The sequence below is a fragment of the Rana temporaria genome, chromosome 8 (genome assembly GCF_905171775.1).
Source record: "Rana temporaria chromosome 8, aRanTem1.1, whole genome shotgun sequence".
Classification (NCBI taxonomy): domain Eukaryota; kingdom Metazoa; phylum Chordata; class Amphibia; order Anura; family Ranidae; genus Rana; species Rana temporaria.
In genome coordinates, this window is record NC_053496.1 from 28,356,095 (window position 1) to 28,932,810 (window position 576,716).

Genomic DNA, 576,716 nt, shown 5'->3' on the forward strand with positions numbered 1-576,716 from the left:
CTTGCCCGTCTAAGTTGCCGAGGTGTAACGTAATTCGTATACGTTACGCCGCCGCAAAGATACGCCATTCTACGAGAATCTGGCCCCGTGTGCCCCTCATCCCTCAGGCCTTTAGAATGCATATATTATTACTTAGTTGTACTAGGTTTAAAAAAAAAAAAAAAACTTTTATAATTTTGAATAATTTGTGGGGGCTGAAAAATCTTGGCCCACGCATCCACTGGTATTAATCTGATTGTGAGGGTGGGGGCCTTAAGGCATATGTTCGTATATTACATATGTACTTCATCAACTTATTGTAGCACTGTACCCACCCCCTTCAGAGGGCCGGTGCAGTGCCGGTGTTATGTCAATTTCTCCAACCCATCAGAAACTTTAACCATGTCACTTCCGGTTTATTTAAACCCTTAGTAATTGGAGATTTTGATGAATTGGTGGTTGGACACAACACCGACAACCGAATAGAGTCCGGTACAGGAAGATTGAGCTGTTTTGACAGCACGGCGGCTAACGAGGACAAAGTTGTCGACGCCTCGGAGGTGCCCATTTTGTTGGCTTGTATCGGAGCGGAGTATGAATTTCATAATACCCCGCACCAAACTCTATTCGGTTGCCAGTGTTGTGTCCAACCACCAATTCGTCAAGAACTATAATTAGAGTTTTTGACGAATTGGTGGCTGGACACAACACCGACAACTAAATAGAGTCTGGTGCATGATATTATGAGTGGAGATTCATACTCTGCTCGGAGGCGGCCATTTTGTTGGCTAGTATCGGAGCGGAGTATGAATCTCCACTCATAATAACCTGCATCGGACTCTATTCGGTTGCCAGTGTTGTGTCCAACCACCAATTCGTCCAAAAATACAATTACTGCTGGTTTAAAGAAACCGGAAGTTAAATGGTTGGAGTTTCTGATGGGTTAGAGAAATTGACAGGTTTCTTTAAACCAGCAGTAATTGGAGTTCTTGACGAATTGGTGGTTGGACACAACACTGGCAACCAAATAGAGTTCGGTGCAGGATATTATGAGTGGAGATTCATACTCCGCTCTGATACTAGCCAACAAAATGGCCGCCTCCAAGGCGGAGACAACTTTGTCCTGGTTAGCCATTGTGCTGTCAAAACGGCTCAAGCTTCCTGTACCGGACTCTATTCGGTTGCCGGTGCTGTGTCTAACCACCAATTCGTCAAATTGACAGAACACCGGCATACACGGATCTCTTTGGAGCTGCAGCCACAAGTGACAGGAACAGCTTCAGCTTGGAAAGCAAAATGGCGTGAAGCGCTTTCCCAATCTAACCCCCAGTGTGTGCAGTGAATACGAGGTGGGTCCCCTCCCAAACATTAGGGGTATACCAGTTCTCATAAGGCTGACTGTCACACTGGATTGTGAAATAAGGGTTAACTGTCACAAGAATTGTTTCTTTCCTATATTTATTTATTACCCCCATTACTAATGTGCTCCCTGTGCTAACTAAGCAAGTCTTTTACTACTCAACACTTACACCCTAAGGCTGATTTCTACTGAGCTGGGGATTATGAAAATTAAACATGAAGCTGGATAAATATATAGCAGAGCTAAAAGATGTGTTGTGTTTTTTTTTTTTAAGTACCAATCAACATCAAACTGTGAAATATGATTGTTTGTTTATTCTGAGTATGTATTTTTTTTTGCAGGACGCTAATAAATTAATACATTGTTTAAGGAATGGATTATCTGTGTATTTATAAACCATGAGGTGTGGATTATGGCAGGAGCAGCCAATAATCTTTCCACTTCCATTGGTGTAATGTGTGTTATGCCCTGTACACACGATCGGTTCGTCCGATGAAAACGGTTCGATGGACCGTTTTCATCGGATGAACCGATCGTGTGTGGGCCCCATCGTTTTGTTTTTTTCCCATCGGTGAAAAAACTTAGGGCCAGATTCTCGTACATTTGCGGCGGCGCAACGTAACCCGTTTACGTTACACCGCCGCAAGTTTTCAGTGTAAGTGCCTGATCCACAAAGCACTTACCTGTAAACTTGCGGCGGTGTATCGTAAACACGTCCGGCGCAAGCCCGCCCAATTCCAATGGGGCGTGTACCATTTAAATTAGGCGCGCTCCCGCGCCCGACGTACTGCACATGCTCAGTTTGAAAATTCCCGCCGTGCTTTGCGCGATGTGACATCATTTTTTTGAACGGCGTCCTGAGTTACAGCGTTTCATATTCCCGGACGTCTTACGCAAAAAACAAAAAAAAATTTAATTCGAAGCGGGAACGACAGCCATACTTTAACATGGCTCGTGTAACATGGCTTGTGTAAAGTTAAGGCATGTTAAAGCACGACTAACTTTGCGACGGGAAAAAATTACTAGCGACGACGTAACGAACGCGAAATCCGTCGTGGATCGCCGTAAATGCTCATTAGCATACCCGATGCAGGAAAACGACGCAAACTCCACCCAGCGGCGGCCGAAGTATTGCATCCTAAGATCCGACGGTGTAAGTCAATTACACCTGTCGGATCTTAGGGCTATCTATGCGTAACCTGATTCTATGAATCAGCCGCATAGATACGACGGTGTATCAGGAGATACGCCGTCGTATCTCTTCTGTGAATCTGGCCCTTAGAACCTGTTTTAAAATTATCTGATGGTTAAAAAAACGATAGAAAAAAAACGATCGTCTCTGTGGGCAAGTCCATCGGTTAAAAATCCACACATGCTCAGAATCAAGTCGACGCATGCTTGGAAGCATTGAACTTCATTTTTCTCAGCACGTCGTAGTGTTTTACGTCACCGCGTTCTGACACAAATGGATTTTTAACTGATGGTGTGTAGGCAAGACTGATGAAAGTCGGCTTCATCGGATATCTGATGAAAAAATTCCATCGGTCCGTTTTCATCGGATGAACCGATCGTGTGTACAGGGCATAAGAATATAAAAACCAAATATCTGTGGTGAGAAAGTTGTGTTGTTGTTCTTTGCAATCATTTTTGGGGTAAACGTGAAAAAATTCCCCATTGCAACCAGCGTCATATACCACAGAAAGCAACAAATCTTCTTATGGGCAACAGCTGTACTTTTCATGTTATTTGTCCCAAAGTATATAAACAGAACACACTGTTGTAACTATAGATCTTCTTTTTTCTAGAAATGTGATTTCAGTGCGTCTTTACATTAGCAGACTATAGACAATAAGGCAACATCAATGCAGAAAAACATAGATGTGCTTTTGATTTGTGAGCATGAGGCCCCTTCCACACGGGCCTGTCTAGGAGCAGTGGATGCCTTCCATTGTTTTAATGCACCCAGGAGGGATCGGCAGGGATGGACTGGCCATAGGGACTACAGGGAGTTTCCCGGTGGGCCGATGGCTCAGTGGTCCGTTTTTTAAAATGGAGACTCTCTCAGTCCCCCCCCCCCTCTGTCTCTCAGTCCCTGTGTCTCTCAGTCCCCCCCTCTTTTAGCCCCCTCCTCTGTCTCTCAGAGCCCCCCTCTGTCTCCTTTTTTTTTTTTTTTTTTTTATATCTTTTTTGGGGATATTTATTATAGCAAAAAGTTAAAAATATTGCATTTTTTTCAAAATTTTCGCTTTATTTTTGTTTATAGCGCAAAAAATAAAAACCACAGAGGTGATCAAATACCACCAAAAGAAAGCTATATTTGTGGGGGGAAAAAGGACGCCAATTTTGTTTGGGAGCCACGTCGCACGACCGCGCAATTGTCAGTTAAAGCGACGCAGTGCCGAATCACGAAAAGTGGCCTGGTCATTGACCAGCAAAATGGTCCGGGGCTGAAGTGGTTAATAAGCAAAGGGCCTAGGATAGGATATCCCCTCATTTTAGATAGATCTCCATTTACATCCTGTTGTGTCTTTGGAAGTCAAGAAAAATCTCCCATTAAAAAAACAAAACAACGCAACACTACTTGACTACTTACTAAAATGCAAAGCTTTGGCTTTTCTTTACGCACTTCGGCCCGGATTCACAAAGGAGTTACGAAGGCGTATCTCCAGATACGCCGTTGTAACTCTCAGTGCGGCCGTCGCAACTCGGCGCCTGATTCATAGAATCAGATACGCCTCACAGTTGCCTAGATACGAGCGGCGTAAGTCTCCTACGCCGTCGTATCTTAGGGTACATATTTACGCTGGCCGCTAGGTGGCGCTTCCGTATATTTCCGCGTCGAATATGTAAATTAGCTAGATACGCCGATTCACGAACGTACGTGCGCCCGGCGTAGCAAGCTACGTCGTTTACGTTGGACATACGCCGGCGTAAAGTTACCCCCTCATAAAGCAGGGGTAAGTCATGTTAGGTATGGACGTCGGAAACGTACGAACAGCGTCGTATTTTACGTCGTTTGCGTAAGTCGTCCGTGAATGGGGCTGGACGTAAGTTACGTTCACGTCGAAAGCATTGACTATTTGCGGCGTAATTTGGAGCATGCGCACTGGTATACGTTTACGGACGGCGCATGCGCCGTTCGTTAAAAACGTCAATCGCGTCGGGTCACGATTCATTAGCATAAAACACGCCGACACTAGCCGACTTTAAATTACGCGGGCTTACGCCGGAACATTTACGCTACGCCGCCGTAACTTTGGACGCAAGTGCTTTGTGAATACTGCACTTGCCTCTCTAAGTTGCGGTAAATACGATACGCCCGCTTATATTTACGCCGCCCTAAGTGAATCTGGGCCTTCCACTTTAACCCGCTCTGCATGCCTCTGTAGTAAGACGGGTGATGTATGTTTGCTTTGCAGCAATGTGAAGATGTATGTGTGAGCGTTATTGTAGCAGTTGCATTCTGGTTTTGTTTTATATCATTTATTTTATGTCTCGTAATCCTAGAATTTATTCAGCTTTGGCATTTAATGTTTAATTTGTGCTTAAAAGGAAAGAATAAAGATGAGAGAAAAAAAATGACACCATTTAAAGTTCAATTGTGAATTGTTTGAAATGTTGGTCAAGGTCACAGAATGACCTCCATCACCTCTTCTTCTTCTAAATGTCTGTTCTGTTTTATGGCGAGTGAATCACAAATGAGCTACATGAATAAAACAAATGTTTATTCCGTATAGTGGTGTTTAGAATGGAACTTTCTTTCTGACAATGGGCTGTCGTGTTTGAGTCAGGTGGCCGATGTAGATTGCAGTTTTATTTGGGTTCATGGTAGAAACTCGGAGGCACTGAAACTCGGCTGTGTGTAAACGTCACATACTGAGCGACAGGAAACCAATATTGAACTGGTTCGCACAAAGCTGTGTATGCCACACACATGGCAGGAGGCCACTTTCATGTAAACGTTTGCAGTTCTTTCTCCATTATGTCGTGATGACAGTCAGTGGAAGGCAAGTGGTCAACCAGAGGTTTCTGAAAAGTTTAAGAGGAAGCTATAAACCTATAGCTAGATTCAGAAAGAGTTAGGCCGGCGTATCAGTAGATACGCCGACCTAACTCGGAATCTGCGCCGTCCTAAGTTTAAGTGTATTCTCAAACTGAGATACACTTAAACCTAGCTAAGATACGACAGCCTGCGCCGTCGTATCTTGGGGTGCAATATTTAGGCTGGCCGCTAGGTGGCGCTTCCATTGAGTTCGGCGTAGAATATGTAAATCACTAGATACGCCTATTCACGAATGTACGTGCGCCCATCGCAGTAAAGATACTGGGGCAGATTCATCAATAGATACGACGGCGGATCTCCTGATCCGCCGTCGTATCTGTGAGACCCGACGGTCGGATCTGTGAGATCCCACCGTCGGAGCTATGCGACTGATTCATAAGAATCAGTTCCGCATAGATCTCCCTTGGATCCGACTGGTGTAAGTGACTTACACCAGTCGAATCTTAGGCTGTAATCTACCGCCGGCCGCTAGGTGTCGTCGCGATTTTTTACCCGTCGCATATGCAAATGAGGAAAACCGCCGATTCACGTCCGTACGCCCGCCCGTCGCTCGTTTTCTACGCCGTTTGCGTTCGGGTTTTTCCGGCGGATAGCTACCCCTGCTTTTGAGGGGTAGCTAATGTTAAGTATGGCCGACGTTCCCGCGCCGATTTTTAAATTTTCTACGTCGTTTGCGTACCGCGATCGGGAATACCGATGGCCGCAAACGACGTACCCGCCGCAAACAATGACGTCGTAGCGACGTCATTTGGAGCATGCGCACTGGGCTTTTTCGCCCCGGCGCATGCACAGTTAAATCGGCGCGGGAACGCCCCTGATTTAAATTGTACACTCCCCCTAGCCGCGGAATTTGCATTCCGCCGGGGGGAGTTAGGATCCGACGGTGCAGTTTGCGAGGTAAGTGCTTGATGAATCATGCACTTGCCTCGCTAAATTGCACCGGCGGATCGCAAACCAGGTAGATATAGCGGATCTAAAGATCCGCAGATCTACATGAATCTGCCCCACGCCGTTTACGTAAGGCATTTTCAGGCGTAAAGTTATTCCATCAAATAGCTGGACTAGTCAATGTTGAGTATGGCCGTCGTTCCCGCGTCGAAATTTGAAAATTTTACGTCGTTTGCGTAAGTCGTCCGTGAATAGGGCTGGACGTAATTTACATCCACGTCGAAACCAATACGTCCTTGCGGCGTACTTTGGAGCAATGCACACTGGGATATGTACACGGACGGCGCATGCGCCGTTCGTAAAATAAGTCAATCACGTCGGGTCACAGTTGATATGCATAAAACACGCCCCCCACATCCTCATTTGAATTAGGCGCGCTTACGCCGGCCTATTCACGCTACGCCGCCGTAACTTAGGAGGCAAGTACTTTGTGAATACAGTACTTGCCTATCTGACTTACGGCTAAATACGCTACGCCGCCACAAAGATGCACGCCCCTACCTGAATCCAGCTACAAGTCTAGGTCTGGTGAGGCCCTTGTATCAGAAAAACAGCAGGCTAATGATGAAAATAAATGTAACCAGTAGCCTTTTGGTAGGTATACCCCAGATGGAGATAGACTAAGGTTACATGCCCATAGATGCCACAATCCTCTCCTACCCCTTTTTTTTGCAGGCACTAATAATGTCCATCCAGAGATCATCAATATTCCAGCTCTTGGTACCCATGTGTCCTCTGCTTACTCCTCCTGAAAAGCAATATAGTCAGCCATTCCCCAGATGGAGATATGCCAAGGGTACATGCAACCATCTAAGGTGCCCATAAATGCCCCAGTCATCTCCTACCCCTTATTTGCAGGCACTAGTAATGCCCATTTGGGGATCATCAATATTCTAGCTCCTGGTACCCATGGGCCCTCTGCTCACTCCTCCTGAAAACCACTATAGTCAGCCATTCATCAGATGGAGATATGCCAAGGGTACATGCAACCATCTAAGGTGCCTGTAGATGCCCCAGTCATCTCCTACCCCTTTTATGCAGGCGCCCATCCAGGGATCATCGATATTTCAGCTCTCGGTACCCATATGCCCCCTGCTCACTCCTCCTGAAAACCACTATAGTCTGCCAATCCCCAGGTGGAGATATGCCAAGAGTACGTGCAACCATCTAAGGTGCCCATAGATGCCCCAGTCTTCTCCTACCCCTTGTTTGCAGGCACTAGTAATGCCTATTCGGGGATCAACGATATTCCAGCTCTTGGTACCCATGTGCCCCCTGCTCACTCCTCCTTAAAACCACTATAGTCAGCCATTCCCCAGATGGAGATATGCCAAGGGTACGTGCAACCATCTAAGGTGCCGTAGATGCCCCAGTCATCTCCTATCCATCTTTTTATTTTTTTTGCAGGCACTAGTAATACTCATTTAGGGATCATCAATATTCCAGCTCTTGGTATCCATATGCCCTCTGCTCACTCCTTCTGAAAACTACTATAGTCAGCCATTCCCCAGATGGAGATATGCTAAGGGTACGTGCAACCATCTAAGGTGCCTGTAGATGCCCCAGTCTTCTCCTACCCCTTTTATGCAGGCGCCCATCCAGGGATCATCAACATTCCAGCTCCTGGTACTCCTGAAAACCACTATAGTCAGCCAAATGGCTTTAGATGTATATTGGGTAGGCCCAATGCAAAACACAGCACACAAGTGCCCCGATCTGATACATCTGACAAATTTCCACCTGGCTCCTTCGATTTTGAAATTTATTTTTGTCAAGTCAAGTGGGGCCAACAGGGCCAAACCCGTCTCCAAATATGATCTGTGCATTGCCAGCTTAAGGAGCCCTTTTTCAGCTTTATGAATAGTTAACAAGTTGAGAACAAAAATAGATGTGATGGCTACATTCGTTTTCTCTTTTTGAAGCTTTTGAAGCTTTTTTCCTATTGCTTTTACCTGGTGATCCTGCCAATAACAATAATTTGTGCTGAAGGAGCAGCTTTATCACCATAGAACAGGTCTGCAGAAGACCGCCCCTCTTCATAACATAGGGGGAGGTATTGTATAGTCCACAGAGAGAGAAAGCACGGGACGTTATCAGCGCACTAGAGTTCTGGCAGGATCAACAGGTATTTCTTATATCAAAATTCTTAGTATATTTAGGAGACCAAAAGACAGGTTCTTTGCTAGTTTACATACTTTAACAGCTTCTCAAGTCTCTTTCACGGGTATCTTTTTAGAGTATTTATCAAGTCTGCAAGATGCAAAAGGTGTGAAATATCCTGCCAAAGTAAGACGTGCAAAGTTTTCTGATGATGGGCCGTGAAGCCATGTGAAAGTTAGGCTAAGATGATAAAAACATTGGGGCAGATTCATCAAGAGATACGACGGCGGATCTCCTGATCCGCCGTCGTATCTGTGAGAGCCGACGGTCGGATCTGTGAGATCCCACGGTCGGAGCTATGCGACTGATTCATAAGAATCAGTTACGCATAGATCTCCCTTGGATCCGACTGGTGTAAGTGACTTACACCAGTCGAATCTTAGGCTGTAATCTCCCGCCGGCCGCTAGGTGTCGTCGCTTTTTTTTACACGTCGCATATGCAAATGAGGAGAACCGCCGATTCACGTCCGTACGCCCGCCCATCGCTCGTTTTCAACGTCGTTTGCGTTCGGCTTTTTCCGGCAGATAGCTACCCCTGCTAATATGAGGGGTAGCTAATGTTAAGTATGGCCGACGTTCCCGCGCCGAGTTTTAAATTTGTTACGTCGTTTGCGGAAGTACGTCAGGAATACGGATGGCCGTAAGTAACCTAGCCGCCGAAAACAATGACGTCCTAGCGACGTCATTTGGAGCATGCGCACTGGGCTTTTTCGCCGGCGGCGCATGCGCAGTTAAATCGGCGCGGGAACGCGCCTGATTTAAATTGTACACTCCCCCTAGCCGCAGAATTTGCATTCCGCCGGGGGGAGTTAGGATCCGACGGTGCAATTTGCGAGGTAAGTGCTTTATGAATCATGCACTAGCCTCGCTAAATTGCACCGGCGAATCGTAAAACAGGTAGATCTGGCGGATCTAAAGATCCGCTGATCTACATGAATCTGGCCCACTGGCTATTTCTAGGAATCTGCAAACATCCACCAGGAAGACAGGTCTATACTACTATATTATAATATGGAATGTATAAACCAAGATCAATATATGGAATTCCAGCCAATATTGTTATTGATTAGATGTGGAAAGGATCACATTCTTCGTTGGGTTTTCATTGCTGTTTGCGTCCTTGTAGTGGTTCACGCTTTGTGTGTCTCCTGGTCACAATAGACTAAAACTATACAGTTGTCACTGGAACAGACACAGAGGGAAAATCCTTTTAATCGGGACAACTGTACACTATATTACTAAAAGTATTGGGACGCCTGCCTTTACACGTACATGAACTTTAATGGCATCCCAGCCTTAGTTCTTAGGGTTCAATATTGAGTTGGCCCACAGAATGGCACGTACAGGCATATGGGCGTACATTTACGTCCCCGCCTTTCCGCAGGTCCGATCGGACCCCACCCCGCTACATGCGGCGGTCGGATTCCCGCGGGGAGCGATCCAGGACGACGGCGCAGCTATTCGTTTATAGCCGCTCCGTCGCGATCGCTCCCCGGAGCTGAAGAACGGGGAGAGCCGTATGTAAACACAGCTTCCCCGTGCTTCACTGTGGCGGCTGCATCGATCGAGTGATCCCTTTTATAGGGAGACTCGATCGATGATGTCAGTCCTACAGCCACACCCCCCTACAGTTGTAAACACACACTAGGTGAACCCTAACTCCTACAGCGCCACCTGTGGTTAACTCCCAAACTGCAACTGTCATTTTCACAATAAACAATGCAATTTAAATGCATTTTTTGCTGTGAAAATGCCAATGGTGTAAAAATTGTCCGAAGTGTCCGCCATAATGTCGCAGTCACGAAAAAAATCGCTGATCGCCGCCATTAGTAGTAAAAAATTTTTTTTTATAAAAATGCAATAAAACTATCCCCTATTTTGTAAACGCTATAAATTTTGCGCAAACCAATCGATAAACGCTTATTGCGATTTTTTTTTTACCAAAGATAGGTAGAAGAATACGTATCGGCCTAAACTGAGGGAAAAAAAATGTTTTTATATATGTTTTTGGGGGATATTTATTATAGCAAAAAGTAAAAAATATTGAATTTTTTTCAAAATTGTCGCTCTATTTTTGTTTATAGCGCAAAAAATAAAAACCACAGAGGTGATCAAATACCACCAAAAGAAAGCTCTATTTGTGGGGAAAAAAGGACGCCGATTTTGTTTGGGAGCCATGTTGCACGACCGCGCAATTGTCTGTTAAAGCGACGCAGTGCCGAATCGCAAAACCTGGCCTGGGCATTTAGCAACAAAATGGTCCGGGCACAGTAATGCTGCATTGATGAGGCACAGTAAGGCTGCATTGATGGGGCACAGTGAGGCTGCGTTCACGGGCACAGTGAGGCACAGATGGGTACTGATATGCTTTATGTTACTATTGTTAAAGTTGTTAATATTTATTTTTGGAACGTAATTCTGCTTAAAATAGAACAGTGTCATTTCATGAGATAATTTACAAGGTCGTGTTTAGGGGTGGAATTAGGGGTAGGGCAGGGGAGGTGTTGGGTGGGGCAACTGGTGGCGAGTAACTCTTAAGGCCTGGCTAGTGGCTCAGGACTTGAAATTTTGAGCCCTGCCCTAGACACATCATAGAGGTAACATATATATGTGATTGTCACCGGCGCAAAAAACAGGTTATATTATATTGACCTGCTGCGGTACTGTGTAAACCTCCAAAAAGGTTTATAAGTGAAAGCAAAGAAATGTGGTTACTGCGCTGGTCTAAATGTGAAATGACACAAAATAATAAATTAAATCTAATACAATAAAGTGCTGAATCCAGTGCAGTGATATGCGTGATAAAACACAATAAATAACTATACAAATAAATAAATAAGTAAATAAATTGCAATGTCCAGCTGTCACCAGCGTGTGCTATTGCGTAGTGCTAAGTGCAACTACTGTGCCACCAAACAAGATTTAAATAAATAAATAAATAACAGTAAAAAATCTCACAAGCATGTGACTAAATAAATATCAAAATTTCATTCTGTTGCACACAGTATCACGTATATATCTCATATGTCTAACAGAATGAAATTTTGATATTTATTTAGTCACATGCTTGTGAGATTTTTTACTGTTATTTATTTAAATCTTGTTTGGTGGCACAGTAGTTGCACTTAGCACTACGCAATAGCACACGCTGGTGACAGCTGGACATTGCAATTTATTTACTTATTTATTTATTTGTATAGTTATTTATTGTGTTTTATCACGCATATCACTGCACTGGATTCAGCACTTTATTGTATTAGATTTAATTTATTATTTTGTGTCATAGAGGTAACATAACATGCCGTCCCGATCTAACCAGCGGCTCCTGAGGGGGGTAGCGCTATATATATATATATATATATATATATATATATATATATATATATATATATATATATATATATATATATATATATATATAATTTTTTTTTACTGAATTTTTTTTTAATGGTTTCTATATTAACTGATATTTGTGTTTGTAGTGTCAAGTTTTTTTTATGTATATATAAAAATATATATTTTTTTTAAATACATTTTGTAGTTAATTCTTATTAGTGTGTTTTTCAATCCTAAAATTTGTAGTTAACATTTTAGCTAACCCTAATTATTTTTATTAGCTGTGTCATTCCCTTCCCATAGCTTTTTTTAGAGTTTTAAATTTGCGTTCATTTGTATAACGCCAAATTAAATAGCCGTGATTGGTAAGGGTGGGGGGAGGGAGGGCACGTTGACATTCTTGCCTTGAGGCCAAAGAAACATGGCATTTTGCTGCCCTGCTCATGCCAACTGTGCTAGTATAAAGGTAAACCCATCTTGGATTGTTACCCGTGCTGCAAGGCTAACCACTAAGCCTCTGTACTGCCCATATACGGCCTCTGTTCTATAAGGCCCACCCCCACTGAGCAGGGTAAGTCAGTGATGTCCAATAGAGCTCAGAGATGATGGAAAGAAAGAAAGAAAGAGAGAGGGAAATAAAGAGGGATGGAGGGAGAGAGATAGAAGGAAAGAAAAAAGAGAGAGAGAGAAGGGAAGAAAGAGTGAAGGAAGGAACGAGAAAGCAAGAGAGAGAAGGAAAGAGAGAGAGAAAGAAGGAAAGAGAGAGAGAGGGAGAGTGAAGGAAAGAGAGAGAGAAAGAAGGAAAGAAAGAGAGAGAGAGAAGGAAAGAAAAAAAAACCAAAAACATAATTTGTATAGCACTTCCCTCCTGGGGACTCAATACACTTTGAAGGTGAGGCAGATCTCTTGGAGATGGCATTGGCTGGGAATCAAACCCGGGTCACCTGTTTAGAAAGCAGCGATGCTCACCACTGCACCACCAAAGCAAAAAGTAGCATGTCTTTTATCGCATGGGAGGAAACCGCAGAACCCGGAGGAAACCCACGCAAGCACAGGGAGAACATGCAAACTCCATGCAGATAGTGTCCTGGTCAGGATTTGAACAAAGGACTCCAGTGCTGCAAGGCTAACCACTAAGCCTCTGTGCTGCCCATATACGGCCTCTGTTCTTTTAGGCCTGCCCCGGCTGAGCGGGGTACATCAGTGATGTCCAATAGAGCTCAGAGATGATGGTAAGAAAGAGAGATAGAGAAGGAAAGAAAGAGAGTAGCATGTCTTTTATAGTGTGGGAGGAAACCAGAGAACTCGGAGGAAACCCACGCAAGCACAGGGAGAACATGCAAACTCCATGCAGATAGTTTGAATAGAGACCCAAAAAAGCCAAAAGGATAGGTAGGGGCGGGGGGACTATAGCGGTACTAGGTAAGAGCAGGGGAGTATCTAGGGTATGGCAGCCATGGAAAGTGCCATGGGCGCCATATGAAGGGGGCGCTGGTAAGTGGCTGGGCAGCAATGCACTTACCAGGGTCTGGTGGTCTCTTCTTCCCTCCAGGCTCCCGAGCATAGGCTGGATCTTCTTTTCAGCACCTTTGCTAATGGACAATGGCAGCGCTGCAAGTGGGACTATTTATCACTTCTTACTCCTGTGAGTGCAGTCATTGGTCGCGGAGTAAGCAAGCAGCTGCTTTTCCCGATGCTACCTCTATAGCTCCGGCTACAGCAGCCCTGACAGCTGAATATCACTCCTCCGCCTGCTGTCAGGGATGCTATAGCCAGGACTATAGCGGTGGCATCGGGCCGGTGAGTTTCTTGACAGGACACCTGGACTGTAGACTCAGTCAGGAGGTGTCTCCTCACAGGCCTTCTGACTCGAGGTCCTATCAGTACAAAATCAGAGCCCAGCCACCTGCCCAGCAGGAGGGACGGCTGTACTGCCAGTGCCTTATGCTGATACTGGGCCATATTCTCAAAGAATTACGCCGGCGTATCAGCAGATACGCCAACGTAAGTCCGATTCTAAGGCCGTCCTATGTTTAAGTGTATTCTCAAACTGAGATACACTTAAACATGCCTAAGATACGACGGCCAGCGCCGTTGTATATTAGGCTGCAATATCTACGCTGACCGATAGGTGGCGTTTCCTTTGCGGTCAGCGTAGAATATGCAAATGACTAGTCACGCCGATTCACGAACGTACGCTTGCCCGTCGTAGTGTTTTTACGTTGTTTCCGTAAGCGATACGCGGCGTAAAGATAAACATGCCCCCTAGGTGGCGTACTCAATGTTAAGTATGGCCGTCGTTCCCGCGTCGCAATTTGAAAATTTAACGTTGTTTGCGTAAGTTGTCTGTGAATGGTGCTGGACGCCAATTACGTTACCGTCAAAACAAATGACGTCCGTGCGACGTTATTTAGCGCAATGCACGTCGGGTAATTTACCAGACGGAGCATGCGCAGTATGATCGGCGCGGGAGCGCGCCTAATTTAAATGATCTACACCCCCTACCAGGATCATTTGAATTAGGAGTGCTTCCGCGGGTGGACTTTACGCTACGCCGCCGCAAGTTTAAAGGTAAGTGGTTTGGGAATCAGGCCTTGCCCGTTAAACTTGCGGCGGAGTAACGTAAACGAGATGCGTTACGCCGCCGGATATGTACGAGAATCTGGCCCTAGGTTCCTCTTGATTAAGATGCAGCCAAATTTTTAATGCATTCCCCTCTCCCTGCAGGCCATGGCTCCTTTGTAGTCTAAATCATATTTTTTTTGGGCCCCATGAGATCAAACACAGGGGCCCAGGAGGCTGTAAAATGGAGGGATTATTTTTTCGAAATCTGCTTGCTGGAATATCAACTCCTCCCCGCTTGTATGTAGTTAATGGCAATAAAGGCTCTCCCATTCCATCTGGTAGGATTGGCAGTGCACAAAGAACGAGGAACATCAGTTTCTCCCTCTCCTCTGTGACAACTGAGGCCATAAGTTATGAAGATTTCATCACTTCCAGTATCGGTTCTGCACAGGGGTCAAGTCTTGGGGAAAAAAGTGTGGGAACTCTCACCCAAGATCCACTCCCCCACCAAAAAAATAAAAATGATACGCTCATATGCATAATTACTAAACCGCAATTTTTTATTTTATTTTTCGATCCACTGTACCTTAACCACTTAAGCCCCGGACCAATATGCTGGCTAAAGACCCAAGGTTTTTACAGTTCGAGACTGCGTCGCTTTAACAGACAATTGCGCGGTCGTGCGACGTGGCTCCCAAACAAAATTGGCGTCCTTTTTTCCCCACAAATAGAGCTTTCTTTTGGTGGTATTTGATCACCTCTGCGGTTTTTATTTTTTGCGCTATAAACAAAAATAGAGCGACAATTTTGAATAAAATGCAATATTTTTTACTTTTTGCTGTAGTAAATATCCCCCAAAAACATATATAAAATTATTTTTTTCCTCAGTTTAGACCGATACGTATTCTTCTACCTATTTTTGGTAAAAAAAATCGCAATAATCGTTTATCGGTTGGTTTGCGCAAAATTTATAGCGTTTACAAAATAGGGGATAGTTTTTTTGCATTTTTTTTTTTTTTTTTTTTTTTTTACTACTAATGGCGGCGATCAGCGATTTTTTTCGTGACTGCGACATTATGGCGGACACTTCGGACAATTTTGACACATTTTTGGGACCATTGTCATTTTCACAGCAAAAAATGCATTTAAATTGCATTGTTTATTGTGAAAATGACAGTTGCAGTTTGGGAGTTAAACACAGGGGGCGCTGTAACATTTAGTGTTCACTGTGTATGTGTTTACTAGTGTAGGGGGGTGTGGCTGTAGGACTGACATCATCGATCGAGTCTCCCCTATAAAGGGGATGACACGATCGATGCGCCGCCACAGTGAAGCACGGGGAAGCCGTGTTTACACACGGCTCTCCCCGTTCTTCAGCTCCGGGGGGGGGGGTTGCGACGGAGCGGCTATAAACAAATAGCCGCGCTGTCGTCCCGGATCGCTCCCCGAGGGGACCCGACCTCCGCATGTACCGGGGGGGGGTCCCGATCGGACCCCCCACCCACGTCAAGCAGAGGACATACAGGTACGTGATTGTGCCTGTCCGTGCCATTCTGCTGACGTAAATGTACATGAGGAGGTCGGCAAGTGGTTAATAATCCTTTATGTTACTGGCCGCTTCCTGTATATGGATTCATCGAGTTATCGCAGGATTTAGAAAGAACTTTAAGCTGCTCTAGTCCTGCAAAGGGAACTGCGTTCCTGCTGTGAAAAAAAGTGCAGGAACTTTGTTCCCATGCGTTCCCACAGGACTTGAGCCCTGGTTCTGCATTTACCTGGCTGGTACCAGCTAAGAAAGCAGCCAATAAGACTTGGAGGGCAGAGGAGGGATCAATGGGTATAATAAACCCCATATTTCTCCATAAAGAGGATATGTCACTACCCAAGGTATCACAAGGCATGATAAATATCACTTGAAGACTGCTGATTTATTTTTAGATGTTAGGGCAGGGCCAATGATGGGCCCAGGGGTGGGCTCATGGGCCCCATCAGGTAGGCTGTAGGGGGCCCCATGATATCTAACAACGGCCCTGGTCTCTGGTAAGGGGGTAGTGGGGGCACAGACTCGGGCAGTGGCTGGGTTTGTGCAGCACTGCAGCAGGCAGGGAGAGAGGGTGTCCTCTTGTATATCAGTGCAGTCATCATTCTCAGCCGCACTGTGTGTTGGACTGGGGAGCAGCATAGAAATAAGAGCTCAGCCTACTATGCTGGAATTTGTAGTCCCATGGAGGTGGGGAAATGCTCACACATACTGTGGAGGGGAGGGCTGGTCATATAAAGTAAAAGGCTCTGTGCTGTTACAGGGCTGCCATTACTGACTGACCCTAGGGTGACCACATTTCCAAACTACCATTCAGGGACACCCCCCTTCCCAAAAATCAGCTTGTGGTGTAACGAATCACAGCACAGTGATTGGACACAAGAGGTGGGATTTATGATTTCTCCAATCACAAGCAGGGGGCGGGGACTCTGCTCCTCCAGGCATTCCCAGCCAGGACAAGTACTGTCAGTGAGTAAAGTGGTGATGGGGCAGCCTTTTTTGGGGGCATTAGTTTGGCTTGGGGGGTGTCTTTGTCAGTTTCATTCTGGGACACTGTATTGTCCTGGAATAAAGTTGCCTGGGACAGACCTGCAAAATGCGGGACTGTCCCGGGCAATCCGGGACACGTGGTCACCCTACCTGACCCCTGTCTAGAAATACTTATTTTCTGGCACACTGCTTTAAGGGGGAACTCTGCAGAATCTGGGGTAAAGGGGAACGCTGATGTAAGTGGGATCTATGGACTCTGTGATAACCAGATACCCCCTCACATCAGAGGCCCCCCTACATCCCAGTCCGCAGAGATGCCCTTTGTGTCAGAGCCCCCCCCCCTTACAGTGTATATAAAGATGACACCAGAGTCCACAGCATTCTTTAGATCAGATTTTCCAGTGTGAAGGGACAGGGGCGCAGTTTCAGTAATTGCCATAGGCTCCATTTTCACTAGATACTCCTCTGGATGCAGGGGGGGACACCCTGATGCAAAGGGGGTACTCTGATGTAAGGGGGACTCTCTGATGCAAGGGGGGGACACTGAAGGGGGACTCTCTGCAAGGGGGATCTCTGATGCAAGGGGGGACACTCTGATGCAAGGGGGACTCTGATGGGGGACACTCTGATGCAAGAAAAACTCTGATGGGGGACACTCTGATGCAAGGGAGACTCTGATGGGGGATACTCTGATACAAGGGGGGCTCTGATGCAAGGGGGACTCTCTGATGCAAGGGGGGCTCTGGTGGGGGGACTCTGATGCAAGGGGGACACTTAAAATTAAAGTGGGCCGGTCTGGATGAAGTCCAGGGCCAAATTTCTGTCCCAGTCCAGCCCTGGACCTATACACATTTTTTCCTTTTCCAACTATATATACTCTGATTAAACCAAGAGTCCTTTGGTAAAATCAATTGGCCAGAAGTGAAGATCTAGTGATCCTCTCGCCTGTTTGCTGGCACACTGTTGACCAAGAGATTCCAAGCCTGCCCACCACGGCAAGGTAGACTCTTCTAGGGCAGGACCTACACTAACTACACTAAGCTACCCTACTGGATGCTAGTCATCCTTTTTCTAATGTTGGATGTATGTTTGTAGTAGGCCTCATCCTATAATCTGTGTGTGCGATCTACTCTCTCCTAATTTGGTTGTCTGTCTGTGTGCATCTCTCTAAAGCATGGAGCGGTCAGTTTATGTACATCTGGACGTCGTCTGTTAGTGTAGGTCAGTGCATGCCAGTCATTGTATGTTGACCAAGGTGTTAGTAAATAAATGTTAGTCCTGTTTTTACCTGGGCATGTAGCCCAACTTATCTGCAAGGCACCCCATTTTCTCTGGACCCTCTTGGTGGTAGATGAGTGCATATAGGTGGGGCCAGGGGATGGTACCATTACGCTGGGCGTGGGGGAGTGTGGACAGATGAAACTTGGGGGGAAGTTCCACTGGCCACACTCACCCTATACTCAGGGTGGAAGCGTACACTCTTGGTGGTAGATGTGTGCATATAGGTGAGGGCAGGGGGGTATTACCAGTATGCTGGGCGTGGGGGAGTGAGGGCAGAGGAAACTTGGGGGGAAGTTCCACTGGCCACACTCACCCTATACTCAGGGTGGTAGCGTCCCCTCTCGGTGGTAGATGAGTGCATATAGGTGAGGGCAGGTGATATTACCAGTATGCTGGGCGTGGGGGAGTGTGGACAGATGAAACTTGGGGGGAAGTTCCACTGGCCACACTCACCCTATACTCAGGGTGGTAGCGTCCCCTCTTGGTGCTAGATGAGTGCATATAGGTGAGGGCAGGTGGTATTACCAGTATGCTGGGCGTGGGGGAGTGAGTGCAGATGAAACTTGGGGGGAAGTTCCACTGGCCACACTCACCCCATACCCAGGGTGGAAGCGTACACTCTTGGTGGTAGATGAGTGCATATAGGTGAGGGCAGGTTGTATTACCAGTATGCTGGGCGTGGGGGAGTGAGGGCAGAGGAAACTTGGGGGGAAGTTCCACTGGCCACACTCACCCCATACCCAGGGTGGTAGCGTCCCCTCTTGGTGGTAGATGAGTGCATATAGGTGAGGGCAGGTGATATTACCAGTATGCCGGGGCGTTGGGGAGTGAGGGCAGATGAAGCTTGGGGGGAAGTTCCACTGATCACACTCACCCTATACTCAGGGTGGAAGCGTACACTCTTGGTGGTAGATGAGTGCATATAGGTGAGGGCAGGTGGCATTACCAGTATGCTGAGCGTGGGGGAGTGTGGACAGATGAAACTTGGGGGGAAGTTCCACTTGCCACACTCACCCTATACTCAGGGTAGTAGCGTCCCCTCTTGGTGGTAGATGAGTGCATATAGGTGAGGGCAGGTGATATTACCAGTATGCTGGGCGTGGGGGAGTGAGGGCAGACGAAGCTTGAGGGGAAGTTCCACTGACCACACTCACCCCATACCCAGGGTGGTAGCGTCCCCCCTCGGTGGTAGATGAGTGCATATAGGTGAGGGCAGGTGGTATTACCAGTATGCTGGGCGTGGGGGAGTGTGGACAGATGAAACTTGGGGGGAAGTTCCACTGGCCACACTCACCCTATACTCAGGGTGGTAGCATACCCTCTTGGTGGTAGATGAGTGCATATAGGTGAGGGCAGGTGGTATTACCAGTATGCTGGGCGTGGGGGAGTGAGTTCAGATGAAACTTGGAGGGAAGTTCCACTTGCCACACTCGCCCTATACTCAGGGTAGTAGCGTCCCCTCTTGGTGGTAGATGAGTGCATATAGGTGAGGGCAGGGGGTATTACCAGTATGCTGGGCGTGGGGGAGTGAGGGCAGAGAAAACTTGGGGGGAAGTTCTACTGGCCACACTCACCCCATACCCAGGGTGGTAGCATCCCCTCTTGGTGGTAGATGAGTGCATATAGGTGAGGGCAGGTGGTATTACCAGTATGCTGGGTGTGGGGGAGTGTGGACAGATGAAACTTGGGGGGGGGAGTTCCAATGGCCACACTCACCCTATACTCATGGTGGTAGCGTCCCCCCTCGGTGGTAGATGAGTGCATATAGGTGAGGGCAGGTGGTATTACCAGTATGCTGGGCGTGGGGGAGTGAGTGCAGATGAAACTTGGGGGGAAGTTCCACTGGCCACACTCATCCCATACCCAGGGTGATAGCATCTCCTCTTTGTGGTAGATGAGTGCATATAGGTGAGGGCAGGTGGTATTACCAGTATGCTGGGCGTGGGGGAGTGAGTTCAGATGAAACTTGGGGGGAAGTTCCACTGGCCACACTCACCCCATACCCAGGGTGATAGCATCTCCTCTTGGTGGTAGATGAGTGCATATAGGTGAGGGCAGGTGATATTACCAGTATGCTGGGCGTGGGGGAGTGTGGACAGATGAAACTTGGGGGGAAGTTCCACTGACACACTCACCCTATACTCAGGGTGGTAGCGTCCCCTCTTGGTGGTAGATGAGTGCATATAGGTGAGGGCAGGTGATATTACCAGTATGCTGGGCGTGGGGGAGTGTGGACAGATGAAACTTGGGGGGAAGTTCCACTGGCCACACTCACCCTATACTCAGGGTGGTAGCATACCCTCTTGGTGCTAGATGAGTGCATATAGGTGAGGGCAGGTGGTATTACCAGTATGCTGGGTGTGGGGGAGTGAGTTCAGATGAAACTTGGGGGGAAGTTCCACTGGCCACACTCACCCTATACTCAGGGTGGTAGCATACCCTCTTGGTGCTAGATGAGTGCATATAGGTGAGGGCAGGTGGTATTACCAGTATGCTGGGCGTGGGGGAGTGAGTTCAGATGAAACTTGGGGGGAAGTTCCACTGGCCACACTCACCCTATACTCAGGGTGGTAGCATACCCTCTTGGTGCTAGATGAGTGCATATAGGTGAGGGCAGGTGGTATTACCAGTATGCTGGGCGTGGGGGAGTGAGTTCAGATGAAACTTGGGGGGAAGTTCCACTGGCCACACTCACCCTATACTCAGGGTGGTAGCATACCCTCTTGGTGCTAGATGAGTGCATATAGGTGAGGGCAGGTGGTATTAACAGTATGCTGGGCGTGGGGGAGTGAGTTCAGATGAAACTTGGGGGGAAGTTCCACTGGCCACACTCACCCTATACTCAGGGTGGTAGCATACCCTCTTGGTGCTAGATGAGTGCATATAAGTGAGGGCAGGTGGTATTACCAGTATGCTGGGCGTGGGGGAGTGAGTTCAGATGAAACTTGGGGGGAAGTTCCACTGGCCACACTCACCCTATACTCAGGGTGGTAGCATACCCTCTTGGTGCTAGATGAGTGCATATAGGTGAGGGCAGGTGGTATTACCAGTATGCTGGGCGTGGGGGAGTGAGTGCAGATGAAACTTGGAGGGAAGTTCCACTTGCCACACTCACCCTATACTCAGGGTAGTAGCGTCCCCTCTTGGTGGTAGATGAGTGCATATAGGTGAGGGCAGGGGGTATTACCAGTATGCTGGGCGTGGGGGAGTGAGGGCAGAGAAAACTTGGGGGGAAGTTCCACTGGCCACACTCACCCTATACTCAGGGTGGTAGCATACCCTCTTGGTGCTAGATGAGTGCATATAGGTGAGGGCAGGTGGTATTACCAGTATGCTGGGCGTGGGGGAGTGAGTTCAGATGAAACTTGGGGGGAAGTTCCACTGGCCACACTCACCCTATACTCAGGGTGGTAGCATACCCTCTTGGTGCTAGATGAGTGCATATAGGTGAGGGCAGGTGGTATTACCAGTATGCTGGGCGTGGGGGAGTGAGTGCAGATGAAACTTGGAGGGAAGTTCCACTTGCCACACTCACCCTATACTCAGGGTAGTAGCGTCCCCTCTTGGTGGTAGATGAGTGCATATAGGTGAGGGCAGGGGGCATTACCAGTATGCTGGGCGTGGGGGAGTGAGGGCAGAGAAAACTTGGGGGGAAGTTCCACTGGCCACACTCACCCCATACCCAGGGTGGTAGCATCCCCTCTTGGTGGTAGATGAGTGCATATAGGTGAGGGCAGGTGGTATTACCAGTATGCTGGGCGTGGGGGAGTGTGGACAGATGAAACTTAGGGGGAAGTTCCACTGGCCACACTCACCCTATACTCAGGGTGGTAGCATACCCTCTTGGTGGTAGATGAGTGCATATAGGTGAGGGCAGGTGGTATTACCAGTATGCTGGGCGTGGGGGAGTGAGTTCAGATGAAACTTGGAGGGAAGTTCCACTTGCCACACTCGCCCTATACTCAGGGTAGTAGCGTCCCCTCTTGGTGGTAGATGAGTGCATATAGGTGAGGGCAGGGGGTATTACCAGTATGCTGGGCGTGGGGGAGTGAGGGCAGAGAAAACTTGGGGGGAAGTTCCACTGGCCACACTCACCCCATACCCAGGGTGGTAGCATCCCCTCTTGGTGGTAGATGAGTGCATATAGGTGAGGGCAGGTGGTATTACCAGTATGCTGGGCGTGGGGGAGTGTGGACAGATGAAACTTGGGGGGAAGTTCCACTGGCCACACTCACCCTATACTCAGGGTGGTAGCATACCCTCTTGGTGCTAGATGAGTGCATATAGGTGAGGGCAGGTGGTATTACCAGTATGCTGGGCGTGGGGGAGTGAGTTCAGATGAAACTTGGGGGGAAGTTCCACTGGCCACACTCACCCTATACTCAGGGTGGTAGCATACCCTCTTGGTGCTAGATGAGTGCATATAGGTGAGGGCAGGTGGTATTACCAGTATGCTGGGCGTGGGGGAGTGAGTTCAGATGAAACTTGGAGGGAAGTTCCACTTGCCACACTCACCCTATACTCAGGGTAGTAGCGTTCCCTCTTGGTGGTAGATGAGTGTATATAGGTGAGGGCAGGGGGCATTACCAGTATGCTGGGCGTGGGGGAGTGAGGGCAGAGAAAACTTGGGGGGAAGTTCCACTGGCCACACTCACCCCATACCCAGGGTGGTAGCATCCCCTCTTGGTGGTAGATGAGTGCATATAGGTGAGGGCAGGTGGTATTACCAGTATGCTGGGCGTGGGGGAGTGTGGACAGATGAAACTTGGGGGGAAGTTCCACTGGCCACACTCACCCTATACTCAGGGTGGTAGCATACCCTCTCGGTGGTAGATGAGTGCATATAGGTGAGGGCAGGTGGTATTACCAGTATGCTGGGCGTGGGGGAGTGAGTTCAGATGAAACTTGGGGGGAAGTTCCACTGGCCACACTCACCCTATACTCAGGGTGATAGCATCTCCTCTTGGTGGTAGATGAGTGCATATAGGTGAGGGCAGGTGGTATTACCAGTATGCTGGGCGTGGGGGAGTGAGTTCAGATGAAACTTGGGGGGAAGTTCCACTGGCCACACTCACCCCATACCCAGGGTGATAGCATCTCCTCTTGGTGGTAGATGAGTGCATATAGATGAGGGCAGGTGGTATTACCAGTATGCCGGGCGTGGGTGTGACGCTGGGAATGGGGAAGGCAGGCTCCTCCGTATCGCTCGCTGCGTTTTTGCTTGTTGGCGGAATGAGGACATCACTCGGTGGGGTAGATGTCACTCTTTCGTGGGAAGATGTTCCTGTACCTGTCCACTATTGTCGATTTGAGCTTCTTTATACGCCGGCTTAGCCGAGTACGAGGGGAAGCTCGAGGAGGTGAGACTCTGGAAACAGGAACGTCAGTGTCTTCCATGATGTCATCGTTCGTTGGGACTATGTTGCTATCCCTAAACACTTTGGTTGGCCTGCGCTTCTTCACTCGCCGCCATGCATTCCGTATGAAATCACAGGAGTGATCCCTAGGAGGTGAGTCTCTGGGAATTCGGTATAATTTGATAAGCCTAAACACCAAAGGTAGCCTGCTCTTCTTCGGTGGCCGGTTTAACTTCCGCAGGTAAGCATAGATGCCACCCCTAGGAGGTAAGACTCTGGGAACCTCAGTCGTCTTCCTTGGTGGGTATAAAGCCCGTATGAAAGCACGGTATTCATCCCCATGAGGTTCGACTCTGGCAATGTTAAAGTGCATCTCCCTCATTGCCCATGTGATCTCTGGCATTTTGTTTAATGGTGAAATGAAGACACGACTCACTGGGTAATTCTGAGGAGGTGCAACTCTGGAAATGGGAACATCAGTCTCTTCCATAGCGCTGTCCACATTTTCACTTGGTGGAATGATGTCATCGCTTGTTAGGATTGTGTTGCCAACCTTGAATAGCTTGGTTGGCCTGCGCTTCTTTAATGGCTTCTTGATGTGATCCCTAAAAGGTAAGTCAGCCTCCTCCATGCTGCTCTCTGCATTCTCTGTTGTTGGTCGTATTAGTTCGTAGAATGGCAAGAAAACTATTAGGAGTATTAGTGGTATTGTTATTAATGTTATTAATTGTATTAGGAGGTGTACCAGCAGTATGCTGATCAGCACCAGAAAGACTTCTTCCCAGTGGTTAGTAACAAATTGTACAACTTTGTTATCTAATGCCACACACCCCTTGGACCAGACTGACCAAAGCCCAGTGGCTACCCATTGGCCAGCCCTGCTTTTCCAGAAACCGATCAGTAGATAAATTAATCCATTCAGCTGCAGATACTTCAAATAGAGTCCTAATATTCTGCCCAGGAAATTTTGGCACAGAATGTACTTCTGAATGAGATCACATATCAGGACTGCCCATAATAGGAATAAGAGTCCAAACAGAGGGTCTGGGGACCTTCTGATGACGTCTTTGGGTACAGCCCATGGGTACAAGATTCTAGAAATCAGCGTAATCTCCGCTGCCTGTTGTGTTGTTTCCACAATCTCCTCCTTCTCCTCCATGCTGGTCTCTGGGGACCTTCTGATGACGTCTTTGGGTACAGCCCATGGGTACAAGATTCTAAAAATCAGTGGAATCTCTGCTGGCTGCTTTGTTGTTTCCACAATCTCCTCCTCCATGCTGGTCTCTGGGGACCTTCTGATGACGTCTTTGGGTACAGCCCATGGGTACAAGATTCTAAAAATCAGTGGAATCTCTGCTGGCTGCTGTGTTGTTTCCACAATCTCCTCCTTCTCCTCCATGCTGGTCTCTGGGGACCTTCTGATGACGTCTTTGGGTACAGCCCATGGGTACAAGATTCTAAAAATCAGTGGAATCTCTGCTGGCTGCTGTGTTGTTTCCACAATCTCCTCCTTCTCCTCCATGCTGGTCTCTGGGGACCTTCTGATGACGTCTTTGGGTACAGCCCATGGGTACAAGATTCTAAAAATCAGCGGAATCTCTGCTGGCTGCTGTGTTGTTTCCACAATCTCCTCCATGCTGGTCTCTGGGGACCTTCTGATGACGTCTTTGGGTACAGCCCATGGGTACAAGATTCTAGAAATCAGCGGAATTTCCACTGGCTTCTGTGTTGTGTCCACAATCCCCTCCTCCATGCTGGTCTCTGGGGACCCTCTGATGACGTCTTTGATTACAGCCCATGGGTACAAGATTCTAGAAATCAGCGGAATTTCCACTGGCTTCTGTGTTGTTTCCACAATCCCCTCCTCCTGATCCACATGGACCTCTGGGGATTGCATGATGGTATTTCTGCTTAGTTCCCAAGGAACCGACAGAACAAGAAAAACGGTGAGGATTCTCTTGAACATTTTTTTTTTTTTCCGTATAGAATTTAACTGACAGGAAATGCCAATTACTATTAATAGACGGTTAGACAATTAGTGTCAATCAATCAATTGACTCTCAATTCCAATCACTGGAGATAATGTGATGAAATACAAACAATCAGTCAGGAGCTCTGCAAAAGAGATGCTTCTACTGTGAAGTCCAACTGTCAACTGACATCTCCTCCTCCTGCACTGCTATTTACCAGCTACAGATCATGTTACCATGGTGACAATTGTGACATCACAGTGCTTGTTTACTCAGTGTGCGTATATGTTGAGACTGCAGGTCACATGACCAGCACTGAGAAAAAAACACCCTGCCTGTGCTTGTAAACAACCTCCAGCCAATCATTGGTGTCCTTTGTAGCCGCTCCAATCTGGTCTATAGCAGATCTGGGAAAAGAATTAGCTTTACAGAGGGGGAACAAATTGCTCTCACGCCCACAAGATCTACTTGTCATACACAATTTATATATCAAAACGTAGGTATTTTTGTCTGGTTTCAGGCAATGTGCTCAGTTTTGTGATACGCATTTTACTTTTGGTTGCTGGAGCTTCTAAATGACAAGAGTTCCAAATTTTCTTCCATTGACTGTCATGTAAAAATTTATATAAATCTCCCAGCAAAACGCACACAGAACCTCTTTTTTAAATCGCCCACATTTTTAAGTTTATCAACATAAATTTTATATCGATACATTCACAAAGGCTTTGTGTTTCTAACGGTGAAGTCGCTGTTTTGCTACCATGTACTGTTGTGGATTTATTAAGGTTTGTTTGAAGGCTTCTCTCACTCATTTGGTGTGTGGATTAAAGCGTTTGTAAAGGTATTTTTCCCCCCTAAATAGCTTCCTTTACCTCAGTGCAGGGGGGAGGGGCGACCAGGCAAGTGCTCTGATGTATTTTTGATGCGCTTAGATACATTTTGGTGTATTTTTTATGTGTTTAGATGCTTTCTGATGTATTTTTGATGCGTTTAGATGCGCTCTGGTATATTTTTAATGCGTTTAGATGCGCTGTAGTGTATTTTTGATGCGTTTAGATGCGCTCTGATGTATCTTTGATGTGTTTAGATGCGCTCTGGTATATTTTTGATGCATTTAGATGCGCTGTAGTGTATTTTTGATGCGTTTAGATGCGCTCTGATGTATTTTTGATGTGTTTAGATGCGCTCTGATGTATTTTTGATGCATTTAGATGCGCTCTGATGTATCTTTGATGTGTTTAGATGCGCTCTGATGTATCTTTGATGTGTTTAGATGCGCTCTGATGTATTTTTGATGCGTTTAGATGCGCTCTGGTATATTTTTGATGCGTTTAGATGCGCTGTAGTGTATTTTTAATGCGTTTAGATGCGCTCTGGTCAGGGGCGGACTGACCATCGAGCACTTTGGGCACGGACCGAGGGCCTGTGACCAGTAGGGAGCCCCATGACAGCTTCCCCTTCGATCTACCCGTCAATCACAACTAGCTAACGGGTAGATCGGGTCCCGAATCACTGCTTCCTGTAAGTATTTTATTGGCTGACGGCTTCATCCATAATTCTGGCAAACCAAGTGCAAAGCGCAACGCACTATATTACCAAAAGTATTGGGACGTCTGACTTTACACACACATCAACTTATGTTTAGATGCTTTTTTTGTGGTTTTTTATGCGCTCTGATGTATTTTTGATGCGCTTAGATTCATTTTGGTAATTTTTTTATGTGTTTAGATGCGCTCTGATGTATTTTTGATGAGTTTAAATGCGCTCTGGTATATTTTTGATGCGTTTAAATGTGCTGTAGTGTATTTTGATGCGTTTAGATGCGCTCTAATGTATTTTTGATGCGTTTAGATGCGCTCTGGTATATTTTTGATGCGTTTAGATGCGCTGTAGTGTATTTTTAATGTGTTTAGATGCGCTCTGGTCAGGGGCGGACTGACCATCGGGCACTTTGGGCACGGACCAAGGGCCCGTGACCAGTAGGGGGCCCCATGACAGCTTCCCCTTCGATCTACCCGTCAATCACAACTAGCTGACGGGTAGATCGGGTCCCGAATCACTGCTTCCTGTAAGACTGCAGTGTAAACAAGACCTCTTGTGATGCGCTCCTCCGGCCGGCCCCTCCTCCCCTTCCATCCACCCCAGGTGCTTGTATTTGTCATCACCTCGGACGGACGAGAAGAGAGGAGGGGCCCGGCGGGGAGGAGCGCATCACGAGAGGTATGTTTACAGCCGCTTCCCGCGCTACTCTGCTCTAGGAAGGAAAGCTTGTATGCTGTGCTGTGTCCCTATACAGTATGTGCCTAGCATCCTGAACACTGCTCCATGCCCTAGAGTCTGTCCATACCCTGCTCTCTCTCTCTCTGCCCCATACCCTGCTCTCTCTCTCTGCCCCATACCCTGCTCTCTCTGCCCCATACCCTGCTCTCTCTCTCTGCCCCATACCCTGCTCTCTCTGCCCCACACCCTGCTCTCTCTCTCTGCCCCATACCCTGCTCTCTCTGCCCCACACCCTGCTCTCTCTCTCTGCCCCATACCCTGCTTTCTCTCCCCATACCCTGCTCTCTCTCTCTCTCTCTGCCCCATACCCTGCAATCTGCCCATACTCTGCTCTCTCTCTGCCCATATCCTGCTCTCTCTCTGCACCATACCCTGCTCTCTATCTGCAAGCTCTCTCTGCACCATAGCCTGCTCTCTGCCCCATACCCTGCTCTCTCTCTCTGCACCATACCCTGCTGTCTCTCTCTATGCCCCATATCCTGCTCTCTCTCTCTCTGTCCCATGCCCTGCTCTCTGCCCATACACTGCTCTCTCTCTCTGCCCCATACACTGCTCTCTCTCTCTCTCTCTGCCCCATACCCTGCTCTCTCTGCCCCATACCCTGCTATCTGCCCATACCCTGCTCTCTCTCTGCACCATACCCTGCTCTCTCTCTGCACCATACCCTGCTCTCTCTCTCTGCACCATACCCTGCTCTCTCTCTCTCTCTCTCTCTCTGCCCCATACCCTGCTCTCTCTCTCTCTGTCCCATGCCCTGCTCTCTGCCCATACCCTGCTCTCTCTCTCTCTGCCCCATACACTGCTCTCTCTCTCTCTCTGCCCCATACACTGCTCTCTCTCTCCCTGCCCCATACCCTGCTATCTGCCCATACCCTGCTCTCTCTCTGCACCATACCCTGCTCTCTCTCTGCACCATACCCTGCTCTCTCTCTCTCTGCCCCATACCCTGCTCTCTCTCTCTCTCTCTCTCTCTCTCTCTGTCCCATGCCCTGCTTTCTGCCCATACCCTGCTCTCTCTCTCTCTCTGCCCCATACACTGCTCTCTCTCTCTCTCTCTCTCTGCCCCACACACTGCTCTCTCTCTCTGCCCCATACCCTGCCATCTGCCCATACCCTGCTCTCTCTCTCTGCCCCATACCCTGCTTTCTCTCTGTACCATACCCTGCTCTCTCTCTCTCTGCCCCATACCCTGCTCTCTCTGCCCCATACCCTGCTATCTGCCCATACCCTGCTCTCTCTGCCCCATACCCGGGGCTCTCTCTGCCCCATACCCGGGTCTCTCTCTGCCCCATACCCGGGTCTCTCTCTGCCCCATACCCTGCTCTCTCTCTGCCCCATACCCTGCTCTCTCTCTGCCCCATACCCTGCTCTCTCTGCACCATACCCTGCTCTCTCTCTCTGCACCATACCCTGCTCTCTGTCTCTGCCCCATACCCTGCTCTCTGTCTCTGCCCCATACCCTGCTCTCTCTCTCTGCCCCATACCCTGCTATCTGCCCATACCCTGCTATCTGCCCATACCCTGCTATCTGCACATACCCTGCTCTCTGTCTGCCCCATACCCTGCTATCTGCCCATATCCTGCTATCTGAACATACCCTGCTCTCTGTCTGTCCCATACCCTGCTATCTGCCCATACCCTGTTCTCTACCCCATGCCCTGATATCTGCCAATACCTTGCTCTCTGCCCCATGCCCTGATATATGCCCCATGCCCTGATGTCTGCCCATGCCCTGCTTTGTGCCCCATGCCCTGCTCTTTGCCTCATACTCTGATGTGTGCCCCTATGCCCTGCTCTGTGCCTCCTTGCCCTGCTCTGTGCCCCCTTGCCCTGCTCTGTGCCCCCTTGCCCTGATGTGTGCCCCCATGCTCCGATGTGTGCCCCATGCTCTGCTACCTGCCCCCATGCCCTTCTGTGTGCCCCCATGATGTGCCCTGTGATGTGTCCCATGATCTACTGTGTGCCCCCGTGATATGCCCTACTGTGTGCCCCATGATGTGCTCTATGTTGTACCCCATGATGTGTCCTACTGTGTGCCCCATGCCCTACTATGTGTCCTGGTTCACAAATTCAATTGCAGCAGCACTGCATCTGTTCATGTGAGATACTCTGCATATTGCAGCAGCACTGCATTTCTTTCTGTGAGATACTCTGCATATTACAGCAGCATCACTGCATTTCTTTCTGTGAGATACTCTGCATATTACAGCAGCGGCACTGCATTTCTTATCCTAACCCCAACCCTAATCCTAACCCTAACCCCCTAACCCCCAACCCTAACCCCCTAACCCCAACCCTAACCCCCAACCTTAACCCTAACCATAACCCCTAACCCCCTAACCCCAACCCTCACCCTCACCCCCAACCTTAACCCTAACCATAACCCCCTAACCATAACCCCCTAACCCTAACCCCAACCCTAACCCCCACCCTAACCCTAACCCCCTAACCCCAACCCTAGCCCTAACCGTCCTCCTAGGTCAAGATTATTTTTTTTGTTTTGTTTTTTATGTTATTTTAAGTTATTTCCCTATCCATGTTTACTTGACATGCTCTTCCCGACATTTTTCTGCCATTTGCAGCCCTCTAGCCCTTTCCATTAGTTTTTTAGAGACTTTTTAGTAGTCAAAAGTCCAGGTCCCCATTGACTTCACTGTACAGCCGCCCCCGCAACAGCGAGAGGCACAATGTGAGAACTACACCCCCCCCCTCCCCGCTGTTTGTATAGGTATCAATTGTGCCCGTGAAATGGTATCTCCCATGGTCTCTGATCATCTCCTGTATCATGTCTGCAGTCTCTGATCATCTCCTATATTATGTCTGCAGTCTTTTGCCACCTCTTGTATCATGTCTGCAGTCTCTGACCATCTCCTGTATTATGTCTGCAGTCTCTGACCATCTCCTGTATTATGTCTGCAGACTCTGACCATCTCCTGTATCATGTCTGCAGTCTCTGATCATCTCCTGTACTATGTCTGCAGTCTCTGATCATCTCCTGTACTATGTCTGCAGTCTCTGATCATCTCCTGTACTATGTCTGCAGTCTCTGGTCATCTCCTGTATCATGTCTGCAGTCTCAGATCATCTCCTGTATCATGTCTGCAGTCTCTGATCATCTCCTGTATCATGTCTGCAGTCTCTGATCATCTCCTGTATTATGTCTGCATTCTCTGATCATCTCCTGTACTATGTCTGCAGTCTCTGGTCATCTCCTGTATCATGTCTGCAGTCTCTGATCATCTCCTGTATCATGTCTGCAGTCTCTGATCATCTCCTGTACTATGTCTGCAGTCTCTGGTCATCTCCTGTATCACCACCAATGCAAAAAGTAGCATGTCTTTTATTGTGTGGAAGGAAACCGGAGAGCTCAGAGATGATGGCAAGAAAGAAAGATAGAGAGAAGTAAAGAAAGAAAGAGGGATGGAGGGAGAAAGATAGAAGGAAAGAAAGCGAGAGAGTAGGGAAGAAAGAAAGAAAGAAAGAAAAAGAAAGAAAGAAAGAAGCGAAAGATAGAAGAAAAGAAAGAGAGCAAAGGAAAGAAAGAGAGAGAGAAAGAAAGAAAGAAAAATTATTCTGTATAACACTTTACCCCCTGGGGACTCGATACACTTAGAAGGTGAGGCAGATCTCTTGGAGATGGCGTTGGCCGGGAATCGAACCCGGGTCATCTGCTTAGAAAGCAGCTATGCTCACCACTGCACCACCAACGCTAAAAGTAGCATGTGTTTCATCGTGTGGGAGGAAACCAGAGAACCCAGAGGAAACTCAAACTCCATGCAGATAGTGTCCTGGTCAGGATTTGAACCAAGGACCCCAGTGCTGCAAGGCTAACCACTAAGCCTCTGTGCTGCCCATATACGGGCTCTGTTCTATAAGGCCCGCCCCCGCTGAGCGGGGTACATCAGTGATGTCTAAAAGCAGACACCCTAGGCCTAGAGAATAAAATAGCGGTAGTTTCAAATTCTTTATGTCACAATATTACTGCAAAGGTCTAGGAAACACAAAATTAATCTTTGCGAAAAACCCCCCCACAATAAACGACCTACATTTTTGGTAAAATATAAAAGACGAGGTCGCACCAAGTAAATAGATATCCAACATGTCAAACCTTAAATTTGTGTGCGCCTGTGAAATGGCAACATACTTTAGTACCCGATATTTTCTATAGGCAACAATTCAAAAGCCCTCTATAGGTCATCAGTTTAGTGTTACGGAGTAGGAGGAGGTCTGGTGCTAGAATTATCGCTCTCACTCCGGCATACGCGGCCATATGTAACATGTATTGCAGTCAATGTTTTCACATGTAGGTGCCCTCGACGTGAACCATTCAGTTCTCATGGGCATATTTTTTGGTGGTGGTGGGGGGGGGCCTCAAACTTTTTTTTGTTAGTGGGGTTAGAATGTGTAATTGAGTGTAACTTTATTTTTTTTTCTGCTTACGTTTTTTTTATCACGTTTTTTTTTCCCCATCACATAATGGACACAAAGTCCCCTGTGTGATGATTTTTTAGGTGACAGGTTCTCTTTAATGAGACATCCAGGGTCTCCAATGTCCCCTCAGGGGCTCCACCGAATGTAATGAATACACATCGCACTGCAATACATCGCTTCCCGGCTATGCTAGCGTGGGGGGGGGGGGGGGGAGTGACAGGCTGACCCGGAAGTGATGTCATACACAACACTTTCTGGGTCACAGCAAGAAGGGGAGGACAGCGGACATGTGTTCCTTCTTCTCCCTCCCCTCCACACGCTGTGTCAGTCCTGGGCCTGCGGATTGGCAAGTGGAGCCTGAGTGGGGGGTGCTACTGAACCGGGGATCTGCTGAGCAAGAGTACTAAAAAATCTGGGGTTGTGCTGAGTGGGGTTTACTAATAGGCTGGGGTTGTGCTGAGTGGGGTGTACTAATAGGCCGGGATTGTGCTGAGTGGGGTGTACTAATAGGCTGGGGTTGTGCTGAGTGGGGGTACTAATAGGCTGGGGTTGTGCTGAGTGGGGGGTACTAATAGGCTGGGTTTGTGCTGTGTGGGGGGTACTAATAGGCTGGGGTTGTGCTGAGTGGGGGGTACTAATAAGATGGGGATTTGCTGAGTGGGGGTACTAATAGGTTGGGGATGTGCTGAGTGGGGTGTACTAATAGGCTGGGGTTTTGCTGAGTGGAGGGTACTAATAGGCTGGGGTTCTACTGTGCCCCCATTAAAACAAATGTAAACTCAACACACACAGATTATTTGCCAAGCTTCAAAAAAGCATCGCCGAAGCATACAAAAAAAGCATGTTAAAGCGGTAGGCACCTTTAACCACTTTCCGACAAGCCGCCGCACTTTTACTGCAGCAACATGACTTGGCTGGGCAAAACTACGTTATGTTACATCGCTTCGCCCTGTGGCCACTAGGGGCACGCGCCTGCTGCTCGCCCCCAGAGCAGATGCGAGTGCCCGGTGGGCGCGATGACCGCCGGGCACCCACGATCGCTCGTGACAGACAAACTTTGGAACGGTGAAGGAGCGGTGTGTTTACCCCTCCTCCACTGCTTCTGCCCATTGAAATCAATGAGACAGCGTGGCTATACCGCCCGCAATGCGCAATGCTTCAGCAGCGCACTGCGGGCGGTTTTAACCCTTTCTCGGCCGCTAGCGGGGGTTAAAAGCTAGTGGCCGAAATGCATTTTAGCACTAGAAGTAGCCTCTAAAAAGAGCATGAAATCTGCTTCCCTTTCAGTGCAATGAGTATTTTGACACTGGGGCGGTGCGCTTGCGGAACATTAGAAAAAGACCTGCAAGCAGCATCTTTGGAGCGGCTTGGAAGCGCTATAAATGGGATGGAGACCTACGTACCTCTGAGTCATGGTCTCATCAAGTCCCACTTCTATATACATATATATATATTATTGTGATATATAGATTTGTTTACATTTATATTTTAAAAAAAAACATTCTTAATATATTTTTCCCAAATATATTGACATATATTTGAAATACTACAATTTTGGCCATATTCAATATATTTAAAAAATATATTCCAATATATTTGTTAATATATCATTGAATATAATTTGAAATGTATTTTGGAATGCAAATATGCTACAAATATATGCATAAATATATGTTAAATGTACTTCTGAATGCATTTAGTAATATATTTTAGCAGCCATAAATATATTGCAAAGTGCATTTTGGAATGCATTGTGAATATATTCATAAATATATGTTAAATGTATGTTACTTCTGAATGCATTTAGCCATATATTGCCGAATATATTTACAATGCATTTCAAAATGCACTTTGCAATATACAGTATTATATATATGTCCTCCACACTCTGGAGGAGTCTGAATGGGAATGCCCCACTCTGGTGGAATCTGAACCAGAACACCCCACTCTGGAGGAATCTGAACGGGAATGCCCCACACTGGTGGAGTCTGAATAGGAACGTCCTACTCTGCTGGAAACTGAACGTGAATGTCACACTCTGCGGGAGTCTGAACGTGAGTGTCAAACTCTGCTGGAGTCTGATAATGAATATGAAATCATACAGGGTGCTGCCCGATATGGTGGTAATACGTATGTGTGGTAGTTGGGTACAGGTACTGATTCCAAAATAAATAGTTTTTTTACTATGTTTTTTTTTTGGTGCCACTGGAAGTCCTATATATCTCTATATAATTTCCCTACATAATTTTATTAGGATGATGGTACCACCCCTACTTGTATGGGGCTTGTCTATATTTTATGCATTATCTACTGTAATGGGATTGTGTCAATGGTTTCCTAAGTTTTTTTTATATTTGGTGGATACATTGTACGAACTCTATTGGGTGCTGGATGTTACAAATTCACATTTCTTGGATCATCAGTTATATCGAACTACGTCAAAATAATTTACCATCCAGGTGTACTAGTGTAAGGGAGAGGGGTGGGAGAGCGTGGGGGGACAAATATGGCCTTTCAACAAGATCCAAAGACAACATGCCCTCAACATTGGGAGGGTGCTTTGGGGTGCCCCCCAAAGCACCTTGTCCCCATGTTGATGGGGACAAGGGTCTCATCCCCACAACCCTTGCCCGGTGGTTGTGGGGGTATGCGGGCGGGAGGCTTATCAGAATCTGGAAGACCCCTTTAACAAAGGGGACCCCCAGATCCTGACCCCCCCCTGTGTGAAATGGTAATGGGGTACACTGTACCCCTACCATTTCACAAAGGAAGTGTAAATTCTTGTAAAAAACCGACCTCCTCTCACCGCTGGACACAGCCCAGCGAATGACGCGCTGAAGCTGTGACATTACTTATATAGAGGAGGCAGGGCCACCCGTCACGTGACCCCACACCCTCTGACGTACCCTCTGCTACGTCACTGGGGAAGCCCAGGAAGAGGGAAGACGGGGCTTACCCGCGTGATCGGGTCCTGTGTCCTGCTTGCCATGGATACGAGTGAGGGCAAGATGGCCCCCACCCGTCTCCATAGCATAGCAGGGCTGAAGCGACGTCAAAACGTCACTTAAAGGCACATTTTTTTATTGTCTTTTTTTTATTTTTATTATTATTGCATTTTGACCCCAGATCTCATATTTAAGAGGACCTGTCATGCTTTATTCTATTACAAGGGATGTTTACATTCCTTGTAATAGGAATAAAAGTGACCCATTTTTTTTTTAAACAGTGTAAAAATAAATAAAAACGGTGGTTAAATAAGGAGCACCTGTCACACAAATACAGATTTCCCGCTAAACGCCATGTATTATACAGATACCAAGCCTGCCTGAGGCAGCAGAAAAACAATGTATAGGCCATGCTGGAGAGATGTAAGCAGTTGTGTGATCAGAGATTGCTGATGTATGAATGCTCCTTGTCAGCGGAGAAATGAGGCCAGCTGGGATGTGATGGGATGGTGACAGTCACAATAATATACTAACAGAGGTGTGTTTGATCACCTAGGAAGAGTTATGACAAGCGGGAAGAGCATGGAACTTGTCCTGGTCAAGAAGAAGGTTTGCGCGGCAGAGGAAATGTCACCATAATGTCAACCAAATGAAAAGAGCAACAGAACGCTTCCACTTACTTCCAGAGGAGTCTGTCTGCAATAGACACACGCCTGCCTGATGTGAAGGAATCCGTGGGATGGTTCTGTGTTCTGCAGATCTTATCACTGCATGTTTTATGCTTTTTTGTTTTTATTTTTCTTCTTGAGCATAAAAGTATAAGTGTGGATGCAGGATTTTACAGTGCTATATCCCAAATAGAATAGGAGTGTAGAACTACAGTAAGCACTATTTGCATCTAAACAAGCCACATTCCCAATATCATTTAAAGCAGCGGTTCCCAACCTTTTTGGCACCGGGGATCGCCTGCGTGGGGGGGGGGGGGGGGGGGTTTAAGCAATTTTTGCAGGCAATTTTTTGGGGCAATGGCTGGTGTTGGCGCTTCAATCATCATGGCACCAGGGTTGATATGGTGTCAGGATGATTGAAGCGCATTATTTCTATCATTACATTGTAATATGAAATTAAATAGTTCAACTCACCATAATGCAGAATCAGTGGGAGCCCTGAGTGTGGCACTTGCCACCTTCGTCTGCCACCAGATGCAACTTGCCACGTCGCCTGTCAATAGATGTGGATTGTCACCTGCCACCTACCAGATGCGGATTGTCATTTGCCATGTCGCCTGCCACCAGATGCGGATTGTCACTTGCCACCATCGCCTGCCTTCAGATGCAACTTGTCACTTGCCACGTCGCCTGTCACTAGATGTGGATTGTCACCTGCCACCCACCAGATGCGGATTGTCATTTGCCATGTCGCCTGCCACCATATGCGGATTGTCACTTGCCACCATCGCCTGCCTTCAGATGCAACTTGTCACTTGCCACGTCGCCTGTCACTAGATGTGGATTGTCACTGAATTGGTGGCAGCACATACATGCGCATTGGTCCATTGAGCACAGAGGCAGGCCTCGGCGCAGTGGTGGGTTCCGAGTGAGGGTGGAACTGTGGTGATGCGGGACAGGCGGTGAGAGATGATGTCATCTCTCTGCTCGTCCACCGCACCTCCAACATTGTAGCAGCCTGGCTGTGAGGGCGGAACAGCGTTGATGTGGGGTGGGCAGTGAGAGATGATGTCATCTCTCTGCTCACCCGCCGGTGTTAATTTCGTCGACTAAAACATTTAGTCGACTAAATGAATACTATTTTATACTAAATACTAAAATAGGACTAAACCTAAAACAATTGAGATGACTAAAATAGGACTTAAACAAAAAGAGAACAAACATGGTATGGCTCCCAATAATTTTCAATAGTTTTAAAGTAGGCCAAGGACAGACAACAAATTTTGGGTGGCAAGACTGGAGTTGTTCTACACAGTGAGGGCCTATCCGCACCCTTTAATGTGGTAGGACAGCTCATTCATTTTCAATTGGTTAGCAATCAACCTTAAAGTGGAGGTCCAGCCTGAAAAAAAAAGTAAGTAAGGGACGCCGGCAGTGAAGCCTTCAGGTTTCACAGCCGGGTTCCTATTGCGCATGTACTTTCTGAATGGTCCCCTAGTCTTCTTTGACACACACAGGCAGCGGGGGGAAGGAGGACAGGCCGGACATCATGCAGATCACCGAATGGCGATCTTACCCGAAAGTGGTAGCGGGTACCTGTCAAAACCAGGTACCCGCTCCCCACTTCCCCCAAAAAAGTGCCAAATGTGGCAGTGGAGGAGGGAAGTGTTTCTAACAAGCGGAGATTCCCCTTTTGGATGGAGCTCCACTTTAACATAAAAAAAAAGACCAAAGTAAACCTATAGAGTTTTTGGCAAGGAAGCACCACAACACCGCTTGATCATCAGACTATTTGTCTTGACCACCATTTTATTGACATGGACATTTTATGAAGACTTTATTGCTATACAGTGGTACCTTTGATTACAAGCATAATTCTTTCCAGAGAATGCTTTGTAATCCAAAGCACTTGTATATCAAAGCGGGTTTCCCCTTAAGAATCTATGGAAACTCAGATAATTAGTTCCACAGTGACTGCTATTGTATGCAGCACCGCATGTGGCCAGAGGTGGGTGGGGCACAGGAGACACTCAAAAACACTTATAGACAGATTCAAGTAGACCTGCCTACTGTTAGGCACGCGTAGCGTATCTCATATACGCTACGCCGCTGTAAGTTAGAGAGGCAAGTGCTGTATTCACAAAGCACTTACATCCTAAGTTACGGCGGCGCAGCGTAAATGTGCCGGCATAAGCGCGCCTAATTCCAATTGTGAGGTGGGCGTGTTTTATGTAAATAAAGCATGACCCCACGTAAATGACGTTTTTAATGAACGGCGCATGCGCCGTCCGTGGACGTATACCAGTGCGCATGCTCCAAATTACGCCGCAAAGACTCATTGGTTTCGACGTGAACGTAAATTACGCCCAGCCCCATTCACGGACGACTTACGCAAACGACGTAAAAATTAAAAAATTCGACGCGGGACCGACCTCCATACTTGACATTGGCTGCGCCATCTTTTTGGTGGAATATCTTTACGCCTGAAAACGCCTTACGTAAATGGCGTATCTTTACTGCGACGGGCAAGCGTACGTTCGTGAATAGGCGTATCTCGCTGATTTACGCATTCTAGCCGTAAATCAGCGTACACGACCCTAGCGGCCAGCGTAAATAGGCAGCTAAGATACGACGGTGTAAGGAGGTCGTACCTTAGCTACATTTAAGCAAATCTCAATTTGAGAATACACTTACATGTACAACGGCGCAGATTCTGAGTTACGATGGCGTATCTACTGATACGCCCGTCGTAAGTTTCCTGAATCTGGCTATTAGGGTGTTTCCGAGCGGCTCTGAGTGCATCTAAGCGGCTCCAAGTGTCACCGGCACCCCCACACCTCTGGCCGAATGCAGTACTGCACACCCCCATTGGCTTAAATCCTACTCGTCTTGCAAGACAACGCTCACAAACCGAGTCAGGATTTAAAAAAAATAATAGCTTGTATTGCGAAACGCTCATAAACCCCATTACTCGCAATCGGAGGTATTACTGTATAGGTTTTATAGATACTGTATACCACTACATTTTTTACATAAGATGATTACAGTATGTTTTACTTTTAGTTTTATTTATTTTTTGTACGTTAGCCTAGAAGAAGAAGATGGAGACTTTCTTCCCCTAAAACACGTTGGCTGTATTTGAGGTTCTTAAAGCGGGAGTTCACCCATTTAAAAAAAAAATAAAAATCTCCCCTTAGCTTCCTGCTCGTTCGGTCTAGGGGAATCGGCTATTTATATTAAAATATGAGCAGTACTTACCCGTTTTCGAGCTGCATCTTCTTCCGTCGCTTCCGGGTATGGGTCTTCGGGAGCGGGCATTCCTTCTTTATTGACATTCTTCCGAGAGGCTTCCGACGGTCGCATCCATCGCGTCACTCGTAGCCGAAAGAAGCCGAACGTCGGTGCGGCTCTATACTGCGCCTGCGCACCGACGTTCGGCTTCTTTCGGAAAATCGTGACGCGATGGATGCGACCGTCGGAAGCCTCTCGGAAACCTGTCAATCAAGAAGGAACGCCCATTCCCGAAGCCCATACCCGGAAGCGACGGAGAGGATGCGTCTCGTAAACGGGTAAGTACTGCACATATTTTAAAATAAATAGCCGATTCCCCTAGTAATAACGAGCAGGAATCTAAGGGGGAAAAGTGCCCTCTAAGGGTGAACCCCCGCTTTAACCATTAAATGCTTCAAAAAGACCTTTAAGTGAAATGATCTGTTGTACTAGGCGCTCCTCCAATAATCTACCGCCTTGCATGTGGCCACTGGGCCACAGATTGGAAACCAGGGCCTGAAATGGCATATCTCTATCTATATACCGTATTTTCCGGCGTATAAGACGACTTTTTAACCCCATAAAATCTTCTTAAAAGTCGGGGGTCGTCTTATAAGCCGGTAACCTAACATCCTCACCTTTTCCTAAGACATGCAGAATCGCGGCCGTACATTTTTCAAAGCCGCGCCTCCTACTTCTTCTGTTCCGTGATAGGCGGAACACTCAGCTTCCCAGGAGACACTGTGTTTAGTGTCCGCCTATCACGGAGGCCCTCTCGTCCTGTGTTTAGTTTCCGCCTATCAGGGAGGCCCTCTCGTCCTCGGTATCAGGGAGGCCCTCTCGGCCAGGTTTGCAAGATAACTGAAATACATCCCAGGTGATATAATTTGCTGCTCAGTGATTGCAGCATTCTAGTCTGCATCTCCCCAAGGTAATACATAAAACCTGGCCTGTTAGTGGGCCCTGAGGACAGGAGTTGATGACCACTGACCTAGATCCGAGTGTAAGTGGGAGTGGGTACCTATCAAAACAAGGTACCCACTGCCCCAAAAAATTTAATGTGCCAAGACTTGGGGAGGAGACAGAAAAATGTAACGCCCCCTTTTGGATGAAGTTCCGTTTTAAGCAAATCCCACTTTCTCAGGAGATTTTAGTCCACATCTGCCTTCTTATATCTTATATGTGGGTTGTGAAATATATATATATATATATATATATATATATATATATATATTGTGACAGGAAGTCAGGTAAATCTGTGGGTGTTGTCACAAACGGGAGATACATTTCTGCCTTGTTTAGACAATACACCAATTGTTATTAGGCGTCGGCTGCAGAAGTAGCCAGAAAGGGTTTAAGGGCGTTGGAAAACTTCAGCTGTTCAGAATGAGGCAATTAAGGCCTCTATAAGTAATCCAGACGATTACCACTGATTTGCTGCATCCTGAGGCTTTCTGAGTGAAGGAGAGCAGTAGCTGAAAGTCTTCTGAGGAGGTGATTGATTTTTCTGTGTGATAAAAATCAAAAGACTATTGTTTTTCTGCTGTATGACCAGCAGTGTCTGCCCAGCACTAGACTGTGCCAGACTCCATAGATAGGTTCCTGTGTGGTGAAGATAGATGCCCCAAGTGGCCAGGGTTTATTTTATGTTTGATTTTGTTTATGCTGTTTGGATGCTTGCACTTGTTTCCAGCAAGATGGACGAATAAACCAAAATCTTTGTTTTTCAACCGTCTTCGACTGCCTTTCTGTATAAATTCAGTGTGTAGTGAACCCATCCAGGGGGTCACACACCCCGCTACCGAGCTAACCCCTTACAATATGTATACCAAAATTGCAATTTTAAGACGTTCCTCAATCACATAACCTGCCGTGTACCGCCTAATTTCTTACTCTATGTCAAATACCCTCACCTAGATAGTCTGCTTCCTCGCATAGCTTCTTTCTATGACTTTGTCAAATATATTACATTGTCTCGGCTCATTTTTAAAATTGTCATGTTCCTGTATTTCGAGCATCACTTACTAAATCAGATTGGCGTAAAATGAAGGATGGATGGCCGCACTCCAAACCAAACAGGTTGTCTTTATTTAAACGAACAGCAAAAACATACCAGATCACAGCAACAGAAACAGGAGGATAACCGACGTTTCGCACTGACTTAGTGCGAAATAAGCACTAAGTCAGTGCGAAACGTCGGTTATCCTCCTGTTTCTGTTGCTGTGATCTGGTATGTTTTTGCTGTTCGTTTAAATAAAGACAACCTGTTTGGTTTGGAGTGCGGCCATCCATCCTTCATTTTACACCAATGCTTTCCTAGTGCACTGCCAGCACCCTTGGAATCCTACACCTGTGTATGACCCTATAGCAGACCCACCTTGAGCGGTGATTTTCCTTCTTCTACTAAATCAGATTGTCTTTACTTAAAGTGGACACATTAGATATATTTTTTCTTTGATCATTCAAATAATGTGAAAGTGCTTCCAGATATGTATTACCTATCACAGAGATCACATTACTTCCCTTAACAATGCCTTCATCTACTTTTTACTTCAGAAGGGCAGTTCCATCTTTGTTCAAGCATCTTCCAGGGTCTCCATCTACATCCTGGACTGAAATACCTGTTTAGAAGCGACATAAGCATGTAAATCTTTGGCAATGTTTACATATGTCTGACTCAGATTAGCCCCTGCTGCCCCCTCACATCTTGTGTGGTACACACGTTACAATGTTGTAGTCAGATCACTGGTGGAGAAAAGACTGAGGTAATGCTTCCTCCTGCCTGCAGCAGACTAAAGACATCATCTCAGCTTAGGCAAAGTCCTTATACTTTGCCCCAAGGACTGCTTTTTAATGATAGATTTTTTTTTATTTTTTATTATGTATGCTGTATATCGTGGCCTTGGGAATTTATTTATTTAGACTTTTCAATTTACTTAAAGGTCCACATTTAGTCATAATGAGCAGTTATATTATTGCAGTATTGCAGATCCATTATTGCAGATCAGACCTAATGTGTATACAAACTCTAAAAACAAGTCCTCACTGACCATTGTAGCTACAGGCACTGTGGAACAATTAATTCTCAAAATTCAAAGCAGAAGCACTGAAGCAGCTCATCTTGCTCCCAGCAGAGATTTAGCAGCATTTTAACCTTCTAATCTCTGAATATAGAGCAGAGGCTTTGAGAGGGGTAAACATTGGGAACTGAGCTGCTGAAAACAATGACTTAAATGACTTTGGTGCTTCTGCTGTGTACTTGAATTTCCTAACAGTGCTTGTAGCTAAAGAGGTCATAGATAAACTTTAAGGTTGAACATGCACATGCAGATGTTTCACCAGAAAGAAAGAGTGATGGGCATCTTATGAAATAAGTATTATCCCACCAGAGCCCCAAAGGAAGGCTGGGCTGGGGGGCATTCATCTCCGAAGCCATTACAAATAATATATGTTTCGCTGGTGACCCTGAGTGGAGAAACTCTCTACTTTAGATCCTAATCAGAGCAGGATCCTCAATTATTCTAAGATATTGGGCTATATACTGTATATAGTAGCTATCTGCTTCCTGTTCAGACTGACAAACTCAACACCTGGTAGAGGAATCTCTTCCATCATTGATTTTCTTTGTAGCTTTAAAGCGGGGGTTCACCCAAAAAAAATGTTTTTAACATTACATCCAGCATACTAAGGACATTTACTGTATGCAGGTCGTTTTTTTTTTCTCACAACATACCATTATATTGTCATTTTGTCCAGGGCTTCCGGGTTCTGATGACTGCGGGACTGGGCGTTCCTATCCTTGGAATACATGATTGACGGCTTGTGAAACAGTTCCCCTGTCGCACAACGTGCGTCACCAGATTTCCGGAAATAGCCGAGCTGCGAGTCGGCACTATACGGCGCCTGCGCCCGCCGTGTAGAGCTGACTGCACAGGCGCCGTATAGTGCCGACTCGCAGCTCGGCTATTTACGGAAATCTGGTGATGCGCGTTGTGTGACAGGGGAACTGTTTCACAAGCCGTCAATCATGTAATCCAAGGATAGGAACGTCCAGTCCCGCAGTCATCAGAACCCTGAGGCAGGGATAGAAACGCCCAGTCCCGCAGTCATCAGAACCCGGAAGCCCTAGACAAAATCTGAATATAATGGTATGTAAGGAGAAAAAAAAAAGACCTACAGTAAATGTCCTTAGTATGCTGGCTCTAGTGTTAGACATTTGTTTTTAGGGTGAACCCCCGCTTTAAGATATTATGTGACAGAAAGCATTTGGAACAAAGTCCCTCTTCCCCCTTCATTTTGTCTGTCATTTTGGTCAGATCTATAAAGTTGTATATAAAATGCACTACTTATCTATCAAACAGTGGTTCCCATTGTTAAACCTTTAATCCAATTTCTAAATCGCTGCTTTTGTAGGTTCCAAAAGCCAATTTAAAATAAAAGTAGTAGAAAAATAGCACTTGTGGGTTTAACCAATCATTTTTTTTGTACAATTCTCCTTTAAGGGGGCGTGGGAAGGGGGAGTGTCCTATGCCTACATTAACAAAATCGTTTTACAACAGGGTTAAACTGAGGATACGCCCATGATATAAAGTGTCACATCCTAACTAAGAGAGATTGGGATGGAAAAGAAATATGGAGTTTTTAGGCACAGGTACACGTTTTCATATTATTTTATTTATTACAAAAGTTTAAAAAACTAAAATTGATTAATACATATAGAATATAATGCCTAAGGGGAGTTGAATCATAACTAAAACCACCATAACCTAATCTTGGTAGTAAACATGGGTCTATTGAAAGACATATGGGCTCGGTGGGAGTGGATATGATGTGAATTTGCTCTACATGTTGCGCACTTCGGCGCTTTCTTCCGGGGGTTAGGCAGATGTTTTAAATGGACAAAAGAAAGAAAAACCATATAGTTCAAAGAATAATCATAATAACAATTGATTTTTCAAAACAGTTACAACAATATCTCACATGGCCATGGTTTTGGTTATGATTCAACTCCTCTTAGGCGTTATGTGCTATATGTATTAATCAATCTTTGTTTATGTTTTTAAGCTTTTGTAATAAATACAATTATATGATTTTATGAAAACATGTACCTGTGCCTTAAAAGTCCTTATTCCTTTTCCATTCCAATCTCTCCTATGCCTATATACTTTTGCTAATTGGTCGGAGCGAAGGGAATATTTCTTTAGTTTCGGGTGCATGGCCGTTCAGCTTCGCTCACATGTTCTTCTGCCTTGGCTCAAATCCTGGCCAGCCACCTGCCGATCTCCTTGCTTTCCCTGGCGGAGTGATCTTCCTCCGCTCCCCATCCAGTAGTAGCCAGGGCCCAAAGAGTAAGACTTGAGAGCCTGTGAGGTGGGCGGCGACGGGCAGAGAGTGGCTGATTGTTGCAATTACTAGTAAAGAAAAAATATGTCCCCGGATTTCATTTTAAAAATCTGGTCACCTTATGTTAGTGGGCCCTGAGGACAGGAGTTGATGACGACTGACCTAGATCCGAGCGTAAGTGGGAGTGGGTACCCATCAAAACAAGGTACCCATTGCCCCAAAAAATGTAATGTGCCAAAACTTGGGGAGGAGACAGAAAAATGTAACGCCCCCTTTTGGATGAAGTTCCGTTTTAAGCAAATCCCACTTTCTCAGGAGATTTTAGTCCACGTCGGCCTTCTTATATCTTATATGTGGGTTGTGAAATATATATATATATATATATATATATATATATATATATATATATATATATACCAAAATTGCAATTTTAAGGCGTTACTCAATCACATAACCTGCTGTGTACCGCCTAATTTCTTACTCCATGTCAAATACCCTCACCTAGATAGTCTGCTTCCTCGCATAGCTTCTTTCCATGACTTTGTCAAATATATTACATTGTCTCAGCTCATTTATAAAATTGTCATGTTCCTGTATTTCGAGCATCACTTACTAAATCAGATTGTCTACTCTTTACTTAAAGTGGACACATCAGATATATTTTTTTTTGATCATTCAAATAATGTGTAAGTGCTTCCAGATATGTATTACCTATCACAGAGATCACATTACTTCCCTTGACAATGCCTTCATCTATTTGTTTACTTCAGAAGGGCAGTTCCATCTTTGTTCAAGCATCTTCCAGGGTCTCCATCTACATCCTGGACTGAAATACCTGTTTAGAAGCGACATAAGCATGTAAATCCTTGGCAATGTTTACATATGTCTGACTCAGATTAGCCCCTGCTGCCCCCTCACATCTTGTGTGGTACACACGTTACAATGTTGTAGTCAGATCACTGGTGGAGAAAAGACTGAGGTAATGCTTCCTCCTGCCTGCAGCAGACTAAAGACATAATCTCAGCTTAGGCAAAGTCCTTATACTTTGCCCCAATGACTGCTTTTTTAATGATAGTTTTTTTTTATTATGTTTGCTGTATATTGTGGCCATGGAAATGTATTTATTTAGACTTTTTATTTTACTTAAAGGTCCACATTTAGTCATAATGAGCAGTTATATTATTGCAGTATTGCAGATCCATTATTGCAGATCAGACCTAATGTGTATAGAAACTCTAAAAACAAGTCCTCACTGACCTTTGTAGCTACAGGCACTGTGGAGCAATAAATTCTCAAAATTCAAAGCAGAAGCACTGAAGCAGCTCATCTTGCTCCCAGCAGAGATTTAGCAGCATTTTGAATGAATGAATGAATGAAAAACTTATATAGCGCGGCACATGCGAACTGAATCGCCTCTAACCTTCTAATCTCTGAATATGGAGCAGTGGCTCTGAGAGGGGTACACATTGGGAACTGAGCTGCTGAAAATAATGACTTAAATGACTTTAGTGCTTCTGCTGTGTACTTGAATTTCTCAACAGTGCTTGTAGCTAAAGAGGTCATAGATAAACTTTAAGGTTGAACATGCACAGGCAGATGTTTCACCAGAAACAAAGAGTCATGGGCATCTTATGAAATAAGTATTATCCCACCAGAGCCCCAAAGGAAGGCTGGGCTGGGGGGCATTCATCTCCGAAGCCATTACAAATAATATATGTTTTGCTGGTGACCCTGAGTGGAGAAACTCTCTACTTTAGATCCTAATCAGAGCAGGATCCTCAATTATTCTAAGTTATACTGTATATAGTAGCTATCTGCTTCCTGTTCAGACTGACAAACTCAACACCTGGTAGAGGAATCTCTTCCATCATTGATTTTCTTTGTAGCTTTAAAGCGGGGGTTCACCCAAAAAAATTTTTTTAACATTACATCCAGCATACTAAGCATACTAAGGACATTTACTGTATGCAGGTCATTTTTTTTTCTCACAACATACCATTATATTGTCATTTTGTCCAGGGCTTCCGGGTTCTGATGACTGCGGGACTGGGCGTTCCTATCCTTGGATTACATGATTGACGGCTTGTGAAACAGTTCCCCTGTTGCACAACGTGCGTCACCAGATTTCCGGAAATAGCCGAGCTGCGAGTCGGCACTATACGGCGCCTGCGCCCGCCGTGTAGAGCTGACTGCGCAGGCGCCGTATAGTGCCGACTCGCAGCTCGGCTATTTACGGAAATCTGGTGATGCGCGTTGTGTGACAGGGGAACTGTTTCACAAGCCGTCAATCATCTAACCGAAGGATAGGAACGCCCAGTCCCGCAGTCATCAGAACCCTGAGGCAGGGATAGGAACGCCCAGTCCCGCAGTCATCAGAACCCGGAAGCCCTAGACAAAATCAGAATATAATGGTATGTAAGGAGAAAAAAAAAAGACCTGCATACAGTAAATGTCCTTAGTATGCTGGCTCTAATGTTAGAAATTTGTTTTTAGGGTGAACCCCCGCTTTAAGATATTATGTGACAGAAAGATACAGAAAGCATTTGGAACAAAGTCCCTCTTCCCCCCTCATTTTGTCTGTCATTTTGGTCAGATCTATATAGTTGTATATAAAAAGCACTACTTATCTATCAAACAGTGGTTCTCATTGTTAAACCTTTAATCCAATTTCTAATTTGCTGCATTTGTAGGTTTCAAAAGCCAATTTAAAATAAAAGTAGTAGTAAAAAAGCACTTGTGGGTTTAACCAATCATTTTTTTTTGTACAATTCTCCTTTAAGGGGGCGTGGCAAGGGGAAGTGTCCTATGCCTACATTAACAAAATCGTTTTACAACAGGGTTGAACTGAGGATACGCCCATGATATAAAGTGTCACATCCTAACTAAGAGAGATTGGGATGGAAAAGAAATATGGAGTTTTTAGGCACAGGTACACGTTTTCATATTATTTTATTTATTACAAAAGTTTAAAAAACTAAAATTGATTAATACATATAGAATATAATGCCTAAGGGGAGTTGAATCATAACTAAAACCACCATAACCTAATCTTGGTAGTAAACATGGGTCTATTGAAAGACATATGGGCTCGGTGGGAGTGGATATGATGTGAATTTGCTCTACATGTTGCATTTGCACTTCGGCGCTTTCTTCCGGGGGTAAAATGATGCCGAATGGTGAGGATTATTGGTCATAATGGCATAGGGTTTTGTTTACTATTTTATTTGAGTGAGCTAAAATCATTTTTACAGAACTGCAGTCATATTGTTTAACTCAGAAAGTACTTCTTCTTTATTTACAATTCCAAGTTTTATTCAGCATATTTATGTGAAAAGGTGTGTTACAATAAATTATATTATTAAAGACAGTACCCACCTTTTACCATGGCCACAATCACTGTGGCACACTATGTATGATTTTTTTCCTTTAGTCCACAGGAAACCGTCCCTACCCTTAAAAAGAGTTTTCTGACACTAATATGGCAGCATATGGTTTGGTGTCAGGAAAGGAAAATTCTAGTAAGTATTTGATACAATTTTCTGGTTTGTTGTGCTTGCCTCCCAGATCAACTGTTTTCAGTCGTTTCCTTGTGGAACAACCAGCAATCTTCTTTTCGATTCAACATGATACTTGACGTGATTGTAGCCTTATTAGTGACAGAGAAAGTTGAGTACTATCCGTGATACTTTTTTTATCATTATTGAGTACTGCTTGGACCTTGAAGAAGGGTACGTACCCCAAAAGCTTGTCCTGAAAAATTGTATGTTTAGTGCAAATAAAAAAAGTATCACGGACAGTACTCAATTTTCCTTATTCAACATGAGAAAGCTTACTAGTAAAAAAATGAAGATTTCCACTTGTCTAATACTCTACGAGTACATAATATGATAACTAATTACAGTGAATTTTTTGGGTGGAAATGGGACCTTCTATGTACATTATTATTCAAAGAGGTAAAGTCTTCTCTTGGGGTCTCATGGACAGTTCAAAAACAAAAAGCCGCGCCACAAAAATTAAAACACTCTTGATAGGAAACTCTGAGAATATGGTATATAAAGAAAAAAGTCCATATATAAGTATCTTGCAACATGAATCACTCTCAGTTAGTATAAGTCTGTGAGGAAATAAAACATAACACTTGGGTGATAAGCATAAGATTCTTGTAGGTTAAATCACTGCAGATAATGTCCTACGATCCACACCACCAAGTGACATGTAAAGCAATATAAGTGAACCCTCCACCGGTATAACAGGCCGCTTACCAGAGGGCAAGCAAATCGAGCATTTGGCTATAGCCCAGTCGCGGCCTTTAACTCCTCAGGAACCCCGCATGGAACAGGTTAACGACAGGCACTCGATGGCAGCCAACTCCAATATGATCGATTAAAATATAGAAGAGAGGTGCACCATAGCGTGACTCCGTTTTACAAAAAAGATTTATTAAAAAATTAGATATACTCACAAGCATAGGATTTAAAACAGCATGTAAAAATCCAAACAACTGCCGGCCGGCATACAAGGAGCCCTCCTCCTCAGCGTGGTGATGTCACTGCGTAGCCTCCCAGATGAATTTCGTCATCACAGGACGTTATCAATGGGGGTGTTTTAATTTTTGTGGTGCGGCTTTTTGTTTTTGTTATGTTATTTGTGTATCGCACGCTAGCTGCTGCCTATAGTGTGTCATCTTAGTGTGAATATTAGCGCAGTTTTGTGTTTTCTCATGGACAGTTACTATTCCTACTCTAAAGGATATTTTGAACACGATCTTATCTTCTATTCCTGATCATTCAACTAATTTAAGGTCAAGGCAACTTCTCCTAATGCAAAGTGTGAATAATGTCCTGTGCTTTCATAATATATGGAACAACGTCCCTAATTTTAAACTCCTGTATCTTCTTTTAATTGGTGGAGTAAATAACATCCTGTGTTCCCATAAAAAGCTGTATGGCCCATTCATCTTTGAACCATTTATTTTAAATATGGTAGGAGAGTTAATTTAGAGTATGCAGGATGTTATACAGTACAGATTATTTCTGCCTCCGCTTATGTCCGTGTTTTAGGGATGCGCTTAACATGAGAAATGATTCTCTTGGAAGTTTTGAAGCCGCTCATCTTTCTCTATTTATATTTTCATTTTCTGGTCGTGTTAATCGCAAACAAGATGTCAAGCCTACTGGATATTGAGTCAGTATGAACCTAAAAGTAGGAGCAGCAAACACAACACAGAATGGACCTGAATAAAGGTGCTTTCCTGATACCAATATGGCAGCAAATATGTGATATAGCTCCATGCCTATATCAACCCACAGGATCCATTTAAACATATAAAGGAAAGGAAAGGCAACCTCCCACATTTTTATGCGGCAATGGACTTCAATGGAGTGATGGTCCAGGCTTCCATGTCCATTGTAATAAAGTTTATTATACATTTTCAGCCCTCCCTGTTTAGCTCATTATTTACTTGTATGCTGCCATGTTGGCATCAGGAAAGCAGAAAATTGTTTTAAATAATTACTGTAGTTTTCGTTTCCTGATGCTAATCAATGGCAGTATATGAACCCTCCCTTTTTTTCATCTTGTTATTTTTTCAGAGAATGTGGGGTGAGGTTGCTCTTGCTTTCCTTTTATAGATTTAAACAGGCCCTGTGGGTGGATATAGAGGCAGAGCTATATCACATGTATGTTCCTATGGATTGGCGTCAGAAAAGGAAAATTACAGTAAGTATTTGACACAATTTTCCATTTTTATGCTGATGGGGCACCTGGGATATCTGTCTAGGCTTAGTACAGTATCTTTACAATTGAGTTGGCCCCACATGAGAAATCCTATTTCACAACAGGGGGCATCAATACCGAGTTGACTCACCATTTGTGACTATATCAGCCTCCACTCTTCCATGAGGGTTTTCCACATGACTTTGGAGTGTGTCTCTAGGAAATAGGATTCATTTAGCCAAAAGAGCATTTGGGAAATCAAGTACTGAAATTGCCTTTCCAATACATCCAAAGGCAGTAGGGTTGAGGTCAGGGCTTTGTGCAGGCCACTCAAGTTCCTGCACACCACACCAAGTCATTATGGAGCTGGCTTTGTGCACAGGGGGCATCGTCATGCCCCCTGTGCAAAACTGTTACTATGAGGCTGGAAGTTAAAATGTCTATGTATGCTGTAGCATTAACAATGCTCTTCACTGGATAAGCCTAAACTTCATAATTTAGAAGGGTGTCCACATACTTTTGGCCATATAGTGGGTTTGATGTTAAGGTGTCCACATCTGTAGTTCCACATTCCACCTTTCCCTAAATAGATCTGTTTTCTTCTAGAAAATAAAAATGAATGGCTTAGGTAAATGATGTATGTGCTTGATTGCGGTGGAATTAGTATGAAACAGTGTTGAGAGTTGTACTGAGTGAACAGGACATGGTGGTAGAATGTTAGCCTCTACTCTTCTGGTGTGCCTTTTCCACAAGATTTTGTGTGCGTTTCTGTTGGAATGTGTGCCCATTCACCCAAAAGAGCATTTGTGTGGTCAGATACTGATGTTGAATAATATGCTTTTGGATCTACGATATAGATGTGATGATTAGGTAACCCCAAACTAGTGTATTGGGCGGTGATGTCTGATTTTGAAATCTCTGTTCTATTTAAAGCTATAGGGAAAGATACCATGAAAAACATGTCTACATGTAGACTGGATTTCCTTGCCTCTTCGTAAGCATATTTTGCCTCTCTAAAAAGAAAGAGTAAGGCCTCATACACACGATAGGTTAACCAGAGGACAACGGTCTGAAGGATCGTTTTCATCGGTCAAAACCGATCGTGTGTGGGCCCCATAGGTTATTTAACCATAAGTAAAAAAAAAGCCAACTTGCTTTAAAATTAACCTATGGATTGGTAACCGATAGGTCAAAACCGATCGTTAGTAGGCAAGACCATCGGTTAAAAAACCCAAGCATTCTCAGAATCAAGTCGACACATGCTTGGAAGCATTGAACTTCGTTTTTTTAGCACGTCGTTGTGTTTTACGTCACCGCGTTCTGACACGATCGGTTATTTAACCTATGGTGTGTAGGCGTGACGGACCATCAGTCAGCTTCATCGGTTAACCTATGACAACGGTCCTTCAGACCGTTGTCCTCTGGTTAACCTACTGTGTGTACGAGGCCTAACAGGACAATAACTCTGAAAGAATGGTAAGTTTAGTCAGATAACAGTGTCGCCCATGGATACATTTGGGGACACCACGCACTAAGGTTTATAAACTATACTCTATAAAACCAGATGACAAATAATTTCCGCATTGAGCACACGTTGTCACCACACTGAGACCCCTGTTTGTTTGTAATAACCTAACACATCTCGGGCACACTTTGTTGAGCAAATAGTAGTGTAAGAGCTTTGTTGTTTGGTGAGAAAAGCAGAACACATTAGTCACAAGTCAGCACTCCATAAAAGAAACCAGGCGGTCACGATCAAGGCATTGCCTTCAACAGTAGCAGAAAAACCACAGAAGTAGGGTCAGTCTTGTGTAATACAGATATGCAGGGTGCCTGGTTCTTGATTGTGTGCTGTTATTGCCTGGTGGTCATCAGGTTAACATTTTCAGAGAAGCTCTTCTACCGTAGGGACCATTCGGATTTACAGTCATCCAATTTCCAGCAGGCTGAGCTGGTAACAGATATCATCTCTGCACAGGTAAGCTGCATTTTGTTCAGTGTCCTTATATGCATTTAAGACGGTCTTCTTTTCTATAAGGATGTATAGTAGATACTAATGGGTAGATTCAAAATCTCAGATACGCTACGCCCGCAGAAATTTACACCGGGCTATTTGAATCTACCCCTTAGTATCTATCTCAGATACGTTACGCCGCCGTAACTTAGGGTGCAAGTTCCGTATTCATAAAGAACTTGCGCCCTAAGTTACGGCGGCGTAGCGTATGTGGTCCGGCGTAAGCCCGCCTAGTTCAAATGTGGATGATGTGGGCGTGTTTTATTTAAATTACTTGTGACCCCACGTATTTGATGTTTTTTACGAACGGCGCATGCGCCGTCCGTGAAAGAATCCCAGTGTGCATGCTCGAAATTACGCCGCAAATCGTCAATGCTAGACGTGAACGTAACTTACGTACAGCCCTATTCGCGAACGACTAACGCAAACGACGTAATCGACGGAAAATTTGACGCTGGCCCGACGTCCATACTTAGCATAGGATACGCCTCATATAGCAGGGGTAACTTTACGCGGGAAAAAGCCTAACGTAAACGACGTAAAAAAATACGCCGGGCAGACGTACGTTTCTGAATCGGCGTATCTACCTAATTTGCATATTCGATTCAGAATCGACGGAAGCGCAACCTAGCGGCAAGCGTAAATATGCAACTAAGATACGACGGCGTAAGAGACTTACGCCAGTCGGATCTTAGCCAAATTCCGGCGTATCTTGTTTTCTGAATACAGAAAAAAAGATACGCCGGAGCATCCTAGAAGTTACGTGGCGTATCAATAGATACGCCAGCGTAACTTCTTTCTGAATCTACCCCTAAGTATGCAATAGGACTAAAGTGAAAATTAGTCTTTTAATTTCCTCAAAAATTTGGCAAAAATCGAGACTGCAGTTTCACCATTTTGGTCTCAAACATTCAAGTCAATGGAGAAGACAAAATTTGAGTTGTTTTTGGTGGTAGTTAGAGAAGTCCTATTAAAGTCTCATAATTTAAAGTTTTTTTCACAGAAAGAAAAAGAAAACGGTAAAAAGATTTTTGCTGTCAAGCTAATTTTCAATCGATTTTTCTGAATTCATTCTGTTCGTTCTTTACCCAATAGAACAACACAAAGAGTATTTACAACGGGGAAAATATTATTTGCTGAACATACAGTTTTCAGTTCGATTTTGATAAGCCAGCAAAAATGTAGTTCTTACTGGCTGGTATGGGTTGCTCAATCTGAGCGCATTGCAATACTAAATATGGCTATGGACATACAACTTAAAGTGTATCTAAATCCCCAAAAAACTTCTTTTCTCCTTTATTTTCACCTGGCGATAAGGCCAGTAAGTGTGTTACTTTCCAACTTCCTTTAACAGACCAAGCTGTCTAGCAAAAAATGGCACTTAGTGGGTTGAGACAAACCATTATACCACTAACAGGGGGAGCTTACAATGGTAAGAAGTTTTTACAAAGCTGCGGATTAAAAAGGAAAGGCAATTTTATCGACATCACAATATGGCTTGTGTCACAATTGTATATGCTATGTTATTGTTTTTATTTGCTTTATCTTTTTTACCATGAAAGTGGAGTCATCCTTAAACTTTTTTGTCAAGTTTATCTAAATCTGTTAGTACATCTAACACTACCCTCTCCCCAGATTGACAATGTTGCTGTCTAAGGCTGGATTCACACCAATGCATTTTTACTGCTTTTTGCATTTTGCAGATTTTCTCTACAGAACATGTTCCATAGGAAACCATGTTAAATGGGCTGTAGTGGAAATCTGCAAAATGCAAAAAGCACTAAAACTGCATAGGTGTGAATCAAAACCTTATGCCGCGTACACACGGTCGTTTTTTGGCATGAAATAAAATGAAATTTTTTAAAACGTCATTTAAAATGATCGTGTGTGGGCTTCACATCATTTTCCGTCTTCTGAAAAACGACAAAAAAAAATTCAAACATGCTTCAATTTTTTATGTCGTTTTTGAAAATGTCGTGTGTGGGCTAAAACGACGTTTTAAACCGGTGCATGCTCAGAAGCAAGTTATGAGACGGGAGCGCTCGTTCTGGTAAAACTACCGTTCAGAATGGGGTAAGCACATTCATCACGCTGTAACAGACAAAAAAGCGCGAATCGCCTTTTGCTAACAAGGAATCAGCTAAAAGCAGCCCAAAGGCGATTAGAACTTCCCCTTTCGAGTTCCGTCGTACGTGTTGTACGCCACTGCGCTTTGTTCATAAATTTTCCAAAACGATGGTGTGTGGGCAACATCGTTTTTTATGATGAAGTTGGAAAAACGTTGTTTTTTTTCATGAGAAAAAGTGATCGTGTGTACGGGGCATTAGGCTTGATTCACACCTATGCATTTTCTTCTGTGCTTTTTTTTTTGTTTTGTAGAAACACACTACAGTCCATTTATCATGGTTTCCTATGGGTCATGTTCACATCTGTGCATTTTACGGAAAGGTCCAGGGACTTTTTTCTGGTTTTTGGTTTCATAGACTTCAATGGATCCAAAAACATGTATTAAAAAACTGCAAAATGCACCTGGAATATGCAAAACTGCAACCTGCATAGGTGTGAACCAGGCCTAAGGGTCTCTATGGTGCTTCTTAAAACAGTTGTATTGCCCGCCTTCAATAAGGCCGCTGAAGTCAGTGGTGCATGCGCGCTGAAGGTCCAACGGCTTGTGCCAGAACTTGCCATAAGGGAGGACTCCCGCGCTCATGCCCGGGAGTGACGTCATTGCGGCGCCGGCCACTAACAGCACTGAATGGGTTGTTTTACAAGGTGATTGTTTACAACCACTTTAAGGCCCTTTTCACACTGAGGCTGTTTTCAGGCATTTTAGCACTAGAATAAGCAGCTGAAAAGCGCCTGAAACTGCCTCCTATTCATGTGCTTTCACACTGGGGCAGTGCATTTGCGGGACGTTAGAAAAAGTCCCGCAAGCAGCACCTTTGGTGTGGGTTTGGAGTGCTGTAAAAAGCACTAAAAAAACGCCCCTGCCCATTGAAATGAATAAGACAGCGATTCGAAATTGCCGCAAAATGTGAGTTTTTTTTTTTTTTTTTAAGAAAATCGCCACATAAATAGTACACTAGTTGAGCCCATTCTTCTTGCCAAAAGTGGGCACAACATTAACAAAGCACCTGTTGTATTACATGCGCCTCTTTGCCCGGCCAGTCTTCTTTTTCTTCTTCTCTTGCTTGGCCACTTTTGGAGTCTGGCCTCGTACTTTTTCTTCACGAGCTAGAGAATCATGGACTTTACCTCCCAACAGAAGAGTAACAACATCCAAAGTGCTGAGATCACATACTCTGCTTTGGCTAAGGGTGTCTTCGTCAGACAAGGGGGTACCAGCAAGAAGAATAACTTGGTCTTCACAGGCAATTCCCTCTAGAGAGTAGACGTGAGCCTTGATGTTGTACACAGTCTCTAGCCCAGACTCCTCAAGGGTGTATAGATTTTGAGCCCCTACAAAAATCTGCATGGCAGCGGCCACTCCGCGCGTCTCAAAATGGAGAAAAAAAGAGACTAAACTAGTTTTAACTAATAAAAAACTATATAGCAAATCGAACCCTAGTGTTTTATGCAATGATGGCTAACCAGTCCCTGGTGTTATTTACCTGAAACTGAGACAAAAGAAATGTCAGAGTGAGGAACATCCCACACAATGGGGTTGATCTACTAATACTGGAGAGCGCAAAGTCTGGTGCAGTTCTGCATAGAAACCAATCAGCTTCCAGGTTTTTTTGGTCAAAGCTTAATTGAAAAAGCTGATTGACTACCATGCACCAGCTGCACTCTCCAGTTTTAGTAAATCAACCCCAATGTCCTTTTCTCTATAACACAAGAGTTGTTGATGCATACAAACTCATTGTGCATGGTATGGCTGGTGGAAAATTAAACCATGACAGTAATGCTGCAAGCCAATGGTACTCTACACTTGACCACCATGCTTCACCTTGGCACCTACAAAAGGTACATTTATTAGATATAACACCTAACTCTTATATTTTAATGATATCCCTACCTAATATGTATACCTCCCAGCTATCTTACCATAGTTTCCCACTATTTATAAATGTTTACTGCATGTTTTAATATGTCAAAAACTACATGTAATCAGTCATATAAGTGTTAACCAGATTTAATCAATTACTAGCCTTGTAAATATTTTCTATATGCATTTAAATTTAGCTCATAATGGGTTTTAAATTTGAGTCATAACGATCTTTAGCAGCATTGTCACCCTAAACCTGCTGTGTTGGTGCCATTAACAGGCCGCATTATATATGTCATTATTTATTTTGCCTATAGTTACACTTTAACTTACATAAGGCTCAATTCAGGAAGCTATAATGCATGGATTATTAGCCCTGACACCCATGACTTTCATCTATGTGATTGTTATTTTTAGCTTTTATTACTGAAAATAACGATTGTTATGACAAATAATGATTTGTATAGCTTAATGAAATGAGACAGTAATTGGCCCAGATTCACAAAGCACTTACGCCGATGTATAACACGTTACGCCAACGTAAGTGCCAATGTGCGCCGGCGTATGTGTGCGGCCGACCCACGAACCAACATGCGCCTAAAAACAGGCTACACCCCGCCGACTTAGCTTGCACACGCCAGCGTAGGGTGGGCGCACATATGGGCTGGGCACATGGTGCTGCTCCCATTGATTAGCCATTCAAACATGCAAATGAGGGAAATACGCCGATTCACGAACGTGCGTGTGCCCGGCGCATGCTACGCGAGATGCGCGTAAGTTGTACGTCCGGCGTAAAGTTATTCCCCATAAATGAGGTGCAACCCGGAAACAGACATGCACAGGTCTGCACCAGGGAACACATGCCGGCGTATTGTGCGTTGGACGTGTGTCTGGCTGGGCGTACGTTATGTTCACGGCGTACGCGGTGATCCAGCGTAGCTTAGGCAGTTATGCCGGAGTGGTTGTGAGCAGGCGCAGGGGGGTGCTGTGCATGCGTCCACGTCACGGCGCATGCGCAGTTCATGATACATACCTGTCTGTCGCTCGGCCCATCATTTGCATGGGGTCACGCCCACTTCCACATACGCCGGCGTGCTTGCCTCTCCACGCTACGTTGGCGTGCCGTGCGGTGTGTGCTCTACGGCGGCGTAATGTGCGCCTTGCTCTCTGTGAATCTGGGCTGTAGTGTTTATATTCTTATTTCAGTCTTTATATAGACAATAATAATCACTTATTTCTTTATTTACACATCCTTCAGCAATATCTGGCAAAATATGGCTGGACAGAGCCAGTAATTTGGGAGGAAACACAAGCCAGTAATACTGAACCACTAAAAGACACCAGCCTTATGGAGGAGGCGGTAAGAAGTACAGGAAAGCGCTCCGCAGAACCTACTAAAAGCCCCCAGTTTGTTGAAGTGCTGAAAAAATTTCAGAAGCTCAATAACTTGCCCACCACTGGAAGGCTTGACGACGCCACCATCAATGCCATGAATAAGCCAAGGTGTGGAGTACCAGACAACCAGGTCTCAAAAGCCAGTCAGGAAAACCCTAGAACACCAAATAAAGGCACCATGCCAAGCCAAGGTGCGGATGCTCCAAAAACTCGCCGGAAAAGGTTCTTGGACTTGTTAATGAACTCAGAGAAGAACAGAAAAGAACAGGAGGCATTCCAGAATTCTGGAGGAAGAGTGTTCAACAAAAAGCTGCTGAAGTGGCGGATGATCGGAGAAGGGTACAGCAGTCAGTTGTCCATCAATGAGCAGAGATATGTCTTCAGGCTAGCCTTCCGTATGTGGAGTGAAGTCATGCCTGTGGATTTTGAAGAGGACAACACATCCCCTTTATCACAAATAGACATCAAGCTTGGATTTGGAAAAGGTACGTATATCATTTTATTGGGAGATCTTACTGTACTTTGTTCATTACTTTGCAATATTTTGCACCTAATATCAATCAGTGACCTCCAAATATCATCTGGGAGCTGTTAAAATTGTCCTTTCAGCTAGCCTTTCATCCAGGTGTCTCAGGCAGGCCATAAGCTGGTTGGTTATGAAAACAGTTGCCCACATCAGCATTGCCACAGGTGGTGGTCCTCTGGACCACAGAACAAACTCGGCCATGCACTGCCATATTTTTTTTAATGCACAGTGGTGCGCATACACAAAACACCTAAGTGCACAAAAAAGTGCAGATGAACAACACACACAAAAAAGTGCACTTAAGGGTGTGTCTCTAGTCCACCTCACTATTTAGTTAATTTTTTTTCACATTATGCCACTTTGCACTTTTGTCTGTGTTTCTTTTTCTCAATTGATGGAAGGTGTGGGTACTCAGGCCTACGCTAAAGTCTAGGGGGAGGATGTGTGGCCATCAGGTTCCTTCCTCCCCTAAGCCGGGAGGGGGGGCTCTCTCTTCAGGGGAGCCCCTTACCTGGCACTCGTTGGTCAGCCTCAACTGACCATCAGAGGGGTTCACCAGGCTAGGTGGACCAAGTGGAGCCTTGCCCTTGTCAGGAGCCCCCGGGGGAAAGGCTCCTGACAAGGGCAAGGCTCCACTTGGTCCACCTAGCCTGGTGAACCCCTCTGATGGTCAGTTGAAGCTGACCAACGAGTGCTAGGTAGGGGGCTCCCCTGATGAGAGAGCCCCCCCCCCCTCCCGGCTTAGGGGAGGAAGGAACCTTAGTTCCAGTGCAAGTGTACTGGCTAGGCCTTGCCCCAGACTTAGCCAAAAGGCCTAGCCCACAGTTGGCGCAGTAAAGAAAAAACGTAGTGATGTGGCCATATGCCCTTTCACACAGTAAGTTTCCCAAGCCCAAGTGTTACTAAGAGCACCCCTGGGGCACAGACTCTCAGGGGGCACAGACACCGGTCAGACCAGGTAGACCTATTCAAATCAGGAGGCATTGGGCCCCTCCAGTCTTCCCAGGGAAAATACTCCAGTGCCCCACATCCCATTGACGACCCGGTTTCTGTTCCAGCCAGTACTAGTCTTCAGAGCCCCCATCATACCGGCAGGGACACTATACAGCCAGTCATTCCTGCCAAGAGGTCAGAATAGCGGTGTAGCACCCCTACTGGTCACTGATAAGAACAGGTACTACACTTGATCTTAGGCAAAAGGCAGAGAAGCCATGTCCTGCCATATGCTTACACTCATGGGGCCAGATCCACGTACCTCGGCGCATTTTAAAGTCCGGCGTAGCGTATCTCAGATACACTACGCTGCTGTAACTTTCAGCGTATTTTCCGTATCCTGAAAGAATTTGCGCCGTAAGTTACGGCGGCGTAGTGTAAATGTGTCGGCGTAACGGCGCGGAATACAAATGACTAAGATGTGGGCGTGTTTTATGTAAATGCAGCTTGACCCCACGTAAATTACGTTTTTTTTAACGGCGCATGCGCCGTCCGTGGGGGTATCCCAGTGCGCATGCTCCAAATTAACCCGCAACAAGCCAATGCTTTCGACGTGAACGTAATTCTACGCAAAGCCCTATTCGTGAACGTTTTACGCAAACGACATAAACGAGGGAAAATTCGACGCTGGCACGACGTCAATACTTAACATTGCGTACGCCTCATAGAGCAGGGGTAACTATACGCCGAAAAAAGCCTTACGGAAACAACGTAAAAAATTTGCCGGGCGGACGTACGTTTGTGGATCGCCGTATCTAGCTCATTTGCATATTCTATGCGGAAATCATTGGAAGCGCCACCTAGCGGCCAGCGTTAATATGCACCTATAATCCGACGGCGTACTAAGACGTACGCCAGTCGGATCGAGCCCACATTCAGTCGTATCTTGTTTTGTGGATACAAAACAAAGATACGACGGGGGATCGTAGAAATTACGCGGCGTATCAATAGATACGCCGGTGTAATTTCTTTGTGGATCTGGGCCATGGTGTGTAGGCAAAGCAATCAGGGGGTGGTCACCAGAACCACAGAACATACTCTACCATGCATTGCCACTCAGACAGTATACTAGCCAGAGCTTAGCTAGTAAGTAGCTGCAGAAAATAAATTTAGGGATGAAAATTTGAACCGTTAAGTTGGGTTTTAATAAAATGTAAGAATTAGACTTTGCTTTAGATGTCCACTTGTAAATACTGTCAGCAAATTATAATGACTTAGAGGATAACAGGTACAACGTGCCAATAAAATAAAATGACTAAACAGAATGTTCCTAATTAGTTTTTCACTCACCGGAAACCCTTCATTTGTTGTAAGAGGACTGAGGATTGATACTCCGCATTATATTAAATGCTGAGACAGCATGTAATTATACAATTCTCTTTAGTATGCAAATGTTATACATTTATATTTCCTTGTGATTTATTTTGCTCATAAACTGAGGCTAGACAGACAAGACTCTGTAAAAACATGAAAAGTGCATGTTTGCGAACACTGGAACCTTGTTTAAGCCTAGGTTCACATTGGAGCGATTTGTCATGCGATTTGAGAGATCAAATCGCATGACAAGTCGCAGCCTATTGGGGGCAAAGTGGAATGTTCCAATTGGTGCGACACAGATTTTGTGGTGCCGCACCGATTTGCAAAAGTAGTTCCTGCACTACTTTTGCCGATTTCAGGTGCGATTTCCATAGACATCTGTGCATGAAGCCACACAGATGTCTATCAAGTAGCAGCTGAAATCGCGAGAAGACCTTGCTACTTTGAAATCGCACTACTTCAAGTGAAGTAGTGCGATTTCAAAGTAGCATCAATGGGAACCAGGGCTAAAGAGTAACTAAAAAAAAAAAAAAAAACAGTTGGGGTGCCAGATTTCAGTTTTAAACAGAAAGACAAGGGCCCAGATTCAGAAAGAGTTTACGTTGGCGTATCTATTGATATGCCGCGTAAATGCTAGGATGCGCCGGCGTATCTTCTTTCTGTATTCAGAAAGCAAGATACACAGAAATTTGGCTAAGATACGACTGACGTAAGTCTCTTACGCCGTCGTATCTTAGTTGCATATTTACGCTGGCCGCTAGGTGGCGCTTCCGGAGATTTACGCATAGAATATGTAAATTAGGTAGATACGCCGATTCAGAAACGTACGTCCGCCCGGCGCATTTTTTTACGTCGTTTACGTAAGACTTTTTCCGGCGTAAAGCTACCCCTGCTATATGAGGCGTAGCCAATGTTAAGTATGGACGTCGGGCCAGCGTCAAATTTTGCGTCGTTTGCGTAAGTCGTTCGCGAATAGGGCTTTGCGTAAGTTACGTTCACGTCGTAAAGCACTGACTATTTGCAGCGTAATTAGGAGCATGCGCACTGGGATACGTTCACAGACGGCGCATGCGCCGTTCGTTAGAAACGTCATTTACGTGGGGTCATACTTAATTTACATAAAACACGCCCACATCTTCCATAATTGAATTAGGTGGGCTTACGCCGGCCCTTATACGCTACGCCGCCGTAACTTCGGGCGTATAATCTTTCTGAATACCATACTCGCCTCTCAAAGTTACGGCCGCGTAGCGTATAGGAGATACGCTACGCCCGCCTAAAGATACACAATTGTGTCTGAATCTGGCCCATGGAGTTCAGATGCCACCCAAAGTGATATAATAATACAGTACATGGGTCTCCCCTGACCTGTCCTTTCTGGTGTAGCCTGGTGAGTGGTCATGGCTCCACCCCCTACCATATATACATACCTCCCAACTTTTTGAGATGGGAACGAGGGACACCTATTAGCCAATGTATGTAGGCATAGGACACACCCCATTGCCACGCCCCTTAACCACTTAAGCCCCGGACCTTTAGGCAGCTAAATGCCCAGGCCAGGTTTTGCGATTCGGCACTGCGTCGCTTTAACAGACAATTGACGTCCTTTTTTTCCCCACAAATAGAGCTTTCTTTTGGTGGTATTTGATCACCACCTATTTTTTGCGCTATAAACAAAAATAGAGCGACAATTTTGAAAACAATTCAATATTTTTTACTTTTTGCTATAATAAATATCCCCCAAAAACATATATATATAAAAAAAAATTTCCTCAGTTTAGGCCGATACGTATTCTTCTACCTATTTTTGGTAAAAAAATCGCAATAAGCGTTTATCGATTGGTTTGCGCAAAATTTATAAATAGGGGATAGTTTTTTTTTTTTTTTTACTACTAATGGTGGCGATCAGCGATTTTTTTCGTGACTGCGACATTATGGCGGACACTTCGGCCAATTTTGACACATTTTTGGGACCATTGTCATTTTCACAGCAAAAAAATGCATTTAAATTGCATTGTTTATTGTGAAAATGACAGTTGCAGTTTGGGAGTTAACCACAGGGGGCGCTGAAGGAGTTGTTTCACCTAGTGTGTGTTTACAACTGTAGGGGGGTGTGGCTGTAGGTCTGACGTCATCGATCGAGTCTCCCTATAAAAGGGATGACACGATCGATGCGCCGCCACAGTGAAGCACGGGGAAGCCGTGTTTACATACGGCTCTCCCCGTTCTTCAGCTACGGGGAGCGATCGCGAGGGGGCGGCTAGAAACGAATAGCCACGCCCTCCTCCCGGATCGCTCCCTGAGGCTTACCGACCGCCGCATGTACCGGGGGGGGGGGGGGGGGGTCCCGATCGGCGGTCGTTATGCGGTTAAAGGAGAATTCTGCAAAAAAAATATTAGTTAAACCGACAAGTATATTTTTTTTACCACTACTATTCCTTTTTAGTGGCTTTTGAAATTTACAAATGCAGCAATTTAGAAATCGAAAGAAAGGTTTAGCTCTGGGAAACACTTTTTGAAAGATAAAAAGTGCATTTTATATACATCTATATGGTTTAGACGAAAATGAGGGACAAATGAGGAGGAATGAGGGACAGAGGGACATTGCTCCAAATCAGGGACAGTCCCTCGAAATCAGGGACAGTTGGGAGGGGCTATGTATATGGACTTCTTCTGTGTGAGACCACATGCACTTACTGAACTGTATGCAGAGAATTCCCTCATTTAATGTAAACGCGTCTTCTCCTCCAGGTCGGCACTTGGGCTGTTCCAGAGCATTCGACGGCTCCGGGCAAGAATTTGCTCATGCCTGGTTCCTGGGGGACATCCATTTCGATGACGATGAGCATTTTACAGCTCCAAGCAGTGACAATGGCATTAGTCTTTTAAAGGTAGGTCTTTACCACAGTTTCCAGCTGTCCTAAAGTGGTTGTAATCCCTTACATACACCCAGTGAAGTGACTGGCCTCAGGTGATACACAGAGATAAAACAAATTCTCCTACAAAAGTAGTACCAGTTTGTCTGCAGTCTTCTCTTCTCTACATTCATTCAAAGTGCAGAGTTTATTAAAGGAGAAGTCCAGCCTGAGCATTTTAGGCTGGGCTTCTCCACTGGGTCACAGGAGCGACCTAGGTGGGATAAGTGCGGGGCTGGTGTGGGGTTTGAATGAGCGACTATAGCGGGGAGCTGGGAGTGGCGTTGGGTGTCTTGTTTACTGCCCCCCCTCCCCAAAACATACAGCCCAGCCGTCTCTGAGGGAGACCCCATTGCAAGGTTATTTCTAAAAAAAAATCTGGAATATCCCTGAAAACCTGCAGCATCGCGCCCCCCGTGGAACGCATTGCACACAGTTGCAAGTTGTTTGCGTTGTGGTCCCATTTTGTTAATAGTGACACTTTGGGTGGGCAGTAGTAGACAGTTGGGGTACTTTTTGCCCTACCCCATCATACAGGGCATTGTGCATTACACTCACTGCATGTGTACACCCCATTTGCTGGGGGAGTGGTAAAAATGCAAAACAAGCATGTTTTTTTCCTCCCCCCCAACCCCAAATGTACATAAGACCCTTGTAGTCTGATGAAGAGAAATCAATGGCCCAGATTCTCAAAGAAGCGCCTATCTTTAGGGTGGGGGGGGGGGGGCGTAGCATATCTCAGATATACTACGCCGCCGTAACTTAGAGCGGCAGGTCCCTTATTCAGAAACAAATTGTGCTGTAAGTTACGGCGGCGTAGTGTATCTGACACGGCGTAAGCCCGCCTAATTCAAACTAGGCTGGTAGGGGGCGTGTTGTATGTAAATGTTTGGTGACCCCACGTAAATGACACCGTTATTGAACGGCGCATGCGTGCGCATGCTCAGTATCACTTCGAATTTTCAAAGTAAATTACGCCCGCTCAATGCTTAGTCGACGTGAACGTAACCTACGCCCAGCCCCATTCACGGACGACTTACGCAAACGACGTAAAATACGACGCTGTTCGTACGTTTCCGACGTCCATACCTAACATGACTTACCCCTGCTTTATGAGGGGTAACTTTACGCCGGTCCGACGCCTTACGTAAACGACGTATCTTGATACGCCGGGCGCACGTACGTTCGTGAATCGGCGTATCTAGCTCATTTGCATATTCGACGCAGAAATATACGGTAGCGGCCAGCGTAAATATGCACCCCAAGATACGACGGCGTAAGAGACTTATGCCGCTCGTATCTAGGCAACAGTGAGGCGTATCTGATTCTATGAATCAGGCGCAGAGATCCGACGCCTCACACTCAGAGTTACAACGGCGAATCTGGAGATACGCCGTCGTAACTCCTTTGTGAATCCAGGCTAATATGTTTTTGTTTTTTTTGCGCAGAGGAATCTTCGGACTGATAAAAGCATATGCTGGGATATAAACCTCGCTGGCGTTTTATGATTACTGTTCTCTCTAATGAGCATTTTATTGAAGCTGAACAAACAACCTGGACAAAATGTTCTGTGATTTGTCTAACGAGCCAAAAGCTAATACCGTCTGTGCTTAACAACTTGTAGAATTCATATCCTAAAAAATGGAAAATAACATCTGAATGACCGATATTTCCGCACAAGAAGAGTTTGTAGTTGTCGGGTTCATATGGGGGCTCCTCAATGCCCCAACTAAATTCTACACGGCCCTGGTGCAGAACTGCAAAACCCCATTTTGGGGCATCTTCATGTCTCATAGAAAAATTGTCCTGTTCTGCACTGCAGCTGCCAACTCAGGGGTGTCCAAACTTTCTACACAATAGGCCAGTTTACTATGCTTCAAAATTTGGAGAGGCCGGACTGTGAACAGTGGGAGTAGAAAATGTCTTGGCGTCAGTAACAACGCCCCATCCTTTAGGTCAGCGGGAGGAATAGTGCCCCATCATTGGCGTCAGCAGGAGAAATAGTGCCCCATCATTGGCGTCAGTGGGAGGAACAGTGCCCCAAGGGCCGGATAAAGACAAGTAGATGGCTGCATCCAGACCCTGGGCCGCAGTTTGGAGACCACGGTGCTAACTCAATACTGGGTTCTAATTTTTTCAGGCTTTTCTCCTTTTTTTGTACTGGTGATCCTGCAAATAACACACCTCGTGTCTCTAAGTGGCTACTCTCAATCCTCTTCCACTGTATCTATGGAGGGTCACTGATAAGGCAGTACAGCCAGCCTGCCTTATTTCTTGTGGCTCCCCTCGTAGCACTTCCGGCTTCTCCTCATTTTTTCCCCTCCAGCTGTGCTGCAGGTAGATCGGTATCTGCACCCCCCACCTTCCTGCTGTCTGGCCCCCCCCGTATGCTCCCCCTCCACTGTGGCATTGCCAGCTTCCCTCCTCTTCTCTCCCACTGGCAGCTGCTGCTGGCACACAAGCAGATGTTTCAGGGTGGAGAGTGAGGAAGGGGCTGGTAAATATGTCTTATTTATCAGGCCCCTTCCTTTCCTGAATGAACACAATGAGCATTGGCTACTGATCCCTCCTGTGTCCATTCATCACTGAAGCAGGGCACTTCCCATTCATTCACTGTCCAGTGCAGCTGAGGCTGCAGAGAAAGGCACTAGAGAGTCTCTGTCCTCAGGACCTTTCTCTGTCTCAAATGTGACACATCCGGGGGCTGTTTATTTCACCAAAGCCCCCCATCATGGCAAATTGTAAAATAAAGAAATGAAAAATACTATTAAAAAAAAAGTAGAATTGTAAAAAATTCTTAGAAAAAAAAAATGAAGGAAATGTTTTGTTAGCCTGAAAAATTAAAAGTAATGCAGCCATCACATCTAAGGACTTTTATGGTCTTTTCACACAGGATTTCCGATCAGGTCTGCCTGTCAGTTTTTCAGGTGGACCCGATCGGACCTTGCAGTCTCCTCTATGGAGCAGCGAATGTCCGCCGCTATCCGATCCAATCCTGCCTGCAAAATCCAGACAGACGAAGGTCCTATTTTCCATCCGTCTGGCGGATCGGATGAAAATGAACAGGCAGTCCGTTTTCACATGATTTTCCCCATAGAATGAAGCGGGACTGTGTCTGTGTCTGCTCTGCACAGTGGACCCGGACCTGTCATGAAAACGAATTTCGGGAGTAACTAAGTGCCAGATTCACATAGAATTACGTTGCTCCACGGCAGCGTAACGTATGTGATTTAAGTTACACTGCCGCAGGTTTACAGCGTAAGTGCCTGATTCTCAGAACTCTTACCTGTAAACTTGCGGCGGTGTATCGTAAATGCGCTCGGCGCAAGCCCGCCCAACTCAAATGGGGCGGGCACCATTTAAATTAGGCGCGTTCCCGCGCCAAACGTACTGTGCATGCTCCGTCGGGTAGATTACCCGACGTGCATTGCGCTAAATGACATCGCACGGATGTCATTTGTTTTGACGTTAATGTAAATGGCGTCCAGCGCCATTCACGGACGACTTACGCAAACGACGTTGTTTTTTAAATTTCAACGCGGGAACAACGGCCATACTTAACATGGCTTAGGACAACTAGGGCTCAGCCCTAATTTTACGCGGTGTAACTCAACGGAAACGACGTAAAGTTAGATCGACGGGCAGCGCGGACGTTCGGGAATCGCCGTAACTATTCATTTGCATATTCTACGCCGACCGCAATTGCCTCGCCACCTAGCGGCCGGCCTAGAAATGCATCCTTAAGATCCGACAGTGTAATTCAATTACACCTGTCGGATCTTAGGGCTAGCTATGCGTAACTGATTCTATGAATCAGCCGTATAGTTAGGACGGCCGGAACACAGAGATACGCCGTCGTATCTCTTTTGTGAATCTGGCCCTAAATGCATTTATTTTTTGGACGAAACCAAAATTGCGAAACAAAATATTTCAGTGTGCACATGTCTGGTGGACAGCAGCATTGTCAGTCTGGGGAGAGGGGAGTCTTATGCCGCGTACACACGATCATTTTTCGGCATTAAAAAAAAATGATGGTGTGTGGGCTTCACATCATTTTTCGGGTTCTGAAAAACGACAACATTTTTTTGTCGAACATGCTGCATTTTTTAACGACATTTAGAATTATGTCGTTTTTCGGGTTGTAAAAAATTATCGTGTGTGGGCTAAAACGACGTTAAAAACCTGCGCATGCTCAGAAGCAAGTTATGAGACGGGAGCGCTCGTTCTGGTAAAACTACCGTTCATAATGGAGTAAGCACATTCATCACGCTGTAACAAACAGAAAAGCGCAAATCGTCTTTTACTAACACGGAATCGGCTAAAAGCAGCCCAAAGGTGGCGTCATCCGCATGGAACTTCCCCTTTATAGTGCCGTCGTACGTGTTGTACGTCACCGCGCTTTGCTAGAGCATTTTTTTAAAACGACGGTGTGTGGGCAACATCGTTTTAATGATGAAGTTAGAAAAACTTCGTTTTTTTCATGACGAAAAATGATCGTGTGTACGCGGCATTAGACTAGCAGATTTAAATACAGTAACAAATTGAAGCTCCAGCTAATACCTTTTAAGCAGTTAAAGCAATTTTTTCCTTTTTGGGATAAGGGTTTTTACATAAGTAAATAAAAGCTGAACACTGTAAGCACCCCTGCCATTGGTAAATATTATTTCTCAACCCTCTAACTGCTACATCTGAAGGAGGGCTTGTTCTGTTGAAAAACAACAGATTTACTGGCTAGATCACCAGGTGAAAATAAAAGAAAGAAAGGCTGAAAAACTAATGCAGGGATCACAACTAAGGACTGGTAAGCTGCAATATGTTTGCTTTTGGGTTTAATAAACTTTAATACCACTTTAAACTCTTGTTTCAATACCCGCCCATAGTCAAATGACGTCCACAGATGGGCCCATCCTGGGTGGACGTCATATGGCATCCTGGGCTTCCTGGCCGTCTAGGGGGCGCGCGCACCCACGGCATCACTCGGGACCCGGTGTGCATGCCCGGTGGCTGCTATGTCCGCCAGGCACCTGCGATTGTCCGTGATTACAGCAGGACCATGGATCTGTGTATGTAAACACACAGATCCACGTCCTGTCAGAGGAGAGGAGACCAATGTGTGATCCCAGTACAGAGGAACACAGATCGGTCTCCTCCCCTTGTGAGTCCCCTCCCCCTACAGTTAGAATCACTCCCTAGGGAACATATTTAACCCACACCTCCCAACTTTTTGAGATGGAAATGAGGGACACCTATCAGCAAAAGTATGCAGGCATAGGACACACCCCTTGCCACGCCCCCTTAACCAGTTAAGCCCCGGACCAATATGCAGCCTAAAGACCCAAGGTGTTTTTACAGTTCGGGACTGCGTCGCTTTAACAGACAATTGCGCGGTCGTGCGACGTGGCTCCCAAACAAAATTGGCGTCCTTTTTCCCCCCACAAATAGAGCTTTCTTTTGGTGGTATTTGATCACATCTGCGGTTTTTAGTTTTTGCGCTATAAACAAAAATAGAGCGACAATTTTGAAAAAAATTCAATATTTTTTACTTTTTGCTGTAATAAATATCCCCCAAAAACATATATAAAAACATTTTTTTTCCTCAGTTTAGGCCGATACGTATTCTTCTACCTATTTTTAGTAAAAAAAATCGCAATAAGCGTTTATCGATTGGTTTGCGCACAATTTATAGTGTTTACAAAATAGGGGATAGTTTTATTGCATTTTTATTAATTTTTTTTTTTTTACTACTAATGGCGGCGATCAGCAATTTTTTTCATGACTGCGACATTATGGCGGACACTTCGGACAATTTTGACACATTTTTGGGACCATTGTCATTTTCACAGCAAAAAATGCATTTAAATTGCATTGTTTATTGTGAAAATGACAGTTGCAGTTTGGGAGTTGACCACAGGGGGCGCTGTAGGAGTTAGGGTGCACCTAGTATGTGTTTACAACTGTAGGGGGGTGTGGCTGTAGGAATGACGTCATCGATCGTGTCTTCCCTATAAAGGGAATGACGCGATCGATGCGCCGCCATAGTGAAGGACGGGGAAGCCGTGTTTACATACGGCTCTCCCCGTTCTTCAGCTCCGGGGAGCGATCGCGACGGAGCGGCTATAAACAAATAGCCACGCCGTCGTCCCGGATTGCTCCCCGAGCGGACCCGACCTCCGCATGTAGCGGGGGGGGGTCCCGATCGGACCCCCCACCCGCTAATAGGCGAGGACGTACGTGTACGCCCATGTGCCTGTACGTGCCATATTGTGGACGTATATGTACATGCGGGGGTCGGGAACTGGTTAAAGGAGAATTGTAGAAAAAAACAAGTTTGGTTAAACCCACAAGTGCTTTTTTTTACCACTACTATTCCTTTATACTGGCTTTCAGAATTTACAAATGCAGCAATTTAGAAATCGGATGAAAGTTTAGCACTGGGAAACACTTTTTGATAGATAAAAAGTGCATTTTATATACATCTATATAGATCAGACCAAAATGAAGGACAAATGAGGAGAATGAGGGACAGAGGGACAGTTGGGAGGTATGTTTAACCCCTTGATCGCCCACTAGTGTTAACCCCTTCCCTGCCAGTCACATTAACACAGTAATCAGTGCAGTTTTATAGCACTAATCGCTGTATTAATGTGAATGGTCCCAAAAATGTGTCAAAAGTGTCCGATATGTCCGCCGCAATGTCACGGTCACAATAACAATCGCAGATCGCCGCCATTTCTAGTAAAAAAAAAAAAAAATGCAATAAATCTGTCCCCTATTTTGTAGATGCTATAACTTTTGCACAAACCAATCAATTTATGCTTATTGTGATTTTTTTTTTTTTTTACCAAAAATATGTAGAAGAATACGTATCAGTCTAAACTGAGTAAAAAAAAAAAAATTGTGATATATATTAAATATAAAAAGGTAAAGCTGCGCTTGTACTTTTATGTTTATCTGACATATAAGCTGCAGCAGCTTTTTTATTATTTTTTATTTATATTTTTTCACTTTTTATTTTTTATTTTTTCATTTATCATAGTGTCATCACTATTCACGTTCCCTTAGACCTGCGCAGTATTTTCCAATATACATTTCAGCCTTTAGATATATATTAAATCAAAAAGTAAAAAATATTGTGCTTTTTTCAAAATTGTCGCTCTTCTTTTGTTTATAGCGCAAAAAATAAAAACCGCAGAGATGATCAAATACCACCAAAAGAAAGCTCTATTTGTGGGGAAAAAAACAAAGATTTTATTTGGGTGCAGTGTTGCATGACCGCGCAATTGTCATTAAAAGTGCGACAGCGCTAAAAATGATTGTGGGCAGGAAGGGGGTGAAAATGCCCGGTACTGAAGTGGTTAAATATAGTAATGAACCTTCTGGCATAGGCTACGTTTTTATCTATTGTTTTATTATGTTATTTATTATTACTATTCTGATTGGTGGTCTCTTCCCAACAAACAGGTGGCGGTTCATGAAATTGGCCATGTCCTCGGACTATCTCATATCCACAGAACCGGATCCATAATGCAGCCCAATTACATTCCGCAGGAGTCTGGCTTTGAATTGGACTGGTCTGATAGGAGAGCAGTGCAGAGTCTATACGGTAAGAGCCACAGAGATCCTATCTCACACTGACTACAGGATCTGCTACCCTATACCCAGATAATACCTAGTACTTCCAGGTATGGAGGAGCATGTGACCCCTCCCCCTGAAAGGTGCCAAATGTGACACCGGAGGGGCGGGAGGGATCCAAAAAGCGAAGGTTCACTTTTTGTGTGAACCTCCGCTTTAAGAAATGTAATATTTTGTAAGACCTATTTATTTTCCTAATTTGGGATTATATTGGCAACTTTTAAAGTCCATTCTTTTTTTCTTTTTCTGCCCATATATTATTGGATGCGGTGCCACGCCCTGCAGTATACGTCTCAATTTTCTCTGTTGCAGGAGAGAAAAGCTACCCCTGCTGGGAGAACACAGTGGCCCGGATTCAGAGAGCAATTGCGCCTGCGTAACCATAGTTACGCAGCGCAATTGCTTACTTGCGCCGGCGTAACAAATGCTCCTGATTCAGGAACCTCGTTACGCCGACTGCAGCCTAAGATATGCGTGGCATAAGACTCTTATGCCCGCATATCTTAGGCTGCATTCTTGCGATGGCCGCTAGGTGGCGTTCCCGTTGTGCTCAGCGTATAGTATGCAAATTGCATACTAACGCCGATTCACAACGTTACGCGAGCTCTGCGTACGTAGTTTACGTCGTTTGCGTACGGCGGTTTTCGCGTAAGGCTGCCCCTGCTATTAGCAGGGGCAGCCAATGTTACGTATTCCCGTCGTTCCCGCGTCGCGAAATTAGAACTTTACGTAGTTTGCGTAAGTGATTCGTGAATGGCGCTGGACGCCATTCACGTTCACTTTGAAGCAAATTACGTCCTTGCGACGTCATTTGCCGCAATGCACGTCGGGAAAGCTCTACGATCGGCGCGGGAACATGCGTAATTTAAATGATTCCCGCCCGCTACGGGATCATTTAAATTGCGCGCGCTTACGCCGGGCAATTTTAAAGAGCGCACACGCAATTTACGGAGCTACTGCTTCCGTGAATCGCGGGTAGCGCAGTAAATTTCCGGGGGCGCAGGGCAAAAACGGTGCCCTGCGCCTACGTAAAAAATGCATAATTGTTACTGAATCTACCCCAGTGATTATTGCTAGTGGCTATAGCTGAATTTCTTTCCTGCAACCACAGGGAGAAAACAGAAAAAGAATGCACTTTAAAGGTTGCCACTATAATCCCCATTAGGAAAATAAATAGGTCTTGCATTAAGATAAACATATAAAAGTTATTGAAATCACATAAAAAACATGATAGAAAGAAGTACATGAATATGTTAAAATCAGAGCAAAGAGCTGATAAAGGAAAACTGGAAAACTGAAAAATGGCCCTGGAGTGATGATACGTTTCACCAATAGCTTCTTCAGGGGGACCCTGAAGAAGCCTTTTGGCGAAACGCGTAGTGATCCATTGGCGCTGATACTTGGGACTCCATCTGTTTTGCCCCTAGCCAGAAGAAATCTTCTTGGACTACAGTATCATCACTCCAGGGCCACCCATGTGGTTTTCCTTTATCAGCTCTTTGCTCCGATTTTAACATGTGGGACAATATACCATATAGATATGTACTTCTTTCTATCGTGTTTTTTTTATGTGATTTCAATACATTTAATATTTTTATCTTAATGCGAGATCTATTTATTTTTCTAATTGGCATTATAAAGCAACCTTTAACAACTTCCTGCCCGGCCTATAGCAGATTGACTGCCGGGAAGAGTTTCTGTTATCCTGACTGGGCGTCATAGGACGTGCAGCAGAAAACATGACCGCGGGGGGTGCGCAGCATGGCAATCGCGAGTGCCACGTGTCCGTCTGACACGCTGCATCTCTGATCGTGGTAAGAAGCCCCTGACAGAGGCTTTTTACTACATGATCAGCTGTGACCAATCCCAGCTGATCATCACGTGAACCAGGAAGTGCCGGTAAACAGCATTCCTCAGTTCATGCTGACAGGAAGAGTCGATCGGTGGTTATCGGTGATAATCAGCACATTGATTATCAGCATAGCCCCATCAGATGTACCACCACCGCTGCCAAAAAGGGGCCCATCAGCTGCCAGTCAGTGCCCCTTCAGAATCGCCTGTCAGTGCCCAAAAAAATCCAATTAGGGCACACCACATTGCCAATCAGTGCCCTACAGTAACACCTGTCAGAACCTCATCAGTACCTCATCAGTGCTGCTCATCAGTGCCACCTGTCAGTGCCAATCAGTGCCACCTATCAGTGCCCATTAGTGCTGCATATCAGTGCCACATATTGGTGCCCATCAATTCTACATATCAGTGTCTCCTCATCAGTGCCTGTTTTTTTAGTTTGTTTAGCAAAAAATAAAAATAAAATACCACCAAAAGAAAGCTCTATTTGTGGGAAGAAAATTATAAAAATGTAGTTTGAGTACAGTGTTGTATGACCGCGCAATTGTCATTCATATTGCGACAGCGCAGAAAGCTGAATATTGTCCTGGGCAGGAAGTTGCGAAAGTGCCCGGTATTGAAGTGGTTAAAATCCATTCTTTTTTTATTTTTTCAGTTTTTTTGCCCATATATTATTGGATGCGGTGACATGCCATGCAGTATATGTCTCAATTTTGCTGGGAGAACACAGTGATTATTGCTAGTGGCTATAGCTGCTGGCAATAATTGCATGAAAAATCTGACATGCTGGTTGTACCCAAGTTGATTGATCAATCAACCTGGGTAAACTCAGCCTGCCCATACACAGTGGTGGTTCGTCCATAGAGGGCGCTGGAGCGCCGCCCCCTCTGGCTCTCGCCCGCCACTGAGTCTAATAACATAGATTCATGCATTGCATGAATGTATGTTATTGTTGCCAGCTGCCGCTGTTCTATTCAGAGATGGCCGGAACTTGAGCGCCGGCCACCTGAATAACGGCAGCTGGTTGGCTGTGCGGAGCCAGCTGTGCCGCTGGCTCTGATAGGCTTTCCGAGTACAGCCCTCGTCTCCCGGATGTCTTATCCTCAGAATGTACGGGGGGGGGGGGTGTTCCTTGGATAAGACTGACGGCCGTCTCAGCCAATCCGGTTCCCCGATTCTGGTTATCGGTAACCTGATCGGCTGAACCGTCACCAAGGCGGGAGAGGACATCGAGGGACGTGGAAGGAGTAAGGTAAGTTCCTTTATACAGGGCACAGCGGCGACAATGGGCACACTGGCATCAATGGGCACAGTAGTGACAAAGGGCACAATGGCATCAATGGGCACAGTGGTGACAATGGGCACAGTGGTAACAATTAAAGGGCACAGTGACATGCACAGTGGCAACAATGGGCACAGTGGTGACAAAGGGCACAGTGGTGACAATTGGCACAGTGGCGACAATTGAGGGGCACGGTGGCTGTGTTTGATGGCATGGCACAGTGGTGACAATTGATGGCACAGTGGCTGTGTTTGATGGCATGGCACAGTGACTGCGTTTGATGGCATGGCACTGTGACTGCGTTTGATGGCACAGTGACTGCGTTTGATGGCATGGCACAGTGGTGCGAATTGATGGCACAGTGGCTGCGTTTGATGGCATGGCACAGTGGTGCGAATTGATGGCACAGTGACTGCGTTTGATGGCATGGCACAGTGGTGCGAATTGATGGCACAGTGACTGCATTTGATCGCATGGCACAGTGGTGACAATTGATGGCACAGTGGCTGCGTTTGATGGCATGGCACAGTGGTGACAATTGATGGCACAGTGAGGCTGCAATTTTTTATTTATTTTTTTCGTTTGCGCCCCCCCAAAAATTTTGAGCACCAGCCGCCACTGCGCATACATGGTTTAAATCTCATCCGTCCCTTCTGAACTGGCCGGGATTCGAGGCGTCTATGGCTGGCGCAGTCTGAAGGTGGCCTGTGCCTGAGTTGGGGATTTCCGGTGTCTCGCTTGCGTCAGTCTCTGTCTCCCATTCTAAACCACATTAGCGAAGCAGCAGCTTGGCATGGCTTACTTAGCACTGAATTGGACCCTGACAACCTCACACGGCTGTAATTTCTCACAGGTGCCCAAACCGATTAACGTGGCAGACAGAGTGTAAGGGGAGGACACAAGTTTCCCGAGTCTGACAAATTCCGGAGCCGAAAAGTCACCTTATGCACAATAAATTGCATTTTCCCTAATGTGCTGAGAACACAAAGCAGAGCCTCTGCGTCTGAATGGAAATTAGATAGAGATTGCAGATGATTTGTGAGGCATGTCAGGGCTCACCTCATATCAACAAGCCGCTGTAATTATCCCCCGAGCTCCGCACTTTCCTGAGATAAAGGACTGACATACAATGGTAACCATCATTTTCTGGGGTGCGTCTCCCCAAGCTGGCCAGCCAAGGCGGCCTCTGTCATTTCTGTCTAATTCATCGCTCATTGCAGATGTAGGTGGAATATCACCAGTCAGTGGGCCACACAATACAACTATGCAGTGCAAAGGCCGACTTGATGGGATTGCATTAGTTAACTACTGGCCGACTGGGCACTTTTACCCCCTTCTTGCCCAGGCCAAGTTCCAGCTTTCAGCGCTCTCACACTTTTGAATGACGATTGCGCGGTCATGCAACACTGTACCCAAACAAAATTGTTACCATCTTTTTTACACAAATAGAGCTTCCTTTTATTTATTCACCACTGGGGTTTTTATTTTTTTGCTAAATAAATGAAAAAAGACCAAAAAACGTTGAAAACAAAAAACTTTTTCATAGTTTGTTAAAAAAAATTGCAAATAGGTATTTTTTCTCCTTTACTGATGTGTTCTAGTGAGGCTGCACTTATGGGCACTGATAGGCTGCACTGATGGGCACTGATGAGACAGCACTGATGGGCATTGATGGGAAGCACTGATGAGGAGGCACTGATGAGGCTGTACTGATGAGGCAGCATTGATGGGCACTGATGAGGCAGCACTGATAGGCTGCACTGATGGGCATTGATGGGCACTAATAGGCTGCACTGATGAGACAGCACTGATGGGCATTGATGGGCACTGATAGGCTGCACTGATGAGGAGGCCCTGCGGGTGTGCAGCGGGCGCGATCCTGGAAGGACATCATTTGACGCCCTCCCAGAACTGGCCGGCAGCGCTGTAGCAATCATTCGGCTATAGCATGGTCAGCAAGTTGTTAAAGAGGTGCTCCAGGCTCCTCCCCCAAAAACATAAAAGTCAGCAGCTACAAATACTGTAGCTGCTGACTTTTAGTATAAGGACACTTCTCTGTCCAGAGATCCTGTGATGTCCTCACCTGAGCTGATTATCATACCACTTGACCTCTGGAAGATTTACCCCCTTTATGACCAGGCCATAGCTGAGATTGTGTGTGATTGACGTTTTGACCAAAAACGAGCTCCCCCCGTCGCGTAAGCCGCGTCACGATTGGCGAAAGGAGCCGAACGGCGATGCGCATGCGCAGTATAGCGCCGACTCGCCGTTCGGCTCCTTTCGCCAACCGTGACGCGGCTTACGCGACGGGGGGAGCTCGTTTTTGGTCAAAACGTCAATCACAGACATGTTAGGAACGCCCACTCCCGCGGGACTAGCAAGCCGGAAGCCACGGGTGAATATGCTGTACAAAGGTATGTACAGCATCAAAAAAAAACTAATAGCCTTAATCGTATTGTAATGTGGGGGGCCAGTCTAATAAAAAAAAGTAGTTTTTAGGGTGAACCACCCCTTTAAGTATGGACGTTGTTCCCGCGTCAAATTTTGAAAATGTTACGTCGTTTGCGCAAGTCGTTCGCGAATAGGGCTTTGCGTAAAACGATGTTCACTTCGTAAACATTGGCTTGTTGCGGGTTAATTTCGAGCATGCGCACTGGGATACCCCCACGGACGGCGCAGGCGCCGTTAAAAAAAAAAACGTCAATCACGTCGGGTCACATAACATTTACTTAAAACACGCCCCCCTGTTCCACATTTGAATTAGGCGGGCTTACGCCGGTCTATTTACGCTACGCCGCCGCCGGAGCAAGTGCTTTGAGAATACTGCACTTGCCCATCTAAGTTGCGGAGGCGTAACGTAAATAGAATACTTTACGCCCGCTCAAAGATGCGCCGATCTACGTGGATCTGGCCCATTATGTATATTATTCACCAAGGTGATAAATGTTCTCTTTCCACATTTTGGGCCATATTCTCAAACAAGTTACGCCGGTGTATCTACTGATACACCGGCGTAAATCGAATTTCCCGCCGGCGTATCATTGTTTTGTATTCACAAAACAAGATACGCCGGATTTAGGCTAGGATCCGACTAGTGTAAGTCACTTACACTGTCGGATCTTAAATGTAATTCGCCGCCGGCCGCTAGGTGGCGTTTACGTTCAGGTCTCATTTGTTTATGCAAATCGTATGCCATGTTAAGTATGGCGTCGGGTCCGCGTAGTCTTTTCCCGTCGGGTACGTCGTTTTACTAAGTCGTTCTTGAATACGACTTTACGTCAATGACGCACATGTCGGCGTCGACGTTTTCCGTCGAGAACTGGAGCATGCGCACTGGGCTATTTTAAGCCTGGCGCATGCGCAGTTCGAACAGCACGGGGGCGCGCTTAATTTAAATACAAGCCGCCCCCTTGGAATTATGCGGGGATACGCCGGGCCAATTACACTACGCCGCCCCAAACTACGGAGCAAGTGTTTGGGGAATACAGCACTTGCTCCTGTAAGTTGGGGCGGCGTAGTGTAAATGGCTTACGCGACGCCGCCGCAGGAACTACGCGAATCTGGGCCTTTGTCATTTGTAGAAAATAGTTTATAATGAAGTTCAAGAATACAAAAAAAAAAAGTCAAAATGTCCTTGAAAAATAATAATAAAAAATGTGCGCAATTTACCTGCAGGAGGCTTTATTTTTAGCCCCGCCGCAGATCTGCTCTGGCACAGCGCCTGCCATCAGCGGATTTCCCGTATTTAGCTAGCACAGCTCTGAACTTTCCGGCAGTAAATTAGGACAGCATTGTATCTGGACGTTCTCACATCGAGGTGTGACATTTTCATTTGTAGCCTCCGGGGAAGAAATCTTTCTTGAGCATCGCTTGACACAAAGCGAGATGTGAGCGGCGCTGGCTGCCTGTGCCAGTTTAGCCCGTGGGCAGCGCGTTGGCCCAGACTGAGTGCTGGATCTGTGTCATGTAGAGACCTCTGTTCTTCCCGAAGTCGGCGGGTGATGTCTCTGTAACGCAGTGCGGTCGTGGCGGCGCTGTGCACGGGCAAGTTATTTCACAATGGTGCTTGCACCTGATGATGGCTTCTAATAGTCTCCTCGTCCCGCACACCATTCCCCTGTGTTATCAGCATTCTGGGCATGCCCACCGCACAGTCACACTCATTGTACATGCAAGTCAGTTTCATGGGAAATGGCGTACAGTAACATTTATATAGTAGGCTGCCTAGGAGCAGGCAGGGCTGTGTGAGCGACGCCGCTGATTCTAGCGTTAGAGGAGATAATTGCCCCAAGTACAGAAAGCAATGAAATAGTCTCCGATAAAATGAAAAAAAAAAAATCTCAGGGATTGCTGCAGATACAAAGAGAAGGTGCAGTGTAGAAAGTAGCCAGGAGGCATATATATATATATATATATACACAGTAAAACCTTGGTTTGAGAGTAACTTGGTTTAAGAGCGTTTTGCAAGACAAGCAAAATGTTTTAATAAATTTTGCCTTGATATACAAGCAACGTCTTCCTATAAGGGTAGCATCATGACACAACTGAGTATAAAAAAAGAAGAGAGGTCAAAAGCGTCTGATCTGTCCGCCATAATGTCGCAGTCCCGATAAAAATGTAGGATATTTATTATCGCAAAAAGTAAAAGATAATGGGGCAGGTCCACGTACCTTTGCGCCGGGCGCAGCGTATCTAAGATACACTACACCGCAGTAACTTTGTGCTTTTTTTTCGAATCCTGAAAGAATTTGCGCCGTAAGTTACGGAGGCGTAGTGTATCTTAAGCGGCGTAATGGCGCGCCATTCAAGTATCTGTGATGGGCGCGTGTTTTATGTTAATACGTCGTGACCCGACGTAAACAATGTTTTTTTTTAACTGCGCATGCGCCGTCCGTGGGGGTATCCCAGTGCGCATGTTTGAAATTAACCCAGAACAAGCCAATGCTCACGACGGTGACATCATTCTACGCAAATTCCTATTCGCGAACGACTTACGCAAAGGACGTAAAAAATTCAAAATTGTACGCGGGAACGACGGCCATACTTAACATTGAGTACGCCTCATAACAGCAGCTTTAACTATACGCCAGAAAAAGCCCAACGTAAACAAAATGCGCGGGCCGGTCGTACGTTCGTGGATCGCCGTAAATAGCTAATTTGCATACTCGACGCGGAATTCAACGCCACCTAGCGGCCGCCGAAAAAAATGGAACTTAGATCTAAGACGTACGCCTGTCGGATCTAGCCGAGATGCCGTCGTATCTTGTTTTGAGGATACAAAACAAATATACGACGCGCAAAATTTTGATATTACGCCGGCGTATCAAGAGATACGCCGGCGTAATATCTTTGTGGATCTGCCCCAATGTTTTTGTTTTTTTTAAATTGTCGCTCTTCTTTTGTTTATAGCGCAAAAAATAAAACCCGCAGATGTGATCAAATACCACCAAAAGAAAGCTCTATTTGTGCGAAAAAAAGGACATCAAATTTGTTTGGGTAGCAGGTCGCACGACCGCGCAATTGTCAGTAAAAGCGGCTCAGTGCCGTATCGCAAAAAATGGCCTGGTCATTGGGCAGCCAAATCTTCCGGGGCTGAAGTGGTTAAATAATTTAACCTCACACAAACACAATAAAATATAAAAGATGATGTTATACCGAGTAAATAGATACCCAACACATCACGTTTTAAAATTGTGTCCGCTCGTGGAATGGCAACAAATTACGGTGCTTCAAAATCTCCATAGGCAACGCTTTAAACTCCTTTTCAGGTTACCAGTTAAAGTGGAAGTAAACCCCCCAATATCAATTTCAGTCAAGGAAGCATCTTGGCCTCTGTTTAATCTGCAACTGCCATGATGTTGCACATGTGATGAGTTATGACACCAGCCATTGGATGGTTTGACAGTTTGGTTGAGAGCACAACCAATGCCCGGTGTTGCATGCCCGGCATGTGCCGGAAAAGTCATTTATTTTAAACGGTTAAATAGATGGGTATACCGCAGTGACCTACGCCATGTCTGGTGCCTCCTCCGTCCCCTCTGCTGTCTTTTGGGAGACATACAGGTCCCAGAAGACAGCAGGAACGAGTGGACTTGTGCATGTGCAGTAGGGAACCAGGAAGTGAAGCCGCAAGGCTTACCGAAGATGGCGGCGCCTCCACCCGAGAGCTAAGGGGACAGATCGCCTTTGGGTGCCGGAATGGGGGGCGCCCAGGACAGGAAAGTGTCCTAATAAGTCAGCAGCTGCAGTATTTGTAGCTGCTGACTTTAAAGCAGAGCTCCACCCTAAAGTGGAACTTCCGCTCATCGGAACCCTCCCCCCCTCCAGTGTCACACTTGACACCTTTCAGGGGGTGCAGATACCTGTCTAAGACAGGTATTTGCAACCACTTCCGGGAGTCCTCTGTGCGGAGATTCTGCGGGTAGTGCGTCACTCCCCGCCCCCGCCCGTTGTGTTCTGGGAAACACACGGCTCCCAGAACACAGCGGGGGCCAGTGAGGACGGCGCTGCGCGACTCGCTCATGCGCCGTAGGGAATCGGGCAGTGAAGTCGGAACGCTTCACTTCCTGATTCCCTTACTAAGAATGGCGGTGGGGGCAGCAGATGGACCAGCAATTGCTCGTCTTCTGCTGCAGACGTCGCTGGACTCCAGGACAGGTAAGTGTCCATGTATTAAAAGTCAGTATTTGTAGCTGCTGGCTTTTAATATTTTTTAAACGGCAGAGATCCGCTTTAAAAAAAAATGTTGCCCCCGCGTCTGAATGCTTCTGACATTGGTTCTCCCCGGAGACGTGAGATGGTGGTCCATGTTTGGACCAGGCTGTTTGTTTTGGATTTTTCCTTGTAATTTGAAAACGGAAAATAAAGGTTATATAAAAAAATATATATATATTTTGCCGGAACTCCGCTTTAAAGTTCATGTAGAGGCAGGCGTCCCAATACTTTTTGACAATATAGTTTATTACCTGGATTCAGGTAGGGCGGCTCACTTTTGAGGCGGCGTAGCGTATCACATATACGCTACGCCGCCGTAAGTCAGAGAGGCAAGTGCTGTATTCACAAAGCACTTGCCTCCTAAGTTACGGCGGCGTAGCGTCAATGGGCCGGCGTAAGCGCGCCTAATTCAAATAAGGGTGAGGGGGGCGTGTTTTATGTAAATTACTCGTGACCCGACGTGATTGATGTTTTTTACGAATGGCGCATGCGCCGTCCGTGGACATATCCCAGTGTGCATTGCTCCAAAGTACGCCGCAAGGACGTATTGGTTTCGACGTGAACGTAAATTACGTCCAGCCCCATTCACGGACGACTTACGCAAACGACGTAAATTTTTCAAATTTCGACGCGGGAACGGCGGCCATACTTAACATTGACTAGGCCAGCTATTTGTTCGACTAACTTTACGCCGGAAAATGCCTTATGTAAACGGCGTATCTTTACTGCTACGGGCAAGCGTACGTTCGTGAAATCGGCGTATCTCGCTGATTTACGCATTCTAGGCGTAAATCAGCGTTCACGCCCCTACCGGCCGGCGGAACTAGACAGCTAAGTTACGACGGCGCAGGCCGTCGTATCTTAGCTAGGTTTAAGTGTATCTCAGTTTGAGAATACACTTAAATGTACGACGGCGCAGATTCCGAGTTACGACGGCGTATCTACTGATACGCCGGCGTAACTCTTTGTGAATCCAGCTATATGTAATGACAAACTACATATAGGAACAGTTCTTTTTTTTTTTTATCAACACATTAATGAGATCATTCATATCTGATTTCCTTTTTTATAAATAAATGCCATTGTAAAAAGATAATAATAAAAAATATAAATGCCAATATAAAAGAAAAAATCCATAAATGCCAAGCAGAGCCTTGTGCACCCAAATGTAAATTCCTGGCGATAAATCTCACTTCCCTGGCTGTAATCACAAGCTGATTTGCTGTTGTAGGTGCAAAATGAAAAGCAACAAAAGACAAAAAAAAAACCACATTATTTGTACAAAGCAATAGTGCAGCAGGAATGAGGCAGCCTATCTCTCTGTGAAGGGACATAAATACATGTGAAAGTGAATATAAATAAGCCTGGCTGCAAAGTGAATATAAACTATATAGCCATAGAAAGCGCCGAGGTAATGTCTCTCCGCGTAGAAATACATCCAGGAGTGTCTTCCTGTAATAAGATAGAAAAATAATCCTTGGAAGAGTAACCTTAATCAAAATATCATGCATACAAATAAAAATCGAAAAACCTCATAAAAACAGCGCATATGACTGCGGGCGCGAGCGGCGAGGTAATATTCCTGACTGCAGGTAACTAATAATAATGAAATATAGAAATATTAAAGCTGCTGGAGGGGTCCAATTCAGCGGAGATTCACACACTACATGGGGGATCACGGCTGCTACGTGACCGCAATGTAATGCGACGTTCCGCCCGCCATAGACGCGGCTTTTCACAGGGTTTTTTTTTTTTTTTATCAAGCAATACATCTTGTAAAAATGTTATCTTGGTTTATAAGTTGAGTGATTTCCCAGGTGTCCAAAGCTGAATTCTAGCTACATAGTAAAATACATTATTTTTTTATTCATAACAAAATATATCATTAAATGTATTTTAAATGCAACTGGTGTAAATACATGGATTCTCTTGTAAACCCAGATACAGCAGTATATTCAGACTGGGAGAGGGGGGGGGGGGAGGTGTGCTAGTATCCAATCAGGGTTGCAGCCTTCAAAAGTACCAGCAAAGATAATGCCGACAGGAAGAGAGAACAGAAAGATGGCCTTATCCGTCGCTTGCTGCTCCGCTACGTCGCTTCGCCCTGTGGCCACTAGGGGCGTGCGTGCACCGCCGGAGGCACATGCCCGCTGCTCACCCACCGAGCTGATGTGAGTGTCCGGCAGGCGCGATGTCTGCCTGGCAGATCGCTCGTGACCAGGGGCGGACTGACAACTCACTGAGCCCCCGGGCAATAGGAGATTATGGGGCCCCTGGGCAATAGGAGATTATGGGGCCCCCCGGGCAATAGATTATGGGGCCATACAGTATACACACACACACACACACACACATACAGTATACACACACAGGGCCAGATCCTCAAACGAATTACGCCGGCGTATCTATGGATACGCTGCGTAATTTCAAAGTTCCCGCGTCGTATCTCTGTTTTGTATCCACAAAACAAGATACGACGGAATCTGGGCTCGATCCGACAGGCGTTCGTCTTAGTACGCTGTCGGATCGTAGGTGCATATTTACGCTGGCCGCTAGGTGGCGTTTCCGTCTAATTCCGCTTCGAGGATGCAAATTGGCTAGATACGGCGATCCACGAAACGTACGTCCGGCCGGCGCATTTTCTTACGTCGTTTGCGTTCGGCTTTTTCCGGCGTATAGTTACCCCTGCTATATGAGGCGTATCCTATGTTAAGTATGGCCGTCGTTCCCGCGTCGAATTTTGAAAATGTTACGTCGTTTGCGTAAATCGTTCGCGAATAGGGATTTGCGTAGAATGACGTCACCGTCGTAAGCATTGGCTTGTTCCGGTTTCATTTCGAGCGTGCGCACTGGGATACCCCCACGGACGGCGCATGCGCCGTTCAAAAAAAAAACGTAATTTACGTCGGGTCACGACGTAATTAACATAAAACACGCCCCCATCACATCGATTTGAATTGCGCGCCCTTACGCCGCCTAAGTTACGCTACGCCGCCGTAACTTACAGCGGAAATTCTTTCAGGATACCAAAAAAAATATGTAAGTTACGGCGGCATAGCGTATCATTGATACGCTACGCCGGACGGAAGAATGCGCCGCGCTACGAGGATCTGCCCCACAGTATACATACACAGTATACATACACACACAGAATACACATACACACACTGAAAAGATACTGGAGAGGTGGGGCAGCTATAATCTTGAGATTTTTAAAAATCACACAGATTTTTACATACTGTCCCTGGTTTTACTGAGGCTAGCAACCCTGATGGTGCCCCCTAGTGGCATGGGGCCCTCGGGCAGTGCCTGAATGGTTAGTCCGCCCCTGCTCGTGACACAGCGAGAACCGGCATCTATGGGCCAGATTCACAGAAAAAGTACGCCGGAGTATCTGCTGATACTCCGGCGTACTTTCAAATTTGCCGCGTCGTATCTTTATTTTGAATTCACAAACAAGATACAACGGCATTTGGCTTCGATCCGACAGGCATACGGCTTCGAACGCCTTCGGATCTTAGGATGTAATACTTTGGCGCCCGCTGGGTGGACTTTGCGTAGTTTTCCGCGTCGGGTATGCTAATTAGCTGTTTACGGCGATCCACGAAGGTAGGCGCGTTCGTCGCATTCTCTTACGTCGTCGCTAGTCGGCTTTTCCCGTCGTAAAGTTGCGACTGCTATTTAGGTGGTGTAAAATTAGACAGCCCATGTTAAAGTATGGCCGTCGTTCCTGCGTCGCATTTCAAATATTTTTTTTTTTTTTGCGTAAGTCGTCCGGGAATTCGAAAGTACGTAACGCACGTCGCCGTTCAAAACATTACGTCGGGGCGACGTCATTTCGCGCAAAGCACGGCGGGAAATTTTAAAACGGAGCATGCGCAGAACGTTCTGCGCGGGAACGTGCCTAATTTAAATGATACACGCCCCATTTGAATTAGGCGGGCTTGCGCCAGATGGCTTTACGCTACGCCGCCGCAAGTTTACAGGCAAGTGCTTTGTGAATCAAGCACTTACGCTGAAAACTTGCGGCGGTGTAACGTAAATGGGATACGTTACGCCGCCGGATTTCTACATGAATCCGGCCCTATGTGTGTAAACACACAGATCCTGTTTCTCTCAGGGGAGAAATGACGGATCGTCTGTTCATACAATGTATGAACAGCGATCTGTCATTTCCCCTAGTAAGTCCCATCCCCAAAGTAAGGGAACACAATTAACCCCTTGATCGCCCCCTAGTGTTAACCCCTTCCCTGCCAGTGACATTTTTACAGTAATCAGTGCATTTTTATAGCTATAAAATTGTCAATGGTCCCAAAAATGTGTCAAAAATGTCCGATGTGGAAGGTAAAGGTATTTCTACTCAAGTTCTCATTGGCACCTTGCATGTATCTCTTTTATTTTTCCGTATGTGTTATGTGAAGCCCTTCGTTAGCTATTTCCGCATTCAGATTCCTGTTATTATTTTCTAGTCTGATATTAGACCTCTATACCCATTTCAGGCTCGTGTGAAGGACCCTTTGACACTGTGTTTGATTGGGTGAGGAAGGAGAGGAACCAGTTCGGAGAGATGGTAGTGCGATACAACACGTACTTCTTCCGGAATAGCTGGTACTGGATGTATGAGAACAAAAATAACAGAACGCGGTACGGAGATCCCCTGGCGGTTTCCACTGGTTGGCAAGGAATACCTACGCAGAATATTGACGCCTTTGTACACGTCTGGACCTGGACCAGGGATGACTGTTACTTCTTCAAAGGTATGCCAGACATTTATTTTTTTCTTGTTCAATCAGTTTATTGATTTCCATAAGCAGATACAAATAGACATTTTCAGCTTGAACCTGTTATGGACCACCACATGCAGAAACAATGGGCCAGATTCACCTAGACTAGCGGCGGCGTAACGTATCGTAGATACGTTACACCGCCGCAAGTTTTCATCGCAAGTGCCTGATTCACAAAGCACTTGCGATGAAAACTACGCCGGCGGCCTCCGGCGTAAGCCCGCGTAATTTCAATGGGCGTGTGCCATTTAAATTAGGCGCGCTCCCGCGCCGGACCTACTGCGTATGCTCCATTTCGGAATTCCCGCCGTGCTTTTTGTGCGCAGTGACGTCATTTTTTCGAACGGCGACGCACGTAGCGTAATTCCGTATTCCCGGACGGCTTACGCAAACAACGTTAATTTTTAAATTTTGACGCGGAAACGACGGCCATACTTTATACAGCAATACGATTGCTGTGTAAAGTTAGGGCACCCAAAACGACGACTAACTTTGCGACGGGAAACTAGACTAGCGGCGACGTAGCGAACGCGAAAATCCGTCGTGGATCGCCGTAACTCCTAATTTGCATACCCGACGCTGGTTTACGACGCGAACTCCCCCCAGCGGCGGCCGCGGTATTGCATCCTAAGATCCGACAGTGTAAAACAATTACACCTGTCGGATCTTAGGGAAATCTATGCGTAACTGATTCTATGAATCAGTCGCATAGATACTCTGAGAGATACGACGGAGTATCTGAGATACTTCGTCGTATCTCCGCTGTGAATCTGGCCCAATGAGGCAAGGCGGCCCTCCTGCGTGAAATCACGTACCCATACGTGATTTCCTACACTGGGTCTGGGGCATGCGCGGCAGCCAGCGACCCACTCCCGATGTGATTGGACACAGTGAGATCCAGTCAGCGGGTCCGGCAGACGCAATGTCCACCAGGGGCACGCCGATCATTCTCAGGAGAGGCAGAATGCCTATGTAAACAAGACAAACCCTTGTTCTGTGAGAGGGGAAGATGGAGATCTTGTGTTCCTGCCAAGCAGGAACATGGATCTTTGTCTTCCCCCCTAGTTAAAGTGGTTGTAAACCCCGTTTTTAACTTTATGTAGGCTTACCTGTAGCTACCCAGGATATCTCCTAAACCTGCACGGTTTAGGAGATATCCCCCTGCGTCTGCATGTCCCGAATTCACCTGAACATGCACACTGGGGCAAACTGAAGCAATGGCACCTATGTGCATCTTCGTGCCGTTACTGGCGGAGTGACGTCATCGCGGCTCCGGCCAATCACAGCGCCAGAGCCGTGATGCCCGGAAGTAACTCCGGGATGACATGTCGGTGGCTGGAGGGGGAGACGTATACCGCTGCGTGGGCTTTGATCGGATGTAAGTACTACATAATGAGCTAGAATGCTATGCATACTAGCTCATTATGCCCTTGTCTTGCAGGTTTTTTTTTTTGAGGAAGGTTTACTTCCTCTTTACAGCATCTCCCACTCAGTTAGAAAGCACTCCCTAGGGGCACATATAACCCTTTGATTGCCCCATGATGTTAACCCTTCCCCTGCCAGTGTCATTAGTACAGTGACAGTGCATTTTTTTTTAGCACTAATCACTGTATTCGTGTCACTGGTCCCCAAAAAGTGTCACTTATGCCGCGTACACACGATCGGTCCATCCGATGAGAACGGTCTGATGGTTAACCGATGAAGCTGACTGATGGTCAGTCGTGCCTACACACCGTCGGTTAAAAAACCGATCGTGTCAGAACGCGGTGACGTAAAACACAACGACGTGCTGAAAAAGCCGAAGTTCAATGCTTCCAAGCATGCGTCGACTTGATTCTGAGCATGCGTGGATTTTTAACCGATGATTGTGCCTACTAACGATCGTTTTTTTTCTATCGGTTAGGCGTCCATCGGTTAAATTTAAAACAAGATTGCTTTTTTTTTAACCGATGGATAAATAACCGATGGGGCCCACACACGATCGGTTTGGTCCGATGAAAACGGTCCATCAGACCGTTCTCATCGGTTTGACCGATCGTGTGTACGCGGCATTAGTGTCAGATTTGTCCACCGCAATGTCGCAGTCCCGCTAAAAATCACTAATCGCTGCCTTTACTAGTACAAAAAATAAATAAAAAATTCAATAAATATATCCCATAGTTTGATTCTATAACTTTTGTGCAAACCAATTAATCTGTATACTTGTTTTGAGTCAGTGGGGCAGATTCAGGTACCTGCGCGCCTAGTTACGGCGGCGCAGCGTATTGTATTTACGCTATGCCGACGCAACTTACAGGAGCAAGTGCAGTATTCACAAAGCACTTGCTCAGTAAGTTGCGGCGGCGTAGCGTAAATGGGGCCGGCGTAATTCAAATGTGGAAGGGGGGGGCGTGTTTTATGCTAATGTGTGATGACCTGACGTGATTGACGTGTTTTACGAACGGCGCATGCGCCGTCTGTGTACATATCCCAGTGTGCATTGCTCTCAAGTACGCCGCAACGACGTATTGGTTTCGACATGAACGTAAATTACGTCCAGCCCTATTCGCGAACGACTTACGCAAACGACGTAAAAAATTCAAATTTCGAAGCGGGAACGACGTCCATACTTAACATTGACTGCTCCTCCTAATAGCAGGAGCAACGTTACGCCGAAAAAGCCTTAACGCAAACGACGTAAAAAAACTACCACCGGGCGCACGTACGTTTGTGAATCGGCGTAACTAGGTAATTTGCATACTCAATGCCGAAAACTACGGGGGCGCCACCTAGCGGCCAGCGTGAGAATGCACCCTAAGATACGACGGCGTAAGAGACTTATGCCAGTCGTATCTTAGGCTAATGTCGGCGTATCTTGCTTTCTGAATACAGAAAGAAGATACGCCGGCGCAGATTTGAATTTACGCGGCGTATCTATAGATACGCCGGCGTAAATTCTCTCTGAATCTACCCCAGTGACTCGGCATTACAACCATAAACAGCCAAGCAACTAGCATTTTTGAAAGCAGACCAGAAATGGCAGCCTTGGTATTTTTTTCTCTTAGGAAAGATTTACTGTAAGGGGTTAAATGACACCATGTCTTTAATGTACTGGAAATAAGATACTTGTGTGTATCTGCAGGGCCAACCCCCCTTTTTTTTTATTTATTTTTTATAAAAAATATATTTTTTTTCTAACATATTTTTTTTTATTTTTTATTAAAGGGCCAATTTTTTTTCTTAGGGGTACGGGGGTCCCCAGGGCCCGGGATGAAAACACCCCTTTTTTTATAAAAAAAATAAATTCATTTTTATATATTTTTTTTATTTCTTAATAAAATCTTTTTTTTTTATATTATTTGATTTATTTTTATTCCTTTTTTGAGATATATATATATATATATATATATATATATATATATATATATATATATATATATTAGAGGGCTTATGAGGCCTCCAGGGCCCCATGTGGCAAACCCCCCCCCCCTTTTTTATAAATGTTTATTTATTTATTGTATATATTTTTTTATTAATTTTTTTTAATTTTAAATTTTTATTAATCATTTGTAAAGGGCCCCCCTCCGCTTCTCAATTCGCGGCAGCACCCCCCCCCCGGTTCTCTGCTCCAGGGGGCCCATGACTGAAGCTGTGTAAGGGGCCCCATAATTCCTGATGGCGGCCCTGTGTATCTGTAAGCATCATCCCTAGCTGTTTTACATAACATGCTTTGTATCTTGCAACTGCATGTCATTTGAAACAATGTTACATATTATGAGTGTTATAATGTGAATTGATGGTGGAGTCCCCAGCCCACAGAAGCTCTTTGATATCTATTATGAAACACCTTGTATGAGAATTGGGAGTCCGTGTTGGCGGCTCTGGAGAACAGTATCCAATTATTTTCTTTCATGTGTTGATAGGAACCCAGTACTGGCGATATGATGGTGAGAATGATAAAGCCTACGCTGCGGATGCTCAGGGAAGGACCTACCCCAGACTCATCTCTGAGGGCTTTCCCGGAATTCCCAGTCCCATCAATGCTGCATATTTTGAGAGAAGAACTCAACAAATATTGTTTTTTAAGGACTTCCAGGTGAGAGTCAACTTCCATAATTCTCTCATATTGTCAGCGGTTTGTTGGCCAACATGATGTGCCTTGCACCATGTGGGGTTTTTCATCTGTTTATCTGTAAAAATCACAGCAAGTGCCGAGATACACAGACCAATTCTTCCCAGTCTGAGATTTCTTGTGTGTGCCGTCATTAACCACTTAAGACCCGGACCTTTAGGCAGGTAAAGGACCCGGACAGTTTTTGCGATTCGGCACTGCGTCGCTTTAACTGACAATTGCGCGATCGTGCGAAGTGGCTCCCAAACAAAATTGATTTCCTTTCTTTCCCACAAATAGAGCTTTCTTTTGGTGGTATTTGATCACCTCTGCGGTTTTTATTTTTTGCGCTATAAACAAAAAAAAAGCGACAATTTTGAAAAAAAATATCTATATTTTTTCCTTTTTGCTATAATAAATATCCCCCAAAAATATATAAAAAAACATTTTTTTCCCTCAGTTTAGGCCGATACGTGTTCTTCTACATATTTTTGGTAAGAAAAATCACAATAAGTGTTTATCGATTGGTTTGCGCAAAATTTATAGTGTTTACAAAATAGGGGATAGTTTTATTGCATTTTTATTAATAATTTTTTTTTACTACTAATGGCTAGTGTTGCTCACAAATATTCGTATTGCGAATATTCGGCTCGAATATGGCATATTCGAGTATTCGCGATATATTTCGAATTTCGCGGTGAATATTCGCTATTCCGAATATTCGCATTTTTTCAATTTTATTTTTAAAACAGATCACATCCTATCGACGTCTAAAAGCATTGCTGGTATGATTAGAGACCCTGGGCCGAGTAGCTAAGCTGAGGCGATCCTTATATGTTGCCGAATATAAAAAAAAAAAAATTGCGAAATTTCGCTAATGCGAATGCGAAAATGATTGCGAATTTTCGATAACTGTGGTAGGAGAACTCTGATTGTCTCTGATGCAAAAGGGGGGGGGGGGCTTTGTGTATGTTTCTGTTATGAATATTTGTATGTTTGATATTATTTTTTTTGTAAGAAGGAAAAAATTGCGCATACCTTAAAAAAAGGGGAGAATACAGCAGCAACTCAAAAATGTTATACAACATAAATTAATACAAGACAGAAAATGGAGTCGCTCTACAAGAATAAAAAATATGTCTAGTGACAAGACATGTGGGCAAATTATAAAATAAGCAAGCGCAAATAACTTGTGAAATACACAGTGAAACAAATATATAAAGAAATATAGTCCCAATAATAGAAAAATAATCTTTCATAAAAATGTCTTTGATATGTGAAGTGAAAAAAAGTCCAAAGCATGCAGCATGAACGTGTTCAATCTTCAAGGTGTTTGATTGACAAACGGCTGTGACAGATGGATAGAGTAAAGAATCACCACCAATGCAAAACACTTTTTATTTTCTATTGTAAAATATCACGAATATTCTGAGCCAATCAGAGTGCTCCTTCCGCATTTGTCGAAACTTCGCAATTATTTTGTATTGTAAAATATCACGAATATTCTGAGCCAATCAGAGTGCTCCTTCCGAAATTTCGCCATCAATATCGCATTCGCATTTTGCGAAATTTCGATACAATATCATAAATATTCTGAGCCAATCAGAGTGCTCCTTCCGCTGTTGTCGAAATTTCGCAATTATTTTCGCATTCGCAATAGCGAAATTTCGCAAAAATTTCATTTCGATAAAATATCACGAATATTCGAATTTAGCGAATATTTCTCGAATATTCGGCTATATATTCGTGATATATCGCAAAATCGAATATGGCGTATTCTGCTCAACACTACTAATGGCGGCGATCAGCGATTTTTTTCGTGACCGCGACATTATGGCGGACAATTCGGACAGTTTTGACACATTTTTGGGACAATTGTCATTTTCACAGCAAAAAATGCTATAAACATGCATTGTTTACTGTGAAAATGACAATTGCAGTTTGGGAGTTAACCACAGGGGGCGCTGAAGTGGTTAAGTGTGATCTCATATGTCTTTCTAACTGTAGGGGGGCGGGGCTGGACGTGTGACATCATTGATCATGTTTCCCTATATCAGGGAACAGACGATCAATGACAGCGCCACAGTGAAGAACGGGGAAGCTGTGTTTACACACACCTCTCCTCGTTCTTCAGCTCCGGGACCAATCGCGGGACTCCAGCGGCGATCGTGTCCGTGGGTCCCGCGGCCGCGGAGCTTCGGACCGGTTCGCGTGCACGCGCGACCATACGGCTGGGCTTAAAGAGCCACGTACAGGTACGAGGTTGTGCCCCGCCGTGCCGTTCTGCCGACGTATAACGGCGTGAAGGGGTCCTTAAGTGGTTAAAATAACTTTCTCCGATATAAGCATTAGCCGTTTTTTTTTTTTTTTTTTTTTTTTTACAACATTCTATATATACAGTGCCTTGAAAAAGTATTCATACCCCTTGACATTTTCCACATTTTGTCATGTCACAACCAAAAATGTAAATGTATTTTATTGGGATTTTATGTGATAGACCAACACAAAGTGGCACATAATTGTGAAGTGGAAGGAAAATTATAAATGTTTTTCAAAATTTTTGTACAATTAAACATCTGAAAAGTGTGGCGTGCATTTATATTCAGCCCCTTTTACTACCTCTAACTAAAATCTAGTGGAACCAATTGCCTTCAGAAGTCACGGAATTAGTAAATAGAGTCCACCTGTGTGTAATTTAATCTCAGTATAAATACAACTGTTCTGTGAAGCCCTCAGAGGTTTGTTAGAGAACCTTAGTAAGCAAACATGAAGGCCAAGGAACACATTAGACAGGTAAGGGATAATGTTGTGGAGAAGTGTAAAGCAGGGTTAGGTTATAAAAAAATATCCCAAGCTTTGAACATCTCATGGAGCACTGTTCAATCCATCATCTGAAATCGGAAAGAGTATGGCACAACTGCAAACCTACCAAGACATGGCCGTCCACCTAAACTGACAGGCCGATCAAGGAGAGCATTAATCAGAGAAGCAACCAAGAGGTCCATGGTAACTCTGGAGGAGCTGCAGAGATTGATAGCTCAGGTGGGAGAATCTGTCCACAGGACAACTATTAGGCCCCGTACACACGTCCGAGGAACTCGACGGGCAAAACTCATCGTTTTGCTCGTCGAGTTCTGTGTGAAGCCGCCAAGGATCTCGGCGAGCCAACTTTCCTCATTGAACAACGAGGAAATAGAGAACATGTTCTCTATTTGGCTCGACGAGGAACTCGTCGGCTTTCTCGGCCGAAAGTGTACACACGGCCGGGTTTCTCGGCAGAATTCAGCTCCGATCGAGTTTCTGGCTGAATTCTGCCGAGAAACTCGGTCATGTGTACAGTGCTCTCCACAAATCTGGCCTTTATGGAAGAGTGGCAAAAAGAAAGCCAAAAGAAGTCCAGTTTGAGAGAACCCAGCAAACATGTGGAAGGTGCTCTGGTCAGATGAGACCAAATTTTAACTTCTTTGCCTAAAAGCAAATTGCTATGTGTGGCGTAAATATAACACTACACATCACCCTGAACACACCATCCCCACTGTGAAACATGGTGGTGGTAGCGTCCTGTTGTGTGGAAGCTGGGAAGATGGATGGAGCCAAACACAGGGAAACCTTAGAAGACCCTAAACATACAGCCAAAGCTACAATGGAATGGTTTAGATCAAAGCATATTCTTGTGTTAGAATGGCCCAGTCAAAATCCAGACTTAAATCCAATTGAGAATCTGTGTTGAGACTTGAAAATTTCTGTTCACAGACGCTCTCCATCCAATCTGACAGAGCTTGAGCTATTTTGCAAAGAAAAATGAGCAAAAATGTCACTCTCTAGCTGTGCAAAGCTGGTAGAGACATCCCCAAAAAGACTTGCAGCTGTATTTGCAGAGAAAGGAGGTTCTACAAATGGGGGCTGAATACAAATGCACGCCACACTTTTCACATATTTATTTGTAAAAAGACAATTGAAAACCATTTATTATTTTCCTTTCACTTCACAATTATGTGCCACTTATGGCGTCCATAGACGCCGAGTGTATGACTTGGCCTCGTCCCTGGCGCCCGCGTCATTGGATTTGATTGACAGCTGCGGAAACCAATGGCTACGCTGCTATAAATCAATTCAATCAAAGCCAGGACTCTGTGGAGAGGAGGACGGTGGGGACGAGCCGAGGAGATGGGTGAGTAAAACAGGAGTTTGGGGGGGGCCGGTGACTGACAGGTGTTTTTTTTCACCTTAATGCATAAAAAGTCTTGTTAGGTGTTCCTTAGTTGATGGTAAAACGAGAACTGTCAAACTGTCCTAGCATTCTCTTTTTCGATGGTATTAAAGGGGTGTTGATAGAGGCCATCTGACCAATTAAGCGTCTCAGGCCTCGTACACACGACCGAGGAACTCGTCGTAAATGAAACATCGTTTTCCTCGACGAGTTCCTTGTTAGGCTTGTCGAGAATCTTGACAAGCTTTCTTTGCGTACACACTGTCAAGACCAAATCTCGTCGTTCTCAAACGCGGTGACGTACAACACATACGACGGCACTATAAAGGGGAAGTTCCATTCCACTGGCACAACCCTTGGGGCTGCTTTTGCTAATCTCATGTTACTGCGTGTTAAGTAAAAGTTTGGTAAGAGACGATTTGCACTTTTCAGTCTGTTACAGCGTGAAAAATGTGCTATCTCCATTACAAACGCTACTTTTACCGAAGGTGCGCTCCCGTCTCATACTTTATTCTGAGCATGCGCGGGTTTCTTAGCATACACACGATCTTGTTTCTCGCCGTAAACCAGCCCGACGAGAAACACGACGAGGAAATTGAGACTCCCGAGGAGGAAAAAGAGAACTCGTCGAGTTCCACAACAGTTTTCTCGATGAAAAACATACACACGACCGTTTTCCTCGGCAAAAAAGCTCTGCCACCAAGTTTCTTGATGGATTCTGTTGAGGAAAACGGTCGTGTGTACGAGGCCTGAGAAGTTGTTTCTGTTCCAAATACATTTTTCTATAGGTACTCATATCCAGTGGCGGCTGGTACTCAATTTTTTTAGGGGTGCGCAAACAAAACCACCCCCCCCCCCACGTCACTCCCCCTGTGATAGGGCCTACAGACAGACAGAGGGATAGATTGGATAGGACAGACAGATAGACATATAGATAGACAGACAAACAGACATATGTGGATAGATAGATAGATAGATATACAGAGTGATATAGTTTTATATATATATATAGAGAGATAGATAGATAGATAGATAGATAGATAGATAGATAGATAGATAGATAGATAGATAGATAGATAGATAGATAGATAGATAGATAGAAAATAGATAGATAGAAAATAGAATAGAATAGATAGAAAGATAGATAGGACATACAGAGTGATATAGTTTTATATATATATATAGAGATAGATAGATAGATAGATAGATAGATAGATAGATAGATAGATAGACATACAGAGTGATATAGTTTGATAGATAGATAGAAAATAGATATAGAATAGATAGATAGAGATGAGAGAATACAGACCTGTACAGCATGACTCTAGGACAGGGGTCTCCATACTTTTCAAGCAAAGGGCCAGTTTACGGTCTTTCAGACTTCAGGGGGGCCAGATTATGACCAGTTGGGGTAGAAAATGTCCCAGGGCCGAGCATCAGTGAGAATAAACATGGCCCCAGTGTTGGTGGGCAGTAGGAGGAGGAATAGTGCTCCATCATTGCTATTTGTCTAAGAAATAGTGCCCCATTGTTGGTGCCATTGGAAGGAATAGTGCCTCATATCATTGGGAGCAATACTGCCCCAAGGGCCGGATGAAGGCTAGCAAAGGGCCACATCCGGCCCTCGGGCCGCAGTTTGGAGACCCCTGCTCTAGGAGGTCGCAGTGCTGGGAGCCCTCATACAGGAGTCGTGTAATGAAAGTTCCAGCAAATTGTCGGGTGAAGGGCTGGAGCGGAGGTTGTTTCCAGCCAGGCAGAGCGAGGTGAAGCACGGCTCCATCCACCCTCAGTCAGATCACAGTTAGTGTTAGCAATACATTACCTGGCTCCTCCATTCACACGGAGCCGAAACCGGAAGTGACACGCCGCCGGGACAGCACCGCCCATACATGAAGGAGAATGAGTCAATGACCCAATGAGCGCTTAGAGGCGCAGTCGAGAACGCCACAGGACATCAAAAAACACCCCAAATGAAGTGTCTTGCCTGCAATCACGGGATTGCATTGGCATGAAGCTTTTTTTTTTCTTAAAGGGCCATTTTTTTTGGGACTAGCTTTGAGGGGGCAGCGCCCATGCGCCCCCCTATGGACGGGCCGCCACTGCAAGTCATATCTCACATGCAGATTATTATCCCACCTGAATTTAGCTTCAAAATGAATATAAACTTGACAGGTTTTGGATGCCCAGTGCGTCTATGCCCTAGGGCAGTGATGGCGAACCTTGGCACCCCAGATGTTTTGGAACTACATTTCCCATGATGCTCAACTATACTGCAGAGTGCATGAGCATCATGGGATATGTAGTTCCAAAACATCTGGAGTGCCAAGGTTCGCCATCACTGCCCTAGGGGAACAACTGGGTCCATTCTGCTCCCGGTACTCCTAGGTTAACAATGTTCGGGCTCAAGATTTTACATACTAACTTAGGGAGGTAAATATGTCTATATCCTGGCTGTACTGTCATGATTTTAGAAGTTATGGAATTTACTAAGATGATGGATGCTTCCGAGAGACAGATATGTGTATTGTAGGATTCCAACTGAAATATTTATGACCCAATGTCTGTTCACTCTTGTCACTCAAGCAGGCAAGCTTGACAGTTTTATGGCCCCTGAGATGTGTATTGAGAGATTGATCAGAGGTGTTGTTAAGGGTTGTGGATTGTATGAACTGGAAGGAGGGGGAGAGAGAAAAGAGTCACTTGCCCGGATTCAGAACGAAGTTACGACGGCGTATCTCCAGATACGCCGTCGTAACTCCGAATGTGGGCCGTCGCAACTCGGCGCCTGATTCATAGAATCAGATACGCCTCACAGTTGCCTAGATACGAGCGACGCAAGTCTCTTACGCCGTCGTATCTTAGTTGCATATTTACGCTGGCCGCTAGGTGGCGCTTCCGTAGATTTACGCGTTGAATATGGTAATGAGCTAGATACACCGATTCAGAAACGTACCGGCGCATTTTTTTACGTAGTTTACGTAAGGCTTTTTTCAGCGTATAGTTACCCCTGCTCTGTGAGGCATAGCCAATGTTAGGTATGGACGTTGGGCCAGCGTCTAATTTTGCGTCGTAAGTCGTACGCGAATAGGGCTGTGCGTAAGTTACGTTCACGTCTAAAGCAATGACTATTTGCGGCGTAATTTGGAGCATGCGCACTGGGATACATTCACGGACGGCACATGCGCCGTTAGTAACGCCAATTACGTGGGGTCACGACTGTTTAGCATACAACACGCCCTCTACCAGCCTATTTTGAATTAGGCGAGCTTACGCCGGTCCATATACGCTACGCCGCCGTAACTTTGGGCGCAAGTTCTTTCTGAATACAGGACTTGCCTCTCAAAGTTACGGCGGCGTAGCGTATATGAGATACGCTACGCCCGCCTAAACTTACGGCAATCTTTCTGAATCCGGGGCCACTGTGCTTATGCCCTGCACATGAGAACATGGCTGAGACGAGCTGAGACATGAACAAAATGGATGTCGCATGCAGATTTTCATGGGCCTAATGCACACAACCATTATAATAAGGAGTCCCGAAAATGCAACTGTACTTCAAGAAAAGGTTGTTATTATTATTTAAATAATATGATATGCCTTAAATATTAATTTTCATTCAAAAACAACCTAAAGAGTAGAGAACATCAGATAAAAAAAATGCAATTAGCTGGTACTGACAACCAAGGACTTAAAATCTTCGAATCCCAGTCCCCAAAAACCAGCAACATTTGGCTGCTATGGGGTCACTATTTTAAAGGTGATATTTGGATTGCTGGACTACTATAGAAGTTTATATTGAGCAGAAATCTTACTTTTTTTTATCTCATTCACAGGTGTACGCCTTTGACATCAACAGAAACCGCATTGCTCCAATATTCCCCAAGAGAATTGTTGACTTCTTCCCAGCAGTTGTAAAGAATAACCACCCAATGGGTCACCTGGATGCTGCATATTATTCATACACCTACAACTCCCTCTTCCTGTTTAAAGGGAAGGATTTCTGGAAAGTGCTTAGCGATAAAGACAGGAGATCAAATCCCTCCCTGCCCCAGAATGGAGTTCTGCCACGCCGAGCCATATCTGAGCAATGGTTTGATATATGTAATGTGCACACAACACTTCTGAGGCTATAACCCTGGAGTATTAGACTGTGCATTGCTTGGAAAGAATGACAAGTGGGGATTTACACGCCACGCATTACTACAGGAAAACTGAGAATAATTTATACTCTGGACATCATCCTGCAGCTGTTGAGGAACTTCCAGCTTGAGTTGCCAGCAAGAAGAGCAGACACTTATGCCCGGTACACACGATCGGTTCGTCTGATGGACCGTTTTCATCGGACGAAACGATCGTGTGTGGGCCCTATCGGTTTTTTTTCCCATCGGTGAAAAAAAATAGAACCTGTTTTAAAATTTTCTGATGGTTAAAAAAAAACGAAATCCATCGGTCAAAAATCCATGCATGCTCAGAATCAAGTCGACGCATGCTCGGAAGCATTGAACTTCATTTTTCTCTGCACGTCGTCGTGTTTTACGTCACCGCGTTGGACACAATCGGATTTTTAACTGATGGTGTGTAGGCAAGACTGATGAAAGTCAGCTTCATCGGATATCTGACGAAAAAATACATCGGTCCGTTTTCATCGAATTAACTGATCGTGTGTACAGTTGCTTAGTAGCTAAAAGAGCAATGGTTACTTCAGAGAAATCTACAAATCCTGTTGTGGTTGGTTGGGCAGTTTGGTCCACCGATGGTTCTTCATTACTGCAAGAATTCAGATAGAGCTCCCTTACAGCCCTGTCGCTCCGCTGAAGTCCTCAAGTCTCATTAATTACTAAACTGCTCAGTTGATTTTTATATTCTTCTACTGAGTGATTTAACAACTTATTGGCTATCGCCTCATTAGCAGGACACTGACTGGATACAAGAATAGTTGAACTGCTTAGTAGCTGTTTAGAACAACTGTATTTATTCCACATATAAATTTGTAAAGAAAGCTGATAAGTATGTGCTGTTGGAGGACTTTGAGAGCCAAAGTTGAGCACCAAGTTACAAACGACTGCAAAGCACAGAAAATACGGCACAATTTGTTATGTTTCTATATTTCTACATACTGTTTGTACTTCTTAAAGCGGGGGTTCACCCAAAAAAAATTTGTTTTAAATTACATCTAGCAGAGCCAGCATACCAAGGACATTTCATTTCGGCAGGTAATTTTTTTTTTTCTCTGTACATACCTTTATATTCTGATTTTGTCCAGGGCTTTCGGGTTCCGATGACTGCGGGACTGGGCGTTCCTATCCTTCGGTTCGATGATTGACGCTTGTGAAACAGGTGACCTGTCGCACAACGCGCATCACCAGATGTCGGGAAATAGCCGAGCTGCGAGTCGGCACTATACGGCGCCTGCGCAGTCAGCTCTACACGGCAGGCGCAGGCGCCGTATAGTGCCGATCGCAGCACGGCTATTTCCGGAAATCTGGTGACGCGCGTTGTGCGACAGGTCACCTGTTTCACAAGCCGTCAATCATCGAACCGAAGGATAGAAACGCCCAGTCCCGCAGTCATCGGAACCCTGAGGCAGGGATAGGAACGCCCAGTCCCACAGTCATTAGAACGCGGAAGCCATGGAGAAAATCTGAATATCAAGGTATGTACGGAGAAAAAAAAAAAAAGACCTGCCGAAAATAAATGTCCTTACTATGCTTAGTCTAATGTTAAAAATTTGTTTTTAGGGTGAACCTCCACTTTAAATTGAAGAATGATCCCAGTAGTGTTTAAGTTAAGGTTCATTTGTTTAGGGGTCCAGGTCTGGAGCTATACGTTTAAATATTTTGGTTATCGCTCTTATAACTTGTTTCTACTCCTTCTATAGGGCATTAGTGCAAATTGTTTAAAATGAAAAAAAAAAAAAAAAAATGGTTCAGAGGTATTGTAACATAATTGGCTGGTACACAATGAGCTGCAAATCCAAATCCATGGGTCTGCTGCTGGTGTACTTGTTCCGTCAGGGTGTAGCAGCAATCATAAAATCTTTTCACTGTAGACCAAGGATGAGCTCCGGGCGTGTTCACACAGTCCATGTGCAGAGCCCACCAGGAAGTCGGCACGGCGCTGCGCTAATCACAGGCAGGGAGACATTTCCTGATCTTTGCAACCGCACATCGGGAAACGTCTCCCTGCCTGCGATTAGCGCAGCGCGGTGCCGACTTCCTGGCGGGCTCTACACATGCACTGTGTGAACACGCCGGAGCTCATCCTTACTGTAGACCTATAATGAATTGCGGACAAAAAACTGTGGGATGGATATCTTTTTCTAAGGATTAAAGTACTTCCCCGGCAAGGATTGCGCCTGCGCAGTCTTTACAGCATGTGTGGCCACATGTGGCCCGCGGAGCCCTCTGATGTGGCCCACGACCTCCTGCTCTGGGATGGAATAAAATAGAATAGAATACTGTTATTAAAGGTACGTTTATTATATATGGGCATACCTGTTCTGCAGTGGTTACTGGGCTGCTTTCAAACTGATCCGCAGGTGCAGAGAAGTGCACCTCTGGGTTACCTGCACTGAGCCATAAACTTATATTACCTGTGAGTTTGGTGTGCTGAGAGTAGAGCGGGCTCTATAGAGCCGAGTGGGGTGACATCCACCCACTCCACTCATTGTGGCCCGCGACCGGTTACCAATTCACTTATGTGGCCCTTGCTCTTCAAAAGGTTGGGCACCCCTGCTTTACAGGAACCATCTCGATAGCTGGAACCATATCATCAGATCACCGGCTCCATAGAGAGCCGGTCGCAATCTCCTGACATGCAAATTTGATGCAGGGAAACCCACATTCAATTCCCAATAGTGTGAACCCAGCCTAAAGAAAGCTTCCAACTATAACACAGCTGGGATAATTCTGGTAATTAAAAATGTGTGTGTGTGTATATATATGTATGTATGTATGTATATATATATATATATGTATATATGTATGTATGTATGTATGTATGTATGTATGTATGTATATATATATATATATATATATATATATATATGTATATATATATATATATATATGTATGTATATATGTATGTATATATATATGTATGTATGTATATATGTATGTATATATATATGTATGTATATATATATATATATATATGTATGTATATATGTATGTATGTATATATATATATATGTATGTATATATATATATATGTATGTATATATATATATATGTATGTATATATGTATATATATATATATATATATATATATATATATATGTATATGTATGTATGTATGTATGTATATATATATATATATATATATATATATATATATATATATATATATATAAAAATAATGATATATATCACAATGTTTTTCATAAAGCGGACAATAGATGGGACATACTTGCCTATCTTGCTCTTTAATGACACTACAGCTAACCAATGCTGTTAAGACGTATGCAATCTGAAGGCAGTAAAAGTGGAACCTGGTGAAGGTGCATTGGAACACACAGATTAACATATCTCTCATTCTATACTCGGCTCCTCCCAGGTGCCACTTTGTGGCGTTCTGAAAACCTTTTCAAAATATTCTGTGACGGTACAATATATTTGTAGACTTTTCAGTGCTTTTTCTAAATATTTTTTTTCAAAAATATTCAAATAACTAAATGTATTTATCAATAAAATATATATATAAAAAAAAACATCAACGAGTTTCTTTTATAAAAGCCTTTTGTCTGATGTTGAACCTACTTCCCTATTGCCAACACCTAACTAACTCTAAACATACTGGCAGCCATATTCTAAAACAAATCTATCTAGCCCTGTAAAGAAAAAAATTGCTTTATTTACCTGTTCTGAAGCTGTGGGCGTTGCATTCAGTGTGTAGGTGTGTGCAGGAGAGGCAGCCAACAGAGTAACTCTATGGGTGACGTCACTTCCCAGCCGTTGTCGGTTCTCTCCTGCACACAGTATCCGCCGCTGGAGACCTGATCAGATCAACTCCAGGGAAGGCCCATATATATATATATATATATATATATATATACATATATATATACCGTATTTATCGCGGTATAACGCGCTCTGGCGTATACCGCGCACCCCCAAAGTGGCCCCCAATCCTGTGGGAAAAAAAGATTTTTTGTTGTTTTGTACTTACAGTTTTGATGTCTTGCGCGGCGTCCATCTGCGGCCTCGTCGGGTCCGGCGTCCTTCTGCGGCCTCGTCGGGTGTCCTCTTCGGCAGGTCCGGCGTCCGTCTTCGGCGGGTCGGGCGTCCATCTTCGGCGGGTCGGGCGTCCATCTTCGGCGGGTCCGGTGTCCATCTTCGGCGGGTCCGGCGTCCTTCGGCGGCGTCCTCCCGCTCGTTTCCCGCCACGACTTTGAATACTGCGCCCGCATATAGCGAGCGCAGTACACTCGTGAATCTTCGGGCAGGCTCGGGCGCCTCTCGCACTGACGTCCTGTACGCTCAGGACGTCAGTACGAGAGGCGCCGAGACTGGCCGAAGATTCACGAGTGTACTGCGCTCGCTATATGCGGGCGCAGTATTCAAACTCATGGCGGGAAAGCAGGTATCGGCGTATATCGCGCACCCACGATTTTGCCCTAATTTTCAGGGCAAAATGGTGCGCGGTATACGCCGATAAATACGGTATATATATATATATATATATATATATATATATATATATATATATATATATATATATATATATAGTGATTACTTCTTTACAGGGCTAGATAGAATAGTTTTAGAATGTGGCTGCAAGTAGATTTAGAGTTAGTTAGGTTTTGGATGAACGTTACCTGGACTTCTGGGCAATATCTGATAATCTTTCATTTTTAAAATGCAGGTTATTTTAACATTCACATTCATACCACCATATCACTTGTGTGTTCTATAACTGCAAAGAGGAGAAGGTCAAGGCCATCATTACAGAGAAGCTGCTACACATGGATAAGAGCATAGTTGTCTGTCTTTTTTTTTCACAAGAAAATAGTTGTCTGTCTTTACTCTTTAAAATATAGAGCATATGCAGCGGGTAAAATAATTTTCCCGCGTATAAGACGACCCCCTAATTTTCCAGGAAAAATTTTGGTTTGGGGGATATACTCGCCGTATAAGACTACCCCCTTCCTACTAGTCTTTGTGGAAGCTGAGGGTTAGCCAGAACAACCGCTGACAGAAACATGCCATTACATGCCCCCACTGTGCCATTACATGCCCCCACTGTGCCATTACTTGCCCCCACAGTGCCATCACATTACATGCCCCCACTGTGCCATCACATTACTTGCCCACACAGTGCCATTACTTTCCCCCACAGTGCCATCACTTGCCCCCACTTTCCCCCCCACTGTGCCATCACTCACGGTTTGCAGGCCGGTGACAGTCTCCGTCTGCTGCAAGCGTCCATGATTTCAAAGCCGCGCCGTCTTCTCAGCGTGTCCTGTGATTGGCGGAACACAAATGTTCCCAGTAGCGCCTCTGTTCTGTGTTCCGCCAATCACGGATGCCTTCTTATCTCGTCCGAGGATGAGAAGGCATCCGTGATAGGCGGAACACAGAACAGAGGCGCTGCTGGGAAGATTTGTGTTCGCCTATCACAGGACACGCTGAGAAGACGGCGCGGCTTTGAAATCATGAACGATCGCAGCTGCACGGAGACCGTACCCGGCGTATAAGACGACCCCCGACTTTGGATGCATTTTTTTGCATCCAAAAAGTCGTCTTATACGCCGGAAAATACAGTATTTCTAAAGGTGCTATTGACATGTAACAACCCATGCAATCTACTGTATACATACAAATAAACCAAAACAAATAAGTTCAGAAATTAAAGAGGAGGTCCGCCGTTTTATTTTTTTTTTAAATACTGCAGCTGCTGACTTTTAAAAAAAGGACACTTACCTGTCCAGTGCGCCCGCGATGTCGGCACCTGAAGCCGATCTACCGATTGGCTCTCGGATGCTGCCGCCGCCATCTTCGGTAACGGAATCATGAAGTGGAGCCTTGTGCCTTCACTTTCTGGTTTCCTACTGCGCATGCGCGAGTTGCACTGCATGATCTAAATGGTCCCTGCTGTTTTCTGGGACCTGTGTGTTTCCCAGAAGGCAGTGGGGCGGGGGGCAACGGACGTGGCGTAGATAGCCGCAGATAATGCGGCTATCTATGCCATCTGCTCCCCCCTCCCCTCTAAAAGGTACCAAATTAGACACCGGATGGGGGGAGGAATCTGGACAGCGGAGGTCCCATTTTTGTGTGGAACTCCGCTTTAAGACCCCTTTCACACTGAGCAGCCCATAGCGGCAGCGATAAAACGCAGCTTTTATTACCGCCGATGCTATGGGCGGATAGGTGACGCATTTCGGCCGCTAGTGGGGAGCATTTAACCCCCCGCTAGCGGCTGAGAAAGGGATAAAACCGCCCGCAAAAGCTGAAGCATCGCATTGCGGGCAGGATAGCAGCGCTGTCCCACTGATTTCAATGGGCAGCAACGGTGAAGGAGCGGAATACACACCACTCCTTCACAGCTCCAAAGATGTGGCTAGCTGGATTTTTTTACCGTCCAACTAGCGCAACGCTCCAGTGTGAAAGCCCTCAGGCTTTCACACTGGAGACAATGGAGCAGCTTTTTAAGGGCGGATTGCAGGCGCTATTTTTAACGCTATAGGGCCTGCAATACACCCTCAGTGTGAAAGGGGTCGAAGTTATATGTAATAAAATGGAGCGAAACAAGCTTAAATCATGATGTTCCCTCCACAGTTGGGATGATGTTTTGATTTTGGTAAGCTGTTTCGTTGAGGTCTTGGAGCCTTTAGTTGTTACTCGTGGGTTATTCCTTACCTTGTTAAAGGGGTTGTATGGGTTCAGTATTTTTTTTTTTAAAACAAACATGTTATACTTACCTCCACTGTGCAGTTTGTTTTGCACATAGTGGCCCCGATCGGCCTCTTCTGGGGTCCCACGGCGGCTCCACCCCGCAAGAGCTAACCCCCTTTGTAAAGCGTTCTCCCAAGGGGTTTACCTTGCAAATGCGCTCCCGTGTGATACACTCGGCGGCCATAGCCGCCAAGTGTATGACTCGGCCCCGCCCCGCTGCATCATTGATTTGATTGACAGCAGGGAGCCAATGGCTGCGCTATCAATCTTACCAACGAACAGCTAATTAGCCATTTTGAAAAGCAACACATGAACGAGCCCACCGGGGGGGCGGACAGTACAAGGTGTTTTTTTCACCTTAATGCATGGCCCCCCTGGTAATTTGAATATATATATCTTTTGTGGCCCCCCCAGGGCCATGTATTTATCAGCGCTGCCTCGGAGGAGACAGGGAGGGGGCGGGACCAGCGCCATCAGATTACATACTGGAGAATCTCCTGTTTACACTGCGGCCTCTGTAATAGGAAGTCCCGTCTCCTGGGCTGCCATTGAACGACTGTTCTGTCTATCATAGGAGGCAGGACATTGTATTAAAGAGGCCGCCGCATAAACAAGAGATTCTCCTGTATGTAATCTGTTGGCGCTGGTCCCGTCCCCTCCCTGTCTCCTCTGAGGCTGCAGATGGGCATTAATCAGGCTTCACTGATGGCAATGGTGAGGCTACATTCATGACAACGGTAAGGCTGCATTGATTGCAATGGTAAGGCTGCATTCATGGCAATGGTGAGGCTGCATTCATGGCAATGGTGAGGCTGTAGGACTGACGTCATCGATCGAGTCTCCCTATAAAAGGGATGACTCGATCGATGCAGCCGCCACAGTGAAGCACGGGGAAGCCGTGTTTACATACGGCTCTCCCCATTCTTCAGCTCCGGGGAGCGATCGCGACGGAGCGGCTATAAACGAATAGCCGCGCCGTCGTCCCGGATCGCTCCCCGCGGGAATCCGACCGCCGCATGTAACGGGGGGGGGGGGGTCCCGATCGGACCCCCCACCCGCTAGAAGGCAAGGACGTACCTGTACGCCCATCTGCCTGTCTGTGCCATTCTGTGGACGTACATATTCATGCGACGGTCGGGAAGTGGTTAAGCCGAATTTACTATGACAAGAGACAGCACGGCCTGTGGGAGACATGTCACTTCGGAGAATCACAGCTGGCCATACATGTGGGAATTACGATAAGGCAATCAAATTTTTGATTTCATCGATTGTCAAAAATCCCAAGGACATGAAACATAAAATAGTTGCCTTGATCGACTGCAGGGTAATAGGATCGATATTGCCCCAGGGTAAAAATCTGATTGCTTTTGGTGAAATTGCTGCAGTTTTCCCTGTTTTGATTGCGTTTGAAAGTGATCTGTATTGAAGATGTCAATTTATTCTTTTTTTTCTACAGGCCTCTGGAGATTGAGGCTTAGTTTCTGATGATTACTTGCAATCATGTTTGGAATTCCTGGCGCGACAGAATTATATACAAACATACAATTATTATACAAGATTTATATAGCGCCAACTGTTTACGCAGCACTTTACAATGTAGAGGGGGGACGGTACAATTACAATACAGAATGAATAGGAGGGTCCTGCTCGTGGTGCTTACAATCTAAAAAGGGAGGGGGAGGTGGTACAAAAGGTAATAGCTGTGGTGAATGATATGATGGAGGTGCAAACACACACACACAAAAAAAAAAAAAAACACTGTTCTGACTCCGAGAACCTCCAATATGGTAGTAGATCACTGGTAACGCCACTTCGGGTGCTCAGGTTCAGAAGACCTCCCACTCCTCACAACACTTGAACACAAACCTATACAGTAAAACCTTGGTTTGAGAGCGTTTTGCGAGATGAGCAAAATGTTTTAATACATTTTGCCTTGATATACAAGCGATGTCTTGATATAAGAGTAGCGTCATGTCACAGCGGAGTAGAGAAGAGAAGAGAGGAGCCTCCAAGTGTAGCAATATGGTTACATTTAATGAAGGTACAACCGTTAAACATGCACTAACGCACAGAAAAATACAGCATTAAACGGCACATAACACACCGAAATATACAACGTTAAACGTGCAGTAACACACTGAAATATACTGCGTTAAACATGCAGTAATGCACAGAAATATACTGCGTTAAGCGTGCAGTAACGCACAAAAATGGACCCCTGATATTTCACCAAAGCTCCCTAATGGGGCTCCTAAAATAAAATAAATATATAATAAAAATAGAAAACTACTGACACTGTCCACTGACCTACTGACACCAATCTCTGCCCTACTGACACCGTCCACCGCTCTGCTGACACCATCAGTATACTGTATATACACATGCAAATATGTTTGAGCTTTGGGGTGCACACCCTAATGCAATAGGCTGCGCACACTTATGGGTACAACATTTAGCAACTTAGAGGTGCCTCTCTTCTCTTTTATACCCTGTAAAAAAAATGATTTGATATACCAGTGCTTTGGATTACAAGCATGTTTCTGGAACGAATTACGCTCACAAACCAAGGTTTTACTGTAGATAGAAATAGACTGGGCGATAAAATCCCTCTCAGGGTTTTCACCCGACAGCTGCAAAAATATAATATATAATATATATATATCATTGTTTTTAATTATAGAATATGTGTCTATGAAATTGCTAAATATTTGCCCCCCCCCCCCCCCCATGTATGTTATGTTTGTTTACCACCATATATATCTTTATATTTGTGTGACAAATTTCCATTCTTAGAGAGACTCTTTGCAGCGGTGGTTCTCATTTACTGCTAATTATACCAATTAACGAATGGGAGTGGTCACAGTCACTTTGTTTTATACATATATCGGTGTTGTTCATGTTGGCAACTATGCTGTGAACAAGGCTACTCGCCAAAACATGACGGCAGTTACCTCGAAACTTGATTTTATCTTAATTGTATGCTCTAACGAGCAGGGACCTCTGAGCCCTCTGTATTGAATTGTATTGCAACTGTACCATCTTCCCTGATGTTGTAAAGCACTGCGCGAACTGTTGGCGCTATATGAATCCTGTATAATAATAATAAAGGATATGAATGGAATTCCGAGTGCCGGTTCTTCGAATTTATCTTAATTCGAGCTGATGGAGTTGACTTGAATACAGTTCTTAGGTGGAGTCGAGGTAGGCTTTCCTGAATAAGGCCCCTTTCACACTGGGGCGGGAGCCGCGGTGGCGGTATAACGCCGCTAAAAATAGCGGCGTTATACCGCCAGGATTGCCACGGGAATCGGCCGCTAGCGGTGCAGTATTGACCCCCGCTAGCGGCCAATAAAGGGTTTATACCGCCGGCAATGTGCCTCTATAGAGGCGCACTGTGGGCGGTATTGCCGCGGTTTCCCATTGTTTTCAATGGGAAGGAGCGGTATACATGCCGCGCCTCTCACCGCTCCAAAGATGCTGCTGACAGACAGATTTGTATGTATATATATATATATATATATATATATATATATATATATATATATATATACACATACATACATACATACATACCTCTATGGGGGGATAGATATATATATATATAAGTTTTGAGTAAAATCATACCAGACAAACCACAGGTAGTCTTTCGGGGGACACAACCCCTTAGAAATAAACTGGCACCTAATGTCCTCGACCCACCAGAAATCCAATCCATGTTTTTGTCTGGTCTTGTGGGTTTTTTCAAATGTGGCCGTTGTAACACTTGTGCAGTGAATAAGGATATCCCCAAGAGGACCACAAATTTTTGCTCCAGTCGTACGTCTATCAGTTACCCCATTGATACGTTTATCACATGCTCAACGATGGGGGTTATATACCTTCTCCAATGCCCCTGTGGGCTTCAGTATGTGGGGAGGACCAAGCGGGCCCTACACATTAGTGTTGCTCACGAATATTCGCATTGCGAATATTCGACTCGAATATAGCATATTCGAGAAATCGCGCTATATTTCGAATTTCGCAATGAATATTCGCAATTCCGAATATTCGCATTTTTTCAATTTGATTTTTAAAACAGATCACATCCTATCGACGTCTAAAAGCATTGCTGGTATGATTAGAGACCCTGGGCCGAGTAGCTAAGCTGAGGCGATCCTTTTATGTTGCCAAATTGAAAAAAAAAAAATTGCGATTTTTCGCTATTGCGAATGCGAAAATGATTGCGAATTTTCGATAACTGTGGTAGGAGAACTCTGATTGTCTCTGATGCAAAAGGGGGGGGCTTTGTGTATGTTTCTGTTATGAATATTTGTATGTTTGATATTATTTTTTTTTGTAAGAAGGAAAAAATTGCGCATACCTTAAAAAAGGGGAGAATACAGCAGCAACTCAAAAATGTTATACAACATAATTTAATACAAGACAGAAAATGGAGTCGCTCTACAAGAATAAAAAATATGTCTAGTGACAAGACATGTGGGCAAATTATAAAATAAGCAAGCGCAAATAACTTGTGAAATACACAGTGAAACAAATATATAAAGAAATATAGTCCCAATAATAGAAAAATAATCTTTCATAAAAATGTCTTTGATATGTGAAGTGAAAAAAAGTCCAAAGCATGCAGCATGAACGTGTTCAATCTTCAAGGTGTTTGATTGACAAACGGCTGTGACAGATGGATAGAGTAAAGAATCACCACCAATGCAAAACACTTTTTATTTTCTATTGTAAAATATCACGAATATTCTGAGCCAATCAGAGTGCTCCTTCTGCATTTGCCGAATATTCGCAATTATTTTGTATTGTAAAATATCAAGAATATTCTGAGCCAATCAGAGTGCTCCTTCTGCATTTGCCGAATATTCGCAATTATTTTGTATTGTAAAATATCAAGAATATTCTGAGCCAATCAGAGTGCTCCTTCCGCATTTGCCGAATATTCGCAATTATTTTGTATTGTAAAATATCAAGAATATTCTGAGCCAATCAGAGTGCTCCTTCCGCATTTGCCGAATATTCGCAATTATTTTGTATTGTAAAATATCACGAATATTCTGAGCCAATCAGAGCGCTCCTCCAGCATTTCTCGAAATTGCGCAATAAATATCGCATTCGCATGTTGCGATATTTCGATAAAATATCACGAATATTCTGAGCCAATCAGAGTGCTCCTACCGCAGTTATCAAAAAAATCGCAATTATTTTCGCATTCGCAATAGCGAAAAATCGCAATCATTTAATTTCGATAAAATAGCACGAATATTCGAATTTAGCGAATATATCTTGAATATTCGAATATATATTCGAGATATATCGCGAAATCGAATATGGCATATTCTGCTCAACACTACTACACATACGTCTTAATGAACATGTGACAAACATTTTGAGCGGTTTTCCGAATCACTCGGTTTCAAAACATTACCTGGTGACACATAACAAAAATCCTGCAGGTACAACATTTATAGGGATTGATAAGTTCCGGGCCCATTGGAGAGGTAATGACCTAGTCAGGAGCATTTCAAGATCTGAAATGATGTGGATCCATACGCTGAGAAGCTTTGAACCCCATGGACTCAACATTGAAGTTGATGTCAACTGTTTTATAGAAAATTCTTGAAATTAGTTTTTTCCTCCATACCCTTTGCTTATAGTTCACACCTGTCCAATATTATTATTATTACCTTTGTACTTTGATTGTAGACACTTAATGCTCTTTATATCAAGAATTTGTCACCAAGTTCGTCTATATAAGAATTTTTTTGGGGGCACCGAGTTTTTGTTATAAATACTAGGTTACACTCTGAATCTCCATTGAGAATAATGTCACCTTATTGAGAAGTAACTTATTGCACATTTTTTTTATATTATGTTTTATTTTATTTTATTTTATTCCATATATATATATATTTTTTTCACATTTGGCCATTTTTCTGGCACAATGGGCTACTTTTCAGAGTATGGTTTATTTTCCAGTTCTGACACGTGTCAATTTGTATATATGTAGTTTCACTATGTGTTTCTTACTGTTAGATTGATTTATGACAGTCTGACCACACTTACTCTCTAATGTGTTTTAGTCACTGCTATGTTGAATTTTAGCACGATCTATTCTGTACATTATGTCTATTATAGTATGTTTAATATATTATCTATATTGCCTGGTTATTCATCATAACTCTGCACAGTGTTGACGTTGTGACTTGATGTCTGCAAGCCTGCTGCAGTCTGTAGATTTTTTGTCCTTTCAAATTGGGTTGCTAAGCCCGCTGTATGGATGCCCGGATGGTGTTCTTATATTAGTTTACATCCCATACTGTTTGTCCAATCATCTTGGACCAGGCCTTGTAACATTCCCATTTTGCAAATTCCACAATTTGGTAGATGTTTTTAATCTTTGTGATGTCCGCGTTTACAGCGCATTCATTATCAGCTTTTGTCCTGGGGCAACATCCGCCTTACCATCTGAGCTTTGGTTCTGCCCATTTGGGTTCCCTTACTTAAGATGGCGGGCTTGCACTCATTAAGATCATGTATCTGATACGCCCCATGAAACGCATGTATTTAACGCGGTGACGCGGCACGCATCCTCATTCCCGTGACCAAGTCTATCCGAAGACGAAACGTTGGGAGGTTGGCGTGCTGACGTCACCGCGTACCGAGGACGTGCCTCGTTTGTTTGCCGGCTACAATTTATCCTTGCTGTTTTTACACATTTTAACTGTAAGTGCTCTACATTTTTTTACCGATTAAACCTTGATGGTATTTCACTATGAGAGTTTGCATATTTTTCATGGTTCCTGGTTACCTGACCTCTGGATTGAAAGGACTTGCCTGACAAACGTCTCCTTGCTGTAGATCGTTACACACTGACATGCAATATTGATCCTTTGAGAGTCGCCTAGCTCTGGTAAGGGTCAGTGTGTCTGTTTGGTGGTGGGACCCCAGCCTTACTGCACAGTGTTTGTCAACATTAGCCACCGGGAGTTAGTCTGTGTTTGCCTATCATTCGTTTTTGCACTATTTTCTCTTCTTTTTCTTTTTTTCACTGGGCTGAGTCCACGGAAGTAGGAACTCCTGCACCGCTCCATATAGGATCCATTTGTGGCTACATTATGGATGGCTCTTTTTGATCCTTGGGGATCTATACTTCTGGTAAGGGTCAAGCCTGAATTTTTTCACTTCGATATTGTCCCAACTTTAACCACAGAATTGGATTTACCTTCTAGTTTTTGGACTATTATTGGGAATTCTTTCAACCAAGTTTCTCTACTGATTTGTATATGTACACATATTGAGACTTCTTTTTTATTTTTATTTCATATGTTCACTCATTTATAATTTTTAGCGCAACTCCCATCTTCTAACATCTGACTTTTATGCTGTATAACATTTTGAGTTTGCTGCTCTTTTTAGGGTTTCTTTTGGTATGCGCATTTTTTCACTTCTTACACATATATATATATATATATATATATATATATATATATATATATATATATATATATATAGTTTTAATTCCCCCTCCCCCATAGAGTGTTTATAATCTCTTTTTAGTGTGAAAATAATTTGAGTAGGTTTTGTTAATGTGAAGCGGTGACCTCTCTGCAATAAGAAATCTCAGCAGTAAATACAAGTAATAAACAAATCTAACAGCTCTAATTAGTATAAACGAGTCAAAACACATCCTCATTGATTGCATTATTCTTCTAATTAACAGACAGCAAATTAAAAAAAAGAAAAAAGGCCATCAACTCAGTTTTTAATAAATAAAATATTGTATCTTTATTTAACAAGCTATTCACATTTGCAGGTTGAAAAACATTATGGTACCAGTAACAGAGCAGAACAAAAAAAGTGCCAACACTGCATGTCGGGCCACTGAACCTCATCAGCCAATGGCATGTGTGCTTTCATTATCTCTTATAGGAAACAAAACACCCGACTGTTGATTGGTTGTTTTTGACAAATTGATGGCTGCTACTCTAGCCAGTGGGGACACACACTGCCCTGAGGTTTCAGTAAAGCGTGGGCAGTCCTGTCAGACACTCAGTGTGGCTGTCAATTTATCACAAGGCATCTGAACACTACGTTTGGTAGAAACTGAATGCAGGGAGAAAATCTAAAGCCTCGTACACACGATCGGACTTCCATCTAACTTTTCCGTGTATTTTGATCCAAACAGCGTTGGCCGTGAACTTGTTCTGCATACACACGGCACAATATTTTCAGCCAACACTCACCAAACTACGTGGTTTTTCAGCTCTTTACCGCCACACTTTGGGCAACTTCTGCTATTGTCTGATGTTTAGCATTGGTTTTGAGCATGCGTGTTTGTACTTTGGATTTTAGTTGGACGGACTTGCGTACACACGATCGGATAAACTGACGTAACAGATTTATTACCCAACAGTTGGTGAGCATGAACAGCCAACTTTTGTTGCAATTAATTGTCTGATGGAACATACACACGGTCAGATTTTCTGACATGACACGTCCATCAGACAATTATGGCTATAAAATTGCATCATGTGTATGGGCCTTAACGCTCAGTAAATGGTTGGCCCCAAAGGAAGTAAAGGCTTTAGCCATGTCCTTCTGGTAATTCTGTATAAAAGAACAACCATTGCACACAATGCAGTGCTGTACAGTGGCGAGTCCTCCTGTTACAGTAGCAAAGCAGTAGAAATTGGCTCGCTACAGCTAAGGGAATCTAACCCTCAATGTGAAAGTCATGCTACAACTAGCAAAGCACATAGGCCTGGTTCACATGGGCTTCAGCTTGTAGCAGTGTGAGCAGAAAGCTTCGAGAAAGAATTTGCAGAGCTTTCAGCAAGCTTTATTGAAGCTTTTAAAAGTACCGTTCAACTCCAGTTTGTATATGTTAAACACAGATCCTAATGGGAATACTGATTGCCACTTAAAACAAGCTTCTAGCAATCTTCAACAGGCTTTCAAGAGTGCTGAACCTGCTAGCAGCTTGTTTAAAGTGGCAATCAGTAATCCCATTAGGCTGGGTTCACACACACACATGCAAATTGGATGCAGATTTCTCTGCATACAATTTGTATGACATGCGAGTGTGGCCAGCTCTCAATGGAGACGGTTTACACATGTCCGGGGGGGTCGCGGTCCGGATTGAAAAAGGGTCCTGTGTGCGTTTGGGTCCGGTTCAGGTGCGAATTCAGGCAAAAATTCAGACCCGATTTGCACCTGAATCGGTGAACAGGCACGAACCCGTGGCCGAATATATGCGAACCTGTCCTTAGGATCTGTGTTCAACATATACAAACTGGAGTTCAATGGCACATTAAAAGCTTAAAGGGTTAGTAAAGGTTCGTTTTTTTATTAACAAACATGTCATACTTGACTCCACTGTGCAGTTAGTTTTGCACAGAGTGGCCCCGATCCTCGTCTTCTCTGGTCCCTCGGCTCCTTCCCGCAAGAGCTAACCCCCTTCTGGGAAGCACTCTCCCAAGACGGTTAAAGGGGTGGTTCCCCCTAAAACAAATTTCTAACAATACATTTGGAAGACTGCTTACACTGCGGGTAGGCTGGCTTTTTTTTTCGTACATACCTCGATATCGCCGTTCCATCCCTCGACTTCCGGGTATGAGTCTTGTGGCGGTGGGCGTTCCTAGTTGATTGACGTTCCTCCGACCGACGCATACTTGACGTCACGATTTTCCGAAAGAAGCCGAAAGTCGCTGCGCAGGCGCCGTATAGAGCCGACTCTATACGGCGCCTGCGCAATGACGTTCGGCTTCTGTCGGAAAGTCGTGACGCGCAGTATGCGCCGGTCGGAGGAACGTCAATCAACTAGGTCCAGCAAGACTCATACCCGGAGGCCGAGGGATGAAACGGCGATATGCGATATGATCGAGGTATGTACGAAAAAAAAAAAAAAGCCAGCCTACCCGCAGTGTAAGCAGTCTTCCGAATGTATTGTTAGAAATTTGTTTTAGGGGGAACCACCCCTTTAACTTGCGGGTGCACTCCTGTGTAATACTGTGGCGGCCATAGCCTCCAAGTGTATCACTCAGCCCTGCCCCCGGCACATCGATTTGATTGACAGCAGCGGGAGCCAATGGCTGCACTGCTATCAATCATCCAATGAAGAGCCGAGAGGACCGGGCCGAGAAGCTAGGGGGCTTGTAATCATCGGATGTTTTTTCACCTTAATGCATAGGATGTATTACGGTGAAGAACGGGAAGCTTTACAACCCCTTTAAGCTTGCTGAAGGCTCTGCAAATGCTTTGTCAAAGCTTACACAAGCTGAAGCCCGTGTGAAACAGGCCATAGCCTGCCAATCGTGGAGTTTTGCTGCTAAGCGTTCTCTTATTTGGAATTATTTTTATTAAAAGAAAAGAAAAAATCTTAAGGGGACAGACAGACTCAATGGATCACTCGGTCTTCTCTTGTGGTTACTCTTCTAGGTTCCATGACACTTGTCTAACATCTTGCATGCAGCTCCTGTCTTTTTCATAGAAAAAGTGTCTACAATATGCCTCTGGGTGGCGATACGCCCTGAATACAGGCAAGTGTGAGAATACCCAGCTGTACCCAAAATCCATATCAAACAATATGTTTGACTGTACAGAGGCTACTTTGCATCCTAAAACAAAAAAAAGGAAATAAATAAGAAACATTGGTTAAAACATCTTCCAGCATGGTGTTAAATGTCTGCATTAGGGCTGTCACCATGTAATTGGCACCCACACAACGCTGATTTGGCCAGTACAGTACACTGCTGCCCACACCAAGCAGAATTATATTATCACCGGTTAAAGTTTGGAGAGTTTCTATAGATCTGGCTGCAGCATGGCTTCTTTGTTCCTGTAGAGCAGGGGTGGCAAACCGGCAGCCCTCCAGCTGTTGAGGAACTACAAGTCCCATTAGACATTGCAAGGCTGGCATTTACAAGCAGGATGCCCAAATAGGCATGATGGGACTTGTAGTTCTGAAAGAGCTGGGGGGCTGCTAGTTTGACATCCCGGCTGTAGAGTGCACCCGTCTGTGTGTTATCACTGCTGCACCCAGAAGCAGACAGGCAGCAGTTTAGGCTCAGAAACCCTGTGGAAGGTCCGAAAACCCATTTTCCAGAAACAACAGAAGTCCCCGCCTAGGACTTTAATGCTGAAGTTTAGTTAAATATAAATCAGCACCAGGTACTTACATTGAATTGGAAGTGTCCCTTGTGCTGATGGCTGCTTTGTCTGTTGAAACCTTTCATTCCTTGCCCACTGACCCCCTCCCCTGGGATACTGCTCAGAAGCTGTGATATTCTGTCGCTGCAGGGGTTAATATAAGCCATCATCAAAAGACAAGACTAACCCCCCCCCACCCCAACAACCACTTTCTCCATTAAAAAAAGCTGCACTATCACTTCCTGTAATGAAAATCACTATGAATGGAGGACATGCAGATGAATAAAAGGTCTGCCTCCTCCAATCATAAAGCCCTTTCAATTGCTGAAAGTACGACTGTTATGAATGTAACGGGGGGCTGGAAAGGGTGCACAAGTGCCCCGTGACAGGCCCAGGGGCTCGTTATGAACACCCAGCACCACATCACAGCAGTGGTGTATTGGGGGGGGGGGTGGAGGAAGAGTCATAGAATGAGAGACTTTAATGAACAGAGCAGCCATCAGCACAGGGGATACTTTCAATTTAAAAAATAAATAAAAATCACTAAACTTAAGTTTTAAATATCTCTCTAAATGAGACAGCCAGGAAACTAGTATTTTCAGTGAGGTTAATGCCAGCCTGCATATTGTTCCCTATACATATTTCTTTTAACTTGGCTATTGGCCCTTTGTGCGAATTTCCCTCTCATGGCCAGACACAGGTTAAAGCTGGCACTATACAATTTTCTTGTTCAATTCTCTTTATCTATGAAGTGCAAGGGGCCTGTCTGATTCCATACACATTGACAGTGTTTATATTTGACCTAATTTTATATGGTTTTGGTAAACCTAAAGGGAAATTGCACAAGACAATTGTATAATGTATGGCCAGCCTTAGAGCCGGTTCACACTGGGGCGACTCGTCAGGCGACTCAGCCGCCTGACAAGTCGCGTCCCATTGTAGTCAATAGAACCGTTCTAATAGGAGCGACGCAAGTCGCTCCGACTTAGAAAAAGGTTCTTGTACGACTTTGGGGGCGACTTGCATTGACTTCTATACAGAAGTCATTTTGCAAGTCGCTTCTGAAGTCGTCTTTGGGTCGCCTGGCCGAGTCGCCCCCGAAGTCGTGCCGCCCCAGTGTGAACCGGCTCTTAGGCTGTGCCCCGATTTAGAATATACATTATACTTTCTATCCATAAACTTTTAACTGCAGAAAAGAAGGAAGAGTAGCTGGTGGGGTGTAACAGATCCATGAGAGATAAGGACACTTTCCCCTGGCCTTCACCATCATCGAGAACGGTTGGAAATTAAAAGTCAGTAATGCAAGTCAATACAACAACAAGTCCCACATTTGGTAAACACTTCACCGATTTTCATACATTCCTCGTGTTATTCAACCTCTATCCTGACTGCCATATATCTCCCCATAGTATTCGACCCTTTATCCTGGCTCTCATTTATATCCATGGTATTGGACCTCTATCCTAACTCTCAAATCTTCCATGTTATTAGACCTCTGTTCTGGCTTTCAGATCTCCTCTCGTTATTAGACCTTTTTTCTGGATCTCATCCACCAATGTCATTACACCCTTATCTTAGCTGACATATAGCCACCTAGGTTTTCAGATCTCTATCCTGGCTCTTATATATCTACCTTGCTAATAACTACTTGCCGACCAGCCGCTGTCGTTTTACGACGGCAGGTCGGCTCCCCTGCGCGAGAGCCCATAGCTCTACGTCAGCTCTCTCGCAGGCCACTAGGGGCGTGCACGCCCCCCGCTCCCGTGCCCGGCGGGCGCGATCGCTCGTTACAGAGCGGGGACCGGGAGCTGTGTGTGTAAACACACAGCTCCCGGTCCTGTCAGGGGGGGGAATGCTGATCTTCTGTTCATACAATGTATAAACAGAAGATCAGTGATTTCCCCTAGTGAGGCCACCCCCCCCCCCTACAGTTAGAACACACCCAGGGAACATACTTAACCCCTTCCCCGCTCCCCAGTGTTAAGCCCTTCACTGCCAGTGGCATTTTTATAGTAATCCAATGCATTTTTATAGCACTGATCGCTATAAAAATGCCAATGGTTCCAAAAATGTGTCAAAAGTGTCCGCCATAATGTCGCAGTACCGAAAAAAAAAAAAATCGCTGATCGCCGCCATTACTAGTAAAAAAAAAATATTAATAAAAATGCCATAAAAATACCCTCTATTTTGTAAACGCTATAACTTTTGCGCAAACCGATCAATAAACACTTATTGCGATTTTTTTTACGAAAAATATGTAGAAGAATACGTATCGGCCTAAACTGAGGGGAAAAAAAGTTTTTTTTATATATTTTTGGGGGATATTTATTACAGCAAAAATTAAAAAATATAATTTTTTTTCAAAATTGTCGCTCTATTTTTGTTTATAGCGCAAAAACTAAAAACCGCAGAGGTGATCAAATACCACCAAAAGAAAGCTCTATTTGTGGGGAAAAAAGGACTGCAATTTTGTTTGGGAGCCACGTCGCACGACCGCGCAATTGTCAGTTAAAGCGATACAGTGCCGAATCGCAAAAAGTGCTCTGGTCTTTGGGCAGCAATATGGTCTGGGGGTTAAGTGGTTAAAGGTGATGACATGGAAGAATATATGAGAGCCAGAATAGAGATCTAATAACATGGAGGATATACGAGAGCCAGGAGAGAGGTCTAATATGGCTCTTGTATCTCAACCATCTTACTAGACCTCTATCCTGACTCTCCTATCCCCTTTGTTATTAAAGGTCTCATGACATTGGAGAATATACGAAAGCCAGAATAGAGGTCTAATAACTTGGAGGATATACAAGAGCCAGGAGAGAGGTCTAATAATATGGTGAATATATGTCAGCCATATTAGACCTCTATTCTGGCTCTTGTATATCCTCCAAGTTATTAGACCTCTATTCTGGAGCTCATATATTCCTCCATGTTATTAGCACTCTACTCTGCCTTTCATACGTTCTCCCTGGCATTATACTTCTATCCTGACTCTCATTTTTCCCCACATTATTAGACCTTTATCCTAGAACTCTTATATCCCCCCCTCTAGGTTTTCATACCTCTATCCTGGCTCTCAAATATGCCCTTGTGTTATTAGACGTCTATCCTGGCTCTCATATATACCCATGGTATTAGACCACAATCCCGACTCTCATATCCTCCTTGCTATTAGAGCTCTGTTCTGGCGCCCATATATTCCACCATGTTGTTAGACATCTATCCTGGCTCTCATATACCCTCCATTATATCAGACCTTTATCCTGGCTCTCATATAATCCCCATATTATCGGACCTTTATCCTGGCTCTCATATAATCCCCATGTTATCAGACCTTTATCCTGGCTCTCATATATCCTCCATGTTATTAGACCTTTATCCTGGCTCTCGTATATTCCACCATGTTATCAGACCTTTACCCTGGCTCTCATATATCCTCCATGTTATCAGACCTTTATCCTGGCTCTCATATATTCCCCACGTTATCAGACCTTTATCCTGGCTCTCATATATCCTCCATGTTATCAGACCTTTATCCTGGCTCTCATATATCCTCCATTTTATTAGACCTTTATCCTGGCTCTCGTATATTCCACCATGTTATCAGACCTTTACCCTGGCTCTCATATATCCTCCATGTTATCAGACCTTTATCCTGGCTCTCATATATTCCCCACGTTATCAGACCTTTATCCTGGCTCTCATATATCCTCCATGTTATCAGACCTTTATCCTGGCTCTCATATATCCTCCATTTTATTAGACCTTTATCCTGGCTCTCGTATATTCCACCATGTTATCAGACCTTTACCCTGGCTCTCATATATCCTCCATTTTATTAGACCTTTATCCTGGCTCTCATATATTTCCCATGTTATCAGACCTTTATCCTGGCTCTCATACATCGCCCATGTTATTAGACCTTTATCCTGGCTCTCATATATCCTCCATTTTATCAGACCTTTATCCTGGCTCTCATACATCACCCATGTTATCAGACCTTTATCCTGGCTCTCATACATCGCCCATGTTATTAGACCTTTATCCTAGCTCTCATATATCTTCCATGTTGTCAGACCTTTATCCTGGCTCTCATATATCTTCCATTTAATTAGACCTTTATCCTGGCTCTCATATATGCCCCATGTTATCAGACCTTTATCCTGGCTCTCGTATATCCCCCATGTTATTAGACGATCACGGCTCTCGTATATCCCCCATGTTATTAGACGATCATGGCTCTCGTATATCAACCATGTTGTGAGACCTGTTTCCACCAAAAATGACATCACACATCACCTGACTGAAGATCCCTTGGATAAGGTAAAGGGATTAGAGGACAGAGGTAATAAAACAGTTCTGCGCTGTCAAAGCATAGCTTGCCATACCCCTTCAGAAGCTTACAAAGCATAGCTTGCCATACCCCTTCAGAAGCTTACAAAGTGCAAACAAAAATATGATAATATACAGTAGTCTCTATATCATACAAAGGCAAAGTTGATATAAAAAATAGAGGTAGTGCCTTTAAACCAAAGCGGAAGAGGTGGTGTAAAAAAAAGGACAGTATGCCGTTGTGCATAAATCATCCCAGATTCCATCGTGGCAGCGGCAGGGTTAAGTCTACAGGAAGTGGCGAGGTGGGCAAATTACACTTCTTCTGCAGACGCCGGTCTACATTCTGCAAAAAGCACAGCGTTGGCTCTCTTCTGACAGAGACGTCCTTGAACTACTTTCCCTAGCATCAGGTGGTTTGCACGCCGCATATTCTATTTAATGACAGATGGATCCGCGCAGCGAGTGGAACAAAGCAGCAATCGCAGGTTTAACAAGGCACAACATCCGCTTTGTATCCCAAACACCATCGTGTGTCACTGCATGACAGTCTCATTTGCCTGGCTCTTAGGGGTGAGCTGATCCAGTAAATTTATGAGCACGCTCAGTCTCTCGGACAGTGTGGAAGTCTTGCTGGCTGAAGCCCGCAGCAGGTTGGAATAGACTTGCTTGTAGGTTTTCAGAGAGCTTTCTTCTTCTGTGCTGTTACTGGAGGAGAGAAATCAGCCAAGCTCAGACACTAAGTACAACATAATCTCTGTCAACCCAGACATTACCCGTGTTTTATCTGCACACTTACTGCAGGAAAATACCACGCTCTCACATTCTGACTGTAAACGCTGGAGATAAAGACTTGCATTTTCAAATTTCACAAAGCAAGACAATTAACATGCACCTGTCGCCTGGCAAATTTTTTTTTATATATATATATATATATATATATATATATATATATATATATATATATATATATATATATATATATATATATATATATATATATAAATAAATAAATAAATAAATAAATAAATAAATAAATAAAAGAGCTGCTTTAAAAAAAAATAGGATGGGTACCGTCCTTGCTTTTCAACTTGTTTTTTTTATTAAATAGCCAAAATGTAAAAAAGGTATTTCGGAAGGGTGATTTTGCATTAACGTGATCGTTACAAAATTAAAGTTCCAATAAAATAAAAGAGAGAGTAAAAGTCAATACCCATAAATGCCAGGGTAATGCAGAGAAATCACCCCCTGGCGTCTCCTCAGAAAGGGACACTCTCCATCCTCTGCTCTGCTCAGGGCCGTGGATAAGAGGGTACCAACTGTTCCCCCTTATACTGGGCATAGGCAGCAGGGTAAATCATATCTGGGAAGGAAGGGTGAAAGCTGGCTTCTTCTCCCTCCAAACCGGCTTTCAGCTGCTACAGAGAGACATTTTTTTTTGTATTAACCACTTCCCTACATGCCCATTGTCAAATGACATCCACAGATGGGATCTCCCATCCTGGGTGGATGTCATATGACGACCTGGGATTCCCGGCCGTCTAGGGGGTGCGGGCGTGCCAGCGGCATCGCTTGGGACCCGGTGCACGTTCCCAGCGGTCACGTTGTCCACCATGCACCTGCAAATGCCCGCAATCACAGCAGGACCGTGGATCTGTGTGCGTAAACACACAGATCCGCGTCCTGCCAGAGGCGAGGAGACCGATGTGTGTTCCCAGTACAGCGGCACACAGATCGGTATCCTCCCCTTGTGAGTCCCCTCCCCCTACAGTTAGAATCACTCCCTAGGGAACATATTTAACCCCTTCAGCGGCCCCTAGTGTTAACCCCTTCCCTGCCAGTCACATTTACACAGTAAGCAATGCATATTTATAGCACTAATCGCTGTATAAATGTGAATGGTCCCAAAAATGTGTCAAAAGTGTCCGATGCAATGTCACAATAAAAATCGCAGATCGCCGCCATTAGTAGTAAAAAAAAATAAAGAAAAAAATCTATCCCCTATTTTGTATACGCTATAACTTTTGCGCAAACTAATCAATATACGCCTATTGTGATTTTTGTTCCCAAAAAATGTAGAAGAATACATATCGGCCTAAACTGCGGAAATTTTTTTTTTATAGATTTTTGGGGGATATTTATTATAGTAAAAAAATAAAGATTTTTTTTTCAAAATTGTTGGTCTATTTTTGATTATAGCGCAAGAAATTAAAACCGCAGAGGTGATCAAATACCACCAAAAGAAAGCTCTATTTGTGGGGGGGGGGGGGAAGGACGCCAATTTTGTTTGGGAGCCACGTCGCACAACCATGCAATTGTCCGTTAAAGCGACGCAGTGCCGAATAGCAAAAAGTGCTCTGGTAAGGAAGGGGGTAAATTCTTCCGGGGTTGAAGTGGACTTTTGGAAATGTTAATCTTTGCTGGCGTTCCAGAATCCCCATTTTGGATCTTCAAAAATGCAAAATTGATCAAACATCTGAACAACACTTCTAAGAAAGCAGTTGGGTTTTGTACATTATAGACCATAGAAAATAACACAAGCTATACATGTGTATCACTATCATTGGAAAAGGAATGCAGAGGAAACCAGCTGTAGAGTTAGTTTCATGTATCATATATATATTCAGTTAGCCATGTTCCCTTGCCTCTCTCCTTTTGGTGTTTTCCATTTTCTATTTTCAAGGTCTGATTAACCACTTAAGCCCCGGACCATTATGCAGCTAAAGGACCAGGCCCTTTTTGCGATTCGGCACTGCATCGCTTTAACTGACAATTGCGCGGTCGTGCGATGTCGCTGCCAAACAAAATTGGCATCCCCCCCCCACAAATAGAGCTTTCTTTTGGTGGTATTTGATCACCTCTGCAGTTTTATTTTTTTCGCTATAAACAAAAATAGAGCGACAATTTTGAAAAAAAATTCAATATGTTTTACTTTTTGCTATAATAAATATCCCCAAAAAAGATATAAAAAAATATTTTTTCCCTCAGTTTAGGCCGATACGTATTCTTCTACATATTTTTGGTAAAAAAAAAAAAAAAAAAAACAATAAAGCATTTATTGATTGGTTTGTGCAAAATTTAAAGCGTCTACCAAATAGGGAATAGTTTTATTGCATTTTTATTAAAAAAAATTCTAGTAATGGTGGCGAACAGCGGTTTTTTTTCGTGACTGCGACATTATGGCGGACACATCCGATACTTTTGACACTATTTTGGGACCATTGTCATTTTTACAGCGAACAGTGCTATAAAAATGCACTGTTGCTGTAAAAAAAAAAAATGACACTGGCAGTGAAAGGGTTAACCAAGAGGGGCGCTGTAGGGGTTAAGTATGCCCTAAGGGAGTGATTCTTACTGTGGGGGGCGTGGCTGTGCGTGTGATGTCACTGATCGTCGTTCCCTATATCAGTGACAGCCACACTAGAAAGCACGGGGAGAGGTTTGTTTACACTTACCTCTCCCCGTTCTTCCTCTGTGACCCGATCGTGGGACACCGGCAGCGATCAGGTCCGCTGTTCCTGCGGGGATGGTCACGGAGAAGAGGACCAGGTCGCAAGTGTGCTGCCGGCGGCGCGCTCGCGAAATCTACGACTGGAATCTTAAGGGGGACATACATGTACGCCCTTGTGCCCAGCCGTGCCATTTTGACGACATATATCGTCGTGCGGCGTTCCTCAAGCGGTTAAGTAGGATGGGTGTTCCTGATACATTTCCATTTTTGATCGGTTGTTAACGTTTATCTCTTCCCTACATATATACATGGGCAGACCTAGATTATTTTAACTATGATTAAGCACCTTCGTACGGTGTGTGAAACGCGTCAGTGGCTTTTCCTGTAACACGAAGTGACTGTATTGGATTTTATCTGCTACACAAAATATCAATAAAGTTGCTTTTAACAGTGTGCGGCTATCCAGGATTTTTTTTCTTCCACAGGATAATCTGCCTGTGCTGCCATAGTAACATACGGCATTGAATGAGTCCAAGAACTAAAAAAAAACAATAAGTCCTTACAACATGACCACTTCCAAAAAAAACAACAAAGATCAGCCTTCTTTGCCGTATTATGCGCTTTAAAAATGCAATAAAACCTCTATGAAAAAACTGCTGCTTCAGGCAGACGGCGTCCATCTAGTAAAAGGGGTCTAAAACTGGTGGCCCTCCAGCTGTTGCACAACTACAAGTACCATGAGGCTTTGCAAAGGCTGACAGGTACAAGCATGACTCCCACAGGCCGAGGCATGATGGTACATGTAGTTTCACAACAGCTGGAGGGCCACTAGGTTGGGACCCCTGATTAGTAAGTTTAAAGAGAAGTTTTACAGTATCCACCGCACAGCTTACAGGCTTGCCCACCTTTCATGCAGGGTGCTGTAATGAATTGGTGGATGATGCTACCATGCAGTCATAGGAAAATAAGGATCTTCACCAGCACACCTCGGTATAGCGATAATCTTGTTCTATAATAACGTAAACAGGCATCGCGAGTCGTTGCTTCAGACATCTCGAATCCCCCCTCACTATGATCCTCATTTTCCTATTCATCCAGTGAGTCGGACATCAGCGGGAGAGATCACCGGTGAGATTGTACATGAGCTATGCGCTTGCTGCTTTATACAATGAAAGATATTTCCCCGCTGATGTTATCGATAAATCCCCCCCCCCCCCCCAACCCCTCCCTTGACAAACCTCCACCTAGTTTCAATTTACAGTCAGGTCTAAGCATAAAGTCAACATGACACTGCAGATTAGTCACGTAGGTAGCTGATACAGTGTATAAAGAGAGATAAAGACGATCGGGTCTCCTCATATTACACCGGATAAAGCGTTAAGCTGATGAAATATCATGACACTGGAGAGCAGAAACAATTACCAGTTGTGGACAATCACACTAAACAAGCATCTATTTAGAATGCAAGCCTGGGTGTCTGCGGAATATGCCGTGTCTCTACTGCCATCTTGTGGGAACTTCTCACAGTACACTGGCTCTCCATGTGAATTGTCCGTACCCAAGCTAGCTAGGATTTCTGGCCCATATTCTCTCCAAATGTCCGCGGGCGGTGCGTAAGGCATTTACACTCCGCCGCCCCAAACTACAGGAGCAAGTGCTGTATTCCCCAAACACTTGCTCCGTAGTTTGGGGCGGCGGAGTGTAAATGGCCCGGCGTATCCCCGCGTATCTTCAAGGGGGAGGCTTCTATTCAAATTAAGCGCGCCCCCGATTCTAAGTAACTGCGCTTGCGCCGGGCTTAAAAAAGCCCAGTGCGCATGCTCCAGTTCTCGGCGGAAAACGTCAATGACGCCGACGTGTGCGTCATTGACGTAAAGTCGTATTCAAGAACGACTTAGGGAAACGTCGTAGCCGACGGAAAAACACGACGCGGACCCGACGCTATCCGTAACATGGCCTACGTGGGACATGCGGAAACTTACTCCTCATATAGCAGGAGTAAGTTTCCGCTTACGCAAACGACGTTAGCGACGGGTACGCGACGCGAAATAGTTTGGGAATCGGCGTATCAGGCTCATTTGCATAAACAAATGAGACCTTCACGTAAATGCCATCTAGCGGCGGGCGGCGTAATTACATTTAAGATCCGACAGTGTAAGTGACTTACACATGGCGGATCTTAAGTGTATCTATGCGAAAATGATTCTAAGAATCAGTCGCATAGATACACGGGCCAAAAAAGAGAGATACGATGGAGTATCCTGAGATACTCCATCGTAACTTCTCTCAGAATATGGCCCAATATTTTCTTCTCATAAAACATAAATGAAAAACACAGGAGTTAGAGAATGCGCGGCAGATTTGTATTAAGTGACCATACGAGGTCAGGCTAAAGTGTTAGGCTGGGTTCACACTACGATTTTCCCGTCCGTCAGCCGCATACGATTTATATGAAAAAACGTATGCGGCTGAAAAGGACGTAAACTTATGGAACCGCACATATGTGCGTTTTCCATTGACTTTAATGTAAAAAAAAACGTATGCGTTTGCCATACAATTTCAAAAACGGCCGCAAAACCGTGGTTGAACACGGTTTTGCGTACTGTTAAAAAACGTTTTGCCAGCAAATCGTACGCATCCGGATGCATCTGAGTGCATACGATTTGCAATGCATTGTCCATCTATACGTTTTCCCGTCCGGGCCCATACGTTTTCAATACTGAAATCGTATGCGGCTGACGGACGGGAAAATCGTAGTGTGAACCCAGCCTTACAAGGATTTCCAGGTAATGAACATACATTTATTGGCGATACTGCAGTAATGGAACCCTTTCTACTGTCCTAATCTAAGGTTTGCCTTGATGTTGTAAAACTTGGGGGGGTCTCTCCCACTTTATGATGCCTGGAAACAATCTCCAGGGATGAAGACATTAAAAATCCTCCAAATATTAGGACTACGCACAAAAAGTCAATGAACGGTCATTATTCTATATAAAAAGGACTTTCATGATTAGTGGTTATCCACCATAACTGAGAAGTAGAGGCTGACCTTGAAAAAAAAAAAAGGAAATCCACAAAACTGGTCCTAAAGTGTTACTAGATCCACAACAGTAAAATCAGTCTGTATATGCAGTAAAGCATGCTTGTTATACTCACTGTGGAACCCAAGGGGTTAATCCTCTGTATTGTGTAAAAAGACTGTTTGAGCCAGTTTTCTCTGATCCTCCCCCCCCTTTTTTTTTTACTGTCCCCAATCCATCTGCTGCTAGAATAGAGCCTTGGAGGAACTCTGCACATGCTCAGTTTGGTGTGTATTGCTAGAGAGGGCCAATCGGCAGAAAGTCAGGGGTTATGCAGCCTCATAAGCTTTAACTAATTGTGTCATTTTATATTTAAGGTACTTATATAGCGCTGTGTCAGGTCACCTGTGGCCAGGTGACAAGTGCACCCCGTAGGGGTCAGGGATGCACCACAGGGTAGTGAACCCTATAGCCGACTGCTGCAATCAGAGAGGAAGCGTGAACTCAAGATTCCCCAGGGCGCGGAGTCCAAGACCCAGCTTTATGTTTACCAGAGCCTCTAGTGGTGAGGATGGCCTTCGCCGCAGCTGGATCCAGGTCGCGCCCCCTGGGATCCCCTAGGTCACGCTCCGCAGGGAGAGAGGGGAAGCAGCAACCAGGACAAGCGATAGTGATGGGTAAGCCGAGGTCAGGGCAACAGGCAGACAAGGGTAACCGAGGGACAGGCAAAAGGTCAGGGTCACAGGCAAAAAGAAGAAGTCAGGGACGAGCCAAAAACGGGACACAGCAAAATGTGAAAAAATTGAAGCGCTGTGAATACTTTCCGGATGAACTGTATAGTAGAGCTGCACAATTAATTGTTAAAAAAAAAAAAATCACGATCTCGATTCAAAACCCCCCCCCCCCCCCTTGACGATCTTCAATGCAGAGTTCTTTTATATAACAAGTGGAGAGACTTTATCTGCTCACTCAGCTGTCCGGGCAGACTGCCAAGTAAAGGAAACATTGTAACCAACACTTCCTTCTTAGATCAAAGGGATAAACTTCTGTATGTAAAGAAATATGGGCAGTCTGCCAAGTTTGTAACAACATGAAACATTGTAACAAACTTCCTTCTTAGAGCAAACTTGTGTGTGTAAATGCAGGAAGTTTAACCACTTAATGAATAATAAAAATAAAAAAACGAAACCGTAAAGTTAGCGCATTTTTTTTTTTAGGTGAAAGAAGATGTTACACTGCGAGAATCGTGATCTATCTTCTAAGCAAAAAAATTGCGATTCTCATTTTAGCCAGAATCGTGCAGCTCTACTGTATAGTGAATGCAGAGTCCTGGGTTTCGTAACACTTTAAGTCAGGGGTGTCAAAACTTTTTTCAAAGAGGGCCAGATTTGATGAAGTAAACATGCGTGAGGGTCGACCATTTTGCTGACATTCTTTGAACCATTAAAATTCGGTCTAAGTGTGTTTGTCCGAGCACTAATACACTGCCCAACAAGAATTCTCTTGCCTTTGTGGCTGTGTGTGGTGAAGAGATGAGCTTGGGCGTGTTATTTGGATATACCGTATTTATCGGCGTATAACACGCACCTTCACTTTAGGAGGGAAGCCTGATCGATGCCCATCTGCAGCCTCGGAGGGGAGGGACAGACGAGCGCCAACAGATTACATACAGGAGAATCTCCTGTTTACACAGCAGCCTCTTTAATACAATGTCCCGCCTCCTATGATAGACAGAGTCGTCGTCCAATGGCAACCCAGGAGATGAGACTTCCTATTACAGATGCCGCCGAGTAAACAGGAGATTCTCCTGTATATAATTTGACAGCACTCGTCCCCCCTCCCTGTCCCCTCCGAGGCAGCGTCGATAAATACAGTATATATCCAAATTACCAGGGGGGGCCACATTAAACTGAAACGGGGGCCACAATTCGCCCCCGGGCCGGACTTTGGACATGCCTGCTTTAAGTGAATGGAATAATCAACATGCCATAATAAAGGAATCATTGTTTTTATTTTCTGCGCCTGTGTTTGTCATCTATGAATCTTGCTTTAAAGCGGTTGTATTGCACACTAGGTTATTTCTACCTACAGGTAAGCCTATAATAAGGCTTTTCTCTAGGTAATAAGAATCTCTCTTAAACCTACAAGGTTTAGGGGATATTGACCCTGCACGCAGCCGCTGACGTCAGTGGTGCATGCGCTCTGCAAGTCCGGTGTATCCTGCCAGAACGAAGGGCTCCCGCGTGCATGCATCACATAGCAGCTCCGACCACTCACAGCGCCCGGAGCCAGCGATCCCGGAAGATACGCTGGGGGAACATGTCCGCTCCCTTAGCTATGACTGGGCGTGCTGCGGGAGCTTCGTTCTAAGGTATTTCATAATGGGCTAGTATACGATGCATACTAGCCCATTATGCTATTGTCTTGCAGATTGTTTTTGTTATTTTTTTTCAGCGGTTTACTCCTGCTTTAGAAAAATGGGTCCGATTTGTAGGCAATGGCTTGGTGTGCAGGCAGAAAAGGGGCACAAATCCTGGTGGGTTATGAACTTTCACCCAAAATTATGCTGACTTGGTATATAATGGAGACGTTATATACAGGCAGGCTCTTTATTGAAGAATAGACATGCTATGTCTCCTCTGCAATAAAACAAACGTACCTGTCTGTTTAAAATCTTTAGAATGTAGAGATGTGCATGCTTAGCTCAGTGTACATTCTTGGCACACCTTGGTCCCGGGAAAAGCTGAACTCCACATGGCTGAAGATCCTATATCTGGAAGGAGGCCGTGTGAAGAGGTCAGTGACAGTGAGGAAGAGAGGTGTGGTGAGTTTAGTCCCGCTTTAGATGTTGTGCCATAGATTCCCTTTGATTAAAAGTGTTTTAAAAATGGCAACACTTCCTACGCATCTACAATGTTACAGATCCTCTTAAAGTGGAACTGACCTAAACACTGTCGAAGCCAACAATGTTTCAGAAATGTGGGCACCACACACATATCTGTATCAAACCTCAAATTGTTTTCAGTTTACCTGTAGAAGTGCCTGGATTCCAGAATGAGGTTGTAACCTCCTTCCCCACAGCATTCCGAAGTCCAATGCCAACATCTCAGTGACTAGCAGAAACTCTGCCATTGGACAACTGCATATTAACCACTTAAGGACCGCCTCCTGCAGATATACGTCGGCAGAATGGCACGGCTGGGCACAAGCACGTACCTGTACGTCCTCTTTAAGTGCCCAGCCGTGGGTCGCAGGCGTGCGCCCGCGACCAGGTCCGAAGCTCCGTGACCGCAGGACCCGATCGCCGCTGGAGCCCCGCGATCGGTCCCCGGAGCTGAAGAACGGGGAGAGGTGTGTGTAAACACAGCTTCCCCGTTCTTCACTGTGGCGCTGTCATTGATCGTGTGTTCACTAATATAGGCAAACACGATCAATGACGTCACACCTACAGCCACACCCCCCTACAGTTAGAAACACAAATGAGGTCACACCTAACCCCTTCAGCGCCCCCTAGTGGTTAACTCCCAAACTGCAATTGTCATTTTCACAGTAAACAATGCATTTTTATAGCACTTTTTGCTGTGAAAACGACAATGGTCCCAAAAATGTGTCAAAATTGTCCGAAGTGTCCGCCATAATGTCGCAGTCACGAAAAAAAACGCTGATCGCCGCCATTAGTAGTAAAAAAAAAAAATTATTAATAAAAATGCAATAAAACTATCCCCTATTTTGTAAACGCTATAAATTTTGCGCAAACCAATCGATAAACACTTATTGTGATTTTTTTTTACCAAAAATAGGTAGAAGAATACGTATCGGCCTAAACTGTGGGAAAAAAATAAAATGTTATATATTTTTGGGGGATATTTATTATAGCAAAACATTTCATTTTTTTTTTCAAAATTGTCGCTCTATTTTTGTTTATAGCGCAAAAAATAAAAAACGCAGAGGTGATCAAATACCACCAAAAGAAAGCTCTATTTGTGGGAAAAAATTTTTTGTTTGGGATCCACGTCGCACAATTGTCAGTTAAAGTGACGCAGTGCCGAATCGCAAAAACTGGCCAGGTCCTTTACCTGCCTAAAGGTCCGGGTCTTAAGTGGTTAAGTTTGGGCTTAGACCGCATTCACATCTAGGCGTTTTTACGCCTGTAGCGCTACGCCGCTGCCGCCAGAGGGCTGGAAATACATGTCCCTCTATGGAGATGGTTCACATCTCCACGCCGATCGCCTGACGCCTATCGCCTGAAAAAAGGTCCCGGACCTTTTTTTCAGGCGTCTTTCGGCGTTTCGGCTAGGAGATGGGAAGCATCTCCATAGAGGGGGTCATTCTGGGGCACATCTAGGCGGACAATACTGGCGTTTTGTCGCCGCAAATCGCGGTACAAAACGCCGCTATTTGTACCGCGATTTGCAGCAACAAAACGCCGCGATTTCGTCCGCCTAGATGTGAATGGAGCCTTAGCACAGACTGTTAAAAGTCAGAGTCCTGTGTACAAGAAGTTTAAAAGTGAGCAGCTATACTTTTTGTAGCTGCTGATTTTTAATAAACGTAACAACCAGCGGAACTCCGCTTTTAGGGCCGGTTCACACTGTTGCGAAGCGGGAACCCTGCGAATCCACTGCGGGTTCCCGCATCGTATGTGTCCCGGCAGCAGTTCACACTGCCCTATGCGAACTGCTGGAAGTGTCAGTTAAAAGTTAATGACACCCCCAAATCAGTTCACATATCGCAGTGCGATCTGTAAACTCGGACAGGAATCGCATCGCATGGGTGCGAACACCCATGCAATCTGATTCTGCTGCGGACAAAAGAAAAAAAGGGTCCTGTGTGAGTTTGATGCAAATTCAGCCAATACGATCTTTATGGCTGATGTGATTTTCACTGCAGTTCGGTGCGAATCACATTTGATCTCTCACATTGCACCAGTGTGAACCGGCCCTAAGTGCTACATTTGAACAAATGTGTTCAAAATTAAATTTTGACTTACCAGTAAACTCCAAATCTCGGAGTAGAGTATAGGACAGGAAATCATAGACCAGATTGTTACCTTTAGGTAATGGACAATGGCAAAAGCTTTGCTGAGAATGCCTCCAGTGCACCCCTATATAACCCCACCCAATCCGTGGGACCCCAGTTTTGTAGAAAAAAAGAAGGAAAAACAGAGGACAGATGGGAGGGAACATGTACTGTACACCATGACATGGAATTTACTGCCAAGTAAAAATTCCTGCTATCTTCATCGTACAGCACAGGACACAGGATAGAAAGTCAGATGGTGGGACGTCCCCAAACAATAAACCGAGGAGTACGCAACAACTTTGCAAACAAGCTAACAAAAAGAAAGGATAAACAGTTATTCAGATGACTATTTGAAGCACCTTGCAGCCAAAGCTTGCATCAGCTAAGGCCTGAGCATCCACCTTTTTTTTTTAAATAAAAAATAAAAAAAATGCTATACTTACCTGCTCTGTGCAGTGGTTTTGCACAGAGCAGCCCAGATCCTCCTGCTGGCTCTCCTGACCCCTGTGTATATTATGTGCGTGTGTGTATATTATGTGTGTGTGTGTGTGTGTTTTTTTTTTTTTAAACAAATGCTTCATATGGCTATGATCAATACACTCGAGATAGAGGGGAGGGGGGGGTTATCATCATCCAGAGTGGACTAATCAAAAGAGCAAAGGGAATTATCCTCAAAACAACCCCCAAAGGGGTAAGGCAAGGTAAATGGACTCGGTGCCCTTTAAGAACACCTTGAAAAACATAAAAATTGTATACCTTTATTATTAACAAAAAGACTAAAAAAACATTGGTTCATATACTCGGATGCAAAGATAAAATTTAAATTTAAAAGTTAACAAAATATTGTGTTCGGATATAAAAGTCACAAGTTATGTCGCACCCCTAGGGTAATGAAGTTCTGGGGGTGTTGGTTGCTCCTCAATAACCTGGTGGTTGCCAAGGAGCAACCACCACCCCCAGATCTTCATCACCCTAGGGGTGTGACATAACTTGTGACTTTTATATCCTAACACAATATTTCGTTAACTTGTGCAATTTTATCTATGCATCGGAGTATATGAACCAAAGTTTTTAGTTTTTGTGTTAATAATAAACGTATGAATTTTTATGTTTTTCCAAAGTGTTTTCAAAAGGGGACAGATAGTCCATTCACCTTACCCCTTTGTTAACTTGTGCAATTTATGTATATGAACCAGAGTTTTTATTTTTTGTATTCATAAACTTTTTTTTTTTTTTTTTTAAGGTTACCCTCTGTGTAGATATACCGTATTTGCCGGCGTATAAGACGACCCCCTAATTTTCTAGCCAAAATGTTAGTTTTTGGATATACTCGCCGTATAAGACTACCCCCTTCCTACTAGTCATGCCTCGCCTCACGGTGCCACTATTACATGCCAGACTGTGCCCCATTACATGCCAGACTGTGCCCCATTACATGCCAGACTGTGCCCCATTACATGCCAGACTGTTCCCTTACCTTATCCTAAGACATGCAGAATCGCGGCCGTCCATTTTTTCAAAAGCCGCGCCTCCTATGTCTTCTGTTTCGTGATAGGCGGTAACACTCGGCTTCCTAGGAGGCACTGTGTTCAGTGTTCGCCTATCACGGAGGCCCTCTCGTCCGAGGACGAGAGGGCCTCCGTGATAGGCGGACACTAAACACAGGACGAGAGGGCCTCCGTGATAGGCGGTCACTAAACACAGTGTCTCCTGGGAAGCTGAGTGTTCCGCCTATCACGGAACAGAAGAAGTAGGAGGCGCGGCTTTGAAAAATGTACGGCCGCGATTCTGCATGTCTTAGGATAAGGTAAGGATGTTAGGTTACCGGCGTATAAGACGACCCCCGACTTTTAAGAGGATTTTAAGGGGTTAAAAAGTCGTCTTATACGCCGGAAAATACGGTATACAAGACAGATTAATAAAAATAAAAAAATAAATTAAACATGGGACACTCTCACTACCCGGGATCTGGGTTTGGCGTAGCCCTCTACAGCTTAATGAAAAAACAGAGTCACTTACTTCTTTTTCTTAGAAGTCAGAAGCTTGACAAACTGTAACAGAAGGAAAGACAGGCGGGACTCAAATATATTGACCAGCTTCAGCACCTCTTCCATGCGGAGATTAGCAGAAGAATCTCCTGGCGGCTCGTTGCCGTCCTGCGTTCCCTGAAAAAAAAGGCACATTTATTATTATTCAGCCACAATGCCCATCATATTTTACTCCTAACATATAAACAAGTACAAGATTGACTACAACTTCTCTATTCAGCAGACACAATACACTCAGAGCGAGCGAACGCCCATTCAATGAGGTCCCGGGAATGAACAGCCCATAGCACTTTTCCTTACCCGCTGCAGAATATCAATTGGAAGCAGATAGGCTTATTTAAAGCAGCTCATTAATGTGATGCATTCCTGGGCTATTCTCCCCCACAGGACTCGATGCCTCGGCCTGGATGTAAAACACATCGTCTTTAATGAAAGGCCAGACAGCTCCCCCATAACCCATAGTACTTCTCATGAATAGGAAGAGCCTGGGCTTCTTCCTTTTCATTCACATTACCTTTTACTATCTTGGTACATTCGCTGCAAAGAGGTGTAAAGGAAGATTTCCATTGCCAATAAAATGCATGCATACTGTATTCTTATGATGATCTTCAACACGACCAGTCTGATTTATAATGTAGGTTACTGTAAACAGCTATGGACTTCAGCACACAATTCTGTGTATAAAAGTCTTCAATAATCAACCAAGAATCATGACAATCAAACCGCAAAATCCTTGGTGGCGCCGCAAGGGAGCCGGGCTCTACATATTCCAAAGCCCAAAAACAACGGTAGCCTGGTCCCAACATAAGAAACAAATATCCAAAATAATGATTCCACATAGTTCTCCTGCTCGACTGTAGGTGTTACTTGTAAATCAGGTATGCACAGGGAAACCGACACAAACAGAGGTACCTTCGTCCTTATAAATAAACAGAACACGCCAAGGTTCCTCTGCTGAGGTCTGTTTCCTGTGTATACCTTTTTCACAATAAAAACTTACTATCAAGCAAGAGAACTATGCAAAATTATTATACAATAATCATGAAACATTTCATCAGCCTTTCATTACTAAATCAAACTGCTTAATAATTAAACCAGCTGGCATTTTAAAGGGGTTGTAAAGGTTTGATTTTTATTTTCTAAATAGGTTCCTTTAAAGCCCTGTACACAAGATCTGTCCATCCGATGAAAACGGTCTGAAGTCGGAAGAAGGTAGAAGACTGGGCCCACGGTGGTAAAAGAGCTGAAAGAAGACAGCAGTGGTGCCCGGCAGAAGGGAGAAGTCAGAAGACCCCCAAAGTCGGAAGAAGACCCCCGGAGCTGCCTAATAAACTACTTTAAAAACCAGCGTAGTGTTTTTTTATTGACATTTTTCTTCCACCAGGTGAATGGGTAGGGGTACGATGTACCCCATACTCATTCACATAGGGTGGGGGGCCGGGATAAGGGGGCTCCCAGATTTCGATAAGCCCCCCGCCCGCAGACCCCAACAACCAATGGCCAGGGTTGTCGTGAAGAGGTCCTTGTCCCCATCAACATGGGGACAAGGTGCTTTGGGGTGGGGGGGGCCACAGGCTCACCCGTCCCCACCCCCTTTCCTGACCGGCCAGTCTGCGTGCTCTGATAAGGGTCCGGTATAGATTTGGAGGGCCCCCCCACGCAGTTTTTTCGGCATAGGGGTTTCCCCTTGAAATCCATACCAGACCTAAGGGCCTGGTATGCTCCTAGAGGGGGAACCTATGCCGGTTTTTTATTTAAAATTTGGCATGGAGTTCCCCTGTGAGAGGGAGGGGCTTGCCTTTGAACAGGTTCACACTGGGGCGGCTTTCTGTAAAGTTGCCTCACTGTAAACGGGGATCCGACTTGGAGGCGACTTCCATTGAGATCAATGGGTACAGGTCGCCTAGAAGTCAGATTGAAGTAGTACAGGAACCTTTTCTGTACATTAAGACGGCTCCATTCACTTCCATTCATTTTCTCGACCGCGCGACTTGAAGTCGGATCCCAGGTCGCCCCAGTGTGAACCGTCTCTAAAAGGAACCTATTTAGAAAATAAAAAATGAACCTTAACAACCCCTTTAAGCTCTCTTTCTTAAAACTTGCAACTCTCTGCATTGATTATACAAAGCTATATATCCTTTCTTTTTCTTAGTGAACATGAGAGGGGATATTATTTTAATGTACAAATACCGTACTGGTGACCCCACAAAAGGGATAAAACAGCGACAGCAGCACCCGAAATCGGCTGGTGTGAGGACACCACTGGATTTGCGGACAGGCAAGTGTCCTAATATTAAGTCAGCCGCTACAGTATTTAAAACGGCTGACTTAAATTTTTTCTGAAAAAGCCTGGAGCTCTTCTTAGAGCTGAACAAGCTGAGAATAGATGCGGATTGGTTGCCATGCACAACTGCTCTGGCTTTGATAATAACCCCTCAGCGTGCAGAGTCTAAGGGCCAGAGTTGGGCCTAAAGCTTCCATAGAAAGCTGTAGCTCTGAAAACCGAGTCATTTAAAGCATGCAGGAAAATGTCATAGCTTGCATCATAGCTGACCTACATTTCAGAAGCGATGGGTCCTTATAAAGCCCTCATTTCTGCATTTATCAGGCATATAAAAAAGCCTGAAAGCTGGCATGCTGGATGTCTTCTTTGTTTTATCATTCTAAGTGTGTGCGACGGTACATCTGCTCCAGCATGAACAAGCCATAATATTTACTGATGAGGAAGTCACGGCAATAGAAATGCAGAATGAAATACATGGATTCACTCCCAGTGGCAGGAAGCAAAGTGACAATTAGAGCCGAGACATCGCATAGACTGATGAAACGCTGTTTAGGAGCAAAGCAACCAGCCAGCAGCCAGTAAATGCAACTCAAGTGCAGACACTCAGGACGTGTTCTGAAAAACTTTTCTAACTGCCTTTGAAATGAGCCACAACATCCCTGTAATAAGGAAATCAGACACGCTGTCTGCGTCTATCTGCATATTACTGCTCTGCCTAACAGTCATAAACAGGTATGAGGCTGACAGACAGAATTACCATCCCTTCCATGCAATGCTGGGTTTCAGGTAGGCCTGCAACTAACGATTATTTTCATAATCGATGAGTCGGCCGATTATTGTTTTGATTAATCGATTAATCGGATAATAGCCTTAAAAAAAAAAAAATTTAATTTTTTGGCCAATTTGTTGTTGGGCAGATTACAAAACACAAATTGCCGCAAAAAAACATTACATGCTTTTCTGCAGCTTCTCCATTGAAGTATATTGAACCAAAAAAAACTAAATAGCACCGTTTTGCATTAAAAAGTCCTTGCCCTTTCCAAATACGCAGCAGCTGAAAAAAGATCATGGATGTGAACGTGTCCCATAGGAAAACATGTAAATGAACTGCAATGTGTTTCTGCAAAAAGCACCAAAAAACAGAGGTGTGACCCAGGCCTGGGATGTTTAGTAACATAACGGGGGTTAAAAAAAAACTAATAAGTACAAAAAGAGAAAATAATCGCTACTGTAAGGGGTTCATTTTTTTACTGTGGGACAGTGAAAGTAATATTTACAGTAGCGAGTTGCATTTTTGTACTATAAAAGGCATAATTTTAGTTTTTTAACCCCATTATGTTACTGGGCGATTAATCGATTATGAAAATTGTAATCGATTAATTTCATAATCGATTAGTTGTCGATTAATCGATTAGTTGTTTCGGCCCTAGTTTCAGGTGTTCAAAAAACAAAAAAACAAAAGCAAAATTGAAAAATTTGATCTAATATGAATGCAACCGATAATGGCTACACAAGCCATTTTGTAATTTAAAGCAGAGTTCCACACTAAAGTGGAATTTTCCGCTCATCGGATCCCTCCCCCCTCCAATGCCCCAACTGGCACCTTTCGGGGGGGGCAGGCTGCGGCCCGTGATGCCAGCGCGGGCCTTTTTCCTCCGGGCCAGTAGGAGAGAGGAGCGGGCCATGTGCAGTAGGGTTTCTGGCGTGAAGCCGAAAGGCTACACTGCCGGGTACCGATACCCCCAATGCTGACGGCAGCACCGTACAGTCGATTGAAACATCAGCTGCGGGTGCCGACATCACTGGACTCCAGGACAGGCCATTTATTAAAAGCCAGCAGCTTTTGTTTTTTTAAATGTTTTATTTTTGGGCGGAACACAAAAATTATTTCCACCCCCTTAGAAAACTGTAAAAATTCATAACAGCTGCTCCAGCATGCACAGGCATTAAGGATTGCCGATTGAGGAAGTCATGGTGATGGCAGCATGGCGATTTCGGCGCACGTTTCCTCAATAAGATGGTCACCGGTGGGCCATGCCGGCTTAACGTGGCTTTTGCAGTCTTCAAAGGAAGCCCATGATACAGAACCAGGGTGAAAACACACACCAGTAATTTGAAGATGGGGACAATCCTATAACAGGAAGTAGCGGAACAAGGATCTTCATGGCAGGATCATTTGATGTTTTAAATGCCATTTTCAGGCTAAAATGAACCCCCCCCTGCCCATTCCCCCCCCCCTCTTAACTGACCGCTGGCATGGAGAAAAACAAACAAAAAAAATATTTTTACATACCAGTAAAGGTTAAAGTGGTTGTAACCCCCTACAAAGTGAAGTGACTGGCCTCAGGAAATACACAGATAAATTGAATCCTCCTACATAAAAGTTATACCAGTTTATATGCAGCCCACTCTTATCTGCATCCATTCAAAGTCCAGAAATGATACAGCTTGTCTGAGCTGACAGAAAAAAAAAAGGAGGCGGAGAGCTGAAGCTACACTTAATGCTCTTAATTGAGACAAGTACACACAATGGAGGGATATGCTTTGTTCATATTTCAGGTCTGAGTTTTACAACCACTTAATACTGCTACATACAGGTGACTGAATACTGGCAAAAAAGAAAAAGCTGCAGGAAAATCAACTATATCAATCGTAATTCATTCACAAGCCTTGTCTGCAGGAGCCATAGGTGAAAAGCTCTGCAGGCTTCTGTGGAATTTTTTTTTTTAATACAAATGGCACATTTAAAATATAAAATATACAGTATATTATTTTTATCACAAAGGTGAACTTGGCCTTTAAACAGGAGAACAGAAGTCCAGACGGCAGCCTTGCAAATCTGAGAAACTGATGCCGAATGTTAAAAAGCCAATGAGTGCTAACAGATCTTATAGAGGATGCTTTAACAGGGAAGGGAGGGCAACCATTCTTTAAATTAGGGGCTCCAATAATACCTTGTTTTATTTACCTACAACTTGTGGAGCAAGATGCAGGAGAAACTTGCGGGAATGCTAAAGGAAGTCTCTTGCCCTGGGAGGATCGGAGGTCTATGCGAGTATGTCTTTGAACCCCTAGTCAAAAAAAGAGCAAAGCACCTGCCCAGCCCAACCGCAAAGAAAAAAACAAAACAAAAACAAAAACAAAAAAAAACAAGTTTAGCTTTTGGCTACTTTCACACTGAGGCGCTTTACAGAGGGCTTTCACACTGGAGCGGTGCGCAGGTACGACGGTAAAAAGAAGTCCTGCAAGCAGCATCTTTGCAGCACTGTATACACCGCTCCTAAAGCTCCCCTGTCCATTGAAATCAATGCGCAGTGTCGCCAAACCGTCGGCAAAGCGTAGCTGCGGACGCTTTTATCCCTTTGTGGGCCGCTAGCAAGGGTTAAAATTACGCCCTGCTAGCGGCCAAAAAGCACCACAAACGCATCGGTGTGAAAGCAGCCTTAGAAAAAAAAAACGTTTGACATTACATTAAGGCCCCTTTCACACTGGGCAGGAGGTACGGTGGCGGTAAAGCGCTGCTATTTTTAGCGGCGCTTTACCACCATTTTTGCGGCGCTATTCGCCCGCTAGCTGGGCGGTTTAACCCCCCGCGCTAGCAGCCGAGAAAGGGTTCAATCTGCCCGTCAATGCGCCTCTGCAGAAGCGCATTGCCGGTGGTGTAGCAGTGTTGTCCAACTGATTTCAATGGGCGGGAGCGGTGAAGGAGCGGTATACACACCGCTCCAAAGATGCTGCTAGCAGGACTTTTTTTTCCCGTCCTGCTCCGGTGTGAAAGACCTCGGGGCTTTCACACTGGAGAAACAGCAGTCGCTGTTTCGGGCCGGTTTGCAGGCGCTATCACTGGTGTGAACTGGCACTAAGACACAGCAATATTAATGTAGGCTTACACATAGTCAGGAAGCAAATAACATTAAAGCGGGAGTTCCGCGGCAAAACGTTTTTTTTTAAATAGCATTTTGAAACGCTGGTGGTACAAAGAAATTAGTACTCACCAGTCTAATCCTCATAGCCGCAGGCATGGCGATATCCCTCCGAAAGATATTTTATAAAATATTGTGATGGACATTGCCATCTTTAGTCAGGGCACTCTGAAGCCCTCCTGCAGTATCTTCCGGGATGCGGTGAATGCTGTCCCAGCATTCACCGCTCTATCCCGCGCATGCGCAGTGTGACGGCGAGGCGCGCCGTCAACACTGCAGAGTTGCTAGGACAACGGCCGAGATATCGCGAGATTGCTCCTCTGGCTGCTGTGTCTCGTCACCGTCCAGAGACACACGTGTTAGCTCCCAAAATCCTTTGTGGAGCTAACCGACACGCCCATTCCCGAACCCCTACAACCCGGATGTGCCTGCTCGAGATGCTGCAAAGGGGGTATGTAGATTTTTATATTTTTTAGGAACGGCCAAATCGTCAGGTACATCGGGGAGACTATTAAAGTCAACAAAGTGACCTAATAGGGTGAACCTCCGCTTTAAGGCTTCATTTCCATGGACGTTTTTACAGCCACTTTTTTTTACAGCTTAAAAACACCTGTCCATGTATTATTATTTTTTTTTAGCTGAGCTCAAAAACGCAGCGGTAGCGTTTTTGCGCGCTTGAGCGTTTTTACAGCTCTAATGCTGGAGCTTCAGAACTCACTGGTCCTGGTTTTTTTTTGCAGCTTAAAAACGGCTCAGCCATCTACAGCTCAAAAACGTCATGGTGGGCATGAGGCCATAGACTAACATGGAGAGCCGTTTTTAAGCTGCAAAAAACGCTCAGAAAAGTGGCTGTAAAAACTTCCAAAAACGTCCATGGAAATGAAGCCTTATACTCAATATGACCACAGATCTGCCGGGCATTTAGAATATTCCTGCTTGTGATAAACAGTATCAAATCTAGAGCTATTAATCATGTAATTAAACTAGCACCTGGAATAGCAGGCTGCGAAGAGGCATCCCTGTGTATACAGAGCTCCAGCAGATGGCCATTTGGACAGACAAGCTTGCTGACTTCCCAGAACTGAGATCAAAGTGTGATTTGTTGTGAAGAGCCCTGGAAACATGGCACAGGTATCGCCACCAACTACAATAAAAAGTTGCCTGTTCAGAGGACAGACAAGGGACACTCATGTGACTCCCAATGAGATGTAAACAGAAAGCCTGTGTCAGCACATTTCAGGACTTGCAGCTTGGCAAACTTCTCTTACCTGATCACTTTCACACTCCAGCTCTTTCTGAAGAACGACGAAAGCACATTGCGTATTCATCATAATCTCCAGAGCTCCACACAGGCTCTTCACTTTACCCGCAGTGCTGTTCTGGCCTGGAATCAAGACAACACATGCAGTAAAGTCATCTGATGCCAATAGAAGGGAGACTATGAGACGGATCAGAAACCTGATAAAGCTAAAGAAAGGATTATCAAAGCCCATTTACACCTCTGTGCATAATGAGGACAGAGTCATGTACTAGTGTAAAGAAAAGTGTTAAGTCTCTAATTATAATACATTTAAAAGAAAACACCAACCAAAAAGCAAAACACATGAAAAAGATTTGTAAAGTAACATACATATTGTGGCGATCCTATTCAAAGCAGTCACACTTCCTGGCTGCTGTGTCTGGACTAGCCGTGCACATTACTACAATGGCAACACCCACCCAGTGGTAATTTTGTTGACTAAAACATTTTAGTCGACTAAAATACGACTTAAACTAAAACAATTGAGATGACCAAAATACGACTAAAACTAAAATGGCATTTTAGTCAAAAGACTAAAACTAAATTGAAATAGGACTTCAAAATTAACACTGGTCTGTACCTCAATACCTCATACCTCAATATCATAAATAATAACATATGAGATTTTTCACTCTAGCAGTATATACACGCTTTACGGTTTAGGCGATATTCCCCTTGCAATGAGCCGCTGACTGCAGCAGCGCATGTGCACAGGGGATTCTCGGCTGAAGGCCTGGCAGCGCTGGACCTTGCCGGAAAGAAGTCTCCCGCGCGCATGCGCGGTGAATGACGACATCGTGGCTCCAGCCACTCACAGCGCTGGAGCCACGATATCCGGAAGACACGCCAAGGCAACATGTCAGCTACCTCGGCGTGGACCAAGTGAGCTACCGACGCCTCGTTCTAAGGTAAGTATTTCATAATGAGCTAGTATACATGCACATTTCATTAAAATACAGCGCCGCTCAAAGTGTAGGTGAAAGCATATCCCTGTGTCCCAGAGCATGGGGTGCAGGCTTGTCCGGATATAAATCCAGAGGGCTAGTAACTGTAAGGAGGAAAGGGTCACTGCTACTCCTGACCAGCCCAGGTGAATAAACGATAAGGAGTGGACTTCTGCCTACATGTCTCCACCAAACCACACACCCCAATGCATTTTGCCCTGCCCACATGCTGAATAAGACCTAGTGGGTGGGGCGAAACGCATCAGAGTTTGTGGTTTGGTGGAGACGCAGGCTGGGCCGTTCTTTATTCACTTGGGCTGGTCGGGAGTAGTGACGATCCTTTCCTCTTTATATTTACTAGCCCTCTGGATTGGCAAGAGGAAAGGATTGCCGCTACTCCCGACCAGCCCAGGTGAATAAATAAGGAGCACCCTCAGGCCTCACTAAACCAAAAAACTCTGATGCATTTTGTCCCGCTCACCAGAGCTTAGCCAGTCCCGGTGGGAGGGGTGAAATGCAAAAGTGTGTGGTTTGGTGGCGATATGAAGGCAGAGGCTGCTCCTTATAGTTTATTCACCTGGGCTGGTCAGGAGTTTCATGCTAGGAAAGAAACAATGTTGTGACAGAATCACCATTTAGACCCCTTTCAAACTAGGGCCACCCATGCGTTAGCGGTAAAGCACTGCTCGTTTTAGCGGCGCTTTACCGCTGTTTTGGCGACGCTTTTCGGCCGCTGGCGGGGCACTTTTAACCACAAAGAAGGGGCAGGGGCGTTTTGAAAGGGCTGTATACAGCGCTCCCAAACCGCCCCAAAAATGCTGCTTGCAGGACTTTTCCCAACGTCCTGCAAGCGCACCGCCCCAGTGTGAAAAGCACACATTGCAATGAATGGGAGGCAGTTTTCAGGAGCTTTACAGGCGCTATTTCTAGATCTAAAACGCCTGAAAACAGCCCCAGTGTGAAAGGGGTCTTAAAAATAAAGATAAGATGCCTGAAAAAAAGAAGGACTATTGCAACCACTACATCTAAGGACCTGCAAGCTACAATATATCATATTTTTTTTCTTGGGTTTAGACACACTTTAAAGACAGGATGCAGGGAGGAAAGATCTAGCTAAAGCATGATAAATACATCAAATATATCCGATGTAAAGCAGCTTATATGTTGGATCAATGCATCTCCTTGTTGTTCTTAGAAACTCTGGGGTAGATTCAATAAGCAATTGCGTCTGCGTAACCATAGTTACGCAGCGCAATTGCTTACTTGCGCCGGCGTATCGAATGCTCCTGATTCAGGAACCTCGATACGCCGACTGCAGCCTAAGATATGCCTGGCATAAGGCTCTTATGCCGTCATATCTTAGGCTGCATTCTTACGCAGGCGCTAGGTGGCGTTCCCGTAGTGGTCAGCGTAGAGTATGCAAATTGCATACTAACGCCGATTCACAACCGTACGCGCGCCCTGCGTACGCAGTTTACGTCGTTTGCGTACGCCGGTTTTTGCGTAAGGCTGCCCCTGCTATTAGCAGGGGCAGCCAATGCTACATATACCCGTCGTTCCCGCGTCGCGTTTTTGAAAAATTACGTTGTTTGCGTAAGTGAATCGTGAATGGCGCTGGACGCCATTCACGTTCACTTTGAAGCAAATTACGTCCTTGCGACGTCATTTACCGCAATGCACGTCGGGAAAGTTTCCTGACGGAGCATGCCCACTACGTTCGGCGCGGGAACGCGCTTAATTTAAAATGATCCACGCCCCCTATGGGATCATTTAAATTGCGCGCTCTTACGCCGGGCATTTTTCAGGAGCGCCCACGCCAATTACGTAGCTTCTGCTTCATGAATGAAGCGTATCGAAGATAATTTGCGTAGGCGCAGGGTAAAAACGGTACGCTGCGCCTCCGTAAGAAGTGCGCAGCGGTACCTGAATCTACCCCTCTGTATTTGCTGCTTAAGCCACCAGCCTTTTCCAAGTGTGTCCTGACACTTAACGCAGTGTTGGTGCTCAAAGCCCAGCCTGAAATGAGGAAATGTCACCGATTCTGCGGATTTACATAGCTCTGCAACTACTGACACTGCTTGGCAGCAGCAAGTGTCAACAAGGCCGGGCAGAAAAAAAAAAATCCCTCTACTTTCCCAGCACAGCAATTTTTCAGTTGAATTAATCGGATTTGCAGATTTGGGGTAATTTTAGCCTGCAGGTCTATAATAGATGGGATAGGAGTCATCCATGTGAGGCGCTTTTATCATAATGAGCATCTTTGTTTGTATGTGCCACACATGCTGCCTGTACATCTGTTCTTATAATACCCTCTGGCAGGGCACCCGCTGCACACGTTATCTGCATTGTGCTAGCCGAGCAAACTAAAAGCTGCAGAAGGGATTGTACTAACCTGGGAACAATCCATCAGAATGTCGCAGTATAGGCAAATAGGACCATTCATATACACAATGTATAGCTCGTGGCACCTCACTGTTTAGAACAGATCATATCCTGTTTATGAATTATTCCTGCAGTGACTCTTCTATCAACACCGATTTATTCCTCTGCTGGGGATTCAGGACTTGTCATTTTATACTTACAGGCCGGGATTCAGAGACGAGTTACGACGGCGTATCTCCAGATACGCCGTCGTAACTCTGAGTGTGCAGGGTCGTATCTATGCGCCTGATTCGTAGAATCAGTTACGCACAGATTTCCCTAAGATCCAACCGGCGTAAGTCTCTTACACCGTCATATCTTAGGCTGCATATTTACGCTGGCCGCTAGGTGGCGCTTCCGTAGATTTCCGCAAGGAATATGCAAATTAGGTAGATACGCCGATTCAGAAACGTACGTCCGCCCGGCGCATTTTTTTACGTCGTTTGCGTAAGGCTTTTTCCGGCGTAAAGTTACCCCTCATAAAGCAGGGGTAAGTCATGTTAAAGCGGGGGTTCACCCTAAAAAAATATATATTTTTTTTCTAACATGCCATCCAGCATACTAGCGCGAGCTACAGTATGCCTTTATTTTATTTTTTTGCGCCGTACTCACTGTTTAATCCCGTAGTTACGTTTCAGACTAGTAGGCGTTCCTATGCAGAGGGGAACATGATTGACGGCCGGCTATGGCGCGTCACGCTTCCCGGAAATAGCCGAAATAGGACTTGGCTCTTCACGGCGCCTAGTCTGTGCGCAGGCGCCGTGAAGAGCCGAGTCCTACTCAGGAAGCGTGACGCGCCATAGCTGCCCGTCAATCATTGTCCCCTCTGCATAGGAACGCCCATTCCAGGCGGGGAGTCTGAAACTGAACTACGGGATTAAACAGTGAGCACGGCGCAAAATAAATAAATAAATAAATAAATAAAGGCATACTGTAGCTCACGCTAGTATGCTGGATTTCATGGTAGAAACTTGCTTTTTAGGGTGAACCACCGCTTTAAGTATGGACGTCAGAAACACACGAACAGCGTCGTATTTTACGTCGTTTACGCAAGTCGTTCACGAAAAGGGCTGTACGTAAGTTACGTTCACGTCGAAAGCATTGACAGTTTGCGGCGCAATTTGGAGCATGCGCACTTGGAAACGTTCACGGACGGCGCATGCGCCATTCGTAAAAAACGTCAAATACGTGGAGTCACAAGAAATTTTAATAAAACACGCCCACATCATCCACATTTGAATTAGGCGGGCTTACGCCGACACATTTACTACGCCGCCGTAACTTAGGGTGCAAGTTCTTTCTGAATACAGAACTTGCGCCCTAAGTTACGGCGGCGTAATGTATCTGAGATACGTTACGCCCGCCGATAGATACGCAATTGTATCTGAATCCGGACCACAGTGTGTATATATATATATATGTATAAAAAAGGAAAAAGTGGTGGTCCTAGCAAACAGTTAAATAGGTGTAATATTCTTTACACCAACAATAAAACTAATTGGGGCATCAAACAGAAGCACCCTGGAGTAGACTTTTGTCAGAATCTAATCATCATTATTGTGAAGATTTATTTATGAAAGACTAAGCTTTAATGTAGGACGACTCCGAAGAGGAGCATATTTATATTAATATTATACAGAATTATATAGCACATCGCTTTACAATGTAGGGAGACACTACACCAAAAGAGTACAATTCAAAACAAGAGGGTAAGAGGAGCCCTGTCCCTGTGAGCTTACAATCTATATGAGCGGAAAGTGTCATCTTTTGTGAAATTCACGTGTTAAACTAATCAGTAGATCCAAAGATAAGTTAACCACTTGACATCCGGAATATTTACCTCCTCTTGACCTGACCCTTTTTGTGATACAGCACTGTGTTGCTTTATACCTCTTTTATACCTCTTCAGCCCCAGAAGGTTTAAAGGGGTTGTTGTAAAGGTTCCTGTTTTTTCACCTTAATCTTAATACATCCTATTCATTAAGGTGAAAAAACATCTGACAAATTAAACAGGGGAGATCAAAGGAAAAAAAAAAAAGGAGAGAAAATCAGAGTCGTTCTGTGCCTTGTGATCATTGGGATGGCCAATCACAAATGTAAACAGTGGTAAAAAGAAAATTTATAAACAAATTCTCATCCAGGTAAATTACCGCAGACTTAAAGGGGTTGTAAACATTTGTGTTTTTTTTTTTACCTTAATGCATCCATCTTATGCATTAAGGTGAAAAAACACCTTGCAGTGTCTGCCCCCCCCCCCCCCCCGTTTTACTTACCTGAGCCCTGAATTTCCAATGGCGCGATCCCGCCGTCGCTCTCTCCACGGGTTTTCAGCTCTTCATTAAATAGATTGATAGCAGTGCAGCCATTGGCTCCCGCTGCCGTCAATCAAATCCAATGACGCAGGCACCAGGCTACGACCGCAAAGCAGAAATTTTCACATAACCTGATCTGCCAATATTATATGATCTACTCATCAATTATGCTTTAATCAGCTTATAATGACAAGCAAGGGGGAGGGCAGAAACTGTCAGGATCAGCCAGGTTTTTTTACAGCTTCCAGAGGGACAGGTTAGACAGCACAAGCACTCTGATGTTTAACCACTTACTGCGGCAGCATGGCTCGGGGAAACAACGTTATGTTGCTTCGCCCTGTGGGCACTAGGGGTGCTCGCCCTCGGCGGGCGCGATGACCAGCAGGCTCTCGCGATCGCTCATGACACAACTGTGTGTGTAAAAACACATCCCAGTTCTTTCAGGGAAGAAATGACCTATCGTGTGTGTGTACATACCGTATTTATCGCCGTTTAACACGCACTTTTTCTCCCTGAAAATAGGGGGAAAATTACAGGTGCGTGTTAAACGCCGATAGTGTACCTTGGGCTCGGAGCGGAAGGAGGGGGACGAGCGCCGCCGGAATTCACAGAGCAGTCATCTCCTGTCCACTCTAACGTCTCACACACACACACACACACACACACACACACGCACAGACCCGCTTCCGCCACTGGCATTGGACCAGTGTTCTACCAATCACAGGAGCTGGTCCAATACCGATGGCGGAGGTGGGACTGTGTATGCGGCTGCCGCCGAGCGAACAGGAGACAGCGGCTCGGTGATTCCCTCACTCCACGAGAGATGGCGAGGCTGCAAATGGGCACATAGGCACAAAGTATGAACACAAATCTATCATTTCCCCTAGTAAATCCCATCCCCCTTCAGTTAGAACACAGAGAGGGAACGCCGTTAATCCCTTGATCGTCCCCTAGTGTTAACCCCTTCCCTGCCAGTGACATTTTTACAGTAATCAGTGTATTTTTATAGCACTGATCGCTGTAAAATTAACAGTGGTCCCAAAAGTGTGTCAAAAGTGTCCGATCTGTCCGCCATGTCGCAGTTACGATAAAAATCGCAGATCGCCGCCATTACTAGTAAAAAAAAAAATATAATAATAAAAATGCCATAATTCTATCCCCTATTTTGTAGACGCTATAACTTTTGCGCAAACCAACCAATGAACGCTTATTGCAATTTTTTTTACCAAAAATATGTAGAAGAATACGTATCGGCCTAAACCGAGGGAAAAAAAAAAAAATTCGGGAAAAAAAATTGGGATATTTATTATAGCAAAAAGTAGAAGATTGTGTTTTTTTTTTTAATTGTCGCTGTTCTTTTGTTTTTAAAAAATAAAAACCGCAGAGATGATCAAATACCACCAAAAGAAAGCGCTATTTGTGGGGGGAAAATTACGCAAATTTTGTTTGGGTACAACGTCGCACGACCGCACAATTGTCAGTTAAAGTGACGCAGTGCCAAATTGTAAAAAGTGCTCTGGTAAGGAAGGGGGGTAAAATCTTCCGTGGCTGAAGCGGTTAATCTGCTATAAAGGGAACTTTTTTTTCTTTTAGGGTTACAAACACTTTAAGATGGCGGTATTACTGAAGCAATGAGGTCTTGGGAAGAGTAACAGAGCAACATGCACTCACCGGCCACTTTATTAGGTACACCTGTTCAATTGCTTGGCAACACAAATTGCTAAATCAGTAATCACATGGCAGCAACTCAATGCATTGAGGTATCTAGACGTGGTGAAGAGGACTTACTGAATCTCAAACTGAGCATCAGATTGGGGAAGAAAAGGAGATTAAGGTGACTTTGAAGGTGACATGATTGTTGGTGCCAGATGGGCTGGTCTGAGAATTTCAAAAAACGGTTATTCAACTGGGATTTTCACACACAACCATCTCTTGGGTTTACAGAGAATATTCCGAAAAAGAGAGAATATCCAGTGAGCGGCAGTTGTGTGGATGCAAATGCCTTGTTGATGTCAGAGGAGAATGGGCAGACTGGTTTGAGATGATAGAAAGGCAACAGTAACTCAAATAACCACTTGTTACAACCAAGGTATGCAGAATACCATCTCTGAATGCACAACACATTGAACCTGGAAGCAGATGGGCTACAGCAGCAGAAGACCACACCGGGTGCCACTCCTATCAGCTAAGAACAGGAAACTGAGGCTACAATTCACACAGGCTCACCAAAAATCGGATAATAGAAGACTGGAAAAATGTTGCCTGGTCTGATGAGTTTCTATTTCAGCTGCGACATTCAGATGGTAGGGTCAGAATTTGGCATAAACAACATGAAAGCATGGATCCATCCTGCCTTGCATCAACGGTTCAGTCTGGTGGTGGAATGGTGTGGGGAATATTTTCTTGGCACACTTTGGGCCCCTTAGTACCAATTGAGCATCGTTTTAAACCCCACGGCCTACCTGAGTATTGTTGCTGATCATGTCCATCCCTTTATGACTCCAGTGTCCCCATCTTCTGATAATGCAGGATAATGCACCATGTCACAAAGATCCAATCATCTCTCCACTGGACAATGAGGTCACTGGACTCCAATGGCCTCCACAGTCACCAGATCTTTTCCAATAAGGCACCTTTGGGATGTGGTGGAACGGAGATTCACATCATGGATTTGCAGCTGACAAATCTGAAGCAACTGCGTGATGCTTTCATGTCACTATGAACCAAAATCTGATGAATGTTTCCAACGCCTTGTTGAATCTATGCCACCAAGAATGAAGGCAAAAAGGGCCCAACCTGGTACTAGCAAGGTGTACCTAGTAAAGTGGCCGGTAAGTATAAATATACAGTCTTACTTGGAGCCAAACATGTTAATGATACCATAAAACATCATAATAGAAAACTTACCAGACATCTGGAACTCTGCAAAGGCCACTCTCTCGAGCTGCACTCTGAGAAGCTCACATGGAGCGTCCTTCAGCACCTGGAAGAGCTTCACTGCTTTGCTGTACTGGAGATCGGCTAGAACACGGTGCTGCTTTCTTGCGTGCTCGTCCCCCACCTGTAGAAAAAGGGAGGTACTGTGATACAAGCTGTCTAATACACAGGACCATGCACAGAGGTGGAGACCATGCACTATGCCAGGGATATGCAATTAGCGGACCTCCAGCTGTTGCCAAACTACAAGTCCCATCATGCCTCTGGGTGTCATGCTTGATGCTGTCAGAGTCTTGCTATGCCTCATGGGACTTGTAGTTTGGCAACAGCTGGAGGTCCGCTAATTGCATATTCCTGCACTATGCCCTGAAAAAAAATGTCTTTCATGTCGCTACATTACTCTACATATTAGGGAGATTAGTGTTCTTCTAAAGGCCTGCAAGCAGGAATTTACCCCTCTAAACTCATACAAAATTATACAAAGGTATGCAATTCTGATAAAAGTGAAGCTGCCAACCTTTACAAACATCATATACTAGTCCTGCCCTAGGGCTGGCCATACAAGTTAAAGCGGAGTTCCGGCCACAATTTCACTTTTTATATATAAATACCCCTGTAATACACAAGCTTAATGTATTCTAGTAAAGTTAGTCTGTAAACTAAAGTCTGTTTTGTTAGATTGTTACAGCATTTAGACACTTTATAAAATAGAAATTGACTGGGGCCATCTTAAGTGTGGGCATCATGAAGCCAAACTGTATGACTTCCTGGATTTCAGCCTTGCAGATCTTGCACATGCTCAGTGCTGCACAAGCAGTGTAATAGGTTTCAGATCAGGTTTCAGCACCTGTACTGTCCAAGTCACATGATTCTTCGAGACTGGGGAGTGCACAGACTCCTGGAAAGTTACACCCACTACATTCCCAGGAGTCTGTGCGGTGTAGGTTAGGAAGCTTAAGCCCCTAGGTGCAGGAAGTGGGAAGATTAACTATTCTGCCTAGCAACAACACTTTGAAGGCATCTAAAAAAAAAAAAAAAAAAAATTCTTAAAGGACTAATGACATTTTTTTAAAACTACTGATGTAATGTTATATTTATTGGTGGAACTCCACTTTAAGGACCAAGTGAGAGAAACCACTTGAGGAGGAATCTCCCCTGCTATCTTTCGTGCTCCGACAGCCCATGCCCCCACAACTGTTAGAATGCCCAAACAGTGACTGCATCTGATTGGCTGCAGTCATTGTTCAGCCAAGAATTTTCCACCCCGGCTTCTTGTTGATGTGAAGAAAGTTTGTGGAGCTGGATGGTGCCGACAAGTCCAAGCCATGGCTTGAAATTTCAATGCCAATGGTCCCAAAAATGTGTCAAAAGTGTCCGAAGTGTCCGCCATTAGGTTGCAGTACCAAAAAAAAAAAAAAAAAAAAATCGCCGCCATTACTAGTAAAAAAAAAAAAAAATATTAATAAAAATGCCATAAAACTATCCCCTATTTTGTAAACGCTATAACTTTTGCGCAAACCAATCAATAAACACTTATTGCGATTGTTTTTATGAAAAATATGTAGAAGAATACGTATCGGCCTAAACTGAGGAAATTTTTTTTTATATATATTTTTAGGGATATTTATTATAGCAAAAAGTAGAAAATATTCATTTTTTTTCAAAATTGTCACTATTTTTGTTTATAGCGCAAAAAATAAAAACCGCAGAGGTGATCAAATACCACCAAAAGAAAGCTCTATTTGTGGAAAAAAAAGCACGCCAATTTTGTTTGGGAGCCACGTCGCACGACCGCGCAATTGTCAGTTAAAGCGACACAGTGCCAAATCGCAAAAAGTGGCCCGGTCATTGACCAGCAATATGGTCCGGGGCTGAAGTGGTTAAACAGCAACATTTTATGTAGGAGAATGTGTTTCATCTGTGTGTATCATCTAATGCTAGTCACTTCACTGGGTACATGTGAAGGTTTACAACCACTTGAAGAAAATCGGAGCTTAGTTTACATGCCATACCTGTAGGCCAAGCACGGCAGCCCATCAACCTTACCAATCCACCTCTGGGAAGCGACGCTTGGCCTACAGGTATGACGTGTAAATTAAGCTTCATTTTCTTCAACGCTGCACAATATTTTTGTCACCGTAAGCCCAGCCCCCACACAGTTAGAATCACTCCCTAGGACACACTTAATCCCTTCCTTGCCCCCTAGTGGTTAACCCCTTCCCTGCCAGTGTCATTTACACTGTAATAAGTGCATTTTTATAGCACTGATCGCTGTATAAATGACAATGGTCACAAAATAGCCTCAGAAGTGTCCGATGTGTCCGCCGTAAAATCGCAGCCACGATTAAAAGAAAAAAAAAAAAAAATTGCAGATCGCCGCCATTACTAGTAAAAAAATAAATAAAAATGCCATAAAACTATTTTTGTAGACGCTATAACTTTTTCAAAAACAAATCAATATACGCTTATTGAGATTTTTTCCGAAAGTATGAAGAATATATATATCGGCACAAACTGAGGAAGAAATTCTTTTTTTTAATATATATTTTTGGGGGGTATTTATTGTAGCAAAAAGTAAAAAATAGTCTTTCTTTCAAAATTTAAGCTCTTTTTGTTTAGAGCGTAAAAGAACACGTTTTTGTTTCACCTGTGGTGTTTATATTGGCCCAGCAGTGCACCCAACACCTGGGTGTTTGGTGTGCTCCTGTACCTTTGAGGGGTGGCTCCCCCAAGTCCACCTGCCCCCATCTATCCATTAGAATGCATGTGCCTCCACTGTGGGGACGCTCATTGTTTAGTGTTAGGACCACAGATTACAGGGACAATTAATTAATAGTCCAAACGTGTATCAAATGTGAGTGTAACACACTGCTGTATCAACGAAGGAGAAACTCTGGCTCCAAATGGTAAATGAAGCTTGCTGACCCTTACCAGAATAGAAGATCCTAACGGATCTAATCAAACTGAAATCCCTGGATGGTGTATGTTGGAATGGAGCTTGTCTGTTAAGACGATCCTTCAAGGGGTCACCGATCCGCCAATAAAGCAACCAGGAGAAAACTGATATGGTGTAAATCCGTGTGATAAATAAAACATAAAGCGCATCCCCCAGTGACTGGCAACAGACAGTGTGAACAAGAGAAACCACCACCAGTACACACACTGACCCTTACCAGAACCTGTGATCCGTCAGGATCAATCAAAGCAGAGGGGATGTAGCAGTGATGGAACGTCTCAGCCAATAACAACGAATACACCAGCAAAGGTCCAAATATGTATGAGGAAGAAAAACTCACATAGCGTGACACCGTAGAGGTTTTTAATACAAAAACAAGCAGCACACTTACAGTTAGGAATAGAAGTGTCAGCGAGGATAAAAAAAGCCGGCCGGCCGGCGTGTCAGAACGAAGGTCCTCAAATCGCGGTGACGTCAGCACGTCGCCTCCCAACGTTTCGTCTACACTAGACGCGATTCCCGTGACCACGTCTAGTGTAGACGAAACGTTGGGAGGCGACGTGCTGACGTCACCGCGATTTGAGGACCTTCGTTCTGACACGCCGGCCGGCCGGCTTTTTTATCCTCGCTGACACCTCTATTCCTAACTGTAAGTGTGCTGCTTGTTTTTTTATTAAAAACCTCTACGGTGTCACGCTATGTGAGTTTTTCTTCCTCATACATATTTGGACCTTTGCTGGTGTATTCGTTGTTATTGGCTGAGACGTTCCATCACTGCTACATCCCCTCTGCTTTGATTGATCCTGACGGATCACAGGTTCTGGTAAGGGTCAGTGTGTGTACTGGTGGGGGTTTCTCTTGTTCACACTGTCTGTTGCCAGTCACTGGGGGATGCGCTTTATGTTTTATTTATCACACGGATTTACACCATATCAGTTTTCTCTTGGTTGCTTTATTGGCGGATCGGTGACCCCTTGAAGGATCGTCTTAACAGACAAGCTCGATTCCAACATACACCATCCAGGGATTTCAGCTTGATTAGATCCGTTAGGATCTTCTATTCTGGTAAGGGTCAGCAAGCTTCATTTACCATTTGGAGCCAGAGTTTCTCCTTCGTTGATACAGCAGTGTGTTACACTCACATTTGATACACGTTTGGACTATTAATTAATTGTCTATTTCACATCTTTTTTTCATATATCATTTTGTTCACATTGCTTGATATTTTGGATTTTTATGTAGCCTTCTCATCAATTTAGAAGTTATATGAAGGCCCTTCAGTCTTTAGCGCTACTCCACCGTTTGTTTATGATTTATATGTTTGTATAACATTTTTGAGTTAGCGGCTTTATTTTCTTGTCATTTTTTGTAAGCGCACTTTTTATATATTATATATATATTATATATATATATATATATATATATATATATATTCTCCCATAGTTTGTAGACGCTATAACCTTTGTGCAAACCAATATACGTTTATTGAGATTATTTTACCAAAAATATGTAGTAGAATTCATATTGGCCTAAATTGATGAAGACATTTTTTTTATTGGATATGTTTTATTGCAGGAAGTAAAAAAAAAAAAAAAATAGTATTTGTTCTTTTAATTGTCTGTCTTTTTTGTTTATAGCACGTACATTTTCTTTGGGTACAATGTCGCAGGACCCGCAAGTGTCTTTTAACCACTTAACGACCGCCGCATGTATATATACGTCCCTGCCTTTCCGCGGGTCCAATCGGGACCCCCCCCCCCCCCCCCCCGGTACATGCGGCGGTCGGTTCTTCCGTGGGAGCGATCCGGGATGAGGGGGCGGCTATTCGTTTCTAGCCGCCCCCCACGCGATCGCTCCCCAGAGCTGAAGAACGGGGAGAGCCGTATGTAAACACGGCTTCCCCGTGCTTCACTGTGGCGGCTGCATCGATCGTGTCATCCCTTTTATAGGGAGACACAATCGATGACGTCAGACCTACAGCCACACCCCCCCTACAGTTGTAAACACACACTAGGTGAAACATAACTCCTTCAGCGCCCCCTGTGGTTAACTCCCATACTGCAACTGTCATTTTTCACAATAAACAATGCAATTTAAATGCATTTTGTGCTGTGAAAATGAAAATGACAATGGTCCCAAAAATGTGTCTATTTTTGTTTATAGCACAAAAAATAAAAACCGCAGAGGTGATCAAATACCACCAAAATAAAGCTCTATTTGTGGGGGAAAAGACGCAAATTTCGTTTCGATACAACATTGCATGACCGCGCAATTACCAGTTAAAGCAGCGCAGTGCCAAATTGTAAAAACACCTCTGGGCATTAAGCTGCATATTGGTCCAGGGCTTAAGTGGTTAAAGTAACGCAGTGCCGTGTCATAAAAAACGGTCTGGTCAGGAAGGGTGGGAGAAAATCTTCAGGAGGTGAAGTTGTTAAAGTTTAGATAGCGGGTGCGGGGAGATCACCTGTCCGCTGTCACCCTAAATACAAGTGTAACATGTTCTAAAGGTGAACATATCCTTTAAAAAAAACTCTGATGTTACTTGAGAATGCAGAAAGGTATGTCATGTTAATGACTGAAAAAGATCAATGCCAAACCCCCGATCCTCGTCTTTTGGGGTCCCTCGGCAGCTGTCTTGGCTCCTCCCCGCATCAGCTAACCCCCTTGGGAAGCGCTTTCCCAAGAGGGTCACCTTGGGGGCCGTGCTTCCGATTCCAGCATTTGCGCCCATAGACACGAAAACTGGACTCGGCCCTGCCCCCCCGGTGGCCGCATCATTGGATTTGATTGACAGCAGCGCGAGCCAATGACTGCGCTGCTATCAATTTATCCAATGAAGAGCTGAGAAGACCGGACCGAAATACAGAGCGTTCTCGACGCAGGACTTTCGAGGCCAGTAAGCATCGGATGTTTTTTCACCTTAATGCATAGGATGCATCAAGGTGAAAAAGCATGAACCTTTAAAACCCCTTTAAACATTTTCATATTTGGATAGAGCTGGTAAGAGTTAGAACCTACGTCACTTTTTGTTATGGTCATCTGAGCCCCCTGATGGAAATTTCCTGCAGTTTCTTTCAGGAAAAGAAAGAGGCGGAGAATCTCTTCGAGGCCCCTTTCACACTTATACGACTTGTCCCACGATTTGTGGTGGCAAAATCGTGCGTCTTTGAAGTCGCAGTAGTGTGAAAGGGGCCACCAACATAAGGCTACTTTTACACTGAGGCGCTTTACAGGCGCTATATCGCTAAAAATAGTGCCTGCAAAGTGCCTCTCCAGTCAGTCCAGTGTGAAAGCCCGAGGGCTTTCACATTGAAGCGGTGCGCTTGCAGGACGTTAAAAAAAGTCCTGCAAGCAGCATCTTTGAGGTGCTTTAGGAGTGGTGTATACACCGCTCCTAAAGCGTCCCTGCCCATTGCCGCTTTAGCAGCGCCGCTTTGCGGGCCCTTTTAACCATTTTTCAGCCGTTAGCGGGGGTTAAAAGCGCACCACTGCCGGCTGAAAAGCGCAGTTAAAAATTTCCCGCTGAACCCCCCAATGTGAAAGTGCCCTTAATAAAAAGCACATTTTAGTAGAGTAAAAAGCAACCAGAACTTCTGACAATGTTATTATTATTGTTGTTTTTAATTGCCTGTCCTAGTGATGCCTGAATCTAGCGCCCCCCTCGCCCATTTCTTTTACAAGAATCACAGGAACAGGAAGGAAGATGAAAATCATCCCAATAGGGTCAGAGACAGAAATCTGCAGATATTTCTGGTAAGAATATCCTTATAGAAGACATGTACCTGGTTTCTCAGACAGCTGTGATACATGGAGGCAAGCCGGTGATGGATGGTTGCAGCACGGTACTGACATAAAGGCTGTCGAGCGGACACGGTTTCCACATCGCAGTACTTTAGAGACTTCATCATGGCTTCTGTCACCTCTCTCTCAATCTGCAGACAACACATCAGAATAAAAAAAACACATCTTCATATATTTGAATGAGAATGGTCATCACTGGCAGCTACATTCAATACAAATCATTTCTGGTAAAAAGGAAGTTTGGTTCCCGTGTGTGCCTCCCTGCATCCATACTATACACTTGTTATACAGCAGGAGCAATCAGGCAAAAAGAATGAACATACACTCACTGGCCACTTTATTATTAGATACACCTTGCTAGTACCGGGTTGGACCCCCCTTTGCCTTCAGAACTACCTTAACCACTTAAGCCCCGGACCAATATGCAGCCTAAAGACCCAAGGTGTTTTTACAGTTCGGGACTGCGCCGCTTTAACAGACAATTGCGCGGTCGTGCGACGTGGCTCCCAAACAAAATTGGCGTCCTTTTTTCCCCACAAATAGAGCTTTCTTTTGGTGGTATTTGATCACATCTGCGGTTTTTAGTTTTTGCGCTATAAACAAAAATAGAGCGACAATTTTGAAAAAAAAGCAATATTTTTTACTTTTTGCTGTAATAAATATCCCCCAAAAACATATATAAAAACATTTTTTTTCCTCAGTTTAGGCCGATACGTATTCTTCTACCTATTTTTAGTAAAAAAAATCGCAATAAGCGTTTATCGATTGGTTTGCGCAAAATTTATAGTGTTTACAAAATAGGGGATAGTTTTATTGCATTTTTATTATTTTTTTTTTTTTTACTACTAATGGCGGCGATCAGCAATTTTTTTCGTGACTGCGACATTATGGCGGACACTTCGGACAATTTTGACACATTTTTGGGACCATTGTCATTTTCACAGCAAAAAATGCATTTAAATTGCATTCTTTATTGTGAAAATGACAGTTGCAGTTTGGGAGTTAACCACAGGTGGCGCTGTAGGAGTTAGGGTGCACCTAGTATGTGTTTACAACTGTTTGGGGGTGTGGCTGTAGGAATGACGTCATCGATCGTGTCTTCCCTATAAAGGGAATGACGCGATCGATGCGCCGCCATAGTGAAGGACGGGGAAGCCGTGTTTACACACGGCTCTCCCCGTTCTTCAGCTCCGGGGAGCGATCGCGACGGAGCGGCTATAAACAAATAGCCGCGCCGTGGTCCCGGATCGCTCCCCGAGCCGACCCGACCTCCGCATGTAGCGGGGGGGGTCCCGATCGGACCCCCCACCCGCTAATAGGCGAGGACGTACGTGTACGCCCATGTGCCTGTACGTGCCATATTGTGGACGTATATGTACATGCGGGGGTCGGGAACTGGTTAATTATTCATGGCATAAATTCTACAAGGTGTTGGAAACATTCCTTTAGAGATTTTGGTCCATAGTGATATGATAACATCACACAGTTGCTGCAGATTTGTCGGCTGCCCATTCATGATGCGAATCTGAGCCTGAACCATTGATACAAGGCAGGATGGATCCATTCTTTCATGGTCTTTATGCCAAATTCTGACGCAACCATCTGAATGTCACAACGTGCCCTATACAAATATCTTTTTTACCAGATTTTAAGCCGATTATACACTAGTAGATTTTCCAACAAGCATTCATACAAATATCTGCAAAAATACTGGCCCGGATTCAGAAAGATCAGCGGATCTTTCTGCTGGCGTAATGTATCTCAGATACGTTACGCCGCCGTAACTTTGGGCGCAAGTTCTGTATGCAGAAAGAACTTGTGCCCTTAGTTAGGGTGGCGTAACGTATGTGTGGCGGCGTAAGCCTGCCTAATTCAAATGGGGATGTTGGGGGCGTGTTTTATATAAATTTCACTTGACCCGCGTATATGACGTTTGTTGTGAACGGCGCATGCGCCGTTCGTGAAAAAATCCTAGTGCGCATGCTCGAAATTACGCCGCAAAGCCTCATTGGTATAAAAGTGAACGTAACTTACGCAAAGCCCTATTCGCGAACGACTTACACAAAGGACATAAACATTTTCAAAACTCTGCGCGGGAACGACGGCCATACTTAACATAGGATACGCCGCATATACCCCTCATATAGCAGGGGTAACTTTACGCCGGAAAAAGCCCAACGCAAACAACGTAAAAAAAATGTGCATATTCTACGCGAAAGTCTAGGGAATCGCCCCTAGCGGTCAGCGTAAATATGCAGCCTAAGATACGACAGTGTAAGACACTTACACCAGTCGGATCTTAGGGAAATCTATGCATAACTGATTCTATGAATCAGGCGCATAGATACGACGGCCGGCACTCAGAGATATGACGGCGTATCAGGAGATACGCCGTCGTATCTCGTTTCTGAATCCGTGCCACTCTTTGTACATTTGATGAATGGATGAATGTCCTTTGAAAAAGGACTTCAACATTTTGTTTGCTTTTAACATTCAATTTTGAATGAATGTATTATAATTTCCTACATGAAAATCACATACACTTAGAAATAAGATCATTTGAGAACATTTTTCCATCCTGCAACTTTGATTTTGTGTCACTGCAGTCAAAAAACAAAACATCAGTTTGACCCCCACCAACGATTAGAAAATCGAACCAATGTTCTTAGAATGAAGAATTTTGAATGAAATGCTACTAGTGTATGGCCAGCTTTCTATATATTCTCTCCTACAAGAAATGGAGATCAGCCCTGAGAACTGCATGCTGGGACAGACAGTATGATCACATTAGGAGTCTGTTAGTCTAGAAGCACACCTACCTGCTCCTGTGCTTTCCTGGAGATGGGAGCATAGTCCTGCAGCAGGGTGGCCATTGTAAAATAGGTTGTGGACAGTTCCCAATAAACAGAGTCCCACACAGCCTGATGAGTATCTCTTTTATCCAGAGACTTCAATGCCTTTTGATAGTAATCGATAGCCTGTAAACAAACAGATTAGGCAGTGTTACCTTACAATTAACAGTGTAGCAGGTTATGCCAAATGCATGAGTGCAGTTTTTTTCTGCATGAAAAATACATGCAAAGCATTTTCCATGTATTCCAATGGCCCTAGTTCACACTGCTGCAGTCAGCTCCAGTTTCCGGTGGAGGAAAAAAAAAAGAAGTAGAACATGCTGCATTTTTTCTGCACAAAACTATACTTGAACGTAGCAAACCGTATCAAAAAACGCACCGAAACTGCATGTGTGTGCGAACGGTTAGCAAAAACTCGTCGTGAACGTATCCGGAGTGCATTTTTGTGGTATGGACTGGCCCTGAGCGTTAGTCTGGCCACACATGGCTCAGGGTTTTTCATTCAGAAAATTGAACAGATTCCCCCATTCAAAGTGAATCCTCCCTTCTGCGCTGTTAGAATATATAGATCAGCGCTGCAGCCAATGAATGAGCAGCTTTTTTCCCCCAACAGGTCAAGACAATCAACAGATCATTTATTTTCCTGTTCTAAAGTTCCACTTGAAGTGACAAGTTCCCCTTTGCAGAATATTGTGCAATTAACGTGGCAAATACAGATTATTAAAGATGATTATTTTTCTACCTGCTAATCATTGTGCATTCTAATCTGTACCCCCTCACACACTTGTAAAAATTGAAAAGAAATAGAGAAGTGGACTACATAACACAAATATTAATAAACTAAATAAAAAAGGAGACATTCACAAGCTGTGTGTAGTCAGATCACAGAAGACCATCATTACCAGGTATATCATACTAGGCAGTCAATGTTTGCTCAATATTAGAGGACTATTGAGGATGAAATAGCCCCAAAGCAGTCCAGGTAGCTTTGCACTTCACTCAAACGTTACAAAAAAAATAAAAATTTAATAATAATAAAAAAAAAAAAAAAAAAAAGACTACAAATATATAAATGCTGCTGACTGACAGGCTATAAACCTGTGTGGACTTCACACACCAAGTCTCTCAACCTTTTTATCCCACAGGGAGCCAGGAGGTCACCGGGAACTCCGGCTAAAGTTATTCCATCAGGAGTCATTAGGAAAATGCTCCTTACAATTCTACCCTTATAGTCAGCTAAAAAGTTATAAATGGCACCTATTCCAACTACCGTGTGAAAAGGAAGGTGCTTATACTTACCTATTCTTGGGGGTGCTTCGATCTGGTCATGTGAACGGAAAGCAGACAATGGATGCCCGATAGCAAGCCTATGGGTGATGTCACAGGCCAGACATTTTCACAATTCGCAGCGATATCTCCACTGCCCTGAAGCTTGTTGCTTGAGAGATCATGTCAGGCCCACAGAATAGGCACCTTATTTTCACAGGGTAGCTAGAATAGGATTTAGAAGGGGGAGAGGGAGCAGGTTTAAAAAAAAAAAGTATGGCCAAAGCTTTTTTTGACCATACATTTCCTATGAATCACAGGAATGCAGTTTGTTCTGCACTTTTGTGACCAGTTTTCAGACAACAATGGGCTAAACCCGCCTGCTGGCTGATGCCACTCAGCTGGTCCAGGGGAAAGACCCACCCAGATGCCTGGACTGGCAGATGGCTCAGCCATTAAGTGAGTCAGCCACTCCCGCCCCCTGTACAGCCCAGTATTCAAGCAAGTGCTGGAGAGGCAGAGAGCCGGTGACTGTGAGTCACTGGCTTTCTGCTCACTGAAGACTGGGAACTGAGCCATCAGTGGTGTCAGCAGAGGACTGCATCCACCTAGGTGGGTACAATTTTTTTTTTTTTTTTTTTTTTAAAGAAGCCATACTTCTCTTTTAAAGTGATTCTACAAGTTATATATAATTTTTTATATATATATATATATATATATATATATATATATATATATATATATATATATATAAATAAAAATATATATATAAAAATATATATATATATAAAAATATATATATATATATAAAAATATATAACATTCATGCTCTGTGCAGTGGATTTTGCACAGAGCAGCCCTGGTCCTCTTCTTGGGTCCCTTGCCGGTGGTCCCGACTTCTTGCTATGGATAGCCTTTTGCTATGGGGCACTTGACCAGGTGCGCTCCTGTGAATGGACATAATCCCTTCACACACAAAGTCCCTTGCTTTCTCCTCATTTGCTCACTGGCTGTGATTGACAGCAGCAGGAGCCAGTGGCTCCTGCTGCTGAGTGAGCCATTGAGAGGATAGAGACCCAGGAGAGTACCTGCTTACATGCACAACACTGGATCGAGATTGGTATCTCAGGTAAGTATAATTTAATATGAGGGGGGGGATGCTGCACCCAGGTGTATCAAAAAAAAAAATAAACTTCTGATTTTAGAACGACTTTAAGGACAGTTTGGCAATAGCCTAGAATTCCAAGTTTTGTTGAATGTGATCAGCTGCTAGGGTTACTTTTTGGACTATTCATCCCCATGATTTGGCCAATAATAATGAGAGAGCATTGACTGCCTAGGGTTATGTACCTCATGATGAGACAGCTTCCTAAGATTTGACTAAACATTGCTTTTGAAAAGTAATAGGATTACTTTTGTTTTTATATTAATAAAAGTCCTCTCTAAACTATATAGCTTATGGAATTATAGTTTTACCAAAATAAAGTCCAAAAGGAACAAAAATGTTGCAATTGATGCCATGAGAAGACATACAGAAATGTATGTTAATAAAAGAAGTTATTAGGACCCCTAGCTCATACTTCATTAGATCACACACAAGATTTGATCAGATAGATTTTTTTTTAAGTTGTAGGAAGAGGAAGAAAAAATAAATACACTTGTAAGGCAAATAGACTATAGACTAACACATACATACTACTGTACTATATACGGTAATACCAAACATGGAAGTTGGAAACCACTCAATTGTATAGTTATAACTTTTTTGTTTGGCTCAGAAAAGTACAGCTAAAAACTACTAATAAAAAATGGCACAAGCAGTCATGAAAAGTGTTATCACGGCAGAAAAAATGAGGGGGTTTGTTACGTACTGATGTGTTCTTTCACTTCTCCAGCATTCTGTGTTAGTCACAAATGGTAGCAGAGGAGTACATATATATATGCCTGGTGGGCTAATTAAATATGGCTTGTGGTGAAAGCTTTTAAAATGCTTAGTGTTCTTTTTTTATGTCCGTTTAAAATAATTAAATATTATCAAAATATATTCAGTTTGAGTAGCAGGCAAGAGAAAATATTGTATTGGCCTTGGAACAGAAACAGACTTGCAATATGGACATTAGGTAAATAGGCGCCCAACAGTACATATGCCAGCCCTCAAAATTTACACTCGCCTCTCGCATTTTGCGAGTAAATTTTGAGGGCTGGCGAGTGTCTGGCTGGCTGCTTGGGAGCCGCTGCGTTCAAACAGTGGGGAACATTACAGCTTTCAGTTCAATAGCTGTGTGTTCCCCGCAGCGTGCGTCTTATACAGCCCCTCCCCTCCGGGAAACTGATAGGAAGATCACCCATCCCAGGATTGGATGGGTGATCTGTCTATCAAAGTTTCCCGGACAAGAGGGGAGGGGCTGTATAAGACGTGCGCTGTGGGGAACACACGGCTATTGAATTGAAAGCTGTAATGTTCCCCGCAGTTTGAACCATTCGGCGGTGGCTCCTCCTCTCCTACCCAGCACAGGTAGGATGCGGGGGAAGAACTCTGGCTAATATATGTGTGTGTGTGGGGGGTGAGGGGGAGCCTGGCTGCAATGTGGGTGAGGGGGACTCTGGCTGCAATGTGGGTGAGGGGGACTCTGGCTGCAATGTGGGTGAGGGGGACTCTGGCTGCAATGTGGGTGAGGGGGACTCTGGCTGCAATGTGGGGACATGGGCAGGCTGCATTTTTGGGCACGGATTAAGTTGTTGTTAATATTTAGTACTTAATTCTACATAAAACATTTAAGTGCAATTTCATGAGATTTATGAGGGCGTGTCTAGGGGCGGGATTAGGGGCAACTGGTGGCGAGTATGCCTTGAGGCTTGGCTAGTAGCTCAGGACTTGAAATTTTGAGCCCTGCATATGCTATACTATATATACTGTATATTGCTTTTCAGGTACTAAAATAATAAGCGCGTGTATGTACACATTGACACACAGTCCCACCTTATTGTAATAAAGAGCCTCCTCTGGAGAGAACTCTCCCCTTCTCACAACATTTTCACTTCCGCAGTGTGCCTGGGCACAGATCCTCATCAGACGCCCGAGGTTACACAGTAAGAGAGCCATGTTTGTGGAGTCCCGGATAGCTTCAAAGTTGGTGATTCCTTTCTCAAAGCTGGAGAAGCTCTTCTTCCACATGTCCTGCTCTGCATTGGACACGCTCCTACCGGCTGGATGGTGGGGAAAACAAAACCATAAATGTAAGCAGTTGTGTGATTATTTTAACCCATTATACAAACCTAAAAAATACAAAATGCAATTAGGCTCAGTTCACACAGGCATACTTAAACCGCTGTAAAGGACTCCTGACCCCCCCCCCCCCCCCCCCCCAACATGCCACATTTTCTTGGAGGGGGGGGGACCTAGTTTTGACAGATACCCAGCTCCCACTTAGTCTCGCACCGCCTAGGCAACTTGAGACAAAGTTCTCTCTTCTGGAACACATCACAGGTCCAAGAAGCTTGTCCAGCTATTCGGGAAGTACAGTGCGACTTGTGTGTGCGCACCCGTCTGTGAAACCGCAAGCTGTCACAGCCAGGTGCCCACACTAGTGATGCCAGAGAGAGGCAAGGGAGAGAACCATGGCTTCAGGTGGCCACATCGCTGGACCATGGGCAGGCGAGTGTCTGTTTATTAAAAGCAGCTACACTTTTTGTAGTTGCTGACGTTTAATAAACACAGAAATGGCTGGAACTCCGCTTTAGGTGAATAAACAAATGGCAACTGCCCCAACCTATGACTGGCCTTAACCCCTTACAGTTGGCGCCTGCTGGCCCTTTAAGGGCTTTAGAATGCTGGGAGGTGGGGCAGGGCTTGAGGTCATGTGACTGCTGTGATTGGCTGTCGGAAAGCTTTTAATGGCAAGCAGCAAACGGGAGCTTTCCATTAGCCGCCACGACTGCGCTCTCGGCACACCTCTATTGGCGCCATTGCATGCAAACAGGCGGTCACTTAGCACCGAGGCACGGCCACCCGGAGGCCGCATATTTGCGTGTGCTTGGCATGAAGAGGTTAACAGCAAGGAACATATAGAATGGCAGCAAGTCATATAAAAACAAAGAATAATTCCCAGCTCAAATTACCAGCGAGTCTTCAACAAACCAAATTATCCTAGCAGTTCATCCTTAAAAACAGGGGTTTTGTTTACACACATTTGAAAATACATGCGTAAGCTGTAGAGGCCACGACAAGGCATAATCCTGTATGTCAGAATTCTATAATAGCGCTAGCATCGTTACGTCACGCAGGATACTAGCATCCTCAAAGATCAAACACCGATAGCCTAAATAATTCTCTGAGAACACAGCAGCTGTGGGGTGGGGAATGCCAATGGCGAAGGATAATGGTCCTGTACGGGTGACCGCTCACTGCCAGCTCTGTGGGTTTGGATCCTAGTTTGAACACGCCCGCGCTTATCACTAACTGAGACTCGCCCCCATTTAGAGATCATGTTACAGGCAGAGTAAACCGAGAAAGAACTTAACAATGGAGAAGGGACAGGTCCCCGGTCCAACTTTTTCAAGCAGCTCAACCTAAACCAGAACCTATCAACAACCTCAGCACTCCACCTGGGCATACTTAGCACTGCGATTGTATGGATGGCATTATCTGAATAATGGATGCTTTGTGGCTGTAGCTATATGTGCTACTTGCAGAATAGTCTGCTCCAGCTCCTATAATAAATGGGCTTATGTGTCGATGAGTTGACTGTTGGAGCACCTCTGCTTGATATAGCCCGGCGCAGTTTTTTTTTTTTTTTTTTACTCCCTGCATCTCTATAACTACTTTAGTACATGATTACAAATATTTGGAAAGCAGATTGCTCTATATGGCGATACCTGATGCCATTTGGAAGGGGTTCGGTCTTCATCTAGGCATGTCTTTATGCCGACAAGATAGTGAGACCCGCTTCTCTCAAATACCCCCCGATTGTGTCCTGAAGAAGTAAACAGTGGAACACGTTGACGCACAAGGGATCGCTGCGGTTACAGGGTGCATTGCATCAGTTTTCACCATGTGCTTTCCAATTTTATCTCACTGTGTATGATTTTAACTTTTAGTGTGGTATATTTTATCTTACATGTTTTTTGTATAATCTGTACAATAAAATCTTTAAATTGCATTATTGTCCAGTGATGCCTCTAAAGCCCGACCTGGGGCTCTTTTGCCCATTTTTTTTCTATACATGTCAGCACAAGAAGTTCAGAGACAAGAAGAGGACGGGAAACCCTCCAGTGAAAATTTCTTCAGGAACCAGCTGCCTGCATGATTTGGGGCGTACTTCATTACTGCCAAGTAATGGGACTAAAGCTGTACAAAAAAAAAATTTAAATTTGCATGAACAGATGGCTTATAGCAATTTTTTCCCATTTCAATCAGTAGCCAGCAACTATTTACCAAAACTACCCTAAATAATGCTTTTCTGAAAGAATGGGAACACGGAGGTGATCTTTACATAGAGGGAGTCAAGTACACCCCCCCCCCCCCCAAGTATACTATTAGGTGGTCAAGTAATTGGCTCACTTCTGCAAAGAGCACAGAAGTCTGCACAGAGCTTGAACGTAAATTTTGGCATTTACAGCACCCATCCTTTGGGTTTTTGTAGTGGGTATTTTCATAAAAAACATTTGCAAATTTACCTGTAGAAATGCTAGTTTTCTTTACCGTTCTGGTACTAATTAAAATTATACTGTTATAAGTGTGTGGCCAGTCTGATGCCGCATACACGCTCATGCTCAGAAGCAAGTTATGAGACGGGAGCGCTCGTTCTGGTAAAACTACCGTTCGTAATGGAGTAAGCACATTCATCACGCTGTAACAGACAGAAAAGCGCGAATTCGTCTTTTACTAACACGGGATCAGCTAAAGCAGCCCCAAGGCGAATGAAACTTCCCCTTTATAGAGCCGTCGTACGTGTTGTACGTCACCACGCTTTGCTAGATAATTTTTTTAAAACGATGGTGTGTAGGCAACGCCATTTTAATGATGAAGTTGGGAAAACATCGTTTTTTGGACATGCTGAAAAACAAAGTTTTTTTCATGCTGAAAAATGATTGTGTGTACGCGGCATTAGTATCAACAAGGAAGATGCAGGTAAGAAATTACCGTATTTATCGGGGTATTGCGCGCTCCGGCGTATAGCGCGCACCCCTAAAATGGACCTGCATTCCTGTAAAAAAAAAAAAAAGAAGATTTTAGTACTTACCGTTTTGGTGTCTTGCGTTCATCGGCGGCCTCGTCGGGTCCGGCGTCCGTCTGCGGCTTCGGTGGTGTCCTCCCCGCTCGATCCCCGCGCTGAGTTTGAACCACTGCGCCGGCATATACCGAGCACAGTACACTTGGATATAGTCGGGCAGGCTCGGCTCCTCTCGCGGTCACGTCCTGTGCGTCCAGGACGTGACCGCGAGAGGAGCCTGCCCGACTATACCCGAGTGTACTGCGCTTGGTATATGCCGGGGAAGTGGTTCAAACTCAGCGCGGGAAGCGGGTATCGGCGTATATCGTGCACCTACGATTTTGCCCTGATATTCAGGGCAAAAAAGTGCGCGGTATACGCCGATAAATACGGTACTGGGAAGTTTGAAATTTTTCGCAATGTATATAACCAACATAGGTTGGTCTTTTTTCAACCTCGCCTACTATGTAACGTGTAAAGCATTGTTTTATTCCCTTTAAAGTTTTTATTTTTATTTTTTTCCTACTTAAATCACTCTCAGACACCAGGGAAAGGGTGAGCAGTTTGTCACGTTTGCATAAAACTTTTGCCTAGCCGCTAAATCCCCATACCAGGCACATTCAATTAAGGCAAGCTTGAGGTTTAAGTACCTTTAAATGCACAGTCCTATCATTTCCTCTCCAACATTATAGTCAAATACTCGGCTTATACTCTGAGATTCTGACAGAAAATGGATTGAAATTGCTAGAAAATTGCACAATATAATTTAAATTAAAAGGATGTAAATATAAGGTTTGTCTGTATGAGACTCTAAAAAAAAAAAAAAGAAAAAAAATATATATAACAGCCCTGAATAAAGCAGGAAATGTAAATTTCAGGAAATCCATTGCAGCACTTAAATATATATGCAAATGTTCAGAATGCAGGCGAAAAATTCATTAGCTCGCTATGCTTTGCTGATGAGGTTGAAGGAGGACAAATCTATGTGGTTTTAAAGTTTGAGTACTAGAAAATGATTTCCATTCAGAGAAATGATTATCATACATTAAAAACACTCCACTCTCCTCCAACTGACAAAACATCAGAGGTTCTGGTGCAACAACATCCTGTACAGGCCTGCAACTCACCGCTGACCTAGTTTAATAAAGTATCTGAGAGAAGCGTTAAACTTTCCATAAAAGTTCACCGACTCGCACCCTCTTAAAAGTAACTTCACTTTTATTGTGGGAAAAAAAAAAAAAAAACCCACTACGCTCTGGGTGATCTATGTAACTTATAAGGATTTTAACAAACTTTGTTGCAGATTCCTACATTTTGTTATTCTGAAGAAATAACTGTTCGTTTTCCTGTGTCCATGTGCGAAGTGAATCTGTATAGGAGTGGTTTTAGAATTATTAATCAGCTGCTGCACCTGTAAAGGTTCTAATAAGTAAAGTAGCAGGATCTGCATCCCTTTAGACATGATTTCCATGTAAGGAGTATCATCACAGTACAAATGTCATTATTGCTGCAGGGGATGCTCAAACTCTGACTTGTATCATAGTGCAGACTTCTGGGAAAATCAGTAAACCAGTCACACAAGCAGGAAATTACATATCTGGGAGGGGATGTTACATAGTAGGTGAGGTTAAAAAAAGACACAAGTCCATCCTATGTGTGTGATTATATGTCAGTTTTACATTGTATATCCCTGTATGTTGTGGTCGTTCAGGTGCTTATCTGAATGAAAGAATGAATGAGTAACTTGTCTAGAGCTACAAACGCAAACTAAATCGTCTCGAGGCGCTTTTGCAGCCAGTGTCTGCCTGTGTCTTCAGAAGAGATGGGTCTTAAGCTTCTTCCTGAAGGCCAGATGGTTTTCTTCCAAGTGGATGTCCTCGGGTAGAGCGTTCCATAGTCGGGACCTTGGACTGCAAATCTTCGTTCGCCTTTTGATTTGTAGCGGGTCTTGGGAATGTGGAGGAGGTTCTGGTTAATTGACCGGAGGGGGTGACTTGGGATGTAGTGCTTTATTTTTTCGCAGAGGTATTGCGGGGCTTTTCCTTGTGTACAATTGTGAGCGAGACAAAAATGTAACCTGATCCTTCCCTGCAAGCCAATGAAGGGGTCCTCAGGGAAGTCTAAAGCCTCGTACACACGATCAGTCCATCTGATGAGAACGGTCCGAAGGACCGTTGTCATCGGTTAACCGATGAAGCTGACTGATGGTCCGCCTAAACACCATCGGTTAAATAACTGATCGTGTCAGAACGCAGTGACATAAAACACAACGACGTGCTGAAAAAAACGAAGTCCAATGCTTCCAAGCATGCGTAGACTTGATTCAGAGCATGCGCAGGTTTTTAACCGATGCTTTTGCATACCAATGATCGGTTTCGACCTATCGGTTAGGCGTCCATCGGTTAAATTTGAAAGCAAGTTCTCATTTTTTTTACCGAAGGTTAAATAAGCTATGGGGCCCACACACGATCTGTTTGGACCGATGAAAACGGTCCTTCAGACCATTGTCCTCCGGCGATCCTATCGTGTGTACGCGGCCTAATAGTTTCTTGGAACGATGCTCCCTGCTGAGACCACCGACTGTGGAAGGAAATTCCACATCCTTGCCGCTCTTACAGTAAAGAACTCTCTACGTAGTTTAAGGTTAAACCTCTTTTCTTCTAATTTTAATGAGTGGCCACGTGTCTTATTAAACTCCCTTCCATGAAAAAGTTTTATCCCTATTGTGGGGTCACCAGTACGGTATTTGTAAATTGAAATCATATCCCCTCTCAAGAGTCTCTTCTCAAGAGATATTAAGTTCAGTTTTCGCAACCTTTCCTCATAACTAATATCTCCAGACCCTTTATTAGCTTTGTTGCCCTTCTTTGTACCCGCTCCATTTCCAGTACATCTTTCCTGAGGACTGGTGCCCAGAACTGGACAGCATACTCCAGGTGTGGCTGGACCAGAGTCTTATAGAGTGGGAGAATTATCGTTTTATCTCTGGAGTTGATCCCCTTTTTAATGCATGTCAATATTCTGTTTGCTTTGTTAGCAGCAGCTTGGCATTGCATGCCATTGCTGAGCCTATCATCTACTAGGACCCCCAGGTCCTTTTCCATCCTAGATTCTCTCAGAGGTTCTCCCCCCAGTGTATGGATTGCATTCATATTTTTGCCACCCAAATGCATTTTACATTTTTCTACATTGAACCTCATTTGCCACGTAGTTGCTAACCCCATTAATTTCTTCAGATCTTTTTGCAAGGTCTCCACATCCTGCTGAGAAATTTCTCGCAAATACAGAGATTGAACTGTTTACCCCATTCTCCAGGTCGTTTATGAACAAATGAAATATGATTGGTCCCAGCACAGAACCCTGGGGGACCCCACTACCCACCCCTGACCATTCCTAGTACTTCCCATTTATCACTGCCCTCTTAACTCACCCTTGTCGACAGTTTTTAATCCATGTACTCGCCCTATGGTCCATGCCAGCAGACCTTATTTTGTACAGTAAACGTTTATGGGGAACTGTGTTGAATGCTTTTGAAAAATCCAGATACACCACATCTACGGGCCTTCCTTTATCTAGATGGCAACTCACCTAAGGAGTTCTGTAAACTGTGTACACCAGGTTGCCATATTTCATTTTACAAAAAAAACACAGCACTGCAGGTTGAAAAGGAAAGGTAATATTTAAAATACAATTCCCTAGTCATATTTAATTGTATCCATTTTATTTTTTTGACAATTTTTTTCCCCACGAAAGTGGAATTACCCTTTAAGCATGCCAGAGCCATTTTTATACTAGAAGCTCACAACCTATTGGCTGATCACTGAATAGCTGAGGTCTGCTCCAAGCTATGTCTGGAGCACTGGAAAACAGCCATATACAAAGCCTATGAGGACTCGCGGCGCAGGCGCATCGTTCGTAAGAATTTTGGCAAGAATATCAAAACAAAATTTGCATCTTGTCAAAGTCTGCTAAGCTTGCCTGAGGTAAGTAAGCAGCTGGGGTTAATGGTTTTTATTGTAGGATAAGTCTTTAGAACTAAGCAGATGGTAGCGTGCCTCTATTTTATACTTATAATCTATATTCAGGGTTTTAGATAAAATGATATATAATTTTCTTTTAACCAATTAATACTAATGCTGCTAAATTTGACTTAAGCAGCTGGGTCATGCAATGCCGTACCCACATTTTTATCCTTTTCCCCCTCCCACAAACAGAGTTTTCTTCTGGTGGTATTTGATCACCTCTGCATTTTAAATTTCATTGCCGTTTTGCCTGTGTACCGAACAACCAGTGGGTGCGGATATTGAATCAGCGGAGCCCGCTGATCGGCACCCTCTATTTAGAATCACAGCGGGAGCGAGCCACCGGCGGCATGCGCTTGCTACTTAGAAGTGCAGGATATATATACACACGTGATCTTGCACAGTTTTACTGCTATAGGGTGGTCGGCAAGAGGTTTAGAAAGTCACTCAAGAGTTAGCAGGCCTCTGACAAGGCTTGCAAATCTCACACGTCAGACCTCACCTGCTCTCTCAGACTGGACCGCCGCAGCCTGGTTCATAAAGAACACTCCGATCTCATTTCGGATATTGCCGAGCCTCTTGAGCACCTGCATCTTCTGCTCTGGGTTCTGGTCCTGGAGTTGGGTGATGATCAGGATTTCGTTGGCAGCTTCATAGCATTTGCAGCTAACCGACAGCTGACATTCCAGGTCAGTGATCAAGTCAGTAACAAAGGAAAAACCTACAAGATAGAGCTTCAGGTTTAATAATGTAGTGATAACTGCGGGTCAGTAGAGTATAAACAGTTCACAACTCCTATGTTATGTAAAATCACCATAAGGTCTCATGTATTAAGTTAACTCGCAGATTTCAGGTAATCGCCAACTACTGACTAAAGTGCTTTCAGTGCTTGATGATGTGCTTTCAAAAAATATATGGTTTGGGAGGTCTTTTACAAACTCTGAAAGCTGTAAGGGAAAAATAAAAAAGCAATGGAAAAATTTGAAAAAATGGCCTGGCCAGTGGACAGGGCCTGGCAGTGAAAAGGTTAAAGCGCTTGTAAAGCCTTAAGGTTTTTCACCTTAATGCATTCTATGCAATAAGGTAAAAAACCATCTGCGCTGCAGTCCCCCCCCCCCCCTTTTTCTTACCTGAACCCAATCTGATTCAACAATGTGCACACCAGCCACTGTCGCTCTTCTCATTGGACAAATTGATAGCGGGAGCTGGGGCCGAGTCCCGCTGTCTTTGTCAATGGACGCAGCAGCGGGGGACTCTAGAGCGAGCCCACAAGGGTGCCCCCATGAAAAGTGGCTTTCCTTAGGGGCACACAAGGAAGTGGAGGACTGGAGTGCTGGCAAAGGACCCCAGAAAAAGAGGATCGGGGCTGCTCTGTGCACAACTATTGCACAGAGCAGATACGTATAGGCATGCTGGTTATTTAAAATAAAAAATACAACGTTTACCACCATATTAAGCACATTTACAGTAGACATAGGGGGACACTACTCCGCAGTGAAGCTGCGCACAGGCTACAAAAGCTTTTAATCTCCAATATTCAAAATGTGTGATTGTGTTTATATGGTTTCAATAGAATGCACTGATGTCAAAAGACATAGCTGCATGAAGGCAACTAATGGCAAGTGGCTTGAAGGAAAAGTGAGCTTCCCGGTAGGTCACTTAGACCAGCGGTTCTCAACCCTGACCTCAAGTACCCTCAATAGGCCACGTTTTGGGAATTTCTCTTAGATAAAATAGCTGTCCAAAATATCAAACCATTGATTCTGATTTAAAGCACCTGTGCAAGATGAAGGAAAACTTGCAAATATGGCCTGTTGGGGGTACTTGAGGACAGGGTTGTGAACCACTGGCTTAGACTATGAGGAAGTTCTGGAGTGGATGAAGCTGGAGTTCTGTTTTAAGGGGTCCTCCATGTACGAGTAATTGTGATGCTCACCATCACAGCTAGATTCTCTGTGAAGACTGTGCAGGATCTCCTGATCATCCTTCGTCTGGTAATTGTACTCCTCAAAATACGCAGCTCGGTTGCTTGCGTTCTGGGCCAGCATGAGCTGGATGTCTCCGCAGAGAGCGAGGTACTGGCACAGCAACAGCGTGACATCGGGAACTTGACTGGTACACAGGCAGCTGTAGGCATCTATGAAGAGTGAAAAAATTGTTCAACAGTGTTATACATACTGGGGTAGATTCAGCAAGCAATTACGCCTGCGTATCCATAGATACGCAGCATAATTGCTAAGTAGCGCCGGCGTATCAACTTTCTGTATTCAGAAAGCTTGATACGCCGACTGTAGCCGAAGATACGACTGGCATAAGGCGCTTATGCCGTCGTATCTTAGGCTGCATTCTGACGCTGGCCGCTAGGTGGCGTTCCCGTAGTTGTCAGCGTAGAGTATGCAAATTGCATACTCACGCCGATTCACAAACGTACGCGCGCCCGGCGGTCGTGTTTTACGTTGTTTGCGTTCGTCGTAAGGCTGCTCCTGCTATTAGGAGGCGCAGCCAATGGTAAGTATAGATGTCGTTCCCACGTCACGATTTTCAAGTGGATCGTGAATGGCGCTGGACGCTATTTACGTTCACGTCGAAGCAAATGACGTCCTTGCGACGTCATTTACCGCAATGCACGTCGGGAAATTTTCCCGACGGAGCATGCGCAGTACGTTCGGCGCGGGAACGCGCCTAATTTAAATGATCCACGCCCCCTACGGTATCATTTAAATTACGCGCGCTTACGCCGGCCCCTTTTACGAAACGCCGCCGCAAATTACGGAGCAAATGCTTCGTGAATGAAGCGTAGCTCCAGTAATTTACGCAGGCGTAGCGTAAAAACGGTACGCTGCACCGCGGTAGCAGTGCGCGCCCCTACCTGAATCTACCCCACTGATTTTAAAACTCACTTACGGTAGTAACGGTCAGCACATCACAACTTGACATGCATGCATTTGACAATTAGGCTGCATTCACACCTAGACGTATGTTACCGCGGCGTATTTTGCCGCGACAAATTGCAGCGCTTTGTCCCGCGATTTGCCGCGGTAAAATACGCCGCGGTAAAACATACACAGGAGGGGTGACAACATTGTCAGCTATGGCCGAACGCCGAAAGCCGCATGAAAAAAAGGTCCGGGACTTGTTTTGGGCTTCAGGCGTTTGGCGTGGAGATGTGAACCATCTCTATAGCCGACAATGTAAACTCACCCCTCCAGCGTATCAGGGGCTGCTGCGGCGTCGCGCTACAGGCGTATATACGCCTAGGTGTGAATGGGCACTTAAGGGGAAAGTGACACCTTTTATCAACAAATCTCTTCTCAGCTACAACTCATTTAAAAAAAAAAAAAAGTTTTGTGAATTGTTCAGCACGCATCAAACCTCCCAAATGTAATCCACTATGTAGGCATTGTGCAAGGAAAAAAAAAAAAATTGTATCCTTACAGCTTTATTTCAGTTAGAAACAGAGAGCATTGATGACTTTTGTAACCTGCATAACAATAACAAAGCCTTAGGCCCTTTTCACACAATCGGCCCGTCTGTTTTTCAGGTGGATCCAAGCGGGCCACCCATTGACTTCTATGGGCAGGCAGATGTCAGTGGATCGATCCCCCGCTGAGCTAGCAGAGTCCATCCAGCGGATCTTCCCCGTGTGAAAGGGGCCTAAGGCACACACACATCGATAGGGCGGGTCACATGCAGTTTGCACATGTATCATAACAGCAATAAAAAACTAAGTGTATTCTTTCCTAGAAGAGAAATTTGGAGCCTGCAAATTGTCGACTTCCCATTTTGCAAATGTTAGTTACCTGGTTAAGCTGACCCTCTGGCTTTAATGCTATGAGCACTGATCTAGAACAAGTACAGCGATAAGGAGTTCTGTTTTACTCAGACTTTCCTGATTGCACACTCCTTCCAGCCCAGTAATTCAGATGTATTGAAGGCAACAAGCCACTAGAAAAGTCAGGATACTAGCACTTTCAGAAAGGATTAGCAACAGCAGCTTCTAGAACTCAGGGAAAGGTTTCCTTTCACCTTCTCCCATCCAGCCAATGTACATATAAAACCAGAGGGGAGCAGCGCTGATGCAAGTGGACGTACCCGTACGCCCTGCCGTATGGGCCACTCATGTGTGATCTGTAACCGGTGTCCACCGGACACAGCAGATCACGTTATCAATGTACTGGGGCTTCTGTGAGTGGCCCTGGTACCAAGTGATCGCAGTGACCAGAGTTACAGTAGCAAACAAGGCTATCATGCCTTGTTTACTACTGTATGATCTCCGATTTGTCACAGTGATCACATGGTGCCAGGGCCAATCACAGCGACCATGTGATAGCTGTGTCAAATCACAGCATCAAAGCAGTAAACAGTAAATGAAACCTTTGATCAATTTTACAGATTGCTTACTACAAGCAATCAAAATGTAGTAAAAACAAACAAAAAACACACACACACACACACACACACACACACACAGGTCACCCCCATGCTGTCACCAGTCAGTGCCGCTTATCACCACCACACCAGTTGCAGTGTCCCTGATCACCGCCACAGCAGTCATAGTGTCACCAAAAGGACGTAATCATAAGTGCAATGCTCTCTAAAGAGCCATTGTGTTCAGATAAATCTTTAGAGAGCACCTGACAGGCACTGTATTGTCTCCTCGCCACCTGTTTTAGCCCTTTGGACCCCGCGCAAGTACCCCTATTTACTTGAATAGGTCACAGTCGGCGGGCGTACAGGTGTATAATTCTTGTCACAGCTGCAAAGCATCACAAATAAATGGCATGTGTACACCACCATTTTCAGACTTGACACTGAGATTGTATCCCCACCTTCATCTTGGGGAGAACATCTAGGATCAGTACTTGGCACACACAGAGGTGGCTCTCACAAGCTGGGTCTTAAACATGATTGATTAGCATATAAGGCAGTGCTTTATAATCCAAGATTTGCCCAAAATGATGAAAAATCTTCTGGAACCAATAACTTGTTCAGATTAGTCTGTATTTTTCTTATGCAACTTACCGTAACACTGTAAAGCCAACTTGATGTATCTCAGCGCTCGCCCATACTTCTGCAGGCCCATTGCAGCATCGGACAATACATAATAGGATTTGGAAGCCTTAATAATCAATTGCAGCTTCATTTTGAACTGCCAGGAGCCAGGGACGATGCCAGATCTACTAGAACACTGTTTATCCGTACATTCCACTAGAACAGATGGAAAAAATGCAGTATGTATTGTTATTTTCAGGTATAAAGCTTCAGCAAGCGATTTCAGGCAAGAGGTATAATGACCGAGCAAACTGTTAATGCTCTCAAAGAAACACGGCCACCAATGTGTCTGTCAGATGGATAATCTGAGTTTAATTTAACCAGGTGCAGCAGAATTTAGGCTCATCACACTCCTGGGTGGACCTGAAGCCTCTGCTCATAGGACCACATAATGGTGAATCGAATGCGATTCATTACATATATGATGGAGGTTACACCATTTAAATTTTTTTCTGCTCATTTATTTGTGCAATATTTATTGCATGTGCGATTCATCACATATGCGATTTTTTCCTTGTATAACGCATGTGTGGTGTTACATGTGCGATTCATTACGTATATGATGGAGGTTACATAATTTTTTATGCTCATTTGTACAATATTAATCAAATGTGTGTTTTTTCCCTTGTATATCGCATATGTGATGTTGCATATGCGATTCATCATATATGTGGTGAAGGTTATTTATGCATATGGGTGTTTATAACATTCATAGACATTTATACACATCATGTTTATACCATACTAACGCGGAAAGGTTTATATTTATGATATCCTTTTTTAATTGATAATTTGTTGATTTGTTTCTAGGATTCCTGATAGGTATACCCTATAGGGCAGACCTGGGCAAACTACAGCCCGCGGGCCGTATACGGCCCGGCGGACCTTTTAATCCGGCCCACCCCCGCCGCCAGCCGAAATCGCCGCCACGTTAATCATCGCGGCGGGGAACATTACAGACAGCGTTCATTTGAACAGCTGTTTTCCCCGCAGCGCATAGACACTCCCCCTTGGACGGATCTGTACAATCGCGAGCAAGGGGGAGTCACATAGACACTCCCCCTTGCTCGCGATTGGACAGATCCGTCCAAGGGGGAGTGTATGCGCAGCGGGGAAAACAGCTGTTCAAACGAACGCTGTCTGTAATGTTCCCCGCCGCGGTGATAACAGTAGGCAGGGCCAGGAGGGGTCACTGTGCCCATCACACGCAGCCACTTGTGCCAACACATGCAGCCACTTGTGCCAACACACGCAGCCACTTGTGCCAACACACGCAGCCACTTGTGCCACCATAAATTGTCGCCACTGTGCCAATCACACGCAGCCACTGTGCCAATCACACGCAGCCACTGTGCCAATCACACGCAGCCACTGTGCCAATCACACGCAGCCACTGTGCCAATCACACGCAGCCACTGTGCAATCAATTGTTGCCACTGTTCCCAAACACAGCCACTGTGCCAATCACAAGCAGCCACTGTGCCAATCACAAGCAGCCACTGTGCCCATCAAACGCAACCACTGTGCCCATCAAACGCAACCACTGTGCCCATCAAACGCAGCCACTGTGCCCATCAAACGCAGCCACTGTGCCATCACATGCAGCCACTGTTTAATCAATTGTTATTGATTAAACAGTGGCTGCCTGTCCCCAGCCTCTGTCCCCCTCCTGTGTCATGTCCCCAGCGTCTGTCCCCCTCCTGTGTCATGTCCCCAGCGTCTGTCCCCCTCCTGTGTCATGTCCCCAGCGTCTGTCCCCCTCCTGTGTCATGTCCCCAGCGTCTGTCCCCCTCCTGTGTCATGTCCCCAGCGTCTGTCGCCCTCCTGTGTCATGTCCCCAGCCTCTGTCCCCCTCCTGTGTCATGTCCCCAGCCTCTGTCCCCCTCCTGTGTCATGTCCCCAGCCTCTGTCCCCCTCCTGTGTCATGTCCCCAGCCTCTGTCCCCCTCCTGTGTCATGTCCCCAGCCTCTGTCCCCCTCCTGTGTCATGTCCCCAGCCTCTGTCCCCCTCCTGTGTCATGTCCCCAGCCTCTGTCCCCCTCCTGTGTCATGTCCCCAGCCTCTGTCCCCCTCCTGTGTCATGTCCCCAGCCTCTGTCCCCCTCCTGTGTCATGTCCCCAGCCTCTGTCCCCCTCCTGTGCCATGTCCCCAGCCTCTGTCCCCCTCCTGTGCCATGTCCCCAGCCTCTGTCCCCCTCCTGTGCCATGTCCCCAGCCTCTGTCCCCCTCCTGTGCCATGTCCCCAGCCTCTGTCCCCCTCCTGTGCCATGTCCCCAGCCTCTGTCCCCCTCCTGTGTCATGTCCCCAGCCTCTGTCCCCCTCCTGTATCATGTCCCCAGCCTCTGCCCCCCTCCTGTGTCATGTCCCCAGCCTCTGTCCCCCTCCTGTGTCATGTCCCCAGCCTCTGTCCCCCTCCTGTGTCATGTCCCCAGCCTCTGTCCCCCTCCTGTGTCATGTCCCCAGCCTCTGTCCCCCTCCTGTGCCATGTCCCCAGCCTCTGTCCCCCTCCTGTGCCATGTGTATAACAAGTACTCGTACCAGTTTTCCAACAATGATATTTACTGCTTTTTATAAAGAAATACAATTGATTTTATGCAGTATTGAGTTTAGCCTTTTGGCCCGGCCCTCCAAAATATTTTTAGTTTCTCATGTGGCCCCATCGAAAAAATAATTGCCCACCCCTGCTATAGGGCATGGGTCTTCAAACTATGGCCCTCCAGTTGTTCAGGAACTACAATTCCCATCATGCCTAGTCATGTCTGTGAATGTCAGAGTTTTACAATGCCTCATGGGATGTGTAGTTCCGCAACAGCTGGAAGGCCGTAGTTTGAGGATCCCTGCTATAGGGCGTGAGTATTTCATGTTACTGCCTATGACCTTGTGATTTCCAAGGATCGTAATACATTCAAGCATGATGTTACATAATGATGTTATAATTAATCGATTGATGTTAAACTATATATTCAGTCACATTTGTGATCAGTGTATAGGCATGATGTTCTGAAAAAGGGTGTGATGTATAATAGCCCGAAACGTTTTTTTGTTTGTAGTTACATTATTGCTGTGAAGTTGAAACTCCTGTGTGGGAATTCTGAATGGACATTTTCTTTTGTTAATAAAAGTGAGCAAAAAAAGAACTTCAACGCCATATCTGATGTGCCTCAGCTCACTGGAAGGCTCTTCACTTAAGCTAAAGTGCCCCCAATATCACACACATATATATATATATATATATATATATATATATATATTTGGTTTTATTATTTATATATTATACAACTAAGCCAATCCTCACTCACCCTTGTGCAAGAATAATTGCATCTGTTTCTCCAAGCAATCAGAGACAACATCATTAGCAGAATCATCTTGATATTTCAGTGGGATCGGAGTGTTGGGGTCGGCTGCAGGCAGCTCCCCTTCTTTCTTAATACTTCCATCAATAGACTTCAAGCCCTTAGACGAGGAACACAGAAAGTTACAGTTCTTGGAAAAAAAACATTCTGAGAAGACAAACTAAACATAGCAAATCATTGACAGTAAACTCACCTCCAGGACATAGCTAAGCACCAATCTGCAGCGCTCCTCTGTGTCACTGCACACTGGAAATGTACAGCTCGGCTAGACGACAAAGCAAAACAAAATGGTAAACCACAAGTTATTCCCTGATCCACAGAATTTTATATATATATACATACACACACACACACACACACACACACACATATATATATATATATATATATATATATATATATATATATATATATATACACATACACACATACACACACACACATATATATATATTTACACATATACATATATACACACACACACACATATATACATACACGCACACACATATATATATATATATATATACACACACATATATATTTACACATATACATATATACACACACACACACACACATACACACACACTACCCTCATTTTTCAGTTCAAGGTATGCGGAATTCCATGCAATTTGTCATGTTGGTTTGGCTGACAAGATCTCCCCCAAAATTCATTTTTTCACCCAACTGTTCCAGTTGTTACAAAGTCAAGTGGTGGTGCTGCTCCCACTTTATGGATCTCTATATTGATGTTCTGCAGCTCGTATGTACAGAAGTGTAAAAATCCCCAACGCTCTACATTCACCAGTACTAATGAATGGCTGTACACAGCAGCTGTTTCTGCATCAGCATTTATCCATGCTTGTGCTTACCTTTCTCTCCAAGTGCAAAAAGGGAGGAGTACACATGGAGGCACGGGTGAAGAAGCAATCGTTGGACAAACTGTTTTGAAAAGTTTTTGTTCACTCGTTTTGCACTTGTGAAATACTTTTAGGTCCCTTTCACACTGATGGACCAATCAGGTCCGCCTGTCAGTTTTTCTGGCAGACCCGATCGGATCATCCACTGTGCTCTATGGAGCAGCGAATGTCAACAGACATGTGTCCGCTGACACCCAATCCTGTCCGCTAAAAACAGACGGAAAGAGATCCGTTCCCCATCTGTCTGGCAGATCAGAACGAATGATAGTCAGATGGAAACGGACAAGCGGTCCGTACTCATCCGATGGCTCCATAGAGAACAGCAGCTGTGTCTGTTCTGAATCAGGAGCGTACACGGACCTGGCATCCTCCAGCTCAGCGGAGATCAGGGGACAGATTCCCCGCTGACCAGGCATATCCGCTTCTCCGGAGTCCACCCCGTGTGAAATGTGCCTTATGCTGAAAAGATATTCATTTTTGACAACAATTTCTGGAAATTTTGGAAAAATACAAAACAAAACCACAAACTGAGTAATGTGAAAAAAATTGTGGAAAATGTTTACTCCAATATGCAAAGGCTAGGAGTTAAGAAAAAATAATAATCTGCAGCTCACACTGGAACAATGCCTGCCTTTGGACATCTCTCCTTACCCTGATTTGATGGGTGGACTTATACTTTTCTGGAACCGAGAGCTCCCCGACGGACTTAATGACAGCCACAGCCTTGCAGTCTTCAGGGGGGTTGGAAGCGGAGCTGTATGCTCCATTCTCATCACTGTCCCCCAACTCTTCCTCTTCTTCCTCCTCACTGTAGCTCTCATCAGAATTCCCATTGGAAGCAGCATCCACACCTTCCTCCTTCTTTGGCTCAAGCTGGAAAAGCTCTGACAGCATGTAGTTAGCTGAAGCAATGATCTAAAAAATAAAAAGGATAGGACTGCTATATATATATATAAAATATGACATCTTCTGTAAAAAAAACGCCATTCTGCAAAAGTATTAATTGAGGCCATCGGGGTTAAATAATTATTTATCTAGAATAAGAGGTCACTCCCAGATTACACACATTTCTTAAAGCGGATGTCCGCTCAAAAAAAAAAAAATTAAAAGCCAGCAGCTACAAATACTGCAGCTGCTGACTTTTAATATTAGGACACTTACCTGTCCTGGAGTCCAGCGGCGTCCGCAGCAGAGGACGAGCGATCGCTCGTCACCCTGCTGCTCCCCCCTCCACCCACGGTGAGGGAACCAGGAAGTGAAGCGCTCCGGCTTCACTGCCCGGTTCCCTACGGCGCATGCGCGAGTCGCGCTGCGCCCGCCGATTGGCTCCCGCTGTGTGCTGGGAGCCGAGTGTTCCCAGCACACAACGGGGGGCGGACGGGATGTCAGAAAAAATCCGTCTTTTGCCCGTGACGTGTGGCCGAAAGTGGGTGCAAATACCTGTCTTTAGACAGGTATCTGCACCCCCCTCCCCCCTGAAAGGTGTCAAATGTGACACCGGAGGGGGGAGGGTGCCGATCAGCGCGACTTCACTTTAGGGTGAAGATCCGCTTTAAAGCAGACTTTGCACCAAGGAAAAAAGGTCAGTCCCCCCAATTACCTTTAAAAAAAAAACACTGGTAGTAATATTTACAACATGGCTTCTGGTGTGTTTGTCTACACAAGGGTGTTGTAACTGGGTCTTCTTGGGGGATACTGGAAAAGACGAGGAACTGAAATCCTGAATTTTACCGAGATCCCACTGTGGGGCCAGCAACATCAGCACCAGGACAAGAGGAGGCATCTGGATTTCGGGGGTAAGGCAAGTAATTTGTATGTTTGTTTTTTACTGCTTTACTCCAGCAATTTGTAGTTTGGGGGGGGGGGGGGGGGGAGGTGTGTACACGCAAAGAAATACATTTAAACATAATCCCAGACCTCATATCCTGAAACTGGGCCTCAACCACCCCACATGGTAAACCTGGTTCACTGTCGGAGTACAGAAATAAAAGATTTCTAAACTCATTGTAACCAATTAGCTCACAAAATGAATTTCACTTGTTTGAAGGATGAATTTGTCACCATCCTTGTTTTCGGTTGCAGAAAGCCTCGTGGGCCATGGTGAAAGCTACAACACCGTTAACAACAAGCTTATAGTAGAAGGTCACAGCAAAATTTAGCAAACTTGCTTACATTTGAAGAAGCACCATACACATACCTGAGGATGCCTTCCTTTATCCACCAACTTCAGGCAGTTTAATAATAGTGTACGAATGGTTCCATAATGTTTCCTATTTTGCACTTTCTTCATCATCATATTACAAGCCACCCTAAGGAACGATCAAAAAGATAACTGCAATGGACATAGCCGCCAGTAGATGGCATGAGTGTACACTTCTGCACAGCAGGAATAAAACACACAGCATGACAAGCTGATTTTTAGCGGCTGTAGCGGATTTCACAGCGCTCTGCATCATGATGAATATTTTACAGAGCAGAATCCCGGAGAAGTGGAAATATCACAGCCAACACCGATTGCAAATAGAAAAAAGTGTTCAAATTTATAAAGGCTTTCGTTGATATTATTAGTGGAATAGGATTGAGGGATGGGTTTTAATTACCCAACTCATCAGGAGTCAATTATATTTCAGCGGCTCTTTTAATATCCCGCTGAGACATAATGCTTTATACCACTTGTAAATTTCCCAGATCTGCACAGATATAAATATTATAACCTATTCCAGCACAGAGGGCTACATAGAGAATGTAAATAATAATTAAAAAAAACACTACAAGTGAGGACGAACAACTCAGAAATCCACATTTGGCCATAAAAAAAAAAACATACTGTGCCGCTATGCACTGGTAGGGCTAAAGGCCAAGGAACTGGGTAATATAGTGCTGCCTGTGGAATTCCTTTCCTCCACTTACGCTACTGGGCATAAACTGCATCTATAAAAACAAAAAAACTAATGTAAAAAGCTACACTTTTAAATTTTATTTTTACATATGTTTATGGGGCAGCCATCATTCTTTTTTAAATTCCCTATTGCAATTTTTTACTTTACAAAGCTGACTATTAGAACTTGAGCTGTATACAGTAGAGAAGTAGAGAAGTAAAATGTATACAACACAAGCAAACTGGTTTTATCCCCTGGTTAAAATGCTTCTTTTATTTTAGTGACAGATCACACTTAAAGCGGAGTTCCACCCTAAAGTGGAATTGGCACCTTTTCAGGGGGAGGGGGGGGGACAAGATACCCATCTTTGACAGGTATCCTTTCCCACTTCTTGGAGTCCGGGTCGTGGCCCCCGTGACTGCACCGTGGGGGTCTCTCCTTCTCCTCCCCCAGCCAATAGGAGAGAGGAGCAGGGCCTCGCGCATGCACAGTAGGGTTCCCAGCGTGAAGCCTGAAAAGCTACACTGCGGGTTCCTGTACCCGCAATGGCGGCAGCAGCACCGGACAGCTGATGGAAACATCAGTTGCAGTGCCGACTTTGAGGGACTCCTGGACAGGCAAGTGTCCTATTATTAAAAGCCAACAGTTGCAGTATGTGTAGCTGCTGACTTTAAAAAAACATTTTGGGCCGGAACACAGATTTAAAGCAAATACTACAAAAAATAAGACATTGCGAGGTCTTTACTGGTTAAAAAAAGAAGATCTACCTATACTCAAAAGGGCTCCCACAGGTGAACAAGGACAATGGAATAGCTTTATTGCATCATTTCTGTGAATCACAGCCTGTCTTCATAAAGGCATACAATCGCCCTCATTCTCACCTGGGGAAGCCCCCCCCTTTTTTTTTAAAATAACAAACATGTCATACTTACCTCTACCGAGCAGCTTGTTTTGCACAGAGTGGCCCCGATCCTAGTCTTCTGGGGTCCATCGGCAGCTGTCTCGGCTCCTCCCCGCAAGAGCTAACCCCCGTTCTGGGAAGTTCTCTCTCCCAAGGGGGTTAGCTTGCGGGCGTACTCCCGTGATACAGTCAGCGTCTATAGCCGCCAAGTGTATCACTCGGCCCCGCCCCCCGGGGCGCTGCGTCATTGATTAGATTGACAGCAGCGGGAGCCAATAGCTGTGCTGCCATCAATCTCCAATGAAGAGCCGAGAAGACAGGGGCGAGTAGTCTGCACGTTCACGACGTGGAACTTTCGAGGGCTCAGGTAAGTAAACTGGGGGGTTGGGGGGCTTGTAAGCATCTGATGTTTTTTCACCTTAATGCATAGGATGCCATCCAGAACGTGGGGAAAGGAAGGAGAGGAAGGTAGAGCGGACCCCCAATCGACCTCCCCAGGATTTCACCAGCCGCACCACCCTGCCAAAGCAAGGGGACTGCTACTTACCCATCCTGCGACCACCGGCTGGAGGCATCCCGGACAAAACCAACACTTAACATGCTGTTTTTCTGCCTAGTCAATCTCACAGAAAGGAGGATAATACCCTAAGGTCAATATGCTGCTGTGTCCATCCATGAACGGAAAATAAATTATATGTTTACATATGTGTGGAGCATTTATAGAATTTCATTGCAATGAAATAAAGCATTTATCATTATATTTGTATTATATATGATTGCTGTGTTTCTCAGACCCTAGTAACAGATATATCAGAGCATTGCTAACACAGCCCAAACTGGCTTTGAATAATCACAAGTAGGTTAGTGGAACAATTCTTAATGGGGATGTGATGTATTGTAAAGATGCATTGAAAAGACCTGTAATCCAATAAAAGTTTAAGGAGAACTTTTGTTGTATTCCATAGATGTAATGCTAGGAAAGTAGAGGTTGGCAGAGGTATCTGTATTATGTTCTTCTAAAGATGCAAGGGTTTAGTGTATTTTGGTTTCATGTTTGATGTGAATGAGATCAAGCTCAGCCTTTCACACTGGTGTGGCTCGAGAGGTGCTTTTCAAGCGCCCCAGTGTGAAAGGGGTCTAAATCTCACATAAAAAGTTAGTGACAAAGGACAGCATGAGCAAACAAATAAAGCAAAAGACATCAGGAAAGATGCAACTGGTAAGAAAACACCTACTTGTAGAGGAGAACAGCCACTGGCATGGTGAATGGGTTCTGATATTTGTCCTCAGTTTCTTCACACAAGGTAGTGAGGTCATACAGTTTTACTATATCGCTACCGCTGGCTGTCAAGAAAAACACACAAAGACCACCACATATGAGTGTCGGTCATCGCACTGTAGACACCAATCATCATAGCTGGAAGATTTTTACTACTGACGCACTGAAGTACGAGTGTGAACCAAATACTGAAAAGGCAATAATGGCAACAGCTCTGATACATTTGAAAAATAATATATCATTATATATACCGTATTTTTCTCTCCATAAGACGCACCTGACCATAAGACGCACACAAGTTTTATAGGAGGAAAACAAGAAAAAAAATATTCTGAACCACATGGTCTCAATGTAGATCTGAATCTTGCAGATTGTGTAATGGTTAACAGCCTCTAAAAGAACCCCATGAATAAGTTGAATATGACGAAACATGTCGGGGGCGTGGCCACATAGTCAGTCTCTGAATAGCTTCTGAACTAACGTGACGTTTGAGTTGTGCAGCAAGTCAAGCTTGACGATCATCTTGGAGCACCTTTGTCTGTACACAATTCTAGATTGGATTGCAGTGTCATTGAGTGGTGAGAACCCCTGGCTGATCGTAGGTCCGCTGTGACCATCTTTCATACCAGCTGAGGAAATTTAAAGGAATACTTGTGTTGCTGGGATTCAATGCTGACATTTCAAGTTTGTTTGCGAGTGCAACCATTGTAGTTTGTGCATGGTGTTTTATTAAAAACTGGCTTTACAGTATCACACTATTGTGCACCTTTTTTTTCTTCTTTTTTCTTATCGTTTATGTTGAACCATTTGGATCGTAATATCGGATATTGAATTCTATCCAACACTTTGGAGTGATTTAAGCTTGTTTGCCAAAGCACGAGAGTGTGAGGCATATAGTTTTGGTGAGTGTCCATTTTGATTGGTGAAGAAATCACTGAACACTTGTGGTGTGGTGGAAGACTGTGAAGACCATCGGAGTATTTACTTTATGAACTATATTTATCTCTCACATTATTTAGTGTGAACGGGTTTTGCTATTAATTCAGCTATCAACTTGCATGTTTGTGATTTTTCATTTATTTGCATTATTATTATTATTATTATTATTAATAATAATTATTATTATTATACAGGATTTATATAGCGCCAACAGTTTGCGCAGCGCTTTACATCAGGGAACACAGTACAGTCACAATACAAATCAATACAGGAGGGATAAGAGGGCCCTGCTCGTTAGAGCTTACAATCTAGAAGGGAGGGTCAAGTGGAACAAAGGGTAGTTAGCTGTGGGGGATGATCAGATGGACTCAAATACAGTTATGTGTGGGAAGGGTAGGCTTCTCTGAAGAGGAGGGTTTTCAGGGATCCTCTAAAAGCTGATAGAGAAGGAGATAGATGGATAGATTGGGGTAAGGAGTTCCATAGGCATGGAGAGGCTCTAGAAAAGTCCTGGAGACGAGCATGGGAGCAGGTGATGAGAGAGCTAGAGAGTAGGAGGTCTTGAGAAGAACGAAGAGAACGTACAGGTTGGTATTTAGAAACTAGGTCAGTGATGTAGCTGGGGGCAGAGTTGTGGATGGCTTTGTAGGTAATTGTTAGTATTTTGAATTTAATTAGTTGGGCGAGCGGAAGCCAGTGGAGGGATTGACAGAGGGGAGTAGCAGAGACAGAGCAGTTGGTAAGGTGGATGAGTCTGGCAGCAGCATTCATGATGGACTGAAGGGGGGATAGAGTATGCAGGGGTAAGCCAATGAGGAGGGAGTTGCAGTAATCGAGGCGAGAGATGACCAGGGAGTGAATTAAGAGTTTTGTGGTGTCGTTGGTTAGAAAGGGGCGTATTTTGGAGTTGCAAAGGTTGCGGCGGCAAGATTTGGACAGTGATTGAACGTGAGGCTTAAAGGAGAGTTCAGAGTCCATTCACTTTATTGAGAAGAATATATTTATTCTGTAAGCGCTGTTAATATTGCTTTTGACACACTTTTCATTTTTCACAGCCTCTAAAAGTTCCATGTAAAAAAGGTAGTTTATTAAATAATTAATCTGGTGATGGGGGATGGCTGGCTGTCACCAACCCTGATCCTGTGTAGAGACAGCGAGATATTCACAGAGGGTGTGAAGGAGGTTCCCACTCTCAAACTGTCAGATGTTTAATATGGGGGGGGGGGTTTGGAGGATCCAGATACTCCAGGGTCAGCCTAGAAAAGCCACATTCCTTTCCCGATGGTCAGGGAGGAGAGGGGGGGGGGGGAGGGACAGTGCTATGCAGTCCGGAGTGGAGGAACAGAGCCAGACAGGTGGCTGATGTCCGTGTCTATACAAGCAGCTGTGCAGCGGCAATCACAGGCAGGCTTAACACACACCGTTCCTGGTGGTCAGAGAGGAGAGGAAAGACAGAGCTGTGCAGTCACAGACAGAGGCACAGAGCCAGGAAGATAGCTTGTATCTGGGTCGGGTCTAGTCAATATTCGCTCCATAAAAGACGCACAGACACTTCCCCCCCATTTTTTTTGGGGGGGGGGGTGCGTCTTATGGAGCGAAAAATACAGTATATTGTGTGTATATATATATATATATATATATATATATATATATATATATATATATATATATATATATATATATATATATATATATATATATATATATATATATATATATAGATAGATAGATAGATAGAGATAGAGACAGAGAGAAAGTGCACATGAACAGAATTAGATCAGTACAAAAACTAACTTTCAAAGTTATCCAGCAAAAAAAAGAGATTTTTAATACAGCTTACCTGTAAAATCTTTTTCTTGGAGTACATCACGGGACACAGAGCGGCATTCATTACTATATGGGTTATATGGAGTACCTTCAGGTGTAGACACTGGCAATCTCAAACAGGAAATGCCCCTCCCTATATAACCCCCTCCCATAGGAGGAGTACCTCAGTTTTGTAGCAAGCAGTATGCCTCCCAAAATGGTCCTCAAAAAAGAGGGGTGGGAGCTCTGTGTCCCGTGATGTACTCCAAGAAAAAGATTTTACAGGTAAGCTGTATTAAAAATCTCTTTTTCTTTATCGTACATCACGGGACACAGAGCGGCATTCATTACTATATGGGATGTCCCAAAGCAATGCTTACAATGAGGGGAGGGAGAACATCTCCAAGACAAAAGGATTTAATTTAGAGATATACTCAAATCATAATAAATCCAACTTAGTTGAGAAAAATAATTTTAAATTTTAAATTTAACTCAAAAAAGAGGAGCCCCCGGAATCCGAGGGTCTCAAACTGCAGCCTGCAGCACTGCCTGCCCGAAGGCAGTATCAGTATTCCTTCTTACGTCCAACTTGTAGAATTTTGTAAACGTGTGGACAGAAGACCAGGTTGCCGCCTTGCAAACTTGAGCCATAGAGATCTGGTGGTGTGCTGCCCAGGAGGCGCCCATGGCTCTAGTAGAATGAGCCTTTAATGATACTGGAGGAGGCAACCCTTTCAAGCCGTAGGCCTGAGTGATTAATTGCTTAATCCACCTAGAAATGGTGGACTTTGCAGCTGCCTGCCCCTTCTTGGGCCCATCCGGTAGAATGAACAGCACATCTGTTTTCCGGATCTTCTTTGTAGCTTTAAGATAGGCCTTCATGGCCCTGACAATATCCAAGGTATGCAGCAACCCTTCCTTTCTGGAAGTAGGTTTAGGGAAGAAGGATGGTAATACCAAATCCTGGTTCAAATGAAAACTGGATATGACCTTCGGTAGGAAGGAAGGATGAGGGCGGAGAACGACCCTGTCCTTATGAAAAACAAGATATGGTTCCTTACAGGATAAGGCTGCCAGCTCCGAAACTCTTCTTGCGGAAACTATGGCAACCAAAAATACTAACTTCCTTGTCAGTAGAACCAAAGGAATATCAGCCAACGGCTCAAACGGTTGTTTCTGTAAACTTGACAGAACAAGATTTAAATCCCACGGACAAAGCGGGGATTTAACTGGAGGTCTAATACGTAAGACCCCTTGAAGGAAGGTCTTAACCAGCGAGTGGGTGGCCAGCGGCCACTGAAACCACACTGACAGAGCAGAAATCTGTCCTTTGATTGTGCTTAATGCCAATCCTTTATCCACTCCTAGCTGGAGAAAACTTAATACTCTATCGATGGTAAATTTGCGAGAAAGCCATCGCTTGGACTCACACCAGCCTACATAGGCCTTCCAGACCCTGTAATAAATCACCCTAGAGACCGGTTTCCTGGCTCTGATTAGGGTAGAGATTACTTTCTGAGACAGACCTCTACCCCTGAGAATCAGGGATTCAGCTTCCAGGCCGTCAAATTTAGATGCCGTAAGGCAGGGTGGAGGATCGGACCTTGCGATAGCAGGTCTGGCCGTAGAGGAAGAGTCCAAGGGTCTCCCACTACCATCCTTAAGATTAGTGAGTACCATGCCCTTCTGGGCCATGCTGGAGCTACCAGGATGACTGGTATGTGCTCCACCCGGATCCTGCGCAGCAGGCGGGGTAGTAACTGGAGCGGGGGAAACGCATAAAGAAGTTTGAACTGATGCCAAGGGCAAACCAACGCATCGGTTCCGCAGGCCATCGGATCCCTTGAGCGGGATATGAACCTGTCTAGTTTCTTGTTGAGTCTCGATGCCATGATATCCACGTCCGGCACTCCCCATCTTTGGCAGAGTGCTTGAAAGACTTGTGGATGCAGAGACCATTCCCCCGGCCATAGAGTCTGGCGGCTTAAGAAGTCCGCCTGAAAGTTGTCCACTCCTGGAATGAATATTGCCGATATGCAGGGCACATGAGCCTCTGCCCATAGGAGAATCAAGCTCACCTCTCTCTGAGCGGCTTGACTCCTGGTTCCCCCTTGGTGATTTATGTATGCCACGGCCGTGGCATTGTCTGATTGAATTCTCACCGGGAACCCCTGCAATTTTGACGTCCAAGCCCTGAGGGCTAGTCGAGCAGCTCTGAGCTCCAAGATGTTGATGGGCAACTGCTTCTCTGGCTTTGCCCAAGTACCTTGGCGAGTGCAACCATCCAAAATTGCTCCCCAGCCCGTCAGGCTGGAGTCTGTGGTCACTATCTTCCAAGCCACTGGGCTGAAAGACTTCCCCTTCAGTAGATTCTGAGGGTCTAACCACCAACACAGACTTTGTCGGACTCTTGATGAGAGCGGCAACGGGATATCCAAGGCCTGTGGCCTTCTGCTCCATGCTGACAGGATGGCTGCCTGTAGGATGCGAGTGTGGCTCTGGGCGTATGGTACCGCCTCGAATGTGGCCACCATCTTGCCTAGTAACCTCATACATAGGCGAATAGTCGGTTCTTTCTTGCTTAGAACCAGTAGGATTAATTCCTTGATGGCTTTTACCTTCCTCAGAGGTAGGAACACTCCTTGTTGTTCTGTGTCTAATCTCATGCCGAGATATTCCAACTGCCTTGTGGGCTGGAAAGCTGACTTTTCTCGATTTAGGACCCAGCCGAACCTCTCGAGGTATTGGACCGTGAGGGCCACTGCTCGCTCCAAGCCGGGAGACGAGTGGTCTATGACTAGGAGGTCGTCCAGGTATGCTAGGATCGTGACCCCTTGGATCCTTAGCTTGGCTAGGATCGGAGCTAGGACCTTCGTGAACACCCGGGGGGCCGTAGCCAACCCGAAGGGAAGCGCCACGAATTGGAAGTGACGCGAAGCCACCATGAAGCGTAGATATCTTTGATGTGGCTGATAAATTGGAACATGAAGGTAGGCATCCTTTATGTCTATGGACGCCATGAAGTCGTCCTTCTGGAGTGTGGCAGCTGCTGACCGCACGGATTCCATCCGAAATGAGCGGATCTTTAGATATGCATTTACCATCTTTAGGTCCAAAATTGGCCTGACATCTCCATTGGGGATGATGAATAGGTTGGAGTAGAAACCCAGCCCCTGTTCCAGGCTGGCCGGAATCCGAGGCGGATCGTTTGGAATCCTCGACTCCTGGAAATGAGGAGGAGGAAACCTTAGGAAATCTAATTTGTAGCCTGTGGCCACGGAAGACCGTACCCACTCGTCGGGAATGCTGGCTTCCCAAATCTCTGAAAAGAGTCGCAGCCTTCCCCCCACCTTCGTGGGTGGGGGCGCCCCTTCATAAGGTTGGCTTGGGGGCTGGTTTTGCTGGTTTGCGAAACCACTGCCTTTTGCCTCTAACAGCCTGTCCTTGTGATTTGCTGTTGAAGCCGAAGTTTGCTTTTGCAGGAGGCCGTCGATACTGCTTGGCATTAGAGGGCCCCTGCCCAGGGGAATACTGTCGTTTAAACGCAGGCCCCTGAACCTTCTTCTTAGTTGGCAAGAGAGTACTCTTGCCGTTTGAAATGGTCTGAATGTATTTATCTAGGTCTTCTCCGAAGAGTCGTCCTCCATGGAAGGGGAACCCTACCAGGAGCTTCTTGCATGGGGGCTCAGCCTCCCAGCTTTTTAACCCTAAGAGTCTTCTCATATGGATAAGGGATAACGATAAACGTGACGCTTGCTGGATAGAATCCTTGATTGCGTCTACCGTAAAACATATGGCCTTAGGGACATCCGAAAATTCTTCTGCCTGCTGGGCAGGAATAAGTTTAAGCATCTGCTTAAATTGATCCGATAATGCTTGAGCGACCCCAATCGCAGCCACAGCTGGCTGTACTACTGCCCCTGCAGTAGTGAAGGAGTTCTTAAGTAGTGCTTCCAAGCACTTATCAACTGGATCCTTGAACACCTGTATGTTTTCTACAGGGCATGTTAACGATTTGTTAACACATGAGATGGCTGCGTCCACTGCAGGAGTAGCCCATCTTTTGGAAAATTTTTCTTCCATAGGATATAGGACAGAGAACTTCTTAGGTGGTAAGAAGATCTTATCTGGCTTGTTCCAATCTTGGAACAAAACTCCCTCTAATAGAGGATGGATCGGAAACACAGCATTGCTTTGAGGCGCCCTCAGTGAGCCCAAAGCTGAAACCGTCGATACCTGGAGATCTGGTACTGGCAAGTTGAATGCCCTATGGACCAAGTCCGACAATCCTTGAATCCACCAGCTCTCCCTCAGGGAGACTGCCCCAGACTCCTCTGTATCCGGATCTTCGATCCCTGAACCTACTTGGTCCTTGTCCAAGAGGTCGTCCAATTCCCCTGAGGAAAGGACCTCCTCTTCTGAGGGTCCGCGCTCGGGCGACGGAGATCTATTCCGCTTACTGCCCCGCATAGCTGCGGCTATCATTTTACCCATGCTTTTCTGCATCTCTTTTAAAGAGGTGAGTAATACCTCCTCCATGACCATCTTAGGGTTGGACTGACCCGCGTCAGCTCCAGCCCCAGATCCCGATGGCCCCAAGGCTCCCTGTGGGGAAAGCAGCGGCATAGCATTGTCCGAGACCTCAGACTCTCTGGGGGAATCCCCACCTCTTGTACCCTTGTTTTTTGATGCCATGGTACAATACCGAGGTACACCTGCTACTTATTGGTACCTGGGACTTATAAATAGTTAAATGCCCAAACACCTGTTTGGGGGATAAAAAATGCTTCCTCTCCCCTAGATGACACTTTTTTTTTTTTTTTTTTCAAATCTAGGAAAGAAAAAACATTCTGTCCCCCTGAGTAGTATTGCAAGAAAAACTATGAGATGGAAAAGAAACAGCCTATTCCTAGGCTTGAAAACAGTCTTTCTGAAGACTGCAATATTCTTTCTGGCCACTGTGTGTCCTCGGCGCCCCGTGCTTGCCGTTCTGGTCTTTCCTCCTCAGTTCCAAAGTATTGAATGAGCTATATGGAACAAACAAGGAAGGGCCGCCCCTTCCTTAAGCCACTGACCCGCCCTTCCCCCCCAGCAATCTCAAACAGGAAATGCCCCTCCCGACAGGGGGGGGGTGGGGTTGGGAGGAAGGGACCTCTCTGCTCCAGCAAACTGCAGCCTGCAACCATGAGGAGGTCAGCGTTTTGCCTGCTTTGCAGGCCGTGAGGAGGAAGACTGAATGGAGCATCGCCTGGAGGCTTGCAGGTAAGCACAGCTCTCTGACACACACATATACTTTTATATCACACAGGCCCCACTCAATGCTTTTCCAACACTACAAGGGAGGTCACATCTTATGGGGAATAATACATATAGAGCCATCCTATCTTTATGATATGTGACTAGTTTGCCAGATGCAGTGCATAACTTTAGGCATGTCCCCTGTGACCCCCCAGAAAAAACCTGCTAAGAACCAAGTTCCGCAAGTTTTCCCCTCACTTACCTGCTCCATGCCGCAGGACTTTGCCAAGCAAGAGGCCCAATCTTCCCCCATCTCCGTGGGGCTGTCTAGACCTTCAGGCCCTGGGTTCCTATGAAGGATCCACTGTCCTGGGCCCATATAGCACTCTGGCAACAGAAACATTAGGCACCCAAAGGTTTCTAAGTTCTGGGCCCAGGGTCCAGCTCTCTAAAAAGAAAAGCATTATGGGCTATACCCCAAGGGTTTGGGGTCCGGTTACTGACCACTTTAGCGCTGAGGCTTTTTTGGACAGAACCGGTTAGCTCACCTAATCCCAAGGATGTGGAGGCAAGCTAAACCATGACTAACACCTAAGACACTGGCGGAAAAACTGAGGTACTCCTCCTATGGGAGGGGGTTATATAGGGAGGGGCATTTCCTGTTTGAGATTGCCAGTGTCTACACCTGAAGGTACTCCATATAACCCATATAGTAATGAATGCCGCTCTGTGTCCCGTGATGTACGATAAAGAAATCTTAAACCGTTTCAATGACTCTGGTTGTTGTTGTATACATTTGCAGACACCAAAATGGAGTTCCCAGCTAGGGGAGGTACAGCAACACTCCAGGAGCTCAGACATCTTTACAAAGCAGCTGAAGATTTCTATAGCTGCTTTTTTTTTTAAGATTTGGCGTAGACACATACTGGAAGTCAAAAGTCCCGTACACACGATCAGACTTTTTGACAACAAACCTCCGTCGGACCCGTTTTTGCAGACAATCCGACCGTGTGTACGCTCCATTGGACTAACTTTTTCGCTTTTTCATTGGACAAATGTTCGCTGTGTGAACAGACAAACTTTCCGGCAACAAATGTCCTACGTCGGCTAAGCCGATCGTGTGTACACAAGTCCATCGGACAAAAGTTTAAAGTACAAACACGCATGCTCAGAACCAATGCTAAAGATCAGACAATAGCAGAAATTACCCAAAGGGTGGCGGCAAAGAGCAGAAAAACCACGTAGTGCATCCATTACGTCACTACGTCCTATCGAGTGTATGCATACCAAGTTCACAGACAACGCCCTTCGGAGAAAAATCCACAGAAAAGTCAGTTGGAAGTCCGATCGCGTGTATGAGGCTTTAGAATGCTTTGTAAAGCCGATGTCTGGACTTCTGGTGTGTTACTGTACCTTTAAAACGCCCTGCCCATTGAAATGAATGAGCAGAGCTTCCAAAGTGCCTGAAAAGTGATACGGAAGCACAGCAACACAGGAGCTTTTGTCCCTTCTTTGGGGTTAAAAGCTTTCCGCTATTGGCAGAAAAGCGCTGCTTAAACTGCGGTAAAGCGCTGCTAAAACGAGAGGCGCTTTACTGCTAGGGTGGCCCCAGTGTGAAAGGGGTCTTAGTCATTTCAAAAACCAAAAAAAAAAAAAAAAAAAAAAAAAAAAAAAAAAAAATTTCAAAAACCACATAAAAAAAAAAAAAAATGGGACAACCTGCAACATATACTTGGTACCCTGAAGGACAGGAGGCATTAAAGTGGATGTAAACCCTCCATTCACCCAGTGAAGTGAACAGCCTCAGATGATACACAGAGATTAACCAAATCTCCCTACATAGGATTTACATGTATATCTGCTGTCTTCACATTTATATACTGTTTAGAAAGTTGAGAATGTGTTAGGAAATTTTCTCTTCCTGGTTAACACAGAGTGTAATGTCTGGGCATACAGCCAAGAGAGCTAACATTTCTGATTGGAGGAAAGGCTCACATAGGCCTCATAGGCAGAGACTCTCAGAGCCTTTTTGTAATAGGAGCTTCTCTCTGCTACTCTATTTTAGCAAACTCATTTGACAAAAGATTCAGGCTGCTTTTGTCTAAAAAGTCACAAAATATGTCAGGAGTTCTCAGGCTGATAACAGAGGAACCATTCAGAAGAGAGCTATAAGACTTGGCTCAGGGCTCAAAATTTCAAGTCCTGAGCTACTAGCCAGGCCTCAAGGGTTACTCGCCACCAGCTGCCCCACCCAGCGCGCCCCTAAACACGCCCTCATAAATCTCATGAAATGACACTTAAATGTTTTATGCAGAATTAAGTTATAAAAATAAATATTAACAACTGTATCCATGCCAACCAATGCAGGCTGCTTATGCCCACCAAATGCAGCCCGTGTCCACCATGCAGCCTGTGTTTACGAAATGCAGCCCGTGTCCACCATGCAGCCCTTCTGGTTCCTGTGTGCAGGGGAGGAGAGGAACAGGAGAGCCGCCCGGATGTTTAGAGCGCAGAGCGGGGAACACAGGATAACCGTTTTCATTTTACTTGCCATGTTCCCGCCACTCGTCATATTCAGCCCCGCCCCCTGGCCGGGGAACTTTGATTGACAGATCACCATCACCAGGATTGGACGGGTGATCTGTCTATCAAAGTTCCGGGATCAGGAGGCAGGGCTGGATCTGATAGCGAGCAGCGGGGAACACATCTAGAATGAAAACCGTTATGCTGTGTTCCCCGCACTGCGCTCTAAACATCCGGACTCTTCCCCCTCCGCGGTCACTGGGAGAAGGACTCCCATTACACACAGGCTGCCGGTGGTGCTCGCCGCCCCGGCTCCCAGGCAGCCCTTCCTCGCCAGACCTCAAAATCCACTCGCAAAATGCGAGCAGGCGAGTGGATTTTTTGAGGGCTGACTTAGCTCATTGAAAAGAGATAACAAAATACTGCAGATAGATGTGCCCAGCTCAAATTTCATGAATCGGTTTACATCCACTTTAAAGAACAGTTTCCTGAAATTTCTTTTAGGATTATCAATCAAGCAGCCATAATATTCTTGTAATGTATTACCTTTAAACAGCCAGTAGGTGTGACCTTCTTTGGTGCAGTTAGACTTCAGAAATGACAGGATATTCTGCGCTATGTCTTTAATCACCTTGGTTGAAAAGTTGGAGTTCTCCAAATTTGGGATATCTTCTGTTTTAATCATCTCGTATTTCTGTAAAAAGATAAAAAAAATTATGTTAGGCTATCTGCTACATCTGAAATGTGATTGGAGTGTGTCCAGCCATAACAAAGTGGGAAGGGAATAGTACCTCTATCATACTTTTACTGCATACAGGGGATCAATTAGATTTCTTATGTCCTGTCATGTGACATGCGTTTCACCAGACAGAAGTGGGGAATAATCTTCAGGTACACAGCATTAAAAAGCCGACTGAAGTTCTAGGCTTCCCCTACTCTACTTAACCACTTAAGAACCGCCTCACGCAGATATACGTCGGCAGAGTGGCACGGCTGGGCATATTCACGTACCTGTACGTCTCCTTTAAGATGCCCAGCTGTGGGCGGCGCGTTCGCGACCCGGTCCTGAGCTCCGTGCCCGCGGGACCCGATCGCAGCAGGTGTCCCGCGATCGGGTCACAGAGCTGAAGAACAGGGAGAGGTAAGTGTAAACAAACCTTTCTCCATTCTTCTTAGTGGCAGTGTCACTGATCGCCTGTTCCCTGTCAGCGGGACAGACGATCAGTGATGTGTCATGCCAGGCCATGCCCCTACACAGTAAGAATCACTTCCTAGGGAACACTTAACCCCTTCAGCGCCCCCTAGTGGTTAACCCCTTCACTGTCAGTGTCATTTTCACAGTAATCAGTGCATTTTTATAGCACTAATTACTGTGAAAATGACAATGGTCCCGAAATGGTGTCAAAAGTGTCCACCATAATGTCGTAGTCACGATAAAAAAAAAAAAAAAAAACACCACACACACACACACACGTCATAAAACTATCCCCTATTTTGTAGACGCTATAACTTTTGCGCAAACCGATCAATAAACTCTTATTGAATTTTTTTTTACCAAAAATATGTAGAAGAATACATATCGGCCTAAAATGAGGAAAAAATATTTTTTTATATATTTTTTGGAGATATTTATTTATAGCAAAAATGAAAAAATATTGAATTTTTTTTTAATTGTCGCTCTATTTTTGTTTATAGCGCAAAAAATAAAAACCGCAGAGGTGATCAAATACCACAAAAAGAAAGCTCTATTTGTGAAAAAAAAAAAAAAAAGGATGCCAATTTTGTTTGTTTGTCGCACGACCGCGCAATTGTCAGTTAAAGCGACGCAGTGATGAATCGCAAAAAGTGGCCCGGGGCTAAAGCGGTTAAAGAATAAAAAAAGAAGATTATATATAATCCCTATATAATAATAATAATAATAATAATAATAATAATAATAATAATAGGGATTATATTTATCTGTCTGCCTTGCCATAGATCTTTTCAATTTTAAAGAGCAAATAAGTACCTGACACTGATGACAACCATTTTGTCAGGCAAGAAGTGAAGCAAAATCATATACAACCAACAATGCATGTTTGTAACATTTTAAATATCCATATAAGATATAAATGCATAATAACCGAGCTTGCTCTCTTCCAAAGCATTGCTATAATTGTACGCAGTGTATAAACAGTTTACATCTTACCTGTACGATGCCGTTCACATGGAAGCACATGACAAGTTCTGGTACGTTACAGATCAGATTGTCCAGCCAGTAATCAATCCCAGTCAGCACATTGATTGGTTTATTATTATCCCTAAAAAAAATCACAAAACCCAGTTTAAGATTTCACTTGTGAGAAAAGAAAACTTGTCATTCTGTGGCATAATACAGTGAAATCAAAAAGCTCTCAAGAGAAAATCAATGCCAATGAAAACATATCCATCTATATCAGTGGTTCTCAACCTTCTAGTCCCGTGACCCCTTGATAAAATTTCCCAAGTTGTAGGGACCCCGAACAGTAAAATTATTTTCATAGCGTGGGTTGAAAGCACCCAAGGCAAGACAAGTAATGTGCGCCCCTAACCCGCGGACATTTAGCTCTTCCTGAGTGCCTTCCACTCGTACAATATTAAAACCCCTTATAGTACATTTTAGGATGTACCACTTTTTCTCTTTGTTCACCTTTCTTTCCCTTTTATCTCTCTCAATCCTAATTTCTTGTTTTTTTCCCCTCCATCCCTCTCTCTGTCTTTCTTGCTCTCTCTTTTTTTTTTCCCCTTTCTCTCCCTTTTTCTTTGTTCCCCCCTTCCTGGGTGAACAGTGCAGGCTTCAGGAACAGCCCAGGATTTGGTGACCCCTGGCAAATCATCATTTGACCCCCAGGTTGAGAACCACCGATCTATATCCATATACAGTAAAACCTTGGATTGCAAGCATCATTCGTTCCGGAAACATGCTTGTAATCCAAAGCATGTGTATATCAAAGCAAATTTCCCCATAGGAAATAATGGAAACTCAAATGATTTGTTCCACAACCATTTATCCATAGGTCCTTCATATAGTCCAAATAAAAAAATAATAGCAATCCGATTGTGCAACCATAAAATGTCCATCCACAAATGAAAGCCTCCACAAGGGGATAAGCCGCAAAATCCATCAGGAGCTACAGAGTATAAAAGAGAAATTAAAGGCATTAAAAACAGAGGTTTATTTGCATGTATTTGCAAATACCTGTGTGAGCTGCAGGCCGCGTCAAGGCACTCCGTGTACTGCAGTCCTAACTATGAATTTTAAAGTCTCCTAAATAGGAGCACAGGAGTGCTAATCAATATATAGGGGGCATGTGATCACCTAAACCCACCCCTACCTATTGTTGGTCTAGCAAAAAACAAAATAAATGCAAGAGTGGAACCAAACATGCAACATGCAAACAAAGGGATTTTTAATACAGCTTACCTGTAAAATCCTTTTCTTGGAGTACATCACGGGACACAGAGCGGCATATTCATTACTATGTGGGTTATATGGAGTACCTTCAGTTGATGGACACTGGCAATCTCAAACAGGAAGTGCCCCTCCCTATATAACCCCCTCCCATAGGAGGAGTACCTCAGTTTTGTAGCAAGCAGTATGCCTCCCAAAATGGTCCCCATAAGAGGGGTGGGAGCTCTGTGTCCCGTGATGTACTCCAAGAAAAGGATTTTACAGGTAAGCTGTATTAAAAATCCCTTTTTCTTTCTCGTACATCACGGGACACAGAGCGGCATATTCATTACTATGTGGGATGTCCCAAAGCAATGCTTACAATGAGGGGAGGGAGAACATCTTCCCAAGACAAAAGGATTTAATTTAGAGATATACTTAAATCATAATAAATCCAACTTAGTTGAGAAAAAATAATTTTAAATTTTAAATTTAACTCAAAAGGGAGCCCCCGGAATCCGAGGGTCTCAAACTGCAGCCTGCAGTACTGCCTGCCCAAAGGCTGTATCAGTATTCCTTCTTACGTCCAACTGGTAGAATTTTGTAAATGTGTGGACAGAAGACCAGGTTGCCGCCTTGCAAACTTGAGCCATAGAGATCTGGTGGTGTGCTGCCCAGGAGGCGCCCATGGCCCTAGTAGAATGAGCCTTTAATGATAACGGAGGAGGCAACCCTTTCAAGCCGTAGGCCTGAGAGATTAACTGTTTAATCCATCTCGAGATGGTGGATTTTGCAGCTGCCTGCCCCTTCTTGGGCCCATCCGGTAAAATGAACAACACATCTGTTTTCCGGATCTTCTCTGTAGCTTTAAGATAGGCCCTGACAATATCCAAGGTATGCAGCAACCCTTCCTTTCTGGAAGTAGGTTTAGGGAAGAAGGATGGTAATACCAAATCCTGGTTTAGATGAAAACTGGATATAACCTTCGGTAGGAAGGAAGGATGAGGGCGGAGAACGACCTTGTCCTTATGTAAAATAAGATATGGTTCCTTACAGGATAAGGCTGCCAGTTCTGATACTCTTCTGGCGGAAACTATGGCTACCAAAAATACAAACTTCCTTGTTAGTAAAACCAAAGGAATTTCAGCCAACGGCTCAAAAGGTTGTTTCTGTAAACTTGACAGAACAAGATTTAAATCCCACGGACAAAGCGGGGATTTAACTGGAGGATTAATACGTAAGACCCCTTGAAGGAAGGTCTTAACTAGCGAGTGGGTGGCCAGCGGCCGCTGAAACCACACTGACAAAGCTGAAATCTGTCCTTTGATTGTGCTTAATGCCAGTCCTTTATCCACTCCTAGCTGGAGAAAACTTAATACTCTATCGATGGTAAATTTGCGAGAAAGCCATCGCTTGGACTCACACCAGCCTACATAGGCCTTCCAGACCCTGTAATAAATCACCCTAGAGACCGGTTTCCTGGCTCTGATTAGGGTAGAGATTACTTTCTGAGACAGACCTCTACCCCTGAGAATCAGGGATTCAGCTTCCAGGCCGTCAAATTTAGATGCCGTAAGGCAGGGTGGAGGATCGGACCTTGCGATAGCAGGTCTGGCCGTAGAGGAAGAGTCCAAGGGTCTCCCACTACCATCTTCAGGATTAGTGAATACCATGCCCTTTTGGGCCATGCTGGAGCTACCAGGATGACTGGTATGTGCTCCACCCTGATCCTGCGCAGCAGGCGGGGTAGTAACTGGAGCGGGGGAAATGCATAAAGAAGTTTGAACTGATGCCAAGGGCAAACTAACGCATCGGTTCCGCAGGCTCTGGGATCCCTTGTGCGGGACATGAACCTGTCTAGCTTCTTGTTTAGTCTCGATGCCATGATATCCACGTCCGGCACTCCCCACTTCTGGCAGAGTGTCTGAAAGACCTGTGGATGCAGAGACCACTCCCCCGGCAATAGAGTCTGGCGACTTAAGAAGTCCGCCTGTAGGTTGTCCACTCCGGGAATGAATATAGCCGATATGCAGGGCACATGGGCTTCTGCCCACAAGAAAATCAAGCTCACTTCTTTCTGATCGGCTTGACTCTTGGTTCCCCCTTGGTGATTTATGTATGCCACCGCCGTGGCATTGTCCGATTGTATTCTCACCGGGAACCCCTGCAGTTTGGACGTCCAAGCCCTGAGGGCTAGTCGGGCAGCTCTGAGCTCCAAGATATTGATGGGCAACTGCTTCTCTGCCGCTGCCCAAGTGCCCTGGCGAGTGCAACCATCCAAAATTGCTCCCCAGCCGATCAGGCTGGCGTCTGTGGTTACTATCTTCCAGGTCACAGGACTGAACGTCTTTCCCTTCAGGAGATTCTGAGGGTTTAACCACCAAGATAGACTTTGCCGGACTCTTGGTGAGAGTGGCAAAGGAATCTCCAAGGCCTGAGGCCTCTTGCTCCATGCTGACAGGATGGCTGCCTGCAGGATGCGAGTGTGGCTCTGAGCATACGGTACCGCCTCGAAGGTGGCCACCATCTTGCCTAGTAGCCGCATACATAGGCGAACAGTTGGCTTTCTCTTGCTCAGAACTATTTGTATTAGCTCTTTGATGGCCTTGACCTTTAATAGAGGTAGGAACACCCTCTGTTGTTCTGTATCCAATCTCATGCCGAGATATTCCAGCTGCCTTGTGGGCCGAAATGCTGATTTGTCTCGATTTAGGACCCAGCCGAACCTCTCGAGGTACTGAACCGTGAGGGCGACTGCTCGTTCCAGGCCAGGAAACGAGTGGTCTACGACCAAGAGGTCGTCCAGGTAAGCTAGGACCGTGACCCCTTGGGTCCTTAGATTGGTTAGGATTGGGGCTAGGACCTTCGTGAATACCCGGGGGGGCGTAGCCAACCCGAAGGGGAGCGCCACAAATTGGAAATGACGCTGAGCCACCGAGAAGCGTAGAAATACCGGATGTGGCTGAAAAATTGGCACATGAAGGTAAGCATCCTTTATGTCTATGGACGCCATGAAGTCGTCCTTCTGGAGCACGGCGACAGCTGACCGAATAGTTTCCATCCGGAATGAGCGGACCTTTAGGTACGCATTTACTCCCTTTAAGTCCAAAATTGGCCTGACATCGCCGTTGGGCTTTGGGATGATAAACAGGTTGGAGTAGAACCCCAAGCCCTGTTCCTGGACTGGTACTTCTACTATCACCTTCTGGCACAGCAGATGATTCAATGCCGCCATCAACGCGGCTCCCTTCACCGGGTCGCCTGGTACTCTTGACTCCTGGTAATGAGGAGGAGGGAATTCTGAAAATTCTAGTTTGTAGCCCGTGGCCACGGAAGACCGTACCCAGCAGTCGGGAATGCTGGCCTCCCAAACTTCTGCAAAGAGACGTAGCCTTCCCCCCACCATCGTGGGTGGGGGCGCCCCTTCATAAGGCCGACTTGGGGGCTGGCTTCGCAGGCTTGCGGTACCACTGCTTCTTGCCCCCAGTGGCTTGGCCTTGTGGCTTATTGTTAAAGCCTGATCTTGCAGGAGGCCGTCGATACTGTCTGGTATTAGAGGGCCCCTGTCCCGGGGAGGGCTGGCGCTTAAACGTGGGCCCTCTGGCTTTCTTCTTGACTGGCAAGAGAGTGCTTTTGCCGCTAGATATAGTCTAAATATATCTATCCAGATCTTCTCCGAAGAGTCGTCCTCCATGGAAACCCTACCAGGAGCTTTTTGCATGGGGGCTCAGCCTCCCAACTCTTCAACCATAAGAGCCTTCTCATATGGATTAGAAATAAGGATAAACGTGATGCCTGCTGGATGGAGTCCTTGATAGCATCCAACGTAAAGCGTATAGCCCTCGGTATATCCGAAAATTCCTCTGCCTGCTGGGCAGGGATAAGTTTAAGCATTTGCTTAGTCTTATCTGATAATGCTTGGGTAATTCCAATAGCAGCTACAGCGGGCTGAACTATCGCCCCTGCTGAAGTAAAGGAGGCTTTCAGTAATGTTTCCAAGCGTTTATCAACCGGATCCTTAAACACCTGTACGTTTTCCACCGGACAAGTTAAAGATTTGTTCACATAGGAGATGGCTGCGTCCACCGCCGGGGGCGCCCATCTTTTGGAGAATTTCTCCTCCATAGGATATAAAACAGAGAATTTTTTAGGTGGTAAAAAGACTCTATCTGGCTTAATCCAATCCTGAAACATGACCTCCTCGAGTAGAGGATGGATCGGGAAAACTGCGTTGCTTTGAGGCGTTCTTAAAGAGCCTAAAGCTGAAACCGCCGATACTTGAGGTTCTGGTATGGGTAACTTAAATGCCTCATGGACCATGTCCGTTAAGGCCTGAACCCACAAACTTTCCCCTTGGGAGGCTGAACCAGACCCCTCAGTATCCAGATCCTCGATCTCTGAACCACCCTGGTCCAAAGCGTCAAGTCTATCCAATTCCCCTAGGGAAAGGATTTCTGTGTCTGAGGGTTCTTGCTCGGGTGACGGAGACCTAGTCCGCTTTCTACCCGATATAGCTTTAGCTATTCTTTTTGCCATTCTTTTCTCTAGTTCTCCTAAAGAAACAGCAAGCACCCTCTCAGTGACAAAGCCGGGGTTGGACTGACCTGGATCAGCCCCAGCACCAGATCCCCCAGGTCCCATCAAGGCGTGCCCTGATATGTCCTGTGGGGAGAGCAGCGGCATAGCCGTGTCTGAGCCCTCGGATTTTGCGGGGGAATCCCCACCCCTTGTACCCTCTGACCCAGAAGGCATGGTACAATACCGAGGTACACCTGCTATCACCCAGCCACAGACGTAGCTAAGGGGATCTGTCAGTTTGGGAGCGATAGAGACTAACGCCCAAACTGAGAAGGGAGATCAACAGTTCTTTCCCTTCTTCTTTTTCCTTTTTTTTTTTTTTTTTTTGAAGAGGAAAAGAAACCACTCTGTCTCCCACTAAGTATTGCCAATAGCCATCTGCTGAAAAAAGGAAAAGAAAACCTATCTGTAGGTTTGACAGTCCTTAGAAAAAACTGCAATTCTTCCTTTCGCCACCGGGTGTCCTCGGCGTGCTCCGCTCTGTGTCCTCCTCTCTTCTAGCTCAGGATAACACTGAGCTCTTGGCAGCTAATGGAAGGACCTCCCCTTCCTTTATTTGTGATTCGCCGCCCACCGGGACGCGCCCCCACCACGGAAACGGCGCGAAAATCGTTTATATCTCGGGCACGCGCGCGCGCCCGTCGGCGGGGGCCATCACACATGGAGGAGGACGGAGCAGCGCAGGCACCCAGGCAGGTAAGCCCTTTAGGTAGGTCACAGACCTCCTTTTAGCATGGGAAAAGACTCCCCTCTTACAGAGATCCCACACCTAGCGCCAGCAGCCCAGCTAAACAACACTTACCAGGGAGGTCACATATTACTGGGGAAAAAAGATTGAATCATCCTGTCTCTGTCATAGACATAGTGATTCCTTGCCAATGCAGAGCATACCCAGGCCTGTCCCCCTGTGCACCTCCTGTAGGGAACCTGCTAAGAACCAAGTTCCGCAAGCTCCCCCAATACTTACCTGCTCCATGCCGCAGGACTTTTGCACAGCAAGAGGTCCAATCTTCCCCCATCTCCGTGGGTGGCGTCTAGACCTTCAGGCCCTGGGTTCCTATGAAGGAGCCACTGTCCTGGGCCCATATAGCACCCTGGCAACAGAAACATTAGGCCCCCAAAGGTTTCTAAGTTCTGGGCCCAGGGTCCAGCTCTCTGAACAGAAAGCATTATGGGCTACACCCCAATGGTTTGGGGTCCGGTTGCTGACCACTTTAGCACTGAGGCCTTTGGACAGAACCGGTTAGCCCACCTTAATCCCAAGGATGTGGAGGTAAGCTAAACCATGACCAACACCTAAGACACTGGCGAAAAAACTGAGGTACTCCTCCTATGGGAGGGGGTTATATAGGGAGGGGCACTTCCTGTTTGAGATTGCCAGTGTCCATCACCTGAAGGTACTCCATATAACCCACATAGTAATGAATATGCCGCTCTGTGTCCCGTGATGTACGAGAAAGAAATGCATGTTTTTCCAGTGCTCTTTTTTGCTAGACCAACTATAGGTAGGGGTGGGTTTAGGTGATCACCTGCCCCCTATATATTGATTAGCACTCCTGTGCTCCTATTTAGGAGACTTTAAAATTCATAGTTAGGACTGCAGTACATGAAGTGCCTTGACGCGGCCTGCAGCTCACACAGGTATTTGCAAATACATGCAACTAAACCTCTGTTTTTAATGCCTACAGCTAGACAGATTAATTTGGTTTAGTGCTTTTTTGGTTGGTAACTTTGAGCCTGGCTATTATGGAAACATTTTTTATATTCCATACATATATTTAATCGCACACTGCTAAAAACGCATCTCATTTAAAGTCCCAAAACCTCCCCCCCCCCTTCTATGTGGACAGCTTTACCCCGGATGTGCCTGTGAGTTGCTAAATGTTGTACCTTCATTAAATGTAACCATATTGCTACACTTAGAGGCGCCTCTCTTCTCTTTTATACTCAGTTGTGACGCTGCTTGTATATCAAGTCAAAATTTATTTAAAAAATGTTTTAGCTTGTCTTGCAAAACACTCTTAGACCAAGTTACTCTCACTCCAAGATTTTACTGTATCTCAATTTTTTTTTAATGGTCATTGTGCTTGTTTGCTTCAAAAGGACATCTGATTTTTTTTTACTACAATGTACTAGAATAAGCCTGCTGACATCAACAATATATAGTTTACTCTCAATGGGTGATCAAAAAAATTGCATACACACCACAGATAGAGTGCACTGGAGTGAATGAAGCCTTAAAGCGCCCAGAGGCGATTTAGTTTGCATGTGCCGCGCTATATAAGTCTTTCATTCATTCATTAAAGCGTATGATAAACATAAAAATTTTAATTGGATATATACAGTAGAAGCTTACCAGTAATTAGCTGTTGTGGCTGTATTGCATTTTTTTCCCTAGAGGCTTTTTTCTTTAACTGCACTGCGTGATCCTGTCAGTGTTTAAATGAACAGCAACTTTCTTTCCTAGGGCGACAGCGCCCACTGAAGAGTATTATAGAGCAAGAAAAGCATTGTCACCCTATGATGTCCATGCAGTCTACAGGCTATAATGACAATGCACATCTATTCACTGAAAATAGGCCTGGCCAATCAGGCAACTAGTATTTTCAGAAGGATGACAGCAATAGAAGCCTTCATATTTCTCTTAGTACTGGTAACTTAAAAAAAAAAAAAAAAAAAAAAATGTTTTTTTAATTAACTATATAAAAATATATTTCTGTAACCATATTATTTAAATGTGTTGTAAAGCTTTGTGTTTTTTCACCTTACTGCATCCTATGCAGTAAGGTAAAAAACATCCAATGCTTACAAGCCCCCCCCCCGTTTACTTACCTGAGCCCTCGAAAGTACAGCGTTGTGAATGCGCTGGCTTCTCGGTTCTTCATTGGATGATTGATAGCAGTGCAGCCATTGGCTCCCGCTGCTGTCAATCAACTCAATGACGTGGGGCGGGGTTGAGTGATACATAGCGGCCGACTGTGTCACGGAAGTGTGCCCGCAATCTAACCCCCTTGGGAGAGTGCTTCCCAGAAGGGGGGTTAGCTCATGTGGGGAGGAGCCGAGACAACCGCAGAGGGACCCCAGAAGACGAGATCGGGGCCACTCTGTACAAAACAAACTGCACAGTGGAGGTATGCACAGTGGAGGTATGACATGTTTTTTTTTTTTTAGTAACAAAGAGTTAAAGGGTTTAGTAACCCTTTAACTCTAGAGTGGACTCAAAAGGAACATGAAAAGTGCCATGCTGGTATTTTCAAGGCTTGTTTTGGCTTTACTGACTTACCGCAATCGCAGACTAACAGCTGGGTACCGTCCACCTCCAAATATGGGCATATTAGAACCAACCAACATATGGATATCTTCAAATGTCCACAGAATATTTCTAACAAAGTCATTTTTTAAACCCTTTAAAAAAAAAAAAAAAAAAAAGGTAAGTTATCAACAGGATGCAAACAATGAGGGAATAATGGCACCCAAGACAACCCAAGTACATAAAAGCAAACACTGGAAACATAGCTATACAAAAAAAAATAAAGTAGATCTGCCAGAAGCCAAACAAAGAGGCTATTCGTGAGTACCCAGTGCTTAGTTCACTAAGAATCTAACCGATGTTATCTAGTTTGTTAATTCACATTATATCAGAAACCTACCATTAAGTTATATATCTGTGATGAAAGTGAAACCTACCATTGTCTGTCTTGAATGCCAGTTCAGACAGCCACCTCAGTGGGTCATGTAATAAAAGTCTACATCAGAGTTATTTAGCTTAAAGTGTAAATGTAAATCCCAACTATGAACTTCTCTTATTTGCTTCCTTGTAACCTCTTCCCACCAGCCGTATGCATATATGCCATCCACATAAACACCTAACCTAAGTAAAGTGCCCTGCATGCTCCCAGCACAGTCGCTGACAGGGACTGGAAAGCTCCTGATGCATACTTGCGATTGGGAGCTTTCTGATCATGTGACCACTTCACATGACCAGAATGCCCACCTCTGGCTCTCTGCATCTAGAAGTTCTTAAAGGGCCAGGAGGAGGCGGCAGCAGGAAGGGGCCTCTTAAAACTTAGGGCTGTCTATGTATTCTGCACACTTCCTGTGTTATCCCAAGGAGAGTAATTATCCCTCCCAGTCCTCATCTTGAGACTACAGAATGAAAAGTATTGTTGCAGAGATGGGAGAATTGGTGGGTATCAGCAGCTTGACAAGAGAAAACAGGGCAGGGCTGACACCACCAAAGCCACAAAAATGCAGTATTGTCACCTCATAACAAAATTTAGGAACTCAGGATCAACAGGTATTTTCTGTACTTACAGGGTCTTCACTGGGAAATGTGCATGCATTGCAGGGATATACTCCATTTTCTTGCTCTGACACTGACATGTACTTTAATGACAGGTTCTCTTTAATGGCTTAAATCAGGGCTCGACAAATCCCGGGCGAAAGGTCGCCATGGCGACTAGAAATAGTGTCCTGGCGACTTGGCTTGGAAGGTGGGCATCTGGCGCCATCTGGTGGTGAGCCGTTGGTATTACAAGTTATTACCACCAGATGTGAGCTGGCGCCATCTGGTGGTGGCCGTTGGTATTACAAGTTAAGCATTACAAGTTAAACTGCAATTCTAATGTCATTTTTCACTATTTTCACTGCCATCTTCTTCCCTCTAATTAGAACCCCCAAACATTATATATATTTTTTATCCTAACACCCTAGAGAATAAAATGGCGATCGTTGCAATACATTCTGTCACGCCGTATTTGCGCAGCGGTCTTACAAGCGCACTTTTTTGGGAAAAAATTACACTTTTTTAAATTAAAAAATAAGACAACAGTAAAGTTATCCCCATTTTTTTTAATATTATGAAAGATAATGTTACGCCGAGTAAATTCATACCCAACATGTCACGCTTCAAAATTGCGTCCGCTCGTGGAATGCCGACAAACTTTTACCCTTTAAAATCTTCATAGGCGACGTTTAAAAAAATCTACAGGTTGCATGTTTTGAGTTACAGAGGAGGTCTAGGGCTAGAATTATTGCTCTCGCTCTACCAATCGCAGCGATACCTCACATGTGTGGTTTGAACACCGTTTACATATGCAGGCGCTGCTCATGTATGTGTTCGCTTCTGCGCGCAAGCTCGTCGGGACGGGGTGCGTTTTCTGGCTCCTAACTTTTTTAGCTGGCTCCGAGATTCCAAGCAAATTTGTCAAACCCTGGCTTAAATGGTCATTGAACTGTTTGCCTTCCATCTCAGCAGAATCCTGTTCACCACACGTCAGCAAGCATTAATAGCACACTAAAGAACTGAAATCTGTTCAGTCCGCAGTCAAAACAGGCCTGAAATCAACCAAAGTATCACTTATTTATTCTATCCCTTGTCCTCCAAGCACCATCTGCATCTAAAACCCACCACTACCTGTAATCAAGTTCAAGTCTATGGGACCCACAAACAGAATCCCTGCCCAGTGCTGCCTGTGATCCTGCTCATGAGAGCTTATTGTGCGGGAGAGTTGCCAGTCTTGTGCCTCTCCACGGAAGAGCATATGAGCAACATTTGTATGGTAAAAATAACAGAATGCCACATCCACTATGAAAGGCACCTTCACTTGAACACTCCTGCGACAGTATGAATAACTATTGTGTAAATAAGCTCTAGAAATAGGAGAATGAGTCAGACTATAAAATAGTTGTGGGAGAGACAAATGTCGGGTCAGTATAACACCTTCCTGTATACAGACCAACAGGCTCAAGCCATGCCGTCAGTGTGAAGTTATAGCTGAGCACAGACAACACCACACAACATGTGATCCTGAATCAAACCTGATTGGAAGCTCCCCCTTCCTCCGATACAGAAGGCAACGTCTCAAACGGGGCAGGCCAAGCTATATGGTCTCTTCCTGGGGACTCACTAAGATTCTGAAAATCTGGAACTTCTCTGGGCTCAGGAGGGGTGGTGGGTACTGGCTCAGCTGTGTCATCACCATTAATACTGGAAATGCAAGAAAGAAACAAAACAGAAAAGAAAACGTCAGTCACGAAACTCAAGGTGATATTGCATATTATTTAGACCCCATTCACACCTAAGCGACAAAACGCCCGACGCGGGACGCTTCTGTCGCTAGAGGGGAGAATTCCCATTGCCGTCTATGGAGATGGTTCACATCTCATAGACGCGCAACGCCTGTCGCCTGAAAAAAAGTCCCGGACCCTTTTTTTCACGCGACAGGCGCGTTTTCCCATAGACAGCAATGGGAATACTTTAGAAAAAAAAAAGAAACATTTGTAATCGCGGCAAATCTGCCGCTACACGCGTACGCGGCTGTCGCTTAGGTGTGAATGCAGCCTAAAAGTGAATCTGTTCAGTACAGTGTATGATAAATGTTAAAAACATCCCTGTGTTGAATTTAACATCACTTTCTGGGGTAGGACCCAGGTCCAAATGTGTGTGTGTATGAGAGAGATAGAGATTATATATATATATAGAGAGAGAGAGAGATACGAGAGAGATACGAGAGAGATACGAGAGAGATACGAGAGAGATAGGAGAGAGAGATACGAGATAGGAGAGAGAGATACGAGATAGGAGAGAGAGATACGAGATAGGAGAGAGAGATAAGAGATAGGAGAGAGATAAGAGATAGGAGAGAGATAAGGGATAGGAGAGAGATACGAGATAGGAGAGAGATACGAGATAGGAGAGAGATACGAGATAGGAGAGAGAGATCCCATCTTTAATTTAAGTCTGTCCAGTGGTTTTAAGAAAATGACTAGCTGTGATTTACCCTTTAGGTATGCAGACCAGCAGTCCTGACTATTTGCTGCACGTTTGCTCTAGGTTAGCGATTTCCAGATCAAAGCAGCCAAGAAGTTTGAACTTTTAGGGGTCGAAAAAAAAAGCCTTCAAGTTTCTATTAGAGCCCGTTCACACTGGGGCAATGGGGGTGCTATATCGTTATTTTTTGCAGGGCGCTTTTAATCCTCGCTAGTGGCCGAAAAAGGGTTCAAACCGACCGCAAAGCGTCCCTCTGGGCCTTCACATTTGCAGGCGCAATTCTTTTAGCACTATAGCGCCTGAAAAACGCCTCAGTGTGAAAGGGGTCTTAGTACAGGTCTCCTTTGAGATAAAAGGAGTAGCTCAGGGCATTTACAGCAGTATTACTAAGAAAGTACAGCATGTATAAGAAGAGATGCACCAAAATGTTGTCCGCTGAAACAGATCGGCTGAAAATTGTGTTCTAGCCATTTTACTGTGCTTATGGTAAGTTTTTCATAGGTCATGTCTCAAAAACGGCAACAAAAAGTTTAATTCATATTCATTTAAATTAATGATATTAATTAAAAAGTTGAATATAATTACATATAAAAATATGTAATTTTTTTTTTTTTTTAAACCGGTCATTTTCTGTTTCAGTTTTCTTGGCCAAGTGCATCCTGCATTTTTGGTTTCGCCACCAAAAACTCCATTCGGTGCACCTTTATATATAAGCAATAAGAACAAAAATATGGCTGCACAACTACACTAATTGAAGGATTACCCCTTTCGCTTCCCAGTTCGTACGTCATACAGACCTGACAGCGGGGGTATCAAACATATTCCAATGGCTTCAGCCACCAGATTGTGTTTGAAACTGATAGGCCTATCAGTTGATGCATTCGGGCGGCAGCGTTGCCACCTGATTTCTCACACACGCCCCTTAGTACCAGAGCCCCCCCACCATGCTTTTCATGCTCCGCTTGCCCATCTGCGGGCCGAGGAGCAAGATGGCGAGTGCCGGCGGCTTGAAGGGGAAGGAGAAGAGCGGACACATCTCCTCTCTTCTCCCGGTTCTTGTTGTGATCCAGAAAGCAATGTCTCTGATGTCACTTCCGGGTCAAGCTCTTGGTGTACCCAGCTAGCTTAGAAGGGAAACACATGTTACATATCGCCACGCAAGCCAGAGGGAGAGAAATAATTCTAACGCCAGACCTCCTCCGTAACACTAAACTGATATCCTATAGGGGGCTTTTGAAGCATGGCCTATAGAAAATATAGGGTACGGAATTTTGACGCATTTCACGCGCACACACAAATTTAAGGTTGGACATGTTGGGTATCTATTTACTCAGCACAGCCTTTATTTGCCCTAAGATTCACTTTAGTATTTTTTTTACAGAAATTTTATAGACCTTTGAGGTAATAACGTGACATAAAAAATTGGCACTACCGCTATTTTATTCTCTAGGGTGTCTGCTTTCATAAAATATATAATGTTTGGGGGTTTTGTATAATCTTCAGGCCAACATTTTTTTTTTTTTTTTAACATGTGTGCAAAAAAATAAAACGCTAAAACGGCTCTGGCAGCGAAGAGGTTAATGTTACACAGTAAAGCCGTGTCCTTCTCCCAACCCTTCAGCCTTAACAAATACATTTTCATTTGTCAAGAAAGAGAGCCTGTGGTTTTATTTTTCTTGGTCCAAGTTTACTAGAGATGCTCTGTAAGAAGAATATAGATCACCTTTTATAAGTAGAAGAGAAACCATTACCTGTAATAGAGGAATTTGGAGAGGATGGCTTTCTGGTACCAGTGCTCCTTACTCTTCTTCTTTCTCTGCCACTTCTGATCCATAAGCCTCTGATAAAACTCCTTAAGCCATGTCCAGTCTCCTGTCTGCACAACAAGTTAGTTACATCTGTTACTCTGTTTGATCATGTTTGCTTATAAACTGAACTCCAAGAAAAAAAAAAAAAAAGAAAAAAAAAAAAAAAAGATACATTTTTGGGACATTTGCTATGTAAAAATAAAATGACCTTTAATGATGGGTGCTGGAAGTACTTCTAACACAGTACAGTGAAACCTCGAATTTTTAATTTTAGGCAAAAATATTTTTTCCTTTACAACTCCTTTAACTGTAGCAACCAGATTTTCTGCAGTTAGCCTAATGAAAGATGGGTCACTGCAATTCAATCCAAGGCTGACCTGCTAAAAAAGGTATAAAGGCAGGCCCCCCCCAACGGGAAAAAAAAAAAAAAGGAAAGAAGGTGGTGAGTAACAAGACTAAGCCTGGCCATACACATTATACAATTTTCCTTTAGATTTACCAAAACCATATAATATGAGGTCAAACCTAAATACTTCCAATTTGTATGCAATCAGGCAGGCCCTTGCACTCCATAGTTTAAAACAGGGGTCTCCAAGGTTTTCAAACAAAGGGCCAGTTTATTGTCCTTCAGACTTTAGGAGGGCCGGATTGTGGCCAGCGGGGAGCAGGAAATGTCCCGGGCCCGACAAAAAAGAATAAATATGGCCTCAGGATTGGTGGTCAGTAGGAGGAGGATTAGTGCCGCTATTAGTAGGAGAAATAGTATCCCATCATTGGCATCGATGGGAGAAATATTGCCCCATTGTTGGCGTCAGTGGGAGGAATAATGCCCCAAGGGCCGTATAAAGGCTAGCAAAGGGCCCTCTGGCCGCAGTTTGGAGACCCCTGGTTTAAAAGGTAATGCTAATGGAAATTGCACAAGTAAATTGTAGAATGTACAGCCAGCCTAAGTCAGGATGTCAAAAGAGAACAACCTAAGGAATTTCCAGTGTTGCCCACATAAAACTAAAATATTAAATATAATAACATTATAAAATGAATCAGAATTGAAGAACAATACTGATAAACAATCTGGAAAACTTTCTACAACAAAGCGTTCTACATTCCCTCACCTGAGAGGACCTCATGAAAAGCTCCTGAATGTCCAACTCATCCAGAAGTAGGGTGCGTCCAATGCGGTGAACGGCCATGCTGACATGAGACTTACTGTATGGAATCTTTAGGAGTTTCTTTATGTTCTGTGAGGCAATAAAAAAACATTAAAGCATGAGAGAATAGAAACATAAATCATCCAACACTATAACGTAGAAAAGCAAAGTATCCCCGACTCTCCCGGTGAGGGAGATACAGGCATATGGGGGGGGAGGGGGGGGGATTTTTTTGTGCCCAACAATGTACAGTAAAACCTTGGTTTGAGAGCGTTTTGCAAGACAAGCAACATTTTTTTTATAAATTTTGACTTGATATACAAGCAACGTCATGTCACAACTGGGTATAAAAAGAGAAAAGAGGAGCCTCTAAGTGTAGCAACAAAGGTACATTTTATGAAGGTCCAACATTTAGAAACTCACATGGTTGATGATTAAAACAGGCACATCTAAGTATGCAGGCATACGGGGTAAAGCTGTTCACAGACCATTCTCCTCACCACCATCAACGTCGTTCCTTCCATGCTGCGCTCCACGGGCGGTTGAAGCCTCGCTTTCAGAACACTCTATACTGCAGGGTAGTCTTCCCGGTCATGATTGCAGACTGACAGCAGTGAGAGCCGGAGGTGTGGAGAATGGTCTATGTGGACAGCTTTACCCCGGATGCCTGCATACTTAGATGTGCCTCTTTTAATAATCAATCATGTGAGTTGCTAAATGTTGTACCTTCATTAACCACTTAAGGACCGGACCAATATGCTGCTACCTGACCCAAGGGGTTTTTACAATTCGGCACTGCGTCACTTTAACAGACAATTGCGTGGTCGTGCGACGTGGCTCCCAAATAAAATTGGCGTCCTTTTTTTCCCACAAATAGAGCTTTCTTTGGGTGGTATTTGATCACCTTTGCGGTTTTTATTTTTTGCGCTATAAACAAAAATAGAGCAATAATTTTGAAAAAAAAATGCAATATTTTTTCCTTTTTGCTATAATAAATATCCCCCAAAAACATATATAAACATTTTTTTTATCCTCAGTTTAGGCCGATACGTATTCTTCTACCTATTTTTGGTAAAAAAAAAAATCGCAATAAGCATTTATCGGTTGGTTTGCGCAAAATTTATAGCGTTTACAAAATTTATAGCGTTTACAATTTTTTGCATTTTTATTAATTTTTTTATTTTTTTACTACTAATGGCGGCGATCAGCGATTTTTTTCGTGACTGCGACATTACGGCGGACACTTCGGACAATTTTGACACATTTTTGGGACCATTGTCATTTTCACAGCAAAAAATGCATTTAAATTGCATTGTTTATTGTGAAAATGACAGTTGCAGTTTGGGAGTTAACCACAGGGGGCGCTGTAGGATTTAGTGTTCACAACTGTAGGGGGGTGTGGCTGTAGGTCTGACGTCATCGATCGAGTCTCCCTATATAAGGGATCACTCGATCGATGCAGCGCCATAGTGAAGCACGGGGAAGCCGTGTTTACATACGGCTCTCCCCGTTCTTCAGCTCGCGACGGAGCGGCTATAAACAAATAGCCGCGCCGTCGTCCCGGATCGCTCCCCGAGGGAACCCGACCGCCGCGTGTAGCGGGGGGGGGGGGGGGTCCCGATCGGACCCCCGACCCACGTCTAGGCAGGGATACGCCAATGTGCCTGTATGTGCCATTCTGCCGACGTATATGTACATGCGGCGGCTGGGAAGTGGTTAAATGTAACCATATTGCTACACTTACCATTCGTGTCAATATATTGTGAACACAAAGTGAATCCTGAAGAACCCCATTTTGGGAAAAACATGCCAATACTTTGCAGGCACTTCCATTGAACGGGAAAAATGGAGAACATGCAAACTCCACGGGACTACCTGCCTGGAGTTTGCATGTTCTCCCTGTACACGTTTGGGTTTCCTCTGGGTATTCCAGTTTCCTCCCAAACTCCAAAGACATGCTGGTAGGCCAATTAGCTCCTGTCTTAATTGACCCTAGTATGTGTATGTGAATGTGAGTTCGGGACCTTAGATTGTAAACTCCTTAAAGGGGAAGGGCTGATGTGAATTTACAATATATATGTAAAACACTGTGTAATATGAAGGCGTTATACAAGTATCTGAACAATAAAATAAATGGTAGTGTTAACTCTGCAGCACCTCATCCTACATGGGCAGTGACCGTGTTTTTTTAAGACTACACATAAATATAAGGTTCTGGATTTATAAAATAATAATAAAACACATTACCTCTGAATCAGACACAACATCAACCTCCTTCCCCACAGAGTCTATGAAATCATAGGCCATGCCAAAGCTGTAAAAAAAGCCAAAACACACAATCAGATACAAGAAAGCACAAGATCAGCAGCTGGCACACCAATAGGAAACCGTTCTTTTGTGTAGTTTACTAAGGATTTCATATCACAAGCAAAATACTGTATTTTCTACAATTAAAACAGTGTGCATTGCAATCTTCACAAAGAAACCAGAAAGCCATAAAATAAATATAAAAAAAGTAATTTTAGCATATACTGTATTTATCGGCGTATAACACACACTTTTTTACCCTGAAAATAGAGGGTAAACTGTGCCTGCGTGTTATACGCCGATATCTGTTTTTTTTTTACCAACAGTGGGCGGGGATTGGGCGGTGCGCCCCCAGTGCCACCTATTGGGAGGGTGTCAAGCTGGCCACCCCGCCTCTCCTGGCCGTGGGACAACGCTGGCAGTAAACTTTAAAGTTCAAAAAACATTGCTACCAGTCCTTTGTCATATACCCGTCCTATGTAAATCTAAGCCTCTGAATCCCTTAATTAATGCCGCGCTCCTACTCCCGCTCCGCCTCCTCCTACTCGTGTGTAGCTTTTGATTGGAGGAGAGTAGTCCGTCAATGAAAGAGAGGAGAGCAGTCACATGAACGGGTCCACAAGAGAGAACGGCGTTAATGGAGGTATTTAGAAGCTTTTCTTTACAATGAGAGTGTCACGGGGGAGCGGTGTATGAGAAGGGGCTGACAGTGTGAAGTTCTCTCAACTTTAGAGTATGCTGGCTGCGCTGTCCCTGTCCCAGCACTGGGAGTGCAGGGGGGGTGGGGGTCTTTATAATGAAAGGGGGCTGCGGTGTTGTACAGGGGACTGTATTATGCAGAAGGTCCGTGTATTATGCCGGGGGCGGTGTAACGTTTTTTTTCCTGAAATTTCCCTCTTAAAGTTAGGCCCCTTTCACATTGAGGAGTTTTTCAGGCGGTACAGCGCTAAAAATAGCGCTGCTATCGCGCCTGAAAAACTCCTTCACTGCAGACTCAATGTGAAAGCCCGAGGGCTTTCACACTGAGGCGATGCGCTGGCGGGAGACAAAAAAATCTCCTGTCAGCAGCATCTTTGGAGCGGTGAGAGGAGCGGCATGTATACCGCTCCTTCACCGCTCCTTCCCATTGAAAACAATGGGAAACCGCGGCAATACCGCCCGCAATGCGCCTCTATAGAGGCGCATTGCGGGCGGTATTAACTCTTTATCGGCCGCTAGCGGGGGTTAATACCGCACCGCTAGCGGCTGATACCCGCGGCAATTCCGGCGGTATAGCGCCGCTATTTTTAGCGGCGTTATACCGCCACCGCAGCTCCCGCCCCAGTCTGAAAGGGGCCTTAAGGTGCGTGTTATACGCCGATAAATACGGTAATTCCTGGTTAGAGACATCAGAGAACACATGTGACAGTATCCAGGCACCCTCCCTTAATTTAGCCTCACAGGTCCCATCAGGAGTTTGAGGAGCATACCCCTTCCACTCCTAATTTTGATTGCTGGATTATTTAAATTTGTGGCTGGGACGGAGGGGGGTCCAAAAGAAACTTGCAGTGCCGCTTTAAGCTGAAACAGAGATCTTCCCGCCGGTTGCAGTGAAGAGAGCTGGGGTCAGGGCACCATTCAGAGGTGTAAGAGCATTATCAAATGGAAGAAAAGACACCGCTCACCAACCCAGTGCATTAGTAGGTAGATGAATGTGGCCTCTGCCAGCGCCGCTCTAGCCACGCCCCTTCTAACATGTTTCGCCACGCTCATCGGGTGCTTGGTCATAGAGTTCTGTGACCAAGCAGGATTTGGCCCAAATTCGGGTCAGGTATGGGCAACTTCAGTTTAAAAAAAGAATATAATACAAAAAGTGCGTCCGTCCCAGTTCTCTCCATACAATCACTGGTATCATATTCTACCTTGAGAATGGCGTGCTCTTGCCGCTTCCAAGACTGGTAGGGCCGAGTTTGGCATTTTCCCGCAGCCAATTAGCAGGGGGTAACTTTAAGTCCGTCTTCTCCTGAAGCTGAGCGAATGCTGTGGCTGGTGGAGCGGAGGAATATTTGACTACAGCGCGACTCTTCACCTCATTTCCTCCCAGGGAGGGCAAAGAATCCTAAAATAAAAACAAATATATTATTGTCAGTTTCAACCTGAAGCTACAGTAGAAACGCTTTCATGCCTTTTAGATCAGCTGTAGGATTAAAAAGGAAATTTGCGCCATTCCACCTTGCAGTGTCCGCCCCCCCCCCCGTTTTACTTACCTGAGCCCCAAATTTCTGTGGGTGCGATCCCGCCATCGCTCTCTCCACGTGTACTTGGCTCTTCATTGGATAGATTTATAGCAGCTCAGCCATTGGCTCCTGCTGCTGTCAATCAAATCCATGATGTGCGCCCCAAGTCCTGCATTCTGGGGCTTTGGACGCCAAATTCTGGACACGGGAGCGGCAAGTGGCTAACAGTCATTTATGCAATAAAGAGAGTGGCCCGGATTCAGATACATTTTCGTATCTATCGGCGGGCGTATCGTATCTCAGATACACTACGCCGCCGTAACTTAGGGCGCAAGTTCCGTATTCAGAAAGAACTTGCGCCCTTAGTTACGGCAGCGTAGTGTAAATGTGTCGGCGTAAGCCCGCCTAATTCAAATGTGGATGATGTGGGCGTGTTTTATTTAAATTACTTGTGACCCAACGTAATTGACGTTTCTTATGAAAGGCGCATGCGCCGTCCGTGAACGTTTCCAAGTGCGCATGCTCCAAATTACGCCGCCAACTGTCAATGCTTTCGATGTGAACGTAACTTACGTACAGCCCTATTCGCGAACGACTTACGCAAACGACGTAAAATACGACGCTGTTCGTACGTTTCCGACGTCCATACCTAACATGACTTACCCCTGCTTTATGAGGGGTAACTTTACGCTGGAAAAAGCCTTACGTAAACAACGTAAAAAAATTCCCCCGGGCGGACGGACGGTTCTGAATCGGCGTATCTACCTAATTTGCATATTCCTTGCGTAAATCTACGGAAGCGCCACCTAGCATCCAGCGTAAATATGCAACTAAGATACGACGGCGTAAGACTTACGCCGGTCGGATCTTAGGGAAATCTATGCGTAACTGATTCTAAGAATCAGGCGCATAGATACGACCCCGCACACTCAGAGTTTTGACGGCGTATCTGGACTAAGGTCAGTTCACACCACAAAATCGTATTCCAGATCTGTTCCGGATGCGTTTCTGCATGCACGATTTTAATGTGTTCTCGGATGTATTCCAGGTGCTTTTTCGTGTTTCCGTTTTTTTTTTTTTTTTGCACTATACTAGGGTTAAGTGCATTTTTTATGTGTTTTCCTGCATTCCAGTACAGTCCAGTGCAGGAAAAATGCAACATGTTCTACTTTTTTTTCTGGAACTGACCGCACTGGGTGTGAACTATGCCATTGGAAACCATATAACCTACTTTCTACGCGTTTTTGATGCAGAACAAAAATGTACGGGGCTGCATGTGGCGTGAACTTGCCCTAAAGGTTTAGCGCTGAGCAGTGCGGGGTGTACAAACATGGCCTCTGCCACCTTCCTACTGCTGGCGTCTCGCTTCTTTCAAAATGTAACATCACAAGAGCATCACAGATGTCGGTACTTTATTGCTAAAATGACTCTGAAATTCAAGACGTAGCTGGGTGTAGTAAGAAGTCCGCCGTCTTCTTCTGACTGCAGGTGTTCTGTCAGATTGGTGAACAGTGGCGGTGCAGCCATAAAGGGCGCCGCCCCCTCTCTCCTGCCACTTCTCCATCACCATAGATAGATTCATGCATTGCATGAATCTATCTATGGTACCCGCTCTCCCACCCCCTATTCAGGTGCCCGACCTCTTTGCGTGCGCATGAATTACAGCGGCGAGGTATTTTTTGGAAGCACCCGATTAGAGCCGTAGTCTCTAATAGTGGTCCAAAAAGGTGAACAGCGGGCGCCATGCTGGGCGCTTGCGGTTCACTCAGCGCTGTGTTAGAAAAGCGAATTAATATTCGCTTTCCTAACACTGAACCGCCTCTCCGCCAATCAGGTGCTCCGGTCTGTTATCTGTCACCTGATTGGCTGAACAACAGGTGCTGTGATTGAACGCCTATTAGGTGTCCAATCATAGCAGAGGACGGGAGAAGACATCGAGGAGTGTGGAGGACACCGCCGTGACCCACTGCCCCACCGAGACAGGTAAGTGCTGGGCGGGCGATGTACACTGGCAGCATTTGATGGGGCACAGTTGTGACAATTGATTGGAAAAGTAGCATCAATTTGATGGGCACAGTGGCGGCACTTGTTGGGCACAGTGACTGCAATTGATGGGGGGGGGGGGGTTTTTTCAGTTTTTTTGCGCCCTACCCAAAAAATCTTTTGAGCACCAGCCACCACTGTTGGTGAACCTGGCAGCGGTGGAACGCATGTGCAGCTGACAGAATGTCACTTCCGTTACCTAAACTGACAGGTCGCTGATTCAGATGGAACACCAGCATTCCAGGAATGTATCTTTTTTTTTTTTTTTTAAACCGTTAAAAGGATGGGTTTAGTTTCACTTTGATATACTGCTGCTCAGGGGCTCTGGGCTTCAGTAAAATGGCCGCCTCCAGCAAGAAAAAAAAAACAGGAGCAATGCTGGGAAGAAATTTACAGGACTCACCGATTTAGGCAACATAATTATTTAAAGGGTTAATAAAGGAAAATGTTTTTTTGTTTAACCACTTAAGCCCCAGACCTTTAGGCAGCTAAATGCCCAGGCCAGGTTTTGTGATTCGGCACTGCGTCGCTTTAACAGACAATTGCGCGGTTGTGCGACATGGCTCCCAAACAAAATTGGCGTCCTTTTTTCCCCACAAATAGAGCTTTCTTTTTGTGGTATTTGATCACTTTTGCGGTTTTTATTTTTTGCGCTATAAACAAAAATAGAGCGTCAATTTTGAAAAAAATGCAATATTTTTTACTTTACTGTAATAAATATCCCCCAAAAACATATATAAATAATTTTTTTAGGCCGATACATATTCTTCTACCTATTTTTGGTAAAAAAAAAAAAAAAAAAAATCGCAATAAACGTTTATCGATTGGTTTGCGCAAAATTTATAGCGTTTACAAAATAGGGGATATTTTTATTGCATTTTTATAAAAAAAAAATGTTTTACTACTAATGGCGGCGATCAGCGATTTTTTTCGTGACTGCGACATTATGGCGGACACTTCGGACAATTTTGACACATTTTTGGGACCATTGTCATTTTCACAGCAAAAAATGCATTTAAATTGCATTCTTTATTGTGAAAATGACAGTTGCAGTTTGGGAGTTAAATACAGGGGGCGCTGAACGTGTTGGGCTTCACCTAGTGTGTGTTTACAACTGTAGAGGAGTGTGGCTGTAGGTCTGATGTCATCGATTGTGTCTCCCTATAAAGGGGATCACTCAATCGATGCGCCGCCACAGTGAAGCACGGGGAAGCAGTGTTTACATACGGCTCTCCCCGTTCTTCAGCTCCGGGGAGCGATCGCGACGGAGCGGCTATAAGCGAATAGCCGCGCCGCCGTCCCGGATCGCTCCCCGAGGTAAGCCGCCCTGCCGCGGAGGGGGTCCCGATCGGACCCCCAACCCGCGGAAAGGCAAGGATGTATATATACGTCCATCTGCCTGTCCGTGCCATTTTGCGGACGTAAATAGTCGTGCGGCGGGCGTTAAGTGGTTAAAATAAGAAACATGTCCTACTTGCCTGAACTGTGCAGTTCGTTTTGCACAGAGTGGCCCCTCGGCGGCTGTCTCTGGTCCTCCCCGCACCAACTACACACGTTCATGAGAGAGAGCTTGCATTGTGTGTAGTCCTTGCTGGTGCGCTCCCGTGATACAGCGAGTGGCCATACCCGCTCACTGTATCAGTGGATATGATTGACAATCCATCCGCTCTAGCCAGTCAGCGGCCAGGCTGAGGATCTCGGGACCGAGCGCGAGACTTACGAGGGGTCAGGTAAGTATAACGGGGGACCGGCATAGAATGCATTAAGGTGAAAAAAACGTTTTCCTTTACAACTCTTTTAATGTGGGATGTATGTTCCTTGCTAAAGAATATTATTTGTATCAAGTTGTTTTGGGGAAAGTTCTGCTTTGAATACAAACGTGACAGAGAGAGTTCTATCCTAGAGGGTCAGTGACGAGAGAGCACCCAAAAATAATGTATAGCTGTGTGTTGGCTCCTGTGAGGGGCCCCCAGGTTGGGGGGTGGGGTTGTGTGAGGGGCCCCTGTACTCAGCTATGACAGGTGGGGTTACCTGGCTCTCCTCAGTGTCCTCCGCACTGTCCGGCCTGTGTGCGGCCTTCTCCTCCTCCGTACTCCCCTCCATACACCGTCCCCTCTCCGCTCCTCAGCTTCCCTGACACTAGAAACTTCCACACCGGTCCCTCCAGCCGGAACTCACTGGAGGGATCATAGAGAACAGCGGATTTCCTAGACAAGACACTTCCGCCTCCCTCCCTCAGAGCGAACGCAGACTACAGATACCATAGAGAGCGGACACTCCGCTAGACAGGCCCCTGACTATCGTGCTACACATTCTACCCGAGTCGCTGCCACAGCCAATCACGGTTTACAGCAGTCCGCCTCAGCCTATCCCTGCTTGTTTTGCGTGTGATTGTGCGGCTACAACAAAATGGCGCCTGACTTTCAGACAATCTCTCATAGACAAGTTACTTCCACTGTATATCACCCTCTACCAAATAAGCATTGGATGTTTGGTGTTCCTATGGCTACCGGCGGACGCTTTTGTGTTCCCTAGAGACCAGGAGCTCTGATCCTGACATGAGATGTGTGTATAGATAAGGGGAAGGTGCGGAATTACAAGGGATGCCTAGAGGACGCCGGAGTAACCCTTCTACTGATAGGGACGGAGTGTGGGTGAGACAGGGCGGCCTCTATGTGTGTGTGTGTGTGTGTGTATATTATATTATTATTATGATCAAGTATACACAGACTATGGGACAGATTCTTGTACCTTTGCGACGGGCACAGCGTATCTAAGATATGCTACGCCGCCATAACTTATCTTTTTTTTTTTAATCCACAAAGAATCCGCACCGTAAGTTACGGCGGCGTAGTGTATCTCTCGCGGCGTAAGGGCGCGGAATTCAAATGGATGTAATGGGGGCGTGTTTTATGTAAATACGTTGTGACCCGACGTAAACGAAAATTTTTTTGTACTGCGCATGCGCCATCCGTGGGGGTATCCCAGTGCACATGCTCAAGATTAAACCGGAACCAGCCAATGCTTGCGACGGTGACGTCATTCTACGCAAATTCCTATTCGCGAACGACTTACGCAAACAACGTAAAAAATTAAAAATTGTACGCGGGAACGACGGCCATACTTAACATTGAGTACGCCTCATAATAGCAGCTTTAACTATACGCCGGAAAAAGCCGAAACGCAAACGGCGTAAAAAAATGTGCCGGCCGGATTTACGTTCGTGGATCGCCGTAAATAGCTAATTTGCATACTCGACGCGGAAATCGACAGAAACGCCACCTAGCGGCCGCCGAAAAATTGCAGCTTAGATCCGACGGCGTACTAAGACGTACGCCTGTCGGATTTAGCCGAGATGCCATCGTATCTTGTTTTGAGGATTCAAAACAAAGATACGACGCGGGAATTTTGAAATTACGCCGGCGTATCAATAGATACGCCGGCGTAATTTCTTTGTGGATCTGCCCCCAAATATATATATATACATTTGTTATTAACAGCTGGAGTGTGCAGGGAATGTGCGCTGTGCACACACGGGACATACCATGCACGCACGGGACATACCATGCACCCACGGGACATACCATGCACCCACGGGACATACCATGCACCCACGGGACATACCATGCACCCACGGGACATACTAAAAGGAATGACAGAAACAAATGCCCATAGACTTTAACATGGAGATGGAATGCCCATAGAGAATAATGGAACTAAATGGAATGCCCATTCTAGAAAATAATGGAGACTTTTTTTTTTTTTCAATTAGTGACAGAATTCTTAGACATATAAAATTTATTTTTTGCAAACCTACTTTTTAAATATCAGTGGCCATGTTTAATATTGAGATTGGGTGGGATTATTATTGTTTTTTTTAAGGCATAACAAAGGTGAATGACAGAAGGGAATGCCCATAGAGTATAACAAGAAGCAAAATATAAACGTATTTGCAGGCAAATCGAGAGGCATAGCAATTTCACTTTTCCCACAGGTGTTCCAATCCTCAAGCAGAGCAGCAGATTGTAAAATTGAGATTATTTGGGATTACAGCTGTTTCCTATGGAATGACAGATACATGATAGAAAGGAACCCATAGAGTATAATGGAAAGCAAGATGTGACCTGGTGTCAAAACCAATTAACATATCAGATTAATCCTTAACAGACATACTATGTTCAGTGATGATGTTCAAAATTGAAAAGAAGTGGCATTATTATTGTTTTCTATGGAATGACAGAAGGGAATGCCTATAGAGTATAATGGGAAGGATGGTGTGACCTGGAGTCAGAACCATTGGTCATATCAGGTCAATCTTTAGCAGACATACTCTCTATGTTTAGTGATGATGTGTGAAATTGAGATGAAGTGGGATTATTATTGTTTTCCATGGAATGTCAGAAGGGAAGGAAAATATAAACGTATTTGCAGGAAAATCTGAGAGACATAGCGATTTATTCTTTCCCACAGCTGTTCCTCAAGTAGAATAGCAGATTAAGATTATTTCGGTTTACAGCATTTTTTTTTTTATCTATAGAATGACGGATAAAGCCCCAAACCTGTTTTTCAGATTTGGTGTTTACAAGACTAAAACATTTTTTTTTGCTAGAAAATGACTTAAAACCCCCAAACATTATATATATATATTTTTTCTAACACCCTAGAGAATAAAATGACGGTCATTGCAATACTTTTTGTCACACCGTATTTGCGCAGCGGTCTTACAAACGCACTTTTTTTTGGAAAAAAAAACACTTTTTTTAATTAAAAAAATAAGACAACAATAAATTTGGCCCAATTTTTTTATATATTGTGAAAGATAATGTTACGCCGAGTAAAATGATACCCAACATGTCACGCTTAAAAATTGCGCCCGCTCGTGGCATGGCGTCAAACTTTTACCCTTAAAAATCTCGATAGGGGACGTTTAAAAAATTCTATATGTTGCATTTTTTGAGCTACAGAGTAGGTCTAGGGTTAGAATTATTGCTCTCGCGAGATATCCATCTTTAAAAACAGGACGTACATATACAGTGGGCGGGCGTTAACCGGTTAAACGATAGAAAGGAATGCACATAGAGTATAATGGGAAGCAAGGTGTGACCTGGAGTCAAAACCATTCACTGTATGCATGAGAAATAAGGGATTCCGACATTAAAAATAAAAATTAACAGGAGTTCTAGCCATTCCCTACTCTATTCATAACTAAAAAAAAAGTATTGACCAGGGAATCACTAATTGTGGCTTGTACTTTTATCATCTGATTCTTAATCATTCTCTGTGTTTGTAGTTTCCTCACATACATGTGGATATGAAGCTGCCTATAACAAGCAGTCAGGATATGCTTCACCGTGCGAAGTCATCTTCCTGGAAAAAGCAGAGACTGCCTCTGATATGTGTGACCTATAACAAGGTAATGACTTTAATTTGCATATTTTATGTTTCCCAAGACATTTGCAGAGACAAACACAGACTTTCACTGCACCATAGACATGTGCAATTTGTTTAGTTTCTAATTAGTTTAACGAAAATTCGTTAATTCATTAATTCCGAATTTTCGTATTAACAAATTTTTTATTTCCGAATTTTCGACTTCCAAAAATTTAGAATTTCCGAATTTCCGAATTTTTCGTATTGCCGAATTTTTCAATTGCCGAATTTTCGGACTTCCGAAACTTCGAATTTACGAATTTTTTTATTTACGAATTTTCGTAAATATGAACATTTTTCGTTTTTTTTAATTTTCTAATTTTAGAATTTTAGAAATTCCGAATTTTTCATTTTTTATTTTCGAATTTCGAATTTTTTATTTTTCGAATATTCGAATTTTCAATTTTTTCGAATTTTACAATTTTCTCATTTTCGAATATTCAAATTTTTTATTTTTCAAGTTTTTCATTTTCAATTTTCCAAATTTCAAATGTTTTATTATTTTACTTTATTTTTCGAATTTTTCATTTTCGAATTTAATTTAATTTTTTTTAAATTTTTCAATTTCGATAATTTTTTTTCGAATTTACAAATTTTTCACTTTCGAATTTTCGAACTTTCGAATTATCAAAAATGAAAAATTAGAAAATTAAAAAATCGAAAATTAAAAAATTCGAAATTGTAACATTCAAAAATCTAAAGTTCGAAAATCTAAAATTCGAAAATGGGAAATTTGAAAAATAAAAAATTTGAAAATTCGAATTTTCGAAAATGGAAAAATTCGAAATTTTAAAATTGAAAAATTTGAAAAATAAAAAATTCGAAAATGAAAATTAAAAAAAATGGTCTACTGCACCACAACACTATTAGTGTTCCACTGGTCTGCAACACTTGAGATATGCAGCTTTGGTTCTCTCTGGTAAATACCTGTAGGGGCTGCCAAGCTAAACCCCCTGCCAATATTTATTAATATGTTCCATCATATAATATAGACGCCTAATATTTATGTGTTGTATTATTATGCTGAAAATAATAAAAAAACATATTTACCCCTAAACCCCCTGCCAAGATGTAGGCAGGTTGCCTATAGAATGTTTGATAGGAAATCAGCTGACCCAGGCTGAGGTAAGAGTTAAAGGGGTTGTGTAAAGGTACAATTTTTGTTCCTAAATCCACACAGTAATGCAAGGCTTTCTCCCTGGTGTGGAGTGTCGTGCTCGCCCCCTCCCTTGGACTACAGTAGAGTCAGGACACCCACTAACACACAGCTCCTTTCTCTATCTGCAACGTAGAGAGCATTCCGACTCTCCTGTAATCCAAGGGAGGGGGCACAACACTCCACACCAGGGAGAAAGCCTCGCATTACTGTGTGGAGTTACAGACAGAAGAACAGGAAGTGAGCATTTCTCAGAAGAAATAAGGACATTTAAAAACAAAATGGAAGGATGAGGTAAGTGAAGGAGGACTGCACTAAGGTAAAGGAAGTTATTTAGGAAAATTGTATCTTTACAACCCCTTTAATGCTGCAGACATGTACACTATAGATTCCTGCTTTCTCGGAGTCAGTGACTCAGAGGCCACAAAATTACCTGGTTGTATTGCTGACCCATTTGCTTCTGGACTTTGAGTCACGGACTCAGAGAAAGCATTAAGATTAGGAATCTATAGTATACACACTTGTTCCGGGTCAGCGACTCCAATATTAACACAGATGGTCAGCCAGGCACAGCATTTCAGTAGGAGACCTCAGCAATGGCAGCCTCCAATTTTTTCATGACATATAATTTATTAAATAAAGATCTTTCTAATGATTTGTATATGTGCTTTGCAGAATAACAATGCTATAAATGGAGGCGCTTGTTTGGAATGACCAGCATTGATACGTATTCTTGTTTGCAGACTGAAGTCCAACATGGATTTCCATTTTCTTCACATGACAACAGACACTCAATACAATTGAGCGGAGAATACCTGGATTCTGTAAGTGTGCTAAGAAAGTGATCCATTCACCTACTAAAGCAGACCCCCAGACAAGCAGCTAAATACACAGATTAAGCACATACCTACCAAAGGATTTTTATTTCTGTCATCCATTCCTATGATTTTGACAGCTCTGTCACACAGCATAGCCCTGTCTGGTATGGCAGAAAGCCTGACCCCAATGCACACCATCTGCAAACAGGGCCACAAATACATGCATCAGGCACATATAAAAAGTAATATACACTACACCAGTGTTTCTCAACCTTTTTTCAGTCAAGGGACCCTTTAAAATTGTGGACAGTCTTGAGGTTTTACATAACGCAGCAACATCCACACATGTAGGACACCCACCGTTAGAGGGGATTCATTCTTCCAAAGCAAATACACTTTTGCACACCAGCACTGCCTAGTATACCAATGTTTCTCTTCTCCCTCAATTTCTCTCCATCAGCCAATGTGACCCCAGTGCTGATGGAGAGAGGCAGAAGAGGGTCAAAAAAGGATGTGTGGGAAAACTCTTTCTCAGCAGATAGAAACTGGCAGCAGGGAAAGGGGGAGAGACCAGCTTTCAGCTGCTAGAGGAAGAAAGACAATTGTCGTCTATCGCTAATCCCCCTCCCCGTGTGGGCTCCCCTGTGTGCTCAATCCCCCTACAAGAGGACCGGTAGTCCTCCCGCCCATCAGCGGCCCTGGATGTGCTTACCATTTCCCTTGTTGTGTGCATTGGTGAGATTTCTCATTACTCCATCATGACATCTTGAGACTACCACAGAAAATTAGGAGAAATCTCTACAATGAGACCCTGATAGAAATAAAAACCAGACTGAGGTTCTAATCTTTCCCCACTCTATCCAAGAGGAAAAAATAAAGGTTTTGTCTGTTGTAAGAGGGGATAACCTGTATATATGTTTACAGGGACTTGGAAGAAGAAAGACTCCACATGAAACAAGACAGCAGTCTTCCCGAAACTTCAACCTTTCATGTCATAGCACACCTCCCAGACCTTCTAATTACTGGGACGGTTTTACCAATTCCCAGATCTCTTACAGAGGAAGGCAGGACATGGCGACTCCCTTCTGCCGGAGGTTTCCAAAATGTCACCATGAAAGTTCTGCTCATCGTGGAGATCTTCCTGAGAATCGTTTCATGTGGTTTGGTGGTGATCATGGGCTACCATAGATCAGCTGCCCCATTATGGATGAAAAAGCAATTTATACCTTATAAAGCATTAATCATAATCCTGTTCATACTTTCTGATTTATGATATCATTAAAGATGACACTGGTAATATTTTATGCATCATCATTGTATTTGCCAATACATTTTTTTAAATATATATTCCTGCCAAGTTTGTTTAAAAGTGAAGCAGGATTAAATTCCAGAAGGCTGCATGTCACCACAAGGTGAGGCCGTGGACTTATAATTCTACACTTGTGCCACGTCTTATATTTCAGCCACAATGAAAGATATCACAAAAGGAAAATGGACTTTGAAGGCACCATAACTGAACCTTAATCAAAATCAACTGTCTTTATTCCACATCCTTATTCCTGCGTGCTTATCCGAGCACGCAGCACGGCCGGTCAGGAAAGCGGGTGGGGAGGAGCGAGTGCCCCCCTGAACCGTACCAGGCCGAATGCCCTTACATGGGGTGATGGGTGCTTTGGGGCAGGGGGTGCCCCCCACCCAAAAGAACCTTGTCCCCATGTTGACGACGACAAGGGCCTCTTCCCGACAACCCTTGCCGTTGGTTGTCAGGGTCTGCGGGTTTAATCAGGATCTGGGAGCCCCCTTTAATAAGGAGACCCCCAGATCCCGGCCCCCCACCCTATGTGACTACATTGTACCCCTACCCATTCACCTGGGAAAAAAAAAAAGTGTCAATAATAAAACAAACTACACAGATTTTTAAAGTAATTTATAAGGCCGCTCCAGGGGTCTCTTACGACTTTTTCTCCGGCTCTTCTGCCTCCGCTGTTGTCTCCTCCCTCTGTCTTCTACTGGGTTTCCTCCACTATATTTGGCTCTTTTGCTCGCTCTTGCCAGGTCTTCTGCGTAGTCATCTTCCCGCTGCTTTTTCCAATGTTGACAATGCTCTCTCCCACTCTAATGCCCGATGCACAGTGTGCCACTACTTATATTGGCATGGGGCTAGGTCACCGGAGGCCCACCCCTTATGACATCACCACCCACCATGCCCAGGCAGTGACCTAAGGGGCGGGGCCTCCAGACGACGTTACACGGTGACCCGCCCCATGCCAATATAAGTAGTGGCACACTGTGCACCGGGCATTAGAGCGGGAGAGAGCATTGTGTCAACATCAGAAGAAAAGTAGAGGGAAGAAAACAATGGAGAAGACAGCAGAAGATAACAGAGAAGACCCGGCAGAAGACACCAGACAGAGGGAGAAGAACCAGAGAGAGCGGAGAAGAAATTGGAAGAGACCCCCAGGGCTGCCTAATAAATTACTTTAAAAAAAAAACTGTGTAGTGTGTTTTATTTTAGAATTTTTTTTTGTTCCCCAGGTGAATGGGTAGGGTACAATATACTCCATACTCATTCACATAGGGTAAGGGGGAGCCAAGATTCCAATAATCTCCCTGCCCGCAGACTCCGACAACCAACAGCCAGGGTTGTCAGAATAAGGGTCTGGTATGTAATTTGGGGGGCCCCCCACGCCGTTTTTCTGGCGTAGGGGGTTCCCCTTAAAATCCATACCAGCTCGAAGGGCCTGGTATGTTCTTAGAGGGGGAACCCATGCTGTGTTTTTTTTTATTTGGCGTGGAATTCTTCCTAAAGATTCATACCAGACACAGTGGCTGATATGGTCAGGGATCGAAGTCGGATCCCTGTTCATTGAAGTCAGATGCATGTTGGAATATCTCTGACCATCTCATGTATGTCCGTGCACCTATCAGTGTCTAGTGCCCCCTATCAGTGCTCATCAATCCCACGTGCCACCCACCAGTGCTGCTCATAAATCCCACCAGTGCCCACCAGCACTCATCAATCCCACCTATTAGTGCTCATGAATCCCACCTATCAGTGTCCACCAGCACTCATTAATCCCACCTATGAGTGCCTCCCACCAGCGCGCATCAGTGCCGTCTGTCTCCTCAGTGCATCTCTCATACAGATCAGAGCCCGTTCTATCTAATATTGCCTCCCGTCCTCCCTCTCCGCCAGTCTGCTTATTTTCCCCTGGACTCTCTCCTCCTGTGTGTGCTCTGTGGGAAGTCAAGTGTGAAGCCGAGTTCCCTCAGAGCACACACACAAGAGGTGAAAGTCAGGGGGAGAATAAGCAGACCAGCTGTCTTCTCGCTCATCCCGTGAGAGAGGACGGATAAAACACTGGCTCTGAGCTGTATCATAGAGACGCTCTCAGCTTAGAGCCGTGCGACTAGCAACCCCGCTGGGGTATGGGGGAGCATGTGACGGTCACAACTGTCGCAAGTGCGACTGTTGTGACCCTGGTAGTTCCGCCACTACACACAGCTGAGTAAAGATCAGTAATACAGCGATGAGTACAGAACAGTAAAACAAAATAAGAACATGTTACATTTGAGTGCAGTAATTTACACATGTTTACTCGTTTAACGTTTACGTGAGTATATGAAGAAGAAAGAATTTTACTTGCCTATACTCGACATTACTCAGGTCTTTACACACAGTTTTTGGCCCCTTGTACATGGACATCACAAGTGACCGAGTAAAAATCTGTAATGTACGACACCCGTGTGCAATGAACCTTAGTATCTACGTCAGTTGTAAATAACTGAACGTAGGCATCAGTAACCAGTCAGTCCAATTCGGATGCCAGGTGACACATTTAGGGAACAAGTTTTTCCACTGGCAGTAGAAAAAGCTAAAAATGATGCCCAGGTGTATTTGTATTGCTGGCCTGGCTCCTGTAATGTGTATTTATTCAAGGTATATGACGCAACCAAAGCACGTGTAGCCTAACAGTGAAACAGGTACACCATAGCTGCATACAAATGCTTACATTTGAGCAAAGAAAATCCAGCAACCAAGACTTAGAAACTCAAAAAATATGAAAATAGTTTAATTGAAAACAATGAAATGGTATTTTCAAGTGTATTTATAAGACTATTTCATAAGTAGGACAATAGCCCGTCTTCATTTATTTGGACTTTCGACCTATGGACCTAGAAATCCATTCTCCAAGCTTCCTGAGAACAGATTGTTCTGTGCTATGTGGCTTAGAACTGCATTTAAATCAAGGTTGAGCAAAGCAGCTAGTTTGAAGGCTGGGACCTAGGTGTGTCATCATGGGGAAAGGAGAGGATCATGTCAGGTAGCCCCTCGAGAGATAAGATCCAATACGCAGAGCCCTTCACTGTTCTTAACCCCCAAGAGATGAAATACAATACTCGGAGCCCTTTCTTTGTCTTTAAAGTGGATGTCACAATGTAGAGTATAAGATTACCTATCATCTGTGCCCAGTCTTGCCACACAGAGTTAATCCATCTCTGAGCAATCCTCTTATTGTTCAGTGAAAATTAACAGACTTCCAGATAAAACCCTGTCTAAATACAAAGTCCATTCCTCTCTCCTTGCTTTGAGTGACAGGTTATTTACATATATAGCTTGGACATGTTTATCATAATATGAGGTGATCCACAGTATAAAAAGTGAGAAAACCACCCCTCCCCCACATAACACATCCTGGTAATATACAATGACATATTATGATAAACATAACATATGATAAACATGTCCAAACTAGATATGTAAATAACCTGTCACTCAAAGCAAGGAGAGAGGAATGGACTTTGTATTTAGACAGGGTTTTATCTGGAAGTCTTAATTTTCACTGAACAATAAAAAAGAGGATTGCTCAGAGCTGGATTAACTCTGTGTGGCAAGACTGGGCACAGATGATAGGAAATCTTATACTCTACATTGTGACATCAAAAAAATAAATAAAAAAATGTTTGGGTTTACATCCACTTTAACCCTCAAGAGATAAGGAGCCTCTTCTCTGTCCTCAGCCCTCAAGAGATGAGATACAATACTCTGAGCCCTTCTATGTCCTTAACATGGGGTAGGGGCATTTGAAAGTTCATCTCCAGTACTGGAGATGATTTGAATGGAGTGAGGAAAGGTTAGAACGAACAACAAGGGAAACAGGAAGGTACATGTACGTTTTTAGCCCTTCCCGTGCTACAGATATTACCATTTCAATTGAATATTTCACTTTTTGACATTCTCACAAGGACAGAAAGTGAGCAGAATTCTCCTTAATAATTCTTCCCCATTATCTAAAAGCATAAGTTCTGGGCAGATTGGTCCTTTAAAAAAAGGATTTTTGTACTCGCCGTAAAATCCACTTCTCTGAGTTCATAGACGGACACAGCCTTCATTGACCTTAGGGTTATGCTTCTTCCTACCAGGAGAAAATCTCCTGGTAGGAAGAAGCATAACCCTAAGGTCAATGAAGGCTGTGTCCGTCTATGAACGAAAGAGAAAAAAGGATTTTTGTACTCACCGTAAAATCCATTTCTCTGAGTTCATAGACGGACACAGCCTTCATTGACCTTAGGGTTATGCTTCTTCCTACAAGGAGATTTTCTCCTGGTAGGAAGAAGCATAACCCTAAGGTCAATGAAGGCTGTGTCCGTCTATGAACGAAAGAGAAAAAAGACAAAATCATCTTCCACGTTCAAGGTACATGTCCTACCAAATCTCCAGCCTACCCTATTAATACTTGCCTTACTAGCGCTCACCTACCGCATCTTGCTCCATCACAGCCGGCACTAAAATCTCTAGTGTCGTTTAATGTCAGATGCTAGGGAGAGCAGTGACATCACTCAATCCGTTATGGGACAGTACTAAGGTCTAGGTGACTAGTAGCTATTAAACTTAAGCACTGACCCATAGGATGTTGTCACATGCTCCTCCATACCTTAGAACGCTGTGTATTGCGGCCTACTGCTAACGCGAGAAAGAAGTGGCAGTTGGCAAAGAGAGTATTCGTGGTTAGAAAGGCCCTTTGCAAAGATGTTGTACTGAATTGGCAAGGTGACACTATTCTACTGCCTACATGGTACTGTATTTCATCTATAGCTGGGGCATTGCCGCTTGCTCACAAGGCTTCAAATGCAGTATAATAGCCACCACTTGCCATTTTTCAAAACAAAAAAAAAAAAGAAGAAAGGAAAAGGGTTGGAGGCGGCAGAGGAATTTATAGGATTAAAAAGAAGAGCTGAAATCTCCAGAGGCTTCAGTACTATTGTAAAATTCTGAGTCAAGAGTTATGCTCGGTCACTCTTGTAATAACCGTATTCTAAATGCTTGGTCACTCTTGTAATAACCGTATTCTAAGTGCCATTTCATTTATCAAGCCAACATCTTGATTGTGCTGCAATCGAAGCTTAAAATTACGATCAAAGTCCCTAGCCAGCCACAATCTCCAGTGTGCACAAGTGACAGTTGGGGGGGGGGGGGGGCAGTAAATGCTCTCTGCTATATTCTAGGGGTGCAAATCTGTATCTCAGTGTGGGAACTGATCGGCGATTCCCGACTCTAGAGGAGGCCTGTACTGGTAGAGAGGAGAGGTAACAGTCTGGGTTTTAGCTGGCGGTTCTCTGTGGCACTGGGATATTTTCATGCAGGTACTTCATGCTGCCGTGTTCAGAAAAGTCGGAGACGACGTGATTCTCCCCCCGCAGTAACCATTTTGTGGTGAGCAATCCCTCTATACCAACAGGCCCCCGGGCATGGATCCGGGCTGTGCTGATACCGACTTCTGCTCCTAAAAGGAAAATGAAAAAAAAGAGGGGTACGATTGAATAAAAAAAGATTGAAAAGATTGAAAGAACATGAAATATGACAACTAGAGAAAGGTTAAAGAGCAACTCCAGGCAAATACATAAGCTTACAAAATTGTCAATCCACATACAGGAGTTCCTGCTCCGTGAACGGATGTAAATGGGTTAACAGTGTTCATTGGTAAATGTGTGGTTAACCAGTTGAGCTCTGGAAGGTTTTACCCCCTTCATGACCAGGGCATTTTTTTGCCATTTAGCACTGTCCTACTTTAACTGACTTTTTCCCACACAAAAGCAGCTTTCTTTTGGAAGCATCTCATCACCACTGGGTTTATTTTTTGCGATATGAACAACAACAAAAAATAGAGAAAATTATATTCTCTACTTTCAGTGAATCTCTGATCACTGTAAAAGCATTCATGACAGCTTGCTTTTTGTTGACATTTTGCGATTTGCTACAACTAATCACATAGTACAGGGTGCTGCGGTTGGCCCAGGTCCCATGTGATAGCTGTGGGCCAATCACAGCATCGCTACAGAAAGCACAGCTGTTATGAATGAAACTCTGTCATAACAGTTGTGTATACATTGTGATCATTTGACCGCTAGCGTCTGGGTACCAGGAACCGTAATCCGCTGTGTCTGGTGAACACAACGGTTACGGAAGCAAGTGCAAAGCAATATATACACACACATGTTACTGAGCAAGTACTGTGGACAGTCTTAAAGTGGTTGTAAACCCTTACAGACCTATTTCACCTACAGGTAAGCCTAGATTAAGGCTTGCCTGTAGGTGCTGGAAATATGTTCTAAACCTACACTGTTTAGGAGATATTTACAATTCCCTGTATGTCGATGTCGAACGCGCATGCGCCGGTGTATTCTAGAAAGGGCGCTGTGCAGTTTCAAGCTGGGCTCATACCGTGACTGACAGCTCACGCATGCGTGGGAGTGACGTCACACGACTCTGGCCAGTTACAGAAACGGAGTTCGCGGCCCTGGAAGGAAGAGGGGTGAAGAATGGATGCTTCCAGCCAGCCAGGAAATCGGTGACATCGCAGGCTTCGGTTTCAGGTAAGTGACACATAATGGGCTACTGTGATGCATAGTAGCCCATTATGCTTTACCTTTGCAAGGAAACAAAGAGGAAGTAAAACCCATCAGGGTTTACGTCTGCTTTAAAGCAGATAAAACACTATACGATCTTCATCACTGGTAGACCCAAAATCAGCCCCCACAGTACCATCACAGAATTATGTGTATTACTATGGTACAAGTCATCTTAAAGCGGAGTTCCGGCCACAATTTCACTTTTTAAATATAAATACCCCTGTAATACACAAGCTTAATGTATTCTAGTAAAGTTGGCCTGTAAACTAAGGTCCGTTTTGTTAGGTTGTTACAGCATTTAGACACTTTATAAAATATAAATTGACTGGGGCCATCTTAAGTGTGGGCATCATGAAGCCAGACTGTATGACTTCCTGGATTTCAGCCTTGCAGATCTCGCACATGCTCAGTGCTGCACAAGCAGTGTCAGATCAGGTTTCAGCACCTGTGCTGTCCAAGTCACATGATTCTTTGAGACTGAGGAGTTCACAGACTCCTGGAAAGTTACACCCACTACATTCCCAGGAGTCTGTGCGGTGTAGGTTAGGAAGCATCAAGCACCTAGGTGCAGGAAGTGGGAAGATTAACTATTCTGCCTAGCAACAACACTTTGAAGGCATCTAAGAAAAAAAAAAAAAATTCATAAAGGACTAATGACATTTTTTTAAAACTACTGATGTAATGTTATATTTATGGGTGAAACTCCACTTTAAAGTGTAACTGCACTTTAATGCAGCTAGACTGAGTAAACCCTACTCCATCTGCTCTCAGTCATTTACTAACCTGTCCCTAATCCTGGCTATGTGGCTTCCAGAGCATCACACAGCCATTTGTCAAAATCTACACTGAGCCCGTGCATATACACTGCACATGCGATGCTTTAGCACATGCAAGCTTTCCCCAGGATTAATTGCAGGAGTGCCGCACGCATGCACAGGCAGGGATAGGGGGGTTTGACCAGAAGCTGTGTGACTCCAAAGCTCTTTCTACCCTTAATAGAATACTGTTGCAGTAAAGGCTGCATTGTTATTTATGTGCCACTACTCGCGGTGCCAGGGTGCTAGACTTGACTACTTGAGGGACCAGTTCCGTTTTGTATTACCCTCCCTTTGGTATCTATGCATAGTTTTTTTTTTGTCCCTTCTGTTGTCTCCTTATCCTGCGCCCACCGAAGTCACGCTACGTCGACCTTTGATCCAACCCACCCGATCCCACATGTGGTGGGAATAGTTTGAGCACTTCCTGGCACCCAGTAGCGGTTTGTACTGAACTCTTAATGCATATGTGGTACTCATACCTGTAAACTGTTTTATACGAATAAAAACTGTTATTTGAAAAAAAAAAAAAAAAGAAACATTTAGGTCTCAGGGAACCCTGCAAAGCCCATTGGGAGTCATTGGGTGGTCAGTGGGAAGATTGCCTCCCTTGCATCGGTGGTCATAATGCCACCTTTGCAGTGAGCTAAAAAAAGATCATTGGCGTCATGCCATTGACTCCAAGTGGTGATGGACCTGTAACCACGAAGACACCATCAGATGGGTGGTCAATTTACCACAGTTCAGGAAACCCCCTTTCCACTGCTAGAGGAGCCCTAGGATTCAACAAAATCCTGGTTTGGAATGGCCACTTCCTATGTATGCTCAACACGGGGCTATACATATTAACATATACATTTACTAATATGTGATTATAAATCTCACAAGACAAAAATGAGTAGCATTAAATAATTCATGTTACCTAGTCCAAATCGATAACCGTCTGAAAATCTAGTGCTGGCGTTCCAGAACACACAGGCGCTGTCTACGTGTTGGAGAAAGTATTCTGCTGTGGACTCTGCAAAGCAAAATTCAAAATGTCACGAGAGACTGAAGAAACCCTAAATAACAGCATGTCTTAAGGAGAGGCAATCAAACCAAAAACCTAACTACTATCTGATGGGGCAACTACAGCGACTTTGCTTTTTTAGTTCATTCAAACAAATAATAAATAAAATAATAACGTCATCTAATATTTCTACTACTAGTAAGATGGTTGCAAGTAGTAAGCGTGCCTTGCAGGGCCAGATGATTTTTACGCTGAGTAAACAGATACCAAACATGTCATGTTTTAAAATTGTGCATGCTCGTGGAATGGCGACAAACTAAGGTACTTAAAAATCACCATCGGCGGCGCTTAAATTTTTTTTTTTTTACAGGTTATCTGTTTAGAGTTACAGAGGAGGTCTACCTAGTGCTAGAATTATTGTTCTCGCTCTAACAATCGCGGCCATACCTCACGTGTGGTTTGAACACCGTTTACATATGCGAGCGCAAATTACGCATGTGTTCGCTTATACCACTTTTTATTTTTACTGTCCCTAAAATTTTTGTTTATTGGTTACTTTTATTCCTTTAATTTTATCTTTAAAAGCAAAAAAAAAAACTCCCTGGCGGTATGATTCTTTCAGATTTTTGGTGCTGAAAGCGGTACAATTATTTTGCATGGAAATTTGGCATTTTATATTGTAAGTCTGCAATTCTTAGGAATAACTCACTTAAATATGTCCAAACAAGAGTCTAGTAGACATCCCGGGTATGATAAAGTTTGAAACACAAAATCATTAATTTTAATAGGGCTCAAAATTTCAAGTCTTGAGCCACTAGCCAGGCCTCAAGGGTTACTCGCCACCCGTTTACCCGCCCAACCCCTACCATGCCCCGCCCCTAATTCTGCCCCTAATCACACCCTTATAAATTATCTCCTGAAATGACACTTAAGTGTTTTAGGCAGAATTAAGTTACAAAAATAAATATTAACAACTTTATCAGTTCCCCTCAGTACAGCCTCACCTGTACCCATCAATGCAGCCTCACGTGCCCCACATTGCAGTCTCACCGTGCCCCACATTGCAGCCCCACTGCGCCCCCATTGGTGGCCAGATCATGACAGGAGAAAGAGGAGAGCTGCGGGATCACGGAGCGGTATAGCCCACTATAACAGCTTACATTGAACTTTCCTCCACTCTGTTCGCTCTCACACACAGCCCTGCCTCCTCCTAACCCGCGCCTGTAATAGACAGAATGCGGGTCCAATGCTGGGATGCGTTAAGTCATACAGGCGCAGGGTTAGGAGGAGGCGGGGCTGTGTGTGGGAACAAGCAGAGAAAAGTTCAATGTTATGCTATTACAGCGGGCTATACCAGCCCAGCTCCTCGCCAGACCTAATTTTCCTCAAAATTTGAGGTCTGAATTGTAATAAATAACTATAAATAATTATAACAAATAATAATGTAGTAATAATAAAAATGATTCAATAATGTAATCAAAAACACTGAAATTTGCTCAGTTGCAGAATTGTCGCCGTCATTACTTTGTGTTTGATGACGAATTTCCCCACAAATAACTATCGCTCAATTCTGCAAGTGATTCTAATTTATTTTTGCTGTTTTCTAGCTGCTCTAAAACCACTTTTGATGTAAAGGGACACTTTTTGGTTGCTACGGACAATCTCCAGTTTCCAGGCAGAAAGAACAGTTTTTATAACATAAAAGTGCAACGGATCAAAAAACTGATCGCGGATCACGTGTTGTACCGATCTGAATGCGGCGACCCGTTCAGATCACGGATCAATGATGATCCGTTGCACCCCTACAGGGCACTAGACCAACCACTAGGTACAAAGGGGGTGTGTAATTATTTTATACAGTACTGTAATCTGCAAAATTACAGTATACTGTATGTGTATTGTGTTTTTACTTTTTTGAATTTGGCGCCGATCTCCACCTAGGCACGTCGTAACGTCGCAGGGAACGGAGCACGGCGGCACTCGGGCATCGTGAATCGAGCGGGGAGGACACAGCTCGCTCACACAGCGGGGAGACATTGTAGGATCCAGGGGACAAGGTAAGTAATTCTGCCTGGATATTGCGATGCGATCCCAAGTCTGGCTCGGGGATACCGCTAATGCAACTGCATTTCCACCCCGAGCCAGACTCGGATTACCGCCAGGGAGGTTAAAAGAAAAGTATGTGTCTCCCCCCCCCCCCCCCCCATTCATACTTACCTCTGTGGATAAGGCATCAGACTGATGCTGCATCTGTCCCCCGACGCTCATTGGAGTGCTGCGCAGTGGAGGGGCAGTGAGCGGCCGTCTCAGCGTCCCGCTGAGACTGCCATCAATCCAGGGCAGCTGGTGGATCCGGACTTGGAAGTCGGGATGACGCGCTGCCCCGACTGATGGCAGTGGCCCAATGGGGGCCATCTTGCCCTCACTCGGCTGCCTGCCTAGCCATCGGCTGCACCGGATCGGTTCCAGGCTTGGAAACCACTGGGAAGCAGGGGGGGGGGGGGGGGTTCGCTCGCTGGTTTAATACTGATTTAAGGTTGACAGCACTAAGCCCCATCTGCAGGAGCTTAGGAAATTGATGTAAAAGCCCCGGTAAGTCACTTTCACCCCCTAGCAGGATGCAAGAAGACTCTAGCTTGCCAGCTGAATGCATCATAAAAATATATACACACACAAATTATTATATATGTGTGTGTGTGTGTGTGTGTGTGTGTGTGTGTGTGTGTGTGTGTGTATATATATATATATATATATATATATATATATATATATATAGAAATACTAGAGGCTTTATATGGATCAGATGTGGATACAGCACTCCTAGGACAAGAACTCACCATTCTCAGTAACAATGGCATCTGTGTGGGAGCTGCCATATTTGTGGATATGCTCAATTGCATCTTCAACACCATCGACCACCTCAATACAGCATTCCAGATCTCCATATTCTGTCCTCAGGGACTTCACCTCCGAGGGGCTAAAGGTTAAATAGGAGGCAAACTTGGGACCAGCATGGATCTTTACCTGGAAAGAGTTTTGACATTTCCATTAGACAAGCAATAAGGGTATTGTCCATGTTATTCCTCCACCTTGTACACAATATATAACTCGTCACAAACCATTCTTTCAATCCTTTTTCAAAAACATAAAAAAAAAAAAAAAAAAAAAAAAACTTGACTGGATATTTTGCTGCTGTCTAAAAGGTAGTCTCTGTTGCTCCTCCATCCAGAGTGGAGACACCCTTAGGGCCCTTTCACATGCACGGACAAACGGTCCGTTTATTACAAGTCCGTTTACGGGCTTGTAATGTATCCCTATGAGATTGCAGACGTTAGCGGATGATGCATCCGCTAACGTCAGCAACCATCCGCGTCCGCAAAGTTCCGCTTTTTCGGACGGAAGAAAACCCTATTTTTCTTCCGTCCGGCGGAACGGATCGTATGAATACGGACACACGGTCCGTATTCAACCGATTCCCCATGAGCCAAACGGGCTAACGGAGCGGATCAATTATGGATCCACTCCATGTGAAAGAGCCCTAAGACAGGAAGTATGTCACTGGTCAGGTGAAAAAAATTCAAAAAAAGGCTAAAAAATAAAAACAAACGCAACCACCACATCTAAGGATTGGCAGATTGCACTATAAATAACATTTTTGTTTTTGGGTTTAATGCCGCTTTAAAGCAGATCATAAGATTTTTTTTTAATTCCCCCCTCAAATCCTTTTCTTGCCATATTCCCTGGGAAACACAGAAGACTGACGTGGTATAAATAAATCCGTCTACAGAAAGTTGAACGGCAAAAAAAAAAAAGGATTCATACTGGTTCCTCTCCATCAGGTTTTCAAGTCTTTTTGGTTTTCTAAGCATCCATCGTTTAAGGGAGGAACTCAACAGCCTCTCCTCCTCCATACCCTTGAATCTCCATTCTTATCACAGACAGTACACATTACCTGCTCCACTCTTAACATGTCAATGATCTGGTCAAACAATGGAGTCCTCAGGATATCTCTGTGAATCAGCAGGGTCTCCATGGCATTGCAAGCAGCTGGGTATTCACACTTTGAATCTCTCACTAGGGCACAATAATAACAAAAGGTAATGACATTACTACTACATATCACAACAATTAAAATCAATGGGGTGTAAGTCTTATTACACCAAGCATGAAATGTATGGAACAGCAATAAGACAAACACATCTTTATAAAAGGCGGACATGCATCCTAAAGGGAACTGTTTAAAGGGGTTGTAAAGGTAAAAGTTTTCACCTTAAAGGGGAGTTCCAGCCAATATTTATGTTTATTAAAAGTCAGCAGCTACAAAAAGTGTAGCTGCTGGCTTTTAATAAACAGACACTTACCTGCTCCAGCGTTCCAGCGACGCGCCGGCCGGGGCTCCGCTCCGCTCCGCTCGCTGTATCACGGGAGTGTGGCCGCAAGGACTCCACACAATGCGAGAGCGCTCCCATGAATGTGTGGAGTTCTTGCAGGGAGGACCAGAGACAGCCGCCGAGGGACCCCAGAAGACGTCATTACAATGGTTTCACCATGTTATAAAGATATAATATTGGCAGTAAACATTAAGAAAAAGAACCATGGAACAGCAAAAAGGTTAAGTTGGCTCCATGTGTTCCGGACGATGACATCAGAAGATTGACAGAAAGAAAAAGTAGTAACCGGATGAACCAGAATGGCAAAATGTTGCCCACAATGCCAATACAGTAAAACCTTGGATTGCAAGCATAATTCGTTCTGGAAGCATGCTTGTAATCCTAAGCACTTGTATATCAAAGCAAATTTCCCCATAAGAAATAATGGAAACTCAGATGATTTGTTCCACAACCATTTATTCATATGTCTTTCAGTTTATAGTCCATATAAAAAGATTATGGCAATGTGATTGTGTAATCATAAAATGTCCATCCACAAATGGAAGCCTCCTCAAGGGAGGAGAGAAGCAAAATCCATCAGGAGCTACAGAGTATAAAAGAGAAGAGAGGCGCCTCCAAGTGTAGCAATATGGTTACATTTAATGAAGGTACAACATTTAGCAACTCGTATGGTTGATGATTAAAAGAGGCACATCTAGGTATGCAGGCATCCGGGGGAAAAGCTGTCCACATAGATCATCCACTGCTCCGCCGGCTCTCACCGTCTTCAATCGTGCCCGGGAAGACTACCCTGCAGTAGAGCGATCTGAAAACGAGGCTTGAACAGCTGGTGGAACGCAGCGTGGATGGGATGATGTAGATGGCGGTGCGGTGGATGATCTATGTGGACCGCTTTACCCCGGATGCCTGCATACTTAGATGTGCCTCTTTTAATCATCAACCATGTGAGTTGCTAAATGTTGTACTGTCATTAAATGTAACCATATTGCTACACTTAGAGGCTCCTCTCTTCTCTTTTATACTCCGTTGTGATCTGACGCTACTTGTATATCAAGACATTGCTTGCATACCAAGTCAAAACATATGAAAAAAAATTTGCTCGTCTTGCAAAACGCTCTCAAACCAAGGTTTTACTGTATTCCTAAATGGCACAAGGTTAAAGGAGAAGTACAGCCAAAGCTTGTTTTGGCTGTACTTCTGTGGATCACTGGAGTGCAGTTCTTTCTGCACTCCTGTGACCTGCCGTCAGCTGGCGTCACAGAGCCGGGCCAGACTCAGGAAAGGTTGCGACTATATAGTCTGGATCTGCCCACATGCCTAGACCAGCACCCAGCTCAGCCTCTCAGCCTCCTGCCCCCCTCCACAGCCCAGTGCTCCAGAGAACACAGAGAGGGGGCAGAGCAGGGAGCCGGTTGACAGTCACCAGCTCTCTGCTCAGGGGAAGCTGTGAGAATCGAGCGATCAGCAGGGCTTGATCGCACGGTTCTCAATGTGAAAGCCGGCGGGGGACCGATGCTGCACCCACCTAGTCAAGTATGATTCCAAGAAACAAAAAAAATTAAAATACTTATTTTTTAAGAGTATAAACAGTACTGTGCTGGATGCCCGTTGGGTCCGGGAAATGTCAGATACAAGGAAGATCTCTAATTTTTACATCACCCAGAAGACTAGTTGGAAACCTCACTTACGGATTCTCGTAACCTTCTCCACACTGGCCTCGATGTCCACATAGACGTGACATATCCCCTCACTGTGCCCCATGACAGGGATTCCTTTAGCCGCTTTCTGGATGTCTCTCACCAGCTGAGAGGAGCCCCGGGGAATGATCAGGTCAATCAGTTTGTTTAATCGGCACAAATCTTCAACCTCTTCTCTGGTATTCACCTAGAAGTTTAAAGACACATAAATAGCCAATCTTGAGACAGATATACACTGTCTTTATAACATACTGCTAAAGCTTACCAGCAGATGCCCATCAGATTTGGGGGTTTCAAATTATTGGAAAATTAGGTCTAAAATAACCCAATCTGTCCATTAATCATGTTGTGTATGGACACTCATAACACAAAACCATTACATGTAATACTCTTTCTAGCATTTCTAGAATGTCCCCAGTCTCTGACCATCTCTTGTATCACGTCCCCAGTCTCTGACCATCTCTTGTATCATGTCCCCAGTCTCTGACCATCTCTTGTATCATGTCCCCAGTCTCTGAACATCTCTTGTATCATGTCCCCAGTCTCTGAACATCTCTTGTATCATGTCCCCAGTCTCTCACCATCTCTTGTATCATGTCCCCAGTCTCTCACCATCTCTTGTATCATGTCCCCAGTCTCTGACCATCTCTTGTATCATGTCCCCAGTCTCTGACCATCTCTTGTATCATGTCCCCAGTCTCTGACCATCTCTTGTATCATGTCCCCAGTCTCTGACCATCTCTTGTATCATGTCCCCAGTCTCTGACCATCTCTTGTATCATGTCCCCAGTCTCTGACCATCTCTTGCATCATGTCCCCAGTCTCTGACCATCTCTTGCATCACGTCCCCAGTCTCTGACCATCTCTTGTATCACGTCCCCAGTCTCTGACCATCTCTTGTATCACGTCCCCAGTCTCTGACCATCTCTTGTATCACGTCCCCAGTCTCTGACCATCTCTTGTATCACGTCCCCAGTCTCTGACCATCTCTTGTATCACGTCCCCAGTCTCTGACCATCTCTTGTATCACGTCCCCAGTCTCTGACCATCTCTTGTATCACGTCCCCAGTCTCTGACCATATCTTGTATCACGTCCCCAGTCCCTGACCATATCTTGTATCACGTCCCCAGTCCCTGACCATCTCTTGTATCACGTCCCCAGTCCCTGACCATCTCTTGTATCACGTCCCCAGTCTCTGACCATCTCTTGTATCACGTCCCCAGTCTCTGACCATCTCTTGTATCATGTCCCCAGTCTCTGACCATCTCTTGTATCATGTCCCCAGTCTCTGACCATCTCTTGTATCATGTCCCCAGTCTTTGACCATCTCTTGCATCATTCTAGTCAATATTCCAATCACACACATTCCCAGAAAAACGTCTCATAGAAAAAAAGTGGGTGCTGAAACGATCACCAGCTGGGCACTGGAACCACCAAACGAACATATTCGCCAGCACACCATGGATCGTAGATTACGTCCAAAAATGTATCACAGTCTCCAACCATTTCTATAATATACAAACATCCTTTTCCAGTTATCCAATGGGTACTTGTAGGAGCCCAGTACATACCAGTTGGATTGCATCCTTGACGCCATGGAGTGAGAGAGCCTCCTGGGTGAGACGGTACAAAGTCTGGTTGCTGTTAGAAGCCTCTTTTCCTCCTTTTAGCAAAAGGCCATTACCACTGGCGATAGCTAGTGCTGAAACCTGACATAGAGGGCAAAACAAAGTGGTTATCCACTGACAGCAGGGCACATTAGAAAGTAATCTGCCTTGGGATAAAATTGCAGAACTGAGAAGATCCCAGAGAAGCCAACGCTTCCAGTCTGCATTTTAACATGCTCCCTCCCGTACCTGTCAAGGTGTCACTACAGGAGGAGAACTCACCTTGATATCATACAACAATGCATAAATATCTGCTACTGTGGCACCCCAAGTGGCAAGGTTTAACAGAGCGGTGTGGATGCCCTTTGTAGGCGAGTATGATACAGAAACATAATCTACACCTGAAACTTTAGGGGGATGAAATACAAGAACGATTTACCTGTAACTGCATAGATCAGTAGTACATGTATCCTGCTAAGATCTTGCTCTGGGTGATAAGCAGCAGGTCAGAGGTGATATAACCTCCTATTTGCACCTTTTCACCACCATAAGATGTGCATTGATCATGTTGTTTTATGATGTCATTTGTTACCCTCTATGCACAGTAAACCTTCAAGTTTCTGTGTTTACACGTGAGGCATGCTTGACACTGCACAGATTAATGCATGGCCTCTGTAACATGAACAGACTTCATATGAGGAAAATATCCCACAATCCCTGGGTCTCTCAATTCAGCACTGGTGCAGGTCAAAGCTAAACAGCAATTAGATCTGACACAGGCACAAACAGGCAGAGCAATTACCAAAGAGCTCATCATGCATGCTTTCACATCATTTGCGATCCAACACAGAAGAAATGGCGAGTCATACAAATGACAAAGGTTGCGATTTCCATTGATATCTGTGCAGAAACCCACACAGATATCTGTGTGGGTTTCTGCAATCGGGACTGACATGCGGGAGTGAAATTGTGCGAGTTCAGCTGAACTCACACAGCTTCATTCCCGCAGCTCAGTGTGAACCTGGGCTAAAGCGGAGTTCCACCCAGAAACAAAACTTTTGCAGAGCGGATTCCTCCGGTGCCACATTTGGCACCTTTCAGGGGGAGGGGGAGCGGATACCTGTCAAATTCAGGTATCTGCTCCCACTTCCCAGGAAAGATTGCCACACTCTACGCAATGTCCGACACCACCACCTCCTCCCCCTCTGCCTTCTGGGAGACACACAGTCCCAGAAGATGCCAGGGACCATTCAGAACGCACAACGCGACTCGCGCATGTGCAGCAGGGAACAGCCTGTGAACCTGCAAGAAAGGATGCCGGCGCCTGCAAACACAGCAGAGGGACGGGTCGGCTTCGGGTGCCGACATCGCGGGTGCCCTGGACAGGCAAGTGTCCTATTAAAAGTCAGCAGCTGCAGTATTTGTAACTGCTGACTTTTATTATTTTTTTCTGACAGAACTCCACTTTAACCACTTAAGGACCGCCTCCTGCACATATACGTTGGCAGAAGGGCACAGGCACGTACAGGTACGTCGCCTTTAAGAGCCCAGCCGTGGGTCGCGCACACGACCCGTTCCAAAGCTTCGTGACCCGATCACCACCGGAGTCCCGCGATGGGTCACAGGAGCTGAAGAACGGGGAGAGGTTTGTGTAAACACACCTTCCCTGTTCTTCACAGTGGCGCTGTCACACGTCCAGCCCTTCCCCCCTACAGTGCCCCCTAGTGGTTAACTCCTAAACTGCAATTGTCATTTTCACAGTAATCAATGTATTTTTATAGCACTTTTTGCTGTGAAAATTACAATGGTCCCAAAAGTGTGTCAAAATTGTCCGATGTGTGCGCCATAATGTCACAGTCACGAAAAAAAACGCTGATCGCCGCCATTAGTAGTAAAAAAAAAAAAAAATTATTAAAAAAAAATGCCATAAAACTATCCCCTATTTTGTAAACACTATACATTTTGGGCAAACTAATCGTTAAACGCTTGAGATTTTTTTTTTTACCAAAAATATGTAGAAGAATACGTATCGACCTAAACTGAGGACATTTTTTTTTTTTATCTTTTTTGGGGATATTTATTATAGCAGAAAATAAAAACCGCAGAGGTGATCAAATACCACCAAAAGAAAGCTCTATTTGTGGGGAAAAAAGGGACGCCAATTTTGTTTGGGAGCCACGTAGCACGACCGCGCAATTGTCAGTTAAAGCGACGCAGTGTCGAATCGCAAAAAGGGGCAAGGTCCTTAACCTGCATATTGGTCCGGGTCTCAAGTGGTTAAGCGACCCCGAACAGGGCATTGAATGTCTCAAACTTTGGGCTTTTCTGTGTGAATCTTAGTATGGAAGGCATTTGCGGGATCAGGAGAGTTACAGTTTTTAATGTAAACAAATGAATGTGGACTATTTTATCCTTTGGTCTGGCACTCCTTCCATCTGCCCCTGTCTGTTACCTGAGCCAGTAAGTGTTTTTCCTTCTTACTACCGCGTTTCCCCGAAAATAAGCCCGGGTCTTATATTAATTATGCCAACAAAAGACACAGTAGGGCTTATTTTCAGGGTAGGTCTTACCATGTAATGTGCCGTTTCTCCCCCCCTCTCCCTCCCTGCCAGGAATCCCCAGTGTGAACTGAGTTAGAATGCTTGTAAAATCCTATAATCCACTCTATTACAGTATTATATAATGTACAATGTGTGTGTTTCTGTAATATAATTGTGCCAAATACATAAGTTATAGCGCTGCTCTGCACTTCCGTTACCCACCGCAGCTCTCTTACCTGCAATTATATTACAGAAACACACACATTGTACATTATAAACTACTGTAATATAGTGGATTATATGATTTTAAAAGCATTTTTAACTAGGGCTTATTTTCGGGGTAGGGCTTATTTTTGGGGAAACAGGGTACTTTGTATGAGCATCAAAGTCCCTGAGCCATTTGGATGATTTTTTTTCTTCACTGGGGTTTTTAGCAAATCGGGTCAAGCTAGCTACAGGAATACATGGACATAGGGCAATCGATCAGCCATAGCACTACAAACTGCAGCCACAGCATGAGAGCCCTTAATTATAAGGCAAGGAAAACAAACGGCACAGGGAATAGAACTACACTAATACCTAGTTAAAACAACCAAGACATTTGAAAAAGTGTACAATACCTTAAAAGCCATATAAAGCTGCTTAAAATGTATTGAAACAGTAAATTAAACCTTTAGATTTGAATACATTGTCAACCTGTGTGGTCTTATAACCCAACATCCAGGAAATTCAGCTCCTTCGTAAAAAAGTGAAGGTAAACTGGGAGTTAAATCCAACAAGGTGCATGACATCTCCTGGACGTCGCTCTATTATTTACATCTGACAGTTTTAGGCTGGATTCACACTATTCTCAATTAGACGTGGGTCCCCCGCGTCCAATTCGCAATAGCAGGACATTTTGACCGGCTCTCTATGGAGCCGGTTCAGATATCTCTGCTGCGGCACTGGTCCAAATTTGCACAAGAACCCCAGTGCGTCTTTTGGTCCGTTTCAGGTCTGAATTCTGCCAAAAATTCGGGCTGAAATCAGACCTAAAACAGTGCACAGGGACACTTCAGACCCCTGCTGTGAGTCGCATGCGGCGATAGTGTGAACCCAGTCTTTTAGTACTCCTGCAAGACAGCTACCACTGTAGTTGCAGGAGTCTGATGCTGGGCAATTTGGTCTCAGCACCTTTAACAGTAAATTCGCTGCAGCTGCAATGCTTACCCCTCACCCTGCCCAATCACAGAAGCCTTAGTATTGAACACATTCTCAAAATACAAAGAATGGACAGCAGAGGGAAGAGGCGGTTGTAACGGAATGACCCGTGACAAACAGAGACTTTGGAAGGATGAGGGGTACTCCTGTATCGGCGTCACCAAAAAGTCTTATGTCTAGGGTCACCTTATGTCCGATAGGGCCATAGGGTGACTGAGAAATTATATCCTAAATTACAGGACAGGGGACATTACTGATAGCTCATATTGCAGGATCTTGAGATATTGCAATGTGTTGGTTTATTCTATGACTCATCTCTCTGTGTAGACTGTTGACATGTTAAATGAGGCTGGCTCTTGAAAGGCCTTTCATTGTGTGATAACACTGTTTAAAGCCTATTGATGCTCAGGTGTGAATACCTTTCTGTCGGAGACAGACCGTCTGTCTAAAGATGTGGATTGAGGGAAAATCATTGTGTGGTGGTGTTTTGTTTGAATTCTGTTAATGAATGAATGTGACTTCTCAGGTGCAGTGATTAGGTCATGTTAATTCTAGACCGGCGCTGAAATGTCTGGAATGTTTAGCAAATAGTCATCTGAAGGTGTATTAAAGCCCCCCCAGGGTGTGATGGGTGGGTGGAGAGTTTGATTGTTCCTGTGATCACTGAAACATGCCTTGAAAACTGTATATAAACTTGAGAGCTAACCATTAAAAGTGTTCATATATTTGAAACCAGTAACAGAGCAAGTCTTGTTATTCTGGGAAATGGAATGTCTGATGTCAGTTGGATGGTTGGAGTGTCAGATAAGCTGTTGTGGGTTGCTGGAAGGTCGTAAACGGTGGTGACCGTTACAGCGGTTATAGCTGCTCTGTGTGCTTCCCTCTTCTCAAATCCCAGAGTGTGTCTGCAGCAGAGCAATAAACTTGTCAGATGTAAGTAATAGCGATAAGCCCAGGCGGTGTCATGCACCACATTGGACCTAATTTACTAAAGGAAAATGGACTGCGCACTGCAATTTTCTCCAGAGCTTAGTAAATGAGGTAAAACTTCACTTTTCCAAGAATACAGCATTTTTTGTTTGTACATGATTGGATGACAGAAACCAGCAGAGCTTTCCCTCATGTCTAGAGCAAATGCATTTAAAGTGCACAGTATATTTGCCATTAGTAAACCAACCTCCCTGTGTGCCTTCACTTTTACAAAGTGGCTGAATTCCTGGAATTCAGCTTTCAAAGTACAACTCAAACATTAAAAAAAAGTGACAACGATGGTCAATGCCAACTAAAAGTTTCTGAAGTACTCCATTAGCCCATTTAAGCACATTATTAAGCTACAATACCTGTGGCAGGCAGTCTGGTCGAGACTCGAAAATAACCAGCAGGACGCCGATTGGTACCGTCACTTGCTCCAACTCCAGATCATTGGCGATTCGTGTTCTACGAATGACGTGCCCTACACTGTCTTGGGAGGAGGCAGCTATCTGCCTGAGTCCAATGGCAAGACTGTTCAACTTGGCTGTGGACAAGCTCAACCGTTTCAAGAGTGGAGGGGCCAGTCTTCCTGGAAAATATAAAAGAATAAATAACGACATTATTCGGTTATAGACCTCAAGGGGAACACCTTGACAATCCCGAAGCCAATAACCCTAGACTCACTCATAAAGAGAGGTGCAAGTTCCTTTTGTACTAGAACAGTAATCTGGGCTAGGACCAAAGTATTTGAATCAAACATGGAGTTGGCCTTCAAGCCCTAAAAATATTCGTTGCTGATAAATGGCCCATGTGTGGCTCATTTGGGCACCCTGAACGGGTTCAAGCTTCTGCGATCATGTGGATGAAACTTAAAACAATTTCTAGCTTAAAGTGGAGTTTCCATCCCAAATTTTTTTTTTCATTATTGTGCTCATTAGACCTAAAAAAGTAAAAAAAAAAAAAAAAAGTTTTTTTTTTTTTTTACTCATCTGGAAATGCCTGTTGCTATGCAGTCCCACAAAATCTGCCTTTGAAACCACCTAGGATTCTGACATCTCCCTCTAATGCTCCTGGGAAATGTGTGTCATAATTTCCCAGGATGCAGTGCGCTGTCCAATTATCACTCCCCATCCAAGACTTCCAGGCAGTAAGGGCCAGATTCACCAAAGAGATACGACGGCGTATCTCCTGATACGCCGTCGTATCCCTGTTTCCATCTATGCGACTGATTCATAGAATCAGTTACGCATAGATAGCCCTAAGATCCGACAGGTGTAATTGTTTTACACTGTCGGATCTTAGGATGCAGTACCGCGGCCGCCGCTGGGGGGAGTTCGCGTCGTAAACCAGCGTCGGGTATGCAAATTAGGAGTTACGGCGATTCCCGACGGATTTTCGCGTTCGCTACGTCGCTGCTAGTCTAGTTTCCCGTCGCAAAGTTAGTCGTCGTTTGACCTGCCCTAACTTTACACAGCAATCGTATTGCTGTTTAAAGTATGGCCGTCGTTCTCGCGTCGAAATTTAAAATTTAACATCGTTTGCGTAACACGTCCGGGAATACGGAAGTACGCTACGCGCGTCGCTGTTCGAAAAAAATGACGTCGCGGCGCGCAAAGCACAACGGGAATTGCGAAGCTGAGCATGCGCAGTAGGTCCGGCGCGGGAGCGCGCCTAATTTAAATGACACATGCCCATTTGAATTGGCCCTCCTTGCGCCGGAGGCCGCCAGGGTAGGTTTTCATTGCAAGTGCTCTGTGAATCAGGCACTTGCAATGAAAACTTGCGGCGGTGTAACGTATCTACGATACGTTACGCCGTCGCTCACCTATGTGAATCTGGCCCTAAGTGCTTGTAGGATTCACAATGCCCACAAGCAAAATGACAACGGTGTAGACATAGTTTTATAAACTATCTTTTTTGAATATCTATGCGGATCGGCGGCGGATTGTAAAATAGTAAGTGACCGGATTTATATTATAAAAACGCAGGATGAAAGGACATACATTTAAAAAATGCTAATTGTGGTTGGAACTCCGCTTTAAGTTAAAAGGAGTTGTAAATAAAAAAATGTTTTTGCTGAAATGACTGTTTACAGGGTATAGAGACATGATAGTTAACCGTTTCTTTTTAAAAACGATTACAAAAATAGATAAAAATCAATCATATAATGTACCTGCAGTTTCTAGTTTCGTTTTTGCATGTTGTTTCCTGCCTCTCAGAGCATACAGGGCCATAGAGCAGTGATGGTTTGGAAAACGAAACTAGACACACAGTAATCACACCTCTTTGATTAGTGACCACAGAGAGAAAGCTCCCAGCACTGTGGTTATCAGGAAACAGACAACCAGGTAGTGTGGAGATCAGAGAAGAATTACAGCAACTTGAGAGCAAAAACGAACAATGAGGACATGAAAACAGCACTGCATTAAGGTAAAGGAAGCTATTAAGATGAAAAAAAGAATCCTTTACAAACCCTTTAAGTACAGGGATGAGCTTGTGTTTGTTCAGAACTGGGTTGGGGTCCAAACCTGGATGTCAGCTCCGAGTCCAGTTAGATGCAAGCTGGCAATTCGCCACTCTGCAGCGTACATGTGCAAGGGGGCGGGGGATGCTTGTGACATCACTGACCTAATACGACCACATGGCCATGTTACATCAATGACATCATCTAGGTCATATTAGGTCAATATGAGGTGGGGATTCTCCGCCATGCAGTTGATGTATACAAGGGCAGGGGCCCGCAGTACAATGGACTGGGAATGACTTTGACTCCGGGTAAAACCTAAGCTCATCCCTTGTTACGAATGCAATCTACTTAGCCAAGAGATCCTCTTCTATGAATTGGAGGGCAATCAGAACTACATGAGAACTTTTACCTTTATCCTCTGCTTCCTCCATGTCCTTCTTATTAGCAGTCAGAATCTCATCTCTGTTATCCGTCAGCAAGTCGGCCAGACGATTGATGACTTCTGCTCTCTGTCATAGAAACACAATGTTATTCTATGGAGCTGTGGGATACCTCTGATAATTGCTTCCACTTATATCAAAGATGACACACCATTTCTCACACCGATATAAAATGATGGGGCACCATTCCTTCCACTGACACCAACAATGGGGCACTATTCCTTCCACTGACACCAACATGGGGCGGCACTATTCCTTCCACTGACACCAACAATGGGGCACCATTCCTTCCACTGACACCAACAATGGGGCACCATTCCTTCCACTAACACCAACAATGGGGCACCATTCCTTCCACTGACACCAACATGGGGTGGCACTATTCCTTCCACTGACACAAACAATGGGGCACTATTCCTTCCACTGACACCAACCATGGGGCACTATTCCTTCCACTGACACCAACAATGGGGCACGATTCCCTCCACTGACACCAACAATGGGGGACTATTCCTTCCTTCAATTCTACTTTAAAGAAACATTTATATTTGGTGCTAAGAGAATAAAAGCATACTATTCTTGATCCCTCCTTTCAAACCTGGTGGTTGCCAAATAGGGATGAGCCGAACACCCCCCCCCCCCGTTCGGTTCGCACCAGAACTTTTGAACGGGCCGAACTTTCGCGCGAACATTTAGAACCCCATTCACATCTATGGGACTCGAACGTTCGAATTCAAAAGTGCTAATTTTTAAGCCTAATATGCAAGTTATTGTCGTAAAACGTCTTTGAGAACCCGGGTCTTGCCCCAGGGAACATGTATAGATGGAAAAAAAGTTTTAAAAAACGGTCGTTTTTTCAGGTGCAGTGATTTTAATGATGCTTAAATAAAAAAAAATAAAAAAAATGAAAAATTCCTTTAAATATTGTACCTGCTGGGTGTCTATAGTATGCCTGTGAAAACATCTTTAAGAACCCGGGTCTTGCCCGAGGGAACATGTATCAATGGAAATAAAGTTTTACAAACTGTAGTTTTTTCAGGACTCATGAAAAAACAACCGTTTTTAAAACTTTTGTTTCCATTGATACATGTTCCCTGGGGCAAGACCCGGGTTCTCAAAGACGTTTTCACAGGCATACTATAGACACCCAGCAGGTACAATATTTAAAGGAATTTTTCTTTTTTTTTTTCTTTTTTATTTAAGCATCATTAAAATCACTGCTCCTGCATCAGGAGCAGTGATTTTAATGATGCTTAAATTAAAAAAAATATAGCTGGGTGTCTATAGTATGCCTGTGATAACGTCTTTAAATAGCACAATCACCTGCCTGCCAGTAAATTAGGAAGAACTGATCTAGCTAAACTATACAGTGCATAAATATATGTACAACACCTGGGATGTATATATATCCTCTACACACTGTAACATGAACTGACTAGCCTGCCTGCCTGCCCTATCTACCTGCAAAAAAATCACACTCTCTCTGTTCTCTGTTAACCCCTTAACCCCGGAGCCTGTTTTTCAGATTCGGCGTTTACAAGACTAAAACTGTTTTTTTTGCTAGAAAATTACTTAAAACCCCCAAACATTATATATTTTTTTTCTAACACCCTAGAGAATAAAATGGCGGTCATTGCAATACTTTTTGTCACACCGTATTTGCGCAGCGGTCTTACAAGCGCACTTTTTTTGGAAAAAATTCACTTTTTTTAATTAAAAAATAAGACAATAAATTTGGCCCAATTTTTTTATATATTGTGAAAGATAATGTTACGCCGAGTAAAATGATACCCAACATGTCACGCTTAAAAAATGCGCCCGCTCGTGGCATGGCGTCAAACTTTTACCCTTAAAAATCTCGATAGCCGACGTCTAAAAAATTCTATAGGTTGCATTTTTTGAGCTACAGAGTAGGTCTAGGGCTAGAATTATTGCTCTCGCTCTAACGATCGCGGCAATACCTCACTTGTGCAGTTTGAACACCGTTTTCATATGCGGGCGCTACTCGCGTACGCGTTCGCTTCTGCGCGCGAGCCCGTTGGGACGGGGTGCTTTAAAAACATTTTTTTTGTTTTCTTATTTATTTTTATTGATTTTATAATTTTTTACACTGAAATAAAAATAAATAAAAAATGTATCACTTTTATTCCTATTACAAGGAATGTAAACATCCCTTGTAATAGAAAAAAGCATGACAGGTCCTCTTAAATATGAGATCTGGGGTCAAAAAGACCTCAGATCTCATATTTAGACTTAAATGCAAGAAAAAAAAAAAAAAAAATGGAAAATTTGTCATTTAAAAAAATGACAACAAAAAAATTGTCTCTTTAAGACGCTGGGCGGGACTGACGTTTTGACGTCACTTCCGCCCAGCAATGCTATGAGGACGGGTGGGGGCCATCTTGCCCTCACTCACTAGGAAGCAGCACCCGATCGCCTCCACCGCTACCGACGGCTCCGGTAAGCGGCGGAGGGCGCGGGAGCCCTCTCCAGCCACCGATAACTGCGATCTCGCAGCGAATTATGGCTCTCCGTTTTTTGCGCGCTGTGATTGGCCAAGCATGCGGGTCATAGTGCATGCTTGGCCAATGAATTATGGTCTGTGAAACGTAACTCGAATTTGGCGCGAACCACCCGTTTTGTTCGTATTTCGATGAACAATCGACCTATTGCCTAACAGTCTGAGTAATCTTTGGGTTATGGGAAGGAACAACATTTCATATGAAAGGGTCCTACATACCTGCTCTGGCTGCAGGGTAGCCAAGCTCCTGCCACCCGCCCGAGCCATCTCTGCCTGCTGCTCCACAGTAGGTCCTAAAAAATACAACAGAAGACAACAGTTATATAATGACCCTCACCTGTGTTTTTACAAACTAGCTCTTCTGTCCGTTTTGATCTGCTGTGTCATGTATTTTTTAACCCATTTTTTAAATAAGGGCAAAAAAAAACTTTTTTTGGAGTGCAGCTGTCCAGAATTTCTTCCCATTTGCATTGTTTTTACAAATTACTGTTATTTGGATCTGGAATTGAAATGTTCAAGCCAGACATTAAGGCCCAGATTCTCAGTGGAGATACGACGGCGTATCTCCAGATACGCAGTCGTAGCTCTGCGTCCGGCAGGTCGTATCTATGCGCCTGATTCTTAGAATCAGTTACGCATAGATATCTGTTAGATCCGACAGGCGCAAGTCTCTTACGCCGTCGGATCATAACTGCCTTTTTTACGCTGGCCGCTAGGGGCGTGTAAGCTGATTTATGCGTCAAAATATGTAAATCAGCTAGATACGCGAATTCCCGAACGTACGCCCGTCCGATGCAGTAAAGTTACGCTGTTTACGTTAGGCTTTTCCCGGCGTATAGTTGCCCCTGCTATATGGTGGCGTAAGTGCGGCGTACCAATGTTAAGTATGGCCGTCGTTCCCGCGACAACATTTTACGTCGTTTGCGTAAGTCGTCCGTAAATGGGGCTGGACGTCATTTACGTACACGTCAAAACCAATACGTCCTTGCGGCGTACTTTGATGCAAAGCACACTGGGATATTCCACGGATGGCGCATGCGCCTTAAGTGCAAAACGCCAATCACGTCGGGTCACAGCACATTAACATAAAACACGCCCCCCTGTTCAACATTTGAATTAGGCACCTTACGCCGGCCTATTTACGCTACGCCGTCGCAACTTACGGAGCAAGTGCTCTGAGAATACAGCACTTGCCCGTCTAAGTTGCGGAGGCGCAACGTAAAAATACGCCGTCTGGCCCTAAGTTTATTCCAAACATAAAATTATTACAAAAAAGTGTATTTTAGGGACCAAACATTGCCCCTTTATCGGGGCTTCCAGAGATTGGTTGTTAATACACCATTTTCCCCCCAAAAAAACCCAGGCCCTGATAAAAGGGGGCAACGAATGGCCCCTGAAAGGCATTGGTAAACTTCATTTCAGTCGCAAACATTTTGGTGCGGCGCTTTAATTTCAGATCCAAATATTCCCATCTTGACCCATAGCGATTGTAATAACTTTTCGGCGTGTGGAAGCGATCATCCTACCATACGGATGCCCCACAGGGGTACCATTAACATACAATTGACAGTAATAATTCTAAGTCCTATTCTAACCACCCCATAAAGGAAAGAGGCCACACTGGACCGACTCATTCAGTCACTGGTCGTGGTTGAGAAAGGGCAAGGCTTCGCTTCAAATGATTTATACCAAGCTTTATTTTTTTTGGAGGGCTGGGGCTAGTACCTCTGGGCATGGCCTTATGGTTGTATCCACATCTGAACTAGGTAAAGTAGGAAGGAGCGCCCGGTATCCAGTACAAAAAAATGGAAGAAGAGTATGAAGGCGTCTATTAGAAATTGCAAAAAAGTATGACAAGACAAGATGCGTTTCAGGGGACGACTCCCCCTTTTTTTAGGGCTTTTGCTGCATGCCAATATGTGTGGGCACTGGTGCCAATTCTGTCTCTCTTTCAACGCTGCCTCAGCCAGCACAGCAGATAATTCGAATGTTGTTTCGACAGTCACATCTGTTTGAAATTCTCCCAAACTTATTCGCACGTAGCAAAAGCCCTGAAGGGGGCATTTGCTCCTCCGAAACGCGTTGGTTATCATACTTGTTAAGATTTCTAATAAGCTCCTTCAAATGCTCCATCATTTACTGATACCAGGCGCTTATTCCTACCTACTCTTTCTAGTTACCTAATCTAAGGGCACTCCCATCCCGTCACGTGATCTCTCCAGCAGCCAGCTTCAATGGAGAGGTAAGAGCAGTGACAACAGCGGTGATGTTACTCAGACTTAGACCCCTTTCACACTGAGGAGTTTTTCAGGTGGTACAGCGCTAAAAAATAGGATTTTTGTACTCACAGTAAAATCCATTTCTCTTCCGTTCATAGACGGACACAGCATCCTTTGACAGTAGGGTTATATCCGCTTTCTCCTAGTGAAAGTGGATATAACCCTACTGTCAAAGGATGCTGTGTCCGTCTATGAACGGAAGAGAAATAGCGCTGCTATACCGCCTGAAAAACTCCTTCACTGCATACTCAATGTGAAAGCTGAGGCGATGCGCTGGCGGGAGAGAAAAAAATCTCCTGTCAGCAGCATCTTTGGAGCGGTGAGAGGAGCGGCATTAATACCGCTCCTTCCCATTTAAAACAATGGGAAACCGCGGCAATACCGCCCGCAATGCGCCTCTGCAGAGGCGCATTGCGGGCGGTATTAACCCTTTATCGGCCGCTAGCGGGGGTTAATACCGCACCGCTAGCGGCCGATTCCCGCGGCAATCCCAGCGGTATAGCGCCGCTATTTCTATCGGCGCTATACCGCCACCGCGGCTCCCGGTCCAATGTGAAAGGGGCCTTACTACAGGGCATCAGTTGTCCACTGCTCCTCCGCTACACCGTAGCTGGCACTGGGACCCAATCACATGACTGGAGCTCCCTTAGAGTAGGCAAGTATACACATCTTTCCTTTACAAGGTAGTTAGAGTAGGGTTTAGAATGTAGGTAGGAGTAGGTTTAAGCTTTAACTTTTCATTGGACATCTACTTTAAATGCAAGCAGTGTGACTATATGAATATGACCTGGTATTAGCTTGCTGCAGGGCTGGCGTGTGCGAGGAAACAGCAGCACAAGGAGCCACTCATGCGATAAGGAGTGTGCTGAATGAAGGAGACGGCAGAGTAATTCAGTTTGCCTGTAATTTTAATTCAGTTTGAATGCAGTTGCCTGTAATTCAGTTTGTTGCAGGTTGGCTGGTAAGTTGAGCTGGGAATTTTTCTTTGTTTTATTTAAAGGTCTGGATCATTTGAGCCTGAATTATAAATCATTGCGTTTTTTAACTCACCAGCTGGTTTTACTTCAGAAAAGAAAGTGCCAACCTTCTTTCCGTCCACGATGTCTGCGATCACATGACCAGATATTTTAGGATGGGTGCCATTGGCTATCACCACCGAGGTGCCACCTTGAAGGGCCCACAAAGCAGCTTTGACCTAGAGAAAGGTTACAGCTCAACTTGTATTTAAAAATAAAACAGGTGAAATAAAAAAACATCTTTATTACTTTGATTTGTCTTTTATTCCTTAACTACTTGGGACCCGAGCCATAGACGAATGACGTCCACAAGAAGGCTCTACAGGTCCCGGAGGCCGTCAACAGACTTCCTGGGGCCTCCGGCCGCTGGGGGTGCGCACGTGTCACTGAGGTGCCTGATGTCGGCCAGGTACCCGCGATTTGCAGTCACAGAGCCAGGGACGTGGATCTCTGTGTGTAAACACAGAGATCCACGTCCTGTCAGGGAGAGAGGAGACCGATGGTGTGTCCCTTGTACATAGGGACACCCATCGGTCACCTCCCCCAGTCAGTCCCCTCCCCCCACAGTAAGAATCACCTAGCAGGGAACACATTAACCCCTTGATCGCCCCCTAGTGTTAGCCCCTTCCCTGCCAGTCACATTTATACAGAAATCAGTGCAGTTTTATAGCACTGTTCACTGTATAAATGTGAATGGTCCCAAAAATGTGTCAAAAGCCTCCGATGTGTCCGCCGTAATATCCCTGTTCTGACAAAAATCGCATATCGCCGCCATTACTAGTAAGAAATGTTTTTAAAAATCTGAACTCTATCCCCGATTTTGTAGGCGCTATAACTTTTGCGCAAACCAATCACTATGCGCTTATTGCAATTTTTTTTCACCAATAATATGTAGAAGAATACTATCGGCCTAAACCGAGTAATTTTTTTCTTTTTTAAAAAGGGATATTATAGTAAAAAGTAAAAAAGTTTTTTTTTTTTCAAAATTGTTGCTATTTTTTTGTTTATAACGCAAAAAATAAAAACCGCAGAGATGATCAAATACAACCAAAAGAAAGCTCTATTTGTGGGGAAAAAAGGACGTCAATTTTGTTTGGATGCCACGTCGCACGACCGCGCAATTGTCATTCAAAGCGTGACAGCGCTGAAAGCTGAAATTTCGCCTGGGCAGGAAGTGGGTATATGTGCCCAGTAAGCAAGTGGTTAATGAGAATGTATTATACATTCGGATATACCTGCTTTTCAAATAAAACTGATACAAAGCAACAATTAGACACAATTAGACAGGCCATACCTTGGCCTCCATGCCTCCCATACCGACTCTTGACTTATTCCCAAACGTCACAGACTGCTGATCTCCTGGGTAAAATATGTCGATGAGTTTGGCATCATCTGACCCAGGGGGGCTGTCAAAAAGACCTACAAAACAGAAAGTAAAGCCAATCATGTATCATGCCATGTGTTCACTATAGAGATCCTAAAAGGTAGCTGCCATGCAAGAAAGACTGGGGCTGCCACTGCCAACTCTAACATTTATAGGTAAAGTTGATCCGGGGAAAAATCCGATTGCCTCTCGGAGGGGGGGGGGGGGGGGATCAGGAAGGATTTTTTTTCCCCCGGCTGTAGCAAATTGGAACATTCTCTGCTGGGATTTTTCGCCTTCCTCTGGATCAACTGTGGGTATAGAATTGGGTGTATGGACTTGTATGATATTATATACATTATTATTATTTTATGTTATGGTTGAACTGGATGAACTTGTGTCTTTTTCAACCTGACCAACTATGTAACTATGCCACTGCTAATTCCAAACAATCTTCGTTGCTTTGCTGATATGATGACCCTCTGGCATCAATGATTGTTGTCCCAAGTATACAGATCCTCCACTTTTCTTGTTACCAGTCTACAACTCAGAAAGTGCAGTTCCTGAACTATAGCACATGTATACAGTCCAGGGGTAAACACTATCAAAGGTGGAAGGGACACTGATTGAACATTAAAAAACTCTAGAATTACATTTTTTTGCTAAATTTTCATTAGAGGATAGGAGGGACAGCATATGTCACAATCTATACTTTACCCAATCAGAGAAAGCCTTTTAATTGGTTCAAACAAAATCTAAGGTGGTGCCCCAATGACCGTGATGCCAAAAGAGTGACCCCCTGTGGACAGTGTGCAGAAGGGAAGCTGCTGGAGTAGAACACGGAAGATCACATCTCCACTGTATGTTGCGGGAACTACTATAGAGATTTTTAGCATCTCTGGCAAACCACTGAATATTAGATATGGATACTTTGCTCAAGCCAAGCTGGACCAATATAGGTTTTGCAAGGTTCCTCTGTTCTTTAGAGCAGTGGTTCTCAACCTCAGTCCTCAAGTACCCCCAATGGGCCATGTTTTCAGGTTTTCCTTTACTTTGCACAACTACTTTATTATTATTATTATACAGGATTTATATAGCGCCAACAGTTTACGCAGCGCTTTACAACATCAGGGAAGACATTATAGTTACAATACAATTTAATACAGGAATGATCAGAGGGCCCTGCTCGTTAGAGCTTACAATCTAGAAGGGAGGGTCAAGTGGAACAGAGGGTAGTAGATGTGGGGGGTGATCAGGTTGGCAAAGTTAAAATACAGTTGTTAGATGTGGGTAGGATAGGCTTCTCTGAAGAGGAGGGTTTTCAGGGATCTTTGAAAAGCTAATAGAGAAGGAGATAGACGGATAGTTTGGGGTAAGGAGTTCCATAGGCTTGGAGAGGCTCTGGAAAAGTCCTGTAGACGAGCATGGGAGGAGGTGATGAGATAGCTAGAGAGTAGGAGGTCTTGAGAAGAACGAAGAGAACGATTAGGTTGGTATTTGGAGACTAGGTCAGTGATGTAGCTGGGGGCAGAATTGTGGATGGCTTTGTAGGTCAATATCAATGACATGCTACTGATAAGAGCCATTTTATCCAAGGGAAGCTCGCAAAACATGGCCCGTTGAGGGTGCTTGAGGACTGAGGTTGAGAACCACTGATTTAGAGGACCAACTACCAAGTTGTTCTATAAAATCAACTGGCCCATATTCTGCCCAAAGTAAAGATCATTAACAAAAAAAAAATCTGTATTATGTTGTATTATTTATTTTTTGGGACAAATAAACTGGTACATTTAAAGGGGACTTTTTTTGACCACTGTCAAAGGTGGGATTCCATTTTGGACTTCTTCCTTTCAACTGTGGGCCATATTCTGAGTAAAGTTACGATGGAGTAACTCAGGATACTCCATCGTAACTCCCTTTTTTGACCCGTGTATCTATGCTCCTGATTCTTAGAATCATTTTTGCATAGATACACTTAAGATCCGCCATCTGTAAGTCACTTACACTGGCGGATCTTAAATGCAATGACGCCGGCCGCCGCTAGATGGCATTTACATGAAGGAGTCATTTGCATATGCAAATGATCTTTCTACGCCGATTCACGAACGAGTTCGCGCCGCGTAACCGTCGCTAACGTCGTTTGCGTAAGCGGAAACTTACCCCTGCTATATGAGGGGTAAGTTTCCGCAAGTCTCGCGTAGGCCATGTTACGGATGGCGTCGGGTCCCCGTCGTGTTTTTTCGTCGGATACGTCGTTTACGCAAGTCGTTCTTGCATACGACTTTACGTCAATGACGCACACGTCGGCGTCATTGACGTTTTCCGCCGAGAACTGGAGCATGTGCACTGGGCTTTTTGCAGCCCGGCGCATGCCCAGTTCTTTTGTATCGGGGGCGCGCTTCATTTGAATAGAAGCCGCCCCCTTGGAGATCCGCCAGGCTACGCCGGGACACTTACACTCCGCTGTCCCAACTTATGGAGCAAGTGGTTGGGGAATACAACACCTGCTCCAGTAAGTTGGGACAGCGGAGTGTAAGTGCCCTAAGCGCAGCAGGCGGAGATTTACTCAGAATATGGCCCTGTGTCTCCGGGACAAATTAAGAGAAAGATAGGATAAGATAAAGGATATCCAGAATGTTTAAATTAAAAATGTCAAAACAATATACATTTTCCCGTAACTCTACAATTCTCCAATGTGGGGCACAAGACCAATGCCAAAGCACTGGTCAAGTAGAACAGATCAGTGCTTAAACACCTATGCCATGTGCAGCTCCTATGCCACCTATGCCAGGTGCAGCTCCTATGCCACGTGCATGAGGCCATAAAATAAGCTGCAAAAAGGTTAATTCGATTCTGTCGAAATTGTCCCTAATATGTATGAAAGTTAGGGACCTTCGAGTTTAAGATCCTTAAGGGTAGGGACTGATGTGAATGTACAATGTATATGTAAAGTGCTGGGTAAATTGACGGAGCTAGATAAGCATCTGAAAAAAAATGTAAAAAATAATAGAAAAAATAATAATTATAATAACGGACGCTGCTAAAAGCAGCTGTGAAAAACACCTGGTGTGCATGAGGCCTTAATTAAAAAGAAATACAAAAATTACATAATCAAATTGATGCGTCATTGCCTGTTTTTTCATCCTTGCCCCAGAAAGTTTATGACCCGATTCTAAGAAAACCTAGAAAGTGTATAATAAGCAAAGCTCTAGGCACACCCAACAACAGAGAGAGAAAGCAGTTGAACTAGTTTCAGTCCTAATTGCTGGCACGGAGGACGATCGTTTATCACTACCTTCCACATCAGAAAGAACGATGATCAAGTCCGCCTTCATCTCAACAGCCAGCCGAGCTGCCAAGCTGTCATTATCCTTTATGCTGATCACCTGTGGAGAAAAGCCAGGTCAGAAGAGAATGTCTTATTACACCATAGTTCTATCTAGATGAAAGAAGAGATCTGGATTCTAGTGATTAGTATACAACAAGAAAAATACAGCAGAGAAGTAAGCGAGCGAGCGAGCGGCATGCTATGTAGTGCAGGAAGACTCGGTGATGTCACAGTGGGTGCAATGTGCAGGTCTAGCTGGTAAAATGACCCCAATAGACATACAGAAGACCTTTTCACCACATGGAGCCTTGGAAAGCAAAAATATAAATCATGAGGTTTAATTAATAAAAATGTAAGTGAAACAACTTCTTTATTATATTCAGTTCCCCAGGGGACAATGTGTATGTAGTACTTTGTCCCATCTTCCTATGGGCTGCATTAGGCTAGTTGCAAAGTTGGACAGGTGTCGCCCCCTACGCCCACAGTTGTTTGACTATGCAGATAACAAGCAGGGGGGTGCTTTGACTCCAGGAACTTGCCTGGATGGTGAGGTCGTCTCAAATGTTGAAAGAAAGCGAGCAAGTGTTAGGAAATGGAGCAAAGAGTTGTCTCTCAAAGCAGCCGTCACTTTATTAGTTGCGTGTTCAAATGGCCATGGGGGGAGGAGGGGTGCCCTGTCAGACATCGCAGTTGGGTCTTAAGCCTTGTACACACAATCTAATTTTCCGACGGGAATCGTGTGATGACAGGCTGTTGTCGGAAAATCCAACCATTTATATGCTCCATCGGACAATTGTCTGATTTCCCGCAGACAAATGTTGCATAGCAAGCTTTAAAATTTTCCGCCAACAATTGTGTGTCGTCGGATTTTCCAAGCGTGTGGACAAAAGTCCAAAGTACAAACACGCATGCTCAGAAGCAATGCTTACCATAACACAACATTAGCAGAAGTTGCCCAAAGGGTGGCGCTAAAAAAACACATTTTTTTGTTTGTTGGCCGATAATTCTTTGCCGTTTGTACGCAAGACAAGTTTATTGTCAATGCCCTTTGGACAAAAGTCCTACAACTTGTCCGCTGAAAATCCGATCGTGTGTACCAGGCTTTAAAGACGGCGCCAAAGAAGGTAGGATAAAGTACTACATGTACGTTGTCCAGAGCAGATTAATAAATGCGAGGGAAAAAAAAAGAAAAAAATGTAAATTTGGCACGCACAGCTTTAAAGCCATTGAGAAATTATAAAGATCAGGGTGTTTTTTCAATTTCGGGGTTTTCATAAGCTGAGGAACAGAAAGTCTGAATATAATCAAATACAGAAATCACTCTACAGATAAGAGAGAGTAATGGTCCAAAATTGAATGAATGAAATTAAAGTAGACATACTTTTCGTGAACTGCTTAAAGCCTAACTCCAGGTTTTGGGATATTTTAAATATTTCGAGCCAAGCTGGCCCAAACAAACTTTTCCATTACTAAGAAGTGTCTCCATGTCAGCACTGTATAAACTGTATGGAGCATCAGCTGCATAAAGTATGCCGTTTCGTGTTCTGGCATTGGTACAGGAACTTCCTGTGGATGGCAAACCGCTGCTTAGCCATTCACAGGAAACCTTGTATTCATTCATAAAAATACAAGGTTTCCTCTGATTGGCCGAGGTGACCCATCTCTATACCTACTCATAGGAAGCCTTGTATTTATTGAAAAAATAAATAAAAAATACAAGGTTTTCTCATCCAGATGAGCCAGGCCTTCTCTTCCAACATCAGTGCCTGACCTCACAGATGCACTTCTGGAAGAATAGTCAAAACATTCCCATAGACACACTCCTAAACCTTGTGGACGGCCTTCCCAGAAGAGTTGAAGCTGTTAAATCTGCAAAGGGCGGGCCAACTCAATATTGAACCCTACGGACTAAGACTGGGATGCCATTAAAGTTCATGTGTGTGTAAAAGCAGATGTCCCAATACTTTTGGTAATATAGTTTATGTGTGAATTGGATGCAGTCACACATGTCCGGGGTGCCTGCGGTGCGAATTCCAAAAGGGGTCCTCTGTGTCCTCTCAGGCTGGAAAGTTCAGCACAAAGTTAGTTCCCATCTGTACGTTGCAGTGCGCTAAATCAGAAATGCGTTGTGCATGCCGATTGGGTGCATTTCAAAATGAATAGCACTGCACTGTGTTTCATACGTTACCATGCCCTGCGCCTTACTGAACAGGCCCATATACAAGGTTATTTCCCCCCCATTGAATGATTAAAAGGATCACTAAAGGAAAACATTTTTTTTGCTGAAATGACTGTTTACAGGGTATAGAGACATAATGGTTAACTGATTCCTTTTAAAAACGATTAAAAATCATATAATGTGCCTCCTAGATGCAAAAGCGTAACTGAAAGTAGTTTAGTCTTTGCATGTTATTTTATGCCTCTGTGCTGGACAGTGCCATAGAGAGTCATGGCTAGGAAAACGAAACTAAAATCTCCCATGACTTTTTTCATACGGAGCCAGACAACCAGGAAGTGTCCAGAACAGAGCAGTTTTACAGCAACATCAGAGCAAAAACGAGCAATGAGGACATGAAACCAGGACTGCAGTAAGGTAAAGGAAGCTATTTAGCTAAAAAAGGCATATCTCCAAGAATTCAACCCAGAGGGGACCTGTGGCAGAGGTATCTTCTGAGGCTCATTGAGAGGGGTCTGTGGCAGAGACTTTCTCCCAAGTTCAAGTTCACCAAGGAGGGTCTGTGGCAGAGACTTATTCCTATAATTGTCCAGCTGCCAGGTCAGTGAGAGAGGCCTGTCTGGGTACACTAAACCCACTCCGGCGGGAGTGGCGCAGAGAAGTGTTACGCTTGGGAGCAGGGCCGTTTCCCCATCATCACGCCTGAATCTGCTATCCTTCCTCCTTTCAACTTCAATTTCTTCACCGCAAGTTTATTGTTTTTACCCGACTGGTAATAAAGAGCACCTGTCGTGGACATTCCTTTACTTCTGTTTATGCACATACGCATCATTCACCCCTAGAGGATTCGGAGGAGCCACAAGGTAACACGCCGCCCAAAAATCCAGCAGCTCCAATGGGGGTAATGCTATATATTTTATATATATATATATATATATATATATATATATTTATATTATTAATACAATTTATTATAGTTTATTTCACCTCTATATAGATTTTTTTGTGATCACAATGGCGTACGTAGGGGCATTTCTGTTGATTATTTGCGATTATTGTTGCCCCACTGACATCTTTGTGTGTTGTGTTCTCATATTTGTAGGAAAGAATGACGCACTATAGTAGCCATTCTCAACTAAGATTTTGTAGAACCCTGGGGGGGTTCCTCAAGCTGTGGCTGGCTGACCTCTCTCCCATCTAATGGTGCCGGCATAATTTTGGGGCCAGTGCCACTTAAATTTGAGGTTCACCCAAAAAGTTAATTTTTAACACTAGATTGATGCTCATTTTGTCAAGGGGAATCGGGTTGTTTTTTTTAAATTGAAGCAGTACTTACCGTTTTAGAGAGCGATCTTCTCCACCGCTTCCGGGTATGGGCTGCGGGACTGGGCGTTCCTATTTGATTGACAGGCTTCCGACGGTCGCATCTATCGCGTCACGATTTTCCGAAAGTAGCCGAACGTCGGTGCGCAGGCGCCGTATAGAGCCGCACCGACGTTCGGCTTCTTTCGGCTACTCGTGACGCGATGTATGCGACCGTCGGAAGCCTGTCAATCAAATAGGAATGCCCAGTCCCGAAGACCCATACCCGGAAGCGGCGGAGAAGATCGCTATCTAAAACGGTAAGTACTGCTTCGATTTTAAAGCCTGTCGGAAGCCTGTCAATCAAATAGGAATGCCCAGTCCCGAAGACCATACCCGGAAGTGGCGGAGAAGATCGCTCTCTAAAACGATTTTTTTAAAAAACACCCGATTCCGCTAGACAAAATGAGCCTCAATCTAATGTTAAAAAAAAAAATTTCGGGTGAACTCCCGCTTTAACTTTTTAGCTGTTTGTAGGGTTTGCATTCTGTCTACTAACTACCAATGTAAGGGGCATCGTTCCCACTCAACTCTGAAGAATTTCGCCGAGATCTGAAAATTATTTTAAGGGTTCCTCTGGCATAAAAAAAAAGGTTGAGAAAGGTTGCACTATAAAATGGAACACATGCCAAACCTTCGCACTGCTCCCTGCAGTAATACATCACCCGTCTTCTCTGGCACCAATGCAGAATCTAGCCATGCACAAGTGCTAAAAGAGCTCCGCATGCAGCTTGAGCCCACAGGTATACTTCACCCACATTTACCCCCTGGAGATCACTGTTAGGTTCAGGAGGAGGAACGACAGCGTCATTCGTGTTAATGATCGGCACGATGTTCATTCGCAGCAGCTCGTGCAAAGTGCCGTTTAAATTCCGTCTCTTCTGCTCATCATGGAAATCCAAATTTGTGACCAGAATCTAGAAGAGAAAAATAAAAAAAGCTTAAACCCAACACAAATTCCACCACTGTAGCAGATCGTACTCACATTCAATGGTAAATATAAAGTACAAGTCTGGATTCCATGCGTTACAGAAAGGTTTTTTTGTAGCAGTCACCCATACACCACTTGTATTGTTTTTGTAGCAGTCACCCATACACCACTTGTATTGTGCCAGGTCTCGTCTTGGCATCAAGCCTAGAATCTAGCCTGTGAACTTTGGCACACAGTCTGATCAATGTCCTCCTGCCGGGTAATGAGGTCTTTTCAGGTGAACCGAACTGGACAGAATGGCAAAATAAATATCACATATTTCAGATACCATATGACTAATCTGTCTGTGAGCGATAAAGGCAGTAAAAGAAAGATCTGGTTTATGGTGCTGGAACATGGCTGATCTCCAGCATTGGGAAGGTCTTCGAATAGCAAAAGTGCATACAGAGCACAATGGATGCAACACACTGTAATGAGATGTAAATGATAATGTCACCATCTTAACCTCTTCCCATTCCTGCCATAGTAATAAAATGGCTGCAAGGTGGCTCTGCCATCCTGGTCGGCCATGATATGACGTCCTCGGCTTCCGGGCCGATAGGGGGCGCGCGCGTCACGTCACTCAGGAGCCAATGCGCATGCCCGGCGGCCACGATGCCCAACAGGCACCCGCAATTGCTTGTCACAGAGCAGGAACGTGGATGTGTGTGTGGTAACAGATCACGGTCCTGTTAGGGGAGAGGAGACCGATCGTGTGTTCCTTGTATATAGGAACACCGAACGGTCACCTCCCCCAATCAGTCCCCTCCCCTCACAGTTAGAGTCACTCCCTAGGTAACATTTAAATCCTTGATTGCCCCCTAGTGTTAACCGCTTCCCTGCCAGTGACATTTATACAGTAATCAGTGCATTATTATAGCACTGATCACTGTATAAATGTCAATGGTCCCAAAAAGTGTCAAAAGTGTCCGATCGGTCTGTCGCAATGTTGCAGTCCTGACAAAAATCCTCCCTCCTCTCCTTCCCTCCCCCTCTTTACCCTGTGATAGACAGGTATGGGTGTGTAAGCCAAAAAGTATATGTTGGTTCAGATCTGCATGAGGGGGAGGGGTGGGAGAAGTGACCACTCTACCACCAAGAGGTCTTTTTAATAATAAGAGAGGTAGGGCAGGAAGGGAAAAAGGTACTAAGGTATAATATAAGTCCTATTATAGATCTAGGATTATAAGAATGGACCTAGCTCTGTACCCACACAAATATCTTTTTTTTTGTATGTATGTATTATGTTGTATGTATATGTTAATGTATATGTTCTATGTATGAAGAATTTATGAACTATATATTGGATGCCGATTTTAAAAATGTTTTAAGAAAGTTTGTAAAGATTTTTCTATGTGAAAAGAATAAAAACAATTTAAACACTAACAAAAATCGCAGATCGCCGCCATTACTGGTAAAAAAAATAATACAAATGCCATAAATCTATCCCCTATTTTGTAGATGCTATAACTTTTGCGCAAAGCAATCAATATACGCTTATTTTATTTTTGCCAAAAATAAGTAGAAGAATACATAATCGGCCTAAGTGGAGGATGAAATTTGTTTTTGTTTTTCTTTTAATTGGGATATTTATTATAGCAAAATATAAGCAAAAAAAAAACATAGCGCAAAAAATAAAAAACCACAGAGGTCATCAAATACCAAAAGAAAGCTCTATTTCTGGAGGAAAAAAATGTATCAAATTTCATATAGGTACAGTGTTGCATGACCGTGCAATTGTCATTGAAAATGTTACAGCGCTGAAAGCTGAAAATTGGCCTGGGCAGGAAGGGGGTGAAAATGCCCTGTATTGAAGTGGTTAAGATGACTGTAGGAACAGACTACAAGAGACTGTGAGATTATTCAGAGGGGCACTTCCAATCTAGGGCAGTCTTCATTTTTTAGGACCGTGATAGGCAACCTCTATACTCCAACTTTGGTGAAACCAATCATGCATCTGGGAGTCATGTCTATGGTTGTCAGAGTACTTCAATGCATCATGGGACATGTAGTTTCACCAGAGTTAGGTCGGCCATAGACCGAGCGTCTTTCTTTCCTGCAACCATGGGTTTTTTCAGTGTTGATGGGGGAATCCCTCCCATGGAGCCACGGTGTTCTCCCAGTGGGGGGGAATGTCCGGGAGAACACAGTGGGGCAGATTCAGATAGAGATACAACGGCGTATCTCCTGATACGCCGTCGTATCTCTGAGATCCGACGGTCGGATCTATGCGACTGATTCATAAGAATCAGTTCCGCATAGATCTCCCTTAGATCGGACAGGTGTAAGTGACTTACACCGTCGGATCTTAGGCTGCAATCTCCCGCCGGCCGCTAGGTGGCGCTTCCATTTGTATACGCGACAAATATGCAAATGAGGAGATCCGCCGATTCAGAAACGAATGCCCGCCCGTCGCTTTTTTTTTACGTCGCTTGCGTTCGGCTTTTTCCGGTGGATAGTTACCCCTGCTATATGCGGCCTATCCTATGTTAAGTATGGCCGCCGTTACCGCGCCGAGTTTTGAAATTTCACGTTGTTTGCGCAAGTCGGTCGCGAATACGGATGGACGTAATTTACATTGCCGTCGAAACCAGCGACGTCATTTGGAGCAATGCATGCTGGGAAATTTAGCCGGCGGTGCATGCGCAGTTAAATCGGCACGGGGACGCGCCTGATTTAAATACTACACTCCCCCTAGCCGCGGAATTTGAATTCCGCCGGAGGATTTACGACCTGCCGGCGCAAGTTTCGAGGCAAGTGCTTTCTGAATACAGCACTAGCCTCTCAAACTTGCGCCGGCGGATCGTAAATCAGATAGATTACGCTAATCTATCTGAATCTACCCCATTGATTATTGCTAGAGACTATAATAGCTGCCAACAGTAATCCACCGATCAATTTGGGTACATTCAGCCTGCCTACTCGTCGTTCGAATCTCAGGCGGTTTCTGCTGAACTGGCCGACATTCGAACCATCTATGACTGGCTTTAAAACATAACAGTATGAAAGGGGCCATAGTGAATGCAGGTTCTAGGTTTAGTAACACTTTAAGGTAAAATACCTTCTTTGACTGGGATACCCCCCCCCCAGTATACTCACCTGAGCCCCATAGATGTGCACAAGTGCAGCGTCTCCCTATCTCACCGCATAGGGCAGATTGATATCAGTGGGAGAAATAGGCCCCTGATGTTGTCAATCAAAATCTGTGATAAGGGTTACGAGGGCGGGGCGGGGCTGAGCCCCACTGTCTATGGACACAGGCAGCGGAGCTCAGGAGCAAGCCCGCAGGAGTGCCGCATCTGAAGAGGCTTCTTATAGAGGTGCTCACTGAAGAGCCAAAGCCAATAACGCCAACGGGGGATCCAAGAAGAGGAGGACCTGGGCTGCTCTGTGTAAAACCACTTCACAAAGCAGGAAAGGATTACATGTTTGCTATTTTTCAAACCACATACATTTTCTGCATTACAATAGAATTGGGCATGTCTTACCTGAGCTGCACAGATGCTGTATTGGGTAAACATAGCTTCATAAAGAGCCATCAGCCCGCTCTGTCCAGCCGCTGCACAAGCTCGTGCCTCCAGTACTGGGACTTGCTGAGAAGGACAGAGGAGAGGTCCAGTAAGGTACAACACCCATCAAGTGCATCAACATATAGAAAAGGTTTCCGGCACGTCATACAAAAGTTCCAACATATAAATACAAAAGTTCCCACCCGTCCCACAATCTTACCATGTCTTTCAGCTGATTCTGCCCGGAATGCAATGCTTGCCTCACACTCTGAGACAAGAGGATCTCATGGCGGAGACGCTGCTTTCCAAATGCCACGGCTCCGCTGGTGACGATCATCATCTCTCGGCCTTGGTTTTGCAGCACAGACACCTGTAATTATATGGCAGTCCTATCAGTGATATCCTTATGTTAAAGGGAAACGTCACTTGCGTGGGGGGGGATAGCAAATAAAGAAACAATATAGCGCATATAATTGCGACACTAATCATTTTGTAATTGAATGTTATTATAAAATTACTTTTCCTTTTCAATCTGCAGCAATTTTTATAAACGCAATATGGCTACCTGGAGGTGTTCTGTACACATATAGCTGGATTCACGTAGATTGCCGCAACTTTAAGGCAGCGTAGCGTATCGTATTTACGCTACGCCGCCTTAAGTCAGAGAGGCAAGTACTGTATTCACAAAGTACTTGCCTCCTAACTTACGGCGGCGTAGCGTAAATGGGGCCGGCGTAAGCGCGCCTAATTCAAATTAGGCTGAGTGGGCGTGTTTTATGTTAATGTTTGGTGACCTGACGTGATAGACGTTTTTTATGAACGGTGCATGCGCCTTCTGTGTACATATCCCAGTGTGCATTGCGCCAAAGTACGCTGCAAGGACATATTGGTTTCGACGTGAACGTAAATTACGTCCAGCCCTATTAACGGACGGCTTATGCAAACGACGTAAAATTTTCAAATTTCGCCACGGGAACGACGGCCATACTTAACATTGACTAGTCCAGCTATTTGATGGAATAACTTTACGTCTGAAAACGCCTTACGTAAACGGCGTATCTTTACTGCGACGGGCGCACGTACGTTCGTGAATAGAAAAAGAGAAGGAGTTGGGACTTTAAATGAGACGCGATTTGATTTACAGTAGTAAAGTAATAAATGCGTGATAACCAAGCTCAAACTTACCACCCAAACAGTTTGTTCGTGAATAGGCGTATCTAGTCATTTACATATTCTACGCCAAACTCAACTGAAGCGCCACCTAGCGGGCAGCCTAAATATTGCAACCTAAGATACGCAGGCTGTTTGTCGTATCTTAGCTAGGTTTAAGTGTATCTCAGTTTGAGAATACACTTAAACTTAGGACGGCGCAGATTCTGAGTTAGGTTGGCGTATCTACTGATACGCCGGCCTAACTCTCTCTGAATCTAGCTAAGAGTGTATACTGACCACTCCCTAGAAACATTTCCTGCTTGTGTGATTGGCTCACCAATTTTCCCAGAAGTCTGCCTAAGATACAAGTCAGATTTCAGGCATTTCCTGCAACAAAAATGTCATTTTTGAAGAAATACTTTCAATAGAAAAATCACATCTAAAGTGATGCAGGCCCAGCAGATTTCCTCATTAGTGCCCTGCAGCTGCCACACCTGACAGTTATGAAACCACTCCCATTGGACACACTCAGGTCAGAGGCACAGACAAACACACAGGGATTTCTTCAGAACAACAAAAGGTAGGAATCTGCAACAAGGTTTGTTATACTCCTTGCAGTGTACATAGATCACCCAGAGGGGAATGTTTTCTTTTCTCAACAAAAGTGGAAAACGCTTCAACGCCTTGTATTCATTGGAAAGGATACAAAACATTTTCTGAAAGGAGGAGGTGCCAAGTGTACAAGTCCTCATTGCACAAGATGTGGAGTCGCTGCAGCGCCACCCAGAAGATCAAAAATCGCGCTGTATGTGGCTTACTACACATGGAAGTTTAACCACTTAACGCCCGCCGCACGCCTATTTATGTCCACAGAATGGCACGTACAGGCAGATGGGCGTATATATACGTCCCCGCCTTCTAGCGGGTCGGGTGTCCGATCGGGGACCCCCCCCCCCCGCTGCGTGCGGCCGGCGGCTTACCTCGGGGAGCGATCCGGTACGACGTCACGGCTATTCGTTTATGGCCCCCCCGTCGCGATCGCTCCCCGGAGCTGAAGAACGGGGAGAGCAGTATGTAAACACGGCTTCCCCGTGCTTCACTGTGGCGGCGGCATCGATCGAGTGATCCCTTTTATAGGGAGACTCGATCGATGACGTCAGTCCTACAGCCACACCCCCCTACAGTTGTAAACACACACTAGGTGAACCCTAACTCCTACAGCGCCCCCTGTGGTTAACTCCCAAACTGCAACTGTCATTTTCACAATAAAGAATGCATTTTAAATGCATTTTTTGCTGTGAAAATGACAATGGTCCCAAAAATGTGTCAAAATTGTCCAAAGTGTCCGCCATAATGTCGCAGTCACGAAAAAAACCACTGATCGCCGCCAATAGTAGTAAAAAAAATTTTTTTTTATAAAAATGCAATAAAACTATCCCCTATTTTGTAAACGCTATAAATTTTGCGCAAACCAATCGATAAACACTTATTGCGATTTTTTTTACCAAAAATAGGTAGAAGAATACGTATCGGCCTAAACTGAGGAAAATTTTTTTTTTATGTTTTTGGGGGATATTTATTATAGCAAAAAGTAAAAAATATTGCATTTTTTTCAAAATTGTCGCTCTATTTTTGTTTATAGCGCAAAAAAAAAAAAAAAAACGCAAAGGTAATCAAATACCACCAAAAGAAAGCTCTATTTGTGGGGAAAAAAGGACGCCAATTTTGTTTGGGAGCCACGTCGCACGACTGCGCAATTGTCTGTTAAAGCGACGCAGTGCCGAATCGCAAAACCTGGCTTGGGTATTTAGCTGCCTAAAGGTCCGGGGCTTAACCGGTTAAGTATCCCCCTGTAGCCCACCGGACATTACAGGTAGCTATGCTGTCCCATTCTAACTTTAAAGAGGAGGTCCACCCGGAAATTTTTTTTTTTTTAAAAAAGCCAGCAGCTAACAAATACTGCAGCTGCTGACTATTTAAAAAGAAATGGACACTTGCCTGTCCATGGAGCCCGCGATGCCGGCCGCAAAAGACGAGCAACCGCTCAGCTCTCGGCTGCCCCCGCCGCCATCCTGGGTGAGGGAATCGGGAAGTGAAGCGCTGCAGCTTCACTGCCCGGTTCCCTACTGCGCATGCGCGAGTAGCACGACGCGCCCTCACTGGTCTCCCCTCTCTCCTGGGACCAGTGTTTCCCAGAAGACAGAGGGGGGGGGGGTTCAAATACCTATCTGCACCCCCCCCTCCCCCCTGAAAGGTGCCAAATATGACACCGGAGGGGGGAGGGTTCCGAAAAGCAGAAGGTCCATTTTTGGGTGGAACTCCGTTTTAACCACTTCTCTACTTTGGGTGTTTTTCAGATTTGGTGTTTACAAGACTAAAATATTTTTTTTTGCTAGAAAATTACTTAAAACCCACAAACATTATATATTTATTTTTTTCTAATACCCTAGAGAATAAAATGGCAATCGTTGCAATACTTTTTGTCACACCATATTTGCGCAGCGGTCCTACAAGCGCACTTTTTTTGGAAAAAAAATCCCTTTTTTAAATTAAAAAATAAGACAGCAATAAATTTGGCCCAATTTTTTTATATATTGTGAAAGATAATGTTATGCCGAGTAAAATGGTACCCAACATGTCACGCTTACAAATTGCGCCCGCTCGTGGCATGGCGTCAAACTTTTACCCTTAAAAATCTCGATAGGCGATGTTTAAAAAAATTCTATAGGTTGCATTTTTTGAGTTACAGAGTAGGTCTAGGGCTAGAATTATTGCTCTCGCTCTAACGGTCGCGGCGATACCTCACTTGTGTGGTTTGAACACCGTTTTCATATGCGGGCGCTACTCGCGTATGCGTTCGCTTCTGCGCACGAGCTCGTCGGGACGAGGCGCTTTAAAAAATTATTTTTTTTTCTTATTTATTTTTATTTATTTTATTATTTTTTACACTGGAAAAAAAAAATGATCACTTTTATTCCTATTACAAGGAATTTAAACATCCCTTGTAATAGAAAAAAGCATGACAGGTCCTCTTAAATATGAGATCTGGGGTCAAAAAGACCTCAGATCTCATATTTAGACTAAAATGCAAAAAAAAAAAAAAAAAAAAAATTGAAACTAATTTTTTCAAATGACAAAAAAAATAAAATGTTTCTTTAAGACGCTGGGCGGGACTGACGTTTTGACGTCACTTCCGCCCAGCAGAGCTATGGGGACGGGTGGGGGCGATTTTTCCCTTACTCGCTACCCCACACAGCTGCCGAACGGACCCGATCTCCTTCGCCGCTACCGCCGGCTACGGTAAGCGGCGGAGGGCGCAGGAGAGCGGCGGGAGGGGGGCCCCCTCTCCCGCCGCCGATAACGGCGATCTCGCGGTGAATCCGCCGCGGAGACCGCCGTTATCGTTAACAGAACCGCTGACACTAAAGATGGATACCTCGGTTGTGGCATCAGCTGCTGCCGTTACCGAGATATCCATCTTTAAAGTTAGGCCGTATAAAGACGTACAGCGGTTTGGAAGTGGTTAAATAATAATTTTCTCAGAAGTTCCATTTTACCTAGGGGGGGGGGGGGGGGGGGGGGGGGGGGGTTGTGAAATACAATAAATTACCTTCAGGCATGGCAATTACAATTATTGTATATTCATGTATTTATTAAAGTGGTTGTAAACCTCACACGTATGTAATATGAACTAAGCATTTCCCTCTATAGTGTGTGCTTGTCTCAATCCAGAGCACTAAGTGTCATTTCTGTCTGCTGCTTCATTCCTCAGCTATCAGCATGAATTACTTCTAACAAGTTTTCCTGACACAAAGAGAAAAATGGTGACAGAGGAGGAACCTCCAGCTGATTGACATAAAATAGAGATCTGTGGTCCATAGTAAATGTAGGCACAGTTGTCTACAAAGTGGTATCCCATCTACTTCTAATGTATTCAGGGAAGGAGATTCTCTGACTATGTGATAAAATATACAAGTCACTTAGTTAGGCAGAAACACTGAAGGCATAATCTGGATCTGATCAGCAATTCTCCAACCATTTCACCCAAATCCAGTCATCAGCGTTAGAGGCGACATCATCAATTTTAGCACAGTTTAAGGAACTGATAAGCGTGATCCCGATACCACATATATGGGACAAAGGCCACCGGCCACAGTTTTTACCACTTTGATGACTTTATGGACATATTAATTGCTCTTGTTATTTCAGCAAGTTGGCAAAAAAAAAAGACGACGTTTAAAGTTCACAAATAACTGAATGTGAACTGGAATTGCAGACTTGGGGTCAGATCCACAGTGAGAGTACGCCGGCGTTATCTACTGATACGCCGGCGTACTTTTAAATTACCCGCATCGTATCTTTGGTTTGAATCCTCAAACCAAGATACAACGGCATCTGGGTTAGATCCGACAGGTATACGTCCTCGTACGCCTTTGGATCTTAGATGCGATACTTCGGCGTCCGCTGGGTGGCGTTCACGTCTTTTTTCGCGTCAGGTATGCAAATTAGCTATTTCTGTCGATCCAAGAACGTACGAGCGGCCGGCGCATTTTTTTCCGGCGTCTGTAGTCGGCTTTTTCCGGCGTATAGTTAAAGCTGGTATTTCGCGTCGTATAGTTAGATTTGCCATGTTAAGTATGGCCGTCGTTCCCGCGTCGAAATTTGAATTTTTTTTTTTTTGCGCAAGTCGTCCGTGAATCGGAATGTACGCAAGTCCTGTCCAAGTTCAAAAAATGACGTCGCTGCGACGTCATTTCGCGCAAAGCACGAAAATTTTGAAACGGAGCATGTGCAGTTCATTCGGCGCGGGGACGCGCTTCATTTAAATGAACCACGCCCCCTACTGGCCAATTTGAATTTCGCCGCCAGAGATATGCTACGGTGCAAGGCTGACAGTTACAAGCATGACTCTCACAGGCAGAGGAATGATGGGACTTGTAGTTTCACAACAGCGGGAGGGCCACCAGATTGAGACTCCTGCTCTAATGTATAAGTGAACCCAATAACTAAAATCTCATAACCTTTAAGATGTAACAATTTCAAACATTTAATATATTTTTTAAAAGTTTCCAATAAAGTAATATCTGGTGATCCTGCCATGAAGGTTCAGGCACTTCTTGTTATAAAAGGTGAGAGCTCTCTGTCTCCCAATGGTGCTCTTACATGGTCACCCTGCACTGTATACATTCCATGGGTTGTGGTGTGCCGTGTTTAGGAAAGGTCCAAGTACTCACCTGCTCTACGATGGATGCCAACCTTCCAAGAGCCAGTCCACACTCATCCCCTCGGGTCACCACCGCGCTCCCCAGCTTTACGACAATGCGCTTGGCATGTTTCAGCTCACTGCGGTGCGTAAATGGTTTTCCGTGTGAGCGGATAAGAGGCACGGTCATGTAGGGAACATTGCTCCAGTGCCGGGAGCTCTGCCGGTGAACAGCTGGAGCAACTAATTTATAAAAAAGACAAGAAAAGACAAAATTAACACCAGGGTGGATAAAAAAAATAATAATTTCAATTGGATTTTTATCAAATTTATTTTAATAAAATGCTTTTGGAGTAAAAGATAGTTTTCTATTTAAGATACATTAATAATTTAGTTTATTCAGCATGAAATGGAGCTTAGTTATGTAGCATGAGGCTGTAAATTCTGCAATATGTACATTTTTGGTAAACTCATTCAATGAATCCAAGCTCTGCAAGGTGAGATAACATCCTTGCATTGGTGCATTCACGCAATTTCACAGTAACCATGAGTTAAAACAAAGTTCAGGAATATTCCTTTATTATTATTATTAAAGTGGTTGTAAATATTTGTGTTTTTTCATCTTGAAAAACACCTTGCAGTCATCGCCCCCCAGCCCAAAATTTCCGAGGGCGCGATCCCGTGTCGTTCTCCCCATGACTGATTGGCTCTTCATTGATAAAAGCGCAGCCATTGGCTCCCACTGCTGTCAATCAAATCCAATGACGCCGGGGGCGGTGCAAGGTCATACAATTGGCGTCTATAGACCGGTTTTCCAAACAAGAAAACTGCAATTTTTTTAGATTGGTTGGTAAAACCGTACGCTCCATAGCAGTTTTCCCGACGAGAAAACAGGCCGCAAAAAATTTGAACCTGCTCTATTTTTTCCCGTCAGTTTTTTTCTCATTGCGAAAACCGCTCGTGTATGCTTTTCCGAGTGGAAAAAAACGCACATGCTCAGAATCAAGTATGAGACGGGAGCGCTGGTAAATCTAGCGTTCGTAATGGAGATGGCACATTCGTCGCGCTGTAACGGGCTGAAAAGCGCGAATCGTCTCCCACCAAACTTTTACTAACACGAGGATCAGCAAAAGCAGCCCAAAGGGTGGCGCCATTTGAATGGAACATCCCCTTTATAGTGCCGTTGTACGTGTTGGATGTCACCGCGCTTTGGTCGGGCGTTTTTTTGATTGAACGTGTGTATGGAAGGCAGGATTGAGAGGAATCATGTTGGGAGAAACGGGAGGTTTTGGCATGTCAGGAAAACCGGTCGGGTGTACAGGGCATTAGTGCTGGTCAGAGCATTTTTATTTGTCTGTGCCCCCCCCCACTGAGGAGATTCTCCCTCTCTATTTCTCCTGGTGGGCCCATTCAAAACATGGCGCCGTGACTGGCATCTGAATGTCTATGGGCTCCGTACACACTACAACGCTTGTATGAGATTGCAGAAATATACAGACATGCTGCATTTTCTCATAGCGCCTCACATAGCAAGTGACAACACATACATACAAACACACATATACACACACGTATATGCAGTTAAAAAGCCTAAACATTTTTGTTTAGGCATCGTTATTGCACCCTCTAACACCCCCGCCCCCCCTTTTACTTACCTGAGCCCTCATTCGATCCAGTGCTGTGCACATCTGCAGCTCTTCTCTCCCCTCACTTCCTTGTCTCACTGGCTTTGCCGAGACACTGGGAGCCATTGGCACCAGCTGCTGTCAATCAAAGCTAGTGTGATATGGAAGAAGGGGATGTCTGTCTATGGACGCAGGCAGCAGGGCTCAGGATCGAGCCTGTATGAGTGCCCCATAGAAATTGGCTTCCTATGGGGGCACGCCCCAGAGAGCAGGAGTGCCAGCGGGGGACCCCGAGAAGAGAAGGTTTTTGGGCCACTAGCTTCGCAGAGAACATCTGACTGACCTGGCTAACCCAGCAAAATTTGTCAATCAACTTTTTAAATCAGCCTCCAGACTGATTTAGAAAAACTGCCGCAAAAGAGAAGCCGATGCCCATCACAACCGACCAGAAGTCATCTGTTAACCGATTGCTAACCAGCCACGGAACATATAGTGCGGCAGGTCTGCTCTATTATGCGAAACGTCATGCCTGTATGTCACTCCGTGCAATTGACAGCGGGGGCGCGCACGCTCATTGGCCAGAGGGGAAGCCAATCAACAGGTCCAGCCAGCCACCTGCAATCGCACCTCAGAGAGGCAGAACGGCGATCTGCCTACGTAAACAAGGCAGATATCCGTTCTGACGGGGGAGGACACAGATCTTCTGTTCCTGCTAAGCAGGAACATATTTAAAACCATATATCATATATGTGAGATATTAAATCTTAAATATACAATTTTAAAACGCAACAATAAACAGGAACACGGATCTCTGTGTTCCCCCAGTCAGTCCATCCCCCACACAGTTAGAAAGTACCCCCTAGGGCAGTGATGGCGAACCTTGGCACCCCAGATGTTGTGGAACTGAATTTCCCCATGATGCTCAACTACACTGCAGAGTGCACGAGCATCACGCAAAATGTATTTCCAAAAGATCTGGGGTGCCAAGGTTCGCCATCACTGCACTAGGGGCACACTTAACCCTTTAAATTGCCCGTTAATCCCTTCCCTGACAGTGTCATTAGTTCAGTGACAGTGCATATTTCTAGCACTGAGCCACAAAAAAGTGTTGGTTAGGTGTCCAATTTGTCCGCTGCAATGTCGCAGTCCTACAAAAAAAAAAAAAAAAAAAAAAAAACACAACAATCCCATAGTTTGTAGACGCGATAACTTTTGTGCAAATCAATCAATATATACGCTTTTTGGGATTTTTTTTACTAAAAATATGTAGCAGAATACAAATTGGCCTAATTTGATGAAGAAATTAGATTTGACATTTTTTTATTGGGTATGTTTTATAGCAGAAAGTAATTTTTTTTTACATGCAGCGCAAAAAATAAAAACGCAGAGGTGATCAAATGCCACCAAAAGAAAGCTCTATTTTTATTTTTACAAATAGAGCTTTACAATGGTGGCATTTGATCACCTCCGTGTTTTTTTGTTTTTTTTTTACAAAAAAATGAGAAATTTTGTGTACGGCGTCGCACGACTGCGCAATTGTCAGTTAAAGTAATAAAGTAACGCAGTGCCGTATTGAAAAAGTGGCCTGGTCATTAAGGGGGTAAAATCTTCCGTAGCTGAAATCTGGTTGCTACGGACAACAGTTTATTGTTCTAGTGATAACCAAGCAGCCCCAAGTTCTCAGAGTGTGACAAGTAAACAAACTGTTGTCAGTAGCAACCGGGCCCATCATACCTCATCACCAGCAAACAAACATATGAATTGTGTATATGGGTACATACATTTTGGATGACATGATGCAGCAGTGATCTGGACCCGGGACAGGAGACATCGGGCATTGGTACACCGACGGGCGCTCAGAGCCGCCCGGCACAACATCCTGCTGGAGACAAGAAGAAGACAAGTTATGTCAGACAGACTATAAGAGACAGGGCCGATCCTAGGATCACAGGCACCTGGGTGCAGAAATATTTCTGGCGCCCCCACATGGGCGTCATAATTTTACTAACTCCTCCCCTTTACAAATGTTTCTATAGCAATGACTCAACCACAGAGATGCTCCCCCACAAAGTCTTCATTAACCTGGGATCCTTACATGATCTCTTAACAATAAACAAAAGACAGGAAGAGAAGCAGAGTACTTTATCGGGACCTGGAGAGAGGCCTCTGTGATGGACACAGAGAGGGCTTCTGTTACAGAGTCTGTTAGATGTTCGGCGCCCCCACCTCTGCAGGCGCCTGGGTGCAGTGCACCCTGCCTAGGATCGGCCCCGATAAGAGACAAACGCTGCAGATCATCTGAAATGCTCAGCCACACCCTACAAGGCTGAAATGGACCCGTCAATCCAACAACAGGAGCTCCAAGAGGCGGTTCACACACGGGCGACCTGTCAGGCGACTCAGCCGCCTGACAAGTCGCGGTCCGCAGTAGTCAATGGAACCGTTCTAATAGGAGCGACGCAAGCCGCTCCGACTTAGAAAAAGGTTCCTGGGTGACTTTGGGGGCGACTTGCATGGACTTCAATACAGAAGTCATTTTGCAAGTTGCCTCTCAAGACGCCTTGAGATCGCCTTGCCGAGTCGCCCCCAAAGTCGTGCCGCCTGTGTGCGAACCGGCTCTTAGGCTGCATTCACACCTGAGCGTAGCGTTTTGCGGCGTTTTTTACCGCGACAAAACGCAGCATTTTTTACCGTGACAAAACGCAGCATTTTTTACCGCGATTTGCCGCGACAAAACGCAGCGTTATTTGCCGCGACAAAATGTGGCGTTTTTTACCGCGATTTTGTACAGGTCTAGGGTCACCAATGTAAAACGGGCAAATACGCTCATTTCGAGCGACAAAACAGGGTCCAGAACTTGTTTGGGCTTCAGGCGTTCGGCGTCAGGAGTTTTGTAGTGGAGATGTGAACCATCTCCATAGAGAATAATGTATTTTTTCCCCTCTGGCGTCTTTGAGCGTCGCGCTTCAGGCGACAAAACGCTCAGGTGTGAATGTAGCCTTAGTGTAATCAAATCTGGGCATGTCCCATAGACACACAGACAGTTCTTAAAGACATACTTCCCCATTACAAAAAAAAAATAAAAAAACTGTCTATGCAGGTACCGTATTTTTCGCCATACAAAAAAAAAAAATAATAATAATAAAAAAAAGGCCAACAAGCGGGGGTCGTCTTATACGCTGGGTATAAAATGCAAAATTCGATAAGATGTCAGCCCGCCAGATGCCCGCTGGATGGGTGGCAATACTGTATGTAGCTTCAGCCACACAGTATATACCGCGGAGCCAATCCCGATGTATTCCATTAATGAATACAGAGCCTGCTCTGATTGGAGTAACAACCTCTGCCAATCCGAGCAGACTACATATAGTAGCCTGCTCTGATTGGTTTTGAGAGTCAGGCGCAGGCTGATGATGTTACAGCCTCTGCCAATCCAAGCAGGCTATGTATTAACTACTTGCGGACCAGCCGCCGCAGTTATACGGCAGCAGGTCGGCCCCCCCTGCGCGAGAGCCCGTTGCTATAGCTGCGCTATATGCCCCCCGCTCGTCCCCGATCCCGACGCGCGTGCCCGGCGGGTGCGATCACCCGCGATTGCTCGTTACAGAGCGAGGACCGGGAGCTGTGTGTGTAAACACACAGCTCCCGATCCTGTCAGGGGAGAAATGCCTGACCATCTGTTCATACAATGTATGAACAGAAGATCAGTAATTTCCCCTAGTGAGGCCACCCCCCCTACAGTTAGAACACACCCAGGGACATACTTAACCCCTTCCCCGCCCCCTAGTGTTAACCCCTTCCCTGCCAGTGGCATTTTTATAGTAATCCAATGCATTTTTAAAGCACCGATCGCTATTAAAATGTCAATGGTCCCAAAAATGAGTCAAAAGTGTCCGCCATAATGTCGCAGTACCGAAAAAAAAAAAAAAAAATCGCTGATCGCCGCCATTACTAGTAAAAAAAAAAATAAAATAAAAAAATGCCATAAAACTACCCCCTATTTTGTAAACGCTACAACTTTTGCGCAAACCAATCAATAAACGTTTATTGCAATTTTTATTTACGAAAAATATGTATAAGAATACGTATCGTCCTAAACTGAGGAAAAAAATTGTTTTTTATATGTTTTTGGGGGATATTTATTATAGCAAAAAGTAAAACATATTAATTTTTTCAAAATTGTCGCTCTATTTTTGTTTATAGCGCAAAAACTAAAAACCGCAGAGGTGATCAAATACCACCAAAAGAAAGCTCTATTTGTGGGGAAAAAAGGACGCCAATTTTGTTTGGGAGCCACGTCGCACAATTGTCAGTTAAAGCGACGCAGTGCCCAATCGCAAAAAGTGCTCTGGTCTTTGACCAGCAATATGGTCCGGGGGTTAATTGTTTTAATAGAATTCATCGCTCGCTGTGATTGGCTCAGCGTGGTATGGCTCCAGCCAGAAGGAGGAAATATGTAGCCTCGGAGGGGGGGGGGGGTCGTCTTATAGGGCGAGTATAGGCAAAAACTGTAAAAAAGTTATACGCCCGGTCGCCTTATACACGGGAAAATACTGACAAAAACTGAATCACACCTGAACTGGTGAACAGACACATACCAGAGCCCTGGCACAAACCCGCACGCGAGAACCCGGCCTTATTGTTCACCTCCTCCGTCACAGAAGTGAGCTCCGTCTCTGAATCAAACCCCCCCCACATAGACTCTCTGGTATCTCTGAGCTCAGCATTGGAGTGCTGCCTCCTGTGATGGTGGAGGTGATCAGTAACAGCTAGGAGTCCCTTAGCAACGTCCTAGCAACAAGGCAGGACAGGGAGATGCGATCTCTGGGAGTTTTTCAGTCAGTTTTCATGAATGACCTACATCTATAGCAAGAGAATTATTCAACTTTGGTCAGAGCTGCACAGATTGTTTTTACCTGCAGATGCTCCTCATCTGCATAGGCAGTTTTTGATAAAGGTGAACTATGCTTTTAATAACAGTAAAGTCCACTTTGTGATTTTCACCTACAAGGCAGGGTTTGACAAATTTGCTTGGAATCTAGGAGCCAGCTAAAAAAGTTAGGAGCCAGAAAACGCACCCCATCCCGACGAGCTTGCGCACAGAAGCGAACACATACGTGAGCAGCGACCGCATATGTAAACGGTGTTCAAACCACACATGTGAGGTATCGCCGCGATTGGTAGAACGAGAGCAATAATTCTAGCCCTAGACCTCCTCTGTAACGCAAAACATGCAACCTGTAGAATTTTTTTAAACGTCGCCTATGAAGATTTTAAAGGGTAAAAGTTTGTTGGCATTCCACGAGCGGACGCAATTTTGAAGCGTGACATGTTGGGTATCAATTTACTCGGTGTAACATTATCTTTCATAATATTAAAAAAAATGGGGATAACTTTACTGTTGTCTTATTTTTTAATTAAAAAAAGTGTAATTTTTTACCAAAAAAGTGCGCTTGTAAGACCGCTGCGCAAATACGGCGTGACAGAAAGTATTGCAATGATCGCCATTTTATTCTCTAGGGTGTTAGGATAAAATATATATATAATGTTTGGGGGTTCTAATTAGAGGGAAGAAGATGGCAGTGAAAATAGTGAAAAATGGCATTAGAATTGCTGTTTAACTTGTAATGCCTAACTTGTAATACCAACGGCCACCACCAGATGGCGCCAGCTCACACAAGGAAGAGCTGAGGACTTCCCACCTTCCAAGCCAAGTCGCCAGGACGCTATTTCTAGTCGCCATGGCGACCTGGCGACCGGGATTTGTCGAGCCCTGCCTACAGGTATAATGAGGCTTACCTGTAGGTAAAATGAAGATCTCCTAAATGTGCATCATTTAGAAGATAGTCACACTATATGGAGCGGGTGATGTCCCGACGACACTTGCACTCTGAAGGTCTTACATACTGTGCGTGACTTTCAGAGCACTGTGCCGTAACTAAACGCTCCGGCGCGCATGTGCAGGAGTGACATCATCACGGCTCCAGCTTTACTATAAGCTTACCTGTAGGTACAAGTTATCAATGGGAGTTTACTACCATTTTAAATCTCCTCTCCAGACAGAATCATGCTAATTCTTCTTTTCTTGATTGTTACAGCCAAGTTTTTATTGCTGTCTCCCCAATAAAAATACAGTGCCTTGAAAAAGTATTCATACCCCTTGAAATGTTGTCATGTTACAACGAAAAACGTAAAAAGTATTTTATTTGGATTTTATGTGATAGATCAACACAAAGTGCCACATAATTGTGAAGTGGAAGGAAAATTATAAATGGTTTATTTTTATTTTTACAAATAAATATGTGAAAAGTGTGATCTGCATTTGTATTAATTTCAGACCCCCTTTACTCTGATGCCCCCCCCCCCCCAACTAAAATCTAGTGGAACCAGAAGCTAGAATTCACAGAATTAGTAAATATAATTCACCTGTGTGTAATGAAATCTCAGTATGAACAAAGCTGTTCTGTGAAGCCCTCAGAGGTTTGCTAGAGAACCTTAGTGAACAAACAGCATCATGGAGGCCAAGGATCACACCAGACAGGTCAGGGATAAAGTTGTGGAGAAGTGTAAAGCAGGGTTAGATTATAAAAAAAATATCCCAAGCTTTGAACATCTCACGGAGCTCTGTTCAACCCATCACCAGAAAATGGAAAGCGTATGGCACAACTGCAAACCTACCAAGACATGGCCGTCCACCTAAACTGACCGGCCGGGCAAGGAGAGTATTCATCAGAGAAGCAGCCAAGAGGCCCATGGTAACTCTGGAGGAGCTGCAGAGATCCACAGCTCAGGTGGGAGAATCTGTCCACAGGACAACTATTAGTCGTGTACTCCACAAATCTGACCTTTATGGAAAAAAGCCATAAGAAGTCCCGTTTTCAGTTTGTGAAAAGCCTTGTGGGAGACACAGCAAACATGTAGAAGAAGGTGCTCTGGTCAGATGAGACCAAAATTGAACTTTTTGGCCTAAAAGCAAAACACTATGTGTGTTGGAAAACTAACACTGCACATCACCCTGAACACACCATCCCCACTGTGAAACATGGTGGTGGTAACATCATGCCACAGGGATGCTTTTCTTCAGCAGGTACAGGGAAGCTGGTCAGAGTTGATGGGAAGATGGATGGAGCCAAATACAGGGCAATCTTAGAAGAAAACCTTCAAAAGACTTGAGACTAGGGCAGAGGTTCACCTTCCAGCAGGACAACGACCCTAAACATACAGCCAGAGCTACAATGGAATGGTTTAGATCAAAGCATATTCATGTGTTAGAATGGCCCAGTCACAGTCCAGACCTAAATCCAATTGAGAATCTGTGGCAAGACTTGAAAATTGCTGTTCAGACTCTCTCCATCCAATCTGACAGAACTTGAGATATTTTGCAAAGAAGAATGGGCAAAAATGTCCCTGTCCTAGATGTGCAAAGCTGGTAGAGACATCCCCAAAAAGACTTGCAGCTGTAATTGCAGTGAAAGGAGGTTCTACAAAGTATTGACTCCGGGGGGCGCCATACAAATGTACCCCCCACACTTTTCACATATATTTATTTGTAAAAAATTTGAAAAACCATTTATCATTTTCCTTCCACTTCACAATTATGTGCCACTTTGTGTTGGTCCATCACATAAAATACATTTACAGGTTTTTGGTTGTAACCTGACAAAAATGTGGAAAATTTCAAGGCACTGTAGTCACATCACTTCTTGTAGCAGTATCAGAGTCTGTAACCTTCCTCCTCTGCACTAAAAATGAGGACAGATTCACAGAAGAAGTACGCCGGTGTATCTACTGATACACCGGCGTACTTTCAAATTTGCCGCGTCGTTTCTTTAGTTTGAATCCTCAAACCAAGATACGATGGCTTCTGGCTTCGATCCGACAGGCGTACGGCTTTGTACGCCTTCGGATCGTAGGTGCAATACTTCGGCGCCCGCTGGGTGGAGTTCGCGTCATTTTCCGCGTCGGGTATGCTAATTAGCTTTTCCCGTCAATCCACGAAGGTACGCGCGGCCGTCGCATTCTCTTACGTCGTCGCTAGTCGGCTTTTCCCGGCGTATAGTTAAAGCGGGAGTTCATCCATTTATTTAATGTTTGCCCTTAGCTTCCTGCTCGTTTTGTCTAGGGGAATCGGCTATTTGTTTTAAAATATGAGCCGTACTTACCCGTTTTCGAGATGCATCTTCTCCGCCGCTTCCGGGTATGGGTCTTCGGGAGCGGGCGTTCCTTCTTGATTGACAGTCTTCCGAGAGGCTTCCGACGGTCGCATCCATCGCGTCACTCGTAGCCGAAAGAAGCCGAACGTCGGTGCAGCTCTATACTGCGCCTGCGCACCGACGTTCGGCTTCTTTCGGAAAATTGTGACGCGATGGATGCGACCGTCGGAAGCCTCTCGGAAGACTGTCAATCAAGAAGGAACGCCCATTCCCGCAGCCCATACCCGGAAGCGACGGAGAGGATGCATCTCGTAAACGGTAATCATATTTTAAAACAATTAGCCGATTCCCCTAGACAAAACGAGCATCCATCTAAGGGGAAAATGTGCTCTCTGAGGGTGAACCTCCGCTTTAAAGCTGCTATTTCGTGGCGTATAGACTTGCCATGTTAAAGTATGGCCGTTGTTCCCGCGTCAAATTTAGAATTATTTTTTTCGTAAGTCGTCCGTGAAAAGGAAAGGACGTAACTCACGTCGAAGTTCAAAAAATGATGTCGGTGCGACGTCATTTCGCGCAAAGCGCGGCGGGAAATTTCAAAACGAAGCATGCGCATTTCAATCGGAGCGGGGACGCGCTTCATTTAAATGAATCACGCCCCCTACCCGCCCAATTTGAAATACGCGCAGAGAAATACACTACGCCGCCGTAACTTACGGCGCGAAATCTTCCTGGATTCGAAATTCCGCCAGGTAAGATACGGCGGCGTAGTGTATCTCCGATACGCTGCGCCTGGGCAATTATCTGTGAATCTGGCCCTATATTGCTATTATGGTTTCCTATAGAGAGATTGCCACTTACCTTTAGGACTAGTAGTAAAAAAAAAAAAAAATAGGATAGAATAAAAAAAAAAAAAAAAGACAAATCTCAAAAAAAACAGCCCAGAAGTTGATCTTTAGCATTAAAGTTTGTTCTACTATGCAGAAAGGCAACAACGTTCCCAGTGCACATTCTACTACATCATTCTACATTCAGCTACAATGTAACAATTGAAGTATAAAAAATAAAAATAAAAAACAGCATAGTAGAAATGTGTTATTGAGGATCTAGAAAACAAAACAAGTAATATAAAAGCTCAGCTTTAAAAATATTGACATAAACAACAAAAGCAAATCCATTCCTACAACAGGAGGTTTCAAAGTTTGCAAACAAAAACATTTTTATTTCTTCAAAAAACACAAAAACAACAATAAAATGCCATCCTAATAAGTCAGACTTCTGCTGCACTGCCTGATAGAAGAACGTCTTACCCTCCTCTGGTGTACGGAATTCCTCTCTGTAGATGGATCATAAATAATCCTCATATAATTCCTCCCTGAGGCACAGACGGGGCCGGCCGAGGACTGCCTGTGTTACTCACGATCCAATCAAATGCTCCGCACCAACCAATACACACAGCAGATGATGAAACCCTGCGAGTGATTGCAGTAGAACATGCCACCTCTCCATAGGAATTCCAGTCCTATTATCACACTTATCATACAAAGTACATTCAATGAGAAAATGTGATTATTAATGATTATTTCACACTCTGCACTGGTCATCCACGTTCTAGATTTTTATGGCGGATGATGATGATGTGGCACTCACTCTTCAATCAGGTTTATCTAGTTTCTTATAAAGCTTGGAAAAGAGTAACAATTAGATATAGTAATTGGAACAATAGGATAGGTAAAACCAGGAAGACTCAGTCCCAATGACAGGAATAGAAGACTAGGACTGCCACGTTGTCAGTGAATGGGGCTGACAGCAGATGTACAGAAATACTCAGAGAAAGCATCAGATTTCAAAGTGTCCCTTCAATGACAGAGGAAGACCTGACCTTCTATGTACCAGCCAATCATTACACTAATAAAGCAATACAACACAAGCCTGCAATGCCCATCAACGTACCTAATATAGTAATAAAAAACCAATACAACATAAGGCTGCAATGCCCATCAATGTATCTAATCAATATTGTAATAACAAACCAATACAACATAAGGCTGCAATGCCCATCAATGTACCTAATCAACATTGTAATAACAAACCAATACAACATAAGGCTGCAATGCCCATCAATGTACCTAATCAATATTGTAATAACAAACCAATACAACATAAGGCTGCAATGCCCATCAGGGTACCTAATCAATATTGTAATAACAAACCAATACAACATAAGGCTGCAATGCCCATCAACGTACCTAATCAATATTGTAATAACAAACCAATACAACATAAATAAGGCTGCAATGCCCATCAACGTACCTAATCAATATTGTAATAACAAACCAATACAACATAAGGCTGCAATGCCCATCAATGTACCTAATCAATATTGTAATAACAAACCAATACAACATAAGGCTGCAATGCCCATGAACGTACCTAATCAATATTGTAATAACAAACCAATACAACATAAGGCTGCAATGCCTACTGAGTTACAACCTAATCAATACTCCAATAGCAAGGCAATACAAAAAAAAATTATACATGATTTATATACCACCTACAGTTTGCTCAGTGTTTCTAATAAAGCAATACAACATAGAAATTTAATAATGCCCATCAATATACCCAATTATTCTAATAAAGCAATGATGCCCGTCAAAGTACCCAATTATTATTCTAATAAAGCAATACAACATAGAAAGCAATAATGCCCAATTATTATTCTAATAAAGCAATAATGCCCAATTATTATTCTAATAAAGCAATAATGCCCATCAATATACCCAATTATTCTAATAAATAAATGATGCAAATCAATATAGCCAATTATTATTCTAATAAAGAAATATAACATAGAAAGCAATAATGCCCAATTATTCTAATAAAGCAATAATGCCCATCAATATACCCAATTCTTCTAATGAAGCAATGATGGCCATTAATATACCCAATTATTATTCTAATAAAGAAATTACCGTATATACTCGATATGCACTTAATTTTACCACAAAAAAACTGGGAAAATGTATTGACTTGATTATAAGCCTAGGGTGTCCATCTGCATGCCTCACTGTGCCCATGACTCACTGTGCCTATGACTAGACTGACGTTTAACATGGTAGTCTATGGAAGGGGTGCCCGGCTTTGAAAGAAAAAAAAAAAAAAAAACGGTGCTTCCTGGCCGTAGGTCCCCCAGACAGCAAACTGTGCACACTTGTAGAGGAGAACTGAGGCTATATGTATGCCAAGTTCGGGTCCAGGGGACCTACGGCCGGCACCGGGTCCCCAAAGTTACCAGAGAAATGACTGTTTAACATGGGAGTCTATGGAAGGGGTGCCCAACTTTGAAAAAAAAAAAAAAAAAAAATCGGTGCTCCCCGGCCAACAAACTTTGCAAACTTGTAGAGGAAGAGTGGGGCTATATGTGTGCGAAGTTTGGGGGGGGGGGGCGGTAACGGAGATCAGGGACAAAAAGGTGACGAGTATAAGCCGAGGGGGGCATTTTCAGCACCAAAAAATGTGCTGAAAATCTCGGCTTATACTCGAGTATATACGGTATGCCCATCAATATACCCAATTATTATTCTAATGAAGCAATCATGCCCTTCAAGATACCCAATTATTATTCTAATAAAGAAATACAACATAGAAAGCAATAATGACCAATAATTATTCTAATAAAACAATAATGCCCATCAATATACCCAATTATTTTTCTAATAACGCAATCATGCCCGTCAATATACCCAATTATTATTCTAATAACGCAATCATGCCCGTCAATATACCCAATTAATATTCTAATAAAGCAATGATGCCCATTGATGTATTGCTTTGTTATTAGAGTATTGATTGAGTACATCAATTGGCATCATTGCTTTATTAGAATAGTTGGGTATATTGATGGGCATCGTTGCTTTATTAGAATTGGGTATATTGATGGGCATTATTGCTTTATTAGAATAATTGGGCATCATAGCTTTATGCGTTGTATTGCCTTGTTATTGGATTATTGATTAGGTTGTATCTCAGTGGGCATTGTAGTCTTATGTTGCATTGGTTTGTTATTAGAGAAATGATTAGGTACATTGATAAGCATTGTAGCTTTGTGTTGTACATGGCCTGCGTCATTCATTCCCAGTGTTCTGTGCATGTGAAAACTACAAGTACCGACAGCCTTTGGGGCTGTTGATCACTGTTGGTAGTTCATTGAGCTTCCCGTCATTCAGTAACTGCCTATATGAGAGGAAAGGGCAGACATCTACACAGACAGTCTGCAGGACTGTGGCACTACACCCACAATCTGCTGATCGTCTGTGCAATGCTTTACAGGCGCCAAACAAAATAAATAAATGCATATATTAAAAAATGTTTTCTAAAGGTGAACCTATCCTTTAAAGTGACTAACTTTTTTTTTTTTTTGAGAAAAAAACAAAACGATGTCATACTTACCTGCTCTGTGTAGTGGTTTTGCACAGAGCAGCTCAGATCCTCCTCTTCTCAGGTCCCTCTTCGGCTCTCTTGGCCCCTACATTTTCTCGAGTGCCCCCACGGCAAACAGCTTGTTATGGGGGCACCCGAGCCGAGTCACAGCTCCCCGTGTCCATTCATACAGGGAGCCACAATTTTGCCCAACCGCCTCTTTCTCCTGATTGGCCAATTGACTTTGATTGAAAGCAGCGGGAGCCAATGTCACCACTGCTGTGTCTCAGCCAATCAGGAGAGTCGTGGACAGCCGAGGAACTCGTGGACATCGCTGGATAGAGATGGGGCTCAGGTAAGTATTAGGGGGGCTGGGGCAGCTGCTGCACACGGAAGATATTTTATCTTAATGCATAGAATGTATTGGGATAAAAAACATTCTGACTTTACAACCCTTTAAGTAGATTGCCATATTGTAATGAGGTGAAGCTCTGCATGGCAGCCAATCAGTTCTAACTTCATCGTGTTCAATAAAGCTTTGACAAAAAACCTGGAAGCGGATTGGTTTCTGTGCAGAACTGCACCAGATTTTGCACTCTCCAGTTTTAACAAAGCAACCCCAATCAGTGTGTCTTGTAATAGAGAACTCTGCCAGTCAACCAATAGTACGTGGATTTAAACGAGGTGGATGCTGCATCTGTCGCCTGCTGACTCTAATGCCCCGTACACACGGCCGGGATTTTCAACAGGAAAAAGTCAGTCGGGAATGCCGACAAAAAATAAATAAAAAAGAGAGCCAGTTCTCCTTTTTTTGCCAGCTGTTTTTGGCAGTTTTCCTGTCGGAAAAAATGCAATGGAGCATACACACGGTCAGGATTCCCAGCCAAAAGCTCTCATCGCAGTTTTCCCGTCAGAAATCCCGGCCATGTGTACGGGGCATAAGACTGAGAACCGAGCGATCAAACCTTGCTAATCAGTCGGTTCTCAGTGCTCCGTGAGCTGAGAGCTGGTCAGTTAGACCGTCTGCCTAGAGCTCAGTTTTACCCAAGCTTGGAGTAACCCGGGTCTATGCCACCGGCCTTCCATCTTTCTCATACATACAGGTATTCTATCCGCCATGCATTGATCACGCTCTTGCATCGGCCCTAAATGGATACACAAAAGCAAAGTACAAACCGACTCATCTCTCTGGCTGTGTACACAATCCCTCAACCTGGGAGCCTGGACACAGGTCACCGCACATCGAACCGTCCACCCTACATATCTGGAGACATAACCCTATACAACTACCAATAATGATCCATCCACCCCCCTCCTTTCCCAACCACATTCCCCCCCCACCCAAAGCGCGATCCAACCACATTCCCTCCACCCAAAGCGCGATCCAACCACATTCCCCCCCCCCCCCACCCAAACCGTGATCAAACCATAATCCAAAACCACCACACCAACCCCCGTCCTTTAACAACCATGATCGATAATCACCCCCTCCAACCGTGATCCAACCACACCCCCTCCAAAACCACTACACCCCCACCCCCCAACTGTGATCCCACCACACCACACCCCCCCCTCCTTTCCCAACCATGATCCATAACCACCCCCCCCCTCCTTTCCCAACCATGATTCATAACCATCACCCCCCCCTTCACAACCATGATCCATAACCATCACCCCCCCCCCCTCCTTTCCCAACCATGATTCATAACCATCACCCCCCCCCCCAACCATGATCCATAACCATCACCCCCCCCCCTCCTTTCCCAACCATGATTCATAACCATCACCCCCCCCCCTTCACAACCATGATCCATAACCATCACCCCCCCCCCTCCTTTCCCAACCATGATTCATAACCATCACCCCCCCCCCAACCATGATCCATAACCATCACCCCCCCCCCCCCTCCTTTCCCAACCATGATTCATAACCATCACCCCCCCCTTCACAACCATGATTCATAACCATCACCCCCCCCCCTTCACAACCATGATCCATAACCATCACCCCCCCCTCCTTTCCCAACCATGATTCATAACCATCACCCCCCCCCCCAACCATGATCCATAACCATCACCCCCCCCCTCCTTTCCCAACCATGATTCATAACCATCACCCCCCCCCTTCACAACCATGATCCATAACCATCACCCCCCCCCCTCCTTTCCCAACCATGATTCATAACCATCACCCCCCCCTTCACAACCATGATCCATAACCATCACCCCCCCCCTCCTTTCCCAACCATGATTCATAACCATCACCCCCCCCCCCCAACCATGATCCATAACCATCACCCCCCCTCCTTTCCCAACCATGATTCATAACCATCACCCCCCCCCCCCCTTCACAACCATGATCCATAACCATCACCCCCCCCCCCAACCATGATCCATAACCATCACCCCCCCCCCTCCTTTCCCAACCATGATTCATAACCATCACCCCCCCCCCCCCAACCATGATCCATAACCATCACCCCCCCTCCTTTTCCAACCATGATCCATAACCATCACCCCCCCTCCTTTCCCAACCATGATTCATAACCATCACCCCCCCCCCCTTCACAACCATGATCCATAACCATCACCCCCCCCCCAACCATGATCCATAACCATCACCCCCCCCCTCCTTTCCCAACCATGATCCATAACCATCACCCCCCCCTCCTTTCCCAACCATGATTCATAACCATCACCCCCCCCTTCACAACCATGATCCATAACCATCACCCCCCCCCCTCCTTTCCCAACCATGATTCATAACCATCACCCCCCCCCCCCCAACCATGATCCATAACCATCACCCCCCCTCCTTTTCCAACCATGATTCATAACCATCACCCCCCCCCCTTCACAACCATGATCCATAACCATCACCCCCCCCCAACCATGATCCATAACCATCACCCCCCCCCCAACCATGATCCATAACCCCCCCCCCCCGCCTTTCCCAACCATGATCCATAACCCCCCCTCCTTTCCCAACCATGATCCATAACCATCACCCACCCCCTCCTTTCCCAACCATGATCCATCACCCCCCCCCCCTCCTTTCCCAACCACGATCCATAACCATCACCCCCCCCCCTCCTTTCCCAACCATGATCCATAACCATCACCCCCCCCCTCCTTTCCCAACCATGATCCATAACCATCACCCCCCCCCTCCTTTCCCAACCATGATCCATAGCCATCACCCCCCCCCTCCTTTCCCAACCATGATCCATAGCCATCACCCCCCCCCCCTCCTTTCCCAACCATGATCCATAACCATCACCCCCCCCTCCTTTCCCAACCATGATCCATAACCATCACCCCCCCCCCCCCTGCCAACCATGATCCATCACCCCCCCAACCATGATCCATAACCATCACCCCCCCCCCCCAACCATGATCCATAACCATCACCCCCCCCCAACCATGATCCATAACCCCCCCCCCCCCCCCTTTCCCAACCATGATCCATAACCATAACCCCCCCCCTCCTTTCCCAACCATGATCCATAACCATCACCCACCCCCTCCTTTCCCAACCATGATCCATCACCCCCCCCTCCTTTCCCGACCATGATCCATAACCATCACCCACCCCCTCCTTTCCCAACCATGATCCATCACCCCCCCTCCTTTCCCGACCATGATCCATAACCATCACCCACCCCCTCCTTTCCCAACCATGATCCATCACCCCCCCCTCCTTTCCCGACCATGATCCATAACCATCACCCACCCCCTCCTTTCCCAACCATGATCCATCACCCCCCCCCCTCCTTTCCCAACCATGATCCATCACCCCCCCCCTCCTTTCCCAACCATGATCCATAACCATCACCCACCCCCTCCTTTCCCAACCATGATCCATAACCATCACCCCCCCCCTCCTTTCCCAACCATGATCCATAACCATCACCCACCCCCTCCTTTCCCAACCATGATCCATAACCATCACCCACCCCCTCCTTTCCCAACCATGATCCATAACCATCACCCACCCCCTCCTTTCCCAACCATGATCCATAACCATCACCCCCCCTCCTTTCCCAACCATGATCCATAACCATCACCCCCCCCCCCTCCTTTCCCAACCATGATCCATAACCATCACCCACCCCCTCCTTTCCCAACCATGATCCATCACCCCCCCCCTCCTTTCCCAACCATGATCCATAACCATCACCCCCCCCCCTTTCCCAACCATGATCCATCACCCCCCCCCCCCCTTTCCCAACCATGATCCATAACTAAACTATCACCCCCCAACAGTGATCCAACCACACCCCCTCCCATCCCCATGATCTAAGCACCACCCCTCCAACCATGATCAAAACCACAACCTCCTTCCATGATCCAAGCATCCCCCCTCTCAATCTTCCTCCATCTACTCCCCCAATCATGATCTATGTATTCATCTCCCAAACGTGATTCCAAGAGCCCCTCAATGACGATTCTACTAATTCTACGCCCCCAACAATGATGTGTCCCCCACCCGCGATCCCACTCCACATCAGGGTACCACTACATGGACTTGCACACACTTTGCTGTCCCTTGTAAGAGATCCTGTGATTGGCCCGTGTACTGTACACCGTGTACATGCCAGCCTCTGCTGATAGGAGGATACAAATAAATGACAACATATCCGCTCCTGTCCCACCTGTACTGTCCGGGAAGATCCCGCGCCGACCAGATGACTCCAAACACTGTCCGGACCGGGGCCGCTCAGTGCGCGTGCGCAGGGGGTGACACGGGCATGTGCGGAAGAACCGAGCCACGCGTCCCACACGCTGTGCACTGAGCATGCGCGGGTCACCTGGCAGGGGAAAGCGCGCTCCCGGCTGAGTTGTAGAGAATTGAGAGCAATGTGCACAGCGCTGATAGTTGTATATTGGTGTGTGTGTGTGTACACATTGCACGATATATATGTAGACGTTGTCCCCTCTCATTATAATACATGTCAGTACTGGGCTGAGAGATGAAACCCTCCAAAGGATTATATAACGGAGTTCACCAATCCTTATCACTTCACCCAGTGGCGGCTGGTGCTCAACATTTTTTTGGGGGGGCGCAAACAAACGAAAAAAAAAAAAAACATCAATTGCAGCCTCACTTTGCCCAACACATGAAGCCACTGTGCCATAAATTGGCGCGACTGTACTCATGAAGTGCAGCCACTGTGCCCATCAAACGCAGCCACTGTGCCATAAATTGCCGCCACTGTGCCCATCAAGCACAGCCACTGTGCCCATCAAGCACAGCCACTGTACCCAAGAAACGCAGCCACTGTACCCTTGAAGTGCAGCCACTGTGCCCATCAAACGCAGCCAATGTACCCACGAAGTGCAGGCACTGTGCCCATCATATGCTGCCACTGTGTCAAATGCTGCCAGTGTGCCCATCAAATGCTGCCAGTGTTCTCATCGTGGGGAGATTTGCCACAAATCTGCCTGCGATTTGAAAGCCCCGATGTGTAAGCCCTGGTTCACACTGTTGCGTTTTGACATGCGATTTGACATGTCAAATCCCATGTCAAATTGGCGGCATTTGCCAGCAATGGCACGTCCTAAACGGGGCAACGGCGCATCTGAAAACTGAAAAAAAAAAAACATCAATTGCAGCTTCTGTGCCCATCAATTGCCACCACTGTGCCAATCACATGCATCCACTGTGCCATAAATTGCCGCCACTGTACTCATGAAGTGCAGCCACTGTGCCCATCAAATGCAGCCTCTGTGCCATAAATTGCCGCCACTGTGCCCATCAAATGCAGCCTCTGTGCCATAAATTGCCGCCACTGTGCCCATCAAACGCAGCCACTGTGCCATAAATTGCCGCCACTGTGCCCATCAAGCACAGCCACTGTGCCATAAATTGCCGCCACTGTCCATCAAGCACAGCCACTGTACCCACAAAGTGCAGCCACTGTGCCCATCAAACGCAGCCACTGTATACTCGAAGTGCAGCCACTGTGCCCATCATATGCTGCCACTGTGTCAAAAGCTGCCAGTGTGCCCATCAAATGCTGCCAGGGTTCCCATCAAATGCTGCCAGGGTGCCCATCAAACGCAGCCACTGTGCCATAAATTGCCGCCACTGTGCCCATCAAACACAGCCACTGTACCCACAAAGTGCAGCCACTGTGCCCATCAAACGCAGCCATTGTACCCACAAAGTGCAGCCACTCTGCCCATCATATGCTGCCACTGTGTCAAATGCTGCCAGTGTGCCCATCAAATGCTGCCAGGGTTCCCATCAAATGCTGCCAGGGTGCCCATCATATGCTGCCAGGGTGCCCATCATATGCTGTCACTGTGCCAAATGCTGCCAGTGTCCCCATCAAATGCTGCCAGTGTTCCCATCTTGGGGACATTTGCCACAAATCTGCCTGCGATTTGAAAGCCCCGATGTGTAAGCCCTGGTTCACACTGTTGCGTTTTGACATGCGATTTGACATGTCAAATCCCATGTCAGATTGGCGGCATTTGCCGGCAATGGCAAGTCCTAATCGGGGCAACGCGGCATCTGAAAACTGAGAAAAAAAAAAACATAAATTGCAGCCTCTGTGCCCATCAATTGCTGCCACTGTGCCAATCACATGCATCCACTGTGCCATAAATTGCAGCCACTGTACTCATGAAGTGCAGCCACTGTGCCCATCAAACGCAGCCTCTGTGCCATAAATTGCCACCACTGTGCCCATCAAATGCAGCCACTGTGCCATAAATTGCCGCCACTGTGCCCATCGAACGCAGCCACTGTGCCATAAATTGCCGCCACTGTGCCCATCAAGCACAGCCACTGTGCCATAAATTGTCGCCACTGTGCCCATCAAGCACAGCCACTGTACCCACGAAGTGCAGCCACTGTGCCCATCAAACGCAGCCACTGTACCCATCAAACACAGCCACTGTGCCCATCAAACACAGCCACTGTACCCACAAAGTGCAGCCACTGTGCCCATCAATCGCAGCCACTGTACCCACGAAGTGCAGCCATTGTGCCCATAATATGCTGCCACTGTGTCAAATGCTGCCAGTGTGCCCATCAAATGCTGCCAGGGTTCCCATCAAATGCTGCCAGGGTGCCCATCATATGCTGCCACTGTGCCAAATGCTGCCAGTGTCCCCATCAAATGCTGCCAGTGTCCCCATCAAATGCTGCCAGTGTTCTCATCGTGGGGAGATTTGCCACAAATCTGCCTGCGATTTGAAAGCCCCGATGTGTAGTGTAAGTCCTGGTTCACACTGTTGCGTTTTGACATGCGATTTGACATGTTAAATTCCATGTCAAATTGGTGGCATTTGCCGGCAATGGCACGTCCTAATCGGGGCAACCGGTTTCTGTAATACTTTTTGCAATTTTGTTCCGAAATTTACATCTGTGCAGAAACCTGCACAGATGTCTCTGAAATCGCAGCTGAAATCGCGGCTGACAAGCGGGAGTGAAATCCTGCGATTTCAGCTGAACTCCCACAGCCCAGTGTGAATCCTGGCTGAATGACAAATCGCGAAACTCGCATTTGAGATGGCATTCATTTGAATGACACCTCAAATCGCGGTGTGGCTCTGCCGCGATTGTCGCGCAACAAATCGTGCTGCAACCACGGCAACCCACTTCACGGGAAGCATGTTACCCAAAAGTAGCTCCTGAACTTTTTTTTTGGGCAACATGCTTTTCCGCTGCTGATTCTTCTGGGCTCATAGCCTTAGGCCCCGTACACACGACCGGATCTGTCCGCTGGGATTTATCCGCGCATCAGTTCCAGCAGATAGATCCAGTCGTGTGTAGGGCCTAGCGGACATTTTCAAGCGGACATTTGTCCAGCCGACGGTTTTCCAGCGGATAAAAATTTCTTAGCATGCTAAGAAATCTATCCGCTGGAAACCTGTTCGTCTGACTTATCCGGCCGTCTGTACAGACTCACCGAAATAAGTCTGTCCGATCCCCATCCCTCGCATGCGTCAAAATGATTCGACGCATGCGTGGAAGTATTTACCTTCCAGGGTTGCGCATGTCGCCGCGTCATCGTCGCGGCGATGGCGCGGCCACGTCACCGCGGATGTTTTCCGCTGGGATTTTGATCTGATGGTGTGTACAGCCATCAGATCAAAATCCGCCGGCGGACATATCCGATGGAAACGGTTTTCATTGGATATCCGCCCATGTATACAGGGCCTTAGACATATGGTTGCTGTACTAGGTAGAGCCTGAACGTTGGGCCAATCCAGTGGCAGCTGGTGCTCAAAATATTTGGTGGGACGCAAAAAAAAAACCCCCATCAAACGCAGCCAATGTGCCATGAAACGTGTCCACTGTAAAAACAAAGGCAACCACTGTGCCATCAAACCCAGCCACTGTGCCATCAAACGCAACCACTGTGCCATCAAACACAGCCACTGTGCCATCAAACGCATCCACTGTAAAAACAAACGCAACCACTGTGTCATCAAACCCATCCACTGTGCCATCAAACGCAGCCACTGTGCCATCAAACGCAACCACTGTGCCATCAAACACAGCCACTGTGCCATCAAACGCAACCACTGTGCCATCATACCCAGCCACTGTGCCATCAAACGCATCCACTGTAAAAACAAACACAACCACTGTGCCATCAAACCCAACCACTGTGCCATCAAACGCAGCCACTGTGCCATCAAACGCAACCACTTTGCCATCAAACACAGCCACTGTGCCATCAAACTCAGCCACTGTGACATCAAACGCAACCACTGTGCCATCAAACACAGCCACTGTGCCATCAAACTCAGCCACTGTGACATCAAACGCAACCACTGTGCCATCAAACACAGCCACTGTGCCATCAAACTCAGCCACTGTGCCATCAAACGCAACCACTTTGCCATCAAACACAGCCACTGTGCCATCAAACTCAGCCACTGTGACATCAAACGCAACCACTGTGCCATCAAACACAGCCACTGTGCCATCAAACGCATCCACTGTAAAAACAACCGCAACCACTGTGCCACCAAACCCAGCCACTGTGCCATCAACCGCAGCCACTGTGCCATCAAACGCAACAACTGTGCCACCAAACACAGCCACTGTGCCATCTAACTCAGCCACTGTGACATCAAACCCAGCCACTGTGCCATCAAACACAGCCACTGTGTCATCAAACGCATCCACTGTAAAAACAAACGCAACCACTGTGTCATCAAACCCATCCACTGTGCCATCAAACACAGCCACTGTGCCATCAAACGCAACCACTGTGCCATCAAACCCAGCCACTGTGCCATCAAACGCATCCACTGTAAAAACAAACACAACCACTGTGCCATCAAACCCAACCACTGTGCCATCAAACGCAGCCACTGTGCCATCAAACGCAACCACTGTGCCATCAAACACAGCCACTGTGCCATCAAACGCAACCACTGTGCCATCAAACACAGCCACTGTGCCATCAAACGCAACCACTGTGCCATCAAACGCAGCCACTGTGCCATCAAACGCAACCACTGTGCCATCAAACCCAGCCACTGTGCCATCAAACACATCCACTGTAAAATCAAACGCAACCACTGTGCCATCAAACCCAGCCACTGTGCCATCAAACGCAGCCACTGTGCCATCAAACGCAGCCACTGTGCCATCAAACCCATCCACTGTAAAAACAAACGCAACCACTGTGCCATCAAACTCAGCCACTGTGCCATCAAACGCAACCACTGTGCCATCAAACGCAACCACTGTGCTATCAAACTCAGCCACTGTGACATCAAACACAGCCACTGTGCCATCAAACGCAGCCACTGTGCCATCAAACGCATCCACTGTAAAAACAAACGCAACCACTGTGCCATCAAACCCAGCCACTGTGCCATCAAACGCAACCACTTGTGCCCATCAAACGCAGCCATTGTGCCATCAAACGCAGCCACTGTGCCAACAAACGCAGCCACTGTACCAACAAGCGCAGCCACTGTGCCATCAAACGCAGCCACTGTGCTGTCAAACGCAACCACTGTGCCATCAAACGCAGCCACTGTGGCAACAAACGCAGCCACTTTGCCAACAAATGCAGCCACTATGCCATCAAACGCAGCCACTGTGCCATCAAACGCAACCACTGTGCCATCAAACGCAGACACTGTGCCATCAAAGGCAACCACTGTGCCATCAAACGCAGCCACTGTACCAACAAGTGCAGCCACTGTGCCATCAAACGCAGCCACTGTGCCATCAAACGCAACCACTGTGCCATCAAATGCAGCCACTGTGCCAACAAACGCAGCCACTGTGCCAACAAACACAGCAACTATGCCATCAAACGCAGCCACTGTGCCATCAAACGCAACTACTGTGCCATCAAATGCAGACACTGTGCCATCAAACGCAACCACTGTGCCAACAAACGCAGCAACTATGCCATCAAACGCAGCCACTGTGCCATCAAACGCAACCACTGTGCCATCAAACGCAGACACTGTGCTATCAAACGCAACCACTGTGTTAGGAAGGCAAATATTAATTTGTTTTTCTAATAAAGCTGGGTGAACTGCAAGCGCCAAGCATGGCGCTCGCTGTTTACCTTTTTTGACGCCTATTAGGGCATATGGCTTTAATCAGGTCCTACAAAAACTCCCCCTGCCGCTGTAATTCAGGCGCCTGGGGGGAGGAGTGCGATGAGCGGAAGTTCCACTTTTTGGTGGAACTCCGTTTTATGTTTAGCTGCAATCAAAAATGTAAAAATCAGCACAAGGGACATATTTTGTTATTATGATGTGTGCCTTAGGCCAATTCTTTTTCTTTTTAGGAAAACATTTCCTTTGTCCTGCACCCCCCATCCTCGCCACCATAATCTTCCAGTGCGCGAGGGGTTAACACAACTAAAAGGCTGTCTGAATGATTGATAGCTCCACTCCCTCCATACAGAGGTCATGTTCTATTCAGTGACCCCCAAGGCACTAGAAAATTATAATGGTGGGGGGGTTGACGAAGCAAGATTTCCTCCCAAAAGAAGAAGAATCAGCACAAGGGACACATCATACTAACTGAAAGTTATGTCCCTTGTACAGATTTTTATGTTTTTAAATGATGTCAAACTTAAGCTTTATATTTTGCACATGTACATTATGCTCTCTCATTCTCCAACTGAGCTCAGCATGTCGGTTATATCTCTTTGGGGTTCAGCTTTGAAGCATATTTATTAATTATACAGGTACTTATATACCACCATCAATTTACACAGTGCTTTACAGATATATGGACAAATAAAAAAATTGTGCATAGAGGATGGGTAAGCAGCCAACACGCCACTAGACTTATAGTGCAAAACAAAATAGGAAACAAAAGTGTGGCGCTAAAGTGAACAGCATGTGAATCCAAAGATGAAAACATGAATATAAACACAAACAAAACATAAAATAATTCCAAAGTGAAAATGAAAACACCTATGGAAAGTCCATATAACCAAAATACATGTGAAAAGTCTCTCTTGTGAAGTCCGGAATGGATCTTGAAGATACAGACAAAGTGGTAACAGATTCAGTGGACACACGTACCATATAGCACGTGGGTCAAATAGGCAATCTTGAGGGAATGACCTCAAACAGGATCTCACGCCAATGGAACAATGGTAAAAGGCAGCGGCAGCTGGTGCTCAATATTTCTGGGGGGCGGGAGGCGCAAACAAACAAAAAAAAATCCTGAAAAAAACCCCATTAATTGCAGCCTCACTGTGCCCATCAAATGCAGCCACTGTGCCATCAATTGCAGCCATTGTGCCCATCAAATGCAGCCACTGTGCCATCAAATGCAGCCACTGAGCCATCAATTGCAGCCATTGCGCCCATGAAATGCAGCCACTTGTGCCCATCATATGCAGCCACTTGTGGCCATTATAAGCAGCCACTTGTGCCCATCAAATGTCGCCACTGTGCCATCAATTGCGGCCATTATGCCCATCAATTGCAGCCATTGTGCTCATCAAATGCAGCCACTTGTGCCATCAAATGCAGCCACTTGTGCCCCATTTAAATGCAGCCCCTTGTGCCCATCATATGCAGCCACTTGTGCCCATCAAATGCCACCACTTGCCACACGTTGCGGATTGTCACTTGCCACGTCACCTGCCACACATTGCGGATTGTCACTTGCCACGTCGCCTGCCACACGTTGTGGATTGTCACTTGCCACGCGTTGCAGATTGTCACTTGCCACAAGTTGCAGAATGTCACTTGCCTGCCACCAGATGCAGATTGTCACTTGCCACATGTTGCGGATTGTCACTTGCCACATCACCTGCCACAAGTTGCGGATTGTCACTTGCCACGTTACCTGCCACATGTTGCGGGTTGTCACTTGCCTGCCACCAGATGCAGATTGTCACTTGCCACCTCACCTGCAACACCTTGCGGGTTGTCACGTGCTAAGGTGGTGTTTTGCTTGTCAGAGTCAGGCAGCAGAGAGATGATGTAATCTCTCTGCTGCCTGCGCAGTGAGGGCGGAAATTACTACAGGGATGCAGGGCTGGTCCGGGGCGGTGCCACCCGCTCAGACTCCCCGATGCCCACAAATTCCGCAACTAGAAATTAGCAAATCTTTTATTTCTAATTAGCTAATTTCTCGGGGGTGGCAATTGCCCTGTTGCCCCCCCCACCCCTGGATCCGCCCCTGTTCTGCAGACAGGTCCAGTTCTCACAAGTACTACAGACAGGCTGAGATACAGTATTCTGTTGAGAATTGAATCGCCTGCTAATTATATTTTTTCCACTAGATGGCAGCGTAGTAAACAATTTGTTTAATCATTTGCCACTTTGTTAAGAAATTGTCTAGATTGTTAGAAAAAAGTTACAATAGGTGTTTATAGACGCAAAGTGTCTGTTCACACAACTTACAGTGACTTTGCAAGGCAACTTGGAGGCAACTTCAGCGCGACTTCAGCGCGACTTTGAGCGACTTACTATGTGACTTCAAGTTGCCTCCAGGACAGTTGACTTTGGCTGTGGCCAATCACAGAATAATCGGCTCTGTGGGAGGGAGGCTTAGAGGCGACTTCCATTGAAATCTATGGGTACAAGTTGCCTAGAAGTCGCCTTGAAGTAGTACAGGAACCTTTTCTGAAGTCGAAGCAAGTTCAGTAGTGTACATTAACCACTTGCTTACTGACCACATAAACCCCCTTCGTTCCCAGGCGAAATTTCAGCTTCCGGCACTGCATCGCTTTAACTGACAATTGCGCGGTCGTGCGACGTGGCTCCCAAACAAAATTGACGTCCTTTTTTCCCCACAAATAGAGCTTTCTTTTGGTGGTATTTGATCACCTCGGCGGTTTTTATTTTTTGCGCTATAAACAAAAAAAGAGCGACAATTTAAAAAAAATATATATATTTTTTACTTGTTGCTATAATAAATATCCCAATTTTTTTTTAAAAAAAACTATTTTTTTCTCAGTTAAGGCCGATACGTATTTTTCGACGTATTTTTGTAAAAAAATAAAAAACGCAATAAGCGACTGGTTTGCGCAAAAGTTACGAACGTACGCCCGGCCGACGCCGTTTACGTTAGGCTTTTCCCGGCGTAAAGTTACCCCTGCTATATGAGGCGTACATGCAGCGTACCAATGTTAAGTATGGACGTCGTTCCCGCGTCGAATTTTGAAAATGTTTACGTCGTTTGCGTAAGTCGTTCGCGAATAGGGCTGGGTGTCATTTACGTTCACGTCGAAAGCATTGGCTTCTTGCGGGTTAATTTGGAGCATGCGCACTGGGATACTTTCACGGACGGCGAATGTGCGTTCGTAAAAAGCGTAATTTACGCGGTGTCACATGAAATTTACATAACACACGCCCACATCTACCACATTTGAATTAGGCGGGCTTACGCCGGCCTATTTACGCAACGCCGCCGCAACTTTGGTTTGAGAATACGGCACTTGCCTGTCAAAGTTGCGGAGGCGTAACGTAAATAGGATACGTTACGCCCGCACAAAGATACGCGCATCTACGTGAATCCGGGCCATAATAGTTAACTGATTCCTTTTAAAAATCGATAAAAATCAATCATATAATGTACCTGCAGTTTCAGTTTCGTTTATGCATCTAGTTGCATGCTTCTGTAAAGTACAGAGACACAGAGCCAATAGAGGGCAGTGATGGTTTGTAAAACGAAAGTGATTGGTTCTGAGGGGTTTAAGACACACAGTAATCACACCTTCTTGATTAGTGACCACAGAGAGAAAGCTCCCATGACTTTTTTCATCAGGAAACAGACTCTTCAGAACAGAGAAGGATTACAGCAACATCATAGCAAAAACGAACAATGAGGACATGAAACCAGGACTGCAGTAAGGTAAAGGAAGCTATTTAGCTAAAAAAAAAAAATTCCTTTAGTGACCATTGTGCTAGTTAGTTTAGTCCTTGCTAGATCCTCCCCACTTATTCCATGTTCCCTCAAACAGGGTTAGTTATTCTCAGAGATGGGACTCGGGAAAGTCATTGTCTTCCTACGCTTCAAAAGACGTGAAAAACGTTCCATGTTCTGCAAATAGCTGAAGTAAAATTGTGTTGGATTCAAATTCAGAGTTATTCACCTCCCGCCCACCATATAAACTAATGACAGCGGTGGGTTGGCTCTCTTGTTCTGGGACAACATTATATGATGTCATCCCAGCCCCACCGCAGGTGCGCAGCGTGGCAACCGGGGGCGTGCTGTGTCTCTGGGACACAGCACATCCCGATCTCAGTAAAGAGCTGATGACCAGGCTCTTTACCCATGTGATAAGCTGTATCCAATCACAGCTGATCACATGTAAACAAGGAAATGCCGGTTATTGGTTCTCCTCGCCTCACACTGACAGAGTGTGGGGAATCAGCGGCATTTCCTCACAGGGGAGACCTGTACTGATGATCAGTGCAGCCCCAACAGTGCCCATTAGTGATGCCAATCTGTGCCCATCAGTAATGCCAGTTGGTGCTGCCTTTCAGTGCCCATCAGTGCCACCTATCAGTGCCCATCAGTGCCTCCTATCAGTGCCGCATATTAGTGCCTCCTCATCAGTGCCCTTCAGCGCCGTCTTATTAGTGCCCATCAGTGCAGCTTTATCAGCGCATATCCGTGAAGAAGAACAATTACATATTTATAACATTTTCTGACAGAAACTAAGAAAAACTTTAGTTTCTATTTTTTTTTCTTCGGTCTAGCGCTTTTTAAACACCACCAAAAGAAAGCTCTATTTACGTGGATTTTTTTTTATAGAACTGTTGTTTGGGTACAGCATTGCATGACCACACAATTGTCATTTAAAGTGTGACAGCGCTGAAAGCTGAAAATGGGCCTGGGCAGGAAGGGGGGTAAAAGTGGTTAAACTGCCTGTGGATGGTGCCAAATCATCAGGTGGGAATATTGGGCCAGACAGACTGGGACTAGGGAAGTATGTCAATGCATGAAGCGGCATATGAAACAGAACACGGGTTTATGCAAACAGTACTGTAAACCTGTATGAAGCCATTCATTACTGCGTGGAAATACACCCACAATTTATGTTTTATCCCAAATAGCAAGGAAAACATACCACACATTTGTGGCAGTGTTGAATTATAAATATTGTTAACTTGCTGCACATTTTCACAGGCAAGTTGTACACTTGCAGAGCACTTAAAGCACAAGTTCTAGTTGACACTTTTCCAATTTGTAGCAAATTTGCATGGCAAGTCTCTAGCAAGAGTAAAGTTGCAGTGGTGAGTCTATAGCAAGAGCTCTGCAAGTCTACAGCATGAAAATTCAGTCACAGTGACCCCTGTGGTGGGATGACTATTGCACAACGTAACTGAACCAGACATTGTGGTAGCCTTGCAGAATGTTTGCAAAGAAAGTCTATCTTGAGTCATGCAATGCAGACTTACTGCAATTGTGCAACAAACTTGTGAAGCCTGGCAAGTCTGGCAATAGTTTAGCAAGTCAATTTTAAACTTGCAGCGCAATTGCTTGCTATCTAGTAGGGTTGTCCCGATTCCACTTTTTAAGACCGAGTACAAGTACTGATACTTTTTTTCAAGTACTTGCCCATACCGATTACCGATACTTTTTTTTAATATCATGACAGTTTTCAAAGCACAGTACAAATTAGGTGGCACTGATATGCAGCACTGATGAGGATTGATAGGATTAGGTGGCACTGATATGCAGCACTGATGAGCACTGACTGATAACTGGCACTGAGCACTGACTTATGGCTGGCACTGATAAATGGCACTGACAGGTGGCTGGCACTGATAGATGGCACTGATAGATGGTACTTATGGGCACTGACTGATGGGCACTGACTGATGGACACTGATAGATGACACTGACTGATGGGCACTGATAGATGACACTGACTGATGGCTGGCACTGATAGATGGCACTGTTAGGTGGCACTCACAGGTGGCTGGAACTGATAGGTGGCACTGACAGCTGGCTGGCACTGATGGCTGGCCCTGATAGATGGCACTTATGGGCACTGATAGGTGGAATTTATGGGCACTTATGGGCAGGCACTCAAATGCAGCCAGCAATAAATGACACGAGAGGAAAGGCTGCCTGCAACACCCATCTTGGTACACCTTGCACTCGGCCACATAAAAGCAGCAGCGTAACACCCAGCCCAAACTATATGGGCTGGGTGTAACAAGATGTCCGCTGCTGGCTTACTGCAGGGGAGTGCAGGGTGTACCAAGATGGGCATTGGGATGTTGAACCGCTGACGGTGTTTCGTTACGAAGCGTCACTTTCGTTGTGCTGCCCGCTGACTTCCAGTTGCGCCTCTCCCGGGTATCGGATTAGGCATCGGGAGCATTTGTGCAAGTACAAATACTCATGCAAATGTCTGGTATCGGCCCTGATACCGATACTAGTATCAGTATCAGGACACTCCTACTATCTGGGATGGTCTGTGCCTCACACCATACCTCCCAACAAGCACGGATTCTGCGGGATTTCCTCGCACGGACTGCATATTCCCGCAGTCCCGCAAAAGGGTTACATTTCCCGCACTGATGATCCGAGCTCAAGAACTGCAAGCAACCCCCCCCAGCTGAATGGGCAGTACTGAAGGAGGAGGTGGGCGGAGCTGAAGGAGAAGGCGGGCGGAGCTGAAGGAGGAGCCGGGCAGAGCTGAATGGGCAGTACTGAAGTACTGAAGGAGGAGGCCGGCGGAGCTGAAGGAGAAGGCATGCGGAGCTGAAGGAGGAGACGGGCGGAGCTGAATGGGCAGTACTGAAGTACTGAAGGAGAAGGCGGGCGGAGCTGAAAGAGAAGGCGGGCGGAGCTGAAGGAGGAGCCGGGCGGAGCTAAATGGGCAGTACTGAAGTACTGAAGGAGGAGGCCGGCGGAGCTGAAGGAGAAGGCATGCGGAGCTGAAGGAGGAGGTGGGTGGAGCTGAAGGAGAAGGCGGGCGGAGCTGAAGGACGAGGCGGGCGGAGCTGAATGGGCAGTACTGAAGTACTGAAGGAGGAGGCCGGCGGAGCTGAAGGAGAAGGCATGCGGAGCTGAAGGAGGAGACGGGCGGAGCTGAATGGGCAGTACTGAAGTACTGAAGGAGGAGGCGGGCGGAGCTGAAGGAGAAGGCGGGCGGAGCTGAAGGAGGAGCCGAGCGGAGCTAAATGGGCAGTACTGAAGTACTGAAGGAGGAGGCCGGTGGAGCTGAAGGAGAAGGTGGGCGGAGCTGAAGGAGGAGCCGGGCGGAGCTAAATGGGCAGTACTGAAGTACTGAAGGAGGAGGCCGGCGGAGCTGAATGGGCAGTACTGAAGTACTGAAGGAGGAGCCGGGCGGAGCTGAATGGGCAGTACTGAAGTACTGAAGGAGGAGGCCGGCGGAGCTGAAGGAGAAGGCATGCGGAGCTGAAGGAGGAGGCGGGCGGAGCTGAAGGAGAAGGCGGGCGGAGCTGAAGGACGAGGCGGGCGGAGCTGAATGGACAGTACTGCTGGAGGAGGAACCGTAGCGGCGCGACGATGACTGATTGTGTCCACAGGTGAGAGGCATCCACCCCCCCTGCTCAACAACTTCGATTCCCCCCCCCGCTCAACAACTTCGACCCCCCCCCCCTCCGCTCAACAACTGCCCCGCAGTGGACTTTTGAAATGTTGGGAGGTATGTCATACAGTGGTGTGCATTAACCCTTATGGAATTAAAAAGTGCAACCTTATTGGGTGCCAACAACTTCACCGCATCATTATGCCCAAGGGACATAATATCGCTCCCTAGTACATGATAAGGGTCCCCATTATTGGGTACGATGCTTGAGGTCACAAACCTCTCTTGCTTTTATCAAGCTGTCTATGGTCCTAGTAAGACCGGTCCCTTCTCCCGTTACAAGCTCACCCAATGTTAGCACATTGTAATTGTTGTTTTCTACAAGTTTATCCATAAGCGTGTTGATGGATACCAAGGGCAGCATCTCAAAGAAAACAACTCTTATCAGCGTATCAGAAGCTGACAACTAGTCCGAGGCCCTTATCGCCGTCCCTGCTTGTCATACGATTATTGCTGACGAAGCGCAGACCCATCGTGACACATGAGCTTTACTTGGTGATATTTTTAATGAATGCCAGCAGTGCGTTCTACAAAGAGGAAGTTTCGGCCTTTGTTTCTACAAAGACAGTACAGATATCCTGAGCGGTTTCCACATTGGCATGGAAACACGGCTGAGTAAATAAATAAGATTGGTGGGAAATGGCCGTCCTCGCCGGGATTACCAGGAGTGGAAAAAACGGTTTAATTTAGGACACTAGTAAGGGTTTTCCAAGAAAGAGGGAGGGGTGTTGGAAAATCATAAAAGAAATAGCTGATACATGACAGAGCCATTGAAACAGAGAAGGCGGCATTATACAACAATTACATACACTTAAAGAAGAACTCTGGACAATTTCTTTATTTTTCATTTTTTATAGCGTATGGAAGGGATAGAAGCTGTGCCGGGCTTTTATTTCTGTCTGTGTCCCTGCTGTGGAGATTTCCTCTCACACCCTGTTCTCTTCTGGTGACACATTGGGGGTTATTTATGCAAATCCACTTTGCACTACAAGTGCAAACTACAAGTGCAAAGTGCACTTGAAATTGCACGGAAAAGTGCACTTGGAAGTGCAATCGCTGTAAATCTAAGGGGTAGATCTGAAACAAGGGGAAGCTCTGCTGATTTTATCATCCATTCATGTGCAAGCTAAAATGCTGTTTTTTTTTTCTTTTTCTTGCATGTCCTCCTCGGATCTACAGCGACTGCACTTCGTCGCCACTTCAGCCGGAGTGGGTATAGTGTACCTGGACAGGCCTCTCACACTGACCTGGCAGCCAGGGTATCACTCGGAACCTTGAGAAGAAACAAGTCTCTGTGGAACCTCTGCCACAGGCCCTTCTCTAGAATGTAGATAGTGAAGTAAATCTTGCTCAGTAATATTAAAGGGGTGGTTCACCCTAAAAACTACTTTTTTTTATTACACTGGCCCCCCACATTACAATACGATTAAGGCTATTATTTTTTTTTAATGCTGTACATACCTTTGTACAGCATATTCACCCGTGGCTTCCGGGTTGCGAGTCCCGCGGGAGTGGGCGTTCCTAACATGTCTGTGATTGACGTTTTGACCAAAAACGAGCTCCCCCCCGTCGCGTAAGCCGCGTCACGGTTGGCGAAAGGAGCCGAACGGCGAGTCGGCACTATACTGTGCATGCGCATCGCCGTTCGGCTCCTTTCGCCAATCGTGACGCGGCTTACGCGACGGGGGGGAGCTCGTTTTTGGTCAAAACGTCAATCACAGACATGTTAGGAACGCCCACTCCCGCGGGACTCGCAACCCGGAAGCCACGGGTGAATATGCTGTACAAAGGTATGTACAGCATCAAAAAAAAAATAATAGCCTTAATCGTATTGTAATGTGGGGGGCCAGTGTAATAAGAAAAAGTAGTTTTTAGGGTGAACCACCCCTTTAATGCCTGAATCCCCCTCAGGTAGTTTTCTTGTTTTGGTTCACTGATTGACAGGTTGCTGACATCCAACCTCTCAGTGTCCGGTCACCCTGATCCCCTGTTGGATTGCCGGCCTCTCTTGGCTCTCCTTAAGCTGACTCCTCACCAAACAGCAATCTCGCTTGGGATCTCTCCTCAGAACTTGGGGACCCAGTCGATCACTGGGGCCCGCCATAGCTTCAGTTGCCCCGGGCCAACATGGTCCCGGAACCAAGAACACCGCATAGCACGTGCTCCCCGGCCTGGTAGGCCATATCGCCGCGGTCCGTGATGTGTGGTCACCCTGAAGGTGGGTGCCACACCCCGAACAAGAAGACCGCCTAATGGCGTCTGCTCAAGAAGTACCCTCCCCCAGCATGCCCAGCGAGGGAAAACCCCTCCAGATTGGCTGCTGGCAAGAGGCACTCCACCCTGAACTCCACTGCCGCCACCTGCCGCCCCGGGGTGGAAAAGCACCTCAGGAACACAGAATGAACCGACAGTACAGCCCAGCTCGAACAGAGGCTTAATTTGCACAAATCACTTGGATGAGAGCTAACTAACTTTCTCATCCCCCTCTAAATTTAGAATAGCACCTGTACTGAAAGTACACAGGCGCTACATAAATAACCCCCGTAGTTACGTAGTAATTCTATACCCACAGTTGAACCAGAGGAAAACAAAAACCCTAGCAAAGCATGATCCAATTTGATACAGCAGGGAAAGAAATTCCTTCCTGGTCCCCCGAGAGACAATCGGAATTTCCCCAGGTCAACTTTACCTATAAATGTCAGTATCCAGTTATATTCTGTACATTTAGGAAAGTATCCAGGCCTTTCTTAAAGCAATATACTGAGCTGGCCAGAACCACCTCTGGAGGGAGTCTGTTCCACATTTTCACAGCTCTTACTGTGAAGAAACCTTTCCGTATTTGGAGATTAAATCTTTTTTTCCTCTAGACATAAAGAATGCCCCCTTGTCCTCTGTGTTGACCGTAAAGTGAATAACTCAACACCAAGTGCACTATATGGACCCCTTATATATTTGTACATGTTGATCATATCCCCCCTTATTCTCCTCTTCTCGAGAGAGAATAAATCCAGTTCCTCTAATCTTTCCTCATAGCTGAGCTCATCCATTCCTCTTATCAGTTTGGTTGCCCTTCTCTGCACTTTCTCCAGTTCCCCAATATCAGGGCTGGACTGGGACAAAAATTTGGCCCTGGACTTCATCCAGACTGGCCCACTTTGACAGTTCTCTCCCATGGCGGCCGGACAACTTCCGCACCCCCCCCCCACCGGCCACCCAAGCCCCCTCTCCCCCTTCACTAGCCAATAGCCGTTCTACTTTATTAGAGTAGAGCGGCTGGTACTCGTACTTTTATAGGCAGTACCAGTGGGGAAGCTAGACATTATTTCACCCGGGGAAAATAATCAGTTCAGTGCCCCCCCTTATGGGACAAGATTGCTCGAAATCATTGAACTTCATTTTTCTCGGCTCGTCGTAGTGTTGTACATCACCGCTTTCTTGACGTTCGGAATTTCCATAAACATTTGTGTGACCGTGTGTATGCAAGACAATTTTTATGTTTATCACATGATAGAGCTGCCGCTGTGTTTTCTAGTTATATTGAGTTAGCGCCGTATTTTCCATTGTATGCAAGACAAGTTTGAGCGAACAATCCGTCGGAAAAAAAAATTCACGGTTTTGTTGTCGGAATATCCAATCGTCTGTAAGCGGCATTAGGCTGTATTGTGAAAACTTTTCTTCTTCACAGACCTTGACGGCGTGTTGCCTTGACTTCCAGCTATTTGTTACAAAGATCATTTTTCCTTTGTACTGAAATCACCTTCCGCGGCGACACGACTCAAGCGTGGAATGTGTCTGTGGCCTTGCAGTCCCAAATAATATCTTACGTCAGTCTTTTTTTTTTTTGAACAACAAAATTCATGCAAATGGATAACAGACAATGGGATCAAAACAAATGCTTTTGCGTAATTTTTTTTTTGTCATAAAAACGTTTGTGGTTTTTCCAAGTATCCTTTGAATGAAAAGCCTGTTAATAAATACAATGCAGCAACGTTAGTGAGGTCCTTCTCAGTGTCTTCAGGCATTCAATAGCTCTACTGTTCAGTAGACTAGGTAACACGGTTCTCATGTATTCTGATGCTGGAATTATCCTCCTCTTCATTGATCAGCGCTCTGAGAACCTACTAGAACTGGAAGTTACAGAAAAACTCCAGCCAAACGCCGCTAGAGTGTTAAATATTGTTTCTGATAACCATGGCCCGGATTCAGGTAGATTTGCCCCTTTCTTGCGGAGGCGCAGGGCAACGTTTTTGCCCTGCGCCCCCTGCAAATTTACTGCGCTACCCGCGATTCACGGAGCAGTAGCTCCGTAAATTGCGTGTGCGCTGTGTAAACTTGACCTGCGTAAGGGCGCCTAATGTAAATGATCCCGTAGGGGGCGGGAATCATTTAAATTAGGCGCGCTCCCGCGCCGAGCGTAGAGCGCATGCTCCGTTGGGAAACTTTCCCGACGTGCATTGCGGCAAATGACGTCGCAAGGACGTCATTTGCTTCAAAGTGAACGTGAATGGCGTCCAGCGCCATTCACGAATCACTTACGCAAATTACGTAAAATTCGAATGTCGAGACGCGGGAACGACGGGTATACTTTAGCATTGGCTGCCCCTGCTATTAGAAGGGGCAGCCTTACGCTAAACACGCCGTACGGAAACAACGTAAATTGCGTACGCAGGGCTCGCGCAACATTGTGAATCGGTGTTAGTATGCAATTTGCATACTATACACTGAGCACAATGGGAGCGCCCCCTAGCGGCCATCGCAAGAATGCAGCCTAAGATATGCGTGGCATAAGAGCCTTATGCCACGCAGATTTTAGGCTGCAGTCGGCGTTACGATGTTCCTGAATCAGGAGCATTCGTAACGCCGGAGCAAGTAAGCAATTGCGCTGTGTAACCTATGGTTACACAGGCGCAATTGCTTCTTGAATCTGGGCCATTATGGTTCATTGTGTTTATTGATAGTATTACATATATGAATTTTTATTTTGATATTGAAGGTTCGGTTTAAAAAAAAAAAAAAAAACATTTAGCTGGATTCAGGTACGGTTACGCCAGCGTATCAGTAGATACGCCGTCGTAACTCTGAATCTTCGCCGGCGTAAATTTAAGCGTATTCTGGGAACCAGATACGCTTAAATTAGGCTAAGATACGAGCGGCGTAAGTCTCCTACGCCGTCGTATCTTAGGGTGCAATTTTTCCACCGGCCGCTAGGTGGCGCTTCCGTTGAGTTCGGCGTAGAATATGCAAATGACTAGATACGCCGATTCACGAATGTACGCGCGCCCGTCGCAGTAGAGATACGCCGTTTCCGTAAGAGGTATGCCAGCGTAAAGATAAAGCTGCCCCCTAGGTGGTGTAGCCAATGTTAAGTATGGCCGTCGTTCCCACGTCGAAATTTGAAAATGTTATGTCGTTTGCGTATGTCGTCCGTGAATGGGGCTGGACGTAATTTACGTTCACGTCTAAACCAATACGTCCTTGCGGCGTACTTTGGAGCAATGCACGCTGGGATATGTACATGGACGGCGCATGCGCCGTTCGCAAAAAACGTCAATCACGTCGGGTCACCACCCATTTACATAAAACACGCCCCCTCATCCTCATTTGAATTTGGCGCGCTTAAGCCGGCCCCATTTACGCTACGCCGCCATAACTTAGGAGGCAAGTGCTTTGTGAATACAGCACTTGCCTCTCTGACTTACGGCGGCGTAGCGTAAATATGATACGCTACGCCGCCGGAAAGATGCGCCACCGTACCTGAATCTGGCTAATTGTAACGGTATGGCCCGTGGGACCCAGATGCTCTTGAAGGATGCGGGGAACTCCTGTTTCAGCTTAACCAATGACTCTTGGGTCTAGGGTCATCCTATGTCCACTAGGGACATAGGATGACTGAGAAATGATATCTTGAATTACATGAGATGGGACAGTAAGGATAATTCACAATGTATTGCAGGATATCTTGAAATATTACAGGTGGCTAATTCTGAACCCAACAGGTCAACAATAGTGTGATTCGTTCAATGTGGGGACACATACTGTTAAGGTGTTAATTAAGACTGGCTCCTAAGATATTTAATTGTGCTATGCTAATTGACACTGTTTTGTGTGAATTTCTATTGATGATAGATGTGTTGGCAGTCTGAAAGGTCAGACGTCTGACTTATGTTTACTAAAGGAATGTGTATTGTGTAGCAGGTGACAATAGCTTATTGCGGAGTCAGAATGTCTGTCTAAGATGTGGATTGAGAGGGACTCGTTAGTACCCATTGTGTGATGATGTTGTGGGTGGAGTGTGACATTGTCCCTTTGATTACTGCAGCAGGCTTTTTGGTGTATATAAAAAGCCTGAGTTTTACCATTAAAAGAACTATCCGTTTGGAACCAGAGACAGAGCTGTGTGTGTCTCGTTTCTGGGGGAAATCCAATGGGTCCTGTCTGCTGGATTGTGGAGTGTCGGAAGCTGTCTTGGGTTGGTGGAATGGAATATCGTAACGGCGTTAACCCCTGACCGTTACAAACATGTTATACTTACCTGCTCTGTGTAGTGGCTTTGCACAGAGCAGCCCTGATCCTCCTCTACTCGGGTCCCCTGTCAGCGCTCCTGGATTCTCCCTCCTGCCCCATAGCAAGCAGCACTTGTTAGGCAGCACTGATGAGGAGCTGCTGACAGACATTACTGTGTGGCATCTGAAGGGCACTGACAGGCATTACTGATGGGGCACTGATTGGCACTTTTATAGGCACTGGTTGGCACATTTGTGGGCACTGATTGGCACTTTGATGGGCACTGACAGGTGTTCTTTATGGGGCATAGGCTGGCAGCTGATGGGCAGTGATTGGCAGCTGATGGGCACCTCTAATGGGGGCTGCACTGATAAAAAATGCACTGATTATCAGCACAGACCTCCTCGCCGTTGCGCGCAATTTTAAGGCGTGACATGTTTGGTATCTATTTACTCAGCATAACTTCATATTTTATATTTTACAAAAAAAATGGGTTATGTATTGCGTTTTTTTTGCATTAAAATTGAAAAAAGTGTATTTTTTCCCAAAAACTTTTACGTTTGAAAAACCAATTTATTCTCTAGGGCCTCTGCATTAAAAAAAAAAAAAAAAAAAAAAAAAAAAAAATATATATATATATATATATATATATATATATATATATATATATATATATATATATAGTGACGGGAGTCACTTTTGGGGGCAGGGTGACCAAGAAAATAATGAACACTGAGAATATGATTGGATTCCTTCAAATGGGACAGTAATATTCATTAACAATATTTCTCAAGAAATATGAAGATTTTATCCCCTGTACATTGTGAGGTCTATGACCAGGCAGTATAACTCCTAATATGGGAATTCCAGGAAGTTCAATGTAAGAGACCGACCGTCTATTGCAGGGATCCTCAAACTACGACCCTCCAGCTGTTCAGGAACTACAATTCCCATCATGCCCAGTCATGTCTGTGAATGTCAGTGTGTTACAATGCCTCATGGGATGTGTAGTTCTACAACAGCTGGAGGGCCGTAGTTTGAGTATCCCTGGTCTATTGCTTAACAATGTTGCTTTTGTCTGGATAAGTAATTGTGTTAATCTTGTCTGAGGCATTTTTCCATTCACCTATTATTAATTGTGCCAATGAACTCACCTGTTGTCTGCTGAGGGATGTATTGACACTCAGAATAATGTGTATTGGGGGCTCGTTATGTAACCATTGTGTGATGTTGTGGGTGGATCCGGGTCATTGATCATGTGGTGACTGCAGTATTCTCAAGTGTATATAAAGAGCCTGTATTCCTTTCAATAAAGAGTCTGATTCCTGCTTTACCCTCAATACAGAGCCTCGTCTCATTCTTGGGGGGGGGGGGGTATTCGTATGGGTTTCTTGTTCGGCTGGTTGGAGTGTTCGGTAGCTGCCTTTGTGTTCGGAAATGGAATGTCCTAAACAACTTTAAGCCCTTTAATACTCGGGGTGTCATTACATATATATATATATACAGGCCCGGATTTCCCACAAGGCCACTGAGGCCAGGCCTTGGGCCGGCAGGACGCCAAGGGGCAGCAGTGGCATGGATTCCCCGACAGCCCGTAACATACAGTTAAGGGCGGTAAGTTATGGGGGAATCCGCTCGCTCGTTAACAAATGATTGCGGCGATGTCGCCGAAATTACTTGTAAAATGTGTGCTCCCGTCCGTCCTCCCCTCCCCCCCCCCCACCCTACATACCTCTCTCTCTGCTGGTTCTGTCTTCGGGACTCCGTCCTCCCCCCGGCCACCGAGTCTGTCTCCTGTTCCTGCTGCCGATGTACACAGTGAGAGGGGAGAGCTGTGCTCTTCCCATCTCAGCTGTGACAGGAGTTCTAGCACAGTGCTAGGACTCCTGTTTTGGAGGTGACAGGGTCAATAAAGAGAACCTGTCACCTCCAATTGCTATCACACAGGAAATTGTTTTCTCCTGTATGATAGCAAAAAAGTTAAGTGAAAAAAAATTGATAAAAAAATAAATAATAAGAAATAATAATTAAATAATAAAATAAAAAAGTAATTAAAAAGTAAAGAATAAGAAAAATAATAAGAAAATTATACAAAAATAAAAAAAAGTAAGCGACAAGCTACAAATAAATAAAAAGGAAAAAAAGTGATAAAAAAGTAAAAAAAAAGAAAAAAATGATTTGAACTAACTGTGCCGCCCCTGCCATCCGGTTGCCATTCTCCGTTGATTTGGGGGGGGGGGGGGGTCGTTCGGATGGCAGGGAGGGGGTGCATTGCGGAACCTGGCCTTGGGGAGGCAGGGAGAGCAAATCCGGCCCTGTATATATATATATATATATTAGGGCTGTGCGTTAAACGCGATATTAACGGCGTTAACGCAAACCCATGTTAACGCCGTCAATATTTTTATCGCGCGATTAACGCGGGAGCGCTCGGGGTGGACGTGCAGAGTGTGCAGCGGCGCAGCGCGGCTTACCTTCTCGCTGGATTCACAGGCAAGTTACTCACCTTGTCCCTGGATCCAGCTATGCCACCCCGCTGTGTGATCGGCGATGCCACCCCGCTGTGTGATCGAGCGGGTCCTCCTCGCTTGGCGGGTCCTCCTCGCTCGGCGGGTCCTCCTCGCTCGATTCACAGTGTCTGTGTGCCGCCGATCTCCGTTCCCTGCGACGTTACGACGCACGGGAGCGGAGAACGGCGCCAAATTCAAAAAAGTAAACAAACACAATACACACAGTATACTGTAATCTTATAGATTACAGTACTGTATGTAAAAAATACACCCCCCCCTTGTCCCTAGTGGTCTGCCCAGTGTCCTACATGTTCTTTTATAAAATAAAAACTATTATTTCTGCCTGAAAACTGTAGATTGTCCAAAAGTGTCCCTTTATGTCAAAAATGGTTTTAGATCAGCTAGAAAACAGCGATCATAAATTATAATCACTCACTCCACCGAGTCTGTCTCCTGTTCCTGCTGCCGATGTACACAGTGAGAGGGGAGAGCTGTGCTCTTCCCATCTCAGCTGTGACAGGAGTTCTAGCACAGTGCTAGGACTCCTGTTTTGGAGGTGACAGGGTCAATAAAGAGAACCTGTCACCTCCAATTGCTATCACACAGGAAATTGTTTTCTTCTGTATGATAGCAAAAAAGTTAAGTGAAAAAAAATTGATAAAAAAATAAATAATAAGAAATAATAATTAAATAATAAAATAAAAAAGTAATTAAAAAGTAAAGAATAAGAAAAATAATAAGAAAATTATACAAAAATAAAAAAAAGTAAGCGACAAGCTACAAATAAATAAAAAGGAAAAAAAGTGATAAAAAAGTAAAAAAAAAGAAAAAAATTATTTGAACTAACTGTGCCGCCCCTGCCATCCGGTTGCCATTTTCCGTTGATTTGGGGGGGGGGGGTAGTTCGGATGGCAGGGAGGGGGTGCATTGCGGAACCTGGCCTTGGGGAGGCAGGGAGAGCAAATCCAGCCCTGTATATATATATATATTAGGGCTGTGCGTTAAACGCGATATTAACGGCGTTAACGCAAACCCATGTAAACGCCGTCAATATTTTTATCGCGCGATTAACGCGGGAGCGCTCCGGGTGGACGTGCAGAGTGTGCAGCGGCGCGGCGCGGCTTACCTTCTCGCTGGATTCACAGGCAAGTTACTCACCTTGTCCCTGGATCCAGCGATGCCACCCCGCTGTGTGATCGGCGATGCCACCCCGCTGTGTGAGCGAGCGGGTCCTCCTCGCTTGGCGGGTCCTCCTCGCTCGGCGGGTCCTCCTCGCTCGATTCACAGTGTCTGTGTGCCGCCGATCTCCGTTCCCTGCGACGTTACGACGCACGGGAGCGGAGAACGGCGCCAAATTCAAAAAAGTAAACAAACACAATACACACAGTATACTGTAATCTTATAGATTACAGTACTGTATGTAAAAAATACACCCCCCCCCCCTTGTCCCTAGTGGTCTGCCCAGTGCCCTACATGTACTTTTATAAAATAAAAACTATTCTTTCTGCCTGAAAACTGTAGATTGTCCAAAAGTGTCCCTTTATGTCAAAAATGGTTTTAGATCAGCTAGAAAACAGCGATCATAAATTATAATCACTTGCAGAATTGTGCGATATTTGTGGGGAAATTCGTCATAAATTAGATAGATTAATCGTGAGTTAACTATGACATTAATGCGATTAATCGCGATTAAAAATTGTAATCGTTTGACAGCACTAATATATATATATATAATGTTTAGGGCAGGGATATGCGATTAGCGGACCTCCAGCTGCTGCAGACCTACAAGTCCCATGAGGCATAGCAAGGCTCTGACAGCCACAAGCACGACACCCAAAGGCAGAGGCATGATGGGACTTGTAGTTTTGCAACAGCCTGAGGTCCGCTAATTGCATATTCCTGGTTTAGGGGTTCTAAGTAATTTTCTAGCAAAAAACATAGATTGTTACATGTGAACAAAAAGTGTCAGAAAAGGCTTGGACTGGAAGTAGGTAATATTGATAACTCACACCATTGAATCTTCCCACACCATTGCCGGGGACACTGCAAGCAGAAGAAATCAATAACCTGAACTTAAAAGAAAATAGGACAATGCTGAGACTGACTACAGCCCATCAGGGGTCCTTTAGACTTAGAGGATAGTCAGAGGAGAATGAAGACTCCTCCTACAAGCTTTACCTAGACACTGATAGAAGTCTCAAGACTGCTCTAACTGCTGATGAGAAAAGGTCTTTAGCAGTTCCATGTTCTGTGTACTGTGGGAGGCCAGATATCGTGAATGCAGGGTCCTGGGTTTAGTAACACTAAAATGGGTGGGTAATACAAATGCATAGAACTTTCTGAGTGACAGTTGTTATTACAGGTCTTTATATATTGCCCAAAGATTATGCATTGCTTTATGTTACATGCTTTACAGTCCCTGCCCTCCAGGAGCTTACAATCTAAAGTCACTGGGCCAGATTCACATAGAGATACGACGGTGTATCTCCTGATACACCGTCATATCTCTTTTTTTTTTTAAAGTGTATTTTGTGCGTGTACTCGAGAGAGAAGCCGGACTGCAGGAGTTGGGAGTAGGCAGGCCTCCCCCAGAGGCAATCTGCCACCTTTCTCCATGCCCCGGGTGGCAATGGTGGGTGTGTGAGGGGATCCTCCCACACAGCCTGACCTACCTGCTCCGCTTTGAAGCCCAACGGGGCAGAGGGACTCCCTATAAGGGAGTTAGAGGATTAGCCCGCTCAACCAGCCCCGTTAGTCCTTCGCCTCTCTTTTTAGAGACCGCGTGGTCAAAGTGCGTGCATGTTAACCCAATTTCGAGTGCGTGAAAGTGTGGTGGTTTTTGTGGGAGGGGGATGGGCGTACTAAGCGCAAGCTTACCTCGCATAGCACACCCACCGGGAGCCGGGCTGAGACCACCAAACTCAATTCACATGTAGCTGAGCACGGGATCCGAAACTCTAGCTGCAGAGGTGAATGGCTTGTCAGCGCAGTGCCAATCGCGTCGAGCCACCGCAGCTCCCCTCCGTCGTATCTCTTAATTGTGCCGGTCGTATCTATGCGACTGATTCATAGAATCAGTTACACATAGATATGCCTAAGATCCGACAGGTGTAACTGTGTTACACCGTCGGATCTTAGGCTGCAATTCCAGGCCGGCCGCTAGGTGGCGTTTCAGTTTATTTACGCGACGATTATGCAAATGAGGAGATACGCCGATTCCGAAACCAACGACCGCCCGGCGCTTTTTTTTTATGTCGTTTGCGTTCGGCTTTTTCCGGCGTATAGTTACCCCTGCTTCTATGAGGCGCAGCCAATGTTAAGTATGGCCGTCGTTCCCGCGACAAAATTTTAATTTTTTTTACGCCGTTTGCGAAAGTCGTTCGCGCATACGGATGGACGTAATTTACGTAAACGTCGAGACCAATGACGTCCTTGCGACGTCATTTGGAGCAATGCACGCTGGGAAAATTTCCGGACGGCACATACGCTATTCGATCGACGCGGGAACGCGCCTGATTTGAATAGTACACTCCCCCTAGCCGCGGAATTTGAATTCCGCCGGGGGATTTACGATACGCCGCCGCAAGTTTTGAGGTAAGTGCTTTGTGAATTACCCACTTGCCTCAAAAACTTGCGGCGGCGGATCTTAAATCACATAGGTTACGCGGATCTAAAGATCCGCTAACCTATGTGAATCTGGCCCATTATCTAACGTGCACACAAATTAGGGCTGATTTAGGAAGGAAATCCATGCAAGCACAGGGAGACCATACAAACTCCATGCAGCTAGTGTCCTGACCAGGGACCCGGTGCTGCAAAACAGAAGTACAAACTACAAAGTCCCTGTGCTGCTCAGTTGCATGAGGTTGTATGAAGTAAACAGTATAAAGGAGATCCAGTAGGGGAAAGCCTTGGCCATAAGGGATGAGAATCCCAAAGCAGCCCCGGCCTCCTATACAGCTGGTAAAAGTCCACCAGGAATTAAAATAATTGTTGCAGAGAGGTGGATACGATTTATTTGGTCCATGTGCTCAGTCATTTTTAAAACCCAAAACGTAGACTATTCTCTCTCAGCTAGAATTGCCATATAGCCTTGTTTTTCTAAACAGCTCAGTACTGTAATAACCTCCTTAGGGTAATGCAGCAATGAGAACGGCACAATGTCATCATACATGGTATAAATACAATGGGGATCACAAGTAATGTGCTAAGTATGTGATGGGTGCCCTTGGGGGGAAATGCAGCAGTTGGCTTGTAAGGAAAAGCCCTTTCAAGTGTATTTCCACTTTACAGCCCAAGTGGGATAACACCGGGCCAGATTCTGAAAGGACTTAAGACAGCGCAGCACCATGTACGCCATCGTAAGTCCTAATCCGACCCGTCGTATCTATGCGCCTGATTCTTAGAATCAGTTAAGCATAGATATCCATTAGATCCGATAGGCGTAAGTCTCTTACGCCGTCGGATCTTAACTGCATTTTTTTGTTGACCGCTAGGTGGCGCTTCGGTCGAATTCCGCATCGAGTATGCAAATTAGCTATATACGCGAATTCCCGAACGTACGCGCGGCTGACGCAGTAAAGTTACGACGTTTACGCTAGGCTTTTCCTGGCGTATAGTTGCCCCTGCTATATGAGGCATAATTGCGGCGTACCAATGTTAAGTATGGGCGTCGTTCCCGCGTCGAAATTTGAAAAAGTTACGTTGTTTGCGTAAGTCGTCTGTGAATGGGGGTGGACGTCATTTACGTTCACGTCAAAACCAATGACGTCATTGCGGCGTACTTTGGAGCAATGCACACTGGGAAATTCCACGGACGGCGCATGCGCCATTCCGAAAAAACGTCAATCACAGTAGTTTTACATAAAACACGCCCCCCTGATCCAAATTTGAATTAGGCGGTCTTACGCCGGCCGATTTACGCTACGCCGCCGCAACCTTACGGAGCAAGTGCTTTGAGAATACAGCACTTGCCCGTCTAAGTTGCGGAGGCGTAGCCTAAATCGGATACGTTACGCCCGGGCAAAGATACGCCGCTGACTGAGAATCTGGCCCACCTACTTTATATTTATACAGTGGAACCTTGGATTACGAACATTATCCATTCTAGGAGAATGCTCGTAATCCAAAGCACTCGCATATCAAAGCGAGTTTCCCCATAGAAGTCAATGGAAACTAAAATAATTTGTTCCGCATTGACTTCTATGGCATGCAATACCGCATGTGGCCAGAGGTGGGGGGTGCCAGAGAGCCTCGGGAACTGAGTATTTCCAAGTATTTCAGATTTTCAATGAGTATTTCCAAACGGCTCTGCTCGGCTTCGGCGCCCCCCGCATCGCTGGCCAAATGCTGTACTGCATGCCCCCTTATGTCACGGTCCCTACCGTGCCAAGCAGACGGCGAGGCATGGTCGTACCCCAAGTGGCTCTGGGTGGTATTGAACCTGGGACCTCTCTGTTGCTGCTTCGGTTCTTTACTTCTGAGCCACTCTTCTGTTTGGTATTCTGCTTGCTTTCTAGCTAAGCCTGGTTCTGAATGATGTACTGATCGCCTTTCTCTGGATCTCCTTGCAATCTGCACCTGTCTCTCCTGGTCCAGCTGAGGCAGGTTACCCAATCAACTAGGGTATAAAACACTGCCTCACTCTGAGGGATTTGTCAGTTCATTGTTCTGTTCTGTCATTGCCAAAGGTTCCTGTGTGCCTGTGTTTTGTTTCAGCTACAAGACTGACTCCGGCTCCTGACCCTGGCTATGTTTAACCGCTTAACGACCGCCGCATGTACATATACGTCGGCAGAATGGCATGGACAGGCAGAACGACGTGCCCGCACGTCGCTGCCTAGACGTGGGTTGGGGGTCCGATCGGGACCCCCCCGGTACATACGGCGGTCGTTAATCGTCTGGGAGCGATCCGGGATGAGGGGGCAGCTATTCATTTCTAGCCACCCCCTCGCGATCGCTCCCCGGAGCTGAAGAACGGGGAGAGCCGTATGTAACACGGCTTCACCGTGCTTCACTGTGACGGCTTCATCGAATGTGTCATCCCTTTTATAGGGAGACCCAATCGATGACGTCAGACCTACAGCCACACCCCCCTACAGTTGTAAACACACACTAGGTGAACCCTAACTCCTACAGCGCCCCCTGTGGTTAACTCCCAAACTGCAACTGTCATTTTCACAATAAACAATGCAATTTAAATGCATTTTTTGCTGTGAAAATGACAATGGTCCCAAAAATGTGTCAAAATTGTCCGAAGTGTCCGCCATAATGTCGCAGTCATGAAAAAAATCGCTGATCGCCACCATTAGTGGTAAAAAAAATTTTTTTTATAAAAATGCAATAAAACTATCCCCTATTTTGTAAACGTACAAAATACATTTTGCGCAAACCAACCGATAAACGCTTATTGCGATTTTTTTTTATCAAAAATATGTAGAAGAATACGTATCGGCCTAAACTGGGGAAAAAAAAACGTTTTTTATATATATTTTTGGGGGATATTTATTATAGAAAAAAGTAAAAAATATTGCATGTTTTTCAAAATTGTCGCTCTTTTTTTGTTTATAGCACAAAAAATAAAAACCGCATAGGTGATCAAATACCACCAAAAGAACGCTCTGTTTGTGGGAAGAAAAGGACGCAAATTTCGTTTCGGTACAACATTGCATGACCGCGCAATTACCAGTTAAAGCAGCGCAGTGCCAAATTGTAAAAACACCTCTGGCCATTTAGTTGCATATTGGCTTGGGGCTTAAGTGGTTAACATTTATTCTGAATTCTGGAATACCTGACCATGGCTTGACTTCGACTATCCTCATTCAACTCTGCATTATGGACTCCAACCAAGGTAAGCCCTTACACCAGGGGTGCCCAACCTTTTGAAGAGTGAGGGCCACTTAAGCCACAATGAGCAGAGCGGGTGGATGGCATTGGCAGCCCACTTGACTCTATAGAGCGCACTCTATATATATATATTTTTTTTTTGCGGATCGGATTGGAGGTAGGCGCTTGTAAACAGACACAAGTCCATTTACATCTGCCACTCCTTAGAGGTGAATGGTGAATCCGATTGAGTCGGACTTACTGTGTGAAAGGGGGCTGAGGCTGCTTTCGCACTGATGCATGGTTGTTTATCCGCACCACGAGTGCAGCACAGTTCACCTGTGGCTTTCCTGCAGGTTAGCTGCACTTTGCCAAAGACTTCTATTATATCCTGTAGGTGTGGTGCACTTTCAGAAAGCTCACCAAACTCGCAGGTGATAGAAGTCTATGGCTCAGTGCAGGTAATCAGTTTAAAAGCAGCCCAGTAACCACTGCAGAACAGATATGCCCATATATACACTGTGGCCCGGATTCAGATACATTATCGTATCTATTGGCGGGCGTAGCGTATCTCAGATACACTACGCCGCCGTAACTTAGGGCGCAAGTTCCGTATTCAGAAAGAACTTGCGCCCTAAGTTACGGCGGCGTAGTGTAAATGTGTCGGCGTAAGCCCGCCTAATTCAAATGTGGATGATGTGGGCGTGTTTTATTTAAATTACTTGTGACCCCACGTAATTGACGTTTCTTACGAACGGCGCATGCGCTGTCTGTGAACGTTTCCAAGTGCGCATGCTCCAAATTACGCCGCAAACTGTCAATGCTTTTGACGTGAACGTAACTTACGTACAGCCCTATTCGCGAACGACTTGCGGAAACAACGTAAAATACGACGCTGTTTGTTAGTTTCCGACGTCCATACCTAACATGACTTACCCCTGCTTTATGAGGGGTAACTTTACGCCGGAAAAAGCCTTACGTAAACAATGTAAAATAATTTGCCGGTCTGACGTACGTTTCTGAATCGGCGTATCTACCTAATTTGCATATTCCTTGCGTAAATTGACGGAAGCGCCACCTAGCGGCCAGCGTAAATATGCAACTAAGATACGACGGCGTAAGAGACTTACGCCAGTCGGATCTTAGCCAAATTCCAGCGTATCTTGTTTTCTGAATACAGAAAAATACATACGCCAGCGTAACTTCTTTCTGAATCTACCCCATAGTGAGTATAGTGATATTGCATATGAAGATTATGTTTTCTCATAATTAGCCAGCAGAGCTTTAAGCCTAGTACACACCAAATGTAAGGCGACATCGGCTGGTTCCATAGAAACCGTCCGACATTCGGCCCGTGTGTACTGGAGCTGGTCCGACAGAAGCCGGCCCAAGCTGTCATTTTTATTTCGTTCATCCCGGAAAACAAACTAGTAGTGTGTGTGCGAGGCTTTAGGCTTTTTTTTTTTACGTGTTTACCTGTCTATCCTGATCTGCCTTGCCCTAAAAAGAAAAAAAAGCTTGCTGTGTACAGAGATCAATAGCTTAAGTTGCAATTTACACACAAAACTGAATGCTGAGGAAGACCATTCAGGGGTCGATACGTGTGCAGAGGAGAGGATCCGAGCCCGTGACGTCGCGCAGCCACGGTGGTGAGCGAGCGGAGGCTCTCGATACATGTAACAAACACATTTTGTTTTTCTATCTAGTAAGTGTCCTCTTTTTAGCAGGGTTTAAAATAAAAGTTTTATAGCAGAGAGCACTATGTCGCTGTCCCTTGAAGTGGATGAACAGCTGAGTAATCTCGGAGATCAACCCGCTATCTGTGAGGGACACATTGGGTGGAGTAGAGATCGTGAAAAGGGAGAAATTGAACAGCTGAGTCCTGATAGAAAGAAAAGACGTTTGGGGAGTGGGAATGAAGAGTTCATTTGAGTCTTCCTGACTCATCCTTGAAGTGGGCAGATAAAATAGCTGGTGGTGGTGCGCACAATGCAATAAGAATTGTTGAGAAGTACAGTGATATGATAATAACACTGGAGCACTCAGGGGCGGACTGACCATTCAGGCTCTTGGGCACTGCCCGAGGGCCCCATGCCACTAGGGGCCCCCATCAGGGTTGCCAGCCTCCGTAAAACCAGGGAAAGTATGTAAAAATCTGTTTTTTTTACATCTGTCCCTGTTATGTCCCATACCGACATCCTTTTGGTCTAAAAATCCCAAGATTATAGCTGCCCCGCCTCTCCAGTACCTTTTCAGTGTGTGTATGTGTACTGTGTGTGTATATTGTGTGTGTATGTATACTGTGTGTGTATATTGTGTGTGTGTGTGTACTGTATGACCCCATAATCTATTGCCTGGGGGCCCCATAATCTCCTATTGCCCGAGGGCCCCATGAGTTGTCAGTCCGCCCCTGGGAGCACTACTATATATATATGGTGTAGTGATTTCACTTAAAGTGTATAGCAGCTGCAATTTTGCACTTGATTAACCACTTCAATACCGGGCACTTTCGCCCCTTCCTCCCCAGGACAATTTCCAGCTTTCAGCGCTGTCACACTTTGAATGACAATTGCGCGGTCATGCAACACTGTACCCAAACTAAATTTTTATCATTTTCTTCCCACAAATAGAGCTTTCTTTTGGTGGCATTTGATCACCTCTGTGGTTTTTATTTTTAGCTAAACAAACTAAAAAAGACCAACATTTTTGAAAAAAATACGTTTTTTTTTTAGTTTCTGTCATAACATTTTGTTTTCCCCTTCACTGATGAGGTGGCACTGATGAGGAGGCACTGATCTGTAGAATTGATGGGCACTGATAAGCGGCACTGATATGCAGCACTGATGGGATGGGCACTGATAGGTGGCACTGATAGGTGGCACTGATGCCCACTGATAGGTGGCACTGATGCCCACTGATAGGTGGCACTGATGGCCAGTGACAGGCGGCTGTGATGGGCAGTGACAGGCGGCTGTGATGGGCACTGACAGGTGGCTGTGATGGGCACTGACAGGCGGCACTGATTGGCACTGATAGACGGTACTGATGGCACTGACAGGTGGCACTGATGGGCAGCACTGATGATGAGGTACTGATAAGTACTGACAGGTGTTACATTTTTGATTTTCAAAATTTAGTATTTTAATTTTCGAATTTTCAAATTTCGAATATTCAACTACTCCGAATTTTTTTTTTTTTCGTTTCATTCGTTTTTGTTTCTGAAATTTCTTTCTTTAAGGTTTTTTTTCGGAAATCCGAAAATTCCGAATTTTCGAATTTGCGAATTTCCGAATTCCGAATTTTCAAGCTTCCCGAATTTACGAAAAAAGCAAAAAAACTGGAAAAAATAATTTTTCGATTTTCCCGAATTTACGGGAAAAAAAATGAATGAAATAAAAACAAAATTTTTTTTTTTTTAATTTCCGAAAAAAAAAAGAAAAACGAAATATCATAAACAAAAAAAAAACGCATTTTTTTGGCAGTGCACTTGTCTAGTGGCGATGATTGTTTCACACATTTGTAGAGCAGGAAATCCACCACCTCTGCTGTGTGCATAAAGTTTCATTTAACCACTTAACCTCCAGAAGGTTTTACCCCCTTTATGACCAGAGCATTTTTTTGCCATTCAGCACTGTGCTATTTCAACTGGTAGTTGTGTGTACCAATCAGCTTCCAGGTTTGATTGCCAACGCTTAATTGTGCAAGTTGAGCTCAGAAGCTGATTGGTTTCTCTGCAGAAGTGTAACTAATTTTCACCCTTCTAGCTTTAGTAAATAAACCCCATAGTGTCACTCTAATAAGGTGGCAGGAAATCTGTGTGTAATGTGTGCTGCTTTTACTTTCTGCTTTGGCTGTTTTTCTCCCTGCTTTTCAGGGAGAAAAAACAGCTAGATTGCCGTTTCTTAGCACACAGAATTCTGTGTGTGTGATTGGACACAGCTGATCAGCTGAAATCTGCTGCCATACTCATGCTTTGTCCAATCACAGCGCGGGTCGGGCGCGTGCACCCTGAACCCGGGAGATGTGTAGGTAGGTTGTCTGGCCTACCTGTGCGGCCCGTCTGCAGTAAATCTTCTGTGGGCGGGCAGCAAGTACCGTAATTAAAGAGAGAACACCTGAAAGCAAACAGCTTCTGTTATCCTCTATCATTGCTCTGTGACTCCTTTGCTATGGATGCAGCCTGTATTAGAAATCACAAAGATATTCAATACTCATACCTCCCAACTTTCTGAGATGGGAATGAGGGACACCTATCAGCAAAAGCATGCAGCCATAGGACACACCCCTTGCCACGCCCCCCCTTAAATGAGAATTGTACAAAAAAAACAAGATTGGTTCAACCCACAAGTGCTTTTTTTACCACTACTGTTCCTTTATATTGGATTTTTGAATTTACAAATGCAACAATTTAGAAATCGGATGAAAGGTTCAGCACTGGGAAACACTTTTTGATAAATAAAAAGTACATTTTATATACAACTATATGGATCAGACCAAAATGAGGGACAAATGGTGGGGAATGAGGGACAGAGGGACATTGCTCCAAATTAGGGACAGTCCCTCCAAATCAGGGACAGTTGGGAGCTATGAATACATTGAACACAAACAGATATAACTATCAGATTCAAAGGGGCAGATTCACAAAAGGATTACGCCGGCGTATCTATAGATACGCCGGCGTAATTTTAAATTTCCTGACTGACTCCATGGCAGCCTACGTGTGGGTTAATCCCGCCTCCTCTCCATTGATAGGACCTCATACCCATAAAGGTTTACTCACCGCCCAGTACTGGTGTTCCTTTTTTGTCCTCCTCCATGGACCCTAGGAAATACAGATTTGTGCAAATAAGGACATACTTGAAATGGATAGCACACTTTAAGCGGTGCAGCTCGGATCCCAGCCATGGGCGGGTGGAGAGCTTTGCAGCAACTTCCCCTCCGCTGTGCGGTCGTGGCTGCGTGTGCTGAAGATCCGGACTTCCTGGCTGGCAAGGTCTTATTTCTATTCCATGGCAGTCACCTATGTGTTGTGTGTTTCCCATGTGTTGTTTTTTCTGCCTGTATGGCGGCTGGAGCGCTCCTGCGTTCCAGCGCCGTTTGTTCTCTTCCTGGTGTGAGCACCAGAGCCCTTCGCGCATGCGCAGTACCCAATCCCAGAGCGAGGCTTGGTTCGCGCATGCGCAGTCGGACGGGACTCGCGGCGGCCGCGCAGGCGCCGTTGAGCCATTCACCACTGCGCAGGCGCGTACGTGGGCAGCGTCTGACGTCACCGGCGGGGGATTTAAAAATCAGCTGCTCGCCTGTGTACATTGGGGTTCTTCCTGTCAGGCGAGCAGCTGATCCTGTGACACTCTATCAGGTTAGTGAGGGATCTGCCTATGCTATAGGCATAGATCCTCTCTGTCATTTCTCTTGCTTAAATGCTTGGTTGGTATTTTTAAATGCTGCATAAATTAATTTTTTAAATGGATTTTATTTTCTTGCGTAGCATTTTAAAAATTTTAAATTTTTTCTATATGGTTTAAAAAAAAAAATTTTTTCTTCTTAAAGGGGCAGTACTCTTATATTGTTATTTTTTATCTGGCATCTTAGGATCTCTTCAGTTGTTTGGATATATATATCTCAAGTACTATGCAGGTCCAAGAAACCACGGACCAGTCACCGTCTACAGGTGGCCAGCCCTCACGCACAAGGTATGTGCGGGTGAGGGGGGGCATAGGGGTGGAAGTCACACTTTATATGTTTTCTGTCTGACTTATTCCCCCTATACATATGTCTCATTTTTTCCTTAGCCCTTCCGGTCCTGATCCTTATGCCGCTATCCAGTCCGCAGACCTTGCCAGGCCGCATCAACGTTCCTCTTCAAAATCTAAATCAAAGAGTAAACGAAGATCTCCGTCTACATCTTCCCATCAGAGGAGAAGTTCCCATTCCTCCTCCAGACACCGCTCCCACCGCCACGAAAGTCGCTCTGATCGCAGAGCTTGCTGGGGATGTGATGCTTATGTCCCGGAGGGCAAATCATTATGTGACCAATGCTACGCCCTGGCGGTTGGGGAAAAGGAGACTGAAGATCGTCGTATCGAGTCTCTTGTGGAACGTGTGGTTCAAAAATCTTTGAGAGAGAATGTCTCCCACACGCAAAGTCAAACCGGTACCGTCAGGTCTGGTTCTCCGGCCATTGAGGTCCTTGAGGATCCCGGTCCTTCCCAGCCTCGCGCTGCTTCTCCAGATTCCCAGGAGGGTGAACTGGAAAGCGATGAGGAGAGTCTAGAATTCGACTTCTCCCAAGTGACACCACTTATCAAAGCAATCAAAGAGGCTCTCTTGTGGGAAGAGCAATCTACTTCTCCAGCTAAACAAAAGAAATACTTCAAACGCCTGGGGAAGGAACGCCCAAGTTTTCCGTTGTTAACCGAATTAAAGGGCATCTTTGAAGAAGAATGGAGTAGAGTGGACAAGAGGTCCTCTATGGCCAACAAGGCCTCCAGATTGTATCCCTTCAAAGCAGATGACGTTAAACACCTGGAGAATATTCCTGTGGTAGACGCAGCAGTGACACGACTGGCCAAACATGTTACACTGCCACTGGCTGATTCAGTGTCCTTCAAGGACGGTCTTGATAGGAGGATGGATCAAGACCTCAAAAGAATCTACGGTCTGGCTGGTACAGCCTGCAAACCTGCTTTGGCCTTGGCAGCTTTATCCAAAGCAATGGAGGCCTGGACGGAAAATGTGGACTCCTTCCTTAAGGGTGTCTCTGAAGAGCTGGCCAGAAGTTCTGCTACTTCAGAACTTAAACTAGCAGTTGCCTTTCTGGGGGAGGCATCCGTTGATTTAATTCGCCTATTGGCAAGAATTATGCTGTCCTCTGTTACAGCCAAAAGGGCCTTGTGGTTGCGCCCCTGGGTCGCTGACCCATCGTCCAAACAAAATTGGTGTAAGATTCCCTTTGAGGGATCATCCTTGTTTGGCAACAAGCTGGATGACGCCATTGCTAAAGCTACAGGTGGTAAATCGGGTTTTTTCCCCCAGGACAGGCGTCAGTCCGGTAAGAAGAAACCGCAATTCAGAAGGTATAGTCCGGACCGCACTAGAGAGGCTCGCGCCTACAGACCTGGCGGAAACTTCAGAAGAAACTGGGGTAGAGGCCGTGCATCTTTTCGCAAACCAGCGTTTTCTAACCAAGCGTCGAGTGGACGCGATCAGCCTAAGTCCTTTTGAAACAACGCCCGCCCAGGCGGATCGGGTGGGAGCTCGTCTGCTCCTCTTTCGGCACGTTTGGGCGGCCTCGATCACGGACTTTTGGGTCATCAAGACAATAACATCAGGCCACACATGGTCGTTCTCCAGCATTCCTCTTCCAAGGTTTATTTCACCCTTCTCCCAAGGTCAGCGGAACAGAGAGAGGTTCTTCTAACTTATGTGGATCTACTCAAATCCCAAGGAGCAGTAGTATGCGTCCCAAAGGACGAACAGTTTCATGGAGTATACTCCCCCCTCTTCTTGGTGCAGAAGAAAAGCGGTGCTTGGCGTCCAGTCATAGATTTGACCTATCTAAACAAATTTATAAAACACAGAAGGTTCAAGATGGAAACTCTGTCGACAATCCAGCAAGCCATACAGCCAGGCGATTGGATGATCTCGATAGATCTGAAGGACGCTTATTTCCACGTTCCGGTGGCAATCGAGCTACAGAAATATCTCAGGTTCCACGTTGGGCAAGAACACCTTCAATTCGTGTGCCTACCCTTTGGGCTGACAACCTCACCACGAGTCTTCACCAAAACCCTATTGGCAGTGGTGGCCTTTATCAGACTGAAAAAGATAAGACTTTATCATTATCTAGACGACCTCCTTGTCCTAGCCCAGGACAAGACACAGCTCTTAGCGCAAAGAGATCAGGTAATCTCGATCCTGTCCGAATTCGGTTGGCTCCTGAACCTAACGAAAAGCCATTTGGAACCAACTCAATGCCTAGTATATCTGGGAGCCCAGTTCGACACAGTGAAGAAAACCATCTCTCTTCCGGTGGAAAAGATCCCTGTGGTTCAAGAGAGGATTTCTCGAGCGTTAGACACCCACCACCTGAAGGCATTCCAGTGCCTAAAAATCATCGGAACAATGGTTTCCACAACCCCCATGGTGAAATGGGCATTATGGAGACTACGTCCCTTCCAGTCCGGCTTCCTCAAGCAGTGGAAGTCAGGCAACAAGAATCAGCAGATTCGCATCTCAACTTCCATGAGGAACAGCCTCTTTTGGTGGCTCCAGCCAAAAAATCTACGGAATTGTCATTCCATTGCCCCGGTCTCCTGGGTCACAGTGACGACCGATGCCAGTGGCTACGGCTGGGGGGCCCTGTGTGGTACAAACATGGCACAGGGCAGATGGGATGCTCGCCTCCGCAATCCGGGCTCGAACATCCTAGAGCTTCGAGCAGCCTGGTGTGCCCTCCAGTCCTTCTCCCAACTCCTGAAGGGAGAGTCGGTACTGTTGAGGATGGACAATACCACAGCAGTGTCCTATGTCAAGAGGCAAGGAGGGACACGGAGTTCATCTCTTCTACGGGAAGTCGAACCCATCATGAAGTGGGCACAGGAAAACCTGGTCAACCTGACAGCAGTCTTTATTCCCGGAATACAGAACTCCCAGGCAGACTTTCTTTCTCGTACTCAGGTGGACATCAACGAGTGGTCTCTCCACATCCAAACATTCCAATGGATCTTGTCTCTGGGAGTCAGTCCCCAAGTAGATCTTTTTGCTTCACAGCACAATACCAAGATGGAGAAGTTCTACTCGAGAGGTCATTGCAGTCAGGCGATCGGGACGGATGCCTTGACGGATCGGTGGAGTTTTCAGAGAGCATATGCTTTTCCCCCGAACCCAGTAATTCTGAGATTTCTACAGAGACTTCAAGCAGAAGAGGTCGAGATGACACTAGTGCCCCCCTACTGGCCGAACAGACCATGGTTCCCTCTCCTGGTCCAACTGAGCTATCGGGACCCAGTACCTCTACCAGTCAGACCGGACCTTCTCTCTCAGGGTTCACTCCTACACCCCTGTCCGGCTCTGATGAAACTGACGGTCTGGTTCTTGAGAGGGAGAGGCTGGAATCCCTTGGTTGCGCCTCTGGAGTGATCTCCACGCTGATGAGCTCGAGAAGGGCAAGCACGAATAAAGTCTATGGAAGAATTTGGGCTAAATTTGTAGAATTCTCTACGGTCTCAGGCAGGTCCTTCAGGAATCCAGAAATCCAAGATGTATTGAGTTTTCTCCAAACAGGGTTAGATCTTCCCCTATCCGTAAGTTCATTGAGAGTTCAAATCTCGGCTCCGTCAGCCTTCTCTGGAATTTCGTGGGCAGTACACCCACTAGTCAAACAATTCTTTCGAGGGGCATCAAGGTTGAGACCTCAAAGGAAGCCAAGATTTCCCAAGTGGGATCTCCCACTAGTCCTGGATTTTCTGAGTGGGCTCAGTACGTCGGGGCCTTCCCCGTCCTCTATAAAGGACTTTTCAGCTAAAGTGGCATTCTTGGTCGCTATCACCTCGGCCAAAAGAGTGTCGGAGATCGGGTCTCTTGGTCACAAAGAGCCATTCCTGACCTTCTTCCCGGATCGAGTGGTTTTGATACCCATGCTGGGTTCAAATCCGAAAGTTTCTTCTGTCTTTCATGAGAATCAAGAAGTTGTCCTTCCTACCTTCAGGTCTTCGGATTCCAATGAGACTCACCCTCTAGACATGGGCAAGATCCTTTCTGAATACATCCAGATGACGTCCCCCTTTAGACGTTCAGATCATTTGTTTATCCTGCACTCAGGCAGTAACAAGGGGAAAAAGGCTTCTGCCAGAACAATCGCGGCCTGGATCGTTCAGACAATTCAGCAGGCTTACAGGGCGAAGGGCTTGGCTCCTCCACAAGCGGTGACAGCTCACTCTACCAGAGGGATGGCAGCTTCCTGGGCGGCAGCTCGTCACGTGGCTCCAGATGTCATCTGCAGAGCGGCCTCTTGGTCTTCTATACATACCTTTATGTCCCATTACTGTGTTGAGCCTGCATCTCTTTCCTCTGTGAATTTTGGTTTATCAGTTTTGTCAGTTGACGGGACAAATTAAAATTTATTTTTGTTCAGCATACCCACCCGTGTGGTCTGGCTAGTTATTTCCCACACGTAGGCTGCCATGGAGTCAGTCAGGAAAAAGGAAAATTTATTATCATACTTACCGTAATTTTCCTTTCCTGATGGACTCCATGGCAGACGGAGTTCCCACCCTGAAATTATGGAGTCGGGATAGTTACGGAACACCAGTACTGGGCGGTGAGTAAACCTTTATGGGTATGAGGTCCTATCAATGGAGAGGAGGCGGGATTAACCCACACGTAGGCTGCCATGGAGTCCATCAGGAAAGGAAAATTACGGTAAGTATGATAATAAATTTTCCTTTTTCCCGCGTCCTATCTTTGTTTTTTATCCACAAAACAAGATACGACGGCATCTGGGATCGATCCGACAGGCGTACGTCTTAGTACGCCGTCGGATCTTAGATGCAATTTTTCGGCGGCCGCTAGGTGGCGTTTCTGTCGAAATCCGCGTTGAGTATGCAAATTAGATATTTACGGCGATCCACGAACGTACGTCCACCTGGCGCATTTTTTTACGTCGTTTGCGTTCGGCTTTTTCCGGCGTATAGTTAAAGCTGCTATTATGAGGCGTACTCAATGTTAAGTATGGCCGTCGTTCCCGCGTACAATTTTGAATTTTTTGCGTCGTTTGCGTAAGTCTTTTGCGAATAGGAATTTGCGTAGAATGACGTCACCGTCGTAAGCATTGGCTGGTTCCGGTTTAATTTTGAGCATGCGCACTGGGATACCCCCACGGACGGCGCATGTGCAGTTAAAAAAAAACGTTGTTTACGTCGGGTCACAACGTATTTACATAAAACACGCCCCCATTACATCCATTTGAATTAGGCGTCATTACGTCGGCAAAGATACACTACGCCGCCGAAACTTACGGTAAGTTACGGCGGCGTAGTGTATCTTAGATACGCTACGCCCGGCGCATAAATGCGCCGCTCCACGAGGATCTGCCCCAAAACGTTTAAAAAAAATAAATAAAATAAGATTAATTAAAAAGCATAATGGTTATAAAGCTCTGATATAAAAGCATCTTTACTTGATCATGCCCTTTCCGTTTGCATTCCATGTATATTTAGTTTATTTGGACAATCTGATAAAGCACAAGCACATAAAAATAGACATATTGTTTGTGTATCCCTCTTTGTTTAAAGCCCAGGAATGCGCAGAGCTCTGTTTTACATTAGTACCATGTGTGATTCACGTTTTAGATCAGAGCTGGAGGATGGAGCAACCCACCAAACCATTTCCAGAACATAGCCTGCTACACCTACCCAATACATCACTGTCCTGGATAGTTTACTGACATGCACTATATTGTCAAAAGTATTGGGACACCTGCCTTTACACGCACATGAACTTTAATGGCACCCCAGTCTTAGTCCGTAGGGTTCAATATTGAGTTGGCCCCCCCTTTGCAGCTATAACAGCTTCAACTCTTCTGGGAAGGCTGTCCACAAGGTTTAGGAGTGTGTCTATGGGAATGTTTCACCATTCTTCCAGAAGCACATTTGTGAGGTTGGGCGAGAAGGCATGGCTCGCAGTCTACACTCTAATTCACCCTAAAGGTGTTTTATCGGGTTGAAGTCAGGACACTGTGCAGGCCAGCCAAGTTCCTCCACCCTAAACTCGCTCATCCATGTCTTTATGGACCTTGCAGTGGATTTGCACAGGGCGGCCTGGATCCTTCTCTTCTGGGGTCCCTCTTCTTTGCTCCTGGCACCTCCTTACTGTTGAGTACCCCCAAAACAAGCAGCTTGCTATGGGAGGGCACCCGAGCCAAGTCACACCTCCCTGTGTCCATTCAGACACAGGGCCACAGCCCGGCCCCTTCTCGCTCCTGATTTGCTAACTGATTTTGATTGACAGCAGCTGGAGCCAATGGAGCCGCTGCTGTGTCTCAGCCAATCAGGAGGGAGAGTCTCGGATGGCCGAGGGACTCATGGACATCACTGGATAGAGAGGGGGCTCAGGTAAGTATTAGGGGGGTCTGCTGCATAGAGGAGGATTTTTATCTTAATGCATTAAAGTGATTGTGTTCTGTATCAGCACCGGTTGTACCTGTGACAAGCTTCTTGTAGACCCAGTCTGTAAGGATGTATGCAGCAGGTTGAATGGTGACTTTAACAGACAGCTTACTCAATGAATAAAGACTCCAGAGGTGTTTTCCAATGCTTCTTTATGCTTCAAGATAACAAAGATATGAACATAGAGGCTTTTCCATAGGTAAATTTCCAATGAAGATACACAGCTCCCACACTCTGCAGACTTTTCAAGCAACTAAGACAAAATGGGTTTAGAGCAGGAAATGGTGGGTGGGAGCAACCAAACTAGCCAGAACAGCAGGGGGGTAAGGATCATACCAAATAACATAATAACATAACATAACATGTAATAACTGCTAGACAGTAAAAGCTGCGTGACAGCACACTCCCCGCCTGGTATCGTGAGATACCACTATACTCTGTTTTCTTTTACATATTAATGCAATGGACATTTCATCGACCGATAGGCAACATTGGTTTTGTAAGAAGCTACATCCAAGAGCTTGTGAGATTGGTCTAAACAGACTTCTCCTATTATCACCCATCCAAGATCAAGTTTCTGGGCCTGAGGAGCATCGTCTGGACCGTTACATAACTCTCTTATTTTATGGACTCTAGGAACGTCTCTCCCTAGTAGAATCAAGATCTTAACATCCTTGTTAAGTGGTGGAATGTAGTCAGCAATGTGGCTTAAATGGGGGTAATGACGTGCAGCCTCTGGTATGGGAATTTCTTCTCTGTTGTTCGGTAGCTGATCACATTCGATTAGAGTCGGAAGAGGAAACTCTATGTCCTCATATTCTGATGCCACTATGAAGCCATGGGCTCTTCTTCCAGAAGTATTGATCTTTCCTGCACATGTCTGCAAGGTATAGGACCAGGCCTCTCCATGAATGTTGAATAGGTCAAAGAATTCTGGACTGGCCAATGAGCGATTGCTCTGATCGTCGAGTATGGCATACATTTTTATGGAATTTTGTGGGCATCCTTCAGGAAAAACCCTTACAAGACATATCTTGCTACAAGACTTGCTATGAAGCCCTTCTCCACATACCTCTGTACACCTTGTGGTTACGGGGTTGGCGTGTTGCTCAGTTCTCTCCCCGCCATCATCTGATGTAGGCTTGGGGTTGCTGCCGGGTGAAGGTTTCCTTTTGAACAGGTCTGAATGAAGACCGTCCACATGTTTGGCACTGTTGCACAGAGAACATCTGATGGTGATCTTACAGTCTCTTGCTAAATGATCGGAGGATGCACAACACTTGAAACAGATATTATGCTCTTTGAGAAATGACTTGCGTTCTTCAATAGGCTTATCCTTAAATGCACGGCATTTGGAGAGAGAATGTGGCGCATTATGGATAGGACACTGTTGATTGAGATTGCTTGCCTTAATGCCTGTAGCCAAGACGTTGGATGCTACCTCTGTCTCTCTCACGGCAATAGGATACTTTAAATCCTTGAACTTACTGTTGGTGGCAATACCCCTTGAGGTGGTTAAAGGAGTGGTGGTTGTATCTGGATAGAAGAAGCTTGGGTCATTCTTGGATTTTGCAACCTTCCGCACGAACTCTGCAAAATAAGAAAAGGGAGGGAAGGAAACATGATGTTCATACTTATATTTTGATCCTACACTAGTCCACTTTCCCTGAAGATAACTAGGCAACCTTGCTACAATAGGATTCACGCCCTGAGCAGTGTCTAAATAGCTAAGACCTGGTAAACTAGGATCTAGCTTAGCAATTTCAAGTTCATGAAGGAGGTCGCCTAACTCTCTAAGCTTATGATTGTCCTTAACAGAGATCTTAGGAAAGTCGTTTAGTCTCTGGAATAAGGCAGATTCAATGACTTCGGGACTCCCATAGTCTTGATCTAGACGTTCCCAGGCAGCATCAAGGCCTGCGTTAAAGTTATAGATGTAAACAGATTTAAGTCTCTTTACTTGTTCTGAAGATTGTCGCCCCGAATACTTTATTAGTAAATCGAGTTCTGCTTGAGGTTCAACGGGCAAGCTCTTGATTACCGCCTTAAATGTAGATCTCCAACTCCTGTAGTTCTCTGGGCGGTCATCAAATTTATACAGTCCAGTTGTGATCAATTCTTGTAAAGCCATACTCTTGCTGAGCTCCGTAGCGTTGATGCTTTCAGTTTTTATAGCCACCGGGCATACTGATGGTGCGCCGACTTGAGCCATGGTTGGTATCTGAAGTTGGCTGGTTGGTGGAGCGAAAGGTGTTGCAGATGGGTTCAATCTAGGTAAGGGTCTGACGTCTGAAGGTCTCTGAGCATTTGAAGTTGAAGAGAACTGTATCACAGGGGTCATAGAGTTCATCCTGTAGTCTTTTGCTGTACCCTTGTAATCTCTATTCGCATAGGGTTGCGGTGGCACGTGAGCCGCGTAGGTTGACTCACTTGATTTTGTGACATGCGGTAGTTGCGGAGTGTCTCTGTTAGCAGGTGTGTCTAGTTGACCAGCTTGATTTTGTGACACGTTGCCTTCTGGTCCACATGCTGGATGATTATGAGAAAAATCTCCAACTGTAGGTGGGACTGTGATGTCGTGGTTCTGGCTTAAGACGAACTGTAGGGTCCTTTCAATGGGGTCTTGACAAGCAGCCAAGCTGGGACAAGCTGCTCCTTCTTCTTCCAATAGGGCTTGTTCCAAGACGGATAATTCCGCCAATGCTACTTCCTTTTCTTTACTCTTCTGAAGGATTTCTAGCTGAGCCTCTAGCTGAGCCTCTGTTTCTGCTTGAATGCGTTTAGCTTCTGCTTTGATGGCTGCTTCTCTTTCAGAGCAGGCGGCTTGAACCTGGGCTGCTGCGACCTTCTGGCGAGCTTTGACTATTTGGTCGCTCAGTGTTGACCTTACAGAGCAGGACCGCAGTGACTTAGAAGAGGATTTATGATAGGAGCGGGCAGATCTAGAAGATTTTCCTGAGTGTCTGGAAGAAGCAGATTTACAGGATGTAGTTTCATGTAGCTGTGCTAATCTACCTTCTATCTGTGCCTTTGCTTCAAGATATGTGCTATGCCTCTGCTGGTCAGTAGAAGTAAAGTCCTTTAATTCCACTGCGGCTTCCTCCATGCTGGAATGTGACAATAGGGAATAGAACTTTTCAGAAAGTCTTTTATAATTCTCAAATGCCTTCTTAACCCTTGAGAGAGCAGTGTTCAATTGCTCAGGATTGTTGCTAGTTTCATTAGCGTTTTTTATACAACTTAAAGTCTTATGCCATAATGCAGTCAGGTTACTAGATGTTTCTTCCTTACTTGCTTCATAAACCTCTTTTGCCTTCAAGGATGGATGAGGGCCTCTAGCGGGACGAGCAGAATAAAGTAAGGAGTCTGCTTTATCTTGGTTAAATGCAGGTGATTCTGTGGGATCTCTGTCAGACATAATGACAAGTACTGTAGTTTTGGTGTCTTGTTACAAATCTGCCAGAGCTGAGCTCTGTAGTGACTTCTGATATTAGGCAGATTGAACTGAGGAGCTGGATATTTGTGACATCTAGTGCTGCAACTGTTTCAGACTGGATGGCTCAGCTCACTATCACTTTATACAGGCAGGAATACACAGTTATTTCAGTAGATTCAGGTATTGGATTCACAACCAAAAACAGCTTGACAGTGATAAATCCTAGGGACTTGATGAAGCTATGATACAGTCTTTGAGCAGTTATGGAGCATTGAGTAGAAGGCTGGCTTCATACACAGAGTAATGCTTCCGGTGGCTGCAGCAGTGGCACACAGGCCTAACTCTCAGTGCACAGCCTGCAGATGGTATCCTGTGTTAGGATGTTTGTTCTTCACACACACACATGTGGTTACTCACGTTTCTGAAGCTGCAGAGATAGCTGTGTGATGGATTCTTTTGGAAATTTACTGTTCTGTATCAGCACCGGTTGTACCTGTGACAAGCTTCTTGTAGACCCAGTCTGTAAGGATGTATGCAGCAGGTTGAATGGTGACTTTAACAGACAGCTTACTCAATGAATAAAGACTCCAGAGGTGTTTTCCAATGCTTCTTTATGCTTCAAGATAACAAAGATATGAACATAGAGGCTTTTCCATAGGTAAATTTCCAATGAAGATACACAGCTCCCACACTCTGCAGACTTTTCAAGCAACTAAGACAAAATGGGTTTAGAGCAGGAAATGGTGGGTGGGAGCAACCAAACTAGCCAGAACAGCAGGGGGGTAAGGATCATACCAAATAACATAATAACATAACATAACATGTAATAACTGCTAGACAGTAAAAGCTGCGTGACAGCACAGATTGTAAAGTCTTGTTTTTTGTTTTTTATCAAATAACAAACATATTGGGCCAGATTCATATAGACTTACGACGGGTGTATCAGTAGATACGCCGTTGTAAGTCCAAATCCGCGCGGTCGCAACTTTAAGCGTATGCTCAAACTGAGATACGCTTAAATGTTGCTAAGATACGCCGGCGTAAGTCTCCTATGCCGTCGTATCTTAACTGCCTATTTACGCTGGCCGCTAGGGGCGTGTACGCTGATTTACGCCTAGAATATGTAAATCAGCAAGATACGCCTATTCACGAACGTACGCTTGCCCGTCGCAGTAAAGATACGCCGTTTACGTAAGGCGTTTTCAGGCGTAAAGATAAACCACCAAAAACATGGCGCAGCCAATGTTAAAGCGGGGGTTCACCCTTAGAGGGCACTTTTCCCCCTTCGCTTCCTGCTCGTTATTACTAGGGGAATCGGCAATTTATTTTAAAATATGTGCAGTACTTACCCGTTTACGAGACGCATCCTCTCCGTCGCTTCCGGGTATGGGCTTCGGGAATGGGCGGTCCTTCTTGAGTGACAGGTTTCCGAGAGGCTTCCGACGGTCGCATCCATCGCGTCACGATTTTCCGAAAGAAGCCGAACGTCGGTGCGCAGGCGCAGTATAGAGCCGCACCGACGTTCGGCTTCTTTCGGCTACGAGTGACGCGATGGATGCGACCGTCGGAAGCCTCTCGGAAGGCTGTCACTCAAGAAGGAACGCCCGCTCCCGAAGACCCATACCCGGAAGCGACGGAAGAAGATGCAGCTCGAAAACGGGTAAGTACTGCACCTATTTTAATATAAATAGCCGATTCCCCTAGACCGAACGAGCAGGAAGCTAAGGGGAGATTTTTTTTTTTTTTTTAAATGGGTGAACTCCCGCTTTAAGTATGGAAGTCGGAACCGCGTAACATTTTTCACGTTTTACGTCGTTTGCGTAAGTCGAACGTGAATGGGGCTGGGCATAGGTTACGTTCACGTCGAAAGCATTGACTATTTGCGACGTGATTTGGAGCATGCGCACTGGGATACGTTCACGGACGGCGCATGCGCCGTTGGTTAGAAACGTCATTTACGTGGGGTCACACTTAATTTACATAAAACACGCCCACAGCTTCAACATTTTAATTAGGCGGGCTTACGCCGGCCCTAATACGCTACGCTGCCGTAACTTCGGCCTGCAAAATCTTTCTGAATACCATACTCGCCTCTCAAAGTTACGGCGGCGTAGCGTATAGGAGATGCACTACGCCCGCATAAAGGTATCTGAATCTAGCCCATTATACTTACCTCCTCTGTGCAGTTGGTTTTGCACAGAGCAGCCTGGATCCTCCTCTTCTCGGGTCACTTTCAGCTCTCCTGGCCCCTCCCTCCTGTCTTGTCCCCCCACAACAAGCAGCTTGCTATGGGGACACCTGAGCTGCAGCTCCGTGTGTCCATTCAGAAATGGAGCTGCCGTTTGGACCCACCCCCTCTCTCTTTTGATTAGCTAACTGACTTAAATTGACAGCAGTGGGAACCAATGGCGCCTCTGCTGTGTCTCACCCAATGAGGAGGGAGAATCCCAAACGGCCGAGGGACTCATAGACGTCGCTGGACAGAGAGGGGGCTCAGGTAAGTATGAGGGGGGGCCGAAGGGGGGGGGCTTCTACACACAGAAGTTTTTTTAATCATTAGGATAAAAAACCTTCCTTTAGAACCAGTTTAATATAGTCACAGAAAAAAAAATATGTTTTTGTTCAAGATTCAGCCGTGCCCACTATTTCAAACACGAGCAATAAACTTTTTTAAAATTTGGCAATTCAATCAAAAAGTCCATAAAAATAAAAGAAGCCTTTTGTGAATGTTTTACATAAAATCCATGGTATTATACAGGACCGTTACATGGCCCCAATCCAATACATGATTTGTATGACTATGCATTCCATGTGTTATATGTATCCACAGTGGTGATGGGGAGATGAGAGGGGGGGGGGGGTCATATTTTTTAGTCCTGATGTCATTAATAATGATCTAGCAAGATCTGAGTTATCTCACTTCAACAAAAACGCAACGATAAAGACCTTAAAAGAATTACAGCTGAACTCCAGGTTAACCAAATATTGTCTATATATAGAGTCCTGTGTAATCTCCCTGTGCAGTTTCCCATGTAAAACATTTCCTGTAATAAAGACTGGTCACTGCAGCTCTCTCTCCTTGTGCAGGGTGACTGGTCTTGTCTCCGCCCCCTCTTGTAGTTTTCTGCAGGAAGCCTGTAGTGGGTGGGGCCTGCTGGGTCCCTCCCACAGCTCAGCTCTCAGCACAGGCCATGTACAGCACAGCGATGATGTTGCTGCTACATTTACACCGTAATATCTGGTATTTGATCCACACACAGTGGGACGGATTCAGATACGAGATACGCCGTCGTATCTCTGAGTGCGGGCCGTCGTATCTATGCGCCTGATTCAGAGAATCAGTTACGCATAGATTTCCCTAAGATCCGACCGGCGCAAGTGTCTTACACCGTCGTATCTTAGGCTGCATATTTTCGCTGGCCGCTAGGTGGCGCTTCCGTATAGTTCCGCGAAGAATATGCTAATTAGGTATTGACGCCGATTCAGAAACGAACGTCCCGCCGGCGCATTTTTTTACGTTGTTTACGTTAGGCATTTTTCGGCCTATAGTTACCCCTGCTATATGAGGCGTAGCTAATGTTAAGTATGGACGTCGTTCCCGCACCGAGTTTTGAAAAATTTACGTTGTTTGCGTAAGTCGTTTGCGAATAGGGCTGGACGTCATTTACCAATCCAATCCAATACGTCCTTGCGGCGTACTTTGAAGCAATGCACACTGGAATATTTCACGGACGGCGGGGTCATCTTAAATTTGAATAAAACACGCCCACAACATCCCCATTTGAATTAGGCAGGCTTACGCTGCCACACATACGTTACGCCGCTGTAACTAAGGGCGCAAGTTCTTTCTGCATACGGAACTTGCGCCCAAAGTTACAGCGACGTAACGTATCTGATATACGTTACGCCGGCACATAGATGGAGCATTCTATCTGAATCCAGCCCAGTGACAATTGAGGGATATATTTAAGGCTCAGTTCACACTAATGTGATGCGATATTGCTGCAGTTTTCAGTGTGATTATGTAGTGAGACTTTGATTCGCCTTGGTTGCATATTTTGCATAGTCTATGGGGCCAGGTTGAACTGTAAATCGCATCAAATTAGCACAGGAACCTATTCCGAAATCGCATTGTGCTAAGTCGCATTGATTTGAGCGGGCACCATTGAAAACAATGTGATTTCCCTTTGTCATGTGATTCTGTGTGACTCAAGTCGCATCAGAAGTCACACTAGTGTCAATCCGCACTCAATGAAAGTTGTTGTGTCTGGAGTAAAGCTTTAAAAAAGCAAGGGTGCCCCCTAAAAATAAATGCCATTTATAATATAACACACTACAGACATATGTGTAGAATGACCCCGGGGGCCTGTTCCTATTTTCCCCTGTCTGCCTTTCCATCTACCCAGCCTTGCTCTCGATGGTGTGACTCGGTGCCCGATCCCGGTCTGTTTTTCGATATGTGTCTTGGTGAGTGGCATTTCGATTTTTGTACATCATTGTTTATTTTATTATATTGTTATGGGAGGAGACCATGCACCCCCACTTTTATCTTTATGTTGGGGTGGACAGGTCCTCTTCACGATTATGTTTGTTGTTTACTTTTTGATTTATCTGCATATATATTCTTCATAGAACCTATGTCTGGGTAAAAACATTGGCTCCCTGAAGAAGACCGCTACTACGAAGGTCGAAACGCGTAGGGGCTTTTTTCGCACATAGTGCTTATATGCATATAGTACTGTTCAAATTTGAATTATCATTGTTACCATGTTGTGATGTATTTCTTTGCCTTTCTGTTTATGGATTGATTTTATCAAAGCTCATATCCTGAGTTCCCTTTTTTGTCTAGGGGCTCTTTTTTGATACCCTATCAATAAATTTATACTTTTTTAACTACTTGTACATTATTTATACCGTGCTGCAACACAAAGCCCCTAGGGGTAAATTTCCTTTTCTTTATTTTGTAGAACAGGAAGTCAATAGAAAAGAAATTGTATCATTTTTATAGTCCAAAAATAGTTTGTTGGTTGCTATTTTAGTTCAAAACACGTTTCATGGGTTCTAAAGGATCCCTTCATCAGGGCCTACAGTATGGTAATGAGGACTTTACTGGTTCTCGAAAACTATAATGGTTTGAAATCAATTTTTTTTTTTTCTGTAAAGAGGAACACATAATTTGTAATAAAAATATCTTTACCATTCTGAAGCTTCCCTCCAACCACTTTGCATATTTTATATATACAGTAAAACCTTGGTTTGAGAGCGTTTTGCAAGACAAGCAAAATGTTTTAATACATTTTGCCTTGATATACAAGCAATGTCTTGATATAAGGGTAGCATCATGACACAACTGAGTATACAAGAGAATAGAGGAGCCTCTAAGTGTAGCAATATGGTTACATTTAATGAAGGTACCACATTTAGCAACTTATTACTACACTTAGAGGCGCCTCTCTTCTCTTTTATACCCTGTAAAAAAATGCTTTGATATACAAGTGCTTTGGATTGCAAGCATGTTTCTGGAACGGGATTATGCTCGCAAACCAAGCTTTTACTGTACTGTGATTTTGTACTTGCCAAATATGCTGAAGAAATCTCCCTCCACTGAGTCTGGCTGCAGCCATTTTAACTGTGGGTAGCTGAAGCTGCTGCCTGTTCACTTCCTGGATTTACACAGACAAACATCCAGCTCTGTAGCTCTCATTGGCACTCTAATGACTCACCCACCCTCGCTTCCGGGAAAACTCACAGGAGTGAGAGAGAGCTCTTCATGATGTCATAAGCCTAGGCTTTTTACCAGACAAGAAACATGAAGTGGGCTGTATAAGGAATTTACTGGCAGGAAAAAAAAAATGACTGAAGTTGCGCTTTAAGTTATTGGGCTTTGTAAACAAAAGGGTTTCTACAACCGGTGGTAGATTTCTACAATTTTTTAAGTCCTGGCCTTAGTATATAAATAAATACAATGGCCAGATTCACAAAGCATTTGTGTCGACATATCTCCAGATACGCGCGTAAGTGCAAATATGCGCCGTCGTATCTGTGCGCCGGACTCACAAACTAAGATACGCCTAAAAACAGGCTTCATCCCACCGACGTAACTTGCCTACGCCGGCGTAGAGTGAGCGCATATTTACACTGGACGCAAGTGGTGTTCCCATTGATTTTTCTATTCAAATATGCAAATGAGGGAGATACGGCGATTCACGACTGAACGTCCGCCAGACACAGTGCGCGTAAAGTCATACGTCCGGCGTAACGTTATGCCCCATAAAGGAGGTGTAACTCAGCAGCATCCATGCAAAGGGCTGCACCAGGGAACACAGCCGGCGTATTTTACGTTGGACGTGAATATGTCTAGGCGTAGGTTACGTTCACGCCGTAGGCAGTGATCCGACGTATCTTAGGGAGTAGTTCCGATGTGATTCTGAGCATGCGCACTGGGATGTGTCCACGGGACGGCGCATGCGCCGTTCGTTATACGTATCTGTCTGGCACTCGGCCCATCATTTGCATGGGGTCACGCCTCATTTGCATGGCTCACGCCCACTTCCACCTACGCCGGCTTACGCCTAGGAAACCACAGCGCAGTTTTGGGAGCAAGTCCTTTGTGAATTCCATACTTGCCTCAGGAGATACGCTACGGCGGCATAAATGTGCGCCGCTGTCTGTGAATTCGGGCCAATATATACACATTTTTGTATCTGTTCCCTTGAGGATGGTTCATTTGCTGTCGGTGCACTTGGCTCTTTCATTTATGTGTACAGTAAAAGAATGTCATCCGACCACATGACAAGTTAAAACAAACAAAACAATCGGCAAACGTCTATGTTTCCTCCACAAAAGCTTTTCAGGAGTTTATTGAGAGCTTGTCTGACAACTAGGGTGACCACATTTCCAAACTACAATTCAGGGACACCCCCCCTTCCCAAAAATCAGCTTATGCTGTAACGAATGACAGCACAGTGATTGGACACAAGAGGCGGGATTTATGATTTCTCCAATCACAAGCAGGGGGCGGGGACTGTGCTCCTCCAGGAATTCCCGGCCAGGACAAGTACTGTCAGTGAGTAAAGCAGTGATGTGGCACCCTTTTTTGGGGGCATCAGATTGACCCTGGGGGTGGCTGTGTCAGTTTCATTCTGGGACACTGTATTGTCCTGGAATGATGGTGCCCGGGACAGACCTGCAAAATGCGGGACTGTCCCGGGCAATCCGGGACACGTGGCCACCCTACTGACAACTGACACCGCACAGCAAAGGTATCCCTTCTATTGTGATTTAATGCAACTGTGCACAGGCCCAGCATAAGACACTGAACAGGTCAAGCGCATGGCATTGCTTTATGGGCATCTTTGGGCCTAAGGCTCATTCACAGATCATTGCATTATATGGTATTTATAATTAAATTGTATTTCCACTTTTGCATAGTGTTGCCACCTGTCCAGGAGCCCAGGTTTTGAATCATGTGTCCGGGTTTCATTTCACTTGAAACCTGGACACGTTATTCAGACAGGAATGTGGCTCAGAACAGGGCCTGACAAGAGGGTGAGGGGACACTATGTTGGCCGCATTACAATTCTCTTTGGAGTGCCTAAACGTGTCCCAGGTCTGTTACAATCCTATAGTGCAGGGGTAGGCATCCTGGGGCCCTCCAGCTGTTGTGGAACTACATTTCCCATGAGGCATTGGCTCCATTGGCTCTGGCTGCTGTCAATCAAATCCAGTGACGCGGGAGTCGGGCCAAGTGTCAATTGACACAGCAGCAGGACTCAGGTGCGTGCCTTCAGGAGTAACCCCATGGAATGCGGCTCTTAGTGGGGGCACTCGATGAGGAGGAGGAGCCAGGAGCGGAACAGGGGGGACCCCAGAAAAGGAGGATCGGGGCCGCTCTGTCCAAAACCCTTACACAGAGCAGATATGACATGTTTGCTATTTAAAAAAAAAAACACAAAGCCTTGCAATAACTTAAAAGCTGAGTTCCACCCAAAAATACAACTTCTGCTTATTCGTCGTCGACATTTGGCACCTTTTGGGGAGAGTGGGGACCTGTTTTTTTTGGGTTCCCTTACCAGGAATGGCGGCGGCTGAACCCGACAGCCGATCCAAAGATTGGCTGGGGTGCCGACATCGTGGGTTCCCTGAACAGGTAAGTCTGCATATATTAAAAGTCAGCAGCTACAGTATTTGTACAGTAGCTGCTGACTTTATCTGGGGGGGCTCTTGGGGGGCGGACATCCGCTTTAAACAGCATTTCTGGAATAGACTATACTCACTGGGAAGCGCTACCACTGAGCAAAACCTTCACAACATGACAATGTGCATGGCCTTTTCAACCAAACTACTACAGATAAATATCCCCAGCATGGGAAGCACACACCTCCCAACTTTTTGAGATGGGAATGACGGACACCAATAAGCAAACGTATGTAGGCATAGGACACACCCCCTGCCACGCCCCTCTAAAGGCAAATTATACAAAAAAAAATATTGTTAAACCCACAAGTGTTTTTTTTTACCACTACTATTCCTTTAATTTACAAATTTACAAATGCAGCCATTTAGAAATCAGATGAAAGGTTTAGCACTGGGAAACACTTTTTGAAAGATAAAAAGTGCATTTTATATACAACTATACGAATCAGACCAAAATGAGGCTCAAATGAGGAGGAAGGGAAGTTCTTCTTCTATACAGTGCCACACCTCCCAACATTTTGAGATGGGGATGAGGGACACCTATCAGCAAAAGTATGCAGGCATAGGACACACCCCCTTGCCATGCCCCCTTAAAGGAGAATTGTACAAAAAACAAGATTGGTCAAACCCACTAGTGTCTTGTTACCACTACTATTCCTCTATATTGGCTTTTGGAATTTACAAATGCAGCAATTTTGAAATCAGATGAAAGGTTTAGTGCTGGAAAACACTTTTTGATAGATAAAAAGTGCATTTTATATACAACTATATAGATCAGATCAAAATGAGGGACAAATGAGGAGGAAAGAGGGACAGAGGGACATTGCTCCAAATCAGGGACAGTCCCTCGAAATCAGGGACAGTTGGGAGCTATGACAGTGCGGTGGCATTAATGTGGGCAGGCAGAGGAGTTGTATGCACCTCTCAGTACACTGGGAATTGGCAGATTGCCCCAGTCATGGCCTAATCTTTTATCTAAGTTGGGAACTGGGCCAGCCAAATCTAGGAGGTCACTGTGCAGTCATAGTAGTAACAATGCCATAATTATAAGCTGGCAGGAAAACAAGCACACCCAGCTCCCAGGTAGGAACATTTAGGCTATAATAATCTCTAAATCTAAAAGTTCAGGGAAACGGAGCAGAGAGATCTAGAGCTGGTGATATTTAAGACTGGGAAAAAAACGAAAGGGTGCATTTATATGCAGCGCTACCCCCGAAGGAGCTGCTGGTTTGATTTTGGGCCTACTCTCTGATCTACCCACCCTTCTAATAAGCTTGAGCCCTCACCGGCACACCAGATAGATGCAACTATATTGCAAGTCCCCTTCTTGACTGGGATCACAATAACACATGTAAAATATACAGAAATGTTATTACCTTTTCTTGAATGCAGTTCTCAGGAGCAAATACACCTCACACAATTAGTATAGTAAACCAAGAATAACGTTACTTGACAATAAAGGGGGTAAATAAATGAACAGCAGATTAAACACACATAAACAGGTATAGGGGACTCTGCAGGAGTCCCTGCAAGAGTCAATAAAACAAATCTAAAATGTTAATATACATGAGTCTAGGAGTAACTAAAGTAAGTCTATGCTCGCAAGCTCCCCCTAGCAAGCAGTTCTGTAAAACAACAGGTGCAGGTGACCTTAACCAGGCCTGGTCCAAACAGCTTCAAATGCTCCTTAATGATGAAGTCTATGGTGAAATGTTGGTAAAATTAATTTATTTGTAATCCAAGGAGAAGTTAAACTCAGTCGAAGGGGTATGTTAAACACAGGTACTTGCGGACCAATCCTCCAGTCAGCATCAGTCAGTTTCACTAGCGTGACTTTCGAATGTTAGGCCTCCGAGCTAGATCAGTGAGCACTACATGACTCTGGTATGTGAGGTGCCATTAATCACAGGGCTGAGGCAATATTTAAAGTTGGGCAAGTGCCCTCTAACCCGAGCAGGCCCAGTCTGCCTGAGTACCTCACGAAAGGCGTGCCGATCCGTCACCGCTCCGCAACACACAGTCTCCGGTCTCCGGCTCTCCACTGCTACGATCGTCAGCTGGTGAGTTTCTCCGGTCTCCTGGAAGCACGAGCTGGAGGCACTTGGTCGTATCTTTCTCCGGATGGCTGGTCTCCAGATGTTTCCCTTCTCAGGCTTCAGGCCTAACTGCTTAGCTGTAGTTCTCTCCCCTGTTCCGCAGAGGGAAAAGCGCAGATCCCAAGAGAGCGAATTCAGCTCCTCCCTACCTTTAAGCCCCGGGCCTGTTTTTCAGAGTCGGTGTTTACGAGACAAAACCATTTTTTTTTGCTAGAAAATTACTTAAAACCCCCAAACATTATATATTTTTTTTTCTAACACCCTAGAGAATAAAATGGAGGTCATTGCAATACTTTTTGTCACACCGTATTTGCGCAGCGGTCTTACAAGCGCACTTTTTTTGGAAAAAATTCACTTTTTTAAATGAAAAAATAAGACAACAATAAATTTGGCCCAATTTTTTTATATATTGTGAAAGATAATGTTACGCCGAGTAAAATGATACCCAACATGTCACGCTTAAAAATTGCGCCCGCTCGTGGCATGGCGTCAAACTTTTACCCTTAAAAATCTTGATAGGCAACGTTTAAAAAATTCTACAGGTTGCATTTTTTGAGTTACAGAGTAGGCCTAAGGCTAAAATTAATGCTCTTGCTCTAACGATCGCGGCGATACCTCACTTGTGTGGTTTGAATACCGTTTTCATATGTCGGCGCTACTCGCGTATACGTTCGCTTCTACGCGCGAGCTCGTCGGGACGGGGCGCTTTAAAAAAATTTTTTTTTTGCTTTTCGCATTTATTTTTATTTATTTTAGAATTTTTAACACTGAAAAAAAACAAAAAAAAAAATTATCACTTTTATTCCTATTACAAGGAATGTAAACATCCCTTGTAATAGAAAAAAGCATGACAGGTCCTCTTAAATATGAGATCTGGGGTCAAAAAGACCTCAGATCTCATATTTGGGCTTAGATGAAAAAAAAAAAAAAAATTTGGAAATGTCATTTTTTCAAATGACAAAAAAAAAAAATGTTTCTTTAAGACGCTGGGCGGGACTGACGTTTTGACGTCACTTCCGCCCAGCGGAGCTATGGGGACGGGCGAAGGAGATTTTTCCTTCAGTCTCGTCCCCGCTCACCAGCCGGATGGTCGCGATCTTCTCCGCCGCTACCGACGGCTCCGGTAAGCGGCGGAGGGCGCGGGAGAGCGGCGGGAGGGGGGCCCCTCTCCCGCCACCGATAACGGCGATCTCGCGGCGAATTCGCCGCGGAGACCGCCATTATCGTTAACACGGCCGCCCACAGAAGAGATGAATATCTCGATTGTGGCAGCAGCTGCTACCGTTACCGAGATATTCATCTCTAAAGTGAGGACGTATAACGACGGTGGGTGGTCGGCAAGTGGTTAAGTAACCCCCCCCATAAGGCTGTGTGGGGGTGCAATGTTCTCAGGGAAGCCAATGCATTGTGGGTATCGTAGTCTATTCCTACTAATTGTCAATGGAGTTCATTTCTCCCAATCCTTCAAATCCCACAATGCATTGCTTTAGGAAAAAGTAAACACATATGTACAACTTGACTGAAACTCCCGGGGGATTTAGGTATGCATAACTATCAATAGTCCCTGATAGTATTACCCCGCTACATATAAAATATTTGCAGAGCTATTCATCTTGTGAGGCTGAACATGATTTTTTTCTGGAGGAATGGGCAAAACCAAATGTTGTTAGATTATTAGTGTACACTGTTGGTCTACAGCAGTGTTTCTGAATCTTTTTTCGGTTAAAGTGGAGGTCCACCTGAATAAAAAATATTAAAAGCCAGCAGATACAAATACTGCAGCTGCTGACTTTTAATAAATGGACACTTACCTGTCCAGGGTGCCCGCGATGTCGGCAGCTGAAGCCGAGCAATCGTTCGTCTCTCGGCTGCCCCCGCCGCCATCCTCGGTGAGGGAATCAGGAAGTGAAGCGTTGCGGCTTCACTTTCCGGTTCCCTACTGCGCATGCGCAAGTCGCGCTGCGCGTCTTCACTGGTCCCTGCTGTGTTCTGGGAGCTGTGTGTCTCCCAGAAGACAGCGGGGGGTACAGAGTAGGCGCTGAGCAATCGAGGCAACAGACATCCTCCTAATCAACTGATGACATCATTGGTTGTTAGGATGCCAGTGTCTAGGAGTCGTAATGGTGTACAACAAAATCCCATGACTTTGTGTAACTAAAAAGGCAGGTTTTAACCCACCTGCTGGCTTGTATACAAATTTTGATAAATTTTTAGGCATTTTGCCAAGGCACCCTTAACCATTTAACCCCTTGCATACAGGGCATTTTCACCCCCTTCCTGCCCAGACCAATTTTTAGTTTTCAGCGCTGTTGCACTTTGAATGACGATTGCGTGGTCATGCAACACTGTACCCAAACTAAATCTTTATGTTTTTTTTCCCCCCACAAATAGAGCTTTCGTTTGGTGGTATTTGATCATCTCTGTGGTTTTTATTTTTTGCGCTATAAACAAAAGAAGAGCGACAATTTTAAAAAAAAAAACAACAATATTTTTACTTGTTTATTTAATAAATATAATTTTTTTTTTAAAAAAAACATTTTTTTTCCTCAGTTTAGGCCGATACGTATTCTTCTTCATATTTTTTAAAAAAAAATCGCAATAAGCATATATTGATTGGTTTGCGCAAAAGTTATAGCGTCTACAAAATAGGTGATAGATTTAAGGCATTTTTATTTTATTAATTTTTTTACTAGTATTGGCGGCGATTTGCGGTTTTTTTACTGTGACCGCTACATTGCGGCGAACACATCGGACACTTTTTTGACACGTTTTTGGGACCATTCACATTTATACAGCGATTAATGCTATAAATATGCATTGATTACTGTGTAAATGTGACTGGCAGGGAAGGGGTTAACCACTAGGGGGGCGCTGAAGGGGTTAATATGTTCCCTAAGGTGTGTTCTAACTGGAGGGGGGAGGGGACTGTGTGTGTATATATATATATATATATATATATATATATATATGTATGTATGTATGTATGTCCTGTTCTTGTCCTGTACAGTGTGGGCATGTGATGCTGCTGTGTCCCTCTTCCAGGATTTGGCTACCCAGCATGCACCTCATGGTCTTGTGCATACGCAGCTAGTGCCACTGCTTGTAGGCCGGGTTTCTATCGTGATGGTGGCATTGGGGGAAGTTCCCGCCCTGTTGTTATGGAAACCTCTTCCCTCCCTCTCAGAACCAGGAAGTAGAATGACGTACCTCGCCGCGGCAACACAAGCAGGAAGAGAACAGATATTTCATTCAAAATAAGGTAAATAAACATAAAAAAAATGCCAATTTGTTTTTTTAGCATGGTGCTGCATGGTGACAAGTAAATGTGGGTGTAGTTTAAATACTTCTGAAGGGAGACAAACACAGCAGCTTCCCTCATTAGCACACAGAAAGTACATAAGATGATTAACCACTGCCCGCCTGCCTCATTGTGGATTGATGTCTGCAATGCGGCTCCGCTATCCTGACTGGGCATCATATGACATCCAGCAGGATAAGCCGATCATGCGTGCCCCCGGGGGCGCACAGAGCGGCGATTGGTAGTGTGGTGTGTTACTCTGACACACACCGCATCTCCGATCAAGGTAAAGAGCCTTTGATGTAGGCCCTTTACCACGTGATCAGCTGTGTGTCCAATCGCGGCGGTAACCAGGAAGTGGCAGTAATCGGCTTTCCTCGGTTTGCGCTGACAGGGAGAGCCGATCGGGAGCTTTCCTGTCAGGAGGGGGGGGGGGGTCTGCGCTGATTAATTATCAGCACAGGCCCCATCAGAGGTGCCCACCACAATGCTGCTAAAGTGTTTGGCTTGAAGAAAAAGTTTCAATCCTATATATAAGACGTCCATTTTTATATCATGCTCATACAATCTATCAGTTCGCCTTTTTCTATACAGTGCAGTGGCATTAACGCAGAACGTCACTCTCTCTCAATTCTGGAAACCAGATACGCTTAAATTTGGCTAAGATACGAGCGGCGTAAGTCTCCTACGCCGTCGTATCTTAGGGTGCATATTTACGCTGGCCGCTAGGTGGCGCTTCCGTCGTTTTCCGCGTCGAATATGCAAATGAGCAAGATACGCCGATTCACGAACGTAGTTTACGTAAGACATACGCCGGCGTAAAGATAAAGCAGGTCTCTAGGTGGCGCAGCCCATGCAAAGTATGGACGTCGGAACAAGCGTATATTTTTACGTCGTTTACGTGAATAGGGCTGTGCGTAGGTTACGTTCACGTCACAGGCATTGAGCCGGCGTATCTTTGGGCGTAAATACGACCTGCCTACTTTGAAATACGCATGCTTACGCCGGCCCATTTACACTACGCCGCCGTAACTTAGGACGCAAGTGCTTTGCGCCTCTCTAAGTTGCGGCGGCATAGCGTAAATACGATACGCTACGCCGGCACAACGTAAAGCCGCCCTACGTGAATCTGGGCCTTAGTTTGAAATACAAGACTCCGGTGGGTGTAACAAGGTGTCCACTTGCCACCTTCTGACGGTATCCTTACTGTGGATAAGTGTGAGGTGTAGCAAGATGGCGGCGACGGAACGTCACTTCTGTTACAATTTCTGATGGGTCACCCAATCTGACAAAACATGTGCATGCCTGAGCTAAGGACAGATGGATTCCAGTAAGTAAATGCTACATGAATCATCGGCCCTTACATAAGATGCCTATGGCCAAAAAATGCTGGGGGTTTTTCAAAGTAAATTCTCAGCAAAGAGACATGAATGGACGGATGAGTTTGCTTTGAATATTAAAAATTAATTAAATTGCCTTTTAGGTTTGTGGTGCTCAGATGTATTGTAGTTGGGCTTTGGTTTGGGCAAACAAAAGAGTAACATGCCACCTCTCAATGCACCAGGAATGGGCAGATTGCCTAGTTATGGCCTAATCTTTAATTGTCCAATATTTTTGCAAATCACAGTTACTTTTGGTTTACCTTAATTATCATTCATTATATCCTACTGTGACATAGATAGGAAATGGGCCGGAAAACTCCATGAGGTCACTGTGTTGTGAAAGTAGTAAACAATGCCACAATTATAAGTTGGCAAGGAAAAGACACACCCTGCCCCAGGTAGGAAAATGTGGGTTCTATCAGTGATGGGCGAATCTGCCTGGGTTTCATTTTCCACGGCTTTTATGAATCCTGTTTGAAATTCAGTGAACCTGAATGTAAAGCTGAATCCTATTCACCACCTTCAGCCCCGGACCATTATGCAGCCAAATGACCGGGCCGCTTTTTGCGATTCGGCACTACGTCGCTTTAACTGACAATTGCGCGGATGTGCGTGGTGGCTCCCAAACAAAATTGGCGTCCTTTTTCCCCACAAATAGAGCTTTCTTTTGGTGGCATTTGATCACCTCTGCGGTTTTTATTTTTTGCGCTATAAACAAAAATAGAGCGTAAATTTTGAAAAAAAAAAACAATATTACTTTTTGCTATAATAAATATCCCCCAAAAAAGATATAAAAAATGTTTCCTCAGTTTAGGCCGATACATATTCTTCTACATATTTTTGTTAAAAAAAAATAACAATAAGCGTTTATTGATTGGTTTGCGTAAAAGTTATAGGCCTGGATTCACATTCATCGGCGCATATTTATGCCGGCGTAGCGCAGAGAGGCAAGCACCGAATTCTCAAAGCACTTGCCTCCCAAACTGCGCTGGGTTTCCTAGGCGTAAGCCGTCGTAGATGGAAGTGGGCGTGAGCCATGCTAATGAGGCGTGACCCCATGCAAATGATGTGCCGAGTGCCATACAAGTACTTAAAACGAACGACGCAATGCGCCGTCCCGTGGACGTATCCATGTGCGCATGCTCAGAATCACGTCGGAATTACTCCCTAAGATACAACGGATCTCTGCCTACGACGTGAACGTAACCTACGTCCAGCCCTATTCACGTACTACGTAAACAATGTAAAATACGACGGCTGTGTTCCCTGGTCCATACCTTAGCATGAGTTGCGCCTCATATATGGGGCTTAACTTTACGCCGGACGTACGACTTACGCAAACTGCGTATATTATGCGCCGGGCGCAAGTACGTTTGTGAATCGGCGTATCTCCCTCATTTGCATATGCACATAGAAAATCCATGGGAGCAGCCAATGCGCCCAGCGTAAATATGCGCCTACGATACGCCGGCGTAGGAAAGTTACGTCGGTCGGATGAAGCCTATTTTCAGGTGTATCTAGTTTTGTGGGCACGGCGCATACATACGACGGCGCATATTTACACTTACGCGGCGTATCTCGAGATACGTCAGCATAAGTGCTTTGTGAATCCGGGCCAGTTTGTCTACAAAATAGGGGATACGGAGGAGAAGAGAGGGGGGACAGCAGCACGAATTGGGACATGGAAGAGAAGAGAGGGGGACAGCAGCACAAAGAGGGACATGGAAGAGAAAAGAGGGGGACAGCAGCACAAAGTGGGACATGGAAAAGAAGAGAGGGGGACAGCAGCACAAAGTGGGACACGGAGGAGAAGAGAGGGGGACAGCAGCACAAAGTGGGACACGGAAGAGAAGAGAGGGGGACAGCAGCATGAAGTGGGACACGGAGGAGAAGAAAGGGAGACAGCAGCATGAAGTGGGACACGGAGGAGAAGAAAGGGGGACAGCAGCATGAAGTGGGACACTGAGAAGAGAGGGGGACAGCAGCACGAAGTGGGACATGGAAGAGAAGAGAGGGGGACAGCAGCACAAAGTGGGACACGGAGGAGAAGAGAGGGGGACAGCAGCACAAAGTGGGATACGGAAGAGAAGAGAGGGGGACAGCAGCATGAAGTGGGACACGGAGGAGAAGAGAGGGGGACAGCAGCACAAAGTGGGATACGGAAGAGAAGAGAGGGGGACAGCAGCATGAAGTGGGACATGGAAGAGAAGAGAGGGGGACAGCAGCACAAAGTGGGACATGGAAGAGAAGAGAGGGGGACAGCAGCATGAAGTGGGACACGGAGGAGAAGAGAGGGGGACAGCAGCACAAAGTAGGAAATGGAAGAGAAAAGAGGGGGACAGCAGCACAAAGTGGGACATGGAAAAGAAGAGAGGGGGACAGCAGCACAAAGTGGGACACGGAAGAGAAGAGAGGGGGACAGCAGCATGAAGTGGGACACGGAGGAGAAGAGAGGGGGACAGCAGCATGAAGTGGGACACTGAGAAGAGAGGGGGACAGCAGCATGAAGTGGGACATGGAAGAGAAGAGAGGGGGACAGCAGCACAAAGTGGGACATGGAAGAGAAGAGAGGGGGACAGCAGCACAAAGTGGGACACGGAGGAGAAGAGAGGGGGACAGCAGCACAAAGTGGGATACGGAAGAGAAGAGAGGGGGACAGCAGCATGAAGTGGGACACTGAGAAGAGAGGGGGACAGCAGCATGAAGTGGGACATGGAAGAGAAGAGAGGGGGACAGCAGCACGAAGTGGGACATGGAAGAGAAGAGAGGGGGACAGCAGCACGAAGTGGGACATGGAAGAGAAGAGAGGGGGACAGCAGCATGAAGTGGGACACGGAGCAGAAGAGAGGGGGACAGCAGCACGAAGTGGGACACGGAGGAGAAGAGAGGGGGACAGCAGCACGAAGTGGGACATGGAAGAGCAGAGATAGGAACAGCAGCACGAAGTGGGACATGGAAGAGAAGAGAGCGGGACAGCAGCATGAAGTGGGACACGAAGCAGAAGAGAGGGGGACAGCAGCATGAAGTGGGACACGAAGCAGAAGAGAGGGGGACACGGAGCAGAAGAGAGGGGGACACGGATCAGCATGAAGGGGCACACGGATCAGCATGAAGGGGGACACGGAGCAGAAGAGAGGGGGACACGGAGCAGAAGAGAGGGGGACACGGATCAGCATGGAGGGGGACATGGAGCAGCATAGAGGGGGACACAGAGGGGGACAGCAGCAGAGCAGCAGAACGGAGGGGGACTGGAGGAGGATGCGGGGACAGTCAGGGGTGATCATGTGTGGGAGAGTTACAAGCACCGATCACTGATGATTTCACTAAAGCAGCTGAAAGCCGGACTTTACAGGGTGATCAGTGTTTGTAACTCTCCCACCGCACACATATCACCGCTGTCTGCGCAGATATCGGGTGAAGCATCGGAGCATTAGCCCTGAGTACAAGTACTTGGGCAAATGCTCGGTATCGGGACAACCCTACTGGATTTTCAAATATTGAGCAGGACATTGTTTTTACGTATGTTGATAGGACCTTTATTTTAGGTTGCACTGCTTGTTTGTTCATTTTTCTTCTTGCTGCAATACTTAAAAAAATGGCCTTTTGTTTCAGGGTGGTATTTGTGGGGTTTATTTTTTATCGCTTTGTGTAGTACCGCTGCGCAAATACGGTGTGACAAAGTATTGCAACGACCCCTTTTTTTTATTTATTTTTTTGCATTACACCTGTAAGTGGCCCAATGGTCCCCAGGGGCCCTTACAGGCCCGGCCGGCCCTCCTCCCGTTTTTTTTTTGCATTACACCTGTAAGGGGCCCTCCGGCTTATTATCTCGCGTCAGGAGAAAAGAGATTACACTTGTTCGTCAGCACCACCCCCCCCCCCCCCCCCCCCGGTTCTCTGCTCCAGGGAGGCCCTGCCTAGAGCTGTGTAAGGGGCCCCAAAATTTGTGATGGCTGCCCTGTAGTCAGGAGTTGTTCTCGAATCATCCTGGAGATAACTTTGCGCTCTCACACCTCCGTATAGTATTGTAAGGCGACAGTGGGCTAGATTCAGAGAGAATTTACGCCGGCGTATCTATTGATACGCCGCGTAAATTCAAATCTGCACCAGCGTATCTTCTTTTCTGTATTCAGAAAGCAAGATACGCCGAAATTAGGCTAAGATCCGACTGGCGTAAGTCTCTTACGCCGTCTTATCTTAGGGTGCATATTTACGCTGGCCGCTAGGTGGCGCTTCCGTCGTTTTCGACGTAGAATATGCAAATGACCTAGATACGCCGATTCACAAACGTACGTGCGCCCGACGTAATTTTTTTTTACGCCGTTTGCGTAAGTCTTTTCCAGCGTAACGTTGCTCCTGCTTCTATGAGGCGTACGCAATGTTAAGTATGGACGTCGTTCCCGCGTCGAATTTCAAATTTTTTACGTCGTTTGCGTAAGTCGTTCGCGAATAGGGCTGGACATAATTTTTACGTTCACGTCGAAACCAATACGTCCTTGCGGCGTACTTTGGAGCAATGCACACTGGGATATGTACACGGACGGCGCATGCGCCGTTCGTAAAAAAAGGCCAATCACGTCGGGTCACCACCCATTTACATAAAACACACCCCCCTCATCCTCATTTGAATTAGGCGCGCTTACGCCGGCCCCATTTACGCTACGCCGCCGTAACTTAGGAGGCAAGTGCTTTGTGAATACAGCACTTGCCTCACTTACGGCGGCGTAGCGTAAATACGATGCGCTACGCCGCCGTAACAATGCACGATTCTACCTGAATCTAGCCCAGTGTTTTTTTCCTTTTCTCTCCGGCTGAACACTTGAGATTCATGTGTAAGGCTGTCAAGCTGCCAGCAAGTTTCCTCGCCTTCTGCTTGTATCTACCCTGCAGACACCCACGGGAGGGAACAGATTAGGTTTATCTCTATCACGCCGGGCTCCCCGTCTTCTCTTCCCACATGCTGCACACAGGCGGGGACCCTGTGACGTGACGTTTTTTTTTTTTTTGCAGCCACACAGATGGATTCCTCTCCTGGCACTTTGCCGCACGTCCCCGCCAGAATCAGAACTCCTTTAATGGAGTTGTCGCCGGCTTTTTTTTTTTGCCTATCATCAGCGAGCAGCATCGCTTTTTACGCATTTGTGAATGAAGTGGAACAGACCGCGCTACTCCTGTTGTGATCTGTGACAAGGCAGCAGCCTGGAGTATTCATGATGATGTGTCATTCCCTCTGACTGCCATCATTCCAGATTTGTCTTCTGAAATGTGAGCGTCATCCTCATCCCTGCTGTGGGGTCAATGGAGTATGACGCAGTAGTAACATCGCCGACAAATCCAAGAACACCTGTCATGAAAGAAATGTGAGCAATGCCTTCTGTGAGCCTCTTCTGTAAATGCCAGTTTTCTGGCTTCGGTACCCTCTGAGTGACAGACCCAGAACAAGGAGGCGGACAGTAAAGTCAGTGAACCTGATCTCATGCCATAAGTCAAAAGGTCCATAGCCAGACAACTAGCATTTTCAGCAGTGGCCCTTACCCATGCCCCGCCGCACTCCCTATCCATGTGCCCGACCCCTTTCAGGACACCGGGCACATGAATTCCTATGGTGCGGGTGGTGTATTTTGAAGCACTGATTTGACCCAGAGGCTCTAATAGGCTTCAAAAATGGTGTGGGCTCGGGGCGCAGAGCATTGCGTCCAGAGCCCACCCAGGTGTGTTGTAACAGCGAATGAAAATTCGCTGTTGCAACACTGATCCTCCTCCCGGACAATCGGGTAGTGGGTCTGATACCCATCACCTGATTGTCTGAACGGACAGCTGCTCCTATTGGACACCTAGGAGGAGGGGAGGAGATGCATGGCCGAAGCAAGGAGGAGAAGAGCCGTTGGCCGATCCCCGATCCCCGCCAATGCTTGGTTCTACGATACTTGCCGCTCCTCGGATGCCCGATCCCTGCCGCTGCTTGGTGCCCCTGATCCCCGCCGCTGCTTGATGCCCCGATCCCCGCTGCTCCTTGGTTCCCCCGATCCCTGGTGCTGCTTGGTTCCCTGTCGCTGCTTGGTTCCCCCTATCCCTGCCGCTGCTTGGTACCTGCGATCCCCGTCGCCAGGCCCGGATTGGCCATAGGGCATTCCGGGCATATGCCTGGTGGGCCACGGCAGCCAGCGGGCCGCAGGTCACGTCTCTGTAATGTAGGGGGGTCTGTATGGGCTGTATTGTAGAGGGGGGCTGTAATGTGGGGGGTATGTATTGCAGAGGCGGTCTGTAATGTAGGGGGGTCTGTACTGTAGGGGGGTCTGCACTGTAGGGAGGGGGTCTGTACTGTAGGGAGGGGATCTGTACTGTAGGGAGGGGTCTGATATGTAGGGAGGGGGTCTGTATTGTAGGGAGGGGATCTGTACTGTAGGGAGGGGGTCTGATATGTAGGGAGGGGGTCTGTACTGTAGGGAGGTCTGTGTAACATGCAGGGGGTCCAGAACTGTTAGGGGGGTGTCTGTGTAACAAACTGTGGGGTGCTGTGTAATGTAAAGGGGTCCAGAGGTGCAGGGTGCTATGTAATGTAAAAGGGTCCAGAGGTGCAGGGTGCTGTGTAATGCAAAAGGGTCCAGAGGTGCAAGGTGCTGTGTAATGTAAAGGGGTCTGGAGGTGCAGGGTGCTGTGTAATGTAAAGGAGCCCAGAGGTGCAGGGTGCTGTGTAATGTAAAGGGGTCCAGAGGTGCAAGGTGCTGTGTAATGTAAAGGGGTCTGGAGGTGCAGGGTGCTGTGTAATGTAAAGGAGCCCAGAGGTGCAGGGTGCTGTGTAATGTAAAGGCGTCCAGAGGTGCAAGGTGCTGTGTAATGTAAAGGGGTCTGGAGGTGCAGGGTGCTGTGTAATGTAAAGGAGCCCAGAGGTGCAGGGTGCTGTGTAATGTAAAGGGGTCCAGAGGTGCAAGGTGCTGTGTAATGTAAAGGGGTCCAGAGGTGCAGGGTGCTGTGTAATGTAAAAGGGTCCAGAGGTGCCGGGTGCTGTGTAATGTAAAGGGGTCTAGAGGTGCAGGGTGCTGTGTATTGTAAAGGGGTCCAGGGGTGCAAGGTGCTGTGTAATGTAAAGGGGTCTAGAGGTGCAGGGTGCTGTGTAATGTAAAAGGGTCCAGAGGTGCCGGGTGCTGTGTAATGTAAAGGAGCCCAGAGGTGCAGGGTGCTGTGTAATGTAAAGGGGTCCAGAGGTGCAGGGTGCTGTGTAATGTAAAGGGGTCCAGAGGTGCAGGGTGCTGTGTAATGTAAAAGGGTCCAGGGTGCTGTGTAATGTGAAGGAGTCCAGTGATGCAGGGTTCTGTGTAATGTAAAGGGGTCCAGAGGTGCTGGTACAAGGTGCTGGAACCCCACATCCCATCATTAACCGCCGCCACGAAGCACCGCCGCCGCGACCACTACACTGACCTACCTGATTCCTACACTGACCTACCTAATTCCTACACTGACCTACCTGATTCCTACACTGACCTACCTAATTCCTACACTGACCTACCTGCCCAGTACACTGACCTACCTTATCCCTACACTGACTTACATGACCACTGCACTAACCTACCTATACTGATTCTTACACTAACCACTATACTGACCTACCTGATTCCTACACTGACCTACCTGATTCCTACACTGACCTACCTGATTCCTACACTGACCTACCTGATTCCTACACTGACCTACCTGATTCCTACACTGACCACTACACTGACCAACCTGATTCCTACACTGACCTACCTGATTCCTACACTGACCTACCTGATTCCTACACTGACCTACCTGATTCCTACACTGACCACTACACTGACCTACCTGATTCCTACACTGACCACTACACTGACCTACCTGATTCCTACACTGATCTACCTGATCTCTACACTGACCACTATACTGACCTACCTGATTCCTACACTGACCACTACACTGACCTACCTGATTCCTACACTGATCTACCTGATCCCTACACTGACCACTACACTGACCTACCTAATTCCTACACTGACCACTACACTGACTTACCTGACCACTACACTGATCTGATTCCTACACTGATCTACCTGATTCCTATACTCATATACCTGATCCCTACACTGACCTACCTGATTCCCATACTGACCACTACGCTGACCTACCTGATTCCTGCACTACACCCACAACCCCCCCCCCCTCCACATGAACAGTGTAGATCGGGTGATTTTGCTTTCCTCTCCATGGCCTCCATGATAATCTATTGGAGCAGGGCTCTTCCCAGCACCAGATACTGTTGCTGACACCCAGTCGCTCCTCAGTATCCTCCGCCAAGAGCTTCTCCAAAAGCCGTTGCACCGCCTTTCCCCTCCGCTGTTCTCACACACGCATCAGCCGCCCACACCAGAGGGATCATGGGGAACAGGCTGGATTACAGGAGTTCATGGGCAGAGGGGGCAACACAGCACACTTGGGGGGGGGGGGCGCAGTAATGATTTTGAGCCCGGATGTCTGGTCACCCTAGACTGAGTGGCCACCATTGCTAGCATGCGCCTGTCACCCCAGCCCCAAAATTCATCTGATTCTTGCCACTGGAATCCGGTGTGTTCAGGTAATCAGCCATGTGAAGGAGGCCTCAGAACCTGCACACCTTTTGTTTTAATGCGCCTGGAATTTATTTAGCTGAGATCCTCCTAGTGATCAGAGGGGGCCCCTTAATATTTATCAGCATTTTACCAGGTTGTTGTATAATAGGATTTAGAATGTCACCGCACCCATAAAAGCTATAATGGATATATCTGACAGTGTGACACCTATGTATCTATTGTCTTGTCAGTGACTTCTGAAAATTTGGATGATACGAGAGTGATCTCTTCTAGTTTCATTCTGCCCTATAGAATGAGTAACCCAAAGTTATTTTGGATGTTTAAAGAGGACCTCCGGTCATTTTTGTGTTTATTAACCACTTAAGCCCCCGGACCAAAATGCAGCTAAAGGCCCAGGCCAGGTTTTGCGATTGGGCACTGCGTCGCTTTAACAGACAATTGCGCGGTCGTGCGACGTGGCTCCCAAACAAAATTGACGTCCTTTTTTTCCCACAAATAGAGCTTTCTTTTGGTGGTATTTGATCACCTCTGCGGTTTTTATTTTTTGCGCTATAAACAAAAATAGAGCGACAGTTTTTTCTATAATAAATATCCCCCAAAAATATATAAAAAAACATTTTTTTTCCTCAGTTTAGGCCGATACGTATTCTTCTACATATTTTTGGTAAAAAAAAACGCAATAAGCGTTTATCGGTTGGTTTGTGCAAAATTTATAGCGTTTACAAAATAGGGGATAGTTTTATTGCATTTTAATTTTTTTAATTTTTTTTTACTACTAATGGCGGCGATCTGCGATTTTTTTCGTGACTGCGACATTATGGCGGACACTTCGGACAATTTTGACACATTTTTGGGACCATTGTCATTTTCACAGCAAAAAATGCATTTAAATTGCATTGTTTATTGTGAAAATGACAGTTGCAGTTTGGGAGTTAACCACAGGGGGCGCTGTAGGAGTTAGGGTTCACCTAGTGTGTGTTTACAACTGTAGGGGGTGTGGCTGTAGGTCTGACGTCATCGATTGTGTCTCCCTATAAAAGGGATGACACGATCGATGCAGCCACCACAGTGAAGCATGGGGAAGCCGTGTTTACATACGGCTCTCCCCGTTCTTCAGCCCCGGGGAGCGATCGCGAGGGGGCGGCTAGAAACAAATAGCCGCCCCCTCACCCCGGATCGCTCCCACGGAAAAACCGACCGCCGCATGCACCGGGGGGGGGGGGGGTCCCAATCGGACCCGCGACCCGCGGAAAGGCGGGGACATACATGTACGCCCATCTGCCTGTACGTGCCATTCTGTGGACGTATATGTACATGCGGCGGGCGTTAAGTGGTTAAAAGGCTGCAGCTACAAAAACTGTAACTGGTGACTGTTAACCACTTAAGACCCGGATCATTATGCAGGTAAAGAACCTGGCCAGTTTTTGCGATTCGGCACTGCGTCGCTTTAACTGACAAGTGCGTGGTCGTGCGACGTGGCTCCCAAACAAAATTGGCGTCCTTTTTTTCCCACAAATAGAGCTTTCTTTTGGTGGTATTTGATCACCTCTGCGGTTTTTATTTTTTGCGCTATAAACAAAAATAGAGCGACAATTTTGAAAAAGATGCAATATTTTTTACTTTTTGCTATAATAAATATCCCCCCCCCCAAAATATATATATATATATATATATATATATATATATATATATATATAAAAAATTTCCTCAGTTTAGGCCGATACGTATTCTTCTACATATTTTTGGTAAAAAAAAAATTGCAATAAGCGTTTATTGATTGGTTTGCGCAAAAGTTATAACGTTTACAAAATAGGGGATAGTTTTATGGCATTTTTATTACTAATTTTCTTTACTAGTAATGGTGGCGATCAGCGTTTTTTTTCGTGACTGCGACATTATGTCGGACACATCGGACACTTTTGACACATTTTTGGGACCATTTGGCCCAGATTCAAAGAGCAATTGCGCCTGCGTAACCATAGTTACGCAGCGCAATTGCTTACTTGCCCGGGCGTAACGAGTGTTCTGTATTCAGAAACCTTGTTACGCCGACTGCAGCCTAAGATATGCGTGGCATAAGGCTCTTATGCCCGCATATCTTAGGCTGCATTCTTGCGATGGCCGCTAGGTGGCGTTCCCGTTGTGCTCAGCATATAGTATGCAAATTGCATACTAACGCCGATTCACAACATTACGTGAGCCCTGCGTACGCAGTTTACGTTGTTTCCATACGGCGGTTTTCGCGTAAGGCTGCCCCTTCTATTAGCAGGGGCAGCCAATGCTAAAGTATACCCGTCGTTCCCGCGCCGCGAAATTCGAAATTTACGTCGTTTGCGTAAGTGAATCGTGAATGGCGCTGAATGCCATTCACGTTCACTTTGAAGCAAATGACGTCCTTGCAACGTCATTTACCGCAATGAATGTCGGGAAAGTTTCCCGACGGAGCATGCGCCCTACGCTCGGCGCGGGAACGCGCCTAATTTAAATCATTCCCGCCCCTTACGGGATCATTTAAATTGCGCGCGCTTACGCCGGGCATTTTGCCGGAGCGCACACGCAATTTACGGAGCTACTGCTCCGTGAATCGCGGGTAGCGCAGAATATTTGCGGGGGCGCAGGGCAAAAACGGTGCCCTGCGCCTGCGTAAAAAAAGCGCAAGGCTACCTGAATCTGGGCCATTGTCATTTTCACAGCGAAAAGTGCTATAAAAATGCACTGAATACTGTGAAAATGGCAATGGCAGTGATGTGGTTAACCACTAGGTGGCGCTAAGGGGTTATGTGTGCCCTAAGGGAGTGATTCTTACTGTAGGGGGGTGTGGCTGTAGGCATGATGTCACTGATCGTCGTTCCCTATGTCAGGGAACAGACGATCAGTGTCACTGCCACAGTGAAGAACGGGGAAGGTGTGTTTTACACACATCTCTCCCCGTTCTTCAGCTCCTGTGAATGATCGCGAGACACCGGCGGCGATCGGGTCCCGCAGGCGAGGTCACAGAGCCTCGGACCCGGTCACGTGCGTGCGCGACCCACGGCTGGGCTTTTAAAGGCGATGTACCTGTACGTGCCTGTGCTCAGCCTTGACATTCTGCCAACGTATATAGTCGGTAGGGGGTCCTTAAGTGGTTAATAAACAGACGCTCGCCTGTCCCAGGATCCAGCGATGTCCTCATCCAAGCCGTCCCTTCTTCTGTCCCCGGAATCTCAACTGTGGGCACCCGGCTGTGAAGACACAAGCGCATGTGTAAGCCATGCAATGATCGGGCAGTCTTCTGAGACCTGTGACGTGTCCCAAATGACTGCAGGGGGGGGGGGAGAGAGAGGTGAAATTCCACAATCTGAGCAGAAGTGGGATCCAGTACCAGGTACCCGCTCCGCCTCCCTTTGGGGAAAAGGAGAGGAGGTGGCCTTAACCACTTGCGGACCACCCACCGTCGATGTCTGCCAGCACCGGCAGACATTGGGTGAAAAGACCTGGATCACTATTGCTCTTTTAATTTCTCCCAGAGGTGATCAGTTCTGGATAAAATGAGAATTGCAATTTTTTTTCTTAGAATAAAGCTTACAAATCTCGGGGCGTAACGTCATCTTTCACATTATACATTTTTGCGTTAGTCGTCCGTGAATCGGAATGTACGTAAGTCACGTCTAAGTAAAAAAAAAAAGCCGTCCTTGCGACGTCATTTAGCGTTTCGGAACGGAGCATGCGCAGTTCGATTGGCGCGGGGACGCGCTTCATTTAAATGAAACACGCCCCTACTCGCCGATTTGAATTAGGCGCCCTTACGCCGCGAGAGATACACTACGCCGCCATAACTTACGGCGCAAATCCTTTGAGGATTCAAAGCAGCCTAAAGAAGTTACAGCGGCGTAGCGTATCTCACATACGCTGCGCCAAACTAATTGTATGTGAATCTACCCCTTAGTCTTTATCCACTTCCCGCTCACCAGCCGTCATATGACGTCCTTGACTTTGTCCGGGGATATCTGAATGATGGGTGCAGCTACAGGCATCATTTAGATATCGGCTTTTTCAGCCAGCGATTCCCTACACCACTATTCCGCCGCTTGATCGCTCTTACGGGCAGCAAGAGGGGACATCCCCCCTCCCCCTGCCTTCCAGTTCTTCTACTGACTCACCGCTTCCCCAGATGTTTACCATAGAGATTTTCGGTGCACCAGGTGTTTGCTGGAGTCTCTATAGTCGTTTGGAGGCCGGGCACGATTTTATGACGTAACACCTGGCCTCTGCATTCAAACAGTCGGCGCCGCCTCGCCTGGGAAGCCGAGATCATTTTTTTAATTTATTTTATATTTCAGGCCTCCCAGCCTAGAGGTGAGATGTGGGGTCTTATTGACCTCATATCTCACTGTAAAGAGGACCGATCATCAAAGGTGTAACTAGAATCTTTAGGGCCCTGGTGCAAAAAAACATGATATATATATATATATATATATATATATATATCGTTACATATCTGAGTGCAGATCCCCCTTACATCAGGGTCCCCAGAGCCCCCCTCATTGCATCAGGGTCCGCAGAGAGCCCATCCCTTACATCAGGGTCCCCAGAGAGCCTCTCTTACATCAGGGCCCCCCAGAGAACCCCCTCCTTACATCAGGGTCCGCAGAGAGCCCACCCCTTACATTAGGGTTCCCCGAGAGCCTCCCTTTACATCAGAGTCCTCAGAGAGCCCTCCCTTACATCAGGGCCCCCCAGAGAGCCCCCTCTTTAAATCAGGGTCCCCAGAGAGCCCCCTCTTTACATAAGGGTGCCCAGAGAGCCCCCTCTTTACACAAGGGTCCCCAGAGAGCCCCCACTTTACATAAGGGTCCCCAGAGAGCCCTCCCTTACATCAGGGCCCCCCAGAGAGCCCCCTCCTTACATCAGGGTCCCCAGAGGGCCCCCTCTTTATATCAGGGTCCCCAGAGAGCCCCCCGTACATCAGGGCCCCCAGAGAGCCCCCTTACATCAGGGTCCCCAGAGGGCCCCCCCTTCATTAGGGTCCACAAGCAGTCGCCCCCCCTTCCAGAGGTTTCCCTGTTTCCCCTGGCTGGTCTCCGCTGTCTGTGCATCTCCAACCCCTAGCACAGAGGGCGGTGGGAAGGGGCAATTGGCAGCTCTATGGTGCCTGTGGACCACACAATCTCACTGGGGCTTGTAGTTCTTCTCCCGATTGTATACAGTGGAGAGGGTAGGGTTACCGCGTTTAGACGCATTTCGTTTATAGGCGTTTTTTCATTTTTGGGCATTTTAAAAAAACGAAAACGCGGCAAAACGCTGCTAAACGTGGCATGTAGACGCAGCAAAACTGACGTTTTAAACATGGGTTACTACCTGTCAAGTTTAATCATTTAGCAGCAGTTGTAAAAATGCCCCGTGTACATGGAGCCGAAGAGTGAAACTGATAGCTGCCCGGGTCAGAGGCTCCTCCCCTCTCCAATGTATACACTCGGGAGGAGAACTACAAGCCCAGCGGGCACCATAGAACGGCCAATCGGCCCATCCCACTCCCCCCACTGCATCCCAAACTGACAGCCAGAGGTGCAGGGGAAGATGCCAGGTCTTGGGGCACCCCACAGTGGCAGAACAGCAGGGCCCAGTCGCAAGTGCGACTGCTGCGACCCTGAAAGTTCTGCCACTGTTGCTGACCATGTCTATCCCTTTATGACTACAGTGTACCCATCTTCTGATGGCTCGTTCCAGCAGAATAATGCACCATGTCACAAAGATCAAATCATCTCACCACTGGACAATGAGGTCACTGTACTCCACACTCACCAGATCTCATCCAATAGAGCACCTTTGGGATGTGGTGGAATGGGAGATATGCATCATGGATGTGCAGCCAACAAATCTGCAGCAACTGTTATCATGTTAATATGGACCAAAATCTCTGTGGTATAGATTCAACAAGGTGTTGGAAACATTCCTCAAAGGATTAAGGCAGTTCTGAAGGCAAAGGGGGGTCCAACCCGGTACTAGAAAGGTGTACCAAACAAAGTGGCTGGTGAGTGTATATTTCTGGAAGTGTTGCTATCAACAATGGCCCAGATTCAAGAAGCAATTGCGCCTGTGTAACCATAGGTTACACAGCGCAATTGCTTACTTGCTCCGGCGTTACGAATGCTCCTGATTCAGGAACATCGTAACGCCGACTGCAGCCTAAAATCTGCGTGGCATAAGGCTCTTATGCCACGCATATTTTAGGCTGCATTCTTGCGATGACCGCTAGGGGGCGCTCCCATTGTGCTCAGTGTATAGTATGCAAATTGCATACTAACACCGATTCACAATGTTGCGCGAGCCCTGCGTACGTAAGTTACGTCGTTTCCGTACGGCGTGTTTAGCGTAAGGCTGCCCCTTCTAATAGTAGGGGCAGCCAATGCTAAAGGATACCCGTCGTTCCCGCGTCACGATATTTGAAATCTACGTCGTTTGCGTAAGTGATTAGTGAATGGCGCTGGACGCCATTCACGTTCACTTTGAAGCAAATGACGTCCTTGCGACGTCATTTGCCGCAATGCAAAGGAAAGTTTCCCGACCGAGCATGCGCTCTACGCTCGGTGCAGGAGCGCGCCTAATTTAAATGATTCCCGCCCCCTACTGGATCATTTACATTAGGCGCCCTTACGCAGGGCAAGTTTACACAGCGCACACGCAATTTACGGAGCTACTGCTCCGTGAATCGCGGGTAGCGCAGTAAATTTGCGGGGGCGCAGGGCAAAAACGCTGCCCTGCGCCTCCGCAAATAAGGGGCAAATCTACCTGAATCCAGGCCAATGTAGATACCTGATTGATCAAGACTATGGGGGTTATTCTCTAAAGCTGGAGAGTGCAAAATCTGGTTCAACTCTGCATAGAAACCAATCGGCTTCCAGGTTTTGTCACGTGCCAGGTGCAAGGCCGAGGTGCTGAGTAGGCAGAGGGCTCCTCTTGCGGGCTAATAGCAGTGCACCCCTGGAAGTGGTACAGGGAGTGCAGCGCCCATAGAAGCACGGTTTTCCAGTTGCTGTGGTTTGATGGGCTGATCACTGGAAGGTTGCTGGAACAAGCAAGATGCACTGTAGGGCAGGTGTACTTGCAGAGTACCAGGTGAACTTGGCAGATGGACAATCCGGAAACAGATCCCGGAGCCAGGACGGGGGTCATGCACAGTAAATCAGTCAATGTGAGATTCAGGTAACAGAACTGGAACAAGCCGGAGTCATACAGGTAAGACAGGTGGCAGCAGAGTCGGTGAGCCAAGCCGAGATCAAACACAGTGGAGCAGACAAGAGCAGAGTCAGTAGTACAAGCCGGAGGTCAAACCAGGAGATCAGGATAACAGGTTAAGCAAGCCGGGTCGGTAACGGAGGTCAAAGTTCAGGAAACACAGGAACACAGGGGAGCTGACGATAATCCAACAATGCACAGGTCTCAGCCGCAGGTTTATATAGGCCAGGAGGCACCATCGATAATCTGCGTACGCCAATACGCACGGGAGTGCGCCTGATGCGGCCATGATGGGTGTTGGTAAGATTGCTAGTTTTTGGCCATTTCCCTGACAGAAGCTGATTGACTACTATGCACAGCTGCACCAGATTCTGAGATCACCAGTTTTAGTAAATCACCCCCTATGTCATAATGGTCATAAGGTATGAAATGACTTTGTTTTATTATATCACGCCATATAGTACCTCTGAATTCCTGATGAAGTCTTCTGTGGAACGTGTTGAATAGAGACAGTTTTTATCCTGCTATGAAAATAACTACAGTGGAACCTCGGTTTAAGAGTAACTTGGTTTGAGAGCGTTTTGATTTGTGAGCAACTTTTTTTTTTATTCTGACTCGGATTGCGAGTGTTGACTCGCAAGACGAGCAGAATTCAAGCTAAATCGGCCTGCAGTACCTCATTTGGCCTGAGGTACGGGGGCGCAGAAGCCGAGCAGAGCCGAAAATAGGCCAGCAGTACCTCATTTGGCCTGAGGTACGGGGACGCAGGAGCCGAGAAAAGCCGAACATTGGCCTGCAGTATCTCATTTGGCCTGAGGTACGAGGGCGCAGGAAACGAGCTGAGATGTCCTTGGACCTTTTCGGATGTTTTCAGCGCTCTCTGGCACCCCCCTGGCTGCATTCGGTATTGCATCCCACTGAAGTCAATGCGGAACAAATTATTTTAGTTTCCATTGACTTCAATGGGAAAACTCGCTTTGATATGCGAATACTTTGGATTACGAATATACTCCTGGAACGGACTATGCTCGTAATCCGAGGATCAACTGTATTTATTATGGAAAGAAAAGTTGTACCTATAGTGGTAATAGAGATTTTCATATGATAAATACCAGTATATTGATAGATACTGCAGATATGAAATGATCTGATATTTTATTTATCTTATGGAATAAACATGACAAATTTATACAAATACTAGTGTTTAGTGTTGCTAGTGGACCATGGCACTTAAAAAATCCCCCAATTTTCAATATTATTGGTAGGGATTTGATGCCACTTGATGCCACTTGTATGTCTAAAAATGCTTTATAAAGAATATGAACTTTAAAACTAAAGTCTTAGCACACCCCGAACCTGCCACCACCCCCTCAAAAAAAAAAAATAACGAATTGCTGTGTTTTTTTTTTTTTTTTTTAATAATGGTAAAAATTGCTAAAATACTCGCTAAATCTGCCATCATGTGATGGTCCAGGTCCTGAGATTTTTATCTCCTTTACTGCAGAGGGTCCTTCTTTGGGTGACCACCATCACTACATGGGTGCCATCAGTGCCGATCCTGACCTCCCTGGGGCCCTAAGCAAAATGACAGGTCACATTAAAGTTGAGAAGCGGAGGGGGTGTTCTGCTGTCGGAAATGACGTCTTACATTAAAGTAAGCAGGGGGTGCTGACTTCTTACCTCTTCTCCCATGCAGCCAGTGACTTCTCCCCAGGCAGGGCCTCTAGTAATTTGGGGGGCCCTCCGCAGCTTTGCGTCTTGCATAGTGAGCCTATAGGACGGATCGGCCCTGGGTGCCATAGACACATCCTATTTGTTGTCCGCGGTAGCAGAGTCCTCTTAGCATACAGAAGACAGTGTGGTGACCCCAGGAAGGGGCGACGGGTCTACTGCAAGGCTGGATCCACCGCTTATCACTACCAGAAGAGCCCATATAACCAGAGATGGGTATTTTATTTTATTTGTTCAACCAGCGGGCTGAACAAAAAGGAACGAATAGATTCCGCAACCCTTACAAGCAAGGTGGATGGAGGAATCCCCCTCACCATGACATTGTATTCTGATAGCGGGACTTGCCACTGTCAGAATACACTGATCAGAATAAAAATACTTTTCAATAAAAAATAAAATAATGTATTGAATGGATGGAAGGAGGGATGGCGGCTGGGAATGGGACAAGATTTTATAGTAGAAGACACCATAGAGAGTCTTTGGTCTGTATCCACTGGAAAGATTTCCCAATCTTCCTGTCCTGACAGGGCATTAGAAATATGACAGAGTCTCTAACCCTTTCCAGCAAGACCCACAAGAATCAAGAATTCAGGACTCCAATAAAAGGAACCTTTAGATTGTTTCAGGATGTTTGTAAGATCAGTGAATGGTTCACCCTTAGAGGGCACTTTTCCCCCTTAGATTCCTGCTCGTTATTACTAGGGGAATCGGCTATTTATTTAAAAATAGGTGCAGTACTTACCCGTTTACGAGACGCATCCTCTCCGTCGCTTCCGGGTATGGGCTTCGGGAATGGGCGTTCCTTCTTGATTGACAGGTTTCCGAGAGGCTTCCGACGGTCGCATCCATCGCGTCACGATTTTCCGAAAGAAGCCGAACGTCGGTGCGCAGGCGCAGTATAGAGCCGCACCGACGTTCGGCTTCTTTCGGCTACGAGTGACGCGATGGATGCGACCGTCGGAAGCCTCTCGGAAGACTGTCAATCAAGAAGGAACGCCCGCTCCCGAAGACCATACCCGGAAGCGACGGAAGAAGATGCAGCTCGAAAACGGGTAAGTACTGCACCTATTTTAATACAAATAGCCGATTCCCCTAGACCGAACGAGCAGGAATCTAGGGGAAGAAAAAAATTTTTTTTAGAAATGGGTGAACTCCCGCTTTAATGTGAATAATCTCATTGTGTTCATTGAGGTAAATCGAATTGTGTTCATGTTTTGATTTTATGGATAGTTTGTAAATATATACAGTATATGTAGACAGTGGGGTAGATTCAAGAAGCACTTGCGCCCGCGCAACCATAGGTTGCGCGGCGCAAGTGCTTACTTGCTCCGGTGTAACGAGTGCTCCTGATTCAGGAACCTCGTTACACCGACTGCAGCCTAGGATATGACAGACATAAGCCTCCTTATGCCTTCATATCCCAGGCTGCATTCTTGCGTTGGCCGCTAGGGGGTGCGGCCATTGTGATCGGCGTATAGTATGCAAATTGCATACTACCACCGATTCACAAAAGTTGCGCGGGCCCTGCGCACGCAAGGTACGGAGTTTCCGTACGGCGACTTTAGCGCAAGGTTGCTCCTGCTATAGCAGGGGCAACCTATGCTAAAGTATAGCTGCGCTTCCCGCTCGTGAAATTTTAATTTCACGTCGTTTACGTAAGTGATTCGTGAATGGCGCTGGACGCCATTCACGTTCACTTAGAAGCAAATGACGTCCTTGCGACGTCATTTGCCGCAATGCACGTCGGGAAAGTTTCCCGACGGAGCATGCGCTATTCGCTCGGCGCGGGAGCGCGCCTAATTTAAATTATTCCCGCCCCCGGCGGGATCATTTACATTAGGCAGCCTTACGCCCGGCTGTTTAGCATATCGCCCGCGCAATTTACGGAGCTACTGCTCCGTGAATCGCGGGCATTTCAAAATATTTGCATGGGCGCAGAGCAAAACTCGTTGCCCTGTGCCCACGCAAATATTGCACGGATCTACCTGAATCTGGGCCAATGGATTTATTTGCCAGTATCGTCTGTCTGCTCTGGTTAAAAACAATAGGCAGGGAAACTGGTCACTAAAATCGACCTGATGCCACCAGAAGTACAATACAATCATATGCCACTACACATATATTTCATTACCTGAAATGCAAAATATAAATATAGCGCCCATGGAAAATGTAAGGATTGACAGGCAACATAAGTCGATTTTTTTTCTAACATAGTGGTATTAATATTTCTGTATTTTCTCAAATGTGGTTCTGCTGGGAATTCCTGCTGGTACATTTCCACTATGGTATTGCTGGGCATTTTTCTTGTGACCTCCTCACTGTGGCATTGCTAGAGAATTTTCCTGTGGCATTGCTGGGCATTATTCATGTGCCATTGCAGGATATTCTTCCTATGACATTGTCACTATGGCATTGCTGGGCAGTATTCTTGTGCCATTGTCACTGTGGCATTGCAGGATATTCTTCTTATGATAATTGTCACTATGGCATTGTTGGGCATTATTTATGTGACATTATAACTTTGGCATTGTTGGATAGGTGTCTTGTGACATTGTAAAGTGGCAATGCTGAATATTCTCTCAATAGCATTGTCACAGTGGCATTGCTGTATATTCTTTTTGTGGCAATGTCATTGTGGCCTTTCTGGATATTCTTCCTCTCATATTGTCACAGTGGCATTACTAAACATTCTTCCTCTCATATTGTCACAGTGGCATTGCTGGATATTCTTTCTATGTCATTGCTGGATATTCTTTTTGTGGCTTTGTCATTGCTGGGTATTATTTGTGTGGCATTGTCATTGTGGCCTTGCTGGATATTCTTACACTCATATTGTCATAGTGGCATTGCTGAATATTCTTCCTCTGGCATTGCTGGATATTCTTTTTGTGGCATTGTCATTGTGGCCTAGCTGGATATTATTCCTCTGATTTTGTTACAGTGGCATTGCTGGATATTTTTCCTGTGGCATTGTCACATATATTCTTCCCCTGGTATTGCTAGATATTCTTTCTTTGTCATTGCTGGATATTCTTTTTGTGGCATTGTCATTGTGGCCTTGCTGGATATTCTTACACTCATATTGTCACAGTGGCATTTCTGGATATTGTTTCTCTGGCAGTTCAGGATATTCTTCCCCTGACATTGTCATTGTGGCTTTGCTAGATATTCTTCCTCTGGCATTTATGGATATTCTTTTTGTGGCATTGCTAGATATTCTTCCTCTGATGTTGTCACAGTGGCATTTCTGGATATTTTTCCTCTGTTGTCACAGTGGCATTTCTGGATATTCTTCCTCTGATGTTGTCACAGTGGCATTTCTGGATATTCTTTTTGTGGCATTGCTAGATATTCTTCCTCTGGCATTTCTGGACATTCTTTTTGTGGCATTTCTGGATATTCTTCCTCTGATTTTGTCACAGAGGCATTTCTGGATATTTTTCCTCTGATTTTGTCACAGTGGCATTTCTGGATATTCTTCCTCTGATTTTGTCACAGTGGCATTTCTGGATATTCTTCCTCTGATTCTGTCACAGTGGCATTTCTGGATATCCTTCTTCTGATTCTGTCACAGTGGCATTTCTGGATATTCTTCCTCTGATTTTGTCACAGTGGCATTTCTGGATATTCTTCCTCTGATGTTGTCACAGTGGCATTTCTGGATATTTTTCCTCTGATTTTGTCACAGTGGCATTTCTGGATATTCTTCTTCTGATTCTGTCACAGTGGCATTTCTGGATATTCTTCCTCTGATTCTGTCACAGTGGCATTTCTGGATATTCTTCCTGTGATTCTGTCACAGTGGCATTGCTGAATATTGTTTCTCTATTATTGTTATAGGGGCCTTACTGGATATTCTTCCTCTCACTGTGGCATTGCTGGATACTCTTCTGAGGCATTATTACTTTGAAAATTGTTGGGTTTTCTTTCTGTGGCATTGCTGAACAATTGTTCTGTGGTATAACTGGGCATTCTTCCTGTGGCATAGCTGGGTAGTCTTCCTGTGGCAGTAATGTGACAGAAGGAGTGTGACACTCCTTCTGTCACATTACTTGGCTTGCTTCATATAACATTGTCACTATGACACTGCAGAGCATTTTTCCTGGGGCATTGCTGGAGACTTTTGCTATGGCATTGTCGCTGTGTCATTATTGGGCTTTTTTCCTGTGACATAATCATTGTAGCATTGCTTGGCATTTTTACCCTGGAATTGCTGGAAAATGGTTCTATGGCATGGTCACTGTGTCATTACTAAGCTTTCTCCCTGCTGCATTACTGGATATTCTTCCTGTGGCATTGTCACTGTGGCATTACCAAGCAGTATTCCTATGCCATTAATTGGCCTTTTTTCCCCATGGCATTGCAAGCAATTCTTTATTTGGCATTGTGACTGTGGTGTAGCTGGTTAATCTTTTTGGTGGCATTAAAGCAGACCCAAAGTCAAAAAGTTAGTTAAGATCATCTGCCCCTTTCTGGCACTGCCCCCTAAATGTTAAAGCCAATAGAAGCCCCCACATGGTTCCCTGCTAGCTAGAGTGGTCTTTCTCCAAGTCCCACTGACCCGCTGATTTCCTGCTCCTTCCAGGTCTGGCTGGTTCTGTGTGAGGCAGTGACATTGATTGGCGTCATCTTCTTGAATACATATAGGCTTACTAACAGGGATTATTTCTAATTATTTGGCCTGATGAAGGGGTCTGGGACAGCCCCAAAACATTGTTATTTCCTGCTGTGATGTGTTCATCTTAATCAGGGTTCAAGTCCTAGGGAATAAAAAAAATGATACGCTCATATGCATAATTACTAAACCGCATGTTTTTTTTTTGTTTTTTTCGATCCACTGTACCTTAGTAATCCTTTATGGATTACTTTACGGAGGTCTGACGCGAGTTATCGCGGGAACTTTAAGCAACTCGCGGTAGACCTCCGCAATGTCTCCTGGGAACAATGACAAAAGCTCCCAGGAGACATTGCGGAATCCCCGCACACTACACGATGAATCCATATGAAGGAAGTGGCCAGTAACATAAAGGATTACTAAGGTTCGCCTGCCCCTGACAGTGACTCGAGCTGGGCATCGCCACTTAGCATAGGCGTGCGCACAGGGTGTGCTGGGTGTGCCCAGGCACACCCTAATCACCCTGTGCAGCACAGATTCCCCCTACTGCTCCTTCCCTCTTCAGCACTACCGGCATCCCTCCTCTCCTCTCTACTGTTGCTGCAGGGATGTTTTAGGATGAGTGAGGGAAGGGGCTGGTAAAAATGTATTTATCAGCCTCTTCCCTTTCTGAATGAACATGGTGAGCGATCGGTAGTGTGTGTTTGAGCTTTGGGGTGCACACCCTAATGCAATAGGCTGCGCACACCTATGCCACTTAGTGAAGGATTGGCTCCGGCGGCTCGGCTGCTCTCGGCTGCTCTAGTCCTGCAAAGGGAACTGCGTTCCTGCTATGAAAAAAGTGCAGGAACTCCGTTCCCACGTGTTCCCGCAGGACTTGAGCCCTGATCTTAATAAATTTTTGGGCAGTTTTGAAGATCCATGGTGTCACGTGTGTGATATGTTTTAACTTGTGTTGGTACTGGCTCCCAGCTGGTAGTTGCTAAAAGAACCAACCTGCTTCAAGCCATTCCAGAAACGTATGTGATGGTGATATTCTATTTGACTGTCCCTCCCTATATACACACTATATACAGTAGGAGGAATATTAAGGACCCTGGCACTGTATAGAAGACACCACAAAGACCATGAGCCTGTTTAGCAGGCACTGTAGTGACCCCGGCCTTGTACAGGTGGCACAGTAAAGTCTCTGATGCTGTATAGCAGACACCATTACAACCCTGACACTGTATAGCTGACACAGTAAAAAGACTACCTGGTATGGATACCCTAACATTCTGGGATGGGTGAAAGGGACGCTTTTTTAGAAAAAAGCATGTAGGTAAGGAAACGCCTCTCTAATTATGTTGAGCATAAGGAATTAATATTCAATATATTATTGGTTAAGCCAGGGATAGGCAAACTAAGGCACAGGTGTCAGGGTGGGCACAAATTGTAATTTTCAGGGGCACCAGCAAGATCATTACTTGGCAAGCATGCCTGGCCTTTCAAAGAACCAGAGCATCCTCCTGTGGATTCCTTCTTTTTGTAAACTGCCACTAATAATTACAAGCCTTGTCTGCCCTTTGTGCCCATGTCCTACCCACTTCTATGATGTTTTAAAGTCAGGCTCATATGATGTCACTGACAGTTAGGTGGCAGTTCTCCTTCCAGCTGTAGCATAGGCCTACATGCTGATGCAGACATCATTACGTAAAGACACCTGCCCGGCAGTGCCCGCCTACTCTCTTCCTCCTCTTAGTGGAACCACCAGCTGCAGCAGTTATAGATGTAAAATGCCTGCATTTCAGTTAGTGCTGGAATTGGGGCTGATCTGAGGTTTGAAGGTACATGAATTAGGGTTGATGTGAGGTTTGAAGGTACATGAATTGGGGCTGATCTGAGGTCTGTAGGTGCATGAATTGAAGCTGATGTATGGTCTAAACTTTAGCATCAGCATTGGTGCTGATATGAGGTATAAAAGTGCAAGATTTGGGACTAATACGAGATCAGAAGGTACATGAATTGGGGCTGATCTGAGGTCTGTAGGTATATGAATTGAGGCTGATTTAGGGTCTGAAGGTGCATACATTACAACTTATATGAGGTTTGAAGGTGCCAGATTTGGGGCTGATCTGATATTCAGGGGTGCCAGATTTGAGGCTAATCGGAGATATGAAAGTGTAGGATTTGGGGCTGATCTGAGGTCTGAAGGAGCATGCATTGGTGCTAATCTGAGATACGAAAGTTTAGGATTTGGGGCTGATCTGAGTTCTGAAGGTAAATACATATGGAGCTAATCTGAGATCTGAAGGTTCAGGATTTGGGGTTGATCTGAGGTCTGAAGGAGCATGCATTGGGAGTAATCTGGGATATGAAAGTTTAGGATTTGGGTTTGATCTGAAGTAGCATGCATTGGGAGTAATCTGAGATACAAAATTTTAGGGTTTGGGGCTGATCTGAGGTCTGAAATGGCATGCATTGGGTGTAATCTGGCATATGAAAGTTTAGGATTTGGGGCTGATCTGAGGTCTGAAGGAGCATGCATTGGGACTAATCTGAGATATGAAAGTTTAGGATTTGGGGCTGATCTGAGGTCTGAAGGAGCATGCATTGGGACTAATCTGGGATATGAAAGTTTAGGATTTGGGGCTGATCTGAGGTCTGAAGGAGCATGCATTGGGACTAATCTGAGATATGAAAGTTTAGGATTTGGGGCTGATCTGAGGTCTGAAGGAGCATGCATTGGGACTAATCTGGGATATGAAAGTTTAGGATTTGGGGCTGATCTGAGGTTTGAAGGTAAATGCATATGGAGCTAATCTGAGATCTGAAGGTGCAGGATTTGGGGCTGACCTGAGATCTGAAGGTGCAGGATTTGGGGCTGACCTGAGATCTGAAGGTGCAGGATTTGGGGCTGACCGGAGATCTGAAGGTGCAGGATTTGGGGCTGACCTGGGATATAAAGGTGCAGGATTTGGGGCTGACCTGAGATATAAAGGTGCAGGATTTGGGGCTGACCTGAGATCTGAAGGTGCAGGATTTGGGGCTGATCGGAGATATAAAGGTGCAGGATTTGGGGCTGACCTGAGATATAAAGGTGCAGGATTTGGGGCTGACCTGAGATATAAAGGTGCAGGATTTGGGGCTGACCTGAGATATAAAGGTGCAGGATTTGGGGCTGACCTGAGATATAAAGGTGCAGGATTTGGGGCTGACCTGAGATCTGAAGGTGCAGGATTTGGGGGCGATCCAAGATCTGAAAATGCATGCATTGGGGCTCATCCAAAGGTTTGGGGCTGAACTGATAACAAATGCAATAATCCTAAATTTCTATGAAGGGGTCTATGCAAGACCAAAAAGGGGGACAACCAAGGAGAAAAGAGGAACAGAAGGCTGAGTCCCTCCAAAAAAAGGACAGTTGGTCACTACAGTATATGTGGGTCTGCTCCCTCCTTCTCAGTGCTGCCCCCTACCTCAGTTTCCGACAGTAGCCTCTTAAATTTCCTATAAAATATGTTTTCTTTTCTACAAAAAAATAAATAAAATAAAAATCTACCCACCAAGCAAAACAGACACGGTAAGGGATAGATAGGTCCATGCCAACCTGCTTGGGTCCCATGAGCAACCTACCACTCTCCAACACCTGGTCATGTAGCAATCCCAGGAAAAGGAATACCTTTTAGCGGCACACACACCTAGGAGCCCGGAATGGACAGACACAAGGAGGACCGTGTGAGCTTCCAGCAGAGCCTTGCTGAGCCCTGCTGCCGGAGCTGGCCGGAGCTGTCACCAGCAGCAGCTGAAAGGTGATCTGATGAGACTGTGCATTGCTGCTGGCAGGGAAGGGCTGGCTCTTTAAGAACACAGGCTCTCCCTCTCCCTCTCCCTGCTCATATGTATTCTTTCCAGAGTCGGAGCCGCTTCCTAGGATGAAGAATGAGCTCCTTGTGCCTGCAGACCAGGCTGAGGATTCCATGTAGTGTGCAGGGGAGGCTGAAGAGTCAGACATGCTGATCGCTCATCCATCCTGAGCCATCCTGCTGGGGGGGGATCGCCCTGGAATTCCGAGCTGCAGCAGCAGCCAGGGCCCTCTGTCTGTGTGTGTCTTCCTCCTCCTGACCTCCTGTCACCGCGATCCTCCATGTCAGCGCTACACAAGAGTCCACCCACAGGCATGGACCGTTAAATAGGCAAGTCTCATGTGCATCTCTCAGTGAGACTGCAGAAGGCACAGGCTGAGCACCAAGCAGCAGAGCTGATGGAAGAACCAAAGGGTAAGTGCCCCTTGCTGCCAACCTAACTCAATGCTTACCCTCTACACTGCTTACCCTCTACACTGCCAACCCTTCCCTCCCCACTGCTCTACCAGCACAACTTCACATAAACTTTTCCTGGAAAGCCTCTGACAACCATTTATCACCCACTGATCACCCATTGATCACCCATTGATCACACACTGATCACCCATTGATCACCCACTGATCACCCACTGATCACCCATTGATCACACACTGATCACCCATTGATCACCCACTGATCACCCACTGATCACCCATTGATCACACACTGATCACCCATTGATCACCCACTGATCACCCACTGATCACCCATTGATCACACACTGATCACCCATTGATCACCCACTGATCACCCACTGATCACCCACTGATCACACATTGATCACCCATTGATCACCCACTGATCACTGAGACACCTGCAACAGCTGGACACACAGGTCAGCTCAGGTTGTTGGCAGTGTGTGTGTGTGTGTGCTAGACAAGTTTATGTTGCTTAACTATCACAGCAATCAGATGTTACATTGTAATATAATAGCAATGGTACTTATTGCAGGTGTCATTCACTTACAACAATCAGATGTTACAATGTAATATAATAGTAATGGTACTTATTGCAGGCTTCACACACTTACAGCAATCCAATGTTACATTGTAATATAATAGCAATGGTACTTATGGCAGGTGCATTCAGTTCCAGCAATCAGATGGTACCTTGTAATACAATAAAAGTGCTACTTATTGCAGGCTTCACTCAGTGATGTTACATTGTAATACAATAGCAATGGTACTTATTGCAGGCTTCACTCAGTGATGTTACATTGTAATACAATAGCGATGGTACTTATTGCAGACTTCACTCAGTGATGTTACATTGTAATACAATAGCAATGGTACTTATTGCAAGCTTCACTCAGTGATGTTACATTGTAATATAATAAAAGTGCTACTTATTGCAGGCTTCACTCGGTGATGTTACATTGTAATACAATAGCAATGGTACTTATTGCAGGCTTCACTCAGTGATGTTACATTGTAATACAATAGCAATGAAACGTATTGCAAGCTTCACTGAGTGTTGTTACATTGTAATACAATAGCAATGGTACTTGTTACAGGCTTCACTCAGTGTTGTTACATTGTAATACAATAGCAATGGTACTTTTTACAGGCTTCACTCACTTCCAGCAATCTGATGTTACCTTGTGATACAATAGATGTGGTACTTATTGCTGGAGTTACTCACTTACAGCAATCAGATGTTACATTGTGATCATTAATAGTGGTACTTATTGCAGGCTCCACTCAAAGCATTCAGAATTTACATTGTAATATAATAGAGGGGATACTTATTGCAAGCTTCACTCAGTGATGTTACATTGTAATACAGTAGCAGTGGTTCTTCTGGCAGGCTCAATTCACAGCCATCAGAAGTTACATTGTAATACAGTAGAAGGGGTACTTTATTGCAGGCTTCACTCAATTACATCAATCAGATGTTACATTGTAATACAATAGCAATGGTACTTTATTGCAGGCTTCACTCACTTACAGCAATCTGATGTTCCATTATCATACAATAGAAATGAAAGTTATTGCAGGCTTCACTCAGAGATGTTACATTGTAATACAGTAGAAGCAGTAATCATTGCTGGCTTCACTCACAGCAACCAGATGTTACATTGTAATACAACAGCAGTGGTACTTATTGCAGGCTTCACTCACTTACATCAATCAGATGTTACATTGTGGTCATTACCAGTGGTACTTATTGCAGGTTTCACTTAAAGCATTCAGAAGTTACATTGTCATACAATAGAAGTGATAGTTATTGCAGGCTTCACTCAGAGAGGTTACATTGTAATACAGTATCCGTGTTTCTTCTGGCAGGCTCCATTCACAGCCACCAGATGTTACATTGTAATAGAGTAGAAGTGGTACTTATTGCAGGCTTCACTCACTTACAGCAATCAGAAGTTACATTGTAATACAATAGAGGTGATACTTATTGCAAGCTTCACTCAGTGATGTTACATTGTAATACGGTAGCAGTGGTGCATGTTGCAGGCTTCACTCACTTTCAGCAATCAGATGTTACATTGTAATCATTACCAGTGGTACTTATTGAAGGCTCCACTCAAAGCAATCAGATTAGTTACATTGTAATAGCAACCACTCACTGAGTAATATTAGAGCCATCAGTTGTTACATTGTATTACCATAGAAGTGGTATGTCTTGCAGATTTAAATCACTAAGGGGTGTTAGAGCAATCAGATGTTACATTGTAATGCCATAATAGTGGTACTTCTCGCAGGTTCCACTCACAGCAATCAGATGTTACATTGTAATATAATAGCAGTAGTAGGTCTGCTGGCTCCAGCATTACAGTAAGTAGATGTTACATTGTAATATAATAGCAGTAGTAGGTCTGGCTCCAGCATTACAGTAGGTAGATGTTACATTGTAAAATAATAGCAGTAGTAGGTCTGACTGGCTCCAGCATTACAGTAAGTAGATGTTACATTGTAATATAATAGCAGTAGTAGGTCTGCTGGCTCCAGCATTACAGTAAGTAGATGTTACATTGTAATATAATAGCAGTAGTAGGTCTGGCTCCAGCATTACAGTAAGTAGATGTTACATTGTAATAACAGAACTGTAGTGCTTCTGGCAGGTTTTGCTTACTGAGGGGCATTAGAGCATCAGATGTTACATTGGGGAGATTGAATAGAGCTGGAGCACTCAGAATTTGTGCATGGTAAGTGGTAACCAATCAGCTTCTAACTTCTAACTAAGCTTTGATAATAAAACCTGGAAGCTGATTGGCTTCTATGCACAACTACACCAGATTTTGCACTCTCCAGGTTTAGTAAATGACCCCCCTCTGTATCACAGGAGTGAGAGAAGCCAGTGATCTGCCGATATGGTTCCGGCTATCGTGAACTTTCACGATAGCCGGAACCATATCGGCAGATCACCGGCTTCTCTCACTCAGGGGTATTACAGGGATCACATTTTTAGTTTGTTTTGTGTGTTACATAATACTTTTCAGTTTTAACAAAACATAATATATTGACATAAAACAATTCATAATATTTTGACAGTAGCTTATGTCTCCAGATAGTATGTATGGAATAATAACCAGATCAGTGGTTAGGGGTCTGTACAGCATTATTTTACATAGACCGCCATCTAATCATTCCTTACAAGTATTCATATTCAATGTGATGCAGTAAAACAATCCCATTGTGATCTCATATTGCAATAATATAACAGTGTTATTGCTGGCTTATTTTTATATGCGGTTAGACTGTACCTGTATACCCATCTATGTTCTGTGTACTGTCAGACCACATGTGAATGAATGAATGAATGAAAAATTTATATAGCGCGGCACATGCGAACTGAATCGCTTCTGGGCGCTAGTTGTTAGTGTCTCATGCCTTTCAGAAAAGCAGGGTTTTGATCTGCCTTCTGAAAGACAGGTGGTTTTGCTCCAACCGAATGCTGGTTGGCAAAGCATTCCAAAGCCTGGGGCCCTGGAAAGCAAACCTTCTTTCTCCTTTGGACTTGTATTTGGTTTTAGGAACCTTGACCAGATTTTGGTCGGTGGATCGCAGAATGCGGTTGCAATTGTGCGTTTTGATCTTGTCGCAAAGATATCGAGGAGCCTTCCCATGGATGCACTTATGTGTCAGGCAGAGTGCTTTGAATGCAATTCTGTCTTTCACTGGCAACCAGTGAAGGGATCTCAACGAAGGTGAGATTGATTCCCAAGATTTTTTCCCAGTCACAAGTCTAGCGGCCGTATTCTGTACGACTTGAAGACGAGCGATTTGGTACTTGGGGAGCCCGAGGTAAAGGGCATTTGCATAGTCCAGTCTGGAATTCACGATTGTTCCCACCACGACTGCTATGTCTTCTTTGGGAATAAATGGAATAAGTCTGCGTAGAAGGCGCATCAAATGGTGCGTCCCGCTGACTACTGACCCTATTTGTGCGTCCATTGTCATGAAGGTGTCAAACGTGACTCCTAGACTTTTGACTTTGGAGCTAGGGGAGATGGTCTGACCCAGGATGGGCGAAGGTGTCCAGTTAGTTGTCGGTTGTCTCTTCCGACTGGCATTGAACATAAAGAGTTCTGTTTTAGCGCTATTGAGTTTGAGATAACTCTTAGTCATCCAGTTTTCTATTGAAGAGAGACATTTCTCTAATCTGAGATGATGATCCTTTTTTTGGCAGATGCGAAAGTACAACTGCGTGTCGTCTGCATACGAGTGATAGAGTAGTTCTTGGCTACTGATAATATCAAAGAGAGGACGAAGATAGATATTAAACAGCACCGGTGACAGGGGGGATCCTTGGGGGACCCCACATGGCACCGCGCGTTTTTCTGACGTGAAAGATCCCAGTTTCACTGTTTGTGAACGGTTTCCGAGAAAAGAGGAGAACCATGGTAAGGCATCTTCTGAGACTCCGGCGACTTCTGTTAGTCGTCTCAGTAGCAATTTATGGTCTACTGTGTCAAAGGCTGCGCTTAGGTCCAGCAGAACCAGGAGACACGATTCTCCTTCGTCTGCGGCCTCGAGCGCATCATCCCATATTTTCAGTAAGGCCGTTTCTGTCCCGTGTCCGGGACGGAACCCGGATTGAAATGGATCGAGTAGGTTGTGGGTATCCAGATGCTGTTGCAGCTGATTTACCACCACTTTCTCCATTATCTTGGACAGAGCATTTAGACCTGTTATGGGACGGCGGTGAGTTGGGTCCATAGGATCCAAATTAGGTTTTTTCAAGATCGGCAGGATTGTGCCCTCTTTCAGCAGGGAAGGCACTATGCCTTCCTTAAATGACTGATTTATAAGCTGTGTGATCGGAGGCGCCAGGATGTCGGCACATTCCTTCAGTAGCTTGGTGGGAATGATGTCATTGGGTGCTGTGCTGTTGCGCAGCGCACCAATGAATTTTTTTGTGGTATCAATGGAGATGGGTTCCAAAGTGAACTTAGTTGATTGTAGAGGCGTTCCGTCGGTGTTTTGATTGAAGAGGGGGCTGAGTGGAGTATTGTTTTGCCGAATACTTACCCGAATTTTTTCAATTTTGTTGATGAAGAAATCCGATAGTTCATTGCAGAACTCTTGGGTGTCTGAAGTGGGGACTTCAAGACATCCCGGATTCATGGTCTGGGTGACCATCCTGAAGAGTTCGCGTGGGCGATTCATTGCGCTGTTAATCACCGTGGAAAAGTGAAGTTTCTTGGCTTTGAAAATTTCCTTGTGATATCGTGTAGTTACTGCTTTGTAGAAGTTGAGGCGGTCTTCTGAAGGACTTCTTATCCAGGCGGCTTCCGCCCTTCTGCGCTCTTGCGTACTGATAGACATATTCTCTGTGTACTGGTAGACCACATATGTCCTGTGTACTGGTAGACCACATATGTACTGTGTACTGGTAGACCACATATGTCCTGTGTACTGGTAGACCACATATGTACTGTGTACTGGTAGGCCACATATGTACTGTGTACTGGTAGACCACATATGTCCTGTGTACTGGTAGACCACATATGTACTGTGTACTGGTAGGCCACATATGTACTGTGTACTGGTAGACCACATATGTCCTGTGTACTGGTAGACCACATATGTACTGTGTACTGGTAGACCACATGTGTATTGTGTACTGGTAGACCACATGTGTATTGTGTTGGGGTAGACCATATATGTTCTGTGTACTGGCAGACATCATATGTTCTATGTACTAGAAGACCACATATACTCACTGGAACTGGTGGACCACATATGCTCTGTGTACTGGTAGACCATACATGTACTGGTAGACCACACATGTACTGTGTACTGCTAGACCACATGTGTATTGTGTTGGGGTAGTCCATATATGTTCTGTGTACTGGCAGACATGATATGTACTAGAAGATCACATATGCTTACTGGAACTGGTAGACCACATATGCTCTGTGTACTGGTAGACCATACATGAACTGGTAGAACATATATGTTCTATGTACTGGTAGACCACACATGTACTGTGTACTGGTAGACCACATGTGTATTGTGTTGGAGTAGACCATATATGTTCTGTGGACCACGTGTGTACTGTACACTGTTGGAGCACGTATGTTGTAGACCACGTGTGTACTGTACACTGTTGGAGCACGTATGTTCTGTGTACTGGTAGACCACGTGTGTACTGTACACTGTTGGAGCACGTATGTTCTGTGTACTGGTAGACCACGTGTGTACTGTACACTGTTGGAGCACTCATGTTCTGTGTACTGGTAGACCACGTGTGTACTGTACGCTGTTGGAGCACTCATGTTCTGTGTACTGGTAGACCACGTGTGTACTGTACACTGTTGGATCACGTATGTTCTGTGTACTGGTAGACCACGCGTGTACTGTACACTGTTAGACCGCATATGTTCTGTGTACTGGTAGACCACGTGTGTACTGTACACTGTTGGAGCACGTATGTTCTGTGTACTGGTAGACCACGTATGTTCTGTGTACTGGTAGACCACGTGTGTACTGTACACTGTTGGAGCACTCATGTTCTGTGTACTGGTAGACCACGTGTGTACTGTACACTGTTGGATCACGTATGTTCTGTGTACTGGTAGACCACGTGTGTACTGTACACTGTTGGAGCACGTATGTTCTGTGTACTGGTAGACCACGTGTGTTCTGTGTACTGGTAGACCACGTATGTTCTGTGTACTGGTAGACCACGTGTGTACTGTACACTGTTGGATCACGTATGTTCTGTGTACTGGTAGACCACGTGTGTACTGTACACTGTTGGAGCACGTATGTTCTGTGTACTGGTAGACCACGTGTGTACTGTACACTGTTGGAGCACGCATGTTCTGTGTACTGGTAGACCACGTGTGTACTGTACACTGTTGGAGCACGCATGTTCTGTGTACTGGTAGACCACGTGTGTACTGTACACTGTTGGAGCACGTATGTTCTGTGTACTGGTAGACCACGTGTGTACTGTACACTGTTGGAGCACGCATGTTCTGTGTACTGGTAGACCACGTGTGTACTGTACACTGTTGGAGCACGTATGTTCTGTGTACTGGTAGACCACGTGTGTACTGTACACTGTTGGAGCACGTGTGTTCTGTGTACTGGTAGACCACGTGTGTACTGTAAACTGTTGGAGCACGTATGTTCTGTGTACTGGTAGACCACGTGTGTACTGTACACTGTTGGAGCACGCATGTTCTGTGTACTGGTAGACCACGTGTCTACTGTACACTGTTGGAGCACGCATGTTCTGTGTACTGGTAGACCACGTGTGTACTGTACACTGTTGGAGCACGCATGTTCTGTGTACTGGTAGACCACGTGTGTACTGTACACTGTTGGAGCACGTGTGTTCTGTGTACTGGTAGACCATGTGTGTACTGTACACTGTTGGATCACGTATGTTCTGTGTACTGGTAGACCATGTGTGTACTGTACACTGTTGGATCACGTATGTTCTGTGTACTGGTAGACCACGTGTTTACTGTACACTGTTGGATCACGTATGTTCTGTGTACTGGTAGACCACGTGTGTACTGTACACTGTTGGAGCACGTATGTTCTGTGTACTGGTAGACCACGTGTGTACTGTACACTGTTGGATCATGTATGTTCTGTGTACTGGTAGACCACGTGTGTACTGTACACTGTTGGAGCACGCATGTTCTGTGTACTGGTAGACCACGTGTGTACTGTACACTGTTGGAGCACGTATGTTCTGTGTACTGGTAGACCACGTGTGTACTGTACACTGTTGGAGAATGTATGTTCTGTGTACTGGTAGACCACGTGTGTACTGTACACTGTTGGATCACGTATGTTCTGTGTACTGGTAGACCACGTGTGTACTGTACACTGTTGGAGCACGCATGTTCTGTGTACTTGTAGACCACGTGTGTACTGTACACTGTTGGAGCACGGAAGGTTCTGTGTACTGGTAGACCACGTGTGTACAGTACACTGTTGGAGCACGTATGTTCTGTGTACTGGTAGACCACGTGTGTACAGTACACTGTTGGAGCACGCATGTTCTGTGTACTGGTAGACCACGTGTGTACTGTACACTGTTGGAGCACGCATGTTCTGTGTACTGGTAGACCACTTGTGTACTGTACACTGTTGGAGCACGGAAGGTTCTGTGTACTGGTAGACCACGTGTGTACAGTACACTGTTGGAGCACGTATGTTCTGTGTACTGGTAGACCACGTGTGTACTGTACACTGTTGGAGCACGTATGTTCTGTGTACTGGTAGACCACAGTGATGATTGTTGTTAGATACAGATTTGTTATCTCTCTGACATGTGACCTTATCAGAAAATAAATAGTTCCACTTTCCGGCAAATGGCCATTCATAGCACAGCGTTTTATTGTTCATGTTCTGCCCCTGACTTTAGGAAAACATTTAAACAGAACTGTAACCTGCGATAAATGTCAGCAGCCAGACCTCCCTTTGTCTGTGGGCAGATCCTGGCATTGTGTGCCACTTGGCAGCCTCTGTGTTTCCCAGGAACTCCGCCGCCGGTAAGACCTCCAGGCCTTCTCCTAGTTCTCTCCACCCGACACATCTCACTCTTCCTACTAAACCTTTTGGGCTAGATTAACGTAGGAGAGCGTATCTTTGTGCGGGCGTAGCGTATCCTATTTACACTACGCCGCCGCAACTTAGACAGGCAAGTGCAGTATTCACAAAGCACTTGCTCCGTAAGTTGCGGCGACGTAGCGTAAATCGGCCGGCGTAAGCCCGCCTAATTCAAATGTGGAAGAGGTGGGCGTGTTTTATTAAAATGAGCCGTGACCCCACGTAAATGACGTGCCGATCGTACGGCGCATGCGCGCTCATGCTCAGCATCACGTCGAATTTACGCCCTAAGATACGCCAGGCCCAATGCCTGTGACGTGAACGTAACCTACGCACAGCCCCATTCACGTACGACTTAAGCAAACAACGTAAAAAGATACGCTTGCCGACGTCCATACTTTGCATTGGCTGCGCCTCATATAGCAGGGGTAACTTTACGCCGGACGTAAGCCTAACGTAAACGGCGTAGCGGGCGCAAGTACGTTCGTGAATCGGCGTATCTAGCTCATTTACATATTCGAGGCGTAAATCTATGGAAGCGCCCCTAGCGGCCAGCGTAAATATGCACCCAAGATACGACGGCGTACTAAGACCTACGTCGGTCAGCTGAAGCCATATTTCAGGCGTATCTTGTTCCCAGAATACCGCGCAGAGATACGACGGCGCAGCTTTTAAATTACGCGGCGTATCAATAGATACGCCACCGTAACTCGAACGTGAATCTGGCCCTATATTTGTTTCACAATCACCAGAGTGCAGCATAAAAGTCAGATAACAGGACAGGATAGAACATCAGCAGGGAGATTTCTCTAAAACGGGGGGCAAGTGGGCAATCTATGCCATCAACATCTACCCAAAAATAAAATATCAGGTAGGCCGACCTTATTAACTGCAACTGTAAATAAATCTGTAAATAGTAAGTATGAGAAAAATCATCGGGTGATTGGGAGTTAATTGTAAAAGGCGCTCTTATTTGGGTGCCAGCGCGGTTAATATAGAAATGTTTTGTGTGGTGTGTGTGGGCATGATTAGCACAGCGTGTTGTTTGACTCCTCGAGTCTCGTAAGTTTGCAGTTCAGCAGTTGCAGACAATCCATCTGTTTCTGAGCTGATATTCCTCTGATACGTTAGCAATGAAGGGGCCTACATTTATAGAGATGCCATTGAAATATCGCCAACCTTGTCATTGTATCGCGAAAGAAAAAATATATATATGTCTATAGAAGTACATATAATATTACTACTGCGCTGATCCTGTAGGTTTGTGTAAAAGATAAATATAAATATAGATACACCAGCAGTTTGCATAAATAGATACAAAAAATGCCCCGGATTCACAAAGCACTTACGCCAACGTATCTCCAGATACGCCGCGTAAGTGCAAATATGCGCCGTTGTATCTATGCGCCGGACCCACATACTAAGATACGCCTGAAAACAGGCTTCATCCCACCGACGTAACTTGCCTACGCCGTCGTAGAGTGGGCACATATTTACACTAGACGCATGTGGCGCTCCCATTGATTTTCTATTCAAGTATGCAAATGAGGGAGATACGGCGATTCACGAACGTACGTGCGCCCGACGCAGTGCGCGTAAAGTCATACGTCCGTCGTAAAGTTAAGCCCCATAAAGGAGGTGTAACTCAGCAGCATCCATGCAAAGGGCTGCACCAGGGAACACAAGCCGACGTATTTTACGTTGGACGTGAAAATTACTAGGCGTAGGTTACGTTCACGCCGTAGGCAGTGATCCGACGTATCTTAGGGAGTAGTTCCGACGTGATGCTGAGCATGCGCACTGGGATGTGTCCACGGGGCGCATGCGCAGTACGTTATTCGTATCTTTATGGCGCTCGGCCCATCATTTGCATGAGGTCACGCCTCATTTACATGGCTCACGCCCACTTCCACCTACCCCGGCTTACGCCTAGGAAACCCAGCGCAGTTTTGGCAGCACTGGCTTTGTGAATTCAGTGCTTGCCTCTCTGCGCTCCGTGTCGGCGTAGCGTACAGGAGATACGCTACGGCGGCATAAATGTGCGCCGCTGTCTGTGAATCCGGGCCAATTATATACAAGAAATAGCCCTTATGCATATATCCCTTATGATATAAAACGTGCAAATCAAGTCAAATCGCCATATAATATAGTGTAAATACCGGTGTACACCAAAAAACAAGCGCTCAAACAAATGACTTCAATAAGTGAAATAAAAGTTCAGATAAGTGAAAGTGCATAAAAAGTCCATTGCGCTTCAAAAAAAAACGTTTGCAGATTTCGTATGTTAAATGAACCAAAAACGAGTGACTCTTCCACCCATTGTGTCACCACCACCTATTTGCAAAATGAACACTCACCACAGCAAACTATAGTAGTCGCCTATATCAGGGGTGTCCAAACTTTTTTCAAAGAGGGCCAGATTTGATGAAGTCAACATGCGTGAGGGCCGACCATTCTGCATGACATTCTTTGAACCATTACAATTAAATGTAAATGAACTAATACATTGCCCAACAAGAATTCTCTTGCCTTTTTGGCTGTGTGTGGTCAAGATTCTAAGGATGAGCTCGGATTTGGATATACCGTATTGATCGTGTATAACACGCACCTTCACTGTAAGAGGAAAGTTTCAGGAAAAAAATGTAATTTTAAATAAAGAATTATGAAACAAAATAAGGGTCATTGCCCATCAATGCAGCCTAATCAGTGCCCATCTGCAGCCTCACCATTGCCATGAATGCAGCCTCACCATTGCCATGAATGCAGCTTCTGAATGCAGCCTCACCATTGCCATGAATGCAGCCTCACAAGTGCCATGAATGCAATTTCACCATTTACACGAATGCAGTCTCTGAATGCATGATGCTCGGGGAGTCGTTGGGGGCTACAAAAGAGAGATATATACAAATTACCAGTGGGGCCATGGACGTCCGCTCCATAGGGCAAGTGGGGGCAATTGACCCCCACTGGAAAATCGAGAAGGTGTTGAAGAGTCTCACGGCCACGGGCTGTCTGAGTGGTCCCGGGCCGGATGTCACACAGACACAGCGAGCAGAGTGAAGCTGCCTCCACCTCCAGTGTTTATGTGCACACAGGGGGAGGGAACCTGCTGTGACCCGGCCGTGCTGATGGCTGATCTGAGGTACTGAATGGGATGGGGGGAGGGAAGGTCCGTCTGTGCTGAAGGGGGGGTTTGTGCTGAATGGGGGTCCATCTGTGCTGAAGGGGGGGTCTGTGCTGAATGGAGGGGTCTGTGCTGAATGGAGGGGTCTGTGCTGAATGGAGGGGTCTGTGCTGAATGGAGGGGTCTGTGCTGAAGGGGGGGTCTGTACATTCTCTTGGCTATATTTATATGGGCATGGAGTGAAGCTGAACTATCTCAAGAGCTATTTCACACTGCCAACTGGATACGTTATTGGTAAAGCGCCGCTAAAAAGTGCCGCTTTACCATCGTTTTAGCTGCGCTATTCGACCGCTAGCGGGGCGACTTTAACCTCTGCTAGCGTTTGAAGACAGGGTTAAATGTGTATCGCCGCTGCGGAAATGCCCCTTCCCCTGAAAAAATTTCAGCGGACGCCCATGAGTGGGGCCGCATTTATCCGGAACGCGGGCCGCAATTGACCCCCGGGCTGGACTTTGGACATGCCTGGCCTATATGGATAACCAACACGTTGTTTCCCAGATTATGGACTTTTCCTTTCCTTGCAGCTCTCCTGCTGCATTCCTTTCTCAATGGGGTGAAATGATTCTTAAAATGGAAGGACTCAATATGGCGTAGTATGTTCAAAAATAGTATAAATTTATTAAAAATCATAAAAAGTTTACACTCATAGGGGCCAGATTCACGTAGCGCAGCGGATCTAATAGATCCGCTCGTTCTACGTGAATTAAGATCCGCTCCCGCAAGTTTAGGAGGCAAGTGGCTAATTCACAAACCACTTACCTCCAAACTTGCGACGGCGGATCCTAAATCCCCCAGCGGAATTCAAATTCCGCGGCTAGGGGAGTGTCATATTTAAATCAGGCGCGCTCCCGCGCCGATTTAAATACGCATGCGTCGTCCGGGGAATTTCCCGGCGTGCATTGCTCCCACTGACGTCAATAGGACGTCAGTGGTTGCGACGGGAGCTAGACTTGCGACGCGCGTGTTCGTGAATCGGCGTACGCAAACGACGTAGGAAATTTCAAACTCGACGCGGGAACGACGGCTATACTTAACAATACTTACCCCTGCTTTTAGCAGGGGTAAGTATACGACGGGTACCGCGCTACGGAAACGACGTAAGAACACTGCGTCGGGTCCGCGTACGGTCGTGAATTTCGCGTATCTCGCTGATTTACATATTATTCAGTGTAAATCAGCGGGAACGCCCCCGGCGCCATTTTTAAATCAAAAAAAAGATCCGACAGTGTAACACAGTGTAACACTGTCGGATCTCAGCCCTATCTATGCGTAACTGGTTCTATGAATCAGGCGCATAGATAGGACCTGAAAAAAGCTGAGATACGATGGTGTATCTGAGATACACCGTCGTATCTGCTTCGTGAATCTGGCCCATAGTGTTGTGCCTATCCGACCGGCACGAGTCTATCCAGCGTTACCGTTCTCAGCGAACGATCTGTACTTTCCGCCGGCGTGCGCTCCACGCCTCGGTTGCTAAGCGGTTCAGCATCCGGAGGTTCCACGTGACGCAATTCCACCTGTACAGTTTACCCAGAAGCCTCTACGCGTTTCGTAAGCGTCGTTGCGTCGTTGGAAAGCTTGTCATTGTATCACCTACAAAAAAAAAAAAAAAAAGTCAAAGCTGTTTGATTTCTCTATACAGTAAAACTTTGGATTGCGAGCATAATTTGTTCCCGGAAGCATGCTTGTAATCCAAAACACTTGTATATCAAAGCAAATTTCCCCATAGGAAATAATGGAAACTCAAATGATTCGTTCCACAACCATTTATTCATAAGTCCTTCAGTTTATATGTGAAGAAATAGTCCCGGACAGCTGCACTTCCAAAAATCCTTTTATTGAAGCTTTATATGACAAGTGGTTGACAGATGGAGCAGGGGACAAAGAGGTAGACGCTGTAACAAGACCCTTGCTCAGACCCCCCACTGTGTAACAGATTTCAAGTAGAAACACTTCAGCATTCCAAAGTCCATGACAGACGCGTTTCGCGCAAATATCAGTGCTTAGTCAATGACTATTGATATTTGCACGAAACGCGTCTACCTCTTTGTCCCCTGCTCCATCTGTCAACCACTTGTCATATGAAGCTTCAATAAAAGGATTTTTGGAAGTGCAGCTGTCTGGAATTATTTATTCACATTACACAGCATGTGAGCTGGGCTAGCATCTGACTAGTGTGTGTGTGTGTGTGGGTGGGCATTAACCAGAGACTCACTCATCATGTGTGTTTCTAAATGTTGTACCTTCATTGGCCCGGATTCACAGACATTGGCGCATATTTATGCCGCCGTAGTGTATCTCTTTTACGCTACGCCGGCGCAGCGCACAGAGGCAAGCACTGGATTCACAAAGCACCTGCTCCCACTCGCTCTTAAAGATACGCTGGGTTCCCTCGGCGTAAGCCAGCCTAGGTGGAAATGGGCATGAGCCATACTAATGAGGCGTGACCCCATGCAAATGATGGGCCAAGCGCCATAGAAGTACTTCAAATGAACGGCGCATGCGCCGTCCCGTGGCCGCATCCCAGTGCGCATGCTCAGAATCACGTTGAAACAACTGCCTAAGATACGTTGGATCACTGCCTACGACGTGAACGTAACCTACGCCTAGTCATATTCACGTACAACGTAAACGACAAAAGATACGACGGCTTGTGTTCCCTGGTCCATACCTTTGCATGAGTTGCACCTCCTATATGGGGAATAACTTTACGCCGGACGTACGACTTACGCAAACCGCGTATATGATGCGCCGGGCGCAACTACGTTTGTGAATCGGCGTATCTGCCTCATGTGCATAGAAAATCTATGGGAGCGGCAAATGCGCCCGGCGTAAATATGCGCCCACGATACGACGGCGTAGGCAAGTTACGTCGGTCGTAGAAAGCCTATTTTCAGGCGTATCTAGTTTTGTGGGCACGGCGCAGAGATACGACTGCGCATATTTACACTTACGCGGCGTATCTCGGTATACGTCGGCGTAAGTGCTTTGTGAATCCGGGCCATTACATGTAACTATTGTTACACTTGGAGGCGCCTCTCTTTTGTACTCAGTTGTGACATGACGCTACTCTTATATCAATACATCGCTTGTATATCAAGTCAAAATCTATTTAAAAATTTAGCTTGTCTTGCAAAACGCTCTCAAACCAAGTTACTCTCAAACCAAGGTTTTACTGTATATTGTGTCTTGTTATGGTGACATCACAGTACATTTATTCCCCCGATGGAAGGACTTTTCGTCTGTTTAGACCTTGGAAATGTCACTTTTCCTCCAATCCTGGCTGGATATAATCCATATTATCGTCTCTCTTCGCTTTGCTTGTCACTTTGAATTTTATCAACATTTCATTTTCCCGTTTTGGCATTTCACACTTCCTTAAATTGAGAAAGCCGGTGGAGAAAAACGCTGGAAAAAATAGGTTGTAGACACTTTCTGTGTCTGGTGTCCCCCTGGATGGGGAGGTATGTTCCCTTTACTTCTGTGCTCTGCAAAACCAGCATGGTCCCCCCCCCCCCCCTTCCCTTCCCGAGGGCTGACTACTCATCTGAATAGTGGCGGGGAAGGCCCTGGCCTTGAGTCCTGGGGTGTTGCTAAAAGTTGTGTTTATCATTTGAAAGAACAGAATGACCTTGCTGTTCTGGGAGATAGCATGGGGCTGCTCACATCGTATTGCTATGGATCAGCACTTCTCCTCTCTGCCTATTCTTGTGTATATTGGCGTGTAGAGGAGTCGTGTTTTGAACACACCTTTTCCTACAAAGAAAAATATCTTGTGTAAACTTTTGGGGAAGCTCACAAACTGCAAATGTTGTGATATATTTCTTATGAAATATTTAATTTGTCGCGTCTTATGTCATGACTCCCAATAATAGTGCAGCTTACATAACCTGGGAAGCCTGGGACTGCCAGAACTATTTATTAAGATGGGCAGAACGTATCTATTAGAAGTTAGTCACATTTTACTGGACTTGTTCTGCAATGTTGACGACATTTTGTAGCTTCAACATTCTTCAACCTTTAACCACTTAAAGCGGGGGTTCACCCTTAGAGGGCACTTTTCCCCCTTAGATTCCTGCTCGTTATTACTAGGGGAATCGGCTATTTATTTTAAAATATGTGCAGTACTTACCCGTTTACGAGACGCATCCTCTCCGTCGCTTCCGGGTATGGGCTTCGGGAATGGGCGTTCCTTCTTGATTGACAGTCTTCCGAGAGGCTTCCGACGGTCGCATCCATCGCGTCACGATTTTCCGAAAGAAGCCGAACGTCGGTGCGCAGGCGCAGTATAGAGCCGCACCGACGTTCGGCTTCTTTCGGCTACGAGTGACGCGATGGATGCGACCGTCGGAAGCCTCTCGGAAGAATGTCAATCAAGAAGGAACGCCCGCTCCCGAAGACCCATACCCGGAAGCGACGGAAGAAGATGCAGCTCGAAAACGGGTAAGTACTGCACATATTTTAATATAAATAGCCGATTCCCCTAGACCGAACGAGCAGGAAGCTAAGGGGAGATTTTTTTTTTTTTTTAAATGGGTGAACTCCCACTTTAAGGACCGTCTCCTGCAGATATACGTCGGCAGAATGGCCCGGCCGGGCACAGGCACGTACAGGTACGGCGCCTTTAAGAGCCCAGCCGTGGGTCGCGCGCGCGCGCCGCCTGCACGCGACCCGGTCCGAAGCTCTGTGACCGTGGCCGCTGGACCCGATCGCCGCCGGTGTCCCACGATCGGTCCCCGGAGCTGAAGAACGGGGGAGCTCTGTGTAAACACACCTTCCCCGTTCTTCACAGTGGCGCTGTCATTGATCGTCTGTTCCCTGATATAGGGAAAGACGATCAATGACGTCACACGTCCAGCCACGCCACCCTACAGTTAGAAACACATATGAGGTCACACTTAACCCCTACAGCGCCCCCTAGTGGTTTACTCCTAAAATGCAATTGTCATTTTCACAGTAAACAATGCATTTTTATAGCACTTATTGCTGTGAAAATGACAACGGTCCCAAAAATGTGTCAAAATTGTCCGAAGTGTCCGCCATAATGTCGCAGTCACAAAAAAATCACTCATCGCCCTCATTATTGGTAAAAAAAAAAAAAATATTATTAAAAAAAATGCCATAAAACCATCCCCTATTTTGTAAACGCTATACATTTTGCGCAAAACAATCGTTAAACCCTTATTGCGATTTTTTTTTACCAAAAATAGGTAGAAGAATACGTATCGGCCTAAACTGAGGAAAAAAAAAATTTTATATATTTTTTGGGGATATTTATTATAGCAAAAAGTAAAAAATATTGGTTTTTTTTCAAAATTTACGCTCTATTTCTATTGTCGCAATTGTCAGTTAAAGCGATGCAGTGCCGAATCTCAAAAAGGGGCAAGGTCCTTAACCTGCATATTGGTCCGGGTCTTAAGTGGTTAAAGAGCTTTAATGACTTTGTTCTGTCATATTATCCAACTTGTCCGAAACTCCAACCACTGTACTTCCGGTTTCTTTAAACCATAAGTACAGTGGAACCTCGGATTGTGAGTAATGCGGTTAACGAGCGCTTTGCAATTCGAGCACTGTGTTTAAAAAAATCATGACTTGGTTTACGAGTGTTGTCTTGCAAAACGAGCAGGATTCAAGCCAAAGCAGTGTGCAGTACCGCTTTTGGCCTGAGGTGGGAGCCAGAGCCGAGCAAAGCCGAACTTCGCCGATCACAGCCGATCGGCGCCTTTGAAAATGCACAGAAAGGCCCGAGGACAGGAAGTCTTTCCTAGGTTTGCCGAGTTCAGCCGAAGTGTCCTTGGGCCTTTTCGGCTGTTTTCAAGGCTCTCCCGTGCCCCCCACCTCTAGCCGCATGCGGTATTGTATCCCATTGAAGTCAATGCAGAACAAATTATTTTCCTTTCCATTGACTTCAATGGAGAAAATCGCTTTTATATGCGAGTACTTTGGATTATGAGCATTCTCCTGGAATGGATTATGCTTGTAATCCAAGGTTCTACTGTAATTCGAGTTTTTGACTAGTTCCTGTTTGGACGTGTCAATCACGAAACGTACGTCAAGGCGCCTGGTTACGTACGTACAAACGACGCACTTCCGGTTCCCGCTGGTTCTCTGGCTTGGAACGCACGCCAGCTCCCCAGCGAGGAACTTTCTTCACAACTCCATCTGCTACGCTGACTAGCCTCAGTGCCAGGTCTAAGGCACTACCCAAGTAAGAAGCCAAGAGGGAATCGCGCTGTAAAAACGCTTCAGTGTGAAAGGGGTCATATATAGCCGATCTGAACCAGGAAAAAAAAAAAAAAACGTTGGTTCAATGGGGGGCTTGGCTAACTCGGCTTGATTAAAATAAACCAACGGTGACTTGAAAAATGCCAAATGAACTTTGCTGCAGAATAACAGGCACCAGGTCACCCCTTCGCCTTGGCCTTGTTTGACATGATGAGCACTTGGTATTGGTAGTATTGGCACACTTCCTTCTCAGGTGGAGTGCCTATTATCCAACTTTAATGCCGCGTACACACGATCGGAAATTCCGACAAGAAAAGTCCGATCAGAGCTTTTGGTCGGAAATGTGTATGCTCCATGGGATTTTTGCTGTCGGAATTTCCGCTAACAAAAGATTGAGAGCAGGTTCTTTATTTTTCCAGAAAAAAATCGGCTCGTCTGTATGCAATTCCGACGCGCAAAAAACACGCATGCTCAGACGCAAGCAGAAGAGCCGAACTGCCTATTGAACTTCATTGATTTTGGCTCATCGTACGTCTTGTATGTCACCACGTTCTTGACGGTTGGAATTTCAGACAAGATTTGTGTGACCGTGTGTATGCAACACAAGTTTGAGCCAACATTACGCCAGAAAAAATCCACGGTTTTCTTGTCAGAATTTCCGATCGTGTGTATGCGGCATAAGACATTTATTATTTGTGTAGACCACTGGTCTCCAAACTGTGGCCCAGGGGCCAGATGTGCCCATTTGCTTGCTATTTCTCCCACTGACACCAACAATGAGTCACTATTCCTCCCACTGACAGCAATGATGAGACACTACTCCTCCCCTAATGCTAAACATGGGGCACTATTCCTCCCACTAATGCCGGGACATTTTCTACTCCCACTGGCCACAGTTCGGTCCCCCGAAGGTCTAAAGGAGAGTAAAGTGGCCCTTTGTTTAGAAAGTTTGGAGACCCCTGGTGTAGACACTTTAGACGTTCTCTGGCCTCTGGAGGATTGTGAGAACTGGCTCGGCAGCTTTTTCCCCCTACATGCGGCCGGTTTTCCTGGCAGGAAAACTGCCATGAGAGCTTTGGCCGGGAAACCCGGCCGTGTGTATGCTCCGCCGCAGTGTTTCCCATAGGAAAACTGGCGGGAAAAAGACCGCCAGTAATCACGGCAGGAAAAAAGAAAACATGTTCTCATTTTTCCCACCGGGATTCTCGTTGGTTTTACCTGTCGGGAAAACTGCTATGGAGCAAACACACGGCTAGTAAGGATGAGCTCCGGCGTGTTTGCATAGAACACGTGCAGAGCCCGCCAGGAAGTGAGCACGGCGCTGTGCTAATCACAGCCAGGGAGACATTGTCCCGATGCTCGGCTGCAGGGATCGTGAAATGTCTCCCTGCCTGTTATTAGCGCAGCGCCGTGCACACCTCCTGGTGGGCTCTGCACGTGTTCTATGCGAACACGCCAGAGCTCCTTAATGGCCAGTTTTCCCGACCAAAAGCTGTCGAGGCAGTTTTCCCGACGGGAAAACTGGTCGTGTGTACGAGGCATAAGACCTACAAATTGATGGGAAATTTAAGATCTTGCTACGTTCTACCTAGAATTATACAGGAAACTGGATATGTTATAATAACGATACTGTAAAACCGGGCTATTGGGGTTCAGCCTAGAAAATTAGGCCCTGTACACACGATTGGACAAAACCGATGAAAACGGACTGAAGTTCAGTTTCATCGGTCCAAACCGACCGTGTGTGGGCCCCATCGGTCAGTTATCCTTCGGTCCAAAAATTTAGAACTTGCTTTAAAATTCAACCGATGGACGCCTAACCGATAGGTCAAAACCGACGGTTAGTACGCAAAAGCATCGGTTCCAAACCCGCGCATGCTCAGAATCAAGTCGACGCATGCTTGGAAGCATTGAACTTCACTTTTCTCTGCACGTCGTTGTGTTTTACGTCACCGCGTTGACTCGATCGTTTTTTGAACTGATGGTGTGTAGGCACATCAGACCATCAGTCAGCTTCATCGGTTCGGACCGTTCTCATCGGATGGACCGACCGTGTGTACGCGGCCTTAGACCGTGTAATAATGAACTTGTGTTTTAGGTGTGAACTGGACTTGGATTTTGTCATTTTCTCACGTCTCGGTAGCTGTGATAACACATGGCAGGTTGCTAGCTCTTAATTTTCCCTCCAGAGGCTGTAGGCACAAACACAGGACTCCAGGGACCGCTCTGTCTTCTGATAAACACGATAACCATGTCCTTGTACAGCCTTCAGGCGATATGTAGACAGGGTATGGTCCTTATAGGAGCTACTGTATGTGTGTCACCTTTACATAAACAACCTTTACTTTTCTGTATCCCCGTCTGAGATTTACTCCTAACATTGTGGGTTATTCATTGAAACTGGAGTGTGCAAAATCTGGCGCAGCTCTGCATTGAAACCAATCAGGTTTTATTGGAAAAGCGTAATTGAACAAGCTGAAGTTAAAAGCTATCCTCGCCCAGCTGCTCCAGATCCCGAGTGCTCTAGTTTTTGTAAATCGACCTCATTGTGCCTTGGTTGGGATCTCTTAGATGAGCGCTGTGTTGTTTCTATGGTTGAACTCTAAAGCCCTGTACACACGATCAGTGCTTTAAGTGGGCCAAAAGAGGTGCCGGTACTCTATTAGGCGCCGGTGGGCCCCCCCCGCGCCCCCCCCACCATCATTAAAAAAATAGCAGGTCCCCTCACCATTGCAAGCCAGCACCCCCCCCCCCCCCTATCAAAAAAAAATAGCAGGTCCCCTCACCATTGCAAGCCAGACCCCCCCCCCCCCCCCCATCATCAAAAAAATAGCAGGTTCCTGCACCATCGCAAGCCAGCCCCCCCCCCACCATCATTATCATCAAAAAAACATCAGGTCCCCCTCACTCAGCCTGTGCTGTGACTCACGCTCACGGCGGTCATCTGTCACGATGCTCCCCCACTGGGTTAGGGCGCTCTGATACATGTCCCGCCCTCCTCCTCTAGACCAGCTAGTGTGACAGACAGCACACTGGCTCTATCACACGTCACGAGCTAATCTTCTCTAGGAGGAGGAGGGCGGGACATGTATCACAGCGCGGCGCGCTCTTTTTTAAGGTACAAAAGAGCCGCATGCAGGCTCCGGAGCCGCGGTTTGCCGATACCCGCACTAGACACTCGGCGGCGGCGAGAAAGAAAAAAAAAACCTCGGTCATCCTGGGGCTGCGTTCCGGTACGGGAAACCCACGTACTGGGCGCAGGGAGAGGTGCTGGTACTCCAGGGCCATTTTTGGAAGTGGCGGTACTGAGTACCGCCGCGTTCTGGCCCAGTTAAAGCACTGCACACGATCGGATATCTGATGGAATCTAATCCGATGGATTTTTTCGTCGGATATCCGATGAAGCTGACTTTCATCAGTCTTGCCTACACACCATGGCCCAGGTTCACAAAGCACTTACGCCGACGTATAACAAGATACGCCAACGTAATTGCAAATGTGCGCCGTTGTATCTGTGCGCCGGACCCACAAACTAAGATGCGCCTAAAAACAGGCTTCATCCCGCCGACGTAACTTGCCTACGCCGGCGTAGGGTGGGCGCACATTTAGGCTGGACGCATGGTGGCGCTCCCATTGATTAGCCATTCAAATATGCAAATGAGTTAAATACGGCGATTCACAAACATACATGCGCCCGACGCAGTGCGCGTAAGTTGTACGTCCGGCGTAAAGTTATTCCCCATAAAGGAGGTGCAACCCAGCAGCAGACATGCACAGGTCTGCACCAGGGAACACAAGCCAGGGTATTTTACGTTGGACGTGTCTGGCTGGGCGTAGGTTATGTTCCCGCCGCACGCAGTGATCCAGCGTAGTTTAGGCAGTTGTTCCGACGTGGTTGTGAGCATGCGCAGGGGGATGCGTCCACGTCTCGGCACATGCGCAGTTCGTGATACGTATCTGTCTGGCGCTCGGCCTATCATTTGCATGGGGTCACGCCTCATTTGCATGGCTCACGCCCACTTCCACCTACGCCAGCGTACACCTTCGAAACCCAGCGCAGCGTACATTGTTTGCGCTGCAGCGGCGTAATCTGTGAATCTGGGCCTATCAGTCAAAAATCCGACCGTGTTCAAACGCGGTGACGTACAACACTACGACGTGCTGAGAAAAATGACGTTCAATGCTTCCGAGCATGCCTCGACTTGATTCTGAGCATGCATGGATTTTTGACTGATTGACTTCCACACAGACGATCGTTTTTTTCTATCGTTTTTTTATCCATAGGAAAATTTTAAAACATGTTCTATTTTTTTTCACCGATGGAAAACAAAACAATGGGGCCCACACACGATCGGTTTGACCGATGAAAACGGTCCATCGGTTTGTTTTCATCGGACAAACCGATCGCGTGCACAGGGCTTAACAGTTCCTATATTCAGAACATGCAAAGAAGTTTCATACATTCCAGTCAATAGGCATCAAGGTGAAAGACATTGTATACGTAAACATCAACTATATTCAAATTGTATGTAAACTCTACATCTATTTTTGGCATCATGCCCAAGGCCTCTTGCACACGATACTCCTGTTTCAGCATCTACTTTTCGGGACTTTTTTTTGGATGTGTTTGCACGTATTTTTGCGCAAGTGCGCGAAAAATTATTCTTACGTTCTTGTTCTGCACAATATGGAAATTTTAGTGCATTTGCACGCATGAGGCGTAAATTACTGACCAAAAATGCAGATTTTTCTATTTTGTTTTTCTGGAGAATGCACATCGTTTTTTTTTACGCGCCTGTGTGAATAGGCATGTTGCAATTAATGGGCTGTATTTTAGCTCAGTAAAAAAAATAAAAAGCTGTACTGAGCATTTTCAAATTGCAGCGTGCAAGAGGCCTTAGGGCCCTTTCACACGGGGCGGATCAGTAATGATCCGCCTCCGTGTGTCCGTAAGCTCAGCGGGGATCCTCCGTAAAATCCCCGCTGAGCCGTGGGCTGACAGGGCGGTCCCCGCACACTGTGCAGGGACCGCCCTGTCTTTTCTCCGCTCTCCCCTATGAGGGATCGGATGAACACGGACCGGGGCGTGGGCGTGGGCGGGGCGGGGATGTTTTTTCCTGTGCAAAAAATAAGACAACATTTTAAGGAAGTGTAGTGCAAATATCTTTATATAATTATACTTCCATAACTTTTTATGGAAAACAATAGCACATAAAATAACATAACACATAAAAAAAACAGCTAATAAAGAAAATATAAAATATTGCACTCAAATACTGCATTCAAGCAATACAAACACCCGTATGTATGCACATGGAAAATATCGCAGAAACAGATTAAGCACATTGTGCCGCTATTTTTTCCATGTGCACTTTTTTTTATTTCTTGCAGCAGCGAGTAGTTGTTTGTCCTGTAGAGCTGCACTGTAGAACTCTGTACAAGACATCTCATAATTCAGAGTGATGATCAGCTTTTCTCTGCTCTCCTTCCCTTTGCTCTCCTCCCTCTGCCCCTCTTTCCCTTTTTTCTGCTCTCCGTCCCATTTTGTTGTCTCTTCTTCCCATTTTATTTGCTCTCCTGATGCTCTCCATCCTCTTATCTGCTGCTTTGCCTAATATCCCTTTTCTTTGCTCAACCTTCCCCTTTCCTCTGCTCTTCTCCCCTTTTCTCTATTCTGCTTACCTTTTTTTTTCCTCTTGTGCTCTGCTCGCTTTCTTGCAGCAGCAGCTAGTTTTCTTTCTTCTTCGTTTTCTTTCTTCTTCTCTTCTTCTTCTCTTCTTCTTCTTCTCGGTACCGCGAGCGCCGGGCGGGGAATGCAGGGAGGGGTTACGTCGTGACGTCACAACGTCATCGGCACGGCATTGCGGAATTGGTCAGAAGGCGGAGGGGAGGGGACGCCGACGCACAGACAGTCACTACATGATGAAAGTGACGAACAACAATAAGGTACCGCGGAATACGGAACAAAGTGCGTTCCGTATCAGTTTGATACGGAACAGCACTTGTCTGTTTAAAATACGGGACGATTCCGTATTTTACGGAACGGTTGGCAACCCTACTTGTGACTACTGTCAAGATAATAATTAGTTACCAGTTTGTAACTTGTGGACACGGCTGATGATCTGTACAGAATAGATGGATATTAGCAGAGTAAACAGAGCAGGAATGTTTGTCAGGATATAAATGGAAGAATAGCAGGTGTGTAATGGAGCGGAGCTCTCCTGGACCGTCCTGTCCTTATGTATGGATAAACAGCCTGTTGTGATTTGTAAATGGGACAAAATACAGGTTCACTTCTAATTGTTTTCACAGAGTGCCATTTCCTGGAACAATGGAAACAAATGAAGGACGAGGTTGGATTCGTCTCGGCATGCCATGAAAGCTGGGAGGGAGCGTGTGCAATTCTTTATTTTATAGGAACGGTTTAACTAGGGATACACCGATGCCATTTTTTTTAACAGAGTACGGATCCTTTAAGTACTCGCTGATACTAATTACCGATACTCAGGAAGAGTAGGGAGAGCATAGGTGTGCGCACAGGGTGTGCCAGGTGTACCTGGCCACACCCCAATGACCCTGTGCTGGGCAGATTCCCCCTGCTACTTGGCTACAGAGAAAGGACCTGGGGAATCTTTGTCCTCAGTCCTTTTCTATGTCTCAAAAGTGAGACATCAGGGGTCTGTTTAGACCCCTGATATTTCACCTAGGCCCCCATGGAGCTCCTAAAAAAATAATAAAACAATAATAATAATAATATTGTAATAAAACAGAATATATTTAAAAAATAATAAAATTGTAAAAAAGTAATAATCTAAAAATATAAAAAATAAAATGACACCAGTCTCTTCCCTTTTGACATCGTCCACTGCTCTATCAACACTGTACATTGCCCTATTACTTTGGGGTGCACACCCTAATGCAATAGGCTGTGCACACCTATGAGGGAGAGGGATGGTTTGGGAGGTGGGGGGGGGGAGTAGGAGGGTAAGTGAGGGCAGGGTGGAAGGGGAGTAGGAGGGTAAGTGAGAGCAGAGGGGGGGGGGGGAGTAGGATAGTAAGTGAGGGAAGGGTGGGGGGTGTAGGAGGGTAAATGAGGGCAGAGGGGGGAGTAGGAGGGTAAGTGAGGGCAGGCTAGAGGGGGGCATTAGGAGGGTAAGTAAGGGCAGAGGGTGGGGGGGAGTAGGAGGCTAAGTGAGGGTGGGGGGGAGTAGGAGGCTAAGTGAGGGCATGGTGGAGGGGGAGTAGGATGGTAAGTGAGGGCAGAGGTGGGGAGTAGGATGGTAAGTGAGGGCAGGGTGGGGGGGGAGTAGGAGGGTAAGTGAGGGCAGAGGGGGGAGTAGGAGGGTAAGTAATGTATAAAAGGTAAGAAAGACACTCACAAAGTTAAAACAATTCCAGCATAAATGATGAATGTGGTGTTCATCCGCTCTACTCTCAGGTGGTAGCCGCTGGTGTGTCAGTGGCCAGAGGTCCGGGGCGCTGGTGGCTCCCAGTACTTCCTTGTAAACTCAGAGACACTCGGGTGCGTCGGCCCCGATCTTTAACAACCAAAAATTGCCGGCATTCTTTTCTCGACATTTCAGCTGTTAGAGGGGGAAATCCCGCTGGCAGCTGAAAGAACCGAGCCAGAAGGTATCGGTTTCGGATATCGGTGCATTTGCATTAGTACTGATATACATGCAAATGCCTAGTATCGGCACAGATACAGATACAGATACCGATATTGGTGCCCAGAGGCGATTCAGTTCGCATGTGCCGCGCTATATAAGTTTTTCATTCATTCAACCCTAATTTTGACCCTTTTTATGGTGGGTCAGTTTTGGATGGTAATTGATGGTGCAGACTGCGGAATAGAAGAGGTCACATGTTCATGGGGTCTGATCAGTAGAACTCCCCACTACTTGTCTCCCCCATCTCCTATCCTAAACACTTACCTGCCTCATCTCATAATCCAGCGTTGTCCCGGCTGCAGCACAGGTGACACAGTTAGCAATAGTAACCATAGGCTCCTGCTGCTGCCAGTCAAACTCCTTTGAGAACTGAGAGGGGGTGGTGCTTACTGGTGCTGTGTCTGTCTATGTACGCACACAGGCCAGATCAGAAGCATGCCCACATGGGTGCCCCCATAGCAAACAGCTTGCTGAGGGGGCACCCACAGGAAGGAGAAACGGAAAGTGCTGGCATGGGACTCCAGAAGAGGAAGTAAAGTAACGCTTTGTGCAATACCATGGCACAGAGCAGGTAAATTAAACCTCTTTTTTATTGTAATGAGCAAAAAAAATGACTTCATAATTATTTAAACTCACTTACTTTTTACTTTGGGTTAAATTCAAAATACATATTCACCTGCCCAGCATATCCATCATTGCCCTGTTCAGCTTTTGTATCTGCATCCATGCCGCCATCTTGGTTCTCTTCTCTTCGACTGGCTGCCTCCTCCAGGGTAGCCTGGCCCCCAATATTGTGGCACCTCTGACCTCTAGCTCCTCTGTGAATGGGCTTCCTGGTATACGTAATGGAAGTTACCTGGGGGGCGGGGGAGCAGGACGCGTTATTCTGACCTAGGCAGATTGTCGGTGGGTTGCCAAAAAAAAAAAAGATGAAAGGCCAGGAACAAAAAAAAAATCCTATCATTATTATTATTATTGCAGAATTGTGAGACAAACTTTATTGTTGGATTAAAGTCCCACTATAAGGTCTAGTTGTTCTCATATTCCGTTGTTCCTTCAGTTATGGTTCCCATGATACAGTTCTGTTATTCTACACGCTCATTGGCCCGGGTGGCCCAGACATTTCAGTTTCTTAATTTCCAAAGGATATCAGAGGCCCGACCACAGTGTATACCATTATCAGATTAGAAGAGTATGGTCACCATAATTACATTAGAATAGTATGGTTGACCCCCATCTAATAACATTAAATTGGTTAAAAAAACACATCCTTTAAATTTAACCACAGTAAAACAACAAAAAACAATATTTAGCCCCTAGCTGATTCAGAGATAAGCAAATAAAAATAGTTATTGTGACGAGATCCTTTCTCGCCCGGTTCTGCTCTCCCGACACTCCTCTGCTACCAGTGAGTCAGCTTGCAGATTGCAGCGTCTGATGGTCCAGTCATCCAAGGTTCCGGGGTCCGAACTACAGCTATGTGCCGTTCAGACCCATTAAGAACAAACACCAGGCAGGCTGTATGTAAGTTCAAACAGGACTCTTTATTTTCAAGTACACAGCACACTTTTATACAGAATTTGGTACATCCCACCCCCAACAACCGCTTTCCCATTGGTCAATTGTAAAGTATGCAGTCTTCACTCAGGTCCTCCTTGACCATGCAAATGAGGACTTAAAATAGTCAACAGGGATTGGTCCAATAGCTTGGATTGAAAGACTTGTGTATTGAGACAGAAGCCCCAGGGGGTAATCAATGTACACAATAACCCGGTCTACTTAAAGCGGTGGTTCCCCTAAAAATAAAATGTTGACATCGCATTTAGCAAATAAATTACAGTTAGAATCGGGTTGTTTTATTTAAAAAATACCTCCGTACGTATCGTTTCCATTATTCGGTCCCACCGCCACTTCCGGGTACGATGCAGGTGGTGGGCGTTCCTAATTGATTGACAGGCATCCGAACGACGCATCCATCGCATCACGAGATGCCGAAAAAAGCCGAACGTCGGTGCGGCTCTATACGGCGCATGCGCACCGACGTTCGGCTTTTTCCGGCATCTCGTGACGCGATGGATGCGTCGTTCGGATGCCTGCCAATCAATTAGGAACGCCCACCGCCTGCATCGTACCCGGAAGTGGCGGTGGGAACGAATAATGGAAACGATACGTACGGAGGTATTTTTTAAATAAAACAACCCGATTCTAACTGTAATTTATTTGCTAAATGCGATGTCAACATTTTATTTTTAGGGGAACCACCGCTTTAATTACTACCTCTGAGAGGTTACATTGCTTTAGACAATAGAATGCTAATTCAATGCTCCTGACAGGAGGCTTCTGACCTTTAGAACAATACAAAAACACATACATCTTCAGACGGGCTGTCTCCGACAGAAGACACCCACACCTGATAATCACAAAGGCTTTAAACAGGCTTATCACATAATGGAAATGTCTCAATATAGCTCAGTAACCACTCCATTACTCCAAGGTCCATGACAGTTATCAAGTGTCATCTAAATGGTTTACTGATTCTCAGAAGCAATTTAATGGATCAGTATTATACAGTTACTGTATATCCTAATATATCAATAGTCATTTATATTTAGTACTGCTTGAAACATGGCCTTTGCATTTTTCAGCAATCCAGTCTGTGAGAATCAACTCCTGTAGGAAGACTATTACACATGTTCACAGCTCCTACTGTAAAGAAGCCTTACTTTAACATTGAGTGCTCTTATGCCTTTTGTGGAAGCACTCCTAGTCTGTGTTCAAGAAACACGTTGGTTGGAAATCTGCATGTGTAAGATTTTGTGTGATGCATATAATTATAATATGCATCAGGTATGAAAGGAATGGTGCCCCATCGCTGGCATCAGTGGAAGCAACAATGCCCCATTTTTGGTGTTAGTGGAAGGAACAGTGCCCTATCTTCGGTGTTAGCGGGAGTAATAATGTTCCATCACTTATATCAGTACGAGGAATAGTGCCCCATCTTTGGTGTCAGTGTGGGGAATAGTGTCCCATCTAGTGTCATAATATTGTTATAAATCCATGTATGGTCGGAACTAAACTACTTATAATTAACTTTTCCAAGTTTAGGCCAGGACTCTGTGCAGATAATTGTTTTTGGCACTGTGCATGTGGTCATATTAAAAGTATACAAAATCTAACTAGCAGACATATTTTGCATATTAAGTAGTCTGTACTTTATCTCAACTGATATGGACTTACATGAACTTTTGCACTTTTGTCTGTATGAGTTGAGATGTGTGCCATGTAAAGTCATTCTGCACCTCTGCTGCCCACACATAGTTGATATTTACATCTCGCCTCGAATAAGTCATTCATAAAGTGGTGGTGCACATTCTGAACATTGAAGGTGTGAACAAGTTCTTACAATAAACAATATATATAATATCCAAAGCCACTGGCTTTGGACATCAAAATATTTGTAAGAAACAGTAAATGAGCCTTAAAACATGCCCTCACTCATCTCTGTAGCTGCATGCATTGTGACGCAATCCATCCTCAAATTTCACAGAAATTGTGACTTTGTGAAATTGTTGTCCCTCCATTTCTGAACAATTTTGAGCACCCAATGTCTGTTTTCTATTAGAAGCCAGGCCGACTGCCAAGTCTCTTTGCCAGAAAAAAAATAAACCCTCCTTCACATGGACTTTGGTGTCGCAGGCGGGTTCTGGTGTAAAAATCGTAGTATTTTCCAGCAACCTGGGAGCCGTAGAGGTGAATGGCTGTACATAATTTTATTTGCGAGGCTTTGGGCATCAAGCAGTATATGAGCTTTACAACAAGTCCTCGATGATCTCTGTAGCTGCAGGCATTGTGGGGTAATTCATCCTCAAATTTCACATACAAAATCGTGACTTTGTGAGACTGTTGTCACTCAATTTCTGAACAAATTTTGAGCACCTATCGTTTCCATTAGAATCCAGACTGACTGCCAAGTCTCCTGTGCCAGGAAAAAAAAACCCCTCCTTCACGTGGACTTTACAGGTGCAGGTGGGCTCTGGTGTAAAAATCCTGCACTTCTGGAAGAATGGTCAAACATTCCAAAAGACACTCCTAAACCTTGTGGACGGCCTTCCCAGAAGAGTTGAAGCTGTTATAGCTGCAAAGGGTGGGCCAACTCAGTATTAAACCCTACGGACTAAGACTGGGGGGGGGGGACCTGTCGGTGTTACCTAACTGCAATCAGGTCTTCCCCCTGCCAGACAGGACTGTGTGATATGGCAGAGCTGTGTAAATCTAAGGACTGTGGTCCAGATCCAGAGAGAGAGTACGCCAGCGTATCTACTGATACGCCGGCGTACTTTCAAATTTCCCGCGTTGTATCTTTAGTTTGAATCCTCAAACCAAGATACGACAGCATCTGGGTTCGATCCGACAGGCGTACGGCTTCGTACGCCTTCGGATCTTAGATGCAATACTTTGGCGTCCGCTGGGTGGAGTTTGCGTCGTTTTCCGCGTTGGGTATGCAAATGAGCTTTTTCCGACGATCCACGAACGTACGCGCGGCCGTCGCATTCTCTTACGTCGTCTCTAGTCGGCTTTTTCCGGCGTATGGTTAAAGCTGCTATTTTGCGGCGTATAGTTAGACTTGCCATGTTAAAGTATGGCCGTCGTTACCGCGTCGAAATTTGAATTTTTTTTATTTTTGCGTAAGTCGTCTGTGAATAGGGATGGACGTAAGTCACGTCTAAGTTCAAATAATGACGTTGTTGCGACGTCATTTCGCGCAAAGCACGGCGGGAAATTTTGAAACGTAGCAATTGGCGTGGGGACGCGCTTCATTTAAATGATTCACGCCCCCTTATCGCCGATTTGAATTCCGCCGCCAGAAATACACTACGCCGCCGTAACTTACAGCGTAAAATCTTCCTGGATTCAACTTAAAGCCAGGTAAGATACGGCGGCGTAGCGTATCTCTGATACGCTGCGCCTATCCAATTCTATGTGGATCTGGCCCTGTATGTACAGAAATACACATTCCTTGGAAAGGACAGCGGTTCCTTTCTATGTATTTGATCGTTGTATTTAGCATTTTGCCTGGAGCTGGTCTTTAAATTCCTTATGGAATCCCTGCTGATAGATGAGACCTGTCTGTCTCTGTGATGTTTCCTCCATGCGGTATACAGTATACATCAAGGTGTGTATATGTGACACCGGACTGAGTCATTCATGGAAATCCGTGTCAGATCTCCCCGATGGCATCCTGTATAATAAACAACAGCTGGCCTGCTGCCTGATGTATTATACAGATTGCCGGTGGTCACGTCCGTGGTATGACGGTTATGATAGAATAAGGAACTATGACAGTAAGAAGTACAGATGGGGCCACAATTGTCACTCTCCTGTCCTTCCCCTTTCTTCCTCTGCACTCCGATTGGGTGATTCTTCTCATTTCAATGTCAACATGGACTTTCAACAGACTTCATGCAAGAGCTCAGAATGTTTGTGACACTCCGTTATGTGTTCACCATTCGTATGCATGGCGTCTGGTCTGATAAATATAAACAAAAAAAAATGATTTAGGTAGTTGGCCAATCACTATTAGATTTTGCTGAGACCATTGTATTCTATCTACTGATGCCCGCAAGTATTAGAATACAGGGGGCGCTGCAAAATAGTAACTGCGAAAAAAGGCTGTGGTCACTGTTCGGTCAAAAATTATCTTGCAGGGATCTATTCAATCCGGGAGCCATTGCGCAAAGCTGTCCTTTGTAAACACCGAAAGTTTCTGGGTTTACAAGTGACAGCTGGGAGTGGGAGCGGAGGGTGAGAGCCGGAGGTGGTGGAACGGCGTTCCACCATGTTCTTGCCACAAAACTGATTGCGAGGCCCACATGACAAGGCTTGGAGGGCCGCATTTGGACTGCGGGCCTTGTGCTTGACATATCTAAAAGGTTACAAACGTTTTTTTTTTTTTGTTGTGTGAATGGAACAAACAGAGTGGGGTCTTCCCAAATTTGGATATATACTTTAAAATGACACTAAGCTCTAAAAATAAAATACTATATAAATACTGTGGGGCAGATCCACGTACCTTTGCGCCGGGCGCAGCGTATCTAAGATACGCTACGCCGCCGTAACTTGTCTTTTTTTTTTGAATCCTCAAAGAAATCGCCTTGTAAGTTACGGTGGCATAGTGTATCTCTGGCGGCGTAAGGGCGCGGAATTCAAATGGAAGTAATGGGGGCGTGTTTTATGTAAATACGTCGTGACCCGACGTAAACAACGTTTTTTTTTAACTGCGCATGCGCCGTCCGTGGGGTTATCCCAGTGCGCATGCTCGAAATTAAACGGGAACCAGCCAATGCTTACGACGGTGACGTCATTCTACGCAAATTCCTATTTGCGAACGACTTACGAAAACAACGTAAAAATTTCAAAATGATACGCGGGAAGGACGGCCATACTTAACATTGAGTACGCCTCAGTATAGCAGCTTTAACTATACGCCGGAAAAAGCCGAACGCAAACAACGGAAAAAAATGCGCCGGATGGACGTACGTTCGTGGATCGCCGTAACTAGCTAATTTGCATACTCGACGCAGAATTTGACGGAAACGCCACCTAGCGGCCGCCGAATAATTGCAGCTTAGATCCGACAGCTTACTAAGACGTACGCCTGTCGGATCGAGCCGAGATGCTGTCGTATCTTGTTTTGAGGATACTAAAACAAAGATATGACGCGCAAAATTTTAAATTACGCGGCGTATCAAGAGATACGCCGGTGTAATATCTTTGTGGATCTGCCCCTGTATTCTTAACGCAGGAAAGTACCTTCTATTGCTCTCAGCCTCCTCCAAGCAGCGGGCACGGCTCTTCCAAACAAATGGAAGTAACAGAGGTTCCAGGGCTCATGGAGGACATTCCAAGGAGGAAGAAACTAGTCATGAAAAATGAGGGCCATTAAATTGTGGATGTGTGCGTATTGTGTGGAGTATTTTTAGGACGTTGTTTAGTGTCACTTCAGCTCTGGAGGTGTTGAATTTAGCGGCTGCACATTGAGCTCTGTGGCTCCTCGTCACGTTTCCTGGAAGGAACGCAGCGTTTCCCTCGCCGTGTGTGAAATGCGCCTCGGGTTATACAGGTTTCACGGATGACGTCTTGTGGATCTCCTCACATGAGATGACACACAGTGACTGTTCCTGGAGAATAAAAGAACAGGAAGTGCTCACATTCCGGCATCTCATTATCCGGGGTGACCAATTCCCCGAGACAATCTGTTTATTAATGTCACAGCAGCTTGTTGTCACCCGTCATACATTGCAGGAGATTTACTTACAAATCTGCTGCTTTGTTTCCACTTTTCAAGGAAAGTGTAGTCAATTTTCATTTTTTATTGTAGTCTAAAGTCGGCCGTATATGGATCCAAATTTGAAGGGTTCAGTGGGGATCGGCCGAATTGTGCTCCTTGTATAGGCCGCCGCTAGCTCATTGCACACAAGTTACCGTATATACTCGAGTATAAGCCGACCCGAATATAAGCAAAGGCACCTAATTTTACCACAAAAAAATGGGAAAACGTATCCGGGACAGTTGGCAAGTATGATGTAATTTAAAGCGGATCTCCCACGCCAAAAACGTTTTTTTTTTCAATGGCTCTTTAAAAGTTAAATGACCCTAATTAGCGCTACTCACGTGTCCTGTCTCCCCCGGCCGCTCCGCTGCTATACAGTGGCAAATAAAAACGTATATTCCTCCATCCGGTTCCTGCTCCATTTTAACTGTGGGCATAAGCCCACAGCTCGGCACTTCCTTGTTCCGGTGTATCTGCAGATTGGAGAGTGTTCAAAACGCCCGCCCTCCTTGCTTTGTTTACATCGCGTCACTTCCTGCTACACGCGATGTTTGCTTTCGCAGGGCCAACTATGATAATTAGGCAGGCTCAGAGACAAGCTCCCAGAAGACACAGCGCGGGACAGGAAGCCAGAGAAAACCCGATGGACAGGGCCGATCCTAGGCAGGGTGCACAGGGTGCATTGCACCCAGGCGCCTGCAGAGGTGGGGGCACCAAAGTGGCAGAGTTCTCCCCTCTCTTCTCTCCTTGTTTGTGTCCGTCCATAACTAGTGTTCTGAGCATAGGTGTGTGTCCGTCCAAAACTGATGTGTCTCTGACCATCTCTTTTACTATGTCTGCAGTCTCTGATCATCTCATGTTCTGTGTCTGCAGTCTCTGATCATCTCCTGTATTATGTCTGCAGTCTCTGACCATCTCCTGTACTATGTCTGCAGTCTCTGACCATTTCCTGTATTATGTCTGCAGTCTCTGACCATCTCCTGTACTATGTCTGCTAGGGTTGTCCAGATACCGATACCAGTATCGGTATCGGGACCGATACCGAGTATTTGCGGGAGTACTCGTACTCGCGCAAATACCCCCGATACCTAAATAGAATACTTCCCCCCCTTTCCCCCCCGCCGCTGCCGCCGCATCGCGCCGCCGCATCGAGGGACATGGCTAGAGGGACATTGCTGCATATGTGAGGGACATGGCTAGAGGGACATTGCTGCATATGTGAGGGACATGGCTAGAGGGACATTGCTGCATATGTGAGGGACATGGCTGCATATGTGAGGGACATGGCTAGAGGGACATGGCTGCATATGTGACAGATAAGAGGTACTGCTATGGGGGCCAGGTTTGCTCCCAGTTACGCAAACCTATTTATGGGATACTGGGAGTCCAAATACATATGGGCCAACAACCCATTTGCAAAGAATCTGATATTATACTCCCGCTACATAGATGACATCCTAATTATATGGAATGGCAGCGACAAAGAGTTGGATGGTTTCCTGACACATTGTGACAACAACCCATTCGGAATCTCATTCACATATGTAGTGGACCAAGAGTCACTGATATTTTTAGATCTAGAGCTAAGGGCAGATGAGAACGGGAAGATACTTTCTAAGACCCATTTCAAACCAAGTGCAGGAAACTCATATTTACACGCCTCAAGTCAGCACCATCCAAGATGGATCAAAAATGTACCATTTGGACAGTTCTGTCGTCTTAAACGAACTTGCACTCAGAAGGAAGATTACGAAGCACAAAGCATCACTCTAAGAGAAAAATTCAGGGAAAAAGGGTACGGTGAATCACATATTGAGGAAGCATTTCAAAAATATTTCCAGCTCTATGAGAAAGATGGGACAACAGGTGAAAAAACCGTAAAATACACGGAGAATGAAACCCAGACGGTACGTTTTTGCACTAGATACAATAACAGAGCCCCAACCATTCAGAAAATCTTCAAAAGAAACTGGAAAATTCTGGCAGCTGATCCATTTCTAAAGACTTGTATCCCTTCCCATCCCAATCTGGTATTCAGAAGACCGAAGGATCTAAGAAGTATGGTTGCCCCAAGCAGGGTGAAGAAAAACATCAACAAAAACAAAGGATTGGAAAGTCCATGGACCACAATCTTTGATCAAAAAGGAAGCTACAAATGTGGTGTAAACACATGTGGCAATTGCTCACATATGCAACACAGGAAAAAAGATGTCATCGGGGTGGATGGAAGACGCCACACGATTAAACAGTTCATCAATTGCGGAATTGCCTTTGTGATATACGGCATTATATGCCCATGTGGCCTACTATATGTGGGACGTACATCACGCCAATTGAGAACTAGGATGAACGAGCACAGGAGTAGTATTCTAACTAAAAAAGACAAAGGCTCTATACCAAAACACTTTAAAGAAGCCCATGGTAGTGAAGTGGAGGGCCTAAAAGTGTTTGGCATAGAAGCCATTCAAAACGGTCTAGACAGTGGAAAGAAACACCAGATCCTCTGTAAAAGAGAGGCCTACTGGATCTTCACCCTGGGCAGTATGGTCCCGAATGGGTTAAATGAAGAGATCGAACTGCACACTGTAACATGAGGATCTGTACACCAGTGGGACAACAATGAAAGAGGTCGACCTGATTCAAGTTTACCCACTATCACAATACATCCTTCATGCACTTCTTGTTCCCCACCACTAGGGCTTCTTCCCCCTTTTGTTTCTGATGCATATGTTTATGCATCACAAACCCTATTAAACACTAATATATTAGTATGAGTAGATAGATTTAGCAAGTTAATTAACACCATATTATGTAAACTAATTCTAATTATAGTAGCTATAGATACAAAACAGCAAACACCATGTTGGGCACTAATGTAACATCATTGAGGGATTTTTTGTCATTATTTATTTGTATGTTGCATCTTGTTATTATGTAGGGTCTGCAGTCCCCCCTATGCCAACCACCTTGTGAGATGTGTGTGTCTGTGCATAAGCATAGACATGCACATTACTATTGATACAGTGCTTCAACTGTATTTTCCTTATGTACGCAGCCCCATGTAAACTCCTGTGGAGTTTGGCTAAAAGCACCTATCTGGAAAACTAATGTGTTTTTAATATTGCCTTTCCACCCTCCAACCACTAGAGGGTGGCCATCTAGATAATGTCCCCTTAGGATCTCAGAGGTATGGAGTACAAGTGTTCTCTGCACCCTCCACCACTAGAGGGCAGACATCAAGGTCCTCCATCTATACTCCTTGCCACCATAGAGCCGCAGTGACGTCACAGCCCCTATGTTGCAGAGCCTGGAGCAGGTTGTCTCCCGTCTGCACATAGGGAGATGACTCACCGATAGGTTGCGCAGCGCGCACTACGTCGCGAATGCGGGGCGCGCGCGGCGCGCGTATTACGGCGCGCGCCGCGAACAGTACGGCGCGCGCACGCGCACCAATCGCTGGAACGCACTGCTGCCCTAATTGGCTGGCGTGCGTTCCAACGGACTTGCATGGAGCTTCAACACCTATCCAGTGGGGATCAGCGCAAAGGGGCAGTCAGGTAAGCCCCCATTGTCTCTCCATATGGGGACATCACATAGGAGCACTCCTTCACATACCCGTCCTATAATCAATCTACTAACTATAAAAATAAAAATAATTAAGTAAATAAACAGTTTAGCCAAAGATGGGAGGCAGTGCACATTTGAAATGACAGTTCCAAAAAATACAACACACACTGCACTACTGTTTTGTGATCACCCTCATTTAAGGGACTGGTGCTCTGAGGATGTAGAGGTGTGGCCCTTGATAAAACGGCCCCCCCCCCCCCCTATCTGGGAGGAGTATAACCTGACAGGGACCTATCATCATAGGTCTACCTGCCCACTTGTGGGCGTGTGGCTATGGGCACTTGTTGGTGTGTATGTATATTTAGTCCCACAATCACCACGGCGAGGGAGCACTGCAGACCACGTCAGCTCTGAGGAAAGGGGTACGCCCCCGAAACGCGTCAGCTTTTATTTCTACTGATTGGTTCAAACGATTATTCGTGTTCCACTGACGATGCTGGATATCTGCTGTATTCATTTTTAAAGCCTGTTTTTAACTCCAAATTTGTGAGTATAACCATTGATTTTACTATTGGAATAAATACATTTTTTATCAGTATCACACGAGGTCGGTGCGCCTTCCGCTCTTTTTCTTCTCTTGCATATGTGAGGGACATGGCTAGAGGGACATGGCTGCATATGTGAGGGACATGGCTAGAGGGACATGGCTGCATATGTGAGGGACATGGCTAGAGGGACATGGCTGCATATGTGGGGGACATGGCTGCATATGGGGGGGACATGGCTGCATTTGGGGACACATTTAAAAAAAGTATCTACTTGAAAAAAAGTATCGGTACTTGTACTCGGTCCTAAAAAAGTGGTATCGGGACAACCCTAATGTCTGCAGTCTCTGACCATTTCCTGTACTATGTCTGCAGTCTCTGACCGTCTCCTGTACTATGTCTGCAGTCTCTGACCATCTCCTGTTCTGTGTCTGCAGTCTCTGATCATCTCCTGTATTATGTCTGCAGTCTCTGACCGTCTCCTGTACTATGTCTGCAGTCTCTGACCATCTCCTGTATCATGTCTGTAGTATGTCTGGGGGCTCTTTCTAACAGACTCTCTAACAGAAGCCCTCTCTGTGTCCATCAGAGAAGCCCAACTCCAGGTCCCAATAAAGTACTCTGCTTCTCTTCCTGTATTTTGTTTATTGTTAAGAGATCACGTAAGGATCACAGGGTAATGAAGACTTCGTGGGGGAGCATCTCTGTGGTTGAGTCATTGCCATAGAAACATTTGTAAAGGGGAGGAGTTAGTATAATGACCACGCCCATGTGGGGGTGCCAGAAATATTTCTGCACCCAGGCGCCTGTGACCCTAGGATCGGCCCTGCCGATGGAAACCCAAGGGGATGCAGACCGGAAGACATACCAGTGCAGATGGTACAGTAATTTTTTTTTATATAAAACTATCGGATGTAGCATTGATTTGTACCGTTAGTTATATTAACATTAAGTTAAATTGAGGGTGGAGCTCCGCTTTAAGATTATCATGGGGCCCCCATGCACCTGGGGCCCCTGGGCAGTGCCCATGCATTAAGACAGCCCTGGGTGACACCGCCCTCCATCTGGTCACTGACACCAGTGAGGGAGGAAGGGGTGGCGAGGGAGCACAGGCAAGGTGAGTAGAAAAGGAGGAGGGGCTTTGCAGAGATGCCCCTCTGTAGAGGAAAGGTAACGGTGTCCCTGTAAATGAGAACTGCTCTGAATGACAGCAGAACATCAACAAATAAAGACATTTTCCATTGACCAGAATGACCTTTTCTGCTTCCTGGCGAGGACAGAGTCCTGCAATGTCACTTCTCTTTATTGGATATAATTAGAGAAGTGCGTCTGTCTAAAAAGAACCTTTGTGGATTGCATAAAGTATATATGAAACCAGTTATTAAAATCTTATGTAAGCTCAACATGTTAATGTTATTTTAGGCACTTCAACACCAGGGCAATTCTCACACTTATCACATATATGTAAAAAGAAAATTTTTGCTAGAAAATTACTTAGAACCCCCAAACTTTTTTGATTTTTTAAAGCAGAGGCCCTGGAGAATAGAATGGTGGGTGTTACAATTTACTACAGTATTTCACGCGATATTTCTGCAGCGGATTTTTAAATGCTATTTTTTTTTTTCTTAAATAAACTATAATGAATTTTAACGCACAAAACACAATACATAACACATTTTTTTTTTTTATTTAAAAATGTAAAGGATGATGTTACGCCATGTAAATAGGTACCTAACATGTCACACTTTAAATTTGCGCATCCTCGTGGAACAGCGCCAAACTCCATAGGCGATTATTTATAAGCCTTTACAGATTATGGCCCGGATTCACATACAGCGGCGCATATTTATGCCGCCGTAGCGTATCTCCTTTACGCTACGCCGACGCAGCGCAGAGAGGCAAGCACTGGATTCACAAAGCCAGTGCTGCCAAATCTGCGCTGGGTTTCCTAGGCGTAAGCCGGCGTATGTGGAAGTGGGCGTGAGCCATGCAAATGAGGCGTGACCCCATGCAAATGATGGGCCGAGCGCCAGACAGATACGTATAACGAACGGTGCATGCGCCGTCCCGTGGACACATCCCAGTGCGTATGCTCACAATCACGTCGGAACTACTCCCTTAGATACGCCGGATCACTGCCTACGGCGTGAACGTAACCTACGCTCAGCCATATTCACGTCCTACGTAAAATACGTCGGCTTATGTTCCCTTTGCATGGATGCTGCTGAGTTACACCTCCTTTATGGGGCATAACTTTGCGCCGGACGTATGACTTTACGCGCACTGCGTCGGACGGACGTACCTTTGTGAATTGGCGTATCTCCCTCATTTGCATATGTGAATAGAAAATCAATGGGAGCGCCAAATACGACCAGTGTAAATATGCGCCCACTCTACGCCGGCGTAGGCAAGTTACGTTGGTCGGATGAAGCCTATTTTCAGGCGTATGTTAGTTTCTGAGTCAGGCGCACAGATACGACGGCGCATATTTGCACTGACGGGGCGTATCTCGAGATACGTCGGCGCAAGTGCTTTGTGAATCCGGGCCTATATATTTACAGTTACACAGGAGATCTGGTGCTAGAATTATCGCTCTTGCTATAACGTTTGTGGCGATACCTCACATGTGTGGTGCGAACATTGTATACATACGTGTACGGGACCTACGTATGCATTCACCTTTGCGCACAAGCACTGGGGGTCAGGAGCGCTTAATTATTATAATTTTTTACTGAATTCTATTATTTATTTATTTTTATGTTATTTTTACACTGTCTCATTAGTTTGTTTGTTTGCAAAAAATATGTAGAAGAATATATATCGGCCTAAACTGATGAATAAATGTGTTTTTTTATATATTTTTGGGGGATATGTACCTCATATACTCGAGTATAAGCCGAGTATTTCAACACATTTTTTATGCTGAAAAATCCCCCTCTCGGCTTATACTCGAGTTAACGCTGTGTGAACTAGTCGGCAGCTGTTGCCGGGTGTACTGCACATGTGCGAGCATGTCCACGAGAACTTCTTTCTTGCTGTGTGTGATGGGGGATTATCGTGCGGTGAACGAAGGACGCGCTCGCCGCCGTCTACAGTAAGCACATCAGGAGAAGGCGGGAGAAGGTGGTAAAACATAGAACAACATGGAACGAGGTACGTGAGGCTGCAGATGGGCACAGTAAGGGCGTAAATGGGCACAGTAAGGGCTGCAAATGGGCACAGTGAGGGCTGCAAATGGGCACAGTAAGGGATGCAAATGGGCACAGTGAGGGCTGCAAATGGGCACAGTAAGGGCTGCAAATGGGTACAGTAAGGGCGTAAATGGGCACAGTGAGAATGCAAATGGGCACAGCAAGGCTGCAAATGGGCACAGCAAGGGCGTAAATGGGCACAGTGAGGATGCAAATGGACACAACAAGGCTGCAAATGGGCACAGCAAAGCTGTAAATGGGCACAGTAAGGGATACAAATGTACACAGTGAGGATGCAAATGGGCACAGTAAGGGCTGCAAATGGGCACAGTAAGGGCTTAAATGGGCACAGTGAGGATGCAAATGGGCACAGTAAGGGCGTAAATGGGCACAGTGAGGATGCAAATGGGCACAGCAAGGCTGCAAATGGGCACAGCAAGGCTGCAAATGGGCACAGTAAGGGATGCAAATGGGCACAGTGAGGGCTGCAAATGGGCACAGTAAGGGCATAAATGGGCACAGTGAGGATGCAAATGGGCACAGCAAGGCTGCAAATGGGCACAGTAAGGGATGCAAATGGGCACAGTGAGGAAGCAAATGGGCACAGTAAGGGCTGCAAATGGGCACAGTAAGGGCTTAAATGGGCACAGTGAGGATGCAAATGGGCACAGTAAGGGCGTAAATGGGCACAGTGAGGATGCAAATGGGCACAGCAAGGCTGCAAATGGGCACAGTAAGGGATGCAAATGGGCACAGTGAGGATGCAAATGGGCACAGTAAGGGCTTAAATGGGCACAGTGAGGATGCAAATGGGCACAGTGAGGATGCAAATGGGCACAGTAAGGGCGTAAATGGGCACAGGGAGGATGCAAATGGGCACAACAAGGCCGCAAATGGGCACAGCAAGGCTGTAAATGGGCACAGTAAGGGATGCAAATGGACACAGTGAGGATGCAAATGGGCACAGTAAGGGCTGCAAATGGGCACAGTAAGGGCTGCAAATGGGCACAGTAAGGGCTTAAATGGGCACAGTGAGGATGCAAATGGGCACAGTAAGGGCGTAAATGGGCACAGCAAGCTGCAAATGGACATTGTTGACTCTCTTTCCTCTTAAAGTAGCTTTAGCATTTCCCACCCTAGGCTTATTCTCGAGTCAATAAGCTTTCCCAGTTTTTTGTGGTAAAATTAGGTGCCTCGGCTTATATTTGGGTCAGCTTATACTCGAGTATATAAGGTTTTATAGCAGGAAATGAAAAAAAAATATTTTTATTTTAAATTGTTGGTCTTTTTTTGTTTATAGCACAAAGTTCTATTTGAACCAGGGACAACTTCCTCCCTATATATAGACTCCTCTTCTTCCTTCCTCCTGCACAAACTTGGTTCCCTTTTTGTACAGCTTCTGTTGACTCACTCCTGGGGAACTTACAGGCTCTTGTTAGCTTAGCAACAGCCTATTACAGTCTAGGAACTCGCAGTCCCTAGAGTGTACAACTAATGTGCGCTGCTCATTCAGACAAACAAAAGTAATGGGAGAAAAGGAGAGGTACAGGAGCTCACAGGGGACGTTACGTGGAGGCAGGAAAACACAGCAAGAAATGTTTTTGTAAAAAATTGATTACAGGCCTATAAAGTAATAGTAGTTGTAAATTTTATTTATTCTTTTGGAGAATAAGGAGGATACAGGCAGTCCCCGAGTTACAAATGCGTTAGGGACTGTAGGTTTGTTCTTAGGTCGAATATGTTCGTAAGTCGGAACAGCATGCGCAGAACGGCAGATATGTCGTTTTCTGATGTTCCATCGAATGTGGCCGCCGTCAAAATGGTCCCGTCGAATGTGCCCGCCGTTGAAAATGTTCAGTCGAATGTGCCCGCCGTCGGAAAGTGGCCACGCAGCCCCTCGTTCGCAAGTCGGATGTTCATAACGTGGGGACTCCCTGTATTGTTTAGTGTCCCTTTAAGGGCTTATTTACACCACAGTCCCCACGTTCAGTGCGCAGTTCCACATGTGCATTTATATGTATTTGTGGTGCTTTTTTTTTGCTCATTTCTTTTTATTATTTATGCATAGCACACAAAAAAACAAGTAATCAAATTCATTGCCACGCAGGGCGTAACACGACAGTAGAAAAATACAATTGAAAACCATCCATAAACACCAGCCCCACCCTCCATGCCTCACTGTGCCCATGCCTCACTGTGCCCCACTGTGTCCATGCCTCACTGTGCCCATGCCTCACTGTGCCCATGCCTCCCTGTGCCCATGCCTCACTGTGCCCATTCCTCACTGTGCCCATGCCTCACTGTGCCCATGCCTCACTGTGCCCATGCCTCACTGTGCCCATGCCTCACTGGATTGCATTAAGGTAAAAAAACACCTTGCAGTGTCCGACCCCCCACCCCCCCCTTTTTTACTTTCCTGAGCCCCGAATTTCCATGGACACGATCCTGCGTCGCTCTCTCCGTGGCTTCTCGGCTCTTCATTGGATAGATTGATAGCAGCGTAGCCATTGGCTCCCGCTGCTGTCAATCAAATCCAATGACGTGGGCACCGGGGGGCGGGGCCAAGTCATACACTCAGCGGCTATGGACGCCAGGTGTATGACATGAAAGTGCGCCCGCAAGGTAACCCCCTCGGGACAGAGCTTCCCAGAGGAGTTAACATTTGTGGGGAGGAGCAGCAAGAGCCGCCGTGGGACCCCAGAATAGGAGGATCGGGGGCCACTCAAAACGACTGCACAGTGGAGGTAAGTATGAGTACCTTTTTTTTTTAAACGGGAACCTTTGCAACCACCTTTGCTTAATAATACACTCTTTTTAATCATTTTATGCAATAAAAAAAAGAATGCTGTACTTTTTTAAACAATGCAAACTAGGCTCATTGAAATGCATATGCATTCATACTACATTTAAAGTGGAGTTCCACCCATAAATATAACATTACATCAGTAGTTTTAAAAAAATTTCATTAGTCCTTTACAAATTTTTTTTTTTTTTTTAGATTGTTGTTGCTAGGCAGAATAGTTAATCTTCCCACTTCCTGCACCTAGGTGCTTAATGCTTCCTAACCTTCACCGCACAGACTCCTGGGAATGTAGTGGGTATAACTTTCCAGGAGTCTGTGTACTCCCCAGTCTCAAAGAATCATGTGACTTGGACAGCACAGGTGCTGAAACCTGATCTGACACTACTTGTGCAGCACTGAGCATGTGCGAGATCTGCAAGGCTGAAATCCAGGAAGTCATACAGTCTGGCTTCATGATGCCCACACTTAAGATGGCCCCAGCCAATTTCTATTTTATAAAGTGTCTGTGACGGTATCGGTATGATATCCCCGTCAAGCATTCCCTCCTCTCCATACAAGAACATCACAGGATTCCCCACACATGAGTCAAGACTGGATGCTGGAACCAAGACTCTTTATTGACACAAAAACTCAGCTTATATGTGGTTACAGCCTGTTAGGAACGCCCCCCTCACACAGTGGGGTTTCCCATACAGATTATAGGAGACAAGTCGGAGCCGACCATGCAGACACATTTCTTTAGATAAAGACATCAGGGGAGTTAATTAATACACTGAAGCAATCAGAATAATTAACATACTACTTCTCTAATCATTTAGCCTGATGATACAATACACATCTTTTAAGGGTAAACACAGATCTTCTTTACACAACAATTAACCTTTAGAATAGTGAGGGGACATTAGCACTTCAATAACCTGTCAGAGGAATGAATCACACATGAAATTCCTTTCTACCTCTACAGACATGGCTAGCAGGGAGCAGTAAACTGAGACATATAGGCAAATGTATCACAATGGCCCCCCTTTTGCTCCCTGCTCCGGCAAATCCGGTTGGACCTTCCCTGGTCCAGTAGGGTTGACGGGTTCAGAGCTTTTAGTCCGAGGTTAACTCCGTTTGGCGTTACTGACCTCCCTTGGCAACTGCTTCAGACTCAGGTATGTCACCGGGTCGTCAGATCACACGCCGGTCAGTCCCCAAGTCTTTGTGCGATCTGCAAAGTCACCAGAAGTCAGTGTGAAGACAGCGAATGGGTCTGTGCGCCGCCGTCTAGGTGTCCCGCTATGGGAGGGGGCAGGTTATGGCTCTGAAGTGACAATCACAGGAGATTCATAAAAAGAAAAAGTTATATTTGTTGAAGTGCTGTAGCACTGGTGCTCAGAGTCCGGGGGGGGGGGGGGGGGAGAGGGGACTCAGAGCCCCATAAGGTCAGCCACCCCCTGCTCCCTCCGCAGCCGCCGGTTCTCCTCTTTGAGCTTCTCCAGCTCCATCTCCAGTTCATGGAGCCTGGGGGGGTCAGCCCGCTGTGACCTCAGGTGGTTGTTCTCCTCCTCCATGCGGCTTATGCACTCCTCCAGCTCTATGTACTCACGGATCAGATCCTGCTTGCTCATGTCCTGCAGGCTTTCCACGTGGTCCTTCATCATCAGGAACTGGGTGGTGGTGTAAGGGGCCACCGGTGGGCCCTTGGCGAACATCTCGGCCCGCATCTGGGGCGCCCGCTGCGATTCCATCTCCAGTCGCTTCTTCTCCTCCCAGGTCCGCTGGTTATATGACTTCCAGGACCTCTTCTTCTTGGAGGGTAGCTGGCGGTGCCTCTTTCTGCCCAGCTCCCTCCAAGGCCCCTCCGGCTCATGGCTGTCGCCCATGACCAGCTGACAATGGTGTTCCCTGTTGTCCGTAATAACAGATTGTACCATGAGGGCTTCGTAAGGGGTGCCCAATGGTTCTTCCTGACCCAGCTCCTGGGGATCCCAAGCCGAGTCTACACAATGGGCTGCTGCTGGTGGGCGGTACCCAGGTTGAGACCAATTTGACCTGGTGTTGTCATTCATGGGGCAATTCTGCTTGAAGTGACCCAACTGTTTGCACCGGAAGCAGCGTTGTTCGTTGTCCTCCTGGCGTGGGTAGCGAGGGCTATATGTCATCGGTCTGTTAGGCGGTTGGTATCTAGCGGCTGGTGGGTGTGAGGGCGCCGTTGGTTGTGGGGGTTGTACCCGTGGTGTGACCTGGTTTGTCTTGCGAGTATCCGCATATTCATCCGCCAACTTTGCGGCCTCTGGTAGAGTCATGGGCCTGCGATCTCTCACCCAATCCTTGACGTCCGTCTGGATGTGATTGTAAAATTGCTCCAGGAGCATTAGTTGCAAAATGTCCTCTGCGGTGGTGGCCTGGCTGCTGTTAGCCCAGTTAGAGGCCGACAGGGACAACTGGCATGCCCATTCCGCATAAGAGTCTTTCGTGGTTTTGCGTGAGTCCCTGAACTTCTGTCGGTGGGACTCTGGGGTTACTGCATAACGAGCCAGGAGCGCTTCTTTAACCCGGGCGTAGCTATGGATATCCTGATCTGGCACGGTCCGGAAAGCATCAGAAGCTTTGCCTGACAGTTTGCCTGACAATATTGCAACCCACTCTCCTCTAGCTATTCGGTGTAGGTTACATTGTCGCTCAAAATCCGCCAGGAAGTTATCAATCTCACAGTCCTTTTCATCAAAAGCTTTAAAAGCGCTAAACGGAATCTTCCTTGCGTCTGCTGTGCTGTACTCACTGTTTGGAGAATGTGCGGCTGCTGGTTGGACTGCTGCCAGTTTTAACTGTAGCTCTGCGTCTCTTATTTGTTTATCCTTCTGTAGTTCTGCGTCTCTTATTTCTTTATCCTTCTGTAGCTCTGCGTCTCTTATTTGTTTAGCCTTCTGTAGCTCTGCGTTTACTAACAGGTCCATCACTTTCAGCACCACATCCGGCGTTGGGTTCGGGCCGAACCACGCTAGATTCTCTCTCATTAGCTTGTTGGCTGGCGATTCCTCCTCCTGAATCCCTGGTGTCTCCATCTCTTGTACTGCTGGCGTTGCTGCAATCCCGTCCTCCTGGTCTAGCTCCATTGATTCTGCTATGATGACCCGCTTGGTTTTGTTGCTAGCAATCCTTCCACGAACTTCCAGTAGTTCTTCCAGTGTCTGCTTGGAATCCGGGTGTAAAGGAGAGTAGAAGGGAAAATCCCACTGCTACCAACCAATTGTGACGGTATCGGTATGATATCCCCGTCAAGCATTCCCTCCTCTCCATACAAGAACATCACAGGATTCCCCACACATGAGTCAAGACTGGATGCTGGAACCAAGACTCTTTATTGACACAAAAACTCAGCTTATATGTGGTTACAGCCTGTTAGGAACGCCCCCCTCACACAGTGGGGGTTTCCCATACAGATTATAGGAGACAAGTCGGAGCCGACCATGCAGACACATTTCTTTAGATAAAGACATCAGGGGAGTTAATTAATACACTGAAGCAATCAGAATAATTAACATACTACTTCTCTAATCATTTAGCCTGATGATACAATACACATCTTTTAAGGGTAAACACAGATCTTCTTTACACAACAATTAACCTTTAGAATAGTGAGGGGACATTAGCACTTCAATAACCTGTCAGAGGAATGAATCACACATGAAATTCCTTTCTACCTCTACAGACATGGCTAGCAGGGAGCAGTAAACTGAGACATATAGGCAAATGTATCACAGTGTCTAAATGCTGTAACAACCTAACAAAACGGACCTTAGTTTACAGACTAACTTTACTAGAATACATGAAGCTTGTGTAGTACAGGGGTATTTATATTTAAAAAGTGAAATTGTGGCCGGAACTCCGCTTTAAAAACATGTTCACGCCGGTATTGATATTGCAAGGGTGGACTAAGTGGTTATGGAGTAAAGTTGTGGTTGTTTAGCGGTTTACATGTAACGCTTTGCGGTGTACGGTGATTACTTTGGACGCCTTCTATGTTTACATGTACAATAATGCCACTTGTAGGCATTGCGTTTTGCTCCTTTGATAGGATAATAGTTCATCTCTTCCTCTATTCTGCTTCCAGTATAATAATATTTGTATAGGTGGTGATCTCCTCCGGCTTGTTCTGTTACAGAGCCAGGCACACACAACTCCATGTACAATTCCAAAGCAAACAAATCTACTGCTATCCCAGGTCCACATCTATGCGTGTCAGGAACACGCAGTTTGCCGACATGCAGAGAAACATGCTGCATTTTAGCAAAAACGTGGGGGTGCCACTAAGTGTTATTGGAATCCTTACACATCTGTGAACATCATGTGATTCGGAGCATTTTACATCATTAAAATGAGTGAGCTGCCCTACAGACAATGTGCAGGGGCGCACATAAAACGCACCGACGCACGCAGTAGTGTGAACCAAGTCTTAATTGAAAACCTTAATAATGAACTCCTCTTATTTGCTGCCTTTTGATATTTTAAATATACAGTGGAACCTCGGATTGTGAATAACGCAGTTAACGATAATTAAACACTAAGGGCCAGATCCACAAAAACGGGCGTATATTTAGGCGGGCGTAGCGCATCTGATATGCGATACGCCGCCGTAAATCAGAGTGGCTCCTAGGGTATCCACAAAGAACTTGCTCCCATATGCGGGCCGGCGTAACGTAAATCTGCCGGCGTAAGCCCGCGTAATTCAAAGTAGGCTTGGAGTGGGCGTGCTGTATGGTAATCTGGTATGACCCCACGTAATTGACGCTTTTTACGAACGGCGCATGCGCCGTCCGTGGACGTATCCCAGTGCGCATGCGCGAAATCCCATCGCAAATAGTCAATGCTTTCGACGTGAACGTAACTTACGCAAAGCCCTATTCGCGAACGATTTACGCAAACGACGGAAAATTCGACGCTGTCCTGACGTCCATACTTAACATTGCGTACGCCTCATAGAGCAGGGGTAACTATACGCCGGAAAAAGCCTTATGCAAATGATGTAAAAAAAAGCACCGGGCGGACGTACGTTTGAGAATCGGCGTATCTAGTTAATTTGCATACTTGCATACTCCCCCAACGAAATCAACGGAAGCGCCACCTAGCGGCCAGCGTAAATATGCACCTAAGATCCGACGGCGTACTAAGACGTACGTCAGTCGGATCTAGCCTACATTCTGGTGTATCAATAGATACGGCGCCGTAAGTTCTTTGTGGATCTGGGCCACAGTGTAGTGTGAAACGCGTCAGCTTTCAAAAAATGCTTGGAAAGACACAGAAATACTCAGTTTCCGAGGTTTTCCGAGGATAGCCGAGCTGTCACCGGGCCTCTGGCCGCATGTGGTATTGCATGCCATTAAAGTCAATGCGGGAACAAATTATTTTTGTTTCCATTGACTTCAATGGGGAAACTCACTTTGATATGCGAGTACTTTGGATTACGAGCATTCTCCTGGTAAGGATTATGGGCCAGATTCACAGTGGAGATACGACGGCGTATCTGCTGATACGCCGTCATATCCCTGTTTCTATCTATGTGACTGATTCATAGAATCAGTTACGCATAGATAGCCATAAGATCCGACAGGTGTAATTGTTTTACACTGTCGGATCTTAAGATGCAATACCTCGGCCGCTGCTGGGGGGAGTTTGCGTCGTAAACCAGCATCGGGTATGCAAATTAGGAGTTACGGCGATTCCCGGCGGTTTTTCGCGTTCGCTACGTCGCCGCTAGTCTAGTTTCCCGTCGCAAAGTTAGTCATTTTTTTTGGTGCCTTAACTTTACACAGCAATCGTATTGCTGTATAAAGTATGGCCATCGTTCCCGCATCGAAATTTTAAAAATAACGGTGTTTGCGTAAGCCGTCCGGGAATACGGAATTACGCTACGCGCGTCGCCGTTCGATAAAAATGACGTCACGGCGCGCAATGCACGGCGGGAGTTCGGAAACGGAGCATGCGCTGTAGGCCCGGGCGGGAGCGCGCCTAATTTAAATGGCACACGCCCATTTAAATTGGCCCGCCGGTGTAGGTTTTCATCGCAAGTGCTTGGTGAATCAGGCACTTGCGATGAAAAATTGAAAAATGAAAAATTGCGGCGGTGTAACGTATCTACGATACGTTACGCCGCCGCTGCCCTACGTGAATCTGGCCCTATGCTCGTAATCCGAGGCTCCACTCTACCACTGTTTATCTGTTCAATAAGTACCTGTTGGTTCCATCATAAATCCAGTCCTGCGTCCTGTGTACCCCGCAGTGTGCCTGTTGGAGGATTTCCCCTCTTTTCCTATTTTTGGAACCACTCAGAGTACATCAACACATACTTAAATACAAGCTGTGTAAGCACCTGTATTTTACCTGGTATCAGCCTCTCGTGGTCCTTGTACAGCAGGGCTGGAGTGTGAAAGGAAAAAGCATTACAAGGAACCAATCAGTTCAGCTCATGCGCTTTATAGGAGGTGAGAGCAAAGTGATAGAGAGATGTGCACATTGCTGAGCTACTTCTCTTTTCTATGTCCATTCACAGGCTGGGGGCTTGTCCGGGATGACCTGGCCTGCAGAGGACATGGGTTAAATAAAGCTGGCCATCAGACTGAGGACATCTAGTTACAGAAAAATAACTGTGGGGGAGATCTCTTGAAGTTTTATCTTTAGGCTGGGTTCACACTATTGCGAATTGGATGTAGTTTCCCCGCATCCAATTCGCATAGCAGAGGATTGTGACCGGCTCTCTATGGAGCTGGTTCACACATCTCTGCAGCGGCTCCGTTGTGAATTGCATAGGAGACCTGTGCGTCTTTTGGTCCATTTCAGGTCCCAATTCAGGCTAAAATTGGACCTAAAATGGTGAATGGAGACGCACCGGACCCCTGCTGTGAGCCACTGCGTTCTCCAATGTGAACGCAGCCTTAAAGGGGTTGTAAACCCTGTATTTTTTCACCTTAATGCATTCTATTTTTTACTTACCCGAGCCCCAAATTTCCGTGGGCGTGATCCCGTGTGACTCCCCCCACGGCTTCTCTGCTCTTCATTGGATAGATTGATAGCAGTGCAGCCATTGGCTCCCGCTGCTGTCAATGAAATTCAGTAACGTGGCCCGCCGGGGGGCGGGGTCTGTGTCATACACTCGGCGGCTATGGACGCCAAGTATATGGAATGGGAACACGCCCGCAAGGTAACCCCCTCGGAATAGAGCTTCCCAGAGGGGGTTATCTAATGCGGGGAGGAGCCGTGAGAGCCGCCGTGGGACCACAGAAGAGGAGGATCAGGGCCACTCTGTGCAAAACGAACTGCACAGTGGAGTTGAGTATGATACCTGCATGTTTGTTTGTTTTTTTTGTTTTTTAAACGGGAACCTTAAGAGCCGGTTTACACAGGGGCAACCCGACTTACAGCGCGACTTTGCAAGGCAACTTCAGCGTGACTTCAGAGCGACTTTGAGCAACTTACAATGCGACTTAAAGTTGCCTCCAGGACAGGCGACTTTGGCTGTGGCCAATCACAGAATAATCAGCTCTGTGGGAGGGAAAAAAAAACTGAACCCATAGGGCCAGATTCTCGTAGATCAGCGTATCTACGAGCGGGGCGTAGCGTATGCCATTAACACTACGCCGCCGCAACTTACTGGAGCAAGTGCCGTATTCTCCAAGCACTTGCTCCGTAATTTGCGGCGGCGTAGTCTAAATGGCCCGGCGTATCCCCGCGTAAATCAAAGGGGGCGGCTTGTATTTAAATTAAGCGCGCCCCCGTGCCAAACGAACTGCGCATGGGCCGGCCTTAAACGTAGGCCACTGCGCATGCTCCGTAGTACGCCGCAAATACATTGGTTGCGACGTGAACGTAATTAACGCACAGCCCTATTCGCGACGAGTTACGTAAACGATGTAAACGACGGAAAAACCCGAAGCTGTCCCGACGGCCACACTTAACATGGCATACGGCGGACCGACGTAAGGTTACCCCTCATATAGCAGGGGTAACCTTACGCTTACGGGAAACGACGTAAACTATGGCGAAGCGGCGCAAAACTTTCGGCAATCAGCGTATTCGGCTCATTTGCATATGTGACGCTGAAATCGACGTAAAAGCCACCTAGCTGCCAGTGTAGTATTGCATTTAGGATCCGACGGTGTAAGTGACTTACACCAGTCGGATCCTAGCCTAATTCTGGCGTATCTTGTTTTGAGAATACAAAACAATGATACGCCGGCGGGATTTTCGAATTACGCCGGTGTATCTACAGAATTATTTTGAGAATCTGGCCCATAGTATCACTTTAATGAGCTATTCATTGTTAGATTTGGCTGTAGGTCTGCTTTGGAGGAAATCCATGCAAACAGGAGAAGAGCATACATACTCCATGCAGGTAGTCTGAGCCGTAGGGTGTGAGCCTATTTTCTTCTATTGTTTAGAAGCGCAGCATGGGGTTTGTTTGTTCAAAGTTAGTGATGGAAATGAACTGTCCATAGACATGAAATCAGTCCAGGAGGGATTGTGCGTTGCTTTTATGTTCCATAATGTTTATTTGACTTTCCTGTCATTTGCTTTGCACTGTTAGAATTTCTGAATACATTCTCCTAGAAAGCCTGCAGATGTGAAAGTCATCTGGACACCATACTCCCTGAATAAGGTGGACAGTGTTTGCTGGATGTGATCATGGAAACTTGCCTCCCCCGGAGATATGAGAATGTTCAGTGAGAGTCGCCCATCGGGGGAGCAGGATTGTCAGGGACCCGTCTCTGGGGTCACCGACCTCAATCTGCCATCAGAAAACTCTGATTGAAGCAGCCTGATCCCTAAAGAAGGGGCAGGTCGGAGCTTAGATTGGCTGAGCTGCAGCAGAGATTTTATGACTGACCAATAGATAGTTCATAGGATCAGTACTGTGCCCATCAATGCAGCCCCACTGTGCTCATCAATGCAGCATCACTGTGCTCATCAATGCAGCCCCACTGTGCCCATCAATGCAGCCCCACTGTGCCTATCAATGCAGCCTCACTGTGCCCATCAATGCAGCCCCACTGTGCCCATCAATGCAGCCCCACTGTGCCCATCAAATGCAGCTTTACTGTGCCCGTAAATTCAGCCTCACTGTGCCCATGAATTCAGTCTCACTGTCTCAGTGAATTCAGCCTCACTGTGCCCGTGAATTCAGTCTCACTGTGCCCATGAATTCAGCCTCACTGTGCCCGTGAATTCAGCCTCACTGTGCCCGTGAATTCAGCCTCACTGTGCCCGTGAATTCAGCCTCACTGTGCCCCTGAATTCAGCCTCACTGTGCCCTTGAATTCAGTCTTGTGTGATAGGCGGCACACTGACTCAATCTACTATCACACGAGCCGCTGCAGGGGGGGCGGGACCTTGTTACAGCGCAGCTGCCAAACACAGACCCAGCCAGCTCTGTGATATACCAGAGGAGAGAGAAAGAGGGAGGGATAGAGGGGAGCGCTGCAGCCGCAGCTCAAAGCTGCCGGGACCCACTCGGCTGCGGGACCCATAGCACCCGCGTCAGTCGCTATGGCGGTAGTTCCACCCCTGACATTGTGCCACCCTGCAAACCAGCTTAGTAACACCCCACTGAGTACCGTCTGAGTCTGTTGTCTCGCTTGGCCTCATTGGCCGCACTCCCCTGACCATTCATTTTGAATATTACCCCAGTGCACCACAAAGTGCTCTACAATGCAGAGATATGAACCATTGCTAACTCAAAGCATAGTCCATCTGTGTGTGTGTTCCCAGAACATGTGGGGGGGGAATATGAGGTGGGGGGGGGGGGAATGGCATTATCCCGTTCCCATACAGCTGTGGCGTTCCTTTAACTGGGCATTTACACCTGGGGAGGTGGGAAGGACTGCCTGATCATGTGACCACTCTGATTGGCTGTCACAGTGGTCACACAATTGGAAGCCGCGAGTGAGCAATGAGCACGCTCTCAACACAGAGGAGTTACTACCATGTTTCCCCCGAAAATAAGACCTACCCTGAAAATAAGACCTACCCTGAAAATAAGACCTACCCTGAAAATAAGACCTACCCTGAAAATAAGACCTAGCATTATTTTCCAGGAGGGCTGCAATATAAGCCCTCCCCCCGAAAATAATTCCCTAGTTTAAAATGCTTGTAAAATTCTATAATTCACTCTATTACAGGAGTATATAATGTACAATGTGTGTTTCTGTAATATAAGTGTGGGAAAGAGAGCTCCGGCGGGTCACAGAAGCGCAGAGCGGCGCTATAACAAAGGTATTTGGCACAATTTATATTACAAAAACACACACATTGTACATTATATAATACTGTAATAGAGTGGATTGTAGGTTTTTACAAGCATTTTAACTCAGTTCACACTGGGGATTCCTGCCAGGCAGGGAGGGGAAGAGGAGACATTACATTACATGGTAAGACCTACCCTGAAAATAAGCCCTACTGTGTCTTTTGTAGCCAAAATTAATATAAGACCCGGGCTTATTTTTGGGGGAACACAGGGCCGGATTCATAAAGAAGATACGACGGCGTATCTCCTGATACGCCGTCGTATCTCTGAGTCCGGCCGGTCGTATCTATGCGCCTGATTCATAGAATCAGTTACGCATAGATATGCCTAAGATCCGACGGGTGTAAGTGACTTACACCGTCGGATCTTAGGCTGCAATTCTAGGCCCGGCCGCTAGGTGGCGATTCCATTGCGGTCGGCGTAGAATATGCAAATGAGTCGTTACGCCGATTCACGAACGTACGCTTGCCCGTCGCAGTAAATTGACGCCGTTTCCGTAAGAGATATGCGGCGTAAAGATAAAGCTGCCCCCTAGGTGGCCTAGCCAATGTTTAGTATGGCCATCGTTCCCGCGTCGAAATTTGAAATTTAATGTCGTTTGCGTAAGTCGTCCGTGAATGGCGCTGGACGGCATTTACGTTAACGTCGAAACCAATGACGTCCTTGCGACGTCATTTAGCGCAATGCACGTCGGGAAATTTTAGGGACGGCGCATGCGCACTACGATCGGCGCGGGAACGCGCCTAATTTAAATGATCCACGCCCCCTACCCGGATCATTTGAATTAGGCGGGCGGATTTACGCTACGCCGCCGCAACTTTACAGGCAAGTGCTTTGTGAATCAAGCACTTGCCCGTAAAACTTGCGGCGGTGTAACGTAAATGTGATACGTTACGCCGCCGCAGATTTACGCAATTATACGTGAATCTGGCCTACAGTGTTTATCAAAGAACAGCATTTATATACTGAAGCTAATAACATACTGTAGGTATATAGCGCTCTGTACTTTCAAAAACAGCATGTGGGTAGGAGGAGAGAGCAGAGATGTGACCTCCTCTGTTTGCTGATCCTTCGGTGTCCAATCACAGGCTGAGGGCGGGGAGGTGTCAGCAGTGTATTTCTTGGGACAGATCATGTGGAGTCATTCTCCTGGCTGAGCTGTGTGACAGAGCGATCTCATTACTCAATGGAGAGAAATGCAAATCCTATGGCAGGTAAAACCGCTCACATGTCTATCTCACCTGTGTATTCAGATGTTTCCCTTCAGCCAGGCTTTAGCTATCTTATTATAATAAGTCTTTATAGTAAAGAGACAAATTTATATTTGTTATGCTACTTGTGTGTGTTTGTATACACTTTTATACCTTTTGGCTAAGTTGACACTTGTGGCAGACTTTGCTGCCCCTTGGATCACTTTTCAGAGGCGTTTGGCAGATGATGAGGAGGTGATATGTTGCTTCCTCGCATCCTGTGTTAAAGCGGTATTAAACCCAAAACCAAAAATGTAACACAGGGGTTGACAAATTTGCTTGGAATCTAGGAGCTAAAAAAGTTAGGAGCCAGAAAACGCACCCCGTCCCGACGAGCTTGCGCGCAGAAGCGAACACGTACGTGAGCAGCGCCCGCATATGTAAACGGTGTTCAAACCACACATGTGAGGTATCGCCGCGATTGGTAGAGCGAGAGCAATAATTCTAGCCCTAGTCCTCCTCTGTAACTCAAACCATGCAACCTGTAGAGTTTTTAAAATGTCGCCTATGGAGATTTTAAAGGGTAAAAGTTTGTCGGCATTCCACGAGCGGACATAATTTTGAAGCGTGACATGTTGGGTATCAATTTACTCGGCGTAACATTATCTTTCATGATATAAAAAAAAATGGGATAATTTTACTGTTGTCTTATTTTTTTATTAAAGCGGATGTGCCATGGGAACAAAATATTAAAAGCCAGCAGATACAAATACTGCAGCTGCTGACTTTTAATATTAGGACACTTACCTGTCCTGGAGTCCAGCGCCGATCGCAGCAGAGCACGAGCGATCGCTCGTCACTCTGCTGCTCCCCCCGCCATCCACGCTGAGGGAACCAGGAAGTGAAGCGCTGCGGCTTCACTGCCCGGTTCCCTACGGCGCATGCGCGAGTCGCGCTGCGCCCGCCGATTGGCTCACACGTTGTGTGCTGGGAGCCGAGTGTTCCCAGCACACAACGGGCGACAGACGGGATGTGACGGAATGCCCGTCTTTCGCCCGTAGCGTGTGGCCGGAAGTGGGTGCAAATACCTGTCTTTAGACAGGTATCTGCACCCCCCTCCCCCCTGAAAGGTGTCAAATGTGACACCGGAGGGGGGGAGGGTTCCGATCAGCGGGACTCCACTTTAGGGTGGAGGACCGCTTTAAAAAAAGTAATTTTTTCCCAAAAAAAGTGCGCTTGTAAGACCGCTGCGCAAATACGGCGTGACAGAAAGTATTGCAATGATCGCCATTTTATTCTCTAGGGTGTTAGGATAAAAAATATATATAATGTTTGGGGGTTCTAATTAGAGGGAAGAAGATGGCAGTGAAAATAGTGAAAAATTACATTAGAATTGCTGTTTAACTTGTAATACCAACGGCTCACCACCAGATGGCGCCAGCTAACCCCTTCCAAGCCAAGTCGCCAGGACCCTATTTCTAGTCGCCATGGCGACCTGGCGACCGGGATTTGTCGAGCCTTGATGTAACATATTACAAATCATTAGATGTGGCGGCTGCATTAGCTTTCTTTTATTAGACTTTTTTCCCTGGTGATCTGGCCCCTAACACACCTCTTGTGTTAAAGTGCTCCCACTCTGGAGGAAGGAGCACAGGGGGCCTATAATAAGGCTTACCTGTAAGTATAAAGAATATCTCCTAAACCTGTACGGTTTAGGAGATATTCCCCTCGCAATGCGCCGCTGACTGCAACGGCGCATGGGCAGCGGGGATCTTCGGCTAAAGGGCCGGCAGCTGCCGGACAGAAGTCTCCCACGCGCATGCGCGGGAGTGACGTCATCGCTGCTCCAGCCAATCACAGCGCTGGAGCGCCGATACCCGGAAGACACGCCGAGGCAAGATGACATCTCCCTCGGCATGGACCAGGTAAGTTCCCCTAACCTTGTTTCAAGGTAAGTATTTCATAATGAGCTAGTATGTGGTGCATATTAGCTCATTATGGCCTTTGCTTTTCAGGGATGGGGGGGGAACAGCAGCGACTTTACTACCGCTTTAATAAAAGCTGATCATTGTAAGCACCCCAGCTAGTGTTAAATAGTTTGACTCATCCCTGATACATCCGGAAGAGAGCTTGTTCTGTTCAGGATCAACAGACTTACTGGCAGGATCGCCAGATGAAAATAGAGGAATGAAAGCCTAAATAAGAAAAGGAATGCAGCCGTCACATCTAAGAATTGGTAAGCTGCTTTTGGGTTTATTATCGCTTTAGCCCTGTAAAGCCCGCACCACTGCATGATTGCATGGTGGGTTTTTTACAGTGCCACTCACTTGAATGGGTTTGATTTTGGCAGCTCTACTGCCCACCAAATGCAGTATGGGGATATAAAAAGCATCATGGCCATGGCATGTGTACAACCCCATCCTGGGGGTCAGGGAGGGGGGAGGAGGGTGATAGCAAAAACATGGCTTAACCACCTTTTCCTACTTACCCCCCTAAGCAGCTTGGGCCCCCTGCGTCCCATCCCAGCAGTCACTCAGCAGCTCAGTTCTCCCTGCTTCTCCTCCCAGAAGTGACTCTGCAGCTCAGATCTCCCTGCTTCTCCTCCCAGCAGTCACTCAGCAGCTCAGTTCTCCCTGCTTCTCCTCCCAGAAGTGACTCTGCAGCTCAGATCTCCCTGCTTCTCCTCCCAGCAGTCACTCAGCAGCACAGTTCTCCCTACTTCTCCTCCCAGCAAAGACTCCACAGCTCAGATCTCCCTGCTTCTCCTCCCAGCAGTGACTCCACAGCACAGTTCTCCCTGCTTCTCCTCTCAGCAGTGACTCCCCAGCTCAGTTCCTCCTACTTCTCCTCCCAGCAAAGACTCCACAGCTCAGATCTCCCTGCTTCTCCTCCCAGCAGTGACTCCACAGCACAGTTCTCCCTGCTTCTCCTCCTAGAAGTGACGCTGCAGCTCAGATCTCCCTGCTTCCCCTCCCAGCAGTGGCTCCGCAGCCCAGTTCCCCCTGCTTCTCCTCCCAGCAATCACTCAGCAGCTCAATTCTCCCTGCTTCTTCTCCCAGCAGTGGCTCCGCAGCTCAGTTCTCCCTGCTTCTCCTCACAGCAGTGACTCCCCAGCCCAGTTCTCCCTGCTTCTCCTCCCAGCAGTCACTCAGCAGCACAATTCTCCCTGTTTCTTCTCCCAGCAGTGGCTCCGCAGCTCAGTTCTCCCTGCTTCTTCTCCCAGCAGTGGCTCCGCAGCTCAGTTCCCCCTACTTCTCCTCACAGCAGTGACCCTGCAGCTCAGATCTTCCTGCGTCTCCTTCCAGAAGTGACTCTGCAGCACAGTTCTCCCTGCTTCTTCTCCCAGCAGTGACCCTGCAGCTCAGATCTCCCTGCATCTCTTTCCAGAAGTGACTCTGCAGCACAGTTCTCCCTGCTTCTTCTCCCAGCAGTGACCCTGCAGCTCAGATCTCCCTGCATCTCTTTCCAGAAGTGACTCTGCAGCTCAGCTCTCCCTGCTCTCCCTTCCAGCAGTGACTTGGTAGCTGAGCTCTACCTCCCAGTTACAGCTCAGCAGCTCAGCTCTCCCTGCTCTCCCTTCCAGCAGTGACTTGGTAGCTGAGCTCTACCTCCCAGTTACAGCTCAGCAGCTCAGCTCTCCCTTACTCTGCATCTCTCAGCAGTAATTCAGCAGATCAGGCCCCCTGCGCCCACTCCCTGCAGTGACTCAGCAGCTCAGCACCCCAAATATTGTATATACCTCTGTATATTGTACTTTAAATTGACCTTATTGTTGGCAGAAGTATCCCACAACAAATCTTTACATTTCCTGAGTCTTTACTGCATGATAAGAGATTATTTAATGATGTCTTAGCGATTGTCACGTTACAGTGGGTTATGATCTGCTTATTATCAGATGAGGTCATCTTTGAGAAGGAAATATAAATGTGATGAGTAAGTAGTAAGATCATCTTTGGCATTGACTATTAAACACAGAAGTGGAATGCGGCAGAGGTGTCCAATCCCCCCCCCCCCCTGGATTTTTATATCATGTTGCAGAGACACGTGCAATAAATTAATGCTTCATGCTTGTTAAAACACCTGGCAACATCGTACGCTCATGAATAAACACGGTGACATCATGACTGCTCCAAACATACCGCAGAGAGACAATCCATTCATTAAAATGAGTACCCGGGCCAATGCTTATCTAGATACCTCCCATTTACACGTATATCAATCTAATATGTCCCATGCAACCCAAAAGGGACAAGTAATAAGGAAAACTAAAGCTAGAGTTCAATGGATACTCCCACTAGATCAGGGTCTCCAAACCATGGCTTGCGGGCCACATCCGGCCCACTATGAGATTCTGTCCGGCTATCAGCTTGGTGTGTCCCCAGACTCAGACTGAGTATCCAGATCAGTTGTTCTTTGCTTCTGATGGGGACCCTGATGTAAAGGGTACTCTGATTTGTAAGGAACTACTAACAGATAGGGGGCTTCTGATGTGAAATAGGAACTCTGATATGAATGGGGAGGGCTCTGATATGATGGGGAGGCTTTGATAAGGACCCTGATGTATGGGCAGGCCCGGATTTCCCACAAGGCCACTGAGGCCAGGCCTTGGGGCGCCAAGGGGCGGCAGTGGCATGGATTCATACAGTTAAGGGGATTAGTTATGGGGGAATCCGCTCGCCGAAATCACTTGTAAAATGTGTGCTCCCATCCGTCGTCCCCTCCCCCCCACCCCACATACCTCTCTCTGCTGGCTCTGTCTTCGGGACTCCGTCCTTTCCCCGGTCACAGAGTCTGTCTCCTGTTCCTGCTGCCAATGTACACCGTGAGCGGGGAGAGCTGTGCTTATCCCATCTCAACTGTGACAGGAGTTCTAGCACAGTGCTAGGATTCCTGTTTTAGAGGTGACATGGTCAATAAAGAGAACCTGTCACCTCCAATTGCTATCATACAGGGAATTGTTTTATCCTGTATGATAGCAAAAAAAGTTAAAGCGGGAGTTCACCCATTTCTAAAAAATTTTTTTTTCTTCCCCTAGATTCCTGCTCGTTCGGTCTAGGGGAATCGGCTATTTGTATTAAAATAGGTGCAGTACTTACCCGTTTTCGAGCTGCATCTTCTTCCGTCGCTTCCGGGTATGGTCTTCGGGAGCGGGCGTTCCTTCTTGATTGACAGTCTTCTGAGAGGCTTCCGACGGTCGCATCCATCGCGTCACTCGTAGCCGAAAGAAGCCGAACGTCGGTGCGGCTCTATACTGCGCCTGCGCACCGACGTTCGGCTTCTTTCGGAAAATCGTGACGCGATGGATGCGACCGTCGGAAGCCTCTCGGAAACCTGTCAATCAAGAAGGAACGCCCGTTCCCGCAGCCCATACCCGGAAGCGACGGAGAGGATGCATCTCGTAAACGGGTAAGTACTGCACCTATTTTTAAATAAATAGCCGATTCCCCTAGTAATAACGAGCAGGAATCTAAGGGGGAAAAGTGCCCTCTAAGGGTGAACCCCCGCTTTAAGTGAAAAGAAATTGATAAAAATAATAAGAAATAATAATTAAATTAATAAAATAAAAAAGTAATTAAAAAGTAAAGAATAAGAAAAATAATAAGAAAATTATACAAAAAAAAAAGGTAAGCGACAAGCTACAAATAAATAAAAATAAAAAAAGTGATAAAAAAGTAAAAAAATATTTCAGCTAACCGTGCCGCCCCTGCCAACCGGTTGCCATTCTCCGTTGATTTGGGGGGGGGGGGGGTATTTCGGTTGGCGGGGAGGAGGTGCATTGCAGAACCTGGCCTTGGGGCCGCAAATATTTATTATACTATACAATGTGGCCCTCCTTTGAGGAACCTTGCACTAGATAATCAATGACACAACACTGTTTCCTGGGTATCAGTGAGACAGGAAGTGAGGAGAAAGTCTCTATTATAGGGTTACAGATAGCAATAAATATACAACAGGAGGATGTAACCAGGGAATTGTCTCCAAAATTTGGCTGAAGGAACAAATACAACCAAGTTGACTCTTCCATGATAGGTAGAAATTCACATCTTCCAGCATCAGATTCTGTTGCGGTTCTTGGCATTTGGTTGCCTCTCACAGCTGCAAAGGAATATGGCAATGGAAGACTTCCTATTGGCAAGCATTGTGATCACAGTTCTAATGATATAATACCCACTACATGTCAATGAATCGCTTTAAATAATGTCCAAATAGTGAATTATCTCCAGTTAGGGCCACCAGCCCAACATATCTCAGGGGGCAAATGCTCCCTTTCTCCCAGTTCCTTCCTCGCCTGAATCAAGCCTGTCGAAAAACAGAATAGTTTTGGCTGGGTTTTCACTTCATGTTCCTCAATCTCTCAGTTGATTTAAAGTGAACCTGGGCCTTTCTCATGGTGGACAATGCAACAGGTTTTTGAAACAGAATTTGGAAAGCTACAAAAACAACATATGACTGGTCTATACAGTAAGAAGCACTGGAAAATGCGCGTATACATACAAAAACAACATAGAATATCTAAGCTCAAACTTACCGACCAATCAGCAACCAACCAAATTCACCTGTCTACCAGTATGCGTTAAAAACAGAGGTTTAGTTACACGCATTTGCAAATGCATGTGTAAGCTGCAGGCCCCGTCAAGGCTCTCTGTGTACTGCAGTCCTAACTCTAAAATGTTTGCAAATGCATATGTAAGCTGCAAGCCCCGTCAAGGCTCTCTGTGTACTGCAGTCCTAACTCTAAAATTTTTGCAAATGCATGTGTAAGCTGCAAGCCCCGTCAAGGCTCTCTGTGTACTGCAGTGCTAACTCTAAAATTTTTGCAAATGCATGTGTAAGCTGCCAGCCCCGTCAAGGCTCTCTGTGTACTGCAGTCCTAACTCTAAAATGTTTGCAAATGCATGTGTAAGCTGCAAGCCCCGTCAAGGCTCTCTGTGTACTGCAGTCCTAACTCTAAAATTTTTGCAAATGCATGTGTAAGCTGCAAGCCCCGTCAAGGCTCTCTGTGTACTGCAGTCCTAACTCTAAAATGTTTGCAAATGCATATGTAAGCTGCAAGCCCCGTCAAAGCTCTCTGTGTACTGCAGTCCTAACTCTAAAATTTTTGCAAATGCATGTGTAAGCTGCAAGCCCCGTCAAGGCTCTCTGTGTACTGCAATCTTAACTCTAAAATGTTTGCAAATGCATGTGTAAGCTGCAAGCCCCGTCAAGGCTCTCTGTGTACTGCAGTCCTAACTCTAAAATTGTAATTTTAGAGTTAGGACTGCAGTACACAGAGAGCCTTGACGGGGCCTGCAGCTTACACATGCATTTGCAAATGCGTGCAACTAAACCTCTGTTTTTAACGCATACTGTTAGACAGGTGAATTTGGTTGGTTGCTGATTGGTCGGTAAGTTTGAGATTAGATATTCTATGTTGTTTTTGTATGTATACGCACATTTTCCAGTGCTCCTTACTGTATAGACCAGTCATAGGTAGGGGCAGTGACATTTGTTTTTTGAATTTGGAAAGCTACAAATATTACAATGGTTTTTGAACGATTTTTGAAATGACATTAATATAAAAAATATGAGATCTAGGGATTGGGTTTGTATAATCTTTAATCCTTTATACACTTATGCCACGTACACACGATCGGAAATTCCGACAAGAAAAACGTTGGATTTTGTTTCGCCGGAATTTGGGCTCACAGTCACACACATTCACACAAGAACACTGTGACGTACAACACTACGACGAGCCGAGAAAACGGAAAATTGTATACTTACCTTTCCGTAATTTTCCTTTCCTGACGGATCTTCATGGCAGCACACACTGGGTTGTGGCTCCGCCCCCACAACCTGACAGGATTGGTTAGCTATAAATTTGAAGGGGAGACACCCGGCATTATTCTCCGTAAATATCATCATTGAACAGTAGGGTGGGCAGCTGTGTGCTGCCATGAAGATGCGTCAGGAAAGGAAAATTATGGAAAGGCAAGTATACAATTTTCCGTTTTCCTGACGCATTCATGGCAGCACACACTGGGAAATAACTCGCCAGTCGGAAGGGTTCAATGCAAAAGATTTTTATTCCCTAGAGAGCAGAGGAATTGGCCCTGATGACAGATCTGCCAAATTCGGCTGTAGCCAAGAGGGCGGCGTCCACCCTGTAGTGGGAGATGAAGGTATGCCTGGAAGACCAGGTTGCTGCTCTGCATATAGTTTCCGAAGAAATGCCGCAATATGCTGCCCAAGAGGTTGCCACTGCCCTGGTCGAGTGAGCCCTGATGCCTTCCGGAATCTCCAGTTGCTGAATGGAATATGCTTTCCCGATAGCCTTGACAAGCCAAGAGGCGATGGTGCGGAAAGTGGCCGCCTGGCCTCGCCTGGCCCCGTGAGGTATAATCAAGAGGGCGTCTGTTGACCGGAGATGAGTAGTAGCCGACAGATACTTAGAAATTGTAGACTTGATGTCCAAGGCATGAGGTTCGCCATTCTCGTTAGAGAGGCATGGAAGGACGATGTCCTGGCCGTAGTGGAAGGCCGAGGTGACTTTGGGAAGGAAATGATCTGAAGGTCTCAGTATCACCCTGTCGGGCTGAAAAACCAGGTATGGCTCCTTAGACATGAGAGCTTGTAGCTCCGACACCCTCCTTGCCGAGGTGATGGCAATGAGGAAGGATAACTTCAAGGTCAGATCCCATAGAGAAATCGAGTCAAATGGGAAGAAGGGTGGGTTGGAAAACGCTTCAAGGACCACCGAAAGATCCCAGGCCGGGAAGGACGGTTTTCTGGGCGGTCTGATCTTTATGCATGCCTTTATGAATTGGATGATCAGAGGATGCAAGGCCCATCTGGTGCCAGTTTTGGCGGACAGAGCGGAGATCTGTACCTTTATGGTGCTTGAATTTAGGCCTTTGTCGACTCCTGTTTGCAGGAACTCAAGGATCTGGCAAGGATCGGGAGAGATGGGATTCCAGCCTTTAAGTTGCGCCAACTGGGCGAATCTTTCCCACACCCTGGTGTAAATGGTGTTTGTGGAGGCTTTCCTGGCTTGCATTAAAGTTGTTATAACCGCCTGGGAACATCCCTGTTCTCTTAGCCTAGCCCTTTCAACCTCCAGGCTGTCAGGTGGAGCCTGTCTGGGGCTGGATGGAGAACCCGACCTTGGAGTAGGAGATCTGCTGCGACCGGTAGGCGGATTGGAGGTCGGGTATTGAGCTGTAGGAGCGTGGTGAACCACGGCCTCCTCGGCCAGAATGGAACTACTGTGATCACTGTGGCCGACGACCTTCGGAGACGAGATAGAAACCTCGCTATAAGAGGAGTCGGGGGAAAGATGTAACCCAGCTTGAAGTTCCATGGGTGAAGAAGGCAATCTGTCCCCTCTGCTGTCGGGAAGGGTACTCTGGAAAGGAACCTTGAGCATTTGGCATTTGCTGGTGTTGCTGCCAGATCTATCTCCGGAACCCCCCATGCCTCCGTCAGAACGGAGAACTCCCGGGGGTTCAGAGACCATTCGTTGTTGGACAGGAGCTCCCTGCTCAGGAAGTCGGCTAGCGTGTTCTGTGCCGCTGGAACATAGACTGCTTTCAGGTCCAGAAGATATACCTGGGACCATTCCATTATGGGGTGAACTTCTTCTAGAAGAGTGTGGCTCCGGGTACCGCCCTGCCTCTGGATGTATGCCACCGCTACCCTGTTGTCCATCCGAATTAGGACGCTCTTCCCTCGTAGTAGAGGTGCGAAGGCTAAGAGGGCCTGGAATGCCGCTCGGAGCTCCAGTATATTCGAGACTATCCCCCGAGCCGGGAAGTGCCAGTGACCCTGGGCTGTCTGATCCAGGTAATGAGCCCCCCAACCTCTCTCGCTGGCATCTGATGTCACTATTTCTGGTTTTGGAGGGGCTATGGGCCTGAATCTTCTGAGGTTGGGAGGGCGAGTCCACCACAAAAGAGAGAGTCCTACATGGCTGGGGATGCTGATGAGTTGGTGCATCGAGGTTCCATCCCACTGTCTGAGAAAGGTGTTTTGCAAGGTTCTCATGTGCCATTGGGACCATTGTACCATGGGTATGGTTGATGACATCGAGCCCAGCATACTGAGGCAGGCTCTGGACGACGTGAAATTTGAGGACAATAGATTCCGAACCTTCCGTACTAACGGCTGCACCTTTTCTAAGGGTAGTTGTACTCTGTTCCGCTTGGTATCCAATTCTGCCCCCAGGAATACCATGGATTGCGATGGCTGAAGGCTGCTCTTCTGCCAATTGATTAGCCAGCCAAACTTCTGGAGGGACGAGATTAGGATCTCCCGCTGGAGGAGTAGAGTCTCCCGATTTGCTGCTAAGAGCAGGATATCGTCCAGGTAATGATGTACCCGCAGCCCCTTTTCCCTGAGGAATGCTATGAGGGGGAGAAGGACCTTTGTGAATGTCCGGGGAGCTGAAGAGATCCCGAATGGTAGACATCGGAACTGGTAGTGATGTTGGCCGATGGAAAAGCGCAGAAACCTCTGGAATGCGGGGTGGATTGGCACATGAAGGTAGGCGTCTGATAAGTCTATCGACAGCATCCAATCTCCGAGATTCACTGCCATGAGAATTGACTGGAGACTCTCCATCTTGAACGCTTCTATTTGAATCCTTCTGTTGAGCCTTTTGAGGTCCAGCACGGGCCGTAGATCCCCTGATTTCTTCCGCACCAAAAAGAGAGGGGTATAAAATCCCCTGCCTCTTTGGTGCAAAGGAACCTCCACGATAGCCTTCTTCTGGAGTAGTTCTGAGATGTATTGAATGAGTAGCTTCCTTTTGTCTAGGGAAGACGGTATCTTGGTGGGTTGGAAAGTAGCGCGAGGCAATGCCCCCATAAAGTTCCATTTGTGGCCATGTCTTATTGTGGAAAGAGTCCATGGGTCCTCTATGTGTTCTGACCATATTTGTGCGAAACTGCTGAGCCTGGCGCCCACCTGAGCTGGGTGGGCAGGCAATACTTCAAAAGGACTTCTGCTGATCCCCTGCAGTATTGGCCCTGGGCTTCTGACCCCTCGCAAAGGGAGGGCGAGTAGGTCTCCAATCCCTTCTGAACTCCTTGCCGGGGCGATAGGACCTGGCCTCCCTGTATCTCTCGGGCAGATTACGCCTGAAGGTAGGACCTTTCTGAGGCTTGGGCCTCCTGTCGGAGGGAATAAGTCCCGACTTTCCTCCAGTGACTTTGGAGATTGCCGAGTCCAATTTCGTACCGAACAGGCTTGTGCCATCATACGGAATCTTGCACCAGTTGGATTTTGAAGATGTGTCAGCGACCCAAGGTTTCAGCCATAAGGCTCTGCGGGCCATCACTGAGGCTAACATGGACCTGGCCGAAGAACGAATGACGTCCACCGAGGCCCCTGCCACAAAGTCACCGGCTAGCCTGATCTCCTGCAAGGAAGATATTATGTCCCCCCGGTCGGCACCTTCTAGGAGAGCCTTCTCAGCGCTGGCTGCCCATACGGAAATGGCCTTGGCGACAGCCGCTGTGGCAATAGCTGGTCTACATGCTCCCCCCGCCGTGGAGTATGCTTTTTTCAACTCTAGGTCGATCTTGCGGTCGAGAACGTCCTTGAATGAGACCGCGTCTTCTATTGGCAGAGTGACGTGCCTGGCGAGCCGCATAAGGGATGAATCCACAACAGGAGCATTGATGAGGGAAGCGATCTTAGATTCCTTCAGAGGATACAATTTAGCAAGTTTGTTGGACAGACCGGGCCGCTTGTCCGGTTTTTCCCACTCTTCCTTAATGAGGTCCTCCAATTCCTCAATGAAAGGGAACAGTTCTGGATCCCTCCTTAATTCGGGGAAGTATTTCCCAACCTTTGGTGGTTCCGACGCGGGTTCTTCCCAACCTATTGTCTCCTTAACCGAGCGAGCAAAGGGTTCGACCAGGCTAAAGTCAAATCCGGACACGAGCTCTCGATCCTCCTGATCGGAATGAGCCTCTATTAGCTGGGCATATGGGCCCGAAGCGGATGAAGTGCCTGGGATGGGTTCATCACGGGCCAGAGGATGTGCCGTCCAGATTGATTCCTGTGCTGGCTCCTCTATGTGGTATCGGGAAGAGAGATCCGTAGCCATCCTGGCGTCCGTCTCCTTTTCTTTAGTTGCTTCGTTGAAGCAAGTGCGACATGCTAGCTTTCCTGGCAAAGCAGTAGCACCGCAGACCCAGCAGGCATTTGCTGCAGGACGGGTATGGTAGCGCTGGCGGTGGCATGAGGGAGACCGTCCGTGATGAGACCGGCTGTGACGGGAGCGGCTGCGGCGTGATCGGCTATGCCTTGATCGATGGTGTCGGGAGGAAGATCTTGACCGACTTTTACGGGACCTCCTGCTTGATGCATGCCTGGACCTCTCCCTGCGCCGTGGGCTTGCGTCTCTTGGCCTAATGGGACTGCAACAGAAGGCAGTGTTAGCGGCCGGCTCTCTTTTTTGTCTCTTCTCTACTTACCTAATAATAAGGCGGTCTCCATACCTTGTTTGCTGGTAGTGGTCTGCGAGGGCAGTGGGCTCCATGAGGAATACAGGAAGCAGCAGAAGTGGAAGCTGAACGGGAAGCCAACAGATGGTTAAAAAAAAAAAAAAAAAAAAATAGCTATAAGCCATTTGACTGGGAAGGTTAGAAGGGGAAGATGATCTGCATACCCAGGGAGAAATCCCTGTAGATTTCGGGCAAAGCAGCAGCCTTAGGGAGCAAAAAGAAATTTTTGTCTTTTTAAATTTGGCGCCGGCGTCGCGGCGCTGATGACGCGTACGCGCATGCGCAGTAGCGTCTCGCGCGTCCCGGCGCCATCTTGGATGAGGGCGAGGGAGCTCTCTGGCGTCATTACACTGCTGCGCGCCTGCGCAGGACGTCCGGGAGACGCGGCGGCTGAGGAACTACATGGCTCAGAGAGCCTGCTTTGAGGAAGCAGTGTGTAAGGTACAAAAAATGAAAAAGGTTACTAAGTGCAAAGTATCAGAACTTCAGTGGGCACAGTAGAGATTCGTTTTTGTGGTAATAGTAAAGATAAAAAAAAAAACGAAGGGGAACCTCAAGAGAGAAAGAGAGAGAGAGGGAGAACCCACTGCCTATTTAAGCTTATTTAAAGCTTGTCTATATGCCAGGAAATTAGCCGGGATTAACCCCTGAGACCACCAGAGCGGGGTTCCCCCTATAAAGCTCTATTAGAGACTGTACAAGGGGGACTTCCAAACAGGAGAGGCTGAACCTGCTGGGGCGATAGCGGTAGGAGACAAGCTGTACGTCCACGTCCTGTCAGGTGAGGATAAAAAAAGAGAATAATGTCTCCCCTTCAAATTTATAGCTAACCAATCCTGTCAGGTTGTGGGGGCGGAGCCACAACCCAGTGTGTGCTGCCATGAATGCGTCAGGAAAAATTAATTTCAATGCTTCTGAGCATGCGTCGACTTGATTCCGAGCATGCATGGTTTTTGGGGAGTCGGAATTGCATACAGAGGATCGGAATTTCCTCCAAGAACTTTTCTTGTCGAAAAATTTGAGAACCAGCTCTCAATTTTTTCTTGGCAGAAATTCCGACAGAAAAATTCTAAAGGAGCCCACACACGGTCGGAATTTCTGACCAAAAGCTCACATCGGACTTTTCTTGTTGGAATTTGCGATCGGGTGTATGCGCCATTAGGGTCAAACCTAGGCAAGAATGTCAAGTTCTTTGACTGTGTCTAGAAGCACAAGCTTGAGGCAGAAGTTGTGATGTAATACCTTGCTTGGCTTTGCCATGGTCAGAAACAGCAGTATTTCTCACTGGAGACCAATTAGAAGGAGCTTCCCTGTCCCTGTTGGTGTGCAGGACCCCTGCAGACTTCTGAGAAAAACAAGAAGCTACAAACAAGGAAACAAACTGAGTTGGACTACACCAATCTAAAAATGCAAATACTGTTCAAACAATTGTAATTTTATTAGCTACAAAAGTTAAAACCTATTATACAATACCATACATTATATGCATAAATTATTCAGCATGGACCCAAAAAAAGGTATCGAACTCATATATAAAGGTCAGTAAGTACAGTGTTGTTCTTGAATTAAAGGGATGTCAAACTGTAATGTCCCCAAAGCTGCGTGGTGGGGTCTGGTTAGTACTTGAATAGGAGACTACCTGTGAATTCCAGGCGCTGTAGGGTTGAGCATGGTTAAGACTTGGATGGGAGACCACCTGGGATCACTAGGTGCTGTAGGCTAGGGCATTGTTAGATATGGTTAATACTTGGATGGGCAACTGAAAGAAGAGAAGAAAAAAGGCACACCAGCCTAGTGTGTTACCGTAGACGATTTAATGAATAAAAAAGTGATAAAAAACTACCGTATTTATCGGCGTATACCGCGCACTTTTTTGCCCTGAAAATCAGGGCAAAATCGTGGGTGCGCGGTATACGCCGATACCCGCTTTCCCGCGCCGAGTTTGAATACTGCGCCTACATATACCGAGCGCAGTACACTCAGGTATAGTCGGGCAGTCTCGGCTCCTTCTGCGCTCACGTCCTGGATGTACAGGACGTCAGCGCGAGAGTTGCCGAGCATTGCCGACAATACACGAGTGTACTGCGCTCTGTATATGTCGGCGCAGTATTCACACTTGCCGCGGGAAACGAGCGGAGAGGACGCCGCAGAAGGACGCCGGACCCGACGAAGAGGACACCTGAAGCCGCAGACGGACGCCGGACCCGACGAAGAGGACACCTGAAGCCGCAGAAGGACGCTGGACCCGACGAAGAGGACACTCGAAGCCGCAGACGGACGCCGGACCCGACTAGGCCGCCGATGGACGCCGCGCAAGACACCAAAACTGTAAGTACAAAAAAAACTTTTTTTCCACAGGATTCGGGGGAACTTTAGGGGTGCGCAGTATACGCGGGAGCGCGCTATACTGCGATAAATACGGTACTCACAAAGGAAGCAGCATAATAGGCTTGTCGACAACACTTTGGTAGATGTCCCTCGAACCACACTCCAAATAGGGGGAATAGAGGTGTGTCACTGCCGGCTGACGCATTTCGAGGCTACAAAGACCTCTTCATCAGAGCCCAGCAGTGACTGAAGAGGTCTTTGTAGAGCCTCGAAAAGCGCCACCCGGCAGTGACACACCAAATAGGCTATTCCCCCTATTTGGAGTGTGGTTCGAGGGACATCTACCAAAGTGTTGTCGACAAGCCTATTATGCTGCTTCCTTAGTTTTTTATCACTTCTTTTTTATTCATTAAATTGTCTACGGTAACACACTAGGCTGCTGCGCGTTTTCTTCTCTTCTTTCTGCTAGTAGGATATTCCCCGTCCATGAAGGGCAGCAAGGCCTTTGTTACCGGTTTTGGTATTTTCTCTATGGAACATTGACCATTGGACAATACACTTGTGCGCAGGAGTTTTTGTTTTTTGGATGGGAAACTGCCTGGGATTACCAGGTTCTGAAGGCTAGGGCAGGGTTGGATATGATTAATACTTGGATGGGAAACCACCTGGGATTACCAGGTTCTGAAGGCTAGGGGAAGATTAGACATGGTTAATACTTGAATGGGAGATTGCCTGGGATTACCAGGTTCTGTAGGCTAGGGCAGGGTAGGACATGGTTAATACTTGGATCGAAGACTGCCTGGGATTACCAGGTTTTGTAGTCTAGGGCGGGATTGGACATGGTTAATACATGGATGGGAGACTTCCTGGGAATATCAGGTACTGTAGGCAAAGGCTCGGTGAGGGCTGTTAATTAAAATGTTCTAGGCAAGAGGGGAAGTGCTTGAAGATAGAAAAAAAGTGCTGCTTGTCAAATCAGCCAGCTCCTTGCTATCTGTGTTGTCGGACGGCCTTGGAGGGAGTAGGGGTGTCTTGTCCGACCTACTACATTCAACACTTCTACAATTGGATATTGTAAACATTTTAGAGGGGGGTTTGTTTTCTTGCTTTTTCTTCTATTGATCTCCGAAGATTGCATCTCATTCATTTCACATATCCACTATTGAGGGGTCAGTCGTTTTTTGCCAATTTCAAGCTATAACTGTTCGTTCCGCTGTAAGCATATGGCGTAGAATGTCTCTTTTAATGGATTTTTATGATTTTGGAATAATTGATAAGACAGAGGTACAGCTATTTAATTGTATACCAGATTTCGTAATCTTCTGATAAATATGAAATATATTTTGCCTAAAATCAAAGACCGGTGACTTGTCCTTAAGGTTCCCCTAACGGGGAAGTTCCTTCAAGGACTGCCGACGGAAAACTTGCCGACGGAAATCTCCATCGCCCGGCGTCCAGGCTCATTCTTTAACATCCCCGTGGATTGGAGGATGTTAAAAAAAGAGCCAGGAGGCCGAGCGAGCGGAGCGAGTCGTCCGAGCGAAGTGAGGACGTGAGGCCGACTGGCCACTTTCCTCGAAATCCACGTCGACCTGGATGCCGGCCGAGGTTCGGAGATTTCCGTCGGCAAGTTTGCGCCTGCGCAGTCCTTGAAGGAACTTTCCCGTTAGCCGGAACCATCTCGGCAGAGCACATTGCGCCTGCGCAGGAACTTTCACGATAGCCGGAACCAGCTCGGCAGATCACCGGCAGGCACTGGTACCATATATGTAATATTGTGCCTCCTTCTTTACACCTCCAACAAGTCTTCTGGTTATCGCCATTTATTTTATGCAAAGCTACTGGACATGCAATGAGGGTTTTTTTTTTTAAAGACTTGTTCCAATTTGACTGTTTTGTATATAGTATATATATATATAAAAAAAAAAAAATCATAAATTTTGTTCAGCAATATTTCCCGTGTGTGATGTCATTGCGTGCTATAAAGAAATGTTGCATTGATGTTTATATTATTTTTATATATATGTTTACAGCTTCAAAGCAGTTAGCGCTAAAGCTTATAAAGACAAGGAGTCTTCTATAAATGTGGCTACTCTGCCCTTTATTCTGTGTTGTAGGACGGCGGAATGAGAGACCTCGCTAGTTTCATCTTTTATTGTGTGTGTGAGCTTTTGTTGGTGATTGAAGGTCATCCGAGAATCTGTGTGAAGCCGGTAACAAGCGGCGGATGACAGATATATGAAGACTGTGACTGTACTAATCTTTTCTATTCAAGTCAATGCTTCTTTTTGTACAGCGTAGTCTCTGTTCTTTATTTATTTTTTTACCAACGCATTCCAACTTAGTGTACTAAAAATGGAAATTTGCTTGGTTTCCCTTGTATTTTTGGCCTGATACATGCTGCCAGTGAAGAAACCGCTTAGGTCATCTGGGTTAGGATTAGGTAGAGTTACAACAAGGAAATACATTGTTCTTAATCACTCCCGAAAGCTTGCCAGCAGAGGACATGCGAGAATGACTATGCCTACTGCATTGAAACTATATTGTCATAGGAGTGATGATTGTTTCCTTTTCCAAGAGAAAAGAGTGCAAGATTTCCAGGAGAACTACATTTTATATAGAACAAAATATCCAGAATTAATGCAAATTTCCATCCAAAAATAACAAAGTAGAAATGAATAGCCCATTTAAAGCGGAGTTCCGGCCACAATTTCACTTTTTATATATAAATACCCCTGTAATACACAAGCTTAATGTATTCTAGTAAAGTTAGTCTGTAAACTAAGGTCCGTTTTGTTAGGTTGTTACAGCATTTAGACACTTTATAAAATAGAAATTGACTGGGGCCATCTTAAGTGTGGGCATCATGAAGCCAGACTGTATGACTTCCTGGATTTCAGCCTTGCAAATCTCGCACATGCTCAGTGCTGCACAAGCAGTGTCAGATCAGGTTTCAGCACCTGTGCTGTCCAAGTCACATGATTCTTTGAGACTGGGGAATGCACAGACTCCTGGAAAGTTACACCCACTACATTCCCAGGAGTCTGTGCGGTGTAGGTTAGGAAGCATTAAGCACCTAGGTGCAGGAAGTGGGAAGATTAACTATTCTGCCTAGCAACAACACTTTGAAGGCATCTAAAAAAAAAAAAAATTTTCGTAAAGGACTAATGACATTTTTTTTAAAACTACTGATGTAATGTTATCTTTATGGGTGGAACTCCACTTTAAGGGGAAAAATAACAAAATTAAATGTGCTGTGTAGCACCCTAAGACCCCTTTCACACTGGGGCGGTTTGCAGGCGATATTGCGCTAAAAATAGCGAATGCAAACTGACCTGAAACAGCGGCTGCTGTTTCTCCAGTGTGAAAGCCTGAGGGCTTTCACACTGGAGCGGTGCGCTAGCAGTCCTGCTAGTCGCATCTTTGGAGCGGTATGTTTACCACTCCTCCACCGCTCCTTCCCATTGAAAGCAATGGGACACCGCGGCTATACCGTCGGCAATGCGCCTCTGCAGAGGCGCATTGCCGGCGGTATTAACTATTTTGCGGCCACTAGCAGGGGGTAAAACCGCACCACTAAATTCCGACGGGAAAAGCGCCACTAAAAATAGCGGCGCTTTACTGCCACCGCACCTCCCGCCCCAGTGTGAGGCCTCTTACCCATGACCGGTTTCCTCGGCAGGAAACCGGTTGTGTGTACATTTTTCATCGAGGTAACTGTCGAGGAACTCGACGAGCAAAAAAGAGAGCAAGTTCTCTTTTTCCTCGACGGGAGTCTCAATTTCCTCGTCGTGTTCCTCGTCGGGCTGGTTTTCGACGAGAAACTCGAGCGTGTGTATGCTAAGAAACCCGCGCATGCTCAGAATAAAGTATGAGACGGGAGTAAAAGTAGCATTTGTAATGGCGAAAACACATTTTTCAAGCTGTAACAGACTGAAAAGTGCAAATTGTCTCTTACCAAACTTTTACTTAACACGCAAACTCATGAGATTAGCAAAAGCAGCCCCAAGAGTTGTGCCAGTGGAATCGAACTTCCCCTGCAGTTGTATGTGTTGTACTTCACCGCGTTTGAGAACGAGGAGATTTGGTCTGTAAACAGGGGCGTAACTAGAAATCACAGGGCCCCATAGCAAAATGCTCTATGGGGCCCCCCAGAGCCGCCCTAGTGTCAATGCAGCGTGACCTGTGCCCCATACAGCTTGACCGGTTCCCCATACAGCGTGACCTGTGCCCAATGCAGCATGACCTGTGCCCCATACAGCGTGACCTGTGCCCCATGCAGCGTGACCTGTGCCCCATGCAGCGTGACCTGTGCCCCATGCAGCGTGACCTGTGCCCAATGCAGCGTGACCTGTGCCCCATACAGCGTTGCCCGTGCCCAATACAGCCTGGCCTGCCTGTGCCCAATACAGCCTGGCCTGCCTGTGCCCCATACAGCATTGCCTGTGCCCAATGCGGCATGACCTGTGCCCAATACAGTGTTGCCTGTGCCCAATACAGCCTGGCCTGCCTGTGCCCAATACAGTCTGAACTGCCTGTGCCCCATACAGCGTGACCTGTGCCCAATACAGCATTGCCTGTGCCCAATACAGCCTGGCCTGCCTGTGCCCAATACAGCCTCACCTGTGCAGAGGAAGAGGCAAGCCGGCCGGATCAGCAGAGAGCGGGATTGCCCACTGTAATAGCTTTCATTTGAATTTCCCGTCTTCCCGGGGCTCATCGTCACATAGCCCCACCTCTTAGCCCAGCGCCTTTGATGACGTCACATGTCCGACACTGGACCGGCGTTCTGTCGATCAAAGGTGCCGGACCAAGAGGTGGAGCCATGTGACATGAGCCCCGGGAACACTGGAAGTTCTAATGAAAGCTATTACAATTCCGCTCTCTGCTGATACGGACAGCTCGCCTCTTCCTCTCCTCTCTCTTTCCCTGGCTGGGAGACCATGCCGGCGATGCTCTTATCCTCACCGGGCCCCCCTGATCCTCACTCAGCTGCGGGCCCCATATCGCCCGCGTGGGTCGCTATGGTGGTAGTTCCGCCACTGTCTGTAAAGTGTGTACGCAAAGCAAGCTTGTCGAGTTCCTCGACAAGCCTAACAAGGAACTCGACGAGGAAAACTATGTGTTTCGCCCGACGATTTCCTCGGTCGTGTGTACGAGGCCTGAAATAGGTTTAATAGAATTGTTGCTAGAGAGGTCCAGGTAAATTTTGTCTTGTTGGCACCTCTGTAAACAGTGGAGCAGTGTGTAGTTAGTGTTGTTGGCTGCTCTTGGTTTCACAGACTGCAGGCTCGACTACTTCTAGTAGGTTCTGGAATGTAGTGGTCTGGAAGAGGCAGACCCTAGTCCTGAATATTTATGTGGTCTTAGCCAATCCCTGGAGGAAGTACCCAGTAGGTGGCTGAGAAGTAGATAAATAGTATGTGGCCTAGAGCAGCAGGGTTCTTGTTCTGGGGAAGAGGAGATCCCAGCCTTAATAAAGGCTGCTGCCCTTCTGGGCAGACTAGCTGAAGTCTCTAAAGAGTTCATCGAGGTCTCAACTCAGTGGGCAATGGGGGGCCTATTGCAGATAATTCATCAAGGTCCCAGCTCAGTGGGAGCTGGCGGGGGGGGGGGCTAATTTTCCTGGAAGTAGTTTTGAGCCAAGTCAAGGGGGCACACTGAGGATCCAGACTGTAGATTTGTGATACAGTGGGGTAGATTCAGTAAGCAATTGCGTCTGCGTAACCATAGTTACGCAGCGCAATTGCTTAGTTGCGCCGGCGTAACGACTTTTCTGTATTCAGAAAGCTCGTTATGCCGACTGCAGCCTAAGATATGACTGGCATAAGGCTCTTATGCCGTCGTATCTTAGGCTGCATTCTTACGATGGCCGCTAGGTGGCGTTCCCGTAGTGGTCAGCGTAGAGTATGCAAATTGCATACTAACGCCGATTCACAACCGTACGCGCGCCCTACATACGCATTTTACGTCGTTTGCGTTCGTCGGGTTCCGCGTAAGGCTGCTCCTGCTATTAGCAGGGGCATCCAATGCTAAGTATACCCGTCGTTCCCGCGTCGCGAAATTTGAAAATTACGTTGTTTGCGTAAGTGAATCGTGAATGGCGCTGGACGCCATTCACGTTCACTTTGAAGCAAATGACGTCCTTGCGACGTCATTTACCGCAATGCACGTCGGGAAAGTTTCCAGACGGAGCATGCGCACTACGCTCGGCGCGGGAACGCACCGAATTTAAATGATCCACGCCCCCTACGGGATCATTTAAATTACGCGCCCTTACGCCGGGCTGTTTTAAGGAGCGCCCGCGCAAATTACGTAGCTACTGCTTCATGAATGAAGCGTAGCGCAGGTAATTTACGGAGGCGCATCGTTAAAACGGTACGCTGCCCCTCCGTAAGAGGGCGCAAATCGTACCTGAATCCGGGCCAGTGTCTTGCTAACATTAGGCAGGAGGTATCCAAGTATCTGGAGACACAGTAAAGACCTGGAAGGGGGATCCTAGTGGCTGTCTGCTGTTTACGCCTAGATGCGATGGCATCAATGTTGCTAAATAATTTAGGTGACATCATGGAACGCTAGGCAGCATTAATTTATGCTTTGCAAGCAAAAGGTACTTTTTTATTCAATATAATAATAATGTGATTTAGTAATGTTAACATGTACCCTCCTCGATAATCTTCATATTGAACGTACTGAATTTTCCAGTGTATTTTATGTCATTTGGTAGGCAGTGAACCTCTTATCAGGCTGCTTCTGAAATATCTCGTCCTAGTAGCTCTGATCTAATATTGGGAAACAGCAATTAGTTAGTGTGTGAATATTACCATTTGATCAGGTGTTTCTAAATAGCGATATGAAGGTGGGAGAGATAATGGGCTCTTTCACACGTCAGCTCAGTTTTTTAGATCAGTTTTTTTTTCATCGGTTGATCCGTTTTTCCATCAGTTTTTCGTCCGTTTTTCGTCAGTTTTTCCATCCGTTTTTTCATCCGTTTTTTTTTTTTTGGGGGGGCTTTTTACATACAGTGCCTGCCACCGAGAATGTGTTTTTAGCACGACGGCATCGCGCTGATTCTCGGCGACAGGGTGCCGACACCTCGCACTCGCTGGAATATCCCAGATTCCGATAAGCCTCCCGCCTGCATACCCCGACAACCAACGGCCAGGGTTGTCGAGAAGGGGCCCTGTCCTCATCAACACCCAACCCCCCCCCATGTTGAGGGCATGCAGCCCGGTACGGCTCAGGAGGGGGGGGGGGGCGCTCGCTCGTCCCCACTCCTTTCCTGGCCGGCCGGGTAGCGTGCTTTGGATACGGGTCTGGTATGGATTGTAGGGGGACCCCCTACGCCGTTTTTTCGGCGTAGGGGGGGTCTCCTTACAACCCATACCAGACCTAAGGGCTCGGTATGCTCCTGAGGGGGGAACCCATGCCGGATTTTTATTTAAAATCCGGCGGGGACTTCCCCCTCAGGATTCATACCAAACGCCGCACACGGCATTAGCGGATCGGATGGTAAACGGATCATCCGCTAACGTCCGTTTTTCGTCCGTTCCGTTTTTTTGACGGAAGAAAAATAGGGTTTTCTTCCGTCCAAAAAAACAGAACTTAACGCAGACGGATGCTAACGGACGTTAGCGGATGCTCATCCGCTAACGGACGTTAACCCATAGGGAAGCATTGCGGTCCGTTAACGGATGTCCAAAAAACGGACGAACGGAACGGACGTGTGAAAGAGCCCTAAAGCTGAACCTTGAGGGCAAGCAATCCAAATGTTTCTTTAATTGCTCATTTACAAGGAGTCAGGTGTTCCATTTCCATGGTTTGGTTGGCTGATTTTCAAGTAGGTAGGCTATTTTAGTAAAGCCTCGTACACACACTTAGGGCCAGATTCACGTAGGGAGCGCGTATTTCTGAGCGGGCGTAACGTATCCTATTTACGCTATGCCTCCGCAACTTTGACAGGCAAGTGCAGTATTCTCAAAGTTGCGGCGGCGTAGCGTAAATAGGCCGGCGTAAGCCCGCCTAATTCAAATATGGAACATGTGGGCGTGTTTTATGTTAATGTATTGTGACCCCACGTAAATGACGCTTTTTACGAACGGTGCATGCGCCGTCCGTGAAAGTATCCCAGTGCGCATGCTCCAAATTAACCCGCAAAAAGCCAATGCTTTCGACGTGAACGTAAATGACGCACAGCCCTATTCGCGAACGACTTACGCAAACGACGTAATCGACGGAAAAGTTGTCCGGCCGCCATGGGAGAGACCTGTCAAAGTGGGCCAGTCTGGATGAAGTCCAGGGCCAAATTTTTGTCCCAGTCCAGCCCTGCCTATGGGTAGAATTTAGTCTGATGGAGTTTAGAACTTTCTTGGTAAGAAAGTGATATTTTTTTTACTGAAACTAGTAATGTGATTTGGAATGGCTGACCCATACCCTACAGATTCATGTGCCGTGTGCATTTAAATGATAGGTCCACTTTAATGGGATTAGAAGTATGGATGGATTTTCACTCCACTTGAAGCAGATTAGAGTCAGTCCCAAATGCCCAGCAGTGTACATTTTCCATATGACACTAATTACACACTGAAATTATTATGTGATTCTCTATGACATTGAGTGACATTTACAAAGCCAGCACAGTTCATTGAATGGCTTAAGTTTTGTTGATAATAAAGCAAAGAACGCCTAAAGTGTAAAAAAAAATGTAAGGATATGTAATGTAAAATATAAATGTGGTGAATAGAATACAAATGTAAATATGATCTGAACGGAATTAGAAAGTGTGAGATGCTTCTAATTACAGTAAAACCTTGGTTTGAGAGTACCTTGGTTTGAGAGCGTTTTGCAAGACGAGCAACATTTTTTTTAATACATTTTGACTTGATATACAAGCGATGTCTTGATATGCAAGTAGCATCATGTCACAACTGAATACAGTAAAACCTTGGTTTGCGAGCATAATTCGTTCCAGAAACATGCTTGTAATCCAAAGCACTTGTATATCAAAGCATTTTTTTTTACAGGGTATAAAAGATAGGCGCCTCTAAAGCCCTGTACACACGATCGGTTTGTCCGCTAAAAACCGACCTATGGACTGTTTTCATCGGACAAACCGATCGTGTGTGGGCCCCATCGGTTTTATTTCCATCGGTGTAAAAAAATAGAACATGTTTTAAATTTTTCCTATGGATAAAAAAACGATCGAAAAATCTGATCGTCTGTATGGAACTCCATCGGTCAAAAATCCATGCATGCTCAGAATCAAGTCGACGCATGCTTGGAAGCATTGAACTTAATTTTTTGCGGGTCGTCGTAGTGTTGTACATCACCGCGTTTGGACACGATCGGATTTTTGACCGATGGTGTGTAGGCAAGACTGATGAAAGTCAGCTTAATCGGATATCCGACGAAAAAATCCATCGGATTAGATTCCATCAGATATCCGATCGTGTGTACAGGGCTTAAAGTGTAGCAATAAGTTGCTAAATGTTGTACCTTCATTAACCACTTGAGATCCGCGATATGGTCGAAAGACGTCCACAGCGAGGCTCTCAAGTGCCGAGTGGACGTCTTTAGACGTCCTGTTGTTGTTGTTCCCTGTGCGCGCCGCTGGGGGCGCGCGGCGGGGAAACAACGTGCCCGGCGCATCGCTCGGGAGCCGATGCGTGTGCCTGACGGCCGTGATGTCCGCCAGACACCCGCGATCGTCGGTGACAGCAGGGACGTGGAGCTCTGTGTGTAAACACAGAGCTCCACGTCCTGTCAGGGAGAGAGGAGACCGATCTGTGTCCCTTTACATAGGAACACAGCATCGGTCACCTCCCCCAGTCAGTCCCCTCCCCCCACACAGTAAGAACACACCCAGGGAATACATTTAACCCCTTCCTCACCCCCTAGTGTTAACCCCTTCACTGCCAGTCACATTTATACAGTAATTAGTGCATTTTTATAGCACTGATCGCTGTATAAATGTGAATGGTCCCAAAATTGTGTCAAAAGTGTCCGATACGTCCGCCGCAATATCGCAGCCCCCGACAAAAAAAAACGCAAATCGCCGCCATTACAAGTAAAAAAAAAAAAAAAAATCATAAATCTATCCCCCATTTTGTAGGCGCTATAACTTTTGCGCAAACCAGTCGCTTATTGCGATTTATTTATTTTTTTTACAAAAATACGTAAAAAAATATATATATATTTTTTTAAATTGTCGCTCTTTTTTTGTTTATAGCGCAAAAAATAAAAACCGCAGAGGTGATCAAATACCATCAAAATAAAGCTCTATTTCTGGGGAAAAAAGGACGTCAATTTTGTTTGGGAGCCACGTTGCACGACCGCGCAATTGTCAGTTAAATCGACGCAGTGCCGGAAGCTGAAATTTCGCCTGGGCACGGAGGGGGTTTATGTGCCCAGTAAGCAAGTGGTTAAATGTAACAATATTTACACTTAGAGGCACCTCTCTTCTTTTTTATACTCGGTTGTGACATGACGCTACTCTTATATCAAGACATTGCTTGTATATCAAGGCAAAATTTATTAAAACATTTTGCTTGTCTTGCAAAACGCTCTCAAACCAAGTTACTCTCAAACCAAGGTTTTTCCTGTATAAAAGAGTGTAGCAATATGGTTATATTTCATGAAGGTACAACATTTAGCAACATTTTGCTACACTCTTCTCTTTTATACTCTGTAGCTCCTGCTTACTTTTGCTTCTTGTGGAAGCTTCCATTTGTGGATGAACATTTTATGGTTACAAAATCTATCACATTGCTGTAATCTTTTTATATGGACTATAAACTGAAGGACCTATGAATAAATGATTGTGGAGCGAATCATTTGAGTTTCCATTATTTCCTATGGGGAAATTCGCTTTGATATACAAGTGCTTTGGATTACAAGCATGATTCTGGAACAAATTATGCTCCCAATCCAAAGTTTTACTCGTTTGGTAGTCACCGGTATTATTATATCCAGATGCAACACAAGGAACGTGCATCCCCTCTCTATAGTTTGCCTAATTTCTGGTCTGTTTATTTGAAGTTCTCATCCACTTGTACATAAATCATTTGTGTTTGTAGAACGGCACATTCTGTTTATATGACCTTTTTTATTTTCCAGATGTTTAGCTGTTTAAGGGGGTAAATTGGATTAGCCTCTCTTGGCCCTGTCGTCCACGCTCTCCCTGCAGTAAGCCCCTCATTTACCTTCGGAGGGGGGGGGGGGGTGATTTACTAAAAATGCAAAGTGCAGAATCTGGTGCAGCTCTGCAGAGAAACCAATCAGCTTCCAGGTTTTGTTGTCAAAGCTTAATTGAACAAGCTGAAGTTAGAAGCTGATTGGCTACCCTGCGCAGTATTAGTAAATCAACCCCATAGCGTAAGTGTAGCTGGTTGATTTCGAGTTTTTTTGTGGTACAAGAGCACACGTTTGGCCCCATTACACTTTTAACCACTTCACTCCCATGCTATAGCCGAAAGATGGTCTTTCTTTGCCGGAGGGAGTACACCCCGTGTTCATGCTGCCTGCGCAGTCCTTCGGACTCAGCTGATCACAGATTGGGGTGAAGGCCCAATTACAGGAGCCCTTTACCACGTGATCAGCTGACAGCTGACCACAGGATGTAAACACAAGCCGGTTATCAGCTTTTCTTTCCTCACACCGACAATATGAGGAGAGGAGAAGAAAGTCGATAACCAGCTTCTGTTATAGGGGCATCGGCACTGATTATCAGGGCATTCCCAATAGTGCCCACCAGTGCTGCCAATCAGTGCCCACCAGTGCTGCTAATTAGTGCCCACTACTAGTGCCGCCAATCAGTGCCCATCAGTGCTGCCAATCAGTGTCTCATTATCAATGTCTCCTAGCAGTGCTGCCTATCGATGCCCATGAATGAATGAAAACTTATATAGCGCAACACATGCGAACTTAATCGCCTCTGGGCGCTTGTTGTTCTTGTCTCCTTTGGTATCAAAAGAGATGAGTCTTGATCTTTCTCCTGAACGCCAAGTGGTTCTCCTTCAACCGATCAGTGCCACCTCTCAGTACCCTCCAGTGCCGCCTCATCAGTGCTGCCTATCAGCGCCTAATCAGTGCCACCTCATCAGTGCCACCACTCAGTACCCTTTAGTGCCGCCTATCAGTGCCGCTTATAAGTGCTGCCTCATCAGTGCTGCCTATCAGCGCCTAATCAGTGCCACCTCATCAGTGCCGCCCATCAGTGAAGGAAAAAAATTACCGGTTTTCAAAATGTTTAAACAAACTATGAAAAATGTTTTGTTTTCAAAATGTTCAGTCTTTTTTTGTTCGTTTAGCAAAAATCAAAAACCGCAGTGGTGATTAAATAGCACCAAAAGAAAGCTCTATCTGTGTAAAAAAAATGATGAAAATATAATTTGGGTACCGTGTTGTATGACCGCGCAATTGTCATTCAAAGTGCGACAGCGCTGAAAGCTGAAAATTGGCCTGGGCAGGAAGGAGTAAAAGTGGTTAATTGGGTGCGCCTAAAAAGCGCGTGCGTAAACACACATTTTTTTTACGCATTTTTCGGGCACTTCCACAAAAAATCTGTCCGGCCAAAAATGTGTGACTCTTTGTACTTTTATTCAAGTTTCACGTGATGGATGACAAGAGTCACAATGCTCGGGTGTATATAATGGGATTCTTCATCTTGCGCTTGGTCATGCTTTGGGAATTGTGTGACGAAATGCCCAGAAGTTCTGTTTTTGCCCCAATGAAAGATTATTTTCCGACCATATTTAAAAAAGTAACACAATTGGGGGCTAGCACACAATAAGGCTTCATTTCCACTGACGTTTTTACAGCCACTTTTCTGAGCGTTTTTTACAGCTTAAAAACGCCTGTCCATGTTATTCTATGGCATCATGCCCACATAGGCGTTTTTGAGCTGCAAATGGCATAGGCGTTTTTGAGCTGTAAAAAAAACGCAGGACCAGGGCGTTCTGAAGCTCCAGAGTAGAGCTGTAAAAACGCCAGACGTTAAAAAACGCTCAAAAATGCGCAAAAACGCTCAAAAAAGCTACCGCTCACCAAATATTTTTTTTTTTTACAAAATAAACATGGACAGGCGTTTTTAAGCTGTAAAAACAATTTGCAAATTTCCCCTAATACAGATTCCTGTGTTTTTTATTTGTTTTGAGTCTCTTTGAAGCGTCTATTCTTCTGTTCCAAGCCCTGATGAAGCAGGAGTTTTGTTGCCCCAAAACGTGTATGGTCAAATTGTGAACAATTTAAAGCTTTTGGGGGTTCATTCCCCTTTATGGCCTGGCACCCATTTGTGTATGTTACATTGATAGAGTGCTAGTCATTTTATAAGGCAAAAACCTTGCCTCTCTTTTCACATTTTCCTATAATGTTCGTGATGAAACTGCGATGCGTCTGGCAGCGTTGGCCATGTTGCATGGTCCTGAGTAACCACTTCTCTTTTACGGTGTTGCAGTTCTCTTCTCCTTTCTAAAATTGAAATTGGTAACAGGGGCAACTGTCACACACATAAACAAATGTGACAAACGGAAGTAATTGCGTAATTTTTTGTTATCCTCTTAGACCGTCATGTGGTAAGGAATGCCCTCTTTGGAAGACTCTGCTCTGACAGCAAATTTAAATTGTGATTATGTTGTGTAACTCAAGGTGTCCCTTAAAGCGGGGGTTCACTCTAAAAACAAATTTTCTAATATTAAATTGAGCTCAGTCTCGACATTGACAGTATGCCGATTTTTTTTTTTTGCTGTACATACCTCGTATAGCTATTTTCTTAGCCGGCTTCCGGGTAGTGCCTCCCGCGGGAGTGGGCGTTCCTATGCAGCAGTTAGTGATTGACTTGATGACAAATACTACCCCCCCCCATCGCATAAGGAGCGTCACGAGTTGCCGAAAGAAGCCGAACATCAAATCAGCGCTATACGGCGCCTGCGCACCGACGTTCGGCTTCTTTCGGCAACTCGTGACGCGCTGTATGCGACGGTCGGAAGGCTGTCAATCAAATAGGAATGCCCAGTCCCGCAGCCCATACCCGGAAGCGGCGGAGAACATCCATCTCTAAAACGGTAAGTACTGCATTGATTTAAAAAAAAACACCCGACTGTGTTTCCCACAATTAGCCTCAATCTAATGTTAAAAATGTGTTTTTCGGGTGAACTCCCACTTTAACCACTTGCTTACTGGGCACATATACCCCCCTCCTGCCCAGGTGAAATTTCAGCTTCCGGCACTGCGTCGCTTTAACTGACAATTGCGCGGTCGTGCAACGTGGCTCCCAAACAAAATTGACGTCCTTTTTTCCCCACAAGTAGAGCTTTCTTTTGGTGGTATTTGATCGCCTGTGTGGTTTTTATTTTTTGCGCTATAAACAAAAAAGAGCGACAATTTTGAAAAAAAAATAAAATATTTTTTACTTGTTGCTATAATAAATATGCCAATTTAAAAAAAAAACACATTTGTTTTCTCAGTTTAGGCCGATACGTAGTCTTCTACATATTTTTGGTAAAAAAAAAAAAAAATCGCAATAAGCGCAAAAGTTATAGCGCCTACAAAATAGGGGACAGAATTATTATTTTTTATTTCTTTTTTTTTACTAGAAATGGCGGCGATCTGCGATTTTTATTGGGACTGCAACGTTATGGCGGACACATCGGACACTTTTGACACATTTTTGGCACCATTCACATTTATACTGCGATCAGTGCTATAAATATGCACTAATTACTGTATAAATGTGACTGGCATTGAAGGGGTTAACACTAGGGGGTGAGGAAGGGGTTAAATGTATTCCCTGCATTGTGTTCTAACTGTAGGTGGAGGGGGGGGGGGGGTGACTGGGGGAGGTGACCGATCTGTGTCCCTATGTACAAGGGACACAGATCGGTCTCCTCTCCAGAGACAGCACCGCTGTCTCTGTGTGAGCTGGCAATGATAGATGATCTCATATGTTTACATATGAGATCATCTCTCATTGGCCGCACAGATCGCATCGCAAACGGCCACTCTGATTGGCCGTTCGCGGCGATCTGTAATTGGCTTTGTCCAAGGGACACGGCCAAAACAGAGTTTCCCCGCTGCGCGCTCTGGAGCGCGCACGGGGAAACGCCCAAAGGGGGGGATGTCAATTGACGTCCAGTTGGATATTCAGATCCGCGCTGTAGCCGTCATTTGGCTATAGCGCGGGTCTCAAGAAGTTAATGTCTGTTTACCTGCACTGTCATCATTGTAGGGGCCCCAGAGCATTACTTTGCCCAGGGGCCCATGATGCTATTTAAGACGGCCCTGAGAAGCTGAAACCTCATTGCTATGGGAAGCAGCAATGTTTTCCCTTTTAAGATACAGAAAGGAGCACCAGACCGAAACCAGATAAAGAGTCCAAGATAGTTTAAAAGTGGTTGTAAAGTTAGAAGTTTTTTTATCCTAATGCGTTTTATTTCTATGCATTAAGATGAAAAAGTGTGTGTGCAGAAGCCTCCCTAATACTTACCCGAGTTCTTTCTCTGTCCACGAGTGCCTCAGCCATCCAGGACTCTCTCCTGATTGGCTGAGACGCAGCAGCGGCACCATTGGCTCCCGCTGCTGTCAATCAAACTCAGTTAGCCAATCAGGAGAGGGAAAGGGGCGGGGCTGAAGGCCAGCTCTGTGTCTGAAGGGATACATGGAGCTGCAGCTCAGCGCTGGTGCCCCCACAGCAAGCTGCTTGCTCTGGTGGCACACACCAGGAGGGAGGGGCCAGGAGCATCAGCCAGGGTCCCAAGAAGAGCAGGATCAGGGCTGCTCTGTGCCAAACCATTACACAGAGCAGATAAGTATAATATGTTTGTTATTTTAATAGAAAAAAAAAACAAGACTTTATAATTTAATTTAAAAAGTCATATAAAAACACCCAATGTGTTTCAGGGGAAACAGCACTTGCATGTGCAGTCAGGTAATAGCTGTGATGAGGCAGATCCTGCACAGTAAGGTTTGCCTTGAATGGGCACCCAACAGAAGCTCAAACCATAGAAATACAGAAAGGAGTGCAAGACCAAAACCCGATAAAAGAGTCCAAGATAACTTTAATTGTTAGTAATAAAGGCATATAAAAACAACCACCGAGTTTCAGGGGCAACAACACTCCCCTTTTATCAGGGCTCAACCCAAGATTAAAGTGATTGCAAAGTCTAATTTTTTCTAATAAAATAACAAACATGTTATAATTCCCTGCTCTGTACAGTGGTTTTTAACAAGGCAGCCTCTATCATCTTCTCGGGTCCCTAGCTGGCGCTCCTGGCCCCTCCCTCCTGTCGAGTGCCCCCACAGCAAGCAGCTTGCTACGGAGGCACCCGAGCTGAGCCGCAGCTCTGTGTTTCCATTCAGACACGGAGACGCGTTTCGGCCCTGTCCCCTCTCTCTCTCCTCATTGGCTAGCTGTGTTTGACAGCAGTGGGAGACAATGGCACCACTGCTATGTCTCAGCCAATCAGGGGGGGAGAGTCCTGGATGGCCGAGGCACTCATGGACATCGCTGGATGAAGATTGGGCTCAGGTAAGTATTAGGGGGGCTGCACACACAAAACGGAAACGTCACTTCCGTAACCAATTCTGACGGGTCGCCAAATCTGACGAAACACCAGCCTATATGGCTGAGCTGTAATGTAGTCTTTTAAAGTCCCGGAGAGGGCAGGACCTGGTCACGATGTCTGGCAGGAATGTCTGAATCACACGACTGGCTGAAAAGAATTAGAAATCCTTTGAGTAAACTAGTAGTACCCATGTATACATTTCAGTTGCTTGCCTACAGTTCAGCTTAAAGTATTCTTTCAGTGTCCTTGTCCTGGACTTATTGTAAAAGAATGAGACCCGAGGGAGTTTGTCCCCCTTCCACCCCTCCCTCCAATGTCAATGGAGTCAATGGCCCAGATTCTCGTATCTGGGCGTAAAACTGCAGCGGCGTAACGTATGTCATTTAGTTTACGCCGCCGCAAGTTTTACAGGCAAGTGCTTTATTCACAAAGAACTTGCCTGTAAAGTTGCGGCGGCGTAGCGTAAATCCCCCGGCGCAAGCCCGCCTAATTCAAATGAGCCGGGGTAGGGGGCGTGGATCATTTAAATTAGGCGCGTTCCCGCGCCGAACGTACTGCGCATGCGTCCCTAAAATTTCCCAACGTGCATTGCGCTAAATGACGTCGCAAGGACGTCATTGGTTTCGACGTGAACGTAAATGGCGTCCAGCCCCATTCACGGACGACTTACGCAAACAACGTAAATTTTTAAATTTGGACGCGGGAACGACGGCCATACTTAACATTGGTTGCCCCTCATATAGCAGGGGCAACTTTACGCGTCGCAAATCTAACGTAAACGTCGTAACCTCACTGCGTAGACCGCGCGTACGTTCGGGAATTCGCGTTTTTTGCTAATTTGCATACCCGACGGGGAAAACGACGGAGGCGATACCTAGCGGCGAAGAAAAAAATTGCATTTAACCACTTGCCGACCTCCTCATGTACATATACGTCAGCAGAATGGCACAGACAGGCACATGTACGTACCTGTACGTGCTCTGCTTGACGTGGGTCGGGGGTCCGATCGGGACCCCCCCCCCGGTACATGCGGCGGTCGGGTTCCCTCGGGGAGCGATCCGGGACGACGGCGCGGCTATTCGTTTATAGCCGCCCCGTCGCGATCGCTCCCCGGAGCTGAAGAACGGGGAGAGCCGTGTGTAAACATGGCTTCCCCGTGCTTCACTGTGGCGGCGCATCGATCGAGTGATCCCTTTTATTAGGGAGACTCGATCGATGACGTCAGACCTACAGCCACACCCCCCTACAGTTGTAAACACACACTAGGTGAACCCTAAATGTTACAGCGCCCCCTGTGTTTAACTCCCAAACTGCAACTGTCATTTTCACAATAAACAATGCAATTTAAATGCATTTTTTGCTGTGAAAATGACAATGGTCCCAAAAATGTGTCAAAATTGTCCGAAGTGTCCGCCATAATGTCGCAGTCACGAAAAAAATCGCTGATCGCCGCCATTAGTAGTAAAAAAAATAAAAAAAATAAAAATGCAATAAAACTATCCCCTATTTTGTAAACGCTATAAATTTTGCGCAAACCAACTGATAAACGATTATTGCGATTTTTTTTACCAAAAATAGGTAGAAGAATACATATCGGCCTAAACTGAGGAAAAAAAAAATTATATATGTTTTTGGGGGATATTTATTATAGCAAAAAGTAAAAAATATTGCATTTTTTTCAAAATTGTCGCTCTATTTTTGTTTATAGCGCAAAAACTAAAAACCGCAGATGTGATCAAATACCACCAAAAGAAAGCTCTATTTGTGGGGAAAAAAGGACGCCAATTTTGTTTGGGAGCCATGTCGCACGACCGCGCAATTGTCTGTTAAAGCGACGCAGTCCCGAACTGTAAAAACACCTTGGATCTTTAGGCAGCATATTGGTCCGGTCCTTAAGTGGTTAAGATCCGACAGCGTAAGAGCCTTACGCCTGTCGGATCTAATGGTTATCTATGCGTAACTGATTCTGAGAATCAGTCGCATAGATACGACGGCCCAGATTGGGACTTACGACGGCGCACATTGCGTTGCGCCGTCGTAAGCCCTTTGAGAATCTGGGCCAATGATCTCCCTCTGTCCAGGTTTAGCTCTGCTGATGTTAGCAGATTGGAGGGTCTGTAAAGTAAATTCTACCACCAGCATCTTTGCAAAAGTATCCTTACTGTTTTTATTTCCAATATAAAACACAAAAAATGATGATGTCTATTATAAAACAATGACCTGTGAGTAATGCAGCGTGGCCTCCCGTGGCTTGTGCAGGATGTGTTCATATTCAGTGGGCTTTGTCAGCATGTAGCGGTGGTGAGAATTCAGCACTCCTCCGTTCCCCTTTATCTGCTGTGCATTCCTGAGGTTTCCAGATAATGTGTGTGAGATGACTCTATGGAATGATTCACCGGGAGCTCCGGGGTAAGAACTGCTCTTTTCCTACTGCAAAAATGAAAATAGCAAGAGTTGGGGCTTATTATACTTTTGTATCTTTCAGCGGATTGCAATGGGAAATGTTTGCATCGTTTGTGTAGCAAACATTTTATGACTTGCAGTTGAAGTGAACCTGTCAATTTTATTACTAAGAAGCGTATTTATATATATAATAAAAAAGTTGCAGAGCGATTCCTCCTGTGAAATTGCATGCACTTTTGTTCTTTGGGAGTACTAACAAAAGACGAACGTTACTGGGCTATTTGCATGTCATTGCTGAGCCTGTCATCTACTAGAACCCCCAGGTCCTTTTCCACCCTAGATTCCCCCAGAGGTTCTCCCCCTAGCGAGTACCGTAAACTGCATTCATATTTTTGGCACCCAAATGCATTACTTTTAATTTTTCAACATTTAGGCCCCTTTCACACCTGCGGACCGCGGGCCGGATTCAGATAGGTTAGCGGATCTTTAGATCAGCGTAACCTATCTGATTTACAATCCGCCGCCGCAAGTTTTTGAGGCGAGTGCTTAATTCAGAAAGCACTTACCTCAAAACTTGCGGCGGCGTATCGTAAATCCCCGGGCGGAATTCAAATTCCGCGGCTAGGGGGAGTGTACTATTCAAATCAGGCGCGTCCCTGCGCCGATGGAACAGCGCATGCGCCGTCCGGAAATTTTCCCAGAGTGCATTGCTCCAAATGACGTCGCAAGGACGTCATTGGTTTCGACGTTTACGTAAATTACGTCCGGCCGTATTCGCGAACGACTTACGCCAACGACGTAAAAAATTCAAAACCCGGCGCGGGAACGACGGCCATACTTAACATAGGATACGCTGCACTTTCTGCCGGAAAAAGCCGAAATTTTAAAAAGTTACGTCGTTTGCGTAAGTCGTCCGTGAATGGGGCTGGACGTCATTTATGTTCACGTCGAAACCAATGACGTCCTTGCGGCGTACTTTGGAGCAATGCACACTGGGAAATTCCACGGATGGCACATGCGCCGTTCCGAAAAAACGTCAATCACGTCGGGTCACAGTAGTTTTGCATAAAACACGCCCCCCTGATCCAAATTTGAATTAGGCGGGCTTACGCCGGCCGAATTACGCTACGCCGCCGCAACTTACGGAGCAAGTGCTTTGAGAATACTGGGCCAGATTCACCAAAGAGATACGCCGTCGTATCTCTGTTTCTATCTATGCTACTGATTCAGTTACGCATAGATATCCATAAGATCCGACAGGTGTAATTGTTTTACACTGTCGGATCTTAGGATGCAGTACTGCGGCCGCCGCTGGGGGGAGTTTGTGTCGTAAACCAGCGTCGGGTATGCAAATTAGGAGTTACAGCGGATCCACGACGGATTTTCGCGTTTGCTACGTCGCCGCTAGTCTAGTTTCCCGTCGCAAAGTTAGTCATCGTTTTTGGTGCCCTAACTTTAGTCAGCAAACGTATTGCTGTCTAAAGTATGGCCGTCGTTCCCGCGTCGAAATTTTAAAAATAACGTCGTCTGCGTAAGCAGTCCGGGAATACGGAATTACGCTACGCGCGTCGCTGTTCAAAAAAATTACGTCACGGCGCGCAAAGCACGGCGGGAGTTAAGAAATGGAGCATTTGCAGTAGGTCCGGCGCGGGAGCGCGCCTAATTTAAATGGCACACGCCCATTTAAATGGGCCCGCCTTGCGCCGAAGGCCGCTGGCGTAGTTTTCATCGCAAGTGCTTTGTGAATCAGGCACTTGCGATGAAAACTTGCGGCGGTGTAACGTATCTATGATACATTACGCCGCCGCACTTCTACGTGAATCTGGCCCACTGCACTTGCCCGTGTAAGTTGCGGAGGCGTAACGTAAATCGGATACGTTACGCCGCCGCAAGGATACGCCGTTCTACAAGAAGATGGCCCTTGGTATACCGACGCCTTAAGAGTTCCTTTCACTGGAACTAAGGGGTCAAGCCCAACCCCTATAAAACAACCCCACACCATAATCCCCCCTCCACTAAAGAGTTGAGGTCAGGACTCTGAGCAGGCCAGTCATATTCCTCCACCCCAAACTCACTCATTCGTGTCTTTATGGACATTGCTTTCCAACATCTTTGCCTCAAAGGAGTTAAATGTAAAAATGTAAGAACTGACAATATTGTTAGAATTATTATTTCTCCCAGGAGGTGTTGGTCTATTTTTCAATCTTCTCTTTATACTGTTTGGGTTGTAAGAACTAAAGTACACTACTGTGGGGTGGAGGAGTAAGATTTCTGAGCACATGCCAAGAAAAGTTTCACACTAAAGCTGACTTCCCACCTTCAAAAGCATGGGAGAGTCTGTTAGTCTTCTTGAGTAAAATACCAGGAAAGTCAGGCAGTAAGAGTTGTCAAGTGGCAAAAATGCTGGAGAAGCCAACATGTGAAATCTTTTTTATGAGCTTTTAGTGGGAGAAAACTGAGATAACCCTCACTAAGTTTGAGCCTCACACCTTTGTAAACTGATTTCTTATAGCTAGATTCAGATAGCTGTGTGTATCTTTGCGGCGGTTTAGCGTATCGTATTTACGCTACGCCGCCGTAAGTAAGTGAGGCAAGTGCTGTATTCACAAAGCACTTGCCTCCTAAGTTACGGCGGCGTAGCGTGAATGGGCCGGCGTAAGCGCACCTAATTCAAATGAGGATAAGGGGGCGTGTTTTATGTAAATGACTCGTGACGTGATTGACGTTTTTTACGAACGGCGCATGCGCCGTCCGTGGACATTTCCCAGTGTGCATTGCTCCAAAGTACGCCGCAAGGACGTATTGGTTTCGACGTGAAAGTAAATGACGTCCAGCCCCGTTCACGGAAGACTTACGCAAACGACGTATTTTTCAAATTTCGACGCGGGAACGACGGCCATACTTAACATTGACTAGGCCAACTATTTGTTCGACTAACTTTACGCCTTACGTAAACGGCGTATCTTTACTGCGACGGGCAAGCGTACGTTCGTGAATCGGCGTATCTAGTCATTTGCATATTCTACGCCAAACTCAACGGAAGCGCCACCTAGCGGCCAGAGGAAATATTGCACCCTAAGATACGACGGCGCAGGCTGTCGTATCTTAGCTAGGTTTAAGTGTATCTCAGTTTGAGAATACACTTAAACTTACGACGGCTTAGATTCCGAGTTACGACGGCGTATCTACTGATACGCTGGCGTAACTCTTTGTGAATCTGGCTATTAAAGCGTAGGCAAGGCCAGCTTCCCTACTCTCCTCTCCCTCTGGCTGTTGCTGCAGGGATGTTTTAGGATGAGTTGGGGAAGGGCCCGATAAAAATGTAACTTACTGGCCCCTTCCCTTTCATCCTGAGTGATCGGTGGTGTGTGCAGGGCCGCCATCAGGGGTGTACAGGCATTAACTATGCCTGACCAGTACAGAGTCCTGACCTCAACCCGATAGAGCACCTTTGGGATGGATCAAAACGGAGACTGCAAGCCAGGCTTTCTCATCCATATCAGTGCCTGACTTTATAAATGCGCTTCTGGAAGACACACTCCTAAACCTTATGGACAGCTTTCCACAAGAGTTGAAGCTGTTATAGCTGCAAAGGGTGGGTCAACTCAATATTGAACCCTACGGATTAAGACTTAACCATTAAAGTTCATGTGCATGTAAAGGCAGGTGTTCCAATACTTTTGGCAATATAGTGTATGTGCCTGTGGGACAGCACAGTGGTGCAGTGGTTAGCACTTCTTGTCTTGCAGCACTATTATTATTATTATTATTATTATACAGGATTTATATAGTGCCAACAGTTTGCGCATCGCTTTACAACATCAGGGAAGACAGTACAGTCACAATACAATTCAATACAGGAGGGATCAAAGGGCCCTGCTCGGTAGAGCTTACAATCTAGAAGGGAGGGTCAAGTGGAACAAAGGGTAGTAGATGTGGGGGGTGATCAGATGGACAGAATTAAAGTACAGTTGTTAGATGTGGGTAGGATAGGCTTCTTTGAAAAGGAGGGTTTTCAGGGATCCTCTAAAAGCTAATAGAGAAGGAGATAGACGGACAGATTGGGGTAAGGAGTTCCATAGGCTTGGAGAGGCTCTGGAAAAGTCCTGGAGATGAGCATGAGAGGAGGTGATGAGAGAGCTAGAGAGCAGGAGGTCTTGAGAAGAACGAAGAGAACGATTAGGTTGGTATTTAGAGACTATAGTGACTATGGTCTCCAGTGTGGACCCTGACCAGAACACTACCTGCATGGAGTTTGCATGTTCTCCCTGTGCTTGCGTGGTTTTCCTCTTACTCTGGTTTTCTACCCACCCGTCAAAGACATGCAGGTAGGTTACATTGCCACTATCTAAACTTGCCACAGTTGACATAGGAACCTTAGATTGCAAAGGCTTTAAGGGCAGGGACTGATGTCAGTGTTGAATCGTTAGGCCCCATGCACACGCGAAGCAAATGCAAACTCAAGTTTTCAAAGGCAAAAAACGGCGTTTAAACGCCCGTTTTTGCCGCGAATTTCGTGGCGTTTTGCCGCGTTTGCGGCTATCAGCGTTCATAACAAAGACATTGTAGACCCTACCAAAGATTTGAAATGCAAAAATGTTTGCGTCTGAACCCAAAATTTTGCGTCTGAAAAAACGAGCCTAAACCCAACTGCTTTAAAACGCAAAAAAACGTGAATGTGTGCATGGACGAGTTCCTTGTTAGGCTTGTCGAGAACACGTAGAACGGCACTATAAAGGGAAAGTTCCATTCCACTGGCGCCACCCTTGGGGCTGCTTTTGCTAATTTCATGTTACCGCGTGTTAAGTAAAAGTTTGGTGAGAGACGATTCGCGCTTTTCAGTCTGTTACAGCGTGACGAATGTGCCATCTCCATTACGAACGCTACTTTTACCGAAGGTGCGCTCCCGTCTCATACTTTATTCTGAGCATGCGCGGGTTTCTAAGCATACACACAAACGTGTTTCTCGTCGTAAACCAGCCCGACGAGAAACACGACGAGGAAATTGAGACTCCCGTCGAGAAAAAAGAGAACTTGTTCTCTTTTTTTATTCTCGACGAAAAACATACACACGACCGTTTTCCTCTGCAATAAAGCTCTGCCAGCATTTTTCTTGATGGATTCTGTCGAGGAAAACGGTTGTGTGTACGAGGCCTCAGGCTCTAATCATGTGCTTAAAAAAAAAAAAAACATTAAAATCCATGCGTCCGGCGCCCTGCATGTAGATTAGGGGGGTGGTGCCCCCGAGGACCCCTAATGGAGTGGGCACCACTGGTCAGTGATGTCCTTTCAGTTGGTATAGTTGAGCCGTCAGTACATTATACCAGCAGAGTTACGAGTACCGAGCCATTCCACCTGCTCTGAATCTAGTGTAAATATTTGCATTTCTAGCCATTTCCTTGCAGAGCTGAATCCCTTATTATCGCTGTTTATTGAACCACGGCTTTTAGTCTTGCGGCTTATCTTTTAATTAATGCATGTATATTTTAAGCTAGACTTTCAGGACATACCCTGTTCTCAGCTCTCATACAGTGAAACCTCAGGCAAAGGTAAAAGTATGTGTAAACCTCATAAAGGAGGTTTTATGAGATGTTTTAAGATCTCCACTGCGCATTTGCTCCTACCTCCCTATTGATGTAGTCAGGGCTGCTGATAAGGGGAGACCACCATGGGTGTCCGCTCCATAGGGCAAGGGGGGTCGTTTGCCCCCCCCTGGAATCGCCAGGGAGAGCCAGGAGCAGGGCCGAACTGGCCCTGAGGCCGATTTAAGCGGTGACTGCAGCGCTCCCCTCCCCTCCCCTAGTTGTGCCTTATTAAGAGTGCCTGTCCCTCTTCTGGAATCAAATCCATTTGTCCCTCATTCCAAAAGGTTCCTCTTTTAGACCTGCAATAAATATACTGTCAATATAGTGTAGTGTTTCAGTCAAGGGAAAGGGGTGCTGTGTAATGTGTAATGTAAAGGGGTCCAGTGGTGCAGGGTGCTGTGTAATGTAAAGGGGGCCAGTAATGCAGGGTGCTGTGTAATGTAAAGGAGGCCAGTGATGCAGGGTGCTGTGTAATGTAAAGGAGGCCAGTGATGCAGGGTGCTGTGTTATGTAAAGGGGTCCAGAGCTGTGAGGTGCCGTGTAATGTAAAGGGGTCCAGAGGTACAGTTTTGGAGAGGGGGTACACAGTAGTGACAAAGAGATATTGAAAGATGCAGGGGGCACAGTGGGGTGTTTTTACATTTTAATGTGGGGTTGCGCTTTTAACCCCTGCTAGCAGTCGAAGAAAGGGTAAAATGCGACTGTGTATCGCCGCTGCCGAAGCGCCCCCCTCTGAAAAAATTTCAGCGGACGCCCATGGAGACCACCAGTCCACTTGTAGGGGGCCCGAGCACACAGGGGGGCCCACACAAGGAGGAGAATTAGTGATGGACAACAATTTCAGAACTCTTTCTCTCTGAAAGCTGGTCTTTCCCTGTCTCCCTGCTGCCAGCTTTTATCTGCTGAGAAAGAGACACTCGTCCCTGTCTAATCCCCCTCCCTGTCTAATCCCCCTCCCCTCTCAGCACTGGCTCTAAGGTTAGCTCTGCTCTTGAGTTTGTTACCTCTGTAACTTTGTTTCTCTCCCTCCCTCTCCATTGTCTCTCTGGTGCCGGAACTCCAACAGCCCAGCCTGTATATTTATTTCATCTCATCTTCATTTTTATTTATTAACTTAGTTTTATCTTTTAGATTTAGCAGGGATTCTTTGAGTTATGTTGTATTTGTGTCTGCTAATAAGTATTTTTTAATGTATTTTTAGCGAAATATAGCTTTAATATATTCTTGGGGGGGCGGGGCCTTGTCAGGTAGTGTGTATGGGGCCCCACAATCAGCAGCCCTGGATGTAGGTTCTGCAGCATTTTGGCTAGAAATGGAGGGACACCTACTGTAATGTGAAACATATTTGTTGCACAATAGAGGGACACCTAATGTGAGAGGTATTTTTTTTTTCACATCGGTAATTTTGCAGCTGGAGCGGTGATACATGGCTTTTAAGAGAGAAAAAAAAAATTATCTAAACAAACTCATCCTGAAAATCAAAGAGTCTTCAAAACTAGTATCACGTTCTGGAGAAACACCAATCAAATTCGCGGTATATAAAGAGGTCCTAAATTCTGAATATGCCCCAAAACACTGATAATTATTTAAAAAAATTAAAAGAATATGAAAAAAGTTTCAGAATGAACATGTGGTCTGGTAATTATTATCTCTGGTATAGAAACATGTAAAAGACTACAGCCGGGATTCAGAAAGGACTTACGGCGGCGTATCTCCAGATACGCCGTCGTAAGTCCAAATGATCGTTGTCGTATCTATGCGCTTATTCAGAAAGGCAGTTACGCCTGAATTTGGCCAAGGTACGACTGACGTAAGTCTCTTACGCCGTTGTATCTTGGGTGCATATTTACGCTGGCCGCAAGGAGCGCTTCCGTAGATTTACGCGTTGAATATGCAAATGACCTAGATACGCCGATTCACGAACGTACGGATTTAGCTACGCCGTTTACGTAAGGCTTACGTCCGGCGTAACTTTACCCCTCATAAAGCAGGGGTAAGTCATGTTAAGGTATGGACGTCGGAAACGTCGGAACATTGTCGTATTTAACATCGTTTGCGTAAGTCGTACGTGAATGGGGCTGGGCGTAAGTTACGTTCACGTCTAAAGCATTGAGCCGACATATCTTAGGGAGTATTTGCGCTGTGACTCTGAGCATGCGCGTGCATGCGCTGTTCAATCGGCCATGCATTTACATGGGGTCACAGTTAATTTAAATACAACACGCCCACGGCCTTGCTACTTTGAATTAGGCGGGTTTACGCCGGCCATTTTATGTTACACCGGCGTAAGAAAGGGAGCAAGTCCTTTCTAAATACAGTACGAGCCACTCTAAGTTACGTTGGCGTATCGCATATCAGATGCGCTACGCCGCACTAAAGATAAGACAATCTTTCTGAATCCCGGCCTACATGTTTGCATTATCACAGCAATAGAGGAGAAATCTTCCAATTAGACATGTGCAGACTGGAATATTTCGTTTTGTTTTTTCGTTTGGAAAATAAATTTATTTAGTTACTCCCGAAAATCGTTTTGATTTATTTCGTTTTTCGTTGGGGAATAGCTTTCGTCCGAAAATCCAATAATACTTGGTTTCTGGTCAAAAGAATATTCGCTGGAACGTCGAATCTTTGTTGGTTTCTGTCTAATGGTCAAAAAATAATCGACGGAACGTAGAATCTTTACGTCGAATCGTACATTTCTGTTCGAATATTCCGCCTACAAGAATTCTAATGTTGTATGACTAGTAATAATGTTGAATCTATTCTCTATAATGTCGAATCTATTTTCTCATAAATCGAAATCTATTCTCTGTAATGTCGAATCTATTATTTCTATAGTGTCGAATCTTTTCTCTATAATGTTGAATCTTTTCTCTATGATGTTGAATCTTTTCCCTATAATGTCGAATCTCTCTATATCGAATTTTTACCGCAACGAAAACGAAAATAAAGCATTTTTTATGTCGGATCTTTCGGTTTTCGTTTCTTGCACTTTCGTTATCGTTTGTTAAAACGATAACGAAAAAAACTGATTTTCGGACGAAAATGCATTCTAACGAAAACGAATGGGGAAACCTGTTTTGGTAATCACCATATACTGTAGATCTACTTACTATTGTGTCTTTAGGACAGGAAGAGATTGGAAATTCCCTACTCTATCCAAAACTTAAAGGAACACTAAAGGCAAACATTTTTTTTTTTTTTAAATAACAAACATGTTATACTTACCTCCACTGTGCAGCTTGTTTTGCACAGAGTGTCCCCGAATCCTGTCTTCTGGGGTCCCTCGGCGGCTGTCTCGGCTCCTCCTCGCAAAAGCTCTCCACCTTCATGCGAGCAAGCTCGCATGGTGAAAAGCTTTTGCGGGCGCGCTCCCATGATACAGCGGCGGGCATAGCCGCCGACTGTATCACTCGGCCCCGCCCCCGTCGCGTCATCAGACAACACATATGACGGCACTTTAAAGGGGAAGTTCCATTCGAATGGCGCCACCCTTTGGGCTGCTTTTGCTGATTTTGTGTTACCGCGTGTTAGTAAAAGTTTGGTGAGAGACGATTCGCGCTTTTCAGTCTTCATGAGTCTTCAGTCTTCACGAGAAAAAATAGAGCATGTTCTACATTTTTAATGGCCATTTTTTGCGTCGGAAAAATGCACTGGAGCCTACACATGATCGTTTTTCACGACCAATTTAAAAATTAAAAAAAAAAATTGTCATGAAAAACGGTCGTGTGTACGCCGCATAATAGACTCCTTTCCTCCTTGCAGCAGAGTTTTGGCAGAAAAACACTTGACGTTTGCTAACTTTTCCAATGAAATTAATTACCGTTGAAACGCTAACTGCACCTAGGCCTTAGGCACGTTAGGTGCATCAAGTGTTTTTTCTGCCAACACTCTGTTGCTCCTGGATGCACTGGCTGTGTTTTTTTTCTGCCTCTAAACTCCTCTAGATGCCTAATTGTGCATGGACACATAGGCTAACATGCAGGGGCATTTAGAGGCAGAAAAAAAAATGCCAAACGGCCGTAGGAGAAGCAGAAAATTGTCCAGTGTGCATGAGGCCTAAAGTTGAACTTTGGCCAGAGTCTTTGGAATGAGTGCACTTAAAGGCTAAGGGGGTTATCCTCAAAAGGGATACGCCAGCGTATCTACTGATACGCCGTCGTATCCCTGTTTCTATCTATGGAACTGATCCACTGAATCAGTTTACCATAGATAGGCAGAAGATCCGACATGTGTAATTGAATTACACTGTCGGATCTTAAGGATGCAATTCTAGGCCGGCCGCTAGGTGGCGAGGCCATTGCGGCCGGCCTAGAATATGCAAATGAACACTTACGGCGATCCACGAACGTTCCGACGGGCCCGTTGCGCTGAATCTACGTCGTTTACGTCGAGTTACGCAGTGTAAAAATAGGGCTAAGTCCTATTTGACTAAGCCCTATTAAGTATGGCCGTCGTTCCCGCGTCAAAATTTTAAACTCTACGTCGTTTGCGTAAGACGTCCGTGAATGGCGCTGGACGCCATTTACGTTAACGTCTAAGCAAATGACGTCAGAGCGACGTCTGTTAGCGCAATGCACGTCGGGTAATATGCCCGACGGAGCATGCGCAGTACGTCCGGCGCGGGAGCGCGCCTAATTTAAATGGGACTCGTCCCATTAGATTCGGCACGCCTTGCGCCGGACACATTTAAGTTACACCGCCGCAAAATTCAAGGTAAGTGCTTTGTGGATCGGGCACTTAGGTAGAAATTTTGCGGCGGTGTAACTTAAATCGGAAGATTTAAGTTACGCCGGATATTTGTGGATCTGGCCCTGTGTTCACCTTTTCTGGAAAATAACCTGTGGCCCTAGAAGGTATTTAAAAAACTGTGCAGCTTTGTAAAATGATTATTCTTCTTATTTGTCATGCATATAGCCCATTTTTGCTCCACCAAAAGCCTGGCCAAATAAACTCCCAGTTAGGAACCCCTACGCTCCCAGTTTGTTAACATCTGCATAGGCTATTTTCTGGAAAAGGTGAATTTAGCTTTGTCCATGCAACAGGTTGACTTTATTGCCCCTCTCTTCAGCAGGACATACTCAACTTTGCTTCTCTCCTCTGCCACTGTTTGGCTGCCCACAGTGGGAGAAGTGTCCCTGTGTAAGCTATGGGTTGCTCTAGTTGTAGATTACCCAAAGCTATAGATTCTCTGTATGTTGAAAGCTATAGACACTCCATGTGCTGAAGGCAATAGCCTCTCCATATACAGATACTGTAGATCAGTGATTCTCAACTCGGGGGTCAAATGACGATTTGCCAGGGGTCACGGAATCCTGGGCTGTTCTTGAAGCCTGCAGCACTCGCAGCCGTCCAGCAGGGCTGTCCCTGGAGCCTGTGGCCGCCCATTCAGTTCAAGGAATGGCTGTGGGGCAGACACTAGAGGTCAGCTGACTGGTGAGGAATGTGAAGTGGGAGGGGCTGGAGGAGACCCTACCTCCTGATTTCGGCATAGGTGTCACTGTGGCGAGACACCACAGAGCTGGCGACACAGTGAGTAACACAACCTGTGATTAGAGTTGCCATTTAAAGTCCCCACTACAGTTCTTAGATCAGAAGATGATCTTGATCAAGAGCACCTAAGTTGGCTGATCAGAACTCCCCCCCAGCACTGCCACTGATCCCAACTTTCTCTTCCCCCAAGGAGTAAGAGAAGGAATAAAAATAGAGAATACATGGAAGGGAGAGGAAAAAAGGAAGAGAAAAAATAAGAGAAGGGACAGGGAGGGGGGGGAAAAGAAAAGAAATTAAGATAGAGAGATAAAAGGGAAATACGAAGAACATCGTGGTACATCCTAAAATGTACCAGAAGGGTTTTTATACTGTACGAGTGAAAGGGACTCAGGGAGTCCTAAATGTCAGTGGGTTAAGGGCGCAAATTACTTGTCTTGCCTTGGGTGCCGACAACCAATACTACGAAAATTCTACTGTTGGGGATCCCCACAACTTGGGAAATTTTATCAAGGGGTCATGACACTAGAGGTTGAGAACCACTGCTGTAGGTGATTGGCCCAGCACTGTAACTGTTGAACCAACATCTGGAGATACTTTAGATTACCTGTTATCCACCAAGTGGTATCTGGCAGATGTTGGGTATTAAGGGGTACATCATTTAGTAAAACTTGAAGCTCGGATAAAATTTCAGACCTAGAATTACTCCTATCAAAGCCAGACAAGCCAGTGAGATGTCAAGAATGAGTTTGGTATCATGAGTCATGAAATCACGTGTGCTTCTGATGACACGCAAAAGTGAGCATGAATGTACGCTAGCCGATTACGTAGGACTGTACCCTGACTGAATAGGAGTAATTAGCACGTCTCCAAAGAAGTGATTGGCCATTGTGTTTTATGGAGCAGAGAGGCTGCCAGTTTATTTGTAAGCAGACGTAGAGCTGAGAGCTCCTTTCAGAACATCCTCTTACGTGGGATCTCTGATTTGGTAAAAAAAAAAAGGAGTCATTGCGTCTAAATTGTCAACAGGTGCCTGATCCTCTCTGCCTACGTATTACGCAGCCTTGTGAGACTCTAATTGCCATCTTGGGTAACAGATAGTAATTTCCATATTAAAAACTGTGGCAACAAACATTTTGTATTTTGCCTTGTGACGCACTGTGCCCATATGTAGAGCCTGATAAATTCTCCAACTTGTGTCATGAATCCCGCTGGAACTGGACAGATTTGTCAGATGGATTGTGTGTAGGAATAAACGGTCATTTTTTTATAGAGGATAAAAATAGCTTGGAATACGTCTTCATTCTGCATCAGTAGTGGAACTGTAGTCTTTTTAATTTACATGAAACAGAACTGTTTTAACGTGGAACTCCAGGATTTGAAAAGGAATATATAGCATGTTGGAAAAAAGAAAATATTCACTTTGGGCCAGATTCTCCAAGATCCCGCGTTGGCGTAGTGTAAGCCATTTACACTACGCCACCTCAACTTACTGGAGCAAGTGCCGTATTCTCCAAGCACTTGCTCCGTAATTTGCGGCGAAGTAGTGTAAATGGCCCGGCGTATGGCCGCGTAATTCAAAGGGGGCGGCTTGTATTCAAATTAAGCGCGCCCCCGTGCCGATTGAACTGCGCATGCGCCGGGCTGAAAAATAGCCCAGTGCGCATGCTCCAGCTCACGATGGAAAACGTCAATGACGCCGACGTGAGCGTCATTAACGTAAAGTCGTATTCAAGAACGACGTAGGAAAACAACGTAACCGACGGAAAAAGCCGACGCGGACCCGACGCCATACTTAACATGGCATACGGCAGACTGGTGTAAGGTTACCCCTCATATAGCAGGGGTAACCTTACGCTTACGGAAACAACGTACGTGACGACTACGCAGCGCAAATTCGTTCGGGAATCGGCGTATCAGGCTCATTTGCATAGTCAAATGAGACCTGAACGTAAACGCCACCTAGCGGTCAGCGTTGTATTGCATTTAGGATCCGACGGTGTAAGTGACTTACACCAGTCGGATCCTAGCCTAATTCCGGCGTATCTTGTTTTGTGAGTACAAAACAATGATACGCCGGCGGGAATTTCGAATTACGCCGATGTATCAGTAGATACACCGGCGTAACTCTTTTGAGAATCTGGCCCTTTGACCCCAGCACTGTCCCCTAAAGAAGGTCCATTCCACTGCTGGCTGCTTGTCCAGTTTTTGAGTTTTAACGCTCAGTTGCCCACATAGATGATGACAATTGAAGGACAGAATGGCTTTCTTCCAGAGAGTGCAGTCCCCTTAAACCCAGCACTCCAGACTCAAGCCTCCTACACGCGACCGAGAATCTTGTCAGGAAAAAACAGTCGTTTTCCCTGACCAGATTCTTGGCAAGAAACTCTTGCCACCCGAGCGCACAGACTTTCGTTTAAAAAGAACCGCTGTTCTCTTAAAAGGAAAGAACGTGATGACGTCACCGTGTACGACGAGCATGCGCTCGTCACATTCAATGCCATCGACGCCCTCTTGCTTCACCCTTCCTATGCCGTGGAAGCTACCGCGCAAGCGTCAAAGTCATTTCGAGCATGCGTGGGTTTCCACGGCGACAGGTAAGTATACACACCGTCGGGAAACAGGCCGGCAAGAATCTCGACAAGATTCTGTGTGCACCACTTTTAGTAAATCTCCCACAATATTTGGTAAAGAGGATCTTCAGCCAGCTAAAGGGAAATTAAAAGTCAGCAACCACAAGTGCCTTAGGGATAGACATATCGAGAGAGGGGATGGCTAGACATATCGCGAGAGCGGTAGGATAGACAGATTGACTAGAGAGGGGAAGGATAGACAGATTGGCTAGAGAGGGGAACGATAGACAGATTGAGAGAGAGGGGAACGATAGACAGATTGAGAGAGAGGGGAACGATAGACAGATTGAGAGAGAGGGGAACGATAGACAGATTGAGAGAGAGGGGAACGATAGACAGATTGAGAGAGAGAGGGGAAGGATGGACAGATTGAGAGAGAGGGGAACGATAGACAGATTGAGAGAGAGAGGGGAACGATAGACAGATTGGCTAGAGAGGGGAACGATAGACAGATTGAGAGAGAGGGGAACGATAGACAGATTGAGAGAGAGGGGAAGGATGGACAGATTGAGAGAGAGGGGAACGATAGACAGATTGAGATAGAGAGGGGAAGGATAGACAGATTGTCTAGAGAGGGGAAGGATAGACAGATTGGCTAGAGAGGGGAAGGATAGACAGATTGACTAGAGAGGGGAAGGATAGACAGATTGGCTAGAGAGGGAAAGGATAGACAGTTTGGCTAGAGAGGGAAAGGATAGACAGATTGAGAGAGAGGGGAACGATAGACAGATTGGCTAGAGAGGGAAAGGATAGACCGTTTGGCTAGAGAGGGAAAGGATAGACAGATTGGCTAGAGAGGGAAAGGATAGACAGATTGGCTAGAGAGGGAAAGGATAGACAGATTGGCTAGAGAGGGAAAGGATAGACAGATTGAGAGAGAGGGGAAGGATAGACAGATTGAGAGAGAGGAAGGATAGACAGATTGAGAGAGAGGAAGGATAGACAGATTGAGAGAGAGGGGAACGATAGACAGATTGACAGAGGAGAACGATAGACAGATTGAGATAGAGGGGAAGGATAGACAGATTGAGAGAGAGGAAAGATAGACAGATTGAGAGAGAGGAAGGATAGACAGATTGAGAGAGAGGAAGGATAGACAGATTGAGAGAGAGGAAGGATAGACAGATTAAGAGAGAGGGGAAGGATAGACAGATTGAGAGAGAGGGGAACGATGGACAGATTGAGATAGAGAGGAAGGATAGACAGATTAAGAGAGAGGGGGAGGATAGAGAGATTGGCTATAGAGGGGAAGGCTAGACAGACTAATAGAGAGAGGGGAACGAGACAGATTGAGAGAGCGAAAGGATAGACAGATTAAGAGAGGGGAAGGATAGACAGAGAGGGGAAGGATAGACAGATTGGCTAGAGAGGGGAAGGATAGACAGATTGAAAGAGAGGGGAAGGATATACAGATTGAGAGAGAGGGGAAGGATAGACAGATTGAGAGAGAGGGGAAGGATAGACAGATTGAGAGAGAGGGGAAGGATAGACAGATTGAGAGAGAGGGGAAGGATAGACAGATTGAGAGAGAGGGGAAGGATAGACAGATTGAGAGAGAGGGGAAGGATAGGCAGATTGAGAGCGAGGAAGGATAGACAAGCTGCCACCGCACCTCCCGCTCCAGTGTGAAAGGCGCCTAAGACACCTTAATGAAAAGCACACCCTGTATAATCAAGCAGGGAACCTGGCAGCAAATATTGTATGTACCTACATTTTTTTTAAGTAAAAACGATATATAAAAACGAAGGAAGTGAGGGGTTATGTCCATTAAGCTGTACTTCATATTCCCATCGCACACTTTCCTGGATCCGCTCTTGGGTTTGGGTGCTTGTAGCAACAACCAGCTGGATACTGGTACACGTTACAGTAGAAATATTTGCCAGCACACCATGGAACAACGTAAATAGCGTCCAAACGGATGTTTTATTGCATGATCATAACACAAAGAGAGTGCAGCGTTTCGGAGCCGCGCAGGGCCCCTTCTTCTTACATGCCTGACGAAGGGGCCCTGTGCGGCTCCGAAAATATGTCCATTAAGCTGATCACATTGACATGTATCTCTAAAGAACAATAAGCAGAATATATCTTCATATCCATTGCCTGGATCCTGAGATCTGTCTTCCATTACCCTGAAATAAAATGAGAAATGGATCTTGGCAGGAAACTACCAGTATGGGTTCATGAATGAGGTGGAGAGCTGGTGGGAATGACACGTATCTCATGAAAGTGACACTTGTGCCGTCGGCACTCCAACCTCGGCACAATGTGAGTGGAGGAGATCGTATTTATTACCCCCGGCTTGTAGAGACAGGTGAAGGGCACACTGAGGATGTGGCACATATTGCTGCCAGTCACAGCCATCATCCACATTGTCATGAAATCTATGATGACTTCTGTTATTCTTACCATTTCTCGTATTATATGAAGAGTGGATCTGTCACCTACCCTTGTGATGTGTGAATAAACTACTTCTATAAGTGATACTAAAATACTTTTATATTCACAGCTGTTTTCATTTTAGTGTATGAATAGACTAAAATTATTTTATGTTGCATTGAGTTTTTAAAGAGCAACTGTCATTTCTGTCCTGTAGTGACTCCTCCTCTGACCCGTTGCTGACTCCACGACAGTCCCATTCACTTTAATGGGACGGCTGGTGATGTGGCAGTGACACAACAAGGTGAGGGACGTGGCGGCAGCTAACCCGCGAACAGGCGCTGCCATGATGGATCTGAAATGACAGGTGCTCTTTGTATGTAAGGACTTATCCTTGCCGGTAGTTAGAATCTTTAATATTTACAAACAAAATTAAGGTTTTCTATTTAGAATAATAAGCTGTCAGGTTAGTAAAACAGCGATATCAGAACCGATTCAATCATACATTCTTAGCTGGATTCAGGTAGGGCGCCGCATCTTTAAGGCGGCGTAGCGTATCGTATTTACGCTACGCCGCCTTAAGTCAGAGAGGCAAGTATTGTATTCACAAAGCACTTGCCTCCTAACTTACGGCGGTGTAGCGTAAATGGGGCCGGCGTAAGCGCGCCTAATTCAAATGAGGATGGGGGGGCGTGTTTTATGGAAATGATTGGAGACCCGACGTGATTGACGTATTTGACGAACGGCACATTCGCCGTCCGTGTACATATCCCAGTGTGCATTGCTCCAAAGTACGCCGCAAGGACGTATTGGTTTCTACATGAACGTAAATTACGTCCAGCCCCATTCACGGACGACTTACGCAAATGACGTAAAAATGTTCACATTTCGACGTGGGAACGACGGCCATACTTAACATTGGCTACGCCACCTAGGGGGCAGCTTTATCTTTATGCGGCGTATCTCTTAGGGAAACGGCGTATCTTTACTGCGACGGGCGCACGTACGTTCGTGAATCGGCGTATCTAGGCATTTGCATATTCTACGCCAAGCTCAACGGAAGCGCCACCTAGCGGCCAGCGTAAATATTGCACCCTAAGATACGACGTAGGAGACTTACGCCGCTCGTATCTTAGCCTAATTTAAGCGTATCTGGTTTCCAGAATGCGCTTAAATTTACGACGGCGCAGATTCAGAGTTACGCCGGCGTATCTCTCTCTGAATCCAGCTATCTAAATGAACACTGAAATAGCTGCGACTCATGTCCAGTGTTGCCAACCTACCAGATTGAAATTTACTAGGATGACACCCGAAATTTACTGGCGCAGCCAAGTTTTTACTGGCATTTCACAAAAGTTACTAAATTGCATTTTTAGGTGCAAATTTCAGTATTTAGGCTACAAACAAGTACACCGGGCAAATAGCAATGTGATTTAAGCTAGATATTAAAGGGGTTGTAAAGGTTCGTCTTTTATTTTCTAAATAGGTTCCTTTAAGCTAGTGCATTGTTGGTTCACTTACCTTTTCCTTCTAAATACTTTTTTTCTTTGTTTGAATTTCTCACTTACTGTTTCTCCTCAGTAAGCTTTCCACCATCATCCGAGCGGTGGAAAGTCATTTAGAACAGCTTACTGAACACCTTACTGAGAAGGAACAGGAAGTGAGAAATTCAGACAAAGAAAACAAAGAAAAAAAAACATTTAGAAGGGAAATGGAAGGAAAAGGTAAGTGAACCAACAATGCACTAGCTTAAAGCAACATATTTAGAAAATAAAAACGAACCTTTACAACCCCTTTAAGGTAGAAAAATATATTTTTGTTATTTTCAATATAATAAGAGCAAATTATTTAGTCCTGTTACCCCATGCCTCCACCCCCCTCTGCTACCAACACCCCCTGCCTTCACCCCCCTCTGCGATGCCACAATCTCCCCCTGCCTCCAATCTCCCCCAGGCCCCCTGCCTCCAATCACCCTCTGCCTCCATCGTCCCCTGCCTCCATCCCCCTTTGCGGTGCCACCAACAACCCCTGTCTCCATCCCCCACCCTCTGCGGTGCCACCATCCCCCTCTGTGGTGCCACTAACACCCCCTGCCTCCAATCACCCTCTGCCTCCAATCTCCCCCTGCCTCCAATCTCCCCCAGGCCCCCTGCCTCCAATCACCCCCTGCCACCATCGTCCCCTGCCTCCATCCCCCTTTGCGGTGCCACCAACAACCCCTGTCTCCATCCCCCACCCTCTGCGGTGCCACCATCCCCCTCTGTGGTGCCACTAACACCCCCTGCCTCCAATCACCCTCTGCCTCCAATCTCCCCCTGCCTCCAATCTCCCCCAGGCCCCCTGCCTCCAATCACCCCTTGCCTCCATCGTCCCCTGCCTTCATCCCCCTCTGCGGTGCCACCAACAACCCCTGTCTCCATCCCCCACCCTCTGCGGTGCCACCATCCCCCTCTGCGGTGCCACCATCACCCACTGCCTCCAATCACCCCCTGCCTCCAATCTCCCCCTCCCTCCATTGCCCCCTGCCTCCATTCCCCTCTGCGGTGCCACCACAGCCACCATCACCCCATGCCTCCAAACACCCCCTGCCTCCAATCTCCATGCGCAGTTCCAAGCCGAACCGATCTTGGCTATTTTTACTGGCACATTCCCGCAACCACGGACATTTACGAACGGGGGAAAAAGGTGCCCGTTTTTACGAACTGTCCGTAAAAATACGTACGGCTGACAACACTGCTCATGTCACAGTGACTCTGAAAAGGTTCCTGCACTCTTTTTTGCCGATTTTCATTGCAACTTGCATAGACTTCTTTTGTATGAAGTCGCAAGGCGCACTGAAATCAGACTGATATGCAGCTTTGAAATCACAATGAAGTAGCGCGATTTCAAAGCTGCACTGGTGTGAACGGGGGCTTAAAGTTCAAAGACTGAACCTCCTTGGACACTACAGGAACCAGGGGCAGTAGAGGACATGTAGATTTCAGATTAGAATTTGTTTATTTGTCTTCCCCTCTTCTCTACCACATTGCATAACACAGCATAAAAACAAATTCATTTCTAGCATAATATTTAGAAATAGGAGGTCATGCAGAAAGTTATTTACAAACCAATTGTACAAATATAAATAGTCGTAAAATAAAAGCGTAATTAACTCATAAACCAGTTCATGTCAAATGTTCGGATTTTGTACTGCTTTGATCCACTATAGGTCTACAAAAAAAGGATCAAATGTATGCAAAGCTCCCAAATGTCCCTGATTTCGAGGGACTGTCCCTGATTTGGAACAAAGTCCCTCTTTTCTCTTTATTTGTCCCTCTTTCGGTCTGATCTATATAGTTGTATATATAATGCACTAAAATTAAAATTATGCTGTAAAACTACAAAAAGCACCACTCAGCGCTCAGGACCAAGCAACCAAGAAATTAAAATGAAACGGTAAGATGTTGTATCTAAAACATGCAGCAGCTGCTTAAAACTAGATAAACATAAGAAAAACAGTATTATTCAAAAAACTATAAAAAGTCCAAAAATAGTGCTGTAGCAGCGCTCCAATCAAACCCTTGTTTGAAAGTCTTCTATATGTGTTGGATATAGGTAGTAGTAGTGATGGAAATGGAAATGCGGGCGGTATTACCGCGGTTTCCCATTGCTTTAACCACTTGTCTACTGGGCACATATACCCCCCTCCTGCCCAGATGAAATTTCAGCTTTCGGCACTGCGTCGCTTTAACTAACAATTGCGCGGTCGTGCGACGTGGCTCCCAAAACAAAATTGACGTCCTTTTTTCCCCACAAGTAGAGCTTTCTTTTGGTGGTATTTGATCGCCTGTGCGGTTTTTATTTTTTGCGCTATAAACAAAAAAGAGTGACAATTTTAAATAAAAAAAATACAATATTTTTTACCTGTTGCTATAATAAATATCCCAATTTAAAAAAAAAAAACACATTTTATTTCTCAGTTTAGGCCGATACATATTCTTCTACATATTTTTGGTAAAAAAAAAAAAATCGCAATAAGCCACTGGTTTGCGCAAAAGTTATAGCGCCTACAAAATAGGGGACAGAATTATTATTATTTTTTTTTTAATAGAAATGGCGGCGATCTGCGATTTTTATTGGGACTGCGACGTTATGGCGGACACATCGGACACTTTTGACACATTTTTGGCACCATTCACATTTATACTGCGATCAGTGCTATAAATATGCACTAATTACTGTATAAATGTGACTGGCATTGAAGGGGTTAACAGTAGGGGGTGAGGAAGGGGTTAAATGTATTACCTGCATTGTGTTCTAACTGTAGGTGGGGGGGGGGTGACCGATCTATGTCCCTATGTACAAGGGACACAGATCGGTCTCCTCTCCAGAGACAGGACGCTGTCTCTGCGTAAAACGGCAATGAGAGATGATCTTATATGTTAACATATGAGATCATCTCTCATTGGCCGCACAGATCGCATCGCAAACGGCCACTCTGATTGGCCGTTTGCGGCGATCTGTAATTGGCTGTGTCCAAGGGACACGGCCAACAGAGAGTTTCCCCGTTGCACGCTCTGGAGCGCGCGCGGGGAACGCGCAAAGGGGCGGATGTCAATTGACGTCCAGTTGGATTTTCAGGTCCGCGCTGTAGCCGTCATTCGGCTATAGCGCGGGTCTGAAGCGGTTAAATGGGAAGGAGCCGTGAAGGAGCGGTATACATACATACCGCTCCTTCTCCTGCCAGCGCCCTCTGGCTTTCACATTGAGAAGGCTGGGCAGGAGTTTTTCAGGCGGTATTTAGGCGCTATTTTTAGCGATGTAACGGCTGAAAAACTCCTCAGTGTGAAAGGGGTCTTAGTTATGAAATCCACACGATCGGGAGTGTCAATTACCTAGCAAGTTTAGGGGTGCAAATCAATAATAAATGTTTATGGATAGGGATGAACAGCGCACGTAAACCTTTAAAATACTTGCTTTTACCTGCATTTTTTTTAAATTGGTGACAGGGGGCCATATTCTCAAACAAATAACGCCGGTGTATCTACTGATACACCGGCGTAAATCGAATTTCCCGCCGGCGTATCATTATTTTGTATTCACAAAACAAGATACGCCGGATTTAGGCTAGGATCCGACTAGTGTAAGTCACTTACACTGTCGGATCCTAAATGTAATTCGCCGCCGGCCGCTAGGTGGTGTTTACGTTCAGGTCTCATTTGTTTATGCAAATGAGCCTGATACGCCAATTCCCGAACGAAATCGCGTCGCGTAACCGTCGCTAACGTCGTTTGTGTAAGCGTAAGGTTACCCCTGCTATATGAGGGGTAACCTTACGCCAGTCCCACGTATGCCATGTTAAGTATGGCGTCGGGTCCGCGTCGTCTTTTCCCGTGGGGTACGTTGTTTTACTAAGTCGTTCTTGAATACGACTTTACGTCAATGACGCACACGTTGGCGTCATTGACGTGTTCCGTCGAGAACTGGAGCATGCGCACTGGGCTATTTTAAGCCCGGCGCATGCGCAGTTCAAACGGCACGGGGGCACGCTTAATTTAAATACAAGCCGCCCCCTTGAAATTACGCGGGGATATGCCGGGCCAATTACACTACGCCGCCCCAAACTACGGAGCAAGTGTTTGAGGAATACAGCACTTGCTCCCGTAAGTTGGGGCGGCGTAGTGTAAATAGCTTATGCGACGCAGCCGCAGGATCTTAGAGAATCTGGCCCAGGGTCTCTTAAAGGTTTTCCATTCAAGACTTTTAGGCCCAGATTCACAAAGCACTTACACCGACGTATAACAAGTTACGCCGACCTAAGTGCAAATGTGCGCCGTCGTACCTGTGCGCCAGACCCACAAAACAGGCTACACCCCGCCGACGTATCTTGCTTATGCCGGCGTAGAGTGGGCGCACATTTAGGCTGGGAGCATGGTGCCACTCCCATTGATTAGCCATTCAAACATGCAAATGATTTACGGCGATTCACAAACGTAATGTGCGCCCTGCTCTCTGTGAATCTGGGCCTTAGTCTTCTCTTTATCGCAAGATCGTATTTTCAGGGAATCTTTTTATATTTCCAACGTCATATAGAATTTCTTAGTAATCTCACAAGCATCCAACAGCCCTGTGTTGTAAATTCCTGTAACAAAACCATATACAGTCATTTGGTCGTCTTCTACACAGCCTTATTGTTCAGTTCCAACACACTGGACACCTCACAATGCTTAGCGCTGTCATAACATATCAAGAACAAAGTGCTTAAATGTCCATAGACAGCTCTGTAGACTTATCAACCAGCCACATCTGTAGTCTGGAAGATGGATAGTAAAGATATACCAAGGTTAAACTTGAAACTTTGCTATTTAAAGTGAACCGTACAGCAAAATGGAAGGGTGAATTGCAGGGTCTGGGCATTTCCCCTTGTAAAAATCATTGGCTAAGGGTGTATCTAAAAGGTACCCAAACAGAAAAAATATATATTTCCCTTTTCCTCATCTTCTGTGTTGCTGAGTGTGATGTCACTATCCTTGCAAGGAGATTCCTGGGGAACTCTGGTACCCCAAATGTCACAAGAAGACACTCCAGCCCAGTGCAAGAGAGTCTAACCTTAAAGGGGTTGTAAAGGTTTTTTTTTTTTTTTTATGTGTTCCTTTAACCCCCCCCCCCCCGGCGGTATTCCCGAGTCTGGCTCGAGGTGGAATTTCAGAACCAAAAGCGGTAACCCCGATCCAGACTCAGGATCGCCTCGCAGTGTCCACAGGCATGGTTTACTTACCTTGTCCCTGGATCCTGCGATGCCTCCCCACTGTGTGATCGAGCTGTGTCCCCCTCGCCCGATTTACAGTGTGCCGCTGAGCTCCGTTCCCTGCGACATTATGACGCACGGGGGCGGAGAATGGCGCCAAATTCAAAAAAGTAAATAAACACAATACATACAGTATACTGTAATCTTATAGATTACAGTACTGTATGTAAAAAATACACCCCCCCCCCCCCCCTTGTCCCTAGTGGTCTGCCCAGTGCCCTACATGTACTTTTATATAATAAAAACGGTTCTTTCTCCCTGCAAACTGTAGATTGTCCATAGCAACCAAAAGTGTCCCTTTATGTCAAAAATGGTTTTAGAGCAGCTAGAAAAGAGCGATAATAAATTATAATCACTTGCAGAATTGTGCGATAGCGATTTGTGGGGAAATTCGTCATAAAAAAAAAAAAAGTAATGACAGCGACAATTCTGCAACTGAGCAAATTTCAGTGATTTTGAGTTGATTACATTATTGAATAATCTTTATTTTAATTATATTATTACTTGCTATAATTATTTATAATTATTTATTATATTATAATTTAAAATTTTGATTTTAAAAAAATGTCATACCCGGGATTCTTGTTTGGTCAGATTTAAGTGAGTTATTCCTAAAAATTACAGGCCTACAGTATAAAACACCAAATTTCCTTGCAAATAATTGTACCGCGTTCAGCATCTTTTTTCAGACAGAATCATACCGCCAGGGAGGTTAAAGCTATTGCAAAAATGCTAAAAAACGTTGAAAGGCTCCCTGCAAAGCTACTGGCGTTTTTTTATAGCTTCAGTGTGCATGGAGCCTAATAGAGGAAGAGTGAGGCTATATGTGTGCCAAGTTTAGGGTCCAGGCCGACCTACAGCCGGCCGGTACCGGGTCCCCAAAGTTTGGGAGATCAGGCGCAAAAAGGTGATTCGAGTATACCGTAAGCTGTGGGGGTACTTAAAAATTGAATATTCGTCATAGACTAAGGCCGTGTACACACCAGCAAACATGTACGATGAAACCGGTCCGCCGGACCGTTTTCACCGTACATGTCTGCCCGGGGATTTCTGTACGATGGCTGTACTAACCATCGTACAGAAATCCGCACGTAAACAATACGCGGGGCGTGTCTGCGGTGTCGATGACGCGGCGACGTGGGCGGGCCTGCCAGTTAAATGCTTCCACGCATGCGTCAAAGTCATTCGACGCATGCGAGGGATGGCGGGCACTCGGACATGTACGGTAGGTCTGTACAGACGACCATACATGTCCGAGCGGGCAGGATTCCAGCAGACTGTTTTAAAACAAGTCCAGGAATATTTGTCCGCTGGAAAAAGGCCCGGCGGGCAAATGTTTGCTGGAATCCTGTCCGCTCGGGCCTACACACGACCGAACATGTCTGCTGAAACTGGCCCGCAGACCAGTTTCAGCAGACATGTTTGGTCGTCTGTACTGGGCCTTATAGATGCTTCCAGCCAAAGGCAAAGTAGTTAATATGGCAGAAGAAGAGGTTAGCAGTTTACTTTGATGGCCAGGGTTGTCCTTGAATATCTCCATGTAGCCGCCGATTACAATTATGAGTGAGTGAGTGAAAAACTTATATAGCGCATCACATGAACTGAATCGCCTCTGGGCGCTGAACCGATTCCATGCGTAGAGCCCCTTTGACCTCAGAAGAGATGGGTTTTCATCATTCTCCTGAAGGCCAAGTGGTTCACCTCCAACCGAATGGTGGTTGGTAGATCGTTCCACAGACGAGGTCCCTGGACTGCAAATCTTCGATCTCCTTTGGACTTGTATCTGGCTTTGGGTATCTGGAATAGATTTTGATTGGTGGATATGATGGGAATAAATGATCCGGGGGGGAGAGATTGGCTTCAGTGTCTAAGATGCTTCCCTTAAATGCCCCCTGTAGACTTCCTGTCTCTTGGCTCCTGTTGGTGAATGGTTTACTGGCTCTTTCCTACAGAACAGGTCCTGCATAGTTCTGAGCACACAAACGTCTAGTTGATTACAGTCAGTCTTACTGTCAGGCAATGGCAGCTGGACAGTGGCCTGGCCCTTTCTCCTGCTTATTATGCAAATAGCTCTGGAAGAGACAGAGGCCGTTCAGCCGCTATCTTGGCCTCTGCTTGTTCTTCACTTGCAGTGTTTGGCTGAGTGCGAACGTATCCAGATGGAAAGAATGTGCTTTGTAAGAGGCAGTGAATGGCACAGATTGTTAGTATGTGCAACGCCATGCCGCAGGGAATCCCAGCTTACACTCTAGTGACATAATTCCACCGGACAGCAGGGTATTGCCCCCTCTGCTTCCAGCCAGACACTCCACTTCTTCACAGTTGGCTGTGGTAATATGCAGGGACCAAGCTCAACAGCGCTTGGTTATTTAGCACGCCTTTGTAGATCTGCCGTTTAGTCCCACCGCTGCTTATTTTTACATGTGTATGAAAACCAGGAAACTTACTGGGGGACTTTCTGATCGCTTACAGGACCATGCAAAGTGCCGCAATCTGTGACGACCCACATTCTTAAATTTTAATGCAGCCGTTTTTTTTATCAGGAACATGGCAGTATGCAGGTCTGCGCCTCTAATACTGAATGTATGTACTGGAATTGGGTGGGTTTAGGCAGAAAAGCACCCCAACATTTCTCCTAGCACCTTCAAAGAACAGCTTCTGTATATCATATTAACCTCCCTGGCGGTATGATTATTTCAGATTTTAGGTGCTGAAAGCGGTACCATTTTTTTGCAAGGAAATTTGGCGTTTTATACTGTAGGCTTGTAATTCTTAGGCCGGGTACACACGGGCAAACATGTACGATGAAACCGGTCCGTCGGACCGTTTTCACCGTACATGTCTGCCCGGGGACTTCTGTACGATGGCTGTACTAACCATCGTACAGAAGTCCGCGCGAAAACAATACGCGGGGCGTGTCCGCGCCGTCGCCGCGACGATGACGCGGCGATGAAGCGGCGACGTGGGCGGGCCTGCCTTTTAAATGCTTCCACGCATGCGTCGAAGTCATTCGAAGCATGCGAGGGACGGCGGGTGCTCGGACATGTACGGTAGGTCTGTACTGACGACCGTACATGTCCGAGCGGGCAGGATTCCAGCGGACGGTTTTAAAACAAGTCCAGGAATATTTGCCCGCTGGGAAAAGGCCCGGCGGGCAAATGTTTGCTGGAATTCTGCCCGCTCGCGCCTACACATGACCGAACATGTATGCTGAAACTGGCCCGCGGACCAGTTTCAGCATACATGTTTGGTCGTGTGTACGGGGCCTAAGGAATAACTCACTTAAATCTGTCAGAACAAGAGTCTAGTAGACATTCCGGGTATGATAAAGGTTGAAAAACAAAACCATAAATTATAATATAATAAATAATTATAAATAATTATAACAAATAATAATATAATTATAATAAAAATTATTCAATAATGTACCGTATTTATCGTCGTATACGCGCACTATTTTGCCCTGAAAATCAGGGCAAAATCGTGGGTGCGCGATATACGCCGATACCCGCTTTCCCGCGCCGAGTTTGAATACTGCGCCGACATATACCGAGCGCAGTACACTCGTGTATAGTCGGGCAGTCTCGGCTACACTCGCGCTCACGTCCTGTACGTCCAGGACGTCAGCGCGAGCATTGCCGACTATACGCGAGTGTACTGCGCTCGGTATATGCCGGCGCAGTATTCAAACTCGGCGCGGGAAACGAGCGAGGAGGACGCCGCAGAAGAATGCCGGACCCGACGAAGAGGACACCCGAAGCCGCAGACGGACGCCGGACCCGACGAGGCCGCCGATGGACGACGTGCAAGACACCATACTGTAAGTACAAAAATCTTTTTTTCAGAGGAATTTCTGGGCAGATTTAGGGGTGCGCGCTATATGCGGGAGCGTGCTATACCCCAATAGATACGGTAATCAACTCAAAATCACTGAAATTTGCTCAGTTGCAGAATTGTCGCTGTCATTACTTTTATTTTTTTATGACGAATTTCCCCACAAATCGCTATCGCTCAATTCTGCAAGTGATTATAATTTATTATCGCTGTTTTCTAGCTGGTTTAAAACCATTTTTGACATAAAGGGACACTTTTGGTTGCTATGGACAATCTCCAGTTTGCAGGCAGAAAGAACAGTTTTTATTATATAAAAGTACATGTAGGGCACTGGGCAGACCACTAGGGACAAGGGGGGGGTGTATTTTTTACATACAGTACTGTAGTCTATAAGATTACAGTATACTGTATGTATTGTGTTTATTTACTTTTTTGAAATTGGCGCCATTCTCCGCCCCCGTGCGTCGTAAAGTTGCAGGGAACGGAGCTCGGCGGCACACAGGGACACTGTGAATCGAGCGAGAAGACACCGCTCGATCACACAGTGCGGCGGCATCGCAGAATTCAGGGACAAGGTAAGTAAGCCATGCCTGTGGCTGCTGTGAGGCGATTCCGAGTCTGGCTCGGGGTTACCGCTTTTGGTAATAAAATACCACCCCGAGATAGACTCGGGAATACCGCCATGGGAGTTAAGCTAGTGCATTGTTGGTTCACTTACCCTTTCCTTAGATTTCCCTTCTAAATGTTTTTTTTCTTTGTCTGAATTTCTCACTTCCTGTTTCTCCTCAGTAAGCTTGTCCCCATCATCCATGGGGGTTAGTCAGCCAGAACAGCTTACTGAGGAAGAACAGGAAGTGAGAAATTCAGACAAAGAAAACAAAGAAAAAAAAAATTTAGATGGGAAATCGAAGGAAAAGGTAAGTGAACCAACAATGCACTAGCTTAAAGGAACCTATTTAGAAAATAAAAAACAAACCTTTACAACCCCTTTAATTACATCCCTTGCCAGCACTGGGCTGTTGTCAGCATTAGCAGATGCCAGGCAATGGGACTACTTAAAGCGGATCTCCACTCTAAAGTGGAGTCCCGCTGATCGGCACCCTCCCCCCCTCCGGTGTCACATTTGACACCTTTCAGGGGGGAGGGGGGTGCAGATACCTGTCTACAGACAGGTATCTGCACCCACTTCCGGCTCTACGATGCGGGAAAAAGACGGGTTTTTCCCTTGCTTCCCGTCCGTCCCCCGTTGTATGCTGGGAACACTCGGCTCCCAGCACACAGCGGGAGCCAATCGGCGGGCGCAGCGCGACTCGCGCATGCGCCGTAGGGAACCGGGCAGTGAAGCCGGAGCGCTTCACTTCCTGGTTCCCTCACCGTGGATGGAGGGGGGAGCAGCAGGGTGACGAGCGATCGGCTCGTCATCTGCTGCAATCGGCGCTGGACTCCTGGACAGGTAAGTGTCCTTATATTAAAAGTCAGCAGCTGCAGTATTTGTAGCTGCTGGCTTTTAATATATTGTTTTAGTGGCACATCCGCTTTAAGTGCAGTCAGACCGCAGATTTATTCTGGCCAAAGTTGCCGAACACTTGTTTCCAGGTCAGCTCAGTTAGTTCCAGGCCATCTCAGTTAGTTCCAGGCCATCTCAGTTAGTTCCAGGCCATCTCAGTTAGTTCCAGGCCATCTCAGTTAGTTCCAGGCCATCTCAGTTAGTTCCAGGCCATCTCAGTTAGTTCCAGGTCAGCTCAGTTAGTTCCTGGAGGAATGACATACCCTTCAACTACAAAGGGGAATCGGCTGTGCAGTGTGGATGGATGAATTTTCTGCTGCGGCTATTGTATTTTGACAGCTGGACAACTAACAGTGACTGCATTTGCTTGGATAAGGCCACTGTTATGCCGCGTCCACACAATCGGACATTCTGACAACAAAACCGTGGATTTTTTTTTCCGACGGAATGTTGGCTACACACGATCGGAATTTCCGACAAGAACTTTTGTTGTCGGAGATTCCAACGAGATTTTGTCTTGATGGTGTGTACGCAAAGAAAGCTTGACAAGATTCTCGACAAGCCTGACAAGGAACTCGCCGAGGAAAACGATGTTTCTTTTACGACGAGTTTCTCGGTCGTGTGTACGAGGCCTGAGACTTAGGCCCCGTACACACGACCGAGATTCTCGGCAGAATTGAGCCAGAAACTCGATGGGAGCCGTATTCTGCCGAGGAAACCGGTCGTGTGTACACTTTTGGCCGAGGAAACCGACGAGGAACTCGTCGAGCCAAATAGAGAACATGTTCTCTATTTCCTTGTTAGTCAATGGGGAAACTTGGCTCGCCGAGATCCTCGGCGGCTTCACACGGAACTCGACGAGCAAAACGATGTTTTGCTCGTCGAGTTTCTCGGACGTGTATACGGGGCCTCAGAAATTCCTATTGTTGAGGCTTGAACTGTTTCTGTATATTATGTGGTTTTCCAGTGACATGGACTGCTAGGTTATCAATAATTAGTAAAATTTTCAATAAAGTCAAAGAAATGTTGTATTATTTTTCATGGAAGTGACCTGGAGTTGGCCTCAAAGAGGCATAGTTTACATCCTTTATCTGGGAGTGTTCTAACAGCTAACTCGAGTAAGGAGTTGGTGGTGATTTGGTGTCAGTGGGCCTATCAGTGCAGCAATAGGGCAGGTTATACGGCTACACTCTCTAGGATATCTGGGCTACTGTTTCCAATGCTCAGTTATTGGGCAGGGCTCATCCAGGGACCAGATCTGTAACCCTCGATATAGCGAGACCTCTCAACTTGCCAGATGAAGTTTGCTCTTGATCAGGCCTTTGGGCCGGAGAAGTGCTGGAATCTGTATATGAATTAGAGCTGGTGGGAAAGATCGAGGCCATGCCACTCTGTTCCTGCAAATTCTAGGCACCTGGGTGTGGAACTGGCTAAATAACCAGACTCCTGGAGGGCCCGTCCTTCATGCCCATTGCACATAATGGTTACACTGGGGCTGATTTACTAAAACTGGAGAATGCAAAATCTGGTTCAGCGCTGCATAAAAACCAATCAGCTTCCAAGGCTCTTAGTTAGAAGCTGATTGGCTACCATGCACAGCTGCACCAGATTTTACACTCCACAAGTTTTAGTAAATCAACCCCAGTGTCCTTCTAAATGTCATCTCTCCCACAAATGGATGTTTTAGTTTGGCCTGGGCTCACATAAATCAAATTCTATTTACATCCTAACTTTAAAGACAAGGGCCCGGATTCACGTAGAGCGGCGTACATTTGTGCGGGCGTAGCGCATCTCATATGCGCTACGCCGACGTAACATAGAGAGGCAAGAACAGTATTCACAAAGCACTTGCTCCCTACATTGCGTTGGCGTAGCGTAAATTGGTCGGCGTAAGCCCGCTTAATTCAAAGTAGGAAGGAAGTGGGCGTGATACATTAAAATGAAGCGTGACCCCATGCAAATGAGGGGCCGAACTAACGGCGCATGCGCCGTCCCGTGGACGCTTTCCAGTGCGCATGCTCAGAATCACGGAACGAACGCCTAAGATACGTCGAATCACTTAACGTAACCTATGCCCAGCCCTATTCACGTAGTACTACGTAAATGACGTAAAATACAATGGCTGTTCCGACGTCCATACCTTTGCATGGGTTGCGCCTCCTATATGTGGAATAACTTAACGCCGGACGTACGCCTTACGTAAACGGCGTAGATTACAGCGACGGGCGCGAGTACATTCGTGAATCGGCATATCTAGGTCATTTACATATTCGACGCGTAAATCAATGGAAGCGCCCCTTGCGGCCAGCGTAAATATGCGCCCAAGATACGACGGTGTAGGAAACTTACATCAGTTGTATGAAGCCAAAATTCAGGCGTATCTTACTTGCAGAATCAGGCGCATAGATACGATGGCGCATCCGTGCACTTACGCGGCGTATCAGTAGATACGTCGGCGTAAGTGCTTTAAGAATCCGGGCCAAGTAGTTTGCTACAGCACAATGTATCATTAATATTTGCCATGTTTTTATTAATAAAATACCAATTCCACAATCCTTGGGCAATAATCATATGGAGTCGGTCTGTCATTTCCTTTTACTACAGCCCCGATCTTCTGGGAATGCTTCGCCCAAGATTTTGGAGATTATCTGCGGAATTATTACACCTATATCAGCTTGTGAGCATCCCATTCCAAAACCATGGCCATTATTATAGAGTTGTTCCCTCCTTTGCTGTTATTACAGTCTCCACTTTTCTAGAAAGACTCCTCCCACAAGAATTTGGAGTGCGTCTGGGAATTTGGGCCCATTAGGTAACAATGTTGGATAAGAGAATTTGATTCACAATCTACTTTTCAGTTCATCCCAAATGTTAAGGTCATGGCTTTTGCATTCCTTCACACCATCATCAAACCATGTCTTTATGGAGCTGACTTTGTACACAACGGTGCGGTCATGCTGGAACAGAAAAGAGCTTTCCCCAAACTGTTATCATAGTTTGCTCACAATTACCTAAAGTGTGTTTGGATGGCATTTACATTACCCTTCAATGGAAAACCCTGAACTTTGGAGGGGTGTCCACATATTTTGGCCTTAGGGTTGTGTGATGATGAAGTGTCTACAAAAGTCTTGTCATATGGTATAATCTTAATGGTATTAAGTGCTGTATAAAGCTGACCCAAGGTCATTATTTTTATTATTTAGGTACGTACCGTATTTATCGGGGTATACCGCGTGCCGTCGTATAACGCGCAGCCCAAGTTTAGAAGGGAAGTTTAAGGTTTAAGGAAAAAACTTACATTTTGGATGTCTTGCCCGGCGTCCGTCTGCTGTCTTGCCCGGTGTCCATCGGCGGCCTTGTCCGGTTTAAGTTTGGCTCTTCGGTCGAGCTGTGCAGAGCTGGATTTCCGGTGTGTTTGGCTCCTCTCGGCTTCTCTTGGCTCCTCTCGGCTCCTCTCGTGTGGCTGCGGGCGTGGCCGAGCCTAGCCGAGTGCCCAGTACAGTCGGCTCGGCTCGGTCTTTGTCGGTCTTTGTCGGCGGCACTCTGAGACAACCGACAAAGACAGTATAACGCGCACCCATGATTTTGCCCTGATTGTAAGGGGAAAAAAGTGCGCGTTATACGCCGATAAATACGGTATATAGCGTCGTTAATTTACGCAGCGCTTTACATATACAATGTACATTCACATCAGTCCCTACCCTCAAGGAGCTTACAATCTAAGGTCCCTAACTCACATTCACATACTAGGGCCAATTTAGATTTAGGCAGAAGCCAATTAACCTACCAGCATGTCTTTGGAGTGCCATTGTAATAAAGGGGCAAAAAGAGGATTTAGCACGTGCCTACTAAGTAGGGAAGCCTGCTCACAGCCTAGTCAAGTGTGTCATGTGTCCAGATTTAATGTCAATCCCTACGAGGATGGAAAATCCAGCTGCCCAGTGACTGAACCTGATTTTATTTTTTTTATGAATTACTATTTGCACCTTTCTGTGTTTGTTGCATCTCATGCAGCCCCTTTGTAGCCTGTTCCTGTCTACATGCACTCTAGTGATGATTTCATGGTACTTTGCAGGGTTTCTGATGATGACAACACTGGGCCATGCCTGTGTAATGTGCGTTAAACCAACCACTTGTAGTCTCCGTCAGAAGCCACTATGAGTGACAACGCAGAAGCACAGTTGGAAGACAAAGATAGAACGTTGTCACCCTGTTACAGAAAGTACCAGAACAAGGATCTTTATAGCAGGATCACCTGATACTGTTTTATGAAAGCTTCAGATTTTCATGTATTGACCATAACTTTTGAAATTATGTAGACATAAAATAAAAATTTGATTTTAATGACTGGGTTTACATCTACTTTAAATGACCTACCATCTTCTAATATTTCCTAGTGACTGAAAGGGTGAGATTTTCAGTACTGGTTTGCAGTTACTACCATTTTCACAGGGCCCTAGGGGCCATGACATACTAGTGATCCTGCCCCGTGAAAGACCAAGGATGGAGGGACACCCAAGTTGTTTGACCATAGAGCAGTGGTTCTCAACCTTTCTAGTGCTGTGACCCCTTGATAAAAGTTGTGGGGACCCTTAACAGTAAAATTATTTTCCTGTCGTGGGTTGTCGGCACAAGTAATTTGCGCCCCTAACCCATGGACATTTAGCGCTCCCTGAGTCCTTTCCACTCGTACAATATTAAAACCCCTTATAGTACATTTTAGGATGTACCACTCTTTCTCTTTGTTCTCCTTTCTTTTCATTTTATCTCTCTCTATCCTAATTTCTTGTTTGTTTTCACCATCCCTCTCTAGCCGTCCCTCTTGTTCTTTCTCTTATTCTTTCTGTCCCTTTTTTGGTTCTTCCCCCCCTCTTTTCCTCTCCCTTTCATGTATTCTCTATTTGTTATTCCTTCTCTAACTCCCTAGTGGGCAGTATGGGATCAGTGGCAGTGCTGGCAGGGAGTTGGGATCAGCCAACTTAGGTGCTCTTGATCAAGGTCATCTGCTGATCTGAGAACTGTAGTGAGGACTTTTAACCACTTAAGGACCGGACCAATATGCTGCTAAATGACCCAAGGGGTTTTTACAATTCGGCACTGCGTCGCTTTAACAGACAATTGCGCGGTCGTGCGACGTGGCTCCCAAACAAAATTGGCGTCCTTTTTTCCCACAAATAGAGCTTTCTTTTGGTGGTATTTGATCACTTCTGCGGCTTTTATTTTTTGCGCTATAAACAAAAATAGAGCGACAATTTTGAAAAAAATGCAATATTTTTTACTTTTTCCTATAATAAATATCCCCCAAAAACATATATAAAAAAATGTTTTCCTCAGTTTAGGCCGATACGTATTCTTCTACCTATTTTTGGTAAAAAAAAAATCGCAATAAGCGTTTATCGATTGGTTTGCGCAAAATTTATAGCGTTTACAAAATAGGGGATAGTTTTATTTTTTTTTATTTTTTTTACTACTAATGGCGGCGATCAGCGATTTTTTTTGTGACTGCGACATTATGGCGGACACTTCGGACAATTTTGACACATTTTTGGGACCATTGTCATTTTCACAGCAAAAAATGCATTTAAATTGCATTGTTTATTGTGAAAATTACAGTTGCAGTTTGGGAGTTAACCACAGGGGGCGCTGTAGGAGTTAGGGTTCACCTAGTGTGTGTTTACAACTGTAGGGGGGTGTGGCTGTAGGTCTGACGTCATCGATCGAGTCTCCCTATAAAAGGGATCACTCGATCGATGCGCCGCCATAGTGAAGCACGGGGAAGCCGTGTTTACATATGGCTCTCCCCGTTCTTCAGCTCCGGGGAGCGATCGCGAGGGGGCGGCTAGAAACGAAAAGCCGCGCCCTCGTCCCGGATCGCTCCTGAAGCCACGGGAACCGCTGCATGTACTGGGGGGGTCCCGATCGGACCCCCGACCCACGTCTAGGCAGGGACGTACAGGTACGCCAATGTGCCTGTCCGTGCCATTCTGCCGACGTAAATGTACATGCGGCGGTCTGGAAGTGGTTAAAGGTAGTGTTACTCACTGTGTCTCCGACTTTGTGGTTTCTCGTAGCAGTGACACCTATGCTGAAATCAGCAGATAGGGTCTCCTCCAGCCCCTCCCACTTCACATTCCTCACCAGTCAGCTGACCTCTAGTCCCTGCCCCCCCCCCCCCCCCAGCTATGCCGTGAACTGAATGAATGAACTGTGTAGAGGTTGAGTGGGTGGCCACTGGCTTCAGGAACAGCCCAGGTTTTGGTGACCCCTGGCAAAACCTCATTTGTCCCCCAAGGGGGTCCCGACCCCCAAGTTCAGAACCACTGCCATAGAGCAAGCATCACTGTCGGAAAAGGTGAGTGTCTTCTCTACATCCTTAGTGATCCTGACACTGGGGAATTATTTCCAGCGACAGGATAATGTGGGTCTATTTATTAGTACTTGGCCAGACAACTACACTGTGAAGCCTCGTACACACAAACGAGAAACTCGACGGGCGAAACACATCGTTTTCCTCGTTGAGTTCCTTGTTAGGCTGTCGAGGAACTCGACAAGCCAATTTTCTCCATTCCCGTCAAGGAAATAGAGAACATGCTCTCTTTTTGGCTCGTCGAGTTTCTCGACAGTTTCATCGACGAAAATGTACACACGACCAGTTTCCTCGGCAAAAAAAATTCTCCCAGCAAGTTTCTTGCTGGTTTTTGCCGAAAAAATTGGTCGTGTGTACGAGGCCTTACAGCAAAATTTAACAAAAAGTTCATGCATTGTAAATTTTCTCTCTACATCCTTAGTCTAAGTCACCACTAATATGCAGATCGGAAATTCTGACTTCATTCAGATGCCACTATACTACATACTTCAGAGACGGCCAGACAGACAGTCCCATATTTCTCTCTGTACAGTTTTTAGTTCATGCTCTGTGAAAACCGCTAACACATACAGTGGGACAAGTGTGTGAGCAGAAAAATAGGAATTCTGAGAAATTCCTTGAACAAATTGAGTACTGTTGCCATGGCTTGAAGGAAGAGACATTCTTTTTGGCTCTATTCGGAAACCATGGCTGAAATGGAAATATTTTATGTTTTGTTTTGTCTTTTTTTTTTTTTTTTTTAACAAAACTTGAATTTTCCTTTTAAGTTGTGAACATTTATATTAGTTTTTACAATTCTTGTTGATTGCTTTCTGAATATAACTCAAAAAATGAACATAATTCTTTTTTTGTCCTGCCAGAAACTTGTGAACAAATAAAATAAACACTCTAAAAATAGGAATGAATTCAGCGCCTAAAAACACAATATACTTGATGGGAAAAAGTATTCAAAAAGAAACTTATCTTATCACTGGAAAGGATTATTTTTCTTGTGCCGATGAACGTGCCTGGCGGCCGCGATGTCCGTCGGGTGCCCGCGATCGGCAGTTACAGAGCCAGGGATGTGGATCTCTGTGTGTAAACACAGAGATCCACGTCCTGTCAGGGAGAGGAGACCGATGGTGTGTTCCTTGTACATAGGGACACCAATCAGTCACCTCCCCCCCACAGTTAGAATCACTCCCTAGGAAACACATTTAATCCCTTGATCGCCCCCTAGTGTTCACCCCTTGCCTGCCAGTCACATTTATTCAGTAATCAGTGCATATTTATAGCACTGTTCGCTGTATAAATGTGAATGGTCGCAAAAGTGTCAAAAGTGTCCGAACTGTCCGCCGCAATATCGCAGTCCTGACAAAAATTACAGACAACCGCCATTATTAGAAAAAAAAAATAATAATAATAAAAAATGCCATAAAACTATCCCCTATTTTGTAGGCGCTATAACTTTTGTGCAAACCAATCACTACACGCATATTGCGATTTATTTACCAAAAATATGTAGAAGAATACATATCGGCCTAAACTGAGAAAAAAAAAACGTTTTTTTTTTTTTAAATTGGGATATTTATTATAGCAAAAATTAAAAACTACTGGGGGTTATTTACGGAAGGCAAATCCACTTTACACTACACTGTTACTTCCACTGACACTAAAGATGGAACACTATTCCCCACACTGGCCCAGATTCAAGTAGAATTGCGCGATATTTGCGGGGGAGCAGGGCAACGATTTTGCCCTGCGCCCCCGCAAATATTTTGCGCTGCCCTCGATTCATGGAGCAGTAGCTCCGTGAATTGCGAGGGCGCGCCGGCAAATTTGCCCGGCGTAAGCGCGCGCAAGTTAAATGATCCCGCCGGGGGCGGGAATCATTTAAATTAGGCGCGCTCCCGCGCCGAGCGTACAGCGCATGCTCCGTCGGGAAACTTTCCTGACGTGCATTGCGGCAAATGACGTCGCAAGGACGTCATTTGCTTCTAAGTGAACGTGAATGGCGTCCAGCGCCATTCACGTTTCACTTACGCAAACGCCGTGAAATTCAAATTTCACGGCGCGGGAAGGCCGGCTATACTTTAGCATTGGCTGCCCCTACTATTAGAAGGGGCAGCCTTGCGCTAAACGTAGCCGTACGGAAACTCTGTACCTGGCTTGCGCGGGGCCCGCGCAAGCTTGTGAGTCAGTGGTAGTATGCAATTTGCATACTACACGCTGATACACAATGGGAGCGCCCCCTAGCGGCCCCCGCAAGAATGCAGCCTAAAATCTGCGAGGCATAAGAGCCTTATGCCGCGCAGATTTTAGCCTGCAGTCGGTGTAACGAGGTTCCTGAATCAGGAGCACTCGTTACACCGGAGCAAGTAAGCACTTGCGCTGCGTAACCTATGGTTGCGCGGGCGCAAGTGCTTCTTGAATCTGGGCCACTGACACTAAAGATGGAACACTATTCCCCACACTGACACTAAAGATAGGGCACTATTCCCCACACTGATATAAATGATGGAACATTATTACTTCCACTAACACCGAAGATGTGGCACCATTCCTTCCACTGACATAAATGATGGAACACTGTTACTCCCACTGACACTGAAGATGGATCACTATTCCCCACACTGACACCAAAGATAGGGCACTATTCCCCACACTGATATAAATGATGGAACATTATTACTTCCACTAACACCGAAGATGGGGCCCTGTTCCTTCCACTGACACCAAAAATGGGGCATTGTTTCTTCCACTGACGCCAGCGACGTGGCACCATTTCTTCCACTAGCACCAAAGATGGGGCACTATTCCTCCCACTGATATCAATGATGAACCATTACTCCTCCTCCTACTGACCTCAGGCGCTATATACATTTTCTGTTCCCACTGTCCACCAAGCCTGTGGCATTGTTTACTCCCACTGACGCTGTGGCATTTTCTACTCCCACTGGCCACAGTTCGGCCCCCTAAAGTTTGAAAAACAGTAGACTGGTCCTTTGTTTAGAAAGTTTTGGGACCCCTGCTATAGACACTTGTTAGGCTTAGTGGGGTTCTATGGTCTCTAAACCTCTGTTCTGTCACCATCTGAGTTAGTTAATGTTCATTTCATATCTTACTCACAATTTCTGTTTTCTTTTGGTTGGTTACAGTTGCAAAACAGAAGACATGGAACAAGAAGGTCCTTTTCATCCTTGGAGTTTTCTTTGTCTTGGGGATCGCTGCTTTAGCTGTTGTAGCAGTGCTGCAGAATAAACCTCTTCCCGAGAATCTTAAGGTAATGGAAGTCCCATCACATAACTCTGCAAATGTTTAGGCAAAAGGCTAGTACATGATCCTTAGATGTAAACCTCTAGTACTTGATCCTTAGATGTAAACCTCTAGTACATGATCCTTAGATGTAAACTTCTAGTACTTGATCCTTAGATGTAAACCTCTAGTACTTGATCCTTAGATGCAAACCTCTAGTACATGATCCTTAGATGTAAACCTCTAGTACTTGATCCTTAGATGCAAACCTCTAGTACATGATCCTTAGATGTACACCTCTAGTACATGATCCTTAGATGTAAACCTCTAGTACATGATCCTTAGATGTAAACCTCTAGTACATGATCCTTAGATGTAAACCTCTAGTACATGATCCTTAGATGTAAACCTCTAGTACATGATCCTTAGATGTAAAACCTCTAGTACTTGATCCTTAGATGTAAACCTCTAGTACACGATCCTTAGATGTAAAACCTCTAGTACATGATCCTTAGATGTAAACCTCTAGTACACGATCCTTAGATGTAAAACCTCTAGTACATGATCCTTAGATGTAAAACCTCTAGTACATGATCCTTAGATGTAAACCTCTAGTACATGATCCTTAGATGTAAACCTCTAGTACATGATCCTTAGATGTAAAACCTCTAGTACATGATCCTTAGATGTAAACCTCTAGTACTTGATCCTTAGATGTAAACCTCTAGTACATGATCCTTAGATGTAAACCTCTAGTACATGATCCTTAGATGTAAACCTCTAGTACATGATCCTTAGATGTAAAACCTCTAGTACTTGATCCTTAGCTGTAAACCTCTAGTACATGATCCTTAGATGTAAACCTCTAGTACATGATCCTTAGATGTAAAACCTCTAGTACATGATCCTTAGATGTAAACCTCTAGTACTTGATCCTTAGATGTAAACCTCTAGTACATGATCCTTAGATGTAAACCTCTAGTACATGATCCTTAGATGTAAACCTCTAGTACTTGATCCTTAGCTGTAAACCTCTAGTACATGATCCTTAGATGTAAAACCTCTAGTACTTGATCCTTAGCTGTAAACCTCTAGTACATGATCCTTAGATGTAAACCTCTAGTACATGATCCTTAGATGTAAAACCTCTAGTACATGATCCTTAGATGTAAACCTCTAGTACTTGATCCTTAGATGTAAACCTCTAGTACATGATCCTTAGATGTAAACCTCTAGTACATGATCCTTAGATGTAAACCTCTAGTACTTGATCCTTAGATGTAAAACCTCTAGTACTTGATCCTTAGCTGTAAACCTCTAGTACATGATCCTTAGATGTAAAACCTCTAGTACATGATCCTTAGATGTAAACCTCTAGTACATGATCCTTAGATGTAAAACCTCTAGTACATGATCCTTAGATGTAAAACCTCTAGTACATGATCCTTAGATGTAAAACCTCTAGTACATGATCCTTAGATGTAAACCTCTAGTACATGATCCTTAGATGTAAACCTCTAGTACTTGATCCTTAGATGTAAACCTCTAGTACATGATCCTTAGATGTAAACCTCCAGTACATGATCCTTAGATGTAAACCTCTAGTACATGGTCCTTAGATGTAAACCTCTAGTACTTGATCCTTAGATGCAAACCTCTAGTACTTGATCCTTAGATGTAAACCTCCAGTACTTGATCCTTAGATGTAAACCTCTAGTACATGATCCTTAGATGTAAACCTCTAGTACTTGATCCTTAGATGTAAACCTCTAGTACTTGATCCTTAGATGTGCACCTCTAGTACATGATCCTTAGATGTAAACCTCTAGTACTTGATCCTTAGATGTAAACCTCTAGTACATGATCCTTAGATGTAAACCTCTAGTACTTGATCCTTAGATGTAAACCTCTAGTACATGATCCTTAGATGTAAACCTCTAGTACTTGATCCTTAGATGCAAACCTCTAGTACTTGATCCTTAGATGTAAACCTCTAGTACATGATCCTTGGATGTAAAACCTCTAGTACATGATCCTTAGATGTAAACCTCTAGTACTTGATCCTTAGATGTAAACCTCCAGTACTTGATCCTTAGATGTAAACCTCTAGTACATGATCCTTAGATGTAAACCTCTAGTACATGATCCTTAGATGTAAACCTCTAGTACTTGATCCTTAGATATAAACCTCTAGTACAGGGGTCTCCAAACTTTTCAAACAAAGGGCCACTTTATTGCCCTTCAGACTTTAGGAGGGCCGGATTGGGGCCAGCAAGGGAAGAAAATGTCACGGACCCGGCATCAGTGAGAACAAATATGGCCTCAGGGTTGGTGGTCAATAGGAAGAGGATTATTCCCCCTATTAGTAGGAGGAATAGTATCCCATCATTGGTATCAGTGAATAATATAGTGCCCTATTGTTGGTGTCAATGGGAGGAATAGTGCCTCATGTCAGTAGAAGGAATTGTGCCCCAAGGGCCGGATAAAGGCTAACAAAGGGCCACATCTGGCTCTCGGGCCGCAGTTTGGAGACCCCTGCTCTAGTACATGATCCTTAGATGTAAACCTCTAGTACTTGATCCTTAGATGTAAACCTCTAGTACTTAAACCTCTAGTACATGATCCTTAGATGTAAACCTCTAGTACATGATCCTTAGATGTAAACCTCTAGTACATGATCCTTAGATGTAAACCTCTAGTACATGATCCTTAGATGTAAACCTCTAGTACATGGTCCTTAGATGTAAACCTCTAGTACTTGATCCTTATATGTAAACCTCTAGTTTTTTTTTTTTTTTAAAAGCCTATGGCGTGTGAACACACCCAAAAAACTCCACCCGTTGCAGAAAAAATGTGAACACACATAAAGAGTTTTCACAAAAACGTGCTGACGGGTGCAACGTCAAGTGGTCCTTCTGTGAAGAGGGACCCAAACCCTGATCCCCGGGGCGTTAGGCTCCAGACGTGGACTGAGGTACTGTGGTCCGAGCAACCGAAGCCGACACGGACCCAACTTCCTCGGAGGGACTGCCGAAACAGAACCCTCCCAGTACTAGGTGGGGCTCCCCCGAAGGGAGACCCCATGAGAGCAAGTGAACTAAGCCAGAAGGCCATGTCCACCTACTCCCAAGACGTTCAGGGCTGGCCCGACGACCCGCACCCTACTAATCACACAGTGACACAAAACGTGCACAACAAAAAAAGACAAAAAAGTGACAAACACAGGCTTAAATTAAATAAAGTGGGGGAAAGGGATAGTGAAGAGAAGTGGTCATTGTGTTCAACAATGACCAGGCCCTCCGGCCAGGAATAAAAAATTCCTCCGGTCCTAGCCAACAGGCCCGGCCCAGGAGGCAGGTGCTAAAAAAAGCGTGTATCTGGTGTGGTATCTTAAATCAATGTGTCCCTCACACACAGTGATCTTCAGATACCCCTGGACTGCCACTCCAGGGGCACATGCACCATAGGCTTTTCGTTCCATATCCGACCCCCCGACCGGCCAGTGCAGCCCTCCACCCCTGCCAGCCAACCCGGTGGATTTGCATGGTCCTACCCCGTTCCACCATACAGGGCATTACCAGCTCCTCCAACCGGATCGCTGACAGAGATAGCACTTACACCAGCCAGCCAGAAGGCCAGACTAGAACTCGGCAAAAAGACCAAGACCAAGCGCAGCACCCATCCTCACCAGGAGCACCCTTCCAGATGGCTCAGACGCAACCATGGGCCGGCCCCCAGTATCTGTCGGGCAGCACAGCGTAGTCCCTGCTGAAACCATCCTTCCAGGTGCAATGACGTCATTGGATTGCATCCACCCTCCCCATGTAGGAGGTGCTTCAGCGCTCCGCTGACAACTGATAAGGACAGATACCACACCTAGTCCTAGCCAAAAGGCCGAGAAGCGGCAGGGAAGACAACCACGATCAGCACGGCCTAGAGTGTGCAATAGCCGTGCCTCGCCCTGGGAGAACCACCTTCATGATCATGGTGTCTCCCCTGCCAGGCAAGAAACTTGCTGGGAGATATTTTTTTGCCGAGGAAACAGGTTGTGTGTACATTTTCGTCGAGGAAACTGTCGAGAAACTCGACGAGCCAAAAAGAGAGCAAGTTCTCTATTTCCTTGACGGGAATGGAGAAAATTGGCTTGTGGAGTTCCTCGACAGCCTAACAAGGAACTCGACGAGCAAAACGATGTGTTTCGCCCGTCGAGTTCCTCGGTCGTGTGTACGAGGCCTCAGAGCTGCCACCTAAGAGACACTTTATAGTATTCCCCTATGCTCCTCCCCCTGGTAGCTATATAAAAGGGTATGTAAGGAAATGAGGCAAGTCAGAGGAGACCGGCCAGCACATACAGTAGTTAGACAGCCACAAAAAAGGAGAGGGCTATGACATGCAAAAAGGGAGAGGGCTGTGCTAGGAATTTGACTGTTCCTGAAGCAGTCACATTTTTTAGCAAGTTCAAAGGCCTATTGCGAGTGAATGAATAAAATTTATGGAAAGGAAAAACACTCCAAAGTAAGCATTTAAAATACTTGATCTTTTTGCTTTTCTTTCACCTGCTTTTTTTTTTTTTTACGTTGGTGACAGAGTGTCTTCAAGATGGAAACTGGGAGCCAGGTGCCCTGTAATTGTGTTGTTGGACCGTATCCTCTATAGTTACCCCGTGACTTTATAGATGTAACATTAATAACAATGTTAGCTGGAGAATGCCAGGTCATACAACATCCTTCAAGAAAGCTTGGTGTTTGAGAATGGTAACACATAATTAAAATGGCAGAGCCTACTCGATAACATCCCTTATCTGCGCCTGCCGTCTTTATTTTCATTGTGCGCCTCTTCTACAAGAGAGAAGATCATTAGTGTCAGCTTCAGACTGTAACGTACCATTTACCAAGTCTGGGAGAGATTCCAGGGCTAAACATGCTGACAAATGTAGAAGATTATATACACCATTACCCCATTAGACAGCTTTAACTCGTCTCACAGTACCAGCCTATACTTAGCCTATATTAGCCATGTGCCGATGTGTGATGGAAGCCCAGGCACTCTGTGGATTTATATAAACAAAGTTAAAGCTGAACATACTCTATATTGCTAAGCATTTGTGGGACCCCTGACCATTATAAGTATCTAATTATGTTATGTCTTCTATAGTATGGTATTGTGCTAGACGCTGGATCCTCACACACAAGTCTGTACATCTATCGATGGCCAGCGGAGAAGGAAAACGACACGGGTGTTGTTCACCAAGTAAAAGAATGTAAAGTAGAAGGTTAGTGAATCTGGACAATTTGTATTTCTACCACTCTACAGAGTACCTTTAAAGTGAACCGGTCACATCCTGCTCACAGTGGCCTTGTGTGTTGGCCATGCATCACCTAACTAGGTTGGCTGGATTTCCTGGCCTAAGGACGATTATGGTGTGTCTTGATATATGTGGGCAGTTTAATGGGGGATTTATAAAGCAGATGTACAGCCTCGTACACACGACCGAGGAACTCGACAGGCGAAACACATCGTTTTCCTCGTCGAGTTCCTTGTTAGGCTGTCGAGGAACTCGTCAAGGCAAGTTTCTCCATTCCCGTCGAGGAAAAAGAAGACATGCTCTCTTTTTGGCTCGATGGGATCCTCGACAGTTTCCTCGTCAAAAAATGTACACACGACCGGTTTCCTCTGCAAAAAAAATACTACTCACTTCTAAATCTCAAGCCTTGTACACACATCCGAGAATACCTTCGTAAAAAAAAGCGTAGTTTTTCTCAACGTGATTCTTGTCAAGCTTTCCTTGCATACACACTATCAAGCCAAAATCTCGTTGTTCTAAAACACGGTGACGTACAACATGTACGACGGCACTATAAAAGGGAAGTTCGATTCCACTGGCGCCACCCTTGGGGCTGCTTTTGCTAATCTTGTGTTACCGCACGTTAGTAAAAGTTTGGAGAGAGACGATTCGCGATTTTCAGTCTTTGTGCTTTTCGGTTTGTTACAGCATGACAAATGTGCTATCTCCATTACGAACGCTAGTTTTACCGAAGGTGCGCTCCCGTCTCATACTTGATTCTGACCATGCGCCATTTTTTAAGACTCGGAAAAGCATACACACAAACGATTTTCTCGTCGTAAACCAGCCCGATAAGAATCATGACGAGAAAATTGAGACTCCCAACAAGAAAATAGAGAGCAGGTTCTCTTATTTTCTCGTCAAGATTCTCAACAGTTTTCTCAACGAGAAACCATACACACAAACGGTTTTCTCGGAAAAAAGCTCTGCCAGCAGTTTTTTTGCTAAGGTGCTCAACGGCTTAGGCCCCGTACACACGACCGAGGAACTCGACGTGCCAAACACATCGAGTTCCTCGTCGAGTTCAGTGTGGAAGCCGACTTTTGCCATTGAACAACGAGGAAATAGAGAACATGTTCTCTATTTCCTCGCCGAGGTCCTCGTCGGCTTCCTCGGCCGAAAGTGTACACACGGCCGGGTTTCTCGGCAGAATTCAGCTCCGATCGAGTTTCTGACTGAATTCTGCCGAGAAACTCGGTCGTGTGTACGGGGCCTTAGAGCCGGTTCACACTGGGGCGGCACGACTTCGGGGGCGACTCGGCAAGTCGTCCTGAAGACGACTTCAGAGGCGATTAGCAAAATGACTTCTATATAGAAGTCAATGCAAATCGCCCCGAGTCTCCCCCGAAGTCGTACAAGAACCTTTTTCTAAGTCGGAGCGACTTGCGTCGCTCCTATTAGAACGGTTCTGGTGAAAAGAATGGGACGCGACTTGTCAGGCGGCTGAGTCGCCTGACGAGTCGCCCCAGTGTGAACCGGCTCTTAGGGACTCTGAAACCAGAGGACCATTTTTAGGATGAACTGAGTTTTAAGAAAAAACAACAGTAAAGGGCGTGACCTGTCAAAGTCATGTGATCAGTTCTGCTCCAATCACTGTGTATTCTATGTTGCGTTAAGACTCAATACCACAACCTGCATTTTTTTTGAATGGGCCACAAAATTACCATAAAACTGCACACATTCTTATTCTGCCCTGTCCTTTAGAAACAATAATATGTAAATGGCAGCAGTTTTATTGTTTGTGTTTGTGGTATTTTATTCAACATTACAATTTCATTGTGTCCATTTATGTTTTTATGTTTTTTTATGAAATAAGAAACTTTTTCTAATATCCTATTTATTCATTCTTATTCACGTATACATATGGACACAAGGGCCCGGATTCACAAAGCACTTGCGCCAACGTATCTCGAGATATGCCGCGTAAGTGCAAATTTGCGCCATCTTATCTATGCGCCGGATTTAGAAACTAAGATACGCCTGAAAATTGGCTTCATCCGACCGACGTAACTTGCCTACGCCGGCGTAGAGTGGGCGCATATTTACGCTGGACATATTTGGCGCTCCCATTGATTTTCTATTCACATATGCAAATGAGGGAGATATGCCGATTCACGAACGTACGTCCGTCCGACGCAGTGTGCGTAAAGTCATACGTCCAGCGTAAAGTTATGCCCCATAAAGGAGGTGTAACTCAGCAGCATCCATGCAAAGGGCTGCACCAGGGAACACAAGCCGACGTATTTTACGTAGGACGTGAATATGACTAGGTGTAGGTTACGTTCACGCCGTAGGCAGTGATCCGACATATGTTAGGCAGTTGTTCCGACGTGATTGTGAGCATGTGCACTGAGATACGCCCACGGGACGGCGCATGCGCAGTTGGCGATACGTATCAGTCTGGCGCTCGGCCCATCATTTGCATGGGGTCACGCCTCATTAGCATGGCTCACGCCCACTTCCACTTACGCCGACTTACGCCTGAGAAACCCAGCGCAGATTTGGGAGGAAGTGCTCTGTGAATTCAGTGCTTGCCCCTCTGCGCTGCATCGGTGTAGCGTAAAGGAGATACGCTACGGCGGCATAAATATGCGCCAGTGTCTGTGAATCTGGGCCATGGGGTTTATTTATTAGTGACAAATAGGCTGTTTGCTTCGCAAGGAACTTACCCCCGAAAGTGTATTGAATGTGGTAAAATTTCAGTTTGCAAAGGACATACATGTGTAAGGCAAATTTTCAATTTTAAATTTTTGTGCTGAAACCTCAAAAGCAGCAGCAGCAGCAGCTTTGCCTCATTCCAGCAAAATTTCTTGCAAAAAGAAACTTCCCTTGCAAAATGAATGGTCTATTTGCCTTTAGTAAACCAACCCCAATCAGCCTCATCTTTTGTATGGTTTATGTCTGTTTTGTAGCCCTGATGAAGAGGGTAGTTTATTGCTCCCCGAAACCAGATAGATTTTTTTTTTTTTATGGCCAAATTGAGAATTATTAAAACTTTAGACTGCTCGCTTTATGATCTGGCTGGTTTAGATTTTTCTTGGTGATTGTGTCTCTTCTAAGGTGACCAATTTCTCTATTTGTCCTGGTGATCATTGTCAGGACTGGAAGTAAAAAAAACAAAAACAAAAGTTTGTTATTACTGGAAAAAAAATTCAAGGAAAATCTTCCGGAAGAAAGACTTGTTTTGATAGAAACTGTAAAAAGGCACTCCACTAATTTTGGAGAGATTATCTTCTACTTCCTACTGTGTCTATGGGTCATTTTCCCAATGGGACATGGAGAGATCAGGGGTTTTGACCATACCCTACTCCAGTGATGGCGAACCTTGGCACTCCAGATGTTTTGGAACTACATTTCCCATGATGCTTGTGAACTCTGCAGTGTAGTGGAGCATCATGGGAAATGTAGAGAAAGGAGGGGGGGGCGGGACTTTAAATGAAGCAAACAGTTATCAGCGGAGGGTCAAGACCAGGAACATTTATTATATACCATACATGTTCATACAGTTCAATAAATAATGTCACGGTAAAATTCATATATGTACAAAAGGGAACATGATAATACATGACAGTGAGAGGGGATCATCCCTGCATAGCCTGAGAACTTCCCATTGTAAAAATTCATTATAACTCGTGGTCATCACAGACTGTATATATGAAACAAGTGGGTGGCACAGTCGCAGTAAACATTGTGTATACAGAGGCTCTACGCGTTTCGTGAAGGGTTTATATTCACTCATCAGGAGCAGCAATGTCAAAATCTGAAAAAAAGTATGTAAGTTTGAGGGGTCACTAACATGCAAGAGGGATCAGAGGTAAACATATATCCCAAATAGGGATTGAAGATGAAAACAACCCTAAATAGGGGGTACTCACAGTGGGTGTGCGACAGTTAACATATGAGAGCTGGAGACTCCCCGTAGGGCAGTCTGGTCCGGGAGTTGTGGAGGCAAATGGCTAGCAAAGGGACCCAAGTAAAAAGCCAGAGGGGAAGGGAATTTCCCAAGATGGTGGTGGCTCCAACATAGTAAGAAATTATGAGGGGCAGCATACAGGATATCTGTAAGACATGCAGAATTTGATAAAATTCGCAAATGGGCCAAAAAGGATAAATACTAAGTTGAGAGCAGGGAGTGGAAGGTAAAAAACAGGTTGTAGTACCTGCAGCTGATCCATATGTCACCCGGCTAAGAGGTATGGGAAATGTGGCCCTACTTCCAGGAGACCACCATACATAGTGTGGTCTGCCCGGGGTGCAGCTTAAATGGGTCCGCACGCCAATGACTCCAACGTCACGTGGGCATGCATAGTGAGGGGGAGGCGTCAGCACCGTGTCGGAGAAACCGCATGGTGTTTGGCGCCAAAACATCCCCGTGAGCTGCTGGTGGCAATACGCTAGCGGCGCGATGATGCTCACAAGGAGACATCACGCGCACGCTGCGTAAACCGTGACGTTGACGTATAGTGCATGAGCATCCACCCGCCCCCCAATGCTGGAGAGGGGGAGGAGATTCGGCAGTCTACGTCACAAGTCCCGGACAACACGGGCCAGTAGAGGTCCGCAATCCAGATCAATGGGCACTGTCAGCACAGAAAGTGAGGGCAAAAAATTACTAAAGAGAGTGGTAGAAAAAATATACCTGATGCCAAAGAATGAATATAAAATCATCAAACAAGCATGAAAATTAACCAAACAACAAAACAAAATAAATAAATAAAACAACTGGTCAATGTGGCCAGTGCTCAGAGAATTGTAACGACCCGGCTCTGAAAAAACTGTGCACTTCCATCCCTAAAATGCAAAGCATATATAAAGGAAGTATGTGGGACTTTGAGTGAGGCAAGGGCCAGGGGTAGCACCAAGCCTCCATCCCTAAGGCAATAGAGAAAGGAGGGGGGGGCGGGACTTTAAATGAAGCAAACAGTTATCAGCGGAGGGTCAAGACTAGGTACATTTATTATATACCATACATGTTCATACAGTTCAATAAATAATGTCACGGTAAAATTCATATATGTACAAAAGGGAACATGATAATACATGACAGTGAGAGGGGATCATCCCTGCATAGCCTGAGAACTTCCCATTGTAAAAATTCATTATAACTCGTGGTCATCACAGACTGTATATATGAAACAAGTGGGTGGCACAGTCGCAGTAAACATTGTGTATACAGACATATGCGCTAAAAACAACTAATTTATGTGATACCTTACTAAGATCAATCCAATTGTGATAATAATTCAAAACCCTGAATAGGGGCTTAGTCGTGTTGCCACAGTGGGGCGAAGCACACAAAATATATATAGATGAGGGAAAAAAAAATTAGTGTATAAAAATTAATTAATAAATTAATACAAAGCTAATTAATTCAGAGCATCAAATAGTACTCAATCTCAGAATAACGTCCCTGTAGAGTAGATGGTAAAATAGGGTTAAACAATGTTGATTAGCAGCAGCGTGAGAGTGTCACTGGATACAACAGCTCTGTGAAACAGGTATCTTATACTCAGCTTCAAATCACTTCAGTAGCTCCAACGACACAGCCTTGGTCATTAGCGATGGTGCAAAAAACAGGCTTCAGCCCCCCTCTTCAATACACCACAACAGGTGTGGGACATGTAAGAAAAAGGGAAACACAATAGTGTAATACAGCCAGACACAACAATACCGCTGCCAATGCTATGCGCCGATCCACTCACGCTCTCCCCGTCTTTGAATCAAGCCACTCAGTAACGAAAAGTGTAGAGGTCCTCACTCGGGAACTTCCGACAGATCTCGTACAGCAGACTCCTCCCCCACGCGTTGCGTCACTTGCCACGTGACTTAATCATGGGTAATGTCCATAGAGCTGATTGCTCTATGGACATTACCCATGATTAAGTCACGTGGCAAGTGACGCAACGCGTGGGGGAGGAGTCTGCTGTACGAGATCTGTCGGAAGTTCCCGAGTGAGGACCTCTACACTTTTCGTTACTGAGTGGCTTGATTCAAAGACGGGGAGAGCGTGAGTGGATCGGCGCATAGCATTGGCAGCGGTATTGTTGTGTCTGGCTGTATTACACTATTGTGTTTCCCTTTTTCTTACATGTCCCACACCTGTTGTGGTGTATTGAAGAGGGGGGCTGAAGCCTGTTTTTTGCACCATCGCTAATGACCAAGGCTGTGTCGTTGGAGCTACTGAAGTGATTTGAAGCTGAGTATAAGATACCTGTTTCACAGAGCTGTTGTATCCAGTGACACTCTCACGCTGCTGCTAATCAACATTGTTTAACCCTATTTTACCATCTACTCTACAGGGACGTTATTCTGAGATTGAGTACTATTTGATGCTCTGAATTAATTAGCTTTGTATTAATTTATTAATTAATTTTTATACACTAATTTTTTTTTTTTTTTTTTCCCTCATCTATATATATTTTGTGTGCTTCGCCCCACTGTGGCAACACGACTAAGCCCCTATTCAGGGTTTTGAATTATTATCACAATTGGATTGATCTTAGTAAGGTATCACATAAATTAGTTGTTTTTAGCGCATATGTTTATATTTTTCACATTTTGTTGTTTGGTTGGTAACCTTTTTCACATACTGCAGCTTTTTACATTTATTTATTAATTGTGTGGTGTATTTTAGATTTAGTAGCGCTGTAGTTTATCAGTTATATTGTGTATACAGAGGCTCTACGCGTTTCGTGAAGGGTTTATATTCACTCATCAGGAGCAGCAATGTCAATATCTGAAAAAAAGTATGTAAGTTTGAGGGGTCACTAACATGCAAGAGGGATCAGAGGTAAACATATATCCCAAATAGGGATTGAAGATGAAAAACATGGGAAATCATGGGAAATGTAGTTCCAAAACATCTGGGGTGCCAAGGTTCACCATCACTGCCCTACTCTATCTAGTAGTTGATAGTCAATTTAACTGGACTTGTTCTGTAATGTTGAAGATGTTTCGTAGCTTGTCCAAGCCACCTCTTCCATTCTGGGTGACTTGGATAAATTACTAAATATCTACAACGTTACAGAACAAGTCTAGTTGATGACTAACGACCTCAAAGCCTTTCCGAGGTTTGCCAAGCCGAACTGTCCTCAGGCCTTTCCGGCTGTTTACGAGGCTCTCCGGCACCCCCCGCCTCTGGCCGCATGCGGTATTGCATGCCATTGAAGTCAGTGCTGAACAATTTTTTTTAGTTTCCAGTGACTTCAATGGGGAAACTCGCTTTGATATGCAAGTACTTTGGATTACGAGCATTCTCCTGGAAAGGATTATGCACCTAATCCAAGCTTCCACTGTATCTTTACGTGAGCTGATCATTTAACTAGTGTTAATTCTAAATGTCTATTTTAATATTTGTAATGCTCCGTGGCCCGAATACAAGAAGCAATTGCGCCTGCGTAACCATAGGATACACAGCGCAATTGCTTACTTGCCCCGGCGTTACGAATGCTCCTGATTCAGGAACATTGTAACGCCGACTGCAGCCTAAAATCTGCGTGGCATAAGGCTCTTATGCCACGCATATCTTAGGCTGCATTCTTGCGATGGCCGCTAGGGGTCGCTCCCATTGTGCTCAGTGTATAGTATGCAAATTGCATACTAACACCGATTCACAATGTTGCGCGAGCCCTGCGTACGCAATTTACGTCGTTTCCGTACGGCGTGTTTAGCGTAAGGCTGCCCCTTCTAATAGCAGGGGCAGCCAATGCTAAAGTATACCCGACGTTCCCGCGTCGCGACGTTCGATTTTGACGTAATTTGCGTAAGTGATTCGTGAATGGCGCTGGACGCCATTCACGTTCACTTTGAAGCAAATGACGTCCTTGCGAAAGTTTCCCGACGGAGCATGCGCTCTACGCTCGGCGCGGGAGCGCACCTAATTTAAATGATTCCCGCCCCCTACGGGATCATTTACATTAGGCGCCCTTACGCAGGGCAAATTTACACAGCGCACACGCAATTTACAGAGCTGCTGCTCCGTGAATCGCGGGTAGCGCAGTAAATTTGCGGGGGCGCAGGGCAAAAACATTGCCCTGCGCCTCCGCAAGAAAGGGGCAAATCTACCTGAATCCGGGCCCTCGTCTTTAAATAATCAAGGTCTAGAGAACTGTTGCTGGGCCATGGAACCCCGTCACGCAGGAGTTAATATATCTGTGGCTACCTTTGTTTGTTTGTACGTCTTTATCCCCCACTCATCCATGCTTATGACTAATTTAAACTACAGAAGGAGGATGCACTCTAGTGGGTTGCTAAAATTGGATATCTTGAGTGATTAATGTGACTGAAGATCCTATGAAAAGCCTTTTTCTTCTAATTTAGTCCAAAGCTGTGAATACCAGTTGGATAAAACATACGTTTTGGCCATCATCCATCAGTATTAAATTTGGACCTAAAGGAAAGTACAGCAGATTTCTGAAATGTTTATTTTATTTCTGTCTCCTAGTGCCAGAGCTGTATGTCTGCCAATATTAAGTCTAACAGATATCCAGAAAATGATAAATTACCAAGTGACCAAAGCATGCGCTGAGAGCGGATTGCTCACAGTCACTGGCCTGAGTGCATCAGTGCATCAGCTTATGTGAAAATTGTACTCGGCTTATGATTTCTTCATGGGAAATGAGTGGCATGTATATTAACAATGGGCAAACACTCTTCCCTTTTTCATTTTGTAAGAAATTTTGGGCCAGATTCAGGTACGAGTTACGACGGCGTATCTCCAGATATGCCGTCGTAACTCTGAGTTGCGGGGTCGTATCTATGCGCCCAGGGGCGGACTGACAACTCATGGGGCCCCCGACCATTGCCCCCGGGCAATGGTCAGTCCACCCCTGTATGCGCCTGATTCTTAGAATCAGTTACGCATAGATTTCCCTGAGATCCGACCGGCGTAAGTCTCTTACGCCATCGTATCTTAGTTGCATATTTACGCTGGACGCTAGGTGGCGCTTCCGTATATTTACACGTAGAATATGTAAATTCGGTAGATGCGCCGATTCAGAAAACGTACGTGCGCCCGGCGAATTTTTTTACGTTGTTTACGTAAGGCTTTTTCCGGCGTATAGTTACCCCTGCTATATGAGGCGTACGCAATGTTAAGTATGGACGTCAGGCCAGCGTCAAATCTTTTACGTTTTACTGCGTAAGTCGTTCGCGAATAGGGTTTTGCGTAAGTTAAGTTCACGTCGAAAGCATTGACTATTTGCGCCGTAATTTGGAGCATGCGCACTGGGATACTTTCACGGACGGCGCATGCGCCGTTCGTTAAAAACGTCAAAGACGTGGGGTCACGATTAGTTAGCATACAACACGCCCCCTACCAGCCAGTTTTGAATTAGGCGGGCTTACGCCGGCCCATATACGCTACGCCGCCGTAACTTCGGGCGTAAATTGTTTCTGAATACGGGACTTGCCTGTCAAAGTTACGGCGGCGTAGCGTATATGAGATACGCTACGCCAGCCTAAAGATAGGTATTTGTATCTGAATCCGGCCCATGATCTTTAGGGATCGTTAACTATATCACAATTTATATATTTATAGTAGCGTAGGTAATGATCTGGTTACATTGACATTGCAATTTTTTCCCCAAAAAATATGTAGAAGAATACGTATTGGCCTAAACTGTTTTTTATTACAGCAAAAAGTAAAAAATATTGTTATTTTCAAACTTGTCACTCTTGTTAATAGCCGCAGAGGTGATAAAATACCAAAAGAAAGCTCTATTTGTGGGAAAAGAAATGATAAAAATGTCATATGGGTACAGCGTCGCATGATTGCGCCATTGTCATTCAAATGAAACTGCGCTGAAAACTGAAAATTGGCCTGGACAGGAAGGGGGTTAAAATGTCCCGTATTGAAGTGGTTAAGGTGGCAGCAGTGATTTCCAAATTTATAATTATTTTGAGTTAATTGTTTTTGAGGCAACCAGGCAGATTGCATTTTTTTTAAGGAAAGTTGGCAATGTGCATGTTCATCTTAGCATGGCCTTAGTACAGCTCCCTTTCCTTTATATTCCATTTGATACTGGGGCTAATTACTTAAAGTGATTGTAAAGCCTTGATTATTTTTTGGGGGGGAAAAAATAACAAACATATTATATTTACCTGCACTGTGCATTGGATTTGCACAGGGCAGCCTGGATCCTCCTCTTCTCGTGTCGCTCTTCCTCTCTCCTGACCCCTCCCTCCTAAAGAGTGCCCCCACAGCAAGCAGCTTGCTATGGGGGCACCCGAACCAAGTCACAGCTCCCTGTATCAATTTAAACACAGAGCTGCGGCCCGGCCCACCCCTTTTTCCTTCTCATTGGCTGAATGACTTTGATTAACAGCAGCGGGAGCCAATGGCACTGTACTGCTGTCTCAGGCCGATGAGGAGAGGAAATTCAGACCAGCCGAGACAGTCCTACATCTCTGGATAAAGAGAGGTCTCAGGGAGGGGGCTGAGGCGGGCTGCTGCACACAGAAGGCTTTTTATGCATAAGATATGCATACATTTTTATCTATGCATTAAAGGGTCACTAAAGGAATTTTTTTTTTAGCTTAATAGCTTTCTTTACCTTACTGCAGTCCTGGTTTCATGGCCTCATTGTTCGTTTTTGCTTTGATGTTGCTGTAATTCCTCTCTGTTCTGGACACTTCCTGGTTGTCTGTTTCCTGATCACCACAGTACTGGGAGATTTCTCACTGTGGTGACTAATCAAGGAGTTGTGATTACTGTGTGTCTAAAACCCCTCAGCACCAATCAGTTTAGTTTTACAAAGCATCACTGCCCTCTATTGGCTCTTTGTCTCTGTACATCAGAGAACCAGGAAACAACATGCAAAAACTAAACTAAACTGCATGTACATTATATGATTGTTTTTTATCTATTTTTAATCATTTTTAAAAGGAATCAGTTAACTATTATGTCTCTATACCCTGTAAACAGTCATTTCAGCAAAAAAAAAAATTTCCTTTAGTGACCCTTTAAGATAAAAAACCTTCTGCCTTTACAATCACTTTAAGGCAAGCAGGCTGTTCACTTTGGAAGGGAATTTGCAGTTTGCAAGGGAATTTTCCCCAGAGCTTAGTGAACGTGGTGAAAATTTCACTTTCTAAAAAATAACCAATCCTTTACAGGGAAAAAAAAGCAGTATTTTGCTTGCACATGATTGGATGATGGAAGCCATCGGATTTTCTTCTTACTAAGTTGAGGATAAATTCACTTGCAAAATGCAAATTTAAGAGTCTACTTGCCTTTAGTAAATCAATCCCACTGTTTTCACCTATTTTCATAATTTAGTACAGTATATCTCAGTCCTGCTGTTCTCCTGCAGCCTCTTCCTGTCTATGTGCACCCAAGCAATGGCTGCATGGGAAGGGTTTCCTGATGGTGACAACAGCGGACCATGCTTGTGCCATGTGTGTTGGCATGGCTGTTTGTAGTCTTCTTTGAAGGAATGTTTGAAAGAGTGACAACCTAAAATGTTTGTTACCCCCCAAAGAAAATGTATCCTGTTCCTTTAAAGCAGGGGTCTCCAAACTTTTGACTTCGAGGGCCACATTGTATATTTTACAGATATTCGCGGGCCGAAAAAAAAAGAAGCCATTTATAAATTAAATTTATAAATTACTCCTCAGCTATGGAATAGAGCAGAATTTTAAAAAAAGCTGCCATTAGCAGGGCTGGATGGTGCACCTGTATCCTCTGCCCGCACCTAAATGCCAGAGCCTCGTGCACTAGGGCCAAATATTAAGTGTGCACGAGGCCTTACATCAGTGTTCCCCATCAGAGCCCCCTCCACATCTACATCCCCACCAGAGCCATCACTACATCCACATCCCCACCAGAGCCCCCACCACATCCCCACCAGAGCCATTACTACATCCACATCACTACATCCCCATCCCCACCAGAGCCCCCACCACATCCCCACCAGAGCCATTACTACATCCCCACCAGAGCCATCACCACATCCCCATCAGAGCCATCACTACATCCACATCCCCACCAGAGCCCCCACCACATCCCCACCAGAGCCATTACTACATCCACATCACTACATCCCCATCCCCACCAGAGCCCCCACCACATCCCCACCAGAGCCATTACTACATCCCCATCAGAGCCATCACTACATCCCCATCAGAGCCCCCACCACATCCCCATCACTACATCCCCATCAGAGCCATCACTACATCCACATCCCCATCAGAGCCATCACCACATCCACATCCCCACCAGAGCCCCCACCAGAGCCATCACTACATCCCCATCAGAGCCATCACTACATCCCCATCAGAGCCATCACTACATCCCCATCAGAGCCATCACTACATCCCCATCAGAGCCCCCACCACATCCCCATCAGAGCCCCCACTACATCCCCATCAGAGCCATCACTACATCCCCATCAGAGCCATCACTACATCCCCATCAGAGCCATCACTACATCCCCATCAGAGCCACCACTACATCCCCATCAGAGCCACCACTACATCCCCATCAGAGCCCCCACCACATCCCCATCAGAGCCCCCACCACATCCCCATCAGAGCCATCACTACATCCCCATCAGAGCCCCCACCACATCCCCATCAGAGCCCCCACCACATCCCCATCAGAGCCATCACTACATCCCCATCAGAGCCATAACTACATCCCCATCAGAGCCCCCACCACATCCCCATCAGAGCCATCACTACATCCCCATCAGAGCCCCCACCACATCCCCATCAGAGCCCCCACCACATCCCCATCAGAGCCCCCACCACATCCCCATCAGAGCCCCCACCACATCCCCATCAGAGCCCCCACCACATCCCCATCAGAGCCATCACTACATCCCCATCAGAGCCCCCACCACATCCCCATCAGAGCCCCCACCACATCCCCATCAGAGCCATCACTACATCCCCATCAGAGCCATCACTACATCCCCACCAGAGCCATCACCACATCCACATCCCCACCAGAGCCATCACTACATCCCCATCAGAGCCCCCACCACATCCCCATCAGAGCCATCACTACATCCCCATCAGAGCCCCCACCACATCCCCATCAGAGCCATCACTACATCCCCATCAGAGCCATCACTACATCCCCATCAGAGCCATCACTACATCCCCGTCAGAGCCCCCACCACATCCCCATCAGAGCCCCCACCACATCCCCATCAGAGCCCCCACCACATCCCCATCAGAGCCATCACTACATCCCCATCAGAGCCATCACTACATCCCCATCAGAGCCATCACTACATCCCCATCAGAGCCATCACTACATCCCCATCAGAGCCATCACTACATCCCCATCAGAGCCATCACTACATCCCCATCAGAGCCACCACTACATCCCCATCAGAGCCCCCACCACATCCCCATCAGAGCCATCACTACATCCCCATCAGAGCCCCCACCACATCCCCATCAGAGCCATCACTACATCCCCATCAGAGCCATCACTACATCCCCATCAGAGCCATCACCACATCCACATCCCCACCAGAGCCATCACTACATCCCCATCAGAGCCATCACTACATCCCCATCAGAGCCATCACTACATCCCCATCAGAGCCATAACTACATCCCCATCAGAGCCATCACTACATCCCCATCAGAGCCATCACTACATCCCCATCAGAGCCATAACTACATCCCCATCAGAGCCATCACTACATCCCCATCAGAGCCATCACTACATCCCCATCAGAGCCATCACTACATCCCCATCAGAGCCACCACTACATCCCCATCAGAGCCCCCACCACATCCCCATCAGAGCCATCACTACATCCCCATCAGAGCCCCCACCACATCCCCATCAGAGCCATCACTACATCCCCATCAGAGCCATCACTACATCCCCATCAGAGCCATCACCACATCCACATCCCCACCAGAGCCATCACTACATCCCCATCAGAGCCATCACTACATCCCCATCAGAGCCATCACTACATCCCCATCAGAGCCATAACTACATCCCCATCAGAGCCATCACTACATCCCCATCAGAGCCATCACTACATCCCCATCAGAGCCATAACTACATCCCCATCAGAGCCATCACTACATCCCCATCAGAGCCATCACTACATCCCTATCAGAGCCATAACTACATCCCCATCAGAGCCCCCACCACCACATCCCCATCAGAGCCATCACTACATCCCCATCAGATCTCCCACCACATCCCCATCAGATCTCCCACCACATCCCCATCAGAGCCATCACTACATCCACATCCCCATCAGATCTCCCACCACACACAGTTTTGTCCCCCCTCTATACTTGTGCCCCCCCAGCACAGTATTTTCCTCATCACTGTCTGTCTGCAAGTTTCCCCGTATATCAGCGTGTTCTGTGCTGCTTGCCTGCTTCTGAAGAGCCAGCATTAGAGCAGACACGCTGTACTTCCCGGCTCCCGCCCCTTTTACACAGACAAGCTGTTACAGCTAAAATTAACTAACTCTGGTGGAGGAGCTGGGAAGTGCAGCAGGTCTGCGCTGAAATCCCTCAATGCATGTCAGAAGGCAAAGCAAGCCGTCCCTGCAGTGAGTCTGATCACTGAAGCTGCGGGCCGGACAAAACGTCCTAGCGGGCCGGATGTGGCCCGCGGGCCGTAGTTTGGAGACCCCTGCTTTAAAGCATGAATAAAAGCACAGTGCTTGTACTGCTGAGCCCTGACACCATAGCCAGTTTACGTCCCTCCGTCATCAGCAGCTCTCCTGTCTCTTCTCTGTCCTCCTCTCCCCTCTCCCTGCCTGTCAGCTCAGTGTCAGTGCCCGCCCCCTCCCCTCCTGCTGCTGAAGTTACATTGAAAGTATCACACTATCCTCTGTGTTTAATAATGCTGTGTGCCCCAGTGCCTATGCCTTATAAAAATAAGCTGTTCTATACCTGATTTCAGAGCGCCGATCGTCACTCACGTGATCGGCCGCCTCTCTTCTCCTCTCCTCCTCCCCTCCAGACTGACGTCAGCGGAGGTTTCTCGGCCCTGCCCACTGCAGATGTCAGGTTGAGAGAGGAGAGAGGCGGCCGGTCCCGTGAGCGCTCTAAAATCAGGTATAGAACAGCTTATTTTTATAAGGCACAGGCACTGGGGCACACAGCATTATTCAACACCGAGGATGGTATGAATTTAATATAGGGGCATAACAACCACTTTAATAACACAGCTGTCATCCAATACCAGGAGGTGTCTGAACACGGACTTGGCGGGATCACCATGCATTAGTTTAATGAAAACTGCAGATTTACATTACCATGTCAAAGCTTATGAGACTTAATGATTATTGGACATACATATATATTTTTATCTGAAGTGTTTTCTTTTTTTTTGACAGGCAATGGCATATCTAGCTACCATGAGAAGCCGGTGCAGGCTGGCCTCTCTCTGCAGACATGTATGAACAAAGCACGAGACATCATTCCAGTGAGTAAGCACAAAGAGACTCCCGTGTACTTAGGAGCCACTGCTGGAATGCGGCTACTCAGGTATTATCAATGGCCCCCTAAGCCAGCTCATGAGACAAGTCAACTCTGAACTGTGTTATTTTACTTTTTCTTTATTAAAATATATCCAAAGCAAAACTTCATTTTTTGTTTTGGATGAAGTAGTGCCATTTTTTTTGCAGTTTGTGGGTCAATTAAATATTGCATGCGTTTTTGCATTAAAATAACTCATGCAGTGTTTATCTCAGAAGCAGGAAATTCACATGTACCGTATATACTCGAGTATAAGCCGAGTGTTTCAGCAAATTTTTTTGTGCTGAAAATGCCCCCCTAGGCTTATACTCGAGTCACCTTTTTGCGCCTGATCTCCCGGTACCGTCCTAGGTCCCCTGGACCCCAAACATGGCACACGTATAGCCCCCACTCTTCCTCTATAAGTGTGCAGTTTTGTCCGGGGGACCTACAGCCGGGGCGCACCGATTTTTCAAAGTCAGGCACCCCTTCCATAGACTCCTATGTTAAACTGTAATTTCTTTGGTAACTTTGGGGACCGGACCCCAAACTTGACACACATGTAGCCCCAGTTCTCCTCTACAAGTGTACAGAGTTTTCTGTCTGCGAGACCTAGGGCCGGGGAGCATTGATTTTTTAAAGCCGGGCACCCCTTCCATATACTCCCATGTTAAATGTAAGTCTAGTCATGGGCACAGTGAGGCATGGACACAGTGAGACACAGTGAGGCACAGTTTGACATGAGCGCAGTGAGGCATGGGCACAGTGAGGCACGGGGACAGTGAGGCACGGACACAGTGAGGCACGGGCACAGTGAGGCACGGGCACAGTGAGGCATGGGCACAGTGAGGCATGGGCACAGTGAGGCATGAACACCATGAGGCATGAACACCGTGAGGCATGGGCACAGTGAGGCATGGGCACAGTGAGGCATGGACACAGTGAGGCATGGACACAGTGAGGCATGGGCACAGTGAGGCATGGACACAGTGAGGCATGGACACAGTGAGGCATGGGCACAGTGAGGCATGGACACAGTGAGGCATGCAGATGGACACCCTAAGCTTATACTCAAGTCAATACGTTTTCCCATTTTTTTGTGATAAAATTAGGTGCCACGTCTTATATTCGGGTCGGCTTATACTCGATTATATACTGTATTAATTTGTGGTATTTTGCGCATTTTTTAAAACATTTTTTTATTGCAGACCAGACCTCTGGCTGCAGCAGGAGGTAAAACATTTAGCAGTGGTTTTTCTACTGCTGCAAAATGTGTCAGCTCCTGCTTAGCGACAACGGTTCAAGGGACCCGACACCCGCTGGTGCCCTAGCAACCAGTGGCTCACTAGTTCTGGTGACAACCAGGGATTTCCTTGCACTTCCTGTTTTGATAATGGGACAGAGAGCAAAAAAGACCTGATAAGGGTTCTATTTTCCAAAATGGATTTAGCTTTAAGTTGTGTTAGCTGGGTAGCATAAAATTGTACTTTCTTGTGAATGGTTGCAGCACTGTTGTGAATAGGCATGTATAGTTCACTTCTCATATTTTCTTTTCTTTTAGGCTTGCAAACTCCAGTGTGGCAAATGAGGTCCTCGCGTCTGTAGAAAATACATTGCGATCGTACTCCTTTGATTTTCAAGGTGCCAGAATAATTACAGGACAAGAAGAAGGGGCCTATGGCTGGATCACAATAAACTATCTGCTGGGAAACTTCATACATGTTAGTACACCCGCCGCGCTGTCCTCCGCTCAGAGCGCACGCTTTATGTGTTGTCCTGTGTTGTTGGCAATCCAAAAATTGTAGAGCGGCAGCAATTTTCTGCTCTGTGGTTGTAAATATAGGATTGTGTACTGTAATCAGTGTTACAAAAATAAAATGGGTGGTAGTTATCAAAGTGTCTGAGGTGCGAACTGTCCCGGGCTGTCTGTATTCTCTAAGGCAACCAATCCAAATACAACTTTCATCCGTCAACTGTCATTTCTAGAGGAGTTTTTTTTTTATTTTTTATGATAAGTCAGACCAATTGTGTCTTTTTTCCTCGCAATGTCTGTGTTCTATTCTGTAAAATCAGGCGGAAACTAGTACATGTATTATTGTATTTTATATATTAAATCAACATTCTTTGGGATATTTAATTGTTTCCTTTGCCCTTTTTTTTTTTTTATGTGCAAAAATATTGGCCCAGATTCACAAAGCACTTACGCCGACGTATCTCGAGATACGGCGAGTAAGTGTAAATATGCGCCATCGTATATGTGTGCCGTGCCCACAGAAATAGATACGCCTGAAAATAGGCTTCATCCGACCGACGTAACTTTCCTACGCTGGCGTATCTTGGGCGCATATTTACGCTGGACGTATTTGGCGCTCCCATTGATTTTCTATTCACATATGCAAATGAGGGAGATCCGCCGATTCACGAACGTACTTGCGCCCGGCGCATAATATATGCGGTTTGCGCAAGTCGTACGTCCGGCGTAAAGTTATGCCCCATAAAGCAGGTGTAAGTCAGCAGCATCCATGCAAATGGCTGCACCAGGGAACACAGTCGTCGTTTTTTATGTCGTTTACGTAGTACGTGAATAGGGCTGGGCGTAGGTTAAGTTCACGGATAGGCAGTGATCCGTCGTATCTTAGAGAGTAGTTCCAACGTGATTCTGAGCATGCGCACTGGGATACGTCCACGGGACGGCGCATGCGCCGTTCATTTTAAGTACTTGTCTGGCACTCGGCCCATCATTAGCATGCGGTCACGCCTCATTAGCATGTCTCACGCCCACTTCCACCTACGCCGGTTTAGAGTTTAGAGTGTTTCCTGCCGAGAAAACCGGTCGTCTGTTTGCTTACCTGTCCCAGGTAAACCTGTGCATTCTTGATAAGAGTTTGACGCATGCGCGGTAGAATACAAGTTTAGCATGGGGTGTAGCAAGATGGCGGCGACGGCATCGAATGTGACGAGCGACGGATCGTCCTAGTCGATGATGTCACCGTGTTCTTGCCATTCAAAAGAACGGGCGGTTCTTTTGAATGGCCGTCTGTATGCACCGCTTTGCAAGACAAGCTTGCCAGGAATCCCGTCAGGAAAACCAACGTTTTTTTCCTGAAGGGATTCCCAGCCGTGTGTACAGGGCCTAAGGCTATGTTACCATTTGAGTACCAGCCTATAATACCAGGCCATTTTCAGTTCTCAGCACTGTGATTCTTTAACTGATTAATTCTCTGTCTTTCAACGCTATACCCAAATTCATGTATATTTTTTTTTTTTTGAGACAGATGGAGCTTTCTTTTGATGGTATTTATTAACCAATGAGTTTTTACTGTTTACTACAGTGGGGGAAATACTTATACCGTATATACTCGAGTATAAGCGGACCCGAATATAAGCCGAGGCAGCTAATTTTACTCCAAAAAACTGGGAAAACGTTTTGACTCAAGTATAAGACTAGGGTGTCCATCTATATGCCTCACTGTGTCCATGCCTCACTGTGTCCATGCCTCACTGTGTCCATGCCTCACTGTGTCCATGCCTCACTGTGCCCATGCATCACTGTGCCCATGTCTCACTGTGCCCATGTCTCACTGTGCCCATGTCTCACTATGCGCATGTCTCACTGTGCCCATGCCTCACTATGCCCATTCCTCACTGTGCCCATGCCTCACTGTGCCCATGCCTCACTGTGCCCATGCCTCACTGTGCCCATGCCTCTCTGTGCCCATGCCTCACTGTGCCCATGCCTCACTGTGTCCATGACTAGACTTACGTTTAACCTGGGAGTATATAGAAGTGGTGTCCGGCTTTGAAAAATTGGTGCTCCCCGGCCGTAGGTCCCCTAGTCAGAAAACTTTGCACACCTGTAGAGGAGAACTTGTGTGCCAAGTTTCGGGTCCAGGGGACCTACGGCCGTCCGGTACCGGGTCCCCAAAGTTACTGGAGAAATTACCATTTAACATGGGAGTCTATGGAGGGGGTACCCAACTTTGAAAAATCGGTGCTCCCCAGCCTTAAGTTTGGGGTTTAGGGGACCGATGGCCGGCCGGTACCGGGTTCCCAAAGTCCGGGAGGTCGGGCACAAAAAGGTGACTCGAGTGAAGCCGAGGGGGGCATTTTCAGCACCATAAAATGTGCTGAAAAACTCGGCTTATACTCGAGTGTATACGGTATTTGATCCCCTGCAGGTTTTGTAAGTTTGCCCACTTACAAACAAATGAAGGGTCTATAATTACTATAGTTGTATTTGTAGCCTACCCCAGCCTTGTACAGGTCTACAATCTTGTCCCTGATGTTCTTTGACAGCTCTTTGGTCTTGGTGAGGTTTGAATGGAAGAAAGATTCTGTGGATAGGTGTCTTTTATACACCTTTTACACAGTTGTTGTTAAGAGCAGAGGCGTAACTAGAACGAACCTTCAGGGTCCGGTGCAAGAAATCATGATGGGGCCCCCCATTCATCCGAGCCAATCAGTGCCAAAGTGTCAATCAGTGCCACTCAGTAATGCCTGTCAGTAGCTCCTCATCAATGCTGCCTATCCAGTGCCACCTATCAGTGCTGCCTGTCAGTGCCGTCAGTGCCGCCTATCAGTGCCCATCTGTTTTTTTTTTTCTTTAAATTGTTGGCTATTTTTGTTTATAGCTCAAAAACTAAAAAACACAGAGGTAATTAAATACCACCAAAAGAAAGCTCTATTTGTGGGAAGAAAATGATAAAAATGTAGTTTGGGTACAGTGTTGCATGACCGCGTAATTGTCATTCAAAGTGTGACAGCGCTGAAAGCTACAAATTGTCCTGGGCAGAAAGGGGGGAAAGTTCCTGGTATGGAAGTGGTTAAACTATATCTACAATTACACTACAGATCATGTCACCTCTCAGATATTGGCAAACTATCCTTGTTAGCTTGGAAAAGTGAGATGGGGTGAGGAGGGAAGAACATTTAGCTCTACCATGTTAGTACTAATATGAAGCCTCGTACACACGACCGAGGAACTCGACGGGCAAAACACATTGTTTTCCTCCTCGAGTTCCTTGTTAGGCTGTCGAGGAACTCGACAAGCCAATTTTCTTCATTCCCGTCGAGGAAATAGAGAACTTGCTCTCTTTTTGGCTCTTTGAGTTTCTCGACAGTTTCCTCAACGAAAATGTACACACGACCGGTTTCCTCGGCAAAAAAATATCTCCCAGCAAGTTTCTTGCTGGTTTTTGCCGAGAAACTCGGTCGTGTGTACGAGGCCTGAGACTTTAGCCATTGGGTTACATATACTTTGATGGAACCAAGGTCGTATTTTAAGATTTCTAACGTTCTTCCTTTTCTTACTCCAGAGTTCACCTTGGTTCAACTTTATGCCAAATTCCAAAGAAGGGACTTCGGGAGCTTTGGACCTCGGAGGGGCCTCTACACAGATCACGTTTGTCTCAGATGACAATATTGAGTCACTGGACAACTCTATACGCTTCCGTTTGTATGGGAAATCCTATAACGTCTACACACACAGCTTCCTATGCTATGGGAAAGACCAGGCTCTTCGTCTACAGCTGGCCAACAGTATGACGGTACACCACAAACCATAAATAAGAAACCGCAATTTGTATAGAGAAACCAGATAATGAGCCCTATTTATCAAACGAACCTTGTGCCTAGGTTCACACTGCTGCGAATTCAAAATCGCGGATAAAATGCGCGATTTTACCGCGATTTCGCGGCCGCAATTTTGCCGCGATTTCGTCCGCAATTTAATGTAAATTTGCCGCCCGAAATCGCAAAAAGTAGTACAGGAACTACTTTTTGAAATCGCAGATGCGGCGTCGCACTGATTAGGACAGTGCCATTGCCGACAATTGCCGCCGATTTGAGATGCGATTTGACATGTCAAATCGCATCTCAAATCGTTCCAAATCGTACCCAGTGTGAACCAGGGCTGTAGTAAATGTGGTGTTTGTAGAAAGTACCGTATTTATCGGCATATTGCGCGCCCCGGCGTATAGCACGCACCCCCGAACTTGAAGAAAAATTCCTGGAAAAAAAAAATACTTACAGTTTGGATGCCCCTCGTCTGTGTCTTGCCCGTTGTCCATCGCATCCTGCCCGTCGTCCATCGCGTCCATCGGCAGCCTCGTCCGGTCCGGCGTTCTTCTGCGGCCATCATGGTGTCCTCCCCGCTCGATCCCTGCTTCCCGCGCTGAGTTTGAACCACTGCGCTGGCATATACCAAGCGCAGTACACTCGGGTATAGGCGGGCAGGCTCGGCTCCTCTCGCGGTCACGTCCTGTGTGTCCTGTACGTCCTTTACGCGAGGACGTACAGGACGTGACCGCGAGAGGAGTCGAGCCTACCCGACTATACCCGAGTGACAGTGTACTGTGCTCGGTATATGCCGGCGCAGTGGTTCAAACTCACGATTTTGCCCTGATTTTCAGAGCAAAAAAGTGCGCCGTATACGTCGATAAATACGGTAATAACCCGATTCTTCAGGTTCATGCATACAGACAATTATAGGCGCACAGATTTATAAATCAAACCATGTGCTTTACAAATGTGCATTGTGCTCCACTGGCTTTGGGAGTCTGTAAGTGGCAGAACGTGAGGGGAAAAAAGTCAGTAGGAAAGTTGAGTCATTTGACAGATCTGCTTCCTCTAATCACAGTCCATTAAAGTGAAAAATAAGTCTAAGGCCCTGTACACACGGGCAAGAATCTCATCAGGAAAAAACAGTCGTTTTCCCTGACGAGATTCTTGGCAAGAATCTCTTGCCGCCCCAGTGTACACACTGACCTTTCAAAAGAACCGTGGTTCTCTTGAAAGGCAAGAAAGCGGTGACGTCATCGCGTACGACGAGCATGCGCTCGTTACATTCGATGCCGTCGCCGCCGTCTTGCTTCACCCTACCTATGCCGTGGAAGCTACCGCGCATGCGTCAAAGTCATTTCGAGCATGCGCAGGTTTTCACGGCGACAGGTAAGTATACACACACTCGGGTTTCTCATCGGGAAACAGGCCGACAAGAATCTCGATGAGAAAAAAGAGAGCAGGTTCTCTTTTTTTTCTCGTCGAGATTCTAGCCAGATTTCCAGACGAGAAACCTGAAGGCCTCGTACACACAAACGGTTTTCTCGGCAAGAAGCAGTTTTCTTGCTGTTTTTTCCGAGAAAACCGGTCGTGTGTACGAGGCTTTACTCTATTCTTAAAAAAATAGGGGGTTTATTTAATAAATTTGCACTCACAATCTGGTGCAGCTTTGCATGGTAGCCAATCAGCTCCTAACTTCAGCTTGATCAGTCATTTTTTAAATTTTTTCATCTTTACATCTATTAAATCTTCTACCCTTGTTTTAACTTTGGATAGTAAAACGTTTTTTTTCTGCCAGTAATAATCCCTTATACAGCCCACTTCCTGTTTCTTGTCTGGTAAAAAGCCTTCTTAAGAACCGTCTCCTGCAGATATATGTCGGCAGAATGGCACGGCTGGGAACAAGCACGTACCTGTACATCCTCTTTAAGTGCCCAGGTGCGCGCCCGAAACCCGGTCCGAAGCTCCGTGACCGCAGCCGCGGGACCCGATCGCCGCTGGAGTCCCGCGATCGGTCCCCGGAGCTGAAGAACGGGGAGAGCTGTGTGTAAACACACCTTCCCCGTTCTTCACTGTGGAGCTGCCATTGATCTTCTGTTCCCTGTTATAGGGAAACACGATCAATGACGTCACACGTCCAGCCCCACCTTCCTACAGTTAGAAACACAGATAAGGTCACACTTAACCCCTTCAGCGCCCCCTAGTGGTTAACTCCCAAACTGCAATTGTCATTTTCACAGTAAACAATGCATTTTTTGCTGTGAAAATGACAATGGTCCCAAAAATGTGTCCAAATTGTCCGCCATAATGTCGCAGTTACGAAAAAAAATCGCTGATCGCCTCCACTAGTAGTAAAAAAAAAAAAAATGCAATAAAACTATCCCCTATTTTGTAAACGCTATACATTTTGCGCAAACCAATCGATAAACGATTTTTTTTTTTTACCAAAAATAGGTAGAAGAATACGTATCGGCCTAAACTGAGGAAAACATTTTTTTTAGATATTTTTGGGGGATATTTATTATAGCAAAAAGTAAAAAATATTGAATTTTTTTTCAAAATTGTTGCTCTGTTTTTGTTTATAGCGCAAAAAATTAAAACCGCAAAGGTGATCAAATACCACCAAAAGAAAGATCTATTTGTGGGAAAAAAGGACGTCAATTTTGTTTGGGAGCCACATCGCACGACCGCGCAATAGTCCGTTAAATCGACGCAGTGCCGAATCGCAAAAACTGGCCTGGTCCTTTACCTGCCTAAAGGTCCGGGTCTTAAGTGGTTAATTATACAATTTTCCCTAAAGGATGTAGACACTATGGGCCAGATTCACCAAAGAGATACGACAGCGTTTCTCCTGATACGCCGTCGTATCTCTGTTTCTATCTATGCGACTGATTCATAGAATCAGTTCCGCATAGATATCCATAAGATCCGACAGGTGTAATTGTTTTACACTGTCGGATCTTAGGATGCAATACCGCGGCCGCCGCTGGGTGGAGTTTGCGTCGTAAACCAGCGTCGGGTATGCAAATTAGCAGTTACGGCGGACCCCCGACTAGTTTCCCGTCGCAAAGTTAGTCGTCGTTTGACCTGCCCTAACTTTAGTCAGCAATCGTATTGCTGTCTAAAGTATGGCCGTCGTTCCCGCGTCGAAATTAAAAATTTAACGTCGTTTACGTAACACGTCTGGGAATACGGAAGTACGCTACGCTCGTCGCCGTTCGAAAAAATGACGTCATGGCGCGCAAAGCACGGCGGGAGTTAGGAAACGGAGCATGCGCAGTAGGTCCGGCGCGGGAGCGCGCCTAATTTAAATGGCACAGGCCCATTTGAATTGGCCCGCCTTGCGCCGGAGGCCGCCGGCGTAGTTTTCATTGCAAGTGCTTTGTGAATCAGGCACTTGCGATGAAAACTTGCGGCGGTGTAACGTATCTAAGATACGTTATGCCGCCGCAGTTCTATGTAAATCTGGCCCTATGATCCAGAGCAGTAAATATGAGCGTATTCTGAAATGCTTCACATTTTTGGATATGAAGAGTTACAAACTGTCTCTTTTTTATATAGCTCTTTTTTATATATTTTCTATAGCCTGGCAGGTTTTTGTTGCTTATTATCGGTAAGGAAACAGCCCCTGGGGCCCTGGGAACTGCTGCTTACAGGTTTACCTTTTGACCCCTTGAATATAATTTGGTGCAATTATCTGTTCATCAACTCCTAAGTACGTTGTGTTCCACAATGCTGAGAAAAACACACCCTCTGGAGAAAGAGACATGATTCATACATTTTCCTAAAGGGAAACGCCATTTTTTCTCGAGAAATAATATGTCACACATATGTCACACATTTGGACTATACAACCTGAAAATGTATTGGCAAATGTTATCATTATCATACATATTTCAGTAGGGGCTGGCCTCTCAACGTGCGTCCCATAGAATTTCATCAAAAGAAAGGAGGCCATGCACTGCTCCAGGTATTGATTACGTTTTGGGGCGGGGCCTGTGTCCACTGGTTTTTGTTTGTTCAGACGGGTTTTGCATTCCCATACAAGCCTATAGAAATTAACCACTTAAGCCCCGGACCTTTAGGCAGCTAAATGCCCAGGCCAGGTTTTGCGATTCGGCACTGCGTCGCTTTAACAGACAATTGCGCGGTCGTGCGACGTGGCTCCCAAACAAAATTGGCGTCCTTTTTTCCCACAAATAGAGCTTTCTTTTGGTGGTATTTGATCACCTCTGCGGTTTTTATTTTTTGCGCTATAAACAAAAATAGAGCAACAATTTTGAAAAAAATGCAATATTTTTTACTTTTTGCTGTAATAAATATCCCCCAAAAACATATATAAAAAAAAAATTTCCTCAGTTTAGGCCGATACGTATTCTTCTACCTATTTTTGGTAAAAAAATAAAATCGCAATAAGCGTTTATCGATTGGTTTGCGCAAAATTTATAGCGTTTACAAAATAGGGGATATTTTTATTGCATTTTTATTAATAATTTTTTTTTTACTACTAATGGCGGCGATCAGCGATTTTTTTCGTGACTGCGACATTATGGCGGACACTTCGGACAATTTTGACACATTTTTGGGACCATTGTCATTTTCACAGCAAAAAATGCATTTAAATTGCATTGTTTATTGTGAAAATGACAGTTGCAGTTTGGGAGTTAACCACAGGTGGCGCTGTAGGAGTTAGTGTTCACCTAGTGTGTGTTTACAACAGTAGGAGGGTGTGGCAGTAGGTCTGATGTCATCGATTGTGTCTCCCTATAAAGGGGATGACACGATCGATGCGCCGCCACAGTGAAGCATGGGGAAGCCGTGTTTACATACGGCTCTCCCTGTTCTTCAGCTCCGGGGAGCGATCGCGACGGAGCTGCTATAAACGAATAGCCGCGCCGTCGTCCCGGATCGCTCCCCGAGGGAATCCGCCCGCCGCATGCAGTGGAGGGGGGGGTCCCGATCGGACCCCCGACCCGCGCAAAGGCAAGGACGTATATATAAGCCCATCTGCCTGTCCGTGCCATTTTGCGGACGTAAATAGTCGTGCGGCGGGCGTTAAGTGGTTAAACATGTGCACACTGAAATATTGTGTTTCAGAATTTAGTTTTCGTCCAAAAAATAAATTTATTTAGGTTACTCTCAAAATTTGTTTTTATTTATTTTGTTTCGTTAAAAAATGCATTCGTCCAAAAATCCGAATTAATTAAGGTCGAATCTGTCATTGAAGGCTTATGGTGTCTGTCAAATGTTCTAAGAAGATTCAACGGAGCAGCTAAAAGATTTGACGCCGCAATCGTACATTTCCTGTCGAATGTTCCGCCTACAAGCTATAGAAGAATTCTAATGTTGTATGACACTAGTAATAATTATATTTATAAATTATTATTACTAGTCAACCAACATTCAAATTCTTCTATAGCCTATGGGCCGAGCATTTGACCGGAAATGTATGATTGTGGCGCCGTACAGTTTAACTGCTTGTCGAATCTCCTTAGAACTTTCGACAGACACCATAAGCCTTCAAAGACAGATTCAACGTTTGTATGTTTTTCGCTGCTTCGTCGAATCTTCGTCGTTCATGACGAATGGTCTACCCCAACACTGTCTCTATAGTGTTGAATCTTTTCTCTCTATGTAGAATAATCTTGGACTAATAGAGTTAGGTTAGGCACATTCGACCACAGGTTCGATAGACACAGATTGTTATTGTCAGCATCATGTCCAATCTCCTATCTATATCGAACTGTTGTAGCAACGAAAACAAAAATAAAGCATTTTTTTATGTCAGATCTTTCGGATTTCGGATTCTGCTCGTTCGTTTTCATTTGTTAAAAACGATAACGAAAATACCTGAAATTCGGACGAAAATGCATTCGGATGAAAACTAATGCACATGTCTAATGGGTATGCAAAACCCCTTGAAGCAGGAAAATTCATGTATTAGGTGATGGCCGCCACTAGATCTAAGGGATGACCTAGGAGTGTTAACCTCAGGGACCAGTCTTTGGGTTAGCTGATACAAAAAACTTGTAATTGCTAAGTCACTTTCACTTTCTTCATTGTAAACCAAACAGTCATTTGACTGCTGATTTACTGCTGTTCCTAATCACTAGGAACAGACGATCACTCTGTACTTCCCTGTCAGAACAGGGATCTGCTTGTTTACATTGACAGATCCCCGTTCTGGCTCTCTGTGGAACGATCGCGGGTGGCCGGGGGACATCGTGGCTGCTGGCCACCTGCATCAGCTCCCCTGCCATGCAGTGGGCGCGCATGCCTGCTATAGCTGTTAACGGGACCGAAGTACAGCTGCAGCAATTCGTAACTTAGGGCGCAAGTTCTTTCTGAAACGGAACTTGTGCCCTAAGTTACGGCGGCGTAATGTATCTGAGATACGTTACGCCCGCCGATAGATACGAAAATGTATCTGAATCCGGGCCAATGTGTTTTCATTATTCAAGTCCATCAAAAATACCTCCACTGATGCCAGTTTTTTTTGTTGCTCTTTTTACCTTTAATCCATTAATCCACCCTAGTGTCAGACCGTTGGAGTCATCGCTAGAGATAAACAGACTAAAATACATCTTGTAGCAGCATGCTCAATCACTTAGTTGAGAGTATTCTGAAACCCCATAATTGACGCTGAAAAAAAAGCGTATCTCAAACTTAACTCAGCCATGTTTTCGTGCCAGCTGCACAATGGCAACAATTAACTGTTTTTATTGTTCCCTGCACTCCATATCGGGTTTTTATATCACTTGCTGTAAATAGATATTCGTTTCAACAAATTGCACATTCTATAATGCTTCTCAAACTTTTCACTGTGGCAGTTTGGTGTTCGAGGTATTTTTAGAAAAAATATTGAGCAGCCATAGCGTGACAGATAATCAGATTTTTTTTTATTTGGGATAGTTAAATAAAGTGTACAACTTTTCCAAGTGTTTCCAGCCTATTGCTAAAAGTTTTTCTGAAGATGTTAGCCAGCCTAAGAGCTGATTGTAAAGCCTGATGCCTGGATTCACAAAGGAGTTACGACGGCGTATCTCCAGATACGCCGTCGTATCTCTGAGTTGTGCCGTCGTATCTATGCGCCTGATTCTTAGAATCAGTTACGCATAGATATCCATTAGATCCGACAGGCGTAAGTCTCTTACGCCGTCGGATCTTAACTGCATTTTTTTTTTGGCCCGCTAGGTGGCGCTTCCGTCGAATTCAGCGTTGAGTATGCAAATTAGCTAGATACGCGAATTCCCAAACGTACGCGTGTCCGACGCAGTAAAGTTACGACGTTTACGTTAGGCTTTTCCCGGCGTAAAGTTGCCCCTGGTTCTATGAGGCGCAGCCAATGTTAAGTATGGCCGTCGTTCCCGCGTCGAAATTTTAAAAAGTTACGTCGTTTGCGTAAGTCGTCCGTGAATGGGGCTGGACGTCATTTACATTCACGTCAAAACCAATGACGTCCTTGCGACATCATTTGGAGCAATGCACACTGGGATATTTTACAGACGGCGCATGCGCAGTTCGTTCGGCGCTGGGACGCGCTTAATTTAAATGATACACGCCCCCTACCCGCCGAATTTGAATTCCGCCGGCTGATTTACGCTACGCTGCCGCAACTTACGGAGCAAGTGCTTTGAGAATACAGCACTTGCCCGTGTAAGTTGCGGCGGCGTAACGTAAATCGGATACGTTACCCCGCCGCAAAGATACACCATTCTACGAGAATCTGGCCCTGAGGGTTTTGTACCTTAATGCATTCTCTGCATTAAGGTAAAAAGCCTTCAATGAACAGCTACGCCCCCCCCAAGCCTCCCTTACACTTACACGAGCCCGATCTCGATCCAGTGATGTGCATGAGAGCAGTGACTCTCTCTGCGTGCTACTTCTTCCCACTGCTGTCAATCACGGACAGTGAGGAGGGATCGTGGAAGGGTGGGGGCTGAGCCACAGAGAAGGCTCGGGGGCGAGCCTGCACAAGTGCCCCCATAGCAAGAAAAATAAGGTTTACAATCACTTTAAACTAGATAGATATGGCTGATTTTTGCGAGCTTACACGGTAATCTCATTTCATCCTGCGCTAACTGATTTCGGGTAGATATACATGTTTTGAAGAACTTATTTAATTGAGATCTCCCAACTAAAGCTCCCAGTTTTATTTCCACTTTCCCCATTCCTCTATAGCAGGGGTCTCCAAACTTTCTAAACAAAGGGCCAGTTTACGGTCCTTCAGGCTTTAGGGGGGCCAGACTAGGGCCATTGGGAGTAAAAAATGTGCAGCTGTCCAGTGGGAGTAAATAATACCATATCTTTGGTGACAGTGGGAGGACTAGTGCCCCATCATTGGTGTTAATGGAAAGAATTGATTGTGTCAGTTGGAGGAATAGTGCCCCATTGGTGTCAGCAACAAGAATTATGCCCCATTTAAATTGGATGGAATAATGCCCGAAGGGCTGCACTAAGGCAAGCAAAGGGCCACATCCGGCCCCAGGGCCGCAGTTTGCAGACCCCTGCTCTATAGTTAGTGTAGCTGCCCTAGTGCATTAAAGTTTATTGGCAAAAACGTAAAAACAGCAAAGGTCGCACTCACAGCAGAAGACTTGGGGCTAGATTCGCATAGCCCGCCCTAACTTTGCGGGGGCGTAGTTTATCGTCTTTACACTACGCCGCCGTAAGTTAGCGAGGCAAGTACATGATTCACATAGTACTTGCCTGCTAAGTTACGGCGGCGTAGCCTAAAGCGGGCGGGCGTAAGTGCACCTTATTCAAAATAGGCTGAGGGGGCATGTTTAATGTTAATTTTGTTTGACCTGACGTGATTGATGTGTTTTTGGAACGGCGCATGCGCCGTCCGACTACATATCCCAGTGTGCATTGCGGCAACGTACGCCGCACGGGCCTATTGGTTTCGACGTGTACGTAAATGACGTAAATCCCTATTCACGGACGACTTACGCAAACGACGTAAAATTTTCAAATTTCCATGTGGGAACGGCGGCCATACTTAACATTACTATTCCAGCTATTTGAAGGAATATCTTTAGGCCTGATAATGCGTTACGTAAACGGCGTATCTGTACTGCGTCGGCCGGGCGTACGTTCGTGAATAGGCGTATCTAGTGATTTACATATTCTACGCCGACCGCAATGGAAGCGCCACCTAGCGGTCAGCCTAAATATTGCACCCTAAGATAGGACGGCGCAAGCCGTCGTATCTTAGATAGGTTTAAGTGTATCTCTGTTTGAGAATACACTTAAACTTAGGTCGGCGCAGATTCCGAGTTAGGTCGGCGTATCTACTGATACGCCGGCCTAACTCTATGTGAATCTAGCCCTTGGTAATCACTTGTGCAGATCAGAAAAAAACCTCCTGTCACGGCCTGTCCCTTGGGAAAGTACCTGAAGCCTGGAGAAAGCAGGGATGGATGGTGAGATGGATGGTGAGAAAGCCCAGCTGCAGCGTCTTTTATGTTTTTGCCAATAAACGTTAATGCACTAGGGTGGCTGTGTGCTCTACTTTTTGCTACAGATTCCAGTCCACCACCCTGTGGTCATTGAAGGGAACTGCAACACCTAGTTCCTGAGGATTGTCAACACAGACCTTTCCTTTATTTATGAAGTGGTTGTGGGATCTGCGCTCACTGGTGTAATTGTGGTTTCTCTATAGTTAGTGGTGTGTCATGATTCCAGATGCTCCCTATGTTGTAAAAAAAAAATAGAGATTATGAACATACTCTTAAACTAGCCGTAGACATACGGATTTCTAAAGCCTTTGTAAATAGGCCCTTCTCCACTGACCACCTATACACTTATATAAGAAAGCCCTACTCTCGGTACTAATCACTCACTGTATTCTGTATTGTATACATCCCCACAGCAGCCAGCAGGAGAGGGGGAAGCCAACAGTGCTGCAGGGGAGGAGTACCAGGGGGGCACATAGAAGGGTCTGGGCAGCAAGAGAAACAGGGACAGGAGGGGTGAAGGGGGGAGCATTTACATGAGCTGGTCAGCTGTAGTTCCTTCAGCTGCTGAATGCCAGCAGGAGGGGAAGGAGGAGAAGTGGGCTTTCAGCTGCTGCAGGAAGACACAGCTGATCAGGTCTAGTAAATGCTGCCACTGCCCCTCCTGTCCATGTTCCTCTTGCTGTCTGAATCCCCTGGAGCTTGAGTGGGGTCGCCATTGTGACCCCTATTGCTATGCCCATATGTATACTGTATACAATAAGGCCCTTCTCCACTGACCATCTATACACTTAGACCCTTAAGAAGACCCTTAAGAAGACCCTTCTACATTAGGGACATGCTGTCCGTTTTCATCAGATCGCTCCATAGGAGACAGCGGTGCCTGACAAGCCCCTCCCCGCTCAGTGAGCAGAGAGGAGCTTGTCATCCGTCGGCTCAGCGGAGATCTGCGGACTGATCTCTCACTGAGCTGGCGGGAGCAGGCGGACTCCGTAGCAACGGAGTCCGCCTCATGTGAATGAGGCCTAAGGGTAGAGAAATAGATTTGGATTTGTATACCTATATAAGAAGGCCCTTCACCCCTGGCCACCTTTATACCTAAATAAGAAAGGCCCTTCTCCGCAGACCATATAGGAAGCCTATTTCCACTGAGCACTTATATAAGAAGACACTTCTCCACTGACCACTTATATAAGAAGACACTTCTCCACTGACCACTTATATAAGAAGGCTCTTTCCACTGACCAACTACTAAATATAAGAAGCCCTTCCCCACTGACCACCTATATACGTATGAAAGAAGACCCTTCTCCATTGACCATCTAAATAAGAAGCCTCTTTCTGCTGACCACCTATATAAGAAGACCCTTCTCCATTGACCACCTATATAAGAAGACCCTTCTCCATTGACCACCTATATAAGAAGACCCTTCTCCACTGACCATCTAAATAAGAAGCCTTTTTCTGCTGACCACCTATATAAGAAAACCCTTCTCCACTGACAAACTACTCAATATAGGAAGACCCTTCTCCACTGACCACCTATATAAGAAGACCCTTCTCCACTGACCACCTATATAAGAAGACCCTTCTCCATTGACCACCTATATAAGAAGACCCTTCTCCACTGACCACCTATATAAGAAGACCCTTCTCCATTGACCACCTATATAAGAAGACCCTTCTCCACTGACCACCTATATAAGAAGACCCTTCTCAACTGACCACCTATATAAGAAGACCCTTCTCCACTGACCACCTATATAAGAAGACCCTTCTCCACTGACCACCTATATAAGAAGACCCTTCTCCATTGACCATCTAAATAAGAAGCCTCTTTCTGCTGACCACCTATATAAGAAGACCCTTCTCCATTGACCAACTATATAAGAAGACCCTTCTCCATTGACCAACTATATAAGAAGACCCTTCTCCATTGACCATCTAAATAAGAAGCCTCTTTCTGCTGACCACCTATATAAGAAGACCCTTCTCCATTGACCACCTATATAAGAAGACCCTTCTCCATTGACCACCTATATAATATAAGAAGACCCTTCTCCATTGACCATCTAAATAAGAAGTCTCTTTCTGCTGACCACCTATATAAGAAGACCCTTCTCCACTGACCACCTATATAAGAAGACCCTTCTCCATTGACCACCTATATAAGAAGACCCTTCTCCATTGACCATCTATATAAGAAGACCCTTCTCCACTGACCACCTATATAAGAAGACCCTTCTCAATTGACCACCTATATAAGAAGACCCTTCTCCATTGACCATCTAAATAAGAAGCCTCTTTCTGCTGACCACCTATATAAGAAGACCCTTCTCCACTGACCACCTATATAAGAAGACCCTTCTCCATTGACCACCTATATAAGAAGACCCTTCTCCACTGACCATCTAAATAAGAAGACCCTTCTCCACTGACCATCTAAATAAGAAGCCTCTTTCTGCTGACCACCTATATAAGAAGACCCTTCTCCACTGACCACCTATATAAGAAGACCCTTCTCCACTGACCATCTAAATATATAAGAAGATCCTTCTCCACTGACCATCTAAATAAGAAGCCTCTTTCTGCTGTCTTATACGCCAGCAAGTACAGTAATTCATAGATTTGTGGTATAAAGCATCCCTGTATGTCCAAAATGTATTTTATTTATTCTTGCATGTTAACTCTGATGTTCCATAAACTTTAGATACAGTGGCGGGGGTTCCCTGAAACCAAAGATTTATTTAAAGGGTTCCTCCATTTTAAAAAGGGTTGAGAAAAGCTCCCCTATGCATTTTCCATAAATGTGCACAGTTCACAGATTCAAATATTTTTTCTTATTGCAGAATGGACAGAACATTACCCTGCTGGACCCGTGCTTTAACTCAGGATATGTGCGGAATGTCAGCACAGCGGACCTCTACAGCAGCCCCTGTTTGTCTGGCCGGATAATCCCCACCATTCCACAGACCATTCAGATCCAGGGGACAGGCAACTACCAACTATGCAAGAACAAAGTCGAGAGTATTTTCAACATATCCCACTGTAGTTACACTCGGTGTTCATTTAATGGCATTTTCCAGCCAATGCTGCAAGGAGAGTTTGGGGTGAGAACATATCGGTGTCATCATTTTAAGTTTTATGGGTTTTTTTTTTTTTGTTTTGTTTTTTGTAGAACCTGTTTATTGCCTCTAAAAGATGTCTACCTTCATTCGAGGGACATTACATTAATCAGAGTATTATTAAAAACTTATAATGCTATTTAGGCTAACTATACACAATGGGGTAGATTCAGCAAGCAATTACGCCTGCGTATCCATAGATACGCAGCGTAATTGCTAAGTAGCGCCGGCGTATCGACTTTCTGTATTCAGAAAGCTCGATACGCCGACTGTAGCCTAAGATACCACTGGCATAAGGCTCTTATGCCGTCGTATCTTAGGCTGCATTCTGACGCTGGCCGCTAGGTGGCGTTCCCGTAGTTTTCAGCGTAGAATATGCAAATTGCATACTCACGCCGATTCACAAACGTACGCGCGCCCGGCGGTCGTGTTTTACGTCGTTTGCGTTCGTCGCTTTCGTCGTAAGGCTGCTCCTGCTATTAGGAGGCGCAGACAATGGTAAGTATAGACGTCGTTCCCGCGTTGCGATTTTCAAAATTTACGTTGTTTGCGTAAGTGGATCGTGAATGGCGCTGGACGCCATTTACGTTCACGTCGAAGCAAATGACGTCCTTGCGACGTCATTTACCACAATGCACATCAGGAAATTTTCCCGACGGAGCATGCGCAGTACGTTCGGCGCGGGAACGCTCCTAATTTAAATGATCCACACCCCCTACGGGATAATTTAAATTACGCGCGCTTACGCCTGCCCCTTTTACGAAACGCCGCCGCAAATTACGGAGCAAATGCTTTGTGAATGAAGCGTAGCTCCAGTAATTTACGGAGGCGTAGCGTAAAACCGGTACGCTGCGCCGCCGTAGCAGTACGCGCACCTACCTGAATCTACCCCAATAAGAGTAACTCCACTTTTGTTAAAAATAAATAAATAATAATATAACATATACAATTGCTTCACAAGCAATGTTGTAATGTTATTAAAAATGTCCTTCCCTTTTCAAACTTCAGAGCTGTAACTTTCTGTAAAATGCAATGTGGCAACCTGGAGGCATTCTGTATACAGTTGGGGTACAGGACTCCCCCAGAAATTTCATTTCCTGCTTGGGTGAGAAATTCTGCACTAACATTAAAGTCAGGTTTTAGGCATCCTCTGCAACAAAAATGTAATTTTTGGTGAGATAATCCTCAAGGGTTAATCACTTCTAAAGGGATGCAGACACTGTAGCTTTTCTCACCAGATCATAGAAAATCCAGCAGTTAATTATAATGAATTAGTCACACCCATTCAGAATCAGTATCCAAAAGATGTAGAACAGTGGCGGCTGGTGCTCAACATTTTTGGAGGGCGCAAACAAACTGGAAAAAAAACATGAATTGCAGCCACTGTGCCCATCAAATGCAGCTACTGTGCCATCAAAAGCACTCACTGTACCCATACATTGCCGCCACTGTGCCATTAAACACAGCCACTGTACCCATCAAATGCTGCCAGTGTTCCACATCAAATGCTGCCAGTGTGCCCCATCAAATGCTGCCAGTGTGTCCATCAATTGCCACTACTGTGCCCCATCAGATACTGCCAGTGTGCCCATCAATTGCTGCTACTGTGCCCCATCAGATGCTGCCAGTGTTCCTATCAATTGCCGCTAATGTGCCCCATCAGATGCTGCCAGTGTGCCCATCAATTGCCGCTACTGTGCCCCATCAGATGCTGCCAGTGTGCCCATCAATTGCCGCTACTGTGCCCCATCAGATGCTGCCAGTGTGCCCATCAATTGCCACTACTGTGCCCCATCAGATGCTTCCTGCACTTACCTGTTTCAGAGCGGGTCAGCGGCGGTCTCCTGCACGTCCTCCATGTCTTCTTTCGTCCTCTCTCAGGCGTCCAATCTCAGCGCCTGACGTTTCAGCCAATCAGGTGACCGGTAACAGACCCGGCAACCTGATTGGCTGAGAGTGTGTTCAGTGTTAGCAAATCGAATTCCTTCGCTTTGGTAACACACAGCTGAGTGAAAAGCGAACGCCCAGCATGGTGCCGCTGTTCACATTTTTGGGCACCTATTAGAGCTCTAATCAGGCGCTTCCAAAAAACACCCCCACCGTTGTAATTCAGGTGCTCTGCACCCAAAAAGGGTCCGGACACCTAAATAGATAGATTCATGCAATGTATGAATCTATCTATGGTGATAAGAGCGGTGCTAGGAGAGGGGGGGCGGCGCTCCTGCGCCCTTTATGGACGGACCGCCACTGATGTAGAAAAACAAACAACTTTTTTAGGAACAAGTAGGAATATGCAACAAAGTTTATTAAAACACTTGCAATGCACACTGATCACCCAGAGGGGGGTATTTTTTTTCTCCACAAAAGTAAATTACTCTTTAAAGAGGAGTTCCACCCAAATTTGGAACTTCCTCTTAACCCACTCCTCTCCCCCTTACATGCCACATTTGTCATGTAATTTTTTTGGGGGGGGAGTGGGGGCTTCAGCACGAGTGGGACTTCCTGTCCCACTTCCTCCTTCCTGTAGGCGACTAAGATTAATCGCCTACAGGAAGTGGCTGCTGTAGGCGATCGCCTAGGACACGTCACAGGTCCTAGGCGATCTCCTGGCCAATTACACGGCGCAGCGCCGCGCCGCTCGCGCATGCGCAGTGCCGCTCGCGCATGCGCAGTGGGTGCCCGGCTGTGAAGCCGAAAGCTGTCACGGCCGGGTGCCCACACTGAGAATGAAGACGCCGGCCGGGGAGGGGGGGAGAGGAGCGGAGCCCCGGCCGGCGTGTCGCTGGAGCGCTGGAGCAGGTAAGTGTCTGTTTATTAAAAGCCAGCAGCTACACTTTTTGTTGCTGCTGACTTTTAATAAACATACAAATGGCTGGAACTCCCCTTTAAGACCTCGTTCACATATGGGTATAATATGCCCATAGACCAGTGTTTCACAATTCCAGTCCTCAAGGCGCCCCAACAGTTCATGTTTTCAGGATTTCCCTCAGATGAAACAGCTGTGGTAATTACTAAGGCAGTGAAACTGATCAAAACACATGTACAAAATAATGGAAAGCCTGAAAACAAGACCTGTTGGGGCACCTTGAGGATTGGAGTTGAGAAACACTGCCGTAGACTATAGAGAGCTCCTGAAGGTCAGGTGCTCTATGATTATGTGATTTAGAACAAAGAGTGATAGGTGTTACCCACTTATGGAATTTACTGTCGCTTTTCCCACCAGCTATGGTTCCCATGTTGTGGTTGCACAGGAAGTGGAGAGCGCCATGTTGTCCATCTCCGCCATGTCAGGAAAGGAAACGTGTTTACCACCAAGTGTTTTCCTAATGCTTTGTGTGCTGTTCCCGCAGGCCTTCTCTGCTTTTTATTTTGTTATGGACTTTTTAAAAGTCACTAAGGAAAAAGCTTCTCTGGACGGCGTGAAGGACGCAGTGGAAAGACATTGTTCTAAACCGTGGGTTGAGGTAAGGCATTGTATACCCACAGGCTACTAAATAGAGCATATCCAAGATTTATTGATAGTGTATGTTATGCAAGCCTCCCCTCCTTTTATTTTTCTGTGCTTTTTCTTGTTCCCATTTTTTTCTCATGTTTTAAAATGTTACTGTTGCCACCAGAACAAAGGGTGAGGCCAAGCCATTAATGGTGACACCTGTTCCTCTGACAACGAAGAGGAAAAATACACCTCACTTTGTAAAAATCATCCTCTCACTTAGTGCCGGTTCACAAAGAGGCGACTTGTCAGTCCCCTTCACAGTAGTGTTCTGAGCCCCCCTTCGTAGCAGTGTTTTCAGCCCCCCTTCATAGTAGTATTCTGAGCCCCCCTTCTTAGTAGTGTTGTCAGCCCTCCTTCATAGTAGTGTTCTCAGACCCCCTTCATAGTAGTGTTCTCAGACCCCCTTCATAGTAGTGTTCTCAGACCCCCTTCATAGTAGTGCTCTCAGACCCCCTTCATAGTAGTGCTGTCAGAGCCCCTTCATAGTAGTGTTCTCAGACTCCCTTCATAGTAGTGTTCTCAGACCCACTTCATAGTAGTGTTCTCAGACCCCCTTCATAGTAGTGTTCTCAGCCCCCCTTCATAGTAGTGTTCTCAGTCCCACTTCATAGTAGTGTTCTCAGTCTCCCTTCATAGTAGTGCTCTCAGACCCCCTTCATAGTAATGTTCTCAGACCCCCTTCATAGTAATGTTCTCAGACCCCCTTCATAGTAGTCTTCTCAGACCCCCTTCATAGTAGTCTTCTCAGACCCCCTTCATAGTAGTCTTCTCAGACCCCCTTCATAGTAGTGTTCTCAGTCTCCCTTCATAGTAGTGTTCTCAGTCTCCCTTCATAGTAGTGCTCTCAGACCCCCTTCATAGTAATGTTCTCAGACCCCCTTCATAGTAGTCTTCTCAGACCCCCTTCATAGTAGCCTTCTCAGACCCCCTTCATAGTAGTCTTTTCAGACCCCCTTCATAGTAGTGTTCTCAGACCCCCTTCATAGTAGTGTTCTCAGACCCCCTTCATAGTAGTGCTGTCAGACCCCCTTCATAGTAGTGTTCTCAGACCCCCTTCATAGTAGTGTTCTCAGACCCCCTTCATAGTAGTGCTCTCAGACCCCCTTCATAGTAGTGCTGTCAGACCCCCTTCATAGTAGTGCTGTCAGACCCCCTTCATAGTAGTGTTCTCAGCCCCCCTTCATAGTAGTGTTCTCAGTCCCACTTCATAGTAGTGTTCTCAGTCTCCCTTCATAGTAGTGTTCTGAGCCCCCCTTCGTAGCAGTGTTTTCAGCCCCCCTTCATAGTAGTATTCTGAGCCCCCCTTCTTAGTAGTGTTGTCAGCCCTCCTTCATAGTAGTGTTCTCAGTCTCCCTTCGTAGTAGTGTTCTCAGTCTCCCTTCATAGTAGTGTTCTCAGACCCCCTTCATAGTAGTGTTCTCAGACCCCCTTCATAGTAGTGTTCTCAGACCCCCTTCATAGTAGTGTTCTCAGACCCCCTTCATAGTAGTGCTGTCAGACCCCCTTCATAGTAGTGTTCTCAGACCCCCTTCATAGTAGTGCTCTCAGACCCCCTTCATAGTAGTGCTGTCAGAGCCCCTTCATAGTAGTGTTCTCAGACTCCCTTCATAGTACTGTTCTCAGACCCACTTCATAGTAGTGTTCTCAGACCCCCTTCATAGTAGTGTTCTCAGCCCCCCTTCATAGTAGTGTTCTCAGTCCCACTTCATAGTAGTGTTCTCAGTCTCCCTTCATAGTAGTGCTCTCAGACCCCCTTCATAGTAATGTTCTCAGACCCCCTTCATAGTAGTCTTCTCAGACCCCCTTCATAGTAGTCTTCTCAGACCCCCTTCATAGTAGTGTTCTCAGTCCCACTTCATAGTAGTGTTCTCAGTCTCCCTTCATAGTAGTGCTCTCAGACCCCCTTCATAGTAATGTTCTCAGACCCCCTTCATAGTAGTCTTCTCAGACCCCCTTCATAGTAGTCTTCTCAGACCCCCTTCATAGTAGTCTTTTCAGACCCCCTTCATAGTAGTGTTCTCAGACCCCCTTCATAGTAGTGTTCTCAGACCCCCTTCATAGTAGTGCTGTCAGACCCCCTTCATAGTAGTGCTGTCAGACCCCCTTCATAGTAGTGTTCTCAGCCCCCCTTCATAGTAGTGTTCTCAGTCCCACTTCATAGTAGTGTTCTCAGTCTCCCTTCATAGTAGTGTTCTGAGCCCCCCTTCGTAGCAGTGTTTTCAGCCCCCCTTCATAGTAGTATTCTGAGCCCCCCTTCTTAGTAGTGTTGTCAGCCCTCCTTCATAGTAGTGTTCTCAGTCTCCCTTCGTAGTAGTGTTCTCAGTCTCCCTTCATAGTAGTGTTCTCAGACCCCCTTCATAGTAGTGTTCTCAGACCCCCTTCATAGTAGTGTTCTCAGACCCCCTTCATAGTAGTGTTCTCAGCCCCCCTTTATAGTAGTGTTCTCAGCCCCCCTTCATATTAGTGTTCTCAGACCCCCTTCATAGTAATGTTCTCAGACCCCCTTCATAGTAGTCTTCTCAGACCCCCTTCATAGTAGTCTTTTCAGACCCCCTTCATAGTAGTGCTGTCAGACCCCCTTCATAGTAGTGTTCTCAGACCCCCTTCATAGTAGTGCTCTCAGACCCCCTTCATAGTAGTGTTCTCAGCCCCCCTTCATAGTAGTGTTCTCAGTCCCACTTCATAGTAGTGTTCTCAGTCTCCCTTCATAGTAGTGCTCTCAGACCCCCTTCATAGTAATGTTCTCAGACCCCCTTCATAGTAGTCTTCTCAGACCCCCTTCATAGTAGTCTTCTCAGACCCCCTTCATAGTAGTGCTGTCAGACCCCCTTCATAGTAGTGTTCTCAGACCCCCTTCATAGTAGTGCTCTCAGACCCCCTTCATAGTAGTGCTGTCAGAGCCCCTTCATAGTAGTGTTCTCAGACTCCCTTCATAGTAGTGTTCTTAGACCCACTTCATAGTCGTGTTCTCAGACCCCCTTCATAGTAGTGTTCTCAGCCCCCCTTCATAGTAGTGTTCTCAGTCTCCCTTCATAGTAGTGCTCTCAGACCCCCTTCATAGTAATGTTCTCAGACCCCCTTCATAGTAGTCTTCTCAGACCCCCTTCATAGTAGTCTTTTCAGACCCCCTTCATAGTAGTGCTGTCAGACCCCCTTCATAGTAATGTTCTCAGACCCCCTTCATAGTAGTGCTCTCAGACCCCCTTCATAGTAGTGCTGTCAGAGCCCCTTCATAGTAGTGTTCTCAGACTCCCTTCATAGTAGTGTTCTTAGACCCACTTCATAGTAGTGTTCTCAGACCCCCTTCATAGTAGTGTTCTCAGCCCCCCTTCATAGTAGTGTTCTCAGTCCCACTTCATAGTAGTGTTCTCAGTCTCCCTTCATAGTAGTGCTCTCAGACCCCCTTCATAGTAATGTTCTCAGACCCCCTTCATAGTAGTCTTCTCAGACCCCCTTCATAGTAGTCTTCTCAGACCCCCTTCATAGTAGTGTTCTCAGTCCCACTTCATAGTAGTGTTCTCAGTCTCCCTTCATAGTAGTGCTCTCAGACCCCCTTCATAGTAATGTTCTCAGACCCCCTTCATAGTAGTCTTCTCAGACCCCCTTCATAGTAGTCTTCTCAGACCCCCTTCATAGTAGTCTTTTCAGACCCCCTTCATAGTAGTGTTCTCAGACCCCCTTCATAGTAGTGTTCTCAGACCCCCTTCATAGTAGTGCTGTCAGACCCCCTTCATAGTAGTGCTGTCAGACCCCCTTCATAGTAGTGTTCTCAGACCCCCTTCATAGTAGTGCTCTCAGACCCCCTTCATAGTAGTGCTGTCAGACCCCCTTCATAGTAGTGCTGTCAGACCCCCTTCATAGTAGTGTTCTCAGCCCCCCTTCATAGTAGTGTTCTCAGTCCCACTTCATAGTAGTGTTCTCAGTCTCCCTTCATAGTAGTGCTCTCAGACCCCCTTCATAGTAATGTTCTCAGACCCCCTTCATAGTAGTCTTCTCAGACCCCCTTCATAGTAGTCTTCTCAGACCCCCTTCATAGTAGTCTTCTCAGTCCCACTTCATAGTAGTGTTCTCAGTCTCCCTTCATAGTAGTGCTCTCAGACCCCCTTCATAGTAATGTTCTCAGACCCCCTTCATAGTAGTCTTCTCAGACCCCCTTCATAGTAGTCTTCTCAGACCCCCTTCATAGTAGTCTTCTCAGACCCCCTTCATAGTAGTCTTTTCAGACCCCCTTCATAGTAGTGTTCTCAGACCCCCTTCATAGTAGTGTTCTCAGACCCCCTTCATAGTAGTGCTGTCAGACCCCCTTCATAGTAGTGCTGTCAGACCCCCTTCATAGTAGTGTTCTCAGACCCCCTTCATAGTAGTGCTCTCAGACCCCCTTCATAGTAGTGCTGTCAGACCCCCTTCATAGTAGTGCTGTCAGACCCCCTTCATAGTAGTGTTCTCAGCCCCCCTTCATAGTAGTGTTCTCAGTCCCACTTCATAGTAGTGTTCTCAATCTCCCTTCATAGTAGTGTTCTGAGCCCCCCTTCGTAGCAGTGTTTTCAGCCCCCCTTCATATTAGTATTCTGAGCCCCCCTTCTTAGTAGTGTTGTCAGCCCTCCTTCATAGTAGTGTTCTCAGTCTCCCTTCATAGTAGTGTTCTCAGACCCCCTTCATAGTAGTGTTCTCAGACCCCCTTCATAGTAGTGTTCTCAGCCCCCCTTTATAGTAGTGTTCTCAGCCCCCCTTCACATTAGTGTTCTCAGACCCCCTTCATAGTAATGTTCTCAGACCCCCTTCATAGTAGTCTTCTCAGACCCCCTTCATAGTAGTCTTCTCAGACCCCCTTCATAGTAGTCTTCTCAGACCCCCTTCATAGTAGTCTTTTCAGACCCCCTTCATAGTAGTGCTGTCAGACCCCCTTCATAGTAGTGTTCTTAGACCCCCTTCATAGTAGTGCTCTCAGACCCCCTTCATAGTAGTGCTGTCAGAGCCCCTTCATAGTAGTGTTCTCAGACTCCCTTCATAGTAGTGTTCTCAGACCCACTTCATAGTAGTGTTCTCAGACCCCCTTCATAGTAGTGTTCTCAGCCCCCCTTCATAGTAGTGTTCTCAGTCCCACTTCATAGTAGTGTTCTCAGTCTCCCTTCATAGTAGTGCTCTCAGACCCCCTTCATAGTAATGTTCTCAGACCCCCTTCATAGTAGTCTTCTCAGACCCCCTTCATAGTAGTCTTCTCAGACCCCCTTCATAGTAGTGTTCTCAGTCCCACTTCATAGTAGTGTTCTCAGTCTCCCTTCATAGTAATGTTCTCAGACCCCCTTCATAGTAGTCTTCTCAGACCCCCTTCATAGTAGTCTTCTCAGACCCCCTTTATAGTAGTCTTTTCAGACCCCCTTCATAGTAGTGTTCTCAGACCCCCTTCATAGTAGTGTTCTCAGACCCCCTTCATAGTAGTGCTCTCAGACCCCCTTCATAGTAGTGCTGTCAGACCCCCTTCATAGTAGTGTTCTCAGACCCCCTTCATAGTAGTGCTCTCAGACCCCCTTCATAGTAGTGCTGTCAGACCCCCTTCATAGTAGTGCTGTCAGACCCCCTTCATAGTAGTGCTCTCAGACCCCCTTCATAGTAGTGTTCTCAGTCCCACTTCATAGTAGTGTTCTCAGTCTCCCTTCATAGTAGTGCTCTCAGACCCCCTTCATAGTAATGTTCTCAGACCCCCTTCATAGTAGTCTTCTCAGACCCCCTTCATAGTAGTCTTCTCAGACCCCTTCATAGTAGTGTTCTCAGTCCCACTTCATAGTAGTGTTCTCAGTCTCCCTTCATAGTAGTGCTCTCAGACCCCCTTCATAGTAATGTTCTCAGACCCCCTTCATAGTAATGTTCTCAGACCCCCTTCATAGTAGTCTTCTCAGACCCCCTTCATAGTAGTCTTCTCAGACCCCCTTCATAGTTGTCTTTTCCGACCCCCTTCATAGTAGTGTTCTCAGACCCCCTTCATAGTAGTGTTCTCAGACCCCCTTCATAGTAGTGCTCTCAGACCCCCTTCATAGTATTGCTGTCAAACCCCCTTCATAGTAGTGCTGTCAGACCCCCTTCATAGTAGTGTTCTCAGACCCCCTTCATAGTAGTGTTCTCAGACCCCCTTCATAGTAGTGCTCTCAGACCCCCTTCATAGTATTGCTGTCAAACCCCCTTCATAGTAGTGCTGTCAGACCCCCTTCATAGTAATGTTCTCAGACCCCCTTCATAGTAGTGTTCTCAGACCCCCTTCATAGTAGTGCTCTCAGACCCCCTTCATAGTAGTGCTCTCAGACCCCCTTCATAGTAGTGTTCTCAGCCCCCTTCATAGTAGTGCTCTCAGACCCCCTTCATAGTAGTGTTCTCAGACCCCCTTCATAGTAGTGTTCTCAGACCCCTTTCATATTAGTGCTGTCAGACCCCCTTCATAGTAGTGCTATCAGACCCCCTTCATAGTAGTGTTCTCAGACCCCCTTCATAGTAGTGCTCTCAGACCCCCTTCATAGTAGTGCTGTCAGACCCCCTTCATAGTAGTGTTCTCAGACCCCCTTCATAGTAGTGCTGTCAGACCCCCTTCATAGTAGTGCTCTCAGACCCCCTTCATAGTAGTGTTCTCAGACCCCCTTCATAGTAGTGTTCTCAGACCCCCTTCATAGTAGTGTTCTCAGACCCCCTTCATAGTTGTGTTCTCAGACCCCCTTCATAGTTGTGTTCTCAGACACCCTTCATAGTAGTGCTGTCAGACCCCCTTCATAGTAGTGTTCTCAGACCCCCTTCATAGTTGTGTTCTCAGACCCCCTTCATAGTTGTGTTCTCAGACACCCTTCATAGTAGTGTCCCTTGCCCCCTCCCATTACTGCAGTGTCCTCTGCCCCCCTTAGCATCCCCCTCCCCCTTTACAGTAGTGTTCTCGGTCACCCGTCACATAACTCACCATTCCTTCACAGTAGTGTCCGCCATTTATAAATGCCTGCCTTACAAGTTAATACAAAAATTAATAATTTAAAACAAATTGTATTTAACCCCTCATCAACCCTTATCTAACTCTAATCAGCCCTAATTAACGAATTCCTGCTCATAATTGTAACCGTTTTTCTTTGCATCACTTTTTTTCCCTCCCTATCCTCCTTACGGTGGCTATTTTTAATAGAGCCGGTGAGCCCGTTTCCCTCTACTTCCTGCAACTCTGGTTTTCCAGGACTCTGGGTCTGCCTCCTGGAACATGTGACAGCAACTTCCCAGGATGCATCTGTGAGGCCCTTGTTAAATCACCAGTGCCTCCAGGAAGTAGAAAAACAGTAATTGCAAATAAATAAATAAATATATTTTTTCCATTTTGGATAGAGCATGGCGAGGGTTATAACTCCTGTCAGTTTTTTTGTTTTGTTTTTTTGCCATTTGTGTGTGTTTGGGGAGATTTTCCTTCATTTACTGTCCCATAGTATCCCCACTAGTGTCCCCGGTAAACAGGACAAATAGAGAAGGTGAATCTCCTTAACAGGTACAGTGATGGAAAAAGTATTTCATCCCCTGCTGATTTTGTATGTTTGCCCATATGACACAGAAATGATCAGTCTATAATTTTAATGGTCGGTTTATTTTAACAGTGAGAGAGAATAAGAACAAAAATATCCAGAAAAACTCATTTAAAAAAAGTTATAAATTGATTTGCAATTTAATAAATGAAATAAGTATTTGATCTCCTATCAAATTTTTTTAATATATTTTTTTTTAATTAAAGGGCCCAGAGGTCCCTTTTTTTTTTTTTTTTTTACTAAAGGGCTGGCAAGGGATGGCAAACCCCCCCCCCCCTTGTTTTTTTTAATAAATTTTTTTTTTTTTAATTAAAGGGCCCAGATGGCAACCCCGCCTTTTTTTATAATTTATTTTTACATTTTTTATTAAAGGGCCCAGAGGTCCCCAGGGCCCCGGATGGCTACCCCCCCCTTTTTTTTTATATTTTTTTTGTAATGGGCCTGACTTGACTTGAGCACAGCTGTGTTTACTTGATAACATTGGCATCTGATTTAATGTTTGCTCCTATACAATGACAAAAATATGGAAGATCAAACTTACAAAAGTGTAAAAAGACAATGAAAATGATTTTAGCACTACAATAAAAAGTGAAAATTTGTGCTCAGTTGAAATACTCGATGTTCTCTTTTAAAGTGCGCTCTGTTCTTGTACTTCAGGTAAAGAGAGAATCTGGCCGGATAAAGGAGAAGTATCTCAGTGAATATTGTTTCTCTGCAGTCTACATTCTCAACCTTCTGGATCTCTATGGCTTCAACTCTAGCAGCTGGGAGGACATCACATTCTTAGGCAAGGTAATGTATGTCCTCAGTATAGTGGCTAAATTGATGCCACTGTGCCCATTATTGTCGCCACTGTGCCCATTGTTGCCACTGTGCCCATTGATGCCACTGTGCCCATTGTCGCCGCTGTGCCCTGTAAAATGCCCCGCCTGGCACTTACCTTTCTGGGGGTCAGCCATCCTCCTTCCACGTCCCTTGATGTCTTCTCCCGCCCTCGATGACGCTTCAGCCAATCAGGTTACCGGTAACCAGAACCGGTGAACCTGATTGGCTGAGACGCCTGTCAGTCTTATCCAAGGAACGCACCGCTGGTACGTCCCGAGGATAAGCATTAGGAAGCCGACTACAGCCTGAGGGCCCGCTGGCTCTGATAGGCACTTCCACACAGCCAACCAGCTGCCGTTATTCAGGTGGCCGGCGCTCACCATCCGGCCATCTGAATAGTGGGCGGCAGCGGTGAAAATACATAGATTCATGCAATGCCGTGCCATTTGTAGACGTATATCTACAGGTGGCGGACGGCAAGTGGTTAAGGTAACAGTTCACCCTAATACTAAAATCTCTAAATCTACTGACATCCACAATCTAAGACTAACCTATCTAGCCCTGTAAAGAAGAAATTGCTATACATAGCTATTCTGAAGCCGCTCCGGTCTGGTCCCACGCTGAGCTGTCAAGGGCGTCTTCTCTGTGTAGGCGGGTGCAGGAGAGGCAGCGGACAACGGGAGCCCCATAGTAAGTCTATGGGGGCCGTCACTTCCCAGGCATTTCCCAGTCGCTGTCGGCTGCCTCCTCTGCAGAGCTTCTGCTGCTGGAGACCAGACCTGAGCAGCTTCAGAAAAGGTATATACAGGTGCATCTCAAAAAAATGTAATTTCATCAAAAAGGTCATTTATTTCAGTAATTCAAAAAGTGAAACTCATTAATTTTATATAGAGTGATATATTTCAAGCATTTCTTTCTTTTCATTTTGATGATTATGGCTTACAGCTAGTGACAACCCAAGATTCAGCATCTCAGAAAATTACAATATTACATAAGACTAGAGTTGAGCGAACCCGAACTGTAAAGTTCGGGTTCGGTACGGACTTTGGGTTTTTCCCGAACCCGAATAATTGCTGAAAGTTCGGGTTCGGAGTTCGGGGAAAAAAATGCGCGGAAGTCCCCCCACATTCAATAACCAGACCCTTTAGGTCTGGTATGGATATTAAGGGGAACCCCGCCGTCAATTAAAAAAAAAAATTATGTGGGGTTCCCCCTAAATATCCATAACCAGACCCTTCAGGTCTGGTGTGGATTTTAAGGGGAACTCCACCCCAAATTTAAAAAAAAAATGGCGTGGAGTTCCCCCTAAAATCCACACCAGACCCCTTATCCGAGCACGTTGACCTGGCCGGCCGCAGAAAAGAGGGGGGGACAGAGTGCGCCCCCCCCCTCTCCTGAACCGCACCAGGCCACATGCCCTCAACATTGGGAGGGTGCTTTGGGGTGCCCCCCAAAGCACCTTGTCCCCATGTTGATGGGGACAAGGGCCTCATCCCCACAACCCTTGCCCGGTGGTTGTGGGGGTATGCGGGCAGGGGGCTTATCAGAATCTGGAAGACCCCTTTAACAAAGGGGACCCCCAGATCCTGCCCCCCCCCTGTGTGAAATGGTAATGGGGTACACTGTACCCCTACCATTTCACAAAGGAAGTGTAAAAAGTTAGTTTCAGAAAAAAAAAACACACACACACCGTAGAACAAATTACTTTATTAATTAAACCAAATAAAAATCCAGCGGTGAAAATAGACGATCGGTGCTGCTCGCTGCTCCATCGTTGTCTATCCAGCGCTAGGTTATGTGTCCAGCGACGGGTGATGTGTCCAGCGATTGGTCCAACGATGAGAACATCCATCCATTCAGAGCACAGCTCAGCGAATGACGCGCAAATGCTTTGACGTTTCTTTTATAGGGGAGGCAGCCACGTGTCACGTGACCCCGTCCCCCTCTGACGCACACTCTGCTACGTCACTGGTTCAGCCCAGACAAGCCCCTTGTCTGGGCTGTTTGATGATATTCACATTTTTTGAGATGCACCTGTATAGCGAGTTCTTCTTTCTTAGATAGGTTAAGTCTTAGATTGTTGATGCCAGTAGATTTGGAGATTTTAGTATTAGGGTGAACTTCTACTTTAACCAATTTAGCCCTGGAAGTATTTACCCCCTAATGACCAGGCCATTTTTTGCGATATGGCACTGCGTTACTTTGACAATTGCACAGTCATGTGACGTTGTACCCAAACAAAATTGACATCCTTTTTTCCCCACAAATAGATCTTTTGGTGGTATTTGATCACCTCTGCGGTTTTTATTTTTTTTCGCTATAAACAAAAAAAGACTGACAATTTAAAAAAAGCAATATTTTTTATTTTCTGCTATAATACATATCCCAAAAGAACAACAAATGTATTCATCAGTTTAGGCCAATATATATTCTGCTACCTATTTTTGGTTAAAAAAAAAATCGCACTAAGTTTTTTTTTGATACGTTTGTGCAAAAGTTATAGCGTTTACAAAATAGGAAAAAGATTTAGGAACTTTTTATTGTTTCTATTGTTTTTATTGATAATGGCGGCGATCTGCGATCTTTAGCAGGACTGCGATGTTGCAGCGGACAAATCTGACCCTAATGGCGCGTACACATGATCGTTTTTCGGCATGAAAAAAAACGAAGTTTTTAAAAACGTCATTTAAAATGATGGTGTGTGGGCTTCACATCGTTTTTCGGCTTCTGAAAAAAGACAAAAAAAAAAATCGAACATGCTGCATTTTTTAACGTCGTTTTAAAAAATGTCGTTTTTCGGGTTGTAAAAAATGATTGTGTGTGGGCTAAAACGACGTTTTAAACCCGCGCATGCCCAGACGGGAGCGCTCGTTCTGGTAAAAGTACCGTTCATAATGGAGTAAGCACATTCATCACGCTGTAACAGACAGAAAAGCGCAAATCGTCTTTTACTAACACGGAATCAGCTAAAAGAAGCCCAAAGGCGAATAGAACTTCCCCTTTAGAGTGCCGTCGTACGTGGTGTACGCCACCGCGCTTTGTTCATCGTTTTTCAAAAACGATGGTGTGTGGGCAACGTCGTTTTTAATGATGAAGTTGGAAAAACTTCGTTTTTTGGACATGCTGAAAAACTTCGGGTTTTTTTAATGCCGAAAAACAATCGTGTGTAAGCGGCATTAGGCCCCATTCACACCTTAGCGTAGTGTTTTCAGGCAGAAAGTTGCACGGTTTTGCCACGATTTTTGCAGCGTTTTTTTACCGCGATGTTGTTGATCTTTTGCTGCAATTTTGTACGGGTCAAAAGGTCACAATGTAAAACGCGAAAAAAAACCCGTCCCAAATCTGCCTAAAAAAAAGTTCCAGAACTTGTTTGAGCTTCAGGCGTTTAGGAGTGGAGATGTGAACCATCTCCATAGAGAATAATTGATTTTTTCCCCTCCAGCATTTTGTAGCTTCAGGCTTCAAGCTACAAAACGCTCAGGTGTGAATGGGGCCTAAGTGACACTTTTTGGTGACCAGTCACACCAACACAGTGATCAGTGCTATAAAAATTCACTGATCACTGTATAAATGCCACTGACAGGGAAGGGGTTAACACTAGGGGGCGATCAAGGGGTTAGGTGTTCCCTGGGGGGTGTTTCCAACTTTCTACATTCTTTAGAAAGTGCACATCATGTTACAAATCTTTCTTCACCTTCCAGCAGTGGGTGTGGAGTCTGGGCATATACAATGGGCCAGATCCACAGAACAATTACGCCGGCGTATCTATTGATACGCCGCGTAATTTCAAATTTTGCGCGTCGTATCTTTGTTTTGTATCTTCAAAACAAGATACGACGGCATCTCGGCTCGATCCGACAGGCGTACGTCTTAGTACGCTGTCGGATCTAAGATGCAATTTTTCGGTGGCCGCTAGGTGGCCTTTCCGTCGAATTCCGCGTCGAGTATGCAAATTAGATAGTTACGGCGATCCACAAACGTACGTCTGGCCGGTGCATTTTTTTTACGTCGTTTGCGTTCGGCTTTTTCCGGCGTATAGTTAAACCTGCTATTATGAGGCGTACTCAATGTTAAGTATGGCCGTCGTTCCCGCCTCGCATTTTGAATTTTTTACGTTGTTTGCGTAAGTCGTTCGCGAATAGGGATTTGCGTAGAATGACGTCACCGTCGCGAGCATTGGCTTGTTCCGGGTTAATTTCGAGCATGCGCACTGGGATACCCCCACGGACGGCGCATGCGCAGTTAAAAAAAAACGTTGTTTACGTCGAGTCACGACGTATTTACATAAAACGCGCCCCCGTCATAGAGATTTGAATGGCGCGCCATTACGCCGCCAAAGATACACTACGCCGCCGTAACTTGTGGCACAAATTCTTTGAGGATTCGAAAAAAAAAAAGTTACGGCGGCGTAGTGCATCTTAGATACGCTGCGCCCGGCGTTTTTTTTGCGCGAAGGTACGTGGATCTGCCCCTGTGTATTTTCTCTACACAACTACTGTAGTAAGAGCAAGCCAGGAGAGCAGGAGGTCAGGATTAATTAGCACCTCCATTCATTTGTATTCAGGACTGCTTTGTCGTAATACTGAATTGTTATATTTTATTTATACTCTGTATCATCTCTACAGATCCAGGGTAGCGATGCTGGATGGACTCTGGGGTACATGTTGAACCTGACCAATATGATCCCAGCTGAGCTTCCCCCCTCCCCTCCGCTGTCACACGGCGGATATGTCGGAATCATGGTCTTCTTCTCCGTTTTCTTATTATTCATCCTTTTGACTTGCTGGCTGACGTTCCGAAAACCAAAATGTCTACAGAAGGGCATAATCTAGAGGCCTCGTTGTATCCGACCACCAGAGATGGACAAAGGAGCTGCCCTGCAAGATTTTGCTCGCCGTGGATTAATATGGTGACTTTGCAGACAGCATCGACCAATCAGAAGAGGACATTGAACAGGGAAACCGAGCGCTGCTGAAATGACGGGACATATAAGCCGGGCATGGACCTGAGTGCTGCCGTTCCTGAACGGGTTTTTTTTTTTTTTTATCAACTTCATATTTATGAAGAGAATTATTAACATTTATCCTTTTCAAGAGAGGAATAGGATGGAAGACTGTGAGTAGAAGACTATGACCAATGAACACGCCCGCGGGGCCCGTGTTCGCAATTACAAAAATAAAAATAAACTGATCTCAGGTTACATCATATAATTAGCTCTATTATTGTATTTTTATAAGTCTGTTTCATTTATAATAGGTTACTTTCCTTTATCCTTGTCGAGAAAGCCATAGCATTGCTACTGTCTACCCAAACACAATATGTTTATATATAAAAGGAGAAAATAATTCCACTGTCACTGTGGGTTTGCGTGTGCTTGACCAGACACTGTGTTACCGTTCCTGCAGGTACTTCCATGTATGACAACATGGCGTTTCTGAATACAAAGTCCCTGCAAGGGGCATGTGGGGGGCATGTGGCGGTGGCTATGTACATTGTTTAATTTAATAGTGCATTCCCAGTCAATATTAAACCTTGGACTGTATAAAGGAATAAGAACATATCTCCAAAGGCTCTATTATTCATCTAGGCCAGACATTCTCAACCAGGCTTCAATGGATCACTGGGGTTCCTCCAAATGAGAGAGTGGGTAACCGCTCAAAGATAACCAGGTAATCTGATTCCTGTGGTCCGAGCCAAGGGTGCAGGCAGTGCAATCAAAATGCAGGTTAGGATGAAGGAAAAAAGCTGGGACAGCCGCACTCCAAAAAAACTCCTCCTTTAATTAAAAATCACAAAATACATGCCACAGCAAAAAACAGCACAACAAAAGAAAAGCTGACGTTTCGCACTATGCCTTAGTGCTTCTTCATAGCTATGAAGAAGCACTAAGGCATAGTGCGAAACGTCAGCTTTTCTTTTGTTGTGCTGTTTTTTGCTGTGGCATGTATTTTGTGATTTTTAATTAAAGGAGGAGTTTTTTTGGAGTGCGGCTGTCCCGGGGTTCCTCCAAAGGTTGCTAGGGATTCCTTGAGCTGTGGCTGGTTGCCCTCTCATCTGATGGTGCCTGTATAGTTCCAATGTCAATGCCACTTGGCAGAGCCAGCATCGTGACACCAATGATCTTTTTAGCTGTTTGTAAGGCTGGTATTCTGACCTGAACTTCTGGTAGGGACCTTCTTCCCACTGGCCACCATTGGCCCTTCAATGAACCAGTTTTAGTAGTGGTTCCTTGAGACCTGAAAGTTATTTCATGGGTTCCCCAAGGGGATGTGTGGGGGACATGTGGCAGTGGCTATGTACGTTATTTAATTTAATAGTGTATTCCGGTAAATATTAAACATTGAAATTTATAAAGGAAGCAGAGATCATCTCCACAGACGCTATTATTCATCTACGTCGCCAGCCATTCTTTAAGCAGAGTTTCACCAATATAAAACAGAAAAACAAACAAGGCGCCTCTAAGTGCAGAAATATAAAACTTTTAATATCCCCTAAAGGAGTTAAAAACACTTACAAGATGGTGGATGACGCAGGCATGTAGCAGGTAAGTGTGTCCAGAAGATGTTCCAGTGGCAGGGCAGTCCCAGTCTGATGATAAAGCTTCCAGGGAAGTCCACAAGATAACAGCCAACTTGTGCTGTGAGTGTTTAGGGAACACAATGGTGCTGGAGCCTGGGGATGATGTCAGAGGAAGCGAGACAAGAACCAGCATGGAACACAAACAGGAAGAGGACAGGAAGTATGACACACTTCCTGTCCTCTTCCTTGTGCTGTGAGTGTTTAGGGAACACAATGGTGCTGGAGCCTGGGGATGATGTCAGAGGAAGCGAGACAAGAACCAGCATGGAACACAAACAGGAAGAGGACAGGATGTAAGACACACTTCCTGTCCTCTTCCTGTTTGTGTTCCATGCTGGTTCTTGTCTCGCTTCCTCTGACATCATCCCCTGGCTCCAGCACCATTGTGTTCCCTAAACACTCACAGCACAAGTTGGCTGTTATCTTGTGGACTTCCCTGGAAGCTTTATCATCAGACTGGGACTGCCCTGCCACTGGAACATCTTCTGGACACACTTACCTGCTACATGCCTGCTTCATCCACCATATTGTAAGTGTTTTTAACCCCTTTAGGGGGATATTAAAAGTTTTATATTTCTGCACTTAGAGGCGCCTTGTTTGTTTTTCTGTTCCCATTAGAGATTGCTTGTCTCCCTGAGTGCTGCCTAAAGTGTGTGAAGATCTGCTACCCTCTCCAACACAGACTTTATCTGTCAGAAATTAAAATTCTTGGAGCGCTCTGGATATACAAATTTTTCACCAATATAAAAGTCAGGAGCTACAAAAAGTGTACCTGTTGACTTTTATTAATCGGACACTCACCTGTCCCAGGTTCCAGCGATGAGGGCGTACAAAGCCCCGCTCGTCTCCCCCTCCTCTCTGCGGTGCCGGCATCGTGACTGTGGGCGCCCGACTGTGGCTTCACAGCCGGGAACGCACAAGCCACGCTGCGCACCGTGATTGTCCAGACAATCACCTGGGACCTATGATGTGTCCCAGATGATTGCCGAGAGGGAGGGGGGAGAGGTAAACTTCCTTCCGGCGCAGCGGTGCCGCGGGAGGAAGTGGGAGCTGGAACCCTCTAAAAAAAAATGTGGCATGTCAGGGGGTCACCTTCCCTTAAAGCAGAAGTTCTATTTTTGTGTGGAACTCCGCTTTAACCAGGCTTCTTTGGATCCTAGGGGTACCTCCAAAGGTTGCTAGGGGTTCCTTGAGCTGTGGCTGATTGACCTCTCATCTAATGGTGCCTCTATAGTTCTGGGGTTAATGCCACTTGTTAGAGTCAGCAGTATGACACCAACGATCTTTTTAGCTGTTTGTAAGGCTGGCCTTCTGACCCTAACTTCTGTAAGGGACCTTCTTCCCAATGGCCACCATAGACCCTCAGTGAACCAGTTTTAGTAAGGCCTCCTTTAAGACTTGAAAATTATTTCATGGGTTCCCCAAGGGTTTGTTTGGGGGACATGTGGCAGTGGCTATGTACATTATTTAATTTAATAGTGTATTCCAGTAAATGTTAAACATTGAAATGCATAAAGGAAGCAGCGAACATCTTCACAGACTCTATTATTCTTCTACGCCAGCCATGCTTAACCAGGCTTCCTTGCATTCTAGGGGTTCCTCCAAAGGTTGCTAGGAGTTCCTTGAGCTGATTGACCCAAGAACTATTGAGGCACCATCAGATGAGAGGTCAAAGTGGTACTAAAGGTTCAGTTTTATTTTTTTAAATAACAAACCTGTCATACTTACCTCCACTGTACAGTTCGTTTTGCACAGAGTTGCGCCGATCCTCCTCTTCTGGGGTCCCACAGCAGCTCTTGCAGCTCCTCCCCGCAATAGCTAACCCCCTCTGGGAAGCTCTCTCCTGAGGGGGTTACCTTGCGGGCACGCTCCAATGTCATACACTCGGCCCCACCCCCCGCGTCATTGGATTTGATTGATAGCAGCGGGAGCCAATCGCTGCACTGCTATCAATCTATCCAATGAAGAGCTTAATGCATAGGATGCAAGGTGAAAAAACACAAGGATTTACAACCCCTTTAATGCCACTTGGTAGAGTCAGCCGTATGACACCAATGATCTTTTTAGCTGTTTGTATGGCTGGCCTTCTGACTCTAACTTCTGTAAATTACCTTCTTCCCACTGGCCACCATAGGTCCCTCAGGGAACCAGTTTTTGTAAGGGTTCCTTAAGGCCTGAAAATTATTTCATGGGTTCCCCAAGGGGTTATGTGAAGGACAAGTGGCAGTGGCTATGCATGTTATTTAATTTATTAGTGTAGTCCGGTCAATATTCAAAACCTTGACATGCATAAAGGAAGCAGAGGACATCTCCACAGGCTCTATTATTCATATAGGCCAGCCACCCTCAACCAGGCTTCCATGGATCATTGGGGTTCCTTCCTAGTTTGCTAGAGATTCCTTGAGATGTGGCTGATTGATCTTCCATCTGATGGTGTCTGTATAGTTCTAGGGTTAATGACACAGCCCCTCCTTTTTCTTACCTGAGTCCAAACTGATCCAGCGATGTGCACAAGCGCAGCGGCTCCAGACACTGTCTGTCTCCTCATTGGACAGATAGATAGCAGCAGGAGCCATTGGCTCCCGCTGCTGTCAATCAAATCCAGTGGCATGGGAGGGGGGGCGGAGTCCCACTGTCTGTGTCAATAGATGCAGCAGTGTGAGTCTGAAGTGAGTCTGCAAAGGTGCCCCAGGGAAAGCGTCTTTTCATCGGGGTCAGGAGCGCCAGCGGGGCACCCCAAAAGAGGAGGATCGGTATGTTGTGCAGAGTTTTGAAATTATGCGCTGGAAGCTTTTTGGATACAGCAATAGGCTTTACTTTTATGGCAGAATATCAGAACATGTCTTTTCATGGAGCAGGAACAAGGAGCATACAACTACACACACTTAGGAACAAAAGTACTTCCTCTCATTACATTACTATAGAATACAAACTATAACACTGCAGTGCCACCTGCTGGATAGATAGGTATAATGCATACATATAGTTCACAATATAAAAAGCTACCTACTTGCTGTTGCTTCTTTAACATGGGGCTGCTCTGTGCAAAACGATTGCACAGAGCAGGTATGTATAGACATGTTTGTTATTTTTTATTTTTTTAAACAAGGGGTTTACAACCCCTTTAAGGCTGGCATTTTGATCTGAACTTCTATAAGGAGCCTTCTTCCCACTGGCCACCATAGGTCCCTCAATGAATCAGTTTTAGTAAGGGTTCCTTGAGATCTGAAAACAATTTCATGGGTTCCCCAAGGGGTTAAATGGGGGGCATGTGGCAGCGGCTATGTATGTTATTTAATTTATTAGTGCATTGGGGTCAACATTAAACCCTTCAATGCATAAAGGAAGCAAATCTATCTGTGTGCTGGTGCAGAGTTCCCCTCACTTCCTGTCTGGTTAATTGTTGCCAGCAGGACAGGAAGTAAGGACAAATCTCTCTATTAGTGCTGCGGGTAGCAATACAAACCCAACACCCAATGGGTGTTCATTCCCTCCCCACTTTATCCAAAGCTAAGAAAAAATGTTTTAGCCGGACATACACTTAAGACAGGAGTAGGCAACCTCGGCCCTCTAGCTGTGGTGAAACTACAAGTCCCATGAGACATTGCAGGACCCTGACAATCACAGACATGACTCCTAGAAGCAGAGGCATGATGGGATTTGTAGTTTCACCACAGCTGGAGTGCCGAGGTTGCCTCCCCCTGCTTTAAGAAGTAATTTTTTTATAGCCACTAGTAGGATTCAGACTTGCTATGGCAGTTTAAATCTCATTAGTAATACAAGAAACAGGGAGTAGGGATGAGCTTCGTATTCGAGTCCAACTCATGTTCGATTTGAACATCGTATGTTCGATCGTTCGTCGAAATACGAACAAAACGGGTCGTTCGCGCCAAATTCGAGTTACGTTTCACAGACCATAATTCACTGCGGCATCGCTGGCTGATGATTGGCCAAGCATGCACTATGACCCGCATGCTTGGCCAATCACAGCTTGCAAAAAACGGAGAGCCATAATTGGCCAAAGCCAGGGTGGCTTTGGCCAATTATGGCTCAGGGGGTTTAGTACACGCCCCACACTATAAAAGGCCGCCTGCAGGTCGGCCTTGTGTAGTGTGTTGCGGTGGTTAAGAGAGGACAGAGAGAGAGTCATTCTTTCTAGGTAGATAGAGCAGGCAGGCTGGCTAGTCAGTTAATGTTACAGGGCCATATTCTGAGTATAGTTACGATGGAGTATCTCAGGATACTCCATCGTATCTCTCTTTTTTGGGCCGCGTATCTATGCGAGTGATTCTTAGAATCATTTTCACATAGATACGCTTAGGATCCGACATGTGTATGTCACTTAAATGTAATTACTCCGCCGGCCGCTAGGTGGCGTTTACGTTCAGGTCTCATTTGTTTATGCAAATGAGCCTGATACGCCAATTCACGAACGAAATCGCGTCGCGTAACCGTCGCTAACGTTGTTTGCGTAGGCGTAAGGTTACCCCTGCTATATGAGGGGTAACCTTACGCCAGTCCCACGTAGGCCATGTTAAGTATGGCGTTGGGTCCGCGTCGTGTTTTCCCGTCGGGTACGTCGTTTTACTTAGTCGTTCGCGAATACGACTTTACGTCAATGACGCACACGTCGGCGTCATTGACGTTTTACACCGAGAACTGGAGCATGCGCACTGGGCTATTTTAAGCCCGGCGCATGTGCAGTTCGTTCGAATCGGGGGCGCGTTTAATTTAAATACAAGCCGCCCCCTTGGATATACGCGGGGATACGCTGGGCCAATTTACACTACGCCGCCCGAAACTACGGAGCAAGTGTTTGGGGAATACAGCACTTGCTCCTGTAGGTTGGGGCGGTGGAGTGTAAATGGCTTACGTGCCGCTCGCCTACTTTCTACCAGAATATGGCCCACAGTGTGTAGAGGATATATATACATCCCAGGTGTTGTACATATATTTATACACTGTATAGTTTAGCTAGATCAGTTCTTCCTAATTTACTGGCAGGCAGGTGATTGTGCTAGCTGCGGTATTCTTATATGGTTTATTGCTTGTGTCCTCTTTAGTTTGCACCTAAAGCTACTTGGCGTGTACTGGCCGTGTGCTCTGTAGTTTGCACCTAAAGATTCAGGAGCAGTGATTTTAATTATGCTTAAATAAAAATAAAAAATAAATAAAATTAAAAATTCCTTTAAATATTGTACCTGCTGGGTGTCTATAGTATGTGAAAACGTCTTTGAGAACCCGGGTCTTGCCCCAGGGAACATGTATCAATGGAAAAAAGTTTTAAAAACGGTTGCTTTTTCAGGAGTCCTGAAAAAAACTACAGTTTTTAAAACTTTTTTTCCATTGATACATGTTCCCTGGGGCAAGACCCGGGTTCTCAAAGACGTTTTACGACAATAACTTGCATATTAGGCTTTAAAATGAGCGCTTTTGAATTAGAACGTTCGAGTCCCATAGACTTCAATGGGGTTCTCAATGTTTCCGCGAAAGTTCGGTCCGTTCGAAGGTTCTGGTGCGAACCGAACGGGGGGTGGGGTGTTTGGCGCATCCCTAATAGGGAGGAAGTTTAACACACGCTTCAGGAACTAAAATCCCAGTGACCCTGTGAGATGGGGGAGAGAAAGAGTTGGGATCAGTGGCAGTGCTGGGGGGAGTTCTGATCGGCCAACTTAGGGGCCCTTGTTCAAGATCATCTGCTGATCTGAGAACTGTAGTGGGGACTTTAAATGGCAACTCTAATCACAGGTAGTGTTACTCACTGTGTCTCCGGCTCTGTGGTGTCTCGCCACAGTGACACCTATGCCGAAATCAGGAGGTAGAGTCTCCTCCAGCCCCTCCCACTTCACATTCCTCACCAGTCAGCTGACCTCTAATGTCTGCCCCACCATGTTGTGCACTGAATGGGCGGCCACATGCTCCAGGGACAGCCCTGCTGGACGGCTGCAAAAAGGCTGGGAGAGCGGGGCAGGCTTCAGGAACAGCCCAGGATTCCGTGACCCCTGGCAAATCGTCATTTGACCCCCGGGTTCAGAATCACTGTATGTAGATGGATCATGACATAGACATGCACACTAGTTTTGACCAAGCATGCATGTTTATACACCAAGGAGATTGTATGCAGCCTGTTCTGTTATAAAACTGCTAACCTGGTATATACCTTGTACATTACCACAACCTATTGAAGGATACTTTTGTCTGCCTAAAGTATACCAAATTCTTACCTTCCTAGAATTTATCTGTCAGGTTATTTCTATCAGCTACCGAGTCTATCACCTGTTATAAAAATAATGCATACAGTCACAGCCGAGTGATTCATCTCCAGAACCTGTACATGCAGCACCGCACGTACACTATATTACCAACAGTATTGGGACGCCTGCCTTTACACGCACATAGGCCCAGATTCACGTAGATCGGCGCAAAAATGTGCGGGCGTAACGTATTTCATTTACGTTACGCCGCCGCAAGTTTTTCAGGCAAGTGCTTTATTCACAAAGCACTTGCCTGTAAAGTTGCGCCGGCGTAGCGTAAATCACCCGGCGGGATTCAAATTCGGCGGGAAGGGGGCGTGTATCATTTAAATGAAGCGTGTCCCCACGACGAACGAACTGCGCATGCGCCGTCCGTAAAATATCCCAGCGTGCATTGCTTCAAATGACGTCGCAAGGATGTCATTGGTTTCGGCGTGAACGTAAATGACGTCCAGCCCCATTCACGGACGACTTACGCAAACAACGTAACTTTTTTAATTTTCGACGCGGGAACGACGCCCATACTTAACATTGACTGCGCCTCATAGACCCAGGGGCAACTTTACGCCGGGAAAAGCCTAACGTAAACGTCGTAACTTTACTGCGTCGGACGCGCGTACGTTCGGGAATTTGCGTATCTAGCTAATTTGCATACTCAACTCGGAATTCGACGGAAGCGCCACCTAGCGGGCAAAAAAAATAAATGCACTTAAGATCCGACAGCTTAAGAGACTTACGCCTGTCGGATCTAATGGATATCTATGCGTAACTGATTCTAAGAATCAGGCGCATAGATACGACGGCTCAACTCAGAGATACGATGGCGTATCTGGAGATACGCCATCGTATCTCCTTTGTGAATCTGGGCCATAATCTTTAATGGAATGCCAGTTTTAGTCCGTAGGGTTCAATATTGAGTTGTCCACCTTTTGCAGCTATAACAGCTTCAACTTTTCTGGGAAGGCCGTCCACAAGGTTTAGGAGTGTGTCTATGGGAATGTTTCACCATTCTTCCAGAAGTGCAATCGTGAGGTCAGGCACTGATGTTGGACGAGAAGGCCTGGCTCGCAGTCTCCCCTCTAATTCACCCCAAAGGTGTTCTATCAGGTTCCTCCACCCCAAATTCGCTCATCCATGTCTTTATGGACCTTGCTTTGTGCACTGGTGCGCAGTCATGTTGGAACAGGAAGGGGCCACCCATCCCCAAACTCTTCCCACAAAGTTGGGAGCATGAAATTGTCCAAAAAGTCTTGGTATGCTGACACCTTAAAAGTTCCTTTCACTGGAACTAAGGGGCCAAGTCCAACACCTGAAAACCAACCCCACACCATAATCCATTCTCCACTAAAAAATTTGGACCAGTGCACAAAGCAAGGTCCATAAATACATGGATGACTGAGTTTGGGGTGGAGGAACTGAACTGTCCTGACCTCAACCCGATAGAACACCTTTTGCCTGACCTCACAAATGCTCTTCTGGATTCCCATAGACACACTCCTAAACCTTCCCAGAAGAGTTGAAGCTGTTCTAACTGCAAAGGGCGGACCAACTCAATATTGAACCCTACGGACTAAGACTGGGATGCCATTAAAGTTCATGTGCGTGTAAGACCCATTTCACACTGGAGGTGTTTTTCAGGCGTTTTACTGCTAAAAATAGCGCCTGTAAAGCGCCTGAAAAAATGTCTCTCAATGCTCCCTTCCACACTGGGGGCGCTGCGCTGGCAGGACGTTAAAAAAAGTCCTGCAAGCAGCATCTTTGGGGCACTTTAGGAGCAGTGTATACAATGGGCCAGATTCAGAAAGAAGATACGACGGCGTATCTCCTGATACACCGTCGTATCCCTGAGTCCGGCCGTCGTATCTATGCGCCTAATTCATAGAATCAGGTTACGCATAGATATGCCTAAGATCCGACAGGTGTAAGTGACTTACACCGTCGGATCTTAGGCTGCAATTCCAGGCCGGCCGCTAGGTGGCGCTTCCATATCTTTTACGCGTCGGATATGCAAATGAGCATTTACGCCGATTCAGAAACGAACGACCGCCCGGCGCTTTTTTTTTTACATCGTTTGCGTTCGGCTTTTTCCGGCGGAAAGTTACCCCTGCTATAGGAGGGGTAAGTGCGGCGTATCCTATGTTAAGTATGGCCGTCGTTCCCGCGCCGAGTATTGAATTTTTTTACGTCGTTTGCGTAAGTCGTTCGCGAATACGGCCGGACGTAATTTACGCTAACGTCGAAACCAATGACGTCCTTGCGACGTCATTTGGAGCAATGCACGCTGGGAAAATTTACGGACGGCGCATGCGCTGTTCGATCGGCACGGGGACGCGCCTGATTTAAATTGTACACGCCCCCTAGCCGCGGAATTTTAATTCCGCCGGGGGATTTACGATACGCCACCGCAACTTTAGAGGCAAGTGCTTTCTGAATATGCACCTAGAATATAATGCACCTAGATAGAGTGACAAACTGGTGATGAGAAAATGCAATTATAAAGTATAACCACTAGGAGGCGCAAAGAGACTTTAGTCCCTATTCTGAGAAGGTGGTATGATTCTGTTGTACAGGACTGATCCTGAATGATGTCCAGGAAAATATCGGTGTTGCCATATCTCCCATCTTTCTGTGATGGGAATGAAGGACAACTTTTAATATTTTAGAGTGTGAAAGCAAAGGACAAATACCTGTGATGTCGTTACATCGTCTATGAAGAATCGATACTCAAAAATGACTGATTAAACCTACAGGTGATTTTTTTTTTCTCCATTACTTATTCTTTATGGTGGCTTTTCAAACTAACAAATTCAATCATTTAGCCCTGATTCACCTGCTCTGACTTCTCGTGCGACATGTGACGCACAAAGTCGCATGACGAGTGAAGACACATTCACTTCATTGGGTGCCATCTTCATTGCTGCCACTCAAGTCGCAGCGACAAATCAATGAGTCCCTTCACTACTCTTCTGCATCTTCTTTGCAACATGAGTGCCATAGACGGCAATGTTAAAATCACAAAAGGCACAAGGAAGTCACTTCTTTGCGATTTTGGCTGCAACTTCAGAGAGTTTTGTAAATGCAATAATATGTGTCGCACTCTGTGATTGGCCAGAGTTGCACGAAAGTTGTATTGAATGCGCATCAAGATGCAAGCCAGTCACAATGCAAAGTCTCAGTGGAAGCTTTGGGGTCGCAGCAGAACTGAGCCTTAGGGCCAGATTCACAAAAGAGATACGACGGCGTATCTCCTGATACGCCGTCGTATCTCTGTTTCTAACTATGCGACTGATTCATAGAACCAGTTACGCATAGCTAGCCCTAGAATCTTAGGATGCAATACCGCGGCCGCCGCTGGGTGGAGTTTGCGTCGTATTCCAGCGTCGGGTATGCAAATTAGCAGTTACGGCGTATCCACGACGGATTTTCGCGTTCGCTACGTCGTCCGTAGTCAAGTTTCCCGTCGCAATTTTAGTCGTTATTTGACCTGCCCTAACTTTACACAGCAATCGTATTGCTGTATAAAGTATGGCCGTCGTTCCCGCGTCGAAATTTAAAAATTAACGTCGTTTGCGTAAGCTGTCCGGGAATACGGAATTACGCTACGCGCGTCGCCGTTTCGAAAAAATGACGTCACTGCGTGCAAAGCACGGCGGGAATTCTGAAACGGAGCATGCGCAGTAGGTCCGGCGCGGGAGCGCGCCTAATTTAAATGGCACACGCCCATTTAAATTATGCAGACTTACGCCGGAGGCCGCCGGCGTAGTTTTCATCGCAAGTGCTTTGTGAATCAGGCACTTGCGATGAAAACTTGCGGCGGTGTAACGTATCTACGAAACGTTACGTCGCCGCACTTCTACCTGAATCTGGCCCTTAGTGCTTGGGTGGATGTATGGTTCACTGCAGTATAACACTTCAGGTAACGACATTTCTTTATGAAGGTCTACGGGTAAGACCAAAAAAGAAGGACAAATAAGACGGAAAAAGGAACAGGATTTGGTTCCAAAAGAGCGTCAGTTCCTCCAAATCAGGGACAGTTGGGAGCTACTGCGTTCCTGACAGCAACCAGCAACTCAGATTGCGAGTAACGCGGTTAACGAGCGTTTCGCAATGCGTATTTAAAAAAATCGGGACTCGGTTTGCGAGTGTTGTCTCGCAAAACAAGCAGGATTCAGGCCAAAGCGGTGTGCAGTACCACTTTTGGCCTGAGGTGGGGGGGGGCGCCAGAGCCAAACATCGCCGTTC

The 576,716-nt window shown here is 45.6% G+C and overlaps 7 protein-coding genes, 1 non-coding gene and 2 pseudogenes across 16 annotated transcripts; 3 read left to right on the forward strand and 7 right to left on the reverse strand.

Annotated features, from left to right (window-relative positions):
• Positions 1-31,467: 31,467 nt before the first annotated feature.
• On the reverse strand, positions 31,468-31,539 carry TRNAR-UCU. Its single transcript has one exon. It is a non-coding gene; the product is annotated as a tRNA-Arg (tRNA).
• A 20,098-nt stretch (positions 31,540-51,637) lies between these two features.
• On the forward strand, positions 51,638-98,262 carry MMP21 (matrix metallopeptidase 21). Of its 2 annotated transcripts, none has more exons than XM_040361438.1 (7): positions 51,638-52,179; positions 57,462-58,083; positions 63,186-63,325; positions 70,811-70,952; positions 85,329-85,586; positions 89,516-89,688; positions 97,747-98,262. In XM_040361438.1, exons 1-7 carry the CDS (start codon positions 52,024-52,026, stop codon positions 98,044-98,046), a joined length of 1,791 nt encoding a protein of 596 aa, XP_040217372.1. In that variant the 5' UTR covers positions 51,638-52,023; the 3' UTR covers positions 98,047-98,262. The 2 variants fall into 2 exon arrangements, with proteins under 2 accessions (XP_040217372.1, XP_040217373.1); XM_040361439.1 differs by lacking the exon at positions 51,638-52,179 and adding an exon at positions 53,324-53,647.
• Positions 55,317-55,690, reverse strand: LOC120946760 (ubiquitin-like protein FUBI). The gene has a single exon (XM_040361440.1). It carries the CDS (start codon positions 55,688-55,690, stop codon positions 55,358-55,360), a length of 333 nt encoding a protein of 110 aa, XP_040217374.1. The 3' UTR covers positions 55,317-55,357.
• On the reverse strand, positions 59,248-59,337 carry LOC120912559 (annotated as a pseudogene).
• A 21,011-nt stretch (positions 98,263-119,273) lies between the features above and the next one.
• Positions 119,274-222,597, reverse strand: EDRF1 (erythroid differentiation regulatory factor 1). The gene is made up of 24 exons (XM_040361442.1): positions 222,262-222,597; positions 217,873-218,069; positions 215,912-215,978; positions 213,629-213,754; positions 212,460-212,584; positions 209,757-209,925; positions 207,220-207,341; positions 198,138-198,249; positions 196,496-196,643; positions 185,400-185,508; positions 182,582-182,693; positions 181,036-181,299; positions 179,655-179,726; positions 179,408-179,561; positions 176,081-176,266; positions 172,995-173,195; positions 171,561-171,779; positions 163,805-164,031; positions 159,526-159,684; positions 156,688-156,837; positions 149,920-150,073; positions 141,304-141,419; positions 133,800-133,945; positions 119,274-120,995 (listed from the first exon to the last, which is right to left on the reverse strand). Exons 1-24 carry the CDS (start codon positions 222,331-222,333, stop codon positions 120,824-120,826), a joined length of 3,579 nt encoding a protein of 1,192 aa, XP_040217376.1. The 5' UTR covers positions 222,334-222,597; the 3' UTR covers positions 119,274-120,823.
• TEX36 (testis expressed 36) lies at positions 209,899-228,832 on the forward strand. Of its 3 annotated transcripts, none has more exons than XM_040361444.1 (4): positions 209,899-209,982; positions 225,521-225,643; positions 227,560-227,640; positions 228,559-228,832. In XM_040361444.1, the coding sequence occupies exons 1-4, from the start codon at positions 209,932-209,934 to the stop codon at positions 228,820-228,822; spliced, it is 519 nt and encodes a 172-aa protein (XP_040217378.1). In that variant the 5' UTR covers positions 209,899-209,931; the 3' UTR covers positions 228,823-228,832. The 3 variants fall into 3 exon arrangements, with proteins under 3 accessions (XP_040217378.1, XP_040217377.1, XP_040217379.1); XM_040361443.1 differs by lacking the exon at positions 209,899-209,982 and adding an exon at positions 222,698-222,884; XM_040361445.1 differs by lacking the exon at positions 209,899-209,982 and adding an exon at positions 222,699-222,880.
• A 4,475-nt stretch (positions 228,833-233,307) lies between these two features.
• On the reverse strand, positions 233,308-296,522 carry ALDH18A1 (aldehyde dehydrogenase 18 family member A1). Of its 5 annotated transcripts, none has more exons than XM_040361449.1 (18): positions 296,415-296,522; positions 280,970-281,070; positions 277,595-277,806; positions 271,429-271,578; positions 271,188-271,292; positions 267,488-267,646; positions 263,159-263,249; positions 259,795-259,919; positions 258,535-258,679; positions 255,425-255,498; positions 252,654-252,753; positions 250,146-250,366; positions 245,030-245,167; positions 243,449-243,644; positions 241,322-241,443; positions 240,207-240,393; positions 237,283-237,378; positions 233,308-234,419 (listed from the first exon to the last, which is right to left on the reverse strand). In XM_040361449.1, the coding sequence occupies exons 2-18, from the start codon at positions 281,064-281,066 to the stop codon at positions 234,238-234,240; spliced, it is 2,400 nt and encodes a 799-aa protein (XP_040217383.1). In that variant the 5' UTR covers positions 281,067-281,070; positions 296,415-296,522; the 3' UTR covers positions 233,308-234,237. The 5 variants fall into 5 exon arrangements, with proteins under 5 accessions (XP_040217383.1, XP_040217384.1, XP_040217381.1 ...); XM_040361450.1 differs by having other exon boundaries at positions 280,970-281,067; positions 296,415-296,517; XM_040361447.1 differs by lacking the exon at positions 296,415-296,522 and adding an exon at positions 288,649-288,670 and having other exon boundaries at positions 280,970-281,067.
• Positions 296,523-338,245: 41,723 nt separating this feature from the next.
• On the reverse strand, positions 338,246-341,684 carry LOC120946765. The gene is made up of 2 exons (XM_040361451.1): positions 340,598-341,684; positions 338,246-340,552 (listed from the first exon to the last, which is right to left on the reverse strand). Exons 1-2 carry the CDS (start codon positions 341,222-341,224, stop codon positions 338,261-338,263), a joined length of 2,919 nt encoding a protein of 972 aa, XP_040217385.1. The 5' UTR covers positions 341,225-341,684; the 3' UTR covers positions 338,246-338,260.
• A 40,534-nt stretch (positions 341,685-382,218) lies between these two features.
• Positions 382,219-565,191, forward strand: ENTPD1 (ectonucleoside triphosphate diphosphohydrolase 1). 2 transcript variants are annotated; one of them, XM_040361453.1, is made up of 10 exons: positions 382,219-382,613; positions 508,750-508,874; positions 514,001-514,118; positions 529,520-529,670; positions 531,202-531,361; positions 534,956-535,186; positions 547,507-547,767; positions 551,133-551,246; positions 559,474-559,608; positions 564,267-565,191. In XM_040361453.1, the coding sequence occupies exons 1-10, from the start codon at positions 382,598-382,600 to the stop codon at positions 564,471-564,473; spliced, it is 1,518 nt and encodes a 505-aa protein (XP_040217387.1). In that variant the 5' UTR covers positions 382,219-382,597; the 3' UTR covers positions 564,474-565,191. The 2 variants fall into 2 exon arrangements, with proteins under 2 accessions (XP_040217387.1, XP_040217386.1); XM_040361452.1 differs by lacking the exon at positions 382,219-382,613 and adding an exon at positions 437,198-437,276.
• On the reverse strand, positions 512,677-512,857 carry LOC120912495 (annotated as a pseudogene).
• Positions 565,192-576,716: the final 11,525 nt, after the last annotated feature.

What these genes read in the sequence shown, in the direction of transcription:
- LOC120946760 (XM_040361440.1), bottom strand. Translation starts at nt 55,690, where the DNA reads ATGCAGATTTTTGTAGGGGCTCAAAATCTATACACCCTTGAGGAGTCT.
- ALDH18A1 (XM_040361449.1), bottom strand. Translation starts at nt 281,066, where the DNA reads ATGTTGTGCCGGGCGGCTCTGAGCGCCCGTCGGTGTACCAATGCCCGA. An exon ending in TGCATCATGTCATCCAAAAT is followed by an intron (nt 277,807 to 280,969) that starts GTATGTACCCAT and finishes TTTATAAATTAG; the next exon opens with TTGCTCCAGCTGTTCACCGG. An exon ending in CTACCCTGCAGCCAGAGCAG is followed by an intron (nt 252,754 to 255,424) that starts GTATGTAGGACC and finishes TTTCTATGACAG; the next exon opens with AGAGCAGAAGTCATCAATCG.
- ENTPD1 (XM_040361452.1), top strand. Translation starts at nt 437,249, where the DNA reads ATGGAGAGAAATGCAAATCCTATGGCAG. An exon ending in AAAAGAATGTAAAGTAGAAG is followed by an intron (nt 514,119 to 529,519) that starts GTTAGTGAATCT and finishes TTTTTTTGACAG; the next exon opens with GCAATGGCATATCTAGCTAC. An exon ending in AGCTGGCCAACAGTATGACG is followed by an intron (nt 535,187 to 547,506) that starts GTACACCACAAA and finishes TTCTTATTGCAG; the next exon opens with AATGGACAGAACATTACCCT.
- LOC120946765 (XM_040361451.1), bottom strand. Translation starts at nt 341,224, where the DNA reads ATGTCTGACAGAGATCCCACAGAATCACCTGCATTTAACCAAGATAAA. An exon ending in AAAGAGAAGCAGCCATCAAA is followed by an intron (nt 340,553 to 340,597) that starts GCAGAAGCTAAA and finishes GCTCAGCTAGAG; the next exon opens with GCTCAGCTAGAAATCCTTCA.
- MMP21 (XM_040361438.1), top strand. Translation starts at nt 52,024, where the DNA reads ATGCAGGGTGCCTGGTTCTTGATTGTGTGCTGTTATTGCCTGGTGGTC. An exon ending in CAGATATCATCTCTGCACAG is followed by an intron (nt 52,180 to 57,461) that starts GTAAGCTGCATT and finishes CACATCCTTCAG; the next exon opens with CAATATCTGGCAAAATATGG. An exon ending in TGTTTTTTAAGGACTTCCAG is followed by an intron (nt 89,689 to 97,746) that starts GTGAGAGTCAAC and finishes TCTCATTCACAG; the next exon opens with GTGTACGCCTTTGACATCAA.
- EDRF1 (XM_040361442.1), bottom strand. Translation starts at nt 222,333, where the DNA reads ATGGAGGGGAGTACGGAGGAGGAGAAGGCCGCACACAGGCCGGACAGT. An exon ending in AGGACACTGAGGAGAGCCAG is followed by an intron (nt 218,070 to 222,261) that starts GTAACCCCACCT and finishes TTTTTATTTTAG; the next exon opens with GATTCTTTGCCCTCCCTGGG. An exon ending in GTGGCTGTTCTCCTCTACAA is followed by an intron (nt 182,694 to 185,399) that starts GTAGGTGTTTTC and finishes ATCGTTCCTTAG; the next exon opens with GGTGGCTTGTAATATGATGA.
- TEX36 (XM_040361444.1), top strand. Translation starts at nt 209,932, where the DNA reads ATGCAAGAAAGAAACAAAACAGAAAAGAAAACGTCAGTCACGAAACTC. An exon ending in CGTCAGTCACGAAACTCAAG is followed by an intron (nt 209,983 to 225,520) that starts GTGATATTGCAT and finishes CTGTGTTTGTAG; the next exon opens with TTTCCTCACATACATGTGGA. An exon ending in GCGGAGAATACCTGGATTCT is followed by an intron (nt 227,641 to 228,558) that starts GTAAGTGTGCTA and finishes ATATGTTTACAG; the next exon opens with GGACTTGGAAGAAGAAAGAC.